Source organism: Arctopsyche grandis, chromosome 11 (assembly GCF_051622035.1).
Source record: "Arctopsyche grandis isolate Sample6627 chromosome 11, ASM5162203v2, whole genome shotgun sequence".
Taxonomy (NCBI): Eukaryota; Metazoa; Arthropoda; class Insecta; order Trichoptera; family Hydropsychidae; genus Arctopsyche; species Arctopsyche grandis.
In genome coordinates this window covers 25,235,062-25,704,087 of record NC_135365.1, presented here as the reverse complement: position 1 = coordinate 25,704,087, position 469,026 = coordinate 25,235,062, and the positions used below count along the sequence as shown (strand labels likewise).

The window sequence follows — 469,026 nt, the reverse complement described above, 5'->3', positions numbered from 1 at the left end:
ATATAATATTTGTAACACCAATGAGTCGTCGTAGCAGTGAAAAGGTTAGATAAGACTTTGAAACCGTAATCGTTTTGTTGTGATTTAATTAACATGTTTGATGTTGAAACATTATTGTATTGTAACTATTGAAATAAAAAAAATGTACGTCTTCAAATTGAAATGTAAAGAAAACCTTTAAATAACATGAGATCTCAAAAATAACAAATAGAACTATTATTATCTATTTATTGTACGTAAGGAAAAAATAATAAATCAATGCAAAAAATGAATATAATAATAACGCTATTAATCCCAAAAATTTGTTCAAAATTAAAAAGAAACTATGAATATTTAAAAATTATTAAGCGAAATGGAAATAAATTGATTTCAATTATTTTATTGTTTTTTTTTATTATTTTATTTGAAAGTATTGAAACAAATGAAGCTGCATTTCATTGAAGTTTTTGATACAAAATGGCGACCTATATATACATATGTACATTTTGGTATGCTTTAAAAATGGCTCGGTGATTACTAGTCAAATGTGAACCGGTCACAGGACAACCGGTCGCTCTAGATCGGTCACACGTGATCACCCGTCGGTCACACATGATGGACACTTGCAAGGTTTTTATTTTACGCATTTATTTATTTCTATTTTGCTACACAGCACCTAAAATACCAGAGGCTTTGAGCTGACCATTTTTTAATTGCTCTGCTCCGGTATCAAGGTAATTTGCTTCAAACCCCGGGCATAAAGTTTCAATAAGAAGAAGTTTCATACTTGATGCCAGAGAAATGTTATAATAATAGAAGCGCCCTTTCGAATACATTTCTTGTTTCAATACACGCTTACCGTTTCCATAACTACGCAATATTGTATGCTAGCTGTCGCCATGACACTTCCATGAAAACTTTCATATACGATATTAATTGAATAAAATGATCAATTTACTTATAAAAATGTATCCCATGTTGTTTATTGTGTGTTTTTTAATGCATCGTGCAATTTTCAACGATGCCCTTGTCCAGAGAAGCTTTTATCGGACATATGTACGTCGACCACCAAGCATCAAATACGACTGATGCTAAAATTATTTAGGAATGTCTGTGGACAATCGTCACTTGACAACAATATAACGCCTAAAGCTACTTCTATTATTACAACATTTCTCTGCTTGAATCGTTTCTGGATAAAAATTAATAGCTTCAAACACAAGCTATTACTACATATAATAATTTTCATAATTCCCATATTATGAGAAAACATATTTTAAAAATAGTAGGGATCTATTCAAATTTTTTGTACTCTGCTCCTGCTCCGGGTAAAATCCCGTTGCTCCGCTTCTCCGTGTTCCAGCTCCAGGCCTCTAAACTGTGATGGTGTAGTTTAATGCACGACTATTACGTTACGGAAGGAAGTGAAGTGACAGCCACCAACATGGTTGAATCAGTCCTAACTTGCAGGATGGCAACGCAAACTCGACCTTGTCGTAGAGCTTGATTTTTCATAATTCCCAAAATATGAGAATTATTATATGTTATTACTGAAGAAAAATATTCAAAATATAAAAAAAAAACATTTTTTTTGTGCTCCACTCCTACTCTGTGCTCCAGCTCCAAGCCTCTGTAAAATACTATGATGGTGTGGTTTCATACATGACGGTCGGGAAGGAAGTAAAGTGATAGCCACCAACATAGTCGAATCAGTCTCAACTCGCAGGATGGCAACCTAAACTTGACCTTGTCGTAAAGCCCCCACAATACCAAATATAAAACATTTGTTTTGAACTTGTAGCTCATCAGTTCTATGTATGTAGGTATATGATTCTCATTAAATTCAAAATAATGGATACCTATACATAAGTATGTAAGTTGGTAATAATAAAAATTATATAAATTCTTCCAATGTATTTTTGTTCTATCCTTAAAACCTACTTCATGTAGTACTTACTAACCACATTGGGTGTGTATTATGTAATAATTTATGATAGTTGACAAAATGCAAACAGGCACCGGTGATCTAACGTTGGATGGAGAGGTGTTAGAAAGAGTCAAAAGATTTAAATACCTGGATACTTGGCTAAATGAAGAGATGAACCTAGACGAAGACTTAATGGCTAGAACAGTGTTTATAAAAATTAAGGCGGCGCTTACAAACAAGCATCTCAATCTTCGTACGCGTTTGAGATTCGCCAAGAGCTACGTCTGGTCTGATGCGAAACGTGGACTCTGAAGACCAGGATGGTCAGCCGCATCGAAGCTTCTAAGATGTGGGTCTACAGGCGTATGCTGAAGATCCCATGGACCAAAAGAGCCACAAATGAAGCTGTCCTCAGCATAGTAGGAGAGCTTCATTTATGGATCAAATAGTACCTTGGACACGTGATATGGGGTCCAAAATACGAATTTCTCCGTTTGATAACCATGGGAAAATAGAAGGTATAAAAAGGATTGGCAGAAGTTGTCTTGGCTTCGAAACATGTGCACGTGGACTGATATGAGCGCCGAAGGTATGTTCCAAGCCGCCGTAAGCCGATGCGGATCTCTGTAAATAATCGACGAGGTGGTAGCCAACATCCGGATGCGGAAGAGGCATTAGCGAGCAGTATGGCTCAGTGGTAGCCTGAATGTTTAGCACCAAGTGATTATTGGGTTCGATCCCGCTATACTGCTGGTTAGACTTGGATATTTGTGACTCCAGGTCGATCGATTCTTATCAGAGTTTGCTAATTTTATCTGATCATTGTTGAAACGGTTCCTCAAAATTGGTAAAAATATCATCCTACCTGCTGTCACAAATCTTCTGTATTTAATGTAAAAATTATGTACAAATCTAAAATCCATATACATATGTCTCAATGGATTGATTCATTAATTGTTAATTTTGTGTGCTTCAGCTTTTCGAAATAGTAGTTTATTTAATAAAAATGCTGCATTGTTTGTAATTAATTGTCTAGGAAGGCGCATTGGGGTCCTCCTGTCAAGCCTTCCTGGTATATATCTACATATGTAAAATAAAATACAATAAAAATTAGGAAGAAGCCGAAGACATTGAATGTCCTCTTGTCTATTGAATAAAATATGGAGAGTAAATTATTCGTTTTAAAAACATCCTCCTTGAAAATACATCACCTACAAAAAGGTTTGTATTATACACTAGTGTTTTTACCCGGCTTCGCTCGGTATTTGTAATATAAACCACTTAAACATGACCAATCTAATAGTAAACATTTTAAATAACTTATTTGGTTAGTTTTATTTTATTTAAAATTTATTTGAATATTCATTTGTTCAATGACGTCACGGATTTACGAACCAACAATACTTAGATACTTACAAAGTCTCTTTCGAAATGATATATTAGTAGAGACACGTATTTCGGGCATCTATTTTTGTCAATTTTTGCATTTTAGCGTTTTAGGGCATTAAAAATGTTCAATTTTAGCATCTATTTTTATGAAGAGTTTAATTTTAAATAATAAAAAATTTCGATGAATTTTAATAAAATTTATATACATACATATATACAATTTAAAGACAACACAACAATTAAAAAATAATAGAAAAATTAAAAAATATTTTGGAATTTAAATTACAATGAAAAAAACATGAATATAAAAATACAAAGACAAAAAATATGAATATAAAAATATAATACCAATTAAAATTTATTAAAACTCAACATGGAGCATATTTCTACAAATTATTTTTTGAGATTTGTGCGACGATCGGTAACAATTATATTGTATTTACTAAAATACCTTTCAGCATCCACACTATTGACGGGACACAAAATAGATTTTAGAGCTGCACAACTAAACTCTTCATATTTCATTTTTGTTGCCATCAATAATAGCAATATATCCGGCGTGGATTCAATTTTTATATTCTCTATTAATTGTCTAAAAAAGTGCTGATATCCTTCCAAACATTTCGCCTCTGTTAATACATTAAACAATGGCAGGTTTATAAAAAACAAAACTGTTTCTTTAACATTAATATTAGATTTTGAACTTGCCACAGATGGATTGAATAGTTGACTCAATGCTTGGAGGAATAGATTTGTCTCATTTAGTCTTGAGTGCGAGTCTAGTTTAAACACGCTTTTTTGAGCAGCCTTTCGGATACACAGCTCCAACTGTCTTCTTTTGTTCAGTTCAGTAGTAGACAAAAGCAGTTGCTTGGTTTCGACAGGAAAACACCGTCTATGGTAAACTGCAAGCTTTGTTTTATCCCCTCAATTTCTTCACATAATAAATGGGCAAAGGGATAGGAAGACCCTTCTAAATTGTCCATTTATTTTATAAATTTTATGCAAATTTCATTTTTGTTTGTTATTTTAGCATCAATTCGCATATTTTTACTTACCTCTTATACGGATTTAGCATCTATTAGCATTAATAGCAAAATGCCCAAAATACGTGTCTCTATACATATATTAGATTAGAAGATATGTGCGTTGAAAGAAGGTTTGAGTAAAATAAAACCATTGTAAATTTTTCATAATATTCTTTTTTATTCTTAATGTTTGTATCATACACATTCTAATTTGCCTCTTCTTTTTTGAGAATCAATTTAAAAAAAATTATAATATTCTGAAATAGTGGAAAAGAGGGCAGTAGTAGCAGTAGTAGTAGTAGTTCATACACTTTTCGACATTCGTATGAAATTGGTGGAACGTACGCGTGTGAAATGTTTAGCGCACGTGCGTGCAACAAATGCACCCACGTGTGCGACAATCACTATTATACATAATATATGTTATATAATAAAACACATTCTAAACAATAATAAAAAAAATAAGTCATTCATATCGTATTTACAGGGAACTTATTTAAAACGAAAAGAGAAATTTCAATTGAGAAAATTTAACAAAAAGCTACGTTCTTTACTTACAAATTATAATAGAAAAAATAAAATAAAAATAAAAAAAATCGAAAGAAACAGAAATAGATAGAAACAATTATACAATAATGGCATTATTATGTAGATCAACGTTGACCATTCTCACCATACAAAAGCCAGAGTGAATAATGAATTGAGTTAAATCTTATTTTTATGTACACAGTAAATGTTTGACTAACTATCATATTTCTTCTTTTTTTCATTTTCATTTAAGTAAATTAAGTAAAGGCTAAAAATAATTACGTAACAAAGTTTTACATATATATATATAGATATATATATAAAATTATCTGTTTGTATGTATTTATCCATATATATATATATATATATATATAATTTATATACATGTATAATATGTAATTTACATATACATGCATGAGATTGCGGTTGTTATAATTGATACATTTTTTTTTATTTATTTTATTAATATACATATAAATGCACTCGTCATGGTAGGAAAAAACTGGTATACAAATATTAAGTAAGTACTGCGAAAATGAAACGTTAACTAGTGTGAATTGTGTAAATCATGTGTGCGTTTGTGTCATAAATTCCGGGTTATGTGCCAGCCGATAGATCCATGCCGATTTGCAAGTTCCAGACTTGCATCGGCATGTTCCGAGCATGGCGCATTACATACACACAACGATGCGGAGTTTGTGTAGGGTTTATTTTAAACTTGATAATCATGCAGAGTTGAACGTCAGATGATCGTGAAAGTCTATATAATACACTCTACGGTAGGATTTGGTTCCGATCATCATCATCATCGTCGTCGTCGTGATTTGAATTTGAATCATCAATTGGGGGGGGGAAATGAGCGAGTTTGAGTTTGTCGTGGCAAGATAAACGGTATGTGTCTCTTAAAGATGTGTGTGCGTGTATTTGGTATCGACAACCATTATATTGTAAAAAAATTAATATACATAGATATATATTAACAAATAAAAATAATAAAAAAAATACAAATAGTTGTATAAAACGATCAAAAAATATGCAAATCAATTTCTTATATAATACCGAATTTGTTTGAACGTACAATCAATTAAACATTAAAATAATATATAATAATAATAATAACAATCTACAATTCTTGTAAATTACTATATCACAATTTCTACTTAAATATATTTTTTTAATTTAAAAAAAAAAAGAGTAAAGGCGTCTTGTAAGTTTTCCTCATTTTTTTTTTTTGTTGTTGTTCTAAAAGGAAATTTTGTTTAAGGGTTACAATTGAATTGGATTTAAAATAAAATTATTATGCACATCAACAATATTTACGGCATATAAAATGTGATTAAATCATAGCCGAAGAGTGTGTCGACGTGTTCCTGTTCCGAGCACCGCTTTATAACATTAATTAATAATAATAAAACAATTGTGATTTCGCTTTAAATAATATCTCGACAACGTCTCGAGCAACCTTTGCAATGATAACGAATTTAAATTACAACAAACGATCAAAGTTTGCATAAAACAACCGATAATTGATCAATGGCGCTAGTTTATACGTGTCAATTAAAATAAAACAATTGCATTGAAAGTTCTCTAAAAACAACCACTAGAGGCGCCACCATCTATGCAAACAAAACTCGAGACATTATATTTAATTTAAATTAAAATTGAGATTCAAATGTTTTTTTTTTTTTCACACTTATATAACTTATCAGTGTTTACACATCTAGATAAATTTGTATTGAGATCATAAAATAAAATCCCGTTTATTTTGTGACAAACTTAATGTTCAGGCAAAGTTATCGATCACATTATTATACATTGGACTTTGCTTATAAGCATATAATTAAGTACATGTTTCGTATTGCAATATTTCGGTGTCGGCACTCGGACGTGTGTCGTCTCTCAAAATGGTGAATATTTACAATGCCGAATAGTCGCAGAGAGCATTATTTCTGTATACAATTCCGTCGGCACACTCTTCGCTATGATTCTTGTATAATATATATTATATATAATAGATACATTCCTCTCTGAAATAACATTGTATATAATATTGATTGTATAATTGTGTAACCCTCCCCGTCCCCGTCCGAGAGAAAAAAAACATAATTTATTATTCGTTGATTTATTCACTAATTAAATATTCATTATGCTTACCATCGAGAGATAATTAATAATTGGATTTTTTTTTATAATTATAATTTAAAGTTAAACTAATACAAAATATTTCACAACACTATCGCATATTGAATGCTCCCAAATTTGACGAACCCTCACAAGTATTGTAATACTTTAAGTCTCAAAATAGAGCCAATTTTTAAATTATTTTAGACCTAGTCTTTTTTTAAAATCCTTGGACTGTTGAGCCTTGTACCACCGATCACCTTTCAGGCTATTGAAATTCTTTCATATAGACTAAGAGCTTCCGTAAAATACAACAATGATATCTACGATACATTAAATCCGACCCGACTGAAATAAAACTACCGACTATTTCGTATTGCTGATCACTCCAAATAATACTGATACGAAGAAATAAATAGTAATGGGAAAATTCAATGTCAGAAACGTCTTTGATCCAGACGACGCCATTCGATTTCACCATGCAGAGATCAGATTGGAGTTAATTATTAAGTATTGAGTGTATAAATTATATATACTATATAAGAGTGTTCTTTTTTTGTTTTTAAGTAGCAATAAAGTAGGAACAATACTCTGAGAGTCTATATGAAAAGATTCTAAAATCATTCATCATCATCTTCACACATTCTTATTGCATACATCACATTATTTCAATGAGTCATAATTCTGCCGAGATTTATTTCATGTATCAATTCCGTTTTTTACTCAGTAAAAAAACATACTAAGTTTTCCAATTCTATCTACGAGCTGGTTCGTGCATCGTCTTTGCCCCGCATACGAGCAAAGGTAACAATTAACAATTAAGTCACTACTGTTTGTCTTTAACGGCGAGAGAGTGAGGCAGGAGGTGGTCCGGTGATAGTAGATTGGCAGACGGTTGATGTGCGTAGTTCCTTATTTGATGTAACGATATCAATTGGTTCGGAAAGGAAGCCGCTGCGGGCGCCGCTAGCGGTGGTTGTTTCGCCTGCTGGAATCCCAAAGAGTCGTACAAGTACGGCCTTTGTCCCAATTGTGCGTGAGCCAATCCTCCCAAATGGGGTGCCATGGAATTGATAGGTGTAAACGCCGAGTTGGCAGCGGCACTGGCTTTGGACAAAGCGATGTCGTAGCCGGAAGTCGGCACGGTGGCCGGACCTTGCCCGTTCAGATGTAAAGTCTGACGGCCGCCCTCTTCACTGTTGGCTAAGTCTCCACCGTTCAGTCTGTGGTGTTCGAACAGTGCTCGGTGATGCGCTTGGAGATGATCGTTCTCGTTGTCTTCGCCCGTGTCGTGGCCGCCTTGCTGGCCGAATGCTCCGCCTTCTTGCATGGCTTCGGACAAGTGAGCGGCTGAATCAGGACTGATCTTGGGCCAGTAAGGATGGTCTGGGAATGGTGCCGGTGCACGGCCGGGTCCTAAGCCGGCTATCGGTGGTCTTCTATCAGCCCGCTCGGCGTGCTTCTGCATGTGCTTGCTCAGATACGTCTCTTGGGTGTAGCTCTTGCCGCAGTACTGGCAGATGTGCGTCTTGAGATGCTTCGACTCTTTGTGCTTAGGTATGTGCTCTAGCAGGCTGGGCTCGTCGGAGAAGCATTTGTAGCAGGAGTTGCATTTGTACGGTTTGTCGGTTTGGTGACACCGCGAGTGCGACTGGAGGTTGGACAGTTGCGAGAAGGCTTTCTGGCAGCCGGGGTGACGACACTTGTACGGTTTGTCGCCGGTGTGGGTGCGAATGTGCTGCTGCAGGTGCGACAGTTGGGTGAATTTGCGCTGGCAGATCTCGCAACGGTACGGCTTGATGCCGAGGTGGATCCTCGTGTGCTGGGAGAGGTAGCTCGAGTTGGCGAACGCCTTTGTGCACTGACTGCACTTGTACGGCTTCGCTTCTCGCAGATGCACTTGCGTGTGCAGTTGCAGATCGGCCTTCGAACCAAACACCTGAAATCAAATTAAAACACATATTAGTCGGCGTCGTCAAGGATACACAAAATTCGAAGGCAAATTATATTCAAATTCGACAAATTAAACAAAAATTGCAGATTCTCATACAAGCAAGCATTCTACAGAAAGGATCTAACCCACTTTATGAAACTCATTTTGTATGATTCGATATAGAATACCTGGATGTCGGTAATTATAAAGACCTATACTTAAATTTACACTCCACTTTCATATTATCACATTTCTAATGTGAGTTGGATCCCTTTTGCAGAACGACTTCCAAACACACTATTAAATACTATATAATTGCAATTGCAAAAGACATAATATTATAATAAAGAAATGCATCTACAGATTCGAACTATTGTCAAAATTTATTCCGATATTACATTATCCGTTGCTCTATGATGTAAATAAGGGGTTTTTCTTGAACTAAAATGTGTCGTACATTATTACGAATTGAAATAGATAATGTGCAAGCTAATATTCTTACATTCAAATCTACCACAGTTGAGTTTAGCTATCTGAACTTATTTGCACTGAACACTTTTCAAAGTTTCCTGTCAATTTTGAACAGGAAGCATTTCGGAGATGTACAAAATCCATTGAAAATTCTTCACAAGTTAAAATGTCACATTGCGGACAATAGATTTTGGGCAACCGACCGAAAAATTGACTTTCCGGTGAACAAACTAGCTACGTGCAAATCCTGTTTGCTTAAATATGACATTCTTAAAGTGCCGTGTACTAAAATTTCAACACTTTGATTAACATGCATAAAACTTCAACACATCAGTATGTTAATTTATATTAAAAAAATTAATTATATGATATTATTAATAAATAAATCATTAATATTGATTTTCAATCAATGTATTAACTTATTAGACTTTTTACATACTGAGGCAACAATTTTAGGACAACGTGTCTAGGAAAATACCAAACATACAAGTAATATGCTTTTCTTATACTTCTTCCTGTTTTGAATTAGGAATATTCTGAATAGATTGAAATCCTTCTGCCATCACAATTGTAAAAAGCTTCTTTAGATATGTGTATGTATGAATGTGCTACCGAGACAAGTGTCAACTTTTTCAAGTATATTTCACTCGTCAAATGTAGAGCGTTGACACTTGTCGCTTATTGGGTGAAACTTTAAGTACCTGATCATACTGTTTGGTTAATAATTATGTCAGGTTCTTATAGTTGTGATAGGAAAAGACATCTACGAACAAATAAAGCACTACAGGACAATCATGCCAAAGCGACGGACAAGAAATCAAAGCAATATATGTAAAAGCTATTGAGTGCTTCAACGATCCACTACAAAGTGTCTAAAATAGTGTGCCCAGTCTGATTGGTTATGGGTATTGGGTATCGGAGATCACCTCGTGATCGGATGACTCCAACATTCCCCATTCGAGCGGATCACCGGCGCCTCTCGGCGTGCGATAGTCTGCTGGGGAAGTGGATATGTGTTTTTTTCTTCCTCGTCTATCACCACCTCCACCACCACCACCTCCACCACCTCCACTACCACCACCTCCTCCTCCACCACCACCACCACCACCGATACTGTTATTCGGTGCACCAACAGCTCCGGGACCCACCTGCGGAAGGAATGACTCAGTCACACCCGGATAATAAGCAAAATAAACCAAAAGATTCGGAGACCAACGGAATCCCAAAACCAAAAAAAGCAGATTTGCTCAATCTGCATAAAATACGGGTAATTGAAAACAAATCTACCAAGTTTAGTCATGAAACCAACATCAAACAATGTGACAATAAAATACACGTTTAAAACTTGTAGCTTCTTTATGTATAAAACTTTAGGAACAGACATACACGGTTAGAATTTAAATTATATTTTTATATATGGAATACTATGCTCATAAAAAAAGCAGTTTGTAAGCATAATCATTAAATGAGCTAAACTTTCATAATTGCATATATATTAGCCAGCAGTATGGCGTTTATGTTTAGCACCGAGAGGTTACCGGGTTCAATCCCGTGCTAATCTTTAATACTGCTGGTCAGACTTGCATATTTATGACTCCAAGTCGATCGTTTCGTATCAGAGTTTGCCAATTTATCTGATTTCATTGTTGAAACGGTTCCTCCTTCAAATTGGCAAAAATCATCCTACCTGCTATGTTACAAATATCTGAATTTGATTTATGTACAATATGTAAAAATGTATATACAAGTCTAAATCTGTCTAAAGATGTCTCTATGGATTAATTAATTGTTAATTTGGTGTTCTTCAGTCTCTCGAAATACAGCGATGTATGTAATAAAAATTCTGCAATGTTTGTAATTAATTGTCTAGAAAGGCGCATTGGGGTCCAATTCAACAAAATGAAACCTGAAAAATTCAAAACATAATACTAGTCTATCAAGTACACCGTCTCGGTACAAGAGACAGGCTTAAGCAACGCAGAACTCAAGTCAAACTTGTCAAAAAATGTGACGTTCACATATGAAAGGGTCGACCGCGCATATATAAATCCACCGCAGCCATCTGATAAATCTCCCCCTGCTTAGAGCGTCTACGAGGAAAGTCCCCTAAAAGTTTAAAGGTGTAATCTCTCCCCCAGTGACACTGGTCACCCTTACGATGACCCTCGTCCCTTCCTGACGCGGCCGAATTTCCTCTAAACCGAGTCTTAATTAAAATCAAGTGCAATCATAATGTTGTTCAATGCATATTTCAAACTTGAGTCCGTGCAATTCGGACCCGAACGGGGGATGAAAGTTGGCAGGGGATGAAAAATGGTCCACTTAGCCGGTGCAAAATACAACCGTGTAAAAAGCGGTGTCTTGGTTTTACTAATGCCCCGTTCATCCCGGATGATGGATCTGTAGACCCCTCCGGAAAAGTGTCCGAGGATATTTCCGATGTGTAAACCCTTGTGGGAAAAAAAACAGTCAGGTGTTGCTATTTTTGATTGTTTTTAATTAAAAATAACCGATGTTTATTGTCGCTTGTTATTTATTGCTATTATTATCTATGTTATGGAATATTTATTCATGCAAATTTTCATATTAAAATTCAAAGCATGGACAGAAACATGATGATTGAATGCTTCGATACGTGTATATTAATGTGTTTTCGATAAAATTCACATTCTTTATTAATATTTGTTCAAGGATTTTAATGTTATATATTACGAATTAAATTAACATATTTTTTAATAGTAAAATATTTCGGCAACTGAAAAGCCGGGAGTTTCCCGGTCTATATAGCAGTTCTTCTGATGAAACTCCACAGGAACTTCTCATCTTCCCGTTGGCTCAATCTACTCTCGTTTTAACAATTATAATATAGCAGTTTCAAATACTTATATAAAAGATAAATATATTCCGTTCAATCCGAATTGTCTCAAATAAACAACTGTTCCGATTAACCGATGGCCTAATTCTACCATAAAATACTATCTATATTAAATAAAATGCAGAGCACGCATGTTTAAGGGGTCGAAAAAAATAGTGGACGAAAAATCGAACAAGAGTAAACTGCCACTTCCAGTTGACGGATGCTTACCAAATTTTATACATAAATAATAGAAATATAAATTTTCAGCTTAATACGTTTAGGGGTATGGAGAAGTCGTGTTCACAATTTTTTTGACCTTTCTAAGAGGAAAAAATTCCACTTCCGGTTTATTAAATTTATTGATGTTTTTTTTATCTTCATCACATTAATACAATAATTACACTTGAATTTTTTCGTGAAGCGTACACATGTTTAAGGGGTCGAAAAAAATAGTGAAAGAAAAATCGAATAAGAGTAAACTGCCACTTCTGGTTGACGGATGCGTACCAAATTTTATACATAACTTGGTATTAAGCTTAAACTTCTAGATATGAAATTTCAGTTCAATAAACCAAAGAGTTTCTGAGAAAAACATAAAAAACATCGATTCTCTAGAGTAAAAGTACTACTTCCGGGTCAGGTAAAAATATTTAAAAAATATATGGGTATAAAATTTGTAATTTATATTACGTGTAAAAAAATTTTAGTCTGATTCGGTTAGCGGTTTGGGAGATAATTGAAATCAAAAACTTTAAAAAAAAGGACACCTATAAGAGAAGGTACCATTTCCGGTCAACTTAAAAATTTGAAAAAAAATTACGTCGTATAGGTAAGAATTTCAGCAACCGATACTAAGTTTCAGTTCGATCGGACGAACGGTGTTCAAAAAATCCCCAAAATACATCAGTGATCGATTCTGAGTTTGAATCAGTCAAAATCTCGAGTTCGAATTTTCGAATGAAAACGTGATAGTTATCGAAATAAGGATGATGATATTTTGTCGAGCTTAAACCATAAGATAAATCAACAAAAGAAAAGGTTCAGAATTAGCATGGAATTCTGTTATAATGTGAGTTACTAATTAGTCAAAACTTACACCAATTTAATCAATAAGCCTTACACCCATTAAAGGTCCAGCCAGTTCAATAACCAATTACAGGTAATTTACAGTTCCGATGATGGTCACGATGGACAGGTGTGTATTAGGCGAGCTTGACTATTAAAATAATTTATTGGAGTGCTTCAGTAGTCAATCAAACGGACCGGGAAGCGAATTTTAGAAGTAAACATCAAACTATGAAATAATTGAGACGATTTAATTACAACGATTATGCAAATATGTTTGCTTATTTTTTTTTTGTTAATCTCGTTGACAAATTAATATAGAAAGCTCAATTGAGCGTGTATTTAATCATCACGGTCATTATTAATTAAAATTCGTTCGTAACGAGAAGCGGTGAATATTTTAGACTGGTCTCCTATTTAGAAGCGAGGTGTCGAAATAAGAAGTACAAGAAGTCGATTGTAATGAGTCGGCGAAGGGACCCATTGATGATCGACGTGGCGGAAATGACTGTGCGATGATGATGGAGCAGTCAAAGCTTCGTCAGAAGTCCAAACAGACGCTTCTAAAACACGACACAATCGCAGAATAGAATCTGGGTTCTGTAATGGGCGCGAAACTAGTCAGAGTAAAATTAAACGTTTGTTAAAATCGAAACTGCTTCAATTGATCTAACATATTAAAGGTCAAGAAGTTTTTTTTTATTTATACAGGTATACACCAATTTTTATACTAACACGACATCCATGATCAAAATTGAACATAAGTATTATTCAAGACCAATTACAAATACCGATAATCAAACCTTACAATCATCGTAGATACATCTGTGGACAAAATCAACAAATGAGATGCTGTAAACTAAAACGTTTGCGAGAAATATGACAGGATTGTCAATTTTCGGAACCGTTTCCAATGAAATCAGATAAATTGGCCAGCAACAAAACCTGGGATAGAACCCGTGACCAGACAATTGAAAGAATTACACGCTAACCACTGTTGCTGGTTGAATTAAAAACTTGTTGAATAAATAATAAGTTGTTCAGCTTACTAAAAAAATGAGACTATAGTAAAAGAAGAAATTTGATCTGGCACCAATCTGGAATGGAACCGTTTCAATGAAGCACAAAACCCAGAGATTTTGCGACAAATGGTTACAGATGAAGGTTATGAGTGTAATTAACAGAAGATTTTAAATTAAAGCACATCGTTTGGCTTTTTATGGCTTTGTAGCTCCTGTGAGACTTTGAATTGAAATCGTAGAAAAGATACTTCTACATTAGTTGTTCAGCTTGGTGAAGAAGACTAGAAGACAAGTGCACATACAGAAGAAGGAAATCATAAAAATAATTCAGTTTCAGGAAGGAAGTTGACAAGCTAAGCTTCTTGATGGTAAAAGTTTTGGAAGCATACATCATAAGCTCACCAATTTAGCAATTGTTTGCTAGTGGAGAGGTCGTGGGCTCATATCCTAGACAGAATCCGATTTTCTCGATACTACTACTATTGCAGATGATCTGGATGGTTTCAGATCGACCATCTCCTGTTAGAGTTCGTCAATTTATCTAACTTAATTGTGACGGTTCCAACGAAACCGCACGTTGGTCGGTTGGTCTGAATTTTTTTGATTGTTGCAAGCGTTCATAAGCTTGCGATTTGTAATAAGTACACAAAGTTGGCCATAGTGTCGATTTTGAACACAGATTACCTAAACACAATCTGCTTTAGGACATCGAGCATTTATAAGAATTTTTGAGCTCTTTTTCTTATTATGCTGTACATTAACATTATAATAATATAATAGTACGATTACTAACAAAATTAAATTAAAATTGTAAAATAGAAAATGATCAGTAGATATCAGTTGCTATTAAAATATATATATATAAGATGTATTGTGAACATGATTTAGTAATAATAAAAAGCATTTAAAAATAGTGTCGATTTAAGGTGACCCGAGTTGGAATTACATACTTTGAAGCGTCAAATAAAACTGGTCCAACACTCTGAGACCCAGAACTTATACATTGTGTGCAAAAGTCGAGGAAGATCCGGCGTTCGCCTTTGAAGTCGAATTCATTAAAGCCAATAAACTTAAGCATTTGATTGGACCGGATCGAGCTCGCGGTCCGCGATTTAATAACACCTGCGACAGCGAACAAGTGTAATCATCATCCTTTTACAACGGCCATTACAGACCAGAGGTGGGGTATGGCAACTTCACGCGATAATGACGGACGCAATCAGGTGCTTCTGATGCTGCTGCTGCAATACCCCATTAACGAGCAGAGTTTCGGCAGTACGTATGTACATACATACGTACATGTCGGTTACACAAGTTCACTTCTGATCTACAACACGTCTCCTATTGTACTAAACCCATTGTGCGTCTGGACACCAGAGATCAGAGTGGTTTCGGCGTAACGCGGTGGTTGACCGCCGATGACGCAATATCGCGTCACGCACTCACAAATCAAACAGTCATCAAATCACAATCAGAAGAAAAAAAAAGATTCGACATCTCTCTTTCTCCATCGAATGTCCACTTTCGCATATTCGTCAAGGTATATCCACTAGTATATATGTATGTATATATAGGTATGGCAAGTTCAACTTTCAAAAAGCTCTTTTTCAATTTGTCGCTCCAGTGCTCAGGAAGCACGTGAATTTCTACCGTTCGTCACTTGGTTTCTTTTTTTTTTTTTTTTTTGGTTTTGGTTTGGTCTCGTTGCATCTAAATCGATTTTAGATCTCGTTGTGTTGCCTCTTATCCTAGGCGTGTGCTCGATGGACCGCGAAACTGGTCTATTATTTTCGTTCGGTCTTTAATCGGCGCTGATCCAAGACCGAATATGATCTACGTCATTTTATTTGGATATTTATGATAATTTATTTATTCAATCAATCATCAAACAGATTGGCTCCAACGCGACGAGTGTGCTATAACCATTTTACTTTACACTAGTGATAGATAAGTAAAAACTACCTACCAACCTATGTATGTACATATAAATAATTAATTTAATGAAACAACAATAGACGGCGCTTAACACTCGTGGCACTATTTTCCAAGAGGAAATATTGGTAGCAAACAGTATATGTATATGTTGGCAGTGTTCTAACTGTGACGTATGTCAAATTGAAACGACTATTATACTACGGAGAGCGTTACTTACACACAACACACATACGGATTAAGGCGATTATTACACACGACATCTAAGGTCAAACATTGTACAAATACAAACATCGATTAACAGCCACAGAGACATCTATGGACAAATTTTTGTAGCATTTTATAAGTCAGCGAAAATCGAGATATTGAATAGCCTATTTGTTGGAACCGTTTCAATAGGATAAATTGGCAAACTCTAACAAGAAATGATCGACCTTGGAGTCTGGACAGCAGCATACGGGATAGAACCCGTGACCACACAATTGAAAACATTACATGCTAACCATTGATCTATGCTGCTGGTTATATTGGTTATATTTATATTGTGTTAAATCTGGTATAAATCTACCATTATATCTAAAAATAGGCATTTGTTAGTACATATATATGGCGACAGTAGCACTAATATCCTTAATTTTTTTTAAATATTGTAAATATATAAGTAAACCAAAGATGAATGAACTGAAGATTTGCGATGAAATTATTCAAACGTTTTGAAGGTTTTGAGTATTGCTATAACTAGAAAAATCAGTTTTTTTTTTATTTTAACTCACTCATAGCCATTTTGAGAAATTACAGTAATAAGCTTCAAATGAGTAAAATCAGCAAATGCTGTTTTACATAGGTATTTTAAATACAGACTATTGAAAGCCGTCGCTGTAGCTAAGTTCAATTGGCTTATCTGTAATATAATAAATGAGAGTGAAAAAGGTAACTTCTACCACGGTAACTTTTACCAAAGCCGTGCTTGGATAGCTAGCTTTCATTGCTTCGATCTGGTACAAGATTCTGATATAACTTTTAATGAGTTTGCTAATTAATAAGCTACTCTAGCTTCACATCGGAGACATTAGCTTACTTTAATGTTAGCTAACCCTTATATGTCGGTAAAATATCAAAGCGATCTAATGAGCGGAAGTGGTTTGAAGCTAATAAATGGACAATGATATTACATACATTACTGATAATGATTGCGGTGACTTCAGAAGTCATTGATTAACTTACAAGTTTGTTTAATGTGTGGGGTGATTTACATTTGTTCTGCAAACACATTTGACATTTGCAACCTAAAGAAGAAGCTGAAGTTCAATGATTCGGGTTTCACTACAAGCCTCACTGCACACAACAGATTCAAGCAATTTTTCTTTTGATGCAATTTCACCATTCGGAGAACTTCAGGTTGTTCGCGCTTAATTTAACGCATTTTAAGCACACAATTGGAAGTAAGATACGAAGATTCATTCATCATCACACCGAGAATCGTACGATGAATTGACTTCCAATAAATATGATACTAATTCGAAATGTAATACCATTGTAGGTAAAATTATACATTGCTAAAGTGGTAATATAGAAGTATATATAAAAATAATAACGATCGTCGAAGCGCAACGGCGACACACGACAACGTGATCCAAAATTGGTTCATAGGATTGGACTAAGTCGTGGTTCAAAACAAAAAAAAAAGGCGGCAAAAGTAAAAAAGCGTAACGTGAGTCGGTAGAAATCTACAGATTGGAGGCTGAAGCCTTGACACCTTCAGCTTTGACACGTTAGCGGAGAAATCAACATCTTGGGCAAACGTTGTTGGTCTTTTAAAAGTCGTAACGGAAAAGCCGATGGACTGTGACGAACGACAAATAAACGATCGAAAGATGCAGGCGAAACTTCGGTGCATTAGCTGAGAGAAACCGCGAAGTCAAGAGTGCATAATGGCCAGTTTACACCGAGGAACGCAGAACGGAAAACATTGTATATTTGATGCAAGTGTTATTAGCCAGAAACATTGTATATTTAGTACAAGTGCTATTAAAATTATACAAAGTAATTACACATCAGTTAGCATCCACAGATATATATACATATGATCAAATTTGTAAATTTGCAGCATTTCATACAATTCAGCGAAACGCGAGATTGCTGAAAACTCGAGATTTGCGAGAAAATGGGCGAGGTTGCCAATTTGTTGGAACCGTTTCAATGAAAATCAGATAAATTGGCAAATTCTAATAGGAAACGATCGACCTGGAGTCACAAATCCAAGGTATGGCCAGCAGAAACCAGTGGGATTTGAACCCGTGACCACTTTGCTCAAAGCATTATATGCTAACCGTTGGTACATATATTTTGATAAGACTCATTCAATCATGATTGCCGATCATATACTATACCAATCGTAGAACTACATAGTGCTACTCTATAATAAAGGCCGTCAAGATGACTAATTCAGGTCTGATTATAATATATATATATATGATCCGAGTTATCTGTAATTAAATATATGATAAAAAGACGGTCCATAGAAACGGTCATCAGAAACATATGATTACAGCTGGAATAACGAGTATATATAAAAATGGCATAATGACACTCAAAAGTGCGGCACGGGAAGTGTATGTAGACTCCAGCGGTGGGAGGCGTATCTTCACGTTATTACTAATTCGTATGATCTTATTATTTCAACTATATTTCTTCAAATATGGGAATCACCGTTATCGATCACAGCCAAACATTTGTCAATACAAGGAAAAGGTGAGGCTTGCAAAGGGACACGACGGTACAAATTTTGGCATACCAGAGTTCGTCTATCGTTTTTGGCATGTGAACTATCTAAAAAAACACTTGCCATGTACTTATCTGCGTTAAATCCGTGATGATAGATTAATGTATAGATTGTTTCTTAAGACTGTTGATACAATCATATGATAACAGAAGCAATCCAATAAGACATCTATTCTAAATTTGGACGCGTTTGATTCATATGATTATGATGTGGTTCATGCTCATAATGATAAATAACTCAAATGATTACACATTGAGGCAGTCAAATTATCAAATGATAGTTACGCATTAGATATTCAATAGATTATCAAATGTGACATACACATTGAGGCAGTCATTGTTACAGTTATTTAATCGGTTCAATCATACGAAGACCAAAACAATCCAAAAATGATCAAATGTTCAATCATGTTCAATTGGTTCACGTTCATGTTCATAATGATTACATGACAGTTATCAAATGCAAAGTTACACATTAGTCAATCGGTTCAATCATACGAAGACCAAAACAATCCAAAAATGATCGAAATGTTCATATGATTATGATTTGGTTCACGTTTATGTTCATAATGATTAAATGACTCGATTTATCACATTCAGGCAGTCATTGTTACAATTAGTCAATCGGTTCAATCATACGATGACTAAAACAATCTGAAATCATCACTACAGATTCACTTTGGTTGCCTAAAAATACACATGCATGTACATATGTAATTGGATCAGTGGACTCAATTTACCATTTGACGGTTCTAAAATCGGACTTGCCCAACCGGTTCGATCAAATTGATGTGTTTTTTTTTCCAAATATACTCAGTTATTATGCAAAATAAAATAAATCGATATAATTAATAGCGACGTCGTGAAAAGGGTGACCAAAATTTAATTACGCGTGCAAATATTTATTATCCGACGCGACATCGCCAACATAGCCGATTATCATTATTATGTTTCGATATCGTAATTAATGGCTCACGAGTCACGCTCGTGAGATAGTGATCGATCTTCTATTATAAAAATGTATAGCAGTAGTAATTCTGAATTTGAAATTTAAATTCCGAGGGGTGGGAGGGGGGGGCTGTGGATCGATTAAAAAGGTTAAAGACCCCTGCCGAAAGTGATGCTAATATATAACGATTAATTAAATAAGGTCGTTAATTTATGAGCGTTCGATTCGCTAAACGTCCATAATCGATATTGCCTGTAGTCAATCACGAGCGTAATGCGATTCAGAAATTTACGAGCGACAACAGTTAACACTTCAGCGGATTTCAACCTTTTGTTTTTCGCTCGGTAAGATTGAAAAAACTTGTATGCGTTACGAAAAAAATTGTATGCGTTACGAAAGTGGATTTGGTGCATCCGCTCTAAAATCGCCAGATTAACAGAACGGCAGCTTTAAACGTAATTCTCGTTTTCTCGAATGATAGATTGCACATCAGATGACGAGTAACCTTTCGATGTGCACAGATGCAATTATTAAAATTGAGTTGGATCTTGTTGGCGAGTTTAATAAGGCAAGATTCGGAACTTATCGAATCTTGCCTTATTATAAACTCGCCTGAAAGATCCAACTCAATTTTAATAATTACCATTTTAATAATTGCATCTGTGCACATCGAAAGGTTACCCGTCATCTGATGTGCAATCTATCATTCGAGAAGACGAGAATTGCATTTAAAGCAGCCGTTTGTTAATCTGTCGTTCAATTTGTCTGGCGATTTTAGAGCGGATGCACCGCATCCCATTTCATCGCACGACCATTTCATCACGAGTTGAGATCTTTGACCGCTATTCAAAATTTGAATCATAGTTACTCTTTTTTTTACAAAAATAATTGGAAACTTTCAAACTTTCTTTTATCAACGAAACACGAGTAAATTAGAATATTTTGTTTGAAATTGTTCACTGTCGTATAATATAATTAAATAATCTTTGCATATGAAATCTATCAGTGAGTTGTTCCCGCAACGAAAAATTTGTGCGATAAAATGTCACTGAGATGAAATGGCATGCGATAAAATGTCCGGACACGTTATTATATGTATTTTAATCTCACTTAATTCAATTTTTGTATTATCTATATATTTATTTACATGGACGATAGGGATTGAACTTTCTTATTGTCTGGAATAAAAATCATTATTATATAATATGCACTTTTAAGAAGAGTTTGATGAAAAGAAGAAAAAAAGAAGAGTTGATGAGTGGAATAGAATGAATTGATTTACATTCGGCAAATGTCTATTTTATCCAATCTATGACAATCGGTAACTTTTATACTCAATACTAGAGCTTAAAAATAATCAAATTCCTTATAATTATGCCTGTTGTATACAACTTTCCCAGGAGATTTTACAATTTTGACAAAAATATGAATTTTCGGCAATATTTTGTGTAGTATTTTTCAACTAGGACCGATCTACACATATGCCTTCAGTTTGTGGCTGGTTTTTATTTTGTTGTAAATATATACATGTGGGATATATAAGGTTTGCCAAATAGGCTTACTCAAGTTTAGTACCCACATTGAAAGTAAAAAGTTTGACGAACACTAAAAGATAAGTGTGTATAGATAAAAGGCATATGTATGTTTGTATGTACATACATTGGCCTGTCAGCAATTTATATACATGTATAGACTTATAGAGATAATAGGAAAGGAAGCGAAGTGGACTCAATCAATCGTAGATACATGTGGACAAAATTTTCTCACGTGCTGCAAGATTTATCCGCTCCTCTCAATCCCGGACACGAAACATCTCGCAAAAAAGAAAAAAAAACACCGCAGAGACATTAAAGTGACCATAAAAGTTGGTCTTTAGACAGAACTAGTCGGTATCCTCCGTTTGTGAAGTGTGGGCGGAAACGTTGAATGGTTATCCACCATAAACGGCAAGGCATATTAACGAAGAATGGGTAATATTGCACAATTTAGTAGATATGTGGATGTATAATACGTGTTTCAGGTAGATTTGGGGTATAAAAAAAGCACAGGATATGGGAAAGACCTGCATTGTTTGGGGAACAACACTCGAAATCTTGCACCTGAACCTATCGAAAAATCTTATCGAGCGACAGCTGCCCGATTGCTGCTTTCCGTCATGCGACAAGTCAGGAGTCCTCAATGTGGAGGATTAAATTTAATCCAGGCTTTGTAATTAGTTTGGGAAGCATCGAGACACAACTATTGATGCTCAAATGTAAAGTTATGAGATTTAAGACTAACGTTTCAAACAAAGTTGAAGCAACTATGTAAATTGAGCTTAGAATGTATTGGGTACTAACAAGTTGGTCCTTATTCTTCGACTGCATTTAACTGTTCTTAGAACCATAGGCGGATCAAAGTGGGGTGCCATGTCCCCCCCCCCCCTGGAAGAATTTAATTTAATGTGTTAACATTAAAAAATGTAACTACAAATAATACGTCCTAAAAATTTATGACCCAGGACTATAATATCTTGTTAAAATGTATAACGTGCCATACATTTTAACAAGATATTTTTTATGTATTATATTTTCAAATTGAATGCCCCCCCCCCCCCGACCATTTTCTGGATCCGCTAGTGCTTAGAATTATATAAAATGGTTCAAATTTTTGAATAATAGTTTAGTTGAAGATTTAAGTTCCAATTCTTGGTAAACTAAAAAAACTCCAAAAATGTATAATTCTTAATCGATTGATGCTTTAAGTGTTTCATCTTAAAATCTTATGTCTAAAATAATCCATATAAGTAAGTAAGAATTTTTTAATAACTAGTTATAATAACTCGGAACTATTCTTGTCTTAGCTTGTCTCATTATTGTCCTAAGATCTATTCTTGTCCAGTTCTATTGAATGTACAAAAAATTCTAATGAGTTGTTTAACTTGATTCAATCAAAAAGATTTATTCTGTCAATAAGTGATGGGTCTTTAGAAATTGACATCCATTCATAAATTACCAAAACTGGAGATATTCTACTCAAACTAATCCTTTCGCAGAATTTGCTAATCTTAAAGATTTATAATTCTATAGCTTTCCACGAATCCATTACTATATCTACGAATATCTACACAATTCTCTTGGTTCTTAAGCATAGCTATTTTCAAACTTTTCTTATTAAAACAGATAAAGCGCATTAAGAATTGAGATCTTTCTTCAACAGGTATTTCTTTCTTTGAAAAAATAGTTTCAAAGGAAGAAAAAGCACATTAAGAATTGTACCTGTCTTAATAATACAGAATTTAACCCTATAAATAAATACATAAAAAGGTGTACTCTTAAGGAACTATTTAATGAAACTACAAAGTATCGCGAGCCACATGTTGGCAAGACAGGAATCAATAGAGCCTTCTAAGCACAGGTTAACCATATGTCGCTTCCAGAAGTATCAACCGTATGCTCTGCGATTCCAGAACAAAAGCCTCTGCATTGTATGTATGCTTTTTAAGGCAGAGCTAACACGTTAACGAACCCTAAACTTACATTTTTTTTTATTTACTGTAATAATATTAAGATTATTCAATAAATACATCAAGCGTCCTTAGCACACATTTTCGATGATTTCTATTTGATCCGCTCGACTTGACAGAACGTGATCGGTCGATCTGACCGAGCAGAATTACAGAATCGCGCAGACCTTGAATACATTATTGACACAAAAATAAGAAGAAAAAAAACAAATAAAAATTGGAGCGTATACTCAAACGTGAAAATTCTCGCGAATATTCTATGACATTGTGCCATATGGTGGACCACCATTGTTGCGAGCTATCGATTTTCTTTTCGAGTATCGAGTTAAAATTCCGGTATAGTCAAAAAAAGGTCAGGCCAAACTTTAATTAACAAATTGACGCACATCAAGTTAACGGCACATTATTCAAAAACTGAATGTATAATATGCATAGAGAATGATTACTAATGAACCGTAATAGATTCGCGGTTTTAATGAATTGAACCGGTCGGGAATTTATAGTCGATAGTTTTAATTTGAAAATTCGCTTATATATTAATTTCGTATGCAAAACCGGCTCTGTACAATTAACGCCTTCTCAGGGTGGGATTGTGAAAAAATTCTATTGTAAAGTTTAAAAAAAAATCTCAAACTTTTCTAAGGGCCACCTGTTTAACTATTTATTTACACGATAAAAAAGGAACGGAAAAAATAGGGTTTGAGTGTACATAATAAATTATAACGTAAGTGGGTGACCGTGTATAAAAAAGGCCGATTTTACATTTTTTATATAATGAGTGTTTGACAAGTGTTACAAATAATCTTATTTTTTTATACCTATGTAGGTATTAATAGATGTACGATTTATTACAATTCTGTTAGTGTGAAATTAAATCAAACTTACGACATTGTGTTTTTATATACATATATATATGTATTTTTTTATAAAATGTTCAGAAAATATTGGAATTACCGTCGTTTCGTGTCGAGGGATTTGATGCTAAACTTTGCCGAAAAAATTTGTATGGATTTACATAAAATAATTCTTATTCAACGGGAAAGTTTTTAAATTATTTCATTTGTCTTGAATTTTCGAATTACATATACATAAAACAAAAAACTACTAAAACTTTGTCCAAAAAGTATGCCATATGTATATGTATAAAACTCGGCAGATTTTGTAAAACCACCGTGTAAATCGACACATCTATTTAAATTGGAAAATATACATTTTTTATTTATTTTTTTAATTTAAATTAAATTAAATCGAATATTTACACTGAGAAAATTCAACTTCATGGTTTTAGATCAATTCTGTTACAGAATTACAGAATGCGAATTCGAAAGCGTGCAAATCAAACCCAGAGTAAATTGAAGGATAGTCTTATAGTTGAGAATTAGATTTTTTCATTATTTTAATCATCTTTAAAATAATTTGTTATACTTTTCCAATTTACATCTATGAAATTTGTCAAACTTTCACCGTTCCGAACAATGCCGGGCAATGCGTCTATTGTAAATAAATAATTGATTTATAACACAATCAAGGCAAGTCTTGTGTAACGATTCTTGATAACACCTACGTTCACACGTAGCAACAAATTCGACACTTCATTCAGAATGTACATGTTTAATTTAATTAGATACAATACGAAAAATATGCCTAAGAGCACTTATTTTATTTACACGGCGAAAACGGACAGCGCGCCGACATACATATTGATCTTTCGGCCTATCGCCGATCGATCAAACGGCGACGAATATCTCGGAAAATGGACGAGGGGGTGAGTTTCAGCTTCGAGGTGAATAATACACAACTAAAAATCGGAAAGAAGCGTTTTGTAAAACGGGAGAGGATCAGAATGCGAGAGAGCTGAGCACACAGATGGCCGACGCGGCAGCTGCCGCGCGTGAGAAAGGAAGTCGTACCGAGAGACGCCGGGTGGTATGGGGTCAAGCCGGGGTGATCTGGACCCCAACTGCCGCGACTTCGTATCCTGAGGGTCTCGAAAGAACCACCCAAGGACTATATCGAAAACAGACCAACACGCCATCCAAGCACCCAAGTGAGAGCAATAGAATTATCGGAAGGACACACTGTAAATGGCACAAAAGAGTTAATTTTGAGCTTTTAATAAAGCAAAAATGATACTTTAGAACAGTGACAATATTAGTTGTCCCTTTTGATTTCAACCAATCTGAGCAAAGTATCAAAAGTATGCTAAAATGTGCGAAACTTTGTATTAAGCAAATCTAGTATTAGCATTTCTGCAATAAATATTAAATATGTGCATAGTTCTACGTTCAAAAACAACAGGAGGATCTAATTCAGCTCCGGTATTGATACATACATTGAATGCAATAAAAAATCTTGGCCTGGTGATTTACAGTCAGCCCGTACGTAGTATTGCATCAAAGTTTATTATGCTGTAAATTTCTACAGATGTGAGTAGTTCTAAATTTTAACAAAACAGGAAACATTATGTACAGATTGAATACAATCAAATATGCAGATCTAGCTAAAACTTGGTCGGATACATTCCATCTGCTTCCAATTTATCACAGTGGGATGTATGCAAAATGTAGCGATTTCTCACGGTTTTTATTTTTGGGGGAGAAACGAGAGATTTTTCCCCCAATTTCGGAAAGTCTCAGGTAGCTGGCTTACCCCAAATCCGAATGTCGTGGGACAGGTCACACAGCATCCTGTCACGAGAGGCTCAAATTCGATAGGAAACGTGCATCACAATGCGAAAGAGCGCATTTGTCACGAAAATAAGTAGGTATAGTGTGGGATAGGTGTGTGTGTGTGTGTGTGTGACAAATTTATTTATTGGTTTGTGCAAACCCAGGCTTAGTAATTTCATTAAGGAACGTTATCTTGTAATGTTATTACTATTATTATTATACGTTTTGGGAAAGCGACAGAGGGCGTTAGTGTCGAAGATAAAGTAAAGCGCAGATATGGATTAAACCGCACTATCAATCATAGTGGGAGGACCGAGGATGGAGCTCAGAGGTGACAAACGAAAGGTTTCCGGGCAAATTGGACAAAGTCCTTGTTGCAAAGCAATCAGATGATTAAAACAATCACACCGAAGGAAATTTGGTACTGCCACAGTCCACAGAACATTTCTATATGACCACCAATGCCAATTTATCCACATTTATAACATTTCATAGCTCATGTTGATGAGAATTACATATCTAGAAGTTTCTAAATTTATACTTGTACTGATTTTAAACGAATTTCTAAAAAAAAGTCCATTATAAAGTCAATTATATTACATCATGTAGTGAACGTGAGCACCACTATGATCATACCAGGCTTCTACTATTCATATTACCAAAAAAATGGTTCGCTCAATTTCGCGGGTTCAATCCCACAGATTGCTGCTGGCCAGACCTTGGATATGTGACTCCAGGTTTAATATCAGAGTTTGCCAATTTATATGATTTTCATTGAAACGGTTCCAACAAATTGGCATCCCGGTCCTATCTATCTGGCAAAATTCGAGTTATTCAGCACCTCGAATTTTCACCGGTTTGAATAAATGCTGTTCAAAAATTTGTTCATAGATGTCTCTTGTGGATGTAGATTCGCTGTAATGCTTACAATGCTTCCGTACAATGTTTGACCATAGATGTGTTTAAATGTAAAATTAATAATTGATAATTCTTGATCTGTATAGTACACTAGTCGCATTGGAGCGATATCTGTAAGACATAATTGATTGAATAAAAACCATGCTTTGAACACTACTGGAGCTGTCTATAGTTATTTTCGAAGCATCCAAAGTCTATCTTTACATATTACATCTCACCACTATACCCCGTTTTAATCTAAATAAATTTCAAATGTGTAAGAACTCATTTCTTTTTCTAATCTACTGAAGACTTAATTTTATATTAAAATATAATTTCATACACATTTAGTCATTCACCACCCATTTGCTGGATGAAGGCATCTTCAACACTTCAAATCGTCTTTGTTTTGAGCAACTCTCATCCATCTCATCTGACACATTTTTTGATTTCATTCTCTTCGAGTACTTTGAGTACCACTCGAGTACTTCTTTCGTCCATCTATCGTATTTTCTCCTAGCTACGTGACCCACCCATTGCCATTTCAATTTAACTCTTTCCGCTATATCAACTACCCTTGTCACCAATGTATTGCGTTTCCAATCTTTCCTCGTTATGCCGAGCATACTGCGTTCCATTGATTGAAATATTCAGGTTTTGTACATTTTCAGCGTATATGTACTTAATGAATTTCTTCAGAACCAGTTACGATAAAGGTTTTTAATCACTGCAGACATGTTATAGAAACGTTGCCGAATATTCCCCCGATAAAGAAGAGAGAGAGGAGGAGGGGTGTTTGAAGATATGATTAATTGTTTTTCCGAACACCCGGTCGGGACAATATCAACACTTTAAGGATGCAGACCCATTGTTCTGACTAATAGTACACGTACTGTGACTTCCCTTTGCTGAATACTACAATTCGACATTGCAAAATTTGGCCAAAGACGTTGGTATCCAGTGGTTTAGTTACGTGCACAGCCTCCCATCATTATCGGACCAAAGCAAAAGTCAACGAACAAAGCGATGCCAACGAAGCATCCGACATACCCTTGAATGTCTATACTCATTAGTAACATATTACGAAACAGACAGCGATGCACGAAAGTCGAGGCCACTCAAAATAAGGACGTTCAACGAGGAACCGAACCGAGATCTGACAAAGGGGAAGCTGGTGTTTGAACGCTCACCTTGACCACTCGCTTTTGTTTCTCGTAATGTTTTCCTCGTTTGAGTCATTTGGTGAAGATGCAACCGAACGGTTGGTCACCCGAGTAGGTTTCTATTGGGATCGGCTCGCTAAACGGTTGCGGTGTAATTTTCAAACTATTATTTATGTATGCTCGAGATGGGGGTTTGGGATGTGAGGAGGAGGGTTCTGGAGTGTCGGTTTCCCGGGAAATTAATTTATAATATTTTGATATGTGGATCACTGCCCTTAGCATCCCTCAGCGATTGTTTCGAAAAGGTGACCCCCATCTACTATCCCTTACATAATTTTGTACTATCGAGGTGCAGTCAAATTTTAGAGGGGAATAGTTTTCCTACTTTCAGATCTACATAACTTTTTTTGTAGAAGAACAATAGTTACATTATAATAAAACATTTAGAAGTATTGAAATCTTCACTGAAGAAAAAACTCTTGTGATGAGACCTGAGACTTAAAGTTTGGTGGGTTCTAGAAAACATCTGGTAGATAAGACTGTTATATTGTAGAAGAGATGAGAAACCACATATGTACATATTTTTAGATCATATATACATATGTACATAGCTTAAGCCCTTGGATGAGACGACAGTACATACATAGTACATGGTACAGAAGTAATGAACTTGGTCAAGGTATTAGATCACCATGGATCAGAATCAATTTTTGAGAATGGAGCCAGAATAAGATGATGCTAACCAGACTTTTTAGTTCAAATCAAGTCATAGAACCTATAGAAACATTCAATTATAGTACAAATAATCTAAGGACAATGCTTGTTTTATTATAATCCAGTTTTTCTTAGAGGAACTTAGGATAATTGAAAAGAGTAATATCCAAATATGTATAAGGTAGAAAAATTTAAGTGGGTTATTTAAAACCAGAAATTTAAGTCATGTAAAGTCGCATGAACGACGTATATACGTAACTCTCCTTAGTAGGGTGTCGCCGCGGTCGAGCCAAATTTGCTTATCATCCACCCTGATCTGTGATTTATACCGCAGCCACCAATCCCTTGGCCATTTATAATTTGTTTCATTAATAAGACCTACCCCCCGCCCTCTCCTCTCCCAGCCCTTCTAGGCTAAGTGAAGGGGGTAGGTGGGTCGAAGACCCCCTGAGCACCCCAGGGTCCCCAGTGGCGTGTCACAGACTAATGACGGTCATCGCCGCTTACGGCGCGAGAGGACCGCCTTCAGAGACTCGTAAGGGTACTCGCACTGTACTATGAAATATTGCTGAAAAAACACAACGAACGAGTACCGGCGACGAGATATGGGCAAACTTCGGAACAGTCTCGGGTGCTCAGACCACAACAGCGTGGCGGATTCTGCAAATGGGGCTATTCTGCTGGGTAGGAGCTCAGCTCAGTGGGTGGTTGCTGCGAGATTATACATATATTTTTGTTTCTTTTTATGTCATACTAAGGGAAAAGTTTTGGAAGCTCTAATCCAAGTTCTATTGGCTAGTAAAATCTCTTAGACCCTAATTACATATTTTTTTTATGAAAAGTAAATTCAAGTTATGGGCACTTTCACTGAAAAGTGTTGCCTTCCTGCATCTGGCGATTGAAGACGTTCTTAACTGATCCTGTAATTTTATTCATCAACCTAACCACCTATCTATAAGAAGTTTTTCAGAAATATATTCCACATATCCGTAAGAAACAGTATAGTAAAAACATATTCTAGTAGTTTTCTATTATGTTATGAAGAAAAACTAAGTATTTTAGTTTAAATATGAAATCGATGGGGTAGTTGCTAACTCAGCAAGGAACTATTCATTAAGAACAAACTAAGTCGAGTTAACTATCGCCATATCTCAAAAGTTTTCAGCTGGAACAACATATGTATTGATGTGTAAGCGCCAATTACACTACACTACATAAGCACAAGGAACCATCTTGACTACAAAAAGCTTATTTATTGCCGTGTTGAAATTCGAACCATTCATAACTCTAGCACACGGCCGTAGGTACTCGGAGGCAAAAAGCACTCGAAAATGTAAATAAAACGATACATCGTGCAGCAGAAAAAAACCGTTTAGTTGCGATTGAGCGTTGTTAATGTTGTCGATCGTTATCTGCGAGACCACACCGAACTAACTTCACTCATCGTGACCAAAACGGAGAAACAGACAGCTTTCCGACAAGAAGCAATTAGCATCAGGTAGCAATTGCGACAAAACACCCACTTACAACAATTTCACAGTAGACAGACACATAAAGGAGATCAGCGGGATTAAAGCAACAGTGCACGCCGACTCCAGAGATAAGGAGACGCGTCCCGTTCCAGGATAAGGAACCAAGGTGAGGTATCTAGATGGGCTGGTACCTCCTGTGCGTCTTGAAGATCGCTAATTGCCCGAGAAAGGGTTGTGTGCCCTTATCGGCGGGATTAGCTGGAACCATAGTCGGGATTACGTCAGAAGGCTTTACACAAGCAAAACCAGATAATATCTTAGACGAGGGTGAATGGGAGGGGATTAGCTTAATTGTGCATAAACATAGCTCCAGATTAAAAGAAGATTTTTCCTCAAAAAATTCAACCCTTTCAGGTGGTGGTGCTGCTTGCATCGGACGCGCGTCTAGGCACGTTCGCCATTTGGCTTATTGCAAAAATTAAGCATATCAGAATATTCACACTTGTTAATACAGTATTTGGGAATGTTATCTAAATATTATTTTTACGAATTTGATCAATTATATGCACAGTTGCGAGATATTTTGATTCAAAACATGTAAATTGTCTTGGATTTTATACGTTTTTTTTTATAAACTCAAGAGCAGTATTTACAATATTTGTATAAACAATAAAATTACGGGTATCTTAGTCACTATCATTACCTATAAAATCGCTTACTCATTTTTAATTAAGTTTTAAAAGCCCGGCTCAATCCAGCGAAAACATTTTTTTTAATCTAAAAAAAATACACAAGCAACTTAAAAATGATACGGAATTCAATTTTATATACAGGAGATCCAAATAATTCGGAACACATTGGCCTACTTATTGGCTTAGGATGCTGGAAGTATGGAAATTTTCAAGAATTGTGCCAAATAACCACAATTTACTGTATCACCTGGTCTAAAACTATTCGACTATTTCAATCGTACAAAACTACTATCAAAGAGGTTCAAGAATTTGTATCAAATGAATGCTATACTGTACTATTAAATCTGGTTAATTGGAGCGCACCTGAACTAGAACTAAACGACTGTTCCAATTATGTGAAACTTCAACGAAAGACCTTGATGAATTGTAGCACAAGCAACTGTTCAAATTCTGACACATCGGAGGACTTCGACCCACAATTATGCAAAATGGATCTCAAGATTAACTAGAATAAATCTGTTCTAAAGGTTTACAGGAGTCGATGTTGAATCTAGGAGAGCTTATATGAAAGCTACCCAGCACTTTTAGATTGATATTTCTTCAATTCCATGGGAGCTGATGTTGATATTCTTAGATTTTGACAGTTCGGAACTGAATTTCGACCTGAGCATTGACGCGGATCGACAACGACAACATCTGGAACGAGTCAAGAGAAGATTTTATCCGAAACTAACGCGCCAGAAGAATTTAGGAAGTGTTTTCGTGTGGAAGATGAAGCACCACACAGTTCACGAGCAGCCGAAAACTTCAAGGGCGGACGTCAATCATACGAGGCCAATTACAGAATCATGATTCGTACCTACTAAAACGTTATATAATAACGCCGCACTCTAATGTTTAAATAATAGACGAATAAAACCCGCCTGTCTGAGTTGGCGCTTCTCAAACGGTGGGGTACCGAAAGGGAAAGCGTAATGTTACATGTGTAATTTAAATCGGTAATAGAGCTGTACGAATCTGTAAAGTGGACCGCTCTCGATAAATGGGTAAAATCGAAATTATAATATATGTAATATATGCAAATGTGCGAGACTTTGATTGATGTGTTGTGTGGGTGTCGTCGGATTTGCATTGCGGTATGCAATGTTATATTTATGTTATAATTTCAAGCACGTGTTTTAATTGCTCAACTCTTATGCTACTGTGTGGTGATAAATCTTTTTTTGTTATGAATAACATGTGCAGTGGTGTGTGTGGGGTATTATTTCAATAAAAATGCTGTTAGAACTGATCGAAAGTAGTTCGAATGGGTACTTAAGAGGTGATTTGTAAAGTTTTGTGGAAAAAGCGGCGGCCATGACAGGTCAAGGGTGATGTGAAGAAGCTAGCGATCTTGTCTAATGTAGTGGCGGAATGAGCCATTGAGAATATGGTAATTTGAGAAGGTATGTAAATTTAGTGTGAATACAAATAAAGTGCCCTTTTGAACAATTGAAATTCCTTCTCTAAAATCCTAAATTAGGGCTATTTTTAATAAAATTTTTGCCACAATCTGCTCTTACAACCACCACAGACCAGACACCATAATATGCAGATCTTACTTCCAACACGAACTGCGCAACACTCTTATCGATTTCCAACTACCGATTTTGGGTCCGCCGAGTTGAGGAGGCGTCGAAGCGCGATCTTCGACAAAAGATTGAGCACTTCAAGTGTCGGATCTATGGGTATGTGTGTACACGACACCACGAAATGATCGCGTGACGGCATTACTAATTTCGGTACTCCATCACACTGGTACGCCAGCAACGCACACAGGCAGACAAGTAGACACATACACATCAGAAAACCTATCGAGAAGACACGAGACTGGAAAGCGTGCTGGAGCAGGAGAAGAAGAAGAAGACGGTCCATCATCACAGTTTTGGGATGCGTAGCTGCTAAATCAACATCCAACAGACGAGAGACCGTGGTCCAGCTAGCGAGTAGTAGTTTTGGCTACTTGACTGGCCCACACACAAAAGCCAGAGAGTGAGTGGCCAACAGACGAAGTTTTGTTCGAGCTGACCTTCGGTTTTGAGTCGTGAACAGAACATAGTAGAGGGAATTACCTGCTCGCCTAAAAGTAATTGCTAAAAATATCCATTACATTAGTAGCACGTATGCCGGTGCCAGCTACATTATATAATAAAGTTTTGGGTGCATTGAGGATTTGTGTATATCCAACATTGACCTTATCTCAAGAATGTCTGGATACTGGTGGTATACGCTGTTGCATTTTAGACGTTTAAATTAGAAACGTGGCTAAAATTTCAAGCGTCAGTTCTAAGGTCAAGGATGTCCAAGCGTTTTTAATGGGTATGACTGTTGACCTCACGCCACGAGCTGAAATGCTTATATTCACGTCTCACGATTGATTGGGTCTTGCGTGCTCTCTCGAATTGCCGCTCGATGTTAAAATGCGCTTGAGCTTGTGGGTCGAATTGGGTTGGAGCAAGTGACCCAAAACTTTTCGGTTTTAAACGAGAGCTTGGTGGTGTATTGTCATATATGTACACGGGTTTCTAATGTTCTAATGCTTGTCCCACCGCGAAGTGCTATTACCCAGTGAGCAACAAGTATGTTATAAATTCTAATTGAAGTTACGGAAACGAGCAAGTTCTCGGCCGCATCTCCCAAATGAGATTCAATAGGAAATCGAGTACACTCGTTAGCCCACCATTAGCCATCAGCGAATCGTATCGCGAGGAAGTACACTCGTCGATTATTATTACGCCGGTTGCTCACTTACGATCATGGTAATTCCCCAGAAGCGATATTCAGGGCCGGACAGACAGATACATAGATCACAGTACGATATGCATTTTTCCCATGGCGCAACTTACGAAATACCCACAAATTTCACTTCCCGTTTGAATTAATTTTTGACGAATTTCCGCCGATTCCGAATTTATCTCCTTCAACCGATCGCATTGACCAATAAACGGGGAGACTTAGATTGTATATACATATATATGTACATGTGTATGTAAAATTAAAATTTATCTAGAAGAAAAACGAAATGAAAAACAATTGATTTATCCCGTGCGGATCTGAGCCCATCAATAGTTAGTATTTTATATGAAATGTTATTTGTAATAAATTACTATGTACTAGTAAACAATCAGACGTAAGATTGCATGATTTTTTGCTCATAAATGTTGAAAAAAAAAACCTGTAAAAAAGCCGTTTTAACCCTTTAAAATACCAATAAGAAATATATTTTCAAGTGTAAACTATCCAGTAGTTCACAGCTACAGTACAGCACAGCAGCTCACGTAAACGACAGTTTCCATTCATACTATTCAGCAACTCGCATTCAGACATGTTTTGGCCAAGTGCAAGGCAAAATAGGCTTACATATACATTAGAGAGCGCGACGACACAGCGCAATATTACTTTCGTCATATCGTCCACAGTATGACGTTTCCTTAAATACTCATATGCGCATGCGCACTTTCGTTAGTACACGTGCACTCGCTATTATGGCGTGAATATTTACAATATTTCCACAGTGGTTAAAGGAAACCAGTTTTGATTGATACACTACGGTGACATGTACTGCTGTATAGTATGAATAGATTTTGTCGGCTACTGCTGTTACGTGTACGCTACGTTAGATGTGTCCATATAAAATGTATCAAAAAATACGTTTCGTGCTGCTGATTACGCGCAGTTGCCAGTACAAACTGTGCTAATATGAATAAAACTTTAGGACGAAAACACACACGAGAGGCACGTGTTTTTTTTTTAGTCCTCATGGCTTTCAGTTGGGAAGTACGTTCCTTAAGATCAATGCTAATTCGTAAGATCTTATTATTTGGACAAGTTTCTCCTACATTTCTTCAAATATGGGAATCACCGTTACCGACTAATGTTACCTATTTCAACACAAGGATAAAATTTCATCGCAAGCACTTCAGGGGGTGATTTTTGCAGCAGGAAAGATAATGCGTGCTAACGTTTTTTAAAGATGTGCAAAACCATCTTTAAAAAAGTATGTGCCGCGTGCCTCTATGTGTGTTAGGGTGAACTTTAGGGCCGGGCCGCACCGTGCGACTTGCGAGCGACTTGGTTGAGGACGATCAGACCAATGCATGCAGGTAGATGGGACATGCTACACCCGTCAACTTGTTTGTCGCACACATTTCCATACATTTTTTCGTGTCGCGCAACTAGTCGGCCGACAAAGTTGCACGGTGCGGCCCGGCCCTTACGGTTACGTTACGAAATGGATCTCTGTCTAGAAACGACTCGAAAGGTTCACACACATGATTTATACATATGTACATACATATATTGAACTAGCTTAGCATATTTTTTCCTCTTTTTTTATTTCTACATAGCTTTGTAGTGTACTTATGTATACTTACATATATATACCAGATTTACAAAGCAATTTTTTACTTGTCGCTATTTTATGATTAAATAGTAGACTTTGATCAAATAAAAATAAATATATATGTATGTAATAAAAAATCTTCTCATATGTAAGCAACTGAACCGAACTGAACATAAAACGACAAAAATTTTCAAATTCAGTTGTATACAAATAACGAATAACTATTATACATATATCGAATAATAATGAAAATTGTAGGAAAAAAATTCAATCGATGAATGTCCGTTTTAGGTGCATATTTTTAATGATTAAGTGGTATCGAAACGAATTATCTGTCAAAATATCGTGATGTAGCGTACGAGCATGTGCGCCAGTGTCACGTATCGCATACGATGCTATTACACGTATTATATTAATAAATTGGAATAACCCTTCAATCGAAGCAATCCCGATTCAATTTATTACCATTATGACAACAAAGTTTCGTTTTTTAAGCCTGAGGCGACCGTTAGGAGAAATTGGTCCATAAAGCTAATTCATATTTTCGTTAATGCGCCTCCGAATCGACATTTAATTTCATTAAAACACCGATAAACAATAATGTCGACACGTTTACACACAAACATATTTTTTTTGTCGTCCACTGTTTGCTAATAAAATTTCAATATTTAGACATATCCGAAGTGTATAATTAACATAATACATTGACGGCCGACGACGACGCATCGATAAAATTTTATTTGTAAACACTTTGATAAAAAAATTGATTTTTATGCGAAAATTGCGCGCGTCATAACGAAAATTTATGACTTTTTTTTCGGAAGAGTTTTCTACGTGCAAGGTACAACTGGAAACTTATTTAAATTTTCATTTTCTAATTTTTTTTTCGACTTCGATTTGTCAGCGCGTATTAGCATTTATTTTTGGCAGGCAAAAAAGGGTGCACATACATACATATGTATGTACAGTGTTGCATAATTTACGTAAATGCAATTACATATATAATATAATATCTATTTTTTTTAATTTAAATATATACATATAATTGCACGTAAATTTATGAAAATATTTTCTATTAAGATTTTTTTACTTAAAGATTCAACTTTTAAGAACATGACAATTTCGGACAATTAGGGTGAAAACACACTGAATGGTATGGGACGTCATGTGTCCTTGGCTTTATTTTTAATAAATATGTTTGGAAGGTCGCACGTGTATGCATATCCATTAGCAACTGACAAGTTTCTCCTACATTTATTCAAATATGGGATTCACCTTTATTGATCACTTTCAAGCAAGGATAAAACAGCACCGAAAACACCCCAGGGGGTGATTTTTGGGACTGTGTACCATGAATGTGGGCTTGAGAATATGTTTGGGAGCTCTCACGTGTATGCATATCCATATACAACTGAGATCACACAAGTTTCTCCTATATTTCTTCAAATATGGGATTCACCGTTATCGATCACTGTCAAGCAAGGATAAATACAAGGATAAAATATCACCGAAACACTCCATGGAGTGGTTTTTGGGATTGTGTACCATGAATATGGGCTAGGGGTGCCGTGTTTTTTTCGCATGTTTGAAAGTATCTAAAGAAAACACGTACCACGTCCCACTCAGTGTGTTTCCGCCCTTAGGCAGTTGCAATAATTCAATAACTGCTACACGTGCTATGGGAATCCATGTATGGTACAATCGCCACAATTCAAATAATGCAACAAACACATCACTCAACCAGTTCCGGCCATGACCTCATTCCACATTTAGTGTGAATTTGGAATTTTCGTGCCACGTTCGGAACCCACTCGGTGTTCCCAATTTTGGACAACTACAGAAGGGGGGTTGGGGTGGCCAGCACTACACGAGTGCCAGATAAGCCACAAAAGCGACCTCCATTCCAGTCGCGTGAAAAATCTGATAAAAGGATAATTAGTATCCGGACCCCATGGAGTCCATGACCTTCACGCTCTGCTGTCCGTGACGCCGACCGAAAAACGGACGTTCGATAATGTGCCGGTGTCGTCACCGGTTTTACAAGGAAACAACAGAGGAACCGAACACCATGAGTGCAATTTATGCCAAATTATACCGAGCCACAGTCTGATACAATTATAGTTGCCGAAACAGCGTTGGAACAGGTCGTAGGTGACCTCCGGATTGGTGATGAGATGGCCCGAAGGTGTCCAGAACAGAAACTGATCAATAGCTACGCAGATGTTTAAATTGCATCTGGGCGTCAAGAAGCAGATCTTTCGAAATGCGGGATTATGAATGTTGAATAAGCGACGGGTGCAAATTGAGGGGATGTAAACGGAACGTGTGTGTGTGACGTTTAGATAGGCATACGAACGTCAATCTCTATTCTTCTTCATAGACAACTTAAAAGTCCAATCGTTCCATTTAAGACCCACCCCCATTCTCAGAAATGATGCGCATAAGTAACGGTCAGTATGCGGTCATAGCGTGTGCATCTTTTCGGAAGATTGGGGGGTGAGCCTTCGTAAATGGAACGATCTATATACATATGATTTATCCGATTTGAAACGTTCGGTTGAAAACTAGATGAATATACCAGGATTGTTGCTCAGTTGAATCAGTTGCTTAGAGGTAAACTTATATAACTAAGGCAAAAGATTGAATCGCTTAATAACTTGTTTTGTATAGATCTTTTGTCATGTTTATATAGGTAAATAGAAAAAAGATACTGACAACTGAACGAGGTCGTAGGTGCTGTAGGTGAGTCAATTGCATTAGAATAAGTGTATAAGGGCAGACCTTTTGTTCAATCTATCCATGTCTATCCATCCAAGACCCAAATCGATGAACTTATTTTGAAAATATTATGCAATTATTATGTTATAGTTAGATAGGTAGAAAAAAAGTCCGACCAAACTCTCATACTTAACAAAGTAACTCGTCTGCGCAAAATAATTAAAATCGAATTCGAATGGTATTATTATGTGATTGTGACAAATCAAACTTGAGCTGATATGGTTTATTTAGTAACAAAACTTTATTAAAGGTGTGCGATAGTAAGGTAAGTGCGAATAATTCGGAGAACACGGATAAACCGAAGAGCACGGATAATCCGAACACTGACAACCATGCTAAAACGGTTTGAATTGTGAACTTCATTTTGGATTATTTTATATAGAAAATGCTAAAGGATTCTACTGCACTTCCAAGAAAAGTGTGGAAGGCACCAGATTGAAAATAGCCGCCATTAAAAACCCAGGAAGAAGACAGCGCGCCAGTATGATTTGCGGTAGTTCTGAGAATGCTGCTCTCGCACTCTATGTCTAGAAACCGTGCGAGAACAGGACCAGTTTTCTATAATAGTATCTCGAGCTTCAGAACCACCATTGTTGCGGTCCAATGGACACCGCCCAAATAAATAAATAAATAAATAACCGCACGATTTGCTGTTGTGTGTGACCTTCGATTTTTCTGGCTAAAAGAATTCCGCACTCGGCCACGGACATGTACCCTATCATTAAAACGAACAGCAACGTGCCTGCCGCAAGAAACGAATGTGCCAAAGGTATTTGCGATTATTTATTTCATTTGACATGTACATATACGAATACATAGTGCAAACGAGGAAAATTTACATGCGATCTGGCAAAGGTGAAGATGTGATGTAAACGGGAAAAATATGGATATTACACAAATTTGGTACGCGAGGTGCAAAAGTTTGATAGCACATAGTGATGCGCTTAGTTGAACTCGGATCTGTGTTAGATTGAAAAAAAATCGTGGAGTCTGTGACTGAAGGTCACCATCTTTACGAGTCATCATCATAATAGAGCAGGTTGCAGCGGGTTAACCAAAAAAGTGTGACCCATTTCCAAGGCAAAAAAGGGGTTAGTATTGTTGGTCTGTCGCTACGTGCAATATTTCAACTGAGGAAAAAACCTATTCAATAGAACTATTAGTGGGGTTCAAAAGTTCAAATACTACGTATGTATGTACATACATAAGTGCTACGTGAAAAATGGTTTGAGTTCTTCAATTAAATTAAGAAGTTGAAATGATGTGTTTGTGAAGAATTGATGGATTTGAGTTTTCCTGCGAAATAATATGCAACATTTTATCATTAAGAAATTGTAACACTAAACTAAAATTGAAGATGAGTAGGAAGCGAGAAAGACAATCGACTACTACTTCCTGTCATTATGGTTGGAAACTTTGAACTTATACTGCACTAATCAAGACGTAAAATGTACGTATTATGTACATACAGAGGTAAATAAATAAAAGCAATTAATAGCATTTTAAGAAGTAAGTTCTTACACCTGGAATTATATATAGACACTTCAAACATAAACTACAGATTTTAAATCATTCAACGGCAAACTGAGTCATCTTTATCAACATCATCAACTGATAGATGAAGGCGTTTTATGTCGTACATTTCTTCTTGTATACCAATCTTTTGGGTACCATTTACAGTTGAAAGTCAACATGAGATGAATCATGAGCGTATATTTAGCAAGAGTTAAAAGGAAAGAATCGGAGAGATATAATATGTATAAAAACCCAAATTTCAAATATCTTTCGATACTGGAAGGATGTTTCCGATGTCTGCGACATCTTATTACAGTTTCGAACTATAAATCTATTAGGGCGAAAACACAGCGGTGTACGTGGTTTTTTTTAGATACTTTGAAACATGTGAAAAAAATGAGCCGTGCCTTGTACATATTCATGGATCGCCCGGCACGCCCAGCCCCAAAATGACCCTCTGGAGTGTTTTCGGTAAAATTGTATCCTTGCTTGACAGTGATCGATAACGGTGTATCCCATATTTGAAGAAATGTAGGAGACCACCCACAGCGGGGAACCAAGCACAAGACGTGCCGTTCATCGCTGTGTGTTTTCACCTCGTAGACTTTTACAAAATTCAGGCGTATAGCATTTCAGGTCAATATTATGACTTAAAACAGGGCGATCAATAAAAGCACCTCAATCACTCAATAAGCTACATGACTATAGGGTGCACTTCATTTGTGCATTATTCAATTAGTATAGCGTGCGCTCAGCCACATACTAAAAATTCGTATTTTTTTCACAAACAAACACAGGTACATGACTACAAGTACCCAATTTAAACATACCTATGTCCAACACGTAAACAAACACTACATTGTGTAATGGAAAGAGCCTACTACTTTGAAATTCCGTCCGCGTTTCCGGCGTTAATTTCGACCACCCACACATCCGCAGTCGAATGGAATCGATTTCCAAAAAAAAAAAAAAATGCACAGGACCAAATTTTTTTCAAAGCGATCCACTTTGCTTTCCAAACACCCGGTGGTGGATGGTGTCCAAATGAGAAAAATTTATCTGTCCGCGATGCGATGATGTATTATTCAATACGGCGAGCTGTGTGCGCGTAGGCATACGAGTATGAGTGAGGTGATGTTGAAGCGAGTGTGTGTTTGCTGAGTGGGGTGGTGCTGACTGTTGACTGCTGAGTGTAGTTAGTATGCATGTATGGTGAAGATAGTGTGTGTGTTGTGTTGGGGCGCACACAGCGCTAGCTAGCGGTAGTCCCGGTAATTACATCCGCGTGCACGGAGACGAGTCACTGTCAAAATTCTCGCGTGGCTCGCACATGTGCGTGTGTAGTCATACACTCACAATAGGACATGACTAGTCATGCGTTCTCAATTTATGGTCCTTCGATCTCATAAGGGATTTTTTCCAGGATGAACTTGGACATTGAGTCAATGTTGATATGATTTATCAGTTTCTTTCTGTATTCATATTGTTGCTGATTTTAATCGAATGTTCGAGGGTGAACCTTTTTTCTTGCCCACTTCTAATATATCTTGCAACAATATAAAATAAACATAAGAAGTCTATTAAATAATGTATTTTTCCAAAACTACTTCCATCTTCTTTATTGTTGTTAAAATGTAATGCTCACAATCTAAATGCCAAGCCTAAGTCTAAAATACTCAGCAGTTAGGGATTTCCATCGAGAAATTCTGCTATGGTTATAAATTCAGAAATTTCGGTGTAAACCAGTCTTTATAAACATTGATACGGATTACACGACCCATGTTCGATGCATTTTTTTTTCAATGCTACCTGGAAAGGCTTAGCGGGTAGTATTCTTGTTTATTTTTTACATATTCAAAAAACAACGCCTATTGGCGTATTTCAGGCTCATGGCCTTGTTAGCAAAACGCCGATCGGCGTTGGTCAGCATTCAAAGGGTTAAACATGGCAGAATCGTTCAATAGCTTGTTTTGAATATATTTTATGTACAGGAAAGAACTAAACAAAAGTGAGTGTGTAAAGTTGGACCTTTTTTTGTATCTAATTTTGATAAAAGGATGAATATTTTGTCGTAGTTATATAGGTGGTTAGATAAAAAGGTCTTCTTCTATAATAAAGCAAATAAGACTGGTTTCAATCTGTGACTTACTGCACTAAATATTTTATAGTTAATAATTGTTATTGAAATATTCAAAAACATTCAAAACATAAAGCTTCCATACGCAAATAAATCGGTCAAAATCTCAAGGTTAAATTTTATCACGGTCACAAAATTTCATCTATCTTCATATATGTAAATGTAGAAAAACTGAAATTTGAAGAAAAAATGAGATTTTTTTCAACACGGAGGTGTTGAATTTCAACTCGATAGTTCCGGCTAATTGGAGCAAATGTAAATTTGGTAGTCTTAAAAGTTTTTTTATCAAAATGTATTAGTTCCAATCAACAGGTATACTATGTATAATAGTCAGGGAGGTGGGTTATTTGGCACGAACCAAATAAAGAAACGAATAATCATGTTTTGGGCCGATTAAACGGAATCATATGTATATTTATATGGGTTTGGTGATTATTTCGCACAAAGCGATCTCGCACAGATCACTAAAATTTGGATACGGAATATCTGGCACTCTAAAATTCCATCCATCGAGAGTAACGAAAGCCAACTATCATACTAATGAGAATTCGAGTGCCAGATATTCCGTATTCGCCATTGTCGTGTGCGCGATCGCAATGTGCGAAATAATCCGTTTACCATTTATGTGACTGCGCCTGTGTGTATTAATTACTATCTGTTAAGTCTAAATTAAATTTGAAATTAAATTTAAATTTGAAAAGTCTGGTCTAAATTTAATTTGAAATAAATAAATGTGAATCAAGAATGATTTTTTACAAAAAAAAATATTCTGAAGCACATATTTTTAATGCAAATAAAGTTATATAGAAAACGTTTGAACTTTTAGATTGTGAACGTATATGAAATAGTTTATGTAGTATATGAAAATAATGAATAGGAACAGTTTCAGGAAAGCCATCACACATACATAAATAAAGATTAAGAATCTCTGCTTTAAATTCAGAAACACTACTGAATAAATTTGTATGTATGTAATCATCAATACATGTGTGTGCAATAAAAATTTTGAGCTCACACCAACATTTCCCGCCGAGGACCAGACCGTGACAGTGGCCGCGCGCGAATGCACTATTACAATAATATAATACGATCATAATTAACAATGTAATATTTCATCATTCAACCATGCACATGTTCATCGTGTGTAGTTGCGCCGATCGAAGTTTTGAAGGTGTTTTCGATTTCGTTGTATAATCGAGCGATAAACATGATTTATATATTATGCAAAAATCTCAAAAACTGCGTAGTCGGTTACGATTGAAAAACCGGCTTTTTGTAAATACACACATATATTTTGCAAGCTTCCAAACGAACAGGAATGCATTACGTTGTTGTGCAATAAATAACTAGATAAACAGATTAGTATATTTGAATTTTTAAATCAAATCAATACCAGAAGTTCAATAACGAATCGATTAAAAAAAGTAATAGTATACATAAATCAGTCAATCTGTAAATTTTTTGCCGAAATTGTTTTAATAGTTATAATTATACTTGACAGAATTTACTTTTCATCTTTACAATATAGCGTAAATATTGACAACAGATGAATATCAAGAAAACTTTGGACGTTGTCCGAAATTTAAATCTTATTTCCACTATCGCAAATTTTGATAATGGAAGCGGGCCGATTTGGATTGTTAACCGGTTAATCGATCATTTCAATCTAATTATATAATACAATAATTACACACCGATAAAGATTAGGTGACAACAAAAAAAACAGATGTTGTTAGTAAAAGTACCAATATGTAGAAATTTACAAGAAGGCGAATAAAATAATAATTTAAAATACAAAATATTCACAAGTAAATAGACAGCTGTATTTAAAAACGGTTTTACCTATTTAGCATACTTTATTATTTTATACAAATTGTAATTATTCGCAACGTTCACTTTATCGAAATCTGCCGGCGATAAAACACGACAGTATTTGAATATAATCAACATTATGTACACACGAGAAAAAAATTGCAATATAATATCCGAAAATAAATCCGGCTACTAAAAATCTGATTATCGCCACGGTGATAAAATTAAAAATAAAAATGTTTTTATGCACCGCAATAAACGTTAATAATGCGTGACATACGTTTCGAATGCACTGTTTGTTTTCGTAATTTTTATTGCCGTATATCACATTTATGAATTGTTAATTGAACGAAAAAAAACGCGTGAGAAAGATTGGCGCACGCCACTGCCTCGACACAGTCTGGCCCAGTATTACATATGAGTTAAAAATATTGCGTTTGTGTTTGTTCTCGTTGCCTATTCAATTTTTCACGGCCAATGCGTTAATTTACTTGGTCGATTTGCAGGCAAATGGTCTGCAGTCGTTTGCCAAAAAATGCGGAATTTACGGAAAAGTTTTCCTCCGATTATCTTATTGCGTCGGCAGATAATCGTCCGTCCATTAGTGGATGAAGGCCTCTCCCCAATGTTACATATCTAGCTAGCGAACGTTCTCGTCCATCCGCATCCGATTCGTATCAAACAATTTTGGAGGATTTTTCGACACGTGAGATTGTTTACGGCGTGTAAATCGAATCGATTTTATTTTTAGTGCCTCCTATACGTACAATAGAATGGATGTTAAATATTTGTTTATAATTTACGTTCAAAATCAGTAGGTGATTGAACTTGAGATGTGTTTTTTTTTCTTGTTTTTACTGAAACACCTGAACTCATATGATATAAGAGCTTTATTTGAATAATGTTTGTCATGAGAATAGTTTTTGTATGATATTTAGACGGATTCGGTTTTGCACGGTTGATTATTTTATATTTAAAATTAGTTCGAAATGAGAATATACACACATTGAATACTTTGGACTATATTTACTATACATATCCACAACAGGCTCAACATATACGGTAGGATTCCATTAACACGGAACATCCTAATAACCGCCCAAGGAAATAATATGATATGATTCAATGTTACAAACATTACACCTTCACTAAAAATGGATCAAAGTCAAATAAGCATCTCGAGTAAAATACCAGATTTGGACATAAATATTTATCTAAAATTATCCCCTTTAGAATAAGACTCCTTAAAAAACTTGCAGCATTCCCCATATAACACGCTTTATGCATAGCAAGAGATAGGAAATGGAATAAGTGAGTAAGGAATATGACAAGGGTAGTTGATATATTGGAGAGAATGAAGATATTAAAATGGCAATGGACGATAGTGGATGGAATGGGTGCTACAACAGTACCCGAGAGAATGTAAAAGGGTGTATAAGGAAGGCTACAAGGGAGATGAGTGGATGCTATTAGAAAAATGTGTGGGATAGATGGATGATGGCAATGGGTGGGTCACGTAGCTAGAAGAAAAGACGATAGATGGACGAAAGAAGTACTCGAGTGGTACTCAAAGTACTCGGAAGAGAATGAAATCGAAAAATGTGTGGGATGCGATGGATGATAGTTGCTCAAAACAGAGACAATTGGAATCGTGTCGTAGTGGCCTTCATCCAGGTGTGGATGGTGAATGGCTGTACATGATAATATATTGCAAAACAATGGAAAAATCTCCCGGCTCCTCTTTAACATGTTTTATTACAGCACTGATTGAGCAATACAAATAGTAAAAAGTGACCTATTACAATAAATAAATACCAATAGCGGACCCTAAGATTATGAAACTTCTACCATAAGATTATGAAATCTTCGAAATCTCATGTTGAATTTTGAGATAAATTTTTCATATCTCAAAAGACATGAAAAATATGGCCGCCATGCCATGCAAACATTTGACAGTGTTTGACCATTGGATGCATCCGCAATCAGAGTGGCGCGTTCACAAAAGCGAAAAAGACTCCCGCCCCGGGCGCCCCCTCTTTTGAGGGTGACATTTTTTTTTTAATTATTTTTAGTCTAACATTTTTACACATCTCAGAAAGTCCAAGACTCTATTCAAGTGTGTATAAAAGGTCACAGTGATTAAATAACGAGCGGCACATGTGCGCAGCAGCAGGTTGTCTACATGCTGCCAGTATATACACATTACATACATACATACCGAAATTCTAGCATAACGAAAAGGCACGATCTTAGATGACCTTCTCGCCATCGCACAGGCTCACATACATACACACTCAACAGTCCTCAATCATCAACTCAAAACTCTGTGTGTCAGTTTGTTATATTGTGTGTATATCGCTGTCGAGTGCTAGCTGGGTGCCTGAGGCTGTGTCGGTTTTGGCGGGACCCGAACCGAACAGACGCGGGCGTCATCAGTTCACAAAAAATGCCAAAACGTCGTAACCGACGATTATCTTGTGTGCGAGCGAGAGAGGCTTCGAATTGATAGCGATTCTGATACCTCTCTAGGCTGATTTTGTCTTCTGAGAATCTAATTTTGAGCCGGGTAATTGAGAAGTGGTAGAATTGATATCCATCGCAGGCGGTGCAATTTTTGATGCAGTGAAAGTAACACCGTTTTTTGGAGGTTCATTGTATGAGGGAAGGTGAGATTCGATACAGCTGCATTTAATTGCGAAAACACACAGCGATGCACGTGGCACGTTGTTTTTTAAGATACTTGAGAAAAAAATGGGCCGTGCCTTAATGACACCCTGGAGTGTTTTCGGTAAAATTGTATCCTTGTATTTATCCTTGCTCAGTGATCGATAACGGTATATCCCATATTTGAAGAAATGTAACGTGCCACGTTCCGTGCTGTGTGTTTTCGCCTTAACTCCCCCATGAAGCAAACCAAAGAAAACATCTTGAAATCAATACTAAGACTGATAGCATCGTCAAACTTTCTAGTGATCAAATCAATTCCATCTGTGATGATTTAGAGGTAAATCATACTATGAGGTACGTGTGTATATAGAGATTGATCAACCTCTATTCGTGTAAACAATGCTTCAAAGTCAATATGATCATTACCATAAAATTTGGATACATCAATTCTAGTCAAAAATGAGTAAGACACACAATATTTTAGGTTGATAGAGATATACAGCCCCTTTTAGTTTAATCTGTGATCAGTTTGAAATACGTATTCATTTGCATAATATCAAGAGATAAATTCAACTCAAAAGCATCGATTGAGGGGTAGAACACCAATCAACCTGTATTGATGTAAAACGTAATAGATATATAAATTCTAGTTTAAAATAAGTACATATCTGTCTAGTTCAGTTAGATTTGTAATATATTTTTAACAAAATTAGTCTTTAGCATCGACCGTTTTTAAGCGATTAAGAGGTAAAGTCAAAGTAACATCATATGGCGTAAAAGACGTTTCAAAGTCAATACAATTTAAAAAAATGAGTAGAGGATTTTTTATATAATATATGTATGTATGGTAATTACAGCCCATATCATATTATAAGATTCATAGTTTAGACCAATTATCAATAATTAAATGATCCAACACAAAATAAGAAGACGTATTAACTTGTATACAATTTGGAGATAAATTCTTAGTATATAAAGACCTTAAATAATCTTTAAAGATGATTGAACGACCACCAGACGCAAAGAAGACACCTCGAAACTCGATAAGCCATTACAAACCACCTACCGGAATACGTACATATACATATATGAACACATTAACTGGCGCGCGTCACGTAAACGTAAATACATACACCGAAACAATAGTAACCGCCGATTCGCGACAGATAAGATTGTTCGACAATCCCAATTGATACAGAATAATAAAAAAAGAGTACATACAGACGACACACGAAGGTCGTCCCCTAATCGTAATCGAAATTCGAAAATCCATAAAATATGCACACGTCAACGTGACATTTGATGTACCTATGTGTGTATGTAAGTGAGGTCTCGATTTTTTTCGGCGTGTGGCCTACATTACAATCTGGGAAATTTACGGATATTCTGCACGTCACTAGAAATATTGTGTTTGTGATATTGTAAAGCTACCCACTGATGGAAACAAGTCACTAGATATGAAATTTATCGTAGCGAGATACACCACGACAGACCTAACGAGAGGTAAATAATGCAAAAGTGTACATATATGTATAAAATTAACAAAAAGTTTATATTATTCGATATTTAATAGTATTTAAAGTCTTTGAAAGAAAGTTACCACCACAAATAGGATCACTTGACCGATTGTATTGTGAATGCATAGCTGGTAGGAGACAAGTTGCTCGTCGCTGAGAAACAGCTACTACAAACAAATGGCTAGATTAGTTCTGCCAAATTGTCGAGATGCCGACCGGGACATTTGGGAATTGAATGATAAATGGTAGAATTGAAATCCTGAGCCATTGAAGATCTTAAACAATTATTTTACATATAAACACATTATTTAAAGTTTACTGAAAGATATTTCTACTGATTTGGCGGGTGTTGAAAATTATTTTTTTTATAATTTGCTGTCAAATTAATCTATCCATAAATAATGGTCAGTTTTTTTAAGTTTTCATTCAAAAGCGGCATCAATATCTTTGCATTTATTATTTCACTTAAGAATTTGGGAATTTGTCGCAATCATTTAAAATTTGCATTCAAAATTGAAATGTGCGATCACGATTTTGGCGCCTCTAGATTTCAAAGCCCGGTACCGTTGCTCCCTTCGAGCGGCTCTGTATATACGATTAAGTAAATGAGCAAAAACCAAGCACAGAGATGAGTTTAGCTCTGGCGATTCACATTCGACTACAAATTCCCACTTGTAATTGGATAAAACTGCACAGAAAAATGCGAACACACAAGAATCGCACATCCAAAACTGCCAAATCAAATATCTTCTTTTTGTAATTTATTTTCAGTGTGCGGTTTCATCACAGAACCGTCTACAAATTTGCCTCTAGACAAATCTTTCCGTCAGTACCTGAAACGAGCACGGGGCGATGGTTTTGTTAGTAAAATGAGGATCGTAAACATCTACGTGTACGTATATATGTAAAACGTTACATTATTTACTTTACACGCGCATTTCGATATGCAAATTCAATTGAACACATTATGCTCGAGCATAACGTATGGATATCGTATGCGAAAGTCCTTGTTTGATAGTACGTACTATTCTATGCACAAGGTCTTGGAATTGATGCGTGAAAGGGACCATTGTGATGTTTGGCCGAAACCTTGTATGTAATTTGGATCTAAAAGGTACCACGCTGTCCGCATCCCCTTGGGTACATTACGCAGCACTTTTACCTAGTTTCTTCTCTAGGATCGTAAATCATATAATAAAGTGCATGGATTGTGTGCAGCAATGAGGGTTTTATTTAGGACTTCAATTAATTAAACTTTGCTAACAAAAGTATGCTGCTTTTCACTTTGGTTCAGATCAGACAATATTTATCCTACTTCTTTTTATCATCTTATACAGATGGAATTAATCTAACTTAATTAGGTATTTCAAGACATAAAAATATGTACTATTTGTATATAGAAAAAACATATTGTACTACTTCTTAACCGGTATTTAATTTTATCCATGAAATTTGTGTTCTCATAAATAGTAGAAACCAAGTACAAAGCTATAATAAACAACATCACCCAGAAGAGTTCATATTGTGATCGACGCAACATGAATTGTCTCTAGAATCAACATAGAGTCTAGATATAATCAAATATCAGTATTTTAAACAACATTCAATCAATTTGTCTCAAATTAAAGCGTACTACTCCTATCCGACCTTTGTGATTGTTTTCGAGACCACACATTTCGATCGAAGCATTGAAAATAAACGAAACATAAAAGCGAATCGCCGATTACTTGTTATTTTTTTAAAAGATTAAGCACAAAATATTTTCGGTTACGGGATGCACTTTGTCCTACGATTTCCGACGTGATAAGCTGTGCCCTTTCTAGGCGACCTCGCCTGAGTCCAACTCTGTCTAAAGTTCGAATCTCAGATTTAACACTTTTTTATACACACAAAAGCGAACATCAATACAAAAAAAAAACCAGTAAAAAAAAAGAGCCAAAACGTTAACAAATACATTTGCATACAATGTGCATATCGATAATAAAATTTAATGAATTACATACGCAAGCGCATAAAAAACTTGGTGAATCTTGGTAACCCGAAAAAAAAACCAACCGACAATGAACATCCGAAGAAAGTGAGATTGGAATTCTACAAAAGGGATTTCGCATGGAAAAAATTATGTGGCCATAAAAAACGCATTTGATTGATTTTATCTCGCTCGAAGAGCTCTTCAATGAAAAATTATGGATTGGCTAATCTGAGCCAAAGTCGCCTATCTGTCTGGTTATCTGGCCGATGGGCTTCGGCCGTAGTATATGGTCGTTATTTTTTATTGTTATTGTCGGTGAGCAGATAGCAAAAACCGGAATAAGTAAATGCATGAATTGTATTATGTGTGTATGTAAAAAAAAAAAAAAAAAAAAAAACCAGTTTCTGTACACAAAAATACGGTCCCTTTTTATTGGGCGCGGACCGGACCTAGCGTAACCCTCGTCTGTGTGTAACCATCCAGTGTAAACTCGTCTTCGTCACACAAAATGTCCAATTCGTTTATGCAAACGAGAGCGAACATGAAAATATATGTCTACTAAACGTTTAGGTATGTTTCCGCGTCGTGCTGGCGACCGAAATGGCCGTACATCAAAACATTGGCCGGGAAAAATTCTCCACATTGCGCTAGATTCGAGGCAAACGAACGCTTTATATGACAGATAAGGATTCAAGGTCCATGTTTCAGATACTGATTTCATCCGACTTTTTATCTGATTTAATTTGACTTTTTATTGGAGTGTTTTAAAACTATAACGCGGATAGCTAAGTTTGATGGGACGATCAATTGTATTCGTCAGCTTCATTGTTTTGAAACATTTATAAACCACATAAGATACATGATACTGTTGATTAGTTGAACTGTAAACAATAACTGTGTCGACTCAACTTAAAGTTTGTATTAACTGGATGGATGAGCTAAGAGCCGCGCGGGTGCAGAAAAGAACACTATCCGAGTCGGTCAGAGTGCACGTATGCATGAAAAATAAGTAAAGATGAGAAACGTATCTTAAGACTTGGATGCAAAAGTACATATTTAAAAAAAACTATGCATCTACCGCTACTAAAATCTTTTAAAATTATTTTATTACATGTATTTATTTTGCATAGATATATATCAGGAAGGCCTAACAGGTAGACCCCCATGAGCCTTCATAGACAATTAATTACAAACATTACAGCAGTTTTATTACATAAATCGCTGTATTTCGAGAGGCTGAAGAACACCAAATTAACAATTAATTAATCCATAGACATCTATGGATTAAGACTTGTACATACATTTTTACATATAAATAAAATTCAGATATTTGTTACATAGCGGGTAGGATGGTTTTTGCCAATTTGATGGAGGAACCGTTTCAACAATGAAATCAGATAAATTGGCAAACTCTGATACGAACCGATCGACTTCGATCGAGTCACAAATATCCAAGTCTAACCAGCCTTATTAAAGATTAGCACGGGATCGAACCCGATAACCTCTCGGTGCCAAACATAAAAGCAACCACCGAGCCATACCGCTGGCTATATATTGGACTGTGATCATTTTTTTACTTTATCTTTGTACGTACATAATAATAGATGGTTTTATGATTATGCGAAAATTCGAACTAGAGATTTTTTTTATTTTAACCATTGAGGATTATGGCATGTTGATATGAATGTCGCATGCCAAAAATGGAGTGACAAACAGCAAAATTTTAAGTGTGAAAGTGAATATACAATGTTTATACAAGATAAAACATATCAGTATACCCCTCAATAGTGTCTACGTACGTACATTCTACGTACTTTCAATATTGAAGTCGAAAATCATCAACGGGCAGTATACTAACCAACTAATCACTAGAGGTAGGATAGTCACAGTGCTATCCATTGTTCGGCAAACCTTTAACAATGCATTTACAACCTTTGAATAATACACGGGCCCCTCAGGCTCCGGTGACTACTAATCACTAGTCACCGGACCCAGAAGGTGCCGCGTATTGTTCAAAGGTTGTAAATGCATTGTTAAAGGTTTGCCGAACCTTTTTTATTTTATATAGATTACAACAATGGAAAGCACTGTGACTATCCTACCTCTACTAATCACTTAATGGAACCATCTTTAAGTAATAAAAACCAAATTTTTTTGTTCAAGATCGTCAACGGGCAGCACACTATTCATTTTATATTAGGCTCGAACGTAAACAAAAACCAAACAAAATTCAATTAAAAACTTTGAGAATCAGCGTCGCGACAGATCTTATCGCAACGTCTACGATTCGAAATGAAATACACTCGGATTACAGTGGCGTGCATCGATTGTATATATATATAATACACATACACAAAGATAAAAGGTACGTACCAAATTAAAAATATTAATTCAATACGACGATATCTCGAACCAGAATGCACGCAACATTCATTATTGGACATTTTTACATATACATACAGTCGGTACTAAATATGTAGGTGTGTGTGTGTGTACCTAATCGAGAACCACAAGTGACATGACAGCTTGGAAATCTTGACTTGTCACAATTGTCATTTCGTATGCCGTACATAATCAAATTATTGGGTCACAATTCGATCGTTTCGTAACGTTTTATGGTAGTATATATATTAAAAGAACGTTTAATGACGACTTTGTACAAGTTCAAAACACAAGGCAATTAAAATAGCGCACTGAGAATGGATGTGGAATATCTCACACAGATTTAATAATTAGATAAGTCTCGAGAGGCGAAATATTGCGAGTAATGCGCCATTTTCGTGTAAAACACTTTGATTAAGCAATACTACAAACAATCTCATGATGTGATTAAACAAGAGGTGTTTTTGTAATCGTCAAGAGGTGAATGCTTAATAGAATCATTAAGATCTCATCGATTGAGATTCATTTTTTTTTAATTTTGATCATTAGATCTGCCGAAAGTACTTACGTCGCTACGATGAAAGGACTTATTTGGATACATCCAAACGTTCAAATTTCAAATAATAATTTAAAACTGATTACAAATGGTCCAAAACTATGAATGTTAAATTGTTTGAGTGTATTGCTGCGTGTACACGCGCACGTACTGTACAACCCATAATAAGTGCTATAACCATCCTTTTTCATATTGTATGAAAATTGTAGAGCGTTGAAGAATTTTTAATTTGTATGTAAACTCCATGGTAAAATGTGCTAGTTGAGACTTAAATAAAATGGGTGGTATTTGAGTCTGGAGTAAATTCATAATCAAATTTGTACCGCAATTGGTACAGTAAACATACATAGGATCTCTTAATTAATTAGATAAACCTGTAAAACTAGGTTGAATAATAAAATAAAAAGTGGACGGCATCCCGAATACGCAATTAAAACGGAAAACAAAAAAGAAGAAAAATAAAAAAGTCAATAGGACAGAGTGACCATGCTCGTTACGTAACGCAACTGTTGTATCCACGTGTGGGTATAAAAATGTTACAAAAACCCGAACCACCCGTATATAAGTCAAGGTCGACGCGCCAAGTTTAAGGATAAAAGGGAAAAAAGGGACGAGCGGAGGAAAATATCGCATTTTATGGGCGAAGGGCGAAAACCTTGACACGTGGAGGAGAAAAGAAAAAAAAGAAAGGATCAATTTTCTAGAGAGCGGCCTTATCGGCACAACTAGCCAATGCATTTTTGCCACAACCGATGATAGTATCTGGTCGAAAAAAAAAATTGGCAAAAATTAGATACGAGTGGCGAATCTTGCTCGAGACCGGTCCCGTCTAAAAGTAGTGGGTCGGGTCAAAAGATGATGTTTTTATGGCGGCATAAAAATACATGCATAAATAATGGGTTCAATTCTAGGACTACATTTTTTTCTAACGAACCATTCTAATTATAGAGGCACAGAATTTAGACGACTTTCCAAATTCAACTTCCTCATAGGAGACAGATACATTATCAGTTCGGATGAAAAAACATTTAACATATGTAGATCTTCTACCATGCTATCAGTAATATGATCAGTTGTATACACTTAGCTGCGCAGCTCTAATATCTGCCGCAGAGTGCACAGCAAAAGCAGATAAGCCTAACATATCCCAAGATATTAGCATGTATAATGAGCCAATTTCATATACATAGTTTGAACCATCTGCAATAATAATGATTTGTTGAGGCATATTAACTCTTTCGCGAAAGTCCTGGGTAGGGCTTGTGTCAAGACAGGAGTACGATTTAACGTAAATGAAGCCTAAATGTTATAAAATGATTGTGGAACATTGTCATATTACATAGTCTTTGGAACGAGTCCTATTAGACTGGTTCAAGCTATACGAAACGGACTTGATTTAATAATTTTCTTTGTACAAGGATGCTTCTATGACAAGGGCGTAGTATGCTAGGTATTAACACGTACTTTGCCCTGTTTGTGATAATATTGAAGATATATCATGTTTGGTAAACAAAAATTCAACGGACAGATGTGCCGAAATACACGACCCACTGTATCGCGCGAGTGGACAGATAAAACAGTCCCAAAAGAGAGATAAGACTCTCTCCACGTGGCAATTTTAAGTAAAGGTAGAAATTTAGGGAATATGTATGAGCAAACCTTTTCGTCTTGAATGTTTTGTCCGTTTTCGGAGAGGGGCGTCGATGGAGCACTGTAGCCTTTGATGCTGGCATGTCCTTGGTCGTCAGACCCACCCGCTCTGTGGGGCAGATCTCCGTTCTCCTGACTCCTGAGGTCGTGGATGGATCCCTTGTAGTCGTTGATCCTAAGTACCGTTCCTGGTTTGTCCCTGTCGTGGTGGGAAGGTGGCTCCTGCTGCTGGTGCAGGTCGTACCTCCTCAGATCGGTCACGCCGAGACCTCTCTGGGGGTCGAGCATCCCTCCACCTATGGACCGGAGGTGCTCGATGGACCTGTGGATGTGGGTGTAGGTCTCCCCTATTGGTATTTCAGCCATCAGGGGTGAATGGTGATAGTCGAGACCACCACCGTCCGGTCTGTATTCGATTGTCCTACCCTCCATCATCGGAGGGCTGAAATAAGACTTGCGGTAGTCTTCCAGATCTCCAGATTTTCTTCAAACAGTTCGATCACTTTGTAAAAAATTACAAAAAGTTTCTCAATTAAAAACTATGAGTATCAAATCTTTAGAAAAAGAATGTTATTTCGATGTTTTATCAATTAACTATAATCACTGTACGTATTAATAATTAAGGCAATTTCTTCTCTTCATATATATATATATATATAACATATATTTTATGGTAACAAAATATTTTGGAAAATATCACTAAGTTTACAATTTAAAAAATCGATTATCTGCTATATGTTTAGTGTAAAAAATATATTTGAGCAAGTTTCGTTTTTTTTTCTTCTTTTAATTTGTTTTAAAAATATTATTTATTTAATTAATAATAATTTTAATAAGTTCTTCATCAGGTCATCTTCAAATAATGTTTTCTACAGTCTCGATACGATCTTATTATCATAACTTCAGAATTGTAACTTTTCATAAGAAATCCTACAAATTCTTTTTACATTCCTCTTCATATTTGTAAAAATGATTATATATAACACTCCACTTCTTTTTTTTCTTCTTAGCGTCTTGTAATTTTCTCCTTATTTATACACAGTTTTTTTCTGTTCTCGTATATGAAAAGTTTTTCATTTATTTCCACACGATAACCACTGAATAAATTATAAAAGAAAAAGATTAGATTTCAGAATTTCAAAATAAATCACTCACAAACACACACGTGTAAACTTTTTGGAAGACGCAAGACGAGATTTTGAAACGGTCGTTTTTTATTTAATTTTCGGGAGCAGTCATTTAAAAGCGCATAGCTTACGATTCGTGACTTAATCATAATAAACGTAAGTCGAGAACGGTCAAAAAAAAAAACGCGCATACTTTTGTATAAAAACGTTGACGCATCGAATAAAATGAAGATCACGATTGATGACGCGTGCTTACCGAACACCAGAATTTTTTAATTTTTTTTTTAAATTTGGTTAATTTTATAGCTAAAAATTTAATAAGTGTTATTTAGCCATGGTCGTCCATGCAGACTTTTCGGCCAAAAATCCAACCTAATCACCGAGGTGTTGTGTAACGATATTCTACTCCGGCCGACCAACCCGCTGGACCGTAACCGATGCAAACAAAATTATTTAGAGGGGGCCAAAAAAAAAAAAAAAGAGCGAAGTGAATGAACAACGTCCACGGAGTAATGATAAAAAAAGCACGATACGTATATGTATATAAAGGCGAGTTGAAGTGGAAAAAATCGAAGCAAAACGAAATTCGGATAAATCGTGCTCTTTGGATCGAGCTACCAACGAAATTTCCCAAAACGTACCGTGAAACGCTCGTTTTGGAAAATTTAATACCATATTTCGACCGAAAAAAAAGCAATACATTCAACGGTGCAACAATGAATGAATACCAAAACTAATCTGGCAAATTATGCTAATAAAAATTTTGCGTAGGTTTCGAAAGCACGAGCCTCGCCCTTTCATCAAAAGACGCCCCAAAAAAAGAATACGAAAAAAATCGATGATTCAATCCATCTCAAATATAAGCGAACGTTATTTATTCAAAAAATTTTCTTGAAAATATATACCAGGGATATTTCACGGTCACAGAACCACTCAACCCAATTGTTAACAATAAGATAATATTACAAAACCCAAAAAAAAAAAATATGCATATTAGTTCCGCAAATGCGGTGAAAATTGAATACGAAAAATCAGCATTAGCGGTAATTTTTACAATCTTGATCAAAAAATTTAACAATTAATATTCATAAAATGATGCATATGTAATTTTTAAGGCGAAATAAAGAGGAAACATTGCATATCGAATGTAAAAATCAACAATGAACTTTTTAATCTCTATTTGTGATAATAAAAAAAAAAATATATATATATATATATAAAATTTTACAAGCATATATTGCATATTTATTATGTACCGTATATAAGTCGCGATATTAATTTCGAGCACATACATAACATCCCCAAAAGAGAGTTTTCGCCACACAACACTTTACAACACCATAAAAATCTGTGTGAAAGATATCGAACCCCTAAAAAGTTTAAGAATCCTAGCCATAACCGATCTCTCCCCACTTTCTTCTTTTCTCCCGAGTGACCCAAGTCGCCTTTTTTATGTATTGATCAAGATACGTATACCATAAACTTATCAACGATAGCACTACTCAAGATTAGGCCTAACAAATTCATTATCAAATTATACACAATGGCAACCCTGAACATACTCTCGCGTATTAAATTAAAAATGCACCACGTTCGATTAATATTCAGTGGTGCATGCCGCACTTTTTAATTCGTTTTTATTTTTTATTGAAAAATCGATATTTTTTCGCGCTGTAAACACTGGACGCGCGCCAGACGCATCGCCTGTCATTAAAAAATACACACGTACAATACAACAAATACGCGTCTGATATAAGCTATTTATAGCCGTGGTAATAATAAGCAATTTTACGTGTGTCGAGTTTTATTTGTAAATTTGGCCATAGCAACGCGTTCGCTCATCAGTCATCAATCACACACATCGAACACTACAACCTTGAATCTATCGGGAGATTTCCTACACTTGTCTCGCGAACGCGCGCCCATTTCTAATGGCGGATTCGCCAACGCGCCTCTCTACACATGTATACAATGTGACCAGTAAAAAAAATTCGAATGCAATCTGTCACATTCGCCGCCATTGTTTATCTCTGTTTGGCGTTATGTCACACATCGACGACGATTGTAAATGTGCCGATATGTGGTGAGGGTTGAAATTGTACCCTCAATTATGCAACACTTTGCAAATGAAACGTTATCGATCATGATTTTAAACGATAACTGCCGACCAGCATATATGTTGGCCGTTTAAACTGATATTTGACGGCTTATCATAATCGATGTATAAAAAAATTAGGAGTGATTTTCGATTTTAGGATACACAATATATGTAGCATACGGGATCAGCATCGATGGTACTTTTTTTTAAAACAAAACCGTAGATTTAAATTAAAATATCAGGCATCACTCATGAAAACTTTATATTCGTGTATTGAATAAAAAAAATGATCGGCAGTATTGCTACCAATTATACTACGAAAGGATTCAATCACAAATTTCTAATTTAATAAAATTTCTTTATATACTTGTATTGAATTAAAAATGATTGGTAGTATTTATAGCAATTAGTAGTATATAGCAGTATCAATGATAATACGAAAGGTTTCAATCATAAAGTTCTAATTTTATAAAATTTACAGGCGTCACTCATGACTTTTTTATTTTAAACTAAACATTTTACCGAACTAAAACCGATTGGCGATATTGATATAAATTAGTAGTGTATGACATAAATCATTGATAAAATATTTTAATAATATCACAAAATTTTAATTTTATAAAATTATACTATCGTTACATACAGAAGTTCCAGGCATCACTTGTGACATTTTATTTTAAAATTAAAATGATATTGAAAAAAAAAACTAATTGGAAATATTTATATGAATTAGTAACGTAAAGCAATATTATTGACGAGAGGTTTCAATTATGTCAGTCTAGTTTGAAAAAATTATACAGGCGTTTCACACCAAGTGTCAGGCGTCACTCGTGACTAAATTTTACTTTAAAATAAACATAATATTGAAAAAAAAAACTAATTGGAAATATTTTCTATCAATTAGTAATGTCTCGCACTTTTATTGACGAAAGGTTTCAATTATGTCAGAGTTCTAACTTGATAAAATTATGCAGGCATTTCATACAAAAGTGCCAGGCGTCATTCATGACTACATTTTAATAAAAAAAAATTAAATTTGAACTAAATACGATTGGCAATGTTGCTATCAATTAGCAATATACAACACTATCATTGATAATACGAAAGATTTTAATAATATCAGAATTAAAATTTTATATAAATTATACAGGCATTTCATACAAGTACCAGACGTCATCTACCACTACATACTTTCAACTTTGAAACAAACACTTTTTGGTATTATTGCTTATCAGTCAGTACTGTACGAAAGATTCACACAAAATCACTCATGAACAATTCTCGTTTCAAAATATAACATGGGAAATATCGATAATTCGTATTTTACATAGCATATACTAGTGGTTTTACCCGGATAAAAACCGCTTAAACATGCCTAATCTAATAGTATACATTTTACTAAATTTATTTTTTTGAATTAATTTGTTTCTTATTAAATTTAAAGTCACTGATTCTACGAACGAACAATAGTTACGTACATATAAAGTCTCATTCGAAATTATATATTAGAAGATACTAGTGGTTTTACCGGGCTTCGCTCGGTGTTTATAATATAAACCGATTAAACATGGCCAATCTAATAATGAACATTTTATTAAATTTGAATATTCATTTGTTTTTTTTATATTATATTAAACCAACAATAGTTACATACATACAAAGTCTCTTTCGAAATTATATATCTAATATATAATTTGGAAAGAGACTTTGTATGTATGTAAGATAATATGTAATGTTGGTTATCGAACAAATAAATTCAAATGTAATAAAAGATTGGCCATGTTTAAGCGGGTTTACATTACAAATACCGAGCGAAGCCGGGTAAAAACACCAAGTTGGAGATATTTACGAGCACTTGTCAAAAAAAAAAATCGCATCGCCTACAATTGAACGATTTAATAAAAAAAGTGAAGTCAACAGATCGAATCGAATCGGCGCGCGCGATTTGCGAACGGGTAGCGAACGCGCCCCCGATTCAAAACAATTAAATGTATGTAATTCGCGAGCGTCTCTGATCTTCCGCAAAGTTGCCGAGTGTGGATAAGTTTGTGCGTAAGTTTTATCAATTACCTCAATATTATGATTTTTTGTGTTTTGTTTAGGGTTTGCACTTTTTCACGAAGCACGTGTCGTGATTATTATTTTTTTTTGTTGTTGTGTGGAAGGGGTGCGGGAAGACTCGATGGATTTAATTGGGGGTGGAGGGTGGAGGGTGGCGAGTGGCGAGTGGGTGGAGGGTGGTGCGGGCGGCGCGCCACACCGTTTGAGAACCGCGCGCGTGAGAAGCGCGCACCGCCGCGGCAAAAACCAGACTGATTTCCAAAATGTGTTTAGAAAAAACCTCACCGGGGCCCGGAACCAACACCGACACATCCACACACAGACACACACACACAGTCAGTCAGTGTAGAGCCGCACAAAAAGTTTACCACCACCACGCCACCGGCAGTTGGGTACCACTACAGGCCGAGCGCGCCGAAAAGTACACACACGGCCAGCCTCATCTCGCACTGGTCGTATATACGCAGCCGTCTCGCTCGCACTCGCGCGCCCGCCTATGTCTCGGCTCCGTGGCTCGCTCTCATTCAAATAGCTCATTGAGCGGCACACGGACGCGACACAAACATTTTTTTCGCGTGTCGTTTTTAAGCGTGTGTATGCGCTAGCCGAGGCTCCCAACCTGCACCGCTGAGGGGACGCGCGCTCTTTTTTTTCTCCTTTTATTTTTTTTTCATCTGCTCTTTTTGCTTTTTTTAATTTTTTCTTGCAGAACGCGCGTGTGACATAACTGATTCGACCGCAAAAAATCGTAGTGTAGAATGAGCGTAAATTTGCAATAATAATAAAAATAAGACATTGATGTTGTATACAGATTGATTTGCATGTTTATTTTCCTCGAGTGATTCTTGATCGTATTGAATTCTGCGCTCATTACGATTATATGATAAATTGATAAGGATGGGTCTACCTCACGGGTCGGAATGTGAAATTACCGAAAACCCAAATATCGGAAGGCAAAGGATAGGAAAAATATACGGAAGAAATGTTTTTGTAAAAAAATAAAATTGATTATTCTTATTCGGTCTCCGTGACGGGCCGGAATGTGAAATTACCGAAAACGCAAATATCGGAAGGCAAAGATCGAAAATCTAAAGATCTTAAGTCGAAAGATCAAAAAAAAAGGGTGCATGGTAAACGGTACATACTCACTTAATTTGCACGAGCAGGATACAACAGGAACAAGAGGAACAGGCTTTTCCTACCGTATTCTGCATGCGCACATTAATACGGGAGGAAAAGCCTGTTCCTCTTGTTCCTGTTGTATCCTGCTCGCGCAAATTAAGTGAGTATGTACCGTTTACCATGCACCTTTTTTTTTTGATCTTTCGACTTAAGATCTTTAGATTTTCGATCTTTGCCTTCCGATCTTTGCCTTCCGATATTTGCGTTTTCGGTAATTTCACATTCCGGCCCGTCACGGAGGCCGGATAAGAATAATCAATTTTATTTTTTTACAAAAACATTTCTTCCGTATCTTTTTACTAACCTCTTCTTAGTTCGAAAATGATATTGTCGTGTAACGAAGTTTGGTCGTTTTCATACTTTGCCCTTTTTATTCCGTTTGGTCATCATTTAATATATAATTTCGAAAGAGACTTTGTATGTAAGTATGTAAGGTTTGGGTGGGAGCATCGAAAACAAATCAAAGTTCAAATAAATATAATAAAAAACAAATGAATTTTTACTAGTAAATTGTTTTGCCATGTTTCAGCTGTTTATATTACAAATGCCGGGTGAAGCCGGGTAAAACCACTAGTCTAATATATAATTTCGAAAGAGACTTTATATGTAACTATGTAAGGTTTGGGTGGGAGCATCGAATACAAATCAAAGTTTCTATGACGACGACATCGATATCATTCAATATTTTTTTTTCGATTCAAATAAATTTAATAAAAAAAAACAAATTAATGTTTAATATTAGATTTTTTTGCCATATTACAAATACCGAGCAAAGCCGGGTAAAAGCACTAGTTATAAATAAAATCTAAAAACAAATTACAAAATATTTGCGCCGGGTTACCAACTTGTAATATCTCAAGACTCGCAACTTTTTCAGTGTATTTTGTCGTCGAGTTTGTATATATTATAAAAAACACATATACGAAAATGTCTTACAAATTGAAATAGCTATTTTACGATATAAACATTAACAAAAAAAAAATATAGTAAGAATTGATTTTAAACATTTTAAATATGTGTTGTAGCTTAAAAATCTATGAATGATCACAATGTGTATCGTATATTAAAGATATATCGTATATTATCGTATATTAAAGATACATATATTAAAAACATTTTGTATACAATATACAAACTCTTATTTAAGCAAACGAAAAGTTGAGAAAACGAGTCTCAAGATATTGCGAATTGGTATTTGCTGATTTGTGTCATATTAATCGGGCAAATTTTTTTTTAATAGTCCAAAAATTACATATTTGAATAATAGGCTTATTTCGTCACTGTCAATGCGCATGCGCTGACGTATTTCATTTGATCTTTTTTTTGTTAATCTTTTCAACGCCATCATTTTAGGCAGTTCTTTCGAGTTTACGTTCGGGTTTACGTTTCTTCAAATATTAAATTAAAAAAACATTAGATCGGTGTGTTTTTTTTTTTCAAAAATTAAATTTTTATCAAGTGTACAAGTGTGTGCACATCATCAACATATGAATTACACTTATAACTTGATTCCCATATATTTGCTGACCAAAAGTCATTGAAGAATTAGCTACTTAATTATTCGTGACAAATTGGGCCAAACATTAAAAGGAATTATATAGACTAAAATTTCACACTGTAATATTTTTGCCATAATAAAAAAATCAAGTTCAAAAGTGGAATAAAAATAATGCTGGAGAGTTTCCAAGTTCATTCAATTTCATTTTCTGAATGCTAGTAGACAAATTTGAAATCCAACTGAGAAATTGATTTATTAGCAATAATAACTTTTTATTTCTATAATGAAATTTCGTATTTAATCAACAGTTTTGTATTTTTCTTTGAGTAAGCTGAAAAATGTAGAAGTTAAATTTAAAATTTAAAATTTGATTAAAAAATTGAAGAAAAAAAAGGAAGAGAACGTTGTCTCAAATTGTAAAATCTATAGTTAAATATAATTGAAACTAATTATTCTGCAACAACAGAACATCATTCGCGACGCCAGTTTCTATCCATTTGTGCTGCCCGATGCATTTTGTACCTACATATGTATATTTGCTACAAGATGCACCTTTTCGTTATCGCACAGCGCGGCGAAAACGCGAACGCAGCAAACGATACGAAAAGCTCATGATCGTAATGGACACGCGATAACACGGCGAATCAGCAATTTTGCAGACGAAACAGTGTCAACGGACATGCAAATCGCCATGCAAAGTGGCAAAGCGGCCCCTCACTTGGCTAGCCCTGTCGCGGCCAAATTTCGTAGAGGCTTGGCTCAGCTCATTGGTGTTGGTGCTTTTTTTTTTTCCTCTTCTTTTTTTCCATAATAATTATCACGTGCGTGTGCGGGTGTGTGTGTGTTTGTGTGTGTGTGACGCCGACACAACACACCACGGATTGATTTTTTAAGCCGGGTGGCTCTTGTTGTATGTAGCGTGTGCGTAACTTACTCCACTGACGCATACCGACGCATCGCTCTTGCATAATTGCCGATGCACCAGCCCGGCCCGCCACAGGTGAATCTGCACTACAGTGCCAATAGTGATCGAGATGCGATCGTTTGTCGCGACCATGGTGCGTCTACTCATTTTTGCTCTTTTCTGTTCGCAGTTCGAGAGCAACAGTTTGCCACACGCACGGTTACTTGGGGTATGTGATGCACTCCCCCTCCCCCCCATAAGAAAGTTTTATCTCAAATAGGGGATTCTATGAAAGTCACTAACAACTATACTAAAAACTAGTGAAGAGTTTCGGTGATTACAACAAGATGTCTAAACCCTTCAGGCAGGACCAGCTTTAGCGTTAAACCAAGTAGACGTCTGATAAAGTGATAAGGGCGCCTCGTTTTTAAGCAATATATTTTTTTATGTTTAAGAACTTCAATGGGACAGAAAAAATTAAACGGGCTGACGATGTTATCAATTGAAGGAGATATTCCATAGAAGAAGGGTTAGTTTAAGATTTTGTTACAATGATTGCCAAGAAAGGCCAGAAATGAATTTTACGACAAAAAGGGTGTTTATGACCATTTTCGTAAAATATCTTAAATTTAAAACACGATTTATACTTTTTTTTTTTTGAATTTTATATTTTTTCATTTAATATTCTTCTACTTTATTATTATTTATTAATATTATTATAACTAATATATTAGCCAGCAGCGTGGCTCGGTCGTTAAGCTTCTGCTTAACACTGAGAGGCGCCGAGTTCGATCCCTTGAGCTGACCTCGATTGAAAAGAATTTTTCTGAGTATATCTGTAATGCTGCTGGTCAGACCAGGATTTGTGACTCCTGGTTGATCGTTTCCTATCAGAGTTCGCCAATTTTCTCTGATTTCATTGTTGAAACGATTCCCGATTAAAAATTGGCTAAAAATCCTTTCTACCCACTATGTCACCACTATTTGAGTATGATTAATGTAAATATTACAATAAAAATGTATGTACAATTCATAGATGTCTCGTTAATTGTCGAGTTTAAGTCAGTGTCTCGTAATTTAGCGACTTATATAATAAAAAATGCTGTATTGTTTGTAATTTGGCCAGGAAGGCGCATTGGGGTTTACCTGTAATGCCTTCCTGGTATGAAATAATAAAAAAAAAAAAAATAACATAGCTGTTAACCATTTCAATGTGAATTTGGATAAAACAATGTTGGTCACATACTTAATGCTGATTTATTTTGTAAATTAATTTAATATGTGATAACTGGTAAGGTATTTAAAAATAAGTAAACATTTGTTGTCATATATATACATATATAGGTAGGTATATTACGCCTAAGGATGTAATATACCTACCCTTCAGGTATAAACACAAATTACCAAAACTTTGTTTACATACTTTAAATTGGCTTTTATATAGTCTTTGCTTAAACATAATATTATACTTTAAACAAAGTTAAAATAAGATAATATTATATAAAAAAAATGTCTTTTACCACATTGCAATTACGGGTTTTATCCCTGAGCGATACATAAGGTATATAACTTAATTTGAAATCATATTCAAATAATGGTGACAAATATTAGGTGTGATGGTTTTGCCAATTTGATGAGGTACCGTTTCAACAATGAAATCAGATAAATTGACAAACTCTGATAGGAAACGATTAACCTGAAATACAGCACTGCAGAAATACCCCGAATAAATTATTTTAAATTGAGGTCAATCCAGGACGTCTCGGTGGCTAGCATTAAACTATCGACTTAAATCCAAATATGACCAGCAGCGCTGCAGAAATACTCTGAATAAATTATTTTCAATTGAGGTCAACCCAGGTCTTGAACTCGGGAACCTCTCGGTGGTTAGCATAAGTGTCTGGGAGTGACCCAATTTAGTGTTCTGCATACATGTATATACATATATATATATATATATATATATATATATATATATATATATATATATATATATATATATATATATATATATATATATATATATATATATATATATATATATATATATATGCACATTTATATTTAGAAGCAGTATTTTAAAAAATATACTGGGTAGACACAAATACCTGTGTTAAACTATATTTGTAAGTAATAATTGTAAATATTTTATATATTGAGTATATTTATGGAGGTTTTTTTTCGAAGAAAAAACTACCCTTCTTCTATGTATGTAGTGCCATAAAACTTTTTAGGGTAAGAACTTCGGTAAGTTAATTCACATGACTCATATTTTTTTGATTAATTTTTATTGTTACTTTTCTATTACAAGTTAGTTAAGTTACTGACACAGATAGTTTAAATTAGAATAGATCAATTCTTAATATAATTTTAGTTATCGATACCGGTATATGTAAACAGAATTTTGATATGATTGAAATACCTATAAACATGTCAAAGTTTGAATATAAAATCTTCAATATAGGGGAAGTGGGTAATTTGGAAGAATTGGGTAAGTATTATATAAAAATAAATAAATGACGAGCATGTGCTGCAAAAAAATTAATGAAATAATATGAATCAGATTATACCTATAAAAAGAACAATGTGTATCATCTCTTAATAAAAATTATATGATTTATTGGTACTATTTTAGGAAGTTGTTAAGCAAAATGTTCTAATTATGTTGTGTTTTTTTTTTTAATAATTGATTTTTTTCTAGAAATCCAATAGGAAATCAAGATGTACTCTACTTGTTATCTTTTATAATTAGGGTCGATATCAATCAAAAGTAATACACTTTCGTACGAGGTCGATTTTCTTCTCATGCACTTCGTACAGGAGATAAACTAATCTGATTTGTCGATTTTTTTTATGATAAAATTATATTGTATATGAAATTTGAGGAAAACCAAAACTTTTAACGATTTTGTGAACGAAAATGATTCACATCGAAGACGGGCAACACTTGTTTCAAATTTGATCGTACCGGAAATGACTATGCATCCTCTCTACCTTTAGGAAGATTCTTTACCTGATTGAGCAGACTCTTGGAATTGGGGAGGGTCTTCAATTTGTTACCGACATATATTCTGTGGTAACCCAAGGTTCCAGATATTCGAGATAGTTTAAATTAAATTTGTCTTGGGGCGGTTTGACGATGATGAGTTTTAAGAATTCATATGTATAAATAAAGAAGATGCGTTCTATTATGTTCTACCTTGTGACTAATATGAATCTGAAATTCTGAGAACAAGTCAGGTCTGTGTCAGGTAACCGATGGTCAATGTCACGAGTTAACTTTTTTTGAAGCATACTTTTATCAATTCTTATTTGATCGCTAAATTTAATCTAAAGTAATCGCTGCCTTTTTTTTATCTTCTCGATTTGAGTGGAAGCTACCGTGAAAGTCTTCATCTCCGATAAATGGAAGCTCAGTGGATGCCGATACGTATTTTAATTTGCCAGTGTAGATTTTTTTGCTCGTTACATATTCATTTCATCTCCTTATCATCCGATCGAGTTTTCGATACTTAGAAACTGAGTTTTTGTCGTCTGGTATTTATGTATGTATACATTTTTTGCACGGTCTGTTTGGGACAACTTAATTAAATATGCTCAAGACACTTCAAATTTTTGACGAGTAATCAGATTCTAACAGTTTTCCGCTCATTTCCATCCAATTATCGATTCGAAAGAGTTGCTTTGTCTAAATCGGACAACCATCAACTTCAAACGGTACGTCTCGAAAGACTAAATTAAATCGTTCACAAGAACTCGAGGAACGTAATCGAATTGGATACTTGCGAAGATTGTGTGAAATTTACAACACGAGTGACCGAATCACAGATTGTGCAGTTTTGTAAATTGGCTCTCAAATCACTTTCATTTTTCATCTGTCATTCTGAAGCTTAAATGGTGGAATGACCATGAAAGTCAAAGACCAAACATAACGGAGATCGCAAATGTAACATAATATATTAGAACGACGACCATGTCAATGTTTCTAGCAAATAGAGAAAGGCTACCGGGTATAATTAGAGTACATGCATAACGTTTCCGCAGATCAAACGTTACCAATTCAGAATGTGTATCTGCAGGCGACAATTTCGCCAAAAATTATGCAAAATTTGCATTACATCACAATAAGACGCATGAGAACATAATAGAATATGTAAATTGAAACATGGATAAGAGATATTTAGACATGGCAAACATCAAAAACAATGACCGCCAATTGGTAGTTGCTACTTAATTGTTTTTGTCTGATATAGATTTTCGACCAATTGGCGCAGCTCTGTATGCTAATTGATCAATAATTTCCACCAGCATTCGAAAAGACGATATAATTACCGTTTATTTCTGCACGAACGTTCTACAAGGACAGGTGTTGCAATGAGGTAATCGCAAAAAATAATATTGTTTACACTGTCAAGGCCAAAGCGGTTTTTTTTTGCAAAAAAACTTTGGGTTGAAAATTCGGTAATTGTATTACCGGCCTACCAGTTTAGTTTGCTACTTTTTTTTGTACAAGTTTGCTCCCAAATTGCAATTTAAAGCAATTTTTTTTTAATACACTCACTTATACGTAAACTGGAGAATGGGATTGAACAATTCGACATGTTTTTTTTTATTTTTTCAAGCGTTACATTTTTAATAATATGAATTCAAAAACTTTGGCACTAAATTGATTAATATTCAGATCAAATGGAGAAACAAAAATGAGAGGTGATTTTCAAAAGAAAGTTTTGGAAGAAATCCATAATATTTTTAAGGAGGCATCGAAAATTGCAAAACTAATGAAAAGATGATCGCAGTCCATAAAATGATCGGGAAATGTAGCTTATAGCCACTTCGCGTAGCTTGCTTTGGAATCACACCTCTAGGTAATATCAGCATAGTATAATTTGATACAATAATATGATTTTATAGATAACCGTGACTTCTCAAGACAACTTGTCAAATTTTGATTTGTTACATTGTTATCGCAAACGAAGGATGTACCGAAATAAATTCTCATAAAGTCATTATTACATGAGCCTTAATTCCTGTCCTTAACAATTGGCAGTCATTAAAAATATATTCGCAACTTATTGATTTTAAAACGATAAAATATCAATTACAATATATTAAACGAAATCATTGTAACCCCCACTCTACATATCAATCAAACAATAAATGCAATATCATAGGAGTATTGAGAGCCACAAACATTTTGATTGCCACACTGTTACCAGGCTGAGAATTCCTCATTTATTCCTTTCTTTATTGCCTCTTATGGAGGTCAGACACAAAGGAAGGAGTTTAACATGGAATAAGAAGAAGGTCGCGGTCTCAACTTGACCGATATCCGACCAGACACGTGTCTGCTCCTCCACGACTGGGCCATGTCCATCGTGAGATAAATACTTGGAGAAGTAAAAAAAAATCGTATATTATTCGTGCACGGAGACTGGATGTACCATTTCTCTTGAAGAGACGCGAAAAAAATACCCAGTCTCCCCAACGCCGATATATTCGAGGGGTGAAAGAGCGGGATGCAAATTAAACAATTCCCATAGCGCCATTTCGCTCTTGCGCCACCCCTGTTTTTTTAAAGCGCGTTCCATTTTTATCGTTTTTTTCCCTACTCGCGGAGTATCTCCATCTCGCTCTCGCATGCACTGTACAATTTGGCGAGCGAAAGAGATAGGGATAGTTTCGCGTATTCGTCCGATTGCCGAACGCGATTTTTTAAAAGAGCTAATGTATTATGAACATCTTGGGTTTCTGCGAACAAATTTCGCCCGAGTTTCCTAATGAATTTGTAGGGAACTCGGGGTGGAAATTTTTAATTGACGCCTGGGATGAGCGCGCTCGATTTGCTCCACCGGCCGGTAGCAATTTTTCGGGAGATTCTCGAACGTGTTGCTGCTGTGTGGGGTAATCGATATTGTGAACACTAATTTATTCAATTAATTTTTTTTTATTATTTCGCCCTGCAAACTCGACTGGTTTAATACAGCTTCGGCTTATGAATGAATGAATGTAATTCTGGGGAGGTTTTGGTAAACAAATTATGTAATTTTTTCCCCCCAAATAGCAAAAAAGTTAATTGTTTTACAGGTTTTTTAAGTTGGCGTTCCTGCAAAGCAATTATGTACCACATACACCAATAAAACTTGAATGAAATTGTATTTTTTCAAGAAATTACCTAATTTGTTTACGAAAACATAGCAGAATTATCTTATTTCATTGAATTTGCAACCGAGGGGTATACAACATATAACCCTATAATTTGTATGTACATATAACTTATATGTCCATACAAATTGCTAACATTTGAAAGTGATATGATAAGTCGATCCATTTACGATGGCCCACCCCTACTATTCGGTAAAAGAACTATATTTTGAGGAGTGGGGGTGGACCTTCATAAACGGAATAATTTCTATATTAATTTGAAGATTGGAGTTTAAATCGGATTTGAAATGTGTGCTAAGACTCACACATACTTGAGTATCATAGCTTGCTTGAATTCTTCTGCTTGATTTTTACAATATTGATACTGCAGGATAACTAAATTTTAGCTTACATTATATGTATTAACTTTTGGAATTATATTCTGCAGTAGTTCTAGATTACAGAATTTTACTGATTTAAGCAACATATACGCATTTTACATGTTTTGACAACGCTCTTATTAAACATATACTAATTAATTTAAATGATAAATCAGCATAGATATAGGATTCACAGAGGCGTTTACAATCTAACGATGTATCATGATTGACCTAAATGAATAAACGTCAATTAATTGTAATTCGATCAAAAAAAGCTGATCAGACGCGATGTTGAATTTGTTTCATTACATTATTTAATTCATATGTAATGAAATTCGCGCAGAGAAACTTTTGTACGGCACAAAAAGTTTCCCCGAGGAGTTTTCCTCGAGTTTTTGTGAATTTTCTCGGAAAACAGGGGGAGAAAGTTGTGCGACACGGTGCTAGGGGTATGTTTTTCTCAGGGTTTTTTCACAGATCGATATTTTCGTATATGGATATAGCCTTGGCCTTGGCAATGTGGGGGCTAAAATTAACTTGGTACATGTAGGGGTAGCCGGAGCATACATTTTGAGGTCAGTGGAACTCCTCGCATCCTAAAATTGACGCAAAAAATACTTTCGTTCAGTGCGAATCTATTTATGCTAATATGGATGAGAAAAAAATCACGGCAACGGTACCTGTTCCGTGATAAGATACACGTAATACAGTAATATGCGACACAATAGAAATACGAAAAAAAAAATAAACAAGTGCAAAAAGCGATGTCGCAAGTGCAGGGTTTGCGTATATGGACCCTTGTATTGAAAAAAAACTACCACAAAAACTACTACCCTTTCAACGGCAAAATTTATCAAATACACAATAGTTTGAACGAATGTGAGGGTAAGTGCATTCAAATTATGTAACTTTCCTTAGAAAATTGTTATCGATTGAAATATTTATTGATACTAAAAGTAAAAGTAAAAGAAGATGTCTGGAACAAAAGGACATATTTTTGAACCGAAACAAAAATCCTTTTTCTTTGTTGTTATCGTTTACTTTCGAGGAAAGGACAAGATTGCGAAGGACGTTAATGAATAGTGTCGCCTTGAAAATGACCCAATTTGAGCCATTAGCTTTTATTGGCGTGTCGTCATAAAACGAAAACGAAACCTTTACAAATTTGAAGTAAAATTGAAAGGAGAAGTCGTTCAAAAGAAGCCGATGTTCTTCGGAAACGTGATCCAGTAGATTTATGTTGAAAATTCGAATCGTACCACTTCCTGTGTGAACGATTTTGAAATACCTGTGTCCCTAGTGGGTATTATCTTAGCGCCGGGTGCTCGTCTTCAACTTCCTACTTCCAGTACCACTGCTTTGAAATAAAGTAAAAAATATATATAAAATGAAAAAAGGCACCCCTTCTTCTTCCTGGGTGGAGGAAAAAATTTCGACGTGAATGACCCATTTTTTACAATTATTTTTTTTTTTATGTTCTTTTGAGTATTATACAAATATTTATTACGCAAAGGATTTCTTGCTCCCGAGGAGGAAAAAACGCGGTGCGAAGCAAAAAGTGGACAAGCACCTACCGGTCTTACCTTTCCTCTTCTTTGCTCGTATTTTTTTTCCAATATTGTTTCCTCTGCCGTAGTAGTATCCTCGTTGTCGTTCTTTTTTGTGATAATTTTTTGCTTTTCATGCACTTATTCTCCCGCTTTTTTTGCTTCAACCCATTAAAACTGGGCGCAAGAGATCGAAAGTGGTTATAAAACTTGTCATTAAATGGTTTTTTAAATACTCAGAAATTGTATACGACCATAAAAAATGCTTTCGCTTCATTTTTTCTCCTCGGAACCAAAACATCCTTATTTGTATTGTACCCATTCTGTACCATTTCTACCGGGCATCTAACTTCCTTATTAGAGGGGTGTTGTTCATTCGAAAAAAAGAGTTTTATTATTTACTCCGCATATAACTATCCTTTCTATTTACATTGTTTACAAAAATATAAAACCATCCTTTCTAGAAATGAATCTATAGATTGCGGCACACTTAAAGGAATTGCACATTCTTTTAAGAAGAGCGCCAATAGGATGCTATCCGCTTTTGATCTCTTTCGAAGCAATATTGAATCGTTAGAAGCATTTTAATTTTGAACCCCTTCCCACTTACATACATACACAGTCATGGGTAGAAAATGACGCGTAACGAATTCCGATGTGAGTCTATGTACATACAATAAAAATAATTACGACAGCTTTTGGTTAGTGCAAAAAGAAATCAACAAATCGTGAGCGTCACTTTGACCGGTGAAAAAATAGGTGTCAATACACACACACACACAGATTAATTGGCAGATAATGTTCGGATTGATATGAAAAAAATTGTAGCAATAAAAGCTTTTGAAACGCACGATGGCCGATAGTAAGACAAAGGCGTGTAATAATTACACGCCATAAAATTGACATAATGTTTCATAATATTATTGATAAAAAAGTGGCTAAATTTTTTGCCACATCAAACACCAACAGCACTCGTCGACTGAACGGATCACAATAAGCCAAATAGCAACAAGCAGGTAGTTGCAGAATATTGTTTTAGGATTATAGATAGCGACAATGTTCCGTGCATTGAGAGAACTTTTCACAAAAGCAATTCCTCGAAAACATAATACAGGAATATTACAGATAGTATTATATAGGTACGTACGTTTGACGTGTGACAGATGGATCGAAGAAAGCTTCTCGAAGCTTTTGAGAGAATTTTAAAAATTGCATTTCTGGTAAAATATTCAAGCAGCTCTCTAGCTCTGCATTCCAGCAGTAACACAAATATTTTGTGGTCGTTTTTTGGGGTATGCACCCCAAATTTCAGGTAGTTTCTGTGAACGAGATACACGTGCACACACCCATATGCATGCATGCATGTACGTACACATGTGTGCACGTGTTTCTACAGACCCACGTCCGATACACCCTCGAGCCAACGCACCCCATCTCGCATCTTATTTCTTTAAGGTCCTTAACACCTTGACGTCAGAGCAAACAGTTTAGTTTTAACCAAATTTTCAATTAGCATCATCATTTGCAGCAGCTCAAAAATCAAAACATATTTCTATTCTTCTTTTGCTCGTAAAACTCCTTACATATCTCACCTGTAGTCTTCCACACTTTTGAGTATTTGAGCCCATTCTTCTAGACATATTGCATTAGGATTCAATCTTGCATCTAACCTTATCTAACAATATGCGTTCAAAAAATTCTATCAGGTGAATAAGTGAGTTAATTTTTTAAAATTTAGATTTTAAGGGCTGTTTGTGTTTAATGTGTTAAAATTGAAATTGGATGTGGAGCCAATATATGTATATGTGTGTGTGTGTGTGTATGTACCTCCCGCTGCGGGTTGTTGGATGAGGCTGATATTTCTTAGTAGTGGGTAAATACAGAGTTTCTGGGAAAAAAACGAACGTGGGGGTAGCATATGTTTTTGGAAACAACAAAATGCTCAGTGGCGTTCGTGATTAGTTTTTCTAAACGCAGACGACAGGTTTATCTAAAAAAATGTACAGCTTTAGTTGAGTACTCGGTAGAAAAATTCATCACAGCTATTTGATAGTAAGTATGTACTTATACCACTTTCGAGGTAAGAAAGATTTTATATATGTACACATATTTTTTTCAAAAATGTCATAGTACCATGACAGCCAACCTAAATAAGAATTGGTGCTCTTCAAATAACAATATACTTCTCCATTAACATACAAAGCAAGAGAGCAAAAAACATGGTTGGCAATTGAAAATAGTGAACCCTGAGTAATTAACAATCAACAATAATATATATTAATTGAGTAATTGACAATAGTGAACCATTTTTTGTGCATAAAGTATCGTCCGAACGCCGCACTTTACTCATACAATGTCGGTATAAAGATTTTAATTACAAACCGCAAGCATATGTATTTCTTGCAACAATCAAAAAATTCAGAATCGGCTAATTTGTGAGAGGAGGGAAGGAGGGAGGGGGGGGGGAGTGCCGATTTTATTGGAGCCGCAGATTTTATTGCACAAAAAATGGTTCATTGTTGTCAACCAATTTTTTTGCTCTCTTGCTTTGTACAGTAATAGAGAGGTCTATTGTTATTTCATGAGCATCCGTCTAACGTGTATCTAAGGTTCGGCAAACCTTTAACAATGCATTTACAATATGTGAACAATTAACGGCTCGCTCCGGGTCCGTTCTTTAGTCATAACCAGATACCGGTGGCGACGATGCTAGACGGCTAAAAAATTTCATTATTGTCAACATTTTTTTTGCTTTCTTGTTTTGTACGGTAATGGAGAGGTCTATCGTTATTTCACGAGCATCCGTCTAAAACCTATATATGGTCATAACTAGAGGTAGGACCGGAAGCGTGATTTTCCCAGGAAACAGGGTGTTTTGGGTCTATTTTCCAGGAAATAGAGCAAATTTCAAAGTTAGAGTGCAAATAAAAAGGTTCATCATAAAAATGAACAATGCACGGCGAACAATAAACAAAGAACGGCACGCATCCGGTCCTACCTCTAGTCATAAGTAAGCTTCGGCGTGACCTTGCACACCATTATCCATTTATATGGTAAACCTTTTGCTCTCTAGCTTTGTAGTTTGCCCTCTTTCCTGGAAAATAGCCCCAAAACTCCCATTTTTGTCCAAAAAGCACGGTCTTATGATCCCGATCTCTAGTCATAACTAGAGGTAGGACCGGAAGCGTGCTTTTTCCATGAATAAGGGCGTTTTGGGTCTATTTTGGCACTTAACAAACGTGCTAAATTGAAAACTCTTCTACTTATTATAATTATAATATATTCAGATCATTGCTCACGTTTATGAATTGACAGAAAGTGGAACAAGTAGTGTATCAGACAAAAGTTAGATAACAGAGGAAGGAGTAGATTCATTTACAGAGAGCCATTTCCACTGCTCGGAAAAGTAGTCTCAGTATATGATTACTAATTAGATCATTGATTAGGATGTTTTGAAATGGGGGTAGGAATTCGTAAATGGAACCGAAATCTTCTCCAATGCTACCCAAGATAGTAAAGAAGATCGTACGTAAGTGAGAGATACAGACAATGTAGTCTTTAAGAATGGAGAAGTTATGATTATGATACAAGTCGTATTATTCTATCGAGCAGGTAGATAGTTTTGATATTTTTTTTATTAAATTAGATTAAAATTATGCAGTCGTATGCCACTGGATAATGTTGAGGGATCCATAGATCTTTTGTGCGTGGAGAAGAGGTTGGGGGATTGGATCGAGGGAAAGCAACAAACGGCACATCCCCGATCAGAATATAAATATTCACAAACCACACATAAATCTTCAATTACTATTTTTTTTTTTGATTATTTAAAATGAATATGGGTCAAAGGTGTCCACGCAAAATAAACGACAGCTAAGTACATATTATACTACAGATTTTTTAGTACGCCACATGGAGACAGTTGGGAGGTTATCGATGAGTTGTAGTTGAACTCTTTGACATGTAATTGCGACAATCACACGACTAGGAAGTTGTCAAAATGTAATGACGTATTCCTTAGTAGCAGCAGAGGAGATTCGGTCATCAAGATATGTATGTACTATGTATGTTTTATACATGAAACGTGTGTGACGCAAGGAAATGAGTACCGGTTCGCGTTGAACGTTCTTTCCCTTCATTTTTGGTGGTTAAAAAAGTTTTTTTTGGGGGAAAAATGCACTATCCGAACCGACAGTGGTTACGTGACACATTTCTTCCCCTATTTTTATTTTTTTTTCTGAAGAAAAAAAAGTATCACACAGATTTTTTTGAAACCTGTGAAATTGCATCCCAAAAGAATCAACGGCAGTTCATTATAAGACGGAGTTAAGGTATGAAAAATATATAAATCGGTGTATAGATTAATTATTCTATGTTTTCCACGTCAAAAGTGTAGAAGTCTCTCGATATGATAACCTACTTTTATTTGTAAATTATAAAAATCTTTCTAGTATTAAGTTACTATCGTCCGGATTTTCCAACACGATTTCATTCGTATCTGTTCCAATCTGAACCTACACATTTTCCTTACTTCTTCTACTAATCTCATTTGTAACTTTCCTTGCACTCTCTTGAGTAAAATTTGAACAATTTGTGAATTCTTTAAGCCATTGCAATTTTATCCATTTGTCTTATTTCCTGTTTCTCCTCGTCATAGCGTTCCATATTTTTGTAGAAAATTGTATGCTCGGTACAACGAGGAGACAGGAAAGGGAGTATTTTTGTAAAAGGATGAAATTGTACTGTATTTAGATAGATAAGAGAAGTACACATGCACTCGAATGATACCCAAAAGATTGTATAATATAACAAGATGCAAAGAAGAATGAAATGAGTATGAGATGTTAAGCTAAAAGTATCGTTAACAGTTACATATGTTTCTTAATAATTTTCATTATTTAACCAGCTTATATGTAGGTAGGTGGTCATCCCTTCTTGGAAGTTAAAAAGGATAGATAAGGGAAGATCTTTTTTTTTAATTAAGTGGCGTCAGCTAGATGAATGTAGTAAATATACACATAATAATGAAAGCCTGTTAGAAAGGATTAAATCTAAGCTATTACTTTTTTTTTCAATAAGTTAGACTATGAACTTTCATTCAAAATTTGTAAAAGTTCTGGGTACCTGTTTTACTCGAGTACCTAAGTCGATAAAGCTTTCGGTTGAATTTTAGCAGCTTGTCACTGTTTGAGACTAAGATATTGAGCTCTCGAGTATGTATAATTTGTGTATAACCTGTTGGCATTTAATACCGCCTAATAAACATTACATACGAGCAATTCGAGCAAATTCAACTTCAACGCTAAGTAAAATTGACACATGATGTAACTAAGACATGGGCAAGTGAGTGGGTGTCGCCAGAATGGGGAGAATGTTCGGCAAAAACTTACTATATATTTGAGAAGTACTGGTTTTGCGTATTCAGCATGTGCGAAAATATGTTGTCGAAAGTTATTCCAGTTCATTAAGGCCAACGCTGGATTATTCGAATGAGTCAAAACGGGTATTAGTAAAAATAAGTAGTAGATAGATAGGGGGAAAAAAAGAGTGTTGCATTAATTAATATTCGATTATATTAATATGTCTTAATTTTAAAAGCAATTCCGCGTTTTGAGAATATTAATTAATTATTATCTATGCATATATATTTTTTCAAAGTAGGCGAGTAATATTTTCAATATAAATTATCGGTAATGATGTCGTAAATGATGCCGCTGATGAATTTAGTAATTAATTAAAAAATAATCACATGATTTGACCATACTAAATTTTATCCGTGTAATAAAATATAAATAGTTTCGGATTCTCGTAACGAAAGTCTGTGGTTTTGAGTCCACATTGCCAAAAAATGTATTTATCATTTTTAGATAAATCCCAGGCAGCTCTTCATTCAAATGTTAATAAAACCATTTATTTTCAACATTTATTTAGAATTTATCCCAAATATCAAAGCTTTAACTCGTGGACTTTGTTTCTAAACTATGTATATATTAATAAGTACAGGGTTGTATAAGAAATCGACATTTGAAGTTGATCATGACTAAGACTATTATGATTTGACTTCGGTTTCTCATTGGCAATTGTAAATAGCAATAAACCGTTCCATTAGTGTTCAAAGCAAGAGAGAAAAAAAGCTTGTAAAAACATATTGTTTCTAAGAAATCAACAATAGTGCCCCTATGACTAGCAGAAGTCTAGTCATTATAACACGATTAAAAAAATGGTCACTTCAGAGGCCGAACTGGGCATTTGCTTAATATATCTTTCATGGAATTATTATAGTTTATAAAATTAAAATTATTTTTTAAACAAGAAGCAAATGTAAAATTGATTTTAATTATTATTATTAATTAATGGACATTTAATATATGGGTTAAATACTTTTTATCAACCGCAAGGACCAAAATTATCAGTTTGACTATTTAAAAAAAATAGTCCATGTGCTAAGGACATGTTTAAGTTGATAGTGGAAGAAGAGAACGTTGTTTGTTATATTTCCGCTAACCTTTAGATATTATTCAATTTATATAATGTGTATTAAATCGGATTTGTTTGAGGATACGCAAGGTAGAAGTGAAACTACCCTGCATGGTCTTGTCGAGGGAAGGTTTATGAGCTTGTATTCGACTTTTAGAATGAGTGCAAAAGTTACCAAGTTAGCTGACAGTCACATGTATTTTCGTTACAGCATTTCCGTAACTGTATTTACCGAAAGACATTCACGTTTCAAAATTGAACCATACTGTTACGTTATATAAGATTTTTTTTAATGAAATTCATTATATTTAAAGACATGGTTTTAGATAAAAATTATTATAATTATGAAAAAGTAAAAAAAAAAAACAACATTATGATATCTGAAAAGTATGACGTTGGTTGAAATTATGCAACGCAATTGACGATTAATCAATTTCAAATGTATATACACAGTGGCGGACTGGGACTGAAATTAGTGCATGCCAGGAGTCAAAGGGGGCCCACCCAGGTTTAAAAAATTTCCCCCCCCCCCATATAACAAAATTTTCTTCTTTCCATCACGCTAAAAATCAAGGGTAAAAAAAATTTTTTTCAAAAATGGGAATAAACAAATTTAAGTACAAGAAAAATGGCAAAAGCAAAATAGATCCATAAATTACATTGTATATTTCTCATTAACCCTTGTCCTAGGTAAATAGAATGCATCATAAAAGAATGCGGCATAAAAGCGGCTTTTACTTTCGGTAGAAAACAATCGGGGACCTCATTTCAGCTTTTTCTTGGGGGGCGCAGGCAAAGATTGGTCAAATTGAATTTTTTTTCAAAAAATCTTTTTTGTATCGGAATAAAAATGGAAAATATTCTTTGCACACACCTTATTGAGTTATAAAATATGAAAAAAATAAGCTTATTTTTGATAAAATAATTATAAAAAAATATTATGTAAAGAGTGAAAAAAGCGCCACAGGCGAAATTTTTTTTCTAAATATCTTCACATGGTCAACAAAAATCGACCATCAAACTGAGTCACTAAAAAACTATCAATTAACTTAATTTCTACCGACTGTCTTTTCACTTTATCTATGTACATACATACATACATATGTATGTAATACAATAGATAAAGTTTTGTGATCATGCGAATATCGGGATTTTGGGGAGGGGGCCCCTATCCTATATTTCTATATACATGGATGTGTCTAGATTACGAATAGATTTTATATTCGGAAACTGTTTAAAATTGTGTATTTAAATCTTACTATATCGTCGAAGTATAATCAAATGTTATTTTGAAAGTATGAAGTAAATTTAAATCGCTGGTTGATGATGAATCGTCCTATTAAAATTGTTTTAAGCAATTCAGTTTATATTATTCACGGAAATTTGTTTATTCCCATTTTTATTTCAGTAGGTAGTTGTTACATAGGTATTGGTATATACATAATATTGAGGTTAGAAATGGGCCCAGCAAAAGGGCCCACGCAAATGTTGAAACTTACATTTCGAGTCTAATAAAAAAAGTAAACCGATCCTTGAGCTGTTAAAGCAGGTATTAGTTGTTTGTGTATATCGTAAGAAATTTGTTTTGTTGAAATACCCAAACTTTAGGTCCCAAAGTGCAATATCCTATAAATTTTTACACACGTGAAATAGTTAAAAAGTTATTTAATTTTACTGAGGGCCCATATTTTCTAACAGATAGTGGGGCCCACATGCCATCGGGCATGTTCGCTTGTATGGCCAGTCCGCCACTGTATATACATATGTTTTAAAGTTGATTAGCGGTCACTAAAAAACAATACGACAAGGATGTGCATTATCCATGTTCAACATACATAGTATTCGTTATCAGACATGTGCGAAATGGCTAGCATTTCGTTGCATCACCGTGGGATAGGTACCCAGAAACTTGCTGATATCAAAAAATACAATTTTTATCTCTGGATTCGGCGCATATCGTATTTCAAGGTGAAGTTCTTATCTTACATAGACAGCTGTCTGTTTATAAATAGACCCACGCCATTAGGCGATATTGACCTATATAACAGTAGAGCATAGGGGTGATATTGGACTGAAGCAGAGAATAGGTCTTGAGACGCTCTTGGTAGGCTTTGGACGAAAGAGAGACGCGATATGTGGTAAATTCCTAGCAGTCTATATACACACACACACACCTATCTCTGTTGCTATGTGCTATTATTTTATTTTCGATAAAAATTAGTCAAACTTTAAACATAAAGGTATTTAGCGTTAAAGTATGTCTGTTCCTAAGAGCTATATTAGAAATATTAGACGATATTTCATACTTAAAATCAATAACTTAGTTGCGAGATTATGTCTAATAATATTAAGACCGGTGACTTACAGTCAGTTTGCATCAAAATTCAATGTACTAATTGAAAAAAATTCAATGTACTAATGATTTTCATAAAGCATATGATGATATAAATTAATCTTTTTGTGAAGTAGAAACTTTTGCTATTTTCATTTCTGCAAGAAATTCTAATATATGACATAATATGTAGTTTTATGCTTAAATAGGTACATCGGATGAATTAATTTCAGTTTCTGTTTTAATAAAATCAAATATGCTGATCAACGCGTGGTGATTTACAAACTAATTGCATCACTGCGATAAATTATTGCATTGTAATTGAAAAAAAAATAAACTTCTTCATTTTAATAATGTTTATTAAGTAAATATGTAGTGACATAAATGAATCTTTTTGTAAAATAGTAACTTTTTCTATTTTCATTTCTGCAAGAAATTCTAATATATGACATAATATGTAGTTCTATGCTTAAATAGGAACATCGGTCGAATTCATTTTGGTTCCTGTTTTAATACAATCAAATATTCTGATCATGGCCTGTGATTTGCAAAAAGTTCTCAGTATTGCGTCAAAATTGTGCGAAAAAATCATTGTAATTTATAAAAAATGAAAATTTTTCATTTTAAAAATGTTCATGAAGTGACATAAAAAAGGTTTTCAAAAGTAGTAACTTTTGTTATTTTCATTTCTACAAGAAATTTTAATATATGACGTATGTAGTTCTATACTTAAATAGATAGATCAGGTGAATTCATTTCGGTTCCTGTTTTAATACAAACAAATATGCAGATTGAAGCCCGGTGACTTACAGAAAGTTCTCAGTATTGCGTCAAAATTGTAACTCTAAGAAATTAAATAAAAACTTTTAAAATTTAAATTTGTACATTTTAATAATGTTCATTAAGCAAATGGTGACATAAATGCATCTTTGTAAAATGGCGAAGTTTCCAATTATTCAAATTCTATGCCAAAATATATCGGGCAAATTCATTTCTGTTATTGTTTTAATACAAACAAATATGTAGATCAACGGTTGATGAATGATGACTTACAGATAATTCTGTGTATTGCATCAAACTTACATATAAACGTATAAAGTTTTTTTGTAAATTATTGTAATAACTTATTAATACTAATAAGCTTATAAGCTAATACGCTTATTACTATAAGCGATGATGATAAATATGAAATTAATGAATCTTTGTAAAACAGCTTTGATTTTTTCATTTCTCTAAGAAATTCGTAGTTATGGTGTACTTGGGTAGTACTAATTTGAACAAAAAAATAGAATCAAACCGTCGTTAAATATTTATACACTCTAAATTATGTTTTTGCATTGAAAAAGCAGTTTATTTACGTTGCGGTTGATTTTTTGTCGATTTTGTGTCGATATTTTCGTTTAGAAAATTCGCAAGATTTTAGGATTTCGAAATGCGCGTGATTTCGACGGAGATTTTTTCCGTATACCTGCTAGATTTCGTGGGGTGGGACTCTCAGGTAAGAAAAAATCGGTTATCTCACCGGTAGTAATCTACACCAGGTAAGAAAACACCGGCATATCTGCACGAAGAGAGCACTCCCACTGGGCTATAGAGCATAGACGACGTTTACAACATTTCCAAAAAAAAAAGTATTCTTATATATGTATGTATAATATAACATAATAAAAGAACAAACAGAAACATTTCATCGCTTAAATTTTTTCTCGTAATCGTAATACATAATAATTTATATAAAGTACATACAAAAACAATCTATACATTAATGTTTATTAAATTGTTCACATTGAATTTGTATGTGAAAAAATAATTGATGTGATTACCGACATGACCCATCACGATAGTATACTTTGGACCACGTGGGAATTTAATATTTCCTTGCGGCAGGTCTTGAGGGGGTGGGAAAGCTGCACGTGCATTCGAATGCATCGGATGGGATATGTGAGTAATCAATAGGTGAATGTGAGGAGAATTTGGCATACAAAATATTTTTGAATTCAATCCCAGTACGATTTTTGATGTAGGTATAAAATTGTGAACAAAAATCTTCTCGCATTCAAATGTACATAAGTATATACGCGAATAATATGATCGTAAAATATTTAACTGACAGTTGGATCAAAAACAGACGAAAACAAGACACTTTTGAAAGTGTGGATCGCTGTATTGGCAATGTCAAATTTGACGTTAAAAGCACAAAATTTGTATGTACGTACTCACATTATGTAGTAATGACGAAAAGGCACAGTCAATATTATGAAGAAGACATTGATGAAAAACACATGGTCTTACCTGTAAAGAAAAAACATTTTTATTAGAATAATATATGAATATGAAAATCTTATAAGAATTTACATACAAATGAGATTTATATTTACATACATACATACATAGTTGAGCATATATTTAATATCAAAAACAGACCTTTATAAGGCAATTTAAACAATAAACCACATATTAAAGTATAGACAGTAAATAAAAAACAAATAAACTTGGTATTAGGAATAAAGACAAGGTATTCCTTTTGGTCAGATAAAATGGTCTGACCAATTGGAATCGAGACCTATATAGAGTTTCCTACAAAAATTTTGAGGTATATTACTAGACTTTGGCTCTGGTTTGGTGCTCTTTAAATAACAATAGACCTCTTTATTAGTTAACAAAGCAAGAGATCGAAAAAAGCATGGTTGACAATAGTAATTGATAATAGTGAACCATTTTTTGTGACTAGACAGCGTTTTGAACCAATAGGTTCATCGGATTTTAATCAAGGCAGCATCCTTTTGGGGCGGGGCAAGTTGCCAATGTAATATATTTTTTAAATTAAATAATATTTGAAGGCTAGTGAAAGTATAACAAACAACGCTCTGGTCTTCCAATATAAACCTAAACATGTCCTTGGCACATGCACTATTTTTTTTTAATTAGTCATAGTCCTTGACATATTTCTCTAATATTTTCTATCAACTACAAGTTGATAGCCATTGATTTGGTACTAATAATTACAGTCAATATATCGTTCCATTATTATTTAAAAACAATTTTAATTCACCGTGCATTGTTCATTTTTATGATGAACCTTTTTTATGCTCTCTAGCTTTGTAGTTTACCCTGTTTCCTGGAAAATAGACAAAAAGCCCTGTTTTCTGGAAAAAGCACGCTTCTGGTTCTACCTTTAATAATGACTAGACAGCGGAGGGTGTTTAGAGCAATATGGTTTTTTTGGCGTAATGACCAAAGCCCGGACCCAGAAGGTGCCGTGTATTGTTCAAATGTTGTAAATGCATTGTTAAAGGTTTGCCGAACCTTTTTTACAAAGGATTTACAACAATGGAACAATGAGCGGCCCCTTGGCTATCCTATCTCTAGTAATGACTTTTGCTAACTTGGTTGAAAACTTTTTTTATATTGTTCTCTTGCTTTCAGCATGGTCGGAACGTGTATTGTTATTTGGGATTGCCCTAATGAGTATCCATCCCTTAATTATGACTTCAATAGCAAATATGGAATGTTTTTCGCACAAAAAATGGTTCACCATTGTCAACATCTAACAAAAACCATGCTTTTTTGCTCACTTGATTTGGACACTATGGAGTAGTCTATTGATATTTAAAAAGCGTCTATAGAGCGCATATCTTTAGTCATTAGTAGAGGTAGGATAGTCACAGTGCTATCCATTGTTCGGCAAACCTTTAACAATGCATATACAACCTTTGAACAATACACGGCCCCCTCAGGCTCCGGTGACTAGTCATTAGGAAAACACCAAAATACAATAGCTATAAGGCCAAATATTCATATTGCTCTAATCACCCTAATAATGACTATCCGATACTATTTTTTTTACTTTTTTGTACTTAAATTAATTTTTCATTATAGTTAGTTAAAAACAAAAGTAAAAAAGAGAGAAATAACTATTTTTTCTTTTTATATCTTAGTTTTTTTAAATTTCTTAGAGAATCGATCTACCGCGTTATAAGTTATAAGTAGAGGTCGGAATCTGAAGGGGCCGGAAACGTTTAGCCTATTGTTCAATTGTTGTAAATCCTTTGTAAAAAAGGTTCGAGAAACCTTTAACAATGCATTTACAATCTTTGAACAATAAACAGCCCCCTCAGATTCCGGGCTCTAGTTATAAGAGTTGACTGTACTATGAGGTTTGAAATTATGAAATAATAAATTTTCCGAAAATATCTCATCCAACCATCTTACGGACAAGGGCTAAAGCAACAAATATCACAGAATTGTACGATACATTTTAAGTTTGGTCCTTCAGAATCCAAACTGCATACAGATACTTATCTAGTACCCAATCCTCGGCTCTAATAAAATGCAAATGTGTATAAAAGCAGCCGGAGTTGCCTAGGCTTGGGTATCAAACGACCCACCTCATGGCGAACGACGATCGCCTTGTGGATTTTGCGCAGGTGTGGGTGAGGACCTCTACCTGGTCCAGGTATAAAAACGGCACCGTCAATCCGAAAGGTAGAAAAAAGGCGCACAACATCCACTTCCGAGGACCACACGAGGAAAAAAGTCCACGGTGAGAAACCGGGGCAAGGCCGGGGAGAGGCCAGAGTGCGACGCTCCTCGGTCGGGAACAAAACAAAAATCCAAAAAAAAGATTTGCACATTATGCAAGTCGGACCTTATAATAAAATGCACCGGGAAGTCGGGCACCGGCCTTTTCGCAATGCAAAACCCGTTTTTCGACCGAGTTTTCTGGCCTTTTTTTTGGGACTCTGGACCACGGCTCTGGGTAAGGCGCAAGGTGCACCGAACTGCATGCTTACTACGTTTCCGCATAGCGTTTCGTTGTTGCACATATTTGCGATGCAAACCTCTTGTTGAAAGATTACGAGGCATTTTCAGTATGAGTATAGGTATTATGTGCGAATTTAAGTCTATTAGCAAATGGGCCGCATTTGAAGACACGGTAAATATAAGTTTATCTCTATAAAGCTTATACCGTTGAATAGAGCATAGAATGACGCACTGTAATAACAAATTAGTAGCTTTGTCTTGAACAGTCAGTCAAAATAATGAAATTTTGTATTAAGTCCCATAAATCAGCACAATTGGTGATTCCAATGATGTTTTAAATGCAAGTGTCAATGGATGACGTTCTTGGACGTAGAGTTGTGTATATTCGTGAGGATATGTGAATGTTGAATAGAGCAAGAATAATAATTTGTAATGACTGTATAGCGAATGGTAATTAGGGTAACATGCTTTTGGGGCGCTGTTGGAACGTGTATCACCATCCGCCCTATAGTAATGACTAAAGCCCGGACCCAGAGGGTGCCGCGTATTGTTCAATTGTTGTAAATGCTTTTGTTAAAGGTTAGCCCAACTTTTTTTTTGCACTCTAGCTTTGGAAATAGAGCTTAACCGCCCCGATTCCTGGAAAAAGCACGGTCTGTATCCGTAGTCTAGTAATGACTAGATTTAGGCTAGGAATCGGGGCACTGTTGTTAATATCTTTTCAATAGGCCAGCTTTTATGAATGATTGTAAGTGTAACGCTATTGGTTTTTATGAATAATTGTAAGTCTAACTCTATTCATAGAGCAAGAATAATTATCCGTGATAACTATACAGCGGATGTTAATTAGGGCAACATGCTTTTGGGGTGCTGTTGGAACGTGTATCACCATACGCCCTATAGTAATGACTAGATTTAGGCTAGAAATCGGCGCACTCTTGTTAATGCCTTAGAAAAATCCAAGTGTTTTTGCTCTTTTGAACACTGGTGGAACGGTCTATTGTTATTTGCAATTGTCCTAATATGTCTAGTAATGACATTTCGCAGTATTTTGTATGAAGTTCTATAAATGAGAGTAATAAACGGATGTATTTGTTATAAATCTAATGATGTTTAAAAGAAAATATGAGTTGGGGCGTATGTAGTTCTACGTTTAAATACAGCGGTCGAATCTATGTAGATATGTTGACTAGGCAATGATCTTACATGCACAAGAAAATATGTCAAGGATACAATGTTGGTAAAAAAAATGTTGACATACTAAAAAGTATGCATACATATTGTACATGTAAGTGGTAAAAAATAAATTGGACCGCAATTTATGAAGATTTACAAAATAACTGAAGCGACTTGTCCATACTTTGAATTTCGAACCATTGAAAAACCTACTACCTATTAGCTTACCGCTTCGATAAATCGCCCAACTAATTGTCCGAAAAATCGCATTCAATTAAAAATAGCCGTATTTTGAATGCAAGTGGATTCATTTTAAGACGCGACCCATACAAAATAAAGATTAAATGAATTACACTGAGCAACAAAGGTAAATTACTAAATTAATCAATCTTTACTAAATTTGACCCATTGAATTCGAATGTGACAATGATTTTTGTTGGCTTGCTCTTGTTTATTAAGAGATATGAGCATTTTAAAAAATGGGCAGTTTTTACAGATTTTTGGCTTTTGCGATCTTTAATTCAAAATCTAGTATTGCTTTGCCGAAAGTGAGTATTTAAATTAATAGTTGTGTGTTTTTTCTATTAATTGTGATTTTTTATTGCTTTCAATTCTTAGAATTAATTATATAGCGAATTTTAAAAGTAAAAAATATATTTAAATATATAACAAAGATGTTATGTATGTATGTATGTACATATGTATGTATGTAGGTTCACTTCATTAATTTGACAGAATATTAAAGTTCATATGTATTTATTTACGAGCTATGAGAAATATTACACATTATTCAATAAACATTCACTGAAATGAAGTTGAAAAAATCCTTGCATAGTTTTAGTGTAATAGAATCAACACGAGAACGCGTGTTAATTAAAAATGACATGTGTGATGTTTATTTAAAAAATTAACAAAAAACAAAAACGAACGCATTGTATACGAAAGCTTATTATTAAATTAACAATAATATATAGGAAATGTATTAGTAGAAGACTGATTCAAAAGTTGAACTATATCCAAAGTAGTGTCGGGTGAAAAGAGTGTGATTGATAGATATAAAAACAAATTGCAAAAAAAAAAAAAACAAGCACATGGAACCAATCAGACTACGTGTATGAATATTTACATAAAAGCATTACTTGGATTTACATTAAAAGTCATTAAAATAATTCATTACGACAAATCACGTTAGGTAAACAAAATGCGTACAAATTCAATTCGAAACACGTTCAATGTTTGAAATATCATTGCGAATATTTAAATCCAATCTTTAACTATATAGTTATATATGTACATGTAGAACTTTGAATGATGACCTTTTAGATGCAATTAAAATGCAGATTATACCCAAAGTTTTAAATAGGCCAGCTTTTATGAATAATTGTAAGTGTAACGCTATTTGGGTTGTTTATAATTTAATTCATATTCGTGTATGTGTATGAAAAAAATTGTCTAGGTGTAATCTATGTAATAAATTCGCTTTTTTCTCTGTCGTAATACATATGTCATAATTGCGATATGTTTTGACGATAAATCATTATTTATTCCGAGATGGATTACATAAAGCAGAAACTATCAAACTCGTTCGTTTTTTTCTCTCGTATAAACGGAAAAATGCTCGCTGTGAATCATTTTCTTGGCAGACAGTTGGACGACGATGATTATTTCGGATGTTGCTATCCTTTTGTTCGGCCAACTCTTTGGCTGCTGATGAATAAGAAAAGGTGCAATTTTACGCGAAAAATTATCTTCGTCGAGGTCGAATTGAATAAAATTTTGAAAATTCGGCGATAAAACGGCTTGGGGCTATCTCTGGGGTCGAGTTTATAAAATAGTGAGTACATTTATTAATATTGTGATTTTGATTTTCGTGCCATTGATTGTCCGAAATGGGTCAACGGTTACTAATGACTTTTATTGGGATGGTGATACATTATCTTTTTTATGTTACAATTATGCTATATTCATTGCAACTATGTATGTCCTACTTTTATAGTATTTACTAAATTTTAAAGTGCTTACTTATAAAACTACGTGGAAATGACAAGGGATGTTGACGATGCGGTTCCAAAAAATAATGACAATCAATAGAAAAAACATAATGATGTATTTCAGTATCAAAAGTGCAGTGCAAAACCTGTTTCAGAAGTAATCGTTAATTAATATTTAATCGTGTTGTCAAGCTTTTTACAGTCGCATCTATCGAAACTAGACATTAAGTTATCCTTATGCTTTTTATACATTGCTTAAATTAATTGGCCCGACAAATTAATTTTAGTAATTGGAATGAACTATAAGAAATTTTTCTGTGGATTGATATCATCATCATCATCTATAGCCATTCACCATCCATTGCTGGATGAAGGCCTCTCCAACGCGCTTCAATTCGCGTCTGTTTTGGCAACTCTCATCCATCTTGCCCCACATATTTTTCTAATTTTGTCTACTCATCTTCCCTGCGGTCTTTCCTTTACCCTTTTGCGATCTCTCGGGAACCATTCTAGCACTTCTTTTGTCCATCTTTCGTCTATTATTCTAGCCACTTGGCCCACCCATTGCCATTTCAATCTCTTCACTCTATCCATGATTTCCATTACCCTTGTCATACTTTTCACACACGTATTTAGTTTCCTGTCTTTCCTCGCATACAATGTTCCATACTTCTTTGAATACATTAGGTTTTTTGTAGCAACTTGGCGTTCAATTTCCAAGTTTCACATCCATACGACATAGACAGTAATTTAAATGGTCAGCCTTTTTTTAATACGCGGTCAGAAACTTTTGTGAAAATTTTGTTATAACCAGAGGTAGGCATTGGCTGGGTGCTTTTCAAATAACAATAGATCACTCCATTAGTGTTCAAAGCAAGAAAGCAAGAAACCTAAAATCTTCCGAACGCTGATCTTTTGTAATAAAAGTGTTCTACACAGATACAAATGAACGGTTTATAACCCAAAAATTTTTTGAAAAACAGATAATAGTCAAGCAGTAAATGACAGATAATATTTTGATCATTCATTTACTGACCGAATCAAACGAAGTTATGGACCAAATAGATACAGGCCTTAATAAAACGAGCTATTTCAAAAAGTTTTAAATTTTATGCACACGTTTTCAATAAAAATGCATTTAAAATAAACGGTTAAAGTAACTTAAATGACGTAATTTGAGTGGGCAAATTTATCCGCAGACAACTTTCTGCCGTATCTTTTTCTCAAAAACCATCAACTTTTCTGCAAGACCAAAAGAACAAATTATTTAGTACACCATTGACAAAAGTGATTTTTCTGTTAGGGTCTGGTCTTTATCTACAAACAAATGTCAAAGCAGAGACAGATATATTTTTCAATAAATCTATGCTATTTTTTTACACGTACATACATATATAGGTAGTCCATTGTTCAATACGATACGATAAATCGTATCAACTGTCAAATTGTCCGACAGAATCGCTTAAGTGTATTTTTAATTTCTCGCAGAACTTAAAAATACACATCTACCGCACAAATTGAGGCCCTACAAGTATAGTCCGTAAGATTGCATTGCACATGCGAGATATGCAAAAGTATATACATTTGTATATACAGTTTTGTGCTACTTTTTAGCAACGTGTTCCATACTTATCATGCGCTGATCAAAATCAGCAGTGAGTCGATGCCTAATATGCGTACAGCGAGTCACTAATGCACATTTGATGTCGTCAAATCGAATTTGCAAATTGTCATTAGGCGACCGCGATAACGACCAATCAAATCGCGTTTAAAATTTTAATATGGTAATGTTAAATGGTGAAGTTCCCCCGTTTGTCGCGGTGGCTGTTGATGAGGGACGCAAGTGCTGCACATGTGTCGCCATTATTGAGAAATGATACACACATTATGGCCCTAGACTAGTCTTCTGCTTTTGCCACACAGATTTGGGTCCTGTGAGACCACTTGTCAGTGGCGCTAATGACGCCAGAATGTATCCAACATCCTGTCTATCTGGTGCTCTTTCAACGGTACAAATTTAACCGTCGACTTTGAGGATGTGTGTGTGTGTTTGTGGTTTTGATCCTATCCATTTACATACTGGAGATAAGAAAAATATTGGGTGAGTGAATTCTAGGTATTCCTGTTCAAATGTTGAAGGTATGCTTTTATAACCATCATCATTTGATGGTTGTACCTCTTGCTCGCACAGTTCTTTATCGAATAGTTCCTATTCCGAGAGCTATCCGACTTCTCAATTACATCGTTTCTGCTGAGCCTGAATGTGATATTTTCCACCTCAGTGAGCGTAGGTTATCGGAGATTGTCTGGTAGCTTGCGCTCATCATTATTTTCATAATTTAATGTGATGTATGAGTGGAATTTTGATCTTCTCTCTACCATTTGGGCCTCGCAGGGATGTTTTTTATTTACGGCTGGTTCTTATAGTATGAATATACATATATATATTGGTGCTGGCTATAGGAGCAAGACATTCCCTACTTTGTATTTTATTATTTGACTAGCTGAACCCGGCATGCATTGCAATGCCACAATAACGCATGCAATTCCCGTTCCCGTTTCCGTTCTCATTCTCGTTTCCGTTCCCGTTCCCGTTCCCATTTGTCGGAAAAACGCAGGCAGCGAACACATTTGAAATTATTGCGTTGCAATGACACTCATTCTCGTTTTTCCCGTTTCCGTTCCCATTTTTGGGCGATTTTTTTTCAGAGCAATCTTCCCGGACATGCATACAACAAATCCTGAAAGTTCCATCGTAATCGGTTCAGTGGTTTAGGAGCCTATTCGAGACACACAGACAGACAGACATTCATTTTTATATATATGTATATATAGATATTTTTATTTTATCTGCTATTATTATAATTCTATTGTTTTTTTTTATGATAATGTATAAATTTATATCTAGTCTGTGTATATATGTATGTATATGTTTTAATTTTTCTCATCTCTCAGTATTTTTTCGACCACTGTTGCGCATTAGGGACTCCTGTAATGCCACAATGGTTCAAACTTAAACTAAAAATAAAATAAATAATGAAGTATTCTTCTGATTAGAGGTCATATCAAAGAGCAATTGTTTGATCACTTTTGGGTCTGTTTGAAGTGTTTATGCATGGCTTTCAAGGCAAACTTGTTTCTAATGCGGAGTACAGAAGACAATTTTGATTAAATTTTATGCAATGTTAATGAAACCATTGATATAGATATCTGTTGTGCGAACAGTTGGACAATTTGTCGCGGCGATAGTTGATACGATTTATCATTGCGACAAAGTAGGTAGCAGGTATGTTAAGGATTCACAATAAGAATTCAACAATAGACTGCGTGTAGAAAAAAAAGTAGATTTATTGAAGACTATACCTGTCATTTGTTCGTAGCTAAAGACCAGACCTCACGAGAGACAAATCTCTTTAGTCAATGGTGTATTAAATAATTTGTTATTTTAGTCGTTTGATAGATTTGTTTGAATTATGATTAAATCTTAAAGTCTGGCAGAAAAGATGATGGCTTCTGAGAAATCGCTACGATAGACACTTATCTGGCGATAAGTTTGCCGACGCAACTTGCGTTATTGAAACTACCTTAACCGTTATTTTAAATGGATCTGTATGGAAAACGTGTACATATACATATTTTAAAACTTCTTAAAATTGTTCATATGACAGTAAAAGCCTTAATTGATCTGGTCAGCAACTTCGTTTGATTCGATCAGTTAATCAGTAAGTTATATTATCGGTCGCTTGACTATCGTCTGTTTGTAAAAAATAATTAAATACAATAAGTTTGATTTACTGACCGTTCATTTTAATCTATAAAAAACTGACCATTTAAATTATTGCCTAATAAATCGATATACAGAAAATTTTTTTCATAGCTAACTCCATTTACCATTTATTTTGCGTACAATTAGTTGGGCAATTTGTCCCAGCAACAACGTATAAAAAGCATAAGGATAACTTAAGATCTATTTTTGATTTTTTAAATGCATTTTTATAAAAAAACATTGTATGTATATAAACTTTTAAACTTCTTGGAAGGGCTCGTATTAAAATAAACACATCCACAGAAAGTCTCATAGATAATTCCATCTATTGTTCAATTTGTCGGACAATAATCTGAGCAATTTGTTAAAGCAATAATCGCGCTTTCAATATATGTATGAAAAGCATAACAACAACTTATTAAATACGGTAAATTTCAGTAAATTAAGTTGATTGCCTTTGAACCAATTATCTAAATCTGCATCTTAAGTTGCTTCAATTCGCCGATAATTTAATTATGTTGTTGGGGAAAATTTTCTTTTTTGGCGCATGTTTTGAATCTCATCTATCTAAAAGTTCAACCATTATAAATCAAATTGGAAAGTACATAAGTATAACAGAACCCGATAATTTATAAAATATGCTAATCGGAGCAGCCGTTTAATTGGACCGATGTGATTTCCAATCAAGACTGCACTTTCTTATGAATATCAATCATCAAGCAAAAAGTCATTCAAGAGACGATTCAATTCATTAGAAGACTTTCAAGTGTATTAGATCGAAACATATTGATTCTGTGCTGCGGCGTATTGTTTTTATGCACCTGTCCGAACAAGCGTCAGTTTGTTTACAAGAGCTTCGAGTTGTCGAAAGACTTTTCTAGTTCTTTATAGTGAACTAAAATAAAATAAGTACGGAGTATATTTACACATATTTATATTGAGAGTAGTTTTTGTGTAGTTATTTTAGTTGTTAGATGGAAAGCGTGTGAATTCGTACAAATATTGAATGATTCATTCGTGTAGGTAGCTTTAGAAAAAAACTGATTTAATTCGTGACACAATTCTGTATTTGTAATTCAAGAACTGCTTTTGATCAATATTTCGCGTCAAGTATTTGACATGAGCTTTCCGGTTCCTATTTATTTTATTCGGCTTTTTACGAACGCACTATAATATGTATAAAGCTCATTAAAATTGTATGTTTATTTAAGCGTTTTCGTCATTGCACGTTTTATTTGCACGCGAACGTCATTGTGTTTTTATTGCATTTATAACACTATGTATACATTCGTTTGCGGTGAACCTTTTCCAAATAATACGAATTTATTATATTGATATTTTAGAACCGATCCGTAATAAAATCGCGCTATAAATAAAATTCGAATGATATTCTAGATTTGTACGGAAATAAAATATATCCATAAATGCAGAGTGATGTCATGTAAATGTAGACTATTAATTAAATTGGTATATTATTAAATTATGCATTGGAATGATAAATGGTTTTTTTTTTTTATTATAATACGTATTTTGGGGTGAAAGTTTGGAAGGCTTTGACTCCGAGCGAAAAGCTCAGAGCAGAAGCTCATAACATTTTATGGCGTTTCAAATATTTTAATAAAATAATATTATATTGCATTTTTAATATATTAATGTGTAATATTATATATCTTAATTTTGTACAAGACCGATTATATTATGAGCAATTTATTTTATATTTACTTTATATTTTAATTTTATTTATATTTTACCATGATGCCGTTACGGATTGTACATATATAATAGCCCTATTCTGTGTGTGTGTGTGTGTGTGTGTGTGTGTGTGTGTGTGTGTGTGTGTGTGTGTGTGTGTGTGTGTGTGTGTGTGTGTGTGTGTGTGTGTGTGTGTGTGTGTGTGTGTGTGTGTGTGTGTGTGTGTGTGTGTGTGTGTGTGTGTGTGTGTGTGTGTGTGTGTGTGTGTGTGTGTGTGTGTGTGTGTGCGTGTGTGCGTGTGTGCGTGTGTGTGTGTGTGTGTCTGCGATAACGCTCGTCGTAGTATAATAGTCGTTTCGATTCAACATATGTACGTCACAGATAAAGCATTGCCAATAAATTTACGAATATAATAACGAATCAAGAAAAAACCAGTATATATACTGTTTGCTACCAATATTTCCTCTAGGAAAATAGTCTTACGAGCATTTAGCTCCATCTATTGAAAATTAATTTAGTTAATTAATTAATTTTTCTATTGGTGCTTTATATTGTTTATATGTATTTATATGTAGGTAGTTTTTACTTATAATACAACGGGCCCGTTGAAATATCAACGGGCATAACACTAGTAGAACTATAAATTTGAAATCATATTCAAATGGTTGGTGACAAATATTTGGTAAGATGGTTTAGCCAATTTGATGAGGAACCGTTTCAACAATGAAATCAGATAAATTGACAAACTCTGATAGGAAATGATCAACCTGATATGATCATGATGATCAACAAATATTCAAGTCTGACCAATAGCACTGCAGAAATACCTCGAATAAATTATTTTAAATTGAGGTCAATCCAGGACTCGAACCCGGGAACCTCTCGGTGGTTAGCATTAACGCAACTACCGAGCTATACTGATGGCTAGCTTTAATTTAATTTTATATATACAGATAATATGTATATAATTATCTATGTACATATAAATATCTATATACATCCTGTCTGTTGATTTTTCAATTAATAAAATAAAATAATATTTTCTTATTATATTTACTTCTACATATTTGATATATATTACATATTTTCTCTTTATGTTATAATTTTAAAGCATGTACTACCTTCACATAATTGCTCAATTACATATGTACACAGTCTTTATACATACATATGTTTGTATATATATATATATATATATATATACTAGGAAGGCCTAACGGATAAACCCCAATGCACCTTCCTGGTTAATTACAAACATCAATATACAATTTTTATACTAATTTTAATAAAGCATCATAGGATAAATTTTTGATAAAATTACATTTTCGCAGCTTTTTTTTTAATATAAATCCTCAAATTTGGAAATGCTGAAAAATCGAAAATTGCGAGAAATGGGTAAACTTGTCAATCTGTTGCAACCGTTTCAGTGAAAATCATAAAAATTGACAAACTCTGATAGGAAGCGATCGACATGGAGACACAAACCATGGTCTGGCCAGCAGCAATTAATGGGACCCGAACCCTTAAGCATATATGCTAACCAATAGTCCACTCTGCTGGTTACCTTCGTTTTTTAGTATTTTGGGTTATATTTTTCATTCGTATTCAACTAATTATGCCTATTTAAAATTATCTACACATACATTTCTGTACAAAGCTCAAATTTCAATCTTGTAATTTAGATATTGCGTATTTTACTGAGGTCTCAGGGCAAGACATCTAAACCCTATCGCACCTTAATATTCATCGCAATTTTAATAACACATAATAGATGTAATTATTGATCAACGAAATAATGATTTCGGTAATGAAGATGGTAATGATTCCGCGCTTTAAAACTTTAACGACTAACGGTCTGAGCTTGGCGAACGTTGCAGTACACGAGTCGATAGCCCTCGGGGTCTACACCATGATGAAAACCATACCGTCAAAATATTTTGTCCGAGCAATCGGTCATGATCATCGCAGACCTTCTAGGATCGTAATAATAAATAATGTTTGCACTTAGAGAACATGGGAACAAAATTTTTTGCGCCCCGACTCTTGTGTGCATTGAGAATTTGTCCAATCGCCGAAACGTTCGTGATGTTACTGATGGCTACATCGATTCTAATTGTAATTCGCATGACTGTGATGATGATGATGCTGCTGATAATGATGATGACGATAGAGTTAATAACGAAATGGAGATGGGCCCATCAGCCACAATTTGGGTGACGCTTTGCACATGCGAGAGAATATTTTAATTGGTTTCGACAGAAATTTCTCTAATTCGCGTCGAATTAACGACTTGATGATTTATTTACTGTGGAGTATATATTTTTTTGAATCACGTTATGACTAATTAATGACGATCGTTCGGCTTGTTTCGATTGATTGATTGCAATTTTACGGCTATCGATTAATTAAAACTATTACGGTCGATTTAGTTTTTCCGATGATTCTGGTAATTGTTCGGAATTGAATCCAACGTACACACGTTTTTTGTATTATATTCATCATATATGTACATATGTATGTAGTATACGATAATAGTCATCAAATCATTCGCTTGTATTTATCAAACTTATGAACGCTCCGAGCGCTTATTGCCAATTTAAATCGAAATGGTCCCAATTCGCGTGCATTCATCATCGTGTTTATTTATTTGTGTAACAACCGTTGATTTACATCGCGTTTGTTTAATGGGCAGTAAGCAAACGTACCCATTCGAATAGTATATAATACACGTTTATTGTACGCGAAAAAGAAATTGACTAAAAAATTTAATTGTATGACATGTTTGATTTGTGATTTTTTATGGTGAAAATAATTGGCAGAATTGGTCATTCAATTTGAGCCAATTATATATTATGTATGTACATATATGTATATGTTAAACGAGATATTTTCTGCGTTAAGAAACACGCCTGAACTATCAAATGACATGACTAGAAATAAAATCAACTGAATATTTACTTGAGAAAAATGTTGCCAATTCATGGACTTGTCGCGGCAAAAATGAAAGCCAAGGGTTCCGCAAAGTTGCGTTTTAAATTAGAAGGGATTTTTTTTTGCATTAATAATAATATTTATTACAAACAATATGTTTTTCCAATTATACGCGTATTGATTTCGTGCAGAAAAAAATCCAATTCAGCACATTTTTTCTCTGTCAATGACGATGTTGTACGTTTAAATTGGTGACCAGGAAGTTTACCATGAAAATATATTGTGTATTGAGAGGAAAAAAATTAGATAAAAGCAATACAACCTGTATTGATTGACAACTAATATAGCAATAAATTATTTCGCTAGTCAAAAAAATATTACATATATTATATTATCACATATCAATTTTTTTTTTGCACTTGCGACCGAGACCATCCATCCTGTCTGTTCGAACGTTCCTAAATACCGTTTGTTCGACAAGATTTTTGCTTATTAATTAAATCAATCCTGAACATGGAATCATTATCGCGCAACTGTATTTGCATTCTCCTGTCAACAACTGGATGGAGATTTTACCGGTTTTGCAAATCAACACCTGGATTTTCGGGAACAACGGCTTTCACCGCAAAGTTCATTCATAGTTGATTTAAATAGTAGCCTTTTCACCGTTTTATATTGTAATTATTTTTATGGCTTAATGACGCTCTAAGGAAACGTACTTAATTAAATGATAATTCTCTTAATGAATATATGTATAAAAGATTAAGTTTTTGCAAACACACTTAATCTTTTATATATTTTTTGCAAAGAAACTTAATCTTTTAGTGTTTAAATTTTGAATAGTTTCGAGCAGGTTCATAAGGTCGCTTTATTTACTGCTTTAGTTTAACCCCTTTTAAATGGTAAATCCTTCGTTGGAGATATTTCAGTTGAATAATGATGCAGGACAACTAGTTGCGAATATTTTTAGTGAAAGAAAAGCGTGTATTTTCTCTTGTACATTTATTTTGCTTTCTAGGGTTTAACAGAAAAGAAAAGAAGAAAAACGAAACAGTTTTCATAAGTATAAAGAACATTATAACTGTTTCAACAATTAAGTCAAAGAAAATCAGCAAAATTTATAAGGTGAAAAATTAATCTAATTTTTGTAAATAGGTTTTTGAGCTCTTCTCCCTATTATGCTGCACATTAACATTAGAATAATATAATACTATGATTACTAATAAAATAAAATAAAAATTGTAAAATAGAAAATGATGAGTAGATCAGTAGCTATTAAAATATATATAAGATGTATTGTGAACATAATTTCGTAATAATAAAAAGCATTTCAAAATCAAAATCAATTTTTGTTTAAATTACACAATACACAGAAGTCTTATCGAAGAATCATTCAAATCATTGCTTATTTTGAGATGATATTTATATATAAAGGTTTTCTCCATATTTAAAAACCACTTTCAAAACAAACGAAACCTCAAAAATGAAGGCAGACAATGTCTGATTGATTTCGATTTCAATTGTAGTGCATATAAAAGACCGCAGAATTCATAAATCAGAGCCGATGTCCAATCAAAGATAAATTATTCGCATCTGCCCGTTGTCTTTACGTTTTAAGCCATATTTAATGTAAATCTATACTGAATTTCGCATTGGGCTTGGAATTACAAATCCTCGAAATGACAAAATTTGATCTGCACGATTCTATGCATCTTTTGAGCTGAAAATTAAGCACGTCTTAAATTCATTGATTCAATAGTTAAAGGGCTTTCAGGAACTCGGTTTCAGGAATGCGCCAGCTTTAGGAATGCAAAACCGCAATCTTTCTACGGAGCAGATCCAACTCGACGGGAGATGATTTTTTCCGTAGGTTACGAAAGTGCCGGTTCGGATCAACAATCAATTTGGAGATGTGCGCAATGTGGCAATTAACGGGTCATTAGATGGGGAGGTGTGGGCTGCCGAAACTGCACAGTGTGTGGTCAAAACACGGAAAGGGGCTATATAATACAGCCTCACGCACCATCACCATTAAAAATGAATTACAAAACACGTAGCCGACCGCGACCGGTGGGAAAAGTCACAATTTCGAATTATACCGACGTCTATTTGCTCCTAGGGTGAGACAGAGGGGGAGGTGGGGGGGATTCTCTTATTATTACCCGTCACCTTCGATGAAGCTGCCGCGGTCATTATCGCATCATCTCCGACGATCTTTGTTTGCTCGTTCGAACAATCCGATTCACGTATGTATGTATAATATATGTTCCAAGACTTGTGTATGTACATATGTAGGTATGTATGTATGTAATAGGCTTTGGGTTCGAGAGAAAGTATCGAATATTTGATGCAACTCGTGCAGACATGGTTCAGAATGCTCTCCTCTCTGAGGTGTGGAATTTGAGGATTGATTATACCTACATATAACATACATAGAAGCTTGAAAGAATTAGATGTAAGTTCACGGAAATTAATAATTGAGAAAGAAAAGTTAAAACAATGGGGGGTGTTTTTACAAAAAAAATGGCCATGGCCATGTTTAAGCGGTTTATACTATTAAGTAAACGTTTTATTAAATTTATTTGAATATTCATTAGTTTTTCTACGAACCAACAATAGTTACATACAAAGTCTCTTTCGATATTATATATATATATATATATTTTTTTTTTTTAATACACAAGTATACCACAGTGTCTTCACAGGTCACCCCAAATATGACACTGTGGCCAAAAAATACATAAAATATATTTCTATAAAATATACACATAAGAAAAAATAAAATAAAATAATAATAATAATAAATCAGCTGATAACTAAAAATAATTGTATGTGATGTATGTATGTAAGCTTATTGTAAATCATATTAACAATTAGATACAACATAACTTATTATTGAATACTTATCTCGCAGATAAAACCCAGTGAAGAGATATACTTTTAGCCTTAAAATTTCAAATCTGACATATTTGGCCAAAAATCAATATATATCGTGTATTACCCTACAAGAAGCTACACGCCAAATTTGAAATTTATATATACATATGACAGTTAAAACTATAAATATTTATATATTAGAGATAACGAGAACCAATAGAGCAAATTTCATAAAATATAGAGTGAATTATAGGCGTTTAAACAATTAAAATCTTATATCGCCATATCAAGGCGAACAGGTTGGAAGATACGGGACGAACGCTTATTAAACGTCAAGAAGATTTACATTCCGCGTGTTTAAAACGCGTTGTATACGATATTTTATCTCCAACGTAATGGCAGACGATACATTAACGTGTATTGATGACAAAAATGAGCAATATGGCAAAGTATGAAAACGATCGGATAAGAGATAAAAATGACCACTGACACGAAAGCCATGTGAAACGTAATGGATGTACATATGTAAAAAAGCCAATAAAAATAACACATTAAAAAAATTGTACATAAAAATAGAAAATTAAAAATTGAAAAATTATAAATTGAAAATAATAAAAAATATATAGTTTAAATTGAATTAAAGGTAAAAAACAGTAAAAATGCGGATAGATTATCCAGTGAAATATTGAAAATATCGATGTGATAACATTACAATAGCAATCAAGTAATTAAATGATTACCGAAATTGAAGTGACTCACAGATTGTAATTATCATAAATGATCAATCATATTGAAATAATGGTTGTGGTGCAAAAAATGCTCCGAAAGCACTCAAAGATTAACAATTCAATACTACATAGGTTGCAAAATGTACAGAAATACAGAATGGTATTAGTGTTGATTTTGATAATTTACGAGCATTTTGTGGCAATCCTGTACACTGACAATAGAAGGGGTTGAATGCGATCATCAAAAGTTGCTCAAACTTTACACACTGTGCCTAATTACTATAGATGAACGATTTCATTTATAATAAGAACTGTTGATTAATCAAACCGATAACTTTTTTTATCAATCGATCTACTTTTCGTATCGATGATAGATTGATGTCTGTCCCGGGATAAAATTTTTGCAATCGCATACACATTATAGGACTCCGGATGAAAAAACCAAGATTGATATCCAATTAATTCAATTGTGACAGATCGAGTCGAAAGAAATTCAAACTAGATCAAAAAATGACAAATGCAACTTCATACAAACTTTTAATAGTCTCGTTTACTTTTAATAGTAAGTACAACATATGTGCAAGTTTTTTGCACACTTTGAAAAGAAGTATAGCGAATTCTCCAAGTGCAATCTTCTAATCATCTGTATTTAATTTATGCTGATTTAATACGTCAATCTTTTATTTGAGCAAAGTGCCAATTAAGTAGGATCGTTTTAATTGGTTTATAAAAAATCATAAAGTCGAATTTTATTGACGAGTTTCGATTTTGCTAGATTGGTTTATGTTTTGAAAAAAAAAATACTTTACCTATTTTATTGCGTTATTGATGGTTTCAACGGTGTCAATAAACTGGTTAGCATAAAAATAAACTCCAACAAATGGCGTGTGTCATTTCTGTTTAACAATTTCATTGATTTTTGGTCGATTTCCATAACCGGAATGCAGCATCCGGAAATCTTTTGTTCATTCGGGGCATATTTCAGTGGGTGGCGATTTTAGAAATGCCGTTTTTGATATGAAATAATTTTTTTCGATATTCAATTAAACAGCATGCAGTCTTCCGATCGATGGTTAATTCGATAGTAAAACGCTTCTGTTTTTTAATTTAATTAAAAAGTTTTAATCTTGGCTTAAACTATAAACTGATGCATAAAATCGGGGCATGCGGCAGAAGTACGGGCGATTACCAGGTCTAATTAAGTTTTCAGACAAAATGAAACGTTTTTAACACGAAAATTAATAATTCATTTATTAATAATGAAATATTTAAATATTAGTTAAAATTTAAAAACATACCTAACATAGGTATGATTAAAGTTTGCGAGTTGTAAATGTTTGAAATTTGTATGCGTGCGATGATAATTTAAATAAAGTTGAAGTTAATTAATTCATTATGTATCAATATTAAATTTTATCTATAAATAATGTAATTGTATACTATAAATATGCGTTTTAAATAATCTGTGATACAAAAATCATACATTTTGTACCGATTATTTAAATTTTATAGGCGTTCGTTTTTTTGCCGCATCATAAATCATCGCATATATTATACATGCGTATGTACGTTTATTAAAAATTTGCTGTACTGCTTTTCTAAGAATAAAGCTTGGATTGAAGACATTTTTTATTTCAAATAGCAATAGCAGCCCTCTGAACTGAAGATTTTTTTACGTTTGGAAAATTTTGTATAGGTTTCGGTAAAAGAACATTCACGCATGTAAAAGCTTGTCAACACGATAACATGCTTTAGAAAATGTATTGAAAAAAATTTATTTCGGAGAAAATTTATATTTTTAGATTCGACGGTCGCTTTTTTGATTCTTTTATTCCATATAGAAAACCTCTAACGCCATAAATACATATAACACATATTTGGGCTAAAACTGGTCATAGTTACATCAACTACATACGTATATAAAAGTAATATGTGCAATCTATCTTTAAAATCTTGCAAAGGGGAGATTGACCAGAAATCATCTCATCATTTTGATTTTTAAAAATTAAGATAAATCTGATTCCCTGATTCCTGGAAAAAGCACGCTTCCTATCCGCCCTTTAGTTTATACATAATTATAGGTATTAGGTTTTGTAAACTAAGCATACAAAGTTCATACACCTTTTTCCTTACGAGGTTTTGAAAATTTCTTTTTTCATATTATCCAATTCCCGATTTCGATTTTGAATTCGGATTTTATAATTTTTTCATGCATAATTTAATTGGCATGACCGATTCCCGATTTCTGTTTCAATTCCGATTCCGATTAATTATTACTATTCATATTTATTTTTATTTATTTATTTAACGTTTTGGACCATTGTGGCATTATAGGAAGAACCTAATGCGCCACAATGCCCTACATAATAAAATAAAAGCGGGAGAAAACAAAAAATAATAAAAAAATAATAGATAGAACAAAAAGCAAAAGCAAAAAATTAAGATACAAAAGAAAAGAAAAGTAAAAAATAATACAGCATTTAACACAATCATAAAAAACTTTATAGTAATAATTAAAATTAAAATAAGTAAAAATACAAAGAAGGGAATGTCTTGCACCCGCAACCTGTTACGATAAATAAGAACAAGCTACAAATACAAAACTTTATTTTAAATCATGTATCAATCCGAAAGCACCCGCTGAAATTTCAACGGGCATAAAACTAGTATATATACTAGTAATATTATAACTAAAGCCCGGACCCTGAGGGGGCTGTATATTGTTCAAATGTTGTAAATGCATTGTTAAAGGTTTGCCGAACTTTTTTTACAAAGGATTTACAACAATTGAAAGATAAACGGCACGCTTCCGGTCCTACCTTTAATTATAACTAGACTTCGGATAGACACCGTGCTTTTTCCAGGAATCGGGGCGGTTTGTCTCTATTTACAAAGCTAGAGTATAAAAAAAAAGGTTGGGCGAACCTTTTACAACAATCGAACAATAGCATTTACATACAACAATTGTACAATAAACGGTGCGCTGTGGATCCGGCCACTAAAATTTATTACACACACATGAGTAAAGAGCGGACCCAGAGCGCGCTGTTCATTGTTCACATGTTGTAAATGCATTGTTAAAGGTTTACCGAACCTCATTTACAATAATGGAACAATAGACGGCGCGCTTCCGGTCCTATCTCTACACATGAGAAAGTCAAATGTTTTTTAATTATTTTGAAAAAAATTGTCAATTTCGCTTCCCCTAACCTCTTCCCAACGGGCATTCAATAGGAAAAAATAGCTTGCACGCGTATATGTGAGAGGTATGTGCTCACCGGCGTGTGTAGGAGAACGGTATAAGTTACTTGGGCAACTAATCAAAAATCAAAATCAACCTGTCAAATCGCATGGCGTGCCCAAACCGACCAACCGACCAGTGTATCCGGACACGAGCACGAGATGCTGGGTCCACAGACCCATGGCATTACACGAAAACAAATTATTCTAAACACACACACACACACACACATACGTACATTTAAAGATAGATACTTTAAATTATTCATGGCACAGCATCGATTATATTCACGGCTCTGCCTGCGTACGCACGAGCACTGTACCGGTTGATTGAGCGATGCCATTAAAACAGCACATACTTTTCATCAGTCACGGACGCGGGCCAAGGTGTTAAAGGTCTTCTCCTGACCATTATTAAAATACGAAGCTTTTCCTTGTAAATTCAACTCCCTAACTGCCCACGGTCGTTATTCATTGTACGCGCATGTGTCTATTATACTCGTATATGTGTGTGTGTGAGAGATGTCGATTTTAGATTGCCTATTGTGCGAATCGGGCTTAGTTTTGTGCAATGAGCTAATATGATGCCTCAATCGAAAGGTATATTATTGTAGATTATATAATTAAAATGTTGTACCCTATGACATATCATCGCATGGGTGTTGAATATATTAAGAGGGCTGGACCCCAGCGCCTTGTCCATACAAACGTATTAGACTTCTCCCTTCCTCAATTATGGCACTAGAGAAATTATTTTTTAATATGATATTTATATCCACAAATAGGCATGGTTCTATTTTATTTTTATTTTTTTGATTAATCAAAAAAATAAAATGAACTAAGAAGAGGTTAGTAAAAATAGAACCATACCTATGGTGGAGATCCATAGCATATTAAAAAATAATTTCTCTATTGCCATGATTGAGGAAGGGAGAAATCTAAAAGTTTGTATGGACAAGGCGCTGGGGTCCAGCCCTCTTAAGTTATTAAATAAAAATTAAATAAAAGAAATGTGTCGTCGATCATTTTAAATATAGAAAATACTACCTTTTAAATATATTTAATTTAATATAAAAAAAAACTGGTTAAAACTACCTACATACCTACATATAAACAATATAAAACACCGATAAAAATATAATTAATTAAATAAATTTTCAACAGATCGGTAAATTCTCAGTCAAGAGGATACATTGGTAGAAAATAGTATATATAGAAGTTTTTTTCTTTTGTTTTGGAAGTGGTTTTAGCTGTGACGTACAAATATATACATATGCATGTATGTCGAAACGAAACGATTATTATAGTACGGCGAGCGTTATCTCAGACAGACAAACAGATACACAGATAGCAGAATAGCGATATTATACATATACATACATATATGATATGGTGTATCAGAGTAAGGCTACGTGAAGAAGACGCGACAAGTGTGCCGCAATTCGACACATTTAGTCAAATAAAACTACATAATTTGACTCATTTGCATAATTGATTCAACTATGCATAATTAGTATTCGAATAAATTGTAATCTGTACTAATATTAAATTGCGTTTCGAATTGATCTACGAGATTTGCTCGACTTAATCGCAATCTCCATTTGACTAATTTATTATTTTTATTCAGTTTGTATTAAATATTTAGTTTTATTCGACTAATGTATGATCCTTGTGTACTAGCTGTATGTCTGTGTGAATTCAGTTGATCAGCTAAATAAATTAACTAATTACGAAGTGTAAACTAATGTCTATAAGTCGACTTAACTACTAAATAGTCATTTGTTCTTGCCTGACTAACTAAGACTTACTCTCGGTACCATTACTAAATTGAAATCTATTATTACTCCAATGATACAATCATTTAGTCAAATAGTAATATTATAGTTCAACACATACAAATACTTGACTGTGCTTCATTCGAACTGAATCGCAATCTTCACGTGACTAAATTCTTGTTTGGTTTGGCGTTAAATATTCAGTTTTACTCGACTAAATTCAGATCCTTGTGTACCTACCAGCTAAACTAAATTTTCATGTCTGTATGGATCTAATTCCGTAGTTCTGATAAACTAAATAGCGAAGTGTACTTGACTAAATGCGTTGTCTACCTACAGACATATATGTATGTATCTAACTCGAATAAACTACTAAATAATAATTTACTACTAAGATTCTTGTGCCTGTCAAATAAAACTTGGTTTTAATATCGGTACCATTATTAACTTGTAAGCCAATATATTCTTAGTCAAATGATCTTTTAAAGGTGTTCAATCATTTAGTCAAAAGGTAACAGACTGTGCTGTATTAAAATTAAATCACGATCTCCACTTGACTAAATTCCTTACTGATTTGTCCTTAACTATTTGAATTTATTTGAATTCAAATTATTTGAACTATTTGAATTCGTGTGTCGATTTATCATGTTACTAATAAACTAAATAATTTAGTCAAATGCAAATGTATTCGACATATGATATTGTACTGATGTATGTCGACACGAGTCAACTTTTAAAATTCTCGATATATCTCGCTATTATAATATTTTAATGTAGACACATACATATGTAGGTATTCACATCGAACGGCCAAATACCCCAATAATGATGATAATGATCGATTATTTTAGTGATATATGAACGTATACTTCGACTTGGATGGAAAAACTCGTTGTTCTTATCGTTGAATCGAAACCAATACTTTCGATACTTATCTCGGTCTAACCAGAAGGTATTCTCGTTCGTGTGTTTGAAGCAGATTGTGCAAGATATTTATGTGTGTGTGTGTGTGTGTATGTGTTCCACATAAAGATGGTAATTCGTTGCTAAACGCCGCATGTTCCAAATATTATAATTACCAATGGATTATGCGCACTTTAACGAAAACGAAACTTGATTTGCCGTCTAATATGTATATCATGTATGTACATATGTTTAGGTACTTCTTTTTCTCTACATGACCCTTAGCTTTGGATTCGAACGCTTCTCGCAAACGTTTGTCGTTCTTGAGAAGTTAGCATGAGTGAGCTTCTCAAGAATATCGAGATGATGTTTGGTGATTGTGAATTTGGCGAATTTCAGACTGTTATGTGTTAGTTGCTATGGTTTATCATCTAGGAGTCATCTTATCTGACAGTCTTCTCCGGTCAAGAGTTTGCGGAAGAATATGTGATATTCTCACGATGAATACACACACAACGTGAACGTCATGAGTTGGTCGTAAAATTTTATATCCTAAATTATACATGCGAAAACATATGGCGATAAGATTCGAGCTCAAATTATGAATCAAATGCTGCAAAGTTTGTACGGTGCGAAAGAAATGTGATGCTGAATTGGATAGTGCCCTAAAATAAGAAGAGTCTACGGGAATTGCTAAGATATGTATACGATTAAAGAATGTAATACATACATAGAATGCCCGTAGAATTATAAAATCTCAAAATCAAATTTAAAAAAAAATTCAAAATGAAGATGATATTGATGCGAAAAATTAATATAAAAGGAAGATGATAGAAATGGAATGTTAAAAACGAATGAAATGTATACGATCTTTAAGTTATAAAACACAGATAAAGGATTTCGCCTGAGATAGAAGACAAAAATTGAGAAAAAACTTAAATTTCAAGAGACAATAATGCTCGAAGATAGATTTATTTGTTGATAGATTTATCAGATTTTTTTATTGTTTGATTAATTTTGAATGTTTTTTGATTACTTTTAACAATAACTAGAAGGAAGAGTAGACTGGAAGAATAATATTTGAATAAATGAATCGTGCATAAAACTTCTTCAAAGATATACAAAAGAAGATAAAGAAGAGATCTAACACGTCTTCCTATTGTTAAATTGCAAAAATTAAAAATGATTTTAGTAATTTATTGACTAATAATTGATTGGTATAAGAAACTAGCCACACATTGAACTTCTTAACTTCTAAAACACATTAAAGTAGACAGGATTTCTTAAGAGATTGATAGAAGATTAATATGAAATCTAATTGAAAGCATTTGAATATGGAAAATCATCAAAAACTTTACATTTGTCTATTTTTTCCATATAATATAATATTTTCCTCGATTTTAGTTATAGCCCATGAAGCAGTGCATTTCATCTATAGATGCACACTCCACTTTCAAGGCTGTGCAAGTATGTATGTATGTTTTATATGTATGTCTGCATGTACTTATGTAGTCTATTTTAGACGCTAGACTTCAAAGCACCACAGCTTCATTTAAATAAACATAAAACTTCTCTCGGTGAAAAAAGTCGTGTCTGCTTGGTAGTCGTGTTTCAAAAATACGCTGCACCACGATCCATCATATTGAACGGGGAAATATTTATATGCAATTAGTGAATTAGAAGCGGCCGATTAGCGCCGACAACGCCTTCCATCGAATCATCATCATCGATCCGCACATCTCATGATCTATGGCGACTAGACGAGCAGAAGATGACCGAGAAGAAGCAATAAGAAGTAAAGCCCTCAGGGCAAGACGCTTTTTTTGGGGGCCTAGCGGGGGCCAAACGACTGACTGACTGGTTTGTTAACCCTCTAATGCCGCACGTATCCGAAAACTGCAAACCACACACGTCCAAATGCACCCACAAACTAGTTTTTTTTACACGGTTGAGTTTCGCATCGATAAAAAATAAAAACTGGTTCCAAACGCAACTCGGCATGTCTCCTTTCCCGGCGCGCTTCCGCCATCTTCTAGTTTGTAGTTTGGCGAAACCGTCGACTTCCTCGCTGCAAAGTGAATTTAAATACGTACATTCTAATTTGTGCGAGATTTATTGCCGCGAAATTTGATTAGGGAAAACCGCACTACGTCCAAGTGTAATTTGCATATTTAAAATGTGATTATGTTCGCTGAAATGTGACCTCAAAGTTGATCCTAGTGTGCACGTTTAGAAATTTTTACATGCTGCGCTAAGGTGGACATCGATGTGGAAATTTGACTTTAACAAGTCTGTCGTAGCTGTTTCTTGGGCATAGCAAAATGTCATTTAAATCTGAGTATTGAGAATTAAAAAGATTTGACTGAAAATAAATCGGCACACAAGTCTAGAAATTTTTCTGTGGTAGCTTATTTTCAACAACTTGTAACTTGTTTGATAATTTTACCTGAATCGCATAATAGGCAGTCCAAAGTTGAGTATTGACGAAGACATTTGCATTCAGACTATTCTCTAGAAATTTTTTATTCACTAGTAAGTTGTCTGTCATGTCAAGATGGCTGCTGATGACAAATTGACAGACTATTCTTGGGCAATTCGTTTATCGTAGCTGTTTTATCAGCCACTAGAAATTTAATATGCAACCTAATGCTGAAGACTGATGGAGAGATTTGCCTGCAGACAAATTGGATGAATAGTCTCGAGCAATGTTTCGATCGTAGCAGTTTGACTTAACGAATAGCAATTTGTCCAACATGATACATGGTATAATACAACAGGTCGGGTGATCCTAATTGTGTTCGTCGTTGTCTTTTGACCGTTCAAATAGCACATAATAATCATGATAATTTTAATAATGAAATTTATAATTATTTATATAGTATAGTACATCCATGTGTAATAACGACGTTTAATTTTTTTTCAATGTGATCTTAGAACCACAAATATTTTTTTCATATTACAATATAATTTTTTGCTCGACAGAATATTTTCAGAAACGAAATCTAAATATCTATCGATGTATCTTTCGTAGGGTCATTAGCCACGACAAATGTCATTGTCATAGGCCACACGAAAGATGTATCTGCAGATGAATTTCTAGGTCAATGGCCACCTTTGGGCCGCGTTTCAGCGTCGATTATCGCGTTGATTTTAACACGAAAACGTTTAAATAAAAATACACAAAAATTGCACACTCTCTCAGGTATGCGTTGATTAAATAAAATTTAAAAATATTATAAACACGCGAGTGCAAAAAAAAAATAATCATTCGCATGGGCGTGGGCGCTAAATAAATTAACGCGCTCCGAAATAACCGCCGGTTACAGAAATAATTGCGAATTATTTGCACATGTGTGTGTGTGTGTGTTTGTGGCCTGTCGAATGCTCTAGTTGGGTTATTTGTAAAAATAAAAATAAAAACAATTTCTCGTTCGATAATTATGCAAATAATTATGCTGTCAATTTAGTATTGGAGTCGGTCGTACGTATTATACTTTTACATACAAAGAATTTTAATCGTCATCATTGTGTTGGCAATGCTCGAGGCAGGTGCTCGATGCGTTCGTCGAAGAATTATACGTATTTTGCAACGAGATAAGAGTTATTGTCACACAGGCCAGCGGTTCCCAAACTGCGGATCATGTTTTCGATTTAATTATAGGAAAAAAAATCGTTTAAATACAATAATTAGCCGAACTTTGAGAGCTTAAACTGCACAATCAAGGTTTATCTCTAATACAATCGCATTTTAATTTTGTTACTCACTGACGTGGAAAACATACACACAATTTACATATTTCAGAATGATTTAAGTTTCATAATATGCATCTCTGAATACTTTTCAAGGTTTTTGTAATAAATATTGAGCTTCAGCTGCATACTTCCTAATGAAAATCAGCAGATGAAAACAAGCAACGTATACTTGAATAAATGTATAGTAAAATATCTACATTGATTTTTTTTTTTAGTATTAAATAAAGGAAATGAGACATAATATCATATTATGATACCAAACTTATGAAAAAATTACTTACTTTATAACAATCATCTATAATGAAGGACGTTTGTGTAAAATTGCAGTAGAAAAGCACTTGATCTTACCTGTAAAGATAAAAAAAACAAATTGTCAGTACAAATCAATAATAAAATATATTGTAATTTTTTTTTAAAATTTCCAATGTCAATTTTTTTCAAATCAATCATAACTAACTGTATGCTTTCTATAATTGCATACTTTCATTAATTAAAATGTCAATATATGCGTTTGTAAAAAAACAAGTATTGCCTGTTTTGTTTGAATGACAAAGTTTAAATTGATGTATTTTATGTAATATAAGAGTGCAGAAAATATTTAAGGAAAATTTTTCTTTTTCTTTTATATTAAAACGAATGTTAGTTTGCACATATTTTTCAACTATGCAAATCTACATTTTTTCAATTTGAAAACCACCTAATTTGGTATTCAACCTTGCAGTACTATAATTGCTGACTACAAAATTTGCCAAAAAGTTTAATATATAACTTTTTTTTTAATTTAACCCATCCGAACAACGCTGGTCTATTTGGTTAATCTACGATAATTTATAAAGATGATAGTTTACTTATCCAAATCTATAGCTTTCAATTTAAAATATCCGAATTTTATAGCATTTTAACTTGGACAAAATTTTTTGAATGAATTTCAATTTTATACTAATTTATAAATTATAATATAATGATTAGGCAATCACGTGATCTCGTGTTCGCGCCAAAAAGGCCTCGACCAATGAACGAGTTGCATACAACAGGCAATAAGGTCTCGCGACCTATCGACCAATGACCTCTCTGTGTTGAGGGTATAAATATTAGGCGGATTTGAACCGTGCTTCATTCGGAGCTAGCAGGCCAACGGATCAAGAACAATAATCTATAATACCTATACCACTACTACTGGCTTTTTCACTCCGATTTCGGAAACCCATCTACACGTCTACGCTGCACTATTTTTTATCAAATGAGCAACGTTGGATAATTTAGCTAGTATTCAATAAAATGGAATAATTATATTTCTATAATAGTATTTGAAATATAAATCCGAATTGAATTTAGTTCTCGGAATAAGCATGTTATGTAAATGTTACTACTTTGTTCCACAAATCATTATTTATTCAAAAACACTTATATAAATTCGAGTCGTCAGTGATTCTTACACGTTCTATCAATCATTTAACAGCATTTTCATAAGAAACGTAACGACCAGTTGCATGTATAAACACATGAGAACACAACAGTCATGATTGCGGAATAATAAGGTCACACACAGAGATGTAAACATATCGTAAAACGAACAGTCGGAAAAAACCACAACACATTTTTTTTCACCGCAACCTGCAGTAGCAGCCATTACAATATATTATACGTATTACATAATTAATGCGAATTTAATCGATCGTTAATAAATAAAATTATATACAGAATAGAAGGAAAAAAACGAGACGATCGGTCGAGAAGATCCGAAATCGAAATTTTTTTCGATCTGAACGAAAAGGAGGCAATAAATACCGTGCCCCGCGAAAAAAATCATCGGCATCATCGTCATCATCCGCTCATAATGGGAGTCGAACACTTTTTTCCGCCACAATTAGATCACGATGTTTCTGTGAATGAATCCGCTCGACGCGGACCGAACCGACCGAGGAATAACAAAAAAATTGCTAAATAATAATAAAAAACGCGCGAAATTCGGCCAGGGGGATTCGCCGCTAAAAAACGCACCGAAAAAACGTAAACAAACCATAAAATATGTGATAAGTGACAAGGCGAACGCGCGCGCGCTAAAAAAAAGGTTAGCCGCGGCCGATAAAAATTTTTTTTGGAGCACCGTAAAAAAATCACACAATGCTCTGAGGTCATCCGATACACCTTCATTATTGCTCGCGGATTGTAGTAATGTTATGTAAACGTGTGTCTGGTATTGTGCAATGGCCAGAGCTTGTCAAACTTGGTTTTGAAACCTGTGTAACTTTGGTTTTTATTTCTAAGCCAGTGTTTCGCCCGTTGATGTATCAACGGGAGGTTGGCTGTCGGTTAAATAACAGATTTTGTTTAGTTTTTAAGTCAATGTATAATACGAGCCGTTATATTTGAATGTGGTGGAAGTCCAATTTTCAGATTGTAATCTGAAAATTGGACTTCCAAAATTCACAAATTGTAATCACTTATTTTAATGCGATATGTCCAGAATCCTGGAAAAGCGGAAAAAACTGAAATCTGAAATCAATACGTCTAAGGAAAAACACTTGATCGAAATCGGGGAAAGATTAAAAAAGTTACAAACATTATATGAATTCGATACGTCGAATGAAATAAAAACAATCGAAATCGATTAAATATTAACAAAGTTATAGAAATTTTATGAACCAAGCCATGTATATAAACATACACACAACTTTTAGTTTTTACAACATGCATATTCTTGTTTATTGGTGATTTTTATATAGGGGCTTGTTGATTTTCCCATACTGCGTTGATTTTCCCATAAATACAGTGTTTTTGTCTCACGTGGGTATATTTTATCTCACTATTAAAGTGGGCGTGTTTCGAAAATTGTATAAGATTTTTTTACTCACTAATAAAGTTTCAATGTACAGGTCTTAAAACTTCCCCATATCTCAAAACTTTATTTTTTATTGTTATTATTTTTTACTATTAATTATTATTTTATTATAATTTTAATTTATTATTATATTACTAATTACTATTTTTACTACTAATAAATAAAAAAAAAACTCTTAAAGCATTTCCTAAAAATCACTATTAAGATTTGTAATAAAAAATATAAAGCTGAATTTCATTATTTATGCATTTTTTTTATCATCATCATCATCATCATTCGCCATGCACTACTGGATAAAGACCTCTCCAAATCATTTCCATTCTTCTGTTTTGGGCAATTCTCGCTCATCTCATCTCACACAATTTCACCAACCCATCTAACCTGTGGCCTTCCTTGCACCCTTCTACATTCTCTCGGGTACCATTCGAGCACTTCTTTCGTCCAACTATCGTTCCATACATAGAATTGCTTAATGAATTTAAGTTTAATTAATTTAACCCTCAATAACGGATCAACAATATTATACAATATTCCAATATTTTTTCTGATTGCTGAATTATTTACATTCATAAGAGAATAGTTTGTTACCACAAATCAAATTTAATTACCTACTTAAATTTGTGTATTTCTTTTAATAATTAATTTACTTCCGATGCATAATTTGAGATTAATATGTGCATTTTATATTAATTTATGTAATTAGATGCGTATATAAAAAAATGCTAAATTCATCCAAAGAATAAAACAAGATATGTATAATGTTTTGGTCAACGTGAAATTATAATGTAACATTTTAAATTGATATCCTTGTGCTCGGGCCAAAATCAAAATTTACAGAAACTGTTAAATTAAAGCGCGGTTTAAATAGAAAACGATCAACTTTTGAACTTCAAAAGCTCCAAACACCAAAGAAAACAATATAAAAAAAAAGAGATGACACGGTCATTATTATCTATAAATAAAAAGCCGACCAAATCGGTTCGACACCGAAATGGAAATGAATAAAATTTCTATTTTAGATCTCTTGTGATCTTTTCCTTATGAAAATACCTGAACTATTTTTATCACGTAAACATTTTCGTACGGCATAGCTAATGTGATACATTATTTATTTACGACGACAATAATCGCCGGCATAATGGACCCGTTATTATGACACAATATTGTGTTGTGTGTTTTTTGTCCGTCTCGTTTTCGCCTCTTTATTTTGATATTATTCATATTTTTACGCGTCTCGGTCAGTGGCGTACGCGCGTTTTTCCGCAATCGTAAACATTTCGTTCGCAATTAATTTATGCAAAGTGGACGGTTTTTTTTATTATTCAATTGACGAAAAGTGAAAATGCTCACACGCACCTGTGTGTATGTGGTCGATGCGAACGAGGTTAATATACCAGAATGACACGGTCATTATTACGCGATTAGCTGTCATCGATCCAATAATAATGTACACAAAACTGTACGCATACATATTATGGATATTCGCCTTGACCGTGAAGCTTCGAATGGTCATAAAAAAGCACGTGAGTTTGGAAATCACTTTTGCCTGCTGTGAAACTGACTGTGTCAATGTATGTAGTTTTGGGTCACAATTAGGATCATAGATAGTCTATAGTTGTCAGCAATAGACGTATTCGTAATGAATTCATACATTCGCAAATATAGTTTAGACGCAGGGTTTCCCAAACTATGTTCCGCGGAACACTGGTGTACCACGGAACCTGAATAGGTTATGGTTTTATAGTGTGCAAAACATATAACCCTCCCTCACCGAAGTGGGGTATGCAAGTGCCCCAATTTTTACGTTTTTCGTAATAACTATATGGTTTTCAAAGCTATACACCCTATATTTCTTGTATTGCTAGAATGAACTACAATAAATTTATTTTAATAGATTTTGTATGATTTAGAAAAGGGGTACATCGTAAAAAAATACATTTATACATCTCTACGTTCCAAAGTATGATTTAAAGGCGGTAGCGATAAGTCATGTTTTTGGCTGTTCGTTTGCATATTCATGTTGATCGATGAATCAATGCGAGAGAAAGAGACAACTACATATATTTTCGTAAGCTATTGTTTTCGTCACTTTTGGCGCGGGGATATTGAGTCATGCAGTCGCCTGTTGGCCTTACCTATGTGCGTTTGCGTGTTGATGCTTATCGTTATTTTTTAATACAAAAATAGTCAAAAATGCTATAGGACTAAAACTTTGTTATGTTGATGTATAAAATGATTAATAAGATATATATTGAACCGCATTTTTATTGAGAAAATCTGTATTTTGATTAAAAAATACTGGGTCTTACTCGACCCTGGTTCGAGACACTCGTTCGATCTCGACGCCCCATCCTTCAAAGGTTAAACTTTTATCTGAAATTGAAAGGCTAATGATGGTCAATCTCCACTGATGTTTATGAAGTCAAGAAGAAAAAAGTATAAAGTATATAAGATGAGAGCAATACAGTTTTTAATAAAAGAAATAAAATTCAATTTTGGATTTCATAAATTAAATCTAATAATTTTGATTGTTTTCCTGCCTTAGAGCTTTGTTTACTATATTCTAAAATATTTATGAAATAGATAATAAGTGTTTTAATAATATATTTTATTTTATATTTACCAACTTTAAAAATAAGCCAAGTGTTCCGTTAAAATTTCCGGCTTTGTAAAGTGTTCCATTGCATAAAAAGTTTGGGAAACCTTGGTTTAGAAAATTAACTTAAATAGATGTATTCCGCATAGCATGTAATAGCCTATTAGTGAAGAAAAAATATAGGGATATTTATTTTTATTCAATCAATCAATCAATCTATGTATGTACACTCGTCATTACAGATCGCTTCAATGCATCGAGTGTTGTATATAGATCAAGAAACACACCATATTATTTATATAATTATTAAATAATTCGAAATTATACATGACATTTATGGTCAAACATAGCAAAGTGCATTGCAAACAGCGTATATAATACGATCAACAAATATTTATACAACAATACGAATATTTATACAACAATCATTCACAGAGATATCTATGGAGAGAAACCCGGCGAACCTTGAGATATAATATACAATAATAAGTTAAGATTTTGCGAGGGAAATGGGGAGGGAAAAGCCAGTTTTTGTAGGAATAGTTTCAATGAAAATCAGAAAAATTGGCAGACTCTGATAGGAAATGACCGACCTGGTCACAAACTAAGGTCTGGCCAGCAGAAACCATTGTGAGACTTGAACTCATAACCACACTGACTATAGCAAGATATACTAACCACTAGTTCATGCTGCTGGTTTTGAGGGAGAGATAATGAGAGCCTATAATGTATATTGTGTGAAAATGATGAAGCTATAGGCTTTTAAACAATTAAAATCTGACAAAACGAGTGGGGGACGGAAAGTCAAACAAACAAGGCTACTACTGGCTATTGGCAGTGGGTGAGGTGAGGGTGAAACCTTCTTCAAAATTTTTGGATTCTTAAACGTGTTTATTACGATTATATTTCACCATCGACTTAGCGAACCCAATTGCAATCTCTATCGGCGGCCAAACCTCTCAAAATGGCAAAGTTTCAAAGCGACCAGAATAGTGTAGGAAGTTTGTCAGACCAATTGATGAAGTGAAACTAATAAAAACCTTATAGAAATAAGATTCAATTCATGAGGGGACGTGTGGTAATGATATGCAATTAGATTCGTTTAGCAGTGCTTCTTTCTCGATGCGCCACAACGAACTGTCTTTGGGTCGCGTTGTTACGCAGCATACCAACTTAAACATACACTCGACCCAAATTAATCATATATACAAGCACTATTCTGGGTTTAAAAGCTAAATCTTACATACTCGTAAAGGAATAAGCATATAAGGGAAATCAAACTTGGAAGAGAAGATTCTAGCATTATAGGGGGTCGACCGAATGTGTTGAAGACACTACCCAAGTAGGTCACAGTGCATATGTATATGAAAATATGGGATTATTGTCTCGTCAGTATACATTAAGATATGCCAAAACGTTTAAAATGATAAGAAGAAATGCAGCGGAAGTCTTCGAGGTATTTAGCGTGAACGTTCAGGTGTTTTTACATTCGAAAGCTTACATATTTAAAAAAATATATATGGATAACGTCAAATGCTGTCTGTTTGTGCTTTGTGATATAAGAATCAGGCTAAGTAACTAAAATTTACAATTTATGTAACAATTTAATATTACATTGTGAACATATGAAAGTGTCACAGTAAAATGCAGTGAGCATTTTTCTAAGGCCTGTATTTATTTGGTCAGTAACTTTGATTGATTTGTCAGTATGTTATCGGTCACTGACTGTCTGTCATAAAATACTTAAAACAATAAGCGGTTTACTGACCGTTAATTTTTGCCTATATATAAATAGACATATACATACATATGTATATAAACTGTTGTGACAAAATTTTCGGAAAAGTTATTGAAAAAAAATCTGACCATTTAAATTGTTGCTTTTTTTTCTAACTCATAAGTCATAAGATAGCATACCAAATTTGTTGGTTCTGTGCATAGTGGACGAACAAACAAACATTAATTAATTTTTATATATAATATATGTTTTTTGTAATTGCATGTAAATTTAATGTGAATATGATCTAACTATTTATGAAACTAAGTCTCACTTGTAAGTGTATAAACTATGTATGTATGTACATATGGTAATTTTTATTATGTGATGTAAATGCTAATCAATAATGAGGGTTGTAATTGAATGGTACAGGTTGTAATGATACTGAGTGAAAAAATGTAGTTGTAGAGAATGTCAAACAAAGCGTGGTCTTCAAATTGGATTAAATTTTTTATATTAATTTCGTAGCACATACTTAACTAAAAGTTCACCATAGCAGGTGTGGATTGAATAATATATAATAAAGGATGCAAAAAATCTGGTTTGAAAATATCAAGGAATATTTTTCAAATTGAATTGATTTTTTTTGTATAACTTTCATAGGTACGCTATAAGTTAACTTATAATTAGTGCATTGGAACAGGGCGTAAATAATCATGGTAAAAAATGGTAAAGAGTAGGTCGCCAATATTTTTAGATTAATTTCGATATACATACATATAATGTAAATAAATAAATTGAAAATTAGTTTTTTTTAATGTTTAATAAAATTCAATAATTTATATATTTTTTATGAAATAATATAACACCTGCTGTACACTTTTTTTATAAAAATTAATTTAAAAAACACTTTTTAAATGTTAAATATTTTTAAATATAATGAGCACACAGAGCGATTTATCGAGCTGATGGCTACGAAATTTTCGTAGCAAGTAAATCAACGGACCCTACGAGAGACAAAATTTTCAGCTTCATTTCTGATTATGTTTGTATTTTAAAAAAATATTTGGTCAAAGTAAATTCTGGGATTAAATTGACAAAATTTTCAAGCGACTGCCATCAAGTTTAAACATTCTGTTCATTATTCCAAAACTAGTATTGTGCCCGTTGATATTTCAACGAATGGTTTTGAATAGGAATTGATATACGAACCACACCCGAGGCTATTGTCGCTAACAGTTTCCGCATGCATAGCCCTTGCGGTCAGTCCGTATCGCCCCCCCCCCATCAATTGCATCCCCGCACGCTCGTCCGGCCGTCCGCGTTCAAATGAACTTATTTTTTTCAGTAGGAGCGGTGTGAACTCTTAAATATATTAAATTTTCGATAAATGAAATATTTATTTTTTGAAATCTCCATACTAGTCAATGCAAGAAAACATACATAACCCACCAGAGAATTGTAATATTAATAGAAGTGGCTTTAGGTGTTCTTTTGTTGTCAAGTGATATTCTGTCCACGGACAGATCTAAATAATTTTAGCATCAGTCGTATTTGACGCTTGATGCTCAATATATGTCCGATAAAAACTTCTCTGTTTGTTTATATTACTCGCAAGATGGGCAAGCATCGGTAAAAATTGCACAATACATTCAAAAACACACAATAAACAACATGGGATACATTTTTATAAGTAAATTGATCCGATTGTATTCCGTGCGATGTAGCGTATTTATAGATACACACCGCGTAAAATTGACAACAATTATTTATTCGTAAGGGCCCCCCTATTCTTATTACATCTTTCTGTATACAGCCCTCTTAAGTCAAACAACGATTTTTTTTTAAAGTTCTTTTTATTGTGTACGATGTTCACAAGAAAGATCGTTAAGGAAACATTAACCAATGGCATGAAGAGCTCTATAGCACAGACGATAGTTTGCCTTGAAAATTACGACCCAAAACTCTAGCTATAATGCATTTGCACTCAACTTCTATAACCGACGAGCAAAACTAGACATGTGGTTAGATTTTGCCGAGACATATCGCACGAAACGCGATATGCAAATTGTCTGGTAGTTTGTCACAACCGTTTATTATGCAACTTTTATAATTTTATATGTACATTGAACTTTGCAAAACCTGAATGGCCGTCGTTGTGTCACACATTTACATTTTTGTCGCGTTAGTTTTCCTCGTTTTGCCGCCTTATTTCGACCGAGAATAAAATCCACTAAAAATGAAATAAAAAGGAGGATGTGTCCCCGATGGTGATAGTAAATAAATAATAACAATTTGAATATGATTAGTGGTAGTGATTTTCGAATATTGAAAAGAGCCCGATTAAAAGTGGGCCTTTCACTTTCGAAGCGTTCCCACGACTTGTCGCGCCGACTTCTGGTTATGCGGAAACTAAACTGAACTGTAACTAAACTAGTTTTGTGTTTATAATTTGGTTCAGTTTTGTTTTTATTTAAATTTTGATAATTAACGGGCGATTATCTTTAAAATTTCGGCGGATTTGTTCGCACCGTTCGGTGTCTAATATCGTTCGAACGTTTATAGGTTTCGGCTTCTGTGTTCTTGCGATTTGCCGTAATAAAGTTTAATGCATCTAACTCGTTTGGATGGACTGGTTTTCGATGTTCGGAAAAAAATCTGTGAAGTTCTAGAAGTTCAATCAAATGATGCACAATTAAATTGATTAGCGAAATTCGAACGTAAACACATTCCAACGCGCATCATCTTTTATTTAAAATTCATATGTTATGCCATTTTCCGGTTTGGTTTTTGAATTTCTGCATCTAGTTACATATTTATGTATATATGTGTTATTTAATATTTAGCTTTCGTTGTTTGTTTTATATTATAATGGAACCTAGCATATCATATTTTAAATAATTTTTTAAAAGTTAAATTAATTTAGTCAAGTTATAGCAATAAAGCTTGCATCTGGTCATTTAAATTACATATTAAAATCCCAAATTTATTTACAGCTTTAATAGTCTCTTTTCAGGTTAAAAAATTGATAGCAAGTTATTAAAACTGAAATAAAAAGTTATTAAAACTTTAATAACAAAATTTTTAATAGTGACAGTACTGATAAACTTATTTAAAAATCTGTAGATAAATCTCACGAAAAAAAATTTTTTGAATGCTAATTTATAAATAAAATTGAAATGTTAATTTTTTCTTGCAATGAATTTTAACAAAAATGGCGGGAAAAACATTTAAATTTCTGCAGATTCATGTAAGAAAAAATATTTTGTGTGCCTATAATCGAATTACATAATTTTTTGAAGCTCATTCAAGTGAAACTTATGTGCAATGGCTTTTCGTATTTTTATATTGACATTTGTGAAGAGTTTTCGATATTTTGTAAAATTAAAAAACTTTCTGTAAATCTATAAAAAAAAACCCAGATATTTTGGATGTTACTAATCAATCAAATTATGTAGTATCAAGATTTTCACATTTTCTCGAGCTTCATTGGAGCTTATTCAAGTGAGAAATTCTGAATAAAATTTGTGGAATGAATTTTATCATTATTCCAGGGATTTTTTGCTGCTTACATACACAATTTATAAAACAGATATATTGGATGCTTACTATTAAAACAATTTTTTTATCAGAATCTTCAACTTTTCATGAGATTTAATCAAGATAGTGAATCTGTATAAAATTGCATCATTATTCCATATATTTTAGCTGCATATATAACACTCAACTTCTGAAAATGTATCTTCAAAACAGATATTTTGGATGCTTACTAATCAATCAAATTAGCGTGAAAACCTTTAAATTTTCTAGAGTTTATTCAAGTGAGTAAATCTGTATAAAATTTGTGGAGTAAATTACATAATTATTCCAGGTATTTGAGCTGCATACATACTACTCAACTTCTCGTAATTTCATCTTAATAAAACAGATATTGTATGCTTACTATTCAATCAAATTCTTATCAAAATCTTTAACTTTTCTTGAGCTTCCCTATAGCTTATTCAAGTAAATCCATGTAAAGTTTTTGTACAATAATGATAAATTACGTGAGATGGATACAAGCTACTCCGCTATTTTGCATATTAACGATGCAGTGCATAGAAGAATTAAAGCATCCTCAAAAACCAACCCAAAGCTTACATAAATTTCCTACTGACTAGCACCCGCTCACTCTCCGAAAAGCATTCTAAAGGCAAAGTTGACAGGATAATTCACTATCATAGTGCTTCTGAAGCACTGGTCTGATTGCGATGAGCTTTTCGCTAGACCCAGAGTATGTTCTACGACCGGTTGGGTCCCAGCATCCAAGTACACGTCCAAACATGGGTCTATGCGAGATGGCGGCATTGTCTTGCTCCAAGGCCAGCAGCTGGATGGGTCAAAATCTCCGGTTGGTTCGGTTTCGTTCGAAGTTCGGGACAACTGCTCATCGCCCATGAATTATTTTTGGCCTCGGCTTCCACGCAGAAACGCAAAAAAAAAGTTCAAGGTTGCGTGCGCTTGCTAAAAAGTCGCAATAGAAATAGAAACACGTTGGCGATTATGCAGAAAGCGGGTGACACGAGGAGCACACACATATGTATATGTATGCCGTATACACTATCCAACGGTTGGGTTAACTTTTTATTTATTTATTATTTATTTGTTTAATTTTCCGCGTGCTGACATAATTCTGGCACGTGTTGCCAACCGATGCGACATTGAAATTGGTCCTTGGTCTTGAGAGTGTTGCGTTATATCATCTTGGCCAATTTTGTTTTGTGTTGTCTTCGAGGTTGCCAAGTGTCCTTTTTATAATATTCGCGGATAGATAAGCGCTTATCTCCGAACTTGGAGCTACGAAAGTATGTAGGTACATATACGAGAACACACCCCTGAAAAGAGATTTTTATTTTTACCATATTACCATGACATTACCATACCATACCATTATTACCATTACCATATTACCATGATCATTCCTCACATTTCAGGTCAATATTATGACATATTGACTTATCCCTTAACCTATTCGAGTCTAATAAGTAGAGGTAGGACTGGAAGCGTGCTTTTTCCAGGAAACAGTGCAAACTACAAAGGTTCATCATAAAAAAGAACAATGTTGGGCGAACAATGAACAAAGAATGGCGCAAACTTGGTCCGCTCTTTACTAATAAGTCTTCTTTCCAAGATAATCTGATAAAAGTTGCTTAAATTTCTTCAATTTACTATACTTCAGTCTAAGGGCGAAAACACACTGAGTGGTACGGATCGTCACGTCCTTTGGCTCACCGCTGTGACCGTTTCACAGTGGATTCCCCAAAACCGAATTCGGGTGTAGTTGCACGTGCAGAGTGCATATGTTTGGGAGCTCGTACGTGTATGCATAACCATATGCAACCGACAAGTTTCTCCTAAATTTCTTCAAATATGGGATTCACCGTTATCAATCACTGTCAAGCAAGGATAAATACAAGGATAAAATATCACCGAAAACACTCCAAGGGGTGATTTTTGGGACTGTGTACCATTTATGTGGGCTAGGGGTACTGCGTTTTTCGCATGTTCGCAAGTATCTAAAAAAGAACACGTACCACGTACTACTCAGTGTGTTTTAGCCCTTATGACCAAATGAGTAAGAAAGGGTGAGGAGATGGTAATATTATCAAATGCTTAAATTCCCAATAGTAATTTATGTAAATAAGATTTATATAAAATATTTGATATTCAAGTTACTACTCTAGTACATAGTTTACAAATTGTAAATTGTAATTTTTAGAAAATAGGACATAGGAATGTATTATCAGGAGTGATAATACAATCAAGAGTGATAATTTTAACCAATCACAGAGTTTTGTTTAAACAAACAAATTAATTAAGACACACAGCAACATCCGCATATAAGACAGTTTTAATAAGAGATTTATGGATGTACATAAAGTGTTTGAGATAAAGACATAGTTTATTATACGGTTCTGGATAATGATTGATAATATTTGAGAGTTGCATCACGAGACAGACGCAACTGCAGCAATAAAGATTATGATAAATAATACTTTAGAATTTAACCAGGTCGTGTGACTGGATCGCCTTAAAATAACAAACGTATTAAAAACCCTAATAAATTATGATATGAATATGGAAAAATCTAAAAAAAAACAGTATGCAGTTTTATGTATTATATGATTTTGGAAAGGCAGAAAACTTGGAGATTTCATATGTATTTCTATTTCAAATACAAAATTAGCCATTTGTATGTAGTTTGATGAGTCTGATTTTTATCTCAGACGCACACAATGTACAGCTTACATTTATTTTAAATATAGCATACAATAAATCATTAAAACAAAGCTAAGAATTGCTTATTTAATTAATTGCGTACAACAAATTAACAAAAGAGCTACAAACTCACACAAGAAATACGCCCCAAATTTAGACACACATATGTATATAATTTTTCTTTATAAACAACACGGCAAATTAACGTCAATCTCAATCTCAAAAGGAAGTCAAGAGTATTACAGTCAGTTTCACGACATAACATGCGATAAGAATCGGCAATTAACAATTTCCAATAAACATTAAAATCAAACACTCGAAGCAATCTTAATTTCGAACCAACACCAAAGTCGTTAACGAATAATTAATTATTTATAAACGTGTGAATAATAATCAGCTAGATTATATCGAGCGGCAATTACGCCTACAATTAGTCCCTATTTTTTTACAATTACAAAAATATTACATCAAGTCGCCAAAAAATTTACAATTTGCTACCGTTTCGCGTAACGTTTTATTTCATACACAATACGAGCAACAGGTGCTACGCTTTAACATTAACATTTTTAACAGCAATAATAATTAAACTCGTATAATTATCGCGTCAGTACCAACGTACATATATTTTTAATCAGAGTGCTATGCAGACATCTCCACATTGTCTGAACATTATTCAAACAAAAGACAGATGGAAAATAAAAAACGATTCGACCCAGTTATTAATTCGCGCACGTAACTCAAACCATCGATTAAGGGGTTTATTGAATTTAATGGACGATGAAATGGCGTGTTATTTCAGCGGACAATACGGTAGCCAAAAACGTGATTGTATAATAAATAAGAAAGTGGTCAAGTCGACACTCGAAAGTGATCATATGTTGGTTCAATTTTATTTATTGACGCTCTAGGTTGCTAATGGATTGGTATAATTACATATCGTAATAAATATTCAATCGTGTACATAATAAATAATTAATTAATAAGATATGCGGCGTTGATATGTGTAAATGTTGATTATAATGTTGTCTCTGAATGGTGTGTAAGATTCTCTAGCCCTTTATTATTTGTATGTACATGTGTTGTATTATTGTGATGTTATGTGTAACGTGTGAATGCATGTTGGAGAAAGTGTACCAACTGGTGAATTATCTTTATGTAATTTTATTTTAATTATCCAAATTCAATACTGCTTGTATCCTGTCCTGTCGGATAAGCACTGGTTTTGCACTTTTCGGATATCTCAAAGTCTTTTCCGGGATGTGCTTTGCTGTTAAGTTTGTGTGACATGGTTGAAGCAGCGATTTAAACTCAACGCTACAGTATTTTTCTGTAAATTTTGATTTTTAAAAGATATGTAAGAAAGCAGCCTTACAACCAATGGCGCCCTCGGGCAATTTTTTCTAAACACCCTTAGAAAGAAATTGCACCTTAATCGCTCTAATATAAAATTTTGTATGGCTTTTGGCGCTCTAATTTTAAATTTTAGAGCGCCTTTCGCGCATCGTGTGGCGCCCTAACTTATTTGGCGCCCTCGGGCGCCACCCGACCCAGCATCCCCCTAAAACTGGCACTGTATGAAAGTATGTAGATTATATTTTCGCAGATAAAAGTACTAGGACAAAAGTAGAGACCATCATTCCCGGATATATACCAGGACGGCCTAATAGGTAAATTTAATGCGCCTTCCTGGCCAATTAGACACATCGATAAACAATTATATTTATACAGTATCATACAGACATCTATGATACTGTGTAAATATATTCGATATACAGCGAAAAATATATACATTTTATAGAGTAGGTAGCGTGCTTGTATACTAATCAAAAAATTCGAGATGCTATAAAATCGAATTTGAGAGAAACATGATAGGTTGCCAATTTGGTGGAACTGTTTCAACAATGATATCAGATAAATTGGGAAACCCTGGTATGAGAGGATCAACCTGGGGTTACGTATATCTAAGGTCTGGCCAGTAACACCAGGCCAGGGAATGAACCTATGAAACTTCAGTTGAAAAGGGTTGAAACTTGTGGTCAGGGTGTCCCTTAAAAAGTTTCACACACCGAGTAACGCCATGTATTATTAAGCATTCAATCGAAATTTAATTATAAATCATATTTAAATAAAATTTTCAACTTATTGTTTTTTTTTTTCATAATTAATTGTATTTAATATATTTATAATACTATATTATTTATGGTATTGTAAATTGAGTTTATACGTATGTACATATGTTACCTACAGTTGAAGTGTATCATCCAGTTGTAATAAATTTTAACTAGTTGGAATATATTCCACATAAACTGGTACCAGTTACTATTATAGTCGAAGTGTATTTTCAGTTGTAATATATTTTGACTAGTTGGAATATATTCCATCTAATTCACTTAAGTTGATTCATAGGACGAATTACATTCAAACTGGTCAAAATATATTACAACTGAAAATACACTTCAACTATAAGTTGGTACCAGGTTAAATGGAAAGGTTAGCTTTTCGTGAAAACGTCACTCGACTAGTAAATTGAGTTGGAAAGTCACATTTTTGTTTTGAACACATTCTTAGAGCTATCGTAATACGATACTCATTACCATAATTCGTAATGCCTAGCAAATATTAACGCATTATTGAATTCTAAAGCATAAGTAAAAAAATCAGAACTGTCAAAACTCAACTGTTATATTACAACTGGCGCACATTCTTAAAAGTGTATGTATTTGCGCTTGTAGTTATAATTTACTAGTTGATTTGTATTCGAATGTTAATTACGTAAAATGCCAGTTGGTATATATTACAACAGAAAATACACTTCGACTGTAACATATAATAATCATCTACGATCAGTTTCGGTAAATTGTACATATAAAAAGATAGTGAAATGCATTGCGAGTTTTTATCTACATATTAAATCTAACCAATCAAAAGTTGAATATGAGGTAGACATATAATAAAAATAACCAAAATTCGCTTATTTTTACGAGTATCAATATAATATGTAACTTTCACTCGGAATTCCCAGAAGTACCTATAATACATATATACACAGGTACAGTTCATTCATACACTCGCATATGTACTTCAATACCTGTATTATATTTGCCTATTGAATGTTTTCATGAACTTTTGAACTATGACACAATGAAATACAATCAAAATCATAAAAAAATTGAATTCTTGCAACATTGACTAAATAGTCAAACTATAAATTCTGTCCTGCCGATCACGCCAAATGACATATTGACAGAACATGGTAGAAAAAAAGAAGATCCATCGATAAAATACATAAAAACCGGTGGTGGATCATTGAAATACGACCGATAAATCTTAGCGGGACTTTCGGCAGACAGACTCGTATCGAATCGCACACATTCGGACATTGCTAATTAGAAGTTTCAAATCTCTGAAACTAACTTGGAACAACGGAGAAGCAAAAAAAAAAAGGAAAAAACAGCCAACAAAATAAACACGAATTCGGTTCTTCTTATGATAACTCACTCTGTGATCACACAAATAACAAAAAACATAAATAGAAACAGTCATTAGTTTCGCGTCGACCCGACTAATCTGATAGATAATCTTCAGAAGTAAAAATCGACATTGGAACACGTGCTCGGTTCAGATTTTAAACCCTTGCCGCCAAAATTGATTCGATGATGTGTAATTTATTACCGAACTCTACACACGTGCAATGATTTATGAATAATTTTAATTTATCACTCGTCTGCGTCCGTTTAATTGATTCAATGACTGGTTTTTAAGAAATTTAATATCGTATGTTGACATATGTAGTCTAAATATTTTGGAAAACCACGTGACTAAATAAAATTACACTTTTTTTTAATAAAAAATAACACTTGAATTATTTACGCATATATGTACATATGAATGCATGAATGTATATATGTATGTACATATTTTTCGTACATTATTTGATAACCGCTTCAAAGTAAAAAAAGTGATTTAAGTTCTATCATATATCATAATAATATATGTATATAATAGCGTTATTCTGTGTGTGTGTGTGTGTGTGTGTGTGTGTGTGTGTGTGTGTGTGTGTGTGTGTGTGTGTGTGTGTGTGTGTGTGTGTGTGTGTGTGTGTGTGTGTGTGTGTGTGTGTGTGTCTGTGTGTCTGCGATAACACTCACCTTAGTATAATAGTCGTTCCGATGTACGTCACAGTTAATATACTAAATTAATATACATATGTACGTCACAGTTAAAACACTGCCAACAAAATGTACGAATATAATAACGAATCAAGAAAAAAACTGTATATATACTGTTTGCTACAAAATTTCTTCAATAGGAAAATAGTCTCACGAGTATTGAAAGTGAATTTAATTAATTAATTAATTTTTCTATTGGTGTTTTACATATATTGGTTATATGTAGGTAGGTTGTAGTTATTACTTATAATAAGCCCTGAAATTTCCATCGGGTATGTTACCGAGAGTTGGCGCGTTCTCATACTCACGCACATGCGTGCGAAAGAGACAGAGCGTCTTTTTTATTATTGAATGCAGTGTGACAGCATGCTATTCACCTATTCACAGACACTACACAAGTGCATTTGTTCGCGCCAACTCTCGGTAACAGACCTACATATGTATGTATAATATAAATTAACTACACTAATAAATTTATAATAGATATTCGAGCTTATAATTTTTAATAAGTTTAAGCTTTTTTATATACATATATGGTTCAAAATATGTACATATGTGTTTTAGGAAAATGATTCTGAAAGAGTGTAAAATAAGTATCACGTTAAAAATTATTTATTTAATAGAACAAAATTTCCTATATAAAACAGCCATTAAATTTGACCGAGACATTTGTAATAAAAGATTTATTTTATAATTCAAATTACACGTCCATTAAAATTTCGCAGGCTTTTTAACACGAAAAAAATATGCAAATCAGTACATTTAAAATGCAGACAAGCCGAAATAGCTCAGAAATTTTGATAAAATCAAAATAAATAATGTGCATTTCAGTTACTATACATATACATTGTGATGCATGCATAAGAAGAACAACGATTTAAATACATAAATCATCAAACAAGACAATAAAGATAAACTCAACGTTTACACAATGAAAGTTAGATCTGATGATGACTCGAGATGAAAAATATGTTTTATGATGTATGTATATACATATATAGTAAATTCATTGAATGTTTTATACAGATTCAATCAAAGCCTTCAAATTTGATTTCCAGACTCCGTCTGATTTGAAAGTCCAGACCGAATTAAAATCGTAGCACATGAGGTTTCCTCGCATCGGGAAAGTTGTCCGAGTTGAAAAGCAGTTTTTGTATGTATGTATGTATAATTGGCACACACACGGTTTGTATATCGTATGCAAGTTAGTCAAGTATATACAACCAGATAGGTATATATTTTATTTTGCACCGAGCCGAATAATTTATTAATTTATTCAAAGCGCCAAATAAATTACAGCCTTGGACTCTCGCGGTTTTGGAGCCGGCGTGCGAAAGGTGGTCGCACTCGCTCTAAACTCGTACGTACGACCTAGAATTTTCAATTTATTTTTTGATTACTTATCGAGATCATGTTTACAACGTTTCACATTATATATATATATGTATATACCTAATGTCTTACAGTTCTAATGTCCGATAGTCCCTCCACATCTCTCCGGGTGGATCAAGGCGAACTTCATTCAATTCCGAAATGCAGCTCGGACTATCTATCTATCCACACGTAGTCTGTATAATTCTTCTACTGTGTAGTTGTATCTCATCGTACGATTTTCGAGGTTGGAAATGGTACCGAATGTGTAGCCGACGGATCTGTCGGACTCATTTGGATACAAACTCGTTTAGCAAAATGGGTCTCGCTAGAAGTAAGTGTGGAACGCGTTTCGTTATTAGTGGAGCAGGGGGTCTTAACCTTTTTTTTTGGTCTGTGCATTCGGATTCATACATATGTATGAAGTTTGTTGCAATGTTTGCAGGGCTCCCTTTCGTGAAATCCAGAAACGTAGTGTTCACTCTTGTGAAAATACAATATTTCCGTACCCTTTCGTAAATTTAAAAATTGGTGAGTCTTACAAGCCATTTGAATTTAGCGAACGTATCAAATAATAATGTAAATTTTGTAAAATACTAGCTGAACCCGGCATGCGTTGCAATGCCAAAATAAGGCATGCAATTCCCGTTTCAAGTGATTGTTGGAGCTCATATGTTGTCAGACCAATGAGCGAAGTCATACATATATAGAAGAGGCTTGTAAAAAACCGTGTAATCAGTAATGATTAACTTGAGAAACCTTAACTCACCATTCACACACATGTCAATATATTATGAATACACATAATACATTATTTATGTACATATATACATATTTTATTTTTACCAGGAAGGCCTAACAGGTAAACCCCAATGCACCGTCCTAGCCTATAATTACAAACATTGCAGCATTTTTTATTGCATAACTCGCTGAATTTCGAAATGCCAAAGAACACGAAATTAACAATTTATTAAATAATGAATTAATCCATAGAGAAATATATGGATTTAGACTAGTTCATAATTTTTTACATATTGTACATAAATCAAATTCAGATATTGATGACATAGTGGGTATGATGGTTTTTGCCAATTTGATGGAGGAACCGTTTCAACAATGAAATCAGATAAATTGGCAAACTCTGATAGGAATTGATCGACTTGGAGTTGGAGAATTAAATATTAGAACGGGATCGAACCGGGTAACCTCTCGGTGCTAAACATAAACGCAATAACCGAGCCACACTGCTGGCTATATATGAAGACTTTTGAAGATACTCTTCTTCGAACATTGGCCCATTAAGCTTACATTCTACACCAGGCTTTCTCAAAAATTTTCGCCCGCGGTGCATGCTTTTTATTAATTGAACATATTGAATAAAGATAGTATTTTGTTTTTGCTTAAGAAATACTTATTGAAAATAAAAAAAAATAAATTACATAGTGGCGTAAATTTTTCCACTATATTCCATATAATGGATTATAATAGGTGCAATAAAATAAATCTAAAACATATTTTGAAAATCATCGAGCGTTCCCATTCGTGAAAATTTCCATTTCGAGTCGTGAATGTTTGTTTCTAAACACACATCTTTATTTTGGGTACCATTCGAGCACTTTCTTTAACCATTTTTCAACTATAAACTTTTCACTTCGTTCATTTTGGCACACCACTGTATTATTCATGCTTTCCATATATTTAAATACATTTTTTTTAATCCCATATTGTCATGCAGAGCAAACATATTATTACATATATGTACCTATCTATATTAAAAATGTGGCTTCAATTGAAAGTTCCTTTGAATTTTATTTATAGTGGTTGATATATTTGACTGTTGACATTTCAACTATTGGTTTTGGTCAGGAATTAGCAGGTGACTTGGAATTGAAGTTAAAATTTATGGCTTTTATACATTTTGTCGACGATACCAGTTTGCTTTAATTAGAATATTAAAATATGAATAAAGCTGCATCGATACCTAAATTTAGTCAAATCGTGAGTTCTTCCCATTTTGCTTCGAGAACGCGACACAATGTTTGTGAAAACTTAGGTTATACATTTTATTGATATCATCATCATCACCATCCACAGCCATTCATTTTTGCCACACATTTTTTTTTAATTTCATCCACCCATCTTCCTTGCGGCCTTTTTACCATTTAACATTCCAGCACTCCTTTTGTCTATCCTTCGTTCATTATTTTAGGTATGTGACCCTGTACTTAACATATACATACATACATATCTCATTTGCTCTACATTAAATAACAGGCCTTTCTAGCACGAAAATGATAATATTCAAGTACATACTTTCTTTTATTTAGTTTGAATTTATCAAATTTTTACATTAGTACTGCTTACTTTAAGGTCCAGATATATGTATATTAATATATAAACGAGTTACTACATATGTCCATACATAAATACTGAACCAATACACAATAACGCATGCAATTACGGTTCCCGTTTCAAGTAATGGTTGGAGCTCAACCAACGTCTCTTCAAAGCCGTGTCGTCATAAACCAACTGGTAACGTGGTTACCAACGAACACATTTCCTCGACTACACAATGGCGCTTCAAATTTTCGCGTCGGCAAAATCGTAATTACGAATATTATTATTAAGAGTTTTTTTCCAATTTTTTTTTTAATAAGCTTCCCGGACATGCATACAACAAATTCTGAAATTTCCATCGTAATCGAGTGGCTTAGGAGCCTATATGAGACAGACAGACAGACAAACAGCAATTCAATTTTATATAGATTTAAATGATTTATATTGTCAACGATTTAAGTTGTGATTATTTTTAGCATATAAATGGTACTGATCATTATATTGTTCCAATAATAAATTCCCGTTTATTCAAATCTTAATCAGAATGAATACCAAATGAAAAATGCGCCACGGATGAAATTTTTATCAAAAAGGGTCTTATTTATTAGAAAAGATACATTAATTGAAGCCGCGAATTTTTTTTGTTTATTTTATGAAAATTCTATAATGATAACGAACCCTGATACTAATCTACGGGTCCCTAAGAGGTCCATGGACCGCCGGTTAAGAGCCACTCATTGCAGTAGAAGCATGGCTTAACGATTTAAGTCTGTACGTCTTAAACGAATTGCGCAACAATCAAAATCCAGCAAGTCAAACTCACACCATGCATGCCATAAACGTGGACTCCATACCTATCATAATGGAGAAATTTCGGTGAAACTTCTAAGAGGTATTGACACTTTCTAAACAGCGAGAGATAACAGGCGATTGATTGCATTTCGTACGATGGATTGATGTCAACGATTTGCATAGGATTAGCGTGTATGTAGAAGTAGATACGGCGAAAAAAAAATTTGTACACTTAATAAAAGGAAACTTGCATCGATTTTGGTCACCGTGTTCGACACGGACTATACTATTTTACATGTAGATAAATTGCCGATGGTAATTTACGAAACTGGTTTTGTCAAATGTGCAATTGTGCGTGTAATAAATTCACGTGTACCGAGAGCATGTGAAGGTGCGGCAGAGATATGGGCGTCTATGATATATTGGTGCCTTTCAACGATATCGAGAATAATTTTAATATTGCAAATACATTTAAATATTTAAAATCATATTTTTGAAATTAAAAAAGTAATATAATTTGACTTTGCATGCCGTAAAAACGAAGATGGATAATGTATGAACTTCGTACTGTAATGAGTAGGACATGAGATTTTTATACACGTTGAACTTGTTTAATAAGATTTTTTTTTAATATTAGAATTAAATTTCATTTACTGTAACACTGTATGTTAAAAGTTTATAAAATGTGATATTTAAATAATTATATTAAAGTTTAAAAATCTCCCGTTTTTCTGCCGCAGTGTTAAATCACTTTATAATCAAATATTTTCAAAACTTTATATCATTTTTTGGTTGTATTATTTATTAAACATTTGAGATAAATTCCTGTTTGCGCAATAAGATTGACTGCTGTCAATAATAAAAAATAGGATACCATCTCATTGTCAGAATGAACTGGAAAGAGCTGATTTATGCCGTAGTAAAAATTAGATGAAAAAAAAATTGATCCAACTACATAACTTGTATTGTAGAAGTCCAAAAAATTCCAAAAACCCACGCAAATGTATTTAAAAAACGCAGGTTAAGAACCGCTGAATTAAACATTGCAGTGTTGATATATAATTGAACAAAAATATTGACCAACAATTAAAGTGAATAGACATTTCGCATGATATAATAATACGATGATGACATCACGTTTTTTTCCCGCTGCGGCGAATTTCGACTCGGCAGAATTTTACAAACTGTGCAAATTTATCAATAGAAAGCCCCCAGAATGTTTATTACAAAATTTTCCAAATCGGAATTATTAATTTTGGAACCGCGTTCGATGACTTTGAATAATGGTTTAATTTTTATTTACATGCTCATGTGCCATTAGCATAGCGGTTGGCATTGATGATTTTATTTCGTACGCACGCGAAAGTTTTATCAAATCCGACGATGATAACGTTACACGGACATATCGAATCCTACATAATAATAAATTACGAAGGTGGGGGCGAATCGGACCTTTGCGAATTTCGCCAAATTCGCAATCATTCATACGTATGTATACATATTAGAGCCAAAGAAACGTATTGTTATCTCGTAATGGGTTAATAACTCAGCCCGTTTTTAAGTTCGCTAGTCGCTTTCGTATCACGAACAGATATTTCAGTCGCAGAATTATCTGCTAGTGTTTGTTGTCTAATAAAATTTGCGAACTTGGGTATGTTGTGTGATTTCCTTAAACGCACTCGCATAAAGCTCTCGGTACATGTCGTAAATCGGTGCACGTTAGACAAGATATTATGCTAGTATATTTGAAATAACTACAAATTCGGACTACATTAATACTGTTCTCATTGGCAGCATCATCTGCATACACTCTAATCGTCATCAATCACTCGATCTTAGCACTGGTGGAATTCTACTCATTGATTCTACAGCTGCATAATTTAATTGGACTCATTTGACCTGGTAGTTAAGTTCAATCAAAACTGTAGTTGTGCCATTTGTAACTGTTGAAAACACCTCTTATCAATAATTATTTGGCCTGTTATATTTATATGATTTAACTAAATGCAGTCAATATGATCTTAAAATTGCAATTGATTCAAATAAATTGTCTAACAAAAGTTGGGTCACAAGAAAATATCATAGATAGTGAACTTTACAAGAGAGATTTTCAGCCCGCCTATGGACATTTACATTGCTTTGATGTGATAAATCCATAGCACAAACTTTTTTATTCTTGCAATATTTAGGCTCAAACCCGTAGAGAGCTTTATTGGTTGACTTCATTGACCTCTAAAGTGAGCTTATATACCTATTAAGTATTTTTGGTAAAAAATGGTTGGACACCAACCATTTTTGTCATACTCTTAACCTACGTATTCCGTTTTCTATATCTTCTCGTTATGTCGAGTATATAGCGTTCCATACTTGTTTTAGTTTACTGGACCTTATACAGTTTCACTGGCAAGGCACATTGATTGAAGATCTTTTTCAGACAATTGGCATTTTAGATTTAAATACGGCATTCATTCGCCCAAATGCACTTCATCCAAATTCCATACGTCTCCTTATTTCATCTTCTTCATTACCGGAAATATGTAGATATAGATAATTTTTAACTACTTCTACTGCCCTGTTGTCTAATCTAATACTATCTGGCATGCATTTTGTACATATGTATATGTACATATATTCATGACCGACTCGAATAGTGTCCTTTTCTAAACATCCCCTTAGCCGTTCCTCACAGTTTGAGTTCCTTCACGTCAAGCTAGATTTTTTTACATCATAAATGATATGTAAAAGAAGAAGAAGAATAGAAAAATATGCATGTATTAAGATTCAATTGCACATATACATTAGCCAGCAGTATGGCTTAATGGTAGCGTGTATGCTTAGCACCAAGTGATCAGTGGGTTCGATCCGCCATACTGCTGGTTAGATTTGGGGGTATTTGTGACTCCAAATCGATTATTTCTTATCAGAGTTTGCCAATTTTATCTGATCATTGTTGAAACGGTTAATCAAAATTGGCAAAAAACCATCTTTCCTGTTGTCACAAATCTTCTGTATTTATTGTGTGTATAATTTGTAAAAATTATGTACAAAATATAAATCTATAGATGTCTCAATGGATTAATTCTGTAATTCATTAATTGTTATTTCGTGTTCTTCAGCTTCTGGAAATATAGTGACTTATGAAAGAATAAAATGCTGCATAGTTTGTAATTAATTGTCCAGGAAGGCGCCTTGGGGTCTTTCAGTATATGTATATATATGTAAAAATAAAATAAAAAATATGTAGCATATATACATAAGTACTTATATAAACATATAGTAAATGCATATGTACTTATAATATATTATGAGCATATCAAACATTCAACAGTGAAGAGTTATGACTTATGAGGAGGAATTGATAAGTACATTAAATTGTGAGTATTCCTCATCAACACGGATAAGTCATCATGACAGTTGTGTATTTAGATACAGAGTGCTCAAAAGTCACATGGAAACGATTTAACTTTGAGTGGGTACTAAATTTGAACGTTCGCAATGTATGTAGATCAGAGGAAGTGGTAATTTCTTATTATCTAACATTCGTGGAGCAGTTAATTGAGACACTGTATGTATGTACATATAGTGGCATAATAGAACCATGTTCTCGGTGTTAACGACATCGATCGTCGGAGTGAGTGTCGACCGAAAATCACACCCACACACAATCTCCTTGGTCAAAATCCGAGATTTCGGCGCACCCAAAAAACGGACGCGGTCAAGAGAGCAAAGGTCAAGAACCTTGCCAATATTTTCGCGTCAGAAATGCATAAGTTGCCCATTTTTTTCCTCATCTATCTCCGTTTCGTCTACTGAACCACCGCACCGCGGACCGGTCGAGTGGAGTGGCTGTGGCCAAAATGCGCGCGTTTTCGACAAAATGTCGAATGGCGCGTTTCCGCGACTTGATTTATTCGCCAGTTTGGTCGAATCTCGATAGGAGTGGTTCAGGAATGGATGAGGGTGCCATCATTTCTGAGAATCAAGGCCAAACCGGAAACTCGGCTTGGCGCGGTCGGTTTGATGATTTTGCACGTCGAACGGTCCGAGAGGAAAGCGATGAATAAAATGATGGAAATCAAAATGAAAAATGTATGATTTGGTATGTAGCACTTGCAGTTTATCTGCATGTATGCAGTGGTGTCATCCAATGTCTGTAACGACGGGTTTCTAACAAAAAAATATTCTAATATATAATGTGGTTACGAAACTAGTATTTAATTGTGCATTGCCATAACTATCTGGAAGGTACATAGTTATATATGAATACATTTAATAACAGGTTTCTGGAAATGTTTAATTTTAAACAAAAGGTTTGCAGAAACTCATTCGATGACAACATTAGATTTTAGATACATTGAAAATATACGAGTTTATAAAATGTATAAATCATATTACATTTACATAGAACAATTTCAGTCTGATCCTTTAAGCAGTTTGAGAGATAATTGAATCAAAAAACTTAAAAAAGAGGACACCTACATATAAGGGGAGGTACCATCTTAGGTCAACTTAAAAATTTGAAAAAAATTTTACATCGTATCGATTGGCATTTCAGAAACTGATACTAAATTTCAGTTCGATAGGACTAACGGTGTTCAAAAAATCTCCAAAATACACAGCCACGCATACTACACACATATTTTTTCTAAATCATGAAAACGTGATCAGTGATCGATTTTGAGTTCAAATTTTCACATGATCATAAAACTTCATCTATTATTACTACGTACATACATATGCATGTAGATAAAGTAAAAAACAACAAATAAAGACGCTGTTGAAAAACTGATCCAAGCTTTTCTTATTGTAATTATAAAAATATGTTTATCCAAAAGGATAAAATCTCTAAAGTGATGATTACAGTGGCTAAAATTACACAAGAGAATACTAAAAGGCTATATAGAACAGTCATGATTTTAGTTTCGACTGTAAATTTAAGGGTTGTTTTTTTATTTTTGATTTTTCTCTGTAACGAATAAGTTAAAGCATTGATAGAAGTGTTTTTTCCATTGGATGCTGAAGAAGATGAGTCATTAATTTTTATATGGAACTATTAAAATCAAATAAAATAGGTAAATTTCAATGACTAGATATAATCTTGTTAATATTTTTAAATAGGAATATTTATAAATACTCAAATTGTTGGATGTTTTCTACATATGTAATGTAAATGATAGAAAATGTAAGAAAATAGTGAGATATAACGGTGACGTACTTCATAGCTTAAAATTCGTATTATAGGCAATATTTATCAGTAAAATTTAATCTTTTACGTATGAAAATAAAAAAAATATATAATAATAGTCATCGATTTGATGCGCTCTCGAATAATTCTTTTATTCGTTCTACAAATTCTATCAAAACAGCAATAATAATATACTGGTTTTGAATACTGACTTCGTCATTTGATTAATTCGCAATTTGCCAGTCGGATAAATCATCATATATGGAAATTCATCGAAATTTATTCTAAAAAAAAACCGCAGTAATCTTTCAGCGCTTTCTAAGAACATGAATCATATGAACATTTAAATAAATTATCATTTTATTTATGAACAATGAAAATAAAACAAAAAAAAACATTTGGCACTTTGTACCTAGGATGCAAATATAAAATGTGCCACATTGCAAATATAATTTACGAAAGATGCTATTATATGTATAATATGTAGAAGGCAAACGAGACTTCTTGACCAGAAGTGTCTCCGGTACTTGTTAAAATAATTGGCCATCACTATTTTTATTGAGTGCTGCTTTTGTGACTTCCAGATCGTTGCGGTTTTCTGCGGTTGGATGGAGATACATAGGTTTGTAAACCAATTTGGTGCTGTAAATCCAAATGGGTTACGCGTGACGAGCGACTGTCCAACGTTTGTACAAAAAACCACAGTGCGGTTGTGGCAAACTGATCTTTGATCCGATCCCTGGACTGTCGGAGCGTGTCCTTACGAGAAGAATTCTAAAGGAAATGAGTTTCTAAACCGAGTCGAGTTGCAAACATGCAAAAGAGATGTAAACAGGGAGTGTGTGTGTGTGTAATAAAAGTGTAGTGCAAACACTAGTCGAGCCGAGCGTAGCTGGCAAACACTCGACGGACACGCAGACAGGTGTTTTCGTCAAAGAAAAAACATCCAACGACTCATGTTTCCCAAAGAAGTAATATTTGATCATCGGACATTAGATTCCAAATGTAGATTTTCTGGTTAAACTACTCTGAAAGATCATGAGGTTAAGTTTGGAAAAAGTTATGGGTCATCAGCACAATGAGAGTCGCGCATTGGCTATGATTCTAATCAATTTACTGTAATAAATACAAAATTTTGTATTAAACTACATCTACATATATGTACATACATATATTATATTTCATTATACTAACTTGTAAAATCCAATATTGCATTGTATCACGAAAGAATTTGTGATACAATGATTTGATGGATGATTTTAAAAGACAAAAAAAACATGATTTTCGATTAAAAAATAATTTTTGAGGTTTAAAAATTACAGTTAAGATATACACGACAAGTTTGATAAAGCGTCATTTGTCATCATGTGTTTCCTAAGCTTAATATGAATATGAAGTTTTCATCGTTAAAGTTTACCTTTTGATATTTATTGCAAGTAAAATGTGCATTTATCAATAACATTTTCAACGTACACTTTGAATATGCTAATACTATATGTATAATGATTAGTTCATAGAATTAACATGATATATTTTACATTTCACTAGCTGATTTTGCACGCTTTTGCATATTGCATTTAAAAATTGTACTTTTAATAAAAATATTTACCAATGCATTTTTTTTTTGTTCCAGGATGTATAAATTTTGATAATTATTGATATACCAAATTATTATAAAAAAACATATGAAAACCTAGTTGGTCACTTTTATATAAATATCTATGTGCTTCGTAAGCTTGAACATGAAGTTTTCATCGTTAGAGTTAACTTTTTTATATTAATTGCAAATAAAATTTGCAAAATATATTTTATGAGTTCCAATGTACAGTTTAATTATGCTAATCTATAATGATTAGTTCAAAGAATCAACACGATATATTTTACATTTCATTAGCTGATTTTCACGGTTGCATATTGCATTTAAACTTTAAATAAAAATATTTACCAATGCACTTTTTTTGGTCAATGATATATTAATTTTGATAATAATTTATACCCCAAATTATTATAAAAAACATATAAAAAACCATTTGATCAATTATATATAAAATGTATTTATTAATGACTGACTAAACTAGCATTTTTCGGAGAAAATTGGATGAAAGTTATGGGAAAAAATCTTTATTAAAGATTCTTCTCAAAAACAAAATTTTGAATTATTTAAAATTAATTATTTAACTACATGCTAAAATAATAATAAACTAGCACACTTCCCGGCATTATTCAGGAATTTTTGTATGCGAATCCTTTGATCCCAGGCTCCGAGTCTTTTAAAAATACAGTGTAAAGTAGCACACTATGAGAAAGTATTCTAAATTTAACAGTTATATGTACATATGCACATATGAGCCGTTATAATTGAAAGAGGCATTTTTCCACTTTTCCACTTCACTTTTCTTCTTTTCGAGAAAGATCTCACTATACAATATTTAATGAAACATTCTTCTAAAAATACAGGTGGCCTGTAATACGTTTATTCTGCTTTTCTAACATTCTGGACATATCGAATTAAAATAATTGATAACAATTTGTGAATTAAGTCAAACAGATATGGTGTTTTTGGAAGTAAAAATTGGACTTCCGCCACATTCAGATATAACGGCTCATATATTAACTTCAAAACTAAACAAAACTGTTATTTAACCGACAGCCAACCTCCCTTTGATACATCAACGGGCAAAACACTAGCCTACAAATAAAAACCAAACATACACAGGATTCAAAACCAAATTGGACAAGCTCTGGTCATTGAACAATACGAGAATTGCATAGCGAATAAACACACATGCCTAGCGTTCCCCGGGCTCTTTTGGTATGTGAGTCTTTTTATCCCATGCTCCGAGTATTTCAAAAACACGTCTACGGTCTAAGATGTGGAGATACATAGATTGAATACAATTTTGGTAGCCCTAAGTTGAAAGCTTTGTATTTGCATAGCGGACAAACATATGTAAATACAAATACATATATATTTATTTTTATAAATGATATAAACACAGGTTTAAAGATTTTTCGAGAAATATTCAAAAATAGTATGGGAATGGTTCATACAAACTTATACATATGTATTGTGCCTATTAGGATAAATTGACCATTTGGATAATTTGATTACACGTGCATGGTTACGTGCTCGGCGTATAATTATCATCGACAATATCAAGCGACTAGAAAATACGTATATTTAGCGCACATTGTACAGCACAATCTCACCCACACTTTTTTTAAAATCGTACACTTGATTCGAAAATATACACACATACTGTAGTACTGCACGTCACAAAAGATTTACTGTTGTATCACCAGATGCGACGATAAATTCCACACTTGCGCAATGCAAATCTTTTGAAACGTGCACGTACATATAATTTGATAGAGACGATCATTGAGCATGTTTTAGGCGTTTTAAATACTCTTCAACTGCTTAGTAGTCGACTGGTGTGCTTATTCGCCTCTTAGACTATTCTGTCACGATGTTTGCTGGGTATCTTAAAAATAACCAAAATGACTTGTGATGACCCAACACTGTGCTAATGCATTTTTATAACTTGGTGTGATGCATTTTTTTTAATATTAGTATTGGATTAATTCATTTTTATTTCAAAGTATGCATACTATAGTGGAATACTATTATATAGGCACAGAAAACCGATAAAATTATTGATGCAACATGAAAAGATGAAAGATATAAAACTATTGTGAGACCTTTTTTATAACAAAAGGTGCTATTGATGGTGAAGGATAAAATTTAAAGTTGCATAAATCTTTTGTTGCACAGATTTTTTGAGAACGAAACTGAATTGTGATGATTCAAATCTGTTAAGCGGATAGTTGCTTCTATACTGGATTTATTATTGATGTAAATGCCTATGGCGCATACTTATAATTTTGTAAAAACGATCTACTTATAAAAACGAGCCAGCATAATTTTATAGGGTCAATCATGACGGTTTAAGAAACTTTAAAGAAACGTGTCGTTGTTCAATAACAAAAGTTATTATTGACGGTGAAGGATACAATTTAAAGTTGCATAAATCTTTTGTTGCACAGATTTTTTGAGAACGAAATTGGATTGTGATGATTCAAATCTGTTAAACGGCTAGTTGCTTCTATACTGGGTTTATTAAGTATTGACGTAAATGTCTATGATGCATACTTACAATGTTGTGTAAGTAGTTAAAAACGTGCCACCATAATTTGATAGGGTCAATCATGAGGGTTTAAGACACTTTAACGAAACGTGTCTTCGGCTCATGACTTTTCTGTCACGATGTTTGATGGGAAGTTGAATTGCGACGAGCCAAAAGTATTTGAGATCGATTCGGGATGCGCTTTGATTTAAAAATTGACATGAAGTAGTAGATTGATAGCGTATGGGAACTGAAAAATTATGAAATTATTAATCGAAAATGTCGAAATGGAGTTGGTTGAACGATACAGAGTACTTTTGTGTGTAAAGAAGCGGTGGTGTGGACGATGAGGGATAGAATGATAGGTGGATCCGCGCATCGGGCGCGAATGATTGATGATGGTCAGCGGTCGGCCGGTGCATTTCGGTTATGTAACCCGTGGGCACTGCGGGCTCGGGAGGCGTGTTTGGCACTGTTGCTGTTGCTGGCTCATGACATCACTGTTGGGTCGGCAGCTCGACAAGAACCTGTTTTTGAGTTGCCATTGTGTGCCTAGCCACAACTAGCCACCACCGCCAGACTAGTAGATAGATAGAGATAGATACCCGTGTACCGGAAGGCTGCGAGCGTTGTGCATAAACTATGCGCAGAGGAATTTGCAACCATCCAAAACGTGCTGTCGAAGTAACACACACACCTGCGTCTCAACTGGCGAATTAGTTAATTGGATGTACTGGAGTATGTACCTATCCACTTGCTCGGAGCGAGTCCTGGAGCGGAGCAGAGTAATAACCGTACGCTTTCCAGTACGCTTGTCGTATGATGCCTATCGCTGTTTGTTACATAGGTACATATGCATATGTACCTCTGCTTCTAAATTTGAATAGCATAGAAGTTTGATCGTAAGCACATTTTGTTCAACATTAATTTTAATTTAATGATTTGATTATCAAGATGGTACTTCACGTTTATGGATATTTTATATTTATTTAGACACTGTTATATTTTTTAGAATGAAGATTATTTTGAAAATCTTTGCTAGAGATAATTTGCAGAAAAAAACTGACAAGACTTTCAGGATATTCATAATTTAAGTTTGCATACAGTTTGCATACTAGGCGCGATCCTGGATCAAAGGAACCATAAATACCATTTTCAGGAAAGATAAGACATGTACTATCATAGATAGAATCCGTTGGAAAATTATTGAGTGATTGAACTGATGAGTAGAGGTCGGAATCTGAAGGGGCTGGAAACGTGCCGCCTATTGTTCCATTGTTGTAAATCCTTTGTAAAAAAGGTTCGGCAAACCTTTAACAATGCATTTACAATCTTTGAACAATAAACAGCCCCTTCAGATTCCGGGCTCTACTGATGAGACTTCAAGCACATTCAGGAAAAATAGATCTGGAAAGATATCAAAGAAACCAGATGGACCATTTTTGGAAAATATACGGTATCTATCTATAACTTATGTAGATATGTAGATCCTTTAGGAAATAATTACCAGATATAGTTAAGCAAATCATTTTCAGATATAATTGATGAAATTTACAGCTTATTCAGAAAATATGAGACTTCAAGCACATTCAGGAAAAATACATCTGGAAAAATATTAAAGAAACCAGAGAGACCATCTCTGGAAAATATAACTACACATATATTGGTATGTACATAGATTGGTAGAATTATTTTGGAAACATCAACATCAATATGGGCAATCTGCAGAAGTAATAGATGAGCATATCTTTCTAGAAACAGGGATCTTGTAATAAAACATTTGAAGGAATTATCTTGCCAGAGATTATTTTCTGAATTCAAAGTCTCTTCTTCCAGTCTTTTGTGCACAACAACAATGCAATTACGGAATTGGTTAAAAGCGAGAGCTTTCTGAGAAGATACACAATAATCTGAAAATTTAAATTATGGTGAATTTTCACTAAGAATCAACAGACTTAATTTGGTGAAAATCGCCAAAGTCTTTTTAAATATTTAGTTTTGATTAGAAATTGGAATTTATGAACAACATTTCACATATCATGACGTATTACTATCGATAAGCGCTTATCATGTTTAAGTTTGTCTAGTCTATGTAGTCTGGGTTGGGTGGTTAAAAACGACCGTTAAATTATCACCTATGCAAGTGTTGTCAGTTTCCAAGGTCGCTTTCCTCGTGCCTATCATAAGTCGTGGCCTGTTGAATGTGCAGATATAAAATTCATCTGTGCTAATTAAATTTCGTGTTCGTTAGGAAAATATGCAGGTTGTTAATGCTAATTTTAAAATACAAAACGTGGATTGTGATTATTTTCGGTTTCTGTAAATGTTGCCAACTAAAATTTCGATTCATTCACTCGATTTATCAAATTCAACCTGAACGTGCAAGATCACAATATTTTCATATTATAAATCTCAATTTTTAGATAAACATTTGAAATATTTTTTTTAAAAATATTCCCAGTTGACTTGAGGTATTTCAAATCTGAATGATTTGATGATTTTATCATCCGAATTTTTGGTATGTATGACGAACTCAAAATTTATAACAAAATGTTGTCGAAAAAAATCTATAATTAATTATCACTGTGTCTATTCTTCTCATACATGTTTTAAAGGGATTTTGAAATAAAAAAATTGCACAGGAATTTGGCAATTTAGCTTTTATAATAAACGAGTTGATATTTATCGATAGCATTAGCATATTTGTTGCACTCAAAGATGTGATGTCATTTGAATCAATCGTCATATATTACAGTATCAGACGACATACGTACATATGTATACGAGTATATGTATGTAAATTTAAATATAGGACATAAAAAAATTAAACAAAAAATAGCTGAATATATTTATTATAGTAAAATATAAATCTAGAGTTGAAAGTTCGAAATTTGAAATTATTATTATTACAGCAGTACTCGCTATTTGAAATGCAAATATTAGAAGAAACTTCTAGATATGTAGTTAACTCATCTTTACTGCTATTTCCAATTTGAAAATTTGCAACCAACCCAAATTTATACTGTAAACCTGATAAAGTAATAAGTCTTTCTCATGGTCTCTGGCTATGAAATATATCGAAGCGAGAGATGCTAGTTGGGAACTGATAAGTTGAGACTTTCAGAAAAACAAATATATTTCAGATTAATCTGCCTTGGGTCTCTGATGTGGACTTATCACTTAAGTCTAATAAAATTTTTTTCGTCATGCAATTTTAGTATCCCATTGATAAAAAACTAATTATTGTCATTCTTTAGATCGTCGAATTTCATGTATGCCATGGTACCATGACAGGTAGTGCCGGCATTACACCCCATAGTGCCCTCGGGCAATTTTTTCTAAACACCCTTAGAAAAAACTTTTGCCTTCGGCGCTCTAATCTAAAATTTTGAATGGCTTTTGGCGCTCTAATTTTAAATTTTAAAGCGCCTTTGGCGCATCGTTTGGCGCCCTAATTTATTTGGCGCCCTTGGGCGCCACCCAACCCAGCCTCCCCTAAAACCGGCACTGATGACAGGTCACCATAAATCGACTCTATGGCTAACTGCCTACATATATATAATACGTATATAGATATACAGATATTAATTAGAAACTGCAAGCATAATATACATATATGCTTTCAATAATCAACAAATTAAAACAAGCCAAATTTGCACGACAGGGAGATGGCGATTTTATTGGACGCGTCACAAATCAAATTAGATAAATTCGTAAATTCCATATCTTGCAAAGAGTGACAGGGTACCGTAATCATGGAATAGATATTTCGATTCCGACCGGGATTTGAACTCACAACCTCTCTACTGGTAAACAATTGACTAGCCATCGAGTTACACTGACTCAATTTGAAAGACAGTGACCCATACAAATAAGATCCTTTAGCCTTTTTAATGCTGAACAACGTCGATCGGCGTTTTGCCAACAAGTCTATGGGCTTGAAAAATGCCGATAGGCGTTGTATTTTGAGCATGTACAAAGTAAACAAGAATACTACCCGTTAAGCCTTTCCAGGTAGCATTAAAAAAAAATGCATTGAACTTAGATCGCGTAATCCGTATCATTCATTTGTCAACGTTTATTAAGACTGGTTTACACCGGAATTTCTGAATTTATAACCGCAGCAGAATTTACCGATGGAAATCCCTAGCTGCCGAGTGTTTTAGATTGTGAGCATTACATTTTAACAACAATGAAGAAGATGGAACTAGTTTTGGAAAAATGCATTCATTAATAGACTTCTTTTCTTTATTTTATACTAGTTGTTTTAACCCGGCTTCGCTCAGTATTTGTAATATAAAAAACGTAAACATTGCAAATCTAATAGTTCATTCGTTTTTTTATTAATTTTATTTGAATCGAAAAAAATATAATATTCAACCAATTGAATTGCCGTCATAGAAACTTTGTTTTGTTTACGAAGTTCCCAACCAAAGATACAAACTTACAAAGTCTCCTTCGAAATTATATGTATATCAGATTAGATTGTTGCAAGATATATTAGAGAGTCTAAACCATTGATGTATAATACACATAGATGGGCCCTGACGTGTGATTTTGGTCGGAGATCTTGTCTTCACTAACTAAGGGGTGCGGGGGGTTTAACTAGCGGGGAAGTTGGGTTTTTTCCCTACGACGCAGCAGTACCTACCTACCTACTAAGAGAAACTGTGCATGCGCCATGTATTTTGCATGCGCCAAAAGGGAGACCAGTATAACACGTGAGGGCGGATCTAGTGTATTATATTATACATCAATGGTCTAAACACACTTTTACAAAACTCAAAATCCTCGGCGCTAGTTATTGTTACGGGGACGAGAAGGAGATGGTGTACAAATATTATAGTCACAGTTTTTTTTATAAGATCTTCTTTAATAGTAGTAAGTATACACGAGATTAATGTACAAGTTTGTATTACACGTTACTAGTTAGTAGTTAACTAGTTAGGCAGTTTAATCACAAGTGCCTTGTAAGACTGTTTGATCGCAAGTGATCAGTTAGAGTATTTGATCACAAGTTACTAGTTACACTGTTCAATCGCAAGTTACTAGTTAGAGTGTTTGATCGCAAGTTAGACGGTTCGATCGCAAGTGATCAGTTAGAGTGTTTGATCGCAAGTGGTCTTCCATATGTTTTACATCAGTATATATTTAATAAAGGTAACAATTTGGACCAATCATAGTTCGTGAGAAAATAATATTTTTCGGGGGGAACTCGAGTTAAGTAAAACAATATCTTAAGACTTTAATACTTTGAACCTTGAGTGTATCGAGAAATGGTTTACACACAATTAGTTACGCAGGTTTAAAAAGGAGTCGAGTCGTGTGAAAAATGCTGGTAAAACTATAAAATTAATTAAAGACAATATTTTTGCATATGTATCCCTTGAGGTCGGATACACAATTCGTCGTGCGGATTAAGAAGGGTTTTGATATTTGGAGGAAACATAATTTGTCACGCTGGTGGCGTGGGAATAAGAAATAAAGTTATTTAAAAACGATATTTTTAGTGTTAACATATGTGTTTTGAATGTATCGAGAAATGGTTGAGTAGATGCACAGAATTCGTCACGCAGATAGCATTAAGTCGTGAGAAAAATGCAACTAAAACAATAAAGATTTTGGAAGTCTCATAAATAACATTAAAGGAAAATATCAATTAAGCGTACGTTCAAAGAATCAAGATAACAAGCGGGTATAAAGAGTAATATAAGTACATACATAGGTTGTAAGATATTCACAACATAACATTATCTAGGGTTTGTTTGGATTAGCTACAATTTGTATGCCTGCTTTCTATTGGATTTCTAAATAATTCTAGTTGGAAATGTTGGCGAAATTTTCAGCGTGGCAACAGAAAAGACGTCAGCACCAAAAGGTTAAGTTGCTCGTGGCTGAAAAATAGTTACAGCAAATAAATCATCACAGCCACCAGATAGATCAGTCTGCATGAAAATCTCCCCGTGAACTCATTGAATCAAATTTTTTCAAAAAAATAGCAACATACATCAAATTACACAATAAAAACACACCAAAATCTCAACAGTCAAGAGATAATAGCTGAAAAGTTGCACCGTGGGCAAAAAACCGTTTAGATAGCGCGCGCACATACAAACAGTGCGCGCGCAATTTTGTAGATAGTAGATAGAACTATATGTAGTATGTATGTAGGAGCAAAAGATCGTCTTTGAGCAAAATTCGCGCATTCGCGCCTAGGCGGGGTTAGCGTCTGTCGCGCGGCATTAGCACGCCACATGTGCATTGTGCGCGCGCTCCAACTCAGGCCCACACTCATGCCAACTCATACACGACTCTTCGTCGCGCTCATGCACGGTGACCAACACGCGCGCGCCGATCCCGTGTACGTGCACACTGTCTGTGCACGAACGCGCCACCAACACAGACGCGCCTCGAATAAATCGTGTATCTCCAATTCACCAAGGTCACGCTAGTCCAAAATCAAGTTTTTTTTCGGCGGTCTCCATTCCTAGTGCTCGGCCCGATCACACAAGTGGCTCGAGTCGAGCATTTTTTTTTTCGTCTAAGATGTTGTTTGGTAAAGTATGCACTCGTGCTAGGGGGCTGTACGAATAATCCAAATAAATCATTTGTAACACTATTATACTAACCCGAAAAGGCTACAGTCCCAAAATAAAATTCTGTTAGTCGTAGATATTACTCGCAAACTAAACGGGAGATTTTGTAAAATTATCACTAACAACCATACTAATTATTTATTTATTTATTTATTTGGAAAATTTACAGTTTATTAAGTTACATAGATTGATAGTAAAAAAATATAATTATGTTAAGTAAACCATTAATAATTTTCACATATAGGTAAAAAAAAGAAAAGCTCAAACATTTAAAATAATGAACAAAAATGATAATAGAGTAAGATAGTTAAAGAAAACAAAAAGAAAAAAAATAGAAATAACAGTATAATAAAAATATCAAAATAATAAGAATAATAATATGATACACTGAATACACTGAAGTCTCAGTGATTAACTTATTACTAGAGGTAGGACCAGAAGTGTGGTTGTTCCAGGAAACAGGGCGTTTTGGGTCTATTTTCCAGGAAACAGGGCAAACTACAAAGCTAGAGAGCATTAAAAAAAGGTTTATCATAAAAATGAACAAAGCACGACGAACAATGAACAATGAACGGCGCAGAGTTGGTCTGCTCTTTACTTATTACTAGACTTAGGCGGCATTTTGGGGCTATTTTCCAGGAAACAGGGCAAACTACAAAGCTAGAGAGCAAAAAAAAAATTTCACCATAAAAATGCGCAGACCAGCACCGTGATGCGCCGGCCTATACTTATTACTAGAGCGCGGCATAGAAATGCGCCAGCACAGAAAAAAAATATATAATAGGAACCGGAACTTACAATAAGAATAGAAACCAGAACTTACAATAGGAATATAAATTTACAATAGGAATCAATTTTGCGCAATGAGGCGCCGAACTCTGTCTATTACAGCAAGATGTATATATCCTTCAGGTATAAACACAAACGTCAATTTAAAATAGTCTTCAGTTAAAAAAAATATATACATATGTATATGTGCCCATAATTATGAAAGCATTCATACGCGTCCATATATAATGTACTAAAGAGTACTGTCCGTACCTGAAGGATACTTGCTTCTGCCGGTTCGTGCTGGATAGGTATGAACAGACCTTAAGAGGGCTGGACCCCAGCGCCTTGTCCATACAAACGTATTAGACTTCTCCCTTCCTCAATTATGGCACTAGAGAAATTATTTTAATATGCTATTTATATCCACCATAGGCATGATTGATTGATTTTTTGATTATTATATATAAAATAAAAAAATTGAAACATGCCATGGTGGATATAAATAGCATATTAAAAAATAATTTCTCTAGTGCCATAATTAAGGAAGGGAGAAATCTAAAAGTTTGTATGGACAAGGCGCTGGGGTCCAGCCCTCTTAAGTTATTAAATAAAAATTAAATAAAAGAAATGTGTCGTCGATCATTTTAAATATAGTAAATACTACCTTTTAAATATATTTAATTTAATATAAAAAAAACTGGTTAAAACTACCTACATACCTACATATAAACAATATAAAACGCCGATAAAAATATAATTAATTAAATAAATTTTCAACAGATCGGTAAATTCTCAGTCAAGAGGATACATTGGTAGAAAATAGTATATATAGAAGTTTTTTTCTTTTGTTTTGGAAGTGGTTTTAGCTGTGACGTACAAATATATACATATGCATGTATGTCGAAACGAAACGATTATTATAGTACGGCGAGCGTTATCTCAAATAAAAAATTGAAACATGCCATGGTGGATATAAATAGCATATTAAAAAATAATTTCTCTAGTGCCATAATTAAGGAAGGGAGAAGTCTAATACGTTTGTATGAACAAGGCGCTGGGGTCCAGCGCTCTTAATTCCTCTTCTTTTCTACTGGACATGTCAATGATTTGGCTTCGATACATATAATTGATAACTGCTAGTCAACTGTCTTGTTATCGAAGGTCACACTATCAGGCATGTAATGCCTAGTATATCAGTCAGCTGGATAACGAGCTATTAAGACCAAATCGTCTACGATTCGAAGGCAGATAAATGTAATATTAAAAGAAGTGGCTTTAGGTGTTCTTTTGTTGTCAAGTGACATTCTGTCCACGGACAGATCTAAATAATTTTAGCATCAGTCGTATTTGACGCTTGGTGCTCGACGTATATCCGATAAAAACTTTTCTGTTTGTTTATATTACTCGCAAGATGTATCGGTAAAAATTGCACAATACATTCAAAAACACACAATAAACAACATGGGATACATTTTTATAAGTAAATTGATCCGATTGTATTCAGTGCGATGTAGCGTATTTATAGAGACGTACCGCGTAAAATTGACAACAATTGTTTATTCGTAAGGGCCCCTCTATTCTTATTACATCTCTCTGTTCGAAGGTGACTTACTTATTAGACGATTACTAAGCAATTAGACATTGGATCTGGATAGGAATTTGATACATTCAAATTTCGACACAAAGCACCCACTCGACACTTTTAAAACTAGAACCTTGACCGATCCCAAAATCGACCTCTCCCAACATTGCTTGACCCACAGCCGATGCTGCTGCTGTTGTGATGTGGCTGCGACGATCTGACACGTGACTGGGTCTGCCCACGCGGCAACATGCGCTGTCTGCCGCCTCTCAGAAATATTATTTAAGACGTGTTGTATGTATACACCACTGATGTGTACACATGCATGCATATATTGGTAGTGGTTTAGGCACACTAGGCCGCAGCTGCAAGTGGTTTTTCCCTAGTACAGTGACGGCGCGTGCAAAAAATTCGGTGGGTACCAATTGACACTGCACATACATACATACATACATACGTAGTGTATTATTTTTTTTCGCATTGCGAATTTTTTAACATCGCACAATCGGTCCCGTTTTTGGCGTTGCTCGGGACTCGAACGCCCCACATTTTTTCCCAGTATTACGCCGGATTCTTTAACGCCATCTTTTTTTATTTTATTTTTTAGCAAGGTCGCTCGCTCGCTCACATGAGTGTGAAAAAATTACCCGGATTGATGAATTCGCAAACCGTTGGATAATTGCCCGAGGTGAGCTCGGCTCGTAGCAATTGTTGTTTCAGGTGTCGGATCGTTCTTCAAATTGAAACGATTTATATTAAGTTTAAATCACACTGGGAAACATGTGTGCGTTTTTTTACTTTTTTACATATTTTTTTAGGAATGGAAATAGTGTGGCAATTTGTTGTGAAACTCGTTGAAGTGTGGTGTCCGCACTTGTCATTCATACGCAGTATACAAATGCATGTACATATGTAGATTTAAAATGCTCTCTCACTGCATTTCGCTCAACACTTTCAAGTCAATGTCATATTTTTATTATTATTATTATTAAATAGCAAATTGCTAATGAATTATTACACAATTAACAAAATTAACAAAACTGTAATTAGTAATCCTAAAATAATATAATATAATTCAAACATAGCGTTTTATTAAACTTACATACATATACGTCATTTGCCAAAGAGGTATCCATTAACACCCCTCAAGAAAGCACCAATGTTACTAGCACCTCTAATATTCTCAGTTAGGGCATTGTATATTTGAACACCTCTGTGGAAAACAACTCCTGCAGTTTTTGCTTTTTTAACTCCATCTATAATTAATTTATTCCTATTTCTAGTTTTATAATTATGTATATCTCTATTTCTAACTATATGTTTATTGAAATATTTAAGTAATAGATTCTTATCTAGCTTATATACATTGTGTAACATGTAAGTATATTGTGTTACGCGAAATCTGTGAACTTGCAAAAACAATTTAAAAGGCGCAAACGGCAGAATCTATGTGGTTCGGTGATTATTCCGCAAAAAGTGATCTCACGCACGTAACTAAAACCTCGATCATGGAACATCTGGCACCCAAAAACTCCATCAATCATCAATTCGAGTGCCAGATATTCCGTATTCGCAATTTTTGTGGCAACGATTGTCGTGCGCGCGATAGCAATTTGCACAATAATCCGTTTACCACGCTATGTGTAGTATTTTTTTGTTGTTTTTAAATAGGTTTGCGAATGTAAAAATAAAAAACCTCGAAAATATTTTTTATTTACTAGATATTGATACAAGGATTGTATTGGAATTTTCTAGTGAAGGGCACACATATTTTGAAAAGGTCGAAAAAAATAGTAGAAGAAAAAGCAAACAAGAGTAAACTGCTACTCCCGGTTGACGTATATTCACTAAATTTATTATGTTATTTAATATTTAATTCAAACTTATAGATATGAAATTTCAGTTCAATACGCCGAAAGATTTCGGAGAAAAGCTCAAAACACCTTGAAACTCTTGAGTAAAAGTACTAGTTCCGGTTGAGGTAGAAATATTTAAAAAATGCTAACGTATGAAATTCATCATATTTATTACATGTAAAAAGTTATAGCCCAAATTGTTGAGCGGTTTAGGAGATAATTGAATTTAAAAACGCATAAGAACTATAAAGAGGAGGTACCACTTCTAGCCAAACTAAAATTTTGAAAAAATATTATAACTGATACTAATACCGGGCTGACATGATACGAGTAACCCAGACGGAGTAGCTCGGACATTACTAATAACATAGCAACAGATGATCCCACCGTTTTTGGGCTCTGACATCAACTTCACTCCTCCGAGCTACTTGGTCTGGATTACTCGTATCGTGTCAACTCGGTGTAAGTTTTAGTTTGATAGGATTAACGGTGTTCAAGTTATCTTAAAAAACCACACACACACACATTAAAAAAAATAATGAGCAGTGATCGATTTCGAGTTCAAATCAGTAATTTTGAGAAATTATTGATTAAATGGACAGTAATTTTCTTCGAGGTGAAATTTAGGTCAGGATCATATACAGTAAAAAGTGATACATTGAGCAGAAGTTTGATACTCGACTTCTTCGGTCAGGATTTCTATGGATATTTGTTTTGATTTCAGGTTAAAAACAATCATTAGACAGTTTGAAACTTACTATTTTGATAACAATCATAAATCTTTGTTTGGGTAATTTAGGTACATATATTATACATATTATAGAATAAATTTTAAATAAACGTACAATCATTTCAAATCATACGAGAAGTGTCGGAGAAACTATGTATTATGTAGGTATTTTGCACTTTGATCGCGCGTTTAAGGTTCACAAAAATTTATTGCAAATTTGAACTTTGTAATGTAGCATTACGATGTTTTTTGTTGTAATTAATCTACGCTCAGCTCACATTACGCGTTGACACCGTTTGGAAAATTTTATTAGCGTTTTCAAAAGCGATTCGTTAATTGAAAATAATCGACTACATCCTAACCATTAGTCTTAAAATAATAAAACATATTTAATTCAATCGCCAACAATTAATTTCTTAATACTTAATAAGTCGCTCTATTAATATTAATTAGCTATGTGCAAGAACACAATGTACAAACAAGCATAAGGTCATATTTGCATATTGAAAATAATCGATGAATGCATGTTGATTATGTTAGTGAGTTAAGATTCAATCTATCTGGGGATTATGTTATGAAAATATTTGAAATGATTTTAAATAAAAAAATCTTCTATGCGGACTGTTCATCAATTGTCCTTTTGATGAATGGTCCATGTGTAAATCGTCCTTTGGTAAACAGTCTTATTTAAAAAACCTTGTAAAAATCAGTTACATTCAATAAAGCGGATGAGGTGAATAAGAAGGGCTTCTGAAATTTTATATAAGGGTATCACTTTGGGACTAAGGGCGAAAACACACTGAGTTGCCGAGAAAAATCCCGGGCCCTGGGAAAAATGATTTCGGGCCCCGAGACAAACTTAAAAAAAGGTCTTTTAGATATATATGTATATATATATATATATATATATATATATATATATATATTTTTTTTTTTTTTTTAATATGCAAACAATTTATCAGAACTATTAGAAAAATACCCATATGTTGGTAGTTATTTTTTAAAATAATTGAATAAGAAAGTATGATATAACAAGTATGATTTCCGACACGGGGCCCCTCGATTAGTCCAGGCCCTGGAACTTTACCCCGGTTCGTGGTGGTACGTGGTACGTGTTTTTTTTTTAGATATTTTTAAATATGCGAAAATATGCAGCACCCCTAGCCCATATACATAGTACACAGTCCCCAAAAATCACCCCCTTGAGTATTTTAGGTAATATTTATCCTTGCTTGACAGTAATCAATAACAGTGAATCACATATTTAAAAAAAATGTCGGAGAAACTTGTCGGTTGTATATGGATATGCATACACTTGCGACCTTCCAGACATATGCATTCTGCACGTGCAACTACACCCGAATTCGGTTTGGGGAATCCCCACTGTGAAACGGTCCCAAGCTCCAAGTAATAGAAAATAAATCCCTAAAAATAATTAATAATACACCCATATATACTAACTTGAAAAAACTGCATGCCATATATATGTAATATTCCGTTTGTTACAGACATTACTAACAAACTAACCAATAGATTCAATGAAAGAATCACTAATAACCATATTAACACACTTGTGAAGAGTCTCGGTGATTACAACAAAATGTCTATACCCTTCAGGTATAAACACAGATTACCTAAACACAATTTGTTTTAGGTCATCGACTTTAGAGAGTCTTTAATTAATATTATGTATTAGATGTATTATGAGCATTTATAAGAGTTGTAAATAGGTTTTTGAGCTCTTTTTCCTATTATGCTGTACATTAACATTAGAATAATATAATACTATGATTACTAACCAAATTAAATTAAATTTTAAAATAGAAAATGATCAGTAGATCAGTAGCTATTAAAATAGATATAAGATGTATTGTGAACATAATTTCGTAATAATAATAAAAAGCATTTAAATTTCAAAATTGGTTTTAAAATGGATGTTATTGCATTTTGAACATATTGTGTACAGTGTTGGAATACTTCAAGACTAGTCAGGTTTTGAGACTCAGACATTCCAGATGATGTATATTTATAATGTTTTGATAATAAATTACACAAATAAGTTCGAGGTCATATTGAGTGTAGCCATTACGAGAAGGACTCCAGAAGTCTAGTTGGTAACGGGGTTGAATTGCGGTTTGGTGTTCGATGGTCAACCTAATCTGGTTTTCGCTTGTCCAAACATTCCTCTGGCCAATCTTATTTGCCTGCCAACAATTTCGATCGCTCGAGGTCTGGGCCAACGACCCGTTTGTCAAAAGTGCCGCCTCCACTTTACCGAAAGGAGTTCTGACTCCAATTTATGCCCGGAAGCGATTTGGTTTTCAACAATAGCACCTCATCTCGTACCGTGGATCTACTCATCTACCTATCTGTCTGTATAAGATGAACATCGATCACGTACCTGGTAAAAAGCGGAGGTTTCAGCATCCGAGACGAATCGCCATTCTGATACTAATTCGCTCGCTTGCCTCCTTTTGAACGCGTCCGCTTATTATCTAGGATTTTACTCGTTTTGCTCTTGGTTTTGTTTAGATTTCTAAGAAGGGAAAATATGTGGATGATTTTTATCAGATGACTGGGTAATGTCGGCGATTTTCAGTCAATTAAAAATTAGACAGACGGAGTTTCAATGGTTAAAATTTGCATTCGAAGTTTGAGACACCGAATTTGAATTTCAAATGGTATAAAAACAAAAACTAGATACAAAACAATCTGTAGCTTTTGATTTTCGAAAAATTTAAATTGTGCATGTTATTCCAGTTTTATTAATATTAATCATACAATATTATAGTTTGTTATTTGTTTTCTATCCAACTTTAAGTACTTAGGTATTTTAATACATAAAATAGTGAAACTTTACTAATAAATCCATAAGAACTCATAAAAAAGCGGCTTAATGTAATCAATTATAATTTTTTAATTATAATCTACTCAATGAGTGGTTCAAAGTATATAATTAAAATTCATTTTAAATCCACAAATTGAATTTAAAGGGCTTACAATTAGATAGCTTGATTAAAACTTATTAGGCAGTATTTCATAGTTACTTTGAATGGTCAGTTTATTTCGAAAGCAGATTCATAATTTGATTTGATAATTCGATAATTGACAGTTGATTTGATCATTATTTTTACTATACATATGTAGAATGGAAATTTTGATGAATGATATAAAAGTATTTACCGACAAAAATAATAAATTAACTTATCATAATCGAATATAATGTAGTAACTGACCAACTTTAATTAATTTGGACCGATAAAAAATGTTGTTGCCGATTAAAATTACATACGATAAACTTCCGTGTATTCAATTGGACGGAAACGGATAATTCAAAGTATTCATTTGAATTCTTTTAGCATAATTTATATAACCAATATTGACTCATTTTAATTATTATATTGTTTAGTGGTTTTTACTCGAAAAACTTTAAATGAGAAAAAAATTATGTTTGTTTTTTACGATCTATTTATTTTTTGCATACACACAAATCACAGGTATTCGAAAGTTAATTGTGCTTTTAATTCAAAACAAAAAACTAAAGACTTAACATTGAAACAAGCAACTATTTGTGCATTTTTTTGACAAAATTTTATTTCAATATTCTTTGAAGTATACAAGCTCTAAATTTGATTCCTATTGGTTGAAAAGCTTTTATATGAAAATTTAACATACAAAATACGCTACTCAAAGCATCTCCAAGATCTTCCAAGACAGGCAAATCAAACATTAAAACGATCAAATGGATCTTGTACTATAAACCTTGATCTTCACTCTTAAAGCGCGGTTGGATTTTATTGCACAAAATTAAAATCGAGCATATTTTTTATCAACTCGCATGAAACTCGCCGGCCGGGAGATTTATAGCAACTATAATGCACGTCTGTAGTATAAGTTTTTATCCGACACGAAAACCAGTAGCGAAGCTTGCAAGTGCTTATCAATCAATTTTATTACAGGACAAGCCGGAGCAAGCATATCGTTACATACTTACACACTATTATTATTGGATACGTATGTAATATATAGTATACTCGACTTTCGCACGGTGGAAGCAACATCGTGACGCGCAGCGGGGTTCAAAGGGTCAAAATCTTAGATGAAAATCAATCTCGGAACGACCGGACAATAAATATCCTTTTCCAAAAGGTAAAATGGCGAATAAATTTTAATTACGTTGACGTAAGACTGGCTATAAATAAAGGAAATGGATGTGCATTCGACGTGTATCGCCAATTTATTGGCACTGGCAGATATCTGATCGCGACATGCGATTGCCGAATAATAAAGTTGACGATGCGTACAGCAAACATATTAATGCAGGCTCGATAGAACATTGAGAAGTCGTGACAAGTGGTGAAAACTCACAGAGGAACTGTACGAGTATTATTTATGTGCAAAAAATGCGAATCAATCAGAAAGATCTTAGCGTCTGACTACCGGTTGTTGGGTCGTGATGTGCAAAAACGCACCTCTCGTTTTTCGACTTTGGTCCACTTTGCCAATTTTACAGATCAATCTTTGAGCTTTTTAATTGCCGACGTCTTCGTTTTCTATGCAAAACGTCTGCGACGAGGCCTTTGTGTGTGCGAAATTCGCCGTCGATTCTCGATTCGGATTTTATAATTGCTTGCAGTTGATTAAAATTCTTTTAGGATTTTTTTTCCGTATTCATTATTGAGTCGATCGAACAGATTTTGCGTGGGCTTTAAAATAGTCTAGCGTTCGTTCGGTGACATTTTTTTCTATATTGACAGTCGGACTCGTTGATTACAAATACATACAAACTATATAAACATCAAGTCTAATGCACTCAAAGAAAAATAAAACGCTGTATGTTCGGCATAACGAGGAGACATTGGAAATAGAATGTGTGGGTGAGAAGTATTACATACATAAGGGTAGTTGATATAGTGGAGAGAGTGAAGAGATTAAAATGGCAATGAGCGCGTCACGAAGCTAGAAGAATAGACAAAAGAAGTGCTGGAATGATACCCGAGAGAATGCAAAAGGGTGAAAGGACGGCCACAAGTAAGAACAGGTGATAAAATTAGAAGTATGTATGGGATGAAATGTATGAGAGATGTGTAAAACAGGTAAATGATGATGATGATAATATTTATATACAATTTTCTTATACTAACATATGTAAGTATACTTGATAGCTTGGATGCGGATTATGCTTATTAGCAAAATTTTGACCATCTTTAATTAAAATTATGGATCGAAATATTATTTCATCAAAGAAACGACATTGTCGTATCTGCATATCTTCTTGAATACTTGCTAGTGAAAATAATGAAATTGACTTCTAAATATGTACAAGAAATACTTCAGTCCAGGTCCAAATTAAAGGTTATTGTGTTGGAAAAATTTCATTCATGCTATTGTGTTGAAAAATTTTCGTAGAGATTTATTAGATTTTAATGAGTTTGAGGCTAGCGAAATATCTGAGAATTTTGAAATAATAGACCATGGAATATGAACTCGATAAAGAAATCGAGATTAGTCAATTGCATTAGTCATAATGTGACAATGTCGTGACATTGACTTCTGTTGACAATTTATTAGAGTAAATCGAAAAATGGTCATTCGATCATTGTATTGTATCACAAAATCATAAAAAAAATCACAGATTTTCTTAATAAATAATTCGCAATCGAACGTTTATGTTGTTGCCTTATTTTAAAACTAAATCGATTTGTTCTTATCATTAGGCCGGAGAATCGACAGTACACTGTATTCGCGAAGAAAACTTGAATTGCTTAATTTTCAAAGGAAATACGGTCGAATTCATTCATAATTAAATGTTGAGCTTTTGACTTTTAGATTTGACATGTCTTTAAAGAACTCAGATCAGTCTTTTATTACATCACGTTTGAATAAATTGTACTGATGATTAACTGTCAAATAAGTGGTTCAAAAAACATCAAACGAAAGATGAAGGTATAAATTAAATGTAAAACTTCAAAGAAACGTCTGAAGTTCATAGAAAAAGCTTACTATCCATTTATATAAAAAATATAAATTAAAATACACCTACTATTTTTGCAAAACAACTAACTACAGAAACATATGTATAATGTTTATAGATATTGTTTGATATTTTAATAAGTTAATTAATATCCAAAATGTTACATACGTATGTACATTGAATGAAAAGTTCTTACATATTTTTTGTAACGTTTAAGATTGATTGATTATAAATTCAAAATAAGACTACAGGCCGATTTAATATATAACAGTGAACCTGGCATCGTGGAAAAGTGACTAATGGAAACACTAGTCAGATCGAAATTTGGATATAAACAAAAAAAGGTGATTGTTTTGCACAACAGGTGTATTTGAGTTGAGAACCAAAAACTCACCGAAAAAAGATTAAATCAGAATTTTTTCATTGACAAAAACGAACGTGTACTCAATTCAGATAAATTTAAAGGACAAATTTCACTAGGTATATAAATTAATAAGTGGTGAAAAAAAACAGCAAATATTACCAATAAATTTTGACAGCGCGAAAAAATCTATCAAAATCTACTATCGCTCGTCGTAATCTATGACTTTTTAAAAACCTTGCGAATCACAACCGTGGCAATTAATCAAATTTTAGCAGCAAACGATCTAGCACTCGCATATATATAATTTAATATATAGACAAGCATACATACTGGAAAAGAAACTATCAATCTGACAAACGTTTCAAATTTTAAGTTTCATTTTTCATTCTAGCCTTCGCTTCAATACGAACGCGACGTAACATTATACACGGTTTGTGACTATCTATCTTATCGTCATCTACACTGCTGTTTTTCCTTATCAGATTTATTAAAAATATACAAGTGAATACTGTGGTTGAATTAGCCTAAAAGTGGACCAAGTCCACGCTAAAATTCATAAAGAAAGTATTATTCTAAATAGGCACAACAACAGTACATACAAAATGCATCGAGTTGAATTGAACGCTTTCAGATCGTACGATAAATTAACGTTTTTTTAATACTTAAAAACATAAATTTTATCAAAATTTTATTCTCATTTATTCTGTAAGATTTTATAATTCATAAAATAAAATAAAAAGTGTAATAAATGTATTTATTGTATTATATAATACTTGTATAATGTGTGATACGTAAACTTTCAGTAATATGTTTATTCGTTTTGTATTTTATTTAAATTTAATAATGGACTTGGTTCACTGTATCATCGAACAGTTAACATACCGGTCTTTCTAATAATTAATTACAATAATACAAAAATGGTAACAAAGTGACAGATCTCGATTTCTAGTCCGCAATGTTTCGCATTGTATGTATTACAATTTCTGCCTGTCCTTCATCTGATATCAACTTCCACTACCAAAATTGGTGTACGCACACACACGTACACACTCAAAATTCAACTGATTTAATTGGAACCATCAAACGAGACATCTTCCCGATTAATGTATTCTAATAGCGAAAGAACCGGCATCTTCAGAATTCCGTCAGCATAAAATTTAATCCACTTTGCAAACCGATTGTCAAATTGTCATTGTCCATAACTATGCATGACATTAACGTCCGCCATTTTCGCGAATAATATGCAAATCGATTTGATTAGCGACGACTAGTTTTTGAACGTCAAATCAATTAATGGCCACGACTGTGGTCAATAACTATATATTAAGTACAGGTGCTCGAAAGCGTCGATAAAATTTCAATTTTCGTCCGAACCGCGATAAGACCCGCTCGGGAAGTCGACTGAAATGAACACCTAGAGACTGAATTTTAGAATTATTTTAACATCAGAACGAAGCCTAGGATTCTTCGGTTGATTTTCGGCTGGTATACGTTGCTACACCAAACTGTGGCCCGCGGCGTTAAAGGTCAAACTTTGAGTCGTGCCGTACACAATGCGCGGTGCGATGCCGCGAGCCAAAACATCACATGAGGCGAACTAATAGATAGATCGGCGCAATTTTTTAACATGATTAATTGCCGTGTCGTTAGCGTCGTTAACGGAGCGTGTGTTTACCAAGTGGTGTTTCCTTTTAACGGGTAGGCAAGGCGAAACTTATTTGGAAAAATGTACAAATTAGAGGGGAGGGCTTATGCGGTATGGAAATCTTCCGTAAAAAAGTCGTTGTGATGCATAGAGCTACGTCTGTCGATAGCTGATCGCTCAATTTTAAAACATGGGAAAAAATAATTGGTCAAGGTGCTGACAGTTTGATTTGTTAACTGAAAAATTGGACTTGGAAAAAATAGGGCCAAAAACAATGCATACTATTGAATTGAGTTTAAGGATTGCATCCAAACTAATCCACATTCGAATCATCATTAGGCTAACTATGATGGATTACAATCAAGCCGTCCCAGTCATCAAGACCTGACACATTTAAGATTGACGTCCGCTATACTGCACTGGTGTAAAATTAAATCAATTAGACACAACGTATTGTAAAATCGAGCGGAATAAATCGCAGGCATGTTCAATTATAACAGGTCGACTCGAATTCCCCAATATTTAAATGTTTCAATTGAACATCGATCAATTATACCGGGGATAGAGAAAAAAATGGTTTAAGAAAAGCGATCGACTGTTAGTGTCCCTCGCCGTTCCGTAATAAGACGACTAATAAGTTACAATGAATAGTTGTTTGGGTCAATGAGTTGGCAAAATATTACCGAGAGTTATATAGTCGAATTTATGTATGTATGTATCTGGTATGTACGTATAATTCAAATCCAAATACGAAAACGTTCAATTTGATTACTATTACATACAGAAACATGCGCGCATTGGATGTAACCTTGGCAATTTCGATTTCGATTTTTTTATCTTCAATATTTCCTTAATTTGTCGACGTACTCTTTCAATTGTATACAAATAATGATATGAACGTACTTGTATATTACGGGTATGTGTATAATTTAAATTGTGAAGGTTCTATTTGCGACTAATCAAAAATTTAACACATTGAAAGTTGCTATACCTATTATTTGTTAAAATCCGTTTAGATTTCTACTTATAATATATATTGTCAATCATTTTAGAAGGTTTTGGATATGACTTAAAATTCCACTAGTAGAAATCTGCATGCAACAAGTCAAAATATCGCTAGATAAGTTAAATCTTACTAGTGATTGAGAAAGTGCAAAAATAATTTCTTCGTTTCCGGTATTACCCATATCTCTACCCTACTCCTTTCCTTTTGGGCTTGCTTGGATATTGAACTTCGGAGAAACTTCTGATTAATTCGTTTTGTTCTCCAGCTTCTACGTGGTAATACGTCATGCCCATCGTTACTGCAACAGTTGGAACTTTATGTCCCTAATAATAATGTACGAAGTTGAAATCATCAATTGATGGTTGTACCTCATGCTAGCACATTTATTTATCAGATGGCTCATATTCCAAGAACTATCCGTCTTTTTAATGAAATTTTGCTGACCTTCCCGAATGTGATATTTTCCACCTCTGATTATTTCCATCAAGGATTATTTTAACCTATTTGTCTGGTAGCTTGCGCTCATCATTATTTTCATAATTGTATGAGTGAAATTTGAAATCTCTTTTATTTGGGCCTCAAGGAGATGTTTTGTATTCACGTCTGGTTTTTGAACATATGTATGTATATTGGAGGTGATTGTTGATTCAAGACATTCCCAATTTTTCTCCTTATATTTAACTATTATTATATGTTTTGTGGCTACTTCTATTATTATTTGAAATTTTATGCTATTTTTTTATTATGAATATGTATTTTATTTCTGTATAATTAATATATTTTTGTTTCTTCTCCGTTATACATATGTATTTACGACCATTGCTAAATTCCGGTAATGTCAGAATGATCCAAATATTAAATAATAATAAATAAATTTATCATTTTAATCTTTAATCTCAACTTTTAAAAGTAATTATGACGAATATTTTACTACTTTGAATGCAGTTTTTAAAGAAAAGACATTTTCAAATTGACTTGGGTTAGATGGGAATTACAAATAATGGAATCGATCTAACTTGTTAACTCATCTATTATATATTCAGAATTAATTTTGAATATCGAATGTTGACATAAGTTCGTGTCCGATTTTCGTAGACATTTTTAACAAAAAACGGGTACATTTATGCAATCAATATTTGAATAATATATGTATATATTTATTAAAAAAATACTGATTAAATATTTAAACGACTCTCTGAAGTATCTCTGTATATGTAGATTATGGTCGAAGAAAGTGACTTACATATTTAATGAAAATATTATTAAAATATGTAAATGTATACAACTTCACGTATTATATTAATTTTCTATATATTTGAATTTAACGCAATAATTACATAGGTACAGGAAAATCAAAACGAAATAACAATATTAATCACCGGGAAAACTACTCGCCAAAATTCAAAACAATTATTGATCATTTGAACAAATTTTACTCTCTTGAAAATAATATAAGTGGGTACACGAAAAATAATATTATTAGTATATATGAAAATATTTTCCTGTTTTTAACTTATTTATTTATAAAAAAATATAGCATACGTTAAATTTACGTCGTCAGATTTAAACGAAAAAAATTAAAATATACACCAATAATTAAGTGAACGGATTTTATCTGAAATATATAAGATATATCTATGCAGATTCGAAAAGACCATTACACGCTTTAATTAAACCGTTTTCCGGTTAAATATTTGACGAATTTTTCGACCTATCGCTATCAGATGATGAATGTATGAATAGCATTATAATAGCCATGTGATTAGGGGACGATCGTATCGATCAATTTTAATTTTCACAGTTTCCAAATTGAGATATCCATGCAGATTGGCGATTTTAAATTGGAAACCGTGCGGAGAGATTCGCGTCGATTTTTTCCAACCCCTTCCCAGCGATTTAATTATGCATATTATAGGGTTGGAAGTGGGAACCGAAAAAAATCACACACACCGTATAATTTAATTACGATTAAAAGCTATTTGCAGATCACTACCGGTATTCGCAATATATATGGTAAATTTATTTTTTTCGCCGACTCGTGTATAGCAATAGTGTTTTGAATAATATTTAAATGAAACACTGGTAGATACACTCGTAGGTGTCTATTTGGTATGAATAAATTGTAAATTACGCGTGCAATTTTATTGTACGTATCACTTTCGCGTTGTTTATTTTTTTGGCCGGTGTAATTTTCGTAATTTACACGTAATCACAGTCGCTCAAAACTAATCGACGTGTGTATTATAGACGTTTGATAAATGTGGCCGGTGAAATCGTACGTTGGGAGAAATTTTTGGACTCTCGGATTTGAACTATGAACACTGCCATTTTGAGTCCATTGCACAGTCACTGTGCCAACGGTCGTCGATATTGTAATTAGTTGTGGATTTTCCCGTGTGATGTACATATATAAAAGTTGCCATATTGTTGTACAATTGAAGGAATTGAGGCTTGTTTAAATCTATCATCGTTTCGGTCAGTATTTTATAGACGTTAATTCCAGCGGCTTCTAACTTTTTTTGCATCGGCAGCTCATTTTTTATAAAATTTGACTCGTATTAGATTTTTTTTTTATTTAATAAGGTCTCAAACTACGCTTATGTATGTAGCCTTACTATAGACAGTGTAGGGTTAAAGGGGCAGCAGACTAGGCGCTTGCCTAGGGGTGCCATAGTCAAGGGGTGCCCTCATTTTTTCTGTTTTTGAAAATGAAATTGAAAAAAAAGATTGACTTTCCTTAATCTTATAAAACATTAAGTTATATTCAAAATAATTTTTCTACTCGAAGTAACAATACTGACTATAAAATATTATAATTTACGAGGAACGCAGGAAGTCCACTGTTGAATATCAACGACTCGCAAATAAAACTTGTCAAACAATAAATTGTCGTCGATGCAAATGCACATTACTTGGAATTGTATTTTAATAAATAACTGCTGAAACGTGTCGTTAAATAAAATATGCATATACATATGTACATATTCACCATGTATACCAGGGATGGATTTGCTCCATGAAATTAAACATTTTAACCAATTATATTCGAATGAAGATATGATATTCCCATTTATTGTTCTATTATTTTAAATACGTTTTACATCGTAAATTAATGAATCAATGCACCAAATGGGCTATTTTTTGAATATCTATCATTTTTCATTCTCTCGGATAACATTCGAGCACTTCTATCGTTAATCTATCATCCATTCTTCTATGGTAGCTACATATGTACGTGACTTGCCCTTTGCCACTTCTATCTTCACGCTCTCCATTACATCAACTACTTTTGCTGAGCATACAGCGTTCCATACTTCTTTAATTGCATTGGCCTTTATGAAAAATACTTAGTAATCCATACATTACTATATTAATAAAATGTATTCATTTGTCACATTGGCGAGACACAAGAGCATTAGGTTTGCTATTTATTAAATATACACTTTTTTTAATTACTATCTAATATATAATTTGGAAAGAGACTTTGTATGTATGTATGTATATATGTAACATTCGTTCGTTGGTTCGTTATCCGTCATCCGTTGGACGTCATCGAACAAATGATTCGATTTTTTTCAATTCAAAGGATCGAATTCAATTCGAAGTCCCCGGGGGCAAAGGCGCCTAGGGGGCGCAGCCGCGGGGACGCAGGCACCGGATTCTGGTATACATATAATTTCGTATACATATAATTTTTTATAAGAGACTTACTACATACATATGTTTGTTTGTTCGTGACAGTCAATTTAATAAAAAAACAAATGAGTATTCAAATAAATTTAAAACAACAGATTTGGGCTTAGCATTGAATGTGTAAAACAAAGACTTTTTGGATTTCGCTCTGTTACAACTACATACATATAAGCACATTTTGACATACATTTATTTCTATTATAATTATGAAAGAACTTTCAAAACATTCCGTCCCTGAAACGACATCAACTTTGCGGAATTAAATTTTAACACTCAACCAACCGGACGTCAGTGAAATAGATGAAAATAATCGACGACGACGTGACCACAAAAGGGTGAGTGGGTGTGTATGATTTTTTTCCATCTCGGCGTGAAACCGGACGATCGGATAGCCGGTTTTCCGGTTAACGAACCGCCAATTAAGCGCCATTTACGGACGCATTTAAACACACAATACTAAAACCGATACTACTAATTGCCACCATTAACACTCTTTCAGTGAAATAAAAAGAAGACACGACCGACCATTTCCCCCATACATGGTCATCGTTTCAACTCGAGGACCGCAGCATCTAATCCGCTAAATTTCAGATCGAGAAGAGCACCCGGTCAAGTGTGGGTTGACGAAACCGACAGGTATGCAATAATTTCGCAATGCAAATCAAACACGGACAGGCAGGTACATATGTATGTATGTAAGCTTCGGGTGAGTTAAATGTGTAATTATTTGCGTACACTTGCGTAAGTGTGATTACATTTTTTTTTCTCGATTTTGGTATTAGAACGGTGCGTTGAACGAGTCATAATATGGACGTGTGGAAAAAATATATACATATAACACATTATAAAAACATTTCAATTACTCCAGTTATTTATGTACAAGTGGACTCCTGAACCTACATATAATGGATATGATTGTAGGCTTTTTGACTTTTATAACTTTTAAAGTGGTGTTTATTTTTTTTTTTTAATAAAATATGGTGATAATTTAAGTATTAATTGGAAATATGTTTGGTTACAATTACAACGTAATATGTAGATGAAATTTAGTCCATATTTATGTAATACCTATGTACATATGTACGATTATTATTAGACTCGTATTTTAAGCATATTCAAAGATTTTTCAGTTTATTTTAGACATACGTAATGTGAAATAATGTAATAAACTTATTAAATAATAAATTTTTCATTGTCTTTTAGACATGTAATAAACGGTTCGGTGATTATTCCACACAAAGCGATTTCGCGCACGTCAATAAAATCTCGATCACGGAACGTCTGGCTCCCAAAAACTCTATTCATCGAGAGTTACGCATGCTAGCTATCATATTAACGAGATTTAGAGTTCCAGATATTCCGTATTCGCGATTTTCATGGTAATGATTGTCGTGTGCGCGATCACAATGTGCGAAATAATCCATTTACCGTAATAAGCATCGATTTCTTTTAGACTTATGTACATATGTATTATGAATGTAATTTTCAAAATAAAGACCAATTTTAATACTTTAACACAATTTATGAAATAGATACAATTTAAAGAATATAACAAATAAAAATTAATACATAAATAAATTCGAAAAATTCGTTTATATTGTAAATTTTTAGCTTGTCACAAAAATGCTAATAATACAGGTTTTTTATTGATTAATAATGAATTGATAACATTCAAAAAAATGTTTTTGTTTTGTTATCGTGATAATATATCGTCGCGACAAACTTGTAAGTATGTAGTTGGTAACACGTATTTTTTTATTTATTTATTTTTGAATTTAAGAATTTTAAGAATTTTTGGAAAAGGCGGCATAGCCGATGGATTCGAGGAGTTTGTCAAAAATTAAAGTTATAATACAAAAACACAAATATCAAATAAGATAAAAAAGAAACCAGAAACAAAAAATAACCGAAAAGATATATATGGAACTCAAAATAGTCCAGGAAAAAATAAACAATTAAAAAAAAAGAAGACAAAATATGAAGTATATACTGGAAAAAGGAAGGACTAAATAAACCTATTAATTTTAAGGAAATCGTCATGTTTATTTTTAAAAAAGTTTTATGTTAATAGACATTACTAATTCATTGGATAGACTAAAGATTTTCAAAACGATATAGTAAAGGTTTCAGTACATGTTACGGTTAAATGATAATATTTTGTAAAGCGAATTCCACTTTTATTTTAATATGAATCATTTGACTTAGGATCAAGTTGATAAGGTTTATATTTACAACATAATAATGCAACAAATTGATTTATTGATACGTAATGCTAATCCGAATCAATTAAGTGCGGATTGAACTCACATCCACTTAGCATTATATTGAGAAAATCTACAATCCATTCTAAATTTCACACGTTTAGACAGCCATTTTATATTATATGTTTATAAAGATTTATTAAAAATAAACAGTGAACTTTGTCGAGTCGTGGTCTTTAGCACCGGTGAATTTTGACCCGAAATAATCATCGCCGCACACGATTCCGTGGACTTTTGGCCACATTCGATGTATGTATGTATATTACGTGTTATAAAATTCGATTTATCGTTAATGGATCGGTCGAAAAAAGTGTCAATCACAGGCATAGACTACGTCAGATTAAAGTGCGTTTTTCCTAAGAATTAGACGGGTGTACTCCAAAGTGGCACCCGTTGGATATTATCTGTCGAAAGTGCCTCCAGAGAAATCATCATCATCATCTTAAATACATATTTATAGATGGAAAATCAGAGGCATATTTGGCATATTAGGAGCAGGACTGTTCAATTAAACTGTGGGTATTTTGATCAGGCTGTAAATCAAGTCATTATATTATCTGCTCATCAACTCCACTGAGATTGGCTATTGATTATTATTTTTAAATATATATGTATATAATAGGTTGGTATCTTTTGAGTTGCAGATAGAGCTCCAGCTCAAAACAAAAACGAAGTGTTATTCATCGAAATAAGTTGGACAATTTTTCGCCGTATATTCGACGCGACAAATAATAGTAGGTAGTAGGTTTTTTCAATGTGATTTTTTAAAGGAAATTACTCAAACAAATATGGATGATTTGTATTTTTAATATAGTTATATAATAATATTGTAAAGTTATAATATTATTAGCTATTGTGGAAATATTTCTACGATCAATAAGTCGGATAGATTATCGCCTAGTCTGTGGACAGCTGTAAGTATTATAAAAAGTATCATTATACATATATTGTTTAAAAACTTGATTATTTCATATTGAAAGAACATCCTGCAAATGTCTGAGAGTTGATTTGATAGATGGCTATCATACATATATCAGACGTCAGAGCAGAACTGACAACGAGTTGTATCGAAGAATCAGTCAGTTCGGCAAAATGACATGCTTGAAAGTCATCATAGTTACTTGGTTGAATTAAAATAAGTTTTTTTTTATTGGTAAAAAGCAACGGTTGTAAAATTTTAGAAATCAGGATGCAAACATTGCAGTTTTTTTACTGTTATATGTGCATATGTACGTATGTATGTATATATTAGCTATATTATATTAAAAACCGGATAGTCCTGATGCTAAGACGGCCAACATATCAGTGAACTAGTAGTGTGCATGCTTATAAATTATCATAAATCGGTAAAAACAACAATAAATACCGTTAGCGAATTCTGGAAATTTGGTACTTTGCATAATGATCGTCATTCGTTAAAGCTACTAAAAGCTCTAGAGCAGAAATCAATTTTAATTAAATTATTTGAAAAAAATATTTATATATCAATTTTAATTAAATTATGTGAAATTTACATATTTTAATACACAAAAACATACATATATATGTACATACGTAAATAAATTCAAAAAAGTACATTTGAAAATGTTTATCCTTGTAATTTGAATAAAAAATGATTAATATAAAATTTTGGGCCAATTAAGTTCTCAAAATATACAATATACATCTGTACATTACAGATTACAAAATTTAATCTGTAGATTACAAATTGTAGATTACAAAATTGGTAAACTGTCTCATGATAGCTTAATCCGTAGATGGCTTTTGACCTCAACTCTTAGTATATAAAAGATGTTAATGTAAAAGCATTTACTGGGTATATTTAAAAGTATATTTACTAAGGGTTACATAGGTAATATAGGATGTTAGCTTTGAAAACGACATAGTTATTACGAAAAACGTAAAAATTGGAGTACTTGCATAACGCACTTCGGTTTAGGGAGGGTCAAATGAATAGGGCCAACCCTTATTTAACCTAACCTATCCTAACCCTTAAATAATACCAACCCGAACAATCTAATCTTAAATGAATAAAAACAACCCTGAAAATGTAACTGCTTATGATTATTTTCACTTGAAATATAATTTCACTGTGACATATACAACATGAAATTTGCAAAGGTGCCAAAACATGCTCCATAGTAATTTGAATGCAAAACATGCTCCATAGAAAGTGGATGAAGGATGAAGGATGAACTTAAGGATTGATTTTTTAATTTGACATTGACCTTCGAATTAATCTAATATTAAAAAATAAAAATTACATCGAAACTTTTGGCTGACAGTGGACATCACATACATGCATCGGATCCCTTACTTAACCCTTAAATAAAACCAACCTGAACAATCTAATCTTAAACGAATAAAACCAACCCTGAAAATGTAACTGCTTATGATTATTTTCACTTGAAATATAATTTCACTGTGAACGTATACAAACTTTGCGAACATGAAATTTGCAAAGGTGCCAAAACATGCTCCACAGTAATTTGAATAAAAATAAAAACAATATGTACATGAATAATATAATGTGAAAAAAAAATTGCACACGTGTAGGCAAGTTTTTATCCATCCAGCGAATGTCAAACGGTCTACCGATCGAGTTTAATCAATGTCGCGCTAATTAAATTTCGACACGTACCGTACATAATGACGGCGAGTCGAATCGCAAACGTTTTGAAAAAAGCGGTCATTGGTCAGTAGACTAATATAAGCGTCATTAATATAATCGATATTATATACATGTCTAGTATATCTCGGAGGTCAATCTCTCCCGGGATAGAGTCGTGGTCGGATTCACCAACATTTCGAGAGCTGTCCGTCTGTCCGTCACGACGGGCCTCGGCCAATTTGGCCGAAGATTACGTTTGGCACAGTTCACCTGTAAATGTGCCGGTCGCCGAACCGGTCTTTGCGAATTGTGCTCACTTCTTTAACCGACAAATCGAAAAAAAGTCGTTAGATTCACTTACGTGTATGTAGACGCGCGTTGAAAATGTACGCGGCGTAAAAAAATGACGGAGAAAAAAATCGACAATGATCTCTCGTCATTGCGTTTGAGGAACTCGTCTGTAATGACTGGCGCCCGTGTGCGCATTTTTAGGTCAATATTTATTAATGTTTTGGCAATGCTTGTTCACATATTATTTTATAATTTATACGAAGAGGTTGTGTATGATTTATTTGGAGGCGGTTTGTTTTAAGGTGATTTTTATTGAAAATCATTTTTTTTCTAATAATATTACTTTAATGACAATTTTTTTTAATGGATTCTATAAAAAATATAGTAAATTTATAGCATTTTTTTTTGTATAATTGTTAAAAATCTGCAATGATATTTCAAGCATTATCGGTTCTTGATGTATAATAATATTGCAATATATTATAAAAAGCATCTGGAACATAATGCTTCTTAATTTTGAATTGGAATCATCATCATCATCCACAGCCACTCACCATCCACTGCTCCATGAAGGCATCTTCAATACGCTTCCACTTGTTTCTGTTTTGCGCAACTCTCATTCATCTCACACCACACATTTTCATAATTTCGTCTACCCATGTTCCCTGCGGTCTTCCTTTTACCTTTTTGCATTCTCTCGGGTACCATTCTAGCACTTATTTTGTCCACCTTTCATCTATTCTTCTAGTCACGTGGCCCGCCCATTGTCATTTCAATCTCTTCATTCTATCCACTATGTCTACTACTCTTGGATAAAAATGGTTGACAATAGTGACCCAATTTTTTTAGCTGTCGAGCATCTTGTCCGCCGGTCCTTGGTCATCACTTGACTTAGGCTAGGGATCGGGGCACTATTGTTAATTTATTATATATATAAAATTGAATGTCTGTCTGTGTGTTTCGTATAGGCTCCTAAACCACTGAACCGATTACGATGGAACTTTCAGGATTTGTTGTATGGATGTCCGGAAAGCTTACTGTGAAAATCACCAAAAAACGGAAACGGAAACGGGAATGAGTGTTATTGCAACGCAATAATTTCAAATGTATTCGCTGCCTGCGTTTTTCCGACAAATGAGAACGGGAACGAAAACAGAAACGGGAACGGGAATTGAATGCGTTATTGTGGTATTACTAGGCATGCCGGGTTCAGTTAGTTTATTATAAAAACCATGTTTTTACAAGCTTTTCTTTGAATAGTATCTCTTGCTTTGAATACTGATGGAATGGTATATTGTTATTTGCAAAGTCTGGTAAACAATAAGGGTAGTCGGATAGTCATTTTTAGAGGTAGGATAGTCACAGTGCTATCCATTGTTCCATTGTTGTAAATTCTTTGTAAAAAAGGTTCGGCAAACCTTTAACAATGCATTTACAACCTTTGAACAATACTCGGCACCTTCTGGGTCCGGTGACTAGTCATTATAGCACGATTGAAAAAATGGTTAATTCATGGGTGGAAATGGGCAGTTGCTTTACAGTTTCCAGAGAGTTATTTTAATTTATAAAATTAAAATTAATTTTTAAATAAGAAGGGAAGGATATATTTACTGTTATTATTAGTACAAAATGACTGGATATCTATGCAATATGAACCCTTAAAGTATACTGCCCTGGTTACAATCCGATGTACATACATACAGTCATCACATGAATAAATTGTGTTTTGTATTTCACATCAAGTTATTTTCAATATTAAAATGAATACTTACACAAAAGCTTTAAACTATTCAAATAAAAGTTATAATCGTATTAAAAATCAAAGATGATAAAAATAATTTTTTTTTGGTGTAAATTATTTTTTGGTTGTGTAAAGTTATTAATATTTTATAGCGGAAATTTATTATTATTAATTAGTATTTATAAAACACGTATGTATGTAAGTTGTTAATGAACGATTATGATCTGATAGAAAGGTGTTGTTCGCTATAGTAAATTTAATTAAATTCTACCATAAAAAATGATTTATATTGTATTATATTATATGCAAAAATTTAAGTCGAATTCATTCCACTTTAGATCGTATCAAAAAATAGGGAGTATTAAGATCGATGTAAAAATTTGAAAGGATTTAAATTTGAATACGTAAAACAAATTTTTGCCAAACGAATATACCAATTAACCTTTTCGATGCTAAAAATTTAATTACAAAACTTGCGGAAAATCAATAAATACACACATACACGTATGTACGTATGCATACGAGTACAAAGTTAATTGATATTATGTCAAGGAAAATGTGAATTTTGACCACTCACTTCATTAAGTTGTGGTAGCAAGGCTATTCCGATCGATCGACCGATCGAATCTAATAACGGTCTAATTATACAAAATAATATGCAATTCGATAAAATTAAACACACCTTAGAACGGCGACGATCAAAGTGTGGCGCGGAAATGTTACTCACACACATTAGACAAATTCAGGTAATAAAAATGAATAATTGCATCGTAAAAGTTAAACAATGCAAAAATTAATCAAGGTGATGTTGCGGTAAAGTTTGACAATCGCTTTCGTATAGGAACACCAGTAGTTTGGCAAAAATTACACATGTATAAAATTTAAATGCACCATAATATTATATTATATTATATCATATGGGTTTCTGTCATGTTTAAATACACCATTAGTATACGTCTGGCAATTTTTATACGTATCGAGTATTTAAAAATACTTTCACACGTAGATTTGAATAAAAAGCGCATTATACTTTTGTATTCATGAGTAAATAAACCCATTAATCCACGGGGTAAATATTAAATTTGCCTAAGCGGGTCATCGGAATATCATATGCCGAATTAAATCGAAGGAAAAGTTATGATTATTTCATGTACAAGTTTGATGGAATGCAATTTTACTATTATTTTCAAGAAGTTTTCAATTTAATCTTTTAAAAAATGATGCAAATAATTTCTGCAATATATAATTTATATATTGATACTATTTATAATTCGATTATATTATATTTGATTTAAAATAATGTGATCTAAAGTTAGCGCCGTTTTGGAAATGTGCAATAGACGGTCGAATTTTTGTACACACATATTTGACACTAAATGGTGCTGAAACTTTTTTTGCGCATTTACACCACCCATAGTAAGTGCATAAATTAAAATGATAAAAAAATCTTGCACTATGTCCTTTGTACAATGTGGTCGATATGTTAATTCTAATGTTTGGTTTTTTCTTTGTTCGCGCATTCATTCGCGTTGTATACATTAATTTTGGGGTACACAAAAAAAGTTTGAGAAGATATGCAAATTGGGTGTCTTTTCGCTTGTATTGTGCATTCCTTCGGGTTGTCGCAGGATTCTGACTAATTCGGCGACTTTTAAACCGGTAAAAAGAGTGCGAAAATTTCAATTGAACTAATCGAACCGTTTTTTACCGTTTTTTTTTTAAATAAAAAATTGGTCTTATTTAAATAAGACTAAAGTACAGTGAGTTTTAACTGTTCCGGTAATTGAACATACCTAAATGATAGTTAATTGATTATTGAGCAATTTTGTTTTTACATTTCAATGTTAAGTCAGTAAAAAGTTTATGTGGAACTAAAAAATAACGTTTCATTTATTGTATTTGAAAATACGTGCAAAAACCTTACATTTGTTACGGAAATAATATAATAATGTAATAGCTGAAATGCACGGCGTTGTTCGGGTGGATAAATATTGAAAAAAAGGTAAGAAGATTGAACTTTTTCATATTACAATACTATGAAATACATATAAATGTATTTAGTATACTTAAGTTGATGATTTTAGATTGAAAACTGTAGATTTGTATAATGGAAAGAAAAAAAACAAACATACGTATGTAGTTGACTAGCCAAATTGTCCGGCATTCCTCGGGCAGAGGAAATTTAAAAATTGAATTTCTTAGCATACAGATAATTCCGTAAAATTGGGACTAGGCATTCCGAAAATACTGGTATTTTGCAATACCGGTATTATCGACAGAGAAAAAAACCAAACCGGCAGAGTCAGTATCGGTACTACCGGTATTTAAAACTCAAATTTGTACACATCGGGCCCACATATTGGCCCAAATAATCGACTGATTGTAATGATTTGAGTTAAAGGACTGCTATATTAGTTACATCGTATGGTTTTCACATTTCATTGGATTCGTCACAAATAGTCGGCTGACTCGATTAATCAATTGAGCAAAGAAACATGTACACATATATTAGTCAGAGTACTTTTAAATAGTACATATTGGATTTTTGCAGAACTTAATCAATGTCTAATATTAGGAGGCATTTAATTAAAAACCGTAGATTTTCATAGCGAAATTTTTTTTTTTTATATAAATAGTGGGTTAAAAGGTGTAAGAATGCCATTGTATAATGCAACATTTGATTCACACATGAAATGATCAATTCAAAATGTAACGATTGCAAAAAAATCCAAACTACAGATCCAATAGGAAGCATCCAAACAGCTTCAATCGTTGATTTTATACATTAAATAGCATATAAAAAATGCAAAACAAACAAGGGACAAAGTGAAGTGGTTGAAATTTTACATACGGCATTCATATTTGTCTATCCGAAGGCAAACACAAATAAAATTAACCGTTATTCTCCTATGCAAATACAACAAACACAAAATTGCAACATTTGCATAGTGGCGTTCCCATGATCTGTTTCCGCGGTTAAATCAATAGGAAAAACACCACGACATGACTAATCGACAATAATATTCGACACTTTTTAAGGTTATTGCGAATAATAACCACTACCGGTTATTCGCTAACGATGCACCTAAACAGTGTGACGAAACAAAATAAATGAATGCACTTTTTCATCAATCATTCGCACCGCGTATTCGCAAACTACAAAAAGAAAAAATTCCCAGACCCCACACACTTTTTATATGGAGATGCGCTAACGGGTTCACCCTCGATCTTACATAAAAGGAAAAAAAACCAGATTTAAAATTTAATAATGAAAAAAAGGATCGTCCCGATTTGCATGCGTAGCGTTTTAGGGTTAAGATATGTATATCCCTTTGGTGCGATGCTAAATTGCCTAATAAGGTACACGAAACGAGCAGGTGCACGTTAAAATTGTCGTCCTGTGTATTTGTTATTGTTTGACGAAAACAATGGCAATGCTATTTTTTTATTCGCTAATGAAGGGTTATGCTTAAAATAAACACGGCCGTTGTGAAATGATGATTGTACATATGTGTCGTATTTGCTTAGCTTAAATTATTGTACTTGACGATTTTTTTCTGTGTCGAAATTGTGTTAAATTAAATTTAGATAGTCCAGGTGTCGTATGTTCATTGTAATGAACATAAAAATTAATAATCAAATGTAATGTAATTTTTTTATAAAATTTTGAAAAATGGTAGTAGACGAGGCTTAAAGTTCAGTTTAAAATGTTTATATGTATTACAATAATTTTAGTGTTATTTAATAAGCACCCGGGATGAATCAAATGTTAAAGTACATGTGTGCGAATTATTTATTTATTTTTAATATTTTTTTATTTTTAATTTATACCAGGAAGGCCTAGCAGGTAATTCCAATTCCTGGCCAGAAATATTTTACATTTGATACAAGTTTTATTAGTATATGCATATTTTATTATATGCAAAGTAAAATACATATCAATTAACATCCACACAGACATCGATGGTCAAATTTAAACATCTATTAAACAATTCAGCGAAATTCAAGATTGCTGAAAACTCGAGAATTGCGAGAAAATGGGTAAGGTCGCTAATTTGTTGGAACCGTTTCAATGAAAATCATATAAATTGGAAACAATCGACCTGGGAGTCACAAATCCAAGGTCTGGCCATTAGAAACCAGTGGGATTTTAATCCGTGACCACTTTGTTCAAAGCATTATATGCTAACCACTTGTCTATTCTGCAGGTTTGAATTTGAAATATATAAATTTTTACTATTAGATTAAATATGCATCGCTAATTTAACACAGGAAACGCCTCAATTCGTATTATGAAATTGCGTAACATCTAAATAGCATTTGCAGACTGAAAATAAAACAAAGCAAACTGTCGAGACACGAAAGCTTCATCAAGAGCTGGCAAATTGCGACACAATTTGTCGTGTCGTGTGTTGATGATTTTTTCCAGGCAATTTCTCCAGGTCAAAAGGTGGACGCCATAAGAATGGAAAATACAAAATGCAATTAATTACATCAGTGTCTTCTTTTCCTTGACGACTCCGGAGTCAGCAGTCGGTAGCTCTGCCGAAATGATTATGCATGTGCCGAATTTGTAATGGGGCGTAAAATGGTCTCGCGCTAATGCCATGGATTATGGTTCTCTATGGTCTCGTCACGACTTGGTAATACTGCTTAATAGAAGTGCATCTTCCTGACTTTGCAACGGTAATATCAAACATTCTACCAGACTTAACCAAATACGTGGTTAATTATTTTTGTCTTATTGGCTTATAGACAAGTTCAAAGGTGTGATGGACTTTGATGAAAATTTTCTTTTCAATTTTAATACCAGTACAGCGGACGTCAATCATTGATGTTGATTCGAACGACGTTCAAATGTGAAGTCATTAGTTAATAAATATGTAATCGATTTTAAACGGGAGAGATTGAAAATATAGGTAATAATAATTCGTACTAGTGTTGTACCCGTTGATATTTTAATGGGTGGTTGTGGAAAGAAATTGATTAATATATAAACCAAGCCCGAGGCTATTGTATCTAGTATGCACAGTCCTTGGGGTCATTCATATGACCTTTTCACTCCATCCTTTTCATCCCCGCACGCTCTTCCGGCTGTCCGTGAACAAATGAGCATGAGTCTTCCGGCTGTCCACGAACAAATGAGCATGAGACTTCGCCAGAGGTCACGGCACGATCTGCTATGTACATTATTAATGATTTGTGATGATCACTGAGATCAAATATGTCAAGGATTCAATGTTCATATAAAAAGGATGCATATATGTATGTATAAGTGGTAAAAAATATATTGGACCGCAATTTATTAAAGACTACAATATAGCTGACTTGTATATATGTATATAGTCGACTACAATATAGCCGACTTGTCTATGCTTTGAATTTCAAGCTTTTGAAAAACCCACATAATACCTATTAGTTTGCCGCTTCGATAAATCGACCAACTAATTGTATGAAAAATCCCATTCTATTAAAAAAACAGCCGTATTTTGAATGCAAGTGGATTCATTTTAAGACGCAAACCATACAAAATAAAGATTAAACGAATTACACTGAGCAACAAAGGTAAATTACCTAAAGAAACTAATCAATCTTTATTAAGTTTGACCCACTGAATTTGAATATGACAATGATTGTTGTTGCTTTTCTCTCGTTTATGAGATAAGAGCTTTTAAAAAATGCACAATTTTTACAGGCTTTTGCAGTCTTTAACTCAAAATATGGTATTTATGTGACAAAAGTGAGTATTGAAATCGATAATCAGATGTTTTTTCTATGGATTGTGATTTTTAATTGTTTATAATTAATTATGTATCGAATTTTTAAAGTCAAAAATATATTATGTTGAATCATGAATTTATTGGAATTATGTTGAACCATCATGAATTTATTGGACCAGTTTTATATTTCACTGCATTCACAAGGATTGTTTTTCAATCTCAATATTCTTACCAATCCTTATAAACGTGGCAAAGTGAACAATGAACACAAAAGCTCATAATATTACTGAAAGAATACGGTTTCGTCTTACCTGTTGGTAGAAAAGTTATTCGTAGGTACATAATTAGGTCTATGACCTCTTAAGAAATTGCCCGAAAAGTCGACCGATTTGTTGGCAGAAAAATAAAATGGGCTTTATATATTTCATCCGTCACTTAAGTGGATTCGCCATTTGGGTTTAAAAGTAGAACCAAGTACACTCTAGTGAGCATTTCCATTTTATAAAGATTAAGCTCCTCAACCTCATTTCTGTTATTTTGGAATTGTGTAATTTAAAATATACTGATATGGTTGAGGGATTGTTTAATTTGAGAGCATCTAATCTTCATTACTCAATTCAACTATTAAAAAGAGATATCAAAGGCGCCATTTTTTCACAGCCGCTAATATGAACCCTCACGAATAGACCTAGTGCTATATTAAACTATGAAAGTGTCGCAAAATTCGAACTGATACATTCTGTGAAATTTTCTCACAAAATTGCATAGAAATAGGCGGCCATAGAAATCGCACCGTCATAAAAAGGATTAAGTGCACTCGAAAGTACATAGTAAAGGAGGGCACACAATGTCCTTAAACCATTAATGTTTGGTTTCTCTCAAATATACATATTATATAATATAATCGGGTATATATTTGCATATGTTTGGCTCGCCGATCACAATGGGGTGCGCGCGCACGCCTCTACAATACTAATCGATTCCTTAACCCTATATTCGGCCGATATAGGGCTAAGGATTATTTATCGATCTTACGCGAACGGGTGGCGAAAGGGTTGAATTCGATCCTATTGTGTTTTTTGGGACGCACGCGCAATTTTTTGCAATGCTTTTTTCGGTCGTGAAGAAATTGCATTGACTGGATCGTATCAATGGATCACAAAGGTGTGTTTAAAATTGTTAAAAAAAATACATATGTATCTATATATATGTATTTTTTTATTAATAAAACAGGATGTAAGAGTAGAGTAGAATAAAATAACTCATAATTATAATGATTAATATTAATAAGCTTAATTAAGTGAGCATTGGTAATATTAATTTATGCTTCCATGCATATTAATTGTTAGGAAAAATCTTTAGTTTAATAGCCGAAATAAAATTTTGATTAAGAAATCAGCTTATTGCATTTCAAGTATGTTAATTTGGAAATTTGCTGTATGTAATTAAAATAGGAATTGATTTATTTTATTTTTTGTAAAAAAAACCGTTTGAATATTTTAATGACAACACTTGGAAGAGCGCTTAGAGTATATATAAGGTTGGTAATAATTCGTCGATTAATATTTTATTTGTTGCCTAAGCAATTGTGGAGTAGTTTATATGGTGGTTGAGTTGGATAATTTCACCCCCTAAATAAGTTTTCTCAAAGTTGAGATTCGTTATTAAGTTATTAGACCCGATTAAGAGGGATGACCTCATTAGAAATTATTAGACCTGATTAAGAGGGATGAAAAATATCGTTAAAATCATTGAATTGTTTTCGAGAAAAAAATGGCAAATATACATACACATATACATACATATACATATATATACACATATACATACATATATAAAATAAGTTATTTTAATAATAACGGATTATTAAATCAAATTAAAAATTTAAAGACTTATAGGATCTCAAACGGAAAGGGATTAAATATGTTATAAACTCAAGTGTCAATTTATATTTAAAAATAATACAGTATAATCTTTTATTATTATTTTTTTTAATATTCATATCAAAAAGATTAAGTTGTTATTAATATATTTTTAAGTTATAACTTAAATGTATCAAAATTTTACGTAAAATGTTTGATCTCTTACGGAAGCCCTGATTCATTCAAATATACATACATACATACATAATATCTAAATCTTCTCACAATTAGTTTACATACTTGAAAGTAATTTCAAATTCAAATTTCGAAACATACCGTTTAACTGACCACTCAATTCGACTAATAAAAACACAAGGCAATAAATCCAACAAGTGCCACAAGGCATAAAAAGAAGTACGGCAGTATTTGTAGTACATAGAAGTGGATCGATTCGTTTCCGACTTGAATCTTTCATCACAATAGACTCTATCCGTGGATATCTTATTTAACGTTCGTTTTTTCCTCCTCTTCATTTTCTACATAGAAAGAGAGGGAAAACATCAAATAAAAATAAATTATGTTCAATTAATGTGTCCCGAGATCGGTGATGCGTGAATGACGTGTCAATCGGAATCGGAGTGAGTGACTTTCTAGCACAAAATAAACCATTTAATTGACTACACCTGAATTTGCACCAGAAGATGTACGTGTAGATAATTATGTTTTTAAAAATATATATTGTAAATATGTATACGGTTCAATATCTGCGAATAAAGGGTGAATAGGGGTTGTTCGTCGTGTCTGAAAGACGTCATTGTGTTCTCGTCCATTGATGAAATATAATACGTTGTTAGGAACAAAATGAAGGAGATGAAGGAGAAATGAAGGAGAATCGATAGGCATATAAATAATATTATATTATATACGAGACTTTGTGGTGATACAAATTGTACCTTAATGCACGCACGTGTGTGTGTGTGCGCGCAATCATCACCATATAAACATACAAAAACATTCTCATCATCATTTGAAAATTGATCATCATAGCTCGAGTTGCATCACTCATACACTTGCTTCGAGATGGAGGAGCGTTTGCATGTGATAGTTGACTCGAATCGTTTGCTAATACGACGAGGAGCGTTTATACTTTTTTTTTTAATTGTTTAATTGTGTATTTTATTAGCCTATAAACGTTTTTTTTTAATATGTACGCGCCTAAACAATATAAGTAGTATTTAGAATTTCGAATTAAAACGGTAAAATTGAGCAGTTATATTTGAAGTTGGCAAAAGGCCACTTTTCTTCTTACGAGAAATATCTGGCAAAATATTTATTTATTTTAAGAAATAGCTCAATTGCTAATGTATGTACAACAACAATAATACAGTAAAAAAATAAAAGAAACTAATACAACAATAATAATAAACTATAAACTATACTAAACTGTTTATTCATATGGAGGCAGAGAGATGTAATAAGAACAGAGGGGCCCTTACGAATAAATAATTGTTGTCAATTTTACGCGGTACGTCTCTATAAATACGCTACATCGCACGGAATACAATCAGATCAATTTACTTATAAAAATATATATCCTATGTTGTTTATTGTGTGTTTTTGAATGTATTGTGCAATTTTTACCGATGCTTGCCCATCTTGCGAGTAATATAAACAAACAGAGAACTTTTTATCGGACATATATTGAGCACCAAGCGTCAAATACGACTGATGCTAAAATTATTTAGATCTGTCTGTGAACAGAATGTCACTTGACAACAAAAGAACACCTAAAGCCACTTCTATTAATATTACATTTCTCTGTATGGAGGTGTTGTTTTGGCGCTATCAAGAATCTGCCAATATTATTTATTTTTCTAATTTCATCGGGTAGCTTATTGTAAGTAACCTTTATATAATATATTTTTTCTATTTCTAATTAATTTTAAATTTTGTACTGCTAACTTATTACTATCCCTAGTACCATACTTATGTTAATCTAGTCCTCTTATAAAATACAAAATATATAGGTAACATTTTCTTATCTAACTTATATTTTGATTTTTAAATGCTTTTTACATACCTCCTTTACGTTTCACATGGCTTTCGTGTTAGTGGTCATTTTTATCTCTTATCCGATCGTTTTCATACTTTGCTATATTGCTCATTTTGGTCATCAATACACGTTAATGTATCGTCTGCCATTACGTTGGAGATAAAATATCGTATACAATGCGTTTTAAAAACGTGGCCCGTAAACCTTCCTGACGTTTAATAAGCGTTCGTTCCGTGTCTTCCTGTTTAAACGCCTATAATTCACTCTATATTTTATAAAATTTGATCTATAGGACTCTCGAAATTACCATCCAATACAGAAAAAAATAAATTTAAATTTAAATATTGATTAAAAATGTGCCGCATCGATATATTTTTAGTCTGTAGCCCTTTTGATCAAGCGTACCACTGCACTAGTATGCATGCGTCGAGCGGGCCATGCAAGTCAGCTCGCCCGTCAAAAGCAGCCTTCGATCACGGATGTAACAATATTTTCGAGTAACTTTTTTTCTTCATCTTATTTTGTTCGTCCGTTGATGGATTACCGCAGCGTCTTGACTGCAAAACGTCACAAGTCATCCAGCCTCAGGCTTGTAACAACGACCACTAAATACATACACTGTTAGGCTCAAATTCGCGCGAACTGACAAATCGAGTCTCGTAGGCTCGAAGGAGACAAGAGAGCATATAATTTGTGATTTCATTATGAATTTGGCCCGCGGCTGATGACTGATTTTTTTTTCATTTTACATAACAACAACAACAGTAGCTGGCATTCGAGAATATGTGTATGTGTTCCTTTTTGGAAAATTTGAATTTCACGCGCTCTGTTAAAAAGTATCGAGAGTGCTTTTTTCTCGTAGTTTTTTGGTTCCGACTTTTTGTGAATTGAAATGTGATGAGTCAATTACGCCGTTCGACCAGTAAAAGGCAATTTTATCGTCATTACAAGACCGATTTTGTCATCAGGCGTTACGGTAGCTAATGGGTTAATACAGTATACGCATGAAATTAAAGCTCTTTTCACACGGAAGCTATACTATAATGCGATTCAGCTTTTTTTATGAAGACTTGAATGCGTTTCATTCAAATTTATATAAGTTTATATGAAAAAAACTTGTTGTATGTTTTTGTAGGTGTCAATGAATACCTTACTTTTTTACCCCCTCGTTGGGTAAATATTTTCTTCTTTTTATATTATAGTTGTGTAACGGAATATATATGAATTTAATGTTTGTATTTATAATCAAACAATTTTTTAGCAGGTACAAATTGAGTCGTTTGGAAGCCGTCTTTTAAATTTGTCCTTACATGTCCTTTGTGTATTTGGCATAAGAAGACATTTGAAACTAATGAATATAATCCAAGAAAAGATAAATTAACAGGTTGTACTAAAAACTGAAGACTCGTGGGTCAATTTTTGAATTATTCGAAGTATCTATTCGATTTTTTTAACGGTTTCAAATTTCGAGTTAGAATTGGACATTGGACATGTTTCATTTCTGTAAATTGATAATATGAAACGAAAAACTTTCCTTATATATATTTTTTCCTACTTTCGAATTAACTAAATTACAACATTTCTATCGTATGCTAGTTAAAAACGAAATAATAAAATTTCATCAAAAGAAGTATTTTCATCTTCAAAAGAAGAACGGCAGAAGTGCTATTAAGAGACAAGAAATTTCTTTCAACCTATGTACATATATAAATATGTATATATATATGTAAAAAAACATATGTACACTACCGACCAAAAGTTTAAGCACACATATTTGTATTTAATTATACAATCAAAAATATTTTTTTAAATATAACCAGACATAATCTTTAGGATCTTAAATAAATGATAAAAACGTAATATAAATGCTATGTATACGCAGTATATGATATGTATACGTACTTTCAGTAGTTAAATTTTTTTGAACATGCGAACATTCGATCTAAAGATTTTGACTCATTTGAACTCAATACTACAGCTTTTCTCAATACAAATAGGTTCAATATATATCTTATTAATCATTTTGTACATCAATATAAAAAAGTTTTAGTCCTATAGCATGTTTTTGACTATTTTTGTATTAAAAAATAACGACAAGCATCAACACGCAAACGCACATAGGTAAGGCGAACAAGCGACGGCATGACTTAATAGCCACGCGCCAAAAGCGACGAAAGCAATAACTTACTCGCATTGATTCATCGATCAACAAGAATATGCAAGCGAACAGTCAAAAACATGACTTATCGCTACCGCCTTTAAATCATATTTTGGAACGTAGAAATGTATAGATGTATTTTTTTATGATGTACCCCTTTTCTAAATCATACAAAATCTATTAAAACATTTTCTTGTAGTTCATTCTAGGAATACAAGAAATATAGGGTGTATTATAACTTTGAAAACTACATTGTTAGTACGAAAAACGTAAAAATTGGGGCACTTCGGTGAGGGAGGGTCAAATGAATAGGGCCAACCCTTACTTAACCCAACCTATCCTAACCCTTAAATAATACCAACCCGAACAATCTTATCTTAAATTAATAAAACCAACCCTGAAAATGTAACTGCTTATGATTATTTTCACTTGAAATATAATTTCACTGTGACGTATACAAACTTTGCGAACATGAAATTTATATGTACATCTGTACATTACAGATTACAAAATGTAATCTGTAAATTACAAAATTTATAGATTACAAAATGTAGATTACAAAATTTGGTAAACTGTCTCATGATAGCTTAATCTGTAGATGGGTTTTGACCTCAACTCTTAGTATATAAAAGATGTTAATGTAAAAGCATTTACTGTGGGTATATTTATATGTATGTATATTCACTACGGGTTACATAGGTAATATAGGGTGATAGCTTTGAAAACCATATACATAGTTATTACGAAAACGTAAAAATTGGAGTACTTGCATAACGCACTTCGGTGAGGGAGGGTCAAATGAATAGGGCCAACCTTTACTTAACCTAACCTATCCTAACCCTTAAATAATACCAACCCGAACAATCTAATCTTAAATGAATAAAACCAACCCTGAAAATGTAACTGCTTATGATTATTTTCACTTGAAATATAATTTCACTGTGACAAATACAACATGTAATTTGCAAAGGTGCCAAAACATGCTCCATAGTAATTTGAATGCAAAACATGCTCCATAGTAAGTGGACGGTGGATGAAGGATGAACTTAAGGATTGATTCTTTAATTTAACATTGAAAACCTTCGAATTAGTCTAATATTAAAAAATAAAAATTACATCGAAACTTTTGGCTGACAGTGGACATCACATACATGCATCGGATACTTTCAACCGGACACAGACGGAAAATGGGGCTGCTTAGAGAAGGGCAATAAAGTCCACTAGGCGGACAGTAATGGAAGTGATAATTAACCGTCGGCTCGCGGACGCAGCGGTGCCCTTTGGCATTCTGCGGAATTCAATCATTCGGCAGAATTCGCGGTGCCAAAATCGGATGGAGGAATGCGCTCGCGCGGTTTTTTGGTTCGCCGGCGGGCCGCGTCCAAAAACAAACAAGACCAAGCCCATGGACCATAGGAGGGTCCACGAATAAAAAGATGGTCCTAATGCGAGTGTTGTGGCGGCCCTTTTGATGTCTGAGCTGGCGGCGGTACTTAGCGCTGAAAAAAGACAAAACCGCTACTGGACATTCACGACATGTTTTTATTATATACATAGGTATATATCATGGCGGCCGTAAGACCGGAGACGGTGCGCGTGCTCGACACCATCTTCTACCCCATCGGAACACTGAAAAACGACATCACCTATGTAGTATTTGAATCGTGTAATGTGTATCGAAGATGCACTTGTGGGAAAACAGTGCTCATCCTGACCGGGACGCTAAGGGCCGGACCGCACCGTGCGACTTGCGAGCGACTTAGTTGAGGGCGACCAGACCAATGCATGCAGGTAGATGGGACATGCTACACCCGTCAACTTGTTTGTCGCACACATTTCCATACATTTTTTCGTGTGGCGCAACTAATCGGCCGACAAAGTTGCACAGTGCGGCCCGGGTCTAAGTGTCTCCATGCCAGGTTCCATCTCAGGGCGAGTCGCAGATTGATTCATTTTCTATGATATGATATCATTTTGTATGCTTTATTTACAATTTAAGCGTGGACGTAATATTAACCTATGCTTCACCTGTATGGACTAACGCCTCGAATACTAACCTTTCCAAGCTCCAAATAATACTTATTTATAACTATAATATTTAATATAAATATTTATAACACACCCATATGTACAAACTTGAAAAAACTGCAAGCCATAAAGAATATTCCGTTAGTTACAGACATTACTAACAAACTAACCAGTAGATTCTATGACAGAATCGCTAATAACCATACTAACACACTTATGAAGGGTCTCGGTGATTACAACAAAATGTTTATACCCTTCTATGCCAGGTTCCATTGATTACCTTTCCAAGCTCCAAATAATACAAAATAAATCCCTAAAAATTATTTATAACACACCCATATGTACTAACTTGAAAAAACTGCAAGCCAAAAAGAATATTCCGTTAGTTACAGACATTACTAACAAACTAACCAGTAGATTCTATGACAGAATCGCTAATAACCATACTAAAACACTTGTGAAGAGTCTCGTTGTTTACAACAAAATGTCTATACCCTTCAGGTATAAACACAGATTACCTAAGCAAAATCTGATGTAGATCGTCGACTTTAGAGAGTCTTTAATTGATATTATGTATTAGATGTATTATGAGCATTTATACGAATTTTAAATATATTTTTGAGCTATTTTTCCTATTATGCTGTACATTAACATTAGAATAATATAATAATATAATGATTACTAACAAAATTAAATTAAAATTGTAAAATAGAAAATGATCAGTCGATTAGTAGCTATTAAAATAGATATAAGATGTATTGTGAACACAATTTAGTAATAATAAAAAGCATTAGAAATAGACTATATGTATATATGATATGTTTGGTGTTCTGTAACAATGTGTTCTTTAATAAAAAAAAATATCATGATTAAAGTATTCTAAGATTTTTCAATGATAAATATATTAGCAGGTTTTGAGATCGTGATAAATTTTGATTGATTTGTATTAGTATTTATCCCTGATTACATTTTCATAATTTTAAAAGATAGGTGTTTTGGATATACATAGTTTAATTGTTTTTGGGTATACATAGTATAAGTTTAAATTGAGGTGAATGAAAATTTGATTAATTGTATGATTGAAATCAGAAGAATATATTTTTGGCCCTGAAATTAAATGCCTTAAAGTAAATGTTACATTAAACTGTTTGATCTCGTGTAAAAGTTGACATACTAAGTTGTCATACTATGTCAAAAAAGTTGGAGAAACACTTAGCCAGACTAATTTAATATTTAACAATGGTATCATTCATTGCATTTGATCTTTCATTTATTAAATTTATTTTCATACATATGAAAATCAATGGGTTCATATTCGTAATTGTAATCTCTAGATTACGCTTAAAGACAATACGACAATTTTCTACATTTTTTACTTTATCTACATATGATACGTACGTGATAGCAATAGATGTGATCTTTGTATCAGATGTAAGCTTTGTGATCATGCGAAAATTCGAACCAGAGATTTTGACTGGTTTAAACTCATAATTAGTCATTGATCACGTTTTAACTATCTAGAAAAAATGTCTGTGTGTGTCTGTTAGTATATGTGACTTTGTATTTTGGGGATTTTTTGAACACCGCTATTCACATTTAACTGAAACTTAGTATTGGTTTCTGAAATTCTAATCAATACGATGTAATTTTTTTTTTCAAATTTTTAAGTTGACCGGAATTGGTATCTCTCCTTATAGGTATCCTTTTTTTTTAAGTTTTTGGATTCAAACCAAACCACTCCACTGATCAGACTGAATTTTTATCCATGTAATAGAAATTTTAATTTTTATACCTTTATATATTTTAAGTATTTTTACCTTAACCGGAAGTGGTACTTTTACTCTGGACAATCGAGGTTTTTCATATTTTTTGTTAGTTTTAGTTTTAAATTGTTAATTGTGAAATAATTCATTAGCAATTTGCTATTTAATAATAAATAAATAAATTAATTTGGATGTCAATACATACTAAAATTTTATATCTAATAGCTTAAGTTTATTATCGTTTATTATATATCCAATTTTGTGAGCACCCATCAACCGGAAGTGACAGTTTACTCTTTGATTAAACTGCGACTATTTTTTCGACCCTTTAAATGTGTGTGCTCTTCACGATAAAATTCAAGTATAATATTTGTATCAATGTGATGAAAATAAAAAAAAAATCATTTAATTTAATAAACCGGAAGTGGAATTTTTTCCTCTTAGAAATGTCAAACTGTCACTGAAACTATCAAGCTGAAAAGTTATGTTTGGCTAGAATGCGTAAACCGGAAGTAGTAATTTTTCAATATTCAATTATTTCGTTTATTTAGATTTTCAAAAAGTATTCAAAATAGTAGTCCAAAGAATACATTTCTATCATACAGTGAATTTACAAATGTATGTATTTATTAAAGATATATGTTCGAATTATCATATATTTTTGCTTTTAAAAGCAGCAAAGGAAAAATATTAGTTAAAAATTTTTCCCAAAGAATACAAGTTATAATTAGAGGTAGGATAGCCAAGGTGCCGCTCATTGTTTCATTGTTGTAAATCCTTTGTAAAAAAGGTTCGGCAAACCTTTAACAATGCATTTTCAACATTTGAACAATACGCGGCACCTTCTGGGTCCGGGCTTTAGACTTATAATTAAATTGTTTAATATTGCTGTCATTTATGTATGCATAGAAAAAATTCTAGATACATTAATTAAAATTTTTTTAAGTGCACAAAAAAAGTTTGATTTAATATAAATTCAATCTCGAGAATTACACATTCAAAATTAAATTTAAAAATGATTGAAGATTACGAAACACCTACATACATACAAGGTATGTCCAATATCAATGTAATTACGCATTTATTAATTATAATTAATTACTATCAGATTAATCAACAAGCAGACATGTCATTTAAACGCACATACATAAATACATCGCTTTTCCGGCGAACGTTAAACGGTGGCGCGCGCGCACTTCCGGTCCACAGTCCCGCCTCCTCCTCCTCCTCCTCCTCCTCCCCCACCTCCCACAACCCACTTTCAGACCGCGGCTTTAATTATTTCCACGGCAGCACATCCAGTCGTTCTGTTTTTTAATCGATTCGTTTTCGTAGCGAGCGGCCGCCGATAATAAGCCCATTCGTCATGTCTGATTAGTTTTGGCCGCGCGGCAGTCCGCCTCATTACAAGAAACAACGCTTTGTTATTTCACGTGCTTCTAAACATTTTGTTTTAATCCTCGGTTTTTTATGCACGTCCGTGAACGAATCGATCGGGAAAAAAGTCGGTGAGAACTCGAACTCCCCCCGACACGTACACGAATCGATTAATATCCGGGCGTTTTAAATCTGAATTGAATTGTAGTCTTCGCGCAGAAGTTTCGGTTTGTTTTTGCGCGCAATGCAGTTTTAATGACGTTGCAATTTATTAGTTGTTTGGATGTGGCGTGGTTGTAGGCGGGGCTTGCGCCGCCACTGGACAAAACCCAGCACCTGCGTGGGCGCATTTCTACCGTCACTTCTCAAACTGTGCATCCCGTATTCTATCCGTTTGGTAGGGGGTTAAAGAGCGGGTAAAAGTCAGAATTCTCGACAGGGTGGACCCTCTAGGATCGGAAACGAGGCTCGGTCGACTCGCTCCTTCCTGTCATTGATTGCTCTTTGCGACTACTCTAAGTATTCCCGTGCCCTGAATTAACTCGACTTTTACCCGATGAAATACTCCGACATATACTGCCTGGTTCTTATATAATTTCGGACGGTTGGGCAGCGTACGGAAATATTCCTCATATTGCGAATGGAATATACACAAACGAATGCGTTTGTGGTTCAATACAAATTCATCTAAATATGAATCAAAACGGGCACGCGTTGTGCCAAATTGACACCTCATCTTTCTTTTCACACGCATCCACATATTTTCCACATTTTGCGTATGTATTTCACTATTATTTGGATCCATGAAATTATAACCACATTTACCGGAATTCGGAATATTCGTACGCTGCCCAACCGTCCGAAATTATATACGAACCAGGCAGTATATATTTCGGAGTATTTTGGAGTAGTCGCAAAGAGTAACCAATGACAGGAAGGAGCGGGTCGACCGAGCTTCGCTTCCGAGACTAGAGGGTCCGCCCTGTCGATAATTCCAACTTTTATCAAAAAGTGGTAGATGGGGAGGCAGGGGAGGCGATCTCTTTAGGGTCCTTGATTGGACAGGAACCCCGAAAAGGCCCTAGAATTTGAATAAAATAGTTTTTGACTAATTCATATCGTTATCCTATTCCAATCCTATACGACTTCATGAATATACGACTTCATTATTTTACTAAATTCATCACAATTCCGAGAAACTCCATATTTGCACTTCACTACGCGCCAGAACTTCGTTATATCCTCGCCTTGAACGTTGTCATTGTTTTCTCAAAAGGTCTCAAACAAACGATATTAAAAGCCAATGGAGCGTTTATGTGCGCACGTACGTATTTCCGAAAATCCATTAAACACGGCTTTCGTCTTCATTTAATAAAGCCTGGCCATTTAAAAGTTAATATTTCTAAATGTACAATGTATTTATGAATGCAATGTTCAAATAAGTCATAGTAATTAAATTACTTTCTATTTTTTCCAGTTTTAAAGAGTCAAATATATACTTGATGGTATTATATTACACTAATTATACAACGAACTATTATCTAAAATTAAAATTAACTATAAATAGAATTTTATACATTTTTTTTATCAAATAATAACACAAAAATTATAGATCAAACGTTTGACTTACATACTTATCGACATACATAGAAATGATACTCATTCTAATTTCAACGACTTTTAGCATTTATATGACCAAAAAGATAAGATTGGCCTGTTTATTAACATACGTTCATTTATAAAAAAAGTAATCAAATATATGTGTGTATAAATGTGGTAACTTTATAAATTCATTTTGTATATGTATGTATTACAGTGAATGATAAATCGAAATTGAATACCCAAAAATCGAGACTCAAATATAAAAGATCACTTAAAAAGGGAGACTTATTTTATTTATATTATAGAATATACATTTTAAGTTGAAAAATGATGTTTGTAAATAATTGAATCAAACTTAATATACATATGTATAATAATATGACAGGTTATTAAATGGCATTTACCCATTTCAACCATTGAAATACCTCTTCATAACTTTAAGCCGTTAAGTAAAATATTTAACATACTGATATAAATATAATAAAACCATATCCTCAGACCACAATTTGACAACCATTGAATAAAATTTCGTATGCAACAGCAGTAAACAACTGCGATCGTAGGTGGAAACTCAAAGCTACGAAACGCGACTAACAATACATCCTCTTCGTCCACCTATCCAATATTGTCTCGGATAAAATCAATTTAACCCGCTCAGAGCTTCTCAAATACATTACACCATATTATGATGCATATTAGGAAAGTTTTGCGACGTTTTGCGGTCGCGTCATTGCGGACAGAAGACCCCGCGAACGGGCACAGTATGGGGGTTTATGTGTGTGGGGTCGAATTTACCCGCACAGGGTAAACTTAGCAGTAATTAATACCATGGAATGTGTCACCACATTGTCTGGTGGATGTCAGTTGCGGAAGAAGGAGAAGATAGGGGGTGGGTGGGTGGCTTAATACACTTCTCAAGAGATGTTGACGGTGGAAAGGGGAGAGTCAAGCCAGAAATGTACAACTGCTGGTGTGGGAATTGAGTTGAGGGATAAAATGTGGTCAATGTCAATGAAAAATAAAATTGTATAGGAATAATAATAATAATAATAATAAAGTATAGCATAAAAGAAAGTAAATAAAATATTTAAGTTGTTTCATCTTGTCTTGTTTTTCCAACATGATTTTTTTCAATCTTCAAACGCTCAGTATGTATGTACTAATGATATCAAATAAGCGCCCATTTATATATTTTTTTTGATAGCTAAATGGCAAAAACGTAATTAAAGAAATAATTTTGTTATGAAAATTATTTATTGTATTAAAATTACGTTATTAAGTATTTTTTAAAACAATAAAAATATAAAACGTTACATTTATTCGTGCTACAAATTTAACTACTTATTCATACTTAAATAAAAAATGCATGTATAGTTTTACTTTTCTTGCTTTTAAATTAGCAAACTCATAAATGATATCGTCAAATTTTTAATCACTCACTAATTTATGCTCTATTGACAAAAATCAGAAGTGCGATTAACTCTTATAATACTTGGATAATATTATATTTGTAAATTCCAATTGCTCAGTACATTCAATCTTTATTTTCCAATATTTATTTTTATTCGGGCGCCCTTTAGATTGTTGTGCCCTTGGCAAATGTCCTGTTGCCAATGCCTTGGTACGCATTTGTGTATGTATAATATATTACAGTAATTTATGTAATACATAATATCATTAATGATATAAAATATTAAAAAAAATTATAGTGATCATATTGTATTAACTATTTACATGAAATATTGATCATTTCATTAAAAAAATCATCGCTTTCTGAAAAAAATAATCAAAATTTCATAAAAATCCTCATCAAATACATATAATAAGAAGATTCAATTTTTTTTAATCAAGCGGAATTAAAAAAAAAAAATAATAAATGTTTTCCAAATCTATTGAACCTGTATTATTATATCCATATTTATTAAATACACTAAGATTTTTTTACTTTCCCTTGTTGATATTTTTTTACATAAGACATTTAAATCAAATTTTTATCACTATTGAAACATCAGTCAATAAACAACGTATCTAAGCGCTTTATTAAGCGCTGTATATGCAAATTCATCGAATATATTATGTAAGTCAAGATCAATCCGAAAATATTTTAATTGCCCTTCAATACATAAATATATAAAATTTAATACTTTGATTAAAACCCCTATACTTTAACGCTAATTATAATTAACGACTCGCTGTCAAAAATAAAGCGTATTATGTATCTGCATCAAACAGTTCACTTACTTAAGTATTAATTTAAACTATTAAGACAAATATTAACTAATCTATGTATATGTGATAGTTTACAGCTTAGGACCATCAAATTTGGTATACTAATTATATCATAGTACCCTAAATGATATCGTAGACCACTTTTGCAAGGGTCTTTGAAGGGTTGTTTTTCCAATTTTCAATTGCCGCAGTAATGCCGGCTTTTCTAGAATATAAAATAACAGATGCGTATTTAAATTAAAGTGTATCTTAATACACATACATATGTACATATGTATATGTAATTCAGTTACAACCGACTCACTCCGATTCTATAATCTTTTACTTTACTCAGATGTAGAATTAAATGAAACGTTACGGTTTACAAGCCCTGAACAGCTAAAAGGGTGGTTAACTTAAGACATCTTCAAATACCGAGACTCGGGGTATATTGTGGTGGAATTTCAACATAGTAGAGGTTACTTTAAGACCTTAAGAACTGGGTGAGTGAGGGGAGACTCCCTCACACCCTGCACTTTCATCCCCGTAATCATCCCCTTTCCGATGACAGGCGCTTACATAATATACGACGAAATTAATTCGATGACAACACTGATTATTTCGATAAAATATTATCGCAACCCGAAAAATAACAACTGGTTAATTAATTGTAAGCGTACACGTTTCCTTTTTGGAATTAGCAGTCAAAAGATGACGGGGCTTTAAAATTCGCATTAAAATGGAAACGAGTGTAAGATTTTCCTCGAAGGGGTCCAAAGACGCTTGCGGTTTTACCCTGTCTCGGAATTACAACTCTAATACCCTTGAAAATGTATGTTATCGTTAAATTTTGATATTTTACATTATAATACTCGAGGCGAGGAACATTTTGTAGTAATTTATTTTTGCGACGTAATTGTATTGTATTAATTTATTTGTACGTACAATCAGTTTTGTCTCCATTAATTGACTAAGATGTTTGTTGGCTTTTTATATTTAAAATAAATTGAGATGTTTTCGTTATGTAATAAATCGATAAATTCGAGTACATATGCGAGTAAGTAATTAGTCATGTCTCGGTGGTGATTATTTATAGTGCGAATAATATGCAAATAAAAACACTTTCACTGAAAAAAACTGGTGTTGCACAGATACTGGAGGCTTGTTCGATGATGTAATTTACAATTTTGGAAGTTCGATTTGAGACGGTTTGATTTCCACCTCTTTTTTTATTAGATAAGTCACTGGAAATGTGTATAAATTCTTTCAATTACATATAAAACTCATTTCAATCGTATTAAATTTCATGTACTCTGCAAAATTGAGGTAAATGAAAAAATGAGATTTACCTTGGGATACTATTTTCATTAAAAAGGTTTTGATTTAATATTTCATTTAAATATGATAATTCGCAATTACTATTTAATTAAAATAATATAACATATTAAAAATAAAGTTGTATTACATATTGTTGGTAACATATGTATATATCTATACGTAATAAATAATAGGTATGTAGATACTATAAAAAAATGAATAAGTGAAATAATAATAAAAGGCAATAAGCTAACGATATGCATATATGCGGCTTGATTAAATTACTGATTCATGATTCCACATCAAAAAAGTTTGATAAATCTAAGTTTTCAGTAGTGCAATGTTGTTAATCGATTATTTTTTATACTTTATGAAAAGATCTCAAATTAGATTAGAAGTTTATGCAATATCAAATAGCTTTTATAGAAAGTCATTAAAATATTGGTGAACTGCTATTTTTCAATTTATATAAATAATATTTATTTATAGTTGTTTTTTTACTACAATCATTATTCACATAAGTTTGAAAAACGTTCAAAATCTAGTAACATATATAATTAAAAAAATATATAATAAATTAGTTAAATGAGAAATGAAGTAATTAAAAAATAATAATAAAAGAGACTTCAACGAACGGCTAAGACACATACATCACCAGTTCAAATATCGATTTTAAATATTATTATTTACTTTCGATATATGTATATACGTACTTAAATTGACACAATTCGAATGATTTTTTTTCTCAGGTTATACAAGTGCAAAACTTGATAATTAACGTTCTTAATTTGGATTTTTTTTCACACCAGCCAACTAATTAATTAAGCCGTCTCACGACACGACCAATTTGGCAATCCTATGATTTACCAATAGTATGCATGTATGTATGTATGTTGAACACGAACTCTGAACGCATTTATGTTTGTATGTAAATATACACATATAAATATACACGTGAATGAAAAAAAAATCTGAAAAAATACATACGAGTCAATATTCAAACGGAATTGTACTACGTCCGAATTCGAAGCGAAATATATGTAAACGACCGATTCGAATCTCATATCGGCGAACGATCGACCGATTCAATCGGTCCATCTCGCGCCAACTAGTCCAATAATCCGTCATCTCGTCAAAAACGAGGATCGGCCATCGGAATGAATGCCAGCGGCGCATCAAAAGCGGCAAACGGACAAAGGACACACCGAAATGACAAAAAGGACCGAAAAACCTCTCGAAAACCGCCCCCCCACACCCCCGCGGGGTCCTGCAAAAAAAATATGAGGAGCAAAGGAGGAGGAGAGTCTCCCTGATTTAATTTCATACGAAATGCCGACGCGGCTCAGCGGGAATCGAAACCGCGGAATGTCGCGATGGCCGACTCCTCTCCTACCGGGCTCATTATTAATTTATTAGCAAAAGTCTCGGCACTTTTTGCCGTTTAAGGGTTAAGAGCGACGTCAGATTAATTGCTCAGAGGAAAACCCCCGTGCGTATGAAAATGGCTCCTGGAATACATTTGCTGTATAGAAACTTGTTATCGTCGCCACCTGCGTATCGCTACCAGCTGTCCCCGGGGAGTCTGCTCGAATTCGTTACTCCTGAAGGGTACCATTTTATTTATTTATTTAAATTGCCGATTTTCGGTGTTTGTCTAACTAAAGCCAAACTCGTTTTCAGCAGCTTCCTAATTTACGTTCGCGTTTGATTACATTAAGATGTGCTGTTGTTGTATAAGAGAGATAAAGCGGACGAATGTACATGTATACATACTTACATATATGTTTATATGTGTATTATTATTCGGCCACCTGTCGGCATTTGGAACAGAGCAGACAGCATTCCGTCAACCGGCTACCGAAATGATGGGTGACGTCACATTCCGCAAAACGAGATAGTCAAACTTTTGCACGACCTCCAGTTGCAATTTTGGCGTTATAAAACGATGCTTAGATACCTTCGGTTTGGCTCATTTCGTAAGTTTTCGAATTACATATCATACCATGTATCTATTGTAAAAATGATCTCAAAAAAGTACAAGGATTAATATTATAATCATCATATGTAACAATTATAAATTCAATATGTTTCCCCAACATGCTTCTATTCCTTTCCGTTTGAATAAACCCTCATCTATCTAATATTACATATAACTTTAATTAAAAGTTAAATTCTATATATTTTTTTGCGTAATTTCACACTTGTTTGAGTACCATTTGAGAACCTTTCTAGTACGTTTTTCATCTAATCTTCTAGCATTTCAACTCGCTCCAATTCTTATTTATGGTTTCACTTTATGATTTTCCTCGTGGGAAAACATATTGATCGAAAAAATAATCATATAGCAGTGTTTAAAAATGTTCACCAAATACATTGTATATATTATATATATGGTCAGTAGTGTGGGAGAACACAATTGTGATTTTTAATACAGTTAGAAATATATGTACTTTTGAAGCTTTTGAAGCTGAATAACGGTTGTAAAATGTTGTTGCATCATTTAAAATTGATTTAAAATCGAACCGAACGACCCTTTCGTGATGACTCACATAATTTGGATTTGAAAGGTCGTAGAACTGTTCAATTTCGCACTAATATTATTAGTGTGCGAATTAATAGAATCAGTCCCACTCAGGGACGTGGGCGGTCTTCTAATCAAGAGAATGAACTGTCACGATGGAACCATTTCGATCCATCAACGGATTAACCGATCAGTAAAAATGAAATGTCATCAGCTTAATAATCATTTTATCTAATCAGTTGAAAACGAATTCAACAACATTGATTTATCGAAAACATATCTATTTTGATCAGATTCAATAGATATCTAACCGAATTAATTTTGTTGCTTAGCCTCTGTTTTTATTTTGAAATTTGAAGTTTAGTGCATACTAACGAATTTCAAGTTTCTGTAAATTAGAAAGGATAATTGATGATGATTGTTTTTTATGTTTTTTTAATAAAGATTGATATTTATTTTAATAAAAAAGTATACAACATCGATAAACTGTGCATGTGAATGCAACATAGGTATTAAATACAAAAAAAAAAACTTTTTACTATTTTTAGAGCAATTTTTAAAACTACATTCTAACTCATGTATATAATTTACATATGTACGAAAATAGTGAGTGTAAAAGTTTTAAAGTAATGAAATATTGAAGACCAAACTTATAAGTATATATAAACCATAAGTATAATAATTTAAAGCTCGGGATTTCCTTGTATTTAACAGGATTTATGTACAAGTTATTAATTACGTATAATTTATAAAATTAATTACATTTCAGGATATTCGAAAGTTAAAAATTTGATTTTATTCATCGTACAATAGCGCCGATCCAACGTCTCATTATAAATACGACGATAAATCTTCAATTATTTGAAGCTCGAAAAAAAAGCTATTCTCGTTGTATTATATTATAGATAATTTTTTGCCACTAATTGTGCAATAAATCAGTTGCATACTAAATAATAAACGAAGTAACACTTACTACTTTGACTCTTATTAAATTTATGACTATATCGGATATGGATCTAAGCGCATAAATCTAACAACATTCAATTTTAAAAATATGAGATTAAATAACTGGTTTTTGAAAAGTATCCTCGTTAATTAATTTGCTATTACTACCACCGCATATTCTCAAACTGTCTAAAGATAGTAAGTACTACCACCTCTTGTAGACATTTCAACGCTTTCAACTCATGTAAAATCTCAGCCCCAATATTCACATACCTCATTTACAATCGATTTTCCTATTGAATTTGATATTATAAAATGTGTACATTATCATTATCACCTACAGCCATTCACCATGAAGACCTCTCCAATACGCTTCCAATCGTCTCTGTTTTGCGCAACTTTCATCCATCTCACCCCACACATTTACCCAATTTCGTCTACACTTCTTCCTTGTGGTTTTACTTTTACCCTTTTGCATTCTCTTGGGTACAATTCTAGCACTTCTTTATACACTTTTCGTCCATTCTTCGATTTCAACCTCTTCATTCTATCCACTACCTTTGTCATACTTCTCACCCACGTATTCCGCTTCCCGTCGTTCTTCGTTATGCCAAGCATATAGTGTTCCACACTTCTTTGAGTGCATTGGACTTTGTGTATCATCTTGGTGTTCAATGTCCAAGTTTCACATCCATACTTCATCACTGGCAAAATACATTGATCGAAGATCTGTTTCACCAGGCAAAGTGGCATGTTTGATTTAAAAAAACTTAAATATATAATACATATGAGTCTTTATATTTGAAATTGGCTTGAAAGTCCACTTTTCTGGCAAAACATCAAATAAAATGTTTTGCATTTTACAATATTTAAAAATACTGGTGGCCTGTAATAAGTTTATTCTGTCTTTCCGAGATTCTGAACATATCGAATTAAATTAAAAGTATTGTTAACAATTTTTGAATTAAATCAAATTTAAATAGTGTTTTCGGAACTGATAATTGAACTTTCGCCCTTTTCCAATATAACGGCTTATATAATATATAAAATGTAATAATGTGTATTAAATTTAATCTAATATATAATTTCGAAAGAGACTTTGTATGTGCATATATATGTAATTGTTGGTAATCGAAACACAAATCAAAGTTTCGATGAAGACGATTCCAAATGGTTGAATTTCAATTATTTTTTTTTGATTCAAATAAATTTAATTAAAAAACAAATGAATATTTACTATTCGATTCGCCATGTTTTAAGCTGTTTATATTAAAAAATACTGAGCGAAGCCGGGTAAAACAATTAGTTTATAATAAAGCGAATGCCAATTGTAAGCAATTTGACCAATACAGGATGGCGAAGGTTAATACTAGGAAATGATTAAGAGAATTTATTATTTTTTTTAGAAAATGTAAGGAATTGTATAATGGAGATTCTGTTTATGTGTAAAATACTAGTGTCTTAGCTGCAAAGACCTCTACATAGTTCCACAAATTCGATCTAACCCAGTCAACTTCGCGACCTTTCCTAATCGATAATACCAATCAGACGTGGACCAAACTTTTTCTGCGACTTTTGGCTACTTTGCATAGGTGTTGAGGATGATGTCGCTTTTCAGAGAGGAGAGGGGGCCTATAAGAGAGGGTTTTAGGTACGGAAAGTGTTAACGCCTAGTAACGATTAATCACAGTGTCAGAGGCACTTCGCGGCGGGGCGTTTCGGAAGTTGGCTACACGGACCCCTCCTCAAGACCTCCACAGAGAGGGATAAAACTCTTTGAAATATGAACGGGAACAAGGGAAAATTATCCCAGAAGTTATATTCACAATATAACAAAGCACCCACACAATGAACTGGATACAATATAACAATAGCACACACCGTCGCGAGAATAAAGTCGTGCGAAAGTCGCAATGTCGACCGAAATTTGCGACTTTCGCTGGCAATAATTCCAAGTGGTCTGGAATTCGCGGTGTCCGTTCGTGGAATGTTTAATGTCCACAAAGCGACCGGTTTCCACTAAAAATATTAATAGATACGCTAGATTAGCGATGGACCCTTTGTGATCGGGATCGACTGTATGCGGCACCTTCGATTAAGTCCAGAATGTTGTATGAGATTCCACGAAAGCCCTTTGGCTCGCCGCCGGTGGGACGGCGACAGTTTGAGAAGGTCTGGTACGAAATTTGAGTTCCAGACGAATACCTTCTTCCGACAATGTTGCCCGTCGCCGAAGACTATTATGATTGATTAAAATTCCTTTTGAATTATAATTGAATTAAATAATCGATCGTGTGAAACTTCGGTCTGGTTTAAAACATGACAATGTATGTTATTTTTAAACGAATTTATTAATTAAAGTTTTTTTTAACGAATCCAATAGAACGTATTTCTGAAAAAGTCTATGATGTATTACAGTTTTTATTTATTCATGTTACATTCCAATGAGAATTATAACTAAAGCTTTCAATTCAACAGTTATAATTAAAAAATATTATAGCATTGAAGTGAACGGATTGAAAACTGTATTCAAACTCTATGCAACTTTTTATATTGAAATATCAGGATTAAAACATTGATTCAAATAAACGACTCTTCAGGATTTAATTGTTTCAAATTTTAAAGAATTGCCTGATTTATTGGAATCTTTGACGTAAAAACATTTCTTAATAGTGAAGATTGATAAGAACGCGTTGGACAAAGTAAACGACATAACATTGATTGTGTTGTTTTTCAGTTCTATATTTTTTTCAGGACTGGAACGTTTTTTAACAGGTAAAGTATGTAGATATCTATTTATTTGAATAAGTATATCAGGGTAGTAATTTTTTGGGCTAATTAAGCGTTCTATTTCAATGAAGTGAAGCTTTTTCTAAATAGCTTTCAAGATCATCTCAAATAAACGGCTATTTCGATCAATGACCCAATTTCCATTTAACGTTTTTTAGCATTTCGGCTTGTTAGGACTTTAAGCTAATTAAAACGGTGCCCCAATTAGACAAAAGGCTTCAAGAAATTTCCCAAATATTAGACTACCCCAATTAGTCAACAATGAGTGCATGGATCGAATCTTAACAGTTACAATATATTCTTGTTTATATCGACATTAAGAAATTTAAGAAAATATCCCAACTGTACGAAACATCGCCTAAAGAGCTTCAAGGGACGTTCCAAATAAGCATGGGACCCATTTAGCATATTGCTCAATTTATCGATTGAAATGTTGTCCTTCCTGTAGTGTTTCAATTCAAGACTACTGAATTCGTGGACAACAAATCCGTTCACAAAAATAAAAATTCTGAAAAAAGCACAAATCAAAAAGCTCATCGACTAACCTGAGGACACATCTTGCAATGGTACTTCCTGGAGCCAGAACCTGCAGGTCCTCCAACGCCATGTCTGGGACTGCAGGGTTGCTTGGGTTGTGGCACAACCAACAGAGAGCTAGCTGCACCACCAGCTGGTGAGGAACTTGAGGAACCTAAAACCGACAAAATCATCTCATAACTCTTTACCAAAAACTAAAGGCAAAAAACAATCGAACAGATACTTACCGGATCGACCGGTGGATAGTCCAGCCGCCCCATACAACATCTGACTGACAGCCGACTGATGATGGTGATGATGATGGTGACCACCCAGGGACAGTCTGTCACCTTCTCCGCCTGACTTCTGATGACCCATAGCACCGAGAGGATCCGAAGTGTTCATTTTTGCCTGAAAAAAACGGAAAGAAAAGTATAATACGTGTACTTTGGGGGTGGCTTGATCTTAATTCATATATAATGTTGGCGAGTTAAGCACGTAGTGACCGGCCGCAAGACGTGTCGAGGTTTTGTTGGAACAAATAATGGTGTGGCACCATACCGGGAAAAAAATCTTATATTATTTATGACACGACACACTAGGGGTGAGGGTGTTTGGGACTTCAACTACGATTTTTAATACTGAAACGCGATGCAGGGGTGCTCAACTGTTTAGACAGGGAATGAATCTAAAAACTATATGTACATATGTATCTAATTGTTGACCATTTGACGGACATAGTGATTTTTCAGAACTATGTTTTATACATAATACACAGTTCATAAATATGTATGTACATAGAAGTTGTAATTTTTTCAGTGGAACAATCTTTCTTTAGATATAGCAGTGTGAGGTGAGTGATAATAATGTCACAATTATTATATAGGTATAGTTGATTTAGGCGATAAACACAATTTTGGTACGAAAACATTGAATCGTACGGCATGGGTCGTGCTTGTGGTTTCCAGCTGTGATGAACATATCTTCATGTCATTGTTAATTCATAAAATCTTATTGTTTCAACAAGTTTCTACTACATTTCTTTAAACGCTGCTAAACAATGTCAATACATAAAATATCACCAAAGACACTCCAGGTGGTGAGTTTCACCCTGGTTCACTGCAGTATAGGTTAGGCCTGCTGGCGGGTTTTTTTACATTTGCAAAAAATCTTAAAAAAGATGTGTCGCTCACTGCTCTATGCATCTTTAGATGGACGTTTGCAACATTTTTTGACAGTTTTGTAAATATGTAAAATGACTTCGACAATCGACGTCAAAAGTGGCGATGACTTTCTGCTTTATTTTCATGTGATATGTCCGTAATTAGTTAGACAAAGCAATTTAATGTACATGTACACTCTGACCGACTTGGATAGTGTCTTTTGCAGACTCGGTCGACCCGCTACGGAATTCTACATTTGAAAATCCTTAACACAAAATTAAAAAAAATATATATTCATTTTTTTACATTATACTAAAATGACTAACATTATAGAAGATTCGTTTATTTAGCAGTTATTAGTTAAGTAGTTAAAATATTTGGTTTTCGAAATTATTATACCTATTGGCAACTGGTAAGATTTAGATTATATGATTAGTATTTTTAGATCTACTGAAAATTAAAATAATTTTGAATGATCACATACTTTATTCGGTTCGGTGATTATTGGTCATAAAGCGCTCGCCCAAAAAGTCACTAAAATCTCTATAACGAAACATCTGGCAGCTGAAAAGTCCATCATACTAACGATAACTATCATACCACAGAGAACTCGAGTGTCAAATATTCTGTATTCGCGATTTTCATGGCAAAAATTGTCTTTTGGGCGATCGCAATGTGACTAATAATCCAATTACCACTTTAGTTACAATTTTAAAGATATTTCATTACCTAGCAGGCAGTATATTTAGTAATACAGCAAGTGAGCCTAAAAATTCATAATAAAATAAAATTTTCAATTACTCGCGTCATGTCATGATATATGTAAATCAACACAGTATAGGTATGGACATAAATCATAAATCAACAAGTAATATTGAAGACGAAAACTAGCAATATCAAAGGTGCCAAATAGACAGTATAGGTATGGAAAAGACGTGCAAAAAAGAGTTAAATAACCAAGACACATCCTTAAAAACCTCATCTCTACTTACAAAGACTTTTTAACCGTCAAAGCATCTTACAAAGCTGTAAAAACCAAGAGTTGACGATGCCTGACGTAGCAAAACGTGGGCGTCGGACGTCAAGTTGCAGTGTCCGGCGGCGGCAGTGGTGAAAAAAAAACGAGGGTAAAAAGCGGATATATATGAGTTGACTATGAGTTGTGGACCATATGGTGACCCTAGTCCACCCCCTGCGCACCCCATGGCCGAAACAATGTTCGTACGGGCGCGAATAAATAAAATATTACGTAGCGAAAAGGGAAATCTTTCAAATATTTAAGGGTACACGTTGAGCACCGCGAATTCATGATCTCCCCGACTGCTTGTATCGTATGATTTATTGTTTTGGCATTCCTTTGATTTTTTTTATTCCGCCTTTTCTTCAGATTTTCCCCTGTCCCTGAGGGTCGTACAAACTTGACCTAGCCGGAATAGAACCAAGGTATTTCACGTGAATTAGACATAAAAGTACATATTTAGAGGATGATTAGTATCTTGAAAACGAGCACTTGAATTGAATAGTAATTTTCTTAACAAAATGACTTAATAAAGAAAATGTCATATATGATAGATATGTTCTTATCTAGCTAATGAATAAAAAGAAAACTATTATGATATAGTTACGCTATTCAATTACACTGTACAAAAAATTACTAATCGTCTAAAGCTCTCTCTATATATATGTATGTATGTATATGCATTATTATAATCATTATGTACGTAAAATATATGTGGTTACATCATTGAATTTTGGAACTCAATAATATGTTAATGATCATAGGGGAACCTTTTAAAGTTTCGATTATAATTTGGAATCAATGAAGAAATAAATTTAGTAGGAATTTTTCCAAGTATTTTTCCAGTAGGTTTGTTTTACATCCTCGTTCAGTTTAAGTACGTATAACTGAGCATTCTATTATCCGCTTCGTTTTTTCCCAAATGTCATTGAGAAGAGATTTGTGATGACAATGATTTCTATTGTCAGTGTTAAATAGTATTTTGATTGGTTCGGCGAGTTGAGGAGCGTCACGTTACGGTCACGTACGTACAAATAGATGTCATTATGTATTATAGGTAGTGCGACCGATGAGTGGACCACGTCTCACAAAATGCCTCGTTTTGACTCTTTTACCACATTTTTCCACATAATGGCCAATAATGGAACGTGGAAAAAGGCGCTCATAAGTCTGTCGAGGCGTCTCGGTTTATTTTTGTAAGCTTGCCGCGCCACCAGACAATGGAGCGTTTTCCGAACGCAAACTTTCTATAAGAAAGATAAGAAAATTTTCAACATAAATATCAATAAAAATCTCTCAAGAAGTCTATTTATCATTTACGGGTTCGGATTTAATGCATCGACTGTTTATTCTGCGAAAAAAAATTGGCACAGTTGGAACAAAACGTAAAGCGAATCAATATGTACGAAAAATATGACTTTGTTACAGTATATGTATTGTTTATAAGCTCAAATTACATTTAAATATATGAAAACATTGGTTATTGTTTATTCATTTGTTTAAAGCTCTACATATTTTATTTATATTTTTGATTTACGTACGTAAAATACATAAATATATATAAATTGAACAGGAAAAATACAAAATAAGAAATAGCTGTCCATTATTATTATTTTAAGGATCGCTTGTCGAAGAAAAAAATTCTTCAAAACAGAATTATTTCAATGGTTTTGTGATAAAATAAGGACAACAAATAAAACACTAAAGAAAAACTTTGGGAATATGAATAATTTTTCGTCGTATTCCTTCCATCAATTTCTTTTATGACTTTCTGTATAAATACCTACTTTAAATATACATATATAAAATTAATACCAAATACAATACGAAAATACCATATAAAATAATGTAGTTTTGTATAATTTTGGACATCTTAAACTTCGTGTATATTTTTTATATAATATATCTAATGGTAATATTTTGCAATATTACAATATACGTTCAAACAAGATCAATTTTCAGTCCCAAAAACACTATTTCTGTTTGACTTAATTCACAAATTGTTGTCACTTATTCGATATGTCCAAAATCTAGGAAAAGCAGAATAAACGTATATTACAGGCCACCAGTATTTTTAAATATTGTTAAACGAAAAACATCATATTTCATGTTTTACAAGATATTTCTCGAAATAAAGAAAAGTGCACTTACATATATACTTTAAATTATAATGGCTCATGTATTGCTACTACTGGTATTTATTACTACTAAATTTTGCATCTCACAAAAAATATTCAATAACATTGATAACACAATATGAATTCATAGACATAAATAATCATTTATCATAAAACTAAAATAAATGTCTCCTCAACGCATTGAAATTGACCTAAAAGCTACAACGGTCACAAATTTGAAACAGTTTCAATAGCGAAAATTACAGCATTTACACAAAGATATATCAAAACCAGCTCTACAATTCGCCCATACCCATATGCAATTATTGCGCGATAAATATTGCGAAATCACCGACATTTATTGCGACACACCGGAAACCACTCGACAATCGTTTTTAATTTAACGTCGTGAAAATCTGCGGTAGGCCTTCTACAAAATCGCTAACTACACCTTTTATGACGGATAAACGTCATCGTCATCGTTGACGAGCCGACGCAACGTGCAAATATTCAAACGAACAAGGAAGGGGACAGTCATAAAAAGTTGAGGAAACGTTGGCGGACGTCTCAATATAATTCATTGTCGCCGCAAAAGCTCTACCGTTACTCGTCCGAAGGCGATTGGATTCATTCACCAACCACTTTACCACAAAAAAGTGTCTATCATCAATGAAATATTATGTAACTGGGAGTAAAATATAGCCGTGTAAAATTGTAATGATTGCATTAACGGAAAATAATTCGATTTTCGCCGATAATAATCTTGCGACGAGCTTTTTTGTACCGTTTTATGTATGTTTACTGATACACTACATTCGTAATTTAGGCCCCAGTGAAAAATGGGATTTTGAATTTTCCACGATGAACCTAGTGGAAGGCATCGTGTCAAGGAAACGGTAAAAAAATTCGGATGTGACCAACCCATGACTTTATCTATGTATTTGAGGAATATAAAAGGTCATAAAATAAAATTTGATATTTAACCGTACAGACACATTCCGGCAGCATTATGAAATACTAATAGCTATGCCAGCATTTTCGAAACTTGCACAAGACATAAGTTCTATGTACTTCCGATTGTCGGATTTTGTTCAATTTTTTTTATTACTTAAAATCACTATCAGTATTATACACAATAAATATCAAGAAGTTATTAGTCACATTGTTACAAGAATTATACTTGAATTATTTGTGAAGAACACACAGGGTCGAAAAAAATAGTGGAAGAAAAATCGAACAAGAGTAAACTGCCACTTCCGATTGACGGATGCTTACCAAACTTTCTGCATAACTTGGTATTAAGCTTAAACTTGTAGATATGAAATTTAAGTTCACTAAACCTAAAGATTTCTGAGAAAAACATAAAAAACCTCGATTCTCTAAAGTAAAAGTACTACTTCCGGTTCAGGTGAGAATATTTAAAAAATATTACTGTATTAAGTTTATAATTTATATTTATTACTGTATTAAGTTTGAAATTTTTTTACATGTAAAAAAATTTCAGTCTGATTGGTTTAGCGGTTTGGGAGATAATTGTATTCAAAAATTTAAAAAAAGAGGACACCTATAAGGGGAGGTACCATTTCCGGTCAAGTAAAAAATTTATGTTGTGTCGATAAGAATTTTAATACCCAATACCAAGTTTTAGTTCGATAGGACTAACGATGTTCAAAAAATCGCCAAAATACACACACACACACATCATGAAAACGTGATCAGTGACAAATTCTGAGTTCGAATCAGTCAAAATCTCGAGTTCGAATTTTCGCATGATCACAAAACTTCATATATTGTTACTACGTACATAGATAAAGTAAAAATATCACCGATTTAAACAATGTCCTGTACAGGACTTCTGTGTCTCCAACTAACTAATTTATCCAGACAAATTTTTGAAAAAGTGGGCTTTTTTTCATTTATCTTTACAGTTTGGATTTATCTTACTATTTTTTCAAAACATAAAGGCTTAAAAATCACTTATGATAAGTTTTGACTGATTAATGAGAATCCAAAGTCGCCGTTTTACCAGAAACTCACATACAAAGCGCGTCACGCTCACAATGGGCATTTATTTATATGTCTTTCATAAAAATCATTTTTTTCGTGTTTCTGTAATTTTTTCCAAAATATAAAGTTGTGGAAATTGCTATGAATCAAACACGAAGTTGCTATGAAGTTTTCTTGAAAGGTTAAGTTTTGATTTCAACATTAAATGGAATCATTTAATTTGCAATTCAAAATTTGCGTGAAATAAAATGTCTGATTGTACATATTTCGGTTAAATGAGATCGAAAATCTTAACAATTTTTATTTAATATTATAATAAATTTGATGAATTCAATATAATAAATTGTCATTTGTAAGAAAGTCAGCAACATATACATATATTTATATACATGATAGAGTATTCCAGATTTCAATTAAGAATGTACATAAATACATACATATTTAAAATAAGCATTAAAATATATTTCAATTCTAAAACGTGTTATATTATAATTTCAATTTCCATTTGGAACTATGTATGTACATACGTAAGTATAGAGATATATGTATAAACAGTATTTTTTATATTATGGAAACGTCAATTTCAATATGGAAATTTTTATTTATAAGTTGATATATTGCAATTATTAAGAAGCTCAATATAGTTATACAATTATTTGCATAACATTTTATTAAAGTACCAAATATCAACGTATAATATAGTATTGAATGAAAAGTTTGTTCGAACTTGACACGATGACACTATTTTATGATATTATATTAATATAAATTTTTTAATTATATATCCATTTTGAAATAATCACCAACCCTTGATGAACGGTTCATAAAATCGTGGTAAATTAAAACGGTCCATCGGATATTTAACACATCAACGAGTGTTGCAGATCAACACGACGATAGTTTTTCATTCATTATTCTTTCCCGGTGCATTGGAGCGCGTTAGAAGCGCATGCAAATGCATTATCGTGATGACTTTGTCGCTATCATCATCATCATCATCATCATTATCGTAACCGTTCGATTAAAACAAGGAGACGAGCACTCGATCGAAGCGGAACAGCCCATAAGAAAACATGGAAATGAATTGCGTGAGCTTGTTAATTAACAAACGTCTCAACATGTAATTTATATATTATATATAGGTACAGCGGTGTTGATTTATAGTACGTTCAGAATGAGTATCGTATCTAATTAGATTGTTGCAATCTCGCCGATTATGGTTTGTAATTTATCGACGGTGACCTTTTAGTTTTGGGGTTCAAATCACATCCTCGCGTTGAAGATGGACGATGGGATGGTCAAAGGGTGGGTCGGGAGGGTTGGCAGGGTAGTAGGTATGTATGTATGTACTGTAGATAAGTAGTAGGCGACGTTTGCCAAATAACGGTCACAAATCATAGAACACTTGTAGTTTGCGGTCTCGGCCGGATGACGCGTGGGGGAAATACACCGGAAACGAGCAATTTGAATAGACGTGCGTTTCGGCTGTCGTAGTTTAAGGGTTAAAAGGATTTGTTTTGCAAACGGGTTGTTGTGGATTTAGTGTCGGAGATAATTAGGCTTGTACTTTCTAGTAAACTGGTCTTGTCGTATTAGTTCTATGGACATATCTATATACATATTATATATGATTCCAAACTACGTATTTTGTTTATTTTATATTTTTATTGTATCTACTAGTATAAATGCTATTGTTTTTAATGATTATTTGTTATTGAATTTTTGTTTGTATAATTTTTTTTCTCTTCTCTATTATATTTTCGACATTACATTGAGGCGCATTAGAGATTCAATGGTCCAAACTTAAATAAATAAATCATGTGGAGTCCTTAACTTAACGTGACTGAATTGTTCAAGGTAGGATTTTGAAGATTGTTATAAACCTGGTAGCAAAAAATCACGTTTTTGAGTTACCGGAGTGGAGACTAATCAATTTTTACAAAATTTGACCCGCTGAATTGTTTTCTTTCATGATACTTCAAAATGCTTCAAAAATGGATTTAACTCAAAATCTAGTATTTCTGTGCTAAAAGTGAGTATTGGAATCAATAGTAAGATGTTTTTTCTCTTGATTTGAATCAATAGTAAGATCATTTTCATATTTGAATTTAGTGGCCCAAGTAACTACAGTAAAGGATCAGTCTTTGCTTTGGAATTTTTTTTGTTGCAAGTGTAATTCATCTCAACTATCTTTCGACTCTAAGTTCTTTTGATCCATGTATGTATATATATCTACTTTTATTTCACTCGTTGCTATTTCAATGGTTGGATTTAGAATGGAATTGACTTTATGAAATTTCAATTGATATTTGTAACTTTTGAACATTGAATTGCAAAAAAAATGTATTGGCATCAGGCCCGACCAGAGGGTATATGGCGCCCTTAGGCAGATTGGTGTCACCGCCCCCCCCTCTTGAATTTTTAAACTATTAACTTCATGAAAGTTCTTGAAATTTTATGTTGAAGAAAAAATATATTTAAAATTTTTATTCAAAATAGGCACATTTTATGTATAAAAATGAATAAAACAAAATAAAATACGGATAACTATGAAAAAATTCGGTAATGAAGACAATAATTTATATTCAACAATGAATTGAAGAATTTTATAGAGTGACATTTCTTCTTTCGAATATGATTGGTTAAGATACTTAATTTCGGGAAGCAAATTCATCCCTAATATACATATGTTTAAGCGGTATATTATATAGAATACAATTACAAATTACCATTTGAACCGACGACAATTTACTGTTTTACAAATTTTATTTGTAAAAAGTCGTTGATATTTGACAGTCAACTTCCTGCGTTCCTCATAAATTATAATATTTTACAATCAGTATTGTTACTTCGAGTCGAAAAATTAAGTTGAATATAAAATGTTTTATAAGTTCAAAGAAAGCCTAATTATTTTTTAAATTTAATGATTAAAAAAAGAAAAATGGGGGCACCTCGTAGCGTCCCTAGTTTATGGGGCCCTAGGCACGTGCCTAGTCTGCTACAATTTTGAGCCGGCCCTGAGTGTGATGTTATTTTAAAAAGCTAACAATGTGTTCTGATATTATACCTACATATATATGTAATATATAAGATGAAGATAGGAAAAAAACTCGTAGTTATCGCTTTGCTGAAAAAAATACAATGCATGATTTAATTTCATTTTTGATATATGTAAAATCCTTGATGTCTGAACTCTTTGAAATGAATGTTTTTCATGGTGTGTTTCGCGAAAAAGTATTAAAAAATAAATTAAAAACAAAAATGAAGTGGGTCATATATTTTGGGACATTGCTATGTAAAACGTGATTACTTATGCTGTGATGCACTTTTTTGGCTTTCAAATACACGTTGTGTATACGAGCTATATAAAGTTAAATATAAAATAAAGTTGAAAAAATGATCTGAAGAATTAATGTTAAATCCACCTATGTATTAAAATTGAAGTAATTACAATTATGTCCATAAATAAGGTAACCAAAATCACTAATGTGATATATTATAATATGAAAAACTAATAAACAATGGGTTAAATGGAATCCACAAACCACTACGAAAAATTTGACCAAGTTCCAAGCAAACAAACAACATTTCAGAGAGTCTTGTCAGTTTTTACATATGTACCTCCTTTTTCTCCAAATACGACAGAGCTTCAACAAATGACCGGAATTTCACACAACTCAAAATTATGTACACGCATTTCGGACACTTGGGTTTTATCAAATTGGTAAAGCGGAAAAGTCGCACTCGTGCAATCATCAGACGGACATTAGAGTGAGTTTTTTGTCAACCCACCCTCCCACTGGAACCACCCTCCATCTTTGTCCCCCGGTTAGTCGCATATTGGATTGGTGTATGTCGCCGAGGGCGCTGACTTAATAGCCGTGCGGTGTGGGCGACAAAGGAAACAAATGCGTAGATTAAAATACGAGGGGACCCTTTATCTGCGGTTAGCCCACAGCCTCCCACCCACCCACCCACCCCGGGAAATCCCAGTGCTCTTCTACGGCTTTTTTCTCATGTCCCTTCGGCGACAGAGGAAGGTTTGTATCGGCGAGTATGAAATGTGTGACGGCCGTCTTGTGCTAATGAAAAGTTATGGGTTTCAACATTTGCCCGGGTGGTTACTGTTTATAATATTTATGTGCATTTTCACAGGCTGAAGATTAAGTGTTTCAAACTGACAATTGAAATTTACGTGACGTATTTTAGAAATGGATCAAGAAAGACGCGCAGAAACACCACTTAAAATTACCCAAAAATAAGTACATACGTACAAATTTTGTTTTTGCATTCATAATATTTATTAAAAGGATTCGTTTTAATATTTTCATAGCCATGGGGCTTTTTAATCACTTAGTTGATCAGACGGACATTGACATACATATTTGGAGTTACTTTTGGTCGATTTATATGTAGAATCCATTCAGAATATTGTGTTTCCTTAATTTTTACCATCTTTTCTGATTTTATTTTTTCTTTTATTGTTAATTTTATATTATAAGATTTCATTATATGTTTTCTATATTATAAGATTTCATTATATGTTTTCTATATTATAAGATTTTATTATATGTTTTTTATATTATAAGATTTCATTATATATATATATATATATATGTATCTTAAATGGGTATTTTACTATTTTTTTTGTTAATTTTATATTATAAGATTTCATGATGTGTTTTTATTATGTAATTTACTTAATGGGTTTTTACCTGTATAAATAAATAGATTTTAGATTTATTTTAGGTTCGTATACAATGTTTATTTTGAAAAGCTCACAATTAGTATGACATGAAAGCGACATGGAGGGTTAAAATAGTACCTAAATTTAATCCAAAATATATATATATATATATATATATATATATATATATATATTTTTATTACATATCATTAGTAACTGTTTAACTACTTTTGTTTGTTTTGAATCATTTTATACCTATATATTTATTTTGTAATTATGCCATAGTGACAGTCCATACAAACATATGAATATAAACCATTATATTTGAAATTGGCGTAGGTCCACTTTTCTTCATTTTGAGAAATATCTCGCAAAACATTAAATATATTGTTTTGCATTTTGCAATATTTAGAAATACTGGTGGCCTGTATTACGTTTATACTGCTTTTCAGAGGTTCTGGACATATCGAACTAAAATAAGTGATAAAAATTTGTGAACAGAAATAGTGTTTTTGGAAATAAAAATTGGACTTTCAAATAGTTTGTTATGACTGAATGTAAAACATATGTATATACATGAATTGAAGATAGTAAAAAAATATGGATGTACATATATAAAATTTTACAATCATAACCAGAGATCGACTTTGCGCGGATGATTTTCAAACAACGATAGACCGCTCCATTAGTGTTCAAAGCAAAAAAGCATGGTGTTTCTAAGAAATTGACAATACAGAACCATTTTTAGGCGAAAAGCATCCATCTAACGTTGATCTCTGATCATAACAAATTAGAAGTATTGCCTTTCAGCATTGACTAGACTTTGATCGTACAAATATTGAAAATATTAGGGAAATTTATTTTATTACTAGCTGAACCCGTTTCATTCCCGTTCCTATGTGTTTTGATAAGTGAATGTTTCAGTTTCAAATTAATATTTAATTATCAAATAAAATTACAGTAATGATAATTTGTCAGAAAAACGCAGGCGGCGAACAAATTTGAAACGATTCAATTATTTGGCGACGCGAACACATTTGAAATTATTGCGTTGCAATGCCACTCATTCCTGTTTTCCCGTTCCCGTTCCCGTTTTTGGGAGATTTTTTTTTACAGAATCCATTGCGGGCATGCACACAATAACTCATGCAAGTTTCATCGTAATCGGTTGAATAGTATAGGAACGCATATGTGACAAACAGACAGACAGAAATAGATTTTTATATATATATATATATATATAGATTTACATTAGTATTCATTGTCTTGGGAAAAAGAGGGAAACCAAAAAAATAAAAGGTTTGTAATCATCGATCATATGCAAGGTACTACCGATACTTACTTAATATGATATAATAAAAGTTGACTTACTTCGTATCCTTGTTTCATGGCCATGGCATTGCGTGACCTTGGCCATCCTGAGTACTCTAATCCATCCTTGTGTTGACCACATTGCTGTAATTAATAAAATAATATATATAAAAAATATTCCAATATTCTAGGTAAGATTTGATACGAAAGCATTCACACTTGTAGAATTTTTTTTATGTAAAGCTAAACGAGGCAAAATTTATAGATAGGGCCGGTATAAATTTGATTATGAAACCAACCTAATTACTATAGCGTTCACAAATATTTATCTTCAACCAAACAGGAAACTGTTTTGAATATGCCGCACTCACTACGCACCAACAGGTTTTGTCAATCGCAACGTATATTTTGTTATACGCGGTTCGTTTTATTTGTTTATTTTTTTTGCGCACTCGGGTATCATTAGACCGGCAAATGTATGCAATTATTCTTGAAAAAATCCGGACATACGGTCTCCCCCACCCTCTGGTTAAAGGTGAGGGGTCGCCAACCTTTTTTTTTCAGTCGGTAGGTGTGTGTGTGGTGTACACCTTGCGGGATAACTTTTTATACCTTGAATATACATATTTGACTTTTTCTACTATACGTTTGATATATTGCACAATTATGCACAATAAAATTAAACATTGACTTCTAGAGGTCATGCGCTAATTAGCATATACAATAACTGTACTTCACACCATTAGAATGGTACATTCCATATGTACAAACGCATATGACATGCATATATTGTTGTAACTCATATTAAAATTAAGCCAAAAATATAGCAAGGATAAGAACTATATATATTTGATACATTGATAATGTTCTTACGACAGCAGATCGATGTAAATAGACCAGAAGTTGTGAGTGCCAATTGTACGCCGAATTTTACACGCGCGATTACGATCTGTTTTCAATCCAATTACAATCAACAATATGATTCAAATTTGAATGAAAATTGGTATGAACAACGCTCGACTTTTCTTGTAAAGTGTTTTGTAAAAAAATATTAAGAATTTTTTATCTAAAATAAAAAAGTGGATCCAAATCGGCAGTACAAAATTTGAATAATAATTTAATTCACATATAAAGGTTGAATTTGATGATTTCTTTTCATTATGAATTAATATTGTTTAAATTTTTATTTAATTTAAATAATCATTAAGCATTACTTAGGTATCATAATAAATTTTTTTATTTCAAATTGTGTGAAAATGATCGATCAAATCCAATAAACCAACGCTATATACTAAGTTGCATTGTAGAGTCGTCTCGTCGAATGACGCGGACCACACATTGAGCGACACTGGCCGTCGGAACGTCCAATTTGGATTGACATGTAGGACCGCTGCGTGTTTTGGCATTAAACTGACGTTCTGCATATCGTTTCGGATGCAATTTGAATAACAGATGCGCTTTTTTGCATACGCGACGATCACGTTTTTTGTGGGAACCGAAGATACCCGCGGAATCTACATTCTACACACAAGATAAAAAGATAACCCAACGTATACCGGTAATATGTATCTTGACGATTTTAACCCTGCATGAGCGTTGACCAAATGGAGATATATCGTCGGACAGGACACAAAACATGTCCGTGACAAATAGCCCCGGTGCGGAGTCCCCAAATCGAGTTAGGGTCTCGGAAGGGCTCGTCAAGAGAACACGAGTCCTCTTTCTCGAAAAAGTGGACCCTCGGAAGCTTTATAAGTGTTAATTAAACGGCTTATTTAATTGGCTGTTAAGTGAGCGACGCTTTCGTCGAGGGGTTTAACTCGTTAAGGACGTTAACCCTCGAAGATTCGAAGGGCTTGGACAATCGGACTAATGGGCGAATCAATTTTAATATGCTAGTGGAAATGTCAAACTGCTAAAGTACATACGTATCCATATGTATATAAGTAAAATTTGTGCGTTATTAAAATAATCAAATGTATTATATAATGTTTACGGTAAAAGAAAAGCAAACCAATAGAAGAACAAGTCAAACAATCAATTAAATTTTAAACAATGAACAATCTTCACACATTCAAAAACACGTATGGACATATATAATATGTTGATACAATTGCAAATGTAAACCGAAAAGTTAAACAGTTAATATGCAGATAGAGGGGAAGAAAGCGCTAAGATGGGGTGGTTACAAAGGTGTCACAAACGAAAGGGGTGATCGTTAAATTCAAGGGTGGTTTATCCGTGAATGTGACAAGACGCACATTCAAACGATATGCCCATTAAAGGGTTAGGTGTCAAAAAAAAAAAAACAGCATTTGCAATATAAACGATTACGTCAAATTACACTATGATAATACACGCCGATTTTAATAGTGGAATATGCCAAAATGTCACGGTTAAACTCATTCATTGCATGACGCGAATTATAGTATATTTGGCAGCGGTTCCAAAATGGAGCGTGTGGGTAAAACTTTAATTAAATCGATTCTCAAGGTTTTCAGTTACAGTAATAAATTGTCGGATTATGCAAAAATGCAGTTCGTTCTCGAAACGCTACCGTGTTACGTGTCGCTTAATTGTTTCCGATCTTAGATTATGATAAATAAATAAATATAAATCCAAGAGAAAGATTTTAAAGGTAACGTGCGTTGGTTCGCTGGGTGTTAAATATATGTATGTGGTTCTGTGGAAATTTATGTGAAGATAAATTCGGTTGCAGAAACTGGCAAGGCGAATTGCGCCATCTATACGCTGGGAAATTTACTATTGAATTTATTAAAAAATAAATTGAGATGAAAGTTACTCTATCCGGATATTGGAAAATCGGATATCGCGTTTAATGTAATCGGAAAAAAAATCCAAGAAAGTTTCCCTGTAGAAGATTTCCGGTTGGCTATTTTTTTTGTACATCTATTACAATATACATACATTTTTATACTAATAATATAAATATAAACATTACATTGAACTAATATTGCTTTTTTTATTATAAAAAGGATCTATTCCACTCGATGTTTAGAATTCAATGATTTTTTTGTACATATGTACATAGCAAAAAAAAAGCAATATTTGTTTAAAAATCGTAGGCAATAGCTTAAAAAATGTACTGTTACTATTATATTATTAAATTTTTATAAAACCAAAACATTTTATTTTACAGTTTTAGTTAGTAAAATATTACTCCCGTGGGTTGGATCTTTTCTGCCATGACTCGTTCAAATATATAGATCAATAATTAATTAAAAGTTTAATAAAGAAATTCATTGATTCAAACTTTTAGTTCATTTTTTGTATGCCTTTTTTTATAAATCAGTACGTTTTTAAGGAAGCATATGTTGAATCAAAGTTTTGACACCTTAAAATTTAAAATTTGAAATGGGTTAGGTTAGGTTAGTATGTTTAAGATGTTTTCTATTATATAATATCTTTTAATAGCTCTGAGCCATGCCAATTTTCTATCTTTTTAAGATAGTATTCTTATGATAGGTTTTTTGATGCTGCCTAATGTAAATTGAAATAGACAGGATTGAAAGAATGTAGTGTGAATTCGTAGTTAGTATGAATGCTTTATGGTGTCCTTTAGTCAATTTTAGAGTAAATAGCGATAAGCAGTTAACAAAAAAAAAAAAAATGACAGAATCGTAAATCGTACTCGAATTCTACTTAAAAACACAATTTTTTATAAATAAGCTGATCAAAAATACTCTCTTAGATCAGTGTAAGGTTTTCAAGTTTCCGATTTTTCTAATTGCTCAACTTCATGAGACCAATTTCCTAATTGAATATGCTAAAATTAAAGTTTGTGCACCGAAAAAAGTTAAAAGGTATCTCAATTATGCCGGACTGTATCGGAATTTATAATTCAACCAGGATAGTATGCCGAAAGTTAAATTGAACCGAAATATTTCGAGGATAGAATGTACGAATCATCCCGGGACAATCTTTGGGAAATTCAACGAGGGACTTTCAAAAGTGTGACTTGCACTTTCGTCACTTTAGCCAGCATTCAGTAAAACTTTAATTGCCCGTTTTAATCGAGCGTTTAATTATCATCCATACATAGATACTCGGCTAGCTCGCATGTGTATTTAGGAGATCCTTGGCCAGAATTGTCGGGATGAGTGGGGGCGGGAGATGGGGAGGATGAGAGTGGGGTTGAAGAGAATTGCCGAGGACACATTTTCTGGATGAGGAATTAGTCATTCGGATCGTTTGTAACTAGCTGAAGGGCGGATCCGGTGTAAGTATGGGGTGTTTGGGGTTAGAATTAGGGAGAAATGTGTACGTGTGTATGTCGGGATGGATTGGGGGTCGTCAGATGGGAGTGGGAGTTGAAGGAGAGACGGTTGTGTTAGCAAAACACGGAAATGCCACAAGGGTAGGACAAAAGGAAATAAGAAATCGTCACAAACGGCAACTGGGAGATGGCGTGGGAAGTAAATGATACTTTGGAATTGCTGCACTTACACGTGTATGGGATGGTGCAGTGTATACCAACTAGTGGTCTGTGAAATACATATATGTATGTACATACATAGATACTACGTCTTCTAAATCTACTTCGATTGGATGGACAACTTTATGAACTTACTAAATAAGCTATTATTAATTACGCTAATGTTAAGACAAGAAAGAAAGGACAACGGTTTGATGGGTAGGGAAGTTTGTATGAAATTGTTGATTTGAATTAAACATTAAAAAAGGTCAGAGTAGTGGCATGCCGTCATTAGAATATGTTGAGGGACTAAGCTACGATACCAACAATTCAATTACAATAAATTCCAACGTTTTTCATACTGATATTGTTCACCTTTTATTAGAGAAGTCCAAAAACCAAAATCGCCTCTACCTGAGGTAGTGGTAGTGGTAGTGGATTATTATGGTATGGTCCGTCACGTCATTCGCTTGCACGGACTCGCGGTCTCAATTCTGAATATTTTTTTGTCAAAATTACACATAATTTCTTGAGTACAAATATGGCAAAGGATTCGGCTCACGAAACGATTCCCTCAGAACAAATCAGCACGGAAAAAATAACGAGGCCTTGGAATGTTGCATTTTTGATCGACTGTTCGAGAAATCATTCAAAAGATTAAGTTTTGAAGACAAATAAGATGTTTTTAAGAAAGGTGGGCTACTTAGTTTATTTCTGTTAACACAAAAATGAAAAATTATATTCACTACTTCAATATAGATTATTATAATTCAAGAATTAAAAATATTTTTGTTCATACACAGTCACCGCATTAGATATATTTTCATTTAAAAAAACAAATTTCAATCTACAGAAGTTTATTTTTTGACAGAATGGGGGTGAGGTTTTATAAATGGAATGACTCCTACGCAAAAAAATTATAATAATTATATATATATATATATATATATAATAGCCCAATTCCATGTGTATGTATGTTTTTTTTTGTGGTAACGCGATTATATAATATGACAAACAATATAAAAACCAAAGAAAAAATATTTTGCCCTACATACATACATAGGTCTCGAACCCGTGAGCCTCCTATTGACGACTTGAACACATTGATTGATTTTAAATTCAGCATTAAATTAATAATATATGCTATTTTCGTAAATTCATGTATAATATGTATATTATTACTGAAACATTTTGTTGATTTAAACTTAAAGAAGTTTTTTTTTTCAAACAAAAGTACCAGTTGACATTTCCCATCTGCTGTTTTATCAGTAGAAAGGTTGAGAATCGCTCGAATGGTTGGTAAATCTTGCAGTTTTTGGTCTCGTCGTACGTAACGTTAGGGTTCATAGAAAAAGGTGGGTTAAGAGTGTATATGTATGTATGTATATCCACTACATTCCTCATTGAAAGGAAAGTCGTCAAGCGCGAAGAATGTGTGTATGCGAGTGCTGAAGTTTGTTTTGTACGTTTCCGCGTAATTGAATGAGCGGGGCGTGATGATACGTTCGTTTTCTTTATAGGTCAGTACTTCAGAGGTGAGCTGATAGGAGATAGGAGATGGGACAAACCGTGTCTCAAATGAAGTTGGAAACTTGGCGAGAGTAATGGTTGTTTGTCGACGCTACTGGCGCCATCTATCGGCCAGACAATTCCGAGACAAAAACACGCGCATCAACATTATCTTTGTTATATGCTTTTACGGAACGAAAATCTACAGTTTCAACCTTTCGAAAGCATCTATCAAGACTTAAGGTGAGAACACATGTAGAGATTTATCGGCAGGCTAGTCTCTATCAATTCGTCTGCTGCAGGGGTTTTTTTAGAGAGCAGCAAATCTTCTGCCGACTGATTGATCTTATGTAGACTGAATTTCCCGACCTCATGCTATTTGAATAGTGCTGATTTTGTCATTTAGATAATATGATTTATATTGAGAGTACCCTAAAAATAATTTACAACACACCCATATGTACTGACTTGAAAAAACTGCATGCCATAAATAATATTCCGTTAGTTACAGACATTACTAACAAACTAACCAGTAGATTCTATGAAAGAATCACCAATATCCATACTGACATACTTGTGAAGAGTGTCTCGGTGATTACAACAAAATGTCTATACCCTTCAGGTATAAACACAGATTACCTAAACACCACAATCTGCTTTGAATCGTCGACTTTAGAGAGTCTTTAATTAATATTATGTATTAGATGTATTGTGAGCATTTATAAGAATTGTAAATAGGTTTTTGAGCTCTTTTTTCTATTATGCTGTACATTAACATTAGAATAATATAATACTATGATTACTAATAAAATAAAATAAAAATTGTAAAATAGAAAATGATCAGTCGATCAGTAGCTATTAAACTAGATATAAGATGTATTGTGAACATAATTTAGTAATAATAAAAAGCATTTAAAAATCAAAAAAAAAATTTTGTTCGATAAATGATCCTCAGAAAAAAATTACAAAGATTTAACTGTCATCTCGTAGAATAGTAGAAAAAAAGATCAAAAAAGAGGGAAATCTGTCAAAAAATCGTCTGGAGATACAAAAAATTAATTTTCAGTGTGATGTGATAGTTCACAGTCGTTGCAATGACTGTTTGACAGGCCCTCACAGATACGTCAGATTGGAAGCCACACGTTACGTTTGAATTTCTTGACAAGCGAAGACATTCAACATCATTGGAATTTATGTATATATAACACAGCCTTCTACCATTAGATCTGAGGCAACACCTGGTATTAATATATAATAAAGACTAAAATCATAAATAAGATATACATACATATGTATAATAGATAAGAAATAAAGATTAAAATCAGACCAATACTTGTACGCTCTTCAAGAATTATTTTAAAATATACCATCACATTTATAGAAGAAAAAGTATAAAAAAAAAACATACTGAAACATCATTTTCAGCATATTTTATCTATGCATGTTTTACAGTACGTCAAGGAAAATCTGACCCAGTTATTTAGCGCGATCGGAATTTTCACAATTTCATATCCGTTTTGCGGATATAATACATACATACGAACATACACATATGAGTCTTTTAAAAGGACGACTATATCTCCCCGGTGAGATATATCCTTTCTCGGATGGTGGATAGATAGGTATTGCCAATTGAAATCGGAAAAGGAGGGATGCAAAGCGAAGCGCGGAGCGAGACGGCCGCACTCAAGACGTTATAAATTCTAAAGAAATGTCGATATCAAATTCCCATGTGAGAGAATACATGGTCCACTCGAGCCGGAGCGAAATCGCTTCGACGCTGTTATTATTTTTTTATTATTTTATTACTAGTGTATTTGCCCGTCGGCGACCCTTTGAATGAAAAATGCAAAATTTTGACAATTTTTTTTATATACATATATACATTTATTTTGTTTGTACGGTTGAATATACAAAGGCATATAGCACTCATTGACTGAAATATGCACATGTACTTTGAAATTGAGTTTTGGATACCACGGAGTGAAATTTTTATGGTCTACATATCTATATATACATATATTCAGGTTGAAGAAATTTTCTTCCATAATATAAAAATTTGCGATGAAAAGTGCTTTTCATTATCAAAATCTTTGAAAATAATTTAAGCAATATAAAGGAATAATTCATACGCAATTATATCTATGCCCACGATACTTTATTTTGGACCAATATATAATATACATACATACTTTATTTGTAATGATATATATATTTTTAATGAAATATAATATTTGTTATCGTATATGTACATAATTATTTGTTAATAATAGTTTGCTAGACTTTTCTTGAAATTTATAAAAGAAATGATTGATGAATGTATATATGTATATGCACAATAGTTATGACAAAATAATCTAGTTTGTATGATAAATATTTTGACCGCTACAATTTTAAATTTTTTTATAAAAGATAAATGAGAAAGTATTTAAAAGTATTATACATATGCTTGTATATATTTATGAACACATACATATGTACATACATAGACACATATGTACATTAAAAACAGATGAGGAATCGCCATAGCAAGAAAGACGATTATCAATATAAACTAGAATTAGTATTTGAAACTTTGGATTCGATAAAATATATGTAAATTCCTTTAGGTGATACCTTATTTATCGTTATGACAGTTAGAAGGGTCAATTTATAGAGACACACGCCAAATTAGACTCATTATAAGGCTTTTATTTGAAATGATATCTCATTAAATTACATATATATGTAGTATAACTTAAAGTTACTTATAGTTTACAATTTTTGCTAATATGTAACCGAAAACATCAACACTTTCCCTACTGTGAATATAAATAAAAAAAAAATCAGCTAGTCACTGTGCTGGACCCCAAGCGTCAAGTTAAAAATGTGGTTTTATGTTAAAATAGTGCAAAATCTGTAAGATTAATTATTGTTATCAGCTATATAATTCATTTTATCATCTATTAAGCGTCGAACAATATAAAACAAGTGTAAGAAACGACGGATGAAAAAAAGCCATCATTCCAAGGCTGATATCATTCTCACACTGACCGTTGAGCGCGGCGTGTACTGAATTCCCTCTCTCTCTCATATGTGAGGCACGTGTAAAAGCGGCTTCTCACGAAAATTATTATTTCTGTTGAAATCGTCCAATGTTTTTATTTTCTAACGGCATAATTCGAATCATAGAGGTTTTGACGAGGAATACATAAAATATGAAGACCCTGACCCTGCATTATCTTGTATATTTGGAGAAATAAAATAAAAAAATAAGTCAAGGGCGCTCGCTATCCATCAAAGTGCGAGCAAAAGGATAACCTTGATTGAAAATAGACGATTCTAACCTATGTGCATATGTATATACGTACATACAAGAAAAATTTCACATCTCTATTATAATAAAGTTCAATTAACAATTAAACGTAACACTATTATATGTATGTGCAACTTAACGATTACAATATGCATCGGTTCATTCAACATTCGACACTTAAATTTTTATTTTCTATGTAATACATAATGGCGCAAAAAATGTATAATGTTTTTTGGTTCTAGGACACTCCCTGGACATAAGCACCCCGTGCAAATAGCCCCTTCCGTCAAGGATAAAAATATTTTATAAAAATTGACTTGATTGAGTAACTTTAAGAAAAGAGTCAGAATCAATGCTAATTTATTTCAGCCAGAAAAATACAGATATTAATAATACATTCAGATTATTTTTAAACAATCAATAATCAATAATAAAAAAGCAGTAATCAATAATAATAATTTAAAATATACAAAACTCCAAAATCAATTGTATTTTAATCTCTTTTTCTTTTCCTTTTCTCGATTTTACAAATTCCATCATGAATAGTCTAAAAATATTTAAAATACAATAATAATAATAATATAACAATAATGTATACTTCTATTAAAGTTTACTTTCAATACCACAGAACGCAAACGCTAACTGGTGACTAACAGTCTTTTAAATTGATATTTATTATATTTACAACAATTAATTGAAATTAAATATTGTATATAAATTGAAATTCAATATGCTCTACCACACTTAATTTATTACTTTACTTTCTTATTAATTATTCATTACTATTTTTTTCAGGCGGGGGTTATTTGCACGGGGGGTTTTTGCCCGGGGGTATGTGTCCAGGGGGTACATGTCCGGATACTGTGTTTTTTCTATTACACATAATTCGACGGATGTTTTATATCCCTTCAAAAAAAGTTCCATCAATGTACCCAATCTATAAGATTTTTACGATTCCTATACATTTAAAACTTGTTCAATATATTGAGTATAATAATACCTCTTCATGAGGTTGAAATGCCGTACGTCAAATAATTGATATACAATATAAATAACCTCCAAGCAGACGAAGCTGTAGGAGGGGTTGTTTGTTTTTTGTTTTTCTTATTATTATTTATTTGAATCGAGTGATTCTGAAAATGTGGTCCGCGGATCTGGGGGCCCTAGCGAGGGCGGAGGCGCCTGGGCGCCGCGACGACCTTGCCGTCTCCACGGTAACCAGACGGCAGTCCCCGATTCCCCATCCTCCCCATCAATGGATCTCCCCCTCCTCCCCCTCCGGAGCCACCTCTTCCCTCCCCCACCCCTCCCAGGAAACTTATCCCTTGCGTCATCGCCGGCTTATCTCCGTGGTATGAGCTATTTTCCAAAATGGAAATCAGGTGAGCATATGTGGGTTAGCCGAGGAGACACTATCATTGCCTATACAAATATTTACCTTCACGTCGAAGGAAGTCGCTTTTATAATTGAAATGATTTTTTAAAATTTTGATGAGACCTTTGAAGACTCACCTGTGTCTGTCAGATTCTCGTTGGGGATTTTTTAAATTTGAATAAAAATGCTAAAAGCATAAGGTGTGTTCAGAATGTACATACTAAAAAATATATTTTTTATTTTATTTATTTATTAAAAAATCAACAGGCCTCAGATGTAGAAATTCAGAAAAATAAAGAATAAATATATCAAAATAACATCTGAGCCCAATTATAGATTTTTACAAAATACATAATATATCTATGTAGTATGTCGGTGACCGTCACCGCATCGAAAAGTCGAAAAATCGAAAATGTTCGTTTACCATGAATACATATTAAAAGCGGGTAGTATATATATATATATATATATATATATATATATATATATATATATATATATATATATATATATATATATTAATATATATATATATATATATATATATATATATATATATATATATATATATATATATATATATATATATATATATAAAATATGTATGTAAAATAAAATAAATAAATAAATATATATGGCGTGCGGTAAAACTCTCTCTCCCCCGTCGTATAGCCTAACTTAATTTGCGCGAGCTGGATACAAGAGGAACAAGAGGAACAAGAGGAACAGGCTTTTCCTCTTTTTTTGTTTTGTTTTGAGGATTAACTCCAGGCTTAAGTGCAAGTCGGCTAACAATGGAGACCCCCGAATTGACTAAGTGGTCGGAAATGGCACTCGGTCGCTTCCCACTAGAGTTCTAGAGTTGCCGTTAAAAAATAAATTTTATGATTTTTCAAGGAAATAAATAGATATCATCATCATCATCTACACCCGCTCACCAACCACTGCTGTATGAAGGCCTCTCCAACACACTTCCACTCGCCTCTGTTTTGCAAACTCACTCCACCCATTTTTCCTTATTTTGTCTACCCATCTTCCCTGTGATATTCCTTTTACCCTTTTGCATTCTCTCGGGTACCATTCTAGCACTTCTTTTGTCCGCCTTTCGTCGATTCTGCTAGCCACGTGACTCCCCATTGCCATTTTAATATTTTTACTCTATCCACTATATCCACGTACGCCAAGTCACAGCTTCGGTTAAATAAATTTATGTACATATATATTAGGAATATTATAAGAAAATACTATTGACTATCAACGAGCAACATGCTGAGTTTTTTTTGTAATTTCTGTCTTTGTTAAACTAAATATTATTAATTTAAAGGATTTTTTTAAATTTTAATGCATAAATCTTAATACTGGAGTACATTCAACGTACGATAAGATGTAAGAATAATTTATTAGAAAATTTATCAAAAAGTGATAGCCAATTTGTGAAATTATCGAAACCTCAAAGATAATGTAAATATTTTCTAGTGTAGTACTGTTTATTATATTTACAATTGGACTAATCATTGATTCCAATTAATTCAGCCGGCACAAACTATAGCGGCGAATGAAATATAAAATAGTTCAATTAGTGAAAAAAAACTCACAGAAGTTGTAAAATAAGCTTTTCTGTTTATAATAACCATTTGGAGGTTTGAGAAAGACCCGAGTGGAATATGAAATGAATAAGTGGATCGTTGAGATTTTAACACATTTTAAAATGTTCAAAAAGTTGCTGAAATGCATATCAATAGTTTGTTAAAATCAGTATTTTCTTTACGAGGAAAATTTTGAAAATTGTGTCGAGTGTAAATTCTATTTATATTTCGATATGCATTTATTTCTTTTTTTAGTCTTTCATATAATAAAACCGTATACGAGGTTATACGAGAACGTTTGGCTTATCTCGGAAATAGGATGCTGCAGATATTTTATCTTTCCTGTCGTATTGCAATGAAAAGGAACTCTTTCCGAACGTATAAAATTTTTTATTGCACACCCCGTTAAAGCCAAGAAAGGAGTGATGAACATTGCTCGAGGGGAATTCCCCTGGAATGAAGGAAAAAATGCTAAAAAATTAATAGCATATTAAAATTTGAATGGCTATAGCATTATAATTATATACATAATTGATACATATTTTAATTGCATTCTTTAGTCAAATCTTTAAAATTGTTCCAATTTGAGTATTAAAAAAATTATTGGTAAAGCCTAGCGATTTTCATATAAAACACATATATGTACATATGTACCTCGGTGTTTGCGGTAATGCTAACCTCCGAGAAGTCCCCAGGTTAAAGCTTGGGTTGACGTTGATTGAAAATAATTTGGATATTTGCGACTCAGAGTTTGCCAATTTGACTGATTTCATTTTCAATTTGACCGTTTCAACAATGAAATCAGTCAAATTGGCAAATGTTCCTCATCAAACTATCCTATCTTCTATTTTTCACCACTATTTATATATGATTTAAAATTTATAATATATTAATAAATATATCTAAAAATTAGATACTGTATGTGTCACTCAGGGTTAACCCATAATGGCATCATGGTAAAATATAAATAAATAAAAAATGTATACGTACAGTCGGGCCGATATTTGTAATACACAACTTGTGAAAGGTTGATTTTAAGTTCTCGTTTATAAAATGAAAATAAAAAAAACCGTATGATAAGCATACACTTTTACGTAATACGTTGTGATAAAAAGTAATTCATTATACTTATAATAAAATGAGAAAAAAAATTAAATGAAAATATATGTATATATTTTTGAAAAAATTCATACACCAAGATCAAAGCCAACAGGAACTAAATGAAAGTCACGCTCATATTCATTAGTCGAAAGTTACTTCACTAACTTAGCATAGAGTTGACGGATTTGTTAAATTCGAACGATCAAACTTTCCGCAAAATTAGCACGGGATTAGGTTTGCGACAGAGCGAGACGGTAACACATTATATAACACATGAGAAATGAAATTTTTAAACCTAGCACACGAACACACACACACACTATGGAGTCGTGAGAAAATCGCCATGTGACTGTATGTACAACACACCGACACACGTACCGAGATCTTTATATGTGTGTACGTCACGATAAAGGAGGTTTAGAGGGGTGGGGGAAGGGGGTGGATAAGTGGGTGAGGTGGGTGGCGGTGGGTGAAAATATTCGTTTCTGTAAAAAGAGGAAAAACCGTTGCCTTTTTATGGATTTTCGCGGGGTGTGGGGGTGGCGCGTGCGGCTCGGTCTGAAAACACACCCCCCCTGACCTCCCGAAACCACCCTTTGAATCTCCCGCCCCCGGATTTTCCTCCCCCTCCGGGTCTCTACCTCAAACCTAGACGGTTTCGCCAGCCGTGTGTGTTGTGACGGGTGATTTTTTCGCCGTGTTACTACCCGAAAAATCGACCTCGACGGGTAAAAAAGCGGGGGTGGAAGAAGGGGATGGGGCTGGAAAAAAAGTGGAAGAAACGGAGCGATGATTTATTAGACGAGGCGACGCTGTAGACGAGGATTTGGCACTGTGCGAGCCTCGGTTAACGTAGATTAGTTTGCATGGTGTAAAGCTCCCGGTTGAACTTTGAGCTTAACTGAATCCTAGAATCCGTATTAATATTTATTGCACTTAACAAACACACGAAACAGTAATATTCACAAGTGTATACACTTTTCATTACTACATAATTTCGTAACGTAATATTGTATATTATAAGTATTTCAAATGCATTAAATAAAACTGGGCAAACCTCCATATCAATATTTTCAATATAAAAATCATTATATCAAAATATAGCTACATAGATCGATAGAGCATTGAACTTATACACGTATGAACTGACATGATTATATCTTTTGAGTGCTTTTCCAAACAGGTTTTTGAGTTTATTATTTAAATTCTGAATGGACATTACAAGGCTCGGACTAGGTCACTGGGAATATGGGAATTTTTTAGTGTACTTTTGTTCAAATGGCTCGACGTTTTGGCTGTTTTTTTCAGAAAAAAATGAGCATAGACCACAAAAGGTTTTTAAATCCTTTCTTAATGGTAGCCGACAGGGTTATTACCGGCTTCTTCGTGGCCCAGTCTGTAGTTGAATGTTTCCTGTTAAAAATTATGATTATATCTGTTGTTTGCCATACCAACTTGGCACCGAACATTATTACTTTCATTCCCTTCCATAAGACGATTGCTTTCCTTTGTTGAAAATACGAATAAAGATGTGTGTATATATAATAAAAAGACAATGTCCGAATTCAAGAATATGAACTTTCAAAGAAGTTGATATGAAACGTTACATTAAAAAATAAATTACAATCTTCAATCATAGGACGATGTTCTGTTCAATCGAAAAATACGTTTCACAGAAAATATTTCCAATATTGAAAAGTATGAGAAATGGGTCAAGTCGTTGAAGCAGTTGTTCTAATATTAAATAAAAACACGAATGTTTATTAGAAAAGTGTAGCAAAAGCGAACAGACGAATTTACATTTGTAGAAATGTAAAATTTTATTTTTATATATAAAATAGATGTAGAGCAAAAAGATTCATAATAATATAACATTATTGAAAAATCATTATATATTATCAAAAAATTGTAAATAAATAACTAAAGATAATTCTTAGAATGAAACAACATACTGTAATACCACCAAGGGAAAATAAAGCCTTGAACTAATAATCAAAGCCATCTTTGTAATTGATGGTAAAAAATGCTAATATTTTCCAATTAATTTAGGCGAATATATAAAACGAAATGCAATCCAAAAAAACCTTTCAGTATCATAGACTCAAACAATCCCTTATAGGAATGAAAAGCCATATATCATATATGTATGTAAATAGCTAAAGACAATTCTTAGAATGAAAACACATACTGTAATACCACCAAGGGAAAATAAAGCCTTGAACTAATAATCAAAGCCATCTCAACTGTTTTTTTAATTGATGGTAAAATATGCTAATATTTTCCAATTAATTTAGGCAAATATACAAAACGAAATGTAAAATCCTTCCAGTATCATAGACACAAACAATTCCATATAGGAATGAAAAGCCATATACCATATATATATATATATATATATATATATATATATATATATATATATATATATATATATATATATATATATATATATATACATATATACAGTCCTGCTGTTAAAAACGTCTCGACTATAAAATCGGGAATGAAAAATTGTTAAGGCTCCCGTGCACGGTTCGCATCTCACGCGTGCATTTTCCGCTGCACATATATACTACGTATTGGTTCTAATTTTCCGTCTCCGTTCGTAAAACATAAATAAACTTCTCTACTGCTGTCTGTCCAATTCGACGATAAAGCCCCCCGTATACAAACACAAACACACACACGATCTCTATACATGTGTGGGAGAGAGTGGGTGCGTGTATGTCGGTCCTTATATATTCCTGACCCGGACAACGTATAAAAGCTTAGACGTCTTGCGGGCCAATGCGAACTGTGCGCACGAACTTTTCCGATGTTTTCCGACACGTGGTGAAGTCCAGTGGCGTCACGAAATTTATTTATAACGTTTATTTGGGCTTAAGATTCGTAAAAGATCGAAAAAACTTGAAAAAGTTAAAGAAATTGTAAGTTAAAACCTAAGTTTTTCAAGTATATTTGATTTTTAAATGCTTTTTATTATTACGAAATTATGTTCACAATACATGTTATATATATTTCAATAGCTACTGATCTACTGATCATTTTCTATATTACAATTTTTATTTAATTTTTGTTAGTAATAATAGTATTATATTATTCTAATGTTAATGTACAGCATAATAGGAAAAAGAGCTCAAAAACCTATTTACAATTCTTATAAATGCTCACAATACTAATTAAATATTAATTAAAGACTCTAAAGTGGATGACCTAAAGCAGATTGTGTTTAGTACATAGGAAAGTCGAAATGTATTTGATATATTTACAAAATATGTACATACATAGGTAAGTCGAAATGTATTTGATTTAATTGTTGCTTTTAAAGTCAAATATTTTATGTATATATTTTCGGAAAATTAGCTCTATTGTATGTATTTTACGGTTTTAATTATATTACAATTAGAATGAAATAAAATTGTCTTAAATTTCCCGAAAAAATTCTAATGGAAACATTGAGAAAAATAATATGCTAAAATGAATAAATCAATAATTTTAAGTGATTTAGACTCTAGAAATGTATATGCTTTTAAAAAGGAGAAAAAAATTAGCATAATCTTAATTGATTTAATGTAAAATTTATTTTTAAGGCAACAAAGATTAAAATGGACACTTTTGTTGTCAATCATGGAAAATGTGCTGTATTTTAAAGTTAAATAAAACAAGTAAATTTCAATTGAGGGACAACTATCCTTGAAAATAGTCAAAAAATTTGACTAGTGGTTTTACCCGGCTTCGCTCGGTATTTGTAATATAAACAGCTTAAACATGGCAAAACAATCTAATAGTATCATTCATTTGTTTTTTTTTTATTAAATTTATTTGAATCTTGAATTGAAATAATATTCAACGATATCGATATCCTCGTCATAGAAACTTTGATTTATTTTCGATCATCCCAAGAAACCTTACATAATAAATTGCATAAGTTCGTGTTAGATTTTCATAATTGGTAGTAAGCGTAGCTCAATGGTAAACATTTCTTAATGATCTATAAATATGTATGTTTAAACTTGCATATGCAAAATAAATGATAAAAATCCAAATAAACAGCATGTCCAAATATTAAAAATAATAATTTCACATAAATACATACTAAAAACCAATGTAATTACAATCCAAATAAAACCCAAACGACCGACCTTTCGACATCATTACACAGCAGTTTCTTTGCAAAATATGCAGCATACTTACCAGCAACATTACCATGATTTATATTAAACTATATTTTTCTAGAAACTTATCAAACTCACACATATGTATAATATACGTATACGTTATATCTCGACACATAATAGTGAGTAATAGTGCAGTTTCGCAATAACGTATTATATCCCGAGACGCCCCATTTCTCTCGCCTCACCCACCCCCCCCCCCCATCCTGCACACCAATACCAATAGCGATTTTTATGTTTGGTCATATATCCAGGAAATATATTTTATTATCAAACTATTCAAAGGCGGCACGTGAACATTACATTTTTATTATTTGCGCGGATACTGCACGTCTAGCACGTATACGTATGGACGTTCCGGAAAGACTTCCTCGCACTTATTATATTATATAATATAAAATAAATTAAATGACTGTTTAAAACGATTGAAATCATATATTCTCATATCGTTTTGAATGTGTTCGTAATGTTAGATAAGTAGTTTTATGTATTCGATGGCCGTAACTGTAACGTGGTGGGCGAGGTCTTTATTCCGGCTAACATAAGAAATTGTCCCATTCATTGTGATTTATATGTTTGTACCGGAATACGATACCCGACCTTATACATATATGTACGTACTTAGTGATGCCTATTGTGATCAGCTTTTGTCTTCTGATTCTATTATATAATATGAAAAGATTTAGTTTGCCGTGAAAAGATTTCATCCATAAAAGGTCATGTTATGCATGATTAGGATTGTGATGAAAGCATTTGACGGTAAATTAAAAATAATTGCGCTAATTTTATGACTGTCTTGAATATTTGTATTTATGTAATCATGTATTATTTCATAATTTGGGTTAAAAGTTCCACTAGAATAAGTGAAGCTTAAAGGAGGTTTGTAAAAAAAATAGAAAAACACGGAAATTATAAGTATTTACCAAGAATAAAATGAACATATATATATATATATATATATATATATATATATATATATATATATATATATATATATATATATATATATATATATATATATATATCTATGACATAAAACGTGTTTAATATAACCTTAGTTAAAAAAAATGACTACTAAATATAATCCAAGATAATGTAAAATTTTATTTATTTTTTATTTTTTTTTTATTTTTTCATTTAATTTACACCAAGAAGGCCTAACAGGTAAACCCAATGCACCTTCCTGGCCAAAGACAATTATATAAACATATATGTATACCATCCATATATACACAAATTCTTACACGTATACACAAATACAGATACATACATTCATAAATATAAAAATACACATATATACATATACATACATACACACCTACATATATATATATACATACACACATACATATACATATATACATATACATACACACATATATATACATATATACATATACATACATATATACATATACACATACATATATATATATATATACATATATATATATATATATATACATATATATATACATATACATATATATATATATATATATACCCACACATACATACATACATATACATACATACACATATACATATACATATACACATACATTACATACATCCATAAACATACAAACATTATACATGCATATACACATAAACACATCAATACACATAAATAAAGATAAATTACTCATATATATATATATATATATATATATATATATATATATATAAATAAAAAATAGCATACATATATAAATATAGATAAAACCAACATACATACACATTATGCTAAATAATAACATTACAAAATGAAAACAACATGTGTAAATATGTATGTAGCTAGAAGTCATTTAAAATATGCTGCCTGACAGAACTGTATGATGAAGTAAAAACATCAAGGCTCCCAGAAAGCAGGTTAAATAGTCGAATGGCTCTTGAAAGGGGTGAGTCATCAAGCACATTAGTCCTGGCCCGAATAGGTAGGAATAGAGTTCTGGAGCGAGATTCTCTCAGTTTCTCAGGTACTCTAAGTTTAAGATTACACAGAACTTCAGGAAGATGATATTCACCCCTTAGAATTTTTAGAAAAAGCTTACCAAGATGATTGTTTCTACGTGAAGCTAAGGAGTCAAAGCCCAAGGAGCCCATGACAAACTTACTAGGAAATAAGTAGGGATAGCGCCCAAACTCTCTCATGTAGAGATAGCGAAGAAATTTTCTTTGCACCCTCTCTAACATTAGCGTGTACCTTAAATGATTAGGACTCCATATGGCCGAACCAGATTCAAGCAAACTGCGCACCAATGTAGTATACAGTAAACGCGTCACTCTGGTGCTATTAAAGGCGCTATTAAATGGGTCAAACAACATATTTTTTTTAGTTACTTTCAGAGAAAAATCTTTGTAGAGAAAAATTCAATTTAAAACGTGCGTAAATAAATGAAAAAATTAATATTACATTAAACACGACAAAATATGTACGTATTTATTAAACATTTTATTGATTTTAAGGGAATGGATACATATATCGAATATTTGTTGATTTTTTTTTACAAAAGCAAACATCTAATGCTATTTATATAATATAATATATAATTTGTATATATGTATGTACTATAATATATCTAAAATATTATTCCCAAATAGACTTTGTAAGTTTGTATCTTTGGTTTCGGAACTTTGAAAACAAAATACAATTGGTTGAATATTATATTTTTTTCGATTCAAATAAATTTAATAAAAAAGCAAATGAATATTTATTATAAGATTTGCCATATTTAAGCTTTTTAAGCCGGGTAAAACAACTAGAAGTATATAATTTGGAAAATATTGATGTATAAAGGCTATGAGAGCTTCATCGATCCAAACTTTAACATATTGGAAAATCATAAAAATAAAAAATTAGGGTAGAATAAGGGTCCATAAATACTCCACATACATAACACATATATATATATATATATATATATATATTTATATATTTGATGTCTATAAACATGTATAGAAGCAAAATTAGCTTTACTAAGAGATTCAACCAATTGAATTTTAGTTGAAAGGATTCATTTCAACCGTCAGAATTTGACACATACATAGTAAAGTAGAAAGTAATCAAACTTACATTTATTTAAAAGGATTAAACGTATGTTTTATACATATAAGAATTATGCAAGTAAGGAAATATGTAGTGGTAATTTAAATTTGAGTGACATTAATACCGGATGGCGTTAAAGTCGTTCGCAATTTCCAACTACAGTCCGAGGGCGGGCTTCTCTGGACCAGACATTGACTGATGGATCAAATCCCGCTTTTCCCGTTTTCCCGGGAACGGGGCGTGAAGAGATGCCGAGAGGATCCACCTCATCTGTCAAATGCAACCGAAATCCCCTAATATGCACACACGTATGTACTACTGTGTAAAGTGCAGTAAGAAATAAGAACGACGAGACTCAGATGCTGACGATCCATCTATGGTGATAGTAAAAAAAATCATTATATCTGCCTAAATATATAATGATTTTTAAATTAAGAAATTATATTTTTAATGCTGATTTACATGATCTTATTATACTTGTATGTATGTACATATATACTGGGAAATAAATACAAATATGAATGTTTGTATATACATAGTGGTCAATAAAGGTTGATTTAATGGAGGTAGAGATAGGAGAGAATATTTCTCTTGTAGTTTTCGATATCTTATGATAATAAATAAATTTTATTGCGTGTTTTGTAAGTGCTGTAACACTCATTCTAAGTAGCGAATGACGTGATTTCGTATATTGATTTTTTGTTTGATAGTTTATCACTTCTATTATATCCTTTCTTGTCGTTTTCCTCTCTATGGCGCTTTTCCCATAGTGCTATTTAATATTTTTTGGTTTTCTCTTTCTAATTTTTTCTTCATCGTTCAATTTGTGAACTGACATTCGCTTTGTGGCATACATTTTCCATAAAATATATTTATAATTTATCAATTGAATTGTACCTAAAACATATTAAAGCCCGAAAAGCTTATAGGAAAAGTGCTTAATCAAAATCAGCAATAATTTTTTATGTTAAAAATATTTTAAATTAATTTTGTCAGTGGATTAAAACACTATTTTGCACATGAAAACACATTTTAAAAACCAGAAAGGTACATATTATATAATGTATTAAATATTGAAATCAATTCTTAAAACTAATGAACGTAATAAACGCTTTATATTCTTAATTTTAAAATTTGAAATAAATATTCAGAAAAGTATGTGAACTATTATATATAAATATATCTTTTACGACCTTATCTGTATAATATTTCAATTGCAAAAGCAACAGTTTGCTTAGCCGATTTTAATTCCAAATAATTAGAATAAATTTATAGCTTTCAAGTATAAAAAAACGACACGACACGACGTTTACAAAAAATAAATTAATTGGATGTAAAAATCGACGCAATTTTATTACATACAATATAATGAACCATTTCAAAATGTATTCTGAAAAGTTGATTAAAAATAATAAAAACAGGAAAGAATTTATAGATAAATATGTTCGTATGTACGTAATTTCATTAAATAAAATCTGCCGACATAAGAAGGGCATAATTTTAAGGACTGGTTTGGTTTATGGACCCATAGTTAAATAATATTTCACAAATATTGACGAAAGATAACTTTTATTTATCTCCAACAACCACCCATTGAAAAGTCACATTAGAAAATAAAATCAAAAGGAACTTACAAATGAACTTACATGAAGAATTAGGCATTGTGAAGTCCCATTTGAGCTCTAAGCAATTCAATCTATGTATATGTTACAGTCGAAATATATTTTCAGTTGTAATATTTTCCAGCTGGTGTTTTAGGTCATTCATATTCGAATACTATTCAACTAGTAAATTATATCTCTACAAGCGCAAATACACTTTCAACAATATGCGCCAATTGTAATGTAACAGTTGAGTTTTGATGTTTTTACGAAAGCTTTAGAATTCAATAATGAGTTAATATTTGATAGGTTTTACGAATAAAGGTAATAAGTACCGTATTACGATAACTCTAAGAATGTGATCAAAACAAAAACGTGACTTTCCAACTCAATTGACTAGTCGAGTGATGTTTTTACGAAAACCTACCTCTCCATATAACCTGGTACCAACTTATAGTTGAACTGTATTTTTAGTTGTGATATATTTCGACCAGTTGGAATGTAATTCGCCACATGAATCGACTTACGTGGGTCAGACTATGCCATAACTGAAAATACACTTCAACTATAACGGTAGTTGGTACCTACTAGACCAACTAGTCAAAATATATTACAATCGGAATATGAACTTCAACTGTAGCATATGAATATTATATTAAAATTTCAAAATCATTAATGTATAATGAGTTTTGCATGCCCGATGATATTGCATAAGACAAGACAGTGGAAGCTTATTTGCCGCTAGAAAGGAAGAGGAAATTAAGAAATGTTTTGTAATTAGGATGGAGTACATTGAGTGTAGTCTTCAAATCTAAAATGTCACTTTGTTTGAAGAAAAAGATATTCAATCATTGTTTCTCGTTAGTGATGTCGTATGTATACGAAACTTGGGCAATGAATGCATATGCATTCAGCATATGCATATGCATTCAGCATATGCATATGCATTCAGATAATGCAAAATATACTATAACTGGAAGATACAATTCAACTGTAACATACATACATATATTACATATAAACGAATCTATAGTATTTTCTTCGACGCACCGTTTCCTTTTTTTGTCCATTTCACCGGTTTTTCCGAAAACGCATTTCCTCGCTTGCACACACTCTTTCGATCTCGCATCATTAAGACGGCCTCACACACACACACACGCACGTGCCGAGGTATTTTCCGAGCGATATCACAATTTTTTTCCGTCTCATCCGCGTAGTTATTAGGACCGGTACACCCATAGGGCGGACGGCTAATGATACGCCAGGGATGCTCAACCGGCGGTCTCGTCGTTGACCAATTTCAATACACACACACATATATATATCGGATTCCGCGAAAGTGGTAATTAAAAAGCGAACCGCGACTTGGAAAAAGGCAATATGTAGTTCAACGTCCAAGTGCGACGGATCATTATACCCGCCAGGAATGCTGTAAGTACACTTTGACACCGTCGACAATGTGACATAATACGAACGCTTAGTATATTTTACACCTACGGGTATATGTAAGCTCTAGATGTTTGTGGACATTGCCAACTGGTTATACTAGAACGCGTCACTCGTTGACCAAGTTTAGCGATGATAGTTTAAACTGGAGCTAGGATCGTCATTTGCCTGTGTTTGTGTTTGTGTGTGTGTGTAATGGCAATTAAATGCGGCAAGAAAATGATTGATCGTCGTACGAAATGTATTTTTTGATGTTGGATTGTCATTCAAACTTCATTTTTCTATTAATTATTATGGATATATCGGTTCTATTTTGATTTGTAGCTTCCAATATGTGTACATATGAACATTCTAATGCATGTACGTTCACCATATTAACCTTTGAAGGACGGAGCGTCGAGATCGAACGAGTGTCTCGAACCGGGGTCGAGTAAGACCCCAGTGTTTTTTAATCAAAATACAGCTTTTCTCAATACAAATGGGTTCAATATATATCTCATTAATCATATAATACATCAACATAAAAAGTTTAAGTCCTATAGCATGTTTTTGACTATTTTTGTATTAAAACATAACGACAAGCATCAACAAGCAAACGCGCATAGGTAAGACCAACAGGCGACTGCACGACTCAATAGCCACGCGCTGGAAGCGACGAAAACAATAGCTTACGAAAATATACATCGCTGTCTATTTCTCTCGCATTGATTCATCGATCAACAAGAATATGCAAGCGAACAGTCATAAACATGACTTATCGCTACCGCCTTTAAATCATACTTTGGAACGTAGAAATGTATAAATGTATTTTTTTACGATGCACCGCTTTTCTATATCATACAAAATCTATTAAAATAAATTTCTTGTAGTTCATTCTAGGAATACAAGAAATATAGCGTGTATAGCTTTGAAAAACACATACATAGTTATTACGAAAAACGTAAAAATTAGGGCACTTGCATAACCCACTTCGGTGAGGGAGGGTTAATTAGATAATAAGATGGCTCTAACTTTTATTTTATTTTATTTTTTCATAGATATACATTTACCAGGCCTAACAGGTAAACCCCAATGCGCCTTTCTAGATAATTAATTACAAACATTACAGCATTTTTTATTACATAAATCGCTGTATTTGGAGAAGTTGAAGAACACGAAATTAACAAATAATTAATCAATGAATTAGTTCATAGAGACATCTATGGATTTAGACTTGTAAACAATTTTTTACATATTGTAAATAAATCAAAAGATACATAGCGAGTAGGATGGTTTTTGCCAATTTGATGGAGGAACCGTTTCAACAATGAAATTAGATAAATTGGCAAGCTCTAATAGGAAACGATCGACTTGGAGTCACAAATATCGAAGTCTGATCAGCAGCATAGAAAGTCATCGAACCTGGTAACCTCTCGGTGCTAAATATAAATGAAACCACCGAGCCATACTGCTGGTCTATGTGCACATACGAACACTCTAATGTATGTACGTTCACCATGATAATTAGATATAATGATGTCTATACCTTTTACATATATAGGTATACAGATAAAAACAGATTTTAAAAACTTAACATACAAAATCATTTTTTTACTATACCTTAAACACAGACAAATAACAGCAAAATTATGTTAAATACTCTAATATTATGATTATGAAAATCAGAATTGTAAATAGATTTTTGACCCTTTCTCCTACTAAACGGATAATGGATAATGGATAATGATCAGTGGATCAGTAGGTATTGGAATAGACTTAAGTCATATTCTGAACATACATAGTATCAATATCATCATCATAATTTACAACCATTCAGCATCCACTGATGAAGGCCTTACCAACAAGTTTTTATTAGTGTGTTTTGCGCAACTCTCATCCATCTCAATCCACATATTTTTCTGATTTCGTCCTTCCTTGCACCATTTTTCATTCTTTCGGGTACCATTCGAGCATTTTTTTTTCATTTATCGTCCGTTCTTCTACTTTACCCGCACATTGCTATTTCAATCTTTTCACTCTCTCCACTATATTAACTACCCTTGCCACACTTCTCACCCACGTATTCCGTATCCAATCTCACCGCGTTATGTCGATCATATAGCGTTCCATACATCTTTGAGTGATATCTACTGTAAAAAGCTCGTGAAAAATATCGTAAAAATACAAAATTATTATTGTATAATTGGTCTGTTTATTTAACCAGAAAAGGAGACGAAGACGGCTTTAAATATATTGGTATGAAGAAAAATATGCATTGCTATAAAATATGTATATTGAATCATTTCACTATACGATATTTGATGAAATCTTATATATAAAACATAAACGTGTGATTTGTGATTGAGCGGTCAATTTAATAAAAAAACGAATGAAGACTTTTTTCATGTTTTTCATTTCATTTCCATTTACCGAGTGAAGCCGGGTAGCACCACTAGTAATTATATACAATAAATTGCTGCTAAAAGCCGTAAAGTGCGTGTATAATTTTAGTTTCAATTAAAATTTTGCGAAATGAAGTGTAAAATTTGATTTGAATTGCAAAATTGACTAATTTCAATACGATCAAGTACATACATATGTAAAATTGTTAATTTAATTATAATTTTAAATTTATTACTTAAAAATTATCATATTTTTACCGAAATTTTTTTTTTTACATATATGTTATTAAAATGGTATTATATGAAAAGAGTCAAACAAGTTTCACACATAAAAATAATAAATCGATAAAACTGCAATATAAAAATTATGTGATTTTAAAAAACAAAATTAAGTGCATAGTTAAAATATTACGTGGCCTTTCTTGCCTGATTAAGTAATAAGTAAGTGTTATGTGATAATTAATTTAATGTAATCCTAGTTAGCACATATGTAGGTATAAAAAAAACAGATAAAAACCAACATTACAAAACTTGTTTCTAAGAACAGTATTGACTAATTTTATTAAAATGTATTGCATAACATGATAAATTTTTACATACATAATTTAAAAAAAATTAATCCACTGTACCAAGCAGTGTTTGATATTCTAGATGTACCATGTATGTACTCTTAACTTATATAAAATTAAGCAACAAACGCTTTCAGAAGCAAAAAATAAATTAAAGAAAAGATTCGACACCTCTGTCGGGATGCTGTATCTCATCCAAACCCGAAAAGGGGGCACGGGGGTGACCATCGGACAAACCGGCACATAATTAGCTGCCGAACGCATTAGGGGGACACGCGCGTCATTTTCGGAACACCGATATTACACAGCAATATCCTCAAGTAAAAAAAAAAATACCAATTTCCAATACAAACTCAATTATTTCAGACTCAAAGGATACGATTCATAAAGCTATTTAAGCATAAACTTACACAGAAACATAAGCATTTGAATTTTTCAGCTGAGTGAAACGTAAGCACGGATTCGTGGGAAAATCCCGGAAAATGAGAAACAGACGACGAAAGCCACGCTATATTTTATTGTTATTTTAACCGAGCGATTGTGGCAACGCTGAGGCTCATCTCGTTCGACGAAAGAAAACCGCCAGGAAGATAAATGAATCGTCTTCGGTAATGACCGCAGACGACCAACCCCATAAGTCTCAAACCAACCCCCTGTTACTGCACAAACACACATATATACTCGCACGTATACTTTTTACCCCATATCTTGGACCTTCTTTGAAAAGCGCTTCGACACGGCACCATGTAATATAGACATGCAATTTATGACACATTCATTGCGATTCAAACAAAGTAATAGTTTTAAATTACAACCTTACATACACAATATTGATCACACCAAGACCGTAATGTTCAAATTGTAACTAAGTATTAGAGCGGGAATTTAACAGCGTGGCATAAATATGAGCTTTTTTTATAACTTTTCGATATATTCATTGCTGTTTAAGTCAAATTATAATAATTGATACCTAATTTGTAAGTTTTAATCAAAAACTTATTATAATATAATATATAATTATAATATAATCTTATACATATATAATATATATGAATGAAATTTATATTTTGAATTGTTACTAGTATGCATATGTAGATAAAAATGAGCTTTTGTTTCACTGCAATAATGTTTTAAATAAAGTAATAATTTTGAATTGCTACCATTTGTATATTTTATTAAAAGGATAAAACATAAGGTTCAAAATGGACATTGACAAGTAATTTTGAATAAAATGTATGTAAGCGTGAGCGTAATGTATGCATATAAATGAGCTGTTATAGCAATTCCGAAAAAATAACTATTAACCAACATATACAATGGAAATATTATAATATAACTATTAACCAACATAGGCAAAACAGTAATTATCGTGTAGAAAGTAAGTTTGAATTGAAAAAAATTGTATATATGTATGAAATTTAGACCGGAAATAATATATATTTTTCAATAAGATTTATTCAATACCGCGCAATGAGCTTTCAATTTAATGTAAAAAATAAATATTTTATCAATCCGAAAAAAGTAATGATTAAATATTATTGACAAACATTTGTGTTATTGTTTACAGTAAAAAAATAATATTGTGCTTTAACAATATAAGGTTAAAATCAGGTCTCAAGTTTCAGTGACGTATGTACGTATGATTATTGAAAATGATGACACTTTCATAGGTAATATCTTAAAAATAACAATATTTTTTTAGAACATCTTAAACTTAATTTGATTCCAAAGAAATTGAAAAAAAATGAGTTTCGCGAATCACATAAGTTCAAGTGAATTTCCATCAACAGCTTCCCACCGACTTCATACCTTTTTACCCTTTTTAGGGCCAGTCTGCGATAAATCGAAAGGAGATCCTGCTCGTACAGAGATCAATCAATGAATTATAGAACGAACGCTCCTCGTTTAATTTCCCATGGGTATTTAAACCACGCAACAATTAATTCCACGACGATATCATAAATACACTTAAACGTCGTAATGCGCCGCTGCGAGAATTTCAATATAAAATATACACGCGCTCGTGTACATTAAATAAATTTATGAGAATAAGCATATTGAATATTTACACGCGTTTATTATTCACGAAGAAGTATGTTCTACGCCACTGGTGCGGTAAATTCGCCTTTGCCTAAATCAATACAAACGTATGGCGTTCCATTTTTAAAGTAAACAATATTTAAATATCACACAGATATATTTATGTATGAAATATCGCAAACTCGTATATTGTATTATACAGGTATACATACATATATGGAGGTTAAGCGAATTAATTCGAAATCGGATTAGGTTTAATTTATTATACGGAGATCGAAGGGGGCATTTGCGTACCCCTTTTGTGATGTTCGTTGACTTGTATGGGATATATTGTGAACGTTGCACAATAAGTGCATATCCTGACAATTCTACTAATAGTTCTCGAGGGTCGAGAGTTTCCTCATCGTTACCTCTCACAAGAGGCAATTTTCCGAAATTGAATTGGATCCATCTACGATGCTTCTAGTCTGTGCAACATTTTTATAAAAGTATTAAAAGGTTCTTATTAAATAGTATTTGTCATTTTTATCTCTCCTAGCTGTTCTTGAAGTCATTTAGAACAGGATTTTTTTTAAATAATTTCTATTGCATTAAAATTTTCCAGTGTTAGTGATCAATTTATAAGACATTATTGTAATGTATGAATTTGTAAAGGTTAAAAAACTCTTTTTTTTTCAGATAATATTTCAGTCTTTAGCTATTTGTTATATATAAAATTTGCTGTTTATTATTTTAAAACTGTAGATTTACATAGCAAACAATCAATCAAATAAATAAACAAGCGTTCATCTCCATATACATTCATATATAAAACATGCAATAAGCATTTCGTCGTCTTACAAATATATTTACATAGCTAGAACAACGGACGATAGATAGACGAAAGAAGTGCTCAAATGGAACCCGAGAGAATTTAAAAGGGTTCAAGGAAGACCATAAGGGATATTGGTCGATTAAATCATAAAAATGTGTGGGATGAGATGGATGAGATTTACTCAAAACAGAGACGAATAGGAGCGTGTTGGAGAGGCCTTCATCCAGCAGTGGATGGCGAATGGCTGTGAACGATGATGATGATGATATAAGTATACATATTTGCACATTTTGAATTGATATTTTAATCAAATTGAAATATTTTTAAATCGCATTCCATTTTAAAACAAACTTCATTCAATTAACTATCAATATATATATATATATATATATATATATATATATATATATATATATATATATTTTTTTTTTTTTTCAATTAATATGAAAATATCTCCAACTTATATTCAATAGACGCAAATTCCTAACTTCTGGAAAAGTTATGCTTCGCTTTGTATGTACGTATATGTATATGTTTTGTATTCTATTTAATTATGTTTTAATTTAGTTAAATTAAGCGACCGCCTCAATTATGCAAACCTAATTCAAATACTTCAAATACTTAAGTCTAAATAGATAACTACAAAATCATATATGATATGAGTATCTATAAATTGAAATTTGACATTCAAATGCGCGCATATCATAGTAAATACACCACCAAATATATTTAATTTTTCTTCAATTTCGCCCGCATAAGCAACGCCGAGTAATTTAGATAGTAGATATGACATAAAATTCTTGTACTCCAACATTGTGGATCAGATGTTCATTTCCTTTAAGTGTCAGTATGTATATTTTGAAATGAAAACCTATTGGGGCAACCTATTAATGTAAAGTCTGAAAAGAAAGTCAATCCTGCATTTATAGTTTCAAAAGCAAACTTTCAGAGTGATGTATTATATGTATGTATATCCAAAAGATCTTAAACAGAAAGGTTATATAGGGGGGGTTTCTTACATCACCCCATACAAGCACACCTCACATTAGGTGTCTGTCATCAGTGTTGCTAAGTGGCACATTGGCAAATTCGTTTCGCCATTGTCTGTAAGGTTTCGGTGGGTGGTGGGGTTAGATATCCGAACCTAGGTTAAAGTGGATATACGCGCATATACGTCATGTCTGAACGAAAAAAATCAATAGCCCCAGACGAGGACGCGGCCCACCGATGGGAGCACATGCGCCGATACATACACGCGGAAAATTCTATTTTTTCATTTCGTTGAAAAATAATACAAAAAATAAATAGAGTTCTCGAGCTCTCCGCAGACAATGCAATATCCGATTGTTCGGCGGTCGGTCTAATGCATCGTTGCATTGTTTGTGTTTATCCACTGATAATGCGATGTATTTGTATGTATTCGGACAGATGGATTATCGTGTGGATTTTCTGTACAATGTGTTGGAGTATGCGGTCGGAGTATGGAGTATGCGGTCTACGGCTTAATGTTGGGCGATGCTTGAGTACGGTGTTTGAATACAAAATGTGTCTGTTGAATTATTGAATAAGGCAAGTGAAAGATGGATCAAATGTGTGAAAATTTTGTTTTTTCAATATTAATAAATACGCAAATAGACGTCACCGAGAATGATAATGGATTATTTTCAAACGTGTCTATTACGATTATTTTTCACCGTCGTAATGGCGGATTTGATTTCCACATGTATTGATGACCAAACCGAGCAAAATGGCAAAGTTTGAAAAATAACTCAAATTTCGTCAGACCAAAAAATCGAAAGCGAGCTAAGAAGAGGCTAGTAATAAAAATTGATCAGCTTTTGTATGTGTGGAAAAAGGTCACTGTAGATGTTTTAAATTTAAATGATTAATAAGTTGAACTTATCGATAGTGTTTCAATGGGCTAAGATTGGTATGTATAGGTAATATATTATACATAAGTACAGGTCATGCTTTGAAGTAAGTCAAATGAAGCATTAATTATGCATGTATTGTATGCGGTAGGGTTAAATTGATTTCTATGTACGGAAATAAGCTTTTTGTATTGGAAAGTCTTCAAAATGCTCAACTGTGTATTTTTATTAGAATAGTTTTATGTGACCGTTTCGGTTTTTTAATATCTAAGTGATTTTTCAAACACATTTATAAATACATAAATGCTTTTTTCCTATCATACCTTAAACACTAACGTTAAAATAAGGTAATATTTTAGAAGTACTAACAAGAAACTTAATCTGTAAAATGGGAAATGATCACTGGATGAGTAACTATTAGAATAAACTTAATATGTAAATATGTAATATAATGTGGGCATAAAAAGCTCAATTAAAAATCGAATCAACACATATATTTTATAAAACTTGGTACTTGTAAATAAATGCATATAACCTGAACAAACCTTACGGTGTTAAATAATTTACTTTCAATATTTAGGTATCATTCTAGTTGAACTCGTGGTTAATGTGATTTGCATTATGAATTCAGTCAAACATATTATTGAATCATTTAAAGTTGATTTGTTAAAAGTTGAATAAAAATAATCAACGCACTGTTCTATGCTTAAATATTCCTATTTAATTTAAAACACATTCATTTTAATGTAATACGATTTGATCGAACAGTATTTCCGCAACAAATCATTCATCTAGTGAAAAAAATCACACATAGTAACGATGTATCATCAATAATAAATATAATTGCGAATTGTCACCGATGAAAGGCGCAGACAATCGAGGGTTAGCCTAAGGGATGAGAGAAAGGGGATGCGGAACGAATCTTCCCCTAGTTACGATGAATATTGCACCGAAGAGAGCAATATCAAAGATTCTTGGGGCTAGCCAACTTGGACTCTATCCGCAAAACAGTAAAAAGCAACAAATGTGTTGTAAAAAACTTTTTCCACAGAAGAAAAATGGGGTGGGGGGTGAAAGTAAAGACTATATGTACATATGTACGTCCGATATAACTATGACATGTAACTTTCGAGTGGTCTTTACAAGTTTTGGTAATTGATGGTTAAAATTTTCGATGTTTTTGAACTGTCGTGTCGTGTTTTTTTGCGGCGAATTTTGCAGTTGGAGTTTGCAAAAATGCATGGGAATCGATTGTGTGGGGGACGCGTCGCAAAGGGGTTGACACACTTCTCAGAGGACGTGTTGGGTAAACACCATAGAAATTCCAACCCCATGGCACAATGTCTAGGTGGGGTTAACGCGACCCATTCAACCATCATTACACCTCCGACAATGGTCGTCGAATATAAATATTTAGGAGAAACCAAACATTGCGGTGTGAATGTGAATGCGGCGAATGTCGTTCGTTTTAATTTATTTTTTTGGATATATGTACATATAGATGCATTTTTATGCTCGAATGCAATTTCTTCAATGGTGGCATGGCATATTGTGGAGGCTAAATTTTTATATTTGAATCGCAATTTTGGTATGTATAATGATGTAAAATTGAAGCTTTTATATCTATGCATAGTTTATAGGGTGTATAGCACTCAAAGAAGTATGGAATGCTGTATGCTTGGCATAACGAGGAAAGACAGGAAGCGGAACACGTGGGTGAAAAGCATGAAAAGCAAGGGTAGTGGACATAGTGGATAGAGTAAAGAGATTGAAATGGCAATGGGCGGGCCACGTGGCTAGAAGAATGGTCGAAAGGTGGACAAAAGAAGTGCTTGAATGGTACCCGAGACAATGCAAAAGGGTCAAAGGAAGACCGCAGGGAAGATGGGTGGACGAAATTAGGAAAATGTGCGGGGTGAGATGGATGAGAGTTGCGCAAAACAGAGATGAGTGGAAGCGTGTTGGAGAGGCCTTCATCCAGCAGTGGATGGTGAATGGCTGTAAGTGATAATGATGGTGTATCTATGTAGATTGGATGATGATATGAAGAATAATTTAAAAGTAAAACGAAAATATCAAAATTAAAATTAATTAGTGATGGAGCTAAAAATTCTTCTTATTAATAAAATTATCTTCTTTTAATAAAAGACCCAACATAAATAATAAAATGCTAGTGACCTTTGTACAATGTTATTTTCCTGTCACTTTCGATATTTACGATTGATTTCCTTCATATTTTAATTATAGCTCTCATTTTTCCTTGTTTTGTTTCTCTTCTCATTCATAATTTATTTTAAACATCTCAAGTATACATTATCTATATTGTAATTACATACGTATGACTATTATACTATTTTATTTATGTATAAATAAAATAAAATAAATCCAACGTCAAAAATACCTTATATAAAAAAGTACTTATTAAGATATTTGTTCAATTATATATATTTTTTGGGTATAAAAATAAAATAAGAAGAACAAAAAGTATAAATATAGTAGCAATTAAAATATTTCTAATAAAATATTCTACTCATAAATGCTTTCTATAATTTACTTATTGCTTATATAGTTTAATACAATTTTTTCAACGGAATTAATTTACTACAAACTATATACAGACTATACATATATACAAACTATATATATATATATATATATATATATATATATATATATATATATATGTCCATATTTTTAGGTACATAAATACATATGTATAGAAAATCTAAACTTTAGAGGATATTTGAAAAGATTCAAAATGAATATAAAAATAAATTAATATACAATAAAATAAATTCCTTCCTAAACCGAACATCTCATAGTCGGATGACAACCTATCGGATTCAGGCCAAAATTGCATCAATTGATAGATAAAATCCTTAATAATTCAAAACTGGATAGATAGATGAATCGGTCTTTATAAAAATTTAAATTCGCGAGAGTTTTTCGCGTTGCGGTAATAGTAATAGAGTGGCACGAAAAATGGTCGGTTCGCGCGCCGCCACTGCACTCGCACATATACAAAACTCAAAAAGCAGTTTACAGTCACCTTAAATTCAGCTTCTGAAGCCGAGTTCGGTGTGTACTGAAGGCAATCCCATCGCTTCGCTGAAATATTAATATTGCGTGCAGCCAAATGAGACCGTCGAGCGAAAGCGACGAGCGCAGCCAAGGCGTCAAAAGAAAATTGCTTTCGGAAAAATGCATTCTGCACTCTTAAACCTCCCCCCGCCTCTTTCTTAGAAGAGCATATAAAAACACATATACATCAGTGCATTTTATAAAATCCTCACATATTCACTTACGCGTTTCCCAAGTCCCGTCTAATACCTATGTAGTAATGGTAATGCACTGCGAGTTTTAAGAATTCGGTTGCATTCTTTGGTGGCGAGGCCGGCTTCAACATTGAGGAATATCAATAAGGATTTGCATGTTGGGAATGAACAGGAAAAAAAGGTAGTTGTAGTAGTGGCCGGAAGCGTGATTCGAATCGTTTAAATCCGCTCTAATGGGACTCGAACCCGTTATCCTGCATATTCGCATACTGATTTGCATACTGATGTATACTAACCGGGTACTCGAAAGGGTTTCGGCAAACTTAAATGCGTAATCTCGTTTGGGAAACGCTCTCAAAATGTCTATCTTGCGATGCAAAGTTCAAAATTTTATATTAAAAAATAAATAAATATTCTTTTCATATAACGAAATAATGCCTTTTCCCAATATGGCACTCAAAAACATTGCATTTCAAAGTTTAACGCGTATTTTCATTTGAAATTATTTGATATTCATATATTTTGAACAATGTAATTTCCGAATGAATCAATTGAAAATACATGTAAATATTGCATAAAATAAACTACCTAAATGTATGCATTTATTTTGAAATTTATAATGCAGTAAAAATCAATACATGCAATCAATCATTTTCTATAAAGTTGTTTAAGTCTGATGTTTACTTAATTAAGTCGATTGATTTTTGTTTTAACATTATCTTAAAAAAAATCACTATAGAACCTACTTTAGAATTTATATGATCAATATAACTTTCAAATTCGATTAAATTTAATTATTTATTGTAATAAAATATGTATATAATAAAATTTTTATTGATAACTAAATTAACTACCCGGCGTTCCTCGGGCAGATAATTCAGCTTCAAGTTCTTGCAAAAATCGTCTATTTTAGAGTACCACGAAACAGTATACCAAATTACATACATATGTAGAGAATATATAGAGAATTTAATGACTTTTTAAACAGCAATTAATATTTAAAATGGCTTCGATGGTTCTTTACATTCATTCTGGATATTGGAATCATTTTAAAGTACACAATTTTAAAACTCAGTTCTCAAAGTGTATGAGTCAATTGAATATAAAATTTGCGACCAAATACGTTCAGCTTAAGCTTAAATTCAAAACGGAAAACGATTGGTTATTTAATAAAATCATATTTATTAAACAAGCCATTTATTTTAATCTAATTCTGAAATGTACATTTTATTGATTTCACATTATAAAATGCTTACTTATGTCGATACGAAAAATGGAAAACGGCTACAATATGCTCTTTATTGAACTTTTCCATGCAACTGATGGATCAAAATATTTGCAAACTCCTCAAAATCGGTTCAATTTAAATAATGTCATATTATGCGAATTGAGAATACTTTCGGCATTCGGTGACGTATGACCGCGATTAGTTTCGTCTCACCCTGTATAAATTATCGCGTATACGCGCATTTGGCACCACAAAGCTCGTTCTCAAGACCTATCCAATACAAATACATAATGACTGCATTAAGCATTTAGCGTGCAACGAAACGCATCTATTTGCATATACTTGGCGCATCATCGTCATTTTTTTTATGTCATATAATATTATACTTATTCATCATCCGCACCCGGACATATTATGCATTGTTTGACGAATCGTGAGACGACAACCTATTTCGCACCGTGAATGATTATCGTTCTCGATCGTATTCCTAGACAATATATGTATATGGTATTTATCTGCATAATTAATGCATTCTGGTAGTGCATTGCGAATGCAATCGTTTTATCGGTCGAGGCGGATTTAAGATTCGTCGAAATCGTACTTATTTGTGTCGGCTTTGCCATGGTGTATGTAGAATCGATGGTTATCTCGTTGTTTGTGAAGTTCCATTCACAAACATTTTTATACGAATGTTTTTACAATGGATAACGAAATTTTATAATGTATTATATATTATATTCGAAGACACCAGTTGAATTTAGCATTTGAATTATACTAAGTTTTTTATTCCTTTTTTTGCTTTGGCTATTCGAGATTTAATACAAAAAAAGTGTTACCTAAATAAGTTAACATAAATCCGATATTATATTTCGCAAAACAAAAACTTTTATACAGTTGAATAGAGAAAGAATGGCGTTTTGTAAAAATATTAATTAATTGGCCTGGTGGCTTAAAGTCAGTCCGCAGTATTGCGTCAAAGTCAGTGACGTCCCTAGACTATGTGCCGCCCATAAGCAAAAATTCAAAATGGTGCCTTTTTTTTTATAAATATCATTCAAACGAAACAAAAATCAAAATAATAATATAAATACATACATTTTTTTTTTTTTGAAAAAGATTTTATACCATGTTTTAATGAAAAGTACATAATTAAGGTGCATTAACTTAAATTGATTGAGGATGGTGGTTCAAAAGCATAAACGGATTTACAATTACAATTATTTTTAATATATTATCGTATTTGGTTCGCCGCCTCTTAAAATTTGCCGCCCCTAGGCGCTGCCTTACTTGCTAATGCCCACGGGACCTCCCTGGTCAAAGTTATGCTAAAAATGGACGAAGTCCCGTAAATAACATTGTTAATTCCAAAGATAATGATGTTAATTATAAAATAAATTAAGCTTTATAAAACATCAAGTCTAGTATTTTCATTTCCACAAAATAGCCTAAGCTAGAGCTTAAATGGTTTAATATTTAAATACAGCGGGTGAATTCAAGAATTTCATCTCCTAGAAACTTAATAATGTCTTTTGAATAATTTAACAACCCAAGAAATAATACTAGAATATCAACATAGCTTTAAGTTGATCGTTATATAAAATAGTTTTAACGATGTGAAATATTTCAAATATGAAATCGATTGACCCCAATGTATGAATCAACAAGTTAAGTCCATCAACGAAAAACTGCGAAGTAATCCGTTAAGACTCATCATTAAAATAATAACATGAAAAAATTTAAGCGCATTTAAATTCCAATTGTCGGAATGCATCGCGGAATTGATCAGATCTAATCTATGCCAAAAAAGGCTTAGTCTTTTTACCTCCGTCATTATAGACGGTCGATTGTCTCTAATAGACCCGGCGCTTGAGACGTTCTTCAACCGAGGATGGTTGTGAGAAGAAAACGAGGAAACGAACCTGTTAAATGGACCCGAACGAGATTCGAACCGCGTTCTCTAAAGCCGGCGCGTTACGCGTTAACCAAAACTGATTTTTTTTTAATTTTTTCAACGAGCTTAGTATTAAATTCGGGGGTTTTTCCTACCATATCGGATCGATTCGCGTATCTTCTGGTAGCCAACTGTGCTCACGGTCAAATGGGGTGTGGAGAATTCGAATTAATTCGGGTAAGGAGATGTGATTTGAATAAACGGCGAGGGTTGACGCCGTCTTTGATAAATATTACACATCGATCTTGTATAAATTTGGGCACTTTTGTCATTTGCAGGGTTAAAATTAACTGCGACCGACAACGCGTCGACCTCGTTCTTAACTTAACTTTCAAGGTACTCTTATACATATGTATAGCAGATATGTATTACTCGTGCGAGTTTTGCGCAATGAAAAATTCAATTCGTACCGAAACTTTCAGCGTTTTTGGACATTGTTTTGTCTTTTGAAATTCGCCAAGATACTAGCATGCATACACTGAAAAAGCTATTTGTACGTTTTTAATTTTTTTATACAGAAACCTAGCGAGAAAATCATAAATACACATTTAAGTTTGACGCTTATGGCAGAACATGCATTTTCTCACTAAGCGGAAAACTAATATGAACTTATGTAAATTTTAATATATTCGTATGAAAATAAAATGGTTTTAGACTCGACTCAACTCGACTTTTGTAGTAAGATTAAAATTTTGAAACGAATTACATACATATGTAGATATAAGTTGAGTTAACACAAAAATTTGGGCAATGAAATAAACATTGCGAATTAAAAATGCATTCAATATTTTCTTACGATGTGTTCAATGGAAATATCAATATACAAGTACTTTTATAATTTTAATAATGATATAAATTAAAAATTTAACAACAGCAAAACTAGACCAAAAATGGATATGAAAGTATTGTATACACAGATTCAGTGATAGAATGAATGTGTATTTTTTAATCAACTTAAATACATACTGTCTATAAAAAATAAGCACAATAAGATATCAACGTGTATATTAAATTCATATAATTTTTTTTAGTAAGAACCAACTGTCATTTGATTGTTCCTTTCATATACGACTCAACGATGTTTTATCTATAAAAAAAAGAGCTTACCCCTAGCAAGCATTTCGTTTTGTCTTACATAATAGGTACAATCCTTCTTCAGGACTATTCTCAAGGGACAAAAAGGCATACGTATCATGAGTGTACACTTTTTCCTTGTTTCCCTGTACGGATTTGAATTTTAAACTTATATTCTCACTCTGCAGATACGTATGCTTGAATTGGTTTATAATTACTGGGAAAATTGTGGCACCTGGTGCCGAAAAATAACCCTTTACTACTACCCCTAGGTTTCTTCCGCTATTATGAGTCGTGTCTATAGACAAAAAGTGTACACTCACACACACACCCATTATTATTATATGAAGATAAAAAATTAAATATGTAAAAAAGGTTACCACTGTCTTCTCCGTGCAAAGGGGTTTGATTCTATGGAGCATTAGACAATAGTTAGCTTGAAATGACTAAGTAAAATGCAAGTCTGATATTCGCAAACTGTGGGTCGAATTTGAGCTTGTATATATTTATAAACATACGTTTTAATTTGAAACAATAAGTGGTCACTTTTGACAATTATAATACATATAACAAAGGCTGAGAACATATGGTTTGAATGAAATATTTTCAGCAAAGTAATATTTTTGATACAATACATACGAAATTACATAAGATTCTCTGATTTAAAGTGGATTATGCAAGCGATGTCTTTGATATTTTTTCAGAAATAAACATAATTATTAATAAACAATAATTAGTCTGAAGATGACTTAAGGTGCAGTCTGTTTAAAATATCAACTATATTTTTGATGATTTTTCAATATTTTTTCAAAGCCAAACCTTAGATTTACAATGTGTATAGGTTAAGTATTTTATATTTTTAAAATCTTTTTCTTATTTAGTCAAATTTGGTTCGAGGCTCAAAAATGTTAGAAAGTCTGGTTTTTTTCTTTTATGTTTATATAAAAATATATTTTTTTGGTATTTTGGATTTAGTATACATATAGTATAAAAAGATTGATTTGTTTTTACGGTAATGTTCCAAATAAAATGGTAAATATTTAAATTTAACATTCAAGGTGTATAATAGGGGTGCCGCGACCCTCATTTGCAGAACCTTTCGTTCAATCTTTGCTAGGTAGAGAGACACACCTTTCACAGTGTTTTTTTCTCATAGATTCGAATGTTGCATATATTAAAAAATTAACATTGACCCGAGAGGACAAAGGGGTGGAAGATGATAAATGAGACTCGTCAAGAATAAAAAATAAAAAGAATTAATAAAGATAATGCGGAAAAAATTAAGGATGCAAGGGGGTAGTTTTATCATATGCAAAAAATAATAAATAAATAGCCTCGGGGCACACGGAGAGTGTGTGATTTTTTTACCCCGTTCGCATACATGCGTGAACTCTTTTTTTCTTTTGGGTACTTTCCATTTTATATGAGACGGTTGAAATAAAAGAACCAGTATCTTCTTCTGTGCGAAAATAATCAAGTTTTTATTGTTAGTGTGCGCTTTTTTTAATTTATGAGAGGGGTCTCAAAGTGGGTAATGAGAGGCAGTAAAATAATACTGAAGATTTTGCATATGACCGTTATTATAATATCACTTTTTTATTTAACGAATAAATATTTTGCATGACTGAAACATATCTTCAGATATATTTAAAAGAAGTATTTTTTGAACCAAATATAAAAAATTTACAGTAAATTGAGTTTTTTTATTTAAGGTCATGATATGTTTTAAAAAGGTTTTATTTGGTTAGAATAAAATGAAAAATTAGAATTTTTTTTCAATTCATCATACATTTACTATTTTACTGAGAATAATATTTCAATAAAGCAATAACCGACTACCATTATGATTGACTATACTTTCAATATTTATATAAATCAATAAAAAGATCATTGATTTATGTATTAATAAATTTGGTACATAATTTCTCTTTGGGCGATACCAGCACAAACTAAATTTAAAAGTTCATCATTTTTTATCGGTATGATTTATTTTTAAAATGATAAATCAATGTAAAATAAACAATAACAACATAAATATATATAAAATGAGTTTTTTTTATGTATACATATATTCTGAAAATAATGAAAAATTCAATTCCAAAGATAACCCTATATAAAATCAACGTTTTATATAATGTCGTATATAAAAAGTAGAATAAAATATAAAAACTCGTTTCACACAAAAAATCAAAAGCACACACACTTGCATACAAAAGTATATAATTCGTGTGTACAAGCAGTCCTTTATCCTACATTAAATGTCTATTCGAGACTCGATTCGCATACATTGCATATGCAAATCTCCATACAGGTGATACCCCGGCAATGCGAGCGGACCATCATTTTCATTGTTTATGCGTGCTTAAAATAAATAAAAAAAATATCCATCGTACCTGTCTAGGGGTACCTGGAGGGGACCGCGGTGTGCACACCCCGAGGGTAGTTAAGAAGAAAAAAATCATACGGAACAATGGTGGCCGAAGGGGTTGAACGCACGCAAACCTGCCCCGTTCTTATAGTTATGCAAAACGTCAGCTCATTCTTTACTTTGTACATAAGGGTAGTTAATTTCCTTTCACGTACAACACACTCGAAATCAACTCATCTGTATTTTTTTTGTCTATTGTTTATAAAGGAATATTTATATTTAGAGATCGTTCGTAAGAATACGAGTATTTCATTTAAAAAAGGTAAAAAGTTTGAAGAATTGATTTTGCTTTCATTATTTTGATAATATTATTTTTACATTATATTTATGTTTGCCGAAACATTTTCCTCTATTCATTTAATCACGTTCATTTTGAGCATTCATATTTTTGCTTCAGGCTTGAAAATAATCTTTTTTGTAACATAAAATACTTTTTCATGAAAGAAATACTTTTAAAGAATTTTTTTAAATGAAATAATATTTTATCATACAAATATTCAGTTATGAATTTAAATTAGCTTAAATACATTAATTTTAAATATCATACTATACGGTTTCGAATTATACAATTTAGAAGATTTAGGAGGTATTTAATTTAATCCCATGTTGGAACATATATTTAGAAGGCCTGTATTTACATATTTGGTCAGTAAATAGATGATCAGTAGGTTATATTACTGGACACTGACTGCTTGATTATTTTCTGTTTGTAAAAAAATACTTTAAACAATAAGCAGTTTACTGACCGTTCATTTTTTATGTATACACGATTATCGCTTAAGTTACTGACCATTTATTGAAAAAAAAACTAATCATTTGGTTTGTTGTTTATTTAAAAGCTTCATATCCACACATCTGTAATCATATTTGGATTACGTAAAATTTGATTTAAAAATGGATGATGGAATTAGAATTTTATGACTTAATATATCGGATAATTAAATTTAAGATTGGTTGTTTTAAAGAATTATGCCATATCTATCAATAAAAATATAGTCATTATAAATTTATTCCGATAATATACATATGTATAGTGTATTCAGTATTAGTTTTTATTATATTGTAAAAATTAAATAAATTTTAATTTAAATATAGCAAAAAGGTCATAGAAAAGTTCAGATGAATGGGAAAGTATTCAATAAATAAATAAATAAAAAATATATGTATGTTCGAATTTCATATGCAATTTCATAGTCGAACGTTTATAAAACATACATATAAAAAACTATATAAATTTTTATCCAGTAAAATTCAATCGGCGTAAAATTTATTGGAATCATAATTCAACGGTTTGTTTTGACGATGATTTTGCAATAAAACGACTCTGTTTCTCATCATTATAATAATATATAATACTCGTATAACAAAACCGATCCGTATCTTTACACAGTGCGTACATTAGGAAGATACCCTGTAATTCACGCTCGCTTGAATCATCTATGAATATTAAGAATGCACTTTTATGGTAAACGAGCGAAGAAGAGTGATGATATGCATACATAACCAGTTCTGTCCCTATTATCGGGTAAAATAATGGACTGTGTGGACGAATTTTGCAGAGACACATTTTTTACATATTCAACGTTACATAATAATGCGGGGTATTTTTTTTTATGTGTGTGTGGATTTTTTCTTCCATCCGTGAGTTCTCTCACAGAATGCATTATTAGGGTTTTTATTTATTCCGAAGAACACTCGCGCATCTTATTATTGTGTTTTAACCCCTTCGCCGCACACACACGGTATAATTAATCACCGGCGAAAAAAAATTTGCCTAATCCTCGCCGACTCTCCTTTTCGCAATATTTAAATGGCAGGGTGCCCCGTTTGTTTCGCACTGTGAGACTTTTTTCGGATATGTTCTTATAACGGTTGCAGTTTTTTTAATGTATATTCCGTGATAAATTTGAGAAAAACGATCGTCGTTTGAATTTACATATCGGAATGTCAAATAAGTGTAGTTCAACCACTCAAGTACTAACGTTGCTTTCCTTCAATGATTTTACGGATATTTGACTTTCAAAATTAATTTCGAACGGTTGAACTTGGTGCATTTTTTATTTTAAAGCATTTTTGAATTAATAATTATCGCCAATTTTAATTCACACAAAAAACTTGTAACTTTCTATATTATTTAAGCACGCAAAAAAGTTATCTTCAACAGCGACATTTATTTTTTTAAATACTACATTTGATTGACAAATAAGCTTTGACTTAAATGACATATTTCAGCGCATTCAATGGCAATTGGTTCACTTTTTTCAATATAGATTTTAATCGGAAATGGAAAATGAACGTCTATACCTTTTGTATTCAATTTGTGAGTATATAATGGATGAACCCAATTGATCAAAGAAGAACAATAGACAAGTATATAATTAGACTGAATGGTTTATTTAAGACTAATAAGAAAAAAAATATCCACCAAAAATTTATTTATTGATTGTTTTTATCAAATTATATACATAAGTCGTCATATTTGAAAGAGCTATAAGTCCACTATTCTTCATTTCGAGAAATATTTGAAAATTTTATCATCACTCACAAGCAAATATTTTTCTAATTACCAAAAACTAAGTTTAATATTCTTTTTGAACTATTTTTTGTCTTATTTTATAATTTTATATAGATATTATAGCCCATATGCCCCGACCCTGGGGCACAACGGGGAAAACGTACTTTTGCCATTTTTTTTAAACTGTTTAAAATATAATCATGTTTTTACTTAATATTATAGATGAATAAATAAAGAAGAGATATGGATATTAAAATTTGTTACATTTTCCCTTAGTGTATACATACGTCATGCCCCGGATTCCCCCATAATGTTTTGCGTTCAACAATATTTAAAAATAACAGTGGCCTATATACATACATATGGTACATTTATTCTTCTTTTCCGAGATTCTGGACATATCGAATTAAAATAAGTGATAACAATTTGTGAATTAAGTCAAACAGAAATAGTGTTCTTGGAACTGAAAATTGTATTTACTTCCGCTACTTGAAAATATGCATTAAACTAAACCAAAAATGCCTTAAACTAGGAATTGATTCATTTCAAATTCATAAATTCTTATAAGAATGTTCGGTATTTAAAAAAGTTCAATCAAACAACAAATTTGACGTGAATCGTAAAGTGTACATAATTAGTTCACTTTTAGATTAATAAAGACAAACACAAACATATTACACCCATAATAAAATTGTACTCATTTAAAATATATAAAACCGACTATAAACTGTAGAGCAGAATGTGAAAATATTTGCCGTACATTTCATACAACACACTGGCAAACTCATCAGTGTAAACAGCGCATTACAACCTCATCCACCTTATGTAAAGAAATCACACACACACACACACATATATTAAGTAGACACATACACACCATCATACAAAATTAAATACAATATGTACGACAGCGAAAAAGAACCGTGTTCATCGATCCAAACACTACATATGTATGTACATATGTACATATGTATATACAGTAGTATCGTCGTCACGGACGCTTCTCAACATTTCACATTTAATTTAATTGAAAGTACGACTTGAAATTGGATTAGAACTTGTATCGCAATCGAGCAAACGCTCATCGGGAGCATTGCAGAACAAAAACAAACGAGCAACAGGTAGTCCAATCAAAGCGTGGGGGCATTTATCGATCGACGAAAAAGTGGAACATACATATGCATACAATATGGGGACTTACTTCGACTCCTCCATTCCACGGGAGGCCGTAGTGGACTCCGACTCCAGATGGATCGTGGTGTCCACTGGCACCCATGTGCTCTGCCATCACAGACATCCAGTGAACGAGACCCTGGGTGGGGTTTTGGCCCACCACCGACGCCGAAGAACCTGAGATGGGACGAATCGTTAAGGAAAATAATAGAATTCGTCTGTGCAAACGTATCGGGTAAATAGTGATGATTACCTGGAGGTAGACCGGGTGCTCCCTGGACATCAGACCCTGGAGATTGGGAGTCTGCTGCACCACCCTGGACTCCAACACCACCACCTCCTCCTCCTCCACCGCCTCCGCTCCACACGAAAGCCGACGAGCCGGAAGACTTCTAAAATCAAGAAAGATTTTTCCATTTAGTTCAAGGTATCGAATGATATGAGCATAACTTGGGATGGGTATTAAAAAGACGATAATTGAATGAAATATCATCTCCAAACAAATCATATTTATATGTACATGTGATAGACGACGGCATTATACAAATGTTTTTTAATTGTTAACTGTTGACTTGGCTGTTATATTTTTATTATTGTAAGAATTTTTAATGATAATAATAATAACTTTTATTCCAGACGATAGGGAGAATAATGCAATCGCCAACGCCCATATAAATAATATATAGATAATAAATACAATATTATTGAAAAATAATCAATGTCATCTATTTTTTTATTCTTCTGTAATTCATTTATTTGTTTCTTCTGTTCATAATCTGTTTAGCACATTCGTCGCTTTGGAGCAATCTGTTAGGCAAGTGTGCATGATTATCTATATATATATATATATATATATATATATATATATATATATAATTGAATGTCTGTGTGTGTGTGTGTGTGTGTGTGTGTGTGTGTGTCTCGAATAGGCTGCTAAGCCACTGAACCGATTACGATGAAACTTTCAGGATTTATTGTGTGAATGTCCGGGAAGATTACTGTGAAAAAAAAAACGGGAACGGAAACGGGAAAAACGGGAAAGAGTGTCATTGCAACGCATTAATTTCAAATGTGTTCGCTACCTGTGTTTTTACGACAAATGGGAACGGGAACGAGAACGGGAACGGGAACGAGAACGGGAACGGGAACGGGAACGAGAACGGGTACGGGAACGGCAACGGGAACGGAAATTGCTTGCGTTATTATGGCATTGCAACGCATGCCGGGGTTCAGCTAGTTTGATATAATATAAAAATATAGAAAGCTATTTGAAGTTGTGTTATTTTGGAATGCTTTTAATTTTATTTAATTTATTTAATTTTTTATTACATTTTATACCAGGAAGGCCGTACAGGTAAACCCCAATCCGTACAGGCACCTTCTTGGCCAATTACAAACAGCATTTTTACTATACATATCGCTGAATTACGAGACACTGAAAACTTGCGTTTATGACATCTATGAATTTTGCTATCTATAATTTTACATAAATTTATGTAAAATTCATAGACATCTATGAATTTTACATAAATTTTATTGTACATTAATCATACTCAAATAGTGGTGACATAGTAGGTAGGAAGGATTTTAGCCAATTTTTAATCGGGAACCGTTTCAACAATGAAATCAGAGAAAAATGGCAAACTCTGATAGGAAACGATTGACCTGAAGTCACAAATATCCAGGTCTTACCAGCAGCACTACAGATATACTCAGAAAAAACATTTTCAATCGAGGTAAGCTCATGGGATCGAACCCGGCGCCTCTCGGTGTTAGGCAGAAGCTTAACGACCAAGCTATGCTGTTGGCTGTATATTGAGCTTATATTGCTTTAAATGTAAAGATTTTTCGAGATAAAAATCTCTACTTTATTCTTTACATGTCTTACAATAAATCTCTAGACATTTTTCGAAGAAAAAAATGTGCTTAAATGCAATTTTGGAATCAATTTGACAAAAAAATCATCCCTATTTGTTATATCATACAATAAAAAAATTGTGTAATTATTAAAATACAGCTGGACCATCAATAAATAATACTTTAAATTCTTAAAAGATTTGCATAAACACATTTAAGACCACCCGTCTTTGTATTGTGTTGTAACGTTGGAAGATAAGTCACTAATTTTTAAAAATCGCTATGATTGACAAATTGTTAGACAAGTCTTGTGAATGGCTTCAATGGTTCACTTTAAGATATTTATCGTATTATTCAAATATATTAGAGATGTGCTTATAAGCTTATAAAATTTAAAAAAAAATCCTTAAAAAAACGTCATTTTATTTGTCAAAGATTTAGGATTGACATTTATTGTTTTTGATTTATTTACGTTCATTTTACATCATTTATAAACAAATAATGAAGCGCAATTATTGAAATAAATAAAAAAAAAAACAGTATAATGAGGCTTAAGTTCGACTAATTTATAGAATTCTTGGTTTGTTTTATTTTTAAGAAGTGTAATAATACATTTACTGATTCAATCTCAATTATTTTAAGACCGGTTCAATAAAAGCTTTTTGAGTATATATGTATGTATGTATGTACATTTATGTATAAGTGTGTTAGTAACAGATTTAATGCAAGCTTTTTAACGTATGTAATCGGTTCAATATAAGTGGTAAATTGGATCAACCTAGTTAGATTTATCAACATGAATAGATATACATTAGTGGACATACAAAATTAAATTAAATGAAAATAAAAATATAATTCCAGAGAAGGTACGTATGTAATGAAATTAGTAATCATTTTTTTTTATCTAATTGTTAAATTAAATAGGAAACAAAAGAGTGGTTTATGTATAATATCATGATGAAAAAAATATAAAATGTATTTTTTTAATATAATTTTAGAAATTTAGACGAATTAAAATATTCGAATTCACACCTAGGCCTGACCTCTATCGGTGCCGTATTGACACTAAAGCACGTAAATTATGCAAATGAACATGCTCATAATTTAATTCAAATTTGATTTTATATTTATGAAATTGCGATACGAATTTATGACTTAATTTTTTCGTACGCGTCGTTTAATATTATCGTATTTTTTCTTCGTAAGCGCCTCGTAAGCGCAAACATATCCAGGAACTATTTAGTCAATAAACTAGTTTGACTTTCGTTTTTTATTTATTAAATATTTTAAATACGCATAAACGATTCCAAAAAAATCACTGGCACGTCAGTAATACACACGCAAAAACAATAAACACGCTAATTAGACATGCTAATACCAACTATGTAAATATTCCAATTGGAATCCGATTCAAACAGTCAGTCAAGCGTCAAATTTGAATTGACACTGATTCTAGTAAGATTTTTTTTTTCGTAAGCATGAACTTAAATAAAATAATGAATAATGTGTTCGTATTAAATAATATACGTACTTATAATTAAATTGAATCCGAAATTTTTGGCAAACAAATAAATGGATTGGATTTATATGTAAACTTTTTAACCCTTTGGTTGCCAAATGGCAATCGTTGAAATGTTAATGGAACTAAATTATAAATTTGTATGCAGAAAGGCTTAGGTCAAGAGTTTTTGGCCATATTAAATGGAGTGTACATATCAAGCAGAACTTTAACGATTCTGGCAATCTCAATCTAAGTAATCAAATGATTAAAGTTAAATTAAATGCAAAATTGCACAGCATCTTCGATGTATAAAGTACCTCATCGACAGGTGAATCAGTGACTCTTTCTCCGTTTTCATCGTCGGATCCGTTGAAGAACAGTCCACCGGTGGGTCTATTTCCGGTCGAGAATAGCATATTTCTAGGATAGACTTGAAAGCCAGCCGCAGGACATTCAGCATCAGGTCCTGTTCTTTTTCTTTTTCCGAAACTGGCGAAGAAATTCTTATACAATTGAGCAGGTAAAAGGAACGGCGATCTAGTGCTGGTTCCGGGAAACGTGCTGCTGATCAGATCCTCGCTGTCTTTTTTCGTTTTGCTGCCAGAAAATCCGAATTCCAGCGGAAATTCCTTCTTGACGATATCCTGAGCTGGTTGGAACATGGAAGCCATCGATTCCTCGTTCGTGTTCATGTCTTCGTGGTTCAGAGACGACGGCACCAGAGTCGGATGGTCGTTTTCTAAGTCGCTGTCGTTGGAGTTGTCTATTGAATTGGATATGCTGGTGCCGCAGCTGTTCTGATCGTCCTCCATGCTGGTCCTCTGTTGAATGTCCATCTGAAGGTTCATTCTCTTCTGCGAAGGCTTTTCTGATTTTTCCTCGTCTTTGGCTTGGAGACGATCATGAAAATGCATCTGAGCGATAGGCGATATCGTAACGGACATGGAACGATCGAAAGCGCAATCCGTTTGGCACTCTATTATAATCGATTTGTATATGTTTTAAATAAAATTTATCAATATAATTTGTTATTTAAAATATTTTTATTAAGTAGGTATTAACATCGACAATTTGAATTGTATTGTAATAATTTTTTTTTAAATAAAAATATATTTGCCTTAATATTACTTTAGGTATTTTAGGAACTTTCGTTTGGTTTCACTATTTTAATACTATATATGTATATAATTAATTATAAATTCATAAATAGTTTGAGAAATGTGCTATCATATTCGTTTATGTATAATTTCCTTGAAACATTTAATATTAAATTAATATATAATAGATACAGTGATCGTTTCCGCATATTCCGCAAAGTACATACATATATAAAATACAAAGAAAATATTTTTCAATTTTTAATGATCAAATTTAAATCCAACTGGAATTTATTTATATTTCAACTATAATTTTAAAATGCAATTCAATTTTAGACAGACATTTTGACCTACATTTTTGACCCATATACAGCAAAATACAACGCGCAGTCAAATTGACACGTTTGAACAGAAATGGCACACCAAAATTAACCCTCTTCCAGTTTCCAATTAGAATTATAAAAAAAGACAACAAACTGGTTGAGGGTTTAATTTAAAATTTTTATTATAATATTATATAAATAAATATAAAAACTTACGAATACTCAGTAAAAACTATTAAAGGCATATTGTATTGGAACTGTTATTTATATAGGAACATTGACAAGGGTTATAATAGTGGTTAAAATTACAAATGATTTTCGTTCTATACGACCGTATTACTATAAGCATCGTACAAACGCGTCACTGTATCTAAAATATATTTAATTTTTTTTATTATATATAAATTTTATAAAAATATCAATATAAGTCGTTCATAAGAAAGTGCAAGACAAAGGAAACACTATATAAGGTTATGCTCGACGGTGTTGTAAATCTTCGTAAAAGCGCTCTATATCGTCTATTTTGATATTATATTCGATCCAGATCTGTTTTGCGATCTTTTGACGTTGAAATTTCGCAATTAGCGAGCGGGCGCGCGAGAACATAACCTGCACCGAGTTGGGGATGCGCCTCGGAGCGCATCCCGTAAACTGCACTTCGCACGGCGCACACCACCCCACACACACTGATGGGGAAAATCTATTAGTTTTCCCGCACACAACCCCAACCCGACTTGGGGCAGACAGTGTGCCTGTGGTCGTTACCCACCCCCACGCTTAATGCAAAGTGTTTAGACGACGTTGAATGAGAGAAACGCGGGAAACTTTCAACAGATTGAAACTTTACTTCAAACACCCCACTCACTATGGAGCATCTCATTCAAACACGCAACCGAATACAAATCAAATCAAATATAATTACAAATTAAAAATTTAATCAAAACGCTTTTATTATATGTATATATATATAAATTTTTAATATGTATGTACGTATGTATATCGCACGCGCGCGGCGATACGCACCCCGTACACGCTCGACACTTAAATTATTTCTATTGAATTTTTTTTATTATTATATTTATATCCCGTACGGGGGAGGTTATGTCGACACGACCGCACTTTTCAAGAAAAACTGAAGTTTAAACCGGCGGCCGCCCGATGGAGGATTTTCCGCGGACTGCTTTCTTTCCCCCACAAACACAGCCTTCGACGGGGTGGTACCGAGGGGGTGGTGGGAGGGAGACTCAGTGCAGTCTAGAGTGCACATCTCCCCCCACCCCCGCCCCGCCGACCCCTCACCCACGTCGTATAACGTAGAACGTTAGCCCCCCCCTTTCCGCCTGGAGCACACATGCAACTGCGCCTCCCAACACCAACCCCCTCTGCAAGTCTTCTACGTCTTCGAGAATTCTCGAACGTGTGTGTGTGTGTGTGTAAACTTGCGCTTCCTCGTAAGACGTCGGTGAGCGTGTGTGCGCGTGTTGCACTCGTGTGCAGTGTGACGCATGGAGTGTGCACACACGTGTACGCATTGCACGGTGCATCGCTCGCACACAGCCCTGGCATAGTTAGTTTAAAAGCTATCGGATTCGATTTCCATTATATATTTTACTCTATGAGTATGGCGAGTGGATACACTTTGAAGAGTGTTGTTTGAATCAAATGCAAAGCAATGCGTTGTTATGTCAGTATTATGAGATATGTACATCTTATTGTATATTTAAAATATACATAGATTTTAAATATTAACCATAAGCGTAAGTATTTTTGAAAAAAATCTAGTCTGTAGCTTCAATAGAAATTTAAATACATATTTCTACCCGCTTCAAATATATAAAAACTTAAAACCAAACATTAAAATAAAAAAAGCAAATATATAAAAAGTTACTGCCACTATTCCAATGAGAATCTAGTTAGAATGTAACGAGGATAGAATTCCATTTGATAATTGGTTTAATTAAATTTTGCATTCCCAAGAGATTATTTACTAAGATACCTACTGATTAAGTTCCGGATTCATATTTAAAATCTAATACATTTTGATATAGACTAGTGCATTAGAATTCGTGCACTGGACGTGTTTGTTGCTGTTTACAAAACACGTACAACACCCCCCCCCCTCCGCCCTATTATTCCATCCCAGTACGCTCGCCCAGCCGTCCTAATACAAATGAGCATGTTTATGTTTGCGTCTTCATGAATGTGTGTTCTTTTCAGCGTTCACGGCGCGATCTCTAGAATTCCGGTCTCCGTGACGAGACAGAATGTTAAATGACAGAAAACGCAAATATCGGAAGGCAAAGATCGAAAATCGAAAGATCTTAAGTCGAAAGATCAAAAAAAAAAAGATGCATGGTAAACGGTACATACTCACGTACATACTCACTTAATTTGCGCGAGCAGGATACAACAGGAACAAGAGGAACAGGCTTTTCCTCCCGTATTAATGTGCGCGCGCAGAATGTATCCTGCTTGCGCAAATGAAGTGAGTATGTACGTGAGTATGTACCGTTTACCATGCACCATTTTATTTATTTATTTTTGATCTTTCGACTTAAGATCTTTCAATTTTCGATCTTTGCCTTCCGATATTTGCGTTTTCTGTAATTTAACATTCTGTCTCGTCACGTAGACCCGATTGTGTTGTATCTCATTTTAAGAATAAACAAAATTAAAAATATTGAATTTGTTTTTAAAATAAATTCTCTAATTTTGGCAAAACTTGAGCAAGTTTTAAATATAGTCGAATTTTTCGTGTTGGTGCTATCCTCAAGGAGCAACATCCTTCTGAATACATAAAAATGTCTCATTTTTGTGATTTAAATTTTTTTTTTCTTTTTTCATATTTTCAGGCCAACAATAACACCGACTAAACAAGCCATCATTTCATGAATGAGAAAATTAGCGTGAAGATTTCGTCTCGTCTTCCTAACACAAGAGCACCGATGAAGAGGGGGCGGGGAGGCGGGGGGGGGGGGGGCAAAGTGAGCGAGCAGAAGCTGAAGAAGAAGACGACGACGAAGAGAACCGGCGAAATGGAAAAACACAATATCTCCACATACGAGGAAAAAATGAAATTCTCCGTTCATTCCGCTGAAAACGAAGCGAAAAAAAAGAACCACGTTCGGCTACGTTTTTATTTTTTTCTTTCGCTATTTGTGCAAGAGGTCGAGCGTGTGTGGGTGCGCGAGTGAAAACGACGGCTGAAAAACGGCCGTGCGAGAGCGAGACGCAGCTATGTCTGGCCGTATGGGGAGTGCGAGAGCGAGAGCGAGACGCGAACAGTGCACCCGCGCGAGGTGCACGTTGCACACGACGTGCACACACGTGTGTCCACACATCCACACATATGTGAAAAGCCATAAGAAAGTCGTATGCACTAGTTTTATTATCATTTTATATATACGTACAGCGAGTCGTATCTATAATGTACATATACATATATACGCGAAGTCGTTATACGAGGACGTCGGCTTAAACTGAAAAATCTATATATCCGCGACATGTTTTTTTTTATTTATTTTATTTTTTTCAGTTTTATGCGCAGCCTTATATTATATATCGCAATCTCATACTATAAATGTTCGATTTTTGGTACATATGTTCGTTGAAGGGTCGGTGGCCTCATGTGAGGATCTTTTGGAAAAGCTTTGAGCGTTGTGTTGGAAGGTTGTAGTGCAATTAGTGGGACTGTAAGTAGGGAAAGTGTTTTAATGGTCGTAAGGCGGAAGATGAACGTTTTATTTTCAATTTGAATAGTTGTCATTAAAAATGTTGTATCGATTGGATCATTAATGCGTAATTTTATAAGCATTGTTGGAGGATCTAATTAATTAAAGCCTTGCTGCTTACAATTAATTACGGTCTTATATTATATGTATATCACAATCTCATACTATAAATGTTCGATTTTTGGTACATATGTTCGTTGCAGGGTCGATAGCCTCATGTGAGGATCTTTTGGAAAAGCGTTGAGCGTTGTCTTGGAAGGTTGTAGTGCAATTAGTGGGACTGTAAGTAGGGAAAGTGTTTTAATGGTCGTAAGGCGGAAGATGAACGTTTTATTTTCAATTTGAATAGTTGTCATTAAAAATGTTGTATCGATTGGATCATTAATGCGTAATTTTATAAGCATTGTTGGAGGATCTAATTAATTAAAGCCTTGCTGCTTACAATTAATTACGGCCTTATATTATATGTATATCACAATCTCATACTATAAATGTTCGATTTTTGGTACATATGTTCGTTGAAGGGTCGGTGGCCTCATGTGAGGATCTTTTGGAAAAGCGTTGAGCGTTGTCTTGGAAGGTTGTAGTGCAATTAGTGGGACTGTAAGTAGGGAAAGTGTTTTAATGGTCATAATGCGAAAGATGAACGTTTTATTTTCAATTTGAATAGTTGTCATTAAAAATGTTGTATCGATTGGATCATTGATGCGTAATTTTATAAGCATTGTTGGAGGATCCAATTAATTAAAGCCTTGCTGCCTACAATTAATTACGGCCTTATATTATATGTATATCACAATCTCATACTATAAATGTTGGATTTATTTGTACATATGTTCGTTGAAGGGTCGATAGCCTCATGTGAGGATCTTTTGGAAAAGCTTTGAGCGTTGTCTTGGAAGGTTGTAGTGCAATTAGTGGGACTGTAAGTAGGGAAAGTGTTTTAATGGTCGTAAGGCGGAAGATGAACGTTTTATTTTCAATTTGAATAGTTGTCATTAAAAATGTTGTATCGATTGGATCATTAATGCGTAATTTTATAAGCATTGTTGGAGGATCTAATTAATTAAAGCCTTGCTGCTTACAATTAATTACGGTCTTATATTATATGTATATCACAATCTCATACTATAAATGTTCGATTTTTGGTACATATGTTCGTTGCAGGGTCGATAGCCTCATGTGAGGATCTTTTGGAAAAGCGTTGAGCGTTGTCTTGGAAGGTTGTAGTGCAATTAGTGGGACTGTAAGTAGGGAAAGTGTTTTAATGGTCGTAAGGCGGAAGATGAACGTTTTATTTTCAATTTGAATAGTTGTCATTAAAAATGTTGTATCGATTGGATCATTAATGCGTAATTTTATAAGCATTGTTGGAGGATCTAATTAATTAAAGCCTTGCTGCTTACAATTAATTACGGCCTTATATTATATGTATATCACAATCTCATACTATAAATGTTCGATTTTTGGTACATATGTTCGTTGAAGGGTCGGTGGCCTCATGTGAGGATCTTTTGGAAAAGCGTTGAGCGTTGTCTTGGAAGGTTGTAGTGCAATTAGTGGGACTGTAAGTAGGGAAAGTGTTTTAATGGTCATAATGCGAAAGATGAACGTTTTATTTTCAATTTGAATAGTTGTCATTAAAAATGTTGTATCGATTGGATCATTGATGCGTAATTTTATAAGCATTGTTGGAGGATCCAATTAATTAAAGCCTTGCTGCCTACAATTAATTACGGCCTTATATTATATGTATATCACAATCTCATACTATAAATGTTGGATTTATTTGTACATATGTTCGTTGAAGGGTCGATAGCCTCATGTGAGGATCTTTTGGAAAAGCTTTGAGCGTTGTCTTGGAAGGTTGTAGTGCAATTAGTGGGACTGTAAGTAGGGAAAGTGTTTTAATGGTCGTAAGGCGGAAGATGAACGTTTTATTTTCAATTTGAATAGTTGTCAATAAAAATGTTGTATCGATTGGATCATTAATGCGTAATTTTATAAGCGTTGTTGGAGGATCTAATTAATTAAAGCCTTGCTGCCTACAATTAATTACGGCCTTATATTATATGTATATCACAATCTCATACTATAAGTGTTCGATTTTTGTGTGTGTCTATTTTATTAGTACATACATATGTTCGTTGAAGGGTCGGTGGCCCAATGTGAGGATCTTTTGGAAAAGTTTTGAGCGTTGCCTTGGAAGGTTGTAGTGCAATTAGTGGGACTACAAGTCGGGAAAATTGCGGAAAGTAGTCGGGAAAGTGTTTTAATGGTTGTAAGGCGGAAGATGAACGTTTTATTTTCAACTTGAATAGTTGTTGTCGTTAAAAATGTTGTATCGATTGGATCATTAATGCGTAATTGTTAAAGCATGGTTGGAGGATCTAAATAATTAAAAAAATTGTTTATGATTTAAATAGATTTAAATTTAAAATGAATTATAATTTCAAAAAAATCATTGCTTTATCGATCTATGTAAAGACTAAGAAATCTATGTTTGGGGTTAAGTAATTTAGCTTTCTTTGATTTTTTTATTCATGCTATATTATCTCTACGGAATTAATAATTTTTCGGGTTTTTTTTTATTCAAAACTTATGGTGGCTATTTAATTATATACATAAGTCATTTTTAATCTCAGAAGAAACTTTCATCATTTTCTAAGTATTTTTCGATACTATAAATTTGGAATCATTTTTTTTTACCGAAATGATTGAATCGACTTTCAAAATATTTTTTTTATTTATCATTACATCGTTAAACACGTAATTTAAATTAAATAATTTTAATACATATATAATAAATTGATTAAAAAATATTTCAAATGAAATAATAGGATTATGTAAACTTCTGGTCGATTTAAGATTGTGTAGAAAATTTTGTACCGGAAAAGACGAAATTTTTATTATATTTTTAATATATTATACTAACAAGAGTATATTTAAGTATAAAATTGACAAAAAAAGAAAAATTTTCATACATATATATGTACATATATACACACGATTATTTTGTATTATTAAATAAATATATGATACTGAAAGTGATGCATAATATGTTGCCTCGCAAAAATGATATTTCGCCTAGAAGTGAACTGAATTTTATATTCATTTATATACTCTTTGAAATAAACACTGAAAATTTGCAACTAGAACCATTATGGAAAATAGACGACACTTTAAAACTTAACCAAACAAACACACACGAAACGAAACATATTTTATATCGCAATATACACATCACAAGCGCGAATCGATACAGCGAACATGACTAAGATATGTTATCTTTTCCATTTTTTATTTTAAGAATTTTATAGAACTGGGCGTGACGTGCGATGGGTGGTTTTCAGGGGGGAGGGGGAGAGAGGGAAGAGAGGCTCGTCTGAAAATAAAATGCCAGCTCGTAGGTAAGAGAGTACACAACCGTATATTTTTATTACACGGAACAGAGATAAAAGGCGGTAGTGCACTTTTCTGTTATATCGACATAAAGGGGTCATACGTCCATTAAACTATTGTCGGATCTATGAATTTTTTATAACGAACGTACCCGATCACTTCTAGGAGTGGCCGGTGCGATTTTCAGCCCCCCCCCACCCACCTCAACTTCTACCTGTCACTTTTCGAAATCAGCAGAGTGGATCAAAATAGATGGTTCACAATCGGCATGAAAGAGAATAGCGATAGTGCCAATAATGGTAATTGCCGTCCGTGTCGAGACGTGTGACACGTGTCATTTCGACGTTTAATATGTCGTCGAGTATAAATTGTACGATAATGGAATTTATTGCAGTTTGTTTGATAGCTCTCTTGGAGTTTCGTTTCCACGTTTGAAATATTAAATTAGAGCAATCGATCAAATTGAATTGATCGGGCTAGTTAAGCCGCATTATATATAGTATGCATATGATTTTTTTAAAATTAAATTTCTGAAAACGAAAATATACCCACATAAAACACTGAATGAAAGTATTTATTTTAATTTCAAAAACAAGTCTTGAAAAATTTTTAAATTTTGATTTGTTTAAATTTGAACTAAACCATAATGTTTGCGATAAATTTGAATATTTTTTAAAAATTATCTGAAATTAATTGGTCAATGACTTATTGAATTTGCATCTATTGTAATATTATATACGGTCTGAAAATTCAGATCAGTAGTCAAATGACCAATAAATGTTCAGTTTTATGTTTGTATTTATGATTTATGAATGTATCAATAGCTTTGGTATTTAATTTTATATTCATGGTAAAGCTTGATTTAAGTGTTTTTTGTTGGTATATTTAACGGTCAGTACTTTTATTAAATGGTCAGTTTATTTAGACAGTTGCTTCTTAGTTTGACACATGAAGTGCTATTTTGAAATTTGCTATTTAAAATGATTTTATAAAGCCGATAACATGTGAATGATTCTATCATTGTATAGATTTTGGTATTTTGATGAATCCAATAAATTTATTTATCTACGGACCAAACTGATCAAATACGTATATATTACTAAAAGTTACTGACTTTTTAAATAAAAATAAACAACAAAAGACATACTGTAATAACATATATGAAACAAGAAAATTTCAGTTACTCTGAAAAATTGAAATTGTGATTTTTTTATTATGTACAATAAATGCAAATGTAAAATGGTACATAACTCAAAATAGGCATTTTTTAATGGCTAGCAACTAAATTAAGCTCTTGTATAAAATTTTCTATAAAAAACATTATTTTAATAAATCAACAAGCATAAAGGTATAAAGCATGGGACCTTTTTGCGGTCGTGACATTTCTACTTTTTATCTTAATTTTAATAGCGATCCACTTGTACACAGTAAGAATCCTATTAGAATATTTATAGTTAAAGTTAAAATATTCATTTTAAAAGGTAAAATACCGTTGAATAACCATAGAAACAATTTTATTTTATATTTTCGTAATTCTTTTTATAAATATGTCAAATTTTCTTAAATATGAATATTTTTCTGGATTCAATACATTTGAATTGTGTCAACGTAACGTCATTTTGAAATTTAACCAACTGTAATTCTAAATTTCCCACATTCATTGAAAAAAAATCAATGCGATGGTTTTTACTAGACTGTAGGTACTATTTTTATTCATATTAAAAGGTGATGATAAAAAACTTCAAACTTTATGGAGCTCATTGGAGTCAGTAAAGGTTTTGTTAAATTGATTCAATATTTATTGTTTTAAAATCCATTCATTTTTTTTAAAAAACAGTCGTATTATTAACCTTTCTTTCATTTAAAAATGTTTTTTTTTATTTCAGACAATAACTATCAAAACCTAACAAAAATGTATCCTTTGCTGAACCACCTTACTTCATTGTGAATCTTTGTGCCTCAAATTCATCTAAAATAATTTTAAATTTTCTTCTCAGAAACGCTTTTAAATCTAATAATATTAATAATTTTATAGATTTTATTTTAAAACAGGGAAATCATCATTATTTTCAAAATTCACAGTATTGAGATCAACCAAATGTTGCTTCGCGATCAACCGGTTGGGAGTCCGTGGTATAAATCATTGTGATGAAATATAAAGACAATAAATAATCATTTATATAAAATATGAAATTGGAGTTGGTTCATCGTTGGTCATATTAGCCCAGTACGAATTAAAGAAAAATTTAATAAAGCAAGTATATCTTAAATGTTTAAAGCACACCTACTTTAAGTTAAGTGTTTCATTCGCTCGTTCTTTTGATTGATTGCAAATTCATTTCAGTAATACACATTCATTACGCACAATATATCAATCACGCATGGTCATTTTTAAAAGTATTAAAATTTCTCAACCAAGTATTATATGTAGAACAGCGAAAAAATAAGCCAAACAACAGGAGAGATGATTGATCGTAGAAAATTATTCACAACTTTTCGCATTTGAAATTTATGTTGGGCAACAATGCACATCGGTCAAAACACCTCGATAAAGTTCCTCTATTACATTAAACGTCAATGTAATATGAATATATACATACCTATATGTACATAGATTCATACAAATTCAAAAATTAAATCTTCGAAGTATTCCGAACTGATAGGCGATAAAAGTAAGAATGATCGCGTCGTAAAAACATTAAAATTAAAATTGCGGAATCGTCGGTTTTAATGCACTTTCCAAACTCCACTGTTTCACGAGACTGTCGATTCGATGCAATTGAACTCGTTTCTTTGAAATTCGAGAAAACATCCCATAGTCTTCATTCATATTGCAAATTGCATCCGATATTGTTAGTGGATATTTTTCGAATGTTTACAAAGTCGAAATGAAAGCCATAAAACCGATTCATATAATAAAATAATACTACATATCACCATATCAGCTGAAAAATCTGTATCGGTTGCAGAGCTTGAGCTTAAATATTGCAATGAAAAGAAAATACAGCACCAACAATATTCACAAATGTAGTATAATATAATGTAAGTCCAATTAGTTGTATCGGAAATGGATTTGATTTCATACCATAGACTCATTATAAAATAATTTATCTTATTTTAAAAAAATAAAAACTCATATACATGTACAAACATACATATAATATATAAAAAAACAAACTTTATATTATATCTACATAATATATAAAGTGATAATAGAAACATATTCGCTCTAGAAAAATGTAAAAAAATGACTATGATAGATTGGTATGATGTACATACAATGTATATACATAGAATATAATATTATAGTTCAAAGCAATCCAATACATATTAAATTTACTTAACGTACATACATATTTGCGTAGGTATTTAAATATAATATTTAAAATGTAAATTATAATAACGTCTGTGTTATATATTATTCTGAAACTTTAAAGTATAAACATTTTGCAGGCATCCATTTTCCTTAAGACATATTTTTTCATATGTATATAAAAATGTTGGATATACCCGCGAGAGGGTGAAAGGTATATATTTTCCTCATATGTTTATCATTTTTGTCTCTTTCTTTCTTGCTTTTACGCCACGCTATATTTTATCCATATCCTGGATTTTAAACTCGAGAATATAATATATGTAGAAGGCGACGTATATTCTCCTTCAAGGTGCATACATACATACTCGGTAAGATGCATTTCTCCCGAGTATACGATATACAGCCGTAGTAAATTATTGAATTTTGTACGGATTGATAAGATGAATATACTTTATTCATCTTAGAAGCTTTGAACCGCCTAATTCAAAAACAAACCTATTAAATTGTTTCTAATATAATAATTGTAACTCTTATAATATATCGTTCAATAAACAAAAAAATATTTTTTCAATCTACCAAATAATTATTCTTATTTATAACAATACTTCGAAATATAATAAGAAAGCACTTAATTGTTTTATTAAGATGTCTACACGATAAGCGTTTTAAATAAATGTAGAAGTAACCTTATAAATGAAATAAAACTTAGAAAGGCTTTCATTTATTTGTATGTACATACATATATGAGTCGTTCATTTTTGGTAAATATTGGCTTTAGATCGTTAATATTGAAGAGTCTTTATTTTAAAATAACATGTGTATAAAATATATAATGAAAATTAACATATAAGAATTTCAAATATGTAGGTTTTTGAGTTTTTTCATATTATTTATTTATACACCAATTTATTATTTTACACGACATCTATGGTCAAACATTGTACGTTAGTATTATTAAGGTCAATTACAAACACCGATTAACAATCATAGAGACATCTATGGATATTTTTTGCAGCATTTTAAAAATCAACAAATTGAGATGTTGTAAACTCAAATTCTGTGATAAATTGAAATTACTGACCGTTAATTTTTATCTACATACATGGAATAAGTAAGTGAGAAGCAAGACAAGGGTATTGAAGAGAGTGAAGACATTGAAATGGAATTTCATCCAGCAGTGGCTGGTGAATGGTTGTAGATGATGATAATGATGATGATATAGTAAACCATTATCACCAAATTTTCGTAATAGTTACTGACCATTTATTGAAAAATACTTACCATTTAAATTGTTGCCATGAGAATAGGCCTAGGATATATTGTGAATATTCATAATTCATAAAAAGCTTTTGAAAATAAAAATAAAACGGTCTCAATAAAGAATTAAATCATCTTATACTACTGTAACGTGGGAAAATGAGAGAGACAGTATCCATTGTCTAAGTGCATTCGTGGGCGAACAATAGAGACCTCGGAGGCTATTAGGCAATTAGGCTAACGAGTGAGTGTAAGAGCCCGAACAAAGGATACGCTGGAGTTCTCACAGACCTGGGCGAGTACGCGCGCAAACAATAGACTCGCCAGGGTAGACTTTTAAGTGCATAGACAATAGGATCGGGGAAGCTGTGCTGTGGAACTTATCCACAGTACAGCTTCTACTTCAGGACAGCTTGAGGATGTACACACGGTAGATCATATTGTTCTGGATTGAGTGATGTATCCGTGTGGACCTCTTGAATCGTTGAATAAATGCTGTGAAGCGACTTTGGCCTTTCATTTGGATATTGAACCCACCGCTACACAATACTACTATATATTTCCTTATTTTTAACTTGAAATACATATTTTTATTTTTCTCTAGAATAAAATAAAACTTCTCGTGCAAAATTTATCAAAGTATTATTACCTCAATGATCTACATTCCAAAAATAGATATATGTCGACCTCTCTATTCTATTTTTACCTCTCTTTATCTTTTGTATGACTTATTTTGAGTCAAATAACATATATTTATCTTGATTAAATTACACCGTTTTTCCAATTATGTTTTATTTTCGACAAAAGTACTTTCATTAAATAATTTATTTTGTTTATACACTATAAAATAATACAGGGCAAATGACAACAAGAAAAATAAGCACGACATGACATGGAAAATATTATCGGTGATATATAAATATATAATGATGGGGATTTATATAGGATTTGCGAGTTTCATATGAGAAATTCGATGTTGGTAGAACGCTGCGGCTGAGCGGGGGCCCGCAGGAGTTTTCCCCGAGACGGAAAACGCGATGAAGAAAACGACGGGGAAAAATGGAACCAAAAAAAGGGAACGCGCGCACGCCGCAGTGCAAAAAAAATGTATAAATAAAATATGGAATAGTTGAACAAAAAATATATGAAAAACCCAACAAAACATACGAGCGAACCGGAATGGAGGTGGTACGTGCACCAGAGAGGCGGGCGTGCACCGAGCGCAATATGTGAACGACTGCTATCGCGAAAAAATGCATCTCAAAGTGCATGGCAGTGCACATAATACTTTCTGCCAATCCTAATAGCAAATATTGACCAACTTTCAAAAGGAAATTCAAAAGGAATTTCACCTTATTATCGATGCAAAACGACGTCGAAACTGTGGACCCAATTCCACCACAAATTACACCAACAAGGAACAAAGTCAATTAAAGAACGAATGAAAGCATCATTGCTTAAATATACAAGCTATTACCAAACTTTAACATACAAATGAACATAGAAAGTAATTAAGTACATTTTACATCTTACATACAAGAAGGTAAAATACATCAAATGCTTACATCTATCTATATATATAAAAATGAATGTATGTGTGTGTCTCGAATAGGCTCCTAAACCAATAAACCGATTACGATAGAACTTTCAGGATTTGTTGTATGCATGTCCGGAAAGATTACTGTGAAAAACAATCGCCGAAAAACGGGAACGGAAACGGGAATGAGTGTCATTGCAACGCTATAATTTCAAATGTTTTCGCACCGCGACCAACGAGTTCGCTGCCTGCGTTTTTCCAAGAAATGGGAACGGGAACGAGAACGGGAATGAGAACGGAAACGGGAACGGGAACGAGAGCGGGAATGGGAACAGGATCGGGAACGAGAACGGGAACGGGAACGGGAATTGTCCTACGTTGTTACAACAATTGAATTATTTCAAATGTGTTCGCTGCCTGCGTTTTTCCGACAAATGGGAAAGGGATCGGGAACGAGAACGGGAACGAGAACGGAAATGGGAATTGCATGCGTTATTGTGGCATTGCAACGCATGCCGGGTTCAGCTAGTATAATATAAAATAACAAGATAAAGCTAATCATATTGTAAATATGTATATCTCCTAACTGGTGATGCTAGGCATTGCTACAGTGAATAAAATTGAAAAAAAAAGGCTTTAACCTATTCTAAAATCTTTGTAATACATTTGCGAGCATATACATAATCGATTTGGCCAAAGTATGAAGACATTTTAAGCTGATGAACAATAAAAAAGTTCAAATCGAATATTTTATGAGTATATTTCGAGTGTGTATCACAAATTGACACATACATATTGTGAACATACATTACGAATAATAAATATGGTATTTGCAAGACACAATTTTGATTTACGAATTATATAATTTAATAATATGTTTAACTCACTCTTTGTTACATACATATTATGTATACATAAATAAGTTTCTCAATGCTTTCAATATATGTATGTGTTATATTTGCAAACTTAAAATCACTTTTTTTTATATCAAAAGCAATAAAATACGTACTAGTATATGTACATATGTGTGTATATTTAACGAGTGCTAATTAACCCCAAGAACATATAAGCGTATAAAAAGCTTGCATTGAAGTTATGAATGCTTTTCGCAATGAAAGTCTCAGGTAGGTTAGCTCGAGTCGTTTGGGGGGAAAATTATAAAAAGTTTCAAAAAAAAGGAAAAATAACATAAAGTAAAAAACGGCGAACGACCGAAAAAAAAATCAAATAAAAAAGTCGTTGAAAAATAGAGCTGGCAGCGCCACTACTACGATCGATCTCCAAAGGAAGTGTTATTAGAAAGCTATAAGGTATAAACGCAGCGGACAAATATATTTTCACGTATAAAACACCGGATGCAAATACTCCAATTAAATCTCGATAGATAGTTAGCACGTTATCATTACATTTTTCATTAAATTTAGCCGTCGAAGTACTTTTTTCCGGATAGCAGATTTTCCGCACGATTTAATTGATCTCATTAAACGAATCGTTACTCTAAAGAAGGCGAACGAATGAACGATTCAGTCACAGCTCAAAAACATTCTCATGCGCCCCTTTACAGCCACTTCCATTTTTTTTAAACTAATTAACTACGTGATCCGAATTGCCGAGTTTTCTCTACTCAAACTTAAAATTTCGAACGAAAAAAATATGAAAGATTTCCGTTGCGATTCTCCGAGACCTTCGAACGAGACGCCCTGCGTGAGAGTGGACCAAAACCGGACAGGAAAAAATCGGAAAATCGATCCAAATCGTAACCCCTCACTATATTCATATACATATGCATGCATACATAGTAGCTTCGTAGAAAAAGCTCACCATAAATAAATAAATAATTATATACTTGATATTGTACAAATATTGATTGAATTACTAAAAAACGAACTACAGACAAATTGATATTACATACATATATGTAATATTAATTTCTAGTAGACGATTTATTGTATTATATATAAATATTTACATGAATACGTACATTTATGTGTAATGCAAATATATAAATCTAATACATATTATACTAGTCCATGTATTAATAAATATTATATTGCCATTGTTGTTCTCATTGATATTTCATTGTATGGTTTTGGAAAGGTACATATTTATATGACTTGATTTGAAAAATAAAATGATTTGAATACGATTTGACGAATATAAATGAATGATGTTGATAAATAAATAATCAAGTAAAACTCGGCTTTGCGATTTGTTGCAAATATTTTACGTTATATTAAAAATAATAATATATCAAATCCAAGACCGAAGAAAGGAAGGGAGACAAATTTCCGGGGCCTGTGATATTTGAAGGACGTCGATTTTGAAGAAAATCATATGTAGAATTTATTTAAAAATGATTGCGCATGCTTTTTCTTTCATAATAAAAAGGGTAATATTTTAGTTTCAAAATTTAAAAATAAAAATTGTCCAATTGTCTTTTTGCTATCGCGGCGTCTCAATCCTATTCATCATACTACTTATTTCATACATACTACTACTTATTTCTATACATACATACATACTACTTTTTTCTATTCATCAGTATATTCAATGGATGAAACTGATTCACCAACTCGTATTAATAATTATTTTATTATTTATATGTACTTTCAATTACTATTGAATGTATTTTAATTTCATCATTATTACTATACTTATTTATTTTTTCCATATCTATATATTTATTTATATGAACGATAGAGATCACACTATTATTCCTGTCGTCTCAAATATATTTTTTTATTATTATAAGTCCCCCCCCCCTGCCACAAAAAATCCAAAAGTATTGATTTCCCAGAGCCAGGCTTTGTTCTATTATAGAGATAAAAAAAAACAACAAAAATTTGAAAATGAAGCTTACACAATTTTAGAATAATGAAAACGAGGTTAGATATACATATTTAACTAATTAAGTAATTAAATTAAAATTTAAAATCAATCAAAATGATTCAGATTGAATCGAAAATCTATATTGTATACTATGTACTAAATTTATGTACAATCGACGTAACCGTATTATTTGGTATATTTTTATTATATTTGAATATACCCACAATACGATGCGAATTTAGGCCCTTGTGCGGTCTCAGCCTGCGCAATAGCCTGTCTAGCAAAAGCATAAACATTATTTTTGCTTCGCCATTTGTGCTTTTTATGTTCTCGTTTTATTTTTCGAAGGAGCGAAATTGTTATTTTCTATGCGATGCTGGACGAAAGAGCGAAAGAGACGGCCAAAGCCCGTGTGCGACAGAGTCAGGTGAACGGATGTGCCAAGAAAAAATAAAAACGTAAAAATGATAATCTCGAGAGATGAGATGTGTTCGGGTTTTTTAAAGTGCATCTCGACTGCACCGAACCAACGCCACCGAACGGGTTAAATTACGATGACTTTGACTATTGCGAAATTAATTTTCATATTCCATTATATGTACATATGTACCTACATATGTAATTGTGCGATGGTTTAATGTAATATATTATCTACGTATGTATGTATGTATGTGTACGTACATATGTGTATTATTAACGGTTTTTTTATTATTATATTTATTTATTTTCATTGAGTGTTCGGAAAGCAATAGAATTGAGCGTGGTGTGTGTGTTTGTTTTTTTTTCTTTTATTGCTAGACAGACGCGCACACAGATTATATTGATAATTTATACTTTGAGAAAACGTGCTACTGTATGTAATAACCCGAAACATTACCAAAGTACTATTTGAACAAGCAATCTCTACAAAATGGTTAATGGAAAATGATCTCGCGGCAAGCCTGTAAGAGAGTAATCGAACTACACGCTGATTCGAAAGTCAGTCATTTCATACTACATATTTATTACATTAAATTTTTGACAAAATTGTTCACAAAAATATACTTAAGAACTGGACAAGATCACATGCATATGTATTTCGTTTTATTTTACGAATGTAATAGTTCCCAAAAGGAATCAGACATATTCAAGAAAAGAAAGATGATTTTAATAACATTTGATTAAATTAATTATAATAAAATCGAGTAATAATGTTATAATAAATATAAATGTTAATTAACTAGACAACGATCCATTCATTTTTTATAACTCATTAGAAAATCAAAGATTTTTCCAAAATTAGATGCATTAAGTATAAATTTTATATTGAAATTTTCTCATTTAACCTGTATACATATATTTTTTATTTATTATCAATAAATTCATACAAAATTACATATTAAAATTAAAATAAAAGTAAATTAATTAAATAGTAAGTAAATTAAAATAAAAGTAAATACATACATAGTTACAAATGGAGAATTTTCTCATTCTAAATTTAATTACGTATATCAAATTGTCAAATCTTTACAGTATATTCGTACTCAGTGGGGTTAAGAATTAATAATTTCGGGTTTCAACATTATAATTTTTAGTTGATTGGGGTAGCTTAGGCTATATTATAGTATGATGTTAGATTATTTCAATGCTAAAATACTTATAGTTGTTTTCCTATTATGCTGTATAAACTAACATCAAAATAAGATAATAATTTAAATAATGACATGAAAAATAACGTATACAGTAGATAATGACCACTGAATCAGTACCTTTTAGAATAGATTTACATAAGATGTATTCTGAACGTAATTTATGACCAAAAAAAGCATTTAAAAACCACAATCAATGCACAATACAAAAGAATTCATACATTGAAATACGAATTGAATTACAAAACGCAAGACTTAATAAATTCAGTAGTAGTATTTCAAATTTACATAATTTTTCATTATTTAATTTTCATTTTATTTTAATAAATAACATATTCCTAGTGTATATAGGCAGAGTAAATCAACATAAGATATGAATAATTTTAAATGAATAATTATTTCAAACTTACAAGGGTAAGTATCGATAGAAAAAACTCAAGCATCTATTGTTGTTTTTATAGAAAATGAGTTTTCCAGGCATTTATGTAAAACCACAATAGATGTATAGATAGAAAACCGGTGTGAAAATATGTATCGATCATAACCAATACACCCGATTGTTTTTAGCGGGCCTGTAGATCGAAAAAGCATGCGTGTGCCGGCGCGTTGGATCAAAACCAAATTACAGGATGTTCCGAGCGTGACTGGTCGAAACCGAATTATAAAAAAATAGTAATAAAAAATAAAAAAAACACCCTCTAGAGAGGGTCCGAAAACCGCTCTCTGTTTCGGGTACAACGAACGACTCGGACACGCGTGAGTCATTCATTCATCTCTCGGCTACCGGTATTGAGTGCTCTCCATCGAAAAACGGTTATAATAATTTTTTTTTATTATTATTATTATTCCATCCGCATCATTCACAAGCATATCAAAACGAGCGGTGATGATGACGACTTCGTTTCGAATAAAATGTAATGTCCGAATGGGAGTTTGTCGTCGTAAAGCTTCGTATCAATCAAAATTCTCGGAAGGTTTATGTTGCATAATATTTTCTGAAAATTTTATGATTGAATCCATTCGGAAAAATGACTATGATGACCCGTCTGTCTATCTTAAATGGTCCGTCGATAATTGAAGTGGTAAATTGATTACGGAACGTTTTCATTATGTCGTCGTGTCGCAGCGTGGAGACAATATTAAAATCGATTTCGGATGATTCGTCATGGATACGAAACTATTGGATGAGAAATTATTTTATTTATAATAAAAATTCTCGGTATCACCTTTAATAACGTTGTATGAAAATATCAAACATTGGGTGAGAAAAGACCGTACAAATTTAATCAAACCGTAGAACATAAATTCTTGGAATATACTTACATATTTGATATTTGTTTTTTAATATGGTAAGAAATATTTATAAAAATTTTATTGTTAATACTGCAGAGTATAATTTCAATAGGGAAATCAAACTCAATCGTTTGAAAGTGATATATTTTAATTTAAAAATAAATAAAGCATTGAAAACGAACTACATATATGTACATATATAAATACATTCAGACAAGGTGAAAATTACTATGTACATAATATCATATTTGAATCAATAAAATTATAAGAAAATAATATTTACTTAAGCATGGTTCTATTAATTTCTTGATCAATTTCATATTAAACAATATATATATATATATATATATATATATATATATATATATATATATATATATATATATATATATATATATATATCTTGAATAAGTATTTAAATGTGTCGAAGAGTACTGATTATTTTGATTTATATAAGATTGAGAAATGTAATAATTAACAAGATATTGAAAAATTTTCTTGTTTTTTGAACAAAATTGTACTAATAATGTTACATTAAAGTTACAACTATAATTTTATTTATTCAAAGAAAACAGAAAATCATAGGATTTTTCTTCAGCTTAAAAGATGGTTCTTAAAATAAATTATTGTACGATATCTTCCATTTTTTATTTATTCCCAGATACATATGTACATAGTTTTTTTTATGTATGATAAAAATTATACGAATCTAAAATAAATTTAATTTAATACATTCATAGTATTTTAATTGAATTTTTTATTTTCGTCAGTTTCATCATGCACACTCGCTTAACAGATTGCTCCAAAGCGGCAAGTGTGCTAAAAAGATTAAGACTCGAGAAATTATATATTAAATACGTAATTATTAGATACATACACATGTAAATCGAAACAATACCTGACATCTATGGTCAGACATTACAAATATCGTATACAATACGATCAATAACATTTTTCATGTAACAATACGAATTTTTACATTCAATAAACATCCACATAGACATCTATGGAGACAAATCTGGCGAAACCCTAGATATAACTCAAGGTTTGCAATAGAAAATTGGAGAGGAAAAGCCAATTCAATTTCAATGAAAATCAGAAAAGTTGGCAAATTCTGATAAGAAACGATTGAAATCGACAAACAACGGGATTCTAGTGGGAATCGAACCCGTGACATCTTGCACGAAAGAATACAACACTCGCCACTAGACCACGATGCTGGTATAATACATATATAAATATGTCAAAAATATATATATACTGGATATTTATTTATTTAAAAAATACAGCTGATGAGTCCAAATAATTAAAATGCAAAAATTGAAAAAATAAATAGAACAAATCTAAATGTAATAAAAATACGAATACAAATGCAGCACATAGGAATTCAGCATGAATTGATCAATTTGTAAAAAATAGATCAAATTTGTTTCAATCAGGGCTGTGGAGTCGCGGTGTTTTGGTCGGAGTCAGAGTCGTGAAAAATGAGCCACTTCGACCATTTTTTCTCCGAACTTGAAGTCTTGCTTCGTCATCCTTATATCGTGACAAAAGTATTGCAAGCAGAAGACTTGACTCCTGGTGAATTTTACAAGGAGTGGAAGAGCATTATTTTTCGTTTGTCTAAAATTTAGAATAATACTATTGCTGATGGAATAAAAAACGCCATGCTATGCAGAGAAAAACATTTACTGGATAATGATATTCTATTGGCTGGGATCTATGTTGACCTCATGGTTCGATCCATATTGACGGAAGAACAAATAAATAGAGCTAAGAATGCGTTGTTTGAATTAACGATTCGTATGATAGGACTTCGACATCAGTCAGCTTTGATCAATCAATCTTTGAATTATCATCATCTTCATCCGACACCGCTGAATCTGAAGACGATTTTAAAAAATATCTGAATGAACAAGAAGAAATAAAATGTCTTCGTTTGAGTCCCAATATAGCAGACGATGGAGAATCTATTTCAAAATTTAAAAATTAATTTTACAATGCATTGAAAATGGTGGAAAAAATTGACCGAGCTTATAATTTAAATTCCAAAATGGCAATATAGCAGTACACAGAAATCGTAAAAGAAGCATTGCCGCCAACCCAAGTATCCGTAAAGCGGTTATTTTCCGCTCTTAAAATCCTCAATTCTGATTTGAGAGCTTCTACGAATACAGAAGCAATGTTGTATTTAAGAATAAATTCAAATAAATAATTAATAAAGTTTGATTTATTTTTATGCCTATAACATGAAAAATATTTGCAAAGGTTGGAAAACAACCTGATAAAATTTAACATTTTTGAGTCGGATTCAGAGTCGGAGTCGTGATTTTTTTTAACGACTCCACAGCCCTGGTTTCAATACTTGGAATTTAGTATTTGCTTATACAATATACCATTTCAATTTAGATTCCATCTACTTTGATCTTACGTAGATGGGCACTGTCATTAGACGTCAGCAGGTTTTTCAACCTGCATATAATGACTTTTATAACAGTAGCGTGTGCATTTCAGTTCTGAAAATTTCAAACACAAACTCATTCCGAGTGCAGGTGCAGATTTACTTCAAACACCCAAAAGGTTAACGATCCAAATATACACACACACACACATACCCACAGAACAAAATTAAAACAAAACCGAGAAAATGTGGTGTGATGACCTCGCACTCCTTATGATCGATACACACTACTACCGGCCGCGAGCGATGATTGCGTTCGCCTTTTTTTGTGACCGACCGACAGACGGCCGGAGCAGAGAGAGATGACTTTTTGTCGGGTCGGGAGCTTTAGGGTTAAAAGCTCGTACGTGTGTGATTAGGCGAGCGTTTGGCCTGAATGGAGGCTCTCCGGCGGGGGACACACTTTATTTTGTGCATCGGTAAACACACGATCATTGCACCGGAGATGAACATGGACCCGAAACGCATCAGGTCGTTTTGTTAAGGGTCATTAAGTGAAAATTGATTCTCAAGATGGTACGTCATTTGACTTCAACGCTCTGGTCTACTTACACAAGTACTTGTGTGCATAGTACATACATACATACGAAAGAAAAGAATATGTGGATTGGAGGCTTTATATTGGTTTGACGTAGAACTATTAGCAGTAGCTGGCTGCAATATGAAATAAATAGTATTTATATCGTTGAAAAAAAAACCCAAGAATAACGCATAGCAAGTTTCAGTCGTATTGGATTAAAATTCTGTAAAAAATGTATGAAATTGTGTATGCAGTTATGTATATGACCGCAGTAACTGAAACTATTATGACTTCCAGTGATATTCACAAGATAATTGTAACCAACGGTGTAGTGGGACCAGGTCGCCGCCTTGGCACTTGATCGATACAGGCATTGTTTTTTGAGTACAATTAAAAAATATTTTGACTAAAATTTTGTATTCCAAATATTGTGAGCAGACTCTCGTTCTAACACTCGATGACTACAATCGAATATTAATCTGAGCACATTCAAAACTTAATGGACGTTTAACGAAATTTATTGGCTTTTTTTATCTAAAACCATCCAAAGCTTAAATGAATAGTCATCTCTAAATTCACATGTTAAAATTTTTAAGATTTTTTTTATAAATATTACACTATTTTTTTATAAATATTATACTACCATTATTAGGATACAACGGTTTTTTTAGTAAGGAAAAAAGCGGGGGAGGGGGGGTCGTAAAAATTAAGCACCGACCTGATTCTTTTTTATTACTAACCTCTTATACGTTTCACATGGATTTCGTTTAAGTGGTCATTTTTTAGCACTAACACCACTGATTGTAACAATGATGAAATAAATAGATTTTTGGAAAATGAGAAATCTGGTATTGTCAAATCCACAAGTAATAATTAAATTAGAAATAGCATATTTTTACGTTTATTATTATCACGATTTAATAATTATAATATTACACGAATATTTTACAATAACAAATATATGTACATAATTCTTTGACATTCGACTTTATTGCTATAGTTTGACTTTCACGGATAATGGATCTTCAACAGTGTTTTTACTTACATACATATATATATATATATATATATATATACACATATATATACATAGCTACTATATAAATTCAAATGATTTCTATTTATGATAGCATGCAACCTCTAATTTACAACTCTATTTTACAATAACAAATATATGTACATAATTCTTTGACATTCTACTTTATTGCTATAGTTTGACTTTCACGGATAATGGATCTTCAACAGTGTTTTTACTTACATAAATATATATATATATATATATATATATATATATATATATATATATATGTATATATATATATATATATATATATATATATATATATATATATATATATATATATATATATATATATATATATATACATAGCTACTATATAAATTCAAATGATTTCTATTTATGATAGCATGCAACCTCTAATAGGAAAGGAATTGGAATAATTTCTTTCAATTACTTTGATTAGATCGTTTTGAATTGAATGGATGTTCAATGAAATAAGGTGAATTTATTAAGAGTACAAAAGAGAATCGGGAAATCGGGAGATCGGGGAAATGAGGGAGAAGTTTCATTGCCTTTTTCATAATATTATTTCTTTAATTATGTTTTTACCATTTAGTTATTAAAAAAAATACATAAAGGGGCGCTTATTTGATATTTGTCAAGCGCGCCAAATCATTGGTACGGTATGTACATACATACATATGTAAAATTAAAGTTGTAAACAGACGAATCTGTTTTTAGATGTTATTAAATTGTCCATTTTAACAAAATTTACAAAATGAATTTGTCAAAATATTACTCGAGTTACTTGAATATTTTATGCATAACTACATTCTTATATGGTATATATTTTTATACACAAGAACATTAATAAAATAGTAATGAGATATGGAATTCGTATCGCATGGTTTTTTTTATATATACAAATGTACATATATACATACAATATAAAATTGAATTGTCTGTTTGTCTCGTATAGACTCCTAAACCACTCAACCGATTACGATGAAACTTTCAGGATTTATTGTATGCATGTACGGGAAGCTTACTGTGAAAAAAAACGGGAAAAAACCTCTTAATAATAATATTCGTAATTACGATTTTACCGACGCGAAAGTTTGAAGCGCCATTGTGTTGTCAAGGAAATGTGTCCGTTGGTAACCACGTTACCAGTTGGTTTATGACGACACGACGTTGAAGATACGTTAGTAGAGCTCCAACCATCACTTGAAACGGGAAAGGGAACGGGAACGGGAATCGCATGCCTTATTCTGGCATTGCAACACATACCGGGTTCAGCTATTACCTACATATACATATGTATATTAAAGAATGAATATTATTTAATAACAAATATCTGCACTTTAGAGACACTAATCTATGATATTATAAATAGTATTTACAATTGTCCAATGATTAGCCACCTTAGAGACGTTAGAAGAGCTCCAACCATCACTTGAAACGGAACGGGAATGAGAATTGCATGCCTTATTAAAATTGTACATTTTTCACAAATAAGGTATTCAGGAAAATTAATTTAAGTCTCATTCATTGAAAATTTTAATAAAATACTTCTAAAACAACGAAGAACGTTTGAAATTACAACAAGAACCATCTTATATGTTACATACATATGTATATCCCCAAAAGCTCTGTTTAAAACCAACTTGAGCGCTTCGAAAACACACTTTTTTGTGCCAAAACCAATCGGTAGCATCTTTCGTCAATTTCAGCATCGACAACGAAACGTCTCAAAGATCTCGTCGAGAGTTGAACATCCCTGGTTTCATTCAGTAGTATGGTGTCGGTCACGCACGCGCAAACCGCATCATTACCGGTCCGGTGGCTGAGCGGAACGCCGATTCGATGATTTTACATAAATTTGAATTTCTAGCCGACCAATCGTACATCGTTTTACCCGGTAAACGGCGTTAATTTAAACGCTAACGTCGTACGTATTTACAGAGTACGCGACCGGCCAATTTCCGAGTAAAAGCCAATTGAAATACATTCATACCTCCATACGTATACAAGATCGTCCGTTTTTTGACCGACTCTATCGAAAATCAATTTTTCGATTTGATTCGATCCACGTATAAAAATAAAAAATGAACTCATAAAAGGACGCTGAAACCATGCTAGATTTTTTTCGGCGTATTGGAATAGCGTGAAATTAATTTCACGCCGGGGACTTATTCCGCAAAAATAACGACGACGGCCATTGTGAAAAGTTTCAAATTAAATCCAATATAGATATATAGAGATAGAAGAAGGCGATCGAACGGAACGTCTAGATTTTTGACGTTGAGCTGATATCAGTTCACATTTAATACATACATTTGTATATATGTATAAATACATAGATTCGTTTGTACAAAACACAAGACCTGATAGATCATAGTCGTGCAAAGCGGTGTCATTGATTGATACGAATTAATGACGCGCTAAAACGATCTCGTAAAATACATACACGGTGTTTCAAATTTTATTTAAATGTATACTAATATGATTTTCAATAACAGTATGAATAATTCAATGTATATTAAAAATAATTTTAAGAAATTTTATAATGCTAGACACTTTTCGTAGTCAATATCGATCGTTTCTTATCAGAATTTGTCAATTTTTCTGATTTTCATTGAAACGGTGTCTGTAAAATTGGCTTTCCTATCCAATTTTATATTGCAAACCTTGAGTTATTGTTATATCTCAGGTTTCGCCAGATTTCTCTCCATAGATGTCTTTGTGGATGATTATTGAATGTAAAAATTCGTATTGTTACATGAAAAATGTTATTGATCGTATTGTTTACGATGTTTGTATTATGTCTGAACATAGATTTCAGGTGTTGTTTCAATTTACATGTGTGTGTATGTAATAATTATGTATTTAATAATATAATTTCTCTAGTCTTTGGAGCAATCTGCTAGGCGAGTGTCCATGATTAATTGAAATAAAAAAATAAAAAATATATGAGTTAAAATCTTGTAATCATCAACTTTTAACTCACATCCAAAGACCCACCTTTCTACAAAAATTTATACATATACTTGATTTTATATATTATAATATGTCATGTAAACTTAATAGAAAAATAAAAATAAATGGGGAAGAGGGAAACCGAGGGATTTTTGATCTGAAAATTCAATTTTACCGAGAAAAAAACCTAAGAAGTCATCGAACTATACAAAATAACAGATAGGCGTCACTCATCAGGACAGTGTCTTTCATTACATGTCGTCATATTCATTTATATAAACACATATATACATTTTATTTTTATTTTTTAATTTAATCAATCATACACAATCCTCTTACAGATTGCTCGAATGCGATTGTACTATACAGATCAAGAAATATCAATTATAGATTGATACATAATTATTATATACATACATATTTTTACGTTAAATGCGACATCTATGGTCAAACATTGTACAGAAGTATTGTAAGCATTATACAAGGCAAATACGATCACAGAGACATCTATGGAGAAATTTGCACAAACCAGCGAAAAATCAAGATGCTGAATAGCTCGAATTTTGCGAGAGAGATAGGACAGGTATGCCAATTTGCAGGAACTGTTTCAATGTAAACAGATAAATTGGCAAACTCTGATAGGAAACGATCAACCTGGAGTCACAAACCAAGGTCTGACCAGCAGAAACCAGTGGAAATTAAACCTGTGACCACATTCAGAGGCATTATGTGCTAACCACTAGTCCATGATGCTGGCTGAAATATAGCCCCTCACTACAAAAGTTTACATTTTAAAAAGCTATTTCTTTGAATTTTATGAGCGAGAGTTAATATAATAAAAGCTACATACATATACATATATCTTGTATGAATGGTATCCGTTTAATTCATTTTCGCATCAACATTCAGTATTTGCATTATTAGAGTGCAAAAAATAAAACTTTATCAAACCATTCAAATCGAAAAGGGTGTAGCTTTATTCATATTTATATATGTATTATTCTTAAATTTAAATTTTAAAAACTTTTCATTACATTTGATACATATGAGTCGATATTTCTGAGTCCACTTTTCTTCATTTCGAGAAATATCTTGCAAAACATCAAATAAAATGATTTGCGTTTAACAATATTTAAAAATACTGGTGGTCTGTAATACGTTTAGCCTACTTTTACAAGATTAAAATTAGTGATATCAATTTTCGAATTAAGTCAAACAGAAAGTGTTTTTGTAACTGAAAATCGGACTTCCCCCAACTTTCAAATATAACGGCTCATATGTATGTATGTATATACATACATATATCCAAATACACATATTCAAAACTTTAAAGGCAAATAGTGTTTTAGTAATTTGTGAGTTTACCTGAAGGGAATAACAACTTGTTGCAATCACCGAGACTATTATACATACATGAGTATGATTGCTAGTGGTAATTTGTTAGTAATATCTACAACTAACTAAATCTTATTTTGGGATTGTAATCTTTTTAGGCTAATATAACTGATTTCAGTGATTTATTTCGGATTACTTGGGTTAGTATTGGAAGCATAATTCCATATATTATACATACATATATGGATTTTATAATGAATCGCCGCCGCAAGCTTTTCATCATCGGATACATCGGTAACGGTCCTGCAGGATCTATTTCGTTATTTTTAACATTTTATTTGGTCTTATTATAAAGGCCTTCCGTCTTCTCGTGATTTGTTTTAGGTCTAATCCCCGATCAAACATTGTTACTCCCGCGCGAGACACGGCCACCGGGCAAAAACCGAACGAATTAAGCCGCCGCGCATAAAAAAGTGCACGACAGATCGAAACCAAAACGAAAAAAAGACAGAAGAGAAGAAGCAGAAAAGGAAGAAGGCGAATCAAAAAAAAAAAAAAAACCACAAACGGAAAGAGCAAAAAATCGGAAAAGAAAAGAAGAGAAAGATTCGTTATGAGAAGGCAGACTAGTTCGGGCGCGGTTTGGAAGAAGGGAGAGAGATCGACACGGGTAGCCGGTCACGCTCTGTAAGCACTGGCCCTAAGAAAAAAGTACAAGGCGAAAGAGAAAATGAATGAAATAACGAGAACAAGGATAAAAAGTACGATATATGAGGCGCACACTGCACCAAAACTCAATATAGAACGAGTTCTAGCATAGTAGCGAATCAAATTTGTTGCTAAATGTCATTTAACCATTTCTTTAGGGTGTTCTGTTCGAGCTATACATATGTACATACATACATGTGTATAAATACAAGTACATATTATACTCTTATATGTATATGTATATGTATATGCACACAGACTATTAGGCATAAATTTCAATATTCTCAATCATTTGTCCAATCCTCTATATACGTATAGATTCCTACATTGGGTTGCAATATTTTTTATATCTGTGGAAACAGGAATTATAACAACGTTGTAATGTGGTTTCCATGAGATTTCCCTTTTAAAGACTTGGCGTTTTGACAGTTAAAAGTTTCATGCGACACGTTAGTTAGCACTAACTAAAATCAATAGTTCATGTATGAACAAACTAATAAGTTCGTGAACGAACCGGAATGAATAATTGGACCGTAACATTTACATATCAGATTGAATTGTCCTATTGAATTAGGTAGATAAAAAGTGGAATGTGAAAATAATAATTATAATTTATCTGATATACATATGTACATATGTATGTATAACCAGCAGAATATAATACATAGTGGTTAGCATATAATGCTTTGAACAAAGTGGTCACGGGTTCAAATCCCACTCGTTTCTGCTGGCCAGACCTTGGATTTTGTGACTCCAGGTCGATCGTTTCTTATCAAAGTTTGCCAATTTATTTAATTTTCATTGAAACGGTTCCAAAAATTGGTAACCTTACCCATTTTCTCGCAAAATCTCAAGTTTTCAGCAACCTCTAAATACTGCAAATTTAAAAATTTGATCATATTGGATCTAAAGGCTATAGTTGTTGCTCATAGCCTTTAGATCCAAATGAAATCAGTGAATGAGATTAATCTGAAGCTGATATTCAAAATCACCTAAAATTATAAAATTTAACCAAAACACGGTTATTATTGATATAAAACGAGCCCAAAAGTCTTGCAAGCAACTATAGCAATACAGAAAACCTTTCAAACATGAAATTTTATGAATCGAACCACGAAATTTCCATCGATATAATAACTCTAAAATGTTTAATACCGAAAATTATATTGTATTATACATACATACATACATACATTTGCTTCGAATGGACCGCCAAAACTTTTGCAATCGCGACGACCCTGATCCATATATGTATGTACCTACATAATGGATACACGTTTAATTTTATGCTTTTAGTTATATGGAAGTAATATAATCGATCCGTTTAACCTTTTGCCGGTCGGTCCTACAATTTCGGGACGCACTGTACAATACATTATTTATAATGCGCGCAATAAAGGTTATTTGGTGCATATCATTAATGTTCACCATCCGGTCATCGGCTCCGGTCATGTTTTCTCTCCCATCGCCAGATTGGGTCTCGTCCTCATCATCATCATCATCATCCACTGCTCTCGGAGGGTTCTTACACTTAATTGAATTTCTGGACGACGACTGGATGGTCCTTTTTTCCTCGATTTTCGACCGTCAAAGTGTGGCTCGGCTTCTTCTACGCGCGAAATCCACAGTAGCGTGGGATCGATCGACACTTGCAACTATTCCTGAACTATCTTATAACAATTTTTTCCATCAAATAAGTGAAAAAAACCATTCTAAAATATAACTCAAACTATATTATAGTCGAAAAGTACTGCGAATAAATTATTTTTGTATTTTTTTTCATTTTTAAAAGCTTTTTATTGTTCAAAATGAGTCTTGTGTCTATTCTTATACAGTTAATATGTATGTAAATAGCTATTGGTCTATTGGTCACTATTTATCTACATATGTACCTACTTGACGCGTTTTTTTTTCTTCTAATTAATTATGTTGTTAATGCTTTGGACACAACAGGAGAAAGAGCTCAATGACCCATATTTATTTTATAATATGTATGTAGTGTTTTACCCGACTTCGCTCATTATTTTTAGTATAAACCGCTTTAACATGGCCAATCTAATAGTAAGCAATTTAATAAATTCATTTGAATAGTTATATTTTATTTAAATTTATTTGAATATTTATTTGTTTGACGACGTCACGGATTTACGAAACAATAATACTTATATACATACATACAAAGTCTCTTTCGAAATTATATGTATACTATATATGAAAACCGAACGAAACTTATCTATGACGTACATTTCAATAATATATCTATTGTTAATTCGATTAAAAATTAAAATTATCGAGAACAGCAACAAACAAGTTCATAACAATAAGTTGAATGTATATAGAATGAAAATATCAAAAACAATAATTTAAAATACAAAAAAATATTATACCAGATATGTAAATAATAACCACGAAGAGAAAAATTATATTCGTCTCTGAATTTATATTTGGAATAATTTAAAGGTTCTAAGAAATTTTTTCAGCCGTCATCTTTATAACATAAAAACATAAAAATGAATGTTTATAAGTTTGTCTGCTTTAAAAATTCACAGATTTCAATTAATGATCGCTGAATCTGGAGCAATGCAAGACATTGTAGAAATCTACCATATAAATATGAACATTTTCGATTTAGAACCACTAAACTCTGAATACTATTTTATGGTACTCTGGCATAGAGCGTAGACAACAAAATTTTCACCGGAGCAACGCCGGATGATTCGACCACATATTCCAAAACAAAGCATTAAAAACAAGCATTCAAATCTTCTAGTAACATTCACATACATACTTCTGATGATATGTGTTTAAAAACATCATCAAAATCATCACGTAACCCTCTCTCGCACAACCGAAATTGATTACATATTAAATTCTATCCGTGCAAACACAGCCAGGTCATTATATTTCGCTCAGTATTGGATCCTATATTGCCCTCCTCTGTTCGGATCATTAACGTCATCTGCTACGGGTGCAAATTACTCCCAACGCGTATAAAAATCGAAAGATTCTTTCAGATGATAGTATGACTGACAAGTGGGCGTAACATACGCCGATTTATGGCGCAACCGACGACCTCTTCGACTCTTTATATGTAACAAAGTTACGACAATAATTAATATTGATTTCTGCGAAGGGCTGGCCGCAGACGCGATCAAAGGGTTAAAGAGGCAAGCGGAAAACTCGAGCGATGCTGAGGAAAAAAATAGTTCGCACGAAACACTTAAAACAGTTCTTACGAACTTAAACAGGCGCGGCAGAGAAAGGGTCAGAGCGCACGTCTCGTAAAATCCGCACAAGCAAATAAGATATAGATATTATAAAATCTCAATCGTCAAACAATGTTGTTGCGTGCATTTATTTATTTAAAAATACACATTATATTGTTTTTTTTAACTCCGGATAATTTATGACATTCGGACCACGGTTAACTTTGAACATTATCGTAAATTTTCGTTGAATCTTTTACGATCGACGAAAGGGTTAACTTTCGTTAAAAATACACAACGTTTTAATTGCGAATATTTTAAAAATGAGAATTTTTAATGCAAAATATATACACAGGTTCAAAATTTACAAACGCTTTCAATAACCATTTCAAAGAATAAAATTTACAATATAAAAAAAAGCTTTAAACCTTCCTTGAATATAAAATGCGAAATTGATTACTAAACTAAACTAAAAAAATACACTTTAGGCGCTCAACTTTTCAAGTCAAATAGGAGATTAATTCATTAAATATTAAATGTAATTTAGCTTTAGGGTTTGTTGGACATATAAATATATCTATATGTGTATATGTATATATATTTATATCCATATGTAAGCAAATATCCATATACATATGTACATATGTATGTAACTAATAGTAAAAAATATATTAAGTGCTCGCCAATTTGTGTAAAACGATTATCTTGTGTTCGTGATTCAAAAATGAGTGATAAGTGATAGTTGGAAATAATATAAATAGTACAATTTATATAAAATAGTACAAAATTCAAAAAGAAAAAAAAGATCCTTTTATATATAAAATAGATTTTATTTTAAACATAGTCAATTGAAATTTGAGTTCAAATATCATGGAATAAAATGAGAAACATTTGTAGACGATATTTTATTAAATGATGAATAGTTTTCCCAGGTTAAAGTTCTTTTGGATTTGTTTGATGGCATTCAACGTAATTTAAATGGCCTGAATTTATAGGTAGTAGTATTAAATATTTTTGGTCAGATATTATCAAAAATATTCGAAATTATTGAAGATGATCGAAATTATTGAAGCCAAAGATACGGGAATGACGTAAGGGTTGACGAAAATATTTACTGACCAATTTCTTACATACTGACACTTTTTGATTTAAAAATCACCGACGAACACCGACGTGATTAATAACAGACCAAAATTAATATTATTTAAATTGATGATACATCTTAGACTCACCCTTTTGAATTGAATTTATTTTTCACCCAAAAGCGCACAGTAGTGGCGAACATTTTCACCATAGAGAAACACCATTTCATCGCGCCACACAGTTGAGAACCAGTGGATCAGCCAAGTCACAACAAACGTCAAAACATAACCTCGAAACGCAATCGAGAAAGAAAACACACATATCGCAGACGCACACGATAGAGATCGCGCCCGACAGTCCGGACCACTTTTCGGCGCCGAGATTCCGGACTTTTCGCTGGACGGGACAGCTTCCGGTTTCTGTCCGGCTGCGATCCGGACGCCGATTAGCGTCTCGGCTAATGAATGCCTAATTAGAACGAGTGGATAATTTCGCGACCGGAAGCGACGCGACCGCGCGGCTCTCCGCGTCCCCGAAAATTGTCCGGTGCATAATTAAAACCACGCTCTGGCTCGCTGAAAAAAAAACGTGACGGTTGCTGAAAAGTGCTGAAATTTTCCCCGGTATAAATTTCATGTTTTTTTTCCCCGTTCGGCCGGGAATGGGCTCACTGCGCATGTCGGCCGCTCGTTCGGACGCGCTTCGACAGAGTCGCGGACTAGCTATTATATTTTTTAAAAATTAACCAGCCACAAAATCTAACAAAAATTTAACAAATAATATTTCTAAGAATATATTCTAATAGTTTTGCCAAAAAATAATGAATTTGCTAAGACTTTTCATTGAAGAATTCCCTTTTAAAGTCGAGCGTTGGTAAAATCGGGTGCGATTTTATCACTCGTCGAATGAAAAAATTAGAATAAAAAAAAGACAAACTCGTCTGGGTAATCGCGTTTTTATTTCACAGACGGTGTTGCCAGGTCGTTCGTTTTAATTACTACTTTTTATTATTGTAAATTAAATACGATGATACGCTTGAAGTAGAAGTTTCAATCAACATCATACTAGTTAGAGTAATTGTTTTTCTTTGACTTGGAATTTTGCATTATATTTCAAATAAGCCTTATAATGCTTGAGTTAAATATCCGTGTGTTCCTTATAACAAATATATACCTATAAATATCTACACAGGTAAAAATCATCAGATTGTAGCGAATCATATTAATTATATGTGATAATGTCAATAGTCAATTGCGATTAAACTTTTGATCAGTTTTAATTTAAGTTTCTTATTACATTTAAGACTAATCGATTAGTAACTATTCAAATTTAGTGACTTAATGTATCAGTTTGGTCAGTAAATTCCTTACATACTTACACATGTATATGTTTTAGATTCATCCAAATGTAAATTTTATAGAATTGTAAATTTACTCACTAATAAAAACTTCTTAAGTTAAATGACGAACCAACTATCAAAATAAACTGACTATTCAATTGAAATATTGATTATAAAATTTAAAATACTAACCACTCGTCTACTGAATCAAATATATTTTATTTACTGACCATTCATTATAATAGCTGACGAAGCTTTTAATGTTACTACCACTCAAATACAGGCCATAGTAAATACGACTCACAATAATTTATAATGTTAAATCTATAATACATTCGAAAAACTGCAAAGAAAATAATATATTAATCCATCAATTATTTCGGGTGAATCAACTACAACAACAATTTTAACCACATTTTGATTCAATAAATAAACAAGAACGTACAAAATTATACGCTGATGTCTCAATCTTCCATATGTAGGCGTATTTCGTACGTATAAAACAAAGCTAACAATTACATGCAAATTCGAACAAAACCGCAACATTATTACGTTTAAAATATGCGCATTTATCAAAAGAAAAATCAACTTGCATTAGCTTGATCATAGTGTTTTGAGATTCACTTAAGCTCAAGCACGTATATTATATACGAAAATTGAAGCCAGTTTACACAACGAATTAAACTTTTTAACACAAAATCAAATACACAATACATACATATATAAAGAAAAATCGACTTCTAAACTTCAAACATATGTAGAGTGATGATACAAAAGCAATCATTAAAGAGGCGTTCGGGTAACAAAAAAAAAGCAGACAGGGGTGCGAGATGGGGTGAGGGTGTGTCAGTATTGGTGATGAAATAAAAGTATAGAATTTTTTCCCATTGCAAAGTGGTGACATCTAGCGGTCGCCGACGCAAAGTTCTATCGCGTAAAAATTGCGGATTTTTTTCAGGAATTTTTCAGCTTTGTATCGCGGAAAAATCGCGCTATCTATCGAACGAACCGCACCGCTGAAACCTACCATCGCGCGATTCAACACCGAATATACCTTTAGCGCTTATTTTTCCGGTCAAAATGTGCAATTTAAATTGCTGAAAAATCGCGAATATTTTCATCGATAGTTTGTCGTGAATTCTGAGTATTTAAAGTTTTAAAAAGATTAAAAATCATTAAAATATACTGCTTCAAAATCATATACATATAAATATGAATCGACAAATCAATGTATTATACATATACGGGAGATGTATAAGAATTGAATTTATAAATAAAATATGTAATAGTTTGATTGACTATTTCCTATTTTGTCAACAAGAAATTCAATCTCGTGTATAAATGTAAGTAATATTTATATATTTTAAATAAAATAATTGTAGCATAGTATATAAAATATTCCTTAAGCATTATCAATTTATTAAATTGGAAAAGGTATTTGATATTTTGATAAACTTGGCAGAATTCTGTATAATGGTTGAAACTAAAAATAGCAGGTTTTGATCTATTTTTGCGTTTTCATAAGTTCATATTTTGAAAACATTTCATTACCGCAATAACGAGGAAGTTAATTCTGCAAGTAAATTTTTTTTTAAATATTTACAGAAAAATATAACGATAAACTTTTTTTATAAATGAAAAACCAATGGTTTTATATTTAAATAAAAATATGAAAAAGAACGGAAATTGGCTCCTTTTTCTTTACATTTTTTTAAGCAATTCAAATAGCATAGATATTATATTATACTACATTGAATATGGCGATTTTTACATAAAAGCAAATGATATCTCAGTATCTGCATGCATTGAAAATTGTAACTACAACATTCAGGGAAACAAATCCAATAAAAACCATTTTTTTTTACCACAAAGCAGATTTTTATAAAAAAATAATAAACATATTTTGTAATATGTCCATTGATAGGATTCGGTTTCTTATGCAAACACTTCTCCCCATATCATAACAATAGAAAAAGCTTAACGTCATTATTTACGTCACGTTCGGCCTAACATACAGACGTACATACGACCACAGATATAACGAACATTTTTATAAAGTCTCGCAACTAGAGCGGCTATAACGAGACAATTACGTTTGGTAAAATTTCCTCGGCGAAATAATTTATCGCCACCAATTACACGGTAAACGCTCGAATTTATCACTCTTTTTTTCTTATCGCCATCACGAACCGACCGAGTGCGATTGCGACTAACAAATTAAAAGTGGAAAAGCTTTTTTCCCCACCCGGTAGAGTTGTCCCTCTGACAAAAAGCCGGTAACGAAAAGCAAATATTTGATTTCGGCGAGAGGAATGCCACTGTGTACCTAACTATCTACCTATCTACGTAAATTCGTACGATTGCGGTTTATTTCACGACTCCGCGGCGAAATGAAATCATTATACAAATAAATATACCAGTAAATTTTTACTGATATTTGTATATGGACATCCATAGATATAAAATATAATTCGACACCTTGAAAAAATTTCATACAATATTACAAAAAAGAAGCAGAACAATGAGCCTTCTGAATGAATGATCAATGAAAGAAGAGTTTGTGCTATTTTTTTTTTTAAATAATAACGAATTAAAAAGTCGTACTAAAAAGTGATACCCAATACTATTAGAAACAATTATGATATATTTTTATTACTCAAAACGTGATTTTTCGATAGCCTAGCGTCCAAATGTAGACAAGTTAAATCTTACTTTATTTATTTCTCCATCTTGCAACGAATTGATATCATCATTCAAATTACAATGACATTTACCTGTACATATAATTATAAACGAATAAACAAATTAATGCATATATAAATCTAAATAATTAAAATTAAATACGTTGAAATATTTTATATATTTACATATATATTTATTTATTTTTACATACATATATACAAATATACCAGGAAGGCTTAACAGGTAAACCCCAAATGCGCCTTCCTGGTCCACATAATTATTACATAGATACATGTAAATCTAAACAATATCTGACATCTATCGTCAGATATTACAAATATCGTATTAATACGATAAATAACGATGAATAACTTTCATGTAACAATACGAATTTTATATTCGATAAACAACCACATAGACATCTATGGTGAGCAATATGGCGAAACCTAAGATATAACAATAACTAAAGGTTCGCAACAGAAAATTGGGAAGGAAACGCCAATTTTACAGGAATCGTTTCAATGAAAATCAGAAAAATTGGCAAATTCTGATAAGGAGCGATCGACCATGCAAATCAAGGTCTGGCCAATAGCGAGACTTGGCGGGAATCGAACTCGTAACATCAAGTACGAGATAATTCAACATTCACCACTAGACCACGCCACTGGTTAAATATGGAATTAAAAATACCAAAGTACGTACATAACATACATACATAGCTTTCGCCCTAACATACATACATACATATGTATGTAGACGAAATAAAATAATTACACACATTTACCAGCAAAAATTTGTAAAGAATCATACATAATCGATAGGTTCAAATCTTTTATATAAAAAAATGTAATGTTCAAAAGTTAATCATCATAACATGTGTTGCATGGAACCTTTTAGCCATGGTGAATTTTCAACACTTCAATGACGTCATTTAGCGGCTGTCCGTATTACCCAGAACCCACCACGACAAAATGTTATTAATTAGCGTGTGTTTTCCATTGTTTCAGCGTTGCAAGCTCACTCGTTTCGTACGGGGGTAAGAAGAGTGTAGGTGCAGTCCGCCCGAACAAATGGATCTGCGGTTATCCATTTCGGAGACAAGACCGGGGATGGCTTAGGGCTCGAGCAAAAACTTATCCAAAAAAACACACCCCTTGCACGAGGGTGGATGGTCATTAGCGCGGTGGGAGGGGGAGGAGGGCAGGGGGGGTAGACGGAGATGAGGGGGTGGATGATGGGCAAAGAGCGGTCAGCGGCCTTCGCGAAGAAAATCCCCCAGCAAAATCCACGTTCAACACTCCTATCGTGAAAATTTTCTTCGGGAACAATCGTCTAAGTATATAATATAATGTCGAATCGGATGCGTACAGCATTTTTTTTTTCGACGAACCGAGGAAAATTAATTTGTAACGGATTTTTCCGACACGGTATGTTTTTTCGACACACCTACATACATATGTATGTACGTACGTGTGTATGATACAGACAAGTTGAACAAGAATATAAAATTTGAGTATTTCTATTTAGTGTTCACAAAGTACTGCACGAGTGTGTTGACGTTGTTTTAAGGTAATATACAATTTTATTGAGAATATCTACATGTATTCAGAAAATAATTGTGATACGATCCATATGTTTCAAAGTTAGAATATTTTGGGTTGCGTTACTTTTTGAACACGCTTTGAAAACAAATAAGCTCTACGGAAAAAATTCAAATTATGTAGGTAATTACTATATTATATTTGTAAGATAAAACTTTCTAAAAAAAAACCGATTTATTCGTATGAAAAATGAAGGATATTTTTTTTATCAAAAGTTTGATAGATTATTTCAGTAACTAGGCAACAAATGAAATGGTCAGTTTTTCATGAATATAAAAATAAAACTCTGTAGTATAATAATAATGTGTAAAGAATATTTAAATAAATGATAAAAATCCTCATTAAAATTTTGTAAAAAATAATTAACTAAAACTCACTACATATTTACTAATCAAACAAAACAAGCTACCGAATAATTAAAAAAATACATCAGTATTATTTAATAACGCATTAATATTAAATAGATTTACGCATATATGTATGTACATATGTTCATATACAGTCTCAGACTAAAAAATTAAATGAAAATCAATAGGTATGTATGTATATAAATAATATGAAATACACATAATTCTAGAAGAAGTAAAAATGATTTATAAAACGATTTGTAGGAGAAGAATATACATTTCTTCGGCAAACGACATTCAAGATAGAGCGAAGGAAAATTGAATACATCTGTGTCTTCTCTACGAAGTGAAATGAAAGCTCAATTTGCGTCCCTCGTTTTACTCGACTATACCTACGCATATACTTTTCTAAGAAAACATACACACAAGTACAAGAAAAACGATCCCAGACACAAACCAAATAGATATTACACACATTACGAAAAATTATACATTAAGAATGATACTTAATTGTGAAATTATGTCATTAAAACGAGACGAAATAGGTAAAATTAATAAAAAGACACCGCAGACACAAACTAACGGACCGGTTGGCACTTGTAGTCGACAAATGGCTACAAATACTAGTATCAATTAAAAGCGAGATAAAAACGCGCATTTTAGGAAAAATAGCTAACGGTCCGGGGCGTGATTAGTAAACGAGTCACTTCGCATTTTTGGACTGACGATAATTTATGAACTAGAACCACCATAAAATATCGGAGGAAAAACCATTGGTCGGAATTGTTTATTAAAATTGTAGGTGCCGTAGAGCGAACTGCACAATTATAATTGTAAATGTTCTCTTTTTATTTATTTTTTATCCTATTTCGATCGGCAGCACTATAATAATGAGTTTCTTGCGCTTTAATACTATCTAGTTTTATCGATCGTATTATTTGGATGAAAAACACGATAGTTAGCTGCGGAAAAACAAATGGTGAAGTTTAACAGTGCAAGAAATTTGCACGAGTTTACATAATTAATTTGAGAAAGTTTACGACGTTTTCATGAAATAATTTAACAGTTTAAAAACAATCATATCAGTATGTTTAAGTATGTATGAAATCTGCTGCATTTTGACTATCTATAAAATGTCAAACTTTAATCAATGGAGTCTTTATTAAAATTAATATTTGATTGCTTGTCCAAATACAAATTTTTGCTCGTCTAAAATAATCTACAGTTTTTAATTTATAGCCACCGATTTCGACATACTTTATCGTTATATTTCAACTTAAATCGAATACTACAACATTTTCAGAAACTTTTTAGAATTTATTGAATTTACATACATACTTTTTGTACCTACATATGTATGTATGTATATAAAAATAATACACTTATCGGTATAACTAGCATTAATTTTGTTGATTATACTGATTTTATAAGATAACTAAGTCTCACTACGTATGTACATATGTGCATATAATATATAATATATATATATGCCATAAAAATAGCTGCTCTATGAAAATTTTGAGATTAAAGACGGCTTTCGCTCATAAAAATATTAAGGATTATATGTAGACACGATCTATGAAATATTAAATTACATGGATTGTGTAGATAAAATAACGTATGAGGATTATATATGTACATATAAGATCTTACTGGGAAGAAATTCATTGGAAATATGTGTCTTTATTTAAATACAAATGTTTTTAAAACATTCTATTCCTAAAGAAGCTTTTACTACAAACATGCTAGTACTTCTAATTGGAAAATTTGAGTTGAAAATTTCCAATTAAAATTTCCATCGAATTTTCCTAGTGGCTTTTCCCTAGAGCGTCATTTTGATAAAGATGAAAAATCGGCCGAAATGAGAGGACACACATAGGGGGCTAGATTTAAAACGCACGTAAAATATTTGTGTGCGTTTGCGGTATAATCCGGTCCACGGGGGTTGGTTTCGCCCCCGCAGAAAAACGATCCTTCATGTGTCAGCGGGACGAACGTTTGCCCTAGAAACCGCCCTAGAACAACTTGATCCTAATCTACCAGCCAAGATAAATTATAAGAAGATAACCGAGTGGGGAGCTTAGTGGCTTTTTTCTACCACTTCCGGGAAATCCCTTCCCATCCCATCCCTCCCCTCCCCTTGCGCCGACGGGGGTACAAAGCATTTTTTCCAAATTGTCGCGCCTGTCGTCTGCAGACGCGAGACTAATGAATATATATAAATATGTGAGGAATACGAACCAAACCGGAGGAAAGATCCCGAGTTGGAAACTGAAACAGAACGGAAGTCCACTTGTATTATACCTATATATTATATGTATGTACATTTGTATGAACGATCAAGTAAATTTTCAATCAAATAAAATTAAAAATTAAAATAGTAATATCAAATATTTGTTTAAAATTATAAAAAAAAGTAAAAAAATCAATTCGTGTAGGTATATAATAGTCTCTTAAGATAATCATATCGAAAAGTAATACATATGATGAGTAATTTTAAGTTAAAGATCATACCCAACACTTCGGATCCGTCTTATGTGGCAAAACATTTATTAATATGATTTTAAATACCATAGTTGCTATATTATACACATGCATTTACTTCATCGGCATTGCCTTGTACGTTTGATTTGTAATCATCATTGAAACTATCAATAGTTTCATTTATTATATTTACATTTTACACGCAACTTTGATGCAAATACTGTAGACTGACTATAAATCTTCAGATTACTAATCATATAATTATTGAACCAGCAGAATAGACTAGTGGTTAGCATATAATGCTTTGAACAGAGTGGTCACGGATTCAAATCCCACTGGTTTCCGATGGCCATACCTTGAATTTGTGACTACAGGTCGATCGTTTCCCATCAGAGTTTGCCAATTTATCTGATTTTCATTGAAACGGTTGCAACAAATTGGCAACCTTACCCATTTTCTCGCAAATCTCGAGTTTTCAATAATATCAAATTTCGTTGATTTGTATATAATGCAGCAAATTTACAAATTTTACCATAGATGTCTCTATGGATGTTAATTGATATGTATTTACTTTGTATAATAATACGTGTATCAAATGCACAATGTTTCTGGCCAGGAAGGCGAATTGGTGCTACCTGTTAGCACTTGCTGGCATAAATAAAAATAAATATAAAGAGTTATTTTTATTCTATTCAATTATATGAATATGATTGTAATGCGATTGATACCAATACACATGCGTAGAACGAATACACGGTAGAATTTTGACAAAAAAGTGGCAAAATGCACTTTAAAATAATTCCCAAGAGTGAAAAGTGCATCGCTCGATATTTTCGAGTCGGTCAGAGATTTGAACCCGAGGGGGATTTTCTTGTAAGGGGGTGGTTGGGTGGCTAGTGCGCCCCTCAATAGCGTTGCGCTGTCACCTCGTACCGAAACTCCAAATCTCTCCAGATAAATCACTGTCACCGGGAGCATTCATCATTGTCAACGGCGTCACTATGTGGGACACTCGGTTTGTCTATGTGGAAAAATAATGCCGGATTATAGGGACAAATCTATATAACTACTACTGCTCTATCGGCGACAACGGTCGGCGATCATCGTCCCCACCCAAAGTGACTGGTTAGAAACCAATCTGAAATATGAATTATGTACAAGAAACACTTGCCTATTGTACTGTCAAATTACACCAGAACATTTATATTTGCATGCAAGAGAAGTATTCTAGCGATCCGAAAAATTCAGCGATAGATACTTCAAAATGTCACTGAAATTGAAAGGCTGTTGTAATTGAAAAGAGGAACTTCAAAGATGCAAAGTCGAAGTGCAAAATATTCAATTCAAATAGCAAATTTTGTCATTCATTTTTTTATTTTTGTTGGGAAAATTAACAGTTTATTTAATTACAAAATTGATAAAAGAACATAATTATTTTAAGAAAAACCATTATGAATTTTCGCATATAACATTACAAACATTAGCTTTTATATTTTATATTTGTCTTTTATCTATTATATTTATATTTATCTTTCTGCATGCAATTGTATTTAATTGTTTTCGTGTATCATTTTGTATTTAATTCCCTATACATATTATAGGTATATCAAACAATATTTGAAATATTTTAAGAGACGTTTTTAAAGGTTTGTTCATCATATAGCATTTTTATTTGATAGCTTGAAGATTCTGAACAGTAAAATAAAAGCTTTTGCAAATCTGTGGCAGGAATTAGAAAACTTTATTAAAGCCTCTCGTAAAAATTTGATTTACGACACTGTTGTTATAAATGAAACAAACTTGAATCAGACAAAGAAATATTTGTAAATATAGATATTTAATATCGTTATTGTATATGTGCATAGATAAGGGAATAAAAAATTCAGTTTGAAATTTTCAATTGATTTCTATCGATTTAACTAGCAAATGCCTTATAAAAGATATTATAATATAAAGTTCATAAAATATCGCCTTTTCGAATAGACGCTCACAGTCCAAACTCAAGCCAAAACGTCTAAATCAGAGAGTTGAAATCAAAGATTGACTGATTCGACCAGAGAGACGTCAAAAAGTAACTGTTGGCCATAGCACGCTTATCGAATTATCAACATAATAATACATATATAAACATTTTAACATTCATCATATAACCTATATGAGATATAATGAGATATATGAGATATATAATATATGAGATATAATGAGAGCCTACAATGCAAATTGTATACGATATAATGTGAAAAAGATAAAGTTATATGCGTTTTTATTTATTTAACATCCTTGTGGGAGGCGACAAAGCCGATAGACCCAAGGGGTTTGATTTAATTTGATATATATAATTTAAATATTATTAAAGAAAAAAGTAAAATACATTCAAAATGACAGTAATAAAATAAAAATAAGAGAGAAAAAAGTATCCAAGAAACAGGAATAATATATTGGGAAAGAAGAATTACAGAAATTCTTTTAGTTTAAGAAATACTAGCTTATTCTTAAAAATATTAAGGTTGTCAGAAATTACTACATTATTGGGAAGACTATTCCAAACTGAAACCACTCTGTTTGAAAATAAGGAATCTCTGATCAATTTATTCGAATTTTCTTTTTGAAGTCTAAGGGAATGACTTCTGAGGTGAGTCTTTTCGTTGAACGTTATAACATTGGACATATGACATTTATAATGATTATTTAGTATTTTAAAGACTTGGATTAAGTCGCCACTTATTCTTCTCGTCTCCAGTGTAAAACAATTAAAATCTGACAAAACGAGTGAGAGTCAAACATATAAAGCTACAGGATAGTGACAAAGGGTTAGCTGTCACCTTCTCCAAAATGTTTGGATTCTTAAACGTGTTTATTACGATTATATATCAACATTTCAACATAACTTAACGGACCCAATTAAAATCTCTATCGGCGGCCAAACCTCGCAAAATGGCAAAATTTCAAAGCGATCAGATGAATATAGGATGATTCTCAAACGAATTAATTGATGAAGTGAAACTAATAATAGTATGTTCACAAAACATTTTAGTCCTTTTAAACACGCAAAATCATTCTGGCTTCAACTAACCCTCATCTACAACTCAATTGCTTGCCGTCTTGAATATTTCACCGAAAAAAGTTCCCAAACGATATTTTCTCAGAACAGACAAATTATTTCACATTATAATAAGTATGTACGTTGCCTAACAAACATAACGGATTCGGGGCGCACAAAAAGCCACAGACAGACACACGAGAGTGAGAGAAGAGGGGAAACCGAGCAAAAGCCACCTCTCGGTCCGTTCCGGATTCGAATCCGGATTTTATCTATTTAAAATCTGTTTCATGCACGAGCGCGTTCGATTTGATCCACTCGGCCGCTGCGGTAATTGCCGGCGTCCTCTCGGCCACCCGTCCGCCCGCCTGTTTGCTCTCTTTACACCCCTCAAATTACTCTCGACACACACTTCAAAAACACCAAAATAATCCCAAAGATCCTGCCGACAGTGGAAACACATCAAATATAACACCACATCTTCAAAAAGTCGGAAAAATCACCACCGAACGCGACCACACCGAAAAAATGCACAACATATGTACATAATATGCAGATAGGCAATCATTATGCTAAAAAAAAAATTGTATAGCACGTGATGATGTACGACTTCACGTCCATTACGCTGCCTGGCCTCGTATGTGTGTGTGTGTGTGTGTAATTTTAATCATCGAGCGGTTACAGTCAGGTTATTATTACTCTTACAGAAGCCGCGGCTAAGTAACCAGACTATTAGCGTACCGTTTGTAGTCGACCGGCACTCTCAAACAAACTGTTGGTATGCATTTCGTATGCATACATATGTACAACGTATGTACGTACATACACTTGTGTATGTGGCAGGTGTGGGTTGATGTGATCGATTTACAAAACTAAGCTAACTAAAATTTTTGACCGTTTTTAAGTACATACATTGCTTACATATGTACATATACATACAAGTCATATAAAATCATGTTTGTAAGATTCAAATAAGATTTTAAGAACATAGAAAATAGCACGTAAACTGAATTCAATATTTATTTCATACTAAGAGTAATCATGCTTTATTGTATTATTGGCATGTTTTTTTTTAACATTAGAGATTTTAAATCATAATAAGCTAATGGAGAAATGCCGCATCAGAATGATTGTAACGATTAAGTGTTTGATATAACGATTTGTACAATTTGAACCAATCAATTACCAAATATCTAAAGATCTTTTTTTTAATATTGTTTATTCACATCTACTCAAAAACAAATAATAAACTAACAATAAAAAATTGATCTGATTTTGACATTCATAAATAATCTGATTGAATTCATTGAAAGTGTTTTTACTATAGAATTAATCGTCTCGACTGTAAATTCATTTCAACAACTGGTAGAAGTATGTGGTTAATAGGTATGCTTACTTAGGACAAATTATATATTATGTACTACGTCTAGCAAAAAAAAAAAGAAAAATATTTAGAAGTCGAGTCAAATTAAGATGGAGTACCTTCGAACGAATGAATGTTTTATTTAAAGTCAAATGAAAGATTTTACATTTACCATCATAATAATACGTAGAATTATATTATGTCCATATGCATGGATAGTAATGGAGATAAGTTTGTTTTGAATGAATAAATAAAACAGAAAGAGAAACACGCAGAACAACAATAATCATTATAATACATAACTCACTGAGTGCAAATGTCAAAACATTAATGTTTAGATTTCTTAGTAAATAATAATTAATATTAAATTCAAATATTGAACTGAATATGAATAATGAATATTTGACTGGTATCCAAAGTATTCGAAATAGGCCATTAATACTTTGATATGATCAAGCAAGAAAATCTATACAATTGACATACATACATACATACATACGTATGTAGATATGATTAAACGAGGAGAGAATGATAGAAAAGTTTCGTACAATATCGAAAAATATAAGACTGAAACACGTAGAACTACTTCAAAAGTCACATCAATAATACTTCTATTGTTCTAGTATGATTATATAATAAACTTAACCATCATTCGTTTTAATGATAGGTAATCACAAAGCAAACGTACAACGCAAAATTAGCAACGAATTTACATATGTGTATACATACACATGTTTGATAAATTAATTTCCGCAACAAGTCCAAGTCTACATACGTCCAAACACATCAGACGAATCAAAATAAAACAGACCTGTCTTTACATACATAGAACGATCAATTCATCAGAACCTACGTCATCTAAGCTGCATCATCACGGCTCAAAATCGCACTAATTACAACACACCATTAATGGCACCAATACACCCAAACGACCCCCTATCACAGAGGCTTCCCTTTAAACATTGTTTGTTTATATTTTGCGTTTTCGACGGTCGATATTTCGGACACGGCAAGCAGGCACTCGTCGAAATTGCGCATCGGGTAATGGTGGCGGGATTCGACCCGGCGAGTGTTCACCATCCGCCGATTACCATCCGCCTTTAATAACAGCCATTAGGGCCGTTTCACAGGGCTCACCCATTACCCACCCCGCGGGGCTATGGATTTATTACGCATCTCGAGATCCATTCACCGGGAGCCTAATTGAGATGGGGTTAACCGACGGAAGCTGGCCATTTTTCCGGCGGTCGATCGAAAGGCTAATATTGTACCTGTCGCCGCTGCTTAGGTAATAATTTGGTATTCGAGCCCTAAATAAGACCGGTTTGAGGTGTCTAGTTGTAAGAAAATGTATCCATATGGAGATGAAATCGATACCAATGCTGCTAACAATATAACAGATTTTAGAGGCTTTTTTTAATAGGGAATTTTCAGATGTATCCCATTTTCAATAAGACTTTCCGTTGGTCCCACGATAAATACTTCAACAACTGATTTTTTATGAATATTTTTTGTATACTAATGCTGCTAACAATATAACGGATTTTAGAGACTTTTTTAATTGTAAATTTTCAGATGTATCCCATTTTCAATAAGACTTTCCGTTGGTCCCACGATAAAGACTTCAACAACTGATTTTTTATGAATATTTTTTGTATACTAATGCTGTTAACAATATAACGGATTTTAGAGACTTTTTTAATTGGAAATTTTCAGATGTATCCCATTTTCAGTAAGACTTTCCGTTGGTCCCACGATAAAGACTTGAAAAACAACTGATTTTTTATGAACATTTTTTGTATACTAATGCTGCTAACAATATAACGGATTTTAGAGACTTTTTTAATTGGAAATTTTAAGATGTATCCTATTTTCAATAAGACTTTCCACTGGCCCCACGATAAAGACTTTAACAACTGATTTTTTATGAATATTTTTTGTATACTAATGCTGCTAACAATATAACGGATTTTATAGACTTTTTTTGATTGGAAATTTTCAGATGTATCCTATTTTCAATAAGACTTTCCGTTGGCCCCGCGATAAAGACTGATTTTTTATGAATATTTTTCTGTAATGTTCAATTATAATATAAAACCAAATTTATTCAATTGCAGTATTGTTACTTATTATTTATTATTTATTTCTATAACTTTGGTTTAAATTAATTGTGCGAAAATATTCAACAAGATGTCTATAGGTATATCCTTCAGGTGACGAATATACTATTTGTCTTTAATCAATATACATATGTATGTACATACATGTATAAAATGTATCCATTATGAATATTTATAAGAATTGCAAATAGGCATTTGATTTAATTATATTATGCCATAAACCCTTAAATTAAAATAAGTTAATAATATAAATACTAACAAGAAAAATAGCGCGTAAAATAGATAATGATCACCCGATCAGTAGCTGATGGAATATATTTTGGAATAGCTATTGAAATAGACTGCTACTGGAAAGTTGTTTTGTGAACATATCATCATCATCATCATTTACAGCCATTCACCATCCACTGAAGGTCTTTCCAACTCGCTTGTATTCGTCTCTTTGTTGTGCAACTCCAATAGTCCAATATATTTCATCCCACTTATTTTTCTAATTTCATTCACTCATATTCCTTGAAGCTTTCCATTCACCCTTTTACATTCTCTTGGGTACCATTTAGGCACCTCTTTTTCACCTCTCGTCCATTCTTCTAGCCTCGTGACCCATCCCCGTTGCTATTTCAATCTCTTCACTCTCTCCACCATATCAAATAATGAACAGTAAAAAGCTTTTAAAATCAAAATCAAAATAAGCATAAAGTTTCCATTTTCAAAACATCAATCATGTAATTTGGATAGTTTTTGCAAAACTTCTTATTATTTTTATTAATTATTTTTCACAATTAGAACACTATAATATGATTCATTCAAATAAAAACGATATATTTATGAGCGGTCTCCGTGACGAGCCCGAATGTGAAACGCCGGAAAACGTAAATATCGGAAGGCAAAGATCGAAAATCGAAAGATCTTAAATCCCATCGCATTATATAGAAACTAGCTTACTTAGACAAATAACTGCAATATTTTATTATAATTACTAATAAAAACAACTATGTCTTCATAAAAGCAACTACATACTAATTAAGTTGACATTATTTGAAGCATTGGTCAAACTGGACAACCGTTTATTTGGGGCAGATTTCAAAGCTCTATGAATAAGCTTCACATAAATGGGATGATCGCTTAATAGAACCGGTTTTTTCAAATGAAAAATATAAAATTAGTAGTTTACTCAATTCTATACTACCAAACATATGTATACTACAACAGGCTTAACCAATAGGTTCTGTCCAGATCAATGAGTTGTATTATACAAATTTTAACATTTATTTTAAGAGATTTATAGCATCGAAATTAACTAAAACGAGCAGCGTGGTCTAGTGGTGAGTATTGAAATATTTCGTGTTTGATGTCACGGGTTCGATTCCCACTAAGAGTCTCGTTGTTGGCCAGACCTTGGGTTGTCGAGGTCGATCGTTTCTTATCAGAATTTGCCAATTTCTCTGATTTTCATTGAAACAGTTCCTGTAAAATTGGCTTTTCCTTCTCAATTTTCTGTTGCAAACCTTGAGTTATTGTTATATCTCAGGTTTCGCCAGATTTCTCACCATAGATGTCTCTGTGGTTGTTTATCGAATGTAAAAATTCGTATTGTTACATGAAAAATGCTATTAAACGTATTTGTACGATGTTTGTAATATCTGACCATAGATGTCAGGTATTGTTTCGATTTATATGTGTATTAATGTAATAATTATTTATTTTAGATGTCTCATTAATTAGGAGTTTTCAATGTCTTGTAATAAATTAGCCATAGTGACGACCTGGAGCAAATTTGTAATGTCACTATGGCGAAATTGTAAAAAATAAATAAATAATATATAATAAATAAAAATCAACAGTAAAAAATACTCGTATCAAATTTTCAAATTAAAAAATTCGATGTACTGTATAGGAATAATTGTTATTCAAGATTGAAATAAATGTATAGGATGATTGAAAGTGACTGTATAAAGTTTAGTTGTATGAAAAAAGATCGAAATTCAAATAAATAAACGTGGAAAAAATATAAATATAATAATTACCTTCATAGGCGGCGCGTAATCCACGGCCATCATGCAGTCGCTGCCAACGCCCAGTTCCGTTTTGATCATAGGCGGCGCGTGATGGTACAATTGTCCCATTTGAGGATGTACGCTACTGTCGCCTCGAGCACTGTACCACGCTGTATACATCTTGAGTGACACTCGCGAAACGCACTGTATTTAATAATATAATTTTTTGTCGCACTTATGTAGCAACTGCTGTATGTCCGCGAACACTGGATAAATACCGATCGGCGATAATGTATTTTCAATTGTGATTATTATTAATAATTTATATATTTTTGCGTATTTTATATTATAAATCTTAAATTATTTAGTCGATTATTATATTAACTATGATTTTTTTTCGTATATTGAATATACACACCTGAAAGATGAAAAAAAAAACAACTGAATAAAATTTTCACATATAAATATTTGTGTTCATGTTTTGTTTTTGTTTTTTGATTCAAATGTAATATTTTGTATTGAATAATTATTTAATAGGTTTCAATGATGTACATATGTAGTTTGTTTATAAATGTGTGAATGTTTTATTATTATATTTGATGAATAATCTATCATATACAAATTGTTCAAGGGTTTTAAAACGTTCAAATATGTAATTATATAAATGTATATAATGAATTAAATAAAAAAAACTATACTACCTAAAATTGTCGGATTATTTAATTATTAAAAATAACATAATAATAAATTAAATTATTATTACATATGTATGTTATCTATTCAAACGATTCCTTGTATCTTATTTATGTAATATGTTTTTAACGAAAAAAAGGTTAGTTTACATTGTAAGGTTCAGTATGACAATGAATCCATATTCTACCTATACATGGTTATTTATATAATAGTTTGTGTTGAAATTAGCACTTTTTTACTAGGAAAAAGGCCATGGGAAAATTCGTACCTCAATGTGGTGGTGTTGAAACATTTTAAATATTTCTTCGATGAAAATCAGTGTTTTTCGATATTAATATTTGAAATATATTTGGGAGATGGCAGAATATTTCCAACATATAATATGATGTCAATATCACAAATGCACTTTTGGGATTAGGAAATACGTACATATATATATATATATATATATATATATATATATATATATATATATATATATATATATATATATATATATATATATATATATATATATATATATATATCTAGAGTTTAGATATATGTACATATGTGTATATTTTTATATATATATATGTGTTTATATATATATATATATATACAAATGTACATATACATATATATATATAATATATGATTCTATGAGAAGGTGTGTATATCTTATACATGCAAACTCACATGTTTTATATAATAATTTGAAGTATCAGATTTTAGTACATTTGCTTGATATATGTAGATGATAGATCGTCAATTTTAATGCCTTTAGTTAAAAATAATATACATATGTATGTATAAAATGTATTTAGAACCGTAAAAATCCTAAAACTTAAAGCTTCTATTGTTCCTATTATTCCAGAAATTAGATAATCTTATAAATACAAAACCTAAAAATAATGTCTCAAACGATAATAATCACTAGATCAGTAGTTATCAAAATAGACTTAAGATATATTGTGAAAATAATAGATGTATGAACAATAAAAAGCTTTTAAAAATCAAAATCAAATTTGAACTCTAAAATACTCTCAAATTATGTACTATATGAGAATAGGCTTTCAAGAAATCAATCGGTTAAACAGATTAATCTTTGTAATATATTTTTGTTAGGAAAAATACTAAGGGTTGACTAAAATCTGTATTCGAACAGTTTAAATACGTGTTGGAAGAAGTTCTAATGTAAAATAATCATCTCAACGGTGTACATAAGTCCATTGCTTTTTCATGATTTTTTTTCTAAAAGCTTATAAAAACATCTGCCGTTTTCATAACTTTTTTTTTAATGTTTTTGATTATTACTAAATTATGTTCATCTTATATCTATTTTAATAACTACTGATCTACCGATCATTTTCTATTTTACATTTTTTTCTTGTTAGTAATTAGAGGGTTATATTATTTTAATGTTAATTTACAGCATAAAAGGAAAAAAATAAGCACAAAAACCTATTTAAAATCTAACTTTGTTTATGCCTTAATAATTATGAAGACAACTATTTAGATAATGTTTCATTATAACATAAATCGTCTCTTGACGATACTGATGTCCATTTAAACTTACTTAGAATAATATGACGACGTGCATTATGACAGAATAAATCAATTATGATTTACATAAGTAATAAACTGTACAATACGATTATCAATAAAGCCATTCATCGAAATGTCAAAACAGAAGTTGATAGTTTTGTATGAGAAAACTACACCCTGACCAATTCACGAACAAACCAACTGGCTTGCACGGTCGGTAAACTGAGCGTATTTTTTGATATAATATTGTCATAAAATGAGCAATTTCGCGAATTGATTGCCGAAACAAGAACATGGCATATGTTCTTTTTGCACAGCTCCTCAAACGTTTTTCTCACGAGCTTTTTACATGTGAATACGAGACGATGCGTACGCACACTAAGGTCGTCCACCTTGAACGATCGACATGCAAAAAAGTCCACTTTTGAATGGGCAATAATGGTGATTCATTCAGTCGAAATTCTTCAACAAAAAAGCTAAGTCAATAAAACCACTTCCGCGCTTGCGCACCCAACCCGCTCAGTTTCACAACAGCCTAACAGCCGTGCAAAAACGTCTTTATTCAAATCACCGGCCACTACCGCAACTATCCACTCGCCTTTTTAACTCGACCGACACAAAAGAGACACACGAAGTCAATTTTTTTTATGCAGAACCCCCCCTTTTTACTTACCCACTGCTGCAGTCAAGAAAATTTATGGGAAAAAATTTGCCTTTTTATTTTATTTTTTACTATGTATGTATGTTGTGAACGATCTTTACGGCCGCGTGCCGTTTGGCCGTTGATGAGTTTTGAATCTTTTTTTTTTAGTTGTTTTACGTGTGGCAAAACGAAATTGTTTACATTAGACTTTATGGGATTAAAAAAAGTGTCGGATTTTACAACCGCATACAAAATCGTCGGCGTTAAAGCCTTTTCAGTGAGAAATCTTTTTTTTTCCTTCTCGCCGAATGCGATTTCATTAATTTTATTTTACAATAAAACGCTCAAAGATTGTCGGAATCGACGTGGCAAACTTTTTCGTCGTTAATTTTATCTAAAATATATCAAGAAAACTGTATTTACAGTGTATATTAAAACATAGCATACAAATACAGAAACACATCTAATACTTCTGACTTTTATAATGTTCTTAGATACTTTCTGAATAATTTGCGAAAGCATCAAAGTATTTAATAATAAATGATCAATTATTTTTAATGTTTTCTGCAATCATTACTTATGTATGTATATTTTTATAGTATTACTATGAATTTTAAATCATACTTTTTTAAATGTTAACACTAAGAATGAATAAAATTTAAATTTGAATGAAAATATATGTACCTTAAACTTGTTAATTGTATTATTTTTTGGTAGTAAAACAATATACGGAAACACTTATTTAAGTGTTTAGACCAAAATTATCAATTATTACTTACAATATTTGTAATCTTTGTATAGGTATATACGCAAAGGCTATTATTATATATGATTTTACATACATGATTGGTTTTAAGTTTTAAATAAGAAACGTATTATAATCTGAAACTTTCGACAAATAAACAGAAACAAGTAAAAGTGTCGAATGGACAACTTTTTTGAAAATTTGCATCGATTCATACGAATCATTGTTTTGAATATGTCAGTCATTGTGTTCAATGTATCTGAATTGGTTTAGCATATGAATTTTAAATGAAATGTATATAACAATTATCTTTTCAATGCACTTTTTTTTAATTATAATATTAAATGCAAACCATCACTTATTAAATTGGCCGATGAATAATCGTGTATAAAATTAGTTGATGGCTTATTGAATATGAAACATGGAAATTCATTCAAGTCGCACGAACGACGCTGCACACTAATTAATAAGGCACAAATTATACACATCAACAGAGTGGATAATATACAATTATGTTCATAATACAATAATAACAAAAAGGGGAAATATCACAAAGTATGGACATCGCGTTTAAATATTCCCAATCGTTTTTGCACAGTTTGCCGTTTAACCGCAGACGGTTTACCGTATCATTACGCTCGTGATTTTTTCCCTTCCAGTTAGCCGTTCTTGCGAACTTATTTAACCATTCATCGGTTTGAAAGGCAAAAAAAAAATCATGGTGTGCGATAACACCATAACTAGGCAAAATTCGTGGCGAAAATTCAAAGCATAACGTAAACGAGCGTGACCGGACCATTCATAGTCTAGTTAGTTAGTGCGAAACGAACCGCATGATAATGTTGGATTGCTACAATGTTGGCTTTGTTTAATCGATATTGTTTTATTTTATGTTTTTATGATGAGAAATAGACGGAAAATACTGAATATACATACATATATAATAAAACGGATAAAAATACATGTTTAGCAGAATGAATTCAGATCTAAATTCGATGTATCAAAAACGAATTGGTATTACATTCGATACATATTTTTATTAAATATAATAATGATAAATGCTATGTGTATATGATGATAAATATAAGTAGGTAGTATTATAGGTTAATGGTGAAAATGTATAAAAATAATTCAACTATGCTAATAAGAGTTTCCATGGCTAGTTTCATGCAATTATACATTGTTTAGGATTTTAAGGGCATATTTTTGATATCTACATACATAATTATAATGTACATATAATTAATGTAAAATAATATTTTGAAAACAGTAATAATAAGCCGGTTCAAAGTAAGAGATCATTAGATGACTTATGTTCCATTTTAGATATTTTCATATACGAATAGAAATTAACGTGGAAAAAGTCATCGGGAATATAATAGATAATGTTTATTTTGTTAATAAGAATTTTCCGAAATAAGAATTTTCCGATTCCATTACGACGATTTTTCATTTATTCATGATTATATTTATTTCTCATTTTATTTTTTTATTACCAATTAATGCACAGTGAAAATAACTTATATATCTTCACGTAAATAAATTATATAATAATTATCTGATATATGATATAATGTCGAAAGTTTTGGGTCGTAGAATTCGTGACGCCACCAAACAAATAAAAGTTACTATGTCGACGATATTGGTATATCGTTGAATATTATTTTTGTTCGATTCAAATAAATTTAATAAAAAAAAACAAATTAATGTTTACTATTAGATTAGCCATTTTTTAAAGTGGTTTATATTACAAACACTGAGCGAAGCAGGATAAAACCACTAAGTATAAACTTTTTTGCCCTACCAACACAGAAGGTAACAACTCTCTACAAAGCGATTTGGACAAAATTGACACGTGGTGAAAAATTTGGTTTCTATCTTTAAATGTTAAGAAATGCTTTGTACTACACCTAGGCAAAAATAATCCAAGTCTTTCCTACAAAATAAACAACCGTTTCATCAATTGCGTCCAACATCAATTAGACCTAGGTATCATCACCACTTGCGAACAAAAATAGTCCTCTCATATTAACCATATTGTGAACAAATGTTATTCATTTTTGTATGTAATAAAACGTGTATTCAATTTTCTGAACTTAAATATATTATCAAAAATATACAAAACTTTTATTAGACCTAAACTAGAATACGCATCCTCATTTTAAAAACGATGTTATATGTATCGAAAGAGAATACAGGAGAATTTGAAAGATTCCTTCTGAACTTAATTCACTTTCTTATAACAAAAGATTGAAAATAATAAATCTCACTACACTAGAGACGAGAAGAATAAGAGGCGACTTAATCGAAGTCTTTAAAATACCAAATAATCATTACAAATGTCATATATCTAATTTCATTACATTCAACGAAAACACTCACCTCAGAGGTCACTGGCTTAGACTCCAAAAAGAAAAATCTAATAAATTGATCATATATATATTCCTTCTTTTCAAACAGAGTGGTTTCAGTTTGGAATAGTTTTCCTAACGATATTGTAATTTCTGATAACCTTAATATTTTTAAGAATAAGCTTGATGTATTTCTTAAACTTAAAGGATTTCTGTAATTCTTCTTTCCCAATATCTGATTTCTGTTTCTTGTTTACTTTTTTTCTCTCGTATTTTTATTCTTATTTTAATATTGTCATTTTGAATGTATTTTACTTTTTTTTCATTTAATTTACATATTATGTATGTATAAATCAAACCCCTTGGATCTATCGGCTTTGCCGCCTCCCCCAACTATGTTAGATTATTATTATTATTATTATTTATTTATTCAAATAGTAAAACTGCTAATACATATAATACAAAATAACAACAAAAAATTATAAATCATCTTCCACAAAGGTATCCATTAACACCCTTCAAGAAAGCAGCAATGTTATTAGAACTTCTAATGCCTTCAGGATTGGCATTATACATTTGAACACCTCTGTGAAAAACACCTCCTGCAGTTTTAGCTTTCTTAACTCTACCTATAATTAATTTATTCCTATTTCTCGTTTTATAATTATGTATATCTCTATTCATAACTGTATGATTATTAAAATATTTGGGTAATAGATTCTTATCTAGCTTATATATAAACTTTAAAGTGCTTACTTTAAGACTATTTTGTTAAATAAATAAATAAAAAATAATAGAAAAAATGTTAACTTACTGTTTTGAGAGCATTTAAAATATGCCTTTAGTCTATGGGTATACATATATGAAACCTAAGCATTGAAAGCTTTATTAAATATTTTACTGAAAAATAAATTTTGAAAGGTGGAGTATAGTATTATTAGACATGTTTTCAAGTAATATATAGTTTTTCTGTAAAATGAATGCCTAAAATGAGTCAAAGATCATAAATATGTACATATGTATGCCTATAAGGAAGAATTACTCAAAAAATGTAGACGATAGGTTTAGGTTTGGAGTTGCATTTAAAATTGTCAATGATTAAAGGGTTTGTTTGGAGCGCACGCAGTGAGTTTTCCGAGGCGAGTTTTCCGCTAATGAAAAACCTCGGTTGGGCGCACGCCCCCAAACAAGCGCCCGCCCAATTGCGAGTTTTCCCCCGGCCACGCCCACCGAACCGGTTTTTTGCCCTGGCCGTTCGTTGTGCCGGTTTTTCAGCCGGTTTTTTCCCGCCTCGTCGGCAGCCGGACCCGGCTTTTTGCTAGCCGCTGGCCGCTTTTTTCTCGCCTCCCCGTCGTCCGAGCATATTTTGAAATACAACGAGTCTCGAGGATTTTCAGCTGAAAAAATTGGCACTCGGGGGATGGGGTTGGTACCCCACATTGTTTGAGCGTGTAATTTATTGCCCTCGCCTATCCCGGCTCGTTTGAATAAATTCCGGAAAAATGTGCGAGTTTGGAACCCAAGCCGTGTGTGCGATCAATAATTCATATCTGGAAGCACATATGATTATCGTATTGTAGAACTTCTGAATTTTTCTAAAAAAGCCTCGTATTTATATCTCGTAAGATTTAATCTATTAGAACAATTTAAAGACACATCCAAAAATGTAATATATGTATCAAATATTAATGTATGATAGGTAATCGCTCCTTATGTGCATTTATACATTCCAAATCATATGACTAAATAATTTATGGAAAATATGATATGTGCTAAATAGATAAAAATTAATAGTATTCCTACATACATATGTACGTATGTTCTGAATAGATATGCGTTTACCAAATATTATGTTAGTAGATGATATTAATAAAAATTAAAATATGAGAACGAGAACATAAAAGTATATAAAAGGTATATAAAAGAAATATATGCCTCATGTCGACTATTTACAAGCATATAAAATGCATGAAGACTATAATAAAAACATTTAAATGGTCATATATGATAAAATATTGTTGAATTCAATTACCAAGTCAGAAAGGTCGTATTCTACCTATACGTAGCCAAAAGGAGCTTTATGAATAATTTATACTTTTATTAAATATCTGTTAAGTGTTAAGTTATGAAAAAGTAAAATTGTAAAAATAATTAATGTGCTGTTTAAATATTGTTTTTACAAAAATAATACTTTTTACAGGAGCTTAGCTTTCATTTTGCTTTAGAAAGGTATACATTTTTCGCTTTTTCATTGGGAAAGTTCCCATAAACTGGCTTGATGAATGAATTTATCAATTTTACAGTTAAATACAATCATTTATGAAAAGTTTTAATCTATATTTTTCTTATCTGTTTGTACATATGTATGCGAGATATTTATATTAAAATTTATAAATTTGGAATAGATAATTTAATGAAAAGTGTACGAAAATCTAACAAATTCGATTATCAAACGGTGTTAAATAAGCAAACGAAAGCCTTAGTTCTATTCATATTCAGTCAGTCGACATAGAATTACGCATTGTTTCAAAACAGTTAATTTTTTATATAAAAACATCCACATTGGAAAATTTCCATTAATATACATACATAAATCTGCAAAATGGAATATTAAGCTTCGATGCATTTAATCTATTCCTTTTGATTGATTATTAAATAGTTTCTTGCGTTTGCCTTATCGAATTGAATAAAAGCTAGCTTTAAAAATCGTTAACAATTTGAAATAGCCAAAATTACATCAATTGTTTTTAATATGTATATTGAATATTTTCCACTGATGTACTTGCGATGATGTAAAAAGTATGTAAAGAGAGAAAAAAGTGAAATAAATTGTCAAGAGGGAATTCGAAGCGTGGCAAAAGAAAGGCGTTAGACGAGATATTATGTGAAAAATGGCAGGTCGCTTTAACTCGTTTATTACGAGGTTAAGTGAGTCGTTTGTGTGTTTATGGCGATGCTGTTAGATAACTTCAGATAACTGGTAGAGCCGTGTCAGATGGATTCATTGTCAGCAGAATATTATTCAGATTGGCATCTCAGCCATAATTAGCGCAAGTTGCTCGCCGCAAAATTGCACGTGATTAAACCGACCTACACGCCATCATTACTTAGAGGTGTTATACCACATTAAAATTTTTGATTAAATCAATTAAAATATTCCCACAGATGCTAATCATCGTTTGTATAAAAATATAGCCGGCCCAAATAACGGGAATGTGTATTAGAAAATCGCACGAAACAAATAAAGATAGTAAAGTTTTATTGAGCACTTATCACGTTTGATGTTATTCAATAAACTTCGGTGTTTTGTAAAATTCTAATAAATGTACGTTTATTTCCAGTAGCAATGTAAGTTCGTTTATGTTTTTCAGCGGTTTGCTAGGTACTATTATTATGTTATGCATAAAATTATAATGCAGGGCTATTAGTGGTTTACAAATTGTTCTTTATTGCTGTACTCTTAAAAAATACATGGAATCATTTTAGCATTGAAACTTTGAAGCTTTGACGGTGTTTCATTTAGTATAACGTATTGAAATTCAATTTAAATTTATTCCTACTAGAATCTAATGAGAATTTTATTATATGAAAATGATCACGATTGATCGTTTATTTTATAATTGGATCAATTATGTGTATGATAGTACAAGTATAATGCAATGGATATGTTTATAATGTATAAAATAATATGTAGATTGATCAAAATAAATGTAAATTAAATTATTGTCAGTCAAAATACTCTCCCTTCGGATGTGGTTTTCATCTTTCACCCGTTTCCTATACAATTTTTTATCGTAAAGAATTAAATAGTCGGTAAATTTTAAGAATATTTAGTGACAATTGTGTACTATATGTGTAGATAAAAAGGAACGGTCAGTAAATCACTTATTTTAAATTAAAGTACTTTTTGATAAATATAGTCCAGCAGCCCGTGAATGATACTAAATAAATACTGACCAAATTAAACGAAGTTACTAAATAAATATAAGCCACTTTTAGTAATAAAAATCATTTTTAAAAGTTTTGACGTGGAAATTTCTATCAAAAAGTGGCATGTAAATTATTCAGATTGAAAGTTAAAAAATATGTTAAAAAATGTAATACGAGCCGTTATATTTGAAAATGGAATAAGTCCACTTTTCTTCATTTCAAGTAATATTCTGCAAAACATTAAGTATAATATAATGCTTTGCATTTAACAATATTTAAAAATACTGGTGGCCTGTAATACGTTTATTCTCCCTTTCCAAGATTCTGAATATATCTTATTAAAAGAATTGATGACAATTTGTGAATAAGTCAATCAGAAATAGTGTTTTTGGAACTGAAAATCGGAATTGATAACATCATACTGATAACTATCATACTAACGAGAACTCGAATGCCAAATATTCCGTATTCGCGACTTACATGGCAAAAATTGTCTTTTGGGCGATCGCAACGTGACTAATAATCCAATTACCGTAAATTTTACCAAAATATATTAACACTATGGTGGTCACTGACTCATATTTGTATCATGTTGGATGCACAATGTTTAGTGGCCGTTGGTACATATATGATTTACAACTGCGCGAACTATTTCAGTCCGATGATATATTTTTGTATCACGTTTTCGTCAATCGTTTGTGGCCGATCATACAATTTTGTATTAAATTTGTATTGTTGAATTTTGTTAAAATGACGAAAACTTGATACTTTTCACGTGATTCACGACTGCGTGAAAAATTTATTCGCGCAGTCGTGAATCATATACATATGTATGAGCGGCCGGCGTAGTGTTAATATATTTTGATAAAGTTTACGGTAATTGGATTATTAGTAACATTGCGATCGTCCAAAAGACAATTTGTGCTATGTAAGTCGCGAATACGGAATATATGGCATTCGAGTTCTCGTTAGTATGATGGACTTTTCGGCTGCGAGATGTTCCGTTATACAAAAAAAAAAAAAAAATCAATGGAATTAAACAAACCTTACATATATGTAATACGAACAGCAGAATACTCATATATATGTATAATTACAATATATTGCACACGGATTCACTTTGCTTTAAACACACGTATAATATTAGAATCTAATTTAACTAGGCATAGCAACACACAGCGATCGAACAACAACCATAATAATAACTAGAGGTAGGATAGTCACAGTGCTTTGAACAATACGCGGCACCTTCTGGGTCCGGTGATTAATAATAACAAAGCGACAAACAACGAACTAATATATTTTGGTAAAGTTTACGATAATTGGATTATTAGTAACATTGCGATCGTCCAAAAGACAAAAGACAATTTTCTCCGTTTGTTACAGACATTACTAACAAACTAACCAGTAGATTCTATGACAGAATCACTAATAACCATACTAACACACTTGTGAAGAGTCTCGGTGATTACAACAAAATGTCTATACCCTTCAGGTATAACACACAGATTACCTAAACACAATCTGCTTTAGGTCATCGACTTTAGAGAGTCTTTAATTAATGTTATGTATTAGATGTATTATGAACATTTATAAGGATTGTAAATAGGTTTTTGAGCTCTTTTTCCTATTATGATTTAGATTAACATTAGAATAATATAATACTGTGATTACTAACCAAATTAAATTAAAATTGTAAAATAGAAAATGATCAGTAGATCAGTAGCTATTAAAATAGATATAAGATGTATTGTGAACATAATTTCGTAATAATAAAAAGCATTTCAAAATCAAAAAAAAAAAGACAATTTGTGCTATGTAAGTCGCGAATACGGAATATTTGGCATTCGAGTTCTCGTTAGTATGATGCACTTCGGCTGCGAGATACAAAAAAAAAAAATCAATGGAATTAAACAAACCTTATATATATATGTAATACGAACAGCAGAATACTCATATATATGTATAATTACAATATATTGCACACGGATTCACTTTGCGTTAAACACACGTATAGTATTAGAATCTAATTTAACTAGGCATAGCAACACACATAATAATAACAAAGCGACAAACGACGAGGAGTCCGAATCGGTTGGCAACCGGTCAACCGGTCGGCGAGTTCACGCGCGTCGCGACACGACCGAGCACGTGCGCCCCACCTGTCGACCCCCGTCCCGTTTCTTCGCCCGGCACCCGGTCATAGTATAGTGGAGCAGTGCGATTTTTTGTTGCAAAGGTCGGATGCGATTTTTTGCAGCGGCTTTTTGCGACACGGTGCTCTCGAGAGGCGGTGGACCGGTTTGAGCTGCGCGGCCCGCCGACGGTTGTCGACGACTAAAAACGCCACTGGCTGAGATGACCCCAGGCTCCTCCCTTGTCAGATGACGCGCATGCGCAGCTCGCCGGAGCCCCGCCCCTGGGCGTGGTCTCTTTTTGCTAGGCGCACGCGAGCCTGCGGCTGACCCACCCCGGGGAGCGCCGGCTATTTTTATTTATGTTTATTCGCAAGGTGGGGAACTCGGGGACGCCCCTGCGGCGTATGAATAATGCTTTTGGGGGTGGGGGGGGGGGGAATTCAGGTGGAGGGGTGTGTTGTTGGAAAATTGTGTATGAAAATTTATAGCGCTTTAGCACAGATTCTCGGTGGTTGGGCGTTTGCCTAGCACCGAGAGGCGCCGGGTTCGAAAACAATTGATTCCGATCCGATTCGAAAAGAATTTGATGGCATGTGGGCCCCACTATCTGTTAGAAAATATGGGCCCTCAGTAAAATTAAATAACTTTTTAACTATTTATAGGATATTGCAACTTTGGGACCTAAAGTTTGGGTATTTCAACAAAACAAATTTCTTACGATATACACAAACAACTAATACCTGCATTAACAGCCCAATGATCGGTTAACTTTTTTTATTAGGCTCGAAATGTAAGTTTCAACATTTGCGTGGGCCCATTTCCAACGTCAATATTATGTATATACCAATACCTATGTAACAACTAACTACTGAAATAAAAATGGGAATAAACAAATTTCCGTGAATAATATAAACGGAATTGCTTAAAACAATTTTGATAGGACGATTCATCATATAGAAGCTAGAGTATAATGCGATTGTGTGGAATCCGCATGAAGCAAATTACTCTCTGATGATTGAGAAAGTGCAAAAAGCATTTCTTCGTTTCCTATATAGGAAAGAATATGGGTATTACCCATATCTCTACCCCACTCCTTTCCTTTTGGGCATGCTTGGGTATAATTCCCTTGAACTTCGGAGAAACTTCTCATTAATTCGTTTCGTTCTCCTGCTCTTACGTGGTAATACGTCATGCCCGTTGTTGCTGGAGCAGTTGGGGCTTTATGTCCCTATTCACTATGTGCGTGGTAGACATCATCATTTGCTGGCTGTACCTCCTGCCCGCACAGTCCTTTTTCGAATGGCTCCTATTCCAAGAGCTATCCGACTTCTTAATGAAATCGTTGCTGCCGAGACTGAATGTGATATTTTCCACCTTAGTGAGCGTAAATTGTCGGAAATTACTCTAACCCATTTATCTGGTAGTCTGCGCTCATCATTGTTTTCATGATTGATTGTGATTTATGAGTGAAATTTTGATTAACTCTCTTCCATTTGGGCCTTACAGGGATGTTTTGTATTTGTAGTTGTTTCTTACATATTTATTGAAACTGGCTGTAGGTGCAAGGCATTCCTTATGCTATATTTTATTTGATATTTTTACTTTATCTGTTATTATTAAATGATATTTTTTATGTTTATGTATGGATGTATTTATGTTCATGTTTAATTGTTATTTTGTTTTTTTTCTTTTTTGTGTTATATTTTTTGACCATTGTGGCGCTTTAGGAATTCCTGTTATGCCACAATGGTCTGTTTAAAAATAAATAAATAAATAAATAAATCATCAACCAGCGATTTAAATTTACTTCATACTTTCAAAATAACATTTGATTATACTTCGATGATATAGTAAGATTTAAATACACAATTTTAAACAGTTTCCGTATATAAAATCTAGTCCTAATCTAGACACATCCATGTAAATAGAAATATAGGATAGGGCCCCCCTCCCCGAAATCCCGATTTCCGATTAACATTAATTGAAAATATTATGCATTTTTCCATAGGGGGGCACTCGCCCCCCTAAACTAAGGAATAGTGTGAATTTAGAAAATATTATGAATTTAATGATTAATGAGATACTATGGATCTATGAATGCTACGTTTATTTCTTATGTACATATGTTACTCTTGGGTAACTAATAAAATAATCGCTGCTATGTGCTTTGAAGAAAAACAAAACAAAACTTTATCTATTGTTATTACGTACATGTACATAGATAAAGTGAAAAGACAGTTGGTAGAAATTAAGTTAATTGATAGTTTTTTGATGACTCAGTTTGATGGTCGATTAATGTTGACCATGTGAGGATTTGTGGATAAAAATTTTCACCTGCGGCGCTATTTTCTCTTTACATAATATTTTTTTATAATTACTTTTTCAAAAATAAGCTTATTTTTTTCATATTTTATAACTCAATAAGATATTTAAGCAAAGAATATTTTCCAATTTTATTCCGATATAAAAAAGATTTTTGAAAAAAAATTCAAAAATTCAAAGACCAATCTTTGCCTGCCCCCCCCCCAAGAAAAAGCTGAAATGACGTCCCTGATTGTTTTCTACCGAAAGTAAAAGCCGCTTTTATGCCGCATTCTTTTATGATGCATTCTATTTACCCAGGACAAGGGTTAAAACGAAATATACAATGAAATTTATGGATCTATTTTGCTTTTGCCATTTTTCTTGTACCTAAATTTGTTTATTTCCATTTTTGAAAATTCCATTTATTTTTTCCCTTGATTTTTAGCGTGGTGGAGAGAAGAAAATTTTGTTATATGGGGGGGGGGGGACAAATTTTTTAACCCTGGGACTTCTGGCATGCACTGATTTCAGTCCCAGTCCGCCACTGATTCCGAGTATACATATCAAAGTAAGCGGTGGCCTTTGCATTCCAGAGTGACCTAAATTTCTCTGTTCATATCGACTCTGTGTGTTCCTCTGCCTCACGAATGCTCGGGTTTGCCTTTCGTAATTCTCGACACTACCATAATCCTGCTGTTTTGATATTGCTGTACAATGCTCTAGTTAGGAGTGTCTTGGAATACGCCTCTATGATCTGGAATCCTTAATCTGTGAAGCTTGAACTTGTCCAAAGACCATTTCTCAGACTGCTCTATAAGGAGCAATATGGGATTTACCCATACTTATTTCCTTCAAAATTCGTCATGGGTATGGTCGGCTACACTTCTCTTGACCACAGGAGGAGTGTTGCCCTCATCAATTTCTTGTTTTTCATATTTAGAGGCTGTATATCTGGCTGAGTTGGGCCTTCATGCTCCGGAGAGTGTGATATGGACCCGCCATCGTCCCCTTTTTCACACTCCTTTGGCTAGAACTGTGGCATTTAGTTATTCTCCCATTCCTCGCGGCCTCCGTTTCTTAAATTCACTGGATGGTGCCATTGACATTTGTCGCGTATCTCTTCATTCTCTGCACCACTTCCTATGCTATGGAGGTCGCGACCATTTAGAAAGATTGAGTTAGTGTTTTTAATTATAATTTTATTATGATTTCATGTTTTATTTAGTTATCCTTTCCTTATTTAATTTGTATATTTGTATATATAATTTGTTTATTTAACTTGTATTTTTTCCTTTTGTACTTCTTAATCTTTTTAGCACACTCGTCGCTTTGGAGCAATCTGTTAGACGAGTGTGCTTGATTAATTGATTTTGTAAAATAAAATAAATAAATAAATAAATAAATATGAAGAGCTGATAGTATATGTATGGGTCGGTGACACGACAACTTCTCTTGACAACAGGCATTACGTATACGGCCATCTCTTTCTCAGCCCGTCTGTTCACCAAGATCTCGTTTACTATGCCATTACGTATGCAGCCATCTCTTTCACAGACCGTCTGTTCACCGATGCAATGTGAACGAGTTGTCAGGTAACCGTATGGGTCTCTGTGACGAACCAGAATGTTGAATTACAGAAAACACAAATATCGGAAGGCAAAGATCGAAAATCGAAAGATCTTAAGTCGAAAGATCAAAAAAAAAGGGTGCATGGTAAACGGTACATACTCACTTAATTTGCTCGAGCAGGATACAACGGGAACAAGAGGAACAAGCTTTTCCTCCCGTAATCTGCGCGCGCACATTAATACGGGAGGAAAAGCGGTGGTGAAATTATCTATCTTTTTATCATACAGCCTTGTTTAATGTGCGCGCGCAGAAACGGGAGAAAAAGCTTGTTCCTCTTGTTCCTGTTGTATCTTGCTCGTGCAAATTAAGTGAGGCTGTACGACGGGAGGAGAGATAGTTTTACCGCATGCCACTGATATATATTGGGTCTACCTCACGGGCCCGAATGTGAAACGCCAGAAAACGCAAATATTGGAAGGTAAATATCGAAAATCGAAAGATCTTTAGTCGAAAGATAAAAAAAAGGGTGCATGGTAAACGGTACATACTCACTTAATTTACGCGAGCAGGATACAACAGGAACAAGAGGAACATGCTTTTCCTCGCGTATTCTGCGCGCGCACATTAATACAGGAGGAAAAGCCTGTTCCTCTTGTTCCTGTTGTATCCTGCTCGCGCAAATTAAGTGAGTACGTACCGTTTACCATGCACCCTCTTTTTTGATCTTTTGACTTAAAATCTTTCGATTTTCGATCTTTGCCTTCCGATATTTGCGTTTTCTGTCATTTAACATTCTGTCTCGTCACGGCGACCGCCGCTCTTCATATGTATTATGCGCACGCACATTAATACGGGAGAAAAAGCCTTTTCCTCTTGTTCCTTTTGTATCCTGTTCGCGCAAATTAAGTGAGTATGTACATGAGTATGTACATGAGTATGTACCGTTTACCATGCACCCTTTTTTATCTTTCGACTTTCAAAATCTTTCGATTTTCGATCTTTGCCTTCCGATATTTGCTTTTTCGACCTTTTCACATTCGGTCCCGTGAGGTTATACACATAGGGCAACCAATGACAGGAAGGAGCGGGTCGACCAAGCCTCGCTTCCAACCTAGCGGTCTCCGCCCCTGTCGAGAATTCCGACGTTTACCGATTATATTTATCGGTGGTTGGGCTTTTGCCTAGAACCGATAGACGCCGGGTTCGATCCGATTCGAAAAGAATTTATTCTGAATACAGATATTCCTCGACGGAGATACGTTCCTGAACCTCGATCGTAAGTCAAATACGTCGTAAGTCGAATCTATATACGTATGTATATCTGAGTATGACCAGCAGCACAGACTGGTGGTTACCATCAGTGGTGTAGTCGGGCCAGGTCGCCACCCTGGCACTTTGATATGAAAATTGGGTAAAAGTCGGGTTTCTAGACGAGGCGGACCCGCTAGGCTCGGAAGCGAGGCTCGGTAGACCCGCTCCTTCCTGTGATTGGCTGATTTGTGCGAGTACTCAAGTATTGCCGTGTTGTGAATAAACTCGACTTTTACCTGATGAAATACTCAGACATATACTGCCTGGTTCGTATATAATTTCGGACGGTTTTATCGTTTAGCATCGAGAGGTTACCGGGCTCGATCCCGTGCTAATCTTTAATACTGCTGGTCAGACTTGGATCGACTCCACGTCGATCATTTCCTTTCATAGTTTGCCAATTTATCTGATTTCATTGTTGAAACGGTTCCTCCACCAAATTGACAAAAACAATACTACCCGCTATGTTACAAATATCTAAATTTGATTTATGTACAATATGTAAAAATGTATGTACAAGTCTGAATCCATAGATGTCTCTATGGATTAATTAATTGTTAATTTCTTGTTCTTCAGCCTCTCGAAATACAGCGATTTATGTAATAAAAAAATGCTGCAATGTTTGTAATTAATTGTCTAGGAAGGCGCATTGGGTTCACTTGTTAGGCCTTCTTGGTGTATATCTATGTAAAATAAAATAAATTAAAAATAAAATTTTGGTTATTCTTCAACCCTTCGTCTTATCGTTTGGGAGAAGCAAGCTAGAGTATAATGCGATTGTGTGGAATCCGCATGAAGCAAATTACACAGCAGGTACTATATATATGTACATATGTACCACAAGTGTTCATTTCAGTTATCTATTTTCAAAAGATGCGAGAACAATATACATTTTTAGATTTGTTTTCCTTCATTAGTAGAAAAAAAAGGTTCACGCCCAAAATATAAACTCCGCTCGGAAATAGCGTGGCTACCACTGATTAGACTTTATGCTGAATGCATATGCATATGCTGAATGCATATGCATTCATTGCCCAAGTTTCGTATACATACATACGAAATCACTAACGAGAAAGAACGATCGAAGATATTTTTCTTCAAACAAAGTGGCATTTTAGATTTGAAGACTGCATTCAATGTACTCCATCCTAATTACAAACGTTTCTTTATTTCCTCCTCCTTTCTACCGGCGAATAAACTTCCACTGTCTTGACTTATGCAATATCATCGGGCATGCAAAACTCATTCTATTATACATTAATGATTTTGAAATTTGAAAATAATATTCATATGCTACAGTTGAAGTGCATATTCCGATTGTAATATATTTTGACTAGTTGGAATATACACCATCTAATCTGGTACCAACTACCGCTATAGTTGAAGCGTATTTTCAGTTGTAATATATTTTGACTAGTTGGAATATTCCATAGATATGTATATATCCCGACCAACCCACGTAAGTTGATTCATAAGGTGAATTACATTCCAACTGGTCAAAATATATTACAACTGAAAATACAATTCAACTATAAGTTGGTACCAGGTTAGGGTGGAGAAGATAGGTTTTCGTGATAACGTCCCTCGACTAGTAAATTGAGTTGAAGTGTATTTTCAGTTGTAATATATTTTGACTAGTTGGAATATTCCATAGATATATGTATATCCCGACCAACCAACGTAAGTTGATTCATAAGGTGAATTACATTCCAACTGGTCAAAATATATTACAACTGAAAATACAATTCAACTATAAGTTGGTACCAGGTTAGGATGGAGAAGATAGGTTTTCGTTAAAACGTCCCTCGACTAGTAAATTGAGTTGGAAAGTCATATTTTCGTTTTGAACACATTCATAGAGTTATCGTAATACGATACTCATTAGCATAATTTGTAATACCTAGCAAATATTAACGCATTATTGAATTCTCAAGCATTCGTGAAAGCACCAGAAATTCAGAACTGTCAAAACTCAAATGTTATATTATATGTAACTTGCGCACATTGTTAAAAGTGTATTTGCGCTTGTAGAAATATAATTTACTAGTTGAATTTTATTCGAATATGAATGAATATATTACAACTGAAAATACATTTCGACTGTAACACATACATATGTACGTATATATGTAATTGAAATCAGAGAAAAGCTTGAATATGGCGCACTCTCCTTTGTTAAAAATCATATTTTAACTTTTTTATACATCTACATATGCAGATATTCTTCTTCTCAAGTCGTTATCTTCTGTACATAATGGCCTCAGTTATAGATGATCCAATAGCGACTTGGACCTGTATGGTCTATCGAGTAGGAATCATTCCCCCTTTCCCCAAGAACCATTCAAGTGTCCAGTTGCAAGTGATTTTTCTAAGCCATCTGACTTTCTTCTAACTATAAGCTGAGGATTTTTTCAAGAGTTTTGAAGACTAATGACAGTCAATGGGCGATTTTATATTCCTGGAGGACAGAGTTATTATTTTATTAGTTTTCCTGGTTTTCCACGATACCCTCAACATATGCTTCCAACATATCTTAAAGGTGTCTATGATTTTTCTGTCTCTGGCCTCTATGATCCAAAATTCAACAGATGAACCTTCAGCCCATTTTGAAAAATAATTGACATTATTGATGCGAACTAACACTTGCAAAATACTGAAGATTTTATTCAATCTGTCGAATAAACCTTTCACTATCACTTATTTTTAATACGATAATATTAAATTATTTAAAAATAAAAATGTTTCAAATTAATTTTATACGAAAAAACAAATGACAAAGCTTAATCGTTTTTTCTAGAGAATTTTCGTCACAAATTTTCGGAGACAAATTTAAACACATCACAATTGAATATGTCCGATTTCTTTATCGCAAAATAAGCGCACTGTATATACTGTAAATTTTGCGAAATACAGCATCTTTTAAACGACCCGAATATTTGAAAATTTAGCATGAATAACGGACGATTTAGCACGAATAAGAATTCAATGTTGATGTTGATTCAATGATTGTTATATTTGGTTATAATTTAAATTGCATATATGTATGTATGTATGTATGTATGCAGGTTTTATTGATTGTGAATATATGTATGGAAAGTACGTTCATACAATCAAATAAATATACATATGTATGTGTATTAACAAAAAAAGACCATTACACGTTAGTTTGGGTATCGGATTATTTTGTCGGAGAAGCTTCATAGTATTTAAATTAAACCTAAAAATGTGGAATTACCACTTATAGAGACGAGCCGAGATTTTCCTTTGATAAATTCAAGTTTTTATTAAATTAAACAACGGCTCGTCGATATTTTATTAATAAAAATCATATCTTAAATAAGCACTCGTATAGAATTCTTCAACGTGAGAATACACATTCGCATTTCGAAGTCGATCCGATTTTAACAACACAATATATTATTGCACGTTGACTTATTATTAAAAGCAAAAACTAGACGAGTTGCCAATTACGTACATCGTTGAAAAATACGCAAACAATAAAGATATGTATCATCTTATCGATATTGTGTTGCGCTTTTTTTCATCACATCGCAACCGATACCCATGCTTCAAGACGTACATATAATACATACGTACGTTCGCGTTCAATTTAATTTAAGCGCTTGTAGAATTATGCATTCCATATAAAATCGGACGTAGAAGTCGAACGGAATGTGCGCCCTTTTTAAGGGCACAAGATCCGCAGATAGATTTTTGCAAATTGACCAGTTTCGTTAATAAATGCCGTATCATAAATTACGCGTTTTTTGCAAATAATTTGAGATGTGATACTCGCCGTAATCAAGTTCATGCGCTTGCCGATCTTGCCGAGCAGACACGCGCTACGACACCGATTGCTAATCTGTGGTGCGCGTGACGATTCTCTATTGTGAGGGTTTGGAATGGCTTAAGGGTCTATTTAAAGCTGGTAGTTAAATGGTGATGATTTATCCGAAGTGTGGCTGTGAAAGTTCATGAAAATTGAAGCAAATTGATGAAATGACCGATTAATTAAAATTTTGCTGTTTTAAAATCGATGGGGATATTTGTTTATTTATTTTATTTAAAGATCGCATCTACAATATATTTGAATTTTAGATACTATAGTTTGAATAGAAAATTATCAATAATTTTATTGAAAACTACTGAATTGCTCAGCGTTGCTCAAGCAAGTGAAAGTTATATAAAAACTTGAGGCATTGAACTTTTTATTAAGAAAATTTTGTATGAGATATTAACTGTAACAAATTTGCTGATACTTAATTGAGAACTGTAGATTTGCTTCGCTATCATTCATTACATTATCTTTGTGTTACAAAGAGATTTTTTTCGTATTTAAATGTTTATAATTTTTTTTTATAATTGAAGATTAAAACTTACTTTTGGTTTTTAAAAATAATAAAAATAAACATGTTATTTATTTCAGACAATAGGAAGAATAGTGCAATCGCTATTGTCCATATAAATAAATATATAGATACAATACAAAAATTAAATAAATATAATAACAATAATAAAAATAGTGAGATTGAAATACACATAATAAATATTAAAAAAATAAATATTTACTACAAAATGTTTATTCCATATATTAATTCTGTATTTAAAAATGTGTTATATACTACATACATATGTACATACATACGAGTATATTCGAACATTTTTAATGAAAAATGCATGGTCTCGAAACGTACATACATATGTATTCTATCATGAAAACGTGATCAGTGATCGATTCTGAGTTCAAATCAGTCAAAATCTCTAGTTCGAATTTTCGCATGATCACAAAACTTCATCTATTGTTACTATATATATATGCATATGTACTATGTAGATAAAGTAAAAATAAAGTCATACATATATTAGTGTATGTATATCATACATACAATATATGTATATACATATACATAATATAAATCGAAATTATATTCATTTGAAAGACAATGATACAATACATTGTAAAATATTAAAGTTTTTAATTTATTAAAAATTATAAAAAGTGATGCTTCAACATTTTTACTCTTTTAAAGATCCATCTGGATTTGTTCTAAATTACATATTAAATTAACCAACAGCGTGGTCTAGTGATGAGTAGAGGTAGGATAGCCACAGTGCTATCAATTGTTCGGCAAACCTTTATCAATGCATTTACAACCTTTGAACAATACACGGCCCCCTCAGGCTCCGGTGACTAGTGATGAGTATCGAATTCTTTCCTGCTTGATGTCACGGGTTCGATTCCCACTAAGAGTCTCGTTATTGGCCAGACCTTGGTTTGTCGAGGTAGATCGTTTTTCATCAGAATTTGCCAATTTTTCTGATTTTCATTGAAACGGTTCTTGTGAAATTGGTTTTTCCTTCCCAATTTTCTGTTGCAAACCTTGAGTTATTGTTATATCTCAGGTTTCGCCAGATTTCTCACCATAGATGTCTATGTGGTTGTTGATCGAATGTTAAAATTCGTATTGTTACATGAAAAATGCTATTAAACGTATTTATACGATGTTTGTAATATCTGACCATAGATAGGTATTGTTTCGATTTATATGTGTATTTAATATAGGATATAATTAATTAGGAGTTTTCAATGTTTTGTAATAAATTAGCCATAGTGACGACCTGGAGCTAATCTGTAATATCACTATGGCGAAATTGTAAAAAATAAATAAATAATATATAATAAATAAAAATCAACAGTAAAAAATACTTGTATCAAATTTTCAAATTTAAACATTCGATGTACTGTATAGGAATAATTGTTATTCAAGATTGAAATAAATGTATAGGATGATTGAAAGTGACTGTATAAAGTTTAGTTGTATGAAAAAAGATCGAAATTCAAATAAATAAACGTGGAAAAAATATAAAAATAATAATTAATCGTATTTATACAATGTTTGAAATATCTGACCATAGATTCAATCAATCCAAATCAGGTATTGTTTCGATATACATGTGTATGTATGTAATAATTATGTATTTTAGGGGTCTACGTGACGAGACAGAATGTTAAACGACAGAAAACGCAAATATCGTATTAATGTAAACGGTACATACTCAATTAATTTGCGCGAGCACGATACAACAGGAAAAAGAGGAACATGCTTTTCCTCCCGTATTCTGCGCGCGCACATTAATACGGGAGGAAAAGCCTGTTCCTCTTGTTCCTGTTGTATCCTGCTCGCGCAAATTAAATGAGTATGTACGTGAGTATGTACCGTTTTCCATGCACCATTTTTTTTTGATCTTTCGACTTCAGATCTTTCGATTTTCGATCTTTGCCTTCCGATATTTGCGTTTTCTGTCGTTTAACATTCTGTCTCGTCACGGAGACCGGTATTTTAGATGACTCGTTAATCATGAGTTTTCAATGTCTTGTAATAAATTAGCCATAGTGACGACCTGGAGCTAATCTGTAATGTCACTATGGCGAAATTGTAAAAAAATAAATAAATTTTTATATGAAAAAAGTTTACAATTTTGTTACTCCAATCTTTGATTACTTGTTTATATCCACTACTTATACCAATTTAATATTTGAAATAATTTCAAATTAAACTCAACTGAAATTATTATAACTTGTCAATAGTAAAATATAAAAGGGCAAGGCATAAACTAAGCTAATAGAACATGTTTTTTTAGCTTACGTCTTAAAAATTGTACTAAATGAAAAAAAATAAAAACCATATTCAATATACCTGAATTGGTAAATTTGTTTAGGTTTGTCACTATGGCGAAATTGTAAAAAATAAATAATAATAATAAATATCACTTTGTCACCTTTCATTCGGCGGTTTTTTTCTTACTAATTCAATAAGGCATCATTGACAACAACAAAAAATACAATAGGCACGCCACTGATTTGATCGAGCGATAAACCCCAGAGATTTCAGTTCGCGAAAAAGCGATTATTGTTTTGGCGAGGGGGGCAAAAGGAACGCGAATACGAGCAGGAATTCGAAAAATTTTCGTCGGATACGTTTGAGAAGGTCTGGGTCTGGTCTGGGCGGCACCTGCCCTTCGAACCGAATACCGGCGTCCGCATAAGGACAGTCCAGTTTTTACCACTCGACCATTATTTCTGTCGACTTTGAGAATGAGCGGAATAGAATCGGCCAAAGTCAGACCGACTCCCATCATAAAATCGGACCGCCGAGCAAAAAACGTTTAACGACTTCGAAAAAGCACACGCACACATACACACGTGCATATACACCGTTCTCACTAATAAATTATAACGAATTGTCGTTATTCAGTTTCGGGATGTAAATCTAGCGTCTCGACGCGCGCCCGAGATGTTACATATTCATACTTTCGATCGTGCCGGGGAAAAAAACTCGAGCGAAATGCTCGCGTTCCAAAAGCGACCAATTTATATACGGGATCGTCTGATAAACATAAGACGACTTAAATGCTTTTATTAAGGGGCGTTCACAGCGGTGTATATGAGGAGGAACATCGATCATGTCATTGGGATTTTTTTTTTCACCGTTGGATTAATCATTTTCGATTGGAAAATTCGGCTTTTGTCAAATGTTGCGCGAAAGCCTGATTTTTATTTATTTTTTATTTTTTAAATAGATATATACCAGGAAGGCATCAATGCGCCTTCCTTGACAATTAATTACAAGCAATGCAGCATTTTATTATTACATAAATCACTGTATTTCTAGAAGCTGAAGAACACGAAATAACAATTAATTAATTAATTAATTACATAATTAATCCATTGAGACATCTATGGATTTAGATTTTGTACATAATTTTTACAAATTATACACACAATAAATACAGAAGATTTGTGACAACAGGAAAGATGATTTTTTGCCAATTTTGAGGAATCGTTTCAACAATGATCAGATAAAATTGGCAAACTCTGATAAGAAACGATTGATTTGAAGTCACAAATACCCCCAAATCTAACCAGCCGTATAGCGGATCGAACCCACTGATCACTTGTTGCTAAACATGCACGCTACCATAAGGCATTTTCTAATTAATTTACGAGAAATCAGATCTGATCTGTAATTGATTCAATCGGAATTAAATTGGAGCGTTTAATTATAAGAAAAAGTTCATTAAATATCATGTTATTGGATGGTATTCATTTTAATAATATTTAAGAAGATAAACCAAAGCTAAGAAAGACAAATCATATGTTGCATCAGATACGCAAGTTTTCACGATGGTTTTGGAAAGAGAAAATTTATAGTTTTCAATTAGTTAGGTTGAAATTTATTACGTTTCAATGCTCTAAAAATGAATTATGTACAATATTATAGTAAAATTACGAGATTGAATGACTCTATGAATATAATACGTTCTTAGCATTGCCATTCTTGATTTTATTAAGCATAGATATACTTGATTTTATAATGTTTTTTAACGGCCTGTATTTATTTGGTCAGTAGTTTTGTTTGAATGTCAGTAAATAGATGATTACTAACTGATTGAATATTGTCTATAAATACATAAAAGAATAAGCGATTTATTGACCGTTAATTTTTATCTACATATACAGTATTTACATTATTATAACTAAATATTCATAAATGTTACTGACCGTTTAATGCAACAAACTGATCAATTAAATTGTTGCCTTTGGAACTACTTCCAAATATGTTCAAATTACAATAAATACTCTCAATTAATTAAGAGTAGGTATTAATTTAATTTTATGAAACTTCTCATACTAAAGTGTTTTGCGAAAACTGTTGCATTTTATCGGAAAATTTTGTACGAATTGATATGAAAAATGGTCAGATTAATTGAGAAATTTTAATACATATGTACGTAGTTGTACGTAGTATGATTTGAAATATATACAAATGTTTTAAAAATGATATACCTACATACATATGTATATGTAATATAAAATATACATATATAAATTACTTGAATGTATAGATAAGTATTCGAAGATTTAGTTGTTTTAATGAATTCTAATAGATATCAGTAATACTAATATTTGAATATATAATAATAATTATTATTATTTTTAGTTGTTTGTGTATATATATGTTTTGTTTTTGTTATGTCTAATTTATTATTTTGTTTCTTGTCTTTTCTGTTATATTTTTGACCATTGTGGCGCATTAGGAATTCCTGTAATGCTACAACGGTCCAAACTTTAAATAAATAAATAAATTATATTTGTACATAGCAACACATATAGAGCTCTCAATAGAACAAAAAAACTTTTAAATGACCGAAATTATTAATTTAAATTACTCCCAACAGGACTGTAGTACATTAATGTGATATATGTACGAATCGAATAAATTTCTCAATAATTGTTCGAAATTAAAATACCTATACATTAATACCGAGTCATTAAGTATTTAATTAGTAAATGCAATACTAAAATGTCAACGACTGTTAATTTCAAAACATCATTTAAGCTGTATAAATAATGTGTTTTTATGTACATATGTATATACACATTCGATCGAACATTTAAAAAGGTATCGTAAATGTTTCATACGTGTAAAACGCATTGAGCTTTTGAACTTTAAATATTAAATTTAATTATTATTTTATTATACTCTACGGTATATATTTGATTTATTTGAAATCCAAGCTCCAAATAATACAAAATAAATCCCTAAAAATAATTTATAATACACCCATATATACTAACATGAAAAAACTGTATACGATAAATAATATTCCGTTTGTTACAGACATTACTAACAAACTAACCAGTAGATTCTATGACAGAATCACTAATAACCATACTAACACACTTGTGAAGAGTCTCGGTGATTATAACAAAATTTCTATTACCCTTCAGGTATAAACACAGATTACCTAAACACAATCTGCTTTAGATCGTCGATTTTAGAGAGTCTTTCATTAATATTATGTATTAGATGTATTATGAGCATTTATAAGAATTGTAAATAGGTTTTGGAACTCTTTTTCCTATTATGCTGTACATTAACATTATAATAATATAATACTATGATTACTAACCAAATTAAATTAAATTTTATAATAGAAAATGATCAGTAGACCAGTAGCTATTAAAATAGATATAAGATGTAGTGTGAACATATGTAATTTCGTAATAATAAAAGGCATTTAAATTTCACAATAGGTTTTAAAATGGATGTTATTGCATTTTGAACATATTGTGTACAGTGTTGGAATACTTCAAGACTAGTCAGGTTTTGAGACTCAGACATTCCAGATGATGTATATGTATAATGTTTTGATAATATTATGTATTAGATGTATTATGATCATTTATAAGAATTGTAAATAGGTTTTTGAACTCCTTTTCCTATTATGCTGTACATTAACAATAGAATACTATGATTACTAACAAAATTAAATTAAAATTGTAAAATAGAAAATGATCAGTAGATGTCAGTAGCTATTAAAATAGATATAAGATGTATTGTGAACATAATTTTGTAATAACGATTCCCAAAATGGACATATCGAATATGAAAATTGGAAACGTTTAAAAATTTGAATATTATTTAATGTGAGCTTTTGCATTTACACTGTGTTACTTGGTGATGAAATACATAGTCTGAAAACTGACCTAGACGTTCTGTGGGGTTTTTTCACAAGGGGTTGTAGTTCGATCGGCACAGGGCCCTGGCTGGGCGTGTGAGATGGGGTTCTGGGGGCGTATACTAAGACTTCTACCAACAAAGGCCCTGCGCAAAAGCTGGCACGCAGCATCCCGACTAAGAGAATGTCAAACTTTCGGAGCGGCAAAAACCCCAGTAATTTTACGCTCACCCCGTGAGACGCGTGATATTATTTTCGAAATGCAACCCGCTCGAAAGTGTGTTGAGATTAATTACCAGTGTGGTCGCCCGTATGGAGTTTCCAAACTATTTATTTTATTCGTTTCTGTATAAAGCGTGCAAGGAAAGATGAAGTGGTGATAAATAAGGTGCACGCAGATTATGTATATTATATAAAAAATTGGTGTACTTTGTAGATTAAAAAATTTATTAAGTATAAAAATTAATTTTAATATATAATTGTATTATACGTCCTCATACTGTAGACTATACAGCAGCATAGCTCGGTTGTTAATAGGGGTGTACACCCGAAACCTTAATTTTGTTACCGTTCCTTTCTTCGATATATATATTGAGTGTATGTATATATTGAGTGAATGCGACAATATATATATATATATATATATATATATATATATATATATATATATATATATATATATATATATATATATATATATTTATATATATATATATATATATATATATATATATATATATATATATATATATATATATATATATATATATATATATATATATATATATATATATATATATATATATATATATATATATATATATATATATATATATATATATATATATATATATATATATATATATATATATATATATATATATATACATATATATATATATATATATATATATATATATATATATATATATATATATATATATATATATATATATATTGAGTGAATGCGACAGTTGCGCTTCGACCAGATAAACCGTATTTTAAATTGACGAAATCGAGGTTTCGTATTCTCCTATTTTCTCCTCCAAAACTGGACCAATTTTAAAAAAAATTTCATCATCGGTATGAGAAAGATACTTTCTGTGCATCTATCGGCGTATTTTTTTTTTAAATCGCCCGTTAAATAAGCACGCTGGACTCGTTTCGTGGGTGTAAAAAAGAGGCGATTTTATAGATGTTTGGCGGCTCCTAGCTCCTATAAAAAGATAGATGCATCCCAATGGTGGATATCCATAGCATATTAAAAAATAATTTCTCTAGTGCCATAATTGAGGAAGAGAGAAGTATAGTACGTTTGTATGGACAAGGCGCTGCTGTCCAGCCCTCTTAAGCTTCTGCTTAGCGTCGAGAGGCGCTGGGTTCGATCCCACGAGCTGACCTCGATTGAAAAGAATTTTTCTGTATATCTGTAGTGCTGCTGGTCAGACCTGGATATTTGTGACTCCAGGTTGATCATTTCCTATCAGAGTTTGCCAATTTTCTCTGATTTCATTGTTGAAACGGTTTCCGGTAAAATTGGCTAAATATCCTTCCTACCTACTATGTCACCACTATTTGAGAATGATTAATGTACAATAAAATTTATGTACAATTCATATATGTCTCATTAATTTGCGAGTTTTTCAGTGTCTCGTAGTTCAGCGAGTTGTATAATAAAAAAAAAATGCTGCAATGTTTGTAATTGGCCAGGAAGGCGCATTGGGTTTACCTGTAAGGCCTTCCTGGTATATATGTAAAATAAATAAATAAATATATTGCGCTACAGTGCTCAATCTATTTAGTGGATTGTGTGTATTGATAATCTACAGCAAGTGCAGAATATGATAATCTACAGCAAGTGCAGAATAGAGCAATGCGTGCAATTTTGAATGTGAGGAAACGTAAGAATGTTAGAAGTGTGTTAGATGAATTGAAATGGTTGGATATTAGAAATAGTCTTAAATTAAGGAATCTAAAATTTGTATATAAGCTATTACCCAAATATTTTAATAGTTAGGAATAGAGATATATGTATATAATTATAAAACTAGAAATAGTAATAAATTAGTGTGGCCAAAACACTATCCCACTTAATATCTTTCAATAGAAAATAATCAATATTAAATAGTATTAACAGTGGGAAAAAATCCCAAATGAAAATACGTACTTTTGACTTTCGATTTGAACTGGACGACTACTTAGAGAGATTTGAAAGCTGAAAAGTACTAAAAATGAAAGATAAAATACCCGACTATAGATTCCAATATTCATTTTGAACAGGAAATTTACAGATTTTGAGACATCAACCGAACAACACGAAGATATAGAAAAATTGCGCTATTTAAAAAACACATACATATACATATCTCCAAATCTCGAGCTAATCAACATTTTTTATTATCAGATTCATGTTTACTGGGCATATATATATAAGAAAAGTCATACCTCCTCTCTGAACCAAAACAGTATTATTTAATGCTTTTCTTCTTCGTTTTTTTATTTTTTCATTGTTGTTATTAATTTTTAAAAACTTTTTTGGTGTCAATGCTATATACAAACATAAGTTGTAATGTTGTTTGTGTCTGTTTTTTTTAATAAACAAATATGTAAATAAATAAATCACTACATAAATTATAAAAGTTATCAAGCTTAGTTTTGTCCAAAATATTTTGATACTGCATTTACTAAATTAAAGCAAACAGATAATTTAATTTACTGTCAAACCCTTACCTAAACAAACTTACTAATTCAGGTATATTGAATGTAATTTTTATTTTTTTTCATTTAGTACAATTTTTAAGACTTACGCTAAAGAAACATGTGCTATTAGTTTAGTTTATGCCTTGTCCTTTTATATTTTACGATTGACCAGTGATAATAATTTCAGTTGAGTTTAATTTGAAATTATTTCAAATATTAAAGCTCCAACTTCTTGGTTTAATTTATTGTGTTTTCAAATTGGTATAAGTAGTAGATATAAACAAGTAATCAACGATTGAAGTAACAAAAGTGATGAGTTGAAAATTGTATACTTTATTCATATAAAAATTTATAGTGACATTACAGATTAGCTCCAGGTCGTCCCTATAGCTAATTTATTACAAGACATTGAGAACTCATAATTAACGAGACATCTAAATCATAATTACTACATACATACACATGTAAAATCGAAACAATACCTGACATCTATGGTCAGATATTACAAACATCGTATAAATACGATTAATAACATTTTTCATGTAACAATACGAATTTTTACATTCGATAAACAACAACACCGATATATATGGTGAGAAACCTGACGAAAGCTGAGATATAACAATAACTCAAGGTTTGCAACAGAAAATTGAGAAGGAAAAGCCTATTTTACAGAAACCGTTTCAATGAAAATTAGAGAAATTGGCAAATTCTGATAAGAAACGATCGACCACGACAAACCAAGGTCTGGCCAACAACGAGACTCTTAGTGGGAATCGAACCCGTGGCATCAAGCACGAAAGAATTCAACACTCACCATTAGACCAAGCTGCTGGTTATGTTGACTTAAAAAAAAACAATCATCGTTGCACAAGATACTATTGCACTTTTAAAATTGCAATTTTTAAAGTAAGACCTAAACTTTCACCACACAAAACACCACCATGCATATCAAAACAAATAAATAAAAAACGTCAGAGAGTAAATCGAACCATATTTTATTTTAAAAAATTGGCACTCTCGAATACCTCACGACAACCAACCAAGCAATAAACAAAACGAAAAAAACCCCAATTAAAAAAAAAACCGGCTGCAACGTTTACGAGCCACCGTTGAATATTTATCGGTCGATTTGGTACGTGCAAAAGCGACTCCACCCCAAAGTATGACCATCTCATTCGCACAAATAGCAGCATCTCTGTTTATTTCTTCTCGGCCACGCCCTGTCTCGTTTTTGCACGGTTCGGACACCACGCATTAATATTAAATGAAACATATTAAATGGTATTATATACATATACCTATGTGGGTATCGGCTTCTGTACGAAAACAGTATGTCGTACTCGTGTACTATACATACATGGTATTAAGCATATACTTATTTATCGAATTGTTAAGGCTCATAGTATGTACGAAGGCTCTGTCTCGTTTTGATCGTGGGTTCTTATTCGCTCACACACGTTTGCAACTCGATAATTGCTATTAATTTGATGTCCGTATGAAAATTCCCATGGCGTGTACGCGCATTCCATTTTCAGCGTGAAAAAAGTCACGTTAGATTTGTGCAATGGAGTGAAATGGAAAATGTATATACAGTTGGTTGGAAAATGCCTTGTTTGAGGTTGTTTTGGAATTGATTGATTGATTGATTGCTTTTCTGTGTGTGAAACTATTGTATGTACGTACTATCCACGAAGATGTTTGTTTTCATGTTTTTGGTTCGGATTTGATGATTTGTTACAATAGTTTCGAATTAGTAAAGTTTGAAGATAGGATTTATTAATATATTAAAATGTATTTAAATTCTTAACTATTCGTTTTGTTGATGAAATGTTTTTGTGCATAGTTTTACACTTGAATTCAGTCAATAAGGTTCACTGTGGAAATCCTTGTTTTTACAACATATAAACTATTCGTTTGAATTATTATATTTATTTTTACATATATATGTATATACCAGGAAGGCTTTACAGAAAGACCCCAATGCACCTTCCTGGACAATTAATTACAAACAATGCAGCATTTTATTATTACATAAACCACTGTATTTCCAGAAGCTGAAGAACACGAAATAACAATTAATTAATTAATTAATTAAATAATTAATGCATTGAGACATCTATGGATTTTAGATTTGTACATAATTTTTACAAATTATACACACAATAAATACAGAAGATTTGTGACAACAGGAAAGATGATTTTTTGCCAATTTTGAGGAACCGTTTCAACAATGATCAGATAAAATTTGCAAACTCTGATAAGAAACGATCGATTTGGATCGAACCCATTGATCACTTGGTACTAAATATACATACAAGCTAACATTAAGCCATACTGCTGGCTAATGCAATCACAATAGACATCGTTTGTCAAAATACTATCTGGCAAATGGATTAAAAATATTAATCTTATGACTGCTATTGATTGAAGTTAGATGATATATTTTATCGTCTATAATATAAAACGGAGTTGATAGTTTATTAAAGTATAAAAGTTTCTATGGAATAAGTGTTTGTATTCGACTTAAAGAAAACTTTTATAATATAAAATGCTTGAATGATTAAAGTTATGACCGATTTACTGAATATTTTCCGTTAAAAAATATGCTGTTTTTACTTAGTATTTGTTCCAGTCTGTTGAGTTTTCAGATGTATCTATCTTAATAATTTCACACGACATTTTCCATCTTCTGTCTTTAAATATCAATCAATACATCACATCTTCGAAATAAATTAATGAGCTTAAACATAACAAAGTTCCAATTTAATATCTAATCAACTTTTTTATCAATAAATTTTTCATCACGGATTTTGTTTACATTTTGATCGGCACAAGTTTATTTATTCACTTATGTGTTATTCATACATATAATTTCGAAAAAAGTCTTTATTTTATCGAAAACAGATCTGTTGAGTATTAATTATTTTATAAGAAACTGGAAAATGAAAGGAAATTCGTTGAGAGTCAATCGGAATTACAATGAAAATCCTTTCGTTTAATTAAAATACCTTTTGATGGACTTACTACTTAAGTATCATATATTATGTTCAACATACTTATAAATACTTAAGTACATATACAAAAATAATTCATAATATGTAATAGAAATACCAATTCCATTTGCATCATTTATTTTTTATTTTAATTACATATTTTTGAGCTCAAATATATACAAATTATACCTATACATTTTATTTATATGTATGTATCAAAATGTAGGTTTATATGTAATAATGTGCCTAGGGTTTATTGTGTGATGTTCTTCGGATTCATTAGCTATTTTACAATTCAAAAACCCATTAAATAATTAAACTTTAGACACATTTGAAGGATCACATTACACAAGTAAGTCAGAGGCCGGAATTTTTCAACTCGGCAGCAAAATTAACACGTGAGACGTAACTTTCGCACACAGCCCTGTGTTGGTGAACACGCGATGAAAATATATATATTATAACACTGACAAAATCGACCATTGTCTAGTCGAGCTAGAAAAGAGTGCGACTTTCCGCGGAAAAACCTGTGGGATTCTCTCAAATTAAAAAGCTCACTCGGTTTGTGCAAAGCGCGCCAATGATTGCGAAAAAAAAGCGCCAGTTCTCAGAATCTAAGAGCGCTGAATGTGTGTCTATATATGCGTATTTATTTATTTTTTTGCACGATTGTAGACACGCGCGTGTTTAATTCCTTATTTATTCAGAGTTTGAGATGTTGATTCGCGATTCGTTGCACTTTTGGATTAGTAATTCTCACACAAATGCACTTCGCGGTGTGTTTCGTTGGTCGCGTGATGCAAACTTCGAGACCGGAAGTCCAGTGAACATTTCGACTGTATTATTGGGGGTAAATCAAAAGTGAAGGTGCTGCTTTAATTTATCATATGTTAAAGTAGATATACGATCGCACATTTTACAATAAATTGTAGTGAGAACGTATTCTTTAGCAAATGCGCTGTCTTCATAATGCACATACGACGGTAGAGAATTGCGTTTTGAATATTGTTTTTTAAATTTATAGAAATAAAATCATTTTAAAATATACTTGACAAAAACAATTTCAATTTAATTGTGTAAAGTTTATTGTAAAATAGTATTTAAGGGTAGATTGAACGTCTTGAAAGTGCATGTCTGTTTATAGTATTGATACGTGGTCAATATTTATATTTGGAAGCTATTTAAGGCATTATGCAGAAATAAATACACGATTTTAATGAAATAGTAAACTCCTTACATCTCTAAGTTTAAGGTGGAAAAAAATAACAATTAGTAAAAAAAACATTGGTTTAGTTACAATGCAACATCATAAATATGTAGTTGAAATGACATGAATATGAATCGTTAAACGTAAAATAAATAGTTTGGTATACTATTAGTTGAAATAAGTACACATTTTACCAAAAAAAGGCTATGATTTTCAATTAATAGTGCAAGAATTAATAAAAATAATAATTGAATTAAGTATAATATAATTATACATTCCTTGACAACCAATACAAGTACGGATATACATGTATATATTTCAATTTCATTAAATATTAGTACATAATTGGCTGATATGTATAGGCTTTATTCAGTGTAATTTGTATAAAGAAATAAGCATATTTTTATTTAGAAGGTTCAATTATTTTAATAAAATTAAATATAATAAGAATTCCATATTAAAGTAGTACAGATTTTAGGAACGTCAGGATTTTCGGTACGTAATCGTATCATTTAAATGAATACGTTACTATTTTAGTAACTTAAATATATAATTTTAAATAATTAGAAATACAAATGTGACTTCAATACATTTGAAATAAGAACTAATACCTACGAATTAAACAACATTTAAAAGAGTATTGAATGGATATATGTAGTAAAGAATATTAAATTGAAAAGTCATGCTTGTCTGCTGGTAAATTCTGAATACCGTTACCATTGTTTAATGTAAAATATTTAAAATGAAATGCTTCTATCACTAAATTTGATATTCTTGATTTTATATAATTGAGTATTAAGATATTGATTCAGTGACCGAGAAAAGGTTTTCTTTTAACCAAACATAGATAGGTGAGTTTCTAACCACAAAAATCAAATTTAATCGTTTGCTTAACATTAAGTATACCGTTTTATTATACATGAGGGTTTTTGACGTGCGTGCAGTTTGAAATTGCATACTTGTATTATATTAAGTATAAATGTTTAATGCACATTTGATTAAAAGCGGCGAACGGTCATTTGAACCCGTTTAACCGGATATACTTATGGAGTGCGAATCGGTCCGATAATATACGGCGTACGATCGCAATACACAAATAAATGCATTGCACAACATAATAAAATTATTATGTTAATGACGATGAATGCACACACACACAACCAACATACTAAGATAAGTTAGTGAAACCTTCGAGACCGTTGACGTCGTACACGACAGGATATTCACATGATGTTAAGCTTTGATGTCTGAATAGTCGGTATTATACTGATGACATTGAACTTTAATTTTTGTTATATTATGGTCTGTTTGTTTGGTTTTAATGTTTCATCATTTATTGGATATACATATATTGTTATAATTTGTGATGTAAAAAAATAATTTGGAAACTTGTCTTTGTAAAATATGTCATACTTTGTTTGCATGTCTGATGGCATTTTATTATACGATAAAACAGTAAATATTTTTTATATTTAAGGCAAATTATAATCATGTCTGGAAGCAAAGAAGAGGAAACAAAGTGACTTGTGAAATTGGAATGGAAAGCATTTGGCCGAATGAATGCCGTTTTGAAATCAAAAATGTCACTTTGTCTGAAGAAAAAGATCTTTGATCAATGTGTTTTGCCAGTGATGACGTATGGATGTGAATCTTGGATATTGAATGCCAATATATTACACAAAAATGAATGCATTGAAAGAAATTTGGAAGGTTGTATGCTCGGTATAAAGAGGAGAGATAAGAAATGGAATACGTGGGTGAGAATTATGACAAGGGTAGACGATTTAGTGGAGGGGTGAAAAGATTGAAATGGCAATAGGTAGGTCACGCAGCTTGAAGAATGGTTGAAAGAAGTGCTGAAATGGTACCCAAGACAATGTTAAAGGATGAAATTATAAAAATGTATGAGAGTTGCAAATTATCGTCGCACAAGTGAAACTTATAATAAAAAGATGAATGGAAGTGTGTTGGAGAGGCCTTTATCCAGTAGTATTTGTACAGGAAATGATGATATAATCTGCTATATAAAGTTGAATGTTTGCTAACAATTCACATTTATAAATTGAGATCTATCGAATTTGGAATACCTACTATCTTATTTATTTATTTTATTCTAAACAGACCATTGTGGCATAACAGGAATTCCTAAAGCGCCACAATGGTCAAAAAATATAACACAAAAAAAAAACAAAATAACAATTAAACATAAATTAATACATAACGAAAATAATATACTCATCAATTATACATAAAAAAATACATTTGAACATAAACATAAATAAATCCATACATATACATAAAAAATAGCATTTAATAATAACAGATAAAGTAAAAATATCAAATAAAAAATATAGCATAAGGAATGCCTTGCACCTACAGCCAGTTTCAATAAATATGTAAGAAACAACTACAAATACAAAACATCCCTGTAAGGCCCAAATGGGAGAGAGTCAATCAAAATTTCACTCATAAATCACAATCAATCATGAAAACAATGATGAGCGCAGACTACCAGATAAATGGGTTAGAGTAATTTCCGACAATTTACGCTCACTAAGGTGGAAAATATCACATTCAGTCTCGGCAGCAACGATTTCATTAAGAAGTCGAATAGCTCTTGGAATAGGAGCCATTCGAAAAAGGACTGTGCGGGCAGAGGTACAGCCATTAAATGATGATGTCTACCACGCACATAGTGATTAGGGACATAAAGTCCCAACTGCTCCAGCAACAACGGGTATGACGTATTACCACGTAAGAGCAGGATAACGAAACGAATTAATGAGAAGTTTCTCCGAAGTTCAAGGGAATTATACCCAAGCATGCCCAAAAGGAAAGGAGTGGGGTAGAGATATGGGTAATACCCATATTCTTTCCTATATAGGAAACGAAGAAACTGTATGTACCTTACACCTAAAGGTAATGAATTAATTTGGCTTATAGATATGTATAAATGTGAATAAAAAATTTTAATATCATAGTGTATTAGTATTTTAAAACGAATATGTTTTTAATTATCTTATATTAGAATTTATCGAGAAAAATACGAAATCGAGAATTTTTAAACTGAAATTTTTATTGTTAAAAATTTTATTTGTACCACTATTTTTAACTTGGCATAAAAATAATTTTTTATGCCACTGCATAAGAAATGGCGGGTTTGTAGTATTTGATTGCAAAATTTGTTTAACGTTATCTAGCACTCGCATCTTTGCTTAGGTTATAAAATAAAAAGTAAGTTTAGACGAACGTTTGTGCCAGATGTTTCAAAATATGGATACTTTCTTGTAAAGCCGAAAGCATTCGAATGTCAAAATATTTAAATACATTACTCTATCCGGACTTATCTTCATTTTGGTAATATCTAAGACCCGGCTCTGATAAGAAGAAATCACTTTGCAAAGGGAATCAGCAAAATACAAAATTATTTAGGGCTAATTTCTTTTTAAAAAACCGAAATTACCAAGCTTTTTTTTCAATAATCCAAAAAGACTTATTTATTAGATTGTTCATGTAAGCAGCAACAGCTGTTGTTACTTTAACATTAAAAATTGTCTTCATAAGTCCCGAATTTCGTTCGTAATTTGACGCTCGGAGCTCAATAACGAATTATCTTCACATAAGTAACGATCATTCAGCTCTCATTTGCTTCATCGATAATGTTTTGTACGCATTTGCATATCTATGTATGTATGTATGTTTCTATAACTATTAAAAATTAAAATGTAATTGTGGCGAGTTAATATTTAATAGTTATATGTATTTTACTATGAAAATGTATAGACCGATCCAAACTAATGCCAATCAAAATGTAATATGCCAAGTTATATTTAAAGCTATTTGCAATATTTCATATAATGTAATATTATTACATATGTACATACATTTTTTCATTCATCAAAATTTCTCGAGAATTCTTGAGAAAATTGAGAAGTGAAATCGAGAATTATTTTTTTATCAAGAAATGAAAATCATCGAGAAATCAGAATGCCTATCTTATATACTTACATATTACATATGGGTTAGTACTAAATACTGTATTCATATGTGTGTATATTTAAAACTTTTTTAAGTGTATTATTAAATAATAAACATTATTTGAATGATTTTTGATGTAAAATTATGCAACGTGCTAATACTATGTATGCTCAATTGTTAGCAATGTTATATGAATTTAAAATAAAAAATATATATATACATATATTTGGGTTAAAGTTTACTATAAAAAGGAAAAAATGTATTGACATTTCATAAAAAATTCTTTCTGAATTTGCGTGACCTTTACATGACTCTTTTTGCAATTAGAAATGAAAGATAGGCTAATAAATTCCATGACCGTAAAGTGGAATTCTTTCATTGAAACGATTTTAGCTATGTTTTTATACAAGTACCTAATTTGATATGAAGTGTGAGAAGGCGGGTAAAAAGCGTGTGAGAAATTAATGATTTTAATTTTTTTTATTTTTGGCATGAAAAAAGTTATGTTATTATTTTTGCAAAGGCGCACGCAACTCACCTCAAACTTCTGACAACCAGACAAAATTAACATTTTTTCAATTTAAAGTCACTTAGCTTTACGAAACGCGAACCTCCTGTGTTTAATTCACATTGGGGAGTGACCGGCAATTTTAGGGGATTTTTCGATATTAATTATGTGCAGTTGTATTTTATATTTTATGATAAATTATTTAAGAGTTTGAAAAAGCATACTGTGTAGTTTAATTATTTTTTTTTTATTATTTAAAAATGTATATTAGGTATACAAAATGCAACAAACGTACCTACATAACAATGATAAGGGGAAAATGTTTAATTGTGTGCACTGTGAAAAATGCAACGCCTCATTATTATTAATGCAATAATTCTACAGTGTCATTACGTATGCAGGCGAAATACAAATGCAATAATACGTACACTGATGATGTGAATCTTCCTCGGCAAACTGCATTTATACTTTTTCCGTGTTGATAAACACGCGTACGTGCACGAGAACACAAATGCTAAAATCCGATGAATACGCAGAATCGATAAGATCAGTTAAGTAATTTTTTTCTATGCTTGCTCGATGATGATGACGATGCTTGCTGCACGAATATGATGATTCTTGAATCGTAAAAAACAGTATTCGACCGATTGATTTTCGAAATTTGTTAATTAACGAGACTGCCGTTAGAACGTGCGGTAAAAAAATATTACGTGTCACTTTAGAATTTGTGTTTAAAAAACACGATTTGTTGCTTTTTTTTGTCTCTTGACCAGTTAATGGCTAGAAAATGGCAACTATGATATGCTGTAAAAAGTTTGACATGCACTGTGTTTGTTTGTATTAGATGTCAGCGCTTCTAAATTCATTCAAACATTCATAGCTTATGTTTAATTAATTGATTTTTTTAATGTTTTATAAAAATTAGGTGGTTAATATTTATTTATAATATCTTCATTATAATGTGAAGCAGATGTTTTAAATTTTTAAAATGATTTTTATACGAGTATAATGAAAAAAAATAAAAAATACAATTAGATAATATAACTATAATATTATGTATATATTACAATAAACATTGGAGTGAGTTTATAAATATATATATATTGCATAAATTATATATAGTTATTTAATTACATGAATTGAAAAATGCATTAATTATTCAAAATATTATAATATTTAATAATTGAATGAATTTTTTATTTATTTTAAACCATATAAAAGTCACTTTCATTACTACTCATTATAAATAGTATGCAAAACGGACTAAACTAAAGCTTACTTTTTTTTTGTGAGTAAAAGTCACATGAAAGTTGATTATTTTTATATTTGAAATAATAATCAGTTGTCTAATTATATTAATACATATTATTTGAAAGTACCCGGCGTCACCCGTGATAAGTTATTTCCAAATGAGCCTACTAATACGTAATTTAAGTAGATATTGTTTTTTCCGTCGCTGTGAGTTACAATTCTAATCGCTATGAATCGAAATACAACTGAAAATTAGTTTGAGAATCGCTGGTATGAAAAGTATTCAAAATAAAGTTATCTATTGTGCAAAGCGTAGCGTTATAGTATTTTTATAAACTCGCAAATACACTTAATCATACATTCGAGTGGAACTGTAATTTATCATACTGTTGTGTTGAATTCACCATTTGAGAAACTCTCACGTATATAGGGTGTTCCGAACGAAAGCGCACACACAGACACGATTTTTTGCCAGGTGAAGTAACATTTCATTATTTATTTTTTTAACGTTTTCAATTTATTCTTACATAACGTGTAAGGAAAATATTTCTTATTGTTTTGCTGTTTAATTGGCGCGGTGGTGGTGCACCGTTGAAAAGAACGATGTAATAGAACATGTTATTATTTTTTTCATATTTTTATTATCTTGAGATAACTCTAAGATATGCTTTAAAATATTGAATCAACGATTGAAGTGATACAAAAATTATTTCTATTTATTTTGATTCTTTAATCCATGCGCTTACTGCTTAACAGACATTACAGAAACAACATTTTTTAAACGCGACATTAACCTAACAAAGCTTAGTATTTCTACACAATTTAGTACTTAAATGTCTTGTTATTTTCAATATATTATTATTTTTATTGAAAAAATTTAATTTCTTTCAAATAATCTAATATTTTACAACATATTAGTTGATTGCGTAAGTTTATGCCTGTTTTTCGCTTACCGCTATCTATAAAAATCGGGCACGAACTTATGCAATCATAAGAAAATGTGACTATTTTCATATACGAACATTGTATGTAGACTTCGGCTTTATTTAAAATTAATTTTGAATAGTGATATTAATTGTGCAAAGTGCAGTTTAATTGGCTATTGTCAGCACATCGTTCCCATACGATAAATTAAATTGTAGCGATGTGTATTCGTTGCAACTTGCAACTGCAATAATTGTGACGTGCGCGCATCGTTCCTTTTAATTCGAACTTACAATTCAAACAGCCGCATTGCTCATCCAAGTGTAAAGTGTAAGAATTTTGCAGGTCCGGCCCGGTTCAAATTAATAAAATAAACAAGAAAATATTATCTTAAAACCTTTTTGGATGTATGTATAATGAATGTCTAAAACTTGAGTTGACTAAAAAAAACTTACAATTTAAGTACTGTTTGAGTTATATATTTTCTTTCAAAAAAAAGATATTAAAATAAAACCGACTTATTTGTGAATAATAATAATACGAAATAAATTTGATCATTTCATTGCGGCGGCTAATTGCGAGACAATTGCACGAAAGTGCAATTCGATGTAATCGCGAACGATCGCCGCGGTCCGATAAAAGGGCTTTGCGATTATAATTGGCAAATTTTCGATACTGAAATGTATGCGTGTGTGTGTTTGGGGGGGGGGGGGGGGGTATTTGTAATCGTATATAAAAGTGAAATTGCAGACGTATGAAATGTATTAATTTATGCTTGTTGCGGGCGTTGCGTGCAAATGCGATAATGAGAGTTCACATTGTCTACTTTATAATTATGTTCATATGCCGGCCGTTTTAAAATGCACACAACTGGTGCACAGTGATGCATATGTGTGTGTGTATGTTTGCTTAAAAGGTATACGTGTGTGTCGAAGTGTTGTAAATAATAATTGATGCGTTCAGACAATATGCATTGTTGCAAGTTTAATAATAATGGGGTTAAAAGCCACGTGTAAGTATTTTTCTATTTGACTGGTTTTTGCATTTTCATTTTAGAATTATGTTGGATGATCGTTTGAAAATAAATACAAAACATTTTTTGAAGATGTAAAAATAGGCGTGGTAAATAAAAATAGTAAAATAATTCCATTTTGCAACATTTTTTCATATTAAAGTACATATAACTAAGAAAAACCTAAGAAATTTAAATTTTCCTAAAATCATTTTCATGCGTGTTAGTTAACTGAAATCTATATAAAATTAATGAAATGATTTCAGAGAATTATAATTGCAGTGATGGTTGTGGTTCTATAATTTGATAGATATTTCAAAAAGAGTTAAGCATTTATTATATAGATGTCACTTTTCAATTTCACTTTAATTAAGATACGGATCGACTGAATTTTTTTCTGTAATGTGACGGTTTATTTTCAATTTTCAATGCAGAATATTTATCAATTGAAAAATCTTTTGTTTTATTAAGATATTTTAATTATAATTTGGTTTTTAGATTTCGAACCCTCTTACGAAAGTATTGTAAATTTTTTCAAGACGAATAACTTAGAGCTACTGCGTGCAATAATTGTCATTATATATTGGAAACGAACCAAAACATTAATTACAACTAATGTAATGAAAAAAAATTTATATATACAAAAAAAAAAATATTATAACCATAAAGTAATACATACATGAATATTGAAAACCATATAAGAAAAATGTGTAAAAATTATCCATATATTTATGAAGCATTTTAGAATTTGGTTGTAATATATTTTTGTGATTTAATATATTTAATATTAATTTATATCGTATATTTACAAATTAAATTTGAAAGATTATTTGTGTATTTTTTTAATTAATTTTTTTTTTATGTATTTTAAAATTTCTATTCAGCAATAGATGTCTCATTAGTTTTGTAAGTGTTCTAAATTGCATAAAATGCAACCAATTATACCTTGGATTTCTCTAAAATATATTTTATATACATATATACATATAATTTCTATAAAATGTACCTATTTACCCTTAGATGGCACTTATACAAATTTTTGTAGTGAAAAATTTAATAAAATTTTTTTAGAACTTTTTTTCACTATTTACTAAAATATACTGGAAGCTAAGCTAAGTATTTACTTCAGTATTTAGCCATTTACTTGAATTCTTGTAGTTTTTATTTTTGAATGAAACCGATTTAAAATATCCTTTTATCTACTTAGGTATCCACTGATAAGTGCAAATGGCGAGTGTTGTAAAACTTATGTGTTATGGCAACGAAAAGTTCAGTTTCTAAAATTGGATGCATATCGAACAAACAATCTAATGGTAGTGTGTTGGTGTGTGCGTGCAACATATCGTTAATATCATCAGCTGCATTCGTACTCATTACATACCATACACGTACTTTATGAATTTGATTGCATTCGCCTGTTTGCAGTTGCAGTTTTTCAAGTGTGGGTATCATTTGGCAAGGGTTCGTTCGAATGAAAACTCAGTTCAAATTTAAACATTGTTTTATTTTAAAAATAATTATAACTAACCGTTCTTGACAATAATAGGTAAAATAATAATTATTCAAATCAATGATGACACGTTCCATTTATAATAATAATAATAATAATTGATAATAATCATAATAATAATATAAAAACTGTAAACTTAATATAAAATTATCTATTTGTATATATTTGATAATAATGATCATATATGGTGACGTCAAATACGTCACAAGCGAACCAAATGTTTGCGCACATATACACGTACATAATCATCAAATACATATGCGCTTTTTCTTTCAAATAATTTGTATCATCAATGATTTCATTTTTATTATCCCGAAAAATCGATCATTACAATTAAATTTTTAATTATTTGTTTATTTTTTCATCCTCATCATCTTCATTAATTCATTATTTACTTACAATTAATTTTCATATCCGATCGTACAATTAAAACGATAATTTCAATTTTGATCCTAGACGTTATACAATTTTATTTTCCTTATTACTTTTAATACAAATATGTAAATATAATACAATATACATGAATGTATGCGTATGCGTGTATATATATATAATTACACGGATTTGTGAAAATTATAATAATAATAATAATAAAACAATTCAAAGTAAATTAATATAAACATTCATTAATTAATAGTCGAATATTTACGTTGTCATCAACAGATATAAAATAAATTGTTAACATTCTCTTCGTTTGTTTACTTTTACAATAATAATAATAATAATAATAATCAATATAAACTAAATAACATAATAATAAAAATGGCAAAATTTGCAGTCGTTATCAATTCAATATAAAATAATAATCCTTAAAAACTTCAATAAAATTATATTAATATAAAAAAAATTCACTGTACACACTGTGTTTTTTAATTATTTCTTGCACATCCATTTTAAATATTAATTGTATTTTTTTATTAATATTACCTATTCATTAATTATTATACTAAACATCGATTAGTATTGCATAATGAAATACGAGTACATTTAAAACACGTAGTTATAAAAAGTTCAAGGAAATGAAACGGTCCAGAACGTATGTATGTATGTAGGTACTAAGGAAAATGTGAATTTTTTTCAATACATAAAATAATACAAAAATTTGCATTTCAAAACATTTACTGGACCATTCGAGCCATGCAAAAAGCATACATTACACATACGAAAGCTCAATTTCGAACAAGAAACTATTGTTTAATCCAAACGGTTTGATTTAAAATGCGCGCAAATAATTCATGAATGTTTTTTTTTAATTTAATTTTTATAATTTTTTGATAAGGGAATACATTGACCACATAGTTGGATGATTAGTGTAACACTAGAACTGCTTTTTATCTTATTGTTATATAAGTATAGTTATCGTATATAATTAATATAATAATTTTGCATAATGAGCCATTATAATTACAACCTATTGTAGTGTTAATCGTTCGCACATGCATTTTATTTTTTAATTTGCTTCAATTTGGGACGCTTTTCCCCGTTCAAAAAAGCATACGGATTATAAAGAGTTTGACGGGCCGGTTGGGAGGGGTTCGGGGGTGGTTTCGGATGCATAATGCGAATTTTAGATGCGGTAAAATTTGCATAAAAACACCTATAAATTGTACGGGTGTTTTACTTCGTGTGTGGGTATCACTTTTGTTACAATTTCATAAGGGTGTAATTACGCCACGTATACTACGATATATACTTCGTATGAATAAATTTGAGCCAAATTGCCGTGCAACGTTACATACAGCGCGGGGAAATGTAAATATTTTTCTTTCTTCGCCGGAAAATTATGCACCCGACGTGCGAGTGTCGGAAAATTGCGAAAAAATTAACAAACAAATGTTCGCTCGCATAAAAACGCGTTCTTACGAGTAAAATTAATACGTTATTCACGTAATGTTTAATATGGCAATTATTATCGAGAGAATGGTAATATAGAGTTTAAAAATGATTTCAAATTCATTTACTTACATTCCTATGAACACTACATCAAATATTGCTAAAAATGTTACAGATAGTGCTTTTATACTTGACGAGAGGACATGCCGACAAATTATACGTACATTTACAATATACTATCATCACTCCCGTTTTTCATTAATAATTCGACGGCTTAAGTAAGCCATTCGTTTGCATCAAAACTTCAATGAGAACATTTGCTTAAATGCTAAGAATTGAAATTCACATATATGTATAATTTCTGTAATACTGATATTAATAACATTGAAAGTTTTCCTACGTGTATTGTATAGTGGATAAATTGAAAACCTGGCTATCTTGTCTATTGTATACTGTATAATTAATATAATCTAAACATTTAAGAAAAGTGCATTTGAAAAACGGTCAACAAATACTAATCGTCAACAAAAACGTCCCATTAAATAATGAAAATAATAGAAAAGTATCAACAACTCATATATTACAATATAACCAATTAAAGTGTGCCATATTTAATGATAATAATAAATTAATAACGTATTCTAATATAAAAATGTAGGCCCATTTCGTTAATCGACAAAGCGTCATCAACTCTTATCAGTCAAAAGAAACCGGTCGAGAATTAAAAAATCAAGTATTAATAATAATATATGGCAACGAGTATATTATAGTAATTATGAAAAAAGCTGTGTTACATCAATATACATATATATTGTGTATTAATTATTATTTAATATTGTGCGTTTTTATGTCTTAAGTACGAGCGAACATTTTGTCTATTTTGTATGATTTTTTTAATCAACTACTAATGCATGTGCTACTAGATTTATTAATAATTACAAATACAATTAATCATTTGAAACAAAGTTTAAATAGTAACCAAAACCCGGTTCTATTGCAACTATATGTTTTAGTAATAACATTGAAGCCACGATTACATTATTAATTACAAACAATGATGGTAATCATAAACTTAATATAATTCAAACTTTTTTGTTGTGTTGGTTCTGTGTTGATGTTGGACAATTGCTTTTTTTTATTGAAAAAATAAATTTAAAGATCAACGCATAAGTATACGTAGGCCATTTAAATTCACAATAAAATCATATTACAGAATTTTTGATAACCAATTCTACTTTTCATTTTCGATTTTTTATTAAAGAAACCAACACATTGAATAAAATAAAAACAAGTATTTCATTAACAACACTAATTATAAACGTACATCTTTTCTCATCATCGTCATCATCATCATGGGAAATTCGTTGAAATGAATAGAAAAATTGTATAAAAAAAATATTTTGATAACATTTCTTCCCGCGATATAGGCGATGCATTTTTTAATTACACTTAACTAAGTACAATTTTTACTTGTTTGTTTAAATACGCTAAAAGTTTTCAGCTATAATTACAAAATTTACACAAAAAATCATTGTGTAAACTATTGCACAAGAAGATCGTGCTTACGAAAATCAGCATTGTATTATATACGACACAAAAAAATCGATAATAACATAAGTGAATGTAAAATGAAATGTTCGTTCGAGAGCAGTTCGAGGTACGCAATAAAATAATATAGATTCGTATATCGAACCGATCGAACGACAAAAACTAAACATATTCTGTTTATGTATACAAGTTATAAACAAAAAAATAAAATAAAATAAAAAATGTTCAATTTTATCTTACAAGAAATTAAAAAATACATTATTTTATTCTAAGAATAACAACACGTCATTTTCCGAAATAGTATTTTTTTTTTGTTTTTATTCAATACTCTCGTTTGTATGTTATTAATTTTTGTTGTTCCTTAGGAAACGCAATAAATATAATCTATTGACACGTTTTTATTCAACAAAATATTTTTAGGCGTATATTATTAATTTTGCTGTAATTGATTACATGTACATTTAGTATATAGTGTAATGAGTAAATATTGTAGGAACTTTTTGTGTATTGATTAATATTTTTTTAATTATACTGTCGAACGGCACACTATAAAAGAACGATACAATTTATCCAAAAAATAGTTTATTTTATTTTAATTTTTTAATCCGAATGTACAATTTGTAATTTTATAATTTATTGATAATTTATTGACCGAGAAATGTTAATTTTATTCTGACTGACCTTTTCGTATTATTTTATAGTTTTGATGATCAAACTTTTCATAGTATGTTTAGATATATTTATTGGCTTCCGAGATGGTAAGCTTTTTTTAAGTTGTAATTTTCCGAAATCTTTCATAATATAATTAATTATATCATTTGCATTTTTATATTATAGTTTTTTGCTCACGTGTGTGTAAAAATTATCAGTAATAATTCGAAACTTTTTGGTAGATATAAACAATTAAAATCGAATCGAAATGAAACATTTCAAAAAAACAACATTCGATAAACGATACACGTACACAAATCAATCGTTAATGCGTTCGGGCTATTGCATTTATTTTATTGTTGTAAATTGACTCTGTTCCTAATTTTATGTGATGTTACGGCGGAACAAAGTCAATATTTAAGTAAACAAAAAAAAGTTTTAAATTTAAAATCATTTTTTGGTTGTGATTTTTATTCATTTTGACAGAATGCGCGGCAAAATTCAATGCGATATTATGTATTATATATTGAATATATCGCATTGAAGATTTTGTTGCATTCAAGTATTCCAATATTCCAAGACACATTGTAATTTTTTTCGCATCCTCAATGTACATGTGAGTATATTGATAATGTGAAAAAAATATATAAAAAAACAATATATTTATCACCTGACAATCCTTTAATTGAGATCATTTCAAAATACGTCTACGAGTTCGTAGAATATTTCAACAATGATTGATTTTTGCATATAAACTTTGATGTATTTAAGGTTTACACGCAAAGATGTTGGCATAACTAGTAAAATTATATTTATATTATTATATATTTGAGTTTTCTGGGCTATTTGTTTGCATATTTTCGCATACATTATTGACTGTATGGATTGAATGAATTCTGGGCTATTGCACTATTTTGATTTTATGTTTAATCAATCGACAAGATTACAGAAAAGTAAGATGTTTAATTAAATAAATTTACAATCTTAATAATAATATATATACTTGATATAAATATCTGGGCTATTGTATTTGTTAAAATGATTTTATTTATTTATTTTTATTATATTTGTATGTGTTTTTTTGCTATTTATAAGCATTGGCGATGGTGGTTAGATACTATTTTTATATAACGGTTAAATCTGTGTATTTTTTTTGTTGTTTTCTATTATTATTATATATTGTTTTTAAACATTTTACTCATTGTCAAGGATGTCGTAATTGTGTGTGTTTTTATAGTTATTTATATATTATTTTGTGGACGAAGTGCGTGATGATATTTGCACATAGGTATTTATTTTCACTTTGTCGCAAAACGACAAGTTTATACAAAAAATTCGGTTTTTTTTGTATTTTGCAATTGTGTGGATTGACGTGATTGTTAATTCTTCAAAATTGCGTAATGATCTCGGTCAATTTAACTAAATTTACTGTTTGTTTAACTACTGTTTTAATTAATTCAAATGCAGAATTTTTGATTTACATTATTTACAAAGACAGGATTCAAGAAAATAAACCGTGTAAGTAACGAAGAACAATAAAATAAAATGTAAGAAATAAAACGTGATAAAAATGTAGATTTGAATGTTAAATTATATAAATATTGCTTTTTTCCGCCTATAATATTTACAAATCAATAGTTTCGAACGTTTTGTAATTAATTGCATATAAAATAAAGTAAAAGTAACGTTAAAATAATAAAATAGTATTACAAAAATGTTGATTATCTCTTATCGATTAGGTTTAAATGCTCACTAGAGTATTTTAGGAACATGTTTTTCATATATGTATCATCATATTAATACGATTTTTGAAAATTGCACTTAATGAAAAATAAATCAATATAAAACATATTCAACGTTAATAATAAATGTAACTTTTTTGTTTTAAATGAAGGCTTAAATAAGATTTGAGATTTAATTTAGAGCGTGAACAGATTTGGTCGTACATTTTTTTTTAATTGGCACCTACGATTTTTTTTAATTTCTTTTTACAAAATACTTTTGGCACTAATTTGTACTCGATTGCAAATATACAATTTAAAGCAATTTCGTCACATTTCCAAATTCATTAGAATTCAACACAGAACGATGAAAAGAAAACATCTAAAATACACACTACGACTTTTCGTGTTCACGTTCAAAATTTGAAATCTCAAATCTTCATTAAATAAAAAATTTAAACAAAATAAACAGAATGTTAAATAAAGCTTTAGAATTATAATGGAAGATAGTTAATTTTTAAATATACTATACATTGTATTTTTGTCACTTAAAACGAGCTATATTGGCGAGAACAGGTTCCATGAGGTGTTATTTTAATTTCCAATTAAACACCCAATATTAATTACTATAATTAATTTACAAAAAGAAATTATTAATTTTTCAATTTATATATATATGTATATATATAATCCAAATTTTCTATTTATATTATATATATATATAAATTTATCTTACAATTCTATGGTATTTACATATAAATTTATTTCTTATTAATTAAATATACATTGATTCCTTGCTCTTATTTATATGTATAATGTGTAAGGATGTTTTCACACAAAACCCCAATGTGATCATTTTTATTTTTTCGCTAGAACAAAGTACAAAATTTCAAAAATTCAATAAACCACATAATCAGGAAACAATTTTTTAGTTACTCATAAATTTTTCATCACTCTCGCAAATCAAACAAGTAATTTATTTTTATACTAAAAATCTTAAAATAGCACACAAAATAATGTTCAATATAATTTCCAATATAATTAATATAATAATATTTTTCGCTATCACTTTCATTGAAATGCCCAAAGGTTACACTTACGATTCCTAAATTTTTCAAAAAAAAGAAAAAAGAACAAACAAAATCCATTCGAATGAAACATTTTTTGTTTGCCTTCACATAATTTTGATAATAAAGCGTCAAAATAATTTTTCATAAATCCTACTACACTTTTTCATTCTTGGATATCCAATCTATCAACTGCCACTTTTCGTTACTCAATATATTTTAGTTATTACTAACCGAACGCGCTTTTCCACTCCAAAAAAAACTTTTTTTTCTTAAATCAATTTCGAAACAATACATGTATTCGAAAATAAGAAACGCTAATTCAAAATTAAATATAAATTTACGTACTTATTAAAACAATAATATTTCAAATGCACACTTTCATACACTTGAAATAAACAAAAAGCGCGTCCAATTAGTAATAACTGAATTTTCATGGTTGTTGTCCCTGATTTTGTTGAGTGTGGTGTTGGTTTTGTTGAATCTGACCCTGATGTTGATTTTGATGCATCAGCGACGGTTGTTGTAAAGACGGAGCAGGAGAATGAGACAAGCCGAAACCCAACATTCTAGGATCTCCATGGAGTCTGAGGGCCTGCTCCAACCTTTGCTCTTGGGCTAGACGTAGAGCCTCTCCCAGATCGGGGGAGAGCCTTGCAGGACCTCCGGGTCCTCCATCTAATCCTTGAGAGAATCCACCATTGTGGCGAGCTGCGTTAGCTTCAACCCCAGCTGCCGCTTGAGATACAGCCAACCTCAAAGCTGCTTCAGCCTGACTTCTCAGCAAAGCTTCAGCTTGTTGCATCCTGAGAGCTGCCGTTGGATCGGACTGCTGCTGCTGATTCAATTGGTTTTCCAAAGAAGCCATTGATCTCATTGAATCAGCCATGGATCTCATCGTGGCAGCGTTCATAGCTACCTGAGCGGCACTAGGCGAATCGTTTCCCATAGGCGGGGTACCACCTTGATTATCCACCATGTTTTGCTGTTGCTGTTGTTGCTGTTGATGCTGCTGTTGTAGATGGACGTTGTGAGCATTGTTGATCCTCATGGCAGCAGCTAAGCTAGCCGCTGCAGCTTGCACCGCAGGATCTACTGGGGAACCTAGAGCTCCTTGGACTCCACCTTGGGCTTGTCCCATGATTCCAGCAGCTGCTGCGGCTATCGCAGCCATTCTGTTAGCATTGTGGAGATCTTCTGGGTTGTATTGCTGATGGTGGCCATTATTCGTAGCGGTTCGTAGCAGGTCGCCGAGTTTCGGTGGTCCACAGTTGTTGTTGTTGTTGGATGGAGGCTCTGATCCTGTCGACGATGGTCGTCCCGTTGAGGAACTGTCCGAGTGGGCGGAAGGTGAGGGGCATAAGGATCCACTTCCGAGTAGTAGACCGGAACCGGAAGCTGAGACTGCAGCCAGGAGAGCGGTTTCCCTCTCTCTGCGTTCGGCCGCTGCTCTAGATAAGACGTATTGTGCGGCGAATTGATGCTTAGGCTCCATGCGCATATGTTCCATGTGGGACAACAGTCCTGAAATAACGAAAAAGGGAACATTCATCAGTGTCGAAGTGCAATATGGATCACTGAGATTAATCGAATGACTATGATTTGAGAAACTCTGGCACGCCCCCTACACCTTTATTTTATTGACTATTACTGTATCGACAACATTGATTGTATATTTTTAAATGAATTGCAACACATATAAACATACATATGTACATATTTATATATAAAATATAAATTTGATACGTCGAATAAAAAATGTAAATTTACAGTCGTGGAACTGACTTTGCGTTCGAGTTCAAGTACAAATTAATGTTTACTGTTTATGACTTTTGAAAAAACTACTCGTTGAATTGAAAAATGTGTATATATATACAAATGAACAAAGGTAAATATTATTCATAAGTTCAATCTAAGGAATTATTGGTTACATTTTTTTACAAAAATTAATATGTTGAACGAATAGCCATACTCGAAACATTACATATGAGCAATCAATGGTGTCGGAATTTACAGGGAAGGATTGGGCTACTGGGAAGCCGGGAATTTTCGGACTGGCAAAACATTTTAGGGATGATTTTTTTAATAATAAATTTCGCTTGTCAAATTCCCGCCTTCCCGGTGACCCAGTTCACTGCTAAAAACCTGCATTAAGCCTACTGTAAATTGTGCCATGTTAAAAGAAAAATCTACAGCTAACCCTCAGCCTATTGAACGAACGTTTAACAGCAGTACTGCAACATTAGATATAGCCGATCAATGATATTGATGGGATTTACCGCTTTCATGGGTGAATACAGCTTGGCAGACGGAGCAGGGCCACATCCTCAGGCTGCTGGTGAGCTGGGTCTCGGGATGGCAGGCCAAGTGCTTCCTCAGGGACCCCTCATTGACGTAGTGCTTTCCGCAAACAGGACACGGATGGTTGGCGGTCCTCCGCTTCGCTATGTAAGGATCAGCTTTGATTTGTGCCGGATAAGGGGATGGGGGAAGAGACGGCGTAGACGATGGTATGCCAAGATCGCCCATGGTGCCACCACCACCACCGTTAGTAGGCACTGGAGGGTTAGCGGACGTTGGGAAGTTGGCTGGCGAGTGAGATGAGCGCAATGGGAACGTCGCAACTGTCGTGTTGTTAAATTTGGAATTAGCGAGTACGTCGATTGGGAGGTTGACAGGAGGAGAAAAGAAAGCAGAAATACACAGGTCAATGCGAGAAGCCAATGTTAATTTTAATGCTAAACAGTTATAACGACAACACACACACACACACACAAAGGACAATGATGATCGAGGACGTGCCACGTGTCGATTGCTTCACCATTTATTTCTCATTATCCAGAAGGATGTGTTAGATTTTAACGCAACGCAATCGACACTGTTAGTAAACGTTCCGTACACAGTTAGTAATGTTTAGAAATGATTTGTATTAATCAAAAACAGATTGAACGATTGGATCAAATTCACACCCTCAACTGTTTTGCATATGTACAATGTATGCATCTCACGAATTCAATACGGTAGGCTTTCAATTTATAAGTCTATATATGTACGTCTACATTGAAACTGTATCAGTAATCAAAACTTATATATTGAAGACATTCTTCGAATCATGAGATATAAACACTCTACAAGCTAGTGAGTCAATAATGAATTTCACTCAACTATTCAGATTAGGTGATACTTTTGAAGAAGCGTTTTGGATCATATATCGTCCTTTTGCCGTATAGTGACACATTTTATATAGGATATGTAAATATTTTGCCCTTCATAATATATATTTATATAGAGGAAAATTTTATGAAATTTTTTTCAAAAAAGTTTCTGTTACAATTTGATGTTTTATTAAAAAAAATTGATGTAAATAAAGGGCTAAATATTTATAATGAATGAAAAATCGTATGCAATTATTCCGGTTTCGTCCCAATTTGGTTGTTTGTTAAAAATGAGTAAATGTTTAAATATATGAAAATTAATTGTATACGATTTGACAAATGTTCAATAAAAAAAAATAGACATAATAAATAGTATGTAAATTGTTTGGTAACGATACTTTTGATATATTGGCATAAAAACCAACACCCCGTAGGTATATGTATATAATATAAATTAAATAATAATAAAAAATCGAAAAATATTACAAAAAACATTTTTCGCTGAAAATTTTAATAAGAAAGCAAAAAGCCGACGAAAAATTTTAACATCATATTATTAAAATTAATCGACGGCCCAAAATATTCATAGAAAATTGACTATAAATTAAATGCTGAAAGGCGTTGTATTAAATTATTCAAAATATACAAAATGATTCACAGCACATGTATGATGAATTTTAGAATTAAAACGCCATACAAATATGGATTGTTTATCGTATAACTTGATAACAGTTCAACGAGTTCTGTCAAAGGTCTAGTGTCATTTTCAGCGACTGTAACACCATTTTTTGCACTGAATCCATTTTCCATTATAAACATTCAGTGAGTGTATCATTTCAAGTCAATGTTAAGGCATATTGATCGGAATGTTATACTCTTCGAATGTTTACAGCCAAATAAGGGTTCGGGAACACGGCGAGGTGTATGCTTTCGGTCTCAGTCGCCGAGAGTGGAACTTGTCCTTTGGATCCGTGCTTGTATGGGCTTTTTTGCTCAGAATGATCTATTTTATTAGGTATGTCTTGGTTGTTTTGAGCTATGAATCACTCTGTATGGTCATGGAAGAGATATCTAAGGTGATTGATTGGTGTGTGTGGTAGAGGTGAGGTGAAGATTTCGACGGCGTCTTCGACGGCGTTTAACACTTACTGGCAACGCCTGATGCGTTCGGGTCCTTGTGAGTGTTCTTCATGTGCTCCATGAGGGCTTCCCCTCCGAAGACCAGCTTATGGCAAATGGGGCATGGTGTGGCGTTGGGCCCGCCGATCATCAGTGCTGCGTGTTGCTGCAAAACACCAAGATGCAGTTGTAGCTCCTGCATCCGACCAACCGACACAGTGGTAGATATAGCGCGAACCGGGAACACAGTTGGCGGTTCGGTTGTTTTCGGTTTTGCGGTTTTTCAGTTTTCAGTGTGCAGAGTTGAGAGGTGGACGGGAAGCGCGTGTACACAATCATGGACAACAAATTTAATACACACATACATAATACATCATCAATACATATATTACAAAAAAAAAATAATAAAATGAATTTTCAAAATTTTAATAAATCAATTGATTTTATATATGCCAATTGTAAAAAACGCGTACCCCCCCAGTTTCATATTTGTTTAGTTGTACGGAAAATAATGTAACTTTTCAATTTTGAATCAAAAAATATCACGGAACTCCTCTATTCTAAAGGCTTCAATATATGAGCCGTTTAATCGAAAATTTTTTTTTATTATATATTTAACCAGTAGCGTGGTCTAGTGGTGAATGTTGAATTATCTCGTACTTGATGTTACGAGTTCGATTCCCGCTAAGTCTCGCTATTGGCCTGACCTTGATTTGTCAAGGTCGATCGTTTCTTATCAGAATTTGCCAATTTTTCTGATTTTCATTGAAACGATTCCTATAAAAATTGGCGTTTCCTTCCCAATTTTCTGTTGCGAACCTTTAGTTATTGTTATATCTTAGGTTTCGCCATATTGCTCACCATATATGTCTCTGTGGTTGTTTATCGAATATAAAATTCGTATTGTTACATGAAAGTTATTCATCGTTATTTATCGTATTAATACGATGTTTGTAATATCTGACCATAGATGTCAGATATTGTTTAGATTTACATGTATCTATGTAATAATTATGTGGACCAGGAAGGCGCATTTGGGGTTTACCTGTTAAGCCTTCATCATCATTTACCAGCCACTGCTGGATGAAGGTCTCTATTTTCAACATTTCTCATCCATCTCATCCAACACATTTTTCTAATTTCATCCACCCATCTACGGCCTATGTATGTAATACAAAAACCGTAAGGAAAAACTTACGAACAATACGATTAATTATGATAAAAATTTAAAAAACGACATCTCAAAATAAAGTCGGTTGTTGAGTCAGACTTTTAGTCAGAATTTAAAAAGCACTATTTTTTTTTACTAAAAAAATATCATCATTCATCAACCACTACTTGATAAAGGCTAATTCGTCTCCACTTTCAGCATCTCTCATCCATCTCATCCACCCATCTATCATGTATGTGGCCTTTATTGCACCCTTCTACATTCTCTCAGGTACTTCTTTCTTCCATCTATTGTACGTTCTTCTAGCTACGTGACCTACCCATTGCCATTTCGATCTCTAAACTCTTCATTATATCGACTACCCATGTCATATTTCACACGCATATTGAACTACTAACTAAAAACGACTAACTAATACTTGATCGTGTGCAAATCTGATGGTGTTTCTATCTTTGACTTATTTTCACGTAAGGTCAAATTGAGGAGAGGCCTGATATTTGAAATAAGTGTTTTTGAATGATGAACTTTAATGAAACAAAAATGGTTGAAATAATTTCTATAATCTATAAATTTTAAGTTTTAATCGAAACAGTTTACATATGTATGTAACTGTTTCAGATATCAAATTGACAAAATATTTGTATGTAGATAAATACGAAGACTTGCTTATTATCCTAAAGTTTTGATTTCTTTATATTGCTAGATTTGTAAATGTAATATGGTTACATATTCATATATTATTATACATAGATTGAAATCGAAACGTAAAGTATTCGTTGACTTAAGTTACGCTCGCGAAAATATTTCTACATCTTTCCCGGGAAAATTTTCTAATAATAGAAGGAGCGAACGATTCGTCAAATTTTACAGAGGAGTTCCATGAAAATAAATAATATACAAACAAATAAAAATAATTCTCTATCTTTAGCATCCCCTCGCTTATTTTAATTTATTTTATTGTTACCCTATGCAAAAATTGAATTCAATTTGAAAATAATTATACTAGTAAATAATGGACAATGTGTATGTAAAGCGTGGAAGTCTTCTATTTGGATCTTTTAGTCATATTAAATTTGTTATTTTATATTGGGAAAACTAATATATGTATATATATATTTGTTATTTCAAACACACCATTGAAACATATATACATAGGTACAGAGAGAGAGAGAGAGAGAGAGAGAAAGAGGATATATGTATGTTTGATTTCATACATAAATAATTATTGTAATTGAAATCGTATTTTTTTGCATGCACTGATAATAAATTCAATATTTTTATTTATTGTTATTATTATTAGGATTTAGATTATTTATTTAATACATCTATTATATATGTACATATCTGATTAAAGGATTAGGATCAAATCAAAATAAAAACGTATTATCGGGGTCAACGAGGTTGTATCGGATGGGAAATACAGAAAAAATATAATAGAAAAAAAATGCAAAATTAGTTTAACAGAGTAAATAAATAATATAAAATAAACTACAAGAACTGTTTAAAACAACCATATTAAATAAATTAGTTATTAAAAAATAAATATAATAAATCGATCGACACGTTTAAATCTAGTCGTATAAAAAAACTTTGTACATGTAAGCTGGAATGTTTTCACTTTGTTTTATTATTTTTATTACAGGTTTTGAAATGTCATCTCAAGAATAATGAAATGTATGTACTATTCAAAAAATATTAAAATTAAATTTAGATACAGTTATTGATTATTTATTTAATGTAAAAATTTATTGAATTTGTTGATGTTTTTCAATGAATTATTTCAGCATATTTCTTAATTTGTACAAATGAATATAAAGTTAGATATTTAAAAAATAATTTCAATATATATTAAGCATCATATGTACACATATATATAATATATATGTAGATTGCAGGTGTGGTCAAGCGAAAGCTGACAGGTACCTTTCTTATTATTGAAATGTAATGTTTTTCAACTTTGTAATTTTTAATTTTTGTTTGAATATTCGGGAGTGTCGATCGATATAAAAGTAAAATATGAAAATTAATCAAACTAAAATTAATAAAAGAAGGGAGGTTGGTGCGGGAATACATACATGACTGACCTTGGACGTGTGAGTCCTAAGGCTACTCTCGGTTGCAAAGCCTTTGCCGCATATGTTGCAATGGAAGGGTCTGTTTTTGGCCCTCTCCACCTGAGCGTCGTGGTTCCTCAGGTGCTGCTGTAGATTGGACAGCTGGATGAAGGCCCGTCCACAGTCTGGCAGATGGCACTTGTACGGCCTTTCGCCTTTTGCACAGAAAGAAAAGCAAGATGAGTACAAACGTAAAAGGAATTCAATTCACAAACACACTCCAGAAATAGTCTCCTTGGCTGTTGCTGAAAAGGACTATCCAGAAAGCAATGCAACTATTGAATACCTGAAATGCCTTTAAAGATATCACTTCAACATTCTAACCACATACGATAACAAACTATCTATGAAATTTTCGATTGAAAATGTAGTACTGAAAAACTCATAAGATTCCAAGCAATATTTTTGGTATGAGATTATTCCATTAAATAAAAATATGTTTTGAAATTATTTATTATGAATGAATTTAAAATTAAAATATGTATACAATTTGATTATATATACCTATATACATAATCGCATTAAAGATAGATTGGTCATGAAATGTACATTTGTCACGTGGTGCGACATGTTCAATGAAACCGTGTTATAAAATATATAGTTAAAACGTTACATAAATATAAATCAATATTATAGACGTATTATATAACAAATATCTACTCCTAACTCCACTCTAATATGACCAAATTGTCAAATTCAAATTAACGTATTATTATACTATAATATGCTACATTTTATTGATCGTATATGGTGAATCAAATATGCAGTTCTGACTCATGATTTTGTAATTTCGTGTGTTTATTAATATTTTAAAGGCTTTAAATCAACGTTTGTTCTATTCTGATATACTGTATGTTCTATGATTTGTATGGACGTGATTTATTTAAAAACGATTTCAACATAAAAATAAGGCATTTCAGGAACTTAATAGTCGCACTCGATCGGAATGGAAAAATGTGCATCTAAGCATTTTATCCACGTAATGCATCTACATATTGATTCAAGTGTTGATTCAAAGCACGCACATGTGACATAAAAACAGATAACTCTATGCATTTTTCTTTTTATTCGTTGAATCTATTATATGATTGTATACAAGTCTGTTTGGACTGTCACAGAATGCATCAGTCTGAATGCAAAAATCATCCGAGAGGTTCTTTTTTTGTGACGCATGTGCCCCGGAAAATGCTTCGCTCAACGGGAAATGTTAATGCAAAAATTTTCATCAAGCAACGAATCGACTGGAGGAAAGTGTGCCAAAAGTTTGAATTGATTTGTTTGGAAAAAGTTGAGCATGCTCAAAGTGGGGGCTCTGTATTTATATGTGGCACTTTTTTTTTTTTAATGGCAAAAAAGAATATCTCGGATAAATTTCACATACTGAAAGCGCATTGCAGTTTGTTCCTAGCCTTGAGGACTTTGGCATCGTGGTTTTTAAGATGTTGCTGAAGATTCGACAGTTGGATGAAGGCCCTGCCGCAGTTTGGCAGGTGGCACAGGTACGGACGTTCGTCTGTAAAGGATTTTTCTAATTATTTCACCAATTGTGTCCTCTGACGTGAATTGATCGGTCGTACTATACTCTCGGGTCATTGGTCAAGCGAGCGTTCCGACTTGCATTATGCAGCTGCGTTGCATACGCTCGGTTTGAAATCACTTTTATTTTGTTACGGTGTATAAAAAAAAGATGAGACGCGGACAAGATGGGAACTGTTGTTTTGCGATGCAGGGACGCTGCGTCGAATGTTTATTATATTATATACAATATATGTTTTATTGAAAATTAATAGACGTTCTAATATCGCGTGTACGATCGGAGTATCGAATTGCGTATTGTCGCGTGAGCGTTTTCGAAGGGTATTTATTATGGGCTATTATGTAATATAATGGATAATTCTAAACAGAATGTAATTATGAAAATTTAAAGTAAGTACCGGCTTATAAAAAATTACGGAAGACGGTCGGGCGAAAACGTATGGGTTGAATATTTGATTTGTACCTTCGAAGTAGTACTTATTCGATGTGGAATATTTACATAAATGAATAATAAATGAAAAATAATATTTAAAATAGCTAAACTTTTTCTTAGTAACAACACGATAGCTTATGTTTTTACCTCATATACTCTTTTATATATCTATGTATCCATACATACATATGTATGTTATAGTCCAAGTGTACATTTCGTTTAATCATGAATTAGTTTGTTCATGCAGGAAACAATCTGGCCAAAAGATGTTTAAGCACAAACTATTGGAATAAATATTCTCAATCATTTGTCTCATCCTCTACATATGTATGTATGGTTACCCAGGGTTGTAATATTTTTTTTTAATTAGTAAAAATGGAAATTATAGCAACGTCGTAGTGTGGTTTCCATAGAATTTTCCTTTTAAACACTTGACCTTTTGACATGTCAAAGATTTTGACAGCTAAAAGTTTCATGCGACAACTGGTGAGTCTATTTGAAGATAGCTTTTGACTCTAAGAACTTAAAACGAAATCCAATAGTAAGTGTATTAACAAACTAGTATCTTCAACCACCAACAATAAAGTAATATCATATGTACATATTTGGCATTAGATACGTCATCTTATAACATTATAGAGATTGATTCAAAATATATCTCTATTATGCTTTCGTTTGAAAATTGAAATGTTTAATTGATAAAATATATTTAATGTAAAAAAGCATGTATGGTATAAAATTGATTTTAAAATGCTTTTTATTATTACTAAATTATGTTCACAATACATCTCATATATATTTTAATAGCTACTGATCTACTGATCATTTTCTATTTTACAATTTTAATTTAAATTTGTTAATAATCATAGTATTATATTATTCTAATGTTAATGTACATCATAATAGGAAAAAGAGCTCAAAAACCTATTTACAATTCTTATGGTATAAATATCATCATTATCATTTACAGCCATTTGTCGTTCAATACTGGATGAAGGCCCGTCCAACACGCTTCCAATCGTCTTTGTTTTACGCAATTCTCACCCATATCACCTCATTTTTTCAGCTACCCATCCTTGCGGTCTTCCTTTAATCGTTTTACATTCTTTGTATAGTATAGTATATGTACATACATAGATATGCATAAATGGAAGTGACAGACGTTGCCCAGTCTATACACTCTGAATAATGATTGTCAACAAATCACGTCGTTGATTTTACGTATAAATACTCATCTATGTATCTTTCGGTAAGTTTTCAAAGAGAATAAAATATTCAAGCATTTAGAATCGTATAAAATAAAGACGCATGTGTGTATGCATGTCTTCCTGTCAATAACGTTTTAATGTTCATGGCCGTAAAAAGCGTCGTTTTGTCGCTTTTGCACGACGACGCACGTTTCGCGCGTCCTGAAAACGTTTCAGCGTCATTAATCTCTTAAAGATGTTTCCACGGTACGAAAATAATTCTCTCTTCTCGAACAAACGCACAGGCCTATTTTTGCACGCGCGTTTCCATACAACTTTTTTCCAATTTTACTTTTTCGAATTCGAACGCGCGTAGTCTGTGGTCAGTGACAAAGGAACATACCGACAATCGCGAAAATTCTCAAGTCTTGCTGATTTTGTTGCACGCGCGCGTGCGATTGATTAATTTAGACGTGGACAACTAAGATACTTGGGTATATTTAAATTTCGGGGAAATAAACTTCCGACGAGTGTGCATGTAGTGTTTAGTAGGCCCTGTTCGAATGCAAGTCTATGCAATTTGGGTCGTTAGTTGGCAGATGGTTTGACATATAGCGTCTGGAGCGGCGGATTCTGGATCTTATCCCAGCTTTGTATAACAATAATGGCGTATTTTTGGAAATAGTTCGTTCGCTCGTTCGGATTTCCGAAACGTATATAAACGTATATATCCCGAGAGTTATGTCGTGAGAATAAGACAATTGCTTTTTTTTCGTTTTCGCCATTTAAAATGCAAAATATAATATTTAACGGCTTGTTTTTTGTTGTTGTGGATTTTCATATGTACATATACATCGTTAAATTTCATTTGTATGGTTGATGCTTATTTTGAACAAAACTGTAATAAGGCATTCTTTTAATCCCAAATGTATTTACACATTTGACAATTTATGTAGTAACTATTTGATACTAAATATAATTTGAATTATTATTACATATATAACAATAAGAACTCAATTTATACAACCAACATTATATTGAACAAATTGTATTAAGAATAGGTTACATTTCAAATATGATTTTTTTCTTTAGCTCAATCATTTGATGAAAATCGTTTAATTAAAATAATCTTTTTATACAGGTACATATACAAGTCAGTATTGGTTAGGCGAATTAAAATTGAAAATAAATCTCTTATAAAGCATTCGAATTATTTCAAAACTCTTCTACGGTGTAAGTTAGAGTACCATGCAGTAGAATATCAAATTTGGTGTTCTAAAGTTAAAATCCAGACAAACATATGTACGTACAAAAATATATAAATTTGTAAATGGAAGATACGTAGAATGAAAATATAGATATGTGTAGATGAATTTTGTATAAGAACTGTGATGTAATTTTTTATAAATATTTATAATTTAATGATTTTCAATATATAAATTTTATTGTACAAACAATTGTATAAATTTATATGATTGATGTCATTTTCTAACTTAGTGTGATCAATTTATATGGATCAAAGATGACAATAGATATCGTAAGACAAGAAGGAAAAGAAAGGAAGTGAGAAAAGACAAGCGGATGACGCAAAAGGACGCTGCACCGAGATGCAGCAAGGCAGGGCCGCGTGCGCAGGTCAGTAAACTCGCGCTAGCCGATATAATAAAATGCAATAAAAAGTGCAGCGCTGCACTCGGGCTATTTTTGCATCTGCCCCGCCGAACTGGACGTTCCCGGCTCAAATCGCGACCGTAAAAACTGACCGGCAAAATTAAAATAGACGACGAGGAGCGAGTCGCGAGACAAACTCAAAACCGGAATTCTACAATACAATAACATAGAGCAAAGTAAATAATGGAAACATGTCATTGGATTGTATAGAAAAGTGGTGAAAATTTGATTGATCCACTTGAAGGATTGAATGCCTTGATTTGATGCATTTTTTGTCTTTATCTAATATTAAGTTTATATGAGATGAGAGTAAATCAGAGCGAAAAAAAGTAGTTTTATCACTGAGTTGCAAAGGGGTAGTAGAAAGCCATGTATGGATAGCTAGCTGTCCAAAAATTATTAAACTAATCTAGCTTCATGTTGGAGACATTATCTTAATTCAATGTAAGCTTATCCCCGTATATCAAAGTGAACTGAAGAATGTTAGTGGCTCAAAATCTGATGACAATTTTTTGACGGGTAGAAATGTCACTGAACTGACAGAATGAAGCTAATAAAAATTTCGTAAAAGGTCTAATTTTAAATTTTTATATTAAGCTGAGAAATTCTCATGTATTTAAGTAATGCAGATTTTTTTTTGAATAATATAAATTAAAGAAAATAAATTAAGAGTTTTATATTCTCAATTATTTCTGATGAAATTGTATGTGTTTGAGTTTAAGTAACATAAAAATAGCAATTCTAATTAAATAATTGATCAATTTTCCTTTTATATCCTTTTATTTAGCAATCTAAACATTCTAAGGTATGTACATATATCAGCCGTTATATTTGAAAGTGGCGGAAGTTCAATTTTCAGTTCCAAAAACACTATTTCTGTTTGATTTAATTTACAAATTGTAATCACCCCTTTCAAATTCGATATGTCCAGAATCTCAGAAAAACAGAATAAACAGTATTACAGGCTACCAGTATTTTTACATATTGTAAAACGCAAAACATTATATTTAATGTTTTGCGAGATATATGTATCTCGAAATAAAGTGATTTCGCCAATTTTAAATATAACGGCTCATATATCTTTACCTAGTTGATTATAACAGAGAAAGACGGAAGAGTGATAAAAAATATACTCAAGAAAGCACTGTTTGAAATGCTTAAGATTGGCTACATCCTATAAAAATAAAAATGAGTGATTTTCAACTGAAAATACGACGAAGAAGCAATATAAACATTTTTGAGTATATATTCTATTTAAACTACCTAAATAAGCAAAGTTTTATAAGATTGCTTATTTCCAATGTATTGTGTATGAAATATTTTATGGTTTTATTAATTTTTTTTTTAAATATATGAATTTTAAAATCATATATGAAATAAGGCATATTAAAAGGTTCAATGCATCTAACATCGCCTACGATCGCTTTATTTTTTCGCATATAAAAGAGACAGAGCTATACGCGTAGGAACGCGTGCGACAGTGATAGACATATACGCGCGAACGAGCAAGTCAATGAACTGAAATACAGTCGAACGTCGAACTCCAACTACTTCCAGTTTCTTATGTGCAACACGAAAATAAAATCGAAAAAAAATTAAATGCACCATTGCATAACTCACACACACACATACTAGAGGCTAGTCTATTATTTTTACCGAGCACGTACATATAATTAAACATTTATTTATATTTGTAACTAACTGGACGGACGCGAGCTGGCGTTTCGTTTGTTTTGCCACGGAGTCGATGCACTCTTTCGTTGGCCGCTTCTAAATCTCTTCCATGCAATTTCTTTATTTATCTTCTGGTCATGTTTTTATTTTTATCTGAGAAAGTGCAATGACTTTACAGGCAGGCTCGGCCCCGCTCGTACATATGTATATGCACGGCCCTGTGCAAAAATGCATTTTATATATACATACGTGTGTATGTTTATATACATACATAGTGTGGGGAACGAGAGGAAAAGAAAGCACACGCTCTGACTGGCGCAACTCGGAGAGAGTTGCCTAGGTCATGATTTTTATCCTGAGAGCTCGTTCAGTACAATACCGATGCTTGAAATTTAATTAATATTCTACATATACATATAAACAAAGTCATGCATTTCTTAAGACGTGAATCATACGCGAGTTTATCGTTGAAACAATGCGATCAAAGTTTGAAATTTCCATTGTCCGCTCATAAAAGACAAATAGAATTCATTTGTAGTATTCATTCATACACGAAAAAAATATTTAAAAAATACATAAACATATGCAGTGTCTATTTCAGTACAAAAGTTTAATGTAATCATATTAATTCTCCATACAAATGATTATTTGATTTTGTATGTTATTTTTCCGTATAAATCAGTGTGCCTAGCAAATTCCTTTACATCAAAACATCCATTCTAAAATCATTTCATGATACGCAATAGAACAATAGAACTACACATGTCGAATTACAGACCAACTGTTAAATTAAACTGACCATTTATTATAATAACTGATCGTCTGTCTATGAACTCGAACTTATTGACTATTTATTTTATTTACCGACTGTTTATTATAAAACTGAAACATTCAAAGCCACTGACCAATTAACCAATACACATTTGAAATGAATATATTATAATAATAATAGTGAGTGCAATCCAGGGAGGAATTTTAAATCAAAATTGATTTTAAAGCGCAAAAGCTCACTTTTATAAATCCGTTGAATAATTTATGTTCGTGTTTTAAAAATAGATCAATTTTAATATGGAATGCAAGCCACGTTGCAACATTAAACATCGTCCACGTGAAACATTACCGTGCAAATGTTGATTTATGCGATCTCTAAATGATTATAATATAATCTAGATTGTCACATTGAAATCGAAACGTGCATTAAATTCGATCGGTATTGCTAGATATGATTTTGATGGATCGTATACGTAAATGTCATGCAAAAATCAGCAGTTTTACGAATTCAGCCATCATTTCGCATCATCAATAGTTGAACACGCATTCGAAACTAACTGGCAGAGCGTCCCGAAATCATTAATGCACAAGTCTGATTCGATGTTTGATAATTTGTACGCGTTCGTTGGTTCGTTCGCTGGAGAGGAGATTGGCGGGGATGTTGGTTGAAATAATTAATAATTGATTAGTTGATTGCCACATAATTAATTTACACATTGGAACTCACCGATCCACCCCCCCCCCTTTCTGCCCACCATCAGAATAATAAGTGCGTGATTAAACCGCGCGTTGAATGCGTAAAAGGTAAAATTTTAATGCTATGTTCTATGTATTATTGAAATGCCAATTAGCGGTGGTCGAATAGAATTCTGTATAAAATCTAAACGTATTGTGCTATTTTTGCAGTTCAACCCATTCAGGATGCATAATTTGATGTTTTAAATTAAATAGATAAATTTTTCGTATTGTTTCTATTACCTACATATACTTGGTTTTAAAATGTTGAAAGACATGAAATTCAATTTGAAAGGGTAAAGCGTGAGCTGATGATCTCCCAGTCTGACCGCAAAATTGCTCTATTGACGATAATTCAATTGTGTACATTTCAAATGTGTATACAAGTTTCTTAAACCGCAATTTTAAAATGACTGGCTTATTACAAATAAATAAATACCTAAACATAATTTAGATTGATTTTATTTGAACATTTATGGTCTCTTAAACCGCTTTTGGTCAGTTATTGTTAACTATTATGATTAAAGCCCGGACCCAGAGGGTGCCGCGTATTGTTCAAATGTTGTAAATGCATTGTTAAAGGTTTGCCGAACCTTTTTTACAAAGGATTTACAACAATGGAACAATGAGCGGCACCTTGGCTATCCTACCTCTAATTATGATATATATTATATTTACTTATCTTATTATATTCATATACATATATGTCAGGAAAGCCTAACAGATAAATTCCAATGCACTTTCTTATATTTATAATATCAGCAAATTTGAGATGCATATTAACTCGAATTTGAGGGATATAAATACGATAAACGGTAAATGCATTCAAGTCCTTAAAAAATGGTCAGTAATTATAATATATATTGCCAATTATACATATATCAATCGGTTAATGTTTTATATATGTATAACTATCAGTTGGCTCGTTATTTACCGTATGAAGTTTTATTATGCTATTATGTATAATGAAATCAGTATTTGAAGTCAAAAGAACGTGAGTGTATAGAATAAACATTTCAATGAATCTAATAAAAGTATTTATTGATCAATCAACTGACCAAATTGATTTATAAAAAAAATACTAACAGACTGATAATAATTTTCCTTTAAAAATTTTATTTTGTGAATGTCTGTATAAATGGTCTAATAAAAAAATGATTACATATACATATATGTATATTTTTGTATTAAATATATAATTTTACACCGCAAATAAAATATATTAATATAAACGGTCGTTTTCTATTATTATTGTTACTATTTTTATATTTAATATTTACGGTGCACAATTTCAAGCGTTGCGCTGTAAATCAGTCGTTAGACTTTATAGATTTATTGACCACAAGAGCACGATTTGAAATTCCAATCCTCGCAATCTAAAAGTAACGGTTCATTCACACTTACGATTCTGATTTTTAATCTGCACCGTGTATAATCCTCGGTAATAAATTTCATTCTTTTCCAAAGCGCTCAGTCTTACTACCACACGGAAGCGTTAAATCTTTTCCATTGTTCAATCGCCAATAGCTCCAATACCGTTAAATATATCATTGCGAAATTCAGTAGACAACAAGAAGAAAACTGTCGTTAGATATTTGTACCATAAAATTATAAGGATTCGCAGTAAATAAATAAAGTAGTTGGGTTTGAAATTTGAAGCGCGTGTGCGTCAAATCCAAAGCCGCGGCCATTGCAGTTTCGTGCAATTTTTCTGCACATAATTTATACAATATATAATTATGGCGGCCTGCACACACTAGTGCAGATTTATAAGCGGCGCCTATGCAGATATTTCATTATAACGTGCGGCCGGCCATTTTGAATGCAAAATCATCGATAGTGTGGGAATGATGCGGAGGGGGACCCCGCCTGCACAATTGCAACCATGTATGCAATTTATGAGCACACGGATACACACACACGAACACAATTCGACTAAGTGTGTGTTGGATGCATGTGCATCCATCGACAGCTCTAATGCACGAGTGAGGGGTGTGAGGGTGGGGTTTGAGTGGAATTAAAATGAATCGAATAGAGGAGGGGTTGAATGGTGGTGGTCGCCCCGATAGTAAAATATTGGGACTATTTTGTGTGTGTGTGTGTGTTTTTGCATTGATTTATATTATATATTGCATATTGAAAAAAAGTACAATAAAATATCAAGTTGATTTTTTATGGCTTTGTTTTACATATGAAATTAATTTTGTAGACAACTTTTTAGTTCGTTCGAAATATTTCTATTAAAATAAATTCAAATTGTTTTCTCGTTTTATTTATGTAACTAAAATATTACTGTATTATTCTAATTGGATATGAAATGTGTTTAAGGTTAGAGAGATTTGTTCGACGATAAACCTTACTAAGATCATACATGTACATACATATGTACATTAAGTATGGCTTAGTATTTTATGCGGCTATTGAGTTCATAATATTTTAATTACAATTATACATATGTATATATGTAGTTCAATCTCACGAACAGCGAACTTCTAAAGACGTTTTTAGCTATTTTGCTGTACTTACTAAATATTCGTTATAATGAAATAGAAAAAAAACGGCTGTCAGTGTCAAATAATTTTGTTCTGTACTATGTACAAAAAATAATACGCTATATTGGATGTCATAATTTTGGAATTTATAATAGCAGAACGCTAATTTAACAATGTGAAAATTATACACAAATTGGTAATCATTTTAAATATACATATATATATAAATACGTATGAACATATTTTTCCAATGAATAGTTGGATTCAATTGAACCATATTATTACCATTATTATTTCAAATAAATTGATAATAAAATCAAAAAGCTGCAATTAAATAATATAATCTTATAGTATAATGTCAATTTCATAGCATGTTTATTAGGTCATTCCATTGCTGTAATAATTTCATAATATATCATAAATGAATATTTACGTATTTACATATATTATACATAAGTATGTAGATATGAGAAATAGGGTAAAAAAATCTTAAATTTTTACTATAGTTAATATGTATATGTATCTGTGTGGCTATGAAGTAATAATAAAACCTATAATAGGTAATATATGACTGATGCGATTTGAAATAATCGATTTAGTCTGTAATAAAAGCTAGGCAAGCGAAAGGCGAGCTTTCAAACGGTATGTAAAACTTGGAGAGGTAGACTATGTAGAAAAGATTTTTTTGAAGCACCGTTAAAATGTTCTAGTAATTGAAAACGTGCGGCTTTGCCGTTTTATCCTAAAGTCGAGTCGAGTTTGGCTAACTTTTTAACATTTTCTCGTTTTTACACGTTTTTCAAGTACATACGTACTCGACTCGCTACTTACTAACTACTTGCGAACCAAAGAATATCTCGAATCTTACCAACCGAAAGAAAAATCAATTGAATTTAATCAAGTCGATCGGTGGTGGTTTTTATTCATTTTTCATTACTTTTCTTATTACAATTTTCGATACAACACATTGTACATATGTCGGTAAATGTGAATATGTATATAGGGTTGGGTCTGTGCAGTGGGTAACGTTAACGAGTTAAAGTTTTCCTAAGTAGCGTTATTTCGCCGGGCGTATTTTTAACTTGGGGGCCCCGTGTACTTAAGTTAAAGAAGAATTGTACGGGAGAAAAGATAAAAGTGAAATACGTTTTCTTATTTTTCCGACCGCACCGAGAGAAAAACGGAAAAGTGAAGACGGGGAAAACGGCGAGTGGACGCGGAAACGGCTTAGCTGCTAAATATGAATATATTATTTTCTTTAATCATAATGAAATATGCTCCTTTTTTTGGCGAACTTTTATATATTTTTATGGAAAAATAAAGCCACATGATTAAGCTTTACAATGTATTTAAATATTTGAAATTTAAATATGAAAATCCATATAATAGAATACAATAAATACATAAAGTCTAATTTTTATTCATAAACATTTGATATTTCTACTCGTATAATTCAATTTTTTTGTATATATAATATTATATTATAAACTAGTCAAATTACTTGGCGTTGCTCAGATGGTTGAAAGCTATAAAAAAACGTAAAATTTTCAAAAGACAAAAGTTTATGATTTAATTTCTATAGGTTCATAACATAATACGTCAAAATCAATGATTCTTAATTGAAAACTATAGATTAGCATATTATAAAACAAACAGACAATTACCTTTATATTGTGTAGATACATATGTATGTATGTATGTAAAATGTTTTGCTTTTGAAAAATACTCATACGAAATTGACAAACATTATTTATATAAGGCAGCATCTCCAAATAAATTTGATTACATTGTATGTAACGAAATATCACATTGATTTTTATATGAATATGTATATACGTCTACATATGTATAAGTACGAATTATTTTTAATTAAAAATAGCTTTGAGAAACAGACCGTTTTCGCAACCATCGATGCACATTCAGAGCTCATTTATTTTATTTTATTTTTACCAAAAGTATTTCCCTCTCGCTAATTTTTCGTTTTCTTCGCAACTTTTCCAGCGGTACGTATCAATAGCGTTACTATGGCTATACACCGGGGAAAACATTGCAAAAAATTCTCATCAATACGGAGCCTCACTCTCGAGAAACCCTTTCAATTAAGACGTTCCCCACGCTTAAGTAATATCATTGAAATTGTACGCACACAATAATAAATTAGCGTAATTGGAGATAATGTATTAAATTATCGTGTACATTGAATTCGTGAATGCGTACAATTTTTACGTTGTCGTCTTGGCGCGTATTTATTACCCCTGATGGGCCGATACCGCGAAAGGGTTAAAAAGTACCGATGCGTGAGGGCGATAAGTCTGACACGAGATTATTATTTTCTTTTTACATTAAATCAGATCACCCCGGTGGGACGTCGCGCAATAAATAAATAAATACTATAATAAATTACACGTGTGAGGAGCGCTAAGTATATGCGAGTGTGTCCGTATATCAGACGGGGCAGATGGTCAGTAGTCGGTTTGATCAAAAAGGTGTGGTCCTTTCGTACCAGAAGATACCTTATACGAAGGTATTGTGCATCCAGGAATTTTTGACGCACTTCCGGTTGAGATAAATGCCAAAAATGTATGTAAAAATTGGCATATATTACAGAATTGTGCCAATCAATTTTTTATGATTATACGTACTGCGATGATATTTACGTAAAATATTCATCGTCAATATACAATATCATGAATGTAAAAGTGTCAATTTTTTAATGATGAATTTAATAAAAATAAATAATTCGTAGTGGGATTTGAAAAGTGATATATTTGTTGCAACTATTTGAAAAAGCATTTAAAGATTTGATTAAATTAGTCGTTTTAAAATTTTGGCATCTAAATGAATTTCAAAAACAATTATTTTTATTAAAATATCTCCTAATTATTAGAGCGTATTTTTAATTAAATATAAATTTCTTGAAAGTATGCTTCAAATGTATGTTGTAATTATTTTAAATATGACTTTTTAATATTAAAATTTTTATCGAACTGATATCTCAAACCAGTGTTTTTAATACGAGTAAAATAACTTTATAATAATCAATTAAAAATATATGCTACTTATGTAAAATGAAACTAAAAAAGTTTTTAAATTTGATTTTAAACACTGAAAGAACATTATAATGTTTTTTCGTAATTTTGAAGTACATATAAATATAATATATGTATTTGTATGCATAATATGGACTTCAAATAAATCAAATTCAATAAAAAAATATTTTTGAAAGCAAACTATGCATAGTTAATTATCGTATATTTTTTAAAATAAAAACTATTTATATAATTCATAGTTTAAGATCAAATCAAAGATTATTCGTTGCTAAACCTACCGCGAAGCTTAATATTTTCTCAATGTTCATTGTGCATATACTCAAACATACGAGATAAAGCTATTGTCTTTAAGATACATAAATTATCTAACAATAAAATTATTTTGTATGTGCATTTGCATATAAACGAATACTTAATCGATTTATATCCATATGTATTTATATTATATGTATGTACTAAATATTGTAATACAGGTAAGTGAGTAGATAGTATGCGTTCGCTTCAAGAGAGGAAGCATTTACCATCCGGCAACATAAAAATAAAAATAAAAGAGTTCAGTATGTAAAAAAGTACGACTCATTCCGCCAATCTGTAAACAATAAATTTAATCGGGAATTACATGCGAGGGCATTTTTTACCCGAATGTATGTACGTACGCGTGTAGTCGTATTCAAATGTAAGACAAGTAAAATATATACGTACAGATGGTAAATAAGACCCTTGACAGCGCAAGGTGCTAGTGATACTGCTTGTACTTTTTATTATATGTTTTGTATAAGGATTCTTTAAAGGATGTTTAACAAAATAATTTAAATCTTATTTTTTTGCGTGATCAAAACTGTTTGACAATTGATCGCGCGGTACAATTGGTCTAGAATTTGATTGATTTCGTTTGAAAAGTCAGGGTTAAATTTCACATAAATTGTCAGTAGGATATGTGTGTGTATGTATAACAATCAGATTAGGAAAAAAATCGTTGCAGCTGCAAGATGGACGGTCCATTTGAACCCTTCATTAAATGGGTGCCGTTTTTTGTGCACGTATCCCTGCACGTATTATGTAATTTTATTTTTCGTTTTAATTCCCGAGATTATTGTTTGACCCTTTCGCGAGGTTCAAAGGGCAGATTGGACCCCATTCCGTGTGATGAACAATGTGTAAAAAGGCAAAAAGGCGCAAAAAATATATATTATGTATATGCAGTAATCACAAACGGACAGGAGACGAATATTGAATGTACTTATGTAGGTACATATGATTTTGAAATGCGTTTTGATCATAATAAGCGACATTACATATAGTATTGACTTTGACAAAATCGTTCAAATTTTTCCGAAAAGCAATATCTTCAATCCGTAACGAAGCGTCCCGCTTACAAGCTGGTATTGCTTAACCCTTTCACGTACACCATAATGACGGTGTGGGGTGCGTACATCCGGATAGCAAATGGTTATAAATTGATATGAGAAATAATCCCTTCGCTGACCCGGCTCCATTGTTTTTTTTTCGGTTCGTTCGTTCAAATTTTTGACCCTTCAATTTATTTTCAACGTCGGCCCATCCTTTTCGGGGCAGATGTCCGCTTGGGTCACCGTTGTTTGATAAAACTATTGAATTGTGTCCTCGTTTATACACGTTCGTATTATATTTTTTTCAGCCAAACAATAGTTGTTATTATTATTATTTATAAAAAGCGAACCCGATCTTTTAACCCTTCACGTTCGGAGAATCGCACGCGGTGTAATTGCCGCTTAGAACAAATGTTTCATTTCTTCGATCGCCCGAAGCTTATTCCGAGCATTGTGTAAGAAAAAAGGGTTAGAAATTAATTCGGGCGATTTTTAATGCGTCCTCTGTTTTTGATCACTGATTTGTTAATAATATTTTCCTTATTAATAGTATTCATTGTGCTGAATGTATTCATTAAAACAACAGAGCGTTCGAGTGAATTAGTCGCATTCAATTCGATAATTAACTATGGTTAAGTATAGTTGGATGTGTGAAATTTGTTCTATAACCACCAAGCATTTCCTAGTATTGCTTCAAATTTGAACAATAGTCAATTTTGTAATACGGCCCAACCTAACCACAAAACATGGCGATCAATTTATTTTTGAATAAATTTAATACATTTCAAAAAGTATAACTTATTTGAATACGCATGTTGTTTCAAATGCGAAGAGTATGTCATGGGAATTTTAGCAGTCTTCAGGTGTTGCCTGTTTCTCATCTCCGTTCGTCGTTTGAAAAAAGCTCAAGTGAGAAGAAGAACCCCAGGCGTGAGGTGGGAGAAAAGAGGAGGCAGAAGGGAGGTTGAGGGTATAAAAAAGAAAATAATTTTGAACACATTGTCTGCGAATTGTTTTACAGTGGGGTAGAAACGAGTTTCGGGCAACGAGTGTTAACCCTTTACCTTTGTACGCGGGCCGGCAACAATGCCGCAATTGTAACAATTAAAAATGTACTAATGAAAAAAATTAGACAATGGATCCCCTTTTCAACGGAGGAGAACGCGAAACGACGAAAAAAATCATATGAAATATTGTACATCAGCTCTCAGAGACGGGAATCTCGAATTAATCATCGGTGAAAGAAAGTATAATACTTATGTACATATTTGTATAAAAGTTCCATATCTTGGTGTGAAGTGGTTTTTAAGTATGAGCTTTTCAATTTTTGATAAACATTTTCAATATATAAAGCAATGAAGTATCTGTGATCTCTTATTATGATAATTTGCTTTTTGTTTGATAATTTGTTTTTTTTTGGTATATCGAATACCATATGAACCAGATATGTGATTCTATGCCTTCTATTACCGATTCTATACCGTTATGCTGAGCTTCAATCGGTAAAATGTTGATATCAATTTTGTTTAGCTTATTTTCAATCCAAGATACATTTGGAAACGCAGATAGCATTCGAATTCAGACAATAGTGTTGCAGTAAATGTGCACAATCCGCATCCGATTTCGGTACAAGCACCACAACATAACGCATTGTTAAAATGGACAGGTAAAGAAGATACGAACGGAGAGCGAAACAAAAACTTGAATAACCCTTTATTCGCGCTACCCTAAACAAAAACTGAATGCTCGACTGGAAATATTTCAATATACAGTAGATATATTATATTATGTAAATTATTTTTCCCGAATAAATATATGAAATTGATTAAATACGTAATTTTTTCACAGGTGGAAAATAATTATAAGAAAACTGGAAGAATGTGGAGTCCTAATTATGTATATAAAAAGGTAGAATAACTGAATAAAAACTCAGTAACGTAATTGCCGGCAAAATTGAATTCTGATTGCTTTCTATGAGGAATAAAAGTAAACTAGGAATAGATAATGAATTAATGAGTAGTGCTAATTTTATTTAAAATCAATCCATTAATAGTTATATGAATAAAAGTTAATATAGGCTGCTTGGAATTTCAATAATGTTTGAAGTAAAATTTTTTACATGATCAGGAATTGAAAAATTTGATTTGAATCCAATATCCTTTCGATGTTGCGGTTCTTGCTTTTTAATTAAAAATAATGTATGTATGTTTAGACGTTCTGTGCGTGTCTCTGAATCAATCAGATGATTATAGAAACGCTATTCCAATTTGCTCGTCGCCAATACGTGCGCTTCCTCTCCCTCTTTCATTTCCAAAAATCAAACTCTTGTTTTTTTCCTGCCTTTCCATTCAGAGATAGGGGAGTGCTAATGAAAGACGCCCAGAGAAGAGATGGCGGAGAATTTTTTTTCAATCACCCTCCCTCTTCAAATATTTGCTCAAGAGCCGTCGGACACTTAGGGAAGTGTTGGAGTGGAAACATTTTTTAATTCTCATTCAGCCTCCTGGCACTCTGAATGATAATGTATTTTTCTGTTTCAATGTCTATATTAGTGATCGAATGCAAAAATTGAAATTCAAGTGCACCTGAATCGAGGAGTCGATATTAGAACTGCATGAAATCAATATATGTACATATATAAGTTTCTTTTGTACAAGTTATTAATGATTAATTGAATTCAAAAATTTGAAAGGATACGTTTTTTAAATAAATGATCTCTTCTACATGATAAAAGTATAATCATAAAGGTAACACTTGAAATATTAATATATACTAAAAACTTTTAAAGGAAATTCGATCAGTTTAAAATTATAAAATAACATTGAGCAATATGACTGAAATAAAAATCTAACTTCTGTAGTAGGTATACGCAATTTAAATTTTTTTATTAAGTTACACGAAGTGTAAGTACACAGAAAGTAGAATGAAAGCTTAATGTGCGAGATGCAATTATTGAATAAATAACGCATCGGTGAATTTCGTGATTTGTAAGGGCATATAGAGTGCAAGTGGAAAAAAATAGAATGGAAAAAGAACCAAGCCAGTGAATATTCAGTGGGAAAAACCGTCCCTTTTTTCCCTCCCACTCGTCCCTAAATACTTTATTAAATGAAGTTCAGTGGCGAATAAGAGGATGAACGTACCCTTTTAGCCTCTTTTCAATTCGCAGAAGAAGGAAGTGATTAGAAAAAATAATATGTCAGAAGCAGATAAGTGAGTCGTGGGGGCGGAAGCTTCTAAGGCAGATTGATGATAATACGATCGCGTTAATGCTACACGTGTACTCTTATATATACGTACATATTAATATACATACATGTAAATTGTATGTGTAATTTCCGACGAGATTTTCCGGGGAAAATCATACGACGATGGAGCGTCTCGAAAAAATAATTTCTAATTGGCTTCTGCTGATAAAGCCGAGATGATCTCTAACCGTTTCGTTGCCTCCCCGTTCTATTCTCCCATTATTATGTTTTAACCCTTTCCCCTCGGTTCGTTTTCGATTTCTCATTCTTCCGCAATTATTTCGGACCTTCTATAATGCTTTTTTCAAATATTTTCCTTCGTTTAGCAATGAAAATAATAAAAAAGGGGTTCGGTCCAAGATGGAAAATCTAGTCGTTATTCTTATGCGAAACGAGCTCGCCAGGAAAAGCATCAAAACTCGACTTGAGTTTTTTTAATGAAAAATAATACATTATTATTTATTTAAAAAGCGCACCTGAGACTGGTTAGAAGTATTACATGCAAGCAAATATTATTTGATGCATATTTTATACAACCTTCAACCAGAACACAAACTTTGGTAACTGTCAAACTTAAATACATATGTACATAGGTACATACATATGTACAAGTATTGTTCAAGATTTATTTTTATTTTTATTATTGATTTTAATACTATAATATAAGAAACAAATTTGAATAAATGAATGATTAATAAGTGAATACTAAAAATAGGTTTCTTAATAAAAAAAAGTACAATTTAAATTCTAAAGATATATTTTTCAATAAAAATTTTCTATTGCGCGATTTTTTTTCATATACCATTCGATTTATTTAAGAGTAGATATTTCAATATGAAATCAGAGTTATTCAGTTCGGCTTTGAAGCTGATAAACGCGGTTAATATCTGGCGCTTTTATTCTCTTCAGATTCGTTCTTTTTCCTTTTTGAAAATTCACCCTCTCACCCTCTCATCTATTGGGGCGATTAAAAACCAATTTAGGAACAATCAAATTCGGTTGCCCGTACACTTTTTTTTCATTCTTAAATCATCATTATGCAACCCGCCATCTGAAATGTGGCAAAACCCGACAGATATCTCGTTAAAAATTAATTAAAATCCGACAGATACACCTGTATTCAACCGCGCTTAATTATAATGTAACCAACACATAGACTAAAACGCAAACGTATGAGAACTTTTTTGCGAAGAGTAGGCGTGGAATACTCGCGCACCACCCACTGGCAATTTAATTGGCCATTTTTATGCCCAGTTCAAGATGGCGTGAATAATTTATTCCTAGATTTTTTCTACACGGCCGCACTCACACGTGCACGGTCACTCGTAGAGCGAAAACAATTCCAAGTACACGAAAAATTGCGTGACGTAAGTGCACGTCGCATATCAGAATGCACGCTATTTGCATCTTCCATGCACTCACTCCGTCATATATTCTAATATGCACTTCCTACATGACCCACATGTAGATTTTACGTGTCTATGTGAAGACAGTATCTCTTTTCAGTTTTTGTGATGCGTTCGTGCATGTCCAATTGGGCTATTCATATATTATACTATGCACTTACACGGTAGTGTAGTTTGCAAAGCTCGTTTTTATACAATAATTTACATATATGTATACAGTGATAATAATAAAATATTGGTTATATTAATGATATTTTTTAGATGAATAACTATGATTTGAATTTAAAACATTAGGTTAAGATTGATTCGACTCATAAAACTAAGCTCTAAATTATGATGTTGATGTTTGAAGATATGAATGTACTCAACGTGATATTAAGATGTGTTTTCTTATTGATTTAAATATTGCATTTAAAAATATCAAGTATGAACACGTGAACTTTAAAGCACACTTTAATTTAATGAAGGCTTATGTAGAAACCTTGTAAAAATCATTAAAAATCCATATTTAATTCAAGGTAATAAAATAAATGGCCAGTTTAATTTCTTAAAAAAGAATGTTTTTTAAGAAAATGAATGGTCTTTTATTTAAAGTTTTTTTTTTGGATAGACAACAAATGGTCAAGCAATGAGGTGACTGACATTGATCGCCTATTTAATGACTAAATCAAACAAAATTACTGACCAAAAAAATACAGACTTCATTCAATTGAATTCATTCAGTCGATTTGATTACATTAAACGATTAATTTTATTAAGATTTAATTATAATATGCGTCAAATTTTCAACACATGTAATATTATATGACATATTTCAAAATTTGACTATAATAAGAATTGTAAATCGGTTTTTGAGCTTTTGAGAAATCGGTTAGAATAATATAATACTATGATTACTAACCAAATTAAATTAAAATTGTAAAATAGAAATGATCAGTAGATCATTAGCTATTAAAATATATATAAGATGTATTGTGAACATAATTTCGTAATAATAAAATGCATTTAAAAATCAAATTTTGACTATCCAATTGCTAAATAGACTAGTAAATTTAAAATAAGTTTATAAAACATAGGCATTAAATACATACATTAATGCAATTCGACATAATTTGATAATATGTATGTAATAAATGTCAAAATTATCAAACATGATTAAAAACGTGATCGCATTGTATTGAATTACAAATGGATTACAATAACCACAGTAATGATTAATCACATCGATGACGTATATCCATATATTCATATATCCATTCAGCTTAAACTAAATACGTAGTGTCTTTCGAGTTATTCGCGGCCATTGCATATATAGCACACGAGAGAGAAATTGCACACGAGGACCACTATACGTGGGCGAGTGTCCCGCTTAGCCTGGCCGGTCGCACGGTCACCCCAATCGACGTGCATTTCACTAGTATTGTAGAATCGGCCTACTGGAGATTTCACCCAAGACTCAATACACATACCCATGTCCCACTCTGCCACCACTACGACAGAGAGAGAAGCACACACGATCGCACCATCGTCTAATAGTAGGACAGAAACGCGAATATTCTTTCTCAAACACGTACACAAACACGAGCTGATGTAACGTCACGATTTGTTTCGAATCGGGGCAAGGTGAATTAAACGCGCTCACACTTTGGCGTAAAACTGTATGCAATCTATGTACATATATATGTACTTTTATATTGGTAGATAGATAGGTAACTATCTATCGCATTTTCTAGATCTATTTATGTTGGAATTCCGTCGGCCGAGACTAACACTAGCGTATGTATAAGTACTATCGATAGAACAAACAAAATAGAATTTGAGGTGTGTCTTATAAGAAGTTGTTCGTGAGTTGATCTTATTTATACTTGTGTATTATATAATATAATTCTTCGAAAAATTTATTACAATATATAAAAGGGAGCTATTTTATTATAGTTATATGTATTTGTAAACGTCTAGGTTTCTATTTCCTATCATGTATTTACTTTAAAAGATGTATGCATACTTAATAAGAACATGCTTCTTGCATTACGCTAACTGGAGCTGATTTAGATCGACGATTTTCAATCTGGAAGTTACACAATCTTAATGAATCAAGTATTATATCGTCAGTATACTTTTCAGCAAGGTTTTGATTCATTCAATATTTAAAAAAATTGAAACAAATTTGAATGGAGCACTTTGTTACTTAAAAGTGTTAAATTCGATTCAAATGTTATTTAATTGAATTATAATATGTATAACAAGCGTTAATTTGATACATAAAGTCAACAATATTTTATTGAAATAATATAAAAAGGATGTTCTTATTGATTAAAAAAATATAAGAGCATAACGTTTGTGTCAATTTGTTAATATTTTTCTTAATTTTATAAATAAAATCATTTTATTACGTTGATTTATATAAACCAGTATGTTTTTTATATATTTTTTTGATATTCATATAAATTTGTATTAAAAAAATTCGAAAAAACTCAATTGTGTGAGCTTTGAGTTCGCACTATCGTACAATTTGATTAAAAACGGCACTAAATCTTTTCAATTAAATTCAATGTACCGTCTGTTATGTTCATTAACATTAACAGCGTATTAATTACGGGTTGAAAAAACCTAAAGACACGACAACAACAATTTATCCAAAGTAAAGCGTGTGAAGAAAGCGCTTTCGAACTTTACCCAGCAACTGATAATGCGACTTGCAAAGCGCACACATAAAGGTCATTTTCCAATGGCGAGTTTGCACACTAGCAGTGCGGCGATTGCGTAAGCGATTCCAGCGAAAGATATTGAAAAAGTTAGTGGATAGTAGGTGCTATTATCATGATTGATAAGAGCCCGCTAGAATGGAAATATGTCGGGGGCACTAAAGCTGTCAGAACTTTCCCACTGGGGAAGTGAGTGTATGTACTACTACTCCATTACGGATCCATATCTGAATGCGTTCCTAGTTTGACGGGAAAAATTCAGGTCACACAAAGACCATTTGCGAATAGTTTGGATCGAATCTAGATCCACACACGTCCAAGTTTGAGATGTGTATTAAATGTTTGCAAATTTTCTAAGAGTTGATGACGAAACGAGGGGTTGTTTCACCGCAGAAGGGGTTGGGCATGACGGCGAATAAGTCATAATCTTTATCCCGCGGGACGTTCTAGGATGTTAAAAAAGGCTTTCGCCTCTTAGCCGTAATGGATTTTTCCTCTTTTTGACAGACATTAAGAGGATCAGATCCGCGTCTCCCGAGGCTGAGGGATCCCCGTAATTAATCACCAGACGTATGAATCATCATATAAATCGCAGCCACTGTTCGAGGCGACCATGATGATTATATTGATTGTGTTCGCTAACCCTACCGGTCTGCCTGAAAACCACCCACCCGCCCACCCATCTACCCACCCATGGCCCTCTCTAGTACAGTGCGTGCCACCCTCTATGTACCAAACCCTCCCCGAAATTATAATTCACACGTAATTATATGCCGTTTTAGACCGCCGGGCCACCGCATACGCGAATATGTGCGCCATTAAATACTTTCGCATAAACTGGCATGCATTGCGCATCCGAATCGATAATTTGTTATAACACAATCGGCGAATTGCAAAATTTCCTATGGAGAAAGCCTTCAATGTATTGTACATTATTGCACAATTAAAAATAATGAAAGCGTGATCTGCGATAAAAACAATAAAAATCAGTCAAAATCTCCAGGTCCGAAGTCTGAAAACTTCATCTATTGATATTATAGGTAAACTAAAAATGCTGAAAAATTATCATACATACGTATTCAAATCTTAGAAACTTATAAATTCGGACAATGACTACCGGAAACATTGTCTGAATTTATACTATACTTTTGTGAGCTTTAAAAGAATTAGAACTGAATTTTTATTATTCGAAACTGAATTTTTATCTTTCGCAAGATAAATTAGGACTATTTTAATAATCATTAAAAATGTAAATTGATTATTTTGAAATTTAAATTATTATAAATGATTTTTTTTGAACCACAATTGGTGTATGGCAAAAAAATGATAAAGCGTGCTATTTAATACTTAAAACATTGCATAACATATGTACAAACAAATATGTATATCTATGCATTTTTCAAATTAAATGAATAATAGCAAAGATATCATCTACTAGAATTATCAACGATATGAATATCCTTTGTAAATTTACGATAATGGAGACAGGATGTTGGTTTATACATATGTATATAATGTATAACATAAAGGCAGAGATAAGATGAAAAATGTTTACAGTTGATGCTTTTAAATAAAAACTATCCATATTATATTACAGTAGACCTTTTCACACAAATTCAATAAAACATTTCGACAAAATACGAGTTTCAATTTTCCACGCGAATTCCGCGAAAATCACCATTTTTCACCCATTAAATACATTCGCAGAATCCACACGGATACGTGCAAGCGCTGTCGAATGCCGATTTTGGTATTGCATTAGGTTAAATATGCAAATATGCGACTGCATGTTTCGCGCAAATTGTGATGTACGCGCGTACATATTTACTATTGATCCGTTTAACAACAACGTCGGCTTTTCCATACGCGAAAGCCGCTTTAATGCACATAATAATGTCGATAAAGTTTCATTTGCTGGCTATACATTTGCCTAATATCCTCGCCGAACATAAATTTTGACATTTTTGTAGCCATCGATGTGCGCACGCAGTATGAGTACGTCTACAGTACAAACACTCATGTATGTTCATATGTACATGTGTACACATATGATATTCTAATAAATTTCAAATTAAAATTTACTATCATAGTGGAAATTTGGTTATGAGATGATTTTTTATTTTGAAGTGGATAAAATGTGTTTTACATAGTTGATTAGGTTGATTTGTGCGGTGATTTTGTTGTAGCGGAACGGTTTGTTGCACATTTGTGCAATAGCGTTGCAGCTGCATTTTGGACCGAAATCGAGAGGGTGAGCACAGGGATCATGGTGGCGGTAATAGTGGTAATGAAGAACGGGAGGGGAGGTGAGTGTTTGACCACTCATACTACCCAAATTAACGATCATTGCCAACTACTATACCCTGGCTTTCGCCATTATGGTGGTGATGCTGGAAATTGCAACAAAATCCCGAAATTTCATCATCGACGTGGTTTGGTTGAAGTGCGGCCTTAACGCTTGAGATTTTTCGTCATTTTCCCATTATATTATATATCATGTCTATATTGCTTAATTTTATACTGTGTAGGGCTTAAAGCTGTGAGTGCTTTTGGCATTGTTATTGACGGGATTGTTTGCATAATTCGCATGGAAATTTATATTTGGAATATTTCAGGGTTGATTATGTTTCAATCGGTTTTGAAGTGATGAATGTATGTGCGTAATGAAGTATCATGTAACATATGTATTATTACAATGTGGAATAGTATTTGAATGGCGTACTTGTTTAAACATTAAAATATACAATTATTACTGATTGGGTAACAATTTTGATTAAAAATATGTGTGTAATCATACATGTAGGAATGTACATATGTAGAAATATAAATACATTTATGTACGAATTTAAATGATAGATTCATATAAAAACCATTGAATATTTTAAATATTTATAAAAAATACAAACACAATGTGAAAAAATTCAAATTCAAAATAATATGTAGAAACGAAACAAATGGTAAATTTGTTTCGTTTTTGAACAATTTATTTTCACATTAAAATGATTACAATATCATTTTTAATAAGAATGTACTAAATACCTACTTCTATATACAATTAATATTCTACTTTTAATAGATAAAATTAACTGAATTACCCTGGCGTTATTTGAGTGAATGAATTTTGAAACAAAAAATAATTATATAAAATTTTATATGGTCGTTTAAGTGAGACTATCGTGAAATATACTAAATTCAGTAGCTCTAAATTGAATTAAAATTAAATTAAATTTTCTTTAAATTGCCAAAGAAAAACGCCGTTTAAGTAGGGCTGTGTAGTGGTTCAAAAATGGTATGTCCAACATTTTCTCACAGTTTGAATTTCAATTATTTTCTAATTTTTTTTATATTAAGCTAATTTTCGAATACATCTGAAGTACTAATATAGCAAACTTTAGTAAATCATTAACTTTCGATTGATCGTTTTTCCATTCAATAATTCGTATTTTTCATTCATGAATGCATACGTGAAACTTAATTTGACTTAAGCTTAAGGTAAATACAAAGATAGAAATATCGTGTCTCAGATCGAGATACATACATAGGGCAATTTATATTATCAAGTCAAAAAATAGTTGCTCGATTTCGACTCTAGCTAAAAAGTAATGATTCTAAGACTCCTCTACAGGATTTGCGTCCCAAAAAGAGACAATGGAGTGGCCAAATGTAGATTCGACTTACTACACATATGTAGGCTGGCCAAGTTTTTTCGCACGTTCGTTCTGCTCTATGTGCAACGCGTTGGAGAGCTTTATGGGGGTGGGAGATGGGAGGGGAGGGCTGGGGTCAGTCAGGAGGTAGAAAGAGGATGGGGTGGGTGTTGTTGGGGGTGTGCACACGACAAACGCGGCCAATGCAAACGCATCGCATGCAGTGTATGGCCGCACATTGGCTCGGCAGTGGCCGCAGGGTGTGGTTTCGAGTGCACGCGCACGCACGCACGCCACACTGCACAACACCCCCATCAACCCACCCAACCCCCCCTTCCATCACATACTATCCACTAACCTCCCCCCTCGATGTATGCACCCGTTGCAAAAAGTAGTTGGGCCCTAAAGTGTGAAGGATTGTAAAAAAGTTTCATTTTTGAATGATCAAATACCGTAATCCTCTCTATTGAATTGGCAAATCTTAATGTATTGTTTAATATATTATACAATACAAATAAAAGATATATAATAAACATGCTGCTGTATATTAAAGATAACTGTAAATATTAACTCTATCATTTATTTTACAATAAAGAAGTAAATTTGATAAATTAAGATGTACTCACTTTGTTGAAAGTTTTTGGTCTTATTTGGTTTCGAAATGAATATAAATCACTCTAAGTTTTATACCTATAATCTAATGTTTTCCTTTTAAGAGTGTAAAATAAACATTAAAAATATATATAAAAATGTTAACTATGTTACATTAACAATGAGATCAAAAACATCAAACTTTCTTGAAAAAATTAATGAACACTCTAATTCGCACATGTATACATATATATGTATATTTCTTTAATGCTATAATGTATTGACTTGTAAGGATAAGGATTCAAATTCAATTCAATTTTAAATTTTAAAACTCAAATAATATATTTTTCAAATGCGAATAGTTTATATTCAAGTCAGTTTCAAAGTGAACTAAACTGTAATGATTACATCCAATTTATATAATACTTTATAAAAGGTCACTTTGCATAATTTAATGGTGCAATTGAGAATAATTGCAGCATGTTTGTAACTGGAAGCTACTCATGTACCTACACATGTAGGAATCTTAATTCATTAAATGTTTTTGGAAGCTGGACAAATATGTAGTTGTATGAATTCGCCGAAGCTCATACCAAGTTGTATGTGCAGTGAAGAAAGTATCAGAATTTCTATATTATATTTTTTAATTAAAATATATTTTGAAACGAGGTGAGTGGGTCAAATCTTATCAATCTTGTTTGTTTAGAATAAATGATTTTTTTGGTCTCGAACCAATTAAGCGTGGGCCCCAATTCGATGTAACTAAATGGAGCCAATTAAAAAGCTTTAAACAAAGCTTGCGACCTTCCACACAAAAGTTTTCTGCGACGGGATTTAAAAAAGGAGGTTGTGAGGGATGGCGAGAGCTCGGGGAGGAGTTAATAGGGGTGAAGGAGGAGGAGGAGAAGGAGAGGGGGGTTGAAACGCAATTACGCTTCTGAAAAAAGCTCCTCTCCTCAGTTTTCCACCCACCCATTTCGCCAGTCCGATCCAACTTTTCTTTTCAGGCCGGGCATTTCTACCCTACACACACTTTGTGCAGAAAAGGCCCCGGTTCCATCCCTCTCTCTGGAGCAGTTCCACTCCCCCCTTCCCTCCCCCACGGACCGTCCCCGAAGCCACCCCTCACGAATGAAAATAACAAATTACCTGCTGAAAGTGTTTTTCTCCTTCCAGCTTCTTACACACTTTTTTTATCATCGCAGCGCGCGCGCAAAACTTCCTTTTTCCACGGGCGCGGCGAGCGCAAAGAAATTCCAAACAATGGAATGTTTAAGTGCTTGTATTATCATTGTGTGCGGGAGAAAATTAAAATGTTTTTCCCTTTGTTGTGTGAGGAAATAATCTACGGTCAGCACAATGTGCAACAACATCCCTATGCGGGGGAGATTTTCAGATTTTTACTTACGCCCTACTAAGACTAACGACTCTAGAGAGCTTTCGAGCTGAGAATAATCATAAATTCTAAATTTGTTTCTTTTAATATGCGTTGTTAAGCCATGTATTTGTTTATTTGAAAAATAAAAATTAAAAAAATGCAACGATATAAATAAAGCAATAGCTAAAATTATAGACCAAATGCTAAAAGTCGTACTTTTGGAATAAAAGGTTCATACTTTATATATAAGGTAAGTCATTATTACAAAAATAGCCAAAATCCTTGTATATGAAAGCTATTTAGTATTAAAATAACTGGTGTGTATATTAATATTATCTCATATAAATAATCTTAATGTAAAATATATACACTTTTCAAACTCTTTCAATTTACCTACATATAGTACATATACTATGTATTGTAACAACATGTATGTATAATACACGCAAAACTTCAGTTTTTTTATAACTAGAGCTTTGTTGTAGTAGAATTTATTCTAAAAATAATTTTTTACAACCAGTTTTTAATAATATTTGTGTTTTTTCAAACCCAGGTTTAAATCTTGGATGCGTAATTTCAATACTCCCATATACTTGGATTAAAAGTAATCAATACTTTTAATAAATATGCCAAAAAGATGAGATTCAAAATTTTCGTTCATTTATTACCTTACATAATAAAATAAAGAGTCTTGTCAATATTATTTAATTACAAGTAAACGAAATTTTCTTTTGATTAAAAATTTCAACTCCACGTCCGAAATGACCGAACGATCACATTAAAAATTCAATTAAAACGTATTACAAAAATCGAAATCTAATTACACTAAACGACCATTTTCAATAGAAAAGCGATATAAAATTACAAAATTGCCCTCATCACACATCACAATATACGGGGCTAAAACCGTTCGTATGTTATTACACGAGTATGTACGTACATATGTACATAGAAGATGGACTCAAATTATGATTTCCGTTTAATTGCGACGGAGCAATTTTACCGCTTTTTTGGAAATCAATAATGAATGTAACTGTATTTAAATGCTCATTAGACGAAATTTTTGGGGGGACGGGGTGGAAATTGCCGAAACGCGGAAGGGTTGGTCACCGCCGCGCCCTTAATGGTGCTTAAAACGCGACAATTTTTAACCGTCAAAAATCCGAATCAATTATTCCGGAACGCAAACGTCGAACTAGACGACAATAGCACCTTGGAGAATCCGGATCGATACATCGGGGAATTTCCGGATGCGTCCTCGTCGTCCAAATCCCAGAGGTTGGATCGTTCATGCGGACTAATTGACCGGTGTCCCCAGTTAACCGGACACTAGTTTGTCCTCGCCTAAAATATCGACATATTAGTTTATCCTTTCCATAGAATCACTTGTGTTTGGAATTTCAAACTAATGATTGATTCAATTCAAAGATTATTTCCTAAACGGTTGTGCTGAAGTGCTGCGAATGCGCTTGAAATTTATCGTCAATCGTTGTAAATAAGTATAATGGAGTCCTTTGAAATGTCATAAATATCCAGAACCGATTGTGGAAAAGGGGCGTTAGTGTAGCCGTTTGTAGCGTGGAAACTAACGATTTTTCCCTATCACTTCTTATTATGTTACATATCGATGCGATATCTAATCGAACGCTAAACAAATATTTAGTTACAGTAAATGTTACATTACGTGGAATTATATTTTATATTGAATTATTTTATATTTTTTCAAAATATTTATATTATTCGACGAACTATGTAACTACGAGATTGTACACCAAATTTGGTGGTTCTAAATTGAAAAATATAGTTTAAAAAGCTGATAAATTAACATTTAAAAAATCAGTACGCTATTTACACCGATCAAATCTATGTAAGATTATTAATTTATTTATCATTGAATTCTAAAGTTCTTTATTGAATTATTTGAAATTAAGATTAGGCATGTTTGCAATATAAAACATGTTGACATTTGCTACTTGTAGTTGAAGAAAATATCCGTATATAAATAAAATATTCCAAATCGCAACATTATAGTTAATACAAACAAACCAGTCATAATTCCGAAGGCAACTGTACTGTATTTGTATGTCAGAATTGTAAAAATTTGTCTAAATTAAAATATGTTAACGTTCAAATTTGACAGTGCATATGGCAAAACTTTGTATGAAAGTGTCACCAAATATGATATATGTATGTACATTATATGTATATACATATATCGGAATTGAGAAAAAGCGAGTTTGCGCACATCTGGCAGTAGATGCAACCTTTCATCACCGCGACGGCGCATTTTTCAGCATTTCAGCGAGATTTTTTCCCCCGTTCACTCCACCCCCACGTAAAAATCTGCTTTTTTCACTGGATTTTTATGCGAGGGTGCACTTTCATTGGACGAACCGGTCCACGCCCCCGCGGACTGAAAAAAAATCGCCTGAAAAAATCCACATTCGCTGACCAATGAAATTCGCGTTACGCGTCGACCAATAAACGGGTGGTACGAGATTTTCAGCACTTTTTTTTTAATCAATCATAGACGTACCTGTATGTAATCTGGTGTGTTGCTGGACGTGGCTGAGCTGCTTGAACCTCCTGTCACAATAGGAACATTTATAGGGTTTTTCACCGGTGTGAACCCGTATGTGCTGAACAAGTTGATGGTTCGAGCTGAAGGATTTCAGGCACTGCTGGCACTGGTGGGGCTTTACTTCTCCTCCTGCAAGACCCCGCTGCAATTCTCTGGCATGCATCTGCATCGCGTTCTTGTGCATAAAAATCTGAAAGGAAAAAGTCAAAACCGTTAGAGAGTTTGTTCCAGGTTTTGGAATCGTAATGAAACCGGCAGTGAGTGATCTCTTTTGTCCGTTGTCGTACGTTGTATTCGTCCAGTGTAAAATATGAATTTATTATTATTATAGCATTGATTCATTTAGAGATGGGAAACGTATCACCACCAAATCTATCTTCAATGTTAAATGATTACAAAAATATTGTAATAATACTTAGGTACAATGTTGAACATATGTAGATGCTTGTTAATAGAAATGAGTGTATAAATAATATAATAAAATAAAAATAAAAATGTGGAATATATTCGTATATGTGTGCATGTTTTATTTAACGCTTGTTTATACGGTTCATTGCACTAATTTCTTTTGTTCTAATGCTCGATTTCAAGGGTTGTCTATTATCTTTTTACAGACCAACTCTTACTATCAGTCAAACATGTGTGTGTAAGATTTTCTGTTTCTTTCTGCAGATAAAAAGATAGGTATGTATGTAAAATGTAAAATTTTAAATGTTAATATTGTGTTGTAAAATTTATATGAAACATTTTTAACTTTAAATTAAAATTGTTCAATATATAATACAAAAAACTTGCTTATACTTGATTGATTTAAAAATCAAATAAATGTTTTAATTGGATATTTATTTTATGTCAATTTAAATGTAATAAAGCGTCTGGATAATTTAGAAGTGTAATTTAAAGACTAGTGTGACGACTCTATATGTAATTTTTATTTTTATTTTCAAATATATTCGATTTTCTTATGATGTGATCTAATTGTGAGTATGTGACTCAATCTTCTAGTTATAATAATTAAAATTTAAAATTTTGGGTGGTATAATACATAGGTTTTGAATGTCTACGGTGCGATCGATCGAGCTAAATATTTTTAATTGAAAACTAAACGATTGCATCCGAAATCGGCGAAAACTTTTCGAATCAAATTATTTGGAAAATTTCTTCCGTGACATCTGGCACTTTGGTCCCGGGAGAAAAGTGAAAACTCGCGAGAAAGACCGAGAGTGGAAAAAGAAAATTATTGGCTTTCAGTTCGGCGTTTTTACGCATTTCCCGTTACAGTTTTTAGCTGCAAACTTCCAAAGCTTCACAAATCGACTTTTATAACGTGAGAGAAATAACAAGAAAACTTTCGACACGTGTATTCTTATTATCGTGCTGGCAAAATGTACACATTCACGAATGTTATTAAATATCTTCGGAATCGACCCGCGAGACTTTAAAAACTCTGTTTTTGTACTTACATAGATAAAAGTATATTTTTGTAAAAGTGTATCTATCTATCTGTTCTGTAAGGAAAAAGGCATGCGTGACCTAATTGGAATATTTCATTCTGTCAAGGGACAAAACCGGAGGACGTAACGGTGAGTTATTCGCCGCTGACAAAAACGGGTGCGTATATAAACAAAGAAAAGCGGAAAAAAAACATGGGGCTCGCGTGACCAGAACCATTAAAAAAATTGAAAATAACCTCAAAGTTTAGATTGCCAACTATGGGGTTTATCTCTCGCGAACGGCGGGCAGTGCGCCGTTAACCCAACACTAACCGAAATGTTTTTAATTTAATTAATTTCATATTGTTGACACAGAAAATACACTCTCTTAATACAATATATACATATATACCTTTAGGAAACATTATAAAAAACATTAAACCAAATTTAGGCAACCTTCAGACACTGTACAAACGTAAACTTGTTATACTTTGATGTCACTTTTTTCAGTTTCATAAAAATAATTTTATTAAAATTATAATAACAATAAAATGAAATCAATACAACCTGAATAAATCAATTAAAAAATATTCAAAAGTTCAAAAGTTATACAAGGAATCGATGATCTGTTAGTATGAATAATGTTTATAATTCCATGTCTCACATCGACTATTTAAATGCTAAGCTTTGAAAATCATTCAAATTGATTTCGATCTTTAAATATTCGCTTTTATGTTTTGTTTTGAATTGGGTTATTAAAATTTGTACTTTTTATACGCAATATTTTATATACATATGTCAGTTTGTTATGTTATATTGATTTAAATTTATTTAAAAAAAATCCACTGTAGCTGTATCGTAATAATATAGGGAGTTCTCTGTTGTATTATTATGAAAAATAATGATAGACAATTTTTATATACCCAATCGAGCAGTCGAAGGGTTGATTCGTTGCTAGCCCATCCGACGTATATAATTTATCATTCCCAAAACGGTGTGCGCCTTAATTTTTTATGGCTCATAATCGATGTTGTGCGCAAAGGGTTATATTTGAATTAAAAATAAACTTTCCCCGTATACAAATGTGATACTTTAGTTGTTTCTTTATAAATTTAAATACGCATTGTCACGCTATGCAAGTCGACGAGAATTTTGTTCAATTTTTTTTCAATCGCTTTGAAGTGTTTGCGAACTTCCGTTTTTTATCTACATTTTATGTACTTTGTATATATGTATAAAAAAAAAAACAACACAAAATTTGAAACGTATCTTATAAAACGGCAATAAATCAATTCTTGTGTGCTGATCCAATCAACGTTGTCATAATAGATGTAGAAAAAATTATTTTTTTGTCGAAGGGTTACCCTCGTTCAAAGAAAAAAATCATCGACCGTATAAACGGATGATATAAAAAAACAAATTATGTAAAATGCGTTTGATGTAACTGTTGTAAAGGTTCAGAGGCGTTGAAGTTCATAGCTCGTGTAATAAATTGCCGGAAGTTGATTATAAAACCGCGTAAAAAAAGGCATCGAAAAAAAAAATATTGAGTTATCCCAAATAAAGCAATAAATGATAGGGGTGAAAATGCGTAAGCTCGTGTTCAAATACGAAAAAAACTCTATTAAAAAAGGGGTTAAAGTAGAAGTCGGAGAAAAAATAAATAAAAAAACATGCTGTACATAAACGTTCGTCAATTACAATGCGGCACCGTATCATTTTTTCATTATCGCATGTCAAACATGCGCACGTACATATTAATTATGTTTGAGCAGTTTTAAATTCAATACCTTACTTATATAATAATGCAACGTAAGCTTTTGATGTAAATAATAAAAAAATACGATTTAACCTTTGTACGAATCGATCAAAACTTTTCATTCGTCAATAGAAAGAACCTTTGTGATGACATTTCGATACTTTTTTATAGTGTCAATTAAAGAAAGGTCAATCGTGTTTTTTTCTTCATTTCGCTATAAAGAATCGAACGATACTGCCTGTAATAATTTTACAGATTTGCAGGCGTATGTATGCGCATTTTTATTTAAATTTATTTAAATGAAAGGTTCGGCGAGCGCGTGTTAAAGTAGCGTTAATTACAATCATTAACACGTTCGATGTGAAATAATTTGTGGGCGGCTTATCGGCGATATGCCATTATATATATAACACTTTTTCATAATAATTAATCGTTTTCGAGGGTGCATATGCGTATTTTTTAATTAAATATACTTTTTATTACGTATCTGTGTAACGCGCTTATCTGGATGGAATTAATCATTCGCTGAAAGAAGAGCGGTGTCGCTTTGACTTTTTCAATTTTAAATTTTAACGCTCTCTTTCGTTTGAAATTCATTTTTCTCACACTTCGCTGAAATATCTAATTTAAAAAGATTATATGAGATCCTTTTTTGCATGCATATTCATGAGGGATTATTATTTTTCGTGAGCTTGAAAATTTTTCGCCTGAAATACTTTTTCAGCAGGCGTTCTTTGTAGGTAGGTATATAATTATTCTGAATGGATTCAGCAAAAAATTTCATATTAAATAAGTTTAAGTAAAGTGTATTGAAATAATTTTAATCAAGATTAGTTTAATTAAATGAAATATAGAAAAAAGGAAAGAAAAAAAAACAGTATGCATACTCTTTGTATTTATCTATTCATATTGCAACCCTTTCGCAACCGTATAATTAAAATACCCCGAAGCGTAAAATCGCACCTTTTTAAAATTTAAATACGACTGTGACACCCCTGAAAAAATTAATTCCATTTAATACACCGTACCTTGTATAAAGTTAAGAAAAGGTAGAGCAAATTTCATGATACTTTACATTTTAATTAGTAATTGCAATTAATATTATTTTGTACTATCAATTATTATATATAATAGACATATTATAACATTATGATATATGTATGTATGTACGTACATATGTATAAGATTTTTAAATGAAATTTCATCCAACAGAAGTAAAAATTAAAATTTAATTAGTATGAAAACATAATTCCAATACAAAATAAGTTGTTTTGTTTTTATATCTATTAAATAAAAATAAAATAAAATTGTTATATAAATCTAAAGAGTATTAGTATAAATATTTGATTTAATGCAGTTCAATAAAATTTTCAAATTTAAATTTGTATAACTTGTGTTTGATTGATTTCAATCGTTAAGAGCAATATTTTCAAACAGGTTATTATATGCTCCCGATATTTATTACAACACAATTAAAATCGACCATAGGATCGAAGTCTACATTGATATGTAAATATATTAGATATACATACATATATGTAGATAAATAGCGATATTGTGGTCCCGAACTATTGACGGGGACTTTACTCACCGTGCGACATTCTAATAATAAACTCGCACTCATTGTTCAACGTCTTTTGAATACATTGCAAACAGATATATAAATAAAATGCGCATTGTAAATAAGTTATATCTGGTGTTTACATGCGAGAGGAATGATTGATCTGCACTTTCTAAATGCATCCGCGGTTGGCTATCACTGTCCTTGCACATGCACACATGCGTTTGTTTGCACATTGTTCGCCAGATCCATGTCCTGCGCAATAATGTATATTAATAAAAAGTTCACCGACCCACTTTTTTCATTCTTTATCTTCTCACTTGCACACAAACACACTCGCTATCTAACTTTATCTTTTTATTGTTGCACAAGCTAATAATGCACATCTCAGACGGCTTGCACTCGAACTGTTGGGTAACATTACGCTTTTTTTTTCGACGACATAATAAATTGCGACTATCGAAAAATAAAATGCTAGAAATATGCAAGCGAGCGTGTGAAATGGGCCGTTAAATAAACGCCGATAAAAGTGCAATAATGTGCATGCATTTTGACGGAAATATACATACATAATGCGTTGAGGAAGCGAGCGATAGCGAAAAAATTGTAAATATTTGTAAATGTGCGTGAATTTTTTTCATTGTTTTTTTCTTTCTTATCGCAAAGTGCATAAAGAATTTATGCATTTTTATTACGCCACAAACGGCGATGCGTCACAATGACTTATTATTATACTATTAACCCGTCATCGACCGAATCATCATATTCGATCGTACTGAGTATTACATATACACGTAAACTATTTTAATATGATCTGAAATACCATTCAGATCAAGGTGTGGTAAATATTGAATTTGCATATTTATAGAGTGCATATTTGATGGCGTTATGACACCATTTAAGTCGCAAACAATACAATCTTAAGTACTTCAAAATTGGATTGAAAAATACAAAATCACATTCAGACTAGTTTGATTTGTATGTATGTAGTTTCAGTTCAAGAATGTAATGTATCATATCTGATTTATATATTTGTTATTAATCTATGCATTGTGTAATTTTTATAATTGTTCATTTATGTGTGTATTTTTCCGTACAGTTTACTGTTTTTATTTAAACAGAAAACTGAATCTTTTAAGCATTCCATATGTATATGCAATAAGATGTAAAGTTTAATGATGGAAATACATACATATATCGCTTTCTTTTGACAAAATATATGAATGTTTCAATCATTAGTTAAGTTTTTTCAAACCTTGGAAAATATCTATAGTAAATGGATAACAAGTAAAGAAAACATAACTGGCTCACGGGTAGTTAATTTGTATAGTCAATTATATAGGAGAAAGTCATGTATTATAATTTTAATCAATTTTGGAGATTTCCGTGAATTATCTGTCTGGGGGGCCGCTAGTTACGTAACCACTTTCCGAGATTTCGATTAGTTCGACGGCAGTTTTATCTGCTGCTCGTAGTGCGCGTGCACATTTTTATCCTCTCGTTATAACGGACATTTACATTACGACAAAATAATGGCAGCACGTGTTAATCGCTTAACGTCACGCGACGAACGGGAAGCTGTCGAGTTAATTTCTCGACCGTCTGCTGTATTTTTTTCAATTCATTATGACGAAAAAAAGACAAACATTCCTTTTTATTTGAATACGCACATACTCGGCTCGTCTAATTATGATTTTTTCTTTTCATTGGGAGCGTCCGGTCGCGAGCGGGTCACGGAGAAAGAGTGCAATATGCATTTTGTTTGTTCAATGCTTATTGCGGTATTGATAATAAGGCCGGTGCGAATGAACCCGGTCGACTGGCCGTGAACTCGTTAAAGGGTTAAAAAACCGCGACGTTTGCAAGGATTTTTTATATTTTAACGTATGCACGTTTGTGTGGTCGTCGCGCTTAAAAGGTCATTTCGATTCGAATCGAAATTCGTCCTTAAAATTATGCAAAGCGAAATGAATATTTGATTTTTCGGGGGCGCTGACTTGAATTATCAACTGAAGAAATTATTTCTACATTCGCTCATACATTTTTGGACGAATTCAACTTTGGAAAATTAAAAAGAAGAGTTTCAATTTTTTGTTTTTATTATTTTTTGATTAGATTTTTTTCAGGGCCGTGCAGTTGGCGAAGTATGAGTGTGTCGGTATCAGTGTTTACAGTGTTACGTAGGTGTAGCCGGGTCTGTACTGGGCGGACAACGCGGTTCGTGTTGTCCCGGGTCGGGACAGGGTTACTGACTCCTCTCGTGCTCGTGGTCGGGTCTTAGCAATCGAAGGGCCGCGGTCCAAGTTAGTTTACGACTTAATTTAGTATAGAATCTAAATCAAAATTTAAAAGTTGGATGAAAAAAAATAAACACATAAAAATAATACATTTGGAATTATCGGTACAGCTTTTTGTGATTGTACTAATTGTATTGATTTTTAAACGAATAAATAAAACAATCATTAAAATATGTATGTGCGTTAGTTGAAAACGGGGACTCGAGTGCGCAAGTTCAACGCAGATATAAAACAAATTACTTGAAAGCTCATCGTACTAAAATTTTATGAATTATAAATAATGCGAAATTGACATTAAAATTACGGTTTATATTTCAAAAAGTTTCATTTTTAGAAAATGAGTTATTTTTTTTATATTTTGCGATATTTAGAAAGTGAGCATATAAATATTTCGACGCCTTTACCATATAAATAACTATATTTATATTTAATTCTAAATTTATTTATTTTATTTTAAGTTCAAGTTTGGACCATTGTGGCATTACAGGAGTCCCCAATGCACCACAATGGTCGAAAAAAGTATATTTTGTTGAACGAATTCGAATTATACCATATGTGCGTTTTTTTAGAAGTGATGTTATTATTTTACTATGTTTATATAATTTTAGAGTAAAACGAAGAGTTCAAATCCAAAGAACCAATACCTAGTTGAAATTGGATCAAACGATTTCGATAACTATATATTTAAATGCTTACATAAATTTAAATCATATTTTTTTTATAAAACAGCACGACACTTTTGAGAGCATCTGTCAGTTTCGGTTTCGGCCTATCTCATAAGCAGTTTCATATACACACCCATACAAGCACACAATAAGATCTTGAGCATGTTGTACGTACATACATACAGTACTCAGAGACAAGAGTCATGCTCCAGACACAAGTTCCATTCCTTTTTATTATCATTTTACTTTTATTTATTGCATGACTCGCTCATGAGATTTTCTATCGCGGAATTGACGGTTCAACCAATATATCAATAATGACTATCGCCCCGATGCACAACACACAACATTATAAATACAACGGGATACCACTTCGGAACAGGCCAATATCTAAGTCATAATCATAACTATACATCAAACGAGGTGTTTCTCTCTCGAGACACACTGTGTATAATATTTCCTATTCGATTTTATTAGGCACGCGGCAAATTCGAATCCACTTTGAGTTTCAATTACACACATCTACTGTTATTTTATTTTATTTTGGTTATGCGAATATTTCAGCTTGTCTCAGTGATATATTTGTATTCAAAACTGTGTCTCGAGCTGACCATTATGTATCGAAGCTCTGAAAACGAGCTGGACGAGAAGAATAGTTCACGGACATAAAGTGAATTGGTAACGGGCAACCATTTGAATTTCGCAACGTCGCACAAACGCGGATGCACTTCAGATGCATTTTATATATTCTTATTATGCACGAGTATACGTCAAACGACACGGGTCACAAGAAGCATCGAACCCCCTACGCAACCGTTAATTGACTCACTTAAAATACATCATATGTAAATGTAACTTATGCATATGATGACACCATTGGACTTGTGCTTTGAAATATTTACTAACATTTTTTTTAAATTAGATTAAGATTCTAAAATCGGCTTCTTTTATATTTTTATCATATACACAAACTAAAAGTGGCTCTAATGAGTACATTTGTAGCTGGTGGTTAAGCATCGTTGATCCTCGAGAATTCGTTTATTCCGCTATAGTGACCAGAGTGCGTAAAAAAATTGTATCGGATTACGTGCAAGCGGTCGACAATTCGCGATTTCTGAGAAACCAGGTCGGGTTTGTTTACATTTTTTTCAACGCTATTATAGTTGGAGAGTGTCTCTTTATATCAATTAAATGAAAATTAAAACAACGTACAAAAATTAATACAATTGTAGCAATGAATGATGCAAATTGCAATACCATTTTTGGTACTGTAGATACATACATATATAAAGAGGAAGTTATTTTAAACATATTTAAAAACAGATTAATGAAATGGTTGAAATAAGAATGTTGTGTACTGTCTTCTACGGATTTTTCAGGAGAAGGTTAGAGGAAACGAATTATTTAATACCGTAGAAGAATATAAGAATAATAATTTTAAAATCATATTCCTTGCAGTATAAAAGGGTTAATATAATTTCAATAATATATTTAAATTATGTCGACCGTCGTTTTAGTATAAGAAATCTTTAAAAAAATTGTAGAAATTTATTCAAGATAATATGCTTTTAGATCACGAACTTTCAGTTCATAAGTTCAATGCTCTATCGAGCACCACGATGTTATTTAAAGATAAAATAATTGCACTAATTTAATAATGCGATAATAAAATAAAAACACTAAGATGTTAATTAAAAAAATTGTTGTTTCAAAATATGGGTGTTATTAATTAATCGGTGACTTTTTTTGATACGATTGTTTTGATTTCCTGCGATAAAATTTAAATTAAATTAACTTCTCATATGTAAATTTTCATAACAAAAAAGAAAGTCGATAGTATTGAACGAACACCAATTTCGATTCAGTGTGCATTCAGCGATCATTCAAAGTCTTAAATGATTGATTTATTGCTGAGCGTATAAAATAAGCTCCAACCGAAAAAGGTTCGTTCGGTAATTATAATTATTTAATTTAAATATACAGACTAGACAATTCAATCGATTGAACGCGTTGGTGCGATTTGACACGATCGTAAATATCTTGTTTCAATTATACGCGTCCGTTGCGAAGTATTTATTCATATTGATTAAATTGATCGAATCCCTTTTTCCATCCACCCATGTATTCACATGTGAATGTATACATAGATATATGTATATATGTACATATGTGTGCATGTGTAATTTTTGCACGGGCGAGATGCAGCCGTGACCTTTCCCGCGAGATGCAGCTCATGCATCTTGCATCGCCACACCGAGCGGGAAATGGCTATCCAATTTTACTTTTCAAAATCATATTACTTATTCGATTCGTACTCCCATTGTGACTTGGAATTGGGTGCAATTTTTTCCGCATTGAGCAGGTCAGTATTCGCATAATAAAGTCACATTAGTCACCGCCGCTCGACTTGGATGCATTTAATTGCATGGAGTACACGCAGAGCCGAAAATGGCCAAAACCCGCCCGACTACAAACTCTGTCGATGCATATCAGTCACAATTGGCAATCAATAATTAACCAACTGAAATTATGCATTTAATGACCGTTTATATCAATCAAAATATCGTTTGATTAATTGCAAGTGTTTTAATTGCGTTCTGGATAAAGAGGAGTGATGTTACAAGATGCTGTCACGGTCAAGGGACGATTTTCAAGTAAATAAGTAGTAAGGAAGAATAAATAGCAATGCGGCTTATAGTGCATGCGAATAAATGCATAAGCGATGCCTTTTTAAATGCGCCGTGAGCTCGCAAAGCCTTTTGCGAATATGTCCTCTTGCAATGATTTGAATAAAATATTTACACGGCGTCAGTTAAGTGAACCGGAGGGGAGGGTGTTAAAATTAGTCAATCTTCGAGCGATAATTCGAAAGAAAAACATTGACAAGGCCTGCATAAAAAATAATGCACTTAAAATGCGTATTTTATTTTTTTCAATATTCGATATGTATTAATAGAGGGTCTGCAAAAATGTCGTACACTTATTTTAGCGCCAAATTATTAAAGTTAATTAAAAACGTCATTGATAAAAAATACAAATTATTAACGGCGATGCAATTTTAAGGCTAATCTGCATGGAGCGAGGTTGCAGCTCACCCTGAACTCAGAGCCTGAACAACCGAGAACGGGTTTTCTAGTTATTTATAATATTACCGTTCTTTGAAGCTTGATTTTATTGAAGGAAGTTCTCAAAATTATTGTATTATATTAAAATTAATTATTTGAAATTAATTTCTTACATTACGGGAACACTTATTGGAATGCGTCAATGAACTATTGCATTTGTGTACTCGCGACGAGACCGCAGGATTGATTGTATAATTGGGTCAACGACATAAAAACGACTTGTTATATTTAAACTTAAAAATTCTATTATAATTTTGAATGTATATACGTGATTTCGAGTAATTAATTATATAAATTTTTTTTAGGAAACGGTTGAATTTCAATGTTCAATCTTACCTTGCGTTGAGTGTAGGAAATCGATTCATCGATCGTTGCCGTATTTGAAAAAAATATCACAATTTTATTTATATGGTATTGATTAGCATCAGTAAGGCACCTTTATATCACATATTATTTTAGATTACGTAAAAAAGTTTTGTATTTAGTTGGTATTTTTTTGTCGCGCGTGTGTTACGAATATATGGCACTGAGTCAACTCGCGTTGCGCAATTATTTTGCTGCGTATTTTTTCTTTTGAATTGAGATGTTCGCGCTCAAAAAATCCGTACATGTGGTGTGTACGGCGAGGGAATTTTTCAAATGTGATACCGGTTGAAAAAATAGCTATGCGGCCGCGGGTAGCGGGAGAAAAAAGAGTGGGAGAGATAGGAGCAAAGGCTGTACGCAGTGCGATAAATGCACTTCTTGTGCATGTGCAACAGTATCATTTCAAGAGACAATCAGGTGTGAATAGCACATATATCGCATTTCCGGAGGCAATTTGCCCATAACTACGTGAAATTTTCAAGGTTGTGCATTTTTTTCTGTACCAAAATTTGAAACAATTTAACATATGATTAACTACTTAAGAAACATAAGATCATTGAATCACACGTGATATCATATGTGTAGAATTATTATATAGATGGATAGTGCGTGATGATAAAAAACAAAGACGTACATAATTGAAAAGTAAGACTTGCTGCATTTTCTTTCGATTCGAATTTATTGTATTTTTTAAAAATTAAATCAAATAAAATACAAACAGAAAATTATCGATTAATAGCAGCAAACAGTATCACATGGCTTCGACATATCATATTTTTCCTGTTTTAATTATGAACTTTTGCATTTGCAAGCATCGATAGAGACTTCGATAGAGGCCGCAAAATCTAATTTAACGTCATTTGTGAAACCGGAAGTTATGTTTATTTTTAGTTTAATAAGATGTAGTGAGGATGCTAAGATGACTCATCCACGTACAATTGAATCAACTACAATATACACTTTATAAAACTGCCTACGTCACTGAGTGGATGTGTATTTGTAGTTTTATACTATAGGAAAATATTAAAGCGATCTTATGATTTATTAAAATCGTCAATAGAATTTTATATGATCGATCGTAAGTTGCGTGTTGGTCACAATCAAACGCGATTAAAATTCAATATTGTATGTACATTTCAATACGTGCGCTTCATACGAGTGTTGGCTTTCAAATTGTTTCACAGATGTAGTATTACGTACATAATTTTCGTATTATAAGAAAATTTGTATTAATGTATCAAATTAAAAAAAATTCAAGTGATTATTTAAAGATCTTTAAATAATAATTTGAAAATCGCTGTTTTGAATAGTGTTCATTGTAATGTTTAAAATTTCGTGGAAGCTCAGATCAAGCGAGACGAAACGCGGATTAGAGACGCGTCATCAGGAAAGAAGTGCATCATCTGTGCAATTTATGTGCATTTCTCCATTGCAAGTACGTCTCGTTGCACTCACTATCTTTCTCTCCCTCTCGCCTCCGCTAACCCGATACATGCCCATCTCTTTCTGATGACACGCAACGCGTGCATTTATCTCTCTCATTCGGCGCCAAAGTGCACTGGCTTTTTGCCTTGAACATAAAAATACTCCGGGTGTTGGCGTAGGTCATACACGGATTTTTTATGTTGTTTGTTTTCGTTTATTTATTTATTCTTTATACCATTTCATTTATCCGACGAGACGTACATAAAAAGTGCATTCGAGCGTTGCATTTCGAGATTTATTCGGCCTCTGACTCGCATCACTGAGGTCACTCGGCAAATATTGTATTACGTTATGAACATAAGGACGATGAAAAAATATAAGTAATACATGTCAGTCGTGAAAAAAATGACATGTAATCACAGAGTGCTGTTTAGCTTGCAGTGGTGCGTGTTCGCGTAATAACCGTATTTTTGCCTTATTACTTTATCTATGTAAGTAGTAATAGTAACAATAGATGAAGTTTTGTGATCATGCAAAAATTCGACTTCGAGATTTTGACCGATTTGAACTCAGAATCGATCACTGATCATGTTTTCATGGTTTTTTTTAACACCGTTTGTCCAACCGAACTGAAACTTGATATCAGCTACTGAATTGCTTGACAATATTAATTTTTTTATTTGACTGCAAGTGGTGCCTTCGTTAGGATTCAATTACCTTCTAAGCCCCTCAACGGATCAGATGAACCTTTTTTTAAATATAATAGAAATGATAAATTTCATACACTATTATTTTTAAATATTTTTACCTGAACCGGAAGTTGAACTTTTACTCAAGGGAATCGAGGTTTTTATGTTTTTCTAAGAAACCTTTTAGTGTATTGAACTAAAATTTCATATCTAGAAGTTTAAGCTTAATACCAAGTAAAATATAAATTTAAGTGCAGACCCGTCAACCTTATTTGGCAGCTTATTCTTATTCGATTTTTCTTCGACTATTTTTTTTGACCCTACAAATATGTGTGCTCTTGACGATAAAATTCTAGTATAATCATTGTATCAATGTCATGTAAATAAAAAAAAATCAACAAGTTTGATAAACCGGAAGTGAGATTTTTTCCTCTTATTGTGACCACACATTTTTTTCCACCCCACTGAACGTATCAAGCATTAAAAAAATTAAAACGATTGATTAATAAAACAAAATTAAAAAAAAAATACGACAGCCGGAAGTAGAACTTTTGTTTAGTATGATTTTCCTTATTTTTTATATTTCTCATATTCCTCAAATACATAAAGTCATGGATTGGTCACATCTGATTTTTTTATATATCATTGCACGTACATATTACGCAAGTGATGATATCGATGCATGAAAATAAAGACCTTCGATGGCCCAAAGGCCAGGATTTGATTAGCGGGAAGGATTGGTGTGCAATTTTTAAGGTCATTTTGGTGAGGCAAAGAGTAGGGACGATGTGTAGGTATGTATAAGTATGCACGTAGGATCAGACATGCATTTTATAAGCAAGTGTATTTTTCTTCAAGTCTTAATCAACGAATTGGCCTCGAAATATATATTATAGATATTAATATACGACTATACGTTTACCATAAGATGTAATTGAATATAATACATTAAATATAGATATGATGAAGTACATATACTGTTTTGTCATTAACTTTTAAGCGATAATGTATATTTTTATGTATGACGAATGCAAAAATTAAAATTTTTAATGAATGTTTTTTTAATTATGGTATATTATGCGTAATATTAGGAATCTATAAATGTATTATAAATAAAACTATAAAATATTAAAACTTTAATTGTTAATTTTCCACAAAATCATATGGTTCATATTTTATATGTAGTATGTACGTGCATAAGTATTTCATTAGTCGTTTTTTTTTAATATAATATTTTGTTAGAAGGTTTTTTTTTAATAATTTTTATTTTTATTCTAAAACAAAGTTAAAGATGCTACTTTGCTTAAGCATTAATTCGGATTTGAAATTATAAATGATTCGATTAAATAAATTATGAACTAGTATATACATATATGTAAAAATCGATACAAAGCTTGAATGCCTGTATTGAGACGAAATTTTTCAATGGAAATTCATTATGAAACTTAGCGAAATAAATATGCTCGAGAAAATCGGTCGTAGACGGGTTAAATTATCGGCATATTGCGTCGTTGAAATTCGAGCGATCGATCTATCACAATTTTCGCTGAAAACGTCAGCGTTTCAGCGTGTACGATATTTTTTGTCCACCGTAATAAATCATTAATTAATACGACGTTAATGTAACGGGCAACTCGACACCGACACGGTGTATAGAAACTGAGAAAAAAAATGAAAATGTTTTTAAAATGAAAAAAAAAAATAACAGACAAACTGGTTCGGTTCCTGTCTGTTGACCAAGTTTCTAGATAAAGTGCCATTCCGCCAATGTCTATTATGTTCAGCAAATATAATCTACGTACAAACACAGTACAAGCAAACATTCCAGATATAATAAAACCGACAATGTATGGTTTGGTTAAAATGTAATTAAAAAGCCAACTACTTAGTTAGAGAGATGTACGTAATTTGAGTGAGATTTAAGACGCGAGTTAAATGGTGCAAATCACCTTGTAAACGAGCGAGTGACCGATATGTATGTATACGTACATTTTCCGCAGTTTTTCCGCGCTTTCCCGACCACCCCACTCCTCCCTCGGGACCCCAAAGTGTTTTTATTACAACCATAAAAATGTGTTTTTCAAGTTTTCCCAGCGTTCTCCACGGCCGAGTACATATTTGCTAGTTCCCCTCAAAAATTTCTCGGGTTCTTCTTTTCAAAAGTGCATTGGCGTCTCGTGAACGATTTTTCATTATAAAATTGGGTAAATTATATCAATGTAAATATATTGATTACTAGTGTTGTACCCGATGAAATTTCATCGCATGGGTTATAGCATATTAAGTTATTAAATAAAAAAAAATTAAAAGAAATGTTTCGGTGCTATGTTCGATCCGCATGCGATCGTATTTTTTTATTTAGTACCTTTTAAATATATTTAATTTCATATTTATATTTAATATAAAAAAAATGTAAAAACTACGTACCTACCTGCATATAAACATTATAAAACACCTACACAAAAATGAATTAATTAAATAAATTTTTTCTATTGTTATTATATTCGTACATTTTGTTGGCAGTTTTTAGCTGTGACGTATGTATGTATATGTATGTCAAATCGAAACGACTATTATAGTATGGTGAGCGTTATCGCAGATACACAGATACACACACAGACACAGAATAGCGATATTATATATATGATATGATATAAAAGAGATCAAACTTTATTAATTTGCCAAATTTTTGTTATATCTTTTGCATACTCACTAATGATTTTTACTTTATCTATGTCTGTTCATATGAAGTAAAAATATATAAAGAATTGTAATCGTGTAAAAATTCTTTTAAATAACAAATTCTGAAGATTTAATACAAATAAACTACAATATATAATTGCTACTATTACTTAAATGTACAGACACAAGGAGTGGTACGTGGTACTAGTTTTTATTTTGCACACGTAAAAAAATGGTAGCACGTCCAATATATGCAAGTGTAATCTAGGCCAAAACTCACCCCCTGGAGTGTTTTCGGTGATATTTTATTCTTGTATTGACAGTGATCGACAACGTTGATTCTCATTTTTGAAGAAATTTAGGAGAAAATTAATTAACAATGACATAAAGACACGCCCATTCACAGTATGAGTCTAACTAGGCATGCCGTGCCGTACCAGTGTATCTGCGCCTTAATCCGTATGCAGTATTTTTATGACTTTTTATAACAATACACATAAACAATAAACTGGGGCGTTTGCGTAGAATTTTTAAAATGATAATAGACTACATTTACGTAACGTTTTTTAAATATCTGTATGAAAAAAAAAGAATTTATTTTGTATTTTATTAGATGGTTTTAACATAAATTGTGTTCTTTAAGCATAAGACATAGACGGGTTCTAAAAATATAAGGTTGTTTTTGCTGTGTGTGCATTCATAAGTATATAATGGAATAACATTTGTGAAATTATACGTTAACGAGACGCCCATGAGATCGTTTCTCAAAGTTGCCCCCCCCATCACCCCGCAGCCCCTCCTCCACATCTCCTTTCGCCCCCGTTTTAATTTCTGCTAATTTTTATCTCGTCTTCCAACGTTCTTGTCTTTTCTTCTTTTTTTCCTCATTTCGCGACCTTTTCGCTCCCTATTTTCGTGTCCTCCTCTCAGACTTTCTTTTTCTCGTTTTTCCCCAGTTTTTTTTTACTTTCTTGGTACTTTTTTGGCGTTTTATTCTGGCGCTCTCATTTCTCTCGAAATTCTCGTTTAGCGCTAACTTGTTTCCACGGATAGGTACGTTTTTATAGGTACATACATAGCGTACGACTGTCACCGAAATATTATTACCCGTTCAGTAGGAAAATTTTCTTCATTTTTCCTCGCGACAGTTTTCATCGACTAAAATTTCTGTCTGTTCGTCAGTGAGAGTGTGTGTTTGTATGTTTGCGTTTAAATTTCGCATCACTGACGGTCACGCTGTCGCCGATAAAAGAAATGCAGTTTGTTTTTTTAAAAAGTGGCCCAAGGTCTCGGCTCGACCTCACATTGTGTCTCGACTCACCCACCCACCCACTCGTAAATGCATTTTGCATGCACCGTATTTTTTTCGACACTCGTTTTTGTTTCATTTTTTAATTCGTTTCATTTATTTTCAACTGCTCTTCTCAAATAAACGATCTCTCACCGAACAAACAGAAAATACACGCATGTGTTGAATTTGCGAAATCGATTTTGCAAAACCTTCAACGGAGGTCAAAATTTCACCACAATAATTAAACAAGACGAAGGTAACAAGTTCACCGCATAAAGAGTGTTTCAAAAAAATACTTAAAAAAAACCAAGTGAAAAGATTTTCCATAAGCGACATTAAAAATATGACTAAAAGTTAGTAAGCATAGTTACTTTAGATGCGAACAAACATCAAATCCTATTTTTTTTAATATATTGTACATATACGTACATATTTATTTTTTCAAGTTTCAGACTTAACGATTCCCAGAATAAATGATTCACTGATTCTTAAATCAGGTCAATCGTTCACCTTGGCCCAACCAATCTTCTTTCAAATTATATTATAAAAAAATCCATTGCTTCTTAAACTTTAATAATACAGAAACGTACGGAATAAAGGGAATAAGACAATTCAATCTACAAGTGTGCATATAAAAGACATGACATCATGTTCTGCTACATAAAAAGATTCCTCTAAAACAGAATCTGAAATTTTATCCGTTGTGTGTGAGAAATTCAATGGTGGTCTTAGTGCTAAAAATCGTCTGTACAATTCATTGAAAGCACATTTTACAATGTCCGTTCGGTTATATCCGGGTTAAATTTGATCTCGACTGACTTTTCCAAAAATCCAAAGACTCGCTCCGTCCATCGTCGCGTCATGAAATTTTTATCCGCGAAAATTATTCGAGAGGCCCCGATATTTAATTAACCAATGTCAGAAATCGTCTTTAATTAAAAAAGGCCAAGAGACGGAAGGAGAAGACGAGAGCGAGAAGGCGACGGTGAAGAAGGGGTTTAAAAGAGAGAGGGAGGGAGCAATACCTACCCCTAAATGAGCAGTGACATCTGCGAATCCTTTTTTAAAAAACATTTATACATTTATATGAGAAGAAACTTCACAATATCTTACATTTTAAATTGCACGTAATAACTTTTTAAATGGCACAAGAAAATTTCTCCCCCTTATTTTAAAATGTCAGGCTACCGGCGCTCGGACGCCTCGACTAATATCCGACCCTTTGTAGGCGAGCCAGATTCGACCTTATTTCAAAGTGATATAAGGTCGCTTTTTGTCCAATATCGTGGGGCTCGTGCGACTTTTCAGTGTGGCCGCGCGCGTATTCCTTCTTCCCTTATAAAAATGAAATAAAAGTCTTGAAAAATCATATCTTTTGGAGCAACGATTTAAGCGAAAGGGGAAAGTTGTCTTATATCAACAAACGTTTTTATCTTCGCCTCGAAAGCGCGGAAAGCTCTAAGCGAAATTGCGAATCTCTCCATCTCCCTCGCACTCTCTCTACTGTATATTTTCGTCCAAATTTTTATTTTTACTCATTTTTTTCATGTTGCAAATTATACATATTCATCGAATGGAAATGTTTTCCCTCCTTGAAGATTTTCGCATTCAAATTAATTATACTCCATTTTTTTCGTACGCCTAATTTGGTTTCATTGTTGATACGAGGCAACACTTCAAACAAACATATACCTATAAATTAGTTGAGAATATTTCTATACATTATTTAACTGCCTGCAGTCCAAGGAAAGAATATCTGAGATTTATGTATTTAAAATAATATGATAGTCATGTGTATGTATGTAATGTAATAGTAATTATTTTTAATTGAAAAACATAAATTTTAAGTATTTACATATTTTTTGTTAATAACGTGCAAACACTAACCAATCGTTAACGTGGTTTTTCATATTGGTTTACAACTTTTTTCTCCATAGATTTTTTTTAGTTATTATATTGATCTTTAAATTACATTTAAATATATATTATGTTTACATTTAAATAAATTATATAAAACAAATTTATTTTACAGATACATTTTCATTTTTTATTATTTATTTATTCACAAATTTGCCATAGTGACTTTACAGATCAATTCCAAGTCGTCGCTATATAAAAAGGAAATAAATTATTATATTTTTATATACATATTATATTACATATATGTATACATATATTATAGATGGTACCCAAAAGTCACCTTTTTGACAATTAGTGTGCTCTATGTTAAAAATTGTATGTATAAAGCAATATATGAGGCGAATAAGAGGGATGATGATTGAAAGAATATTCTTCAACCTCTTCCCCCCTCGCATAAGCACCCATTTTTCAACCCCCTCGCGCCAATTATTATTCTTTCGGCGGAAGTACGTTTAACGTTTTGAAATTTTAAAATTTTCCTTCGAACGCGTTAACTACGCTATACCGTTACACGGTAGGATCGAGTCGCTAAACGATTTCGTGACGAGTCCTTATATACGGCACGGTCGAAAGTACACGTCTAATCGGACAAAAATTAATATAATGAAAAAATAGAACGCTTCCGTACCGCGTTTGCTCAAAACGATCACGCACACCACGAGGTTGAAAAATTTGACGATTCAATTTAAAGGTTAATACGAAAAAATCGTGTCAAGGCTTTACGATAAGATAAGTCACGATCGTTAATACATGTACGATTAAATATTCGCGATGAATTTCGGGCATTATTTGCGTACGTATGTATTCCGAAAGCTACCCCCTTAAATGACGACGGTGTCTTCCAACCCCCACGTCCCCCATTTCTCGAATGTCTTTTAAAAAAGGGGTAAAACTCCGAACGAAAAAACCATGAAAAATGAAAACCTTAAGTGACTGTCTATATAAACAGTGGTGATATTTCTTCTTGGAGCACAGTTCATAGTCGATTAAATGTCAGCATACAATTTTATATGAAAACATTGATTTTTAATAATTAACTTTAATATGAAATATTTATATTCATGTTAAAATGTGTTGTAAATTATTTTAATTTAAAAAAAAAACGAATTTTAAATTTAACAAAAAAATTATCCCTATGAACCGGTCTCTGATACAAAAAGTGTTGCATAGTGACTCAACTCGTTGATTCTTTTATGATTTTCAAAAATAAAATTGTAAATATACATATATGTATACACTATTTAAATATAATTTTGTTCATAATTTAAATAAAGCAACATATTATATGTGTGTTTTATTTAATAAAATTTTTCACTATGAACGAGATTCAATTATGTTATTATATATTGTTGATTTTTTATGATACGTGTATATTTTTAAATAATATGTTTATGGAGTATTTGGGTAGTTTTAATGGTTTTCAAACTGTCGTTAATTAGTTAATATTACATTAAATCATAAATTGAAGTAACGATACTTTGTCTTCGATATATTTATAATGTAAAAATATCCCATAAAAAAACTTTCCAGTTATATCACGCCATGGAGACAATCTTGCGAAAAAATTATGGCTATTACCGAGACAGTCAAAGGCTGTGCCCGAGCTCGAAAGCGAAGGGGAGGAGGGTGGATGATACTTTGGGTACTTTTTTATAGGTTCAATTTTTAAAAAGGGTATTACAAAGTGGAGAATGATAACAAATGGGCGAAAGCTTTACGAGAAAAGGTAAATTCTACTTAAACTTCTACTTCTCGCGTTAAACTTTTTTACATATTTTTTCCCGCAGTCAGACAGAACCGACAGTTAAAGCTTCATACAAGCCGATTAATATCAATTTAAAAAAATCCATGCGATCGAAACGAGCAACATCGCCATTGTAAATTACGATTAATTACAAGCGGCTATATTATAAAAGTGTATGGGGTTTTGCACGGTGAGGTGCCATTTAACATGGGGCTTTTGTTCATTTCGTGCTGCTCTGGACCTCAACTGACCTTTCTCAATCCGGTCCTGGTTGCCCACACACATACGTGTTGATTCTGTCCCTCTTACACGCAGGTTCTCCTCTTTACCTCTCGTCCCTCTCAGCTTATAATCTATAATCCAGGCGTGCGAAACCTGTTGATCGCAAAACGGAAAACCCACATAACGATCGTACGTGAATCACGGAAAATGTTGAGGACCCCTGAGCAACATCTATGTATTGAATATCGGCGGTGAAAGAGTTTTGTACGTCTGTTTCTTTCGCCCACGCGAAAAAGAGCGAGCGAAAAAGTCGACCTTAAGAAAAACCACTTTTCTAGCGGAAGTGCTGTGTAAAATAATTATTAATTTCTTAGAGCGAAAGCAGAGCTGTGTGAAAATGGATTGAAATCGTTTTGATGTTGATCGATCGCTAATACAATTATAATAATTTAAAATGAATCAAAGGGGACGTCAAGTTTGATGAATGTGCGTATGGCCGTTCGCTTTATGAATTTGTGATAAATAATTACACCGATTGTAATACGTATTTTTAAACGTAATACGATTTTCGCATTATAGTAATGCGAATTTCTTTGTTGGATTGTTCCTTTTGATATCTTTTAAAAATATGTCCGTCCCTTTTCGTCCGCAACAATGGGCGGGAACAAGAGAGAAACACAACGCATTATAGAAAGATTTATCGCTCGCGATTTATAAGAAGAAGATAAAAACATTGTTGTAGTAGGTGTTTTATACGTATAAATCAGATCATTTTTAATGCAGAGCTATACAAAAATTTTTTGTATAGAAAAATTTTTAATATAGAAAAAAAACACAACATTTACAGAAAAAATATGTACAATACCGAAATGATACGTCAAATTATTTCAAAAATGAATATCCGAGTTCGCAATTTCTTCATGTACTAAATTCAATAATAAGTAATATTATATTGAAACCGGAAAATGTTGTATTATATTTGACATTTTTTGACCTTTAAATTGATCTAAAATGAGCCGGTCAAATATAAAATAAAAATTATGCAATTACATGCAACGTCCGATCTTTCAGATAAACTTATCAAAGTCGGCAACATATGATTCATTCTGCAAAAATATATAATATGTACATACAAACATTCTTCTTCCGGTAACGCCTACGCTTCGCAAGCAATATAACAAAATAACGGATGAAAATCCCGCCTTCAAATGAGAACCCTCCTCGACAAAATCCAAACAAAAACTGAAAGTAAAAACTTGCAAAGTAATATAATCTAGCAAAAAACAAAATTGAGCTTTCTTCGTACGTGACCGAAATGCCAGCTTGGAAATATATTCGTTTGTGAATTTTACGGAACATTTAGAAAATACAATGTATGCATGCGTTCGCTCATTTGCCCAGGTGTCGCGAGACTTACTTTGTATCCTTTGAGTTCCAGACTTTCAGAATGAATTTATTTTTAAAATTCTTTTATGGAGTCGAGACTGCGAAATTTTATATGCTACTACATATATGTGGATATGCATTCGTACTCACATGTACATATGTATATAAAAAAAAATAGCGAACATCCAGCTCTTGTAGGATAGGCAGCGTGGGTGAACATGTTTTTAACTGATTAGATTGCTTCGAAATGGAGTCACTCATTCTGCTTCTCTTACAGAACGTAGCGGTAGTTCCTTTCTAATCCGGTGCATGAGAATAAAATATCGCAAAATATGTACCTATAAGTTAAATGTGAATTCTTGCCGTGAGTTGTGCATATTTATGTTTATGTACATTATTTTAAGGTGCCAAGCTATTGGTGCTGATTTTCCTAGAAATATTTTACGATGTATTGTGATAGTGAAAAAAGCTCACTCCCCCTTATTAGATAAAATTTTTGGTTTACTAAATAAATTTGAAAATAAGTAGGCAAAACGGTATTTTTATAGCGTTATTGGAAATTTTGCGATTTATTTATGTATTTTCTAAAATATGTAAATATTTCCTGATAAATAATTTTATATTATTTCTAGTTATGTTAGCTTTGTGTCACAAAGTATTAATGTTGATATTTATTTTGAAATGTATATATATGTACATATATGTATTAAAAAAAATACGCTAAAACTGAACGTTAAAATGAAAAGTAAAAAAAACTAAAAATACAGGTAGAGCTCTGCTTATCATATACTAATTTACATAGTATTTACTTATACATAGATCTTTGTATGGTTTTTGCAAAAATATAATATTCCCAGTTAAAGAATATAAACAAACCGTTCAAAATTGCCCGATGGAGTCAGATTCATGAATTTCGGATGTAGAAAAAATATTCATCATAAATTTGGCATCAACTTTGAAAATTCATATTGTATGTAAGTTCCAAAGTATTCGTAGTTGGTTTTTTAACACAATTTTACAATATAAACGCGTTTAATGTAAATTAAAACTATAAACCTATTTTTATTACATTTTGAAATGTTCCGACATTTACATTGATTTTATATAGAAAGCAAATTCCTGAGATGTTGCGTATATTTCTAGTATGATACATTGGATGCGACAGTATGAATTAATTGATATGAAATGCAATTATGCAATTGTTGGGGTTGGCAAGCGTTTCGCAGCACAGAACAAATGTCGTTTTATTACTTTGAGTTACCTCTTTGTATTTTTTTTTTTTTTTGCTCTTTTGGGTCGATTTTTGTTCGGCTCTCGGTCTGCAGGGCAGGGTGCATTTTTTGCATATCAACTGGAGGGCCTCGACGTATGCAAAACGTCGGAAATGCACGTCCGTACGTAGAAATATTGCATTTTGGCCGAGGGAAAGTATTTATGTGTGCATGTGCGGATCTTTCTACTTTCGCGCCGCGATCCAATAAAAATTATAGCTCGGCGAAAGACCGATACATAAATTACTGATACGAATCGGTTCAAAAATTATCATAAAATTTATATAATATCTACATATATACAAGCACACAAATAGGTATTTATATAATTTGAATACGAAGCGAACATTCGCAGAGGTTCTGATAGAAAATACGAATATCCAGCCAATGAATAAATCAATTATAAGAACGCTGGTTATGTGTCGTCAATATGAAACTGAAGTCATTTACGTTGTATAAATTTTACATAAAATTTTTGTGTGTCTGAATTTAATGACATTTAGTACTATGATTCCAATTCACAAAATTTAAACCGTTTTATTTGTATCTACTCAATACAAGTAGGTTTAAGTCATAAGAAGCTTTCTTTTAAAATTGAAAACCATGTAAAAATTTGGCCAGTTATTTTATAAGTTTATTCAGTAAATATTTCTATAGGATTCATCAAAATATTCCTTCTATAAAATTTGAAAATCAATCATTTGTTTTTGGCTGGAAAAAATCATATCATTATACGTAGAAGTACAATCTGACTTTATATATCAAATTAAGAATCGATTTAAAATAATTGTACATTTAATTAAGGTACTAATCGTTAAATATAAAATAATAACGACATAGTTACAAATGAACATATATCTTTGTATCAAACCACTTATTACAATTCCTTACCTAAATGTACTGGTCATTTATTTTATTTACTGAAGAACTAGGCTAATGCAATTAAAATTACTGATAAATGAAATATAGGCCTTTGATATTATTAATAGAAAGCCCTATTTTACTCTATCAAAATATCAGTAGTACTTAGAAGTTAATTGGAAAGGAGTAAGTGATTATTTTGAATCAGAACGTGTGCAGTTTTTTGCGTTCACATTTTACCGAATGTTTGTACGCCTTTGAGCAAAATGTACAAAAAAAATGAAATAAGGCTTACATCTGCATTGAAAAAATAAAAGAAATAACCCCGAAGAGTTCTATACGCCGAGCATATGTCGTTTAGTTGCGGAGCGCGCAAAGGGTCAAGTGATGGACGTACTTAACTCGCGCAATGAGCATTTACAATCGTTTTATTCAAATTAACCGAATTGTTAAATCGACATATTATCGTTATACAGCCGTTGTAACGATTGTTAACTTTCAGTCAGGTAATGTATAACGTTTATTTTTTTTATAGAAAGGCATTTGTGTGATTTTTCACGAATACCTATTCATAAAATTTTATTATACACATAACGATATATATGTAGGTCACTACATATTTGCAATAAAATTTTCACACTTACTACCCGAATGCGGATGGCGAATGTAGGTTCGGTATTTCTTAAAAACATATACTTTAATGATCGAATATCTACTGATGAAATTATTAAATATAGACATTCATTGGGAATTAATTTCCAGTCATATTACATTTTACGATGGAACCTGTTAGGAAAACCATTCGCTATAATCAGAAGGTGTATAATCAAGCTTATGAACATTTGACGTGTAATGAATATATAGACGTCTTAATAGGGTGTACCTATGTGCAAATTTACTGACAAATTTATATTGATGTACATTTGATGCAACGCATCAATATTTAAACGGTTTAAAATGTAATAATATATGATACTGTATAGTATATGAACAAAACCAAAATTTGATACGTATTTTAGTGTTTTATTTTTCATAAAACTTATCTTAAAAGGAATGCTGTAAAATATTCAAATATCGAATAGTCAAATACCAAGAAATGATGCGTAGAATTATGCACAAGTCTAATATAATTTAAATCGTTTGATGTCACTGAAAGTTTTATTGAAAAATTGTTTATATTCTTAACGATGTAATTGAATTATATTTGAGTCATGTATATATTGACGGCGCTCAATTTGTATTAATTAAAAAAAAATACAGATGGACGAAGACAACATGATGCACGTACAATGGACAAAAATATGAACGATGAATAATAAACGTTTAACAGTTAAAAACTCACCTTGATATCAGTTATGTATGTATAAGAAATACGTAAGAAATTGAAATAAAACCAAAAAAAAAACTACCAATACCCAGACCGAAAACGGGACCGTTGCCATTATATTGTTTCGATTGATTTATTATTGTTGGAAATAATATACATGCATATGTATGATTTTTTTGTTGTTTTGCATTCGATACAATTGCACAGGCAACGACCCCGTTTAGGGCCGAATGATCGTCATTGGAAGATAACAATACACATTGAAACAGGTGCCAACTCACTCGTTGCAGAGTGGACCAGCACTCTTCCAGGGTTCGCTCCGAGATCGAGGAGTTGGAGCGGGACTGCTGCAGGTGGTCCAACAGAGATGAAGATGGTCCGGTTGTTAGTTTAAGCGGCGTTAAAGAAGCGGAAAACGGGCGTTAGTAAATAGGTTAGTGAGCAGACATACACATATACAAATGAAATGAGTAAATTTGTTAAAATTCAAAACTCTTTGCTTACTTAACTCTTAAAGTTGAGTGAACAAAGGTTTTTTAGTAAGCGTATAATGAGACAGTATTTTATATATAGCACATACAATTGATTCTATAAAAGTCACCGGTTATTGTAATTTACATTTATGTATACATATATATATATATATATATATATATATATATATATATATATATATATATATATATATATATATATATATCATTTTTAACTTGGAAATTCATACTATTCTTAGCTTATATTAGAGGTTTTTAATAAAGTTGGTCGATTAATAGGAATTGGAATTTAGAGTTTGCTTACTGTTAAATTAATGTGGATTGTTGATTGGTTTTTAAACTTTAGTAAAAATGATAAAATACGTTTTATTTTTAGCAAAAATATGATGTGATTTTAGAGGATTGTTTTTATGTAAAATATAATGTTTTGCTAAGCTCTAAACGAGCGTATAATAAATATATAATGATAAGTTAAACAATTTGAAGGAAATTTTGCTGTATGATAAAAAAGATCAATGTTTTTGTATGAAATATAAATAGCTTGAAGTGATTATATGTAATATTATTACTTTATTTTTATTTTAAAGTTTCTTGTTAATGTGAAGGTATTCAATTGAGTTTATCTAATGTGAAGTTTCAATATGAATAAAAATATATGTTCCTGAATATAATTTGATCAATATTATGGGGCTTTGATTACAATAACTGACGTCTTTTATACTATGTGTATAAATAATATCAACAAAAGATATAAAATGATAAAATCTGTACAACAAGAGAAAGAAGCGTGCTGAGTTCGTTCCGAAGAAAACCGTTTTCGCTTTTCATCACTCGTAAAATTATATTTTTGTGCAATTTAAATTTGAACGGAGGTTCGACATAAATTCGTGAAATCGTCGAGCGTTTTAATATGCTAATGCTTAATGGGATATATTTGAATAAAAAACCATTTTTGTTGCCAATACAAATTAGGTGGATGCCGTCTGAGCGACATGAGCAACTTATAGCTTCTTGCACGCGACCACTAAACTCGTCTTCCGTTCGAGATTTCGCGTATATTATCATAATTTAATACATTCGAATTGATTTTAATTTAAATATTTATTAATATAATTAATTTGAAATTACCAATGCGTACGGGATGATGGATCTTTCGCTCATCGAGGAGTCTGCTGATGGCGATTGCTGCTGCTGTTCGTTCCGCGTCCATATCCAGATAATGTAAGCAATGGGGTGCAAATCAGGATTGCTATGTTAGTAAGGAATAGATAAATATTTATTTCATTCGAAAATTAAACAAAAAAGGAACCACACTACTACCAGAAGGAGGTGTATTTCAATTTAACAAACTGATTAAGTGCATGCAATAAAAGTGCAATTTATCGCACACATTATGTGCGTGTACGAACATACTCTAGCAAATTATCGACACGACGCATTTAACGACTCAAATAATAAAATGCAAATTGCTAAATTATCACTGAGAATTAACCCCAGCCTATATGCGGCCGTTGTAATATAACCTCTGTTCGACGAAAAAAATCCGGATATCCGCTTTTATTACATCACAAATAAAAAGACAAAAAAAATTAAAATACATACGTAATCGAGTATTGTTTTCTAAACAGGTTCTCAGAATAGTGTGTTTTTTTATTTGAGATTTTTTTCCGAAGTTTAGACAATAGCTCTCTGCGATTTTGAGTGCGTGTCAATTTCGAACCCCTTTCTATTTATATGGTATTATTTTTTTGCTTGTTTCGACTCAAAAATCATGAGCTTTCAGTGTACGGAATTGACTAGGGTTGATGTACATATTTGTTGTATCAAATTCGCCGCAAACGATGTGTTAACCGCGATATGATGTATGATGATGATTTATATGTAAACTCAATGTTTTTTATTTATAACTGTAAAGCAATTTTTTCAATTTTTGATTTTTGATGTACATACGTATTTCAAAACGCAATTAAACTTTATCTTTAATTTTATAATAAAATATTTCAGTTCTCAAAGAATCTTTTCTATGATCATTTGAATTTAATTTTACATAATTGAATAATCCAACTGTGTAAACACGTCATAGCGACGATACGTTCGTTAAGGGTTGAAATTCGTGGGATTCGACTAGATAAAAAAGGGGTTAGTTAGAAAACCTGTTCTAATTGTTTTTTATCCGTTTCCCATTCGAGATGCTCTTCCGTTCCCATGCAGTTCCCACTCGAAATGGTAAAAACAATGGGGGGTTACGCGAATTGTAACCCTTTCGTCAACCTTATTGTTTGCCATAGATTTGTATTTAAGCAAAAAAATGAAACGAATGTTGCAAACAAAACAACAAAAATAAAACCTGCAACGGGGAAGCACTCTCGTCAAAGATTTAAATATGTACGTTTGTGCATTTTTGCACGGATTCTTTGAAGCCCTATAGTTGCATTTGCATAAATTAATTGAATTCAATTTCAACACATGTACGTCTATTGTATACGAATATTTATATTTTTCAATGTAGAAACTATGTACATATACATATAATAGATTCAATAAGTTCGAATTATAAAATAATTGAGTAATAATTTAGTAAATTATTGAGGTCATTTTTTCCAAGTTGATTGTACACGTGTGAGCATATTGCATACCTGAGCACCTAAATATAGGAAGGGTTATTTTTTGGTGACCAGTAACCCTTTGAGCAACGGCAATTCATGTTTTTTTTCGGGGGGTCTTTGTTTCGTAAACAAAAAGAAACCGGAACGAGGTCCCATCTTACTATAGCTATCCGCGAGGGTTTGCCGTAAAGTTATTTTTATTACTTGCAAAAATGAATTCAAGCAATTCGATACCATATTTGTCGATAAGCTTCTTCAATTATCGGAAATTTTAATAGGCACTTCATAAAAGTGAGTATTGCAATTCAAACGGGATAAAGACCATTTTCAATATAATTAATTTCATATTATATTAATATTTCTCACCGTTATATTTTATAATTAATCCACTTAAAATTGCCTTCAGAATTATGTGAATAGCTTTAAATTCGTGCAGACGCTGCTTCGGATATATTTAGATAAAAAATTTGAACTTTTATTATGAGACGACCCTCGCCGCGGATCGCTTTTGTTACCTGAGGATATTTTGAGGATACCATATGCTCAGATTTAGGTTCAACGCTTTTAGGGCGTTCAAAGGGTCAGTACCAAAGCAAACTTCAAGTTAACAAGTCGTTCTTTTAATTTTTTGGGCCCCCGAAAATCTATACTCGTACGATTACACGCCAAAAATAGTGTTAAAACTACAATTTTTGATAGATTTCAACGTTCGAAAAGTGCTATTAAATTTATCTGTATATAAAATATAAATCTGTGATACTGTGTGTATAAGATTTCCAGTTTAATTCAATACGTAGTAATTATTATTAGAAGGTAATCCGGTTTTTAATTAAAAATAAGCATAAAATTTAAATAGTCGGAATTAATTATCATGACTTTACGATCCATATATTATAATTAATTGTAATAAGAAATTTATTCAAGTGTGATAAAAAATATATGAATTATTTTTATATTAAATCGGTGTTGAAATTATTATTAATCATCCAAAATTGTTAAAATTTTTATTTTATATGAGTGTTGCTAATTAATTGAAAAATAGTATATTGAATTATTAAAATAAATTATCGATTAGAATTCAATGATATTTTCGGGGAAATTCCTAGTAATATTTTTCAAGAGAGCTTTTCCTACTCGCCGTTAGATGAGACGGGGATGTAAAAACTCACCCTCAACTCGCCCTTATCATTTCTCAGAACCTCTTTTCTATTGGCCTCGTGCGAAAATACCGAAGAAAATACACAAACAAACACTCGATTCGGTTTGGAAATCGGCTAAACAAATACTTTGAATACTTACTCGCTCATTTTTAACATTAAATACACTATTAAACGTTTTGCGGTTTAAAATATAAGTATCTATTATTAAGTTGAAGATTTTATATCATACCAACAAGAAAAAGTACACGCGCGTTTATCAACAAATTCGATAAGGATTGATCGCTTAACATTATCCATACATTTTAAGGTCATTCTACCGCAAACTATGTACTGCGGTTTAGAGCACTATCTGTTTTTCTTCGATATGTTAAAAAAAAATGTGCACAAAGAATATTATATGATATAATGCGTACTATGTCATTATTGTGATTAGAATGTAGGGCATGCATGATCAAAGTTAGTGAAAATTTTACCTGGATTTCATTGACGAGTTTCTCCGTCATCATCTTATGATCTTGAGGCGCTCCTAGCATCTGCGGCATTCCTGGAACTCCCGGGGTGATGTGTCCCGGGGTCAGTTGAGGCTGTGGAGCACCTGCTGATAGTTGTTGTTGATGTTGCTGCTGTTGTTGTTGTTGTCCCGGTGTTAATTGCTGTTGTTGTTGCTGCTGTTGCTGCTGTAGCTGCTGTTGTTGTTGAGAGCCTGGTGTTAGTTGCGGTTGTTGAGATTGACCTGGTGTTAACTGTTGAGGCTGTTGGGTTGGGGTCATCTGTTGGTTTGGGGTGAGTTGTTGCTGTTGGGTCGGAGTCATCTGCTGCGTTGGAGTCAGCTGCTGCTGCTGTCCAGGGGTCATCTCTTGAGGACATGGCGATTGGTTGCGGCTGTGCTGCCAGAACTCTTGTTTGAACTGTCGTTGTTGCAGTTGAATGTCGGCTGTCATGTTGTTTAAGTTGGGAATCTGCAGGGACAGGGGAGCGGCTCTGAGGTCGAGGGCACTATGGGCAGCCCCCGCCCCAGCTGCCGCCCCCTGGCCACCTCCTTCCGCCGCCGCCGTGATCTTGAAGGAGTTCTGCAGCCAGTTGGTGACGAAGTTCTCCTCCTCCACCTTAGCCGGCGCCAATATGTCAGCGTTGAGGAAAATTTTGACGGCCGTCTGCAGACACAGCGGCAAGTTATCTTGAGGTCTATCTGGCCCCTGTTTCGGTGGTGATTTGCGGTCTGGGCCACCCTCCTGTGGCTGACTGTGAGGCCTCTGGAATGGGTTAAGCCCCAGCAGTTCCGGATTCTGGAGCAATCTCTGCAGCGGGTTCTGGCCGAGGTTTTCCGGCGACTGGCTTAGCAGCCGCGCCAGTGGGTTGATGTTGTGAGGATTGTCCTCGGCCTGAGGCTGATTCAACAGCCTCTGGAACGGGCTGTGGCCAGGCGATCCCTCCGGAGGCTGGTTGTATAGCCTCGGGAAAGCCGCGTGGCTTTGATAATCTTGACTGAACTTTGAGAAATCCAGGCTTGATAATTTTCCGTACGGGTTTTCACAAGCGACGCTCGCCGAAGCTGCTTCGCGGAAACTCGATCTGTCCAATTGTACTTTCGCAATTTTCGCACGCTGTCGTCTCCGACGATGTCTCGATCATAAAATCCAACAGAGGGTAAGCCCTGGCGATTTGTATGTTTCGTGTTTTGGGTCGAAGCGCGCGTTTAGTAGCCGTCGGCAAGTCGTTCTGACTAGTCAGCGCGAATACACAAAAATGACTAGTGAGCGAAATAAATACCGATCATTTGATCTGTTTTAATTTTTGCACAAAGATATTATTTTTTTATTGATTTAGGAACTCATAAAATTCATTTGTTTTAGTATAATTTTTTTTAAATACGTTTATAATAAATTTAATGAACACTTTTGTTGTTTTTTACGTAGGAATATTTTGTTATAGCGCAAAAATTGTGACGACGGATCAGCGATATAATTGTTGTAGTACGAAAATTTAAAACTTGTTATGCCGTATCGAAGGAACGGTAGTCTTAAATTCCATTTGAACCTGTAAAACAAAAAAGAAGAACACATTTTAATTATATTGTTTCATATTCACACATTTTAAAAATATTTTTAAGGATTTGGATTTTTTGGAAAAATTGGAAAAACAACAACGATTGCCGCTTAAAATTCAACACTGATTGTATTTAAAGGTAAAACAGTTAATTTAGGACGCTTAAAAACGGATGATTTTTTTATACCAAACATATAAACGGCGGAAATATGTAAAATATGTATATAATGACGAATTAATTCACATGACGTGTGTTTATGTATTTAAAGTTCATTAAAAATGAAAATCAGAATTGTTTCAATCGAATTAATTCACTTTGAACTTTAACGAAATTATTTACATCACCAAATTCTAAGTTAAAACGTTGAAATTGAACTTATTCAAAAATTTTAAATCGACTATAAAATAATGAAATTTTTTTATAAATTTATTGCAGGGCACTATTTATTCAAGAAAATTTCAAAGTGAATCGGTATCTTAATTTTTAACGATTAAATTCAATATTTTACAAATTGTAATTTTACAAGTGTATTTGTGATAATTTTCAAACACCATTTGTAATTATTTTTATATATAATATATGCCACATCACATTCATTGAAAATTTTTCGGGATTACTATTATATTACAAAACGTATTAAAATCGTATTTTGAATGTTAATTTTCAATTTTAAAATTATACGCTATTCCTTTACTTATCAAATTATTTTTATAATTGTTCATGTTATTAATATTTTCATAAGTATTTTATTCATTAAGTTTTATTTTATTTAAATTTTATTAATTTGTGTTTTAAACATAATTTAATTCGATATTATCTTCAGTGAAGACACTTCGGAATATTTTATACGATCATTTTAAACTCTCGAACAACACCAAAATACTTGAACTTTCATCGAAAAATTTTAGTATGTAATAATAAAATGTCACAATTACTATCGAGATTCACAACTTAAGTGTTTATTTAAAGTTTCACGTTATTTAAGTTTCGACTCATCAGCATATCACGTGAATATTCCACACATCACCACAAAACACAAGTTTTATCACGCGTAAAACAACATCGCCGATCGTCCTTAGTAAAAATTACCCGAATCGAGAAAAATCCTCTATCACGCACGTGTGCATATATGCGTGCACGTCTGCGTGTGCATGCACGTCTTCGTGCACACACATATGTACAAACGTGCACGCACGTATGCACACGTGCGTGTACACATGTCCCGGAAGTGTAGCGAGGACTCGCGGGCCAAACATCGTATGTCCGGTCAAAGCGAGGGGTGTGGGGGTGGACGAGAGGAGGGTGTCCTCTCTCTCCATATGTGAGGCTCGCAGGACACACGTGGACGCACACAGGCGCACGTGGACGCACCAGAACACACGCACACACCGACCCGCCGAACACACAGACAACACGCTCCTTCGACCAAGGATACAACTCTACTATGCTCGGATTAGACACGTGCGTACGATTTGTTTAAACAATTCAAATCCGGCCTTATTTCAAACGTCGAATAGAAACCAACTCTCACAGTGAAATATTTATTACGAAACGATACAAAAATTGCGCGAATTTTCAACAAAAGTGGCGAAAATTATTTTTGTTGTAATAATTATAAAAGATGGGCTAAAATTTAAGCAACTTTTTTCAACTGAAGCTATGTATGTACATATCCGTAAAAAATGATTTTCATTTAAGTTTGATTTTTAAAAAGTTGTGTTTTTTTTTTAATCATCACTGAGGTTGAGTTCAAATTTTTATTTAAAAAAAGTGTCGGTGTCAAAAATTTTTTTGAAAATTTTTAATGTGGTAAATACTATCTAGTATATTATCATTTAATAATAATTTTATGTAGTTAATAATATATTATAAATATTATGTAGTAAATATTATAAAGTGGTAAATACTATCTAGTATATTATCATTTAATAATAATTTAATGTAGTTAATAATATATTATAAATATTATGTAGTAAATATTATAAAGTGGTAAATAATCGCACTAGTCACTGAGGTCAATTTAAAATGTGTGAATTTGATTCGAGTTCAAAATGCACTTATGTATTTCCAAAAGTCACTGTTGAAGTGTGTTCGTGTCGTGTGTGTCGGGGCGTTCGAAGAAATTTTGTAAAGTGTCACAGTGAAAATTTCCAAACGGAGTTTCCGGCGAAATGTTGTGAAAATTCGTCACGTGTCCGCGCGTCTGCGGTGCGGGAAAACGAAGAAAACTCGCGCGTCAAAACAACAACGGGGACGCGTTCGACGCGGGTCAATTGTTGCTATCGTTGTTGTTGCAATGTTCGAAGGCTCGGGCGAGGGGGATGGGGTGCGGGGGCAGGGGCAGGGGGTGAGGAAGGGTCGGTGGTGTCGACGACGCCTCAAGACGGCGCCCAAGACGCACCTTCTTCCCGGTCGCGGTTTCGGCGTAGACTAACTTCTTGGTGCGGTAAAGTTGCCGGCTCCACATAGACGAGGGGGGAGCGGGTGTGTGTGTGTGGGTGCGGGAGGGGTGTGGTGTGGGTGAGTGTAGGTGGTGTGTGTCGGTGTGTCGGTGTGTGTGAGAGCGCGGGAGGGTCGCGACGACGCCGGCGTCTTGTGGCAGCGGCGCCGCGCCACTGGCGGTGCCTTAAGACGCGCCGCCGCCAGACAGGGACGCCGCATTCCACCGACGTTTTTTACCAGCGTCGCTCCTCTTAGACGAAGGGGCGCCGAATTGAGGGTCGCGGCGACGCTTTTCGCTCTCTCCTCTCCGTCAACCCCCGAGCGCAGAGCGGGGCGCCGCGCGACGCCCGCTCGCTGCTTTCGTAGCGTCGCTAAACCTCTCACCGCCCTGAATCAGCCTATACACGAACCGGTTTTCACCATGTTGTATGATTTCTAGCCCAATATAGCCTCCTCTTCAATATTCATCAATTCATTCATTTTAATTTAATAAACAAATAAATAAAAAAAAATGTACGAACACGCACGCCCATTGATGTATAATACACATAGATGGGCCCTGACGTGTGATTTTCGGAGATCGGAGATCTTGTCTTCACTAACTGAGGGGTGCGGGGGGTTTAACTAGCGGGTAGGTTGGGAAAAAAATGTGTTTTTTCCCTACAACGCAGCGGTACCTACCTATCTACTGAGAGAAACTGTGCATGCGCCATGTATTTTGCATGCGCCAAAAGGGAGACCAGTAGAAGACGTGAGGGCGGATCTAGTGTATTATACATCCATGCGCACGCCCTAAAATTCTAACATCATAGTAATTTTTTTGCTTTACAAACAATTTCATTGATGTATAATACACATAGATGGGCCCTGACGTGTGATTTTCGGAGATCGGAGATCTTGTCTTCACTAACTGAGGGGTGCGGGGGGTTTAACTAGCGGGTAGGTTGGGAAAAAAATAGTGTTTTTTCCCTACAACGCAGCGTTACCTACCTATCTACTGAGAGAAACTGTGCATGCGCCATGTATTTTGCATGCGCCAAAAGGGAGACCAGTATAAGACGTGAGGGCGGATCTAGTGTATTATACATCCATGCGCACGCCCTAAAATTCTAACATCATAGTAATTTTTTTGCTTTACAAACAATTTCATTGATGTATAATACACATAGATGGGCCCTGACGTGTGATTTTCGGAGATCGGAGATCTTGTCTTCACTAACTGAGGGGTGCGGGGGGTTTAACTAGCGGGTAGGTTGGGAAAAAAATAGTGTTTTTTCCCTACAACGCAGCGTTACCTACCTATCTACTGAGAGAAACTGTGCATGCGCCATGTATTTTGCATGCGCCAAAAGGGAGACCAGTAGAAGACGTGAGGGCGGATCTAGTGTATTATACATCCATGCGCACGCCCTAAAATTCTAACATCATAGTAATTTTTTTGCTTTACAAACAATTTCATTGATGTATAATACACATAGATGGGCCCTGACGTGTGATTTTCGGAGATCGGAGATCTTGTCTTCACTAACTGAGGGGTGCGGGGGGTTTAACTAGCGGGTAGGTTGGGAAAAAAATAGTGTTTTTTCCCTACAACGCAGCGTTACCTACCTATCTACTGAGAGAAACTGTGCATGCGCCATGTATTTTGCATGCGCCAAAAGGGAGACCAGTAGAAGACGTGAGGGCGGATCTAGTGTATTATACATCCATGCGCACGCCCTAAAATTCTAACATCATAGTAATTTTTTTGCTTTACAAACAATTTCATTGATGTATAATACACATAGATGGGCCCTGACGTGTGATTTTCGGAGATCGGAGATCTTGTCTTCACTAACTGAGGGGTGCGGGGGGTTTAACTAGCGGGTAGGTTGGGAAAAAAATAGTGTTTTTTCCCTACAACGCAGCGTTACCTACCTATCTACTGAGAGAAACTGTGCATGCGCCATGTATTTTGCATGCGCCAAAAGGGAGACCAGTATAAGACGTAAGGGCGGATCTAGTGTATTATACATCAATGCGCACGCCCTAAAATTCTAACATCATAGTAATTTTTTTGCTTTACAAACAATTTCATTGATGTATAATACACATAGATGGGCCCTGACGTGTGATTTTCGGAGATCGGAGATCTTGTCTTCACTAACTGAGGGGTGCGGGGGGTTTAACTAGTGGGGAAGTTGGGAAAAAATAGTGTTTTTTCCCTACAACGCAGCGTTACCTACCTATCTACTGAGAGAAACTGTGCATGCGCCATGTATTTTGCATGCGCCAAAAGGGAGACCAGTATAAGACGTGAGGGCGGATCTAGTGTATTATACATCAATGCGCACGCCCTAAAATTCTAACATCATAGTAATTTTTTTGCTTTACAAACAATTTCATTGATGTATAATACACATAGATGGGCCCTGACGTGTGATTTTCGGAGATCGGAGATCTTGTCTTCACTAACTGAGGGGTGCGGGGGGTTTAACTAGTGGGGAAGTTGGGAAAAAATAGTGTTTTTTCCCTACAACGCAGCGTTACCTACCTATCTACTGAGAGAAACTGTGCATGCGCCATGTATTTTGCATGCGCCAAAAGGGAGACCAGTATAAGACGTGAGGGCGGATCTAGTGTATTATACATCAATGCGCACGCCCTAAAATTCTAACATCATAGTAATTTTTTTGCTTTACAAACAATTTCATTCATGGCCAGCACATCCAAAGCCGGGCCCCTGGACTAGCATCTTTGGTCCCGGTCTCCGTGCCGAGACAGAATGTTTAATTAAATTACCAACTATTGTTAGAAAGCTTCATTTAAAAGATAATATAGGATTTATAACATATTTTCCATCGATGTATAATAATACACTAGATGGGCCCTGACGTGTGATTTTGGTCGGAGATCTTGTCTTCACTAACTGAAGGGTGCGGGGGGTTTAACTAGCGGGGAAGTTGGGTTTTTTTCCCTACGACGCAGCGGTACCTACCTAAATGACAGAAAACGATCGATCGATCCCATGCTAATCTTCAATACTGCTGGTCAGACTTGGATATTTGTGACTCCAAGTCGATCGTTTCCTCAAAGTGGTGGAAGTCCAATTTTAAGTTCCAAAACAATATTTAAGTTTGATTTAATTCTCAAATTGTTATCACTTCTATTAAATCGATATGTTGAGAATCTCGAAAAGACAGAATAAACTTAGATATCTATCATAGGTCACAAGTATGTTTGAATATTTTAAAACGCAAAACATGATATTTATTGTTTTGCGAAATATTTCTCGAAATAAAGAAAAGTGCATAGGTTGTTCTTAGTTGGTTAAAATGTATTGAAGAAAGTTTGCTGTTTCTAATAAAAATACAAACAGTTAAATTTGTATAACAAGCGTTTCCGATGCATTTACATACATATACCTAGTATGTAAATTGTTACTATTCATTATTTTTAGTTATTAAATATTCCATTGAATGTGCTTACGTAATGAATAATATATTGTGATTGCAGTCAGCACGTGTGTGAGTATTAAAGCTTATCGATTTATAAAAGGAAACCGAAGCATTATCGCACATTACTGTGCTTCTTATACATATCTGCTTATCATTTGAAAAAATATATTATACAATGTCGTTTTATTGAAGTTTTCAAATTAAATGTATATGTACCTATTAAGGATTGAAATTTAATAAAATATTAAATCCAAATTTATCTTAAAATAGTATGTATTGTATGATAAAGGATACTGAAACTAAATTCGGTATTTTTATTTGGAATAAAATTGCAATATTGTCGAAGGGAAATTGACGATTTTCATTCAGAATTGTTTGTATTGTACGTCAGTTTCAACGGCCAAGTTTGATATTTTATTGCAATTTTTTTTCCGGCTTAAAAAGGATGGTTTTTGTGTGTCGACAAAAACAATTTGGAAAAGCGGGGTGTGCGAAAAGTGCTGAACAACCCCTGTCTTTAGACGCTGGCCAAGGACTTGGAGGCCACTTGTTCTTGCGCGCGACGCGCCGGCGCGGACGGCCCCTTGGAAAAATGGGCACTTTCTTCGGCTCGGACACTCCGGCGAGGTTCTCCGGACTGAACGGACCTCCACTGACATCCCCGGGGTTGAAACTACCCTTCGACACTAGTTGGACTTCGACTGCGAACGCGGCAAACACTCCGCACGCGACCGCGCGAAACTCTCCCCCACAACTTGTATTTCAAAATTTCAAAACCGGCATCCTACCAAACATAAATCTGTGATATCGACTTTAAAACATACCGTTTCGTTAAATTCAATCTTTATTGATATATAAAAAATAAATTCATAAAAGTGACTTTGTATGTATGTACGTATAATATACATATATATATACATATGTTGTGTCGTTAAATTTCTTTGAATTATCATTGCGCAAACGTTTTATAGAAAATGTGTTTACTATGTTATTACAAACGATAAAAACTGATGCAAAAACACGCCGATTACATGCACTTATGCGATGATCTCACAGTTGAAGTTATTTTTAATTATAATTTTTTTTTATGAGCTGTTTTACAGGTGGATAATTTTAAGTCGACTTGATGCCAAAAATTGTTGTATTTGATTTATTGAAAGTTTTAAAGGTATGTATTAAGTAAAAAAAAATGTGAAGATACGCCTCTACATGTCTATTTTCTTGTTTGATGCAATCGCTAACTTTGTACGCCCACACATGGTCCACGAGCTCCCCTCCTTAATTCGTTAGATTCATAGAAATGTACTGGATGTTTCTATCTCTTTTTCGCACGTTAGATCCGTCTGCTTGGGTGAGCGTGTGCGAGAGAGACGTGCATACATTTTTTTTAAACGCACCTTTAATATGAATGTAAAAGAAATGGGAGAATTCTTTCTTCGACTTTTTTCTAAAGCGCACGCATAAAAGTATACCCGCTTCGCTCTAATACACGTGCAATTGTATATGTTTGTTTCGCCGCAGTTTTTTTCTGTCAACGCCGTCCAATGCGAGACCCGAATTTTTTTGTAACTTTTCTAGGCTACGTTTCTTTCGCTGTTCGGGGTTGGTCCGTAATGTGAATTTTTGTATACGCCCATATTTTTTTCTTCTCACACAAATGTATATATTTATATGAGGGGGTGGGATTATATTCATATGTTGGTTTTTAATTGGTCGATTTAAATTGGGAAATAAATGAAATAATTATTTGAATATAATTTATCACAAGTATGCCGTTCAATATTTATCGACGCTAAATAGCCACGTTAGGCAGTACGAGTGCATTTGCATACTAATGAATACAAGACGACTATGTTAATGTTTTTTTATTTATTTATGGTGTCAACGTTGAAGTTATTTAAATAATGCAATTATTTTTAACATTCTACAACACAGCGTAAATAAGTTGATTTATTTGATACTAAACTTTAAATCTATCTGTCCTATAAATGTATGGCGAATAAGCAACTATCGGCGAGTAGGAAATTTAAACGCTTGCATAGAAAATTTATGAAGATTTTCATTGTGTATGATGAATTCGAATGCGAAGACATATAAAATTCAGGTTGATTTTTATATATTTTTTATTGTTCTGTGTTCAATTTGATAAATTTAAATGGAATAATAATTTCGTGTCTAATGCACATTAGCATCCCGCTAGTCCGTATATCACCGAATAAACGGACACGCAATTCGAATTTCATCAGGGACACGAGAGATCTGATCTGTGTTTAAATCAACGCGTTGATTGATTCCTCTGGTAAAAATCGTTGACAGTGTTTATCAACATTTCCATTTGGAAATTCCAATTATTTCGAGTGCGCTCACGTGTAGGCATCTATTATATCTAGATGCGATTTGGGTAGCGTGTTTTTCCACACAAACAACTAACATAATTACGCAGTAGTAGATTAATTTGATCAGATGCAATGCTTAGTATATTTTTTTATGCGTTTGCTATTTTTAAATAATACAATCGATAAAGGGTTGCAACAAGCGTTGTACAAATGGGTCAGTCGTCCCTTGCAACTGCGTTTGCAACTACCTGAACGTCATCAATCACGCCGAATTTTTTACGGGGTTCAAATTTGACCCCATTGTCACGTTCGACCTTAGACTAGGGTGACTGGGGTGACTATTGTTTGACCGCGGTGAGCGGTACCTGGTCCGGCAGCTGTCTGTCCCCTTTGTTCGTCCGCGATAAAGTCCATTCAAAAAATCCCGTCTTTTCTTTGTTAACGCAGAATGACGACCTTTTTTTTTTATTAACCTTATTTTGTCGAAACCCTTTCTTCCTGCACTAAAGGGACGCACGTGTCTGCTGTCCGATGCTATGCAACATTTAAGTGCGTCACTGTTATGTAATAAATTCTAAGAAATTAAAATGTTTCAGCAATGAAATTAATTACATTTCGAACTCGGAGACTTGGGGGATGGGGGGTGTATCGAGAATCACCCTCCGGCAATTTCTTATTTCATTATTAGCTCACCCTTGTTGCCGTTTTCCGGTCCGAGTGTAAAAATTGTGCGTGGCAATTTTAATTAAAACCGACTCAACAAATAGAACGCGGTGTCCCTTTTTTCGCCAGTTTCCCTCTTTTCTTTTTTTTTTGAACGTCAGATAATTAATTCTATTTCGTTTTACGAGCTCCAACTTCCTCCCCATTTCCTAACCTTTCCAACCGCATTAAAAAAGCAGATTTTTCTTTTATACACATGTACATACATTTTCATTTATATCACTTTAAAACCCGAAGCGCGTATGCATTGAAATGGATATCATTTAATAAATTTTTTTCAAGTAAATTTCAATTCGAAATCTTACGGGATTCCAGTTGGAATGTAGAAAGTACTATTAGAATTAGCTATGTATTTATTCTAAGTAATCATTTATTTAATTATTATCTACAAGCATTGTACATACATACATAATTTTGAATAATTACTTATTACTCATTTAATTTTTTTTTGTTTGACTATGTTTTAATTAAAAAAAAATTATTATAGTAAGCTTTATTTTAATACAAATTAAAATATCTTTAATATAGTTTTATATACGCATTTTAACTTTAAATGTAATATTATATGTATTTTAAACGGAAAATAGAAAAGGATGACATCTGGTAAACGATAGACGAATTATTCAGAAATAAAATATTTCACTTCAAATTATTTTATTACTTATCTTAAATTATTCTATTGCTTAAATTATAATATTCAAAATATTATATGTATTATGAAAATATGCGTATTGAATTTTGAAAATGTTGAAAATATTTTTATAAAATACTACCCCTTTGAGTTGAATGGTTCGTGTCTTTGCTAAAAATAGGGGACGATTTCCCAAGACTCGTCGCGTTGGAGTATCAATTGACATCGTTAAGTATGTACATATATGTATATATAACTGCAGCTTAAGCTCTTTATAATAACAACTACATACATGTAACAGTATATTTAATAAACGCAGAAAAGCAGGAAAGAACGCATAAAATGTAATCATGTGCTGGAGTCGAGTATTTTATTAGTTTTTTGCTATTGACTTTGCTATACCCGTTAGCTGGTTAGCATTATTTCAAGCAATAAGTTCAAGGCCATAAAAATTGCACGCGCGGCGGCACGAGCGTTTTTGCGGTTTTCGATAAATCGATTTTGATTATTTGTGAAAACTTACGTTCGCTTTGTTGAGCACGTGCCAAAAAATTCAACATGGCCGCAGCGGAAAAATTCTCCACGCGCTGTTCGACGGTGTCCATTTTTACAAAATCGTCATCCCATATTCGTCAAATGTTTGCAGAAAAATTTAAATAAAAAAAAAATTGCGCTTAAATGGTCACTGGCGACTTATTATACAAAAATGTGTCACGACACTGGACATGTTTTGCAAAATTGTGCGCTCTAAAAAGATAGAAAATATTGCGTTTCGTTGGGGTGAAAAAATAAAAAACACGCTCTTCGTCCGTGTGATAGGAAAATGGTTCTTATTGCATATCGAGCCGAAAGCTAAATTTCCTTCGAGCTTGTTTGGGCGCTTACTCGCTTTTGCTGTCGGTGAGCGAATTTTATCTTTGCGCTTCAAAAGTATATTTGCAATAAATGATGCAGTACAGCAGGGCTGTCACATTGGTTACGTAATTGTATTTAATTGCACAGTACATTAGGTGTGGAATATTTTGCAATTTATTTTAATTAAAAATTTGATCATGTCTACACGCTGCCGATTTTTTTTTTGTTCAGGTATCTGGCTTAAAGACTCATCTATTTTTTTTCCTTTTATAATATAAGCATGTAAAATTTAAATTACATCCCAATGAACATCAATATTTGTTTTTTTAAGATTGAATGAAAAATTTGGTACCAGAAAACAAACCAGAACCACTTTATCCTTAATGTACAGTAATAAAAATTTACCTACTGTAACACAATATACTTATAGTGCATGTAATATTTATTATACATACATGTAAAAAAAAAATTAAAATCATTTGTATTTTTATATGAAACAGTAAAACCTTAATAGTTCGAGTAACAAATACTAAATATACACTATATTGATTTCCAATGGAGAATGACAAATCACAATTTCATACAAATGCTGTATAATGTTAAGTGCATACATTTTTTTGTAATTTTTATATATTTTTTCCTTGTAAATATCACGGATATATCCATCAAAAGTTTTTCCAGCACACGTCATTTAAGTAATAACGTACGAGTCATAATACTTTAATGATCCCTTCTAAGAAAAATATGTATCAACAGATCAAGCCATGGTGTTTTTTATTTAATTAATGTACATATTTAAATGTGCCCATTTAGAATTTGTAAAAATACTTATTATACTGAATTATGTGTATTTAATATGATAAGAGGCATCCCTATGCATCGTTGCATTTTTCCAATAGTTATCTACTATGCTCTTTAGATAAAACTAGGAAAAATAGTGAACTTTTTCAATGATAACCTCTCTCTCTTGCGTCATGCAAAGAAAAATGATACACACTTTGTAAATAGTGGATTATAATATAATATTTCGTTCAAGGACTTTTTTGTGTGTTTAGCGATTTAGCGTTCGTTTCAGAGGATGTGTGCTAAGGTCGATATTTATGAAACACACTGAAAATTGATAATTTACATATGTACATACATATACACAGCAAAAAATGTTAATGAATTTGAAATTTTATTAAAATCAAAGACAGAGATTCAAATCTACGTTGTGAAAACGGCCATTGATTACGAATGTGAGAAAATTCTAAATGGGGAAATGGAATTGGTTGGGGGCTCCGAAGGGGGCAAATCCTCAATTGGTCCTGGATAAAAAATGCTGGTACGATGCACTGCCCGTGACCTGCCCCAATGCAGCCCTTGTTGCGTTGGCCGGGCATGTGCAACCGGCCAAATGATGCAACGCGAAAAAAAGAACCCATGCAAAAACGAGTTCGGGATGAAAGCGAAAAAAAAACGAGGAACTAGTACGCGCCCGCCCCGACATTGAACCAGCGCTTGTACAACTTTGTACCTACAAATCGTCCAATTGTAACTTTTCAGTGCAGGGATTTTGGGCCCTCGAGAGAAGAAGGATTTGCTACAATTTTGCATTTATAAATTTTTACTTTTTTACTTTAAAACGCTTTAAATATGCATCCAAAGTTTGGTCTATAAAATGGAAGCAGCTGAAAATTCTTTTATTACAACTTACATTGTATCACAAAATAAATAAATTTAGTACTTATTGAAGCACTAAAATTAAATAAGACATTAATAGCAATATTGATTGATTGAATAAATATAAAAAATGAAGCTTTTAATATAAATAATTGAATATAAAAAGGAATAGTTTCGTGATATTTCATAAGCACATAGAATTATGATTTTGTTTTGGATGAATCTCATAACAGATTGAGATTAATCCAGTTATAATTAAAATATAGATTTAATAAATTTGTGTCGTATTATGCTTTTATATAGCTTTTATATTTTATATATATAGGATCCGGATGTGAAGGATTCCAAGTGAAAAGCGCAGATTCAGTCAGAACTATTTATTATAACCATATCGTCCGGCTTGTTCTCCAACAAGTGACCATAGCAACACGCATCCGGTCTCTCCCATGCATACCACACACACTTTATCCTTAGCAGTTTGGCCAACCACACATACGGCTCGTTTAAAAATCATTCCTATATATATATATATATATATATATATATATATATATATATATATATATATATATATATATATATATATATTTATTATATTTATTCAAATAAATAAATATATGTAAATAAATATATGTATGTATATATATATATATATATATATATATATATATATTTTTTTTTTTTTTTTTTGATAATTACTAAGAAATCAAATGTTGCTTCAAAAAATGTACATATTTTGTTATTTTTTATATAGAAATATACCAGGAAAGCCTGACAGGAAAAACCCCATTCCCCCTTCTTAGACAATTAATTACAAACATTGCAGTATTTTTATTACATAAATCACTGTATTTCGAGAGGCTGAAGAACACGTATTAACAATTAATTAATTAATTAATCCATCGAGACATATATGGATTTCGACTTGTACATAGATTTTTACATATTGTACATAAATCAAATTCAGATATTTGTGACAGCAGGTAGGATGATTTTTCCATTTTGAGGAACCGTTTCAACAATGAAAATCAGATAAATTGGCAAACTCTGATAAGAACCGATCGACTTGTAGTCACAAATATCCGAGTCTATATATATATATATATATATATATATATATATATATATATATATATATATATATATATATATATATATATATATATATATATATATATATATATATATATATATATATATATATATATATATATATATATATGTACTGATATTGCTGTAAAAAATGTTATTCATATAAAGTTATAAATTTTTATATCAATAGTAGATATAACAGTTTCTTAGAAACATATTTTATTTTATTGTTTATGGATATAAATCTTTACAAATTAAATCTTTTTGAAATAGAATACTCCATTGTTATATTCAGTCTGTATATATTATATATGTATGTATGTAAATATTGATATATAATATGTGGATGAGTTAGTTTGCATTTAATGTATTTTTTTCCGTGTCTTTCCTTTTGGGAAACACTGAATCATCACATATACACACACACACATAAGACGGCAAGGCAAGGCGAATGACCTGGGATAAATTATATGCACCGAGAGATGCTGAATGCTGGCGCTGGACCGCCGACTATAGTAAGTTCCAACGTCGGATCCCATTGGCGGGAAAAATACCCATATAAAACACAATCATCCTGCCCTATTACATTTCCCTATTATAATTGAATTCTATAGGATATGTTGCAAAAGAAAATCTCATTCGGTTTGAATGGGCATATTTTTCTGAATAGGTACGTTTTATAATTTATTTAGATGATGCATGTGGCTCACCGACACGTCGGTCATTATGCGCAAGAAATAAAAACGCCAAGAAAACGGTCACTCTATGGCCGTGCGGAGAAACTCAACTCAATATAAATATCTTTACAACAAGAGAAAGAGCCGGGCAAGTCTCGAATGCAAATAAGTTCTATATAAAAAGAGTTATGCAGACATTAAAAGAATTCCGAGTCAACTCTCAAGGCGAAACATCTGAGAAGAGTGCACAAAATGCATTTGCAAAATAAAAGGCCTCTCTGTGGTGGTAAAGAGCGAACAAACGAGTGCAAGCACACGACTTGGACCAAATCAAATTTAAAAACGAAACCATAAAACGTTTACGCGTCACGGTCCGAAGGGGGCAAATCGAATGCACGGCGCGAAAAGGTTAATGTCGCCGATCGAAGTACCCGTCACTTATATTTGAATAAGTTTAAGTAAGTATATACATAATAATAATAAGCGTATCCACATATACAGTGCATCATACGACACACGCATAAAAATATGTGTTGCATGTGTAAAAAATAATTGACGCAATAACAAATTATCGTACGTCAACGAGGTAAATACAAGCAGTTAATCTTAGCACCTGGAGATAATGCCCGAGACCGGGTAATAATTTAAGATCTATTAAATGCGGCGAAGCTGTCAACTTAACCGTAAGGGATTAGAGCACTGAATATAAGAAATGGATCAAGTACACGATCGATATATCAAATATCTACATACATACATACATACTAACTAAGAAAATGTCGGAGATAATCTTTAATAAATAACTTACATGTTCCTAGAGCGCGAATGTCATGTTTCTTGATTAAATCTGAGATGTTTATTTTTTCAAAATAATATAATATGTACACAAATACACAAAATAGAACGTTTATGTAAGTACTTACATACATATATACATATACTTGATTAAGAAAACCTCAACAAGGGATATATTATCTCAAAATAAATAAATCCATTCCGATTCCATCTGGTCGAGAAAATGTACCAACCGGGTGTAGTTGAATTTTCACGACGTATAAATAATGATCATATTTATATTTTTGAATTGAACTCGCGTGAAAATTAATACTTCCGGTCTGTGAAAATTTATTAACACTTCCTAAACTTACATAAATGATAATTTTGTACACACATAATTTCTTACGAATAGGCTCGATTGTTTGAAACGAAACGGTTGTTTATGTAAGTTTTTGAAGCTTAATGTAAATTGATGAAAATGTGTTTCAAATTATTTTAACGGTTATGAATGTATTGTTGGAGCTTAGAGATCATCATTTCCGCAATAGTTAGTGCAAGATATTTAATGGTCATGGAATTTCGTCAAAATTTTATGAACAATAGATTCAGCTAATACAACGAATTTCTAATTTTTGCACGTTGAATGTTTTTAATTTTTCAAGAAAGAAATATACATATGTCAATATATATTTAGGCTAAATTTTCAATTTTTGATTTAATTAATACACCTAATTGCTTTAAGATGAATTGAAAAAAAAACTTCATATAAAAAACCATAAAAATGAATATGTAAAACCTAACCTTGAAAGCTTATCGTTGTAAAATAAATTGTGATATGTTTTATATATATGTAGGTAGGTATGTTATAAATATGACTTAATGCCACAAATAGAAGCTCAAGAGATTATGAATTTGTTTGCAGAAGATTTATACTTCACATATCTATCTATGCATTAAAATATAAATAAGTATTCATAAATATATAAAAATCAAAAGAATGGTTAAAATTGAAATCAAATGAAATGAAGATGCACGTTAATAAAATAAAAATTTGATTTTGAATATTTGGCAGAAAAACTGTTCATTTATTAAGTTTATTATAAACTTTTTTATGGTAAAAACATTCAAGCAATTAAATTAAGTGAAAAAAAAAGAGAAATTTAAAAATATTTTTTGTACTAGTTGAATGTACAAATAATATATATTCATATATGTACATACATATAGATATAAGAGTATTTTACAAATTGCATAATTTTCATTTCAAGTTTTAATTGCATACGTGTAAAGGATACGTTGAACGTTTGGAGGCAATAATTTTACAGTTTCGATAGTAAAATCGACATATAAAGTTGGGTACGTATAATACTTTTGATCGTGCAAAGCGTCGAGAAAAGTCACTATACGAGATATTGTTTTGTGTGCGTGTAGTGAGCGTCTATCGCGAATATTGTTTATTATATATGATATGCAGTATTGCATTCACCGTTGCATTAGGTTGCAATTTTTCAGGCGCGGCCTGCCCTCGCAACAGAGCAAAAACTGGTTTTTTCTCCACTGGTTGGCTGTTGGTGCACTTCTATACAGTATCGTTGCACGGCCGCGGTGCATATAGAATGCAAATAGCAAAAATGCATAGGAGAGAGAGACGAGAGGTGGGCGTTAAGGATATATACTTATTATTATACTTATGCATTATATTTAGAGGCATTATCTTTTGTACTTATATATACGACAGTGCTGTGAGACGCTCGTCAATCTATCTCGAACGAGTTTGACAAGCTTTGCACAATGACCGAATTACTCGGATTTTTTAAAAGAAAATGCAATGTAGATTTTTTTTCTAAATTGTAAAGATTTATGTAATTGTTCCCAAACAGCAGATAAATAGTTTACTTGACCTGTTTTCTGTTGTAAACTCGTTTTACCGACGCTCTGGTTCGGCGCATACAAGCGATGACGGAATTTTTCGCACGTTCGCTTTGTTTGCGGAAAATCTAAACGGTTTTCGACGGAAAAATAAACACATCCAAATCTCTAATGCAGCACGTCCATTGCATCCCATTTTAACCCCGAACCGACCGATAAATTAGCCCAGGGTGTATTTGCAAACGTCCGTCAGCGGATCTCGATGAGTTCAACAATTTCCTCTAAAGTATGCATACATTCTCACAGGCTTTGCACAAGTCTTATGCAATTTATATATTTTTACAGAAGTGAGTAATCTGAATTGTCGTATATCATACAATTTACCGCGAAGTAAATGCGATATATCAGACAAATCAAATATTTATCCGTTTGATTGAAGGGTTAACGAAAAGCGTTGATTTAGGAAGAAATATACATTGAATGCATTTGAGAAACTTTCCGGTCGTGTACGAGTAATGTTTGCGCATTGTCTATTATTACTGCACCATAACAAATTATTTTGAAGGTGTGTATATGCGAATAGTCATTAGCATTTGCGTGTTGGTGTTTAATTTGTTCGATTTAAGCGTCGAATGTTTTTTTTATAAATTGAAAATCTTCCCGTTAAATATAGCGCTACACACTAGAGAATGTCTTTCGTTGTTTATGTGTTTACTTGTGTAAACTTATCTTGAAGTGTGAGAGTTGTTTGCACATTTGCATCAATATGATGCATATGTATATGTACATATGTATGTATGTACTCACGTAGCTGTACACTTGTATTATAAATGTAGCGATTCAAGTTTTGAGTTAATTAAATATTTTAAAATTTAACTATAAATTTTATTGGACGATTTGCAATGACATTATGTAGACTTATTTTTATCAAACATGTGATAGCATTTGAGAATTACTTGTTTACATTTTGAGAATTACTTGTTAAATAATGAAATTTATAATCTTACATATAAAACACTAAAGTTTGTTCGTATGTATGTACATATGTATGTATGTATGTACCTACTTATTTTTCGTCGACAGTCTATTGTTCTGACGTCATCGAACAAATAATTCACTTTTTTCCGATTCAAAGGATTCGAAGTTGCGTAGGCGCCGAGGGCGAAGCCCTAGGGCTTCACCCCCTAGGGGGTGCAGACGCCGAGGGCGGAGCCCTAGGGGGCGCACACCCCGGGGGTGTACATATAATTTTTATAAGAAACTTACTATATATGTTTGTTTGTTCGTGACAGACAATTTAATAAAAATGAGTATTCAAATAAATTTATATAAAATAAAACTATTCAAATAAATTTAATAAAATGTTTACTACTAGATTAGTCACGTTTAAGCGGTTTATATTACAAATACCGAGCGAAGTCGGGTAATAAAGCTAGTACTACATATAATAAGTAAATGATACACATATGTATATTTACATTTTATTTTCAAAAAAACTAAATACTTTTATTATACATAAATACATATGTTTATTTTATCATTATATAATTATAATTAAAAAAAATATTGCTAAGAATTATTTTGTGAATTGTTTTAAAATTAAAATTTAATTTTACCTTATATGATAAATAAATGTACCCTATCATTAAATTATATCACGAAAATAATCTTCATAGCACTGAACACCAAAAATTTACCGGAGCGGAAACTAATCAATCGTTACTAAGTTTGACCCACTTAATTCGAACATGACAATGATTTTTGTTGGCTTGCTTTTGTTTAAGAGATATGAGCGTTTAAAAAAATAGGCAATTTTTGCTTTTTGCTGTTTTTTACTCAAAATCTAGTATTGGTGTGTCAAACGTGAGTATTGGAATCAATAATCTAATGTTTTTTCTATTGATTTTTTATTGCTTTGAAATACTTATAATTAATTATCTAGTGAATTTAAAAAATCAAAAATATACATTTTTTTACGTAATATTATGAACTAATTTCGCTATTTTTTTTTCCATTACTAAGTTTATGAGGATTGGTATTTTTTGTCAATATTTTTTGTTTTATCGAAATGTATGTACAAATTCGAGCGGAAAATGATTTACCGGAAAGAAGCAAGAGATGCCTCATCAAGTTGTCTCTATCTAATGTTTTTAAACCATTTATCACCATTTGATTTTATTTTGTAGAGATTTTCTGCACGATTTTACTCACGGAAGAAAGATTCTTAAAATACCTAATAAGAAATACATTTTTGGTTTGAAAATTCATTCGGAGTCAGTCGTTTAATCTCATGAAATTAATATGAACCAGAAATACATACATATGTATATAATATTTTAGTAATTTATGAATCCTTTAAGATTACATCAGACTTTAAAACCAGAAGCTTTCTACTCGTTCAAGCTTGTTTTTACTACAAATCTATGTATGAAGGTAATAACTACATATATACATATTAAATTTTACCCTTCAATCGATCCAGTATGTGAATATTTGTTAAAATTGACATTCGAAATTTCTCACATGGCAAACAAACTCAATAACGATCGAACAAAGTGGGGGTAAAATTAAGATGTCTACAGTTTTATATGATTTTTGGTAAGCAAATTTGCAAAACGAATTAGCGCACGTGACAAATTCAAAAATCCTATGATGAAATTCATGCGTCGAAGTTTCATTGTTTGAAATCAAGCACTTGTCATATAAACATAAAAGCTCGAAACGCGCACTCTGAAAAGTGCATTTCAGTACGATGAGTTGCATCGGCGTGGGCTGAAGCGACCTTCAGATTTATTTTTGCATCTCAGAAAGAGAGAGATACTCCCTCACTTCTTTCGCTTTGTGCTTAAACTCGTTTTTAATATATTTATTATGTGTGTGTGTGTGTGCACGTATGTAAAGTTGTACGGTGTGTTGTACACACAATGGATTTTTGCACACGATCGTGTATGCATGAGTGCGAAATCGTCATATTAGCGAAATGTTGTTATGTAAAATTTCGAGTTTTGAATAATGGATGCATATGTTTGTGTGTGTGGTGGTTCCCTTGCATTTGGGATATTTTTATCCCCGTCACCTTGAAAGCTGGACTTTTGTATGAAAAAAAAGTGCACTCGTATGCAGCGCGAGTTTGCGTTCGAATGCACGTTGTGAGCCAAAAAATAAAATTATGCCCAAAAACAAACGGCTTATATTCTTTCCTAATGGTTATAATTATTACTTCTTTATGTTCAGTTGTGATTAAATTACTCCAAAATTTTATAAGAATATTTTCTAGTAAATTCTATTGTTATTTCTTATGTTAAATTCCAAAATATTTTTTAAATCTTTGAGTTTAATTAAGATGCACATACTTACATATACATATGTATTTAAAGATAATTTAAATAAATACTGTATTTATAATAAATTAATATTTAGTAAGACGTAAAAAAAATTACGCTTACAGTTTATACATATGTATGTTTGGTTTTGATTTTCAAAAGCTTTTTATTACTGTTCATAGTATCTTTTTATTACTGCTATGTATTTTGAACATTTTTTGCTTTTATTTTATAGTTTTTTTTTCATTTACATAAGACACAACAGTAGAAAAATCTCATCAACCATTTATGTTATAATTCTAGCCCTCTAGTTGTCTATTCAAATAAGATATTGGTATGATTATATTTTAAGATGTGTTGCATAAGGTTCGTCAAATCATTATATTTTATAATTAATGATTCTATAGTCTTGTAAATTCAATCCGAAGCTCATAGGCGTTGAGCTTTGATAAAGTCGGGCAATTTCACAGGTAATATCTCATCCTATGTCTGCCACGACGTCATTAAACACGGAAAAAATTGGGTGTTGGCCTCGCTAACGACTAGTCGGTTGAGCAACAACTTTACGATTCATAGACGAGTTTTATTTAGAGTGATTATTTTCAAAATATACAATTTTGAGGTCGGACCGTGCGAGAGCGTGATTTTAAAGATGGCCGATTTTTGGCAACGCTCTAATAATTCTGAGGGAAAATTTTATACGTCGTAAAATATTGGAGTGCACGCTTGCAAAAATCTGGGACGGTGCATCGCGTTTTCCTAAAAATATCCATTCGAATTTTTAAAGCGAGTACTTTCCGAGTCGTAAACGGTGTATAATCGTGTAACCGTATCGACATAATAATGATCGATGATTATTTCAAAGGAAACTAGCAATCATTTGAAAATTATGCACATGTTTGATTAATTTTCTCAATCTATAAACATTGTATATCATTTTATTTTCTGAATCAATTTTCTAGGAACTTCTTTTTCTATTTAACAAATTCCTTTAAGAATTTATTCCAAAGGCCACTTTTCATTCTTTCTGTAATATCATAAAAATGGATTTATATAATTATATCAAATTAATATTTACATTTGAATTTTAATGTATATATTATATTTGAATTTTATCAACAATGATTTGAACTGGAAAACATCAATAAGAGATTCTACACCAATACCTAAATTTCAAATCGTCTTCTTTAAACAACTAAGATTCTATTTCATTGCAGTCTAAGAAGGCGATTTCCAATCTTTACTTCTTATTCAACCTTTATAATAACCTAATAGATAGGATTGATTAAGATTGAATTTATTTCTCCTCTAAGACATTTCTGCACTCCTTTTTAAATGTAATCTATAACTATTTATTTCCTTTACATATTCAGCTCATCTTTTAAGAAAATTAATATCCATTTTAACCCATTTCTACATCGAGGTCTCAGTCATACAAAATCGCTTTTAATTTAATTATATTTAGAAGTTATTTTGGTTCGAATTATTTTGAAAATTTGTTGCTTTAATATCTGTTTTGATTCTTTTTTTATTATAAATAAAAGCTTTAATAATAAAAAAAAATTGAAGATAAAAATTAGTCTTTGAAATAATTTACATGTACATATATATTTGTAACAATACATTTTTCTCACACAATTTCGGCTTAATTTGAAGTACAGTAAATTTTAGATCATTCTGCATACGTAGGTATATGTGTACATATATTATATTTTTTTGTAAATATTTTATTTAAAAATTATATAATTTTATTCAAAACCCAAAAGAGATCATTATACTTTGCGTTATATAGTATGTATTGTATTTTTTTACAGTTTGCCAATTTATCTGATTTCATTATTGAAACGATTCCTACCAAATTAGCCACCATGGCAAAAATAAAATTTTAATTCTATAATTCTGTGTACGTAATAGTAACAAATGAAGTTTCATGATCTTGAGAAAATTTGATCTCGGGATTTACACTGAAATTAACCCAGAACCAGTGGCGTGCGCTGAAATTCTCTCTCTTTTTGTCGTACAGCCTTACTTAATGTGCACGAACAGGATACAAGAGGAACAGGCTGTTCCTCTTGTATCCTGCTCGTGCACATTAAGTAAGGCTATAGGACAAAAAGAGAGAATTTCAGCGCACGCCACTGCCCAGAAGTGATCGTTTTAAAAAAATGTGTGTATTAGTAAGTGTATCTGTGTATTTTGGAGATGACTCGAGCATCGTTAATCTTATCACATTAAAACTTAAAAAGCCATGTGAAACGTAAAGGAGGTATGTAAAAATGGTACTTCCCTTACAGGTTTCCACTTCTATGTTATAATTAGAGGTAGGATAGTCACAGTGCTATCCATTGTTCGGCAAACCTTTAACAATGCATTTACAACCTTTGAACAATACACGGCCCCCTCAGGCTCCGGTGACTAGTTATAATATATCAACGCACATGTTTCGAAGTATATGAGCTATAATCCCAATGAAAAATAAAACACCGACTAGATAATAAGCTCTACATAATATGCACAGTCAGGTGTAGCTACAATGTAATTACCGCGTTAACTTTTCCATAGAGCGTTAGCTGTATACGACTTGTCAAACTTTACGGCCCCGTTCGGAGAACGGTCTTCGTTTTTAACGACTATTTTTGCATTGTGGATTTGTTCTCGTCGACGATTCCATGCAAATTCCTTCCGCACGACCTGGCAAAGCCACTCCAGGATTACTGGCGCAGATAGTTCTGACATATTACAAGCTATACAGCGTTGACCGTACAAGAATCTATTCGCGTTTAACCCGTTGAGCGCCACGTCGCAAACCACAATAAAGGCCCGCTCGCCATTCACACGAATACAGTTCGATTGTTATTAGTGTTATTACCTGTCGTAAAGGACATTGGAAACCTTTACAATGGTGAAAAATTTTAAATTATTATATGTATGTACATACATACATATGTCCATATATATTGCCAATATGGTAAATTGTTAATGTGGATAATAAACTTTAACGATCGATCCCATTTTTTTAGTCTAAGGAAAACTTTATAGATATATTCTTGAACAGTTACAGTTATATTGAAAGCAACCCCTTTAAAAGGATAGGAATTTGCGTCAAAATTGAAACCAGCTGAAGGCAATTTCGGAATATTTTAAATAAAATTATAAAGAATTGTATCGTTTGATTAAAATAATCAATTTTGACAAAAAAAAAAATGCTCTCCTTACCATTTCAAGCTTAAAGGTTTTAATACAGTTTAAAAATTTTACTTCAAAGATTTTGTTGGTGAATAATTTTCTTTAATTGAAGATAAAAAAAGCTCATCTACATTTAATTGGTCATCATATTTAAATAATTTTCGTTGTAAAAGAAACGATCAGTAATGATAATAAATAACCATTGTTATTAAGATTGGTCAGTATTTTTTATTTAATAGTCAAATTAAAATTTCATATCCATCTATACATATGTATAACAAAAATACTTTGTGGATGCGTTTATAGAATGATTCTTTTGGAGTTACATGAATATTCTTTCAAGGGTCTGTATTGAATAAGAGCTACTTAAATGAAATTGTGATTCATCTCAGAATACGTTAAGGTAATTTTTCTTCTTTAATCTGAGATGTGATGGATATGAAAATACATATTGTATTCGTTTCCAGTTATTAAAGTAGACTTCACATGGTAATTGCTCTGGTAAAATGTGTCTATTTTATACATTATATTGTCAATAGGTGCGCTATTTATTTAAATGAGTTTGTTTAGTGTATTCAGGGTTAGCTGTGTAGCGGTAAATGGCTTTGCGTGTCGTTTTTTCCCCACAGCCACTGAATAGAGCCTAGATTTTCTAGTTAGTTTTACTATCTTAGATGTAAACGAGTTTTTAGAGCCACCTATCTTTTTGCGAATTTCTTCAGCAACGTCAAAAGCCGGATCAATAATTTACAGTCAAGAAAGTGCTTGTGCTAATGGGTTGCAAATGCATACGCTCCGGCCATTATTATTAAATAAACGCATTCGATGACACATTCGCCGGCTGAATCCTCTTCTTCTTTGTTCTAGACGTAATTTTTGAATGTAATTGACCTCTGAGACTACGCGATTTTAGCACGTTAGACGCCAGTTGGTCGTATATCTTCGTTTTATTTCGAAATTTTATGCTACACACAACGTGTACCGTGTAATACCACTGTGATGTTTCTCTCCAAGTGTCATAGGTCACAGAAAAACTGGTGGAACGTCTACAGTTAACTTCGTATCAAAGATGGTTTCTCAATTTAATCATTAATCTTATGTACGAGAACAATTTTGGATTGTAATCAATGCAAATTTTTAATATTTTTCATAAAATTTTATAGTTGGATCATCTAATATATACTTTTGAAAAAGACTCTGTATGTAAGGTTTAATGTAAGGTTTGGGTGGTAGAATCGGTGACGTTATTGAAAAAAATCAAATATTCTATGACGACGATATCGACATCGATTTGGATTCCGCTTTCGATTCCTGATTTAGTTCCGGTTCCAGTTTCCTTTTTCAGTTCCTAATTCCCTTATATATAAAAAAACAATTCGTTTCTGATTGGATATCGTTAAATATTATTTTTTATCGATTAAAATAAATTTAATAAAAAAAACAAATGAATGTTCACTATTAGGTTAACCATGTTTAAGCTGTTTATATTACAAACACTGAGGGAAGCCGGGTAAAGCCACGAGTAAATAATAAAAAAAAACTTCTAAAAACTTTAAGCAGTTACAATTTAAAATTGCAATTTAAAGCAATTTACAATTTACAATTTAAAGCAATTAATTTTAGCAGTTACAATCTTTTTTAATTATTATTCTTTAAATTAAAACTTAGTTATTCAAATTACTTAAAAAGGCATAATATTTATTGATTACCTATTTATTGTATATAATAATATGTAAATGAAACCAACATTAATTTCGATCTATGTATCGAATTTTTAATTTACTATATTGTTAATGTGTCATAAATATGTATATGTTTATTTGATCTATTATAATCATACAAACATTAATTTCATAACAGTTTTTAATGTATTATAATGTAATATGTATTATAAATATGTAAATTTATTGTACAAATGTGTAATATTAAATAAATTTGTTGATATTTTCTTATCTTGTCATTTATTTATGCTACATTGATTCTAAAGATTAATAGAATATTAGATTAAAAAAAACTAAGATTCGTACACATTTTTTATGACGGAAACGATGAACTTTTCAGGATTGTTTTGTATTAATAACAAATTATATTTAATACTTTTTAAATATCATACAATGTTACAGAAACGTATAATGTCGCAACACTACTTACATTTGTTTACACTCGTCAATGGAACACGTGACGTTTCACACATTTTTTCTTCATGTTCGTCGCCTTACGAAGCACCAAATAAATAATAGAAAAACGAATAAATATAAATAAATAAACACCGAGAGAAAATGTTCGTCCTCGACATTGGCGCGAAACGACACGCACGAAACACGAGAAAAATTCACTGAAACGTCACTAAATTCGACCGGAAGTCATCTTTGCGACGCTTACGCCTCGGTGTGAAAACTCGCAAATTTTTGAATATTTTTGCACGATTTTTAAGTCGAAATGTCGAAAATGCATCGGCGTGCAGCTCGTCGGCGCAAGAACGCGGTCCGATGCACAATTTTCATAGTAACACTAAGGAACTTGAGTAAGAGAGCTGCATAAGAAATATACCTATACAGATTGTGTGCGCAGCCAGTGACTCTGAATTCTGTTATCCTTTTATTATATTATGTTAATCGAATATTATTTAAAATTTCAATACAATAGACAATCCAAAAAGTAGACATATATATATATATATATGGGTTTATTTTATTGTAATTATAACCTTATTCGAAAACTTATATAGAATAAAGTAATTGATCATAAAATCAAACAAATGTCATAGATTAAAAATAAACAATTATTATATAATAATGAGATTTTTTTATACAAAAGAGCCGTTGAATGTATCAATAAGAAGCTTTTTCTGATACTGGAATATTTATAGTTTATATTGAATGATTACTTTTGATTTTCAATCTTACATGTGTTTTATTTACTGGAATAAATATCTAACTATCTAACACAGTAAAACTAATAAAATTCTTGAAAAAGGCAGTTCAATTATGCCTGATTTTTAAGTGTATATAAAATATAATTAAAATAATAAATTTTCATTAATAATTTCACTCAAATCAATCTTTTATTATTGATTTTTTTTTAAATCGTCATTTACATTTGTATATTAATATGATTAATTTATTTTATTAATGAATATTTAATAATTCAGCAAGCACTGTATTTGTATTCATATGTGTGTATATCAATTAAGTAAAAAATACTTGGCTAACATCTTTTTTTAATAAAGTAAAACGAAACCTCTGACAAAACATCATGTAATAGAGAGAGAAATATAACGAAGAGCTTTAGAAAGCATTTAGAATTAAAATTGATTTTTATATAACAATCTACATATATTTAATAAATGATTTAAAAAAGTTAATACTTTTAAGGCAATCATAATATTTCATAAATTATTTAAATTTGAGTATCTTAATATAATTTTAATGAATGAATTTATTGAATTCCATCAAATTAATTAGAGAGTTGTATCAGTTCATTGCCATTTTATTTAATGAAGTATTTCAGTTCACTTTAAAATTTAAATATATATGTATAAAGCATACGATTTATTGCATTTGTGAATATTTTTTGAATTTGTTTGTCATGCAAAATCATTGAAAACCTCTGTTCGTAGTGAAGGAGTGTAGCGAGAACATGCGCCCATATGTAGATAGACCTCGCCAGGGTTAGCACAAATGATCAGCGCAATCAACGTCAATTGTTGTTGCGTTCAATGAGCAAACCATGCGGTTTTTTTTCACATTTTAAAGCATCAATTATTCGTAAATTTCATAAACATTATTCACAGTCTAAATTTGATGCGAACGAACCAAATTCGACAAAAATATGCTTCGAGCGGCAAACGATAACCCCACCATAGCTTTCCGCTTGTAATGAATTAATGCTTCGCATAACTGCAATTTGCATAGTTATCATTATGACTGCATATATTGAAATATATTGTTATGATTCGTTGAATCTACCGACTCGTACATTACATATAAATTGTCTACAATGTAACGCATAAATCATAACATGCTGCAACTTATGAAAATCGGCAATGCATCGATTAAAACTTACAACCGATTATGACTCAATATATATTTCATTTAAATCTTATGAATTTTAGAACGTAGAATACAAGGTTGATAAGTACTTGTTTCAAATGAAGTAAGAGTGTAGTATAATGAGGTGTAACTGTTGCAAGTAAGCAATGAAAAGCATTAAAGAATTTCACATATTGGTTTCGAGTATTTTCTATAATAAAAATTGAAAACTTTTATTCTTAACGATCTCTAAACACAGTATCACGACTCCATTGAAACTGTCGTTAAATGAAAGAACATAAATTTGTGTGTATTTGTGAATAAATATTTTTACATACATAATACTATCCAAGCTTTTCGAATAACGTTGCGTTGAATTGCATATTGTGCGAATTTTTATAGGCGCATATTTAGATGTATAATTTTATATTAATGCATTTTACGCAATTATATGGTGAAAAGTATGGTTTTATTATAAAGCGCATGCCTACAAGCCCGTTTGGTACAGGGCGATGCAAGTTCTTTACGAATATAAATACATATGTATGTACATATAATATATATTTATAAATATATGTATATATGTACTACATTTTGCACTCGTGTATGCAAGTTTCCATACCATTGTGGCGGAACACCCGTTTATTGGCCACATACCACAATACGAGTATGTTTTATACGAGTTTAAAAATAAAGTGTCCATATATCAAAAGTTACAGACTAAATAATGATTAAGCTTGTTGATTTTTTAAATGCTAAAATCTTTTGATGTTTTCAGTTTAGATATACGTATATGTATGTATGTATGTTATTATGTATCCATTTATTATGATTTCAATTCAAATTTTGTGCTAAATATATCGATGGAAGTTTTTAAATGCAAAATATACATATATGACAAACCTTGTTAGTATCTACATATCTTTATATGATACAGAACGAGAAAAACAGACGCATTAAAGCGTGAGATTTATCTAATGTTAATTACAAAAGGATGTTTTGACAATTAAAATGCGTTTATGTAATCAATTTATAACTGAAAAGTTTGTTATATAGAATTCTAAAAGTATGTATATGTATTGAATGAATATATCAATAGGTAGTATTTCAAGCTAATAAATATATAGATGCAAATGTAATTATATTTGGTACTATAAATATTTTTTGAATAATTGATATGCATTTAACCAAATTATATCACATGGAATATGAATTAAAAACGAGCCGTTGAAAAATTCCAATTTAAATAAGTTATGCCCTTTTTAGTTCGGCGACATCTTTGCATTGTTTATAAAGTATGCATGCAACGTATTTAGTTGTCGAACCATTTTTTTCCTGCAATAAATGCACGCTGTATTAGATTACGTTTATAAACGTTATATGCATTTTTTAATGACTCCCCATGTTTCGAATAATGCACACCATACGTTAACATGCAATAAACTGCATCTCTATGACGACTTTGCAAGCGTGGCAAATCCGAGTACGGCTGATGCAATTTTTTCGACTGAGTTCTATTTTTTCAATGAGATCACCCGTGATGAAATTTGCTCATCGTATTGGAAAGGGACAATTATTATTTGTTTATTTTGAACGTGTTTTTGCTGTTGGTTTTAATTGGGCGTGGGATGCAAACGCGAAAAATGCAGCGATTGCGATGCGTCAGACAAGAGTACAATTATACAATAAAGTTTGCGAAAATTTGTAAAGGAATAAATACGGTCTTGAAAAATAACAGGATGATTCACTTGTAAGAACGAATGTGTGGATTATATTATATTGTATATCGATTAGAAGCTGAAATGTATTTTATTATTTTTTAAATCCATGTCTAATTATTTTATTACAAAGCGTTGTATTTTTGAGAAGAACAGGTACTTACAATTTGAACTTATTATTATACTATAATATTGCATAAGTTCGTATCCATTTACGATTAACTTTTTTCCCGCGATTAATTTTACGATCAACAACTTTCGCGTTACTTTTTTAGCAAACTTGTAAATCGAGTTATCGACCATAAATACATACCTATATATGTATATATTTTAAGATTTATTCAAGTGATCAATTATGTCAATTGACATCTGAAGTATTTTTTTAAATAGCGTATCACGCCATTCTCGCTACTGGCATTTCACGCATGACGTCTATAGCGGTCATCCACGTCAAAGGGTTAAAAAACGTTTACCGCTATCGATGAAAATCTGGCATGAACTTATGCAATCATCTAATATAAGAACTACATACATATGTATATACATATATCATTGATAGACTTACAATGATATTTATTTATTTTAATATACAAGTATACCACAGAGTCTTTACAGGTCACCCCAATATGACACTGTGGCCAGACAATACATAAAAGATCAAATACATAAGAAAAAATAAAACAACAATAATAGAAAAACAAATAAAATAAAACATTTAAAAAATTGTACATAAAAATTAAAAATTGAAAAATTGAGAATTAATAAATTGAAAAATCAAAAATTAAAAAAAAATAAAAAAATGAAAAATTACAAATTGAAAATAATACACAAAAAAAAACACATATATAAATAGTTTAAATTGAATTAAAAGTAAAAAACAGTAAAAATACGGATAGATTATCCGGTGAAATATTGAAAATATCAATGTGATTGCTGACCAAATTCAAGCAGCGTAAGACTCGAGCGATTGGTGAAAAAGCAAGAACATTAGTTCTTGCTTTAATAGTTTGGAACAATGGACGCAATCGATAATCAATGAGGCGAGATGGAACCCAAAATTTCATTTCTTCCAATATAGTTGGGTTGTAAATATCACCTCTTAATAATTTGAAGAAATGACACACAAGATGCATATCCCGCCGATGAGATAGGGAACTAGAGCCAACAGAACCTTGTACAAAAGCACTAGGAAACAGTTGAGGGTAGTATCCAAACTCCCTCATATATAGATAGCGGAGGAACTTCCTTTGAACTCTTTCAATTTTTAGAGAGTAAGTTAATTCACTGGGACTCCATATAATGGCATCAGATTCCAAAATGCTTCGGACCAATGCGTTATAAAGAAGACGCAAAACTCTTAAATTATTGAAAATGTGAGCATTGCGTAAAACGAAACCCAGCATCTTTGAAGCTTTATTGCACATATTGGAAATATGGATACCAAACTTCCATCTGCTCTCAAACGTAACGCCAAGGTCTTTTTTGGATAATGTTCTACACAGTGGAGTTCCACCAAGATTATACTGATATAAGGTGGGGTTAGAAGACCGAGAAAAAGACATAATATTGCATTTACTAACGCTAAGAGGTAAATGATTATTAGTCGCCCAGCACCATAAAGAGTTCAAATTACTCTGAAGGACCTCACAGTCAGAAACACTATCAATTTTCATGAATAACTTGAGGTCATCAGCATATAGTAAAAAATTTGAATCTGAAAGTATCGAGCCAATATCATTCACATATATTAGAAACAGTAAAGGTCCCAAATTAGAGCCTTGGGGCACGCCAGAAGATGTGAGGTATACTTCAGAGAAATGGCCATCAAAACAAACAAACTGACGACGATTACTTAAATAAGAAGTAAAAAAATCAGTAAGATTATCCGATAGACCAAAATTGGCCAATTTCTTAATAAGTATTGAATGATCAACCTTATCAAAAGCTTTAGCAAAATCGGTATAGATCACATCAACTTGATGCCCTGCATCTAGCGATTTAGTAATGAAGTTTGAGAAAGACAAAAGATTAGTAGTCGTAGAGCGTGCTGAACGAAAACCATGCTGTTGGTCTATGATAAACCGACTGCAATGGTTATAAAGTAATCTCTGCAAAATTATTTCGAATAATTTGGCTGGAGCCGAAACAATGGCTATTGGTCTGTAATTATTAATAAAAGATTTATCGTCATTTTTGTGAATTGGAGTGACTTTGGTGCATTTCCAAGAGTCAGGGAACAGAGAAGATTTTAGTGATAAATTATAGATATGAAGCAAAGGATATAACAAACTGGACTTGCATCCCTTTAAAACAAAATCGGGAATAAAGTCAGGACCAAAAGATCTATTAGATCTATTATTATCATATTATATACATATGTATGTTACAATGTCATGGGATTATCAATTTAAATGTGAAATTTGCTTTTTTTTATGAAATTGTATAATATATGGAGTACTTAGTAAATCATTAGGGCTTTACAATAGAGTACATAAGTAATTTTATTCGTACTTTAGATATTGATCGGTGGTAATATTCAGTTCATATTTAGTATGTAAAATTCACAACTTAAGATATGAATAGTTTTGAATCATCTTTAGAATTTTATTTAAATATAGTCTCTCCAAATTCTATTCATTTGCATTATTTGAAGCCATATTTTTTCCTTAAAATTCTAACAAAATGAAATATTTTCAATATATGAAAACTGTTAAGACTTATCGGGAAGGATGCAAGCGTATACCTACATAATATTATACATATATACATATTGATTATATTGTAGTAAAAATATTTAGGTACATATTATTTATATGTACATCTAAATATGTAGATATAATTTCAAACATTTTTTTATTAATATACTTATAATATTTTTTGATTTTTATACCTATGTATGTATGTACATACATACATATTAAATAAATATGCGTATGCCAATTACTTTTCAAATAAAAGTAAAAATTTGCACCAGTTTACATCGTTTGCTAATGTGTGTGAAAGATTTGCATTTGTATTTCACACACACGAGAGCACATGTGCAAATTGCTCCGGTGTCGGTGCAATTGCGTTTTTCTGCACGCTTCTAAAAATATCGCGACCCTCGTCTCAATTTATTGTGTTTACACCGATCTTTCGGCGCTTCTCCAACTTTTAATTTTTTTTACAATACCGAAACAAAATCATACGAAATATTATTTTATATATAATAGCACAGTTTGGTTTCTGATAATTGAATCAATTCCAATTTGCATCGGATTGTCTGTGGTTATGTTGTGCAGCCGAACAATATATATGTATATGTTCATTTAAAACTATATTATATTGTATATGTATAATTTGCGTAGAATTTGTTTGGTATGTGCGAGTGGTGCTTTGGTTTCCCGGGTGCAATTTGCAGCGCGAAAGCCTTCAGGCCCCTCCCCCGGAAGTGCAACGTGCACCCGATCAATAGTTGAACACTTCCGGCCGCCATTTTGTGATGATTGCTGATGGTCGTAGATGCGCTTGCGCGAAACGCCACTTTCAAAATGGCCCCCGATGGACCCCGGTTGAAAAGCGTGAATTTATTTGATGATTTTCTGATGAATTTGATGTTGAATTTAATTTTTGATCGCTTTTTAAGTCAGGTGATGAAAAGGAACATTGGTTAAATGGGGTAGAAATGAGATGATTGAAATGCACTCACCTTTGTTTTGATGTCTGTTGATTTTTGTGGTTTGTAAATTGGTCTCTGGATGCGATGAGTCTTCAGATGAGTCCTCAGAGGTGTCTGGAGCTCTTCGATGACGATGCAATTTCAGAATTTAACCGTTTGTTCTGTGGTTTGTTTGTTTAACCACAGCTTAAGTTGAGATCGTTGTTGTTAGTTATTAGTATTATTATTTAATTATTTTTTTTTTACAAAAAAATTGTCTGCCCGTTATATTTATTATATTTTTATATATATACTATACAATAATTGAAAATTTAACAAAGACTTTTTTTTCTTCTTGATGTTATTTCAATTTTTTGTACTATACAATAATGAATTGTAACTAGCCAATAATAGGAATCACAAGATAGGTTGTTTATTTTTTTTATTTTTTACATATATATTTATTTTTTTAATGGATTTTGGCGAAATTAAAAAGCGAGGAATCTTCTTCTTTTTTTGTTCTTCTTTCTTCTTTTTTTAAATAGTAATAAATATAAATTTTAAGGCCGATTTAAGGCACGAGAATTGTATCAATTTTTTGTCGTTTTGTTCGAGATTGTAAGAAAACTATTAATCATCACAAAACCTTCCGAAAATGTAAGATTTTTAGGCCAAATTCGATCAAAAATCAGTTTCTAAACACTAGTGGATGGTCGTTTTTGTTTTTGTTTTTTTTTGTATTATTTTTTATTTTAATAAATTTTATTTATAAAGTATTAGATAATATATATAATTTCTTTTTTGGTTAGTATTTTATGATAGTTTTTAAATCAGTTCTTGAGATTCACGAAATCAAAATTATGTCCGAAAAGAAAAATTGTCTCGATTGTTGTACAGTATATTTGTTTATATTTTAAACGAAAAAATATTTTTAAATTGTCGATTCTATTGTATTGTTTATAATAATTGATATAAAATGAAAACCTGTTACTATTGCGAAAAAAGTTGTTGCTTTATCGTCAAATTTTGACGATTTGTATTTGTTGATGGATTAAGTTAAATTATCGTTAAATTGTGATGCTTTTTTTGAAATTCAATTTAACTTCAAATGGAGAAAATTAAATCTGTTAGTTCAACTTAACATTCGGTGGGATTTATTATTATAATATGTACATGGATTGATTATACACGACTCGTGATAGTTTTTATTCATTTGTTAGAGTCTTAAATAACCCAGAAAAGTTTCTATTGTCTATATATGTATTTCACTAATTGATTTTATAGTTAACGGATTGCCAGTTGATGAATAACGGTATAGTTAATTTAAATCTGCTCGTTTTTTGATTGTTCGATGTTATTTTAGCCCTTTTTCAGTTCACAGATTAAAACGACACTATCGCCTATTCACAACGCTCGATTGATGATGTTCGTTTAACGAAAAAAATATGGGTAAAAACTGTAGTTTAATTTTTAGTTTAGGATTTAAATTAATTATGTTGATGGGGGTTTGGGTTATTGCCGAAAATTTTATAAATATAAAAACGTATATTTAATTGGTGTGCTGCTTTGATGTTAATTTGCTGATTTTCTTCTTGATGGTAATCTTCTTGTGCTTGATGTTTCCAACTCTTCTCACACTATGCGAGTGCCTCTTTTTTTCACTATCCTCCACTTCTTTATTTGATTTTTTTATATCAATTTATAAGAAATGAAGTATCAATTCTTTTATAACAAAACAGATGTTTGTTCGAGAACAGACACTGAAAGTCGATGTTGTAAAAACGAAACATGTAATGTCTAAACTGATGGCGAAACTCGTACGAATTCACATTTTACAAACTTCGTCGTGGTTTTGAACAAAATAAACTAACACTTTATTTAGGCCAAAGTTCGAAAAAAATCGGTTCGTTCATTTTCGTTGTTGTATTTTTTTGTTAGTTTTTTTTTATTTTGAATTTATTATAAAAATATTATTAATTGTCAAGAGTGGAGGATGTCCGGTGGTGATGATGACACACTCTTGCAGAGGCGCTCGCATTGCACACTGAGGGCTGTTTCACCCTGACCAGCCAACCCGGTGTCATTTCTCCCCTTTTCACCACCCCTTCTCACCTCCCTATGGGCCACCTCCATCCTCCCACACGGCTTTGCTGATTTTCAGCACACTAGTGTTGGTAGGCAGTGAAATTTCATGACTCAACTTTATTCATCTCGATGAAATCATTCCTGTAATAATCAGAAGCGCTTTCTAGAGAAATGCGTCCTTCCTGAAATATCTGAAAACAATTTAATATATTTCAGAACATATAACATATAATTCCTCCATTCATAAATTGTCCTAAAATTTAATGCTTCTATACCGAAAGTGTCATTTTACATAGAAAACTACTTGAGACTATGAAAAGACATCGACGATCGTTGAGATTTTTAAGCGCGAAACCCAATAAGACGATTTTTCTTTGACTTTATTCAGTGTTCATGTATAATTTGTAGGAGTGAATTCATAAAAATAAATATTATAAAATGTATTCATTATATAAATTAGGACATGTAAAAATAATAAATATTTTATTTTATTTATTTTTGTGTAAGTAAACTTTCATACAAAATTTTACTGTATGAAATAAGTTTTTATTAAAATTATTTGACTCAATAAGAAATTAAAATACATTTCAGAACGAATCAGCGCAATTCAGAATTTATGTACAAAATTCAATCTACCTATATAATAATTGTCGGTCTTTAGGAAGTCATTCTAGTGCTTTAATTATAAAAAAATTTCGTTATATTATATATAATTACATGATTAAAATTATACGATAAGCTTTTGAATGATTCTAATGTATTGCAAGTAAATCGACATGATCGCCATTGGACTACGATGCTGCACTATGCGATGCACAACGTTGCACACAGTTGCAACGCACGTGTGTGCATTCGATGATTGCAAGTGGGGGAAGGTGGTGAGAGATCATGGGATGAGAAGAGAGGCAGAGTGCAGGAAAGGGAGGTTTGGAAGCGGGGGAAATGATCATCAGCACTGAGCCTGCGCAGAAAAATATCCAGCATCGACGCCGTGTCTACGCCGTAGCAAATGCGTAGCACGCACATAGCACAAATAAAATTTACATACAAAAACAGCTTGAATATGTTGATGGAAAATTTTTAGTATATCGCGATGCGTTGAAAAAGTATTCAAACGAATGCATGAACGT

At 32.6% G+C, this 469,026-nt stretch overlaps 2 protein-coding genes across 2 annotated transcripts; both read right to left on the bottom strand.

Annotated features, from left to right (window-relative positions):
• Nucleotides 1–6,099: 6,099 nt before the first annotated feature.
• On the bottom strand, nt 6,100–312,610 carry LOC143918768 (zinc finger protein rotund-like). The gene is made up of 7 exons (XM_077440818.1): nt 312,461–312,610; nt 258,690–258,765; nt 258,402–258,550; nt 213,543–213,626; nt 201,428–201,590; nt 201,209–201,354; nt 6,100–8,911 (listed from the first exon to the last, which is right to left on the bottom strand). Exons 1-7 carry the CDS (start codon nt 312,608–312,610, stop codon nt 7,799–7,801), a joined length of 1,881 nt encoding a protein of 626 aa, XP_077296944.1. The 3' UTR covers nt 6,100–7,798.
• A 50,894-nt stretch (nt 312,611–363,504) lies between these two features.
• dati (zinc finger protein datilografo) lies at nt 363,505–467,944 on the bottom strand. The gene is made up of 10 exons (XM_077440557.1): nt 467,924–467,944; nt 431,842–432,858; nt 428,731–428,793; nt 427,390–427,455; nt 401,040–401,274; nt 370,601–370,785; nt 367,375–367,541; nt 365,351–365,562; nt 364,048–364,595; nt 363,505–363,903 (listed from the first exon to the last, which is right to left on the bottom strand). Exons 1-10 carry the CDS (start codon nt 467,942–467,944, stop codon nt 363,505–363,507), a joined length of 2,913 nt encoding a protein of 970 aa, XP_077296683.1.
• Between the last annotated feature and the right edge of the window lie 1,082 nt (nt 467,945–469,026).

Bases quoted from the DNA above. Each gene is read 5' to 3' on its own strand.
- LOC143918768 (XM_077440818.1), bottom strand. From the start codon at position 312,610: ATGTATACAGCGTGGTACAGTGCTCGAGGCGACAGTAGCGTACATCCT. The intron at 213,627-258,401 runs GTAAGTCCCCAT...TATTAATTACAG, and splicing joins CGTGGAATGGAGGAGTCGAA to CAATGTGGTCAACACAAGGA. The intron at 8,912-201,208 runs GTTAGTCGATGA...ATTTGATTTCAG, and splicing joins ATTGCAAGATGTGTCCTCAG to GTGTTTGGTTCGAAGGCCGA.
- dati (XM_077440557.1), bottom strand. From the start codon at position 467,944: ATGGAGGTGGCCCATAGGGAG. The intron at 370,786-401,039 runs GTACGTCTATGA...TCTGTGCAAAAG, and splicing joins ACACACCAGATTACATACAG to GCGAAAGGCCGTACAAGTGC. The intron at 365,563-367,374 runs TAAGTGTTAAAC...TACGCCGTCTCT, and splicing joins AACGCATCAGGCGTTGCCAG to TCCCCCATCCCCTTATCCGG.